The 576716-nt window shown below is 39.4% G+C and overlaps 5 protein-coding genes across 8 annotated transcripts; 3 read left to right on the top strand and 2 right to left on the bottom strand.

Annotated features, from left to right (window-relative positions):
• Positions 1-1186: 1186 nt before the first annotated feature.
• RERG (RAS like estrogen regulated growth inhibitor) lies at positions 1187-107697 on the bottom strand. The gene is made up of 5 exons (XM_032207647.1): positions 107657-107697; positions 106122-106294; positions 17759-17815; positions 2540-2613; positions 1187-1816 (listed from the first exon to the last, which is right to left on the bottom strand). Exons 2-5 carry the CDS (start codon positions 106180-106182, stop codon positions 1409-1411), a joined length of 600 nt encoding a protein of 199 aa, XP_032063538.1. The 5' UTR covers positions 106183-106294; positions 107657-107697; the 3' UTR covers positions 1187-1408.
• Positions 107698-223580: 115883 nt separating this feature from the next.
• On the top strand, positions 223581-312143 carry PTPRO (protein tyrosine phosphatase receptor type O; the record flags this gene model as incomplete). The annotated part of the gene is made up of 27 exons (XM_032184864.1): positions 223581-223590; positions 242762-243037; positions 251940-252098; positions 254083-254235; positions 255814-256260; positions 257228-257389; positions 260027-260226; positions 264247-264367; positions 266799-266992; positions 269310-269421; positions 274658-274809; positions 277406-277526; positions 282335-282474; positions 285203-285335; positions 286659-286779; positions 288312-288380; positions 292052-292135; positions 295388-295423; positions 296785-296866; positions 297877-297967; positions 298482-298558; positions 300862-300996; positions 301994-302116; positions 303651-303805; positions 306249-306384; positions 309530-309650; positions 310794-312143. Coding segments are annotated over 26 exons (3594 nt in total), but the record flags the coding sequence as incomplete, so codon positions are not given.
• Positions 312144-317082: 4939 nt separating this feature from the next.
• EPS8 (epidermal growth factor receptor pathway substrate 8) lies at positions 317083-449166 on the bottom strand. 3 transcript variants are annotated; one of them, XM_032191330.1, is made up of 21 exons: positions 449063-449166; positions 369856-369946; positions 368696-368769; positions 359990-360057; positions 357871-358032; positions 357555-357704; positions 355239-355321; positions 354207-354343; positions 352769-352842; positions 351569-351695; positions 351116-351204; positions 347319-347393; positions 346573-346721; positions 344074-344257; positions 339810-339943; positions 335882-335993; positions 334857-335000; positions 327451-327688; positions 323820-324000; positions 323258-323387; positions 317083-318141 (listed from the first exon to the last, which is right to left on the bottom strand). In XM_032191330.1, exons 2-21 carry the CDS (start codon positions 369915-369917, stop codon positions 318028-318030), a joined length of 2487 nt encoding a protein of 828 aa, XP_032047221.1. In that variant the 5' UTR covers positions 369918-369946; positions 449063-449166; the 3' UTR covers positions 317083-318027. The 3 variants fall into 3 exon arrangements, with proteins under 3 accessions (XP_032047221.1, XP_032047229.1, XP_032047212.1); XM_032191338.1 differs by lacking the exon at positions 449063-449166 and adding an exon at positions 448509-448692 and having other exon boundaries at positions 339909-339943; XM_032191321.1 differs by lacking the exon at positions 449063-449166 and adding an exon at positions 448509-448692.
• A 37457-nt stretch (positions 449167-486623) lies between these two features.
• STRAP (serine/threonine kinase receptor associated protein) lies at positions 486624-495787 on the top strand. Of its 2 annotated transcripts, none has more exons than XM_032205634.1 (10): positions 486624-486768; positions 487746-487881; positions 488654-488735; positions 488998-489070; positions 489638-489734; positions 491618-491755; positions 492341-492477; positions 493817-493966; positions 494491-494556; positions 494898-495787. In XM_032205634.1, the coding sequence occupies exons 1-10, from the start codon at positions 486657-486659 to the stop codon at positions 494957-494959; spliced, it is 1053 nt and encodes a 350-aa protein (XP_032061525.1). In that variant the 5' UTR covers positions 486624-486656; the 3' UTR covers positions 494960-495787. The 2 variants fall into 2 exon arrangements, with proteins under 2 accessions (XP_032061525.1, XP_032061517.1); XM_032205626.1 differs by having other exon boundaries at positions 486626-486768; positions 494895-495787.
• Positions 495788-497227: 1440 nt separating this feature from the next.
• Positions 497228-552600, top strand: DERA (deoxyribose-phosphate aldolase). The gene is made up of 9 exons (XM_032207472.1): positions 497228-497304; positions 506800-506897; positions 510982-511129; positions 512593-512688; positions 514184-514318; positions 521624-521752; positions 544694-544806; positions 548397-548546; positions 550274-552600. The coding sequence occupies exons 1-9, from the start codon at positions 497274-497276 to the stop codon at positions 550328-550330; spliced, it is 957 nt and encodes a 318-aa protein (XP_032063363.1). The 5' UTR covers positions 497228-497273; the 3' UTR covers positions 550331-552600.
• The last annotated feature ends 24116 nt before the right edge of the window (positions 552601-576716 follow it).

The following is a 576716-nucleotide window of genomic DNA, read 5'->3' on the forward strand; positions in this document are numbered from 1 at the left end:
AAAGGAGAATACTGCTAACATTCTCATTTGTCATAGTATCCTTTGGCTGTGGTTCTGCATGATGACAGTCTGAGTTGCACATAAAGCTGACTAAAGGGATGCAACACAACTGGTGAGACAAGCACAGTCCGAAAGTCTTCCAGTCTTAGTTCTTGTACCTCTCGCTTCTTCTAGAAGACCTCACTACTACAGTTAGCAAGACAAGTAGGCATGAGGCAAAACTTAACAGCTGGCTTAAATGAGAAGCATGAGAGAGGAGGGGGAGAAAAAAAAAAGAAAAAAAAAAAAGTATGCTTTTTATCCCAGACACCAAAAATATGATAAAATGTACTTTCACTTGAAAGTGCCAGAGTCACAAAAAACTGTGATGGTTTAAACATCTGGAAGTTTAAACATCTGGAAATGATGGCCTTTTGATATGGTAAAAGCCCTTCACATCTGATTACATTTGGGCTTGGACTTGCCTTTCCATGTCTTAAGTTCTTCAGTATAAAATGTAATAAGGGAAACTACTTGAATTGAAATAAGACCAAAACAAAAATGTAAACAAAAGATAAAAACTACCCTTAACTAAATCAATAGTATTATGGTTATTTTTTTAGTTTGATTTCCCAAGATGTACACTCCCATTTCCCCAAGTACAGTATTGTACTTCAAGAGGGAAATGCTGAAATGACACTGGACTAGCTGATTATTTCTTGATGAATTCTGTCGTTGTAGAGGATGTCAAAAAGCAGCTGAATTTCAGCTCTGTTGATATGTGTGTCTTGCTGGCTAAACACTCTATGAAAAAGACTTTTCCAGTATTTTTTGCATATCTCGCTAAGAATATCGGCACTCATAGATTTGACAAAATAACAACAAGAAAGGACAGTTTGGAATATAAGCACACAATGCACCAATTTGGAGCTGGTGAAAGGTGTCAGATGAACTTTCTGGAAAAACACAGCAGCCTCAGTCCTTGAGAATAGCAAGTTTGATGGTTGTTGCTGGACTGAAGACTAAGTCTTACTCTCCAAGTAAGTGGCTACTGAGCAGTTGGCTGGTTGGGAATGGTGTTCAGGCACTACTGACTTGCAAGGGATTGGAGGCAGCCTTGTAGAAGCAGAAGATACTCTGTCAGTGCCAATCCCTACAATCATCTAGTCCTTTGGAGTTATTTTTTTTTCTTTTTTTTTCTTTTTTTTTTTTTTTTTTTCATTGTTAGCCAGAAGCAGTGTGGCTAAATACATTTTGCAACAGGAAAAAGTCTGATCCCATGTTACTCAAAAAGTAGTGTGGTTTGATTTTTCTATTTTTTTTTAACAGCAAAGCTTTGACCATTTTTTATTAAATGTGCTCTGCCTGCCTTGTCCCTATCCCAAGCTAATATGTTCTACAATGCTTCTCTGGCTTAGTACAGCTCTTTTTAACTGCTGATTTTGGTAAGCATCTTATTAATAGCCTGCTTGACATGGGTGGTGGAGCTTCGTCTCCGAGTCTTGCCCTGGACCATCTTTCGACGCCGTACCTCACGACAGAGCTCATAGAAGGCTTCCATAATGTTGCCCTCTCCTGTGCAAGCAGAGCACTCATAAAAAGCACATGCTAGTTCTGTGGCCAGCTTTTCACCTTCCTCTGTGCTGACCTGCCTGGAGTGATCCAAGTCTGCTTTGTTCCCCACCAGAATCAGAGTGACATTTTTGGGTTTTTTAACTTCATCCAACAAGTTCTTAAGTGGCAGCACTTCCTCAAAGCTGCCTCTGTCCGTGATGTCATAGACCAGCACGAAGCCTTCACCCCATCGCACATGTCCTTCTTTCTGAATAGCATCCTCCTGTTTTGAAAAGACAGACAGCAGCCTTAGGAATACAATTTATGAAAAAGACACCAGGCCAATAGATGTTGGTCAGCCAAGGCCTGGAAAGCCATGTACACCCACTTGACTGTACTCTACACACATTACCTTTTTATTGTGTGGCATAGGAGACCTACTCTGCCAAGGTGTCATGGGCTGCCTGCTATGGGCAGGCTGGTAGCATGCAATCATAACAGGGTTTCTGTTGAGCAATGTCAAGCACACAAACTTCATAGGAATGTGCAGCATGAGCACCTGCTGTGTTTTGAAAGGAAAGGGGTCTTTGCTATGACAAAACTCTTCTACAGTTTGGTAGAAATCACTAACTGAAGTTGTTGAGCCACATCACTTGATTGCAGAAATAGGCTATGACTTTGTGGATAGTAATAACATTGTTGGGTTGGCCCTGAGTCAAGGAATGAAAACAAAATAATTTTAATCCCAGTGTAAACCTTAACTTTGTTTGTTCTTCCAGTGTTTGAAAAGTGTAAGCAGGGTCCCTTGCAGAATGGCCTGGATCTAGCACACTGGGTCTGACAGCAAGCTGGTGGTGGGGGAGGAAGGAGAGCTCTGCTCAGAAGCAAATCTCAGTCCCCAGAAATGGAGCACATCTGCCACCCACCACGTTGCCACCATCGCACTCCCCTTCCCTATTGCCTGTCTGAGCCAAGGTGTTGGATGTTAGTACATGCACCCACGCACCTGACCAGCTGTATCTAGTATCTCCATGGAAACCACTTCATCATCAATGGTAGCTTGGTGACGATATGTAGACTCTAAAATAAGAACACATTTTGTGAAAAGTATTAAAAGAGCATGATTTTTTTTTCTATCTTCCTTACAGCTACTCGAGCACAAGACCTGATATGTGACACACAGCTTCACTGAATTTTATCTGTTGGAGTGCTTCCTGCCAGTGGAGCAGACTCAAGTCCTCCTTCTACAGCCATGACTCTTCCCTCTCCCCATACCTTGCTTTCCCATGAAGCCTGCACCTGTGTACACTGCACTCTGCCCCCAACAAAAGGACAGTCTCCTGCAGCAAAGAGCTCTGCAAGACTGAAGCCCATTTTTCATGTTTGCTCATAATGAAGGCTGCCACCTGTAAAGCACAAATTCTGCCTCTCTCAGTGTATCCAGCTTGAAAGCCTGTTGCTGCTTAGCCTGAAGTCTGACAAGATCAAAAACAGTGTGGTTGTAGATCAGGGACATAACCACTATGCACAGGCCATATACAGTGACAAAGTTACAGAATGGTTAGTTATTTTAGGAATGTCTCTTTGAAACATGCTGAAATCATCACATTCCCTTCTTCTACCAAGAATTCAAGCAGTGATTTCTCTGTATATGATTTATAAGGATAGCCAGTGAGCATTAAGAATTCACACAACACTATAGAAAAAAGGAACCTATTTACTGTGTCCCAGATTCTGGAACCAGGCAACTAATGACAAAAGGGGTTGTTTTATCTTAATGAGCTGATAAGTTAAATTCGATAGCATTTGACCTAAAACTTGGAAAATGATCTGTGCTAACATTTAGATTTATTACTGTTGCTAGCTCACAGATGTCCTATATCAAAAGGCAAATACATATGCTGTAAAACTGTGGTCAGTGACTATGAATGCTTTGCATTGTCAGAGACACAGTTCTTTTATTTGGTGTAAATCTCCCTAAAAGGAATGAAGGATATGTTAAAGGAAAGACATTTCTTGAATTAAAACCTCTGAAAGGGCTCGTGTTTGGTGCATATCTTTTTTGTTTTGTTGCATACTTGAATGTATCACCTCTTCATAGTTAGGAATTTTTCAGTGATGTCAGCACTGCAAACACTCTCTTCCCCCCACCCCCACAAAAAAAAAAAAAAAAAAAAAAAAAAAAAAAGTTACTTCCCTCCTGTGCCACCTTAATTGCTTTAAGTAGCACAGCTGTCTCTAATAGGGACAAATGGTCAATTTAATTAGGCAGATGGCAACCAATCTTGTATAGGGCTTCAGGCAATGAAGACTGATTTTTTAAAGGCAGGAAAGCCCCCTTCTATTTGTTATTGCAAGGCTGTTGAAGGAGTTGATATGATCCTGAGGTTATTCCTCCAAAATAGAGTAAGATACATCTAAGTCTCTCAGCATGTCTTATTTTTCCCTTCTGTATGATGTCTTACCTGCAGCACTTTCCTCAGGGGAATGCAGCAAAGCAGAAACTCTGGTTTGGTGCAGAAGCTGCAGTAAAGCTCCTTGAGCAAGTTATTTCAGTGGATAAAATGTTCAGTGCTAGGTTGGGGCTCCCTGAGTAGCACTCCCTATCCAAGGTCATTTAGGATCTTATGCTTCCTTTCTTTAGGGGAAAGTGGTGTGAAGAGGAGACAGTTCTCTGAAGGAGTAATGCAGTGTTACCTATTTACTCATTTAGGTCTTAAAATACTTAAATGCATGTGACTAGCTGGCCCTGTTTGACAAGTAGCTGTTGAGAATTGGTCTACCCAACTTCAGAAAATACCTGTATCTGTCCATTTTTGCAGTGCATTTGTGAAATTCTTTTCTTAGGAGGCAGAATGTAGTAGGTCATAGGGCTCTTCTCTGAGAAACTGGAGAATAAATTTCAAGAAGTAGACTTACTGCAGAAAAGCAGTGTGATTCTTAAGAGATAGCTGAGTTTTTTTAATAGGTGATTCTAAATTGCTGGTGTTTTATGCTGCAAGTTTAACTCACTTTGGCTGTCCACTTTAGGGTGGAATTTGGTCCTGGATGAGTAACACTGATTGGGGCCAGCATAGCGTTGATATATATTAGTAAAAGTGAATCTGTTCCTGTGCGCTGGAATGTGCAGTAGCTGGGTGAATTTAAATGAGGAGAGTAAAACAGCTGGATGTTTAAAACTTTTTGGCAGCCATGGCTTCTTGTTCAAGGGAACAGAAACATAAGAAGAATCTGGTCAGATGCTATGAGCCCTGAAGTCCTGATTTCCAGGCTGTTCACATCAGGCACACTAAAACCTTAATTTCCCATGTTAGTTTATAAATGCACTATCTTGATTTAGGTTTTATTAATTTTATTCTCCCTATGCTGCTCTTTATTTTAAGTTGTGCAGACAAAGGGAAAGAAGACTTGAGATACCTTCTGGATCCCTAACTGAAACTATTGACAATGCAGGTGTCTGTGTCTCAGCTAAGTACCCTTAACTCCAATTAGAGTCAATGAGGTAAAATATGTGCTGGATATACTTTATCTGATATCTTTCCTGGGATGAATTCAACACTTGTTTGCTTTGAACGGGCAATAAATAGCAGGGGCATGCGACACTTCTGGAAGGAAATATTTACATTGTAAGGGCTTATTGATTTTGGAAGAAAACTTATAGCAGTAGCTTTAGTTAAGATGGAACAATGATGTATGTTATTTTATGTGTACATTTAAAATCAGGTTGGGCTCTTCTGTTTGCTTCTAAGTATGGAGGGACACAAGTTTTATATCCATACAGAATTCTAGTTAACTTTTGTCAAGAAAGGTTAATAATACCAGAATATACAAAAATACTGTAAGAAACTTTGTTTTCATGGTGGCTTTCAGCCAGTTGGACCTGAGAGCTGCAAGAGACCTAGAAAAAGAGCTTTTGTGTAATAATTATAGCAGAGTTTCCAGACAGAAAAGCTACAGTTAATAGGCATGATCTTCTCAGTTAGGGTAAAAATCTTGTTAGATGGTGATGCAGAAATATGTTCAAAAGATTAAAATTTCCCATAACTATTTCTGATTACGTGATACAGGTTCCTGTTCTCTTTTTCAAATAAACTCTCTCCTCGTTTTGACTTCTGTAGTCTTTGATGTCCATCATGATGACATTTGTCTCTATCACATTTGAGAAAAGTGACAGCCGATTGGGAACACAATTTACCCCATTACTTCATTACTAATCTTGGTACTATTTGAGACTGTTCTCCAGGGCTTTGCTTCAGTCTGCCTTTGTGAAATCTGTCCCCTCTGCATTTCCTTGCTGCTTCAGGATCTTATCACCTTTTATAAAGCTCTTGTAACTTGAATGTAACTTCCCAACTGGGCAAGTCTCTCTTGTCTTTTTCCTCAATCCCAGCCCTTCTTAAAAATCAGCTAAATGTATTTTTCTTGCTTGCATCTGGCTGTTACTCACTCCATCCATTATTTCCCTGCAGGAGGGCTTTCATTTTGCAACCATCAGTGATTTTACAGGAACCACAGCTCTGCCCTTGTGTATTTAGAACAGTTCTAAAGAACAGTTCTAATGCTGTATGTCCCCATATGTCTTCTTAGTAACATACTACAAATCACCAAATAAGCATAGTTGTGTTATTTACTTTAACAATAAAATCATGAAATGCATTGTTTTCTGTTATTATCACATGAAAAAGTAGTAGTTAAAGGCAATGAAAATTAAAAATAATAATAATAAAAAAAAAAATGCAGGCATATAACTGAGAGCTCTGACAGTCAGGCTTGCGCTCTTCCATGCCTTAAGTGTTTCTGCATATGTAACCCCAAGACTCAGAATATACAGAAGGAAAAGTTCCAGAAGGGTGTACAGAACCAGTCTTGTGTTTTGGATGTATGGTTATCATACTACATGACCATTTACATCAAGCCACGGATACAAACCAAACTGTGTTCAGGAAGGTATTTGTGGTGACATTCAGTTCTAGGGATTCCAGTCTGCTTCATGTGTGATCTGCTATTGTGAATGCTGCTTTTGGAATCTGTTTGGTGATGTGTGAAGGAGTGTTTTTCTAACATCACTTTTGGCTTTGTTGGCTCCCTTTGATGAGGCTACATGTTTGCTATAATCAGAGTTGCGACTTCAGTACAGCAGACGTTTCCAAACTAGCCTGATTAGAGCGAGCACAAAAAAGTCACGTCACAGTCACTACAGCTACCAAATATGTCCTAGCTTGTCAACCTGTTTTTAGTCTGCTCTGAGTCCAAGTCTAAGCTCTCAATTATTTCTATTATCTTAGGTTTCCTTAAAATGAGGGTTGGGTGGAGGGTAGAGACTCTATCAATGCCCCTGAAGAGATACAGGAAGAGACAGCATCTCCTCTGGGCACTCAGCAGGAGCATGCCTCTGTACAAGCCAGGCTGTGGGCTGCCCCTGATGCATGCAGATGTTTAAAGACATTAGGGGACATTAGATGGACGTAGAGTACACAGGAGGGCATATGCAAAGAGAGAAGCTACTGCAGTATGAAATTTGGAGAACAAATTCAGAAGTGAGTCTCTGTGAGGTCTGCTGCTCAGTGAGCAGTTTGGTTTTATCATTTTTACTTTTTTTTTTCTTTTTTTCTTTTTTAATAAGGAGAGAAGCAAAATAAATGGCTAATGTGTGCATAGCTACACTAGATTATATAGTTCTTATCTTTGCATGAAAGGATCTATTGCATTCCCAAATTTTCCTCTTTGGATAGTATAGGTGGGATATATAAAACTAGCCTACAAAAACACAGCTTGTTTCTTGATTTATTAATATTTCCATATTTAACATACACTAATATATTTAATATTTAATATTTTGCTCTCCAAATAGAAAAGCTAGAGTAGTTTTATTGAACAAAACTTTAAAATGAACAAAACCCTAAAAATAAAGGGAAATGTCTGTTTGCTGGCTTCTGCTGCATGTGACAGTCTCCTGGGTGCTAGCACTGGGTTTCTTTTGAGAGGAGAGGATGGTGTTAATTTCCTTTCTGTCCTTACCCAGCTTTTGCTGAGAGTGGAAGAGAAAATGCGCACAGATATTTGGGAACTGGATTAATTAAGGCAAGTTAAAACAAAACTGACAAAGCTGGAGCAGTGCTAACTAGTATGGAGTAAACTTCAAGGCTTCAACTGTTTTTCTAATTTTCTGATTCAAGTTTCCTACCAAACACGAAGCAGATACATTTGTTCCTCGTGGGAATTATGCACATGACAAGTTTAAGTCTAAATAAACTATTTCTATTTCTGTTATGTTTTTGTTTTTTTTTTTGGACTATGGCAAGAGGTCTTTGTTAGAGAAGCCGTGTGTATTTCACCTTATTTCTGCCAACATAAATGAAAACTAACCAGTGAGACTGTTCTCACACCTAAAACAAGCAAAACAAAAGCCTGTGCTCCTGACAGTACAGAAGCAAGCACTGGAAACTTCTGCTCATCTGGAGAACATGTTGGAATATGATGAGTAAGAAAAGTGGGGGCAAAATATTTTGCAGCTGTAGCTCCAGCAAGAAGAGCTGCTGCCATTCCTGATTTTGCTGTGTGTACAACTACAGTAAAAAGGCATATTTTTATTACTGGCATCAGAAATATCTTGAGACCCATATGAAAGAAAACAAACCATGTTTCCAGAAAACTGCTTCCCATGTTGTTTAAAATGTCTTACTCTGCTGCTCTCGATTATAGTTTCTTCATTTCAAGTTTTTGAGCATTTGAAGCCAAGGTCGGGGGTTTAAGGTGCTCTATGCCATACCAGTCTATTTCCTTACAGGCACCTCAGAGAAATTGAGAGTACGTTCACAACTCATTTCTGTAATACATACAGTACAAATTCCTGCTGCTGAGAAGGCTAGTAAAAGTGATATAACGTGGATTGAATCTATATCAAGTTAAGCAATGTTTCTACTGTTTTGAAGTGGGGAGAAAACAGAACTCCATGAAGATAAGTAGCAAGGCACAATCTGGACTATTAAAGGAACTCAGTCTGTTAAGCACTGAAGCAGAAGGAATAAGTAATTTTGTTAATAACATTTGAGGGCATTAATGGCTGGAGTCTGGTGTGAAAATAAGGCTGTTTTCCAGCAAACTATTAAGCATATGCACACATTTATCATGGCATTCCCCGAAACACAAGTTGGCAGCCATTCCTCCTAGCCCCAAATGGTTAGTTAACATTACAGCCCATTTTGGCTGTAAGCCAGTAATGGACCACATACGTTCTTTCTAGCTATGCACTTGGATAAGCTGTAGTTGTCAACATGGCTGTTCAGATGAAATATGCTGGAGGCAAAGTTTTGCAAGATGATGATCTCCCTCTTTCTTTCTCTTCCCTCTTTTTCTTGCTATAGAAAATGGGTATTTTCAATCACAAGCATATAAATGGTCTGCTCTACAGCACTGTATAGACTGTGGTATTCTGTTGGGCAGCAGGAGGAAGAAGGGGCTGAGAGGGAAGGACCTCCCCGGTCTGCTTTCATCCTGGGACTGCTGTTCTGTTAACCTTCACACTCCAGGGCTGAAGGAACTATCAGCTAATGATTTATTAACAGTTACTTTAGTATGGACCCATTTGTTAAAAGCTCTGTCTGCTGTCTGGGCAGTTTCTCTCTCAGCTGTGCTGCCGGGAATCAATATTTTTATAGTGAAGGCAGGTAGTAAGCCTTCAGGAGCATTAAGACAAACTTGTTGAGTGAGCCACAAGTCAAGAAAACTAGAAATCTACAGTATACAAAGATGTGTTTCTTCAACTTGCAATCTGCAGCAGTGAAAACAATCCCAGGGACAAAGAGTTTGTATTCAGTCTGTATTCCAGATGTCCAGGGAAAGACTAAACCCAAGAGCAAAGACAGTCCTTGAGAACTGTCCTTGGACCTGCAGACCTCAGCTCTTTTTCATGGCTGTATTGGCACAAAGTCCAGGAAGATAGTTCTTGCATCTTTTTCTTGATAAACTATTCTTAGAGAGGTCTTGGCTGCCATAGCTAAGCTGCTTCTGTTTCTCAACAATTTTGATGGAAGATAGTTTGGATATATTCACAGTCTGCTCTGCTTATTGTTTGTACAGATCTGTCCTTAAGGTGTAGAAAAGAAACTCAGAAGCCTGGTCTAGGCTATAAATATTTGGCAGGGTTGTAATATTAATTATGTTATGTACCATATCTGCGAACTGCCCTTGTGGTCCCTGAATATTATGATTTTGCTGCCAGAACCCCCAGCTACAGATGTTATATATGTAAAATTACCCTCCTAATAGGTTTATTATTTATTTATTTATTTTAAGGGAAAAAAAAATCATTGCAACAAGATTTCCAGCTGGAAAAGCCTTCTTGCCAAGATAAACTTTACCTTCACAAAATGTTTTCTGCTATTATTGCCACAGTGGTGAAATTTATATGTCCTGATCTGGTCTATAGAACGTGAAATTCTCTTGTAGCAGATAAATCAGGGCAGTAACAGGGGCATCTCTGACCCTTCATCAGGAACTTGTAACTTTGTACAGTCCTTTGAACATTTAATGTTCAGATGGAGAACAACGCTGTTATCTTGGGCCATTCATAATCAAGCTAATAGGAGATAAGTTGGTACAAATTGCTGTCACATCTTTACTGATTCCTACTTATTTTAGGCATGTGTAATGGTGTCTTCTGAGCTGAACGTATGTTGAGTGAATGGGACTTTGTAGAAACACCAACTTGCTTTTTCCCCTGTCCCGGTTGAAAAAGATTGAACAAAAACCTGAGCAACTTTAAGAAATTCTGAGAGTTGAAAGGAAGCACATACTCTTAAAAATATTACCTTTAATCTAGCAAGCCTAGCAAAATTATGATTTTTCTTAAGGCACGTGCTTCTTTACTATGAAGAAGAGAAACCATAAAAAATTGTCTTTTACCTATCCTATTTATGTTAAATAAACTCCATGTTGTCTGTCTCAGCTTCATAGATGGGCCAGTCTGTCATGCACTGTTCTGCTGATCATCTGCTCGGACACAATTTTCCTTTCAGAGGATTAGCAAAACTGTATGAAATATGTGATCAGCTAGAGAAAGACATTTAGTGACAGTGTGAGAAAGCCAAGTGAATTTTAGAAAGGTAAACAAGAATATTAACTCCTTGGTTGCTGTTTTTTATAAGCAGATTCTTATTTAAAATTGTGTCTTTGAAGAAATGGTGTTTATGTGTGCCTTTGATGTAAGAGTCTTAGAGTAACCGGTACTCATAGAGTTAAAAGATTTACAATGCTTCCATGAGATGAAGGATTTTATAGATGAGAAGCAGAGGCAGAGAGACTACAAGCAACAACTCAATGACAGAATCAAGGAAAGAACTGGGGAACCTGTCTCCTGTACTTCCTTGGGGTTTTATTTGTGTGGTTTTCTTCCCTGTATGGCAACAATGGATGTTGTAAGTCTCTGCGTCGCGAAACACCTCATTCCCCCCATCTGTACATCAAAGTGCTAATTTAGAACAAATGACACAACCCAGTTCATAATTCACTCTTTTCAACTTTTTTTTTTTCATTTTCTTTAAACTTGGTTATCCCAGCTCAGCAGCTTCTAGAGGAGTGAATTGTCCTGATATGTTAAAACAGCAAATGTGTTTTCAGTGAAATACTGCAAAACTTATTTTAAAAAGCACCCTCTTAGCCATAGCTATGATTAATTTTCTTTTTTCATCTTTCGAGCCAGGAGATTCTCCTTGCCTGTCATGGCTGATGGAAGCAGGTAATTTGCTGTTGCTCATGAGGTAATTTGCAAGCATCAGTGCTGTCTGTCTGCTGATGAGCTGATGCTTTGAGCTTCTTCTTTCTTTTCTACCCTCTCTGGAAAAATGAATAGACTGGTTCCCTTGATGACTTACTCTGTTTATAAAATCAGGGATGCTGAATCCATTAAATATCTCTTGTCTGATGGCAAACCACAGTGCCTATCCACCCTTGAGAAGAGTGAAGAAGTCACACTAAATTCTGGGCACTGCCAATAGCTCAGGGGGGCAACTGCTGAGGTCCAGACTATTACTTCTAATTACTGGCACCAAGAAGAGCAGCTATCCACAACACACTTTACAACTGTGACATGAAGTCCTGTATCACTGAGATCCGTGTGAGGCCTGCATTCAAGCCAGGACTTTCCCCACATAAAGTAGGTGGCCAAATGAAGGCCTTCACACCTCTGCCTTGAAACACCTCCCCACAGAGCACGTCCGTTCCTGACAAGGTGGTGGCTGGCAGGTGTTAGGTGTTTATGCACGTCTGTCCTTGTGGCAACCAGCCACAAAAGGTGGCCAAACCCCAAGAGGGCTGTGAGGGCAGCTGCTTGCTGCTCACAGGCTGCAAGCTTTTCCCCCAGCCAAGCCACCGCAGTGGAAGGCAAACTGTCAGCCTGCTGCCACCCGGTTCCTGGCAGGCCCTGCTGAAATCATACATAGGAATGCTTGTTTTCATAATTTTTTTTTTTTTTTTTTTTTTTTTTTTTACACGAGTCTGTCTGCAGAGCCAATATGAAATATAGCACAAATAATTTCCAGTTCTGTATTAAATCTGCCACAGAGACATTGCATATGTTTGTGAAGTGCTTTTAGGCTGTGGGTTAAATGGTGCCCCAACTAGGCGAAGGTGGTTTTTAGGCTTTCTAACATCACAGTGAATCTGCTTATTAATTGGCAAGTTGGATTCTATTTTTACAACATTTAATGAATTTTTTGTGAAATTCATGTGGTAGCCTAATCCCCTTTCTCTGTACATAGCCTCTTACTGAGGCGATTGGCTCCAGGGCAGACGCATTCTGCAGTGGAGCCAGAGTTCAGGACAGCCAGGGCTTCTTTTCCGGCATCGAGGCTACTCGAGGCAGCTGCCAAAACCCGGCAGCCCTCACAAGGGAGGCTGACAAGGTGTAGGTAGAGCCAGCAGTGCCCCTATACCCTGAGGTTCAAAACCTGCCCGTAGGGAGCACAGCGAACAGGACATGCAAAAAGGGCGGGACGCAGCAGTTTGTGCAGGCAGGGCAGAGTGTTCCCCCCCCGCCCATAAGAACAACTCATCTAATGGCTGTCTACTACTAGCTAAGCCACAGTGGTCTACACTAGGCAGAGAGCTGTCTCTAGAAATTCTGTAACCACCCAGACTGACTGCCCACTCAACAATGAGGCAGTTCAGGTCTCTGCATGCAGGAAGTGTCTGAGCCTGTTGCTGCCATCTGAGGGAGGCAGAGGCACTGTGTGTGAGGTGAGAGCAGGTGAATGGCCTGGTCTGCCTGGTGGCAGGGCTCAAGGAGGAGGTGGAGAGGTTGAGGGATATCAGGGAATGTGAGCGGGAGGTAGACTGGTGGAGCAACTCCCTGCAGGGCCTGAAGGAGAGGTACTGGGGTGAGACACCCCAAATGGAGGTGGACCCCCAGCCCTGTTGCTGTCGGGCAGAGGGAGGGGACCTAGGAGTTGAGGAGGAATGGAAACAGGTCCCTGCTCGACCTTGAAGGCAACACCCATCCCCTACCAGCCCCACCTTCCCAGGTGCTCTTACACAACAGAGCTGAGGCCCTGGAGCTTGAGAGACCAGTGGGTGAGAATGAGGTAGAAAGTTTACCCAGGAGGATGCCTAGGGTGAGGAAGTCAACTCCATGCCTCAAGACTGCCTCCACCAAGAGAGAAAGAAGGGTGATTGTTGTAGGCAATTCTCTTCTCAGGGGAACAGAGGGCCCTATTTGTCGGCCTGACCCTACCCATAGGGAAGTCTGCTGCCTCTCTGGGGCCAGGGTCAGGGGTGTAGCCAGAAAGCTCCCCAACCTGGTTTGCCCTTCTGATTACTATCCTCTTTTGATAGTCCAGTGATAATATTGAAGAGAGAAGCCTGAAGGTTTTGGGACTTTAGGGGACTGGGATGGTTAGTAGATGGAGCAGGAGTACAGGTGGTGTTTTCATCCATCCCTACAGTGGCAGGGAGGGGTACAGAGGGGACATGGATAGCCCACCTGATAAACACGCGGCTCAGAGGCTGGTGCCAACACAGAAATTTTGTGGTTTTTGACCATGGGGCGCTTTACTCGGCACCTGGCCTGATGGCCACAGACGGGTCCCACCTATCTCAAAGGGGAAAACAGATCCTAGCCCAGGAGCTGGCAGGGCTCAATGAGAAGGCTTTAAACTAGGTGAGAAGGGGGATGGGGCTGAAACAGGGCTTGTTAGAGTCATGTCGGGGGAACAATGGAAAGGCCGGGGGAGAAGGCAATGGCCCAACTGAAGTGCATCTACACTAATGCACACAGCATGGGCAACAAACAAGAGGAGCTGGAAGCCATTGTGAAGCAGGCAGGCTATGACTATGAGGCCAACTGTACATGTATGAAGTTCAACAAGGCCAAGTGCCGGGTCCTGCACCTGGGGCACAACAACCCCAAGAAGCTCTACTGTCTGGGAGATGAGTGGTTAGAAAGCTGCCTGGCAGAGAAGGACCTGGGAGTGACGGTTGATAGTCAGCTGAATATGAGCCAGCAGTGTGCTCAGGTGGCCAAGAAGGCCAACAGCATCCTGGCTTATATAAGAAACAGTGTGGCCAGCAGGGCTAGGGAAGTGATTGTCCCCCTGTACTCGGCTCTGGTGAGGCCGCACCTCAAGTGCTGTGTTCAGTTTTGGGCCCCTCACTACAAGGACATGGAGGTGCTCGAGAGAGTCCAGAGGACAACGATGCTGGTGAGGGGTCTGGAGAACAAGTCTTACGAGGAGCGGCTGAGGGAGCTGGGTTTTTCAGCCTGGAGAAAAGGAGGTTCAGGGGCAACCCTATCATACTCTACAGGTACCTTAAAGGAGGCTGTAGTGAGGTGGGGATTGGTCTATTTTCCTATGTGCTTGGTGACAGGATGAGGGGGAATAGGCTAAAGTTGCACCACGGGAGGTTTAGGTTATTAGGATATTAGGAAGAACTTCTTTACTGAAAGGCATTGGAATGGGCTGCCCAGGGAAGTGGTTGAGTCACCATCCCTGGAGGTCTTTAAAAGATGTTTAGATGCAGAGGTTGGTGCTATGGCTTAGTGGAGGCCTTGTTAGTGTTAGGTCAGAGGTTGGATTAGGTGATCTTGGAGGTCTCTTCCAACCTAGACAATTCTGTGATTCTGTGATATTTAACTAACTAATATAACTAAGTTTAATGCTGAATTCATATACTTAACATTTTAGAAAACTGTATTTTTAAAATACATGTAAATATATTTTTAAAAACGTGCAGTTCCAGCCTATTTCTCTGTAGAGCTGTTTCTTTGGACCTTCTAATTTTGTTGCACACATAGGATACTTGTGTGATTTATTATAAATAAAGATAGAAACTGGAAGCTCATTCACCTTGATAATGCCAGGTTATCACTTAGTCCGAGTGATCTGGCACCTTTTCCAAAAAAATAAGCAAATAAAAAATAAAAACACGCCAAGACGGTGACAATGACTTGCCAGTTAAGCAGGAATTATGGAGAAGTCAAGGCTGACAGTGTGCACTCCCCACAAAATGACCTTTGCTGCAGCTCTTATCCCTTGGCTGTGAATGGTAAAATAAAAGCACAGTGGTATGTACTTTTGTGAAGATGCAGCTGTCTTACCAGTGCTTGCACAGAGCTAACATCATGCACAGAAGTGGCAGAGGTGCAAAACCCTGACTTCCTTGGCGGCTCCATGTGCCAAGATTTGCAAGATTCAGTGGTGCTGCTCCCGCCAGAAAATGTTATTTTGTGGTTTGTAATTTGGTTCCTGGAGATACAGCAGCATGTCCAGATGCTGCTAAAAATGTTGTCCTTCGTTTTCTTCTGGCAGGTTAGAGTAGTAAAGAATATTTATAATGTGTGTTTTTCCTTTCCAGTTAAAATGTGCCACCCTTGAATTAAGAGCATAAGTTGTATTTTTATTTTTATTTTTTTTAAATTTACCCTGATATTTAACTTAGGATAATGTTGAATTTCCATCCAGCCTTGTAGAGCTTGGAGAAAGCTTTTCTAAAAATAGAATTATCCAGGGATCCTTTGCATCAGAGGTCTAATGGATAGTAGAGAATTTGACATAAGAAATAAACTGTGAACATGACACTTGTCACAGCCCCAGTGATTTCTGGCAAAACCTCCTGTTGCGCAGCAGCTAGATTGTTTGCATCTGTTTTACTCCTATCCTTTCAACATTACTTGACAAAAAACGATTAATCTCCATTTAGGGCAAATGTCTCGGTGACACAGCTTAAACTGTTTTAAATTGCTGGAATATATAGATACCCCTCTTTCCACCCAATCGTCAGTCCATTACTGCTAAGAAGAAACAAATCTGGTAAAATTTCTCAGTAATCAGTTCAGTGACGTTTACAGGTAACTGGATGCTGAGGCACCAGAGAATGACCTTGATAAAGAGAGAAATAGATTCTCCAAAGCAGTTTCTCAAAGCTTTTGAAAGTATAGTCCCTTTATGATTGACCTCTGAAGGCCTGAACAACGGTTAGAATATCATGAGATTGTTTTGTAACACTTCAGAGCCTCCTCTGAATCCTGTTGTGATATATGGTTTGAAAAATAGTACTTTAAAAAAGTATCTAGTGTGCTTCTTCCATGAGAGATTTCTGTAATTATTGGTTTATGCATTTCTCAAACCTTTTCCTCTGAGCAGCTTAAAGCACTTAGGTTCATAATAGCTGTAATACATAGCTTAAGCTGTTTTCCTCTAAACTGGGTGAGACTGTAGAATTCAGGAAGTCAGAAGAGACTTAATTGTATTGAGATAAGAGTATTGTATGCATGAAAGCTTTTCACTTTGCTAACAGAAGACAATCCTGAGGGGCATAGTTGATTTGCAGTTGTATTAATTTGTAAAAACAGAAACAAACGTCAAGGCTTATACAGCAAAAAGGATGTAGAGCCTTCAAAATGGGGCAAAAAATACTAAATCTTGCATCATATACTTTAGTTTGTGTGCTTCAACAGCACAACTATGATGTTTTTGCATGCAGGGTCCCGAAAAGACGGTAATAAACTTAATAAAATAAAATCTTTTGTATAATTATGGTCTTCTATTGTCAGGTTCTGAAAATGGCATATAAATGATGGAAGTGTAAAGTTTAATAAAACATTATACTGAACATCCTACTGTGCAGGACAGGTGACATCATTATATTCATCAGTGAATTATATTAGCAGATAAAAGAATGTATTTAAGTTCAGATTGTTCTGAGAATTACTTTCCCATGATGAGAGTTCTGATATCTGTCATTTCTTCATCTTACCAGACAAAAATACATAATATGATACTAGAAACTTTCCTTTGTTGAAAGGGCTGCTTGGGTTTTGTAAAAAAGTGTATTAAAATTTAATCCTGTTTGTTTCTGCTATGCAAAATTATATTGTTCTCTATTTCTTTAGCATGACTTCTTAGAGAAGGAACTCTGAGAAAGAAATAGGTGTTTAACTGGACGGTGTTTATTCAACAGACTGTAGGAGAAAAGGGAACTTCCCAGCTCCTTACTTCACACCTCATCTCAGACTTCTTGGCCTGGATTTTCTATGGTGCCGAGCATTCAAATAGACTAACTTCGGAACTAGTAAGAAGTTGGCCCAAATTTTCAAAGGCTTCTAACTCAAAGAAACCATCTGAAATCTTTTTGAGTTATCTGTGCCAGCTTGCCAACAGTGCCAGACCCAACTCAGCTGAGTGGGAGCTGTGGAGAGGACACATTGATGCACTTCTGATGCCTCGTGTCCCTATTTGCTTACTCTAGAAGTGAGATGCAATGTGTGTTTGAAAGGTGAGGACTATGAACTTAGCTAAGTGCAGGCAGAGTGTAAATACCTACACATTTTTTTCCCCTTGAATTTTTGAGTTACATATCCCAGAAAGTCTATTCTCCAGCAATTGCTGGCTGGGTTATCCAAAAGCAGAAAACTGATCACAAGCTAAATACTTTAATTTTCAGAGTGGAAATAATAATGCAATTACTTTCAGAGGCAAAGTTCCCACTGACCTCTGTGTGGGCAGGATTGTGCCTCGTATATTAATTCCACTTTTGTTTGAGTGCATTACTGCTTCTCTGTTCTGCCATCTTAGGTAATAATTTGTTTCAGCTTTAAATGACCATAGAGAAGCTTTCTACAGCAAATTTAAAGGTTGTTTGAGGCTCAAAATTTTAACGCTACGATTTTCCATTACTTCAGACATGCTATTTAATGCAACGTACCACATATATACAATGAAATATAACATACCTAGTGTTGGGTCATACTCCCAGATGAACCGTTTGGTCAGGAAGCGTACAACAAGAGCTGGAGGAACAAAAAGTTTACAGGTGAGATGCAGAAACCATCAGCTTGCCCAGTTTATAAAATTTTACCAGCTTTTTTTTTTTTTTTTTTTTCTGTATGAATGCTCATATAGCAGCTCCCCTGAACTGTGTGTGGAGTTCAGCATTGCTTATGGGGGCAATCAAGACCTTTTCACTCTTTGTGGCACACAACCACTTGGTGGTGGAAGACATTACAGCATTAATCATTTACCCATGTAACAATGTTGGAAAAAGAATACCGAGAGGTTTTCAATAGTAACCCCCAACTATTTTTTTCTTTTCTTTTGGTCACAAGAGCTTATACTGTTAAAAAGACAAAACAGAACTCCATTTGTTATGCTAGGGGTTGGATGAACAGATCCCCTTTTTTTTTATTTTTTTTTTGAGGGGGGTGGAGAGGGAATGACACATGGGTTTCTTTAGATTTCCCATAACCCAATCAGGGCTGGCAGGTTTTGAACCAGGATGCTTTACAGCTTCAAAACCAGAAGTGTTCATAATCATTTAATTTCTGAAGAAAAAAAAAAAAAAGGACAACAAAATGTTCTCATCAGATTTTAAACCTTGTAAGGTAAATGCATAATTGGTTAAATAGCTTCCTTCTGCATCTTGTCATGCTTTCCTTGCAACCACTTATTTTCAGTGTTTTGTGTACTTGTCCCTGTTAAGTAACCAGATATAACTTTTTAAAGTAATGGTCAGCAAATGGAATTAACGAACTTGCAGAAATTTAAATAATACTTTGGATTTTGTTGCACTGGATAACTAGTTCTCAGTTTCAGTTTATGGGCTAAGGTCTTGCTATTTATATTTATATATATATAAATACATAATTTTATTTTTTTCTCTCTCTACCCCCCTTTAAAGACATCCTACAAAATCTTTGTCAAGATTTTGATTATGTTCTAACCATCGAACTTAAAGCTAAGCACAACGTTGAATTTCTTGTGAGGTAAACAAAGTGCTCACCCATGCCACTGGTTCAAAATCCTCTCCGTTTACAAACTGGAGCTAGTGGTATCTCCACACTAGCTGTGATTACATTGATTTCAGCTATAGAAAAAGTTTTCCTTGTCAGCCCTACAGGATTGTTCTGTTCTTCCAGCTGCAGACAGACAGCAAAAGGTGACACTTAACCCACTTCTGACCCTTTTCAAAATTAAAGCAATAGGAATCCCCTCCCCACTTCCTACTTCTGTGCCCAAGAGTAGGAGAAGGCTTAACACACTGCAGAACAAAACTAATTAATTCAGTTTTGCTCATTTGGAACCTATTTTCTTAAATACAGTCAGAACATTAGTTTTTAGGAAGATTTAACTCTGCCTCATGCTTGGAGGGTAATAAGAATGTGATCCTAAGGAAATGAGATCACTAGACAAGACGCAATTTTAAATCGGTGTTATTCTTTTTTTCCTTAGGAAATCCTATTTTTTTTAGCCTTTGCAGAAAAGCTCTCCTTGGCTTTCAGAGTCAATGTGGCAGTTCTTAGCTAAAGTTACTTTTCAAGCCATAGTCATAATGTGGATGTCATTATAGTACAAGAAAATCTCTGTGTAGCTTATTTTCCATCCATAATGATGTCTGCACCAGTACTTTTTTCCCCCCATGGTTTGCCTCAGCTGTAGTAGTTTAAACATCTTGATATTTCAAAAGTTTGGTCATGACTCTTCGCTAATTAGTAGTAATTTGTTCCCTAATTGCTAGCAAAATACACAGCATGTTCTATTTTGACTGGGACGTGGTGCAGGGTAAAAGTTCTGACATGCTTTCAGAAGACTTCTTATCATGTTACTTTTTGAAAGCAGATTTTAAAAATGCTTCCAGGGGCACTGCAGCCCACAAGGGTGATAAGCCTGCTTGCTCAAGTGTTCAAAAGAAACAGCATTTGCTCTATTCCATCTCATGCCTGCTGCACACACTGTTTTTCACATGTTGAGATTACAAGGTATTCCTCCACCCTCCCAGAAAAAAAAATAAAAATGGTTGGCACAGAGAAACACATAGTTTCATGGAAGCAGAGTGGGCTCTCAAATGGACTCTAAAGATGGAAAAACATAATTTATTTTAATGTCAGAATAAGAATTCATGTGGGTATAATCATGGTCTGTCTTGCTTGTCAGCTTATCACTGTGTTGTTGTTCGTAATGAGCACCACCCACACATACACAGCAATGCTGAAAGAGCGAAGAAAACCCCTTGGGATGGCTTTTATTGCACCTTTCTGTCTTATGACTGTGAGATGCTGGCTCACAGATGTCCAGGAACAGTGCTCTGCTTGCTGCCTTGGGACTGCTGCTGGGGTTTTTGTGCATGCTGCATGCAATGGCAAAGAGACAGGTGACACGCTGCCACCCCTCTGGGCATGCAGCTGAGTGGGGCAGTGCTTCTGAGGCAAGCCACTGCTGGTGTTTGCACATGGCACTTCCATCTGCTCTAATATCTAGCCAGGCAGATGTTTTCCTTAGCTGTCTTCTCATAGTATTAGACTGAAAACCAAAAGGTATCTAGAATAAAGGTATCAGGTTGAAAGCTAAAGGTGCCTGACTTTTCACAGCTGTACTCTGAAGGAAAAGCAGCAGGCTTCTGTCTGTTGTGGTGCCTTTCACTGGAGCCTGTGCCTGGGCTTGCAGTAGCTAACAGAGAGAAAGAAAAGACAGGAAAGTGGGGGAAGCCTGCCCAACTATTTCCATAGTTAAATGTGGTCCACTTCCAGTCATGATAACCTTGTATGTGTAGATGGAAATTGTTGGAGATGAGAGTCAGTGGTAATGGGGGCTAGAAGAAAATATGTTAAGCATTCATATCTGAGAAAGGTGGTAGAGTGCAGCAGCTCTGAGGGAGAAGAGCTGATATTGGACATAGCCAAAATAAAGGAGGCGAGGCCAGATGGAAAAACAAAGAGTGGTAGAGCTCGACCACAACAGCTAAGGTGAGCCTGGGAGAACACAGATACAGGTGTGTACAGTACACTGGATGAGTTGATACAGGCTTTGCATGTTACTGAGAACTAGTGATCACAGATGTGAGCTCAGGTGAGGAGAGAAAAAGTAGGTTAGATTTTCCTCTAGCAGGAGAGGCCTGTATGCAGAATACAAACACTTGCATACTCAGGAGGAAGCTGAAGAAAAGAAAGAAAGGGTGGGAGGAGGCTGCCATGCACAGGGCCAGATGGCAGCTACTCTCTCACTGGCTGGTCTCAGCAGGGAGAACAGCAAGCCCAGCAGGGAGCACTCTTGAAGCAGTCCCAGCTTCTCTCCTTCATGGCAGTGGTCACCATCCATCCTACGGACTTTTCCACTTCTACACATTTTGACAAGGCTGAGAGTTAGCAGATACATTTTACAAATGAGGAAAATGAGATGCTCTTCATCCAGTGTCTGTCCTGTGTATAAATAATCACAAGATGTTTTGGATAGGAAGCATCTTCACCTCCATCTCATTAAAGATGCTTAGCAAATGGGCTTCTGACATCCAGTTGGATATTACAGCAATGTATGCAGCTTGATCTGATTTGACTGAAGAGAGTCAATGAGAGGAGAGCTGGGAAGGGAATGCAAGTGCTTAGTCTAGTCCAGCTTGCTGGCTCATGCTGCCTCCCCTAGAAGTGATCCCTCTAGAGCAGGGATATTACTGTGGAGCCATTTTGTTTATGTTGAGCTCATTTACTGCCAGATTGCGTCACTTTTGTTTTCGTGAAATAACTTCTGCCAGCAGAAGAATCAGAAATGAAGACATTAGGAATTCACTACACTTAGGGCTGTGGCATTCAGCTTTCTGCTGCTGGCATAAGTGACACTTCATGCAAAGCAATAAAACTTCCTCACACTCAGGAATGCTGCAAATAAAAAGTTGAGGTCTTGTTTCCTTCTCATCTTAGCAAGGGTGTATGCATTCTGCTTAGCCTTATGTAGCTCTAACGCTAAATAATATTGAGTCAAAACCAACCCAACACTTTAAAGTAATTGTATTCGCATACTGGGTTTTGATTCAAAAATAACAGAGATTGAAAAATGTATGAAACGTTATTTTCCGATTAAACTAGGTAACTAATTCCAGTGTTCATATTAAAATCACCATTTCTAGCACTCATCCTAGAAAAAGATGAAATGCATTTTGAAGCAGAAAAGACTTGGATTGATGCAATACCTAACAGAAGTGAATTTCATTGTCCTCTGCAGAGAGTAGCCCACACCCTTCCCCTAACACATATTGCTTGTGAAATGCATGAACTTGCAAACTTCGAAGGAAAGAATCTCAAGCAAACTGCAGTTTGGATTCCCAGTGTGTTTTTCGGAGACATGACCATTACCTAAGGGAATTGATGTAATGTCCCAGCAAAGGAAGAATAGACTCATGTCTCTTCTTGCCTTTCCTCACACCCTCTCTTCCAAGTCAGCTGTTTTGTACAGGGTTTAAAATAGGGTAGATCTTGGCCCAGGACTTTCATTCACTCATGTTTAAACCTTCTGCCTTAGAAGTTTTTCTTGGAGAAGAAACATGACTGTCTGTCGAATGCATTTCCACTGTAACTCCACTGAAGACAATGAAGTTATACCAGGAAATAACTTGGCTTATAAACTGAGATTGTCAACCACATAATTAATCAGTTTCTTTGGGACTTGTGTGGCTGAAGCCCTTACTCAGCTTTGAAGCTCAAAGTCTCAGTCTGTATGTTCTGGAACACTTTTATATATATATATATATATATATATATATATATATATATATATATATATCTTGAGTTTTGTTTTAGATCTTTGTTTGGATTTAGAAACATATAAATGCTCTGATAAAATGTGCAGACTGTCTGAATACATATCTTTGTGATTTTGTTACTGTTTCAGCTAATGCAGGCTGTGCTTTCGGGGTCAGGAAGAATGGAAACTGGGATTTATTTGAAAAATACCCCCCTTCCCCAAAAGCTACAGAGTTCAAAGTTATTCTAGGAAAAATAACAGTTCTCTGCAGTGAAATAACTATGATGACTCTTTTATGCCATGAGAATTTTCAGCTATAAAAATGATCTGAAAAAAGTCCCGTTATTTAACATATCAACAAGTCTGTTACTGGTGCCATGATGACGTGTCATTAGTAAACCATACTTGGCAGGAGATACCAGAGTGGTTGAAACCAGTTGTTATAATGATCAGAAAGCACTTCCACAGGCCAAGTATTTCATTTTTTAAAAATGGGTATTTTTGTCAGAGTTCATCTCCCGTTTGCCCTCCTTGAGGCCCCTCGTGTATCTGAGTTTCAAGGGACTTGGAGCATGTGGTGAGCCCAGGTCTGGCTCTGCAGCATGCTGGCATGGGGTTTGCTGCCTCTTCGGAAAGCTCTGTGCCCAGCTTGGGAAGGTGATAGTTTGTTTTAAAACCACTACCATGAAACTTCTAATTTGCTTCTGAAAGTGCAGGTATTTCAGGGAGAGAGAGGAAATAGTCATGACTTTTGATGGTGTTTGTGGGCCTGGGTTCAACTTAGCTTTGACCATCTCTTCAGTTAATTCAGCAACATGGGGTCGTAAGTGGTGAGTTAGACATCAACAGGAGGATTTCTCTGTGTTCTCTATTCTCCTAGCTTCTGATGTGGAGACCTAACATGCTTGTAGTAAACTAGAAGGAAACTTTAATGGAATGTAAAAATGGCCTGTTCTAGACTGCCTTGCTTTCCCGTACTCTGCATATTTTATGCATATTTTAATCACTTTCTTAAGCTGTGAACTCCTTAGAAAGATTGCTAAGTGTGCTCATATGTTTTTTTCCGTAGCAGCATAGTGAGGTCCTCCACTGACTATGATGATGCAAATACCAAACCATATATTACTTGTAACAGTAAATACAGAGTAGGATTGAACAGCTGTGTGACAAAATGTGTTACTCTTGACTTTCTTAATGTTATGTTTCTTAGTGTAATGCAAGACATTTTCTTCAGCTGTAATGCAGCAATTTGTTTGACTAGAAGTCAATAACTGACTTTCTTTTGGCAAGTTGTTTGGAAGGACAGTGCCGTTGTGGAAGAGAGACCACAGTCATATTCATCTGTCTTTTAACAAACTTCCAAAGGATGTTCATCTTTTGGTTCTGACCATATATCAAATTTACATCTTGTTTTAAAACCCCTGTCACTTTTCAATTTCTAATGTGCAGTCTTGGATAGTGTTTCTTCTGTCAGTGGCAATTCCAATCTCAGATGTTAACTGCATTTCACTGCTGTGCAAAGTACCTGCTTTTAGGAATTTCTGAATGGAAAGCAGCTAGAGAAAAGTAATTTGTTTCAAGGAGCTCACCTGAAACTCTTGCAGTCCATAGTACTGTTGTACTGTTTATTTAATTATCTCCTCTCAAGTGTCTTAATAGGAGACTTGAAGGAAACTCTAATTAGATTATTTTGCAAGTACTTTTTAATTGAAAAAAAAAAAAAAAAAAAAGGACAGAGAAAAAATAAGTTGGGCTTTTAGCAGAGCACACACACTTGTCTCCACTGAAAACAAATGTAAAAGTCATTGCCATCTGTGCAATGAAGCCAACGCTTGCAGGTGCTCACAAACCAGGAAGGTGAGGGATCCTTTTCCCAGCTTGCACAAGGGTAATTGCTGTATTGACACCCATGTTCATCTCCAGTATGGCTGTTTGTGCAGCACTCTGCTCCCCACGTGTTTCTGCTGTCTTGGCCACTGACCAGGCCATGTGTGGGCTGCACAGGCCTTGGGGTGCTGCTGTCTGTGTGTGTCCTTGCATGGGCTCTTGTGGGTGCTCAGCTTTTGTGCCACTTCCAGTTGTGCCTGCTCCTGTAGGCTGGCAGCTTGCACACCACTTAAATTTGATGTTGGGGAGCTGTTGGTATCTCCCTTCACAGGTAGAGATATAGTCTAGGGATAGGGTACTCAGGTGAGAGGGAAAAATTGCCACTCCTGAGAGACTGGGAAGAAAGCAGTCTTGGCCTGGGCCTGCTAGCAGGACAAAGGCCACCTTCCTTATTCAGTACTAAATATGGAAAATGTAAGAGTCCTTATTAACCATATCCTAATGTTGATAGCAAGGAATGCTTTTTGCCTTGTTTCTGGCATGGTAATTTCATGATAAAAAGAACTTCTCCACATATTCATCTGAAAAAGCCTACTGCAAATGCTGTGAAATATACAGTCCGATAGTCATTCATCCCATGTCCACTGAGCAGGAGGATTTTTGTAGTAATGTTCTGCCCATTGCCTTTTATGCTGGAGGCATTTTCTTTACAACAGTTACTGCATGTGACATATAAGCAGGAAGCTTAATTTATATTATCCCATTCCACAATATACTGTTGCAATATAAGGTTGTTTATTTTACAGGATTCCTCTCATATAAAAGACAAATGATCAGACTGGTGCGTCTAATGGTTTTGATCATTTTAGAAATGCAGTGTGATATCCATACTTCTACCATTTCTCCTCTCTTGGCTTTATTGTATAATTTGTTATGTCGCCCCTTTGTGAAGGATAAACTTTCTAGTGTGGTATTACTAACACATATGGTTTTTCAAAACATAGTTAATGATAACACCTCCAGATGTTTGTGTGCGCAAGACAGAGTGTACTTGTGACTAGGCTGTAAAGCAAGTCCTACATATGAAATCACACAAATAACTGTGAATTCCCTGCATAACTGACACAGACAAGGTAAGCTGTGAATTTGGATGCTCTTTTTGAAAGATACTGGACAGAGAAAGGTTTAGTTTTCCACTCAGTATAAAACTTTAAAATTAAAAAAAAAAAAAAAAAAAAAAAGCAACAACTAATTCCATTACAGGGAGATGGCAAAGATGCATGTTCTTGACTGTAGCATCCAGAAACTACTCCAAAGGCTGTTTGTTACCAGTGTGGTACAATGAGAAGGGACTGTAGGCTGCTCCATTTGGATGTGCCCTGAGCTGCTCCTAGGACAGTGTACAGCTTCTGCCTCATGCCCTGATAGGTTGAAGGGTGGAATGTGCACCAGCACAGAAGGAAGCAGCTGCCAGTGCAGAAGCCAGGGGCTGTTGCCGTTCTGGTTTAGTTTGGGGTGTTTATTTGTTTTTACTTGATTTTGAGTCTCTCCTTCAGTAAAGAAGGCAAGAGAAAGTGATTAAGAGGAGCTGGAAGAAAGCAGAGAAATTGTCTTACTAGAAAAGGTCCAGATGCCCCAGGAAAGTGGTGGACCCCTCTCACAGCGGTCAGGGTAGGGAGCACAGACTCATGACCAAAGAAGATGAAGAAATTTTGCCAGTGCAGTGAAAAGCTAGCTCTGTGCTAACCCTTGGTCAGGGCAGGGACCACTCTCTGTCCCAGCTGCTCTGTGAGAGTGACCTGGCTGCCAGCAGCCTCCTGGCCATCAGTGTAAGGGGGAGGCAGCTGGTGAGGAGCTCAGCTGACCCATTCAACCTCACGCTGCAGTTAGTGATCTCTGGTTTCTGGTGATGTTTCACCACTGCTGGGGCAAAGACATTTTGTTTCACAGGGTATGCTGTGGTCTCATCAATCCATGCTGGAATGGAACAGCACGCTTTTGCAGCTAGGCTAAAGACTTAGTGTAACTCTAAATGCCTAAAAATAGTGACTTTTTGTCAGTCCCTGATGAGTCAGGCTGGGAGAGGGGGCAGTCAGTGTACTGTGAGCAAGGCCCAAGGCCACCATTGTTAATGCCAGATTACTGAATGAATTTGTAGCCTTCAGGATGGCAAAAAGCATCTTCATGAAAGTGCCTTGCTGTACTACTGTTGCACTTAGTCTGTACTTATATGGACAAATGGTAACTAGAAATGGCATGAAGTGTACTTTCTACCATTTTCCTCAGGAACCCAGTGATGTGAAGGGATGCAGTGCTCCCTATTTCATTTTGGTAGATGGCACTGGCTGTTTCTGTGTGGTCACAGTCTGGACAGAATATTTATCACTCTCTCCTCCTGAGCCTGACTATAATAATTTTCTTCTCTCACGTTAACTCCATGCGTACTTTATCAGATGTGACTGCAACTCATATCTTGAAAGATCATCTGTCCTGTATAATTTCCAGTTTCCTCTGATAAAGGAGCTTAGGTGAACGCTGGAACATTATTAGTTTGTCAGCTGTATTGACTGATCAATATGTTCATCCATAAATAGATACATGCCTGTAAGGTGCCTATGTCACAGGGGAATGAGCACTTAGGGCAATAAAATACACTGAAAATTGACTTGTGTTTTCCATAGACCGCTTTTTTTTTTTTTTAATATAACAATAATGATTGATAAGATCATTGATAAATGTTACATCTTTTTAATATGGTGCACAGCACTACATTGATGGGAACCCATTGTTTTCAAATTGTATAATTAGTTGAATTTGCATTGCAGCTCTTATCCTACCTGGTACTTTAAAGGCAGAAGATAAGGAACAAGGAATTTTTTTCTTTCTGATGGGCTCATTGCCAAGTACCTGAACCAGACACCTGGGGAAGTTCCCAGCAGAAAGAATAGGGAGAGGCATGTGAGAACAGAGACATCAGAGAGTGACAATAAACTACAATGGCTTTCAGGCTTCCGTGACAAGGTGCTATCAACATTGTGTATAATCTTCAGAATGCCTCTAGCATCTCACTGAAAGTGGTTTCAAATGTCCTGATGGCTGTTCTCATATTGTATCTCTCTTTTTGTTTTTTGGTGTTTTTTGTTTCCCCCCCTTTGTTTCTCTAAGACATCTGCTCCTGTTACTTGCTTGCCACCTGGAGTCTTGAACTTTATTTTTACCAGCTTTTTTTTTGTTGTTGTTGTTGTTTGGTTTTTTTTTTTTTTTTTTGTTACAGTAAACAGTTTTTCCATTACATGTGGAAGAGGCACAGCAGCAGGAGCAGAGAAGCTCTTTAGGAGAAATGCTGTCATTTCCACAGTAGGGTTCACAATGCTAAAGAACAAGAAAAATGAATGATAGACTCTGTTCAACAGTTAAAACACAGATGCTATGGACAATATGCTTTGTCATGGTTCAAAGAACTGTTACAAAGTGGAGAAATGATTAGCTGAGGAAGAAAACTTAGGCTAAAGCTTTTCTAACCTATTGTAGATAGAGATGCTCGTTGCTAGAGGCAAATAAAAAAAAAAAAGAAAAAAAGACCTCCAAGGGAGATGGGACCAATAGGCATTTAGTGGTAATCAATAGTATCAGTGGTAGGATCACCTTTTTTCTTTTGTGTAGCAGGATTGAAGAGCAGGTGTGGGTGGACAGAAACTTTTCATAAATCAATGGTAACTAAAGACTGTTTCAATCTGAAACCTAACAGTGATCTGCATGATCTCACATACTGCTCATACCATACAACCACTGCCAGCAGGAAGATTGACATACAACTCGGAAGTAATGATTTCCCATCTAAGCTACAACATGTTAGGTTGGGTGATGATAAACAGTATCAAGTGGTCCAGCCAGCATGCTACAAAGTGGTGTGCTTGGTTCCCAATACTAGTAACGGCATTAAATTAACTTAAACTAATCCATTGTTTTGATAAATAACTCTAATCTCCTATCTCTGTCTGCAACTGCAATTTTGTAAGCACTCATTTGGTGCCTCTAATAATGTGGGGGCTTTTATTAGCCTTCTGCTTGGAATCTGGACATGTAGTCCTGGGAACTGTTCAGAGTAAACTAAAATTTTGTGTGTTGCAGGGGGGGAAGCATGATCTAAATTTAAATGGTAAAGTTCTGCTTTCATTTTCAATACTTAAGGGCATTCAGTTAATAAACATCATACATCTTCAAATAAAATAAAAACCAAGTAGTAGATAATGGACTTTGTGAAAGCTCTGACTTATCTCAAGCCTGCATCTTGGAGGATTAACATAACTTAGTTTATGGTGGTCATCACAGCTGCCAGGAGACCCGGCCCTGCCTCTCCGGAGTGCAATAGATACAAGGAGTGTTCTGGTCTCAGCTAGTTAATTAGCTATACTCATATAAAAGTATATATCAAGAGGAAGCTCTAATACATTTTACTCTTGAAAAATAGTGAGTTATTCCCCCCAAAGCTGAGGTGCTATTTGTATGAGATTCTTTTGCACATTTTTGATCCATAGAAATTACACAGATGGCAAAGATAACCAGTCATATATTCAAAACTCTCACAGTCATTATCTCATTCAGTGGTTTACCCAGTTTAAAGTGACCTTAGCAATGGGATTTTCTTCATTCCTTTTACATGATGCTGCAAACACCAAGTTCCTGTTTGTTCTGAGGGGACGTTCAAGATCCCACGGCAGTTTTGCAAGAGCATTACGTCAGCTTTTCCTGCTAGGATCTTATCATTAGTCCTGAGGATTGGTAGGTATGTGCCACCCCCATGGATTGCAGTGTCAGGTGTTCAGAGACCCTTAAGGTCTAAGGAAGTTTGCAATTATGATGATGTGAACTTCTGTTATTTTCCCAGGCCAATCTGATAAACTGCTCATTGCTGAGTTATCCTTCTAATGCTTTTCTTAAGAACACTTCCTCGGTTTCACCCCACAATCTTTTTAGAGTAAGCAGAGAGAATAGAAACAATTCCACTTTCTCTGCCAGCAGCTGAATAAAGAAATATAAGCTTATTTTTCCTGTTACTGCCCTGTAGAGTGCTGTAACCTAGCTGCAGCAATCTGCATTTGCTTAGCTGTTGATGATGACATCATAAGAATTGTGAGGAAACACAGCCCTGGGAATCTATAATCTTGACAAGTAAGAAAACCTCCAATTGCTTGTAATGCAAGGCTGATGCAGTGGCTAGGGAGCCAGTCTGAGATGTGGTTTACATTCCTTGCTCTGCCACGCTTTTGTTTGGTTTTGCCCAAAATAATAAGTGATTACATTTTAAGTGTGCCTAGCAGAGCAGAGAGGTAGCCAGCATCACATTAATAACCTTTAGACAGTGTTGTTCTCTAAGGATGCCATTGCACACTCTTGTCCTCTCCATCTGTCCCCACCAAGTCTCTTGTTGTCATGCCCCAGTCTAAGTGCACCCATCTGGTGCTGATTCACATGGTTGTGGGGAAGAGCACCACATGAAATCAGTTCAGTTGCAATCATCAAAAAAGGTGCTCTTTCCCTGAGATTTATTTTTTTTTTCTGTAAGCCCTGATCATTCCACTGATCCTGGGAAAGGCACAATGCCTCCAGAAGCCAATGTGGCCAAACTGAGAACAGAAGGTGGTCTTGTGAGAAAGGTGGGAAATGCTTGAACTGGCTTAGCTTCTGCAGAAAATGTGCCCTACACCTGATGATTTCACTTATGCTAGGGCATTTCTAGAAATTCTTTTTAAGATGTATCTTCTGCTTTCAGCACCTGAGCAGCTTTTGAAAAACTTAGTCTTTAGCTTCTCTGCACGCTCCTCAATTTCATCTGGAACCTGGATATAATTGTATAGCTGTGGAAATAAATGGATTATCACCGCAGATAGGCTGATACTCACAAAGCATAAGTGTTTAGGAAATATAAATATTGCTTTTTACTTGGATACTAAAACAATGCTTGCATAAATGGACCTTTAAAGAAAGCATTAATTGTTCTTTGTTGTTTGTTAGAAGCTGCATTTTCCGTGAGCTGTTCACAGACAGCAAGAATATTCTGTGACCCTGAGTTCCCTACTGCTTCTTATAAAGGAGACAAATTTAGGTGACATTTTTTATTTTCCTCATGCTCCCTGACATATCTTCCTCAGCAGGTAAAGATGAGTCGTGTCGTCTGACAAATAAGTCTGCTGCAGGATGGGACGAACTCTTTAGCTCCAGCTGACTTCAGCCAAAGCTGAGCTCCTTACTCACTTTTCTTATCGGAGCAAAGACTATTTTTCAAGTAGTCTGATCCCCTCTTTATCGCATTGTTTTCATATAGAAGGAAAGATATGGTCTTTAAGCTTCACTTACAGACAGTGGCCTGCCCTCTGGGCTCACTGTGCTTAGACTGCAGAGCACCTGGGAGTGTCATAGCACCTCCTGCCCCTCCAGATCCACCTGGGGCAGATGTGACCGAGCCCCAGTGACATGGAGCCCTGAAGGGGGCAATAAAACCCACAGCAATCCTGTTCCTGCCCCTCCATGGCTTCTGCTCCAGATGGGTTTAGCTACTTTATCTCTTCTGCATGTTGTCACAGAGAAGGAACAGTCAAGGCAGTGATTGCTGCTCTCTCCATTGATTCTGAGGTCATAGCCGGAGGAAGAATTTTATTATTCCTCCCTATTCTGAGTTCATTCTCCCATTTTTCAGAGTCTAACCCAAAGAAAGCATCATAAGTGGCAAGAAGAGATGAATAATTCACTGCTCTAAAGGAGTGAGCATGGTCTGGATAGAAAAGAGACATTTCATGCACTCATTTTAATTAGATGAAGAACAAGATTTAAAGGTATATCACTCATTGATATAGTAGATAAGAAGGCCGTGACTGTGTTTAGGAAAGCAGAGAAGCAGCAGACAATCATTGTAACCTGTTGTCAGATAAGCCACTGTGACAGAAGGTATTGGCTGGAAAAGAGAAAGCCATTCCTGGAAAAAAAAACAACAACAACAAAACAAACAAGAAAAAAAAAAAAAAAAAGACAATGAAAGGACAGAAACACCACAGAATTTTTTCTTAGATGATCAAGCATAAGGAGGCTGTTTGTGATTCGGCTGTTGAATTGTTCAACAGCTAGAAGTACCCTGCCATTGCTCAATATAGCTATATATTTCTGCAATGACTTTTTTACTGAATTCTTCCTTCTCTGAATGGAGCCTGAGGCACAGCCCACTGAAGTCATCAGCAGCTTTGCCTTTCTCTTTGTAGGTTGGATCTTATGCCCCTGGGGGGTTGTTTAGGTACAATGAGATAAGTAATGCTCTCAAATTGATACCAGCAGCAGCCCCACCCCTACTAGAATGAGAAGCAAGACTGAAACCACAGTGCCTGCCATAGCTGGAAACGAGAAGGCTTACGCTAAATTCATGCATTGTAGAGCAGTCTCCTGAAGAGAGGGCTTCTGATCTCTCCAGTGTTTTCTGTGAGGGTTCTTGCAAACATTTCACTAGATAACAATCTTATACTGGAGTGTTTGCTTTGCTATTCGGGGCTCTGAAAAGCTTGTCTTTACAGGAAAATCATCTCACGTGAAATGAAGTACAATTACGATTCCTCAACAGCTCTTACATGGATAGGCCTACTCCTGGTCTTTCTCTGGTTGGCTAAACTGAACTGATTTCAAAACTCAATGTGAAAAGGGTTTTGAGGACAAATTCTGACTGTTGGGGCAGGGAACTTCTCCAAAACTATCTGGCTACCTTATCTCCCTACTATTTATTTGCCTACCTTCTTGCCTAGGCTTGCACTGCTGTCTAGATGGTCCCAGTGAGGATCACTGCAGCCACTCACCTGCTGTTGCCAGGGGGCTTTATACACTTGCTGTGGAATACGTTGGCAAAGTTAGTCCCTTGGAAGTGTGTCCTTTGTGGGTGTCCAGTTTTGGTCAAAAGTATCACTTCAGGTGCTTACCTGCATCTTTCTGTCACTGTCACTAAGTCAAAAGTCCTCCCACACCCTGCAGCTCCCTGAGGGGTGGGGGAAGGTGCAGAGGGAGGCGCCGGTCTCTGCTCCCTGCGACCAAGCACAGGGCGTGCAGGAACAATATAATGGTTCTATTCTATCCAAAGAAAGCATGTGGCCTAATAGAGGAAAAGAACATCTTATGGATGTCTGTAAACACACAGCTAATGAAACATGGACAATAACTGCAAGCTAGGATTAGACTCAGCTGTTGTTTCGTTATGTTTTTGCTCCACCAGACTTGAGCTAGCTTTCAGTTAGCTGTCAGAAGAGTGCCTAATACAGGGCAGATGGATGTGCTATAAACCACAACAGGCGACTAATGAATCTAAAGGGGTATTACAGGATGGCATGCCAAATGGGTCATGGTAAAAACATTGCTTTGGTACAATGCCTGAGGGAGAGCCTAGGTAGTTCAATTTATATATTGGAAGTACAGGAAGTACATAAAGAAAAATGAGTATCGTTACAGCTGTTGTAAATCACCCTTATTGGTAAAGATTTTACTAGAAACTTTTTGATGAAAATGTTGTCATTTTAGGCTAGTGCCCATCTGACTCCCACTTCCCATATTCTGAAAGGAAACCTGAAATGCTTCAAATTTTGGTCAAATTTCATGGCAGGTTTACCCATATTCCTGCTTGAACACTCTCTTTTTCTTTTCCTACCCTTTTCAGAAGTAAAAATATTTTTTTTCAATAAAAGAATTGTAAGAGGAAAAAAATGTGATAACTTCCTAGCTAACTATGTTTTGAACTAGTTCTGATAAATAATTCCAAAGATATAAATAGTCATAATGCTAAAATAATTTCTGGGATTACCATTGTCAATATAATACATTTTCATGGATCCTCCTGTCTTCTCTTTGTTTTGCAAAATAAAAACTAGATGACATACCAGTTTGAATCTGAAAAGATCTTAAATCCATCAACTGATGTATTATCAGCTGGTTTGATGTTCTTGCTTGCCATTGCTGGCAATTTTACGTAAATCATGTGTTTGCATTCTTTTTACCAACACTTGCCAATCAAACCATTAAAACAGATCACTTTCCCTTCTTCAAACATTTATTTTCAGGACTTTCACAAAAAAAGATCTCATGTCCCTTTCTTTGTACAATAAGCAAACTCAGCCTGGTTTTATGCAGGTGATGCAAACATCGGAAAATCAAGTACCAAAAAGAGGATTAATGAGTAACTAGTTCCTTCAGAAGTTTGGTGCATGGCTGCACAGCTGATGGCCCATGGGTCTTTTCCATCAGGTTTTGGCAAAATGATTTTTCCACTGTTAGATGGGATCATAAGATATATTTGTATCCAAAAGCCCTATGAATATGAACAAATCCCTATAATGTCATCTTGTCACTGGTTGTCAAAATTTTGGATAACACCAACTTAAAAGATTGGGAAATCTTTCACATGCCTTTTAAACATTTCCCAATCACTTCAGTGAGGTTAGATTTTTTTTGTTTTTTTTTCAAAGAACCAGATCCAACACCAGCCTCTGTAGGTGTTCTAATTTACCGTAAGTATATTTAAGCTCTTAAGATGCAAATAGTGGCCTCATTAGATCTTCCAGAAGCAACAAGTTTCCTGGCACTTATCTGCAGCTCTGGGGACATACTTATGTTAAAAATTTTAGCCCTCAGTCTCTGTTTATAACTTGCGATTTCTGACATTTTCTTTTTTCTTTTTTCTTTTTTTCTTCCCTAAGAAGTACAGTCCCTGTACCTCTGTCAGTTTAGAATTTGCTTTATAGGTTTTTTCATACATATACATATATATATATATATATATATATATATAATATTCCCATAGCTTCTTTAAAATAATTGGAAGTTTTGTGCATTAATACAGAATTGGGTGACCAACACTACATTATATGGGACAGCAGAGTAGAGGTGAAAAAACATGGACGTAAATCAGGAGAAAGTACAAAATTGTTAAGGTGTCTTTTGTACTTAGAGGTAGTCACTAATAACGTTTTTCTGTAAGTCAAAGTAGTGTGGTTTTTTTAGGTTGTTAATTCTACCAACAGTACTCAAATAGAGAAAGAGAAGTAAGGAGGGTTAATTTAAAGGTTTAGGTTGAAAATCATTAGGAAACTTGAAATGATTTTTGATTAGGTTCTTAAGTCTAAGAAAAGTAATGACAAAACTCTTTTAACTAGCCTACTTAGCTAGGTGCAAAAAAATGTTTAGTTGATCACTTGCATGATCAGCTAAATGGAAGAAATTTTGGAGGCTTAGGCTAAAATCCAAGCTGTTAGGGATGTATTCACAACAGCTGGCTTTAGCCTTCCAAGACTAATTATTCCAAGATCTCTAACTGATAGAGATGGAGAGGGTTGGTCCTTCGTAATGCAAATCAAAAATGTAAAATTACACTTCTGCATTTAATTACAGTCTGGAGAACCTTGTCTCTGTCCATTGGATAAAGAATTGCAGGGAGTTAACACCTCCCTGCTTTTTTTTTTTTTTTTTTTTTTTTTTTTTGTCCCATCACGTACACTCAGGTTCCAGTAATGTTATGGATATTTGGGTTTCTTAAGTATGCAGGGTCATTTTGACATACTGGAGGGCAGGTTAGGGACATTCCAAGGATCTCTGTGAGTGCGCTGAGAGCTTGTGTTTTTTCACAGTGAACTGTTAGGAAATCTTGTCTGCTTCTCTTAGTATGAAATAAGAGAAAATAAATGGTCAAAGCGATGGACTACAAGTACGTATGACTTATGTTTGCGCTACAGAGTGGGTAGGTTATCAGCCTAAATAATAGCCAAATTTAGGCTTGACCAATCTGATGCAAGTAAAAGTAGTTGACTGTAAGTCAGAGGTTTGTATGTGTTAACAGAAAAGGACCATGTGGAACCAGAGGAAATTCACTGTGAGCAAGATAAAGGTTGAGAAAGAAGCAAAAAACATCAGTAGATCCCCAGTGGAAAGGACAGCAAACCCTGATACAGACAAATGCAGTCTGCAATTCAAGCCAACTGACATACGAGTAATAATAATAATAATAAAGCCAAATAGAGCCCCAAGATTCATCTTTCTGATGAATTTCTGTTTTCAGTTCAAGTCCATATCTAAAGTAGATGGGACATGGAAAGAGAGGAGTGACCATTTAGCAATGGCCAAAAGCTCTGAAGCCTATGTCTTCACCTACACCACAAAAAGAGAGTCCAACAGAGTGGAGAAAATACCTTTTATATGCAAGGTTATTTCTGGTATAGAAGTGAGAGCAGAGCAGTCACCCACACACATAATGAAGGTGATCTCCTGGTAACACTGTTTTTCCTTTAATTCTAGCTGTGCATTTAATACGCTAGTGAATCAATGTAGAGGCCTCCAAACCAGAGTGCTGGCAGAAGAGGATGTCTCTGGATACCTTTCCTTCCTTTTGCCAGCTGGATAACTGGCACTGCCAGAAAATCAGCACAAAAATGGCTATGCAACATAATTAGATGAGGCCCTGTGTTTCTAGCATACTTTGCAAGGTATCTTTGCTTTGTACTCAATCATAACAGCCTGCTGAGCAGACCTGCTGCAGTTTAATTAAAGCGTCTGGGTCCACCTCCTGTTCCTCTTTAATAACATTAGTCAGAAGTGAATTGTCTGGTGCCTGCCTCTTCCAGGCTAGCGTGAGCTGCTGATGCAGAGCTGGCCAGATTGGTTAATTGCACCCCTGACTTTTAAAGGTCAGGTCTTACAGAATCTAATAACACTCAGAAGATTTCCAAAACAAGGTAAATTGGAAAGAAGAGTCTGGATTCCTCTGATGTGACACTGCCTACTGAGGCCTGGGACAGATCAACATCTCCTGCAGCTCCCCAGCTGAGTAGTTGGCTGGTCCTGGCAGCAAGGGCAACAGCCAGGCTGGAAAGGGCATTTGCAAGGACAGCTTCATCTCTGATTTTGAGCAGCTGGTAGAGTTGCACTGACTTCTGGAAGTATGCACTAAAGGAAAGAGGGCAGAGCAAGGGAAAAGTTTATCAGAGAAAGCTGTGAAAACACATCACTACTCAGCTGATTTGTCTTTGTGTAAAGGATTGCATCATATCCCCAAAATTCTTCATCCTTAGCTTATCCTAATAGGAAAACTGAATAGTTGCTCAAGCAGTATCAGTTGGGATAGAAAAATGCAGAAATTAAAAAAACATCTTGAGAAGACTAAAGGATGCACATCCTCAGCTTCTGTCATGATCTAACTGTCCCAGTCAGGAAGAGAGTGGATGTGGTAAGGAGGACATGTAACTAGCATTTACAGTTTGTATGGTTTATTCAAAGCTAATAGCCATCATATTTGAAACGCAAATTATTGTCTGTTTTAACCTCCTTTATAGGAGAGCGTACAGCAATTTGTGTTGTAAGCACCTGTCTTCTGGCAGAGGACAAGGGACAGCTGAGGGCAGTTGTTGCTCTTTTCCTCTCCCCAGGATGCCTGGAGGCAGCAGGCTGGAAACTTCCCTTGTGGGAGGGAAGGGTGGTCCTCGGCTGGGGTGCTCCTTCTTTCCTCCCATACTGTTCATTTTCCTCTTCATGCAAACACCTGAAAAGAGTTTAGGCTTTAAATCCTAAAAATATCCAGTCCTCCCTCTGTTCCTAATTCATCTTGCAGTGAGCCAGGTGGTCTTCACTGTAATAGCCACAGATAAGGGGAAGTCTTAAGAGGTATCAAAGAGCTCTTGCTCTGCTTGCGAAGGAAGAGGAGTCAGTCTATTTAGTTACAGCTGGGACTTCCTCTTCTTTTGGCAGATAGCCCTGTTTAAAATCTTCCATTTGCCATGCTACAACTGAGTTTATACAAAATGAGTGGGGTAGATATGTATTTTTGGTCTTTCTGTAGTTGATGATTTTCTAACATTGTTTATCAATTAAAACATCACAAAATGTTTGAACAGCTACTTATATTTGTTCCTTACTTTTCTTTTTTCACTCAGTAAATTTTAGCTTTTTTTTTTTTTTTTTTTTTTTTTTTTTTTGAACGTGCTTCTTTTCAACTGGCTTCCATGTAGATGATGTAGTTTGGGTAAGGAGATGTTTACAAACTGATATTAAAACACTCTTCTTGTTTGTCCAAAACATAAATTGAATAAATAGTAGTTACTAGTTTACTGGCATATTTCTTTTCTTTACTTGGTTTTTGCAAACAATGTAGGGGTGTTTGTTCTATAATTAAGAACATTTAGAATATTCTAAAAAAACTTACTGGTTTGTTTTCTCTAGAAAGATATGTTTCTGCAAGAATAAGATTTAGAAGGTAGTTCTAGGTTTGCACAGTATATTGCTGCTTTCCTGATTATTCATCTCCTTTATTTTTTATTGTTTTATTAGGTATTCACCCACTGAGTCACTATCCTTTTTTGTTGCTTATGCTCCAGCTCCCTCTGCTATACCTATTTTGTCTAACAGTATGCCCTAAAATTAATAAAAAGAAGCCTAATGTAGATATATTCATGTTTCAAGTACTGAAGCACCTTTTATACTTTGGATGGTTTTTGCTACCATCTTCCTACACTGATATGAACTTCTCTGCACCAAACCTACGTTCTTTACAATCATACTGCATTACAACTTCTGTATCCTTTGTAATTCAATGCAGCTTCCCAATCACTTCTGGTATTGTTTTCCAGATTTCTCAGCTAGTCCCTGTGTTATCTTCCTTCAGCTATCACCTCGATTTTGTATGAGTTAATTTTGAGTTCCCAATTCCTATGTATGTATCTAATATCCTTCAAGTTAATTTTGACAGTCCTGATAATTTATCACTGATAAGTAACCAGTAATGTTTCCTGTTTTCTAGTCAGTGTTTCACAATTTCACACTTGGATGTAGCTTCTATCCACATTATGTTTTCAGCTATATAAACAAGCTAACAGAAATATCTGATATTTGCTCTTAGATAATTCTGTTTTCACCTACAGTTCTACAAGATGACACCTTCACTAGAATAAAACATTTAATGATAAATAGAAGGTACACAGATGCAACATAACTCTCTGGAAGCCAACCTTCAATGTTGACATAGGAAAAAAAAATCTCCAGTTCTGGATTCCATCAGGTAATGCTACCATGTGACATTTTCCTGCATAGGCTGAAATTATTCTTTAAAGTTAAGACTTTATTGCCTATATTTTTTTCATAATATCTAAAGTATATTACATTCATAAAGTAAAATGTGCTGAGAAAAAAACAGCACTCAGATTCACTTTGAATACTATCTTGATTTCATCCAAATTAATGTTTATTTGTTTCGGTTACTTGAAGCTTCCTTGTAAACTGAAATTGCTCAGCACTTCTTTTGAAGTTTGAAATAGTTCAGTTAACATACTTTTTCCATTAGTTCTTCATCTGCTTCTGTTCTTGTTTGTTTTGAATGAGACCAGAAGAAAATACTATGTTTTCCTCACAGATGGTTCTCTTAAGATTCTGATTTTTTGTGCTACTGGAGATGTCTTGATGCTTTGTTACAACCTATTTCTGCACATGCGACCCCTGTGCTGGTACCTACATGCAGCACTAAATAAGGCTCAGTGTACAAGATCATGAATCTCAGCTTCACTATGTAAGAACAGTAATTTGGCAAGCTTTCCTAGCATTGCTGAATTTCAAAGCAGGAATTGATCAGATTAAGTATTCTTTCGATTTGACATCAGATATTCTCTTGTAGCATTACCCCTCACTTAGAGCAACAAACATTGCTAGGTATATGAGAAGAAAGATATGCCAAAAATTCAGAGGACTTTTGCCAGCAGGTGTTCCATTTGATTTCTAGTTAAGTGTGTTCAAAGACCTCTCCATATTTGTCTACACAGTGTCCTATCTATTTTGGAGTTGGGTTAGGAGTAAATGTATACTTAAAATCATTGAATGGTTTGGGTTGGAAGGAAACTTAAAGACCAAAAATTTCCATGCCCTGCCGTGGGCAGGGACGCCTCCTGCCAGCCCAGGCTGCCCAAAGCCCCATCCAGCCTGGCCTTGAGCACCTCCAGGGATGGGACAGCCACAGCTTCTTTGGGCAGCCTGTTCTGGGGCCTCATCACCCTCTGAGTGAAGCATTTCTTCCTTATATATATAATATAAATCTACCTTCTTTTAGTTTAATGCAATTACTTGATCTTGTAAATTCTGGATTGCTTGATTTTACTCAACATCTGGTGCTTAACATTCCCAACTACCCACCAGTGCTGTCAGTCCTATGTACATTTTTAAGCTGTGCACTCAGGTGCTTCTTATAAGACGTGGATTAGACATTACTGGCAGCGTGAGCCCAGCATGTATATCCATGAGAAAACAGACCTCAGTCTTGACAGTGCTTCTCTACAAGTATAAATCAGTATTCTTTCATAAAGCCCTCCAATATCCTAGTACCTATAATTACAGATCTTTATTGAAGACTATAAACCATTTCATGCTTTTGAGAAAGAAAATTGTGATTATATTCTATGGATGTGCAGTATGCAGGTTAACCAGCTGCTGTTCTGAGTATTATTTCCCTTTATTTTGTTCTAAATTATCTGTACCAGCTGTTCATCTTTCCAGAGTGATGTTGTAACATTGAAACATGAGAGAAACAGGAAGCACTGACTAGATGTTACTTTTTTTTCTTCATAATTATATGCTCTCTCTTGCTCCTCATCTGTGCTTATTGTTTTTATCCCACACTGAGTAGACTCAGGTGTGAACTTTGCTTTTCTGTAGTGTGTTAAAAATACTGTACTGAAGAAATATTATTTTGATTTAAAAGAAAAAATAATAATACTAAAGCTTAATTATTAGTTCAGGCATGACTGAAGCAGTCAAGTGATTAGTATTTAGGAATGATGGTAAGGATGCGTTATTGTGCAAAATAACTTTATTATCGTGGTAGCTATGTTAGATCCTAGACCTGTCTAATGCACTCATTTATCAACATTTTCTCACAAACCTAAGGCACACGTGTATAGTTCTCTTCCAATATACGAAGGTTTGAAGAGGATAAAATCTATGTCCATCTTTAAAGACTTGGTTCCCCTGCTGTGGGCTTCAGCTGCCATTAAAGCACAGATTCTAGTTGAAATTGAAGCTCAAAAAGCTGTTACACTGCTGAGAATTCATCACCAGGAGAAGCTGCATTGCTGGTACTAGTGGGAGTAGAGGACTGACAGCTCCTACAGTATAGAACTGTATTTTTAAGCAGCAGAACTTGAGGATTTGCTGGAAAGTTACTCCTATTTCACCCTTATGACATAACCAGGAATCAAGTCTTTCAGTCTGGGAGTTTCTGCTTCTGTAGACTGGTCCTGAGAGCTGGATTATGCAAGCAAGGAGCAGACTCTGTAGGGAGACATCCCAATCTGAGCTGCAGCCAAGTGTGAGGCAGCTCTGGAAAATCAATGCAATTGATGAAGCTTGACATTTTAATTGTCTTTTGTTTGCAGAACTAAATTAGGTTATGAAGAACAATGATCAGTGGCTGTGATTAAAAGTTTGAAATGTGCCAAGTATCCTGAGATTTGAACTAGACTGTGAGTGTACGTTGTATGTAAGTGCTAGGTTTTAAGTGGCTGTAAGCAAATAGGGGCCAAGAAAACAAGTGAGATTGTCAAAGCCAAATGAAAATGCTTTTCCTCCTCCGCATTGTCCCTGAAGAGCTATTGTGTTAGAATTTGGTTTCCAAAGTTATCACTAATTTGTGAACTAGCAGGATTTTAATTCCGCTTTAAGTGGAATCGTCAATGCACCTGTAATGCTAGAGTCCCTAGTGGCACTTCTGTAATGATATCTCTATACTATATTTGACTTGCACCATAGCAGCAAATAATTTAAATGGAAATTAAATGAATGTAAAAGAACATGTATGTGTCCTTGAATTCTGAGCTCTGCTAAGACCACTTTGTTTGTTTTGTTTAAAACAAACAAACAAACAAAAAAACCTCTAGCATGATGAAGTCTCCTAGCTGAAAGGTGCTTGGTGTTTTCCTCCTTAAATTCACTTTCTTCTACCAGGAAAGAATATGTAATGCCAAAGTAACCTTGAGTCCAGATAAACAGCTTAGTGTTCCTATAGTGCAAACCTCCCTATGGTTTTATTGCTCCCTTGAAATACAATTGCTATAGAAGTGTCCGGGAAACTGTACTAAAACTGTCCCTTTGAATGTATTAATTAGAATCTGTCAAGCATATTTTGACTGGAAACAGTTCATGACACAATGAATACATTTTTGGCCTTAAAAGGATACTAAGACAGGAACAACAACAAAAATTAGTTAATACTTGTTGTATATTTTTGTTTCTAAAGTTAGATAGCATAAGTCTCAGCAGGGACTACTCTTGATCTACTGACTACAAGGTCTACCTTGTCCCATGAAATTCTCAAAAACAACAAAGCTCTTTATTCTGGGTTTCAGGCTTGGGTTGTTTGGGGCCTGAGTGTTTACTCTCCAGAGACTTGCATTCATCAACCACACATGAACATGGCCTGCTGTTAAGCGATTAAAGTTCTGATATTTATGGTCCCACACTGTTGTAGGATGAATGAATCATGTATTTACTTGGGAGATTAGACACAAGGGACCTGTTGCACAGCAAACAACCATGCCTGTAGGTTTTGAAGCACTTGTGGGCTATAAAGCACTAGCTTAATGATGCTGTTCCTCCTGAGTAATGTCAAAATGTCTTTGCTACTTAAATGCAGCCTGTGATGATATCAAAAGGAATACCTGAGAAAGTCAAAGATAACGAGGGATGGGAATTGAGTGAGGAAAATAAGTTGGCTAGTTGTCACAATTCAATATCCCAAGTTATCAAATTGTATTCTAGACCTTAAGCTGGACTTGAGCACAGACATGTCTGTGAGAAATGGTCTAAAAGGGTAGGAAAACAGGAAAAGCATGGGGCACAGAGGTACACAGTTTCTGCTTTACTTTTGGGGGCAGTTACAGGGAGGCAATCTGTAAGCAAAATTGTTGTCTTGGAAAAACTGTTTAAAAAAAAAAAAAAAAAAAAGCAGTACTGTTTGCTCCAATCTTTGGTGACTGGTACCACTTATTTTCTGAGCTGTGCTCACTGCTTTGCTGCCTGCATAAGGAGCAGTGGAAAGCCTTAGGGCTCAAATCAGTTGGCTGAATGTAAGCATGAAGTGGCATTAAAAATTCCCTATTGTACATTATGTGGCTGTGACCACACCTTAGAAAAGCATGGGTGTTTGATGGGTCCGGTCTCACCTAACAGTCTCCTGTGCCTGTCTCAGGCATGGCATCTCAGATGGCACTAGATTACTGTTTAAGCAGTTTCGTAGAGCCCTGGCTGGTCATGAAGAGCACAGACATCTCATGTAAACCTGAGCTAGTAGGCACGTTAAATTTTGCTTTCTGCTAGAGTCCTACCTTTAGTCTCTCTCAACATCTCTCCCACAGGGGGCTTCATAATGGGATCTCACAACTAAATTCACACCCATAAGAAGCTGAATAACTTGGGAATAACTATGGCCCAATAATAATGCTCAAATGATCCTTTGAGGCAGGTGTTGTAATAGGAGGCCATTTTTACTCTTTATTTGCTTGCTTTCTTCTTGCAGATGAATATGAGTCTCTTCCCACTAATACCTTTGATTTACATCCCTAAGGGTTTTCCTCCTTACAGAAATGCAAATGACAAGTGAGTTAGAGCCCACTTAGGAGAATACCCACCAGTGACAGTGGTCACAAAACTAAACTGTTTCTGTGGGTATTGCTTTGGGATAGCTTGCATATCACCAGATGTATTGACCGAACAAGGTTAGAACATCAGCTTGGGACAATCTCTGAGAGTCTTAACATCCACAGTTTATCTGCCACAGCTTAAACTGCTCAGAGACAAAACACTTCTCATTAATTTTGCTCTTTGAGCGACTAGTGGGATAGCAACAGTAGTGTGAAAAATGAAGATGTAGTAGTGTGTTGAGGACGTTAATTATCTGTGGGATAGATAGGTATTTACTCTCAGAACAAGGTTACCCTATTACAGAATTATTGGAAAACTAAAGAGGGAGGAGGTAAAAGATAAGCTCACCTATTAAAGACTTTACAAACTGGATGGGAAAACTGGATGTGTGGGGGAAAACTTGATTGCTTTGTTTGGAAGGAAATGTGTTTTTTAAGTAAAAAGAAAATATTACAAGCCAACCTCCAGCTAGCCTCTGTCTTACAGGAAATAAAGGAATTGCTAAATCTTACTCTGCCTGTACAATTTCCCTTCCTCACAGCCCAGTTACAATCCTGCTTTGTAGAAAACTGATGAATCAAGTGACTGGAAAGACCCTGATGAAAATAACATACCCACTCTTGTACTGGTGAGATCAAACAGAAACCTTTGCTGCAAGAGATCACTATCAACATTTGTGACACTACATAAACCACAGTACAAAAAGACAGTTCCTACTCCCTTAAAATAGACATTGACATAAAGCAGAGCAGGTCAGCTGGGGAACAGGAATAACTGTAAAAAATATGTGGGGTTATCCCTACTAATATTTGATTCTAGTGCTGTCCATTCATATTTGCTCACTAATAGTTTGGAGAAAGAGGGAGAAAATACATAGTACAAAAGTTCCATTTTTTTGTAATTGATTTAGAAGTGTTACATTGTGGATTGTGTTGTGCAAGTAGAGAATTTCACCTCTCTTCCAGCACAAATCAGGGCATTAGATAGTTTTTTTGACCACTAAGTAAAACTGCTCTTGCTTATGTTACAGTTCTTTATCTTGGGAAAGCAGGCTTAAAAGTTTCCGCTCTAATTCAATAAGTAGACCTTGTTCATGTCTGACAAAAAAGACTAATCTGAATTCTGAGAAATTCCTGCACATAGCAGACAAATAAAACATCATGATCAATTTCCATAATTCTCATAAATTTTCCTTCTGACCCTGAAGTATAAACTTGTTTTCATTGCCTAAGGTAGGAATGATTAGGAAGTCAAGAATTCAGTTATTTCACGCTTGATGCTATAAGATTACATCTCTTTCACTTAATTTTCTTTGGAGCTTCTTTCCAAGGATGCCACTGTGTTCTGGATTAGGTCAGACTTCACATGTCTAGTCTGTACATGCTCACACAGTAGGTGTGTGTGGCATCAAAACTTCATCAGTAATTACTGAGATAGTTTGCTACTTCTTGTATCTCTAATGCTACTACCTGTACTTACACATGGGTATTACATCATCTTCTGTTTGGGTCAGTATCTTTGGTCTGAGGTATCTGTCAAGCCTTCAGTTCCCTCTTACAACAGTGGTCTGTCTTTCAAGTGTGTACCCATGCTTAGAGACTGAGAAGGGCTCTGTTTTCCTGAGGTTCCCAAAAAAAGACTTTTTTTTTTTTTTTTCCCCATACTGCTTAAAGTCTGTGTTCTGAGAGAAAGACCTTTGGAAAGGTTAGGCAAATGTGGCTGATGAATACAATTAAATCGATTGCAGAATGAAGCTTCAAACGGGTGAAATATTTAATTTGCATCCCGTTCAGTCACTTATGACCTTTTTATTTACGAATGATGTTTTGTCACTAGTCTACCAGTGACACTGGCCTTTGTTTCAGAAATATGCTGAAATCTTTGTCATGTTGCTGATGTTCATGACAGCAAAATGGCCTGGAGCAAATATTCGCCTCATATAATTTGACATAACTCCATGGAAATCACTGAAGCTATTGAATACTTCTCCAGGGAAAGGATCAAACTCAAAGTATATGTATATATGTTTTCATAAGAACATATTTTCAGTTTTACATGTTTCAAAAACACAGTTGTGACTCAAAAAAAATAAAAATTGCTTCCCCATCTCCCCAGATACTGTAATAGCACTTGCCTTTTAGTTAGAGAAACTCCTGAGCAATTCCAGTCTCATATATATATATATATATATATATATATATATATACACATATATATGTTATTTATAAACTATGAAGAACTAGAAATAGAAGTGTAGATAGAACAGAATGGCTCTTTCATCCAGGCTCTGCATTTGATATTTGTGTTTTCATGAGCTGTGGCCAAAACCAGGAAATGGGCTGATCAAATGTCTTGTGCTGTTAGGGCAGTTGATATTACCTCAGGGAAGTAATTATTACCTTCGTGTTTGCTATAATACAGTGAACACAAACAATTTAAAGCCACTGTCTACTACATCCCTTTGAATCTCACAAGCCAGCAAGGAACTTTTCTGGGCTTGAGGGTGCTGTTTGACCTGTTGTCCCACAGACCTGACATACCAGGAACTGCAGAGCCACACACCACCCAACGAGCAGCATACTGCTGCTGCACGGTGGAGCCAAGAACTATGGTCTTATCTTCACAACACGCTCGAGCACAATCACAGCGATGGCCTGATTGCCATTCACAGAGCTATTCCAAGAGTTAAGTGAGGCTTCAAGCTGGAGGAAGGCAATGGCTTGCGACTGATCTGAATCTTTGTCCTGCAGCTGGTGGAACTAGGGATGAAGCTGGGGCAGAGAGAGTTCTACTGGGTATGGTCTTACCCTGGTCCCTCTGCTTTGTGGCTGTTCTCCCCTGAGGTGCATTTACTCAAATGAACTGATTGTACCAGGCAACCTGGAGAAGACATATCAATCTCTATACTCAAATCCACGTCACAAATTCCAGTTGGATCAAGTTAGGATGTAATATAGGCAGCAGACCCATCTCTACAAGCTGTAATGAGTCTCAAGTATCCTGGCTTATCTCCAGATGCATTTGGATGGGAAAAAACTTTTGACCAACAGCCATGTGGAATAAATCTCAACCAAGGATGAAAATGAATATAATCTTGTTACTGCTTTCCCACATACCAGTTGTTAGCTCCTAGCACAAACTTTACAGTTCACTTTTAGTTGAAAGGCAGACAAGGTAGAAAATAGAGTTAGCGTTGCCTGCTGCCACTAGAAATGCTTCCTCCAGGGAATGAGAAATGCATTTAGTAGCTCCTCTAAGATACTGTTTATGAACATTTTGTTGATTTCCCAGCTAGTAGCAAAATATTCCAAAGATGAAATCCATTCCCTTCTATGCAGATTATATACATAAGCAACTCCCAGGGGCATAATGAAATATACAGTGGAGATGTATTTCTGTGAAGAAGTACTTTCTGTATTTTCAAATTTCATAGAGCTTTTTTATCATTAGGTTCCTCCAATTTTATACTAGTGAATCCCCACTTGGCTAATGTTCCTTCATTTGGTTTTCCTTTTAAAGTACTGTTTTTATTCAGCGGATCTCCTCCTTTCTTACACCCCTGCAAGCATGAAGATATGTTACACTTTTATTTGCTTCCATTACCAATCATTTATCATATAGAATAAGGACAGAATCTGGCCTACAGTGTTTGCTTGTGCTCAGTAAACATCCATCACAATTTTTTAGCTCATCTCAGCCAAGTCAATTCATTTTTCAGCTCTATTTTGTGTCAGATTACATCATTTGTATCTGAAGGAAAGAATGTGCTTTGAAGGCTGCAGTTACCATCCTTCCTATTCAGATTTTTAAAAAAATCAAAAAAAAAAAAAAAATGGCATCAGAAAAAGCAGTGTTTTTGAAGTGTTAATGGGAAGCATCTATGCTGGCTGTGTTGAAGAAGGATTTTTTTTTTTAAAGCATTTACAGTAGAGTTGGGATCTCTTTTATAATTTTTTGTTTTGTCATTGAAAGTAAAGAAGCTCAAAAAGAAATCAAACAACTAAATCTCTGGTTTAACACAAAAGGTTTAAACATGCAACAGAAAGGATGGATGGTCTGTTTGCCATAGAGGGGAGCATAACCCTAGTCTACATGGAAGGGCTGAGGTACTGCTGTTGGACCATGCCAAGCAATGTAAGAATATGCTTTATGGTGACATGAGGAAGGCACCTAGTTCTGAAAGACCAAGGTAAACTACGCAGAAAGCCAAACACTGCTTTCCTTAGACCACAACAGAGAAATCAGAGCAGGACTGAAGAGATTTCATGGCAAAAAAAATGCTTACTGCAGGAGAATAAAAACTATAGATTAAATTATTAAATTTGCAATGTGACCTGTGTGTTCCATGGGAGGAATGTTTTCTACAGTATAGAAGTGAGCGCTTGAAACATGCTTTGCCTCATGCAGATGTAAAGGTGATCACCCTTACATGGTTTCTCCATGTTAGGGTGATCGTTACTCTTGAAGACACTTCCGCAGTGCAAAAGTCTGCTTAGTCCCAAATATTGTTAACTTGTCTGGACTCCATACCAGGCAGCAGAGGTAATCCATCAAACCGATGACAGAGCATTTCCCTGTTTTGCCTAGTGTGCAATAAAATGCAAAGGAAAAAATATATATATATATTAATGCTACTACTGCCTTCGCTATCACACATTTTTAATATGAAATTAATGAACATTTATGAACACCAGCAGCACAATCTGAAGGTGGAACAGTGGCCTCTGACCTAAGGCACACTCTTTCTTTGCTTCTGCCACACTGTGGGAGAAGACCATAATGTCTGCGTGTCTTCATTTCCCTATTTGTAAAGTGCAAAATGATGTGATCTTTTTATTACTTAGTGGTAATGCACTTGCAGAACACTACGCCTTATAAGATGCATGCAGGGATCCATATGGTCTTTCACCAGCTGCTGGAAATGCATCAAGGAGCAGAATTTGGCTTAATGAGGTTTCCCAGATAACTGAGTGGGAGTGGATTCTTCTGCCCCAGTTAAATGTCAAGGCAGGGGTGATATATCTTTAAATGTCTGAAATGTTCAGTAAAAAGGTGATTCTCTGTCTTCTACAATATTTATTATTATACAATAACTCTTCAGCCAGTGACTCATCTATCTTCCCTGGCTTCACTTCTTAAGGAAAATCATCCAAATTCAGTGAAGATGGACTTTGTGCTTTTTCAAGCAATGGCAAGTTCTGACCTACAGAATTTGTTTCCCCCCTATCTTTTAATAACATATATTATTACAAGCCTTTCTTCTATGAATAATAAGGGACTTTTAAGTTGTGTAGAACCTTTACAAGAGTGAGCGCTAATTCAGAAAGAAATGAGACATGCTGCTTTTACTACTAATATAGTGGAATAAGGATGAGTTTCTCAGCTAGTCCAAAGCTCTATTTAAACTAACAGCTGATTTATGCTTGCTCTGGATTTGGCCCTGCTTTCTTATGATGTCCTGTGTGGGCTATAAATCAGGCATGCTGTACAACTATGCATAATCTTTAGAATAACTTTTCCATTTAAAAAAATGCTTTAAAAAAATCCACAGAATTGTTATGCTTTTTTGATTATTTTTATTTTTTTTTCCCCTCATATATTGGGGAACATTCTTTCTTCACCAGATGAAAAACACAGGTCTGTTGGTCCTCAGTTACTTTTGTTTCAATGACACTTTTAATCACCTTGCAGAATAGTCCAAACTTTTACCTAATAGACGCATATTAATTTTCCATTATGAAGTAGAATATTTTCGTTATCTAATTCTGACAGCCATTAAATAAAAACAAACCAGCAGAAGAATTACAAATATGAACAGTCATGTTATTTCCTGAGATTTCCCCCAAGCCCCACTTATTTTTTTCTTAAACACACTCCATTAATAATACCTTCTAAGATGCTTTGGAAGCTTCTCATTTTCAAAGGGATAAACTACTGCTTTCGGCAGTGTTTCTCTCAATTCTTGCTATACTAGCACTCATGTAAAGCATATCAGTCTGTTCTAAAGTCTCGTTGATTTATTCTAATCGTTTCAGCCAAATTAGGATAAAATTGCAGTTAAGAGTCTTTTCTTCCCCTGTTGTGAGATCACTGCTCATTTTACTGTTGATAATAAACATTGTCATTACAGATTAATTGTCTTATCTTTGAGACCACTGTGTGGTTTTTCTTCCATGAACAGACACAACGTGCAGCTTGCTTCTCTAACGTCTTTACCAACAACTGAGACAGAAGTCTTTTGAAATGACACCTAGTGAGCTGTAACCACTAAATCAATTGTTTATCATTGGATGTGAATAGTTTCACACCTGGTTTCCCACAGGGTTTCTTTTATTATATTTGGCACAGTGTTGTGAAGAGAGAGAAATGAATACGCAATAAAATATTGTTAAGTTTGTTTAAAGAAAAACTGCAGAGATTCATACTACAGCTACTTTAATTACTGATCAGCATAAATTTATGCATGATGAGAAATAGCTTATTAAAATAACTAAACATAATTCTCTAATCTCTAATCTAGACGGGTACAGCTTCATGGCCAAATGCCACAATGTCACCTCTTCTTTTGTATCTATAATCGTAATCTGTTTCTTCCAATCTGCTCAACAATTTTTACTGTGTAGAATACTGTGTGTCCGCATACTTCCTGCAGTTTATCAGTAGAAATAATTGATTCAATGAAATTCTGTTGTAAACTATTTGATTAATTTCAGACTGTTACTTTCTGGACTTTTCAACTTCCACAGTACAAGAGCACAGGTGGATATTGCATGAGTTACAGGAGAATGCTTAAGGGTCTTTGAGACTGCAGAGCTGATGGGGAGGTGTTCAAGAATGATGCTTTATTCTTCATCTATAGGAACAGTATACAGAGCAAACTGTTCCCAGAATCATGCTTGGAGGGGAGCAGAGGAAGCCAGTGTTTTTTCTCCATCCTATGTGATGGAGAAAAGAAAACAAAGAACCAAATCTGGGAGCGGACCATTAACCAATAACCAAAGTTATTTGACAGTGCTGAACTGTTCTGAACATCTGTACTCCCTTAGCTGAAAGGTGACTCAGATATTACAGTGAGAGTTGTTGTACATTCCTTTCAGAGATATTTAGAAAGATGCTTCAGCTATAAAGATTGTAACCAGATCTCAGTCTGTCTGAAAGGCTGATTATATTTGGATCTAATTGTTCTGGTTTATATCTATCTCTAGAAATGTTTAGTTATCCTTTAACTGTAAATGATGTTATTCACATGCATATTTGCTGTAATTTCTTCTCTTATAAGTGACTTTTAAAGTTTCACATTTCACTCTCAAGGAATTAGGGTAACAATTTCTGAAGCACTTAAATCACTTGAGCATACTGAAACATTTCAGCTATTAAAAGCTGCAAATTTTAGCCTCTGCCATCACGCTAACAAAGTTACTTAGAAAAGCCTGCTGGAAAATATCCAAACCCACCATAATGTTTAAGAATCAAAACAAAACAGCAAAATCCAAACCAAGACAAAACTGCAAAGCCAAACAAAAAACACAAAATCCTCAAACCTTAGCAGGCTACAAACTTAGATCACAGGGTGGGAAATGCACATCCACTAAATGTGATTTCCTTAAAAAATTTACTTTAATATTTTAGCCTCCTTTCACACATATTTCTGATCTGGGTTCTGTTCTTCTTGCCAAGTGATGGCAGGCTTACTGCGGAGAACTTGGCATTCCTAGTACCCCACCGAGTTTAACACAGTGGGAAACCTGATGCAGGCACCCTATTTGTACTATCCTGTCCTGGCCTACTCATCCTTCCCATCCTTCCCTCTTTCACTCTGGCCACTGCTCTAAGCTGGGTTTGTGGAACGATACAGCTGTAGCCCTGTTACAGTACCAGGATTCTGGCGTTCTCCAGCTCTGTTCTTCACAGAAGTGAGTGCCTTCAAATGGCATCAGACAGCACAACGGATTCAACAAAACTGTAATATGGAGAACGCAACATGGAAATGTGTTGTCACTTTCTGTCCAGTTACTACTGGCTAATTTGAATTTATTGTAAATATTTTATCATGATGCTGCTTCCATTGAAAGGGGGCCAAGAGTGTTTCCACCAAAGGGACTGGTTCCAATGAGAGGCTCCAGTGTGACTTAGGTAGGATCTATTAAGCAGGGCAGAGTAATTAACAAAGCAAGGAGAAAATGGTTAACCACAACCACTCTCTAAATTTACATTTTTAACTTATCAGCTTTAGATGGAATTATTACTTATTTTTGCTGATACAGCATAATCAAAAGAAGCTTTTGACAAAAGCATCAGGTATATTGTAAGTAATATCTATTTTAAACCACAACAAAAAAAATGTCAGCAGCAGTCTCCAAAACTTTGATGCCAAAAAACAAACAAACAAATAAACAAAAAACAAGCTTTTTTTTTTTAAAAAAAAAAACTTTACAACTGCCTCTTCAGTGAAGGACAGTGAATTAACCTAATGATTTTTGCAAGGTTTAAACCAACAGTTTTATTATTCAGAAGAATGAACATGTTCAACCATTTTACGTATTTGAGAAGAAATTAAATGTAGATGAAAGCTCCTACTTACTTCAACATTTATTGATGTGTAATGAGACAATTTACAGAGCTGCTGTACATACTCTTATCAGAGCCTCCTAAATCTCCTGAATTGCTAATGGATTCCGTGAAGCAATTCAGCCCAGCATCTGGTGTTTTGTGAAAACCGGTGCAGTGATGTGTGCCTATGCATGAACAAAAACTGATTGCTAGGTCTGAATGCAACAGAGATATCCCATTGAAATGGCTGCAGAGCTTTTGTTTCACTCCTTTTTTAAATTTTTTTTTTTTTCCTTTTCTCACCTGCAGGAACAAACTCAGAAAATCAGGTTTTCTAGTATATTGCTATTACCCTTTCATGGTGCTCAAGTTTTGCCTTGCAGACAGACCTGGGGCAAGGCAGCTGATGAAGGAATGTCCTGGGATGTGGCCGCTGCCTTGAGAAGCAGGGCTGTTTGCCTTTATCACTCCCTCTGCCTGCCTCTTCTCTTTCCAAGAGGTAAGCAAGCAGCCAGGCCCTGCACAGATGAGATGATGATGGATGCATCCTCAGGACAGCCAGAAGTATCTGGAGATCCACCCTAACATTCCTCTCTGATAATCTGGCTACCTGGCTCAGAGCAACATGAGAAGACAGCATGCAGTTTCACCCTGCGTGCAGTCCTACAATTGAAAATCCTCACATTAGTGTAGTTTCCTTCAGCTGGGAGACAGCATTTGACTGTGAGTGTATCTCCAGACCATGGTAAATGTGGACATCAAAGACAGGCTGTTTAGGTGCTGCATTTGATGTTATAAGCCAGCCACATTCACAACGTACTGGGAGCATAATGCACAGAGCCTTTTGCAGCTTCTAGCAGAGAGGCAGTTATGACAGCTGCTATCACTATGTTATCTGACTGTGTGTGAACCCGGGAACTCAGCAAGTAATGGCAAAGCTTCCTTAATCAAAGGGAAAATAAATAAATAAAATTTCCAGTTAGGACTTACATGCATACATGTTGGAGGGGGAAGAATAGGGAAGCCGTTTTTTCAGCAGAATATGGGGAGTAAATGGAACTGAGCAACTTCCCACAGCCAGGTGGGGATGGAAGAGGTATGCTGCAGTGTCTTTCTGGGGACAGGAGGAGAGGAAGAAAAGTGAGCAGATTTGTAAGCAAAATAGCTGGAAGAGGCAGCTTGAGGAAGACTCAAGCCATTTGTCAAGTCAGCAAGCAGCCTGGTCCAAAAGAAAGGAGAAAATTGTTTCTGAAAACACAGTATGAATGGAAACAGCTTTTCCATTGCTGATTTGATATCATTCTGTAAAAGGTATAAACAAATTTCAGGCTTTACTAACCTGAAAAAAAATGAAATGCTTAATTTTTGAATTGAACTAAATATGTCAGCTGCACTCTTTCTTTCCACTTGATGACCTATCCCCTACTTTTGGTGGCAGGAGGGTACTGTGATCCACATCTGGGATTCTAGGTCCCTAAAGGCATTCCGGCTTTCCTCCATGCTGTTCCCACTCCACTGGAAAGCCCTTGTGTCACTCCTAACTAAAGGCATTTGCAACATGACATGAAGTGGCATCTCCTGAAATAAGTATGTTACAAATAAAAGGAGACAGCAGTGAAACGCCAGACAGTGGCAATCACTGTGGCAAAGCACTGTGTTTTCATAAACATCTTACTGAACCACATATTTATGTTTATATCATTACGTGCATAAAATGAACCAGATATATCCCATTATGTAGTATTAGCTCAGTAAAGGAATGGGAACATTGTTATCAAATTACCTAAAACACTTGTGTTCACTGCAGTTTGTCATTAACTACCAGCTCATTTTTACATATGCTTTACTTTTTAAATCCATGCTTTCTACAAAAAATGTAGCATCCTGAACTGGAAACTGAGAAACAGAAACAAAATCAGAGCAGCCCTAAGCTTCGAGAAGTTTGATATATCAAGGTCAGAGATGGCAACTTAGTCTGAAACAAAACCAGAACAAAACAAAAACAGCTACATGCAATTGTGAATCCCCCCTCCCACACTCCAATAAAATTAGTGCATTTTGGCTTGAGAGTGCTTTGCAACTCTAACTGAATTGGCCTACCTGAATCTGAGTTATGGGTTCTGTGGGTAAATATATATGTGCAGAGTGCATGAAGACCTAGGTACATCAAGGATTGTGTACATAATGTGATGTCTGAAAAATTATTGTGGTGGACAGTTAATCTCCAAAAGCATGCTTGAGAGTTATTTACTGTGAAGCTGCAAAAGCTTCATGACTAAGTGGCAGTCTATGAACAGAACTGTCTGCTTCCTCTGACAGCATTAATTGCAGTTCACATCATCCAGCATCACCATGAAATAGCAGGTTCATGACTTTGCTGCAGAGGTCATCAGAACAATAGCTTAGACAATCTGAAAATCAGGTACATGGGTATCACTCTCCTGGTTTTCAGATATCATTCCTGAAAGCAGAGCCATTTTCTTGAATTATAGATAGAAGAACCAATCAATTAGAGTAATTTGAGGTTAGAATGAGCATTTTAGTCATTCAGTTATGGATGCATGTCACAGCACATTTAGATGATTTGCTTGTCAAACTCGTGAAGATGAATGTGTTATGTTAACATCAGTCTGTGAATATCTGACATATGCATGATGGCCAAATCCTCAAATGTTTCCTCATTTCTTTTGAAAGCAAAGCAACCCTTAAAATCCATAAGCACATTGCTATATATTCAATATGCAATTTCAGACTGAGTCAAAGAGTATTTACCAAGAAATACAAAGGCAGCTTGATTCAGTGTTAATCAGACAACACACAGGTATTCAAGGGATAATAATACTCCTAGAAAGACTTATGCTTGATTTAATTAACAGTATTGTACCTTAAAAGCACTATGACAAATGCACAGGAAGAGTTGAGGCAATCTTGTACATCCTTTTTAACTTAAACCAGGGAATAATCTTTGACTGAAGAAGTGGCTTTGGCATTTCCTGAGATTTCTCATAACCTTAATCTCTTTTATCATCACACTATCAAAGCAATCTACTGTTGATTTCTACTGTATAATGTCTTCCACAAACACTGTGCTTATTTGTTCTCTAAAATTTGGAAACAATATGTAAGTCAGGCAATTTTTAAGGCACTATTTATATAGAAAACAAATAACTTATAGGGGATTCGTGACATGAAGGATTAGACTCTGTGACCATGCTTTCTTTCTGTTCTATATGCCTGTATCTCCATTTCATAATATACACATAACAGCTTTATTTGCGTAGAAGATAATCTAATTCTGTATTTCATGATCATAAAATTAATGGAACATCCATTTTTTTTCTTAATACAGGCAATTATAGACACTTACAAAAGTATTATAAAATATATAATATATAGAATATATAATATATATTGTATACATATTTATAATAATAAATAGAATATTGTGTATAGAATATTATAAAATATTCTTGTTGAGTTTCTAAAACCAGGCTTCAAGTACTTAGCATTTAGATTGCCCACAGTATCATGTTTTAATTACTTTGTCTGCTATCCAACCTCTAGTTACATAATTGTGTATTATTTTTTTAAGACCTTTGCCATATTTGATGTACTGGAAAGAGGGAGGAAGGCAGAATTCTGGTAATGAGGTTTCTGTGTATTGGAGATCTGACTCATTGATTGGAGAAGGTGAAAACTCTGCAATTAAGTTTGGAGCTGATTCTGTAAAGCTGTACCTGAGAAAAAATGGTCTTAACACATTTGATGCTACAGTAGTGAATATGTTTAGTAAAAGAAAGGTCTTTACTTCTCAAAGAAAGGTCCTCATAAAGGATTCCATATGGTTAATTACAGATGGTCATAAATTTGCTGTCAAAACCATTCTTCAACCATAAATTGACTTTTGATTAAAAATAATTTTATGAAACATTCCTTCATATAACCAAGTTCATTTAATGAAAGAAAATTATAAAGTAAAACTTCTCTGTACACTGTGTTTATCGAAGAGAATTAGCTCTCAACTCCCACTGTAGTCAGGACTTAGACTAACATATGTTTTATTTTTGACTCTATTCCACTTAATCCAATGTGCTTCCAAATGAAACACTTCAATATACAGATCCCTTTTATTTTATTTTATTTTATTTTTAAGAAAAACAAAATACAAAAACAAAATTAAAAAATTACAAAAAACAAAATACACTAAAGAAGCAAATACAATTATAAAACTCATCCAAGGATCCCTTTATTTGCATCTTCTTTGTTTAGTACAACTACTATTACAAAGGCCTTTGGTGACTGTTAATAATGCAGCAGCTTTGTTGAGCTGATTAACATTGTGATCTGTGCTTTCAAGCTGTACTGACTAAATTGTGCTAATAGATGCTTTACTCTGAAGGCTTTTTTAGGCTCATAAGCGAAGAATTATAATTCCCAGCATTGCTGGAATAGCAAGATGTCTTTTGGTTTATCCCTGTGCAAAAATGACATATTCAGAAATCCTAGTAAATTAGATAAATCCCCCATCTAAGGTTCTATTTTGTACCTTTTTTTTGTCCCCTTTCTTTTTTTTTTTCCATAACTTTGTGAATTAACTTTAACAAATATTAAAGGTTAAATTTAGTTTCCTGAAACAGGATGAACCCAAACATATTAGCATTTTCCTCATAAAGTTTTAGGGATAGGGCTGTGGCTTCTTTCATATTTTTATATTGCAAAGAACCAATTCTGAGTCTTCTATAACATAAATAAAATAATGATAACAGTGCATAACGGAGTGCATAAATAAGGGAGATTTAATAGAAATGATCATTCTAGATTTTATAGAATGAGGCACACAAAATGCCTGAAGCAAACATAAAAAGGAATTTGCATTAAGAACCTACAAACTTTATTACTGATGAACAAAAGAAAACACCCAGTAAAGTCAGTATAAATGGTGAAAGAGAGTCTATACTCTTCACTGACTGAACAATTCCTCTCATGCCTATTTTTTCATTGTGTTAGGATGCTTTAAGAGGTACAATTGGATTTGAACTGATGATACATGTGTCTAGAATCTGTTACTTTCTATTTTAAGAGTGTTCATTTAACAATTATTTGATCAAATTTTGCTTTAAATTGTGGAATTAGCTGAAGTTGAATTTTATCAATTTCTTTGAAATTACTTTGACCTTTACTCAAACAGATGTTTGCTTATTGTTATTCTAAATATGTAGAAGAGTGAACAGGTGATAAGAATGCATGATTTTCTTTTAATTGGGTTGGTCCATGAGGTGTTTCAATTTTGGTATTTGAGTAGCAGGGATGAAATTGATTCATAAATTAAATACTAAATCTACTTTTTTTTAAAAAAAATAGGTTGAAAAATATTAATATTATTAAGGCAAATATAAATTTTGGCTTTGGCTTTTTGTTTTCATGATGACATAGGGTCATATTTGTATGTGAACCTTTGAAAAACAGTTGTTCACCTGCAAGTCATAGAACCACTTTGAGCTTGGTTTCCTTCTTATGTAGTATTCCAAGACAAGGGAAAAGCACCATTCCATTCTACAATAAATTGCACAACTAAAGCCTAGAATGCAAGCATAAACCTCCCTAACAGATGAGTGATTATTATCATAGGGCTTTACAGCTCAGAAATGGAGGTCTAAGGTCTTTTTTATGCTTAGACCAACACTCCTGAGTTCATTTTTCAAGGGAGGATTTGAACAACCCTATTTTTACATAAAGTGTCTAGATTCTTAGAAAAAGGAATTCAGATCAGGCAATCATATTTTATTTAGAGCAATTAGTCATTACCTTGTCACTGTCAGCGGGGTTCAGTGGGAGTTTCATGTGTACAAAATTGGTCTTTGTCTTATTTAAGCACTAAGGATTGCTAACAGTAGCATGAACTAGAGCTCTACTGTAACACTTCAATTTCAAACTTGCCCAGCATTTTTCTAAACCCATACTTAATTCTCTGCTCTGCTACCTCAGATTTATGTTGAGATAAGCTAGTAAAATCTTAGTGGTATCAAACCGTTGTGGCAGAGAAGGGAATCTTGTTCAGAGACTACCTCTTTTCAGCTCTGCAACTGCTACTTTTCATCTTCAGTAAGATGAAAAGCCTTCTTCTGTACTCTGAAAGTAGTGAAATTATACATATGAATTCTGTACGATGGCTCTGTCCACTTTCAAAGTCTTCCAGTCAGATATGTAACCAGGACTCATCAGGAACGCAGTGGTACTTCAAACCCAGCTATTTTTCAAGCTGTTCCACACCAATCCAGATTTTTAAAGTCCATGGTGCAGTCAAGATACAAATCTCTCTGTGTTTTCTAGAATTCAATTTCCATGGAAATCATTGAGATTGGAAAATAGGGGGGATAAGACTTTTTCACAGAATTTCACATGCTCCTTGGTTCCTGTCAACTCTACATTGCCATGGGAGCAACCTTCCCTCTGGAATTCCACTGTCTGTTTCTGGTTGACATCAAGAAGTGTTGAGGCATGTGTAAAAACTTTTTTTTTTTTCTCCCCTGAATCTCAAATAGCTTGCAAAGTTCAAATGTAGTCACAATTATATGTTGGTTGTAAGTTCTCAATGTCCTCACTACAGATATTTCATTTCTAAAAGCAGCCTGTTAATGTCAAACATTTCCATTCTAGCATTCAGAGATTATGAGTTTATTGCAGCAGCTGTAATCTTCATGTATTTCAAGGGAAATATATTAGGAGACATTTTAAATGCATTTTCCTCTATTAACATAAATCTTGGCATCTTGTGTAATAAAGTCAAATAACAGGGCATAAATTATCCTAGAAATCCTGAAACAATAAAAAGCACTAACAGAAAAATAAAATTAAATTAAGATTTCAGGCTTAAAGTTTTGTGCGAGTTGGGAATGCAGTTCCTAGACACCAGGTAGTCTTCTATCATCAGGGTACAAAAGCTGAGACACAGCTAACAGGACACAAAGCTTTTCCATTAGGTTAAATCTGTCACTCCACAATGTGTGGAAAACATGAGTCACTGCTGTCTGGTTGCTTTGTGGTGGCTTGTGCGTAGCCAGTGCAGGAGCCTCAGGAAAAGTCCTGGGAGACAACAGAAATAGGCTGGAATCTCCTTATATCCACATTTAAAGTTTTTCCCCTTTTATGCTTGCTATAGACTAGGCTGCTCAGGCCTGAGCTCAATCTAAATAGCTCCAGAAGTTTCCCCAGCTAATGGTCCATGGTGCTCAAGGAATGGTGCGTGGACAACGCATCTTTGCAGGCGGTGGGTTTGTAGCTGCTGAAACAGCCCCTTGGGACCCTTAGCAGCTTGTACACTCAGCCAGCGTGAGCTGGCAGCAAAACCAACAGCAATCAACCTGCAAGCTGAAATCCCACCCAGACCATTCCCTCAGAGAGGAGTTTCACTGCTGCCCTCTGTAGTAATCCTTGCAGCCCTCACTTAGCTTGCTACCCTTCCTTCCAGCCATGCCACTGCCAAAACCCCTGCCTGCGGTCAGCTTGAAACACCAGACCCAGGAGGGAGGCCAGGGTTTCCAAGGCAGGGAAATAAGCTGTGAAGAGGGGCCACAATTCACTGACACGTGTTAGCAGTGGCTGCACGTGGCAGCTGGCTGCAAAAGCTCTCTTGCTGGACAGACACTCTGGGTTGCGCATCACAGGCTCAGCAGCTGTCACCAGTGCTAAATGCATCTTGGAGAGAAAAATCTAGTGATGTTTTCTTTTCTGACGCACACATGGAAGCTCATGTTGTTGATGGCAATTCTGAGCATGCTGGGTGCTTACTCAGGACTGCGGCTCTGAGTCAGCAACATCTTTCAGCCCAGACACAACACTAAGCTGGAAGTGGTGGATCTACTGAGAGGCTGGAAGGTAAGCATGCATTCCAGTACCCTTACTGGCCTATTGTTTAAACTCTGCACGGATGACAGTGCAGCTGTTAGCAGAAAACAGAGATGGTAACTGATGATGATTCAACTAAACATTTTGGTTAATCTTTTCAATTAAGTCCTCAAATTTACACTTAATTTATATTTAGTTAGATTGCCATGCCTTAATAAAATAATGCAGACTTATTAGGGACTTATTTATGGAAAATTTATTTAATTGCAGTGAGATTACAAATAATCTGTTGTGCACTCAATTATTTCAGATGCACTAGTTTGCATGACAGGCTTTTTTTTCCTGGAGTAGTTGCTTAGCTAAACTGAATGGAGGCTGGCCTGGGGGAGCTGTGATGGAGGGGATATGTGATTGAAATGTGAGTGTTGTACATGGTGACAAGCTTGAGCACCCATAGTCTGGGTGGGAGTTGATCCTGGTACCAGCTTTAGGTGAGTGAAAAACTGGCTCAGACCTGTCTTCACAAGTGAGTTTCACCTCCCCATCCAACCATGCTGCCCCTCACTGAACAACGATTCCCAGACTTGACACTTGGCTCTCCAGAGAGCTGCCTGTTTGTTTAGATTAAGGTGACTTTAGAGAGACTGCTCACATAAGATCCTCCGTCTCTCCCTCATGCAAATGCCTCATACTTCTTTTGCCCTTTTGCTTGCTAGACCTGTGTCTCTGCTAGCTGAACAAACAGAGCTTATCCCAGGAAAGTAGGACCATAGGATGGTAATAAACGCAGAAAAAGCGGTAGAGGTGTCTAACCAATTTGTCTGTCCTAGGATTATTAGCTTGATGATGACAAAATGCTATGGATGTTACTTCAACTATATGAAGTTTCTATGCACCCTTAATCCCAATCTTCCATTATTTGTCACCACTTTATTTGCCTATTCCTCTTCTTTGATTCGGTCCTCATTTATCAGCCTATTTACTGTTATATTTATTGACTACATAGTTTCAAAATGTAAATGCAAGCTGAGGAAATTTCAGAAGAAAGACATTTCTTCAGGAAACATTGCGTATGTGTTGAAGTCAGTGTAGTAAAGCTGTTGATATAGTAGCAAATGCAGTAATATTTTTTTTCTGCCAATGAACAAGTCTTTATGTGCATGTCAAAGCACTCACTCTCCTAGAACTTTCTTGTACTCTTAGACAGAAAGCTGAAAACTTAAAGTGAAAACAGAGTTTCAGGGATTGTACTTTCACAGTGTTTAAAACTGATCTATTTTTTACTCTTATTATCTCTTTCTCTTGACTTGCTCAGGTGTATTTTTAAAGTGTTTTCTTCCACGCATAACTTTTTATAAGCAGCCAAGTTAGAATCAGGTCTGCAGGCTGACACTCTAGGTAGCCATTTCAGTGTCTACAACAGGCTCCAGGGAGAACTGGAGCAGGTAAAGCACAACATTTCTCTCACTGATGTCAAACAAGAATCTTGCTAGAAGCCCAAACATGGACAAGGTACTTTCCAGTAGTGACCCTTTATGCCATTCAGGGATAAATAAAGAGAAGGTGAGGCTTCCATAAATTTTCTGGGCCAGTGTTCTGCATCCTCACATGCTGTAAAGCCTGAAGCAGTTGAATTCTGAATGCTTGTTTGTGTGGCCTTACATGGCCAAAGCTACACTGTTGCCTACATTGGAAATGATTCAGTGGTGGTCAGTGATGGTACCATATCCCTTTTCTGAGCATCCTGTGACAGCAAGTGGCTCAAAAGCTGCAATATATCACACAGCCTAGGTCAGCAGCCTCTCTCACTGCTCCACTCACCCTTGTATTGCTTCTGCTGCAAACTGCTCTACTCACTGAGCAGCTGCTATTGCCTTTCTGTCAGAATCAGTAAGTACCAAAAGGGAGGTACTGTCTATGCTCATTTTTGCCCAGAGTGTTAAAGAAAAGGAGAATGCACTCTTCCTGTTTTATACAACTTTTATCAATGAATCACTGAAAATAAGGACCCTGAAGTCACCAAATCTATCTCCTTGAAAGATGAACTTTTTTTTTTTTTTTTTTTTACAGATGTTTGTCTTCTGGGTAAAAGCTTTCTGTGATCCCTCAACCTTTCCAAAGCAATCTGTTCCATGGGGTCCATCATCTTTGTGGTTAGATGTTTGTCCTTAAAGCACAACTGAACCCTCCTTACTGCAAATTTAAAGCCATTGTTTTTGTTGTACCCACAGTTACATTATAAATATTGGAGAATTCTACTTGCTGCTCTCTTGGGCTAAAGCAGCTCTAAGTAGAGCATAGGGATTATTTCACCATTCTTACAGACAATATTCTAGTTTAAACATACTGTTTAATATTTTCTTTATTTGCTTGAGGCTGATTGACTCATGTTCATAGCTTCTGATTCATTATAACCCTCAAATCCTTGCTGGATGAAGAGATATCTCACCAGACAACCCACAGGCTGTGTTCATGCCATTAATTTCTTCAGTCTATGTAACACACCACTTTTCTGTACCACAACATCTTTCTAAAAAGAGATGTTTATTTCCCTAAATTTCCATAATATCTCCAACTCACCAGGATAATTTTGAAGTCTTATTCTGTTCTCTAGCACACTTATTGTCCATCCCAGCTGGGTATCATGAGCATATTCTCCATCCCAACATCAAAATTATAAATTAGTAAACTGCAAAGTGCCTGCAAGACATCAGAGGACAGCAGAAAATCTTTGCATCTCCTGTACGACACTTGTTCATATGAATTACTCGAAAATGATCAAGAATGTCACTATAAATTATCACAACCTCCACTTTCATGAATTCCTGATACAGCCCAGCTTATACTTCACGTATCTTTTCCTGTGAAAGAACTGCAAATCTGTCAATTGTCTTTCTGCTACTGCCTCTCTCCTCTTAGTTCTTTTCCTAAATCATTTTCTGGGCAGGTCCTCATTAAGTCTTCCCTGGATGTTCAGTTCTCTTGTAACTAATTCCTAGCTGAACTGGGAATAGCTGCTGCATTGTGACGTGACTCAAGTCTAACTGTCTCAACTATTATAAACAGTCCTTGATCTCACAGCAAAGCACAGAAGTACTGACGTTCACTTGTTTCAGAATAAAACAGCAAGCTGTTAAAATTTTCTTTGTTGTTTCAGAATAAATACTAACTGTGATTTGAGATTGAAAGTTCAAATAACTTCTGCCTTTTTGTTCTTGTGAGCACCTTGGTGAGTGATGCACTCAGTCTTGTCCAGCACCCAGCTTAGTCGTATCATATTTTTTTTCCTGACTGCTTCTTTGGACCATAAACATAAGCCTGGCCATTACCACTAGCAGAGATTTGGTCAAGAAGAATTACAGTAAGCAAGATTAATGAAGTTAATGCAAGTAAGACTTGGGGAGACTGTTACACTTGAGTACCTAGTGATACAGGCTGAGATGACAAAATAAAACTTTCTTGGAATTTGCACTAGGATGAACCAGAAAGGGCCATCCTTGGAAACATCTTGTGCCTGAAAAGTTAATTTCTAACTTCTGCTATTTTGTCATTTCTAGTAAAATTCAATGTTTTGCCTCTTAGAACCATACTTTGGTCTTTGTGTTTACTACTAAGGAAGAAACGTATGATTCTTGGTTATAAAGGTGAGATAAAAATGTAGTCAAACACATTACAATGACTCAAAAATATAAATAAAACACAATAAAACATTTTTTTTTTTTTAATTTAAAACCCCAGTTCTGCCAGCTTCTGAAGAAATTACATTATTTGGGGTGAAATCTAGTTCTTAATTTTTGAGTCCTTGGACGTGGCAATATCATTTTGATCTCTAGTGCAAAACATAGCCAGCAATCTGCGCTTTGAGAATCCATTACTTTTGTCAGAATAAGTCAGTGTAATATAGCAACTGCCCAAAGCAAAACAAAACTAACCCAAAGTACTTGTAGATACTATAGTCATTATATCCATCTGTCTAGCTATTTATAAACTGGTTAGCTGAGGTGCTCCACACATTCTGGAGGTAATAACTTGCCATTGCTGTTTATTTTTGCAGGTGCCCTTGAACCAAGTAAAAAAACAAAGTGACACAGGGTTGAGAAGGGGAGAATTTGTTTGCTACACACAGTGAAACAGTAGGTCCTTTTCTCAAAGCCTGAGAAATGATACATGAACTGCAGTGAAGAATTTCTGGAGTTGGTTCAATTCATTTTGACACTTTGGGGAATACTAATTGAGCATTCAATAGCTTCAACACTGTGGGAGTGGGGTAAGCCAATCCAGGGAAAACCATCAGCTGTGGGGAAACCAATTTCCTCTCTCAAACTTATTGTTCCTCTATGTCAAAGGCAATCCCTCGAGAATCTACTTGTTGCTGACACATTCCAGAAATCATTTCCTAGTACTTTTTTTTTTTTTTTAAATCAGCAGAAGCAGGCATGAGAGAAAGAATCACAAGGCCAAAAGAGAAAAGTAGGCTTATAAAAGAAATGTTTGAGAAGAGAAGCAAGTTAGATAAGAAAAGGCATAAATGCCAAGCCTGCTGGCTTCCACTGCCTTCTGAGTACTATGTTGTGTACTATACATATTATGTACTTGACCAGTCCCTCTGCTGATATGAAATAGAGCAGCTCTGCTGAAATTGTTAGAATTACTTATTTGTTAGATTGTGGTCACTACAAAATGGAGAGATGAACGATCCTTTGAATCTGAAGCTATGAGGTAAATATTGCTAGCCTGCAGCTACAGCACTCTCAGCTTCTGCTGAAGATGTGACTACACCACATGGAGGATATGCCCTGTCTAGCCTCATTTTTCAGCTGTGTTTGAGAAACTATCAGGAAATGAAAGAACTACATGAGAAATAAGACTCTTCCTACCTCTCACCAGAAAAACGTGTCTGTGTCCCCCACCCAAAAAAAAAATAATAAAAAATACAGGTCTATATGTTTGTCTCTGAAATGATAGTGAAGATCTTGGACAGCCACAGGCACCAAGCAGCACTACAGTAATGAACATGCAGAAGGAGCAACAGGCACCTCCTAGATGCGCCTCTCTCCCTTTTATGCAGAGTAACTATTCAAAAGAAAAACACAAGATTATTTGCATAATGATTCTTTTATAAAACTAGTCTCTCAGAAGTTTCTAAGACGTTGCTTCATCTCAAAATCTCCCTCTCCTTTCCTGTAGGGATATTAGTGTCATCTGGAAAATCTAAGTCCACCTGACAACAAATATTCTGGTGAAACTAATAGCAACAGCTCTCAAATATTCTTAGCAATTCTTGGTTAAGAAGTCAGTATTAAAGATTTACTATGTTTTTCTCCACTTCATTAAAAGCTGTACTTTAATATTTTAAAACTTCCAAAGTTGTGTGCCAATAGTATCACATCTTTCATTGGCAACATTCTGCCAGTGGTAAAATTCAGCTACGGGAGAACCAAATGTGGTTCTTGTGCTGTAGCAGAACAGCAGTAGGCTGTTATTTCTTGTCTACTAGGTATTTTCCCTGAAATATCAACACATGAAGCTGTTCCTGACTTCTTTACAAAGTTTACTAGTACTGTCATCACTGTTACGCCAGGATCTCACACATTAATTAATTGATCCTCGCAGCACTCCTTCATTAGATGCCAGATTTTCCAAAGAGCTCAGACTCAAATTTTTGAGCGTTCAACACCTGAATCAGAGCCAGATTTTCAGAGGAGCTGGGTTCTCATTTTGGTTCTGAAATAAGGAGCAAGTTTTCCAAATTTCCCAACAACCCTCACAGCAGTGCCTGCTGCCCAGATTGTGTTAGAAGCTGGGGATCCAGTGTGCTAAACTTTTTTTCTACACATGAATATTACATTTTGGTGCCTAAATGGGAGGTGATTTCCTTGTAAAGTCTGGCTGTCAGAGTGGGAGGCTGATATCTTTTGAAAATCTGGATTGCTATTGTAAAATTATCACTACTTTGCAGAAGACAAACTGACAGATAGAGTGGGACCCCAGTAAAACAGCACATTTGTATAAGAGGTAAAAATGAAATCAGGATTCAAGCTTTTGAGCCATCCGTTTCTGTCCATGTATGTTCTCACAAATTGGCATGCAGTATCTTTCACTCCCAAGAGTGTATGTGTTCAGCTCCAGTGAGAACTGCATGTCAGCAGTGTGTGAGGTGGGCACTGGTTAAAATGCAAGTGGTGTAGCTTTTTGCATGATGACAGAGCTGCTGCGTGCGACATAGGAAATGAGGCAGAATCAAGCAAGTTCCTGGAAAGCTCCAATATAACACCTTTTCCGCCCTCTTCCTTCTGAAGGGGGCTGAGGAAAACAAAGACCTACTGACTATCTGTGGCTCTATCTCAGTATCAAAGCAATCCTAAGATATTTTTTTTTCCTGCACTAATTGCAAACTTTTATTGGCTCTGGTTCACAGCTTAAATACTATGCACCATGACGCAGATTCATCACCCGCTGAAGCTCCACAAGCCAGCTGCCAAGGAATCCTACTCAGGACAGCCCCAGCACAGAAGCAACCCATGGGACTGAACAAGCTGGTAAGTCCACACAGCACAAGTAGGCAGACCCTGCCTTGGGTGAAAAGCCATGCAGCACACATTTATAATGCTAAATGACATAGGACTAGAAAGCAAGATCTGGCAGTAGCCCTTGGTCATCCACAGAGTTCACTCATTAGGTTGTCCTCACTGTGTTTTGGACCTCACTGACTAGATCCCTCCAAGACAAATCAGCTGCAAATGGAGTTGGCCTTGACCTCTTTACTCCTGTCAAGTCTCAGGGCTAAGAACTGGCCTTTAGGTCTATTTTATATAGCAGTATGGGCATAGCCATAAACTCCCCAGAACAACTAGCCCTGTTAACAGGCAAGTTTAGTTACTCTGAGCATGCATATATGTATATCCCAGATGGCTGTTTTGCTTCAGTTTCCTGAGCAATCATTCAGAGCTCACTTGGTGAAATCTGAACTTTCTGGTTTGCATGGAGTAGCCATGCCCAGGGCTGAAATTACAGAATAGCCCATTCCAAAGCAATGGCAAAACTCATATGTCACTGGGGCTCAAATGAAAGACTTTATAATTGGTTGAGTGTTATGAATACTTGCTAAGACACAGGAGACAAAGGTTGTTCTTAAGATATCTTATAATTCTTGTCCTCCTTGAAAGCATAGGCAGAGATAATTTCCCAGGATTCCTATTTAAGCTCTAAGGCATTGGAATTTTTTGCTTCTAGTAAAGGTTGATAAATTTATAAGAGAACACAGCAGGATGGAAAAGGCCAAACTTGCAGTTGTGCCATGGACCTCTAGGTACAGGCAAGGAATGTTGGTTGCCCGTCATCTATAAAGACTGCTGTTTCAACGTGGGTCCAGAATCTCAAACCCAAAGTGGCAACGCTTCACAGCCTCACATTAACTCTGCTTCTCCTGGTCATATAAGCAGTTCCTTATTCATTCCCTTCATACGATATCTTACATTTTTAAAAATACTTCCAATCTGGCCATGTTAATGTGACAGATGGGAATGCTCTGGCAGTTCCCTTCTGATGAAACATTTATAAGGTGTTGTATGGCTTCAGAAAGCAACATATTAGGAAATGGGGGAAGGGAAGAGCTTTCCTATTTTAATTTCAAGCAGCAGGAGCCTGAGTACAGTGAGTCATCGCTCTTCAAACATAAATCCCAAAGAAAAAAAAAAAAAAAAAGGAAAGCAGCAAAGTATAGATTACACAGCTATAGCAAACAATGCTTTTAATCACTGTGGACCTAGATGGTGAGTTGTTTGCAAAATGCCCAGGGAATGGGATGGGATGCCACACACAGGTGTTTTAGCCACAGAGGGAGGTAAATCACAGCTTAACATCGGTATTGGGGCCTAATTCAGCAAGTGATTTAGGGTGTGCTGAGTACTAAGGATGTGAGCAACTGTACGGATGGACTCATGAATGGCAGGCAAACCGCAGCTTGAGTTCATGATCCTGCAGTGAGGGACCTCTGCAGCCACAGCAGGAGAGCTGCCTTCTTCACAGCCAGCTGGGATGTTTACAAAGTTTAGAAAGTGGGAACAGTAATTACCATTGCACTGAATAAGAAAGGTGGGTGGGGAAGATATTTCTGGTTTTCCTCACACCCCCTCCTAGCAATATCACTTACATGAGTACTCCCATAATGCGCAATATAATGGTATCCCAGCAACTGTGTTGAAATAATACTATTTTGTACTTCATGTATAGAGTGCTACCTGCGCAAAAGTCAAAGCCCTTTACAAAGACAACAGCCATAATTATCCTAAGGGCTAATTTTGTATAGAGGGAGGCACTGGAATACCAGTGATGTTTGTGCCAATCAAACAGAAGGCACATGTGTATTTTTCCTGAAGTCATTGTTTATTTATTTTGGTCAAAAGTATGTTCCAGTATGCTCTACTGGATTGCTTCATCACAAAATTAACATTTATTACCTGAGTGTCAAAATAAGGTAGAAAAGGCAAAATCAAGAGTACCTCACAAAGAGGCACCATCTTTCATCACTTGATGTTATTTAGTGATGCAGAACTCTCTTGTTTTATGTGGTCCATCATACCTTTAATCTAGTCTTCATTTTGCCACTTCCAGGTTGCACAGTTAGACAGCTGGGTATGCTTTCCTGTTTCCTTAGCTGCAGTCATTGCACTTTAGTGTTTACTAGCAAGGCTGAAAAAAAGAATCCAGCAGGTTTCTTTTTGTTGTTGTTTTTCCAATAGCATTTGATATTTATTAAATTGAAACATTCTGAAGAGCTGGTTTGCTTTTGAGTTTTCCTTCACAACCCAGGAAACTTTGGGATCAGTCAGCAAAAGGTCTGAGTTTCTTAAGGCTCTTGGCACACACTGCCTCTGGGGAAGAGAGCCAAGGTGTCTGCCCCAGAGTCCTAGTCCCATGGCTCTTTCTTTTTATAGAGAATTTTAAAATACAGCTCTTGTCAGAATAACACCAGATTTTGAACCATTTAAATTCTCTATTAAGCAGAATCACCTTCCCATGCAGAATTGCAATATTTATGCACACAACACCATTGCCAGAGGCACCAAAATACAAAGGAGTCCTGTTTGGAGTGTTATCCAACCCATACTAGTGTTACAAATGATGAAGCAGTGTCTTTCTAGAGCACATGTGAAATAGGTCTCCTCTCACTGACACATTGCCACCCAGATGACCAAGTCTAACTGGAAATGAGTGCCTCGTTAGATCTTGGATATAACCCAGAAGCTTCTCATTGGCTTTTCTGATCCAAAATACACTCCAAGGTTTAACAGCCATGATATTTTTAGACCATCTTCCATCTTAGAGCTTTGTAACAGTCCTCGGAGGTGGAGGAAATATTACAAGCCCCCATTTTGCAACAGAGGAGGCTGAAAGCAGGAGGTTGCCAAAGATCACAGTGCGGTTCCAAGGCAGCGTGGGGAGAACAGGACAGATGGCCACCCGCGCAGGAGAGAGGAGCCGTGTTATTTCTGGCATGCTCAGGCACCTCCATTCTGCCAACCTCCACTCCGGAAGCTGAAATGGCTGTAGGAGCCCTTCATTTTCTGTCCAGAAACGTCATGTAACACTGCTTTGTGCTTTTAAACAGAATCCACACTTTCGCCCCAAGAAGGCTGTGTTTCAGGAGTAAGCGAAATGACTCGCTTCGCCCACATTATACTGGGCAGGCACAACACAGCTTGCAATGCTCTGAGTGGCAAACATGCCAAAAGGGAAATATTATCTTGGCAAAATATTAACTTCCCTAGCTGTGCAAACTACGAGCAAACATTCTCTTGCCCCCTCCACATCCAGCTTCAACATCCTTAACAGAGTGGGCACATGAAAAAATAGTGGCTATTCTGGCTAGTGCAAGCCACACAAAGTAGCTTCTGACTGATCACTTGCCCCTTGGGGATGTGAGCAGCACCAATGCTAGAAGCCAAAACAGAATCATGCTGAGAATAGAGCTCCACACCCCTGCTGGGTTCCAGCTGTGCCCCACAGGGATTTAGAGACTAAATATTTCATTTACCCTGCAGAAGGCACTATAGTGTTTTCTCAGGAGCTTGATATTGCTCAATGGCATTCATCTTGCAGGGCACAGAGAACTTCAGCATCCTAGGCTGTTACCATTTATAGAGTTTTGGGAATGAGTGAAACACACTGTCTGCACTGTATATCATCTGTTACCATGGCCTGGAAGCATTCATCTCCAGATAGATGAACAGCTGTAGTAAAATAAAAGTTGTAGTAAGTACATGGCGTATAGCTGTACACTACACTAGAGCTGCTGTGAAAAGCAAATCAACCACATCCTTTTCTTCCGAAACCTTCTGCCATCTGCACTCTAAACAATGATCTAATTTTGCTAGATCTGGTCTGGCAGAACTTCTTTCTGTCAAATTAGCTGCTGTGGACCTGCTTACCCAGTGCCAGTAAACTTGACCTACAAAGCATAAACTCACTTTTGCATCCCTAGGTCTGTCTGTATTGCAGTACATGGGCTATGAATAATTAACTACAGTCATCTGTAACAAAGACATCCATTTTGGCACATGAATTCAGTTTTTTGAGCTGCAGCTAAATTCAGCACTTGAAGATATTTTCAAATGAAGTTTTCTAATTCTTACATTGATTTACTTTCAGGACTATAAGAAGTGGCAAAGACCCACACTTATATTCCTCCCTAACAGCAAGACTGTAAGTGTAGTTCTTTGTCATTTCTTGTATTCCCAAAATGAATCAATGAGGGAATGACAAACATCTTGCCCTATTAATTATTGTGAATGATAAGTCTCTTTAGTTTGGAAACATTTTTATAAATGTTTCCTTTTGTTTTCCCATTTATGGGTTTCTAGTTCACTTAGACATGGACTTTAATGCCCACTGATTAGGAAAACTTGTCTGGTTTTAAGTTGTTCACATGCATGCCATTGAAAAGTGAAACTCTCTGCCCGGCCATCTGCAACTATGTTGTACGAGGCCAACAGTTTAGCTGCACCATGTGAATCAACAGTAACAAGACCTCAAAACACTAGGGTATACCTGATCCTCGTGTATCCTGAATGAAAATGGAGAGCAAGTGCAGAGCAAGGCTGGAACACGAGGAAGGCCTATGCAGGAATGGTGGGGGATCTGGAGGAGGTGGCAGTCAGAGATGGGACAGAACTAGTCCATGAGGCCACGGGCAAAAAAGACCTTCAATATGTCCTTTTTCCTACAGTTCACAGACTGAGCTGAGAAGAAGGGACAAGGAACAAAATAATGTGGACTGACAAAAGATTAACCACACATAGACAAAATGAATGTCATGGGATTCAAGTATAAAAGGATCATGGGTGCCCAGTTTGGGAATGTGTTGGAGCTATCTTTTTCCAAACCAGTGCTTTGTATTTTGCATGTTTATATGTCTAGATGTACGTATTTTACTGTGGAACTATTTCCAGGCAGTCTTTTGCTCTGGGTGTCCTCATCATGAAGATCTTTGTTCTTGAGTCCTTATTCTGTGTCTCTGTAGCACCTAACACAATCCAGCCTCATGTGCTGAGAACAGAAAAGCTACAACTACAGGAATGACTAACCAGAAGCAGGAACACCAGTGCAGTCCTTTTATTTATTTATTTATTTATTTATTTATTTCCAGATGTGGGACCAGGCTGAGATGTCTAAAGAGGTGAGTTTACAGTGCAAACTTTTCTTCAGCTGAGGCTTTATGTGTATTATTGGAACATAATATGCTTCAGATGACTATCTGTTTGTCAAATTTGGCTGGAGTTTGGTCAACTCATGATTAAAAAGAAGAGATGGAGAGATAGAACAATATAGAATTCTTGAAAGTAGTGGTTTCCTTAGGAAAACAGGACCACAAAGACAACAGTAAAATGGGACATTTGAATTCACATGACATTTTCTCATTCTGCATCTTTTCTGCTGACAGCTTACACAGAGTTTTCCAGAAGCACCTCCTCTTATTGTTTTTTCCATCCCAATTAGACTTGTGTTTCTTGAGCACTTAAAGTCATACCTCCCAAATTCTTAGAGATGGCATTATAGTGTGTGAAATAAGGGACCACAAGCAAATTAATTTGAGATTAGAAGAGTAAACACAAAGCACATTTAAGATACTGTCACATCAATATATCCCAATGTCCTTGCACATCCAGAAACATCTTCTACACTGTGATTCTACTAGACAAGTTCTGTGCTTTTTTAAACACGTACCATTCACTTTCACTTTTTTATTGAGCAATAGCAAATCCAAATTCCAAATAGTTCTATAGGAATTACCATTCCAAGCACACCTCTGCTTAGAAAAGATTCATTCAACAACCTGTGAAAGTTAAATCATTATCTAAAACTACAAATTTCTCTTGTTCCTTCCTACTCCCCACATGCAACTAGGTGGGCTGGGATCAGTGACTTCTACTCTCTTTCTCCCTCCAAAGAAACACAGTCTTTGCTCAGGACTATTCAATGCACAGATTCTCTGAGACTTGTTAGTTACTCCCAAATATCTTTCCTTAACACTCTTCTGCTGCTATTAAAAGAATTTGAGCACGTAACAGGCTTCATTCCTTCACAAAGAATTTTTCAAGTCCAGAGTCCTCTCATTTCTTTAGTACAAATTTTCTGAGACAAATCCATCAACTTTTCAAAAACACTTCTTTTTAAGCTGGGAAATGATAAAAGTTACTTGTTTTTCACAGGAATAGAGATGTTACGATGTTGTTCTGATCAAATTTAGCTTTGCTATTATTTTCCATCCTTTCTGCAGCTTCAGCTGGGCTTGTACCTCCATTACAGGTTTCAAACTGGTGAAATGGGTTTTATATGTTCTGTTTCAATTTATATGAATCAAAGCTTCTATACTAGTGTCAGACATTGTTATCTACTTTCCATCTTCAGAAGATAACTATCAAGAGATATTTGAAGTCTTCTCAAACAAAATATGTTTTGCTTTGACATTTCCAGAGCTTTAAATCAGATTTACACTTAAAAACTTTCTTTGTGGTTTCAGTCCCCTGAACTGTTGAAACAAGCTTTAAAGGATAACAGCGTTTGTTTAAACAGATATTCAACAAATCATGTGGAAGCAATGACCTCTTCATATTAAGATATGACATTTATGTAAAAAACATCTCTAGCTAAGTTATTCTGAGTGGGTAAAGACGACAAGTTTCTAGGCTCTTTTCCTAACTCACCTCTAAACACCGGTAGCAGGAAATGTATTATGGTACATTGTGATTTATTCTTAAATAAATATACACCTGGCTGCACCATCTGCTTTGCTAAACATTGTTCATTTCTTCCTCGGCAACAAAGAAATCATGTAAAGCTATGTCAAATGTGCTAACATTTACAAAATACTGTCCAATAAAATACAGCAACAAAATATGCTGTGAAATGTACCCATTATACACCTTGTTGGTATGCTGAGCGATGGAGATTTAGCAGAGAGATATGTTGCTCTTAAAATATGGAAGTCTACATGATGATACAGTTGAAACAAAGCTAAATTCCCATCTCAAGCCAAGCTTCTCTCAGGCTCGGTAAACTCTGCTCAACTTTGATGTGTTTTTTCTTTTCTTGAGAATTTCTGTATTTTTATGCTCTAGTTTAAGCAGAAGCAAGGAGCCCCACAAATCTCATTAAAAAGTATATTCTTGCAAGACTTTCAAACTATCTTAGGATGTTCCAATGCTTTCAATAATAGAATAGGAAGAGGGTTTTTTTTTGTTGTTGTTGTTCTATTCTGATCAAGTTATATGAAACAGTTTAAGATACTTTTTAGCAGTAAAATCTCTTACACAAGAGAGTATTTTCATGATAACATTTGATATAAACCAGCTCCCCATTTTCTTTATTTTTTTTTTCTCGAGTTTTTGACGAATTGTTATAAACCATCTTCTTCCTAGACCTGCAAAAGGCGAGATGTGCTCATGTGCAATGGAGCATTTTAAGGCCTTAGTTCTTCATCACAATTCCTAGTGTAATGATACAGGATATAAGCACTGTAGAGGCCATTTGATGGCCCTTAGTACAAGGCTGTATGCCTAAAGAACAAATCTAATAAAACAAGTAATGATAGGAGGACTACTTTGCCTCCATCTTGGTAATGCTCCACCCATTTAAACTTCCTCTCTCCCCTTCTGTCTTCCTCTTTTCCTCTCTCCCCCCCTGGCCCATATGGTATATGTTATCTTTGCATAGACTCTCTTAAGCAGATCTGTTTCCCCACATGCTGGAGTAGGATCTAAACATACATACTGCAAGCCAGTTAAGTCTGTCTGGAAAAAAAAGAAGAACAGGACAGATAAAATCATGAAGATCTATGAAAAACTGAAGCAAAACAATATAAAAGTCTTTGATACATAATCTGCTTACCAAATCTGGAGGCCATTGGAAATTGTGCTCATTAAGAACACGCACTCATATTGCCTGTGTCCTCTGTTCTAGTGGAACCAACTTTATCTAGTTTATCTGTTTGATAAACTCTCCCTTTATCAGCATATGAATATAATTATTTTAGCAGTTGAAAGATTATGTTTTTGCTGGATAACTCATAGGTTACACAGACAAAAATATCACATCATTAGCATGGCCAGTATCAAATGTAGCTATAAATCATCAGCATTCAGCTTTTACTCCCAGATTATTGCTTTTAATTTTGAAAATACATGGTTAAATAAATCATTCTCTTCATCAAGAGTGAGAAATTAAATCCCAGTTTTAAAACTGTGTTCCAGCATCACACTAACTACTTGTTATGCTCTTTCTCGCAGGATGTAGGGATGTACTTCAAGCTCTGGTTGACCAGTCATGAATATTATTCTCAGTTTCAGTAGCTGGAACTGCACAGTCCACTGTTGCACATGTCAAAGCTATCTGTACAGCTAACAGCCCCTCCAAAATTATTCCATACTCTAATACGCTGGTATTTATTTCCTATGTTTCAAAGGGCTTAGATAACAAAGTGTGATGCATGCTTATATCACGGTATCTTACCTCCGATCAGCTTCACTCCGTATTAACCAGCCAAGCAAATAGCTCAAAATTACCAGGAGCAATGAGACCACCAAGATGAAAGATCTGCCACTGTAGTTGCCCTAGTGCTTGCGCTTGCTGGACCCTGGGCAGCTGTTTCTCCATCACCTTTCCCACCAGGGAGGTTGGGAGCAACCCAGGACAAAGCCCTGATGGGAAACACAGTCTGTGACTGAGGAGAAACAGGGGGATCAGGTGGTACAGATGTGCTGATTGCAGTACTTCTTTTAAATTGCAAGTCCTGGGCTGCTTAGATCAGACTAACTTTAGAGGGTGTGGGTTTAGTTCTTTTCTGGTGAGCAGAAAATGGTTCAGAAATTAATATGCCACCATTAATATGGTTCTGGTCAGAAACTCAAAATAATTCATGGTCTGGAAATGAAGTAAAAAACATGATGAAAGAATCTCATGTGCTACAAGGTTGCTGAGGAGTTCTGGCTTATGCCTCACACTTCTATATCTCCACCTTCTCATGGGACATCTGAATAAATCCCACTGCCTCTTTGATTCATGGATAAGTGACAAAGTTTTTTGTTTGTAAGGACAAGTGCCTGGTTGTGCACCTGAAGAGGAAGCACTTACCTGCCTGAGGCAGGGTAAGAATTGTGGAGCTCTGATAATGCTGCAGACCTGTCTTGTAGTCTTTGGAGCCTGATTTGCACCCAAAGGAATGGATTTCTCTTTTGTCTGGAAATTAATGTACACCACAGCTACCATCTTGGGATTGCAAGGTCAGAAAGTTGTGAGGGATTGATGCTACAAAGGTAAGGTCCCCACACAGAAATCAGTAATTTTCTGGGGATGTAATATTATGGAAAATGCCAAACCAATGAGATTGTTTTTTACAATAGAAAGACATCGCTAGTAAACACAATAATCTTTTAGTAGGAATTCAAAATCCTTGTTGTCTGGGTATTCATCTATCATACTCTCAAATGCTGTGCTTGCTGTAGCCATCTGATATAACTGACTTTTCCTTTTTAAATGCTTTAATACGACATATTTATAATGTATGTATATATGCATGTAAAAATATAAAGCTTGCTATGTGTGGTTCCTGTAGCAACAAAAAATATTGCACAGTGTTTCAAAGCAAATAATGATTTGGTGCCTGGATATGCAAGAGGCATTTTCATGTCCTCCCCTTATTTGCATCAGCTCCATTAAGGTGATGAATACATACAGTCCTGACAGTGTAAAGCAAGCAAAGAAGCAAGAAGAAGTATTTTCTGTTATTCAGTCCTGCAGAAGGGGATACAGGGAAGGCTCTATCTTCTGGACAGAGTTATAAAAGCAAAGGAGAAGCCTTTAGAGATTGTATCTGGAGTAGCCTGGGCAATTTTTCTGCTCCGCATTTCTTGGGCAGAGAGCCGCTTGAAACATTTCCAGCTAGTATTGTTGTGGTTTTTTGTGTTTGAGGTTTATTTTATTTTATTTTTTTTACTGGGGAATGTCAATTCACGGAAATCAACAAGTTCCATGGGAATATGCTTAGATATGTTTTTATTGCACAAAAAAAGAAAAAAACAAATGGTGCTGACAAGGTCAAGGAATGTTCTGATGCTTCATTTCAAACTTATTGGTTTTAATATCTCATATTGTATAAAGCTTTAAACAGAGGCAAAAATGAACTTTTTTTTTTTTTTTTTTTTTTAATTTTAAATAAGAGAATCACTTTAGGGGCAACTTTTGTAATTGTGTGGAGCTGGAAACAGAGTGTACTGAAAATACCAGTTCTTGTGTGGAGTTACAATCCCTACCGTTGTTAGTGTCTATTAAAAAGTCATAGTCTGTGTGGAAGAGCTTGAAATGAGCATGGACAGGGCTATGAGGCTATTTGAGGAACCAATGTGATGCAGCTATTAATGTGTTTAAAAGAGGGCTTTGCATTACTTGTGTATTTCTAAGCCTGGAACTGCAGTTTCTTGCTAATGGTTTTTGTAAAGGTGTGGTATACAAGCTTTGGGAAAAGATGCTGCATGTGTAGAAAGTCTACTTTAAAGCTTTCATTCACTGTTGAATATTAATACTGGATTACTTGCATTGCACTTGTTATCTTGTAGGAGTGTGGCTTTAATAAATCCTGAACTGTGGTCTGTGAGGCTTCAAACCCGCTTCTGTGAACAGTTGTATATGCTGAAAAATGCATTTAACCTTCTGATGTGATAAAATATGAATGTACCATATCCATTTTGTTTTTAATTAGCAGTCTCTGCTTGAGAACATTGACAGAGCACATTCAAGTGCTTTAGCTTCTCAGCTTTTCCTTTTTTCCCTCCAGGTTTCTGCATGTTTTTGTGTGTTGTTTTTTTTTGTTTTGTTTTGTTTTTTTCTTCTGTTGCTGTTTTGTTTTTTTTTGGAGGGGGGGTGTAGTGAGGGTGGAGGAGTGTCTGTTGTGGTTTTTAGCCTTGCAATAAACGTTAAGAGATTTACTTGTCCTTGAGAACAAAATATATGTGCACATGAAACTCTTCTAGAGAATAAGTGCTCTTTCATAATTTAGATGCTTGTGATCATCTCCTTCTGGGCTAAAAGTGTTTTTTCTTCTAGAGTTAGTCTATTTGAAGAAATGGAATCCATTTCAACTAAATCTAACAAAACCTTTTACAAAGGAAAATGTCATTTTTGCAATAAGATTATACACGGACTGCTTCACTTCCTCGCATGCAAAAGGTACCTATATTCAGGCCAGAAAGGTTAGACCCAGTGGGTGCCTTTTGTCTGATGGTGGAAGAAGAGCTCAGTGGTATGAGCACCCAGTGGGGCCTCGTGCTGAAGACAGCAGCCAGACCCCACTGTCTGACCCCTGAGGGGAAACACTTCTACCCGTCCAACGCTGAGGTAGACAAGCCTGATATGAATTGAATAGTATGGGGGTCAGACCTTTTGCAACCCCACTTCAAAGGCCTCCTCCCACTATGCAAGCAAGACACTTTCTCTTATTTATCTAGCTTTACTCTGAACTTATTTTATCCATATACAAAGTTTCATGTATCTTCCTTTAGCAGTTGTTTCCCAATGCCTTTCCTGCAAGCTTTGGAGTGCAAGCTGAGCACCCAATTTACATCAAGGTGCATCCTCAACACCTAATGAAAAAAGGCTGAAGATGCAATCTAATTTATGAGTTATATTAAGTTCCACACATATAACTCATGATAATGCAAATGAGAGCTAATCTCTCTGTATAGTGTAGTCACATATTCCTCAGAATGATCTAGAAGATGTTTCTAAATGATCCTAGCTCATTGTAGTGTATTTAGGAACATGTGTGCTTTCAGCAGCTACTTTTTTTGCATGGCCTTGGATTTTTACCTTTTTTTTTTTTTTTTTTCTGCTTGTCCATAGTTTGGATCAACTGATGGGGGCAAAAATGCCTGCAGGCTGGTGTCCGTGAGGCCTGGGTAAAGGGCCACCCCTGCATGCAGGGAAAGCGCAGCACACAGCAATGGTGGGAGCTACTGGGGTAGTAAGATCAGGGATGGGTTGCCTTTTGATCTACAGCATCCTCCTCCCTCTCCTCAGTCCTACCCTTGTCAGTGGTACCCAGCCATGTCTAAAGCTGCTGCCATGAGCAGCACTGAATGAGTGGAGGAATAAAATGAATGCCGCCAACACCCCAGCCTGAAAATATTCTTGCAACTTTCATCCAGTGTCCAGCCCTGAAAACATTGGTGTTAAGATGAGCTCTAGCCCAGTGATTTGGGACTGTTGTCTGTGACCTCAGGTACTCTGCTCCTCCATCCCATGCTGAGTCTGCATTGTTGGCTGAGCATTGGACTGGACTCAGGGTAATTTTGCAGCCTGTCTATGCTGTTTGGATGCCACTGTGCTCCTGGGTGCAAACTCTGGACATCTCCAAAGCACAGGAGATAAAGTGGGTTCATTTCTTATTCTGGGGATCAGGTGTGCCTCCACATGCTTTGGTGTTCTCCACTGTCCAAAGTGCTTTGTGGCAGTGTTTCCCTTGTGGTGTTCATTCCTTTGAGGAAGCAGCTGTCCGGAAATTGTCACGTGCTCAAAGCTGCATGGCAAACACACTTAAGCAAGTGGCTTCACCCTAAGACACATGACACATAGAACTGGGGTTTGGGCCTATGGTTCACCAGACATTAGAGCTGCAACACTGTAGGATCAAGGCAATTCTTTTGTCCTCCCTCTCTGGGGCTGACCAGGCTGTACCATCTGTTCTCTGTGTGCTAGACACAGCGTAGGGAAGCGGCAAGCTGAGCAATGCAGTGCTAGAAAATCAGAGGTGAGGGAGGAAGAATGGGATTCCCAACCAATGCAGAGAAAAGGGAGAACAGAAAATGATGAGTGGAAAGTGAAATACAAAGGAGTGGGTAACTAGTCATCCTACCTGTCTTTGCTTTGCTTGTGCCTAGGATGATGCAACTCTTGTTAGTGTCAGAATAATCTTAGTAAAGGGGACCCGGGGAAAGGACTGCAAGTAGGAACTGAAGTGGAAGCTGAAGACCTCAATGACAGTATGGGGAAAGTGTGTGAGTGGACTTCCAGGTAAAGAGATGCAGCCCTTCCTGCCACAGGCTTTGCTTGTCTGACCCAAGCAGTCTGTAAATGTACCAACAGCTTTCTTAAAAGGATGTAAATGATCTGATGCCATGAAAACAGACACAGAGCCTGGATGCAGTCAATGGAAAGTGCTGCAAAACCATCCTAGGTAGAAAATGTTCTGTACTGAAAGTTTAGTATTTGGGCCTGAACTAGTCAGTAGGCTCTTTTGGTGCTTTTCTAGGCTTTTGGCTTGATTCATTTGGGAGTGGCCCTTCTCCAAGAAAAATGTTATGCAGTTTCTATGGGATACATAACAAATCAGTGGGTTTTTTGTTTTGTTTTGTTTTTTCCATGATCTGGTAATCCTATTTCCCTTGCATGCCGGGAGATCCTACTATGTGATCTAGTAACTAGCTGTTAACTCAAGGTACTATATTTTTGATCCATCAGCCACCAAAAACCTATGCATGTAAACACCAAGTGTCTAGAAAATATGAACAACCTGTTGAATTTAGTAGCACAAGAATTCCCTAAAGGCATAAAGCCTGTCTCAAAGACACTTGGTGTCCTAAATATAGTTTCAGTCAGGCCTATGCTAGAGAAAAGACCAGGATAGAACAAGGTGAGAGTTGGTGCCAGAAGATCTGAAAGATCAATGTCATTTTTGTCTTGCTTCTGATACAGTACTCTCTCTCTTATCAGCTTCAGCTAAGAAACTGGACTCTTACTGAGTTCAGTTTCCACATATTTCAGTACTGATCCTAACAGTCTTGGTGACATTAGACCAGAAGATTCTGAACATTAGACCAGAAGATTCTGGGCGATCACCAACCGCATGAAGTTCAATAAGAGCAAGTGCCGGGTCCTGCACCTGGGACGGGGAAACCCTGGCTGCATGTACAGACTGGGCGATGAGACGCTGGAGAGCTGCCTAGAAGAGAGGGATCTGGGGGTCGTGGTAGACAGCAAGTTGAATATGAGCCAGCAGTGTGCCCTGGCAGCCAGGAGGGCCAATCGTATCCTGGGGTGCATCAAGCACGGCATCGCTAGTAGGTCAAGGGAGGTGATTGTCCCGCTCTACTCTGCGCTGGTGCGGCCTCACCTCGAGTACTGTGTGCAGTTCTGGGCACCACAGTATAAAAAGGACATGAAACTGTTGGAAAGTGTCCAGAGGAGGGCTACGAAGATGGTGAAAGGCCTGGAGGGGAAGACGTACGAGGAACGGCTGAGGTCACTGGGCCTGTTCAGCCTGGAGAAGAGGAGGCTGAGGGGGGACCTCATCACAGTCTACAACTTCCTCGTAAGGGGGTGTCGAGAGGCAGGAGACCTTTTCTCCATTAACACTAGTGACAGGACCCGCGGGAACGGGGTTAAGCTGAGGCAGGGGAAATTTAGGCTGGACGTCAGGAGGGGGTTCTTCACAGAGAGGGTGGTTGCACACTGGAACAGGCTCCCCAGGGAAGTGGTCACTGCACCGAGCCTGTCTGAATTTAAGAAGAGATTGGACTGTGAACTTAGGCACATGGTCTGAACTTTTGGGTAGACCTGTGCGATGTCAAGAGTTGGACTTGATGATCCTTAAGGGTCCCTTCCAACTCAGGATATTCTATGATTCTATGATTCTATGATTATCTGGAGCATTGATGCAGAACCTGCAAGAAAAACTGCGGAACTCATTGAAGCCCTTCCAAACAGGAAATGGGATAATGGCAGCGTACAACCAAGCTGCAAAACTTCACTTTTACTCTTCCATATGTAGACAAGTCATTTGATACCACACAGGCAATATCATAAGCTTGTGTTTTATTTCTGGACCCTGATGTGGGAAGTGGAAGACATAAAATTTGAGGTCTCAGAGCTGTACTTTGAGTAAAGACAAACACCTAGAAGAGAATTCAGCTAAATCATAAAAGATTCAGTCTGAAATCAGAGTAGTTATATGGAGAAATGTTCTAGAACAGTCCTTATGCTCCAGGTTAACACTGTCTCTTCTTATACCAGGTCTGGTCTTCTGGAAACAGCACAGCTCTGTAGTATGTGGACTTCTCAGATCTGGCTGTCATTGCGAGAATGAATGCAAGAGCAGAAGAATTAGGTTTAATACACTTAAATTCTGCACATCTTCCCTGACATATCTATAGCTGCAAACCTAGTGTGCATGCAAGCAGTAATACTTGGGGAAAGTCCTTTGGCTTGCACAGTGTACTTTATTATGTCAGCTGGCTTAAGCTGTCCTGACAAAATAACCATGTGGAGCTGAGCGTGTATGTAGCATTTGTACTAGTAGTTCACATTTAAAGTAAAAGTAGAGAACCTTTCCACTCAGTCCTCACTTTGTAGTGGCTTCTGACTAGTTTTCTGTCTATGATCTTGGTTCTTGAAAGCAAGCATTCCTAATTCGCAGTGCAGCTTGATGCTCACAGGCAGGTTTAATCTCACAGCCCACTTAGTTACCAAAGGAAAGGAGCATCTGGTATGTATCTAAGGGCTAATAATTATCACTGAGATATTGCATGAAGATACATGTATTCTCTCAATCATAGCATTCTCTGGGACAGAAGCTACAGGGGAGAGCTATTTCAGCTGAGTGCTTCTGTGCCAATGGGAAAAACATAGGGAGAGAGTTTAAAATGGACCAAGGGGAAAAACAATTTATTTAAACTAACTTGCTGAGTCTCCTGCATTCCGTTACAAAACATTTTCTAACCTCCAATATTTTTAAGGCACACATATGAGCCCGCCCCTTGCTCCACAAAGAGCAGAATGTTCTTCTGCTTCTGTTAGAAGCCAACATGCTCAGCACTTCTCAGAAGGCTCCTGCCATATTCCTGGGCGAGCTACCAAACGTCATCTCTGAACACCGTTAATTCAACCATCTGCTTCAAGGCAGTACCAACTGGTGTTACTGTCACTACTACCGTTACTGGTGTTTTGTTTTGTTAGATCCCAATGCATGTTGCCGATTTTGTGGCAACAAAAGTTTGTAGTATAGTGGGCTGTATAATATCTGGACTGTTTGCTAGGGATCCGTGGATGCTGATCTGCTCTTTGGCACAAACTTGCTTAAACTGGGAATGCAGGCATGCTATATCTGAGGCTACCGAAATCCTCTGCATAGGGAGTATTCAGAATGCTTTCTCCTAGAAAAGTAACGTCTTGACAGAACCGAGGTCTGTCCTCTGAATGGCAGAATTCCTAGCAGTGTAAGTTCCAGTTATTTTCTCTGCTTGTGTTGTTTGAATAGATTGGAGCACATTCAAAGAACAGTGAAGGTACTTCAGGTCAGCTTGTACCAGCCAGAATTTCTTCAGCAACACAAATATGGTATATTCTATGTGGTATATGCTAATGCATCTTTTATCTCCTCCAAACCATTTTTATACAATTGTAACCCGAGCTGAAATGCTCACATGCAGAGCTTCCCACTGCTGTGATATCCAACTACTTTACAAATAGGAAAGCATTTATCCTCCCCAAGCTTTGTTGAAATAATGATATATATTAATAATTATGGTAGACATGTGAAGTGATTGACCTAAGGTTGCTCAAGAAATCTGTACCACATGGGAGACTAACTAAAGTCACTAGTTTTCAGAGTAAGACATTATTCATTAATGGAAACTGTGTTATAAGATATGCCAAACACAAACAAATTAGAGCTGGGCAACTTAGGATAGGCACCACTTCATTCCATTTTCCTTGCACTAGCTGCTGTGTATATAGTCTTTCCCAACCAAAAGAGCAACTGCATCACTTACATAAAGTAAAGCATCGTTTACCTTGGAAACTGCATTGATACACTCAATAAATACCCAGATAAACTCCTGGCTACTTATGCTCCCTATGACATTGAGGGTCATAGGCAAATAATCTATTTTACATCTAAACTCCTCTCATTATGGCTACCTTGCATGTTCCATGGGCTAACATACAAACATGGCCGTTGCCACAGACCAGCTAAGAAAACAATATGAAGTAAGTGCTTTTCTTACAGCTAGTTAATGTCCAGACTTCATTGAATGTTGTCCTTGCAAATGCAAAGTGGGAGAATGAAAACCCTTCAGCTGAACTGATATTGAAGCCTTGATTTGGTCTTGTAGTCAACTGAGATGGCAAACCTATTTCCAAAATCAGTGTCCTATGCCATAAGCATAAACAAATGGTTTCATGCAAATATGTAAAATGTAATCTATACAAAAGCTACTAACTATAAAAATGCTTTGTAAGAAAAGTGACAAAGAAAACTCCTCACAGGAAGTGCACTCAGAGAAAGCTCTTTACAATTGAAGACAAATATTCCTCTGAGTCATAAATACATTTAATTTCCATATGTTAGAAAAGGAGGAGAAAGAGAGGAGGAGGTAATGGCATAAATGAAATGGGAGGTTCCTCTAGTAAATTCAGATGAGCATTTGCTCCTTTAGGCATCTGCTTGTAGGAATATGCCAGACGAAAACTTTGCATCCATATGGTGCACTGCAAACAAGGCACTCGTCAGTATACAAACATCAGCTGACTTTCTGCACATCTTTTTTGTTTGCCTTATAGTGAACATTAAATACAGTCCTCTAATCTCTGCTGGATCTTGTTGGTTCTAAACAATGAAAAAGGAAGTAGAAAATAAACAGGTATTCTTTAGGGGCTGGAGGATGTTGAGGTAGCAAATAATTAAGTGACTTGCCAAGACCACACAAGAAGTGAACTATTATCGATAGCCTTCAGGCTCCTTTTTTTTTCTTTTTTTTTTTTTTTTTTTCTCCTGCAGTTCTCTTTAGTAGATACAGGGCTTCTCACACAGAAACTAGGCTTGCTTTAAGTAAAGCATCATTTAACTCGGGAACTGCATCGATGCACTCACTGAACATCCAGATAACCTCCTGGCTGCCTGTGCTCCTCATGGCACTCAGGGACTTAGGAAAATAATCTATTTTGCAGCTAAACTCCTTAAAAGGACAAGCCACCCGGTGCTTGGGTGCAAGTTGGCTGCATACCTTCTTGCTTTAGTGATTTAATATCTGTCTTTAATTGGGATGAGTGTAGCCCTTTTAATTGAGGGATTTAGGATAACAAGGCTGTGTGCTCAGGTTGGTAGAGCTCTGCTGAAGAACACTGGTCCTACGCTGGTTTTGAAAAGGGTGTTCTAAAGCAGCAGGACAGTTATGAAAGTATTTCTTTACAGTGAGACAGATCTAACTTTTCCTCTGTCTGGTTATAATCAAATTAGATTTTTTTTTTAGGCTTTAGAAATTGCTCCAGAGAGTGACTGACCATGTTTAAAAACAAAACAAAACAAAACTTTGAATAGCTCTAGCCTGACACTTTGTTAGCCTTCTGAATTAAGCATGTGTGTGTTTATCACCATGCTTATGAAGACTGGCTACCCCTGCCTCCAAAGCAGCCAAGTGAAAAGAAAGCCCCGTGGATGGCTATCATACGGCCCAGCAGGCGCACATCTGTGCCTTCTAGATAGCCCTCTTGCAAAAGAAAAGATCCAAGCAGAAATAGAATATGACATAAGCCAACAACTTAATAACTACATTAAAATGAAATGCAACTGACCATATTTTTGCTCTGTTTCACTGACATCAGTTTGTGTGGTCAACCACACTTGCAGTTTCTACCTGATAGACTTTAAGACATAATTCATCTGTGCAGCCTCAAGAACCTCAGTGCAAACCACCCCTGCTGTGGCTGTGGTAAAAAGGGGTCCTCTGCCAGGAAAACAGACATTTCGTTCCATTATTCATTTTTAATACCTGTGCTGGGACTTCAAGTGCCACTTGTAATGGTTGTTTTTACCTCGATGCAGACATTTTAAATAAATTAATTCCAGAAGTTGTTTTCATGTGAGGAACCTGAATGGATATAAAATTATCTAGATGGCTGACAGCCAGCTGCAGTCTTGTTTAGTCACAAAAGTATCGCTGTCTCTCATGACTTTACCATGATTTTTCTGACATTTGCTACCTTTACTGCAGCCCTGATAGATGGCAGCATTCACTTTGAGAATTTCAGCTTTGTTTGAAAGCCCTTGTAGATGTACATTTACCCAGCCTGATTATGAAGAAGTTTGAAAAAGTTAAGCAGGTGTTCTCTGAAACTTCACACCAGAAAGCGAACAAAATAATTTTAATAGCAGTTACTTGAAAATGTGAATTTTAAAAAATGAAACATCCCTATTTTTTGGGGCAGTATTAGTATATGTTCAGGACCTGATGATAGTCAGAAGTCTGGAGCTAATAAGTAAAGGGAATACCTTATAAGAAAAAATATCAGGACACAAAGTTACTCCACTGTCTGTGTGAATTGCTCTCTGTAGCACAGGAGCATAGTAAATGCCCTTTTAGGTCATACCAACAGTCCATCTTAGCCAAGAGCTGAATTTCTGACAGTGGCAACAGGAGATACTGCTTAGGGAGAGCATGCAAGCCTGGCTGCTTTTTGTGGTCTGCTCCCCTCATTGAGAACTATTGCATTAAGGATGTTACAGGGCACATCCCTGTCCAGTGCTTTCAAAATCCATTTGTGGATCTCTTATCCATGAACTTGAGTAAATCCTTTTTGAACTTGCTGATGTTGCCTGTGTTTTAAAACTGTAGTAGCTAGTTTCAGGTTTTTACTATCCGTTCTGTCAAGAAGTACTTGCTTGTGTCTGTTTGAAGCCAGTCTTTCACTAGTTTCATCAAGTGGCCTCTAGCTCCTGTTCTTTAGGATTTGATGAAATCTGTTCTTTGTCTGTGTTCATTTTACCCACTATTTTCATGATTTGTAAACCTTTGATCATATTTTCCCTCTACCTTTTCCTCCCTAATTATGGAGTTCCAGTTTTACCTAAAGTTCTACAGACTGCAAAGCCAAATTCAGTCACAAATAAACATCTCTTTTTGACTCTGGACTTCTGAGAGTTACCTCTCCTGCAGGAGAAGCACTTGCACTATGCCTAACAAGGGTGCAAGAATTCCCCTCCACCTTCCCCTTCTCTTGCTCTTCTCTTCTTGAAAACATTTTAATGCGATATCACTTCACAGCTTTATACCAATATAACTTCAAGATTAGATATTGAAATGTATGTATTAGTTCTGTCTCCTAGTTAACTACTAGTGTAGATACACTTAGCAAATAAGCTACAGTTGTAAAGTCTACGTGCATGTAAGCACAATTCTTATACTTGTGTTCATATTAAAAACTGATCTCTTCAGCAATAAAAATTTACTGTGAGTACCCTTAAATTATGCGTGCTTGTGTAAATGACACCAAAAATCAGACTATGATTTTGCAGGAACTGCAAAGAAGCGAGGAGATGCTCTTTTCCCATATCATAGCAAGAAAATGATTAAATACTCCGTATCAAATCAATGAAGTCATTAACTTTTGTTTCTAAATCGACTTTAAGCACACTGCTCAAGAAATTCAGGCACTTCTCAAAACCACCTATAGAAAATTCTTAGCTTTTCTTATACTGAATACAGAAATGAATTAAGAAGGAAGACTTCAATTTCTTAGATTATTTTATTTTATTTTATTTTATTTTGTAATGTCATATTGCAAAATGCTTTAAAAGCCTAGGAGTTAGAAAATTTGACCTGGATATGATGGAATCTTGACTGTCTTGCCTAATACCTGACAATTCAGGATTCAAACTTTCATATTCTTAGTTCCTGTGTCTGTGTAACTGATCTTCCAAATGTTAATAAAGCATAAAAATAATGACATTCTGGATCTGCAGACAGCTCCTGTATCTTTGCTACAGATCAGAATTTTATCACTCGTTATAGGTGCAAAATTAATATGCCTCAGGTTAATATAAACATTGGTTTCATGCCCCTGCAAGCCGCAGTGGAAACACTGAATCAATACGGCTTTCAGAAAGCTTTGCGCAAAGCAAAGCTTTGAGCAGGAAAAGGCTGACACAAAAGGGGTCCTGTGTGGACAGATGTGTCCCCAAGAAAGGCAGCAGAGCTCCAAGACCCTCTTTCCATTGTCCTTTGGCAAGGGATATCTTGGAGGAGAGTGAAAGAGAAGAGGTGGTGAGAGGGAAGCAGAGTAAATATAGCAGAAATTCTTTGTAACAACATGTAGAAAGCCTAAGCAAGAGACAGGGTATTTCAGACCCTCAAACTCTAATGTATGGGGACACGCTGGAGGGGGAGTTCTGCTTCACATACCAGATACACTAGGCAACAGTCAGAATGATTAACTTAACACTTACATAGACCACTGACGCTACCCTATAAATAGGCCTTAGCTAAGTTTTCAGTTCCACATACTTAAGGGCTTAAGTAAACAAAGGTACAGTTTAATTAAGATATCATGGCATATGGGATCAAGAACTACATACCAACCCATGCTTTTTTCTAATTTTCTATGAGTATTGCACAAACAAAAGCCCCAATCTGGATAAACTCCCAGAAGTTTAGGGTTTTGTCCAAAAATTACTTGATTCTCAAGAGTCTGCAAAATTGGCCTTATTCTCATCGGGACAATGGATTTTCCTCATGGCAATTTCAGATAAGGTGAAAAACATCATTCAAACTGCTTCTTCAAGTATTGCAGCACTGAAGTGGAAATTAGAGGGGGAAGGGGTAAGGGAGGAACTGAGGGAAGGGTGGAGGACATGGCTTTTAAAAGAAATTGGGCTAAATTCACTCTGAGTGACCATGACTTTGAAGATACTTTTAAATGAATTAATTTCCCCACAGCTCATTTCAGCTGCAGATCAACTGCAGGACATTCATTTCATTCACTTGTTGTATTTGGGCTAAAACACACATACAGCAGCGAGACACCCTGTCTGGTTGTTGTGCAGTAGGGATCTGACTTAAGCTAGTTAATACCAAATATAAGCTCTTTTCAGCTGAGTTGTTCACCCATCTGTGCTCTGTCCTTACACAGTATGTGTATTTTTTCATATAAATTTCCTAGTTAAAACTATGCTAATGGTGTTAAATTGTGCCTGTGTCAGTGGTAAATGTCTTGAGTTTTCGGAGTGGGACAGTTTTCACCCCTAGTCTAAACAAGGCCTCTGCAAATCCATCAGATGAGATTTATTTGTAAGATTGATCACACTGCTGCTCTTGCTGCAGTGAAGCTGTCTATAAAATTGTCCTGAAGCTAAATAAGTGTGTTCCCGAGCTGTTGTAAACGCCAGCGCATGGAGCGCCCTGCCCTCCTCAATTGAGGTAGCGCAAAATGGAGTCTGGGGCTCAAAAAAAGCTTCCTCACTGCTGTGCAAGTGCGAAATCTCAGGGAGGCATTTGGGTTATCTGTCAGCTTTAAGAGCCTCCATGGCACCTAGCTTGGGTGAACTCCTAGAATTCATTTAATGCCCTGATAATGGCAGCTGGGCATGCTGCTGCGTGGTATGTATTCAGTGTCTTAAACTGCATCCCAAGCTGCTCACTGGCCTCTCCTGAATGGTGCATTCTAGCTCTGCACTAAAGAAGCCTCTTTCAAACTTAAAAAATATAATAAAATCACCCTGAGGCCCCAATAAATTGATCTCTCAATTGAAATGGGTGGAAAAAATAACTGTTTTGGAATGGCTTCTACCTAGGACATTAGACAAAGTGGAAAAATAAATGATACCCTGATATCCCCTTACTGGCCTATGTCTGAGAAGAGGTTTTATTATGGTACATTTTTCTCTTTTAGCTGTGTGTTTTGTTTCTTAATTATACAGAGCCCACACAACCCTTGTAGTGCAGGGCCACACATTCTGCCTAGGCTCTTCAACAGACAGCAAACATAAGGCCGCAAGCCCCAACTGCCAGAAGATACTTGGACATAAATATATGTGTGTATATATATATCCATCTCCCTACATGTTCATGTTGACTTTGTTCAACTAAAGCTTTCCGCTGAAGCACTGAGGTAAACTTCACTCCTGTGCTTTGGCTTATTCTTTGTGCTGGTGAGAGGTGCTGGCTGGCTGGCCTGGCAGCCCTGGTGGCAGGAGGCCTCTGCTTAGCCGTGGCCTGACTGCCTAGCAGGCAGTGGCAGCAGGGAGCTCTCCTCTTGCTGACACCTTGCAATCCTGCCCAGCTAGGGAAGCATCTTTAAGTGGCTTAGACTGACTTATTTGTTTCTAGTTGCACTGGATGTATAAAAGATAAGAGTATAGAGGTGAAGGCTCTCACTGACGTACAAGGAGACTTAGATGAAAAGATGAGATAAGGTGGCTGAAATTTTGACACTGTCCTCTGAGGCTAGGATGATAGTTTTCAGCAGTTTCCAGAACTATTTCCTGAGACAAATCTGTTTTAAATCAACTAATTGAGAGGTAATTTTAATTCTAAATTGCTGTTTGCTTTTTATTTGTTCGGACTTCTGTCCCCGATACTCTTCACAATGCCTCTTTGCCAGCCAAAAGAAAAGGGCAACAATGACAGCATGACATTTTTTTTTTTTATGGACCTTTGAGAAGAAAGATGGTCAGGTATCCTGAGCTAGAATGTCTTCCATAAGGATAAACTCAAGAGGAAAACTTAGCTCCCAGCTCCAGTTCATGAAACACAACTCGGGACTTCAAGGCATTGGCTTGCTACCAATCATAAATATACTTTCATGAGCGTAGCAAAAGCATGCTCTTGTTGACATGCTAACCCCCCTCTGTCATATTTTGAGCTTCTGCTTTGAGGAATGATGATAATAAAATACCTGAGTAAAGTGGCTGCATGGATATTTTTCAGTACAAATATTTTTTCCTAGTATTGCTCTTGGAAATGATGGAATTACTTCTTTAGACATCTTCTGGGATGGGGGGCTGTGAAGGGTAGGACAGCAGCGTGCAGCAGACAGCCAATGTGGAAATAGCCAGCCTGAATAGTTAAATCTGAGAAATGTCCTAAGAAATGTAGAGAGGAGCTGGTACTACCCTACTACTATTTAAGGCTACCCTAAATAGCATTGCTTCCCGCTCCACCTGTCAGACTGAAACCTGAGGCTCAGCCTGAGAGGACACTCATCCTTGTCAGAGAAAAAAGTGCAGCAGCTGCCCTGCCTTCGCTTACAGAACTCAGGTTTTGAGGCAGCAGAGCGGAATACTTCCACTTACTGAAAACGTGACCCTGACGCTTTGTGTGCTAATAACTAGAATTGCCTCCTCCTTACATAAATTGCCAAATCTCTCAACAAACCACCTTTTTTTTTTCCCCACTGTTATCTGAGACAGACTCATTTAGAAGTACCACATTGCTGTTGCTCACAGTTAGTGTTTTTCTGAACATGTACTTGCTGTCCCATGATAAGAAGCACTCTATCATAAGAAGCACTCTACCAGATGCTTCTATCTAGTAGATATAGGAGATGAAGGCCAGTATGTTATGGAAAGGCTGCATTTGTGCAACTGAAAAATCTCCTAATGTGATGATAATATCTGTTTAAACCACAAAGACAACAGGAAGAGTCCTTGGTTGAAGGAGTCAGGCTGTAGATTGAGCTGGAGAGTCTGGGTTGGGCTCCTGTCACAGCTATCAGCTTGGTATCAGTTTCTCCATGTCTTTGTGTGCCCGTCTCCAGTATGTGAAATACATGCTACTGTGCAGGACTACTGCAAGGACACATTACTGCTGTGCTATTTGTGTGTCTTAACTGTTGCAAGGCAGGGCTGGAAAAGAGGTCAGAACTATAACTTCTTCAGATGATGAGCTTTCAGAGAATTTACAGGAAGTGCCCCAATTCTGAACGCAGAACATCCAGCATCTGTGACTGAAGAGGAAATGGTACACTACTCTTCTCCTGGGGTCTATAGTTTTGCCCTTAAAATATTTGCTTTTAAATGACATTTTGTCTTTGAATTCATTATGTTACTTTCTGAGAGAGAGTCTGCTAGCACTGGGTGGACACCCCCAGGAAGTGCCATGGTGGGGCAGTGGGACATGGTCCGTGGAAAAACTGACCTTGCTCTCCAAGGACCTGCTGCAAAGAAATAAACATGCACTTTTCCATTGACTTCCACAGACTTTGGATTGATCCCCAGATGTCTGTCAATGCTTCTTAACTGTGGCAATACAGCTATGGAAACTAAGTAAGGAGGGATGGCAATTCAGAGGAGACCAAAAATGGCATTCTTCTATTTTTCTAGCCAGGGGGAAAAGTCTTGTTGTAAATCACTGCTGATTCTCTTGGATAAGAAGTCCTGTTCAAGTGCCTGGAGTGCCTAAGGCTGACAAAACCTGCTCTTAAAAAAGAGATTAAAAAAAAAAAAAAATATATATATATACCACACAACACCTACTTTCTCACTCTTTCCCCTGTGAGTTTTTTGAAACCTCAATTTTTCAAATCTCCCAGAGCTGCCTTTAACTCAGGAGAACCTCCTTTACCCTGGGACCTCTCTAGCAGATTATCAGCTCTAAAGACAACAGCGCAGGAACAGTGGCTCCAACAAGTAGCCATTCAGATTTATGTGTGGGGAATACTTGATTTCAAACAATCTCCTGTCTGAGGGACACAGCATTTGCTCAAGGCACTGTACAAGGTTATTTAGTCTACCATTTTGTGGAGTCTTTAATAATATTTAACTTCCCATAATAGCAGTTTTCAGCTTTGCAAATAATCCAGTGAAATTTCCATCTAGTTTGGGAGAGTTGCAACTTAAAGCTCACCTTTCTGTGTTGTCTTTTTCATCTTCCAAGAATGTTAACTTTTATTTTCTTTCCAAAACCGTCTGGTTCTATATTCCCACCCCCCTTCCTGCATGCCGGATTTCCTCTGTGCAAGCCCTTAGTTTTTTCTCCAGTGTGTTTTCAAGTCTTACACCCTAGCCAGAGGTAAAAATATCCATGTTCGTGTGAGTCAGCAGAAAGCTCAGTATCTTTATTCTCTGATCTTAATGTGAATTTACTGAAGAGATTGCATCTGTATTCTGCTACTCCACCTACTCCTGTTAATCCCTGTTCTTGCAAATAAGCTACTGCTGCACAAATTGTACCATTCATAATAATTAATTCAAATGCATGAAATTTGCAAGTTAGTTCTCATTAACACCCCTGTAGCACAATCCAAACATTGACCCAGCTAGTGTTTTCAACTTAGCGTCATAAAGCTACACATATTTATTTTATTTATTGCATGTAATTTGAATTTGTTTTTCATAGAATTGTAGCATGACTCAGGTTGGAACTGACCTTAAAGATCATCTAACTCCAAGCCCCCTGCCATAGGCAGGGATGCCACCCACTAGATGAGGCTGACCAAGGCCCCATCCAGCCTAGCCTTGAACGCCTCTGGGATGGGGCATCCACAGCTTCTCTGGGCAACTTGTTCATGCTTACAGCAAAGAATTTCCTCCTAATGTTTAGTCTAAATCTATCCTCTTTTAGTTTAAGTCCATTCCCCCTTGTCCTATCATTATCTACCTGAGTAAAGTCCTTCTCCATCTTTTTTATAAGTCCCTTTTAAGTACTGAAAGGCTGCAATGAGGTCTCCACAGAGCCTTCTCTTCTCCAGGCTGAACATCCCCAGCTCTCTCAGCCTTTCTTCACAGGAGAGGTGCTCCGTTCCTATGATCATCTTTGTAGGCCTCCTCTGGACTCGCTCTAACAGGTCCACATCTTTCTTTTTCTTGTGCTGGGGGCCCCAGACCTGGATGCAGTAGTCAAGGTGGGGCTTCACAAGGGTAGAGCAGAGGGGGACAATCACCTCCCTCAACCTGCTGGTCTCGCCTCTTTTGATGCAGCTTAGGATGCACTTGGCCTTCTGGGTTGCAAGTACACACTGCTGGCTCATGTTGAGACTTTCATTCACCGTGAAAAAAAAATAATTTTTCCTAAATGCCATAAAAGGATTCAATAACTGTATTATAGAAATCAAGGCGACTAAGCACCAGGGGAAAAATTCTTAAATTAATATAATCATGTTCAACAAAAACATTTTTAAAGTCAGGAGTTGTCACTGCACTCATCTACTATGACACCTTTGTGATGAAGCACACAAAATTCTTGTTACTGGGGAAACTCTTCACAGGGGACTAGAATCCCAGAGAGTTCATGAGTTGCTAAAATTGAATGAACTCTGCTGCAAGGGTGCTCCATATATCCCATGTTACTGCCATTCAAAGTTTCTCTGGGTCATTTTGGTAGCAAGTGCACTACCTGTGTGATGATATTTATGCAACAATGTTCTTTCAAATACACAAGTTGAGGGAGCTACTCTGACTTTTGTTGATCATGAGGAGATCAACAAAAGCTTCAGGATGGTATGAATTTATTATTATTTTTTATGTGTTTATTTTTAGAAATAATGGTTATGATGTGCTGAGGTATAGAACAGTTTGGGTTAGAAGGGACCTTAAAAGATCATCAAGTTCCAACTCCCTTGCCCCAGGCAGAGATGCCACCCACTTGATCAGGTTGCCCAGGGCCTCATCCAGCCTGGTCTTGAACACCTCCAGGGATGGGGCATCCACAACTTCTCTGGGCAAATGAAAGGTAATGAAAGTTTTTGATCATGTCCCAGTATTTCACCAAGTTCATTGGCGATATGACGAGTTAACACATTAACATCACTGCCTTAATCACAAACTCCTACCCTGTGTTATAAGAGGTCATCTTTCATGTGAAAGGTACAGGAATAACCTGAAAGTAACACACTCATTAATCATTATGAGAGGCAGTCCTCACTCACATAGTGATCCAGCAGCTCCATGCATTCATGCACTTCTCTTCGTCCAGCTTCTTTAAACAGAATAGCTGTAAGCCAGTAGCCCAAGCAGTTTGCTTACAGAATCGAACCTGGATCTCTTGGGTCAAATACCACCACTTTAATCAGGACTCTGGCTTTTTCTTCAGAGAGCTCACAGTTCAGTGGGGAACTGGAGGATGTCAACCTGTGCTCTAAGCTTTAGGCAGATACTTTTTCTAGAGGCTGGTATTTAGCCAGGGGTTTGGATTTGTCTGAAGCAGGGGAAAGCTATGTATTAGCCTAAAAAAAAACAAACGAACAAAAAATCACTTCATTTTGTTCTCCAAATACATGGGAGACCTCTCCAAGACCATCTTTAAGGCTGTTCAGAAGCTGTGCAGGTCTCTTATATAAGAAACATATGTGTAAAACTACTCTCATTGGGTTAGTACTCTGGTAGACACAGTGAGCATCCTGTGTTCATGAATGCCCTGGAAACTTCTTTTTTTCTGAGTGGAAAAATTTGGAATCCAAGAGCACTTTTGCAATCAGCAGGTTCAAAGTATTCTGAAATGCCACATGGAATGTCATTAGAATGTCATAGAAATGTGGAGACCCAGCTCCTTAAAGTCACCTATTAAAGCAAACAGAGCAGTCCTAGAATTGCACAATGATTTAGTACTTTTAGCACATGGTGATGTCAGTCTGCCCACGCTGGAAGCTATAAAGACTTTCTTCAGTCTGCTGTGTCTTGCTATCCACAAAACGTAAAAGCATTTTAACCTTCACCAACAGCAATGGCATTAGTGGGAATGAACAGAAAATGACAGTGCACAATCAAGCTGCCAGGTGTTTCAATAATGAACATGTTTCCTTAAACTCTGTTCCAGCTCCTGCTGTTGGTCATTGTATTCTCCCTGCCTTTTTGAACAACTACCTCCTGTGCAGAAACTGGAAGTAGGATCTAAGGTGGCAATGTACTATTTTAGTGTGGCTGTGAAGGTCACTCTTTGTAGCCAGTCCCCAACTGTACTGTAGCACTGGGATAAAAAAGTAATATTTTCAGTATATTCTACAATGTGCAACTAAATTTCTCATATTTGATGGTACCAAAATTTTCACAGGCAAAACTATCTTAGGTGATTAAAAATTTCTTGGATACTTGACACAGCACCTGAAATTAGTTCCAATAATACTGAAGCTTTGTTCACCCATGTCTAGGTGACACTACCTTTGTGCAGGCAAATCTTCACCCTTCATACCTGCAAGGTGCTAAAACTTAAGTAATCCCTCTAGGTTTGTTCTGCATTTTCCATTGACTGACCCTTGCCTCACCTTCAAGGGGATGCCAAGCTACTCTGCTCCAGAGATGATGCACTTTGTACCATGCAGGTTGGTAACTGCCCATGATTTTACCAGCTGCATATGTCATAGGTGACAAAACTGCTTAGGAAACATGTGACTTTACTGAGGTTTTGGCGTGAATATAAAACAGGAGAATGATACCGCTATATAATTTGGTGGTTTGTACCATTGAGGGGCAAATCGTAATTGGCAAAGCTCTTTTAGCTTAGAATCCAATGCACCTATCTTTTCAACCAGGAAAAGAGTGAAAATAGTGTGTGATATTTTATTTAGAACCCTAAAAGTCTGCAGACCTATACACAAGACCTTATTCCTAACCACTAAGTATTTTTTACACTGCAGGCTTCCAGTCTCCTACCAACATTTACTGAGCACTATGTAAACTTCTGTTGTTTTTCACTATGGTGATGCTGAGTCAAAGCTCAGGTGTCTCTTTCATAGAAAGGTCATGAAGAAAACAGTCATGCTAAGTATATTTAAAATTGTTCACTTGTTTTCATGAGGAAGGTTAGGTAGTTTCAAATGCCAGGTCAGAAACTGAAGAGAGGAAAAAAAATCCCAGAGAAACTATCAAAGTGATATCAAGGATGTGTGGTGGCGGATGGTGAGAAACAGATTGGTTTAATTACATTGAACACTAATGAAAGAGGATTCTTGCATGAGATGCACTTATTTAAGATTACCATGGGGCACTGAACATTTTTTACAGGGAAGATCTTGATTTTCTGCCTCTGCCAGTACTTGTTTTTATTTCAGTAAGATAATATCATTGCTAGGAGGAAAAAGGTGGTCAGCTGGTGCTCTCAGGATTGGTCTGCTTCTCCCTTCTAGTGGGTCTGAACCCTCCAGTCAGGTTAGTCGCTTCCTGTCAAGCTTGGATCACTTTTTGCATCAGTAATTGTCATGTCTTACCAGTACAGTCATTAATCTTTCCTCCATCGATGTTTAGTACGGAAAATTTTGATTTACATTTTTTTTGCATATCATATCTGAAAAGCATTGGTTTACTTCTAGTCACTTTCATTTGTCATCTGCATTCACTACCCTCTAACTGGACTATTCACAGACCTATGAGTGAGTATATTTCTTTAGTTACAAAGTCATCAATAGGACATGATATATGAATATCTGGCAATTGAAATGCCACATGGAATTTGTAAGTAAGAAGTGTCCTGGATAGTCATCTCTTGTTGCTTTCAAACCTTTTGCCTGTGCTCTTCAAAACAAGTTTTCCTGCTCTCAGGACTATGTATCTCTATGGGAAAACTGTGTCATTTGATCAGCAAGTAAATAAATAAGTAAATAGCAGGAGTGGGTATAAGGGCCACACCTACAGTTATGCTTGCTATGATACAAGTTACAAGAGTTTTCAATCCTTCTGCTTTAGTGAATTTGTTGACTGCAATCAGGAAACAAGACAATTTCCTCAGCACCCTGTTGTGGTAAGGGAAAAGGTGGTTGTGTGGGAACAGCACAGCAAAGAGGTTGGTAGCCCACTTCATGCTCCATGCTTTGTAAACAAGCTTGTTTGGCCAGAGCTGTGCTTGGGTAAGGAGGCATCCACTGCCAGAATGAGTGTAAGACCACGTGGTGCTGAAGGACATCTTTCTAAATAAATACATATATACATAAGGATGCTGATATTCTTCTCTACTCCAATAATCTCTTGTGACCTAATGTGCTCCCTGTAGATAAAGGCCAAGTTTTCTTAATTAGAGATGAATTTCCTGAAACTTTGCCTGGCAATATATCTAGCAGATATGGACTCATGGGACAAGCTCATGCTGTGGATCACTATTAAATTATTTCATGTTGGAATTTAGCTTGGAGCAGAACCAGTTCCAGTGTATGTAACCACAAGCATCCAATTGGGTTAAGCAGTAGTGCTTGGCGTCACTGATTCTGCCACTGAGTTTGGTTAATACAAAGTGTTTGTTTTGGCACTGATACTCTATGCCCCCTTTTTGCAGAGTGTGGGGTTGTTGTGTTTTTTTTCTTTTTCTTCTTCTGCTCCCCATGGGTCTAATACTGCATTCTTCTGTGGTGACTCTTCAATACATTTTTATTTATTCTGCAGCCCTATTTCAGTGAAGAAATAAATAGCTCACTCTGATTTTTTGGCTTCTGTGTTCTTTCTTGCACTTTCCTGTTCTGAATGCAGGACTCAAAGCTCTCACTTGTAAAGCTCCTCAAGGGCACAGGTCAATGGCTGTGTAGGTCAGGAAAAGATTATAGTCGACAGCTCTGTACAGCTGCCTTCCGCCATTGTGGGGAATGGGATTTTTGTTTCCCATGGCAGGCACAGAGATAAGCTGCTGACAAAGGTCGTGGGCCTTGCTATTCCAGCAGAGGAGAAGCAGCCCTCCAGAGAAGTGTTCTCCAACTTTGACAGATTATATTAGTTACATACTCAGAGTTGGATGGCAAATAAAGCTGTGTGGAGGGGAGAGAGAAGGTCCTTTTATGCTGTGGGTCAAAATGAAAGCAAGCCTTACTGGATAAGTAATGAAAGACAGGATTGCCAATTTTGCTTAAATATGTCTTTGATGACAATAAATGTTCTTAATGCTTTATTTAATGCTGCCCATAGTTAATGGCAGAAGATGAGCCACAAAGGGTCTCAAGGATGCAGCAGGGCCTGTGGCAGCTGGGGCTCACACTGTGTAATGGCGTCCGCCTGGGAGTTGTTGCAGGCTGGGTCTCTGCAGGCCTGGCCCTGAGGATGAAGCACGGAAAGAAGGTCTGGCAGTGTGTATGGACTGAGTCTCAATTCCCTTGGTGACTGGAGACTATCAGGCTCCTCTTCCTTCGTCTCAGTTTCCATATTGGCCACTTGAGGATAGCCATAGTGGCGTGTCTTGCAAGGAGGGTCATGGTGATGGCCCTTGTTCCCACAGCCCGCTGGAAAGCTGAAGTGCTGTTCAAGTGCTAAAGAAATTCCCTCCCTGGGAAAACATATCCTGTGCACTCTCTGGCTGCATCCTTCCAGCTTGAAAACTTTTCAAGACATATATCTAAACAGTTCCCACATGGTAACACATCACTGCCCCAGGCTGCTGCTTTTGCTTGTCTGCAGCTTCCCTTCTGCTGACCCCTGAGTGGCAGCAGCAAAACAACCTGTGAACATCCAGAGCTCCATGTGCTTTCAAAAGCAGGCTTGATGTTTTCAACATACTCTCTCATTTTCCTGTGTGCAGACTACTGTCTAACATTTCTGGAAAGGCAGCCTGTGACTCTGGCCAACTTCTATGGCATTTTAAAGCCGCACATATGTTTAATATATCTACTACTTCCTTCCCCAGGGTTTCATGCTTCTCTTGCCATTCATCTTTTCATACTGTATGCATAGAAGGAGTTATCTCTAGCGTCACTACTGTAATGTATGGCACTTCCCAAAATCTACATGGCAAATCCATTAGAAACTCTAACAGCTGCAGACTAACTCCAGCAGCATGCATGCATGGTCTACCTGGTTGGAAACAATCACAAAAAGAACTTTTTCCATTCAGAATGATGAAAAGGCAGTAGAAACAGATGCATCTCCCTTCTCAGTTATTTTTCCAACTCTGGGAAGAGAAATGAGTCACTGAAATCAGGGGAGATGGTTTAATCTGAGGTGAATGGAAGGAAATGCTAGCTGAGACAGCCAGCTATTCAGAAGTGGTGAATGGCTGTGTAACTTTGTAATGGGCATGAGACTGACCCTCCCACCGAGAGCCATCTGCAAAGAGCACACAAGTCAGTAACGGACTTCCTTCCAAATTGATGGGACTTCAGACAAAGCCACAGCTCACTTGCCTGCTGCTGTCTTGCATCAGTTCCCCTACTCTCCTGTTCACCACAGTGCTGTAGTGCCTGCCAGGGGCATGGTATAGGGTGCAAACCTTTGTTCAACTACAAGCAATGAGTGGCAGCCCTGGAACCACAGCTCAGCTAAACCCTAAAGAACTTTGTTGATCCTCCCACTTTTAGGCAAAGTTAGTTTCTATACTAGTTTTCTATATTTGAGTGCTGTAAATGTATAAGGAGCAATGGTGGCACAAAGATATATGCAGAAAAAGAAAGCCTGCTTGGGAAATACAGACTTACATTGCTTCTCTTTCTCTGCTATGAAGCCAAAATAGGTGAATTTACCCACTTTTATGACTGACTCTAGCTACGTAAAGCTACCCAGTATTTCCTCTTTTAATCTGCATGAAGCAGGCCTCACACAGTGAGTGTCTAGAGCAGTCTAAGCTGGAAGCATCCTCCAAATCCAGGCCAGAGAATGGTTTCTAGAATGGCAGGAACCACTTCAGAGTGTCTGTCCTTTGCTGCATCACTGCTGCCAAGTCAGCTCATCTGGATCTCATGCCCTGAACTTTTAATGGTGTACTGATAGTGTCAGTAAAGGGTAATGGAATAGCTGAAGATGAGGAGTAGAGATGGGAGGAACTAGTACATGAAGAGGCTGAAAGCACAGCTGTAAATACAAGGTTTTAATGTGAAATACAAAGCAGAAGAGTTTGTACACAGAATTCAGGAAATGGGTATTAAGACAGGCCAGAGGAGAGGAAAGGGTGACAGCTGAGGAGAAATGAAGGAAAAGTATGTGCAAGGCAAGAGGTCGGCAGGGATTCCAGATGGCAGGGAAGTACGGAATCAATTGCCAGAAGTATAAAAAAAAATTAACATTAGAATTTCTGAAAAGAACCATTAGGGTCAGGAGTCTGGGAGATAACAGTGCATTCAGTGATCCTGTGGGGAATTGCAGACTGACCAAAGCATTGCCAGGCTTCATGGTAAGCAGGCACAGGATGTCTGGGACTCCACCAGGAAGCTCTTCTGTTGTCTATCCCAGTGACTGCTGGAGACAGAAATGGGCAGGACAGCTATCTTATCAAGGCGAGCACTGCAGGGGGTGGCTGAGCACAGCCCAGAGAGAAAGCTGTGCTACATACATAAATCTTGAATCCTGGCATTCCTTCCACAGCAATCAAACAGCAGGCTATATTTAACCCAACCTAAACAGAAACAAAGAACAGCAGGAGTAGACTTAGCTCAAACAGCTGCCACCAGCTGCTCAGAGGGGACGCAGGTAGAGCCAATGTCAGATGCAGTTAAATGAGATGGAACAGGGAACATAGCTATGCCTGAATGAACAACGCTGGCTTTTGGTTAGAGAATTTCTGCATTTTATTATTTCATGGTTAGCCAGAAGGGAGATCGAATATCAAATAAAGCAGAACATGAATGCTTTTTACACTGGGGGCAAGGCTACAGTGAACTGTGGGCAAATAAGTAGAGGAAAAGGAGGAGGATGAAGCAACAGATGCAAGCAGACCATCTTGCTACTCATGGTAAATGCTTCTTTCTGTGTCTAGTCCAGGTTCTTGGTGTCCAGTCTCCTCAGTTCTAGCATAACAAGAATCAATGAGTCCTGATTTAAGAAAATCCAAGGAAGGCTGGCTGACTGCTGATTAAAAGTTCATATCCATGTGGTACGATCAGTGGGGCTTCTCTGGGCAGCACGCTGAAGGTGTCCATATGTACTGCTGATCCCCTCAGCTTGGTTAATATACCCTTTGCCCATCTCCAAATACAGATGTGTAGTGTTGAAGCCACTACACCAGCCCCTGTCCTTGTCAGCATGGCTAGGACTTTGAGGACCACACGTTCATGGGTATCAGTGACCTTATTGACTGATTCATGAACCAAGGGCTCATGCTCTGTATACACATCAGTGTCATCCACTGGATGGAAGTACAGATAGATCACGTTACTGCAACTAGTTGTTTGCAGAACTACCTGCTCCTGAGGGATGTGTTTGCACACTTAGTGGCAATAAACTGTCACAAAACCTCACACAGAGTGAGATAGTTACTGTTATGTTTCTACCACTATATATATGCACACATGAACCACGCTACCTTCAATGAACCTGTTCTTGGATGAACCGTTTACATTTCAGAGGTGGCAAAAAGTGGGATTGTTTAATGAGTACTTTACTAATGAAATACTAATGGATATTTAATACAGTGAGTGTTGAACTTGATCACTGAACAATTACACGTCTGGTTATCATTACCACTCTTAAACACAAACAAAAGAAGCAACTCATCTACTTCATTGATGAGGGGAAAAAAAACAACAACACAGTCCCCTTCCACCCACTTTTCTGTATTTCAGATGCACCTTATTACAGTAATGCTCCCTAGATACATCAGTTGGTTTAGTGCAAACTTCACAAGGCAGAGAAAACTGCCACAAAAGCTTTGACTAGAGCTGTGAGCTTGCTGACTAATCACTCACTCCTTAATAGCTCATGTTTCCTTCTCAAAAGTCCCTGAAATGAACCTAGTGGGGGAAAACATCTGAGCAGGAATTTATGAAGTATCAAATCATTTCGAAATAGGCCTCTTTCGCAATAACTGGTACAGTTTTCTGAAAAAGGTGGGGCTGAATTCAGTTCCATGACCAGACCTTGCCATTAGAAAGTGAAGTTTCAGTTAAGTCCCCAGATAATGGAGACAAAGACAGGTTTGTTGTAGGTGTCTCTTGGTTGGTTGCTGGTTGCATTTTTTCTATAGGAACTTCCAAATCCAGGTATCTTTTTCCAGGTGTGTTCCCCATCCTGGGTTAGGCAGGGGATATAGCATAAGCAAACATTCAAATCTGTTTGCTCAGGACATTTCCAACTGATATTAGAAAGACTGAGGTTGGTGAGATCCCCATTTCTCTGATGGGGCTGACTCTTTGCAGGGAGTTATTTACTGATGCCACTTTATCAATCATCCCCCTGTACAAATGCAAGGAATTGGGCCATTATAGGATCAAAAGATTGACAGCAGCCTCATGTCTCGGGCACCTTATTCCATAAGAAAATGATTTGTGTAGCTGCCTAGATGCAGGCATGTATTCACCAGGGAGCTTGTGGGGGCTTTCGTATCTTCCATCCCACTTGAGCACCAGTTAAAACTATATGTACTTTGGTGTCACACAGCACAGTTGCAGCTGCATAGTCCATCCAGACAGATGAGAACTGCATCTGCCCATGGCTGAATGCACCATACATGCAAGCACACAGACTTGGAGTATTCAGCCTGGCATATACCGAGAAAAAATGCAAGTTGGATAGCACATGCTGCAGCTGGATGTTCTCTCTTTTTTGGCCAAAATATAAAGGCTCCTAAGCACAGGTATTTTGAGCATTCATAGTCAACTGAGTTATGAGTTGGAAAATCATCAGCCATGCAGCTATCCAGTACATGCCCTTCTTTTCTCCTGCTGGTTAATACATTTTCACTCCTCTGCAGCTTTCTGGGCACGTACTGTACCTTGTGATGACATGGGAGAACAAGGCCTTTAAGTCTTTATTAATTGTTACTACTGTATTTTTAAAAAGAGCTATTTAGGAAATTCTAACTTTTGTTACCATAGGAATGAAGCTATAAGATTCAACAGAAGAACAATTTAAACAGCAATGTTTAAGTAATTCAGTTTTAATTCTCCTCTCCCTCCAAGCTTCTCTTGGACATAAAGAAAAGGACTTTAAAAGCTCTCTCCCCCCCCCCAATGCCATTTGACTGTAGCCCAAATTAAGAGATGATGCCCTGCTATCTATAAGCAGGGCTTAGCTTATGTCCCTTCCCACCCATGGAGCGCCTCTTCTTCTTCCTGAGCAAAGCAGCAGCAAAGTGCTCTGTGGCTTAGGCAGAGCTCCTCATTGTTCTTTTCAGCTAGCTTAAAGCAATGTTTATGCAACAGTTATACAGTAAAAAACTGGGAGAATGAAGCATCCAGTCCACTGGATAAGAGTGGGTCTGGATGTTTGTACCCAGTGAGCTTGCCCAGGAGAAACCTGAGCTGATCAGTGATTTACAGCTCAGTGCAATTCTGATCTAACTGCCTTAATAGACCTCTTCTAATTGCCCCTTTCTGAGTTGATTCACTCCTATGTTTTTATTGGAAAGATTTAGGTCAACATTAAGTGATAAAAAAAAAAAAAGAAAAAAAAGAAGAAAAAAAAAAGGCTGAGTTGATTAGCTAATTCTGCTGTAATTCTGCTAGTGTTCTCCAGCAGGCAGAGGGGAGGCGAGGAAAAGGAGGAGGAGAAGAGTAAAAGCTGACACTCGGACTTGCAATTCCCCTGTTTGTTTTCTAAACCTTTGAACCATGGAAACTTGATAAGCAGTAAGAAAGTAGAGAAAAGGTTTATTTTCTTTGGCTTTAACTCTTCTTTGAGATGCTATCACTACTCTGACTTGTGAATGGTGTTCTAGTTTCCCACCTTCTGGTTGGGAAAGTTGGATTAATCGGCAGGGACTACTTTGTAGAACAAGGAGTCTTGCACCCTATTAAACAGATGTCTAGTATTAATGACAAGATTAGGATGTTCACCACCTCTCAGTAATAGTCATATCTGTATTGACTTTCATGGCGCATGAGGGACAGCTATAATTCTTATGTCCCATCCCAGCACAACACTTGTTTCTTCAGAGATGCTTTGATTTGCTAATCCAAAGCCCCTCTCAGGAACTGGGAAAGGATCTTTTCCAGGATATTACAGTATGTGTCTGTAACTTCACAGATGTTGTGAGGTGTTGAAGCCACTTGCAGAGTAAGAACCTAATGCCTGGCTCTTCTTCAGAAAATGAAGACAGAGCTAAGAAAGCAAGCCAGTGACCATATTTTGGCATGACTTTCTGGCAATTACAGTAGCCTTATTTTTCACCCAATGTCTCATTTTCATCACATGTATCTAGTCTGCTTTAGTGTCCTGCCTTGCATTCTTGCTTCTAGAGTCTGGCTTACCTTTCATCTGTCTGGCCAAGTCTATGCCAGTGACATATTGCCACAGGATCCTGTCTCTACACTGTATTACAAACTGGCCACAGGGATAAGAAATGACACAGGAACCCTAAAAAAGCCATTAATCTAGTAGGGTACTTATCTGCCAAATCCAGTTATCTGGAGACTACTTTGTGTCCAGCTCTGCTTTCAGCAAAGGTCTAACAGCGCTTCCACGTTGCTACTGTTGGTTACAGGCAAACAGGCACTTTCAGACACCACCACCACCCCTCTTAGTTCTCTGGAATTGGCTGAGTTGTCAGAACTGAATCCTTTTATGGGAACGTACAAGAGGGTTTTTCATAAGCCAGACAGAAATTCTGGGAGGCAGTTGCTGTTCTGTAGAGGTGGTTGGTAGCACTCCGTAGCCTCTCCACCCTCTTAAATTCACCTTTGCTGTGCTGCCCACGTATTTGTGCCTTCATTTTGACACAGATTCACATGCGTGGTAATAATCGAAAAGATGGGATCTTAGTCATATTTTATGTAATATCTCCCTGCATCTCAAAGGAGAGAGAAAAAAAAAAAAAAAGAGGAGGGGAATTCTGAAGGACTGGAATGTTTTTATGGTATTACACTGAAAACAATCTCCCACCTATCTCCAGGACTACAGGAAAACATTTTTACCATAAAATCCTAGTTTTCTGAAATCTATTAAGAAAAAAAAGTGTACTGTGGACAAAAATGAAAGACTGTTGCTGATCCAATGCTGGTAGGGCATTTTAACAGAGCATTTAACTTGTAGTTTTGCATTTTTAAAGATGAAGTCTCAAAAGGCTAGAAATATCAGAGTAAGGGGAGATTCACACTAGTTCGATTTTCATGAAAACTTTTTTTTCCCTGAAAATTTCCTGAAAAAACAACCACATAAGCCATCAACTAAATGTAAGATGAACCAAAAGGAGGGCCACTTAACTTACTTGCAAAACTTGGAAGGAATGGTAAAATACCAAAATAGATTTATTAAAGCTTTTCCATTTCATAAGGTATGTGGGAACAAGGTGTGGCAGGGGTGAGGGCAACAGGAGAGAAGGCACAGTTTAAACTTATCCCAGTATATTAACAGCATTCCCTCAGGTATTTTATTCAAACAGGTAGAATTTAATCTGCATTGGCTTTGTTTAAGTGGTGTAATCTCTAATGACCTCTGCCTCATATACGCCTTTTTTCCTGAAGGCTGACAGAACTACTTCACTGATAGTGTTCTGCTAAAATACCTTTGGGGTAAACATACTTTCATAAACTGGTTCCAAAGTTAACGAAACGATAATAGCAGTTTGTGGGCCACAGTCTTGACAATTCTAACATAAAAGTGACTTTGGGGAAGCAGAGTTGGTTGACAGCAGCTGAGAGTCCAGCCTAATGCTCTTATAAGTGTGTCCTGTCCCTGGCTTCTCTTGTGCAGATTTCTCTCAAATAAACAGCGCCTTAAAATTCCAGACTGGTACAGGAGCATGATTAGACTGAATCTTCTTATTTCCTCATCCTTACTGTGCATAGACATGTGAGAGTGGTCCTCAAGCTGTCAAGTTAATGCAACACCGCTGAAGTACCTGAGAAAGCTTGCAACCCTAGGGTTACACTCATTTGTCTCATCAAGGGAAAAGCTGTCTAAAGAAATGGATTTTTAACATTTATGCCTCCCCCTTGTGTTTCTCCTGTATGAACTTACCAGACTATGTTTATTTCTGAAAAGATCTCTCTGAATGCAAACTTTACACATCACATTTCGTTGGTTTCCTGCTAGGTACATAAATCCAAGAGAACACAGAGAAAAAGAATCCATTGAGGTGCTAAGCCTAAACTTTCCCACTGAAATCAACAAGAATAACAGCAAGCAACACCTATCAGAAGTCATCCAATATTTAACAGAGGGTCTGATCTTAAATGGATCATAATATAAATAACAAATAAGAAAAATAATACAAATACCTCAAACATGCACAAGCTGTGAAGGAACAAACTGAATAACACTAATTGCCTCTGTTCCAGTGGAAAAGAGGAATCTTGCCTCTGGCTTCATGAGAAGTGGCACTGAGTTGGTGTGTGAAGTTCTTGTTTTTTTTTTTTTTTTTTTTTTTTTTTTTTTTTTTTTTTTTTTTAAGCAATAGAAGTACTTTTATTTGGAGAACCTGGAGAAAGTAGTATAAAAAGCAAGGAAGAGAGAAGCCCTGGCCTTATCCTGACCTCTCTGACAAGAACAAGTTCACAGCTGTCCTTTTGCACGAAGAGTTTGTACGGTGCTGCACAGAGGGAGTAAAAAGTTACCTGATGACAAGCAGAAGGAAAACCAGACAGCAAACATACCTGACTTGCCCACACCAGCTCGACCAAAGATCGCCAGCTTCACTTCTGCGCTCTTAGCCATGCTGGAGGAACGGAGTGTCGACAAATTCACTTGATTATCAAAACTGAGCAGAAGAACTGTTCCCAGCTCCTGTCTTCAGCTTCACCATGTCATCATGACGTCAATGCAGAGCCTGGGGATGAACACCACGAGGATGGAGCTGCAAGGAGCCAGGCGCTCCCTCACTCCCCCTTATTTTTTTTTTGAAGTCATGATAATTGATGCTATGCTCCAGCTATAAATGTTGCATTAACACCACTGACACATTTGGCACTGTTTGTACAAAACCTACCGTAAGCTTTCTAGCTCTAGCTGTTTGTTTCAGGCTGGCACTGTAATACTGAAAGAGGTCCTTACTCAGCCCAAAGTACCCACCTCACAGCTCCACATAAGGTGCCTTGTTCTTTTTTTGTCCTTAGGATGCAATTGCTTACATTTGCTATATTTGCCTTAACTCTGATGAATTAGTTTTTGTATTTAAAAGCCATGACCACTCAGCAGTGCTGCCTGCAGATAGCTGATCTTTCTTCAAGCCCTCCAATTCCAGAAAGGTTTCAATTACTCAGCTGCAGTTGCTTAAAAACCTCTAAGCACTTGTACCTTGCTCATTCTGCTAAACAAAACCATACCCTGAAGTTCTCTAGCGCTCCTGGTTTAAGCTGCATCAAGCCTCATACATAACATTCACAAAACGTGGGGTTAGAAAAAGGATGCCAGAATTTCTGGTGATATGCTTTTAACTGGACACATAGGAATTAGCTCTATGCATGGCTGTGCTGCATGACCTTGAGCAAGTCACCTGACATTTCCTCGTCTCCTTGACTTCTCTGTCCTGCACAGCAGATACCATACCACTACCCGTCTTTGTAAAGTGCTTTAGGATCTTGGGCAAACACTGTTAACTATGATGATGATGATGACCTTCAACACTGAGTAAAACCTCAAAAATTTGTCTCCCTTCAAAACAGAGTAGAACTTTATGAACGCAACCTGTTATGAAGGTTTGCCATTGCGCTAAAATGACCTCTCGAGCCGTACATCTAACGGTGACACGGGAAGCTCTGGGTTATTATTACCTGCTCTAAAGCAAGCCACGTTTCAACCGCGTTCCTTGAACCGAATGCCTGAGGATTCTGTCTCTCGGAAACAGCTCAGAGAAAAAGCGAAGCGTCCTCACCCGGAGAAGGGTACCAACCTCCCTGCGCTTGATTTGGCGTACCAGCGAGCCTCAGCCCACCGGGCACGACCCGTTAACACTCCCCGGGCGCTCATCCCGTGCCGGGCAGCCCTGGGGAGCTCTCCGTGTCCCTGCCCTCCCGGGGCAGCTCCCCGCGGCCCCTCACCCATCCCCTCCGCCCGGCACCGCTCACGTTTTCTAGCAGGCAGCGACCCATCGCCGCCCCCCTGCAACTTCGGCTGGGCTCCGCTCCCCGGCAGGTGCCGCCCACCGCTGCAGGGCGACCCCGGGCCCCACCGCCCCCGGCTCGGTGCTCACCTCCTCGCCTCTCCGGCCCCGGGGCGCTCCCGCCGGAGGCAGCGGCGCGGCCGCGCACTGCGGGCACCCCGCCCGCCCCCCGCACGGCTCCGGCTCCGGCTCCGGCTCCTCCGGCGGTTCTCGGTGCCCGCAGCCCCGCGGCGGCCCCTGGCGGCCGCCGGCCGCAGGTCGCCCGAGCCCCGCAGCTCCCGCGGAGGGTGGGTGGGTGGGTGGGCGAGCAGCACCGCCCCGCGATGCTCCCCCTCTGCCAGCCTCTCCCGGAGCACCGCGCGGCTTTCCTGCAACTCGGCGTGCTGGACTGCAGCGCGGCTTTTCGTGACGTGGGATAGTGCCTCTTGTTCGCCTTGGTAAATCGTGACTAAAGTCGCTGCAGGCTCGGCTGCGTCTCAAGTGCTCGCTGTCCTTCGCTCTTATTTGCTTGATGCTGCTCTGCGGTAGCACCCTGCACAACTCTGTGTAGCGTCGGGTGGGCTCTTGCTGTCCCTCAAAGTGGTGGACAGGTTGTTTCATCAGACTGTTTTCTACTAGCACCTCACTTCTTATGTGGCGCTCCTCCTCCGTGCAGCCCCCCATGAGTTATGGCAAAGGAAAGCGTTGTTATTTCAATTTGCAAACGGGGAAAATGAAGCATGTAATTGCATCAGTGCATCCAAGAGGTCAGAGCCAGGGATAGAGCTCTGACATGGTAGGACCAAATTCATCGGACAACTCTTACTTCCTTGTTTATTAAACCACCTGGTAATGTAAAGATACATTAATAACAGATGTGAAGCAGAGCTCAAAAGCACTTAAAGTTCGGTGGATGTTCCTCCCATGTTCCTGTTCCAGCCCAGATCTGAATGAGATACAAGACGAGTAAAAGAAACAGCTCTCCCCTCCCTGTCCTTCTTGATGCAAAATTAAACAAAAGTTGGATTGGAAAAGATCTTCCATGAACCAAGGCTCTGCACAAGAGCACGATGAGCATTTAGGAGGCAGGGCATCAGCCCGGAGGAGAAATGAGCACCTACTATTCTCTACATGCTGTGCCAGCTGCAGGCACTCGGGAGCAGATCTTAAAATAGTTGTACTGCATATCATTCAAAAGCAAAAAAATTAGAAGGCAGATGTGAAAGCAGTAGTGTGGTTTATGCTTTACTTGTTAAAAATAAATGCTGAGGCTTTAAGCCTTCATTCTTTGTTTGGTTTACATAATTTAGAGGGATTAGCTTTTTCCATCCTCCTAAGAGAGCAACTGGTGAGTGTCTATTTTGCATCTGGGGAAATGTGTGTTAGTCTCGAGGCCTGACATTTGTTTTGTGTCTATGGAATGCACCCTGCATGGGGCTGTCAAATTAAATATGATAACAGGCTTTTCCAAAGCAGTAGATAATTTATTGGTCATTAAAAATCTTAGTTGCTGTGCAGTCTACTTGCGATGAAGTCTCTTGTTGCCAGAGCATAAGAATTCAGTAAACACTAATCCTGGACACAGGCGAATGTTTCAGACTGTTGACACCCACAGGCCCAGTCCAGGACCACTTCAGTTGCTGTTCATTTCCTCTGGCCTCACTGCGCTTATCCTACATAATGTTGGTGGGTTTGGGTGCGGGTTTTTTTTCTTCCTGAAATGGGTTTTTATATCCATACATCAAGGACTACCTTGCTTTGTCCAAAGTGATGGTTTGCCTGCAATTGTGGCTGGCAGTGTGTTTTCTCACTGGCTTTTCCACTTGTGCCGATTGGAAAACATGCTTATGGGTATTATCCTTTCCTTCACTGGTGCTTTGGGAAACACACCCCTTTATATAGGCTCTTTTTCTACAGTGTCAAAGCAGATTAGTGTGCCTGCCCGCTGTCATCAGTGACACAAACCTGTGGCTTTGTGACTCTTAGGGGCAGCACTGCATGTCATAAAAGGGCAGAGCAGGTAACCTCCTCCCATTTAGTGAGCTCAGGCATTGCCGACACATCGCTGCTAAATGGCTGGGCCCAGCCATGCTGTGAATTTGGGGACTGAAAGTCCTCAGCTCTGTGGTTTCACCAAGGTCTGTAATATGGGCCTCCACCTCCTGATGGAAGGGTTATACCTACCCTAGTGCCCCTGTTGTCTGCACCTGGCTGCATCCCTTTTGATGGGGTCCCACAGCTTGTCCAGAGCAAGGATTTTGGCTCATTTGTGGTCTGGTAAGTACTTGTAGTCAGCCAGTATCTACAACCAGAGGATTAGACTACAAAAGTAAGTTTGTCAGTAACATTAACGACTGAAGAGCAGATAATGAAAGAGGAAAGAGAACAACTTGAAATGCAGGTCAAGTCCCAGAGTCTAAGTCTAAATAAAATGCTGCTTCAGGATCAATTAGGAGAGGTACATCCAAGCAGTGGTAGTTGACAGAAGTATCTTAGAAAGACTCACAGTTTTAGGTACTAGTAAATAATACTGCCCTGGCTTAACAAGATACTTAAGCACTGCCAAAGTCCGGAGTGTTCTTTCTGGCTGGCCTGGGGGTGCCACCTGTTCACCATCAAGCATCACTACTGGCATATGATTTTAATTCCTGTTGTTTAAGGTGTGTTTTCTGGAGATGTTCCTGTTGTGAAAAACAATGGTGTATGCTTCCTGAAAGGTGGTGCTATTTTTCCTACCAAAGCTGGAGTTTCTATGGTAGATGACATTGTTGCAGGTTTCAACTTCTGAAGCTAGATTTGAGCATGGAGTTTGGTGGGACTCATAAGAAAGGAAAAGATGACAGAGACCTGATTTCACAAAATCATTTGGAAGTCTCTGAGTCATATAGAAATTGGTGGCACTTTGTCTTCTGAGCACCTTTGTGCAACTGTGTCCAAGTGTCTGCAAACTGTAGAGCACATCATGCCATTGGTGGCACAGACAAGGAGACAGACCCTCCTGGTAATGTTCCTGCAGTAAGGAAGGGTTATTGAGCTCAGGATCCTGCAGTAAGGAAGGACTATTGCCTTTGCTGATGCTTTGGAAGAGCAGCCTCAACCTGCAGGAAGGATTGCTCCATAGCAGAGCACACCTGGTCAGAGCTGGATGCTCATCTCAAACAGCAACCCATCAGTGAGTTGCCTTCATAAGGGTTGCCTTTCTACCAGCGCTATCCTGAGAGTGAGATGATGTTAAATTAGTGGTAGAAAAAACACTGGATAAATAGCACGTTAACACAAATATTTGTAGCTATTACTAAAGGTTCACAGGGAAACATTCGGATTGTTTTCTTCATTTTCACAGAATATCTTCCAAATGTTTCTGTGTTGGCTTCCAGCAATGTACATAAATCTGTTCAGTTATGCAAATCTAGTGCCATGAAAAAAAATTGCAACTTTGTTGTTAAATTATGGACAAACTTTGTTGTTAGTTTGGTTTGTAGTCATTATGAAGCACTGCTGTTTTAAATTAATACTGCCTTTTCTCATATTTTCCCTCATGGCTCATGAAACACTGAGTTTATAACGATGTGTTTTCTGAGTGTATGTTAGGTCCTTAAAACTTTTCTTTCTCTCAACTTTTTTCACACTATATATAAGAAAAAAAACAAACACATATTTTTAAGATACAGGATTTATTGCTTAATAGGTGTTTATTTCTAGTGCAGCGAACAAGACCACAATTCTGGAAATGTTTGTTTGCGTTTAATTTACACAGGCAGGCTTAATGGAGTAGCTAAGGAAGCTACAGCTCCCCGATTAGTATAACCTGATGCCATGCTAACTGTGGGTCACCTCACACGGAAATATATATGCAAGTACAAAGTCCCTACACATACATTATCACTGTGATTTTGCTGTATGTACAATTAGTACAAGCCTTAACGGAGATTTAAAATCCAAGCAGATACTGAAGGATATGAATTTTAGGTTACAGCCAGCCCTGACTCAAAGCTCTGCAGCAGCCTCTACTTGCATTGCAGCCATGGGGAGGAAAGCAGGCTGCAGAGTCACTTGTAGAGTCTGTGCTTCAAAATTTTGCACCATTTGTCTTCTCAAGGTGCCAAAACAGAGCACTGGAGATGGAACTAGGATGTTCTTCACAGCATCGTGTGGATCTCACACATGCAAATGCCTCTATGCTGTGTCCTAATGCAGGCCTTTTGTCACAGGAGGCATTTGGCATGTTTGCACAGACACATAAATACATAGCCTGGCTTTCTGGCAGTAGCAAGAATTTCATCAGGTTTATTTAACAGTGATACATGTGCAAAGTTGAGAGGCACAGCTCAGTAGGAGCTATGCTAAGTAGATTAGCAATGCATAAGGTCATGTTTTATAACACATAACAAATGGGTACACTTCCAGAGAGGCTACAGGAAAGATGGGGAGGGACCCATCATCAGGGAGTGTAGTGATAGGACAAGGGGTAATGGCTTTAAACTAAAAGAGGGGAGATTTAGATTAGAAATAAGGAAGATGTTCCTTACTCAGAGGCTCGTGAGGCACTGGAACAGAGTGCCCAGAGAAGCTGTGGATGTTCCATCCCCCAGAAGTGTCTAAGACCAGGCTGGATGGGGCATCCTGGTTTACTTGGTGGGAGGTGTCCCAGCCTATGTCAGGGGGGCTGGAACTCAGTGGTCTTTAAGGTTCCTTCCAACCCAAAACATTCTATGATTCTATTGCCCACATTAAAATGAATAAATTCTGCTACTCTTTGTTTCTTGTCACCTGTGCCATTGACTAGGTTGTATCCTGGCATTCTTCCATTAAAAATGGGCATGCTGTGACTGCACACTCACTGGAATACAGTAGAGACTGTGCTGAATCCATCACAGTTTAGTCCCCCATGAAAGGCTTTGTTCTTTGTTCAAGTTTTGCTTTTCTGATATTGTCACTTCCTCACTCACATAGAGATCCTTTAATAGGTTTTTATTAATGGACAATTGATTGATGTATAACTCTAGGGTAAGCAGGGTGACTGTAATCTCTTGTGCATATACAGAATGATTAAATACTTACATGCCTGAAAAAGTAAAGAATTCCAGTTTCCACACCGAAGTAAGTTTGGACAAATAATTAAATCACTGACATAATATTCTGCAAGGTAGCTAGTGCTCTTTTAATAGAGAGATTTGTGTTATGGTTTTAATAAACTACAGGTATAGAATTAAAACCCACTGGTAACAGTTGCAACGAATTTTGCAACAAATGTGTAATACCAGACTTTATTAATGAATGAGTTACACAGATGTGTCATCTTAATTTCTTACAGATGTATTCATGTTCTTTGAAAAGACCAGTGGAAGTTATCATAAATTCATTTGCTATTCATGTTAATGAATGCTAGCTCTTATTCTTCCTCAACGGTGTTATGATTGCAATCTGGATTGCCATAGGGACCCCACTGTAATTCATCATTGCTTCAGTATTCAAATTCTCCAGTGGAACCAGATATTGGTGTTGACAACATCTGGAGTTTTCCATCTCTCATCTTTTTTCTGCCTCCTTCCTTCTGTTTAATGAAGACAATGGGAAGGGGAAATTGCTGCCATCATTAATAATATGTTCAGGGAACTGAATGACTGCAAGGACTTTGGACCTAAGATGTAGGAGATACAGATTCATTTTTGTCCATTGTTTGCCTCTGAATCTAACCATCACCCAACAGAATACACTGAATGAGAGTTGGGTGGTGCAGAGAACCAGGCCCAGGCAAGTGCTCTGCTTTCAGCCCCAGGGACTTGCTTGCCCTGTGGCTCAGCTGCTATACAAGAGGTACACTTATGCACATAAGGGAGATTCAGGAGTATTTGCTTTGACAACTCTGTAACAATCCCAGAGAGGCAGAAGACCATGCTTCCATCTTCTATTCTGCAGTCAAACAGTAGGTTTGATGGGGGATGCCGTTTCACAGTAAAATGTCCAAGCAACCATAGTCAATACGTGTGTGTGAATATTTGCCCCATTTATTTTGCTGGAGCTGTTTCATGTTGTGTAAACTTGTTCTGTATTTGTATCAAGGAGAGAGGTAGGCTGTCCTTGATGTTAAGTAGGAGTCTTTATCTGTTCCTGATCAAATCCAGACTTTCTTCCTATCCAAGCTGCCCAGGGGCTAGCCCATTCTCAGGGGTGGGACTAACTGAGCTCTGGGATATGCTGTAAGGGAAATCTTGAGTGTGGGCTGTTCTTCAGCATAGACCATGTCTGTTTGTCCTTGCACTGTATGACAATATGTGCCCCATGCTTCTTTGTGAATGTGACCATGGCCAACATGAGATAGGCATTTCAGGCTGGACACTTCCTAAAATGACCTGATAGCATGTACAGCATAGTGCTGTGGGGATAGAGGACACAGCCAGGTGGCAGGTTGCTGATACATGGTGCTCTCAGGGAGACAGGGCTGAAAGGGCCAACCATGCAGCCCTGCAGTTAAGATGAAGACAATTGTAGCTGTCCATTCCACAAAGAATATTTGGTTACGTTCAGGAAAATATAACTGTAATGTAATGATAGCATCCTGCCTCGAAGCAATATGTCCTTCATACACAGAGCACAATCTTGTGAGTTCGGAGAGAGGTGGATTGAGAGCCTTTCAGGAAAATGGGGAATTTGCCTTGGTGTCCTGTACCTAGCACTGGCTAAAGAGAAGGTGAAGATAAAAGGGTGGAAAGGGTAGAAACTGTCACCATGATAATAATTTTCTTAGCTTCTCTGTCTAAGCTATACAAAACTGAAATGCTTCATTTCAGGTTAGACAGACCACTGCATTAACAGAAAATGAGATTTTTTTTTAAGAGAACCAGACCTTTATTTTGCCTTGGTTTCTCACTGATTTCCATTCCTGTGTGTCAGAGGCTGCAATTTTGTTTATAAAATCCATTAACATAAAATCTCCAGAAATATGCTGTTTGCTGTCCTCTATCTTCTCTGCAGTGCTTGGGAAGAGCTCATATAAAGATAAATCATTATCCTCCTTCACATCTAGCTGTTAAAATTCCTCCTTGCCGTCATCCCTAAAACCAACTTGACAAGTGTTTGTCTACAAATATGTTATGACCACTGCCTATCATGCTAAGTGATATTTTGACAATCTTTGTTCTCCATCTATCTACATCAATCAGTTGTCTTCTGGGACTAGGAGCACACTGCGGTAGGGAACAACTTTCCACATCCAAGTGATCAGCAACTGGAATGGCCTCTGCACAATTCACATCAATGTGCTGGTGACACATCACATAAGCATCTTGAAGGAAAAATGGCAAGAACATTTCTCAGTCAGGAACTGGGTGATCTACTGTCTGTGAGGCTTGAAGACTCAAGTTTGATTCACTTACTCGGGGTTTATTGGTGGATGAGTGATTTCTTCTGTCTTCCAGTGTATTCTTGAACTAATTGTTTTTGCCTTGAAGAGCATAGGTATATTACTTCTATTCGATGTTGTTTTGGTGAATGTTACTCTAGGATTTATATTGCCACTTTTCTTCACAATATTTGGGAACAAGACCTGGAGGGGAAAAAAATACCACCAATTATTTAGATACTTAACTCCTGTGCTGTTAGTGTCATCTAAATACTTTTTTGGAACTACCCCTGAATTCCTTATATATAAGGCCATGAAGGAATCCAAGCAACTCAGGATTTTGTTCTGCTCAGTGTACAGCTGGTGAGGGAAATGAGCTAGTTAAGTAAGTATTACAATATCTAGTCTGAGCGGGTGACCAACTCTGAGGCCCTCTGTTCTGCTCTATTGCTGTGAGACACGAGGTAATGGTGAGGTGGGTAATCCATCCTCATCTGGAAGTCATTATCGCTAATCAGTCTAGCTTTTGTGTACATATTACTGTTATCATATTACTTATCAAAGTTTCTGTGAACTAGTTTCTGAGATTGTGTGTGTGCACTAGAAGTTTCAGTAGGCAACAAAGACCATTAGGAACCATTTGTGAATGAGCAATAAATAAAGCAATACAAAAGTTTAGCCAAGATAAAAATAAGGCAAGACAAAAAATAATATAAATAAATAAATAAATGTTTTATTTTGAAATACTTAGAGCTAACACATAAAAGTAGTTTAATTTCTCTTTCGTTTTGGTTTTATCTAGGAAAAAAATGCAGAAAACTCATAATTTAGAGCAATGAACATAGCTGTTATATCCTTGTATAATTAAAGAACATCCTGTACAATGGTACATTGTTTATTCTTTAGTTACTCGAGTCTTCTGCCTCAAGAATGAAATAGCACATTTTCTGTAACATCACACAACATTGTAGTTCAGCCATTTATACATAAAAGTGCACAGCAAATAGTCACAGAAAAAGATACTGAGTGAAATAGCTTAGTTATAAGCCTTTAACAGTATTTTGGCTGATTGGCTAAATTTATTCTAAACTGTGGATTCTTAAACACTGAGAACAGTATTTTTTTCATAGTTAAATGATTTGTTTACCTTTTTTTTTTTTTCTTTTTTTCTTTTTTTTTAAGGACAGAGATAATGTGAAATCTTTGTAGCAAAGAAGGACTTTTCTGTAGTGTTCCATGTCCAGACTGAAACGCCAAAACAATGTCTCACAGCTGTCCTTGCAACAAAACAGGGAGACGTCAATATATGCTGAAATGCCAGGCACGAAACAGAGAATGGTCTTTCTCCTTTCAGTAAAGTAACTCTGGTGAATATAAAGTATATTGTAACTATTAGCACTAACGTAAGAGTTTATCATCTGCTTACCTAAAAGTTTTGGTAAAAAACTTCTAGATTACAGTTCTGTTTCAAACTTTTTGACATCTGTTTGGAAAGTCTTTAACATTGTCATGATATTCATGAAGAAATGATAAGCACATTTTCTGGAAATCAGGCACACAGATTTGTCAGTTGCTTTTGAAAACACCAGCCATTGTCTAAAATCCCCATTAACCGAATCAGTATTCATCTTTTGAGTGATTTAAGGATTGGATGCCTAATGTGACATATCTCAGACCACTCTGACTTTCAGAGAACAGTGATCTGGTATTTTGTAAATACTAGTTCCATATTCAGTGTTTCCAAGCGAGCAGCCAAATTGAAGTAGCCCATACCACCCATCTTGCATATGATATGGATGTGTGTATGTGATGCTTTGCATTTACTGTTAGTCATTTAAGTCATATGTTAGTCATACTGGAAAAACTTTTCTGCTTTATTTAAAATTACGGAGCACTTTATATTGTTCCCTCTCACAATTCAGGCAGACACAGGCTGAGTCAGGCCTGCATGCAACATAGAATCATAGAATCATTAAGCATATGCACCAAATCAATTACCTGAACAAGGGAAAAAGTGTCCCCAGCTGTGGACAGTGTCTTCATTCTGACCATTGCTACTAATGGTATCCTCTTAAAACCAGCTAGGGACTGGCAGGTTATTTCATCTAACTTTAACCATCTAATAAGCATCGAGGCTAAACTACGAATGTACAGTTCTAGTTCATTTTACCTGTCTCTGAAGGCACCTTGAAGGCACCGCTGTCTCAGTACAAATCAACACCTTAACTGCCAATATAATCCACTTCCAGCAAGACTTCTCAGCTAGCTGGAGACCAGTTGTAGGAATGCTGCCTCCTCTTACAGTCTAAATGACCTATTTTTATATAAGATGCATTGACCCTAGTGGTACTTTTATTTTTTTTTATATTAGCTGTGAAATTATTTTTGTTGAGTAGCCATTTTGATGGAGCCATTAAGTTTTGGTCTAATGAGTCCTTTTTTCAACTGAAGCCTTGAAGGTTTAGTTCTCATTGTTCATGCTTATGAGGTGTATTTCCCAAGAAGTGACTACCCCACAGCTGAAGTTGCAGGCGTTTTCTCAGAAAGTCCAAAATGTGGCATTCATGTTCTTTATCTGTGACTAACCAGGCAGGTCTATGGTTTTCATTCTTGTTCTTACAGATGAGAAACCTATAAAAATATATTTGTGTTACAATCTTGCACATAGTTTTGGTCTACGGAAAATGTTTTGGTTTTGTGACCAGAACAAAAGTGTTCGGAAAGCTTCACATGTTTGTATGTGTCATTACATGTTTGTATGTGTCATTCCTGTAAGATTTTCACCCAAGAAACTTTGTTTCTTTGTCTCTCTTGGTTTTGCATTTTACAATATATATAAAAAAAAAAAAATAAAGAGAGAGAGAGAGAAAAAGAAAGAGAGAGAGGTTTTAACCACTGTATTTGCGAACTACTATCCACATGACTTTATTATGAGATCTGAGGCAGTCACCATCATCATCTGCAGCTACACAGGGGCCTTGATTGCTCCTTTTCTTGAGCCTGAATGGGAGAGACAGTTTGGCTTTAAGGAGGTCCACTTTTGTCCTCAGTGCTAAACCCCATCATTACTGCCATGGCAACCACAAGCCTTTCTGTATAACAACCATCTTCGGACGTACACAGCTATTTAACGTGGGTTTTGGGGTGGCATATCTTAAAAGGCACAAACTAGATGCCTGTATTCAAAAATTTTAATTCCTAGGCTGCATTCCAAATGAAACAAAGATATTTTCCCTTTTAGGTTTTCTGGGGATGCCATGGTGAGAGGAATGCATTTTCATTTCATTTTATAAGGCAGGCAATGCGTGCATTCCAGGGCTTTGTGCCATCTGCATCATTAAGCCACCTTCTTCCCTGTCATGTATTAATTTTGTAAGCACTGAAACTCTGTTGACTGTACAGCTAAACTAAAAATACCTTCTGAAAATAATGCAATTTAAAAATGATTGTCTTCTAAGACAGAAAGTTGTCTCATCTTTACAGCCCTTCTACTCTGTTAAAACACTGGCTACGTTGCTGGTTACTGATGATACCAAGAAATTTAAAGCAGTTAATTGGTTGTGAGCAGCTTCTGAATGTTAATTAAAGAAACTTGGTGTAGGTGCAGCTTTGAAATATCAAAAAGCTCTTAGACTAACTTTATGGGAAAAATACACTGAGCTCATAACAGAACAGTGTTTGTGCATGGAAATTTCCCTGATGGGGTACAGATGTATCCTTCATTTCTTTGATTTATGCTAAGGGTTGAGTCCTCATCCTATATTTTTAAGAGTGTTCCTTATTTCAGTCATTTATAACATGACTAATTGGAAGTCTGTACTAAGTGATCAAAACTTCACAGAGCAAAACTAAGAGTAGCAGTGTGGCTGCTCATTAAATCTTCCTTTACATGTATAATTGAGCTTGGGAGAATGAAAAAAAAAAAAAAACAACAACAACAAAAAAAAAACTAATACTTTAACAAGAATTAACTTTAAAATAAAAAGAAGGGGAAAAAACTTTGCAATAGTTCTACCCTGAGAAAGATCTCAGAGTTGTGGTTTCCTGATTTTGGAGAGCATTCATTTTAGGAAGGGTGGCTCATCTTTTTGGGTACCCCTCTGTTGTCAGTGGAGAAAATGAAGGCATCTTCCAGGTAATTTAGAGCACCTGCAGAGCTTGCCTTCAGGTTCATTCATATAACTCTTAACAACACTTTCTCCTGATCACTGATTGCAAAGGGAGCCAAGATGCTTTGCCTCCCTACCTAAAATTATTTTCTTGGCATGCATCACTTTGCCTGTTAAGACATATAACCTCCCAGGTGTCTGCAATTTTATGCAAGGTAAGGAGATGGCATGTAGGGATGCAAGCTTCTGGAAAACTTTATTCATGGCTACATCAACCACAAATGGTTGTTACATATGAGTTCCAAACTGATTGAAAGACATCATTGCATACTGTGTGCAATTTAAGGCTTTGAAATGTGATAGCCAGACAGCTCCTAACATGGGAAAGAAATTTCTAGGTAGGGGCCTTACCAAAGATCTCTGAATACTTACACTTAATAGGTAGGTAAACAAACGAACAAAAAATGATTTTTTTGTAATCTTGTTGGTGGTTTGTTGCAGGCAGCTGAGGTGATAGCAGAAGAGTATCAGAACCTTGTAGAAAAATTGTAACTAGAAATATCTTCCTCCAAGTTTAGGATAATAGCAATGGCTGAATGAATGTATCCAAAAAGAATTGAGGTAGAAAGCTCTACGGTTCTGTGTCTGTCTAGTCTAATATTTCAAATATGAAAATCTTTGCCAAAACAATGTAAGAAGTTGGAAGTATTGGAAAGAAATGCTTGTTCAGAACAGGATTTCAGTGACTGAGCAGTGACTGAGTTTGAATTGTGTTTACTAAAAGCTGTTTTGCATCTGCCAGAGACTCTGTTTGATGCACTTAGATAACGTTTAAAGACCACCTTTATAACCAAAAATAGAAACTACATTTCTCTCTCTCTCTTTTTTTTTTTTTTTTCCTCCCCCAAGATGATTGTATCACTGAAATGCAGAAATGCTTTTATTTGAGATTACTTAGTCTGTTGTGTGGCAGAATTAACATACGCACTCAATATTTTTGTATGTAATTAGGATTTTATTCCATGTGTTTGTCACAGACTGAATCAGACACAATATCTGGGGTATATTAGCCCATGGTACGGAGAGTACCAAGGAAATAAGGTGACTGCTTTGGCTTTAGCTCATTTTAGCAACGCGTATATACTTAAAAGAGTACAGAGATTAGCATGTCCCTGCTCAAGGATGACAACCAAATTTGTGCATTGTTCTGTCATGGCCTATGGCTAATATGCCTCCAAACTCTGGAGCTTTTCTGGCCCCAGGCTCAGCAAAGCTAGGTCCCAGAAATCAGCATTTGGGTGGAGACATCTGGGTGCTGTAGGCTTCCAGCTGGACATACGAGGGGTTAAAAAAAAAAAAATCACTCATGGAACAGCCAGACCTTGGAAAAAGCTGTCCAGACATGTTGTAGAGTTTGTCCTTGTGAAATCCAGCTGAATAAACCCTGGGTAACAAGGCCTGTGTTCAGTGAGGAGGCTGAGATGTGTGATCTGAGATGTAACATCCAGACCAAGTTATTCTAGGATTCAGTAGGCTGAGTTTTATGTATTTCAGTGCATTTCTGTATTTCCTGTTGATAAAGTTGTGTATTTACATTAGTTATGGCTACAGTGGTAGTATTCAATAACTGTAATAATCTTACCATTTAAAAAAGAGGTCACATTTTATGGTATAAATAGAAAAAAAAATACTTTTCAAAGATTTCTAAAGATAACACTAATTGCCATAAGGCTTGCTGTATTCATGAAAAAAGAACTCCACCTTTTACTTATGGTAGATTGTAAGATATGCAGTAGCCTATAAAAGAAGATGATAATAAAAATGTAGCATAGATCCTTAAGATGAATATATATCCATATATTAAATATAAATTACCAAAACAAGGAGCAAAAGTGGGCTGCAGTATTCTCCGTTTACAGAAATCCCATGATTGAGGTTCCAAATACAAGCTTTGTTTTGCTCTCCAGGTGTTGCCCACAAATAAAAACTTTGGTCCAATCACGTTGGTCTTAAAGCTCCTTGGTTTTCTCACAATATACTAGTTCTTTCAGTTGAAAAAAACAATTACTATGTATTTTGAAAGGACCTGTTTTTCTTTTTTGGACACACTGATCCTTCATAATAGGTAAATATCCAAACGCAACCAGAGTTATTCATTTCTCCACTATCAAAAAATGACTAATTAATTGTTTTGGTTATTCTGAAGAGCTGGATGACAGTGCTGTACTGTTTGAAAATGTGAAAAGTCGGAAGTTTTCCTAGTATTAGAATATGATACTTTTATACATTACATAAAAGATCATCTGTTGGAATTTTGAAATTCTTCAAGAAAAAAGTGGTAATGGGGGACATTCTTTCAGTGACTTTCAAAGTATTTTAATGCCATTGTAAAAACAGATTTTATACATGCTGAAGTTTGAAATAATGCATTTATTGAGAGCTAAATTAAAGAAAAAGAATTGCTAATAAATTCATGACTGTAATTTTTCTCTGAAGTATGTTATTGCCAAAGTGAAAGAATATGGGAAGCCATTTTATTCAGCAATATAAATCAGCTCTCCAATATTTTTGTTTTAACTTTTACTAAAATCACCTTCAGCCACCAAAATAATAATAAAATAATAATAACTAAAAAAAAAAAAACAACTTTTTTTTTCATCTCTGAAAAAAAATCTAGACTTTTAAGGGAATTTTAAAATTTATGAAAGGTGAAGTGGTGAAGTCCTATTCAAGGACAGTGTATGGGTTATCTGAGGAGTTCTATGTGCCAAAGGGCCAACCGTGTGGGTATGTGTGTACTCTAGGAGTAGGGCATGGATAATACCCCTTACTGACTCTTTTATAATGTATTTTATGCTCAGTTCTCCCTTAAATGAAAAGACATAAACCTCTTTTCATTGTACAATGAGGTTCAGAAAAACTGCAGAAATACGCTGAAAATTGGTTCTTTGAAGTCAAATGTCCTTGTAGTTATTTGGCTTTGTATCTCCTGCACTATCTTCTGTGCAGCTACTAAGAGGGGCACAAATAAGGAGAGGGAATAAGGAACTTTTCCACGTAGAAAAGGAAAGATGTGAGTCTGTAGGCAGGCTGACTTTGAAGACAGAGGGGGCTGAATTTGACCTTGATTTTCCAAGTATGTTGCAACTGAACTGTTCTTTAGTGGTTGCTGGAGTTACTTTTTGCTAGATTTTTAACAGAATCTAGTCCCAAAACAGTGGTCTTTGTCAGTAGGCATATTTTGATGGTTTCTTACAGCATTAATTAGTCTTAATGGGTTTGGGATCACTTTGTTGGGAGGAATGTGTTAGTTAGGTGGATTATCTGCAACAATGGCAAAGTTCTTCAGGGCAAGGCTTGGTGGAAAGGCTGGGTTCCAATGGGGAAAATAATGATTTGCATCATATAATTAAGAAATGTATCACTGAGTATACGCCCAATGAATGTGAATTAGAAGGCTTTTGGGTAGATTAATTCTAGTATTTCATATTGTTTGAGACCTTACCTTTGGCATTTTTAGGGAATATGACGTATTTAAACAACACAAAATACATGTTTGATCTGAATCTGCACAGGAAAAGACGGTGCAATTATACTGTTTAAAAAAAAAAAAAAAAAAACAACAAAAAAAAACCACTCTAAATAGAGAGACAATTTAAATCAGTTTGGAAGCTGCAGCTGATATGAAAGGCAGCAGCTTTCTTTGTAGGAGATGCACCTGGTAAAATGTGCCACAGTGACATTCAGCAACATATACCTCTAGGAAGGAACATGAACACAATTTGACATTTAATTACAGCTCTTAAAAGAACATGAATGGAGATTCAGACCTCTAAATACCTTTGTGTATCCATTCTTTACTCTCCGATTAGATTAAGCTACACCCAGACTCCAGAACCTGGAAAGAGTTTTGAAGCTTCCAGCCTGAGTGCACATTCAGATGTTTTTGATGCAAGTGTGGACGATACCCCAGCACGCACCAGCAATTGAAAACTGCCTTGCTTCCACCAAGAGGCAGCTCGTGTGATATTCAGATGGGAGCCAGCTGGCAGCAGCATGTGGTGTCTTGTAATATCCAGGCAAATGGATATAGAGGAAGCTACAAGTCAGCTTCTCTGTGTTCAGAATATAGCCTCCTTGTTCCAAAATGCCGTGCTAATTGGAGTGATCCTTAAGGCACTGTTTGGCATGCTTCTGCTTTAGTTTGCGTGAAGAAAAAGTATAGGCTGATAGGGATTTTTTGACACAATGCCATAAGGCTCAGAACAGGTAAACGGAGCCTTTCCAGTCTTTTCTCTTGCTATAAAATGAAATGAAAATATCAAACCAAGCCAGATGGTAACCTCTGGGCAAGCTTGATCACAGGCAGAAAAGGTGTTTCTTTGAGGGAAAACTGGTTAATAATAGCTACTTTGACACCAGGTGCAGAGTACCATGAGGGATAAACTCCAGGGTTTTATAAAGGGTATAAATGAAAAATAAGTGCATTTGTTCTCCTAAAATAACTAGTTGCTTTAACAAAACTCTGTTGCTATTCTGCAAGATGGAAGCATTGCAGTTAGCAGTAGTTACTTCCACTGATTTTCTTGTGTCTCAAGAGCAATCCACAGGGCTCTGTCATTAGATGTTCTTTCTAATATACAAGTCACTCATTTGTTTCTGTGAGGAGGGAAGCACCTTGGTCCTTGTGATCAAGTAGGCAAAGACAGGGACTTGTGCTGACAGCAAAACTAATCAAATTATTCAGGATGCTGCTGATTTGCATCCTGTGATGGCTGTGATAAGATGCTCTATGTCTTAAGATACACCTGTTCTGAAGCCAACTAAGTTTTCTCTTCTTGGTGAAACTTGTGCCACTGCATGGGTGTTTTTGTGTGTTTTTAAATAAAACCGCCACCATGAAAAAACAATACACACAAGACAATATTAACGTTGACAAAGAAGAATTAATGTACACCCCATCATTAACTTTTACCAAAGCAAGTTTTGTCTGAGGGATCACCTTTAGCCATATTCATTCTATCTTCATGGAATTGTGTGTCTATATGCACTTGCACAATGGCCATTTATTTTTCATAGGATAGTTAAATAATAATCCTTTGAAAAAAGAACAAGTCAGTGCCCAGCATATTAAAGCAAAGCAGGATTAATGAAATTATTTGTTCTAGTAGAAGCAATTTTTAACTGTAGTAAAAATACAAATATTTTAAATTCTAGCACTGTTATAGAGATAAAAGTGGAAGCAATCTGCTTAGGATAGCTTTGCTTTAAAGTTAATTTGAGCTGGTTTCTTTATTTACTATATGAGGCAAGATGTATTTCAGCTGATAAACAAAGAATGGAGGTTTTGCCAGACGATGCATTTTCCCTAAATCATGATTGACTCTGAAAGGATTTGCTTTGCTTCTGATGTATTTTTTCTATTACACAGCTTATCTGACACAAGCTTTGGCCAGCTTTGCAATGAGATGTGATTGCTCTCTACTGCCCTATTTAACTGCAAAAATTGCTGTAAGCTGCAAATCTACTCACATGATGCAGTTCTGACTGAGCTACTGTCAGAGCTATGGAGAGACTCCATGGAAGTCAGTAGTTTGCTTCTTTTCCTCTGCTTCCCTCTGAGGAGGGATGGAAAGAGCAGACTTTGCCCATCCATGTGAAAAAATATGTTAAGTGTTGTAGCTTATTGAAATTGCAAGCTATTACCCAGAAAATATTGTCAAAGAACTCTAAACTGAAATTACAAGGGAGTCAAAATCTAGAGCAATGTGAAGGGCTGTCTTTAATAAGCTTGGATTTCTACCAGAGTAAAGGAAAATACAGATTTTTTCCAACACTTTGTATTTGAATGAGACTCTGTTCCATAGGGTACCACAGATTTCTACCTCAGATTTTTTTTGATTTTTTTTTTGCTAGAAATATAGTGAATTTGTTTTTAAAAGACTTGTTATATGTAGAAGTTTATTACCTTACATAATCATGCAGACCTATGAAGCTTATTGGAACATATTAATGGATTTTAATCTGTTTTTTTTGTTTGTTTGTTTGTTTTTAAGCTCAATTGGTTTATGAGTGAATCAGGCCTTGGACATAGAATTTCATCCAAAAGATAAAAGCAAATAAGGAAACTCGGAGTGAAACAATGGGTAAAGAACTGGAGCTGAATCTTTTTTTTTTTTTTTTTTTTTTTTTTTTTTTTTTTTTGAAGAAAGATTTAGGACTTACTTTACTTACTCCTGCAAAGAAAAGCCTGCTCTGGCTCTGATCCAAAACAGTATTTAAGTCTTAACTCTGAATCAATAGTTTCACTAAACCCAAATGTCTGCCCAACTGCTTTGTAGATTGGGTCCAGTTTATCAGCAATTTGGAGGGATGAATCCTCCAAAAAAAATCTTGGTCAGATGTAACAAGAGGAACTTGCAAGATATGGAAGGACCTGGAGATGAACATTTCAATGAGCTGCTGAAGTCGAGAGAGGATCAACAGGGAAGTTGTAACAAAACCTACTGAAAGAAAGTAGCTTTATAATTATTGAAACACTTTCAACTTTGGGGTTCTTTTCTCCAATTAGAATAATATCTAAATGGGTTTTGAAACAAAATAATATTTTTTTGAGAACTGAAAAATTTCATTGTGGCTTTATTTTTTTTTCCCATCAAATTTTCCATCCCAAATTGTCAGCTTAGAAATTAGCTCCAGAATTGAAGTGTATGAGAATGTCTCCACATCTGCCTCTCTGGATAAGAGGTTGTTGCTTGGCTTTCTTCTTTAATAAATAGCTCTGCTGTTTGTCTAGTTATGAGTGGTATAACCAACTCTTCTGGTTGCATGATTTTGAAGATGCACAATCAGTTTAATGTTATGGGCATGTGGTATATTCTTAATATTTTCCATCAGTGTACTGATGCAACTTACATCCTACCTGATTCCTTGCAGCTTGTTGCTCCTAAAGCTGAAATCTTAATTGAACTATTTGAAATGATGGTTAGTTAACATCATTCACGGTTAGTTACTCTTTAAGGTAGACAACAGAGAGGTATTTTGGCGGGGGGGGGGGAGGATGGGGGAGGGGGAGTAGAGGAGGGAAGGCAGTGTTCTGAATGGTGAATTGCTATTCATAAGACAAATATGCCTGTGGCAATATCAGTAGAAATGGAAACAGATTGTGGGTAGCTGTTTAGCAATAAATAGACATTAGGTAAGACCACTCAATACTAAGAAAGGTTGGAGAGCAGCCTAGAGCACTCTGAGTCAGTCTGAAGCTGGACGGTCTGTCTTAGGGAGTGACACCAGCGACACTGATATGGGGGAGGCTGGATTTGCAGGGGGTGGACAGGTCTGCCTGAGATCTCCCCCCTCCAGCTGGGTTTCAACAAATGGAGTGGGCCTGCAGTCTCCTGGGGTGGAAACTTGACCATGCTGCCTACTCCTGTGGTTGGTCTTGCAGTGGTTTTGTGTCCCATAGGGACAGTTACGCCTCGAGCTCATTCTGGGTCTGCTGCATTTTGGGTTCTGCATATTCCTTTCCCAACCAAATGTGATAAATCACTCCTTATACAGCACATTTTTATGAGAAAGAAGAAATGAGGGGAAAAAATAAAGAAAAAAAAAAAAGTCAAAATAGAAAAACAAAACAAAAAGACAAAAAAAAAAAAAAAGGGAAACCAGAGCTCATATGCAGGTCAGAGTTCAGCTTCAAGTTTGAGCTCACACTTGCTGGCTCATGGTGAGCTAGTTTTGAACTTCTAAAGCTTCCCAGCATCTGCATTAGGATCCAATTTTTTTATTTTTATGTTTTTCCTGGATATTTGGATCTGGAATTGTGGTTTTCACTGTTTGAGAAAAGATATTCTGATCCAGACATGGAGTCTAAATCTAGATTTAATCAGAGCTGTCTCTAGTTATGAGCACATGGAGAGGGAGAGAAACATGATAAAGAAGGTGACTGAATTCCTCAACTCTCTCAAAGTGTTCATGTTCAGTTTCATTTGTGTTTGGACAGAGATTTGAAGTAATTTTCAAATTATTTATACAGACTGCCTCATTATGTCTTAATCTAAACTGGACATCTTTCTAAAAAGATGTTTTTAAAAGCTCTTCTTATAAACTAAGCATAAATTACTGATGTGAGGCAGGAATTCCTAATTCAAAATCTATGGTTTATGGTATTTTACCATATCCACTAGATGATATACTAGCTAATCATTACAATGATTAAGAGGAAGACATGAATGAAAGTAACTGCAGATGGTCCTCAAGCTGCTGGAGTGCTACATCCAGATTTCAGAGAGACCTCCAGCTGTTTAAGATCTCATTTTGCAAAGCAAAAGTTGCCCCAGAATTAACTTTTGCTGCAAGCCCCCCATGAGACTTTGACCACCCAAATACATACTAAGAACACTTTTGCAGTGTACCATTTCATTTTCATTTATGCCACACCTCATTATATGTGGTAAATAAGCGTAGAAAGCAAACAACCAACAAGAGTCCTTTTGTCTAGTACCCCACATGGGAATCATCTAACCTTAATAGGGAAGATGTGCTTTTGGAGCCCAACCAAGCTGGTAGTAGTCCTTCTACATTTGCTTTTCTTTAAGAAAATGCAGTTCATGCCCTTTCCCACTGAATAAATGTTTCTAATTATCTGAAACATTTCACATTTTTTCCAGTGTTTAATCACTGGCTTCCAAAAAGCCTGGACTTGGAACAGAGTCTTGAAGCTTTGCATGACCGCAGCCATTACTCTTATCTGATTTAATCTTGCCCACCTCGGGGATAATTTACAGCTATTTGATCTGTTATGTAAAATACATCCAAGGTTATTGACCTATAGCCTCCTGCAGTCCCAGTTGCCCACACAGGATATTCCAGGGCTGCTTTAGCTCAACTGAGTGATAATATTTTCTAAAAGTAACCCCAGTGAAACTTGTAGAGCTTGCTACTTGTTTAGGAAAGTCGTGTTTACTCTGTAAAAGTAACAGAGCCCAACTTGGGATAATGCTGCTTTCTTCATGAAAACACCTGTTAAGGAAATTCTGCAGTTGTTAAAAATAAACAGCTAGATAAATAAAAATCAGAGCCTGTACCATTAGCAGAATTTCTGAAGAAGGGAATCTGCACTTATCTGAAAGTCTGTGTGTGTTTTAGTAGTGTCCAAGAAGACTGAAGGATTTATATAGATCATCCTGCAACTTTTACCCACTACTTTCTGAGGATGAGAGAGGATGTCCAAACAAAAATGTGGGGACTAACGCTCCAGAATTAGCTACCTTCCAGTATTATGGTGGCCTCAGGCAAACTGGGGTTAATTATATGCTCTGGAGTAAGTGGAAAACTGAATGCCTCCTGGGTGTTTAGTTTTGAAATTACTATCTGTTCTGCACAAGACACTTCATTTAAAAAAAAAAAAAAAAAAAAATCCAGGGAACAATCTTGTTTTCTTTCTTTCTGCTGTTAACTGAGTAAATCAATATTTTTCAGAAGGTTAAACCACATGGTCTTATGAAGATGAAAGTGCAATTAGGGACATGAAACATCTTCACCTCTGAGAAAATGTGTAAAACCAGTAAGGAGCAGTGTGGTGAGAATCACATGCGTTCCTTAAGCCTGATGCTAGTAATGACTCCTTGGATGGTACTGTGTGACCTTTTAAAGGCTTCTAATGGAAAGAGGAAGAAACATCTTCTGATTCTAAAAATCTAGTTTACCATTTCAGCCTATGATAAATTAACTACTTTGTTACAGTGACCATTTGGCCTCTTTGAATCCCAAGAAAGGCAAAAAATGTAACCATGTCTGCCTGGCATAAAGTGTGGAAGTAAGCAGCATGCCTTCAGTCACCTCTGGCTTACTGTGTTGATGCTAAATTCAAGAAACACAGAATTTGAGATATACATAAGAATGTATTGGATGGAGCATCAAAGCATTGTCCTGATCACCATCATCCATTCACAGTCTTGCAGAGTGTAGTAATGCATATTTTCTTGCTTATTCTTAGATTTGTAGTTTGACCCATGAGAATTATTTTTATCTCTTGCTGAGATCTGGGGAATAGGCAAGCTACACCAGAGCTTTGATATATTAGCTGATTAGAGCTTCTGGCAGCCTTCAGTACAGAGTTTCTCAGCACCAAGTTCTCCAGAGGATTTCTGAGGGTGGGATTATAGTTGAGTGTTTTTTTTTTTTGATCACAGTCCTGCTGCTAATAGTGTGTGTGAAACAAAAGTTCAAATGTTGGCACAATCTCCTATGGGACAGCAATATTCACTGTGTATAATTTCCATATCTCTAGTATGCTACATGATTATTTTTTTTCTGATCTGTGATTTATCCAGAAGAAGCATAGTCTGTGGCTATTAGTCTAGTTATTAGTGTTTCTGAACTGTTTTCCCAAGCTCATGCAAATTAATGTAGGGGAAAAAAATAAATCACAGAAATTATGTGATTGCTTTTCTATGGAAACAGGATATCAAGAACTGAGGAAGGGTGAATTCCTTCCTCTTACTTCAGAGGCTGACTTAGCATAGTCACTGTTCAGCTCTGATATAGTCATTGTAAAAAATTCAGCAGCTGAATATCCTCCAAAAATGCTAGTTCTCTCCACTGACAACCAAAGGATCCTACTGTAACTTATTTCTTAAATCTGATGTTTAATTTTGGAAGTGATTAATTATTCCCCTCCCAACTGCTCTTACCGTCTGGAGCTTACTTCGGTTCCTTAAAAGCTTTGAAATTTTTGATGGAAATATGATTTTCTCAGTATTTTTCAGACAGTTTGGGCTTGGAATAAATTCAAAGTGACTAAAAGGCAAAAGATGCCACTGTATCCTCTTCCAGTCATGACATATGCATGTTGACTGAGCAATATTTATATCCAGTGCTCTTTACAGCAAATGAAATACTAGATTTAATGGATTTTTTTAAAGGGTTAAGAGATTGGAATAGTATTTTTTGTTCCCTGTGATAGTTAAAGTTGTGAGTTCCAGTTTCTCTGCAGTGCTTTTATTGAAGAAACTGGCAATTTCCTTCTCTCATCTAGCCAAGTAAGAGAGCTGGGATCCAGAAATGTGTACAAACTTTGCAGCTTCTGGTGGAGGTGTTAGAACTGAGCAGTAGGTCCTTACCGCCTCCCAGCTACGTACGCCTCATTGCAATACACTGCCACAATTTCTGCAGGATTTCAGAATGTTTTCATCGTCCCTCACTGCTGCTATTCTCAGAGTTCCCCCTAGAGACTTTCAGAGGAGCTGCCTTTCCACCTCCTTGCGTGCTCCTTCAGTGAGCAGGTCGCATCCATGGGCCCATGCCCATGCCTGCCTTCCTGGCCCTTCATGCCACATATGCACACCATCCTGTCATCCATCCCTGCCACAGCAGAGCTTCGAGCTGTAGGAAGGCGGCTGACCTATACTTTCCAATTACTCTCTTAACCATATTTTTCACTTGGTTTGGAGGGAGAAACAGGAGTTACCCCAATGGTCTAACCTTGGTGTTTCTTCTGCTTCAGCCCATGAATCTGGGAGGCTCTGAGCTCCCAAGGTGGGGAGCAGGAGGTCTGGTGTGAAAAAGTGTGCACACAGAGCACAGCTATGCTGGGATTTAATTTACATACTTTTGATTGGCATGATTACATAGAAGGCTAAACCCATATGCAGTTAAACTGGGATCAGCGCTACATTATGAGTTGATAATGAGGTCTGGAGGGACTTAGTATCTAACAGTTGCACATCTGGGGAGGAAAAAGTAGAAAGGGAAATTAAGACTAATCTCTCTTCCTTGTAGCAGTACTTTAGGTATTCTAGAGTAAATCCTGAAGGAGTCTTAAACATAGTGGACCTGCAGTTGTAATTTACATCTCCTTTGAGCCAGCCAAGGTCTGTCAAGTGCAGGCTACAGAAAGCATCAAGCGCAGAATATCTTGAAATCCAATTCTTCAAATTTCCAAAAACTTTATTATTCCAGAAAACATGTTCAGCAACGCCCCGTGATGAGGGAAAATGAATTTTTTAAAAGTGCACATTAGCAAATCAGAAGTGAATTCGGTACTGAACTACATCTTGCACTGGACGCCCAATGTGAGATAAAAATAAACAAAAAGTGCTCAAAGAAATGGAAAATACAAACAATGAGAAGACGATTGTGTTGCATCTTCAGGTCGCGATGTATAACAAAGCCCTTAAAAACTGATCCGAGATTGCCACCTGCGGGTCGCTTTGCTTCTGGAGCGCAGAAGCTAGGAACTGCAGGGACGTCACAGTGCTCCAAAGGGTGCGGGGCACCTTGCCATGACCAGCCTGGCATGGCAAGCCTTTAGGCAGAGCATTGCTCATCACAAGTGTGTAATTCTGTTCACGAAAAGAAGAAAAATGAAAGCTCTTTTGAGACACTGTTCTTGCTGTAAAATGCCAGTCTTGGTGATTTATTAGAAGGGAATGATTAGCATTCAGTTCCTTTCTTAGGTCAAATAACAGTATTGGTGATCCAGCTAAATTGCTCTCTATGGTTTTAAAAGAATATTTGGAGTTATACACTGCTTTCTTTTGCACTGTCAGAATCTCAGTAGCTCTATTGACTTCCCTGGGTTATACCAGCAGGGAATTTTGGCTTCAGCTGAGTTACAGCAGCAGAGACTTTGCCAGTTATTGACAGGTCTCTGGCTGAGTGCAGTTACTTACCCTAATTAAAAATTATATTCAAGGGGATCCAACGTTTCAGTGAAAGGGTGAATTCAGCTAGTATATCTGTTTTGCTATCTGGTATTGTATTTAAATGCAGAATTTTCTTAATGTTTCTATTTTTCATGACTTAATTCATTAACCTTATCATACATTCTGATTGTAGTGCATACCTTTTTTTCAACACATCCATTCTTATTAATGAAATGCAAGAATAAACAGTGAAACAACTATTGAACAAACCAGAGGAAAAAAAACAACAACAACAACAACAACAAACAACACACTTCACTGTTACGCAGGCTGTGTGTGTATATATATAACATATATTTAAAGAAGTGTATGTATGTTAGACCTGCATGCACGTCATGTCTAGATGAAAGCCAAAGTAGTAGGAGGAGGATGCATTTAAACACTCTGAATTCAAGAAATGGGCAGCATTTAATCAGCCTGTGCTCTGTTTGTCTGTGAACTTGGCTGAGGTGTTTGTGAGTGCCACTGTAGAAGATGCCATGTACAGTGTCCTGCTACTTTTCCAGAGGCTGACTTCCTTCCATGGGGTGTACAGAGTGGGAGGAGACAACTGCTTTTAAGGAATTATTAAATACAACTAATGTGTTGCTTTCATGGATCTGTGCTGACTTCATTCATCTGAAGCTCTGGAACCTGGCATACAAATCTGCATTGCTTGGCAAGTGTTTAATTGACCAGGTTTTTCTTCTGGAAGAAACAAAGGAAGCAGATGGAAGGCTTGCATAGTTTGTTGCCTGGCTGCAGAATGACGTGTGGTCAGCTGCAGCAGGAGAGCTGCTGGCTTGAGAAAAAAGAGAAATGGAAAGGTGGTTGATGCTTTCTCTGTCAGAAAGCACTATGGGAACAACCTGTTCACATCCTTTTTTCTTTTTTCTTTTAAAAAAATAAATAAATAAATAAAAAATTCCTCCTGTCCATCCCTAGCTGACTTCTCCAAAGAGAGTGCTAAGAAAGAGGTTTTTTTTGAACACACAATTTTTCATGGAGCATAGAGGTTGTAGCTGAAATTAGTGCTGCTTAATCTATCCATTGCTACCTGTGGTAAAAAACAGGCACTTTTCATATTCCTTCTGGAATGTAAGCACATGGGGTAAAACAAGAATGAACCCCTCCTGAAATATTAGAGGTTCTCTGGATTATTTGATCTTCCTTTTAGTATGCTCTCTGTTTAGTTTCACAGTCACAAAATTTTTGTGCTTGAGATTCTTAGTAGGACTTGAAATGTTTTCTGCCTAATTTCAGAACAAAGGCATCAGACTGACGTAGGCTGGATTATCTGTAGGCGGACATTGGTATGTTTCTCTTTCTACAGTCTAATAGATGTAGTCTTTGCCCCCTTCATTTTTATTATTTTAAATTATGCTCCTGTACATTCTGAACTTTTTCATTTCTCTCTTTTGCCTTGGAGGCCATGGTTGCACTTGCACTCACTTAAAAGATGACAAGCCTTCTTACAACACCACAGGCCAAGGAGAAGCAAATGGAGCAATGCTGTTGCTTCAGCCTCTATAGTGGAGTTTTACTTTGCTGCATCCCATGAATTGAGATATGTAAACCTCTGTTGGCCATAAATCCCCAGTCTTGTCAGAATGAATGCAGATCATAAAAGGGAAAGGGAGAGTAGGATGCATTTTAATGTTTTTAAGCTTTGCTGAGGACATCTGGCCTGCGGTGATTTGCTTAAAAGAGGATTAATTGTAATGCAAACTCAGGAAGAATGGGGATTCTTCAGTGACAAGTGTCAAGTATACAGGAAACGCATTATTTATGTGAGCCAGTGGAATCAAAACAAAATTACAAAACCTTTCCAGGATCTCCCTAATGTTTTAAAATGCTTCAGAGAAATCCGTTATATTCAGAGAACTTCCCCATCAGGAATTCCTTCTGTAATAGAGTTTTGTCCTCAATGTCCTCCATTTGAATAAAGCACTTCTTTGAAATCCAAAGTTACATCAAAAGAAGTGAGGCTGAATTACATTTGCCTTACATACGTCAGTACTTCACACAAGCATAGTTTCACCAGCAAATAGGCTGCTCTTTGTTAATTTAGAGTGTTTGTCCCATGTAATCAAAGCTCCGTGTTGTTACAGACATACATCAGTGTGGAGCTATAACTTTCTTCCTGTGGAGGAACATCTGCAGCCCCACAGTGTCCTTCTACCTGCGAGAGGACACATTAACCCCAGACACTGAGCTGGAGGCTGGTGGAGAGATGTCCAAGTGAGCAGAGAAACCAGCCACTAAGTTCAGCTACAACCAAAAAGCATCTGAAAAGATTTCCTGTGTGGATATGAAAGCAGTCCGGCTTTTTTTTTTTTTTTTTTTTTTTTTTTTTTTTTTTTTTTTTTTGTGAAGCACCATGCTCAAGGTAGTAAACACACTATAGAAGCTTTTGGCTGTGGTCTTGCAGATACAAGTCAGTATAGATTCAGAAAGTGAATAAGACTGGTGGTATGTTTTCTGAATTCTCCAATACCCACAACACTCACTAGTTTTGAAAATGAAACATTGAGGACAGTCAAGTGCTGGTTTCAGAATAATGCCAGCGCAACCTTTGTATGAATTCAGTAGTGAAGTCTAACAATAATTGGTGTCACACCTCAAAATGTTAGAAGACTTTGACTTTTTGTTGTGAGAATGTGATTTTGGAGAGCATCAGATGGTAAGGTCGTGGTATATGTTTAAAAAGAAGACTTTATTTTCCCCATCCCCTTTAGAAATTTTGCAGAAAGAGGGGGTGGGGTGTCAAGGCTGTCAGGAAAGTTTCTGTGTGTCCAAAATCACCAGGGAGAATCCTGTCCAGGAGCAGGAGCTGACTGAGCTTACCTCTCAGGATCTTTTCCAGCTGTATTTTCTATAAGTTTATGTATGAAGGAGAGTCACGACAGCTGATTTCCACCCTCTGGCCCCCCATTTCTATAACTAACTGCTTGTGTGGCTTAGAGCTGCGAACAAACAGGATTGTCAGTTCTGTAAGACAAAATCCTCTACAAAGCAGGAGAAAGATTTTTACTTTTTTTTTTTTTCCCCTTCTCCTGCTTTACCCAAAATGGAAAATGTCCTCATGACCACCACTGATGGAATAATAATGATAATAATATTTAAAAAATCATCAGATAATCCCCCCCAAATGTAAGTTATTTGGCTAAATGAAAAAAATGCTTCATTCATCCAGAGTCAAAATATTTGACCTTATTAGCAATCTTTGTTGGATTGCTTTTTGCTTTAGATTTAGGCTTGCTTCCAAACAAAGCATCAATTTATGAAGAAAAAATGAAAAGGAAATTGAAATTGTAAAAACAAAAAATCAATTATTAGAGGGTTGTTTTCTCTCTTATTTTTTCCCCACTCTCAGGAAAATAACTACATGAATTTAATACAAATTTATGAATCACATCAGCTGATTTATAAAAAAATAACAAAAACAAACAAACAAAAAAAACTGTACTTCTGATAAAATATTTAAGCTGAATCTACTGTGAACATTGAAGTCACTTCTCTTTTCTGTCTCTTTTTGTGAGTCCATAGAAGCAGCACAAGCATTTGTGCCAGTGAAAAGGAGGGACACACAAGAGTCCATGCGTGGTAAATCTATGTTGTGTTTTGCCTGCTATTCTGACAGTCTTAGCCTCACCCTGTGCTTTGGAGCCAGGTGTTTTTATAGAGAAGCATCCTGTTGTCACCAGGGGAGAAATGCCAGCCTCGCTGGGAATGGAGCCAGGCCGTGCCCAAGGGGCAGCTCTGTACCATGGTGGGATGTGAGTGTCCAGTCCCATGTTCCTGGAGCATCTCCCAGAGAGGGTGATTAGGCTCCAAAACACAGAATTTAGGTCACACATGAGCTGATATATTAACAACGCGGAATATAATATCTATATGTATATTAATGAATTGATTGTTTATTACATACAGAAAATTACATTACAGCAGCAACCACTTGGCTTGGACAGTAGAGGTCAGATGCTCTATCATTATTCGGCATCATTTTTGCCAGCCGTCATACATTTCTGTGGGATCAGCAGCTCCCCGGAGCAGGATCTGCCTGCTCCCAGTGTAAGCCCCTCTTTCAGCTCTCCATTCTTTAGAGATTTTGTCTGAGGTTTGTGTTACCAAATAACAGGAATCTCTGGTTTACTCTCCTCATACCTGTCTCTCATCAGCCTATTTGTTTCAAGTGGGGAAAGCCATATTATTCTCAAGAAAAAGTGCTGGCTGGTGAACAGAAAAGGTGATCACTTCCCTCAAAGCACATGTGTCTTCCTCACCTCTCATTTTGAAAATGCTTAAGACCAGTTTCCGTGAAAAGATCCAGATCACTCCTTTGGTAGCACATTTTTTATCATGTCTCTTTAAACGCCTTCTGTCTCCTTTCCACTTCTGCAATCAGCCAATTACAGTTAAAAGTAACAGAGAGAATTGGTCACTCACAGCAATGACAGCTAATCTGTTACGGGAGGGGACTTAAGGAAATGTCTCATTCAACTGATGCAGGAAAGAGCTATCAGAGTCAGATCATAATAATAAAGACTAGAATTTGGCTATGATGGTATATTTAGCACCCCTGATTTTATATGGGAAGCCAAAGGATCATCCATAACCATGTGAGTGATTAGGAACCTGGTTTTATGTCTCATCCAAAAGAAGTTTGTTTGTTTGTTTGTTTGTTTAAAAAAAAAAAAAAAAAAGGAAAAGGAAGTAAAGTGTGGATAGCTGCCAGTGCATGACTGAATTGATTGCATTCATGGTGTTTTTTCACTTTTTCTAGAGCACCTACTTCAGGAGACTTTTTATCATCATATTTTTTATGCTGGCCAAGCTATAGAAATATCAGCACACTTGCAAGTTACTCACTTGAAGGTGGCCAGTAAATCCAGAGCGGGGATTTAATGGAATACTTGGATAACCCAGCCCTTCTGCAAATCTTTTGTATTTATTATCTCGATTGTAACTGCACTGGGACACCAGATCACAACAAAACCCTTTTTTTGCTCAGTGTCATGGGGCTTTCTGGATGCTGCTCTTCCATGGACGAAGGTCTGAGCGGTTGTGCTTTGTGGTGTTTGGTAGTGAAGAGCTGCTTGAACTGTGCCTCTGTCCTCAAAGGCCATTCTTGGGACAGCTGCCTGGGTGATGCGTGTGGTCCTCGCTGCACTGAGGATCCTGCATGCCCCAAGGAAGTCCCATCCCCATGACACCAAGTGCTGAGCAAACACGTTGCACAAAGACAGTCAATGCCAAGTGGTTGGAGTCACACTGAAGTGGAATGGGCTACAGATGCTCCAAAAAAGAGGTGGCAGGGGACAAAGAAAAAAGCATAAATGCTGCTGGCCTGGGTGGTGGCAGTGGCAGCGGCAGCCCCTATCACAGCAGTGATCCACTGGAGTATTTGCAAAAGCAACTTACCTCAGGCTTCCTACATTTATTACTGATTACGGGCACCAAATTGTTTCACTTTCTTTGGGTTTCCTCTAAGCTGCTTAATGTTCAGCTGCCAATACTTTCTGAAGCACAGAAAAGCATTATTTTTTTCTGGAAAAGGTGTGGAGAGGATCTCATCACCCTCACTGCTTAAAATCCCATGAGGTCCCTTTTCATAACCACAGTTTATTTCCTCTACCCATCGAAAATATTACATTAAGATAATATTCAGACTGAGTGATGATGAAGACTGAAATCAGGAATTGCTGAAGCTAAGACTGTGTATACCAACTTAATGCTGTTCCTCTATAGGTAGTCTTTAGCTACATAGCCTGACAGGACAGCATTTCTACTTTGCCTCTACCCCCCAGGTAACCATTCAGCTCCCTACCACCTTTAATAATTGCAGCTAATTTGTCAGCCCCTCAGAAGTTTTGGGGGAAAGATTTACCTCTGCTCTATGAGGGTGCAGCTGAGCAGCTCTGTGCCAGCAGAAGCTGGTGCTTCATCTGCTCCCACTCGTGAGTAGCTCAGTGCCATTTTAGCTACAACACTGCTCAGAGAGCTGGCTTCTCTTTTCCTATGTTTTTCTGGGAGTAGGCTAGCAGCAGAAAGCAATGCCCCTTTGAGGGGCCTGGTTATACTGAAGTGTTTATTGCAGAGCATTGAGTGGAATGACACCTGCTGTGGGGGGAGGAAAACAATAAGGTGAGGTCCCATCCAATAGGACTGCTGCCTTTCTGGGGTCCCAGAGACCTTGGCTAGGCTGCAAGAAGAGATGGCCTTGCTCCACCCCACAGACTCATCCTAGTGAGTCTGACTCAGGTTAGTGATGCTGTGCTTCGTATATTTTTTCTAGATAAATGCATACTATCTACTGGCTTAACTGTTATTAAGAAGGAAGTCCAGGACTTATGGGCTATGTAGATTTATAAATGTTTTATAACTTCCATGTCATCAAGTGACTCAAACTGGGAAGTGTTGTGGATATAGCTTTTTTTTTTTTTTTTTTTTTAATAGTACTTACACTAAGCAATATATCTCGTGAGGAAAGGACCTGACCTGATATTTGCGATATCACAGGGATCTCAAACTGGTACTGAGCTCATTGCCTTTTGCAGGTTTGTTTGTTTGTTTTAATAATGAGAATCTGTTAGGGAGCAGGGTTGATAATCCAGTCTTACTGTGTGCTCCAACATGCAGCCATCTCAGTGAGGCCTGAGTTTCTCATCTGCTTAGATTTAAGAAGGTCAAATATTAGGCTTGTTTAAAAATTTCAACTGTTTTCCAGAGAAATGTGTTGTGCCCAGAAAGGAAAATGCAGCTCTTAGATTTCCTATGTAACAGAAAGATAATATCTTGATGACTAATTTGTGGTTAGACTAATGCCCCCCCACCTGCTTTTTTGTTTAAAGCATGTGACTGGTTTTATGTACTTTGCCAAAATGAATAACATGAAAACAACAAAGAAATCTGCAAGTTTTATTGTCTTTACTTGTCTTTAGAATAGCAAGCTGTTTTCAAGGCTCTGTAGTAGGTTTATTTCCAACTATTTCTACCTTCTTAATGTTAACTGAATTATTGTCACTCTGCTACAGCTTTTCCTGTTCATTTTGGTATCAGTCATGTCAAAGAGTGTGAAATGCATTGTTTGCATGCTGTAGGTGGAGTTGGGATTTACATCTCTGTAGAGAGAAACATTTTTTTCGAGTACCTTGGAAGATAACATACCTTTTCTTACTCTTGTGAAATCAGCAAAACAGATCTCTGAATAAATGACACATTTGCAACCTTAAATACATGAATATTATGGAATCTTCCCCAACATGGAGTATACTTATATTTTTTCACACGTGCTAGGACTTACCATGTTTGCTATGGGAAATTACATTTTTATCCTTGGTCAGATTTATGAAGATAAGTGGTTCTGTTCAGTTTTGCAAGTAGTCTGAGAAGAAAAAGCATCCATTTATGTACCACAAAAGTGCTGCAATTATCAGACCTTGGGGTGGAAGGGGGGAGTATTTTAAAATGGGATTTACTTGCTCCTTATAAAAGCTAAATAGTGATTTACCTGTGTGTACTTATAAGAATTCTATTGCAATGAAAAATACTTAATGAGTGGTCAGCTTCTCTAACTGAGAGTAACCATGATCTCAGGTTTAAATCAGGAGCAACTTGATTTGAATCATGACTATTATCTAAGATTTTAAAAGAAAAGGGAGTGGGTGGGGGGTTGAACATGACAAACCTACCTTTTTCCAGTTTTAAGATGTTACTGGCTTCTAATGTGATTTCAATTACAAAACCCGTGGGTTCCTTGGAAATTGGTATCACAGCCTACTAACTGTTTATTTATTTTTTCTCCTTATACTAATGGCACTCATAGGTGGAGCTGGTAAAATGTTACTATGCAATATAAGTTTTCTTACTGAAATCTTCATCAGTATTTCCGTGAGGGAAAGGTGTAGAGAAAATTTTCAGGGTGCTTTCTCTGTTTGCGTCTCCTGGTGAGACAAGACATAGCAGTAACCTTTCCTCAGTGTGAGACTTGTCCTTGGAGGTTAGCAGAAGATGGATCACAGCCTCTGGGTTGAAGGTGCTGGGCTGGGCTCTGGTGTGGGACAGGAACTCCACAAACAGCACGGAGACATTCCAGTTAGGCCCCTTTATGGCAACTTACTGAAAACCATGAGCCTCTGGTAAATTAAAAAGGAAAAGGTATGAGTGTGTCTGATGTTCTGCAGGGAGATGGATGGTGACCCTCTGCTGCCAACTGAGGTGCTCATAAACTTATTTACTTGGCTTAATTTTGCTTATACTATAGGAGTAGTCGTGTGAACAATAATATTTTAGCAATCAACAGCACAAAATGACCTTCTCATCTTTGAGACTTATACTTGCTGAGCTGTCTACATATGATAATTAATAGCTTCTGATAATGTCGTATTTGATGCACACATTTGTGTAATGTTTCAATTTAAAACTTCATATAAACTGGTCTTTTTTGTTGAAGCATATGAAGATTATTGTGATTCTGTTGGTGGTGTTTCTTTCTTTATTTATTATTACTATCTTTGTTAGACCTATTTCTTTACCAGAAATCTTTCTCTTGGTAATGTCATGTGTCATAAAAGTTAAAAGCAGATTTTACAGCTATAGAAAGGTATGCATGTTATACTTCCAAATGCCACAGAGTGGCAATGTTTCAGAAAACTTTATTCAAGTCCGCTCAAGATACTATTGAACCCCATCAGTGGATTAATGATGAAGGGTTACCTTCCGCAGTACTGCTCTGTCTGTACTCTGCATAATTCTGTGTGGCAGAGACAAGAGGTATAGGAGGAACTTGCTGAGATGTTGGAGCAGAGAATTGTAGTGCTTGGAGATGGGGATGGGGTGGAGGGATTAAACTACAATAAAAAAGAAAAAGAATCTCTTTAATTGGGGTGGAAGGAAATCAGCACTGCTGCTCTCTGATGTCTTCATGTTCTTTTTTCTGAAGTTTATAGTTTAGGGGATCTCATTTTTTGTGTCCTGTTCAATGTATTTTATGTAATTAGAGGATCAGAACAGTGGGTTTGAAGCTGAACAACGGGCAGAATTGCATACTTGCCTACTACTATTATGCTAATGCAACTGCTCTGTAATACAAAAATGATAATAAATTGCAGTGAAGCTGTTATGAATTAACAAGAATGCAGGAAGATGTTTAACAAGTAAAGTAATAATCTAAGTAATTTCCACACAGACATTGTCTTAAACTCTCATTGCTCTGGTACTTGCACCTGCTTGAAGTTTTGTTTATACAAATACCTGTGAAGGAACATATGCCAACCTCATTTCTCCAGCTATCAATGTTTGATGAAGACCAGAGACAGACACAGCTAAATCCCTGGACCCAAATAGTTTCAAACTTGGTGAGAGTCTTGTAGCTCAGGCAGCTATCTCAAGATTTCCTCAGCTTCCAGTTCCCTTATAGAATTATTCCATATTTAAATGTCAAAGTACAAAATAATTTTAATGAGTTGGATTTTGTCTCATCCCCGGGATTATGGTTTAATGATATGCCCTGTAAAATGTCAGTTGTACACCAATTCCTTGATCATGAGTGTAAAGGAACTGGAACTCCAGGTTTATGAAAAAAATTATATTTAGGAAATGTCATTATAATGTAACTTACAGTGGTGGACATGTAGTGACATACAGTTGTGGAAATGCAAAATCAAAGATAGCCTTTCCTTTTGCTTGTATATGGTCTCTCTTCCTGTTCTTTTCTCTTTTGTTTAATCTTGAGGTGGAGCCATCAAACTATGTACATGTGCCAGCCCTTCCCCAACCTTTTCTGTCAAGTAAATGTACTTGGTACATACTGGTTAGGACTGTGGGAGAAACAAGTGGTTTGTTAGGTATAAAATGGAATCCTATGGGAGACTAATGAAGAGTGAAGATGCTGAGCATGTCTACCCTTACTATAGTGGCTGCTTCTGCATTTTGTCCACTACAGTATAGATGTGGAGTAATATGGGTAAAGAGGAGAGGACAGGATGTAGCATTAACAAATGCTGCTGTGAAGCTGCTGCAGTGCTTCTGTCTATAAAGGAAGTAAAAATAAATTACAGCTTGGTAATTTTCTTTGTAGCAGTCCAACCAGGCTTCAGTTCAGGACTGTGGTGCTGTTTTTTTTTTTTATTATTATTTTGTTTTGTTTGTTTGTCTTAATTCATTTCAACCATATTCCTCCACTCCTTTATTCTAATAAACAAGGTAAAAAATTATTAGATTACTTCAGACCTCTTTTCAGTGATGTGGAAGCACTTCTTTACTGTATGCATGATGGAGCACTGGCACAGGTTGCCCAGAAAGACTGTGGGGTCTCCTTCCTTGGAGATCTACAAAAGTTGCCTGGACATGTTCCTGGGCAACCTGCTCTGTGTGTCCCTGCTTGAGCAAGGGTTGGACCAGATAGACCCAGAGGTCCCTTCCAACCTCAGCCATACTGTTACTCTATATGGAGGACTATTCTCAATGTTCAGTGTCATTTTTGCTCATAATGAAGGTCCTGGGGGACACTACAGATACAGCTGTGTGAAAGTTTGTGCAACTGTTGTCAGTTTTCATAGTTCTTGGTGAATGGGTAGTGCATCCATACACTTGTGTATATTATTTTTCCATTTGTTTCAAATAATCTAGCATATGTCCTTGTCCCATTCCTCTTATTTCAGAGGCACATCTCTGAATGTCCCTCCCAAACTGCAGACTAACCTGAGCAACAGGAATTAATAGATGTCCCACCAACTCAGTGATAATCTTAAATCTTACTGAGTTTGCACAGATGTACTTTAGCTGCTGCTAGTTTCCAGTGATATTCATATTCCTGAGGGGATCTTAAATTCATTGAAGGGTTTTCCTTACTCACTGCAGAATATTAAGCAATAGAGTTATCTCTGATACCAATTTAATTAATTCTGCTGTGAGACACTGATTTATTAAGAAGGCTATCACTGATGTCCTGAGTATTACATACGTACTATATAGCTTATAGCTAGTTTAATTTAATGTGCTGCACTTGTATTGATTTTTACTTTAGCAAAATACAGTCAAACAATAATGCATGGATTTAGAAAAGCTTTATAGTTCATAAACATTGGCACATTCATATTTGACTTTGTCAGCAAAGGAGAATTAGATCAAACAAGGTGCAATGATGCATTTGTTGCTTTGGGAGCTTCTATTTCAGAACTTGACATTGATAAACTGTTATAATTAATTCTTTCCATTTAATGAGATGGTATACACTATCAGTAAATGTGAGCTTTGATGTCAACATATTTTATTGACCGTCTTCCTGTATTAATTGGAACATGCCTTGATGGAGCTTTTCCTCATATATGACCAAAAGGGAAATGCAGAGAATTTTGCTTATGTTCCTAACCAAAACCACACACTGAGATGGCTCATGCATGCTTAACCAGAGCAATGCTTCCCTGAAGTCAGAGACTGTTTTTCAGTGATAAAGCAGAAGGAACTGGGAAAGTGAACTTCTTGGCTCTCTTCCTGGATTTGTCATTGAGTCAGGCAAGTCATTAAACACAGTTTGACTTTGGCTTACCTATCTGTTTAATGGAGATAGTAATATTTTCCTGTTATGGAGAGAGATCGTAACTCTTAATTAATATTGTGGAGCTCTTTGCAATACTCAAATGAAAGTCAAAATATTTCTTGGCAAAGTGTATGAAAACAAAGTGTAATCTGATATTGCTTTAATTTTATGCATTTTTTTCTGACAATTAAAATAATTTGATTGCACTGATGTTAACATTCAAATACTTCAGGTTTATTGGAGAGCTCATACTAAATATGAATGTTATAATAGTTTACAGACTTGCATGTAAAGCACTACGAATAGCTGGTTACTAATGTTGTAAACAGCTGATGATTTTATTTAGCTTCACAAGTGCAGGAAAAATGCCTGAAAAAAAAAAAAAAAAATAGTTGCAGGATGTTTTGACATTAACAGGAACTAATAAGTGGTACTCAGTGGAGCTGCAGAATGAAGTGATTAAGTAGGTCAGCTTACTTAAAGCAGGGGGAAAGAAGGCCAAAATAGAAGTGCAAATGTGTTGAAAGTACCAAATCCACAGAAGACAACAATATTTGTGCAGCCATGCCCAGTTAACCAGGTATTGTACTGGTAACCACAAAAGAGAAAGATGGTTACTCTCTTTTGCAAGACTCTGTTTTTCATTTTCTAAGAGGTGTATTTTGGATTCCTATATTGTTGTATATGGGGAGGGGAGATAAAAGAAAGTACTTCATCAGCTCATTATGGCTGATATCAAGAATTCAAACTGCTATGCTTCTGTACTGTCTGGTACCATATCAGGTTATTGCAATGCCACTGTATCATCTGAAATTTGGAGGACTGAATGTATTGCTGCTGGTCTGGGGTTCTGCTTTCTCTTCAGGCTTTCCAGCAGACTCTTAACTGTGTTTTTTGTTTTGTTTTGTTTTGTTTTTGAGGGGTGCCAAGGACTCTGATATTAAGCATCAACATAAATGTACACCTACATGTATTCTGCATGGTTAATGACCTTAGCAGTCATTTTTTCTATTCATTTCCTTGTACACTGCTGTCCAATCTCCTTTTTCAAAAAAAAAAAAAAATAATAAAATTAAATTAAAAAAAAAAATTCTACCTTTAAATCCTATCTAGTGATAAGAATACAACTATCTTGAGTTTCTTCAATGTCCACTCTGCTTGGGACACTTTGAGAAGCAAACAGGAATTTTCAAGCTGCAAGTTGACTCTTTGCAGCTACAAAGTACAGCATTTTTTCACATTGTTGCAACGAGGATTTTTTTGCCAGTGCAGTAACAAACTTGTCCTTTCCAATTTCTGTCCTGCTGACTACTTGAATCAATATTGCACCTTAAAGTGATGAGATCCGTTGATTCAGGTTGGATAGATAAATCTCATGAGGATGGTAGTCAGAAATCTCACTGATAAGTCTCTGAGTCTTAGAATACCTTGCAAATTATCCTGAAAATCTGTGTTCTTGTTTTCATGTGAGCATTGTCTATCGTCTTAGTTTTATTTTCTTTTCCACAGGAGTTCCATTTGACTTCATTATATTTGTTGTTTTTTTTTTCTGGCACACAGAGATTTTTGTCATAAAGTGTGTTGCCATATATAACAGGATCCCATTTCTTATCTCTGTCAAATCTGGCAATGCATTCAAATCCACCTTGGTATTAGAACATCACTTGTTTCACTCAGTGATGGGACAGAGACTGAGGGTTTCTTAATGTGCATCCTTTCAAAAGGACTTTCATGGTCAAATATTTGCAACAAGGCTTACTTAAACTTTTGTCTCGTTGTTCTGAACACCAACATGTTTCTCTACCTTTCTACTAGCCACTTTCTGATTCCAATGAAATCACGGAGTCCTCTTAACTCCAGGATGTCCAAGGTCAACAAGCTACCCAAGTTAGAAGCAGGCCTGAATGAAATTCCTGGAGCAACAGCTAATGAGACTTTGAGGTGGCCTGCCCAAGACAAGATGGGTTAGAAATAGATGTGAACCTGATCTGACGTATTCTTAGCACATGCACAAATTATTTTCGTGAATTTCATGGACTTGTTTTTTTAGTCACTGAATAAATGGTATTTTCTTCTATAAATGATTTCAATGACTAGGGGATACATTTGTTAGAGAAATGTGATGCTCTAACAGAGTAGACTGTTGTCAGAAAGCCCTTCTCACATCACTTTATATAGGGAATTCCATGTTTTCACTTCATTTGCTGAATAGAAGATGCGAGGTTTATCAGAACTCATCAGTCTCACCCTTTATAAGCTACTTTTATTAGTTGCTTCTGGTTACACTTAGGTTCTGAGAATCAATATATGAAAATGCCTTTATCAGTGTTTTCTAGCCCCATGTATGTATTTGGGTCATGTCTGCTGGCAACCTACTTCAGAGAGGCTGTTTCCATGCACATTCTGCATAAAGCTCCACATTTAATTACTGCAGCTTAAACTATTATGCTTGTAAACACATTACTTCTGTCAAAGTCCCCATAATGTCATTTTGATATTTTCTACGCTATTGATCTACCTCCTGCTTTGTGTAGATTTCCTAAGCTGACAGAAAATGTCAGAGCTGTCTTGTCCAAAAGCATTGGACCACTCCAGCCACTTTGTAGCTGCCTCTGGTTTTACAAGGCATTCAGCATGTACTTGAGCAGCTCTGTAGATGCCTGTTTGATGTGTCATGTGCAGCCTCCCAGGGCCCCAGATTTTCACCCGGAGCTGACGCCAAGGTTCTACTCTATGATATGGAAATGCCAAGGTAATTTCATGCTTTGTACAGCTCTATGAATATTTTTAATTATGACAAAAATGCCATGGAAATGAAGATTGTTCTGGGTTTTATTGTTGTATGTAGTTTTATATGACTCTAATTTCATAGCAATTTAGCTCATTTGGCACCTTGAGATTTGTGGGTCGCCTGGAAGCATAAGAAAGTGAACCCCATATTTGTCATGGATTTGATAACCTTGGCTAAGCTAATGCAGGAACTCTTCTGCAGAGCACTGGGGGAGTGCTGGATATTTTTTTTTTCTGCCAACTCCACTGGAGACTGACAACCTCTGAAGCACAAACTTTCTCCCCATTTTGGTATGGTTAACACTACCTTGTAAAGACCACATAGGTGGTGGCAGGGGACATTTTGTTAGGCTCTGTTGGCTCTGCCCTTGGTTTCTCTTCACCCAGGTCAGTGTCACTGCCGTGAGCTCTCAGCCTCTGCCCTCCTCTACCATTAGTCAAAAAGGTTGTTTGCAAATGTTTTTCCAAACCATATGGTTTTGGCCATATTGAAACAACTAATGGTCTAGGCACAGCTGTCACCTGCGGTGTCATCCCCTTGGTGTTGTGTAAGCAAAGCTGACCGGCGTCTGTCTGGCAGGGCTGAGTGGAGACGGAACGCCCATACAGGCGGGCACTGCTGGCCCAAGTGGTGACGATGTCACAAATATGCTCAGGGGACTCATGCCCGCCCCCTTTGTGATTTCAGCTGCACTGTCAGGGAGAGTTGGTACTGTTTTCAGCTGAAGGCAGCAACCAAAGGCTCTGCTGCTCCTAATTTACTCTGCAGAGTGACCTGACTGACTCTCTCAGGTCTGCTAGCTCCCTTCTGATTTAAGGGACTGTCGAACATGTCAAGGTAGGGACAGCAGGCCATAGGCTGCAGTCTGAGGCAAAAGAGCTGGGCATGGGAATGTGATGTATGAGCTGTGTAGGAGGATTCCTAGAAGTGAAAGTCAAGCTAGGAGAAAAAAGTTTGCTGACTCATCATATCCATCTCCATTAAATTACCTTCCAAAAAAGAAAGTAAACGAGGCATCCTATGTCTGCTGAAGTCAATAATGCAACTCCCATTAGTTTGAGTGTGTGTTAAGTTCAAAATTGATGTATCTGGCATATTAATGTGCTAATTTATGTAAACTGGATAGACTGCATATGTTTCCTGAGAGATGATCAAGAGAAAGGAAAGCAGACTTCTTAAGATCTTCTAAGTAGGTATGTAGTGGGCATGAAAATGGAGAGGAAATTCTGTGGAGATTGTTTTAATGTTTACATAATCAAAACCGATTTTGTTTCTTTCCCAAGGTTGGACATTTTTCCAAATACTCTGGAATAAGCCACACATAATGTACAGAAAATGCAAAAATGGAAAAAAGAATCCTCTGTTATATCATTTGTGTTTTATATTTTCTGACCCCCTGAGGTCTTAAAATTTTAAAGAGTGAATTTAAATAGAAAGCATTTTGTATTACCTGGTAAATCTACAGATTTTCCTCCTATTCCCATATAATATTTAAAACTCTCCTGCATCCTGCTATAACCTGCTTTCCTCAGTGATTTCTGCAGCTGAAGTTAAAATACCTGACTGTACGAATAACATATTTGCCAAAACTCTTTTTTCTCTTCTTTGAATGAAATTCACCCCCTAGGAAGTGAATTATTTGTGAATGGAATGGGATTTTTATGAATAAATATATGATTTAAAGCAACTTGACCCATCCCTACATAGCTGCAGGCCCATTTTCCACAGTGGGCTGCATTTGAAATTGTTTACTCTGAGTACCCAGTAATTGGCATGATTAATCAAAGTGTGTGACCGATTGCTTTAGTCACGTGTTGTTGCCTGATTGATTGGCTGGGATTTTCATGCAGCGGAGGGAAGGTGCTGAGAGACCTTTTTTTCTGCAGGGTGTCTCACTGCAAAGTGGTGATGAAGAGCATGCTGGCAATGTGGTCAGTGCTGGTATCCTGCTGGGCCAGCGATGCTTACCCCATGTACAAGGACCCCAGGAGTAAGGCAGCAGTGCAGGTGATGCTGCAGGACCACAGACTGGTAGCGGGTCAAATAGGGCACTGCAGCACAGTAAATGAAACAGTTCTTGTGTCTTAATTTGGACTTAATGTGCAGGTGAATCCTGCTGAATAGACATAACAAATATGACTGCAGACCTCACAAGATCTTTCTTTTTTCTTTGGTGTTGAGGTAGATCTTTGAGATGCTTCTGATCATAGCCTTCTGATTCTAAGCTGTATGAGCTATATGCTTCCCTCATCTGCAAGGTGAGGGGAATAGCTATTCTTATTTCACTGCAAAATGCTTTGATACCTGTGGTTGGAAGATAGTACGCAGAAGCTAATGTTGTTATCTTTGTGTAGGAAAGAAATATCGCTAATGAGACAAGGCTGCTTGTTGAGGTTGCTTGGGAAATGGGAGAGAAAAGGCACTGATTTAAGGCGTACACATTTATATCAAGATATGGTAACCCCGTGAAGACAAGGAAAATATTTTAGCATAGATGCCAGGAAGAAAAAGTAGGATGTTATCTGTGCAAAATTGCAGCTCCTATTGTAAATTTCTGGGGAGAAAAATGTTTCCTGTAAGTATGACTCAGATTTCTGTGAATCAATAGAGCCTCTGAGTGTCAGAGGCAGTCAGTATATTTTAGAGGAGAAAGGTACTAAAGTCTGTGGCTGACTGGAACGAGTCAGGATCCAGTCTTTCTTTTGGACATTTTTCCTTCCAGTTTTTCTGGGGGGAGATAAAGAACCTGGATGGTTCTGCAATATTAAAGCAGAGGTGGATTTCTTGGGGTAATCCTCAGTAAGATTAATTCATCTTAAGCAGAAAAGATCACTTGACTATTGTTTTTGTTTTTCAGTTTTCTCATAAGGGTGGGGCAGGTGTTAATGACAGCCAGAAATTCTCAAGGTCCCTCTTTCTCTAGTGTGAATGTGCCCTTGACCTGCTCAGATCATGGAGAATTCAGCTATATCTGGAAGGAAATATACAGGCTGTAATACAAAATAAGCACAATTGGAAACAGTAGAATTGTTTTTTTAATTAACTATATCTATTGAGACTTGAAGAACTATAAGAAAAAGCCATTTACTGATAACAGGCAGGGTTGATCAAATATTAAATAGATCACAAAAAACATAAATACATATGAATGTTTTTTTTCTTAATCTAAAACTCAGCTCACAGAAATTTCTCAGGCATTCTGTAGCATCAATTTAAATGTTCAAACAATCTTACTTACTTTTGCGTCTACTAACCTTCTGCAAAAGCAGTTAATTCCATACATTGTTTCTGTGAATATTGCACAGTGTTAAATGAAGGAAGTATCAGAGAAAACATTTTATAAGCTTATTTATGAAGGAAGAGATTCAGTGCCAAAGAGACTTTTGATTTTTTTAATGACCTTTTGTGGTACAGTTCACTGCTCTGTGTTGAAAGACTAATAAGCATTTGGAAGCTCTTCAGGTTGTAGGTTTGAAGTGTGTCAATCATTCTTGTTATGAAAAGACAAATATTAAAAAGCTGTCAACTTGTTTGTTAGGGGGACTGTGGGACATACTTTCAAAAGTCATAGGGCCTGTACTTTTCAAAAAGAAAGCTAAGATAAATTTGCACTTCAATGTCTAAGTGGCAACATATGAACACTATTCCAGCCACCTTTGCACTTGTTTATCATTTTATCCATTGTTGTCACTGAAATGCAAGGACTTTGGGTGAAAATCTATTTTTAAGAAGGATCCACGCTTTTTTGTCTCATAAAAACACTTGCCACTGAAAAAGAGCTTTGCTTCAATACTTCTAGGATAACTTCTAGTCTTTTTTTTTTTTTTTTTTGATAAACCTCATTTCATGCCATGTTTATCTAGACTTGCTGAGGCCTGTAAAGCTTCACATAAATCATGGCTTATACTGCAGCTAAGAAAAAATCACAATTCACAGCTTTTCCCCCTCAGCCAACCAAACTTGGTAGATCTGAGTTTTACTTTGGGGTTTTCAGAGGCAAGGGGAGAATTTACTGTAAATTTGACAGTAAGTCCATGTAAGTTACAAGTAGGAACACTTCTTATAAATGCATAAACAAAGGAAATATCTTAATTTTATGTTTCTCTAATAAGCTAGGGTGATTTATAATGCTGATTCAGTTAGGCTGTTACATTCATTAAGTCGGTGAGTATGAGCAACTACAGACGTTTTAATTCACTGGGTCTGTAATTTGAAGGTAGGGCTCTACCATTGTCACTAGCACAACCTTCGAGTGGTCATGAAAGCTCCCTGAGAAGCTCTTTACAAAGTATCTGTGATGTGGAGTCCTGCTTGTAGGTGGTGCTCTTAAAATGCAGGAGGATTTTATTTTAACGATTTTTGTCTTCTAGCGATCTGCATCCTGTAATACCTTGAAATATCTTTATCATGTTCCTGCATACTGCACATCACAAAATAATTCATCCTCAGATTTTACAGTAAATCTAATGAGCACAGACAGGACTCTGGGAATTTCAGCTGCCTCATAACACTTTGTTATGCACCTTACTGCTAGGTCCCTGTGCTCCAAAATCTGTTTCACCATAATTCTGCCAGGTGGATTTAGAGCGAAACAAAGTCCCTTAAACCTGCTCTAATGCCACCGCAGCATACATCATAGTCCCTGAAAAATTAGGAAGACTTCCAAGTATATGCTTATAACATCCACAGAGGGAAAATAGAAGAAGAAATGCTCATAATGCAGCGTACTCTGGCCTGCTTTTTGCCATATTCTTGTTATAATGCTACATGTGACCTATGACAAGTTCTGGGGGAAAAAATCATTTTAGGCCAAATAACCCAAAACACCATATTTTGCTTAAAAACAAACCATGTTTGCCTCCAAAATGGGTTTCCCATTCGAGTGCTTCTCTGCTATCTTTTGACTGTTTGCAAGTTTTTCATTCAAATAAAGAAAATCCAGATTAATTTGCAAAGTATTCAGTTGCTGCTGAATCCTTCCTTCTTTTCCCTCTGGGGCAATGCAATGGTTTGTAGAGCTTTAGGGAGCCTTTTGGCTTGTTGGTGTGTGTTTGACTGGTGGATAAGGCCTTGGAGGTCTTCTGGAGCTTCTGGAATGACCTTGTATCAGTGTCTTTCATTTACTGACTGCTTACAAACACTCACGTGTTGCCCTATTTCTTATTCCTTGAGTAAATGGAAGATATCTCAGCCTCATTTTTATAGCTTTGTTGTTTTATTAATAAGGCTTGCTGTTCTTCTTTAGATGCTAGAAAAAAAATAAGCTTGTCCTCCTTTTTGCTGTTCCTTTTTTTTTTTTTTTTTTTTTCCCCTCCCATGTGTTTATTTTTCACACCTCATATTCAGAAAAGAACAACTTCTTTTGCTTCTCCTTCAGATCCTACCTTCCTGCATTCACAAGACTTGCTTGGTGTAACTTCCCAGGTTTCATCTGTTGAAAAAGCCTGGAACCAGCTTCGCCAGCAAGCTAAGGTCTGCTTGTTAGCTTCACTCACATATATCTCCTTTGCCTACTTAGCTGTAGGCTTCCCTTGGCAGGAACAGTCCTACTGCCTTACTTAGCAGAAAACACCTTAACTATTTTTTGAAGGATGCTGTTCCAATACCCAAATTTTCCAAAGCACCTTTTTTTTTTTTTTTTTTTTTAAGATTGGGTACTCCAGGCCCCCATAATTTAAAAAAGGATATGATTCTTGCATTGTCTTGGCTGTATTTCTCTTTACTGCCACAGCAAGACCTGTCTTAGTATCTCAGCCTTTTATCAAAGTTTTCCTTCCAGAAACACTATTTCTTTCAGTTATCATTCACTTTTTAACTCTGATTCAAATAGTGTTTTCTGAGAGTCAATGCTATACTGTATTCAAACAAGACTGAAGACTAAGATACTTAAAAAGAAAAAAAAAATCCATTATAATTTTAGCACTTGAATATCATAATTGGATGGAATATTGGAGAAGGAAGATTGCATAAAGTACGATCTTAATGTCAAAACTTATTTTACTTAGTAAACAAAAAGTCCCTAGCCTAAAATTCAATCTACAGCTTTTGAGTGCTGATGGCAATCTTAATTTCCTAAAGAAATTCACTCCTCTGTCTTTCAGATAACCTCACTCTTCATCCTAAACCTGTGTGCACTGAAGGAAAATTTATCAATGGTTAACCTTTTGCGTACCAATTTCAGATAATACTCCAAACACAAAATGAGTGACAGCTACCCATGAGAGGCCCATGTCCTTCACTGGTAGTATGGAGAAGGTCTTTTTCTGTCCCCAGCTTGTAAATGAAGATATGAATAGCGTTTTCCTTCTGGAGCTGTGGTTTTGGGCTTTGTGCCAGTAGCTACCCAGGACCTAAATTTCTCTTTAATTTTCTGGATTAATCCTCATCAAGTGTGGCAAATCACTGCTTAAGGGCACATTTCAGTGGAAAATAAGCACATCCCTCTCTGCCTTTGGCTACTTTGAAATCCAGCTTCTGTTGACTGAAGATCTAAATTACATGAAAATCAAAAATATGCCACATGTAAGCCAGACAGGTCTCCTGAAACATTAATTCATTATCATCTGATTTAGTAACAATGTTAGAAAACAACTTTGTTGTTGCTCAGTTTAAAGGACATTCCTGCACTAACACAATAACATACATCTTGCCTCAATGGTTTAGAAATTTTGAAAGCAAACTTGAAATTGTTTCAGCAATTTTTTATTTTTTTGTGTGTGTGTATGTGTTAAGGATAAGTGGTGGCCCAATATTACAGGTAGTGGATCTACACCTGGATCTGAAGTTGCTTTGAAATACAGTGCCCCAGATGCAGCTTTATAGAATGTATGGTCCTATTGTGCTCAGATCAGTATTGGTTATAGCTCAGACAGCTGCACCGAAGATGTATGCTGGTGGGAGTGAGAGAGCAGTCAGTAACAAAAAGCTGCTGATGTAAGGTTTTGATTCTAGAAAGACCATCCTGATATTAGTGGTGGAGTATGTTTTTTTTTTTTTCTGTTGTTGTTGTTGTTCTGGGGATGTCTTACTAAGCAAGATTCTTGCAAAGAGGAATAGATTGGCCATCCTCATGGTTATAGATAGCCCCGAACGAGCAACTGAGGGTGGAGGGACGTGGTCTCAGTTTTCTCTGTGTGCCCGTGTAACCGCTGGTCCTGAGCACCTGATGGGATAGGACGAGGCATTACCCCCCACACCCCTTGCAGGCTCAGATTTGAACCTCGTTGTTTCCAACCCCTGTGTGTGCCGCTGGTAACCGGGTGCTGACCGCAGCTCCGGGACCCCCGTGCGGGGCTGGGGGTGCCCAGGGAGAGCGGCTGGCTCCGTAGCCCGGCATTTCTGTCCCCCGCTGGCGGGGGGGGACGGAAAGAAGAGGCTGGGCAGGGAGTGCGGGTACGGCTTTGCCCGCTTTCTCTGGGGGCGGGGAAGGCAAGGGAGGCGCGAGAGGAGCGAGGGCGGCGGCTGGGGGCTCGCAGCCCCAGGGGGTCGCCTTTCACCGGGTGGGGACCGCGGTGCCGGGCCGGGCGGGCGGCTCTCCCCACCCCTTCCCGTGCAGCGGCGAGATCGCCAAAACTCCTGGGGGGGAGGGGAGACACCCCCCACTGCCGGCACCGCCGCCTCCTCTTCCTCCTCCTCCCTCTCCTCCTCCTCCTCCCCCCGCCGCAAATCCCAAATAAAAGGGCGGGGGGCGGCAGGATGCGCCGCTCGGCGGGGAGGTCGGCGCCGCCGCCGGCCGCCTGATGCTGCCGCAATTCGCCATTGCCGGGCACGGCTCGGAGCCGGGCAGAGGCAGCCGAGGGACAGAGGCAGGGGGCCGGGGGGCAGAGGAGCAGCAGCCCCCCCCGGCCGGCCGCCCCCCGATGCCCGGCCGCCGCCGGAGGGGAGCCCAGGGGGGGCCGGGGGCCCGCTCCTGCCTCCTCTGGCTCTTTGTGCTGCTGAAGGTAAGTGCCGGGAAGGGGAGGGGGCGCCCCCCACACGCCCCCCCCTACCCCCCCGGGCCGCCTTTGTGTGCTCGGCGGCTCCGCGGAGGCAGGGGCTCGGCCCCGATCGTCCCCGCTTTGTGCTCCCGAGGGGGGCTGGGGGAGCAGGGGCAGCGCAGGCGGTGCCGCCCCTCGCTGCGCGCCCCGACGGACGAACAACCCTCCCAGCCGTGCCCCCGAGGGCGAGCCCCCCAACCCCTCGGGCTGCCTGAAGCCGAGCCCCCCCACCCCCGAAAGCCGCCGCCCCCCGAGTTTCCCGGTGCGCCCCGAGCTGTCCTTCAGCACCGCGGGGCCGCCACGGAGCCAGCCCGGCGCGGCGGGCGCCCCCCTCGGGCTCCTAGGGGCGGCGGCGGCGTCCCCCCCGGGAGAAGCACCGTGAGGAAGGCGCTGACAAAGGCGGGGGGGCCGCTTGCTCGGCTGTTGCAGGATTTAACGCCGCTTTCGGGGGTGCTGCGGTCGGGCTCTGCCTATCTGCTGGGCGCGTCAATTTTTCGAAGTTCTGCTTAATACGGCGAGCTTCGTTTCTCGTGATTTTTTTTTATTTATTATTAATATCTTTACGTGGTCGATCTTTTAATGGTTCCTTAATCATATTTAATATGCTTCGTGTAACTTCTGAAAGAAAACGCCCAGGCCAGTACTGATTGTCAGCAGCATTGCCCCAAGCCACGGTATTCTGCTCTGCTAAAAACTTTGTTGTATATTTGTCAGTCACTGCTAAGGAAAGCTCTGCAGCTAAGGACCTGACTTTTTGGTCTCTTACAAGTGTGCGTGTTCTATGGAAATCAGCAGGGCTCCCTGTGCGAATGAGAGTATGCAGGATCATGTCCTAGAACAGCAGTGGTGTCACTCCTAAAATTGACGTTGCATTGACAGAACTATTTAAAGGGAAGCTTTCACAGCATCTGTTCACATATAGTAGTCAACTGTCAGCTGTCTCATTTTCATAACTGCTGAAACATAAATTTATGCAAGATGAAATGTTAATATACCAACAAAATTTTGTTCCCTGGAATTTCATAGTGTTTTTTATGTATTTATTTATTTATTTATTTATTGTGAGAAAGTAAGTCTGGGGACAGCGTGGCCCAGCATAAAGCTGAAGGAGCTGCTGTTAATTTCTGTTCTAGTTTGATTCCTAATACAGAAATGGACACACAGTTTTAAGTAGCTGTTTTAATTATTGTGGTAAAACAAGACAGGAAATAAGTAGTATAAATTTGTAAAATGCTATCTTTGTAAAATAAATCTCAAGAAAAGTGGTAAAGGTTTGAAGGCAGCCAAAGCCTTAGGTTTTCATTTGGTTGGAAAGTAACCATAACTTCTGAACCAGATAAAACAGATCCCATGAGCCAGATGTATCCTCCAGTCTGTAGCTCAAGAAAACCTGGGACTAGAAGGGCAACAAAAGCTGAAGAAAAATGATTATGAGTATTGGCAGAATTTTGTAGCGTTAGAGAAGGTGAAGCTATACCTCAGGATGGAGGTGCATAGTAATGCCATGTGTGACTAGTTTATGATTTTGGTTAGATTGTAAACCTGCATATATTATTTTTTGCAGTGACAAATAATTGAAAATAATTTCAGTACAAGTTATTTCTCTAGTTCTCTGCTGTATTTCTTTATCAAGTTAACATAACTATACTAAATTTATCCAGCCTTGAGTTACTAACTTCCAGGTGAACTATCAATTTAATTTCATTGAGAAAGCAGCTGTATTGAGCTGATGAATCTGAAGTGGGGCAACACTGAGTGTTGTGTGCTTGCTGTTTTAGCATTAGCAGCCCAAATGTCACTTGCTAAGCTGTATCTGCTCGATGTGGCCTTGATGCCCATCTGGCAATTTTTAAAACCACCAGCAAGCTTTGCATAGTGATAAAACTGCTCAAAGCACATTTTGCTATTTCCTCCACATGCTGTGGTTCATGGTGTAAAGCAATAGCACCGGCTTGTTTCAAATCCTGACACTGTCTGCAGTTGCTGGTATAGACAAAGTGAGATCAAACAGTGATGATGCCCACTACGTTCACATGCCTGATTGTTGCCTATGGGCTAGTAATACTTAGTTCTTCTTTTCATGGCACAAATGTTATTCTGTGCTACAGGACAGTACCATAATCTTTTCTGTAAATAACAGCAATATGATCTTGAACCCTTACCATTCTTTTTTTTTTTTTTTTCAGTGGCTTTCTTATGCAAAGTCTAGTTCAGAAATGAGCAGGAGAAAGGCATTGTTTGTGAGGTCAGCTGTTCATATGGATTTACAGTACATGGGAGAGGAACAGCATTACATCTTGCTTCAGCAAAAAACTTCCAAGCATTCTGCTGTAGGAGTCTTACTGACTTCATTTAATGCTCTTTTTAAATGGTTCTGTATTCTCCAGTGTTTCAGTCTCTGGATGGCTGGAAGGAATAGTCCTTAGCAGCTTGCTTTGTAATTGCCTCATTTTGGTGTGGCAGAGGCATGGCTGATCACATCTGAAAGGAAAAGCTGTACTTCAGCTAAACAAATAACAGTAAAAAGGACAAGGGGGCTGGTTTTAAACTAGAAGAAGAGAGATTTAGATTAGACTTCAGGAAGAAATTCTTTGCTGTAAGGGTAGTGAGGCACTGGCACAGGTTGCCCAGAGAAGCTGTGGATGCCCCATCCTTGGAGGTATTCAAAGCCAGGTTCGATGGGGCCTTGGCCAACCTGATCTAGCAGGAGGCATCCCTGCCCATGACAGGGGGGTTAGAACCAGATGATCTTTAAGGTCTCTTCCAACCCAAGCCATTCTATGATTCCATTTCCTGGGCCCGCTGATGATCATTTTTTTTTTTTTTTTTTTTTTTGTTTTCTTTCTCCTTTTTTTTTTTTTGTTTTCGTTTTTATCTTTTCTTACTGCAATCCAGAAAGCTTCCTGTAGTCACATCTACACAGAGCTTCAACCAGATGGAGTTCTGCCCTGGATTATGTGACCAATATGTAAGATATCTCATGCTGTTAGGAGCTTGCACCTCTGTGATTTTGTTTTCTTGCTGTGTTATGTCTGGGGGACAAGGTAGAGTTAAGGGAGAAGCCAAAATCTTAAAAATGCCAAACCTGATGCTGGGACATCGTTTACAATGTGTTATATTTCTAAGAGGATCTGACCAATGTTCTCACTAGGAAATCTTTAAAAAACAGATTGTCCGTGAATGCGCTAACTAGGATGAGTGATACTCATCAGGAAGATTATCTACAAATATGGCGGGGGAGAAGCCATGTTTTATTTCTAGGAGACTGAGGTCTTTGGATAACGGTTCTATATATGCTCTTTAGGCTCTGTATATAATGCAGCAGAACCTTCTTTTTTCTCCTAACAAGGAAAATTTTTCTGTCTAACAGGGTAGATTTTTGTCCACTACTACATCTGTTCATGGAACTTGGTATTGTGAAGTCTAAATTCAGGTTCACATGGATGAAGATGTTCATAGGGATCTAGGTGCTCTGAAACTTCATTCAACACAACCTTACTGATGAAGTAAATGTGGTTTTATTCATGTAATATTCAAGAATGTTTGCATCTAGTGTTAGTAGTCTGAACCAAAGGTCAAACATCAGGATACTGCTTCTTTCTCTGGGAGAGACTGCTTTTTAAGAGAGAGGCTGATTTCACATTTGAGAACCCCCACAATTCACCGCTGTTTTCTCCTGAACAGAAAAGAAATGGACATTTAGAGAATTCTGTTATGGAGTCCCTCTGGAATTTCTTACCTCTCTTAGCAATGCTGACCAAAGCTCTTGTTGAGAAAACGAGTCTGTTTCTTCCTCATGACTGCGTCCTAGCAGTGTCAAAGTAAGCAACTATCTCAATAGTTCATTTGAAAAGCATGCTCTCTTCATAAACATACTTTATTTTTTTCTTTCCTTATTTTTTTTCTTTTTTTTTTTTTTTCTTTTTTTTTAATGAATGGTCTTCCTTAGCTCAGAACTTCTACAAGTCAATCTCTACCTTCTTTCATTATTTTCATGAATTATTTTTAGACCAGGGTGGTTCTAAGGGGCAAAGTTAATGAAGAGGATGCTTGGTTGCCAACTCATATTCACAGAGCTGCAGTAAGCACTTGCAAAACCCTCTCTGATGGTGCAATAATCTGCTATTACACTCCAGCAACTTTCTGGTTTCATTGTAGTGAGAGCGTACCATCAAGAAAAGATCTTTCAGGCCTACAAGGAGGTAAAAGCCCCACACTCAAACTGTAAGAGGTCAAAAAGGCAATTTCTAAATAACATCGCTTCACTTGGGAGCTGCATGTAAGGGTGATTCCTCATTTGGGTTGAGGCAGGGACCATACTGAATAAAGACTTGCCTGTTGCCATCCTATGGCTGTTCATTAAGGGGCTCACAGACAACATGCTGACTGAACTTCAGAAGCCAAATTAGTCTCTGCTTTCTGCTGTCACGTTATAGTGTAATCCAGGTGGATCATGAAAAGACCGTTAAATGAGTGTCAAACAAAGTTTTGTCTAAATCTATCTTACTATTCATTTTACTAGATGTTTTCAGTTCTGGAGAAGGGAGCTTTTATTACTTGGCCATATGGGACAGGATGATAAATGTCAAAAAAAAAAAAAAAAAAAAAAAAAAAAGCTTTGGAAATAAGTACTTTTGCTGAACAATTTAAAAGGATCATAGTTAACTTTGCATATTCTTTAAAAATTATTTGCCTTTTCCCCTGGAGAAGTATATATCTTTATCATCATAAGCACTCATCCTATAGTAAATTAGTGGCTGTACTTCCATGACTCCAGATTTTAAATATTCCATTCTTGCAGTAAAATGTAACTGGCTGCAAAGTAAAGAAAAAAAATCACTTTAATTTTAAGACATTTTTACATTTATCAAAGTCTTTACACAGAATTTACTACATGGGTTTATGTAGTTCTAGGATGACAAACTGTTCAATAAATATTCAAAGACTGAGAAAAGAAATGGACGTTCATTAAGGTAAGCTGGTCCATTTCATTACTTGTATAGTGGTAAAAAGGAGCTGTCGTGCCAGTCTATTTTTGTCCATTCTTCTATTTCCAGGCCTGAGTTAGTTATCTGATAGGGAAAAAATTCAGGGGAAAATATCCAGTATGGAGGGATTCTGTCTGAAAGAATATTGGAGGAGATTTAGGTTGCAGTCTCATCTGTGACTCATCCAAAGTTAGTGAGTTGCTGCCATTCGAGATAAACCATTATCATCCTTCTTTTACTGGATCACAGCCATTGTGCTCCTGAAGACCTTAGGCATTGCACAACAAAAAATTAGGAGCACAAGTGAAGCTAAGTATTAATCTTGAGCAAGTAGGTGCAATACTGGATGCTGCATACCTACCTTTGAAATGTCACTGTTGGAGTCAGCACTTGGCTGGACATTTTGCCTTTTCCATTGGAGGCACTTAAATTCCAGAAAACAACACTTAGGGCAGAAAAGTTTTTCTGACTTAGGGCAGAAAAAGTGAAGAGAATGGTTTATTGATGCTCTGCACACAAAAGCCATTATGACTTTTCTATTAAGCTTCCATCAATGTATAGCTGAAAAGCGAGGAATCTTTATGAAAGAAATGTGGCAACATGTACTAGCTGCCACGTGCGCAATGCATAACAGATGAATAGAGAATGGGAGATAACTGAAACAGAAAGGTTACCTTGCTTTTCAAAGCACTGTGTGATCTTGAATGAATACAACCAGTGAAGGGAACAACTCATAAGGAAGAAGACTGCTATCTTTACAGTAAGCCAAATGTGATGCACAGTGTTTCGTTTCTGGAACCCCTTCATTTTTATGCAAGGAAATTACTGTTGCTTTTTAAATGAAGGAGTTCCAGAAATAAAATGATATGCATCATGTCTGGCTCACAGTAAAGATAGCACATTGTACCACAGCAAAAGTAGTATGTGCTGTGCTCAAATTGCTGTGGTTATCTTTGCATTCCGTTTAGTCAGATGCATGTGTTTGGAGAAGAAATACTTTACAGTAAACATCAGTGATAGGCAAGTTGGTGACACAGTTGATAGTAACATGGAGGAGAGCTAGCAGGTAATAAGCTCAGCTTTCAGTATGCTGATCTTGAGATGACGGCATGGACAAAAGGAGAGAATGTGGGTTAGGAGCTGTAACTGAGAAGAAAACATAATATTGGGGTGGAAAAGTGTGAGTGGGATGTCTAAGCATGGGGATTGAGCAATTCAGAGCAGCTGAATGGAGGTAACAAAAGTCAACAACTCTGCTAGTAGTTTAGGCAAAAGTCAACAACTCTATGCTGTTTTAAGTCAGTTAGAGATTTAACATGTGATGTAGCTGCTTGGCAGATAGGAAGCTCTTGGAGGAAAACAAACAACAAAATAAATCAACCAACCAACCAAGAAAAATCAAAACAAAACAAACAAAAAACAACCACCAAACATCTAAATTCCTTTTGAAGTACTTTGGGATAAACAGATAATTTTGCCTGTCAATCTAACAGTTATGATTTTGATGTGATTGGGCCTCAGTGCTCTTTAGGAGGTAGAGGCATGGGTCTTGTAGTTGTGTCAGCAGCGCTTGAACAAACCATGGCTGCTTTGTGTGTTATAAACCTGCATGTCCCATGTGTAGTTATGGTGACTTCCAACTATCTATTGCATAGGAAAAGGGTCTTTGGGAAAAGAAAGCTAGGTTCTGTTCACTAAGTCATCAACTAGATTAGAAACTCTTTCAATGTTAAGAGCTTTTTAATCATTTCCTTTTAAGCTAGACTCATCTTAAAATCAACCAAAGAGCTCCTCTTTGAGGCTGAGAGGAGTCCCCAGAGCAGACAACAAACCATCCCAGTTGTCGTGTTACCTTTGTGTAATTTGCTGTTTGGCACGTGTGTTATCCACACTCAAGCTATTCAGGGTCATTTATTCTTTCTTCACATAGAAGCCATTTTAATATGTAAAGTCTTTTCATTAACCTGTCAGACAAGAAGAAAGGGTCTAGTTCCCATTCCATTTGCAAACAGCAAAGAAACTTTAAATTCAAGTAAGAAAAAACAATGTAACAAAAAAAAAAAATATATATATATAATAAAATGTGGTGAGGAACAGTAGAGAGCTTTGGTAGAGGGGGGAAAAAAGACCAGAAAGAATGCTAATTAGTGTTTTCCCAAAGTACTGAAAGGCAGATTTAATAAAAATGAACATTTTCCAACAGCAATGAAATTAATTTATTTATTATTTGCTTAGCACTCCTGTGCCTAGCTTTGTTCTATATGCAAAATATCTGCAGGCTCTGCCTGAAGTCTGAAAGATAGACACATCAAAATAAGGATGCTCTAGATTAAGCAAGAAGTGATTATCACATATGCCAGTTGCTGGTATTCTCCAAGGGGCAGTATACCTTCCAAATAGAAGTAAGTCACAATTGCTTACCCCAGGAGCTGAGTAGAGGTGTTTTTTTTTTTTGTTTGTTTGTTTTGTTTTGTTTTGTTTTGTTTTGTTTTGTTTCTGCTTTTGTTTCTATTGATTTCTACAGGATGTTGCTCATCAGAGCTTCTGGACATTTACATCAGTTTAAAACATGAAAAAATAATTAATAATCAATATGACTTTAATCCCTTCTAAAGGAATCCATTAACCTACACAAAAATGCTCTAGCTTGCAATAGTATCATGAAAGTAACTGTAAGCAAGGCAAGAGATGAAAGACAGGAACATCACTTGGAAACCTTTTTCTTTTTTTTCTTTTTTTTTTTTTGAGAACTTCTATTTAAAACAGAGAACATAGCTAATATTTTATGGCTGTCTGCTTATTGTACGTTAGGAGGTTTGTCTTTTAATAATTTTATTTCTCTAATTTAGCTGCCCCTTCCTAATCTTGGACTGGTATTATCTTGAGTCATCAGTGTCCACTTCTGAGGAAAAGATTATGATGTCACAAAATCAATACTGGAGGATTCTATATTGTAATCCCTTTTCAGGGAAGTCCATTAAATCAATGCATCTCCTTCTGTGAGTAGTGGCTGCAGAATCAAGCCCTCTAATTTTGCTGTGTGAAGGAGTAAGAGCAGATGGGATGGGATTTTTACATAATTAACTAGCAGTTATTAAATACAATGAGAAAAATTATGATGTTTTCTGAAGAATAAAAGGATACATAGTGAATACTTAAGTGTATGTAAAAATTACCATTGGTATAAAATTCTGGTGGATTACAACATAATGTGTTAAATCAAAAATACTTTTTTATTTTTAAATCTCTTTTTTTGAAAACCAGCTCAAGACTCCATAGGCTACAAAGTCCTGCCAGGTTTCCTCACCAGCATTGTAGGAAAATATGAAAGCTACAGAATGATAACGCACCATATAGTGTCACCAGCATTTAAGAGAAATGGAGACACTCCATGAATATGGATAATAATGTTGTGATTTCATCTAATGTTCATGTGCAACACTGACCTCTGTTAGCTGGAACCAGAACTGCTGGGCTGCCTCTAATTCTCATGATGCTGGGAGCTATGAGAGAGTCTACTGTGCTTCTGGGAATGTATCCAAAGTCCAAACAAAGTCAATAAATGTCTTTCTGTTGCCTAAAATGGGCTTTGGATCAAGCTGTAGGAGGAAGATCTGCAATCTCTGCCAGGTGATACCATGAAGCTTGACATACATCACAGAGCTAGCCATAATGCACCAGTGACCTTGGGCTTGCTGCAGTGTCAGTAGCGCAAACTGCAGACCACAAGATTGTTTTGATTTTTGGAATTTAAAAGTTTAATAGCTGAAACTCCAATTTGGATAAATCTTAAACAGGCTTTTCTCTTAGGGAGTAGCTGTATTGACAAGAATCGGTGTGTTGTAATCCAGCCGCTGGAGCCAGTGTAAGAGGAGCACACTTGAATGCTTCTGTTCTTAAAAGAGGAGCTTCTTTGCAGGAAACTTAAGTTATACAACTAGCACTAGACCAAAAAAAATAGGGTGTTTTTTTTTTTAGGCAGAGCCATCAGTATCTTCTTCCTCTTCCTCAGCCTATTTCAGGGACAGCTCAAATAAGAGTTCTGGTTTAAGTTAATTTAAACACAGCCACTTGCTGGCATTGCAGCAAGATACATGGATGAATGAAAAACAAGTTCTTGATAAAATACCAGGTACATACTCAAAAACGGATCTGATAGCGCAGCTGTTTCCTTTCTCTTTAATAGGCTAGTGCAGTCAAAAAAGTGACCCCCAAAACAAACGATAAGATGGGGGTGTTTGAACTTCATAACATGAACTTCTATCCTGCTGTGCTCAGGATACACCTTGTAGGTAAAGCCAACCATTATTTCCCAGACTCTTTCACATACTTGGTTTTCCTTCCTTATATTTTATCTTTAATGACCTGAACTTTGCAGGAGGCATCTTGCAAAGCAATGTGCCAGAGACCACTTGACAGTGGCAGGCATGCTTGATTCTGAGACCAAAGGGTTTTTATGTGGTTGCAGGCTATTGGATACCAGCTCTTCTCAGTAAGTGTTACTACACCAGGTGATGGACACCAGCCAGTAAGGAAAGCAGTAAGTGTCCAGGTTGAGGAAATAAACTCTGAAGTGTCCCTTACATGGTGCATAAGCATTCAGCTTGGAGCAGAGGTAGAATGCATTCCTTGTGGTCTCACCAGCATGACTAGAATAGTTGTAGCTGATCTTATTTCATTCCTACTATAAGGTTTTTTGAGGACATTATGAGGTTAAGAGTTAAAATGGAAAATAAATAAAGCATTTTGAAAAATGCCAGAGCATATCTTGGAGGCTTTGTCTGTCCCAATTACACATGGTTAATTCTGCATCTCTTTTCTTTTTGTAGCTAACCTTTAGTAAAGAAATGGCCTGTTTGGGGGTTGACTTTTCTAATAGTATTTTGTAAAGACTGTACAGGGTCAACTGTTCATTGTCAATGTGTACTGTGGGAGAAACTGACCTCCTGATTAGGGTGTTACAGTTTCCAAATTATTGGTTTTCTTTATTTTTTTTTTTTCCTCCTGAAGATATAGACTTGTTGCCCTTATAAGTTCCTTATGAGTACTAGTTGTACGATTAAAATATATGAGAGCTGTAACTGTTGGGATCAATCTTGCCATTGAAATGTCTAGAATAATGTAATATGGTTTTCTAAGCTGGGGGTTCATCATCTATGCATTTGTGCCTGCTGTTCTTTATGGTTTATGGTCTCATCTGGTGCTTAGCAGAAAAGAGCCTAATTTCCTCATGTTTATCCCCAGTGCAACTGCCTACTGTGCTGAGAGTCAACAACGTAGCACAAGCAGGCTTGCAGCAAGCAGTCCTGGCTTTCCTTGCTATAGATAAGGACTGTATGTAGGACTGCCTGTAAATGAAGGGATGAGGGCACAAGTCAAAAACATGAAATGAATCTTTAAAATAAATATATATATTTATTAAAAATAGTGAGACACATATCACTGCCATGTTATAAGCTGGTTGTGGTTTGGTTGGATATCGTTGGACAGCTTTGCTTTGCTGCTTATGTTTTGGGCTGTCTCATGGAAGTCTTCTGGCTGGCTTTAAGCTGGTAGTAACGCTGATGTTCCTACTCCCACTGCATAGCTGGGAGGGCACATTCACCATCTATGGCCTGCAAGGAAAAGGGGAGCAAGAGGCTGCAATGAGCTGGTTGAAAAAAACAGGCAATTCAGAATTGTCCCTTGGTTGACAGCAAAATAGCAAATGGCATGGTACGGAGCAGGGTTGCTGGTGCTGTGAGAGGATGTAGGGACATGTGAAACTGTTTAGAGCCATGGAGTAATTTAGGCTCAAAGGGATGCCTGGAGACCATCTGGGCCAATACCAGTCCCAAAGCAGGGCCAGTGTGTCAGGGACTCAGGGCTGTGACAGATGAGTTTTAAGTATTGGCAAGGACAGAGACTGCAACACGTCTCTTGATAACCTTCAGGGGCTCCAAATGAAATGAATGATAGTCAATTAAACTTCTTTAAAAATCATGGATTGGGACTTGAAAGAACATGAAACTGTCTTATTAACCTGAATATTTTTTTTTTTTAATCATTTAAAAAATTCATTTTAGGTTATCTTTCTTTGTAGAATTTGAAGCTCTGGTTTACAGTCACATTCACTTCTGCTGAAGTCTGCTGATTTTGTTACGTTCTCTTGCTCCTTGGAGCTTGAGCTTTAAATATAACATCAAGGATAAAGTTCTTAGTGCTGTCGTTGTTAGAATGTGCCTTAATTATCACTTAAACTTTCTGCAGAGTCAGGCAGGTATCTGCCATCACTGCACATTCATTTCACGGGTTCACATTTCTTAAGAAGGATTTTTTTTCTTCCTCTGACTTACATTTCTGGGAGGAGAATCACTGTTTTATATGTTTTACAAGTTTGATTCTTTAGCATGCAGGAAAACATTAAAGCTTCACTGCAGGGATACTGCTGAGTGACGTGAGTTAACAGGTTTTGGAGCAGGGCTGTCCTCTCTGTCCTGGCTGGTTTAGTGCTGAAGTAAAGAAATCAGTCATCACTATGTGCAGTTAAAGAAACATGCAAAAAAAAAAAAATCAAGATGGAAAAATATATATCTAAAGTGAATATGTGGAATCAGTTCTGGAAATTTCCCTAACACTTTTTGTATTGATAACTGAACCACTGCTCCTAAATTCAATACAAGATTAAAGGTACTCAATACAGTTAATGAGCTCCAAAGGAACTGTTACTTTGGACTGTAATTACAGTTTCTGCTGCCTGACTCTGCATCTCACTAGCATTTTATTACTAATGATTTGTTATGTCAGAGGGCAGGATGAGTTTGGTGATTCATTAGCATTTTCACAGATTTTGCCAAGAAATTATGGGAGCTCATACTTTCAGATGTTTATTTGTCCATGCTAGAATACAGATTCCTTTATTCTGCATCCTGTTTTTTTTTTTTGTTTTTCTTAAAAAAAAATAATAATAATAATAAAAAAAACTAAACCATACTCCCACCCCAGGAGTAACAAGCCACTAAGGTGGCTGCTGCTCTGTTGTCCTCACTTTCTTCAGTTCTGTTCCGGGACTCCTGTTTTTTAAACAGTGTCACTGCAAAAAAGCTTTTTGCTTATAGTTTTAAAAAGTCAGATCTTCCAGTGAAGAACACAAAATCTTATTTTACTGTTCTCAAAAAAATAAACAAAACAAACAAACAAAACCCCTCACATATAATGTATTGGATAGGCAAAATGATGCATTTTCCCTGAAGACTGTACAATGCCAGATTTAATTTATTTTGGGAAGAAAAAAAAATTATTCTGTGGAATGTGCTTGCCACTTGTGAAGTAGAAGTGTCAGCAGGAAGTGTGAAGATATCCTGCAGAACAGAGCTTACACAGAATGAGATGAGTTTATAGAAAGAGGCAAAACCACTGTACCTCTTTATATTTAGCATAAAATAAATGGATAGAAGGGATTTCAAGATGTCACACACGGCCAAGAGCGGATCAGCTGTGCTCAGACTATGGGTTCAGAAAGTTCGGTTCTCTAATCCCAGCTCTCTTCAAAGCTAGATTTAGCTGTGCTAGTCTCTCTGCCCTATTAAGAAAGGAAGGTGGTGAGAAAGAAGAGACCCCAAGGCTGCAGTGCATGATGCTGTGCCCAGCAGAGCTACAGGGCATGTGGGAAAGGGGCTTCCGGTTGGCGTGGCACAGAGCCCCTCACTTGCAATGCAATTTAAATGCACAATTTCAGCTGATATTAGTAATTCAGAAAACTTATAAATAATTTAAATGGTGATGGTTGGACAATTTCATTCCATGTGGATACAGGACTTTCACATTACTCATTTTCCACAGTGCATTGTTTCTTTGTGTCTTTTGCAACTTCAGAGAACGAAGTCTAGTAATGTCAGATCATGCCTAGTATTGACCCTTCACAGCTTTGTCTGGAAACACTGCTCCCTATTCCTACAGATGCCCAGTGTGGATATTGTGGTGATGCTGAAAAGTCCCCTGCATTAGGTGATGAGCACCAGTCAGAAGGAGGGGAAGCAGATGTACTGCAGAGATGTCTGCATCCCACAACCAGGAATGCATGCGCTATGTTAAGAAGACTAATAGAGGGTGTCCCCTTCTGCCACGTGATAAATCCATCTCTTTGCTGTCAAAAGTGGTTGAAGAATGGGAGCTTTGGGATTTTTCTCCACTGAAATGGTCTGGTCTCATTTATCTCCTTTCCCCTTTGTGTATTGGCATATTCCTTCTCTGCAAGTATTTATCCAAAGTCTTTACTTGGTGTGTTGGGCTAAAGGTCATATCAATTTTTTTCTCCTCTCCTTTTTTTTTCCCCTCTAGTCTCTGTTTTGAAAGATGTCAAACTAGATGACTGATGATTTCTTCTGATGCTAGAAGGCCTTCACAAAATGCATATTAGGGTTTAGCTTTTTTTTTTTTTTTTTTTTTTTTTTCCCCTCTGTATCTCAGTATTTTCAATTTGTATGTAGAGCCATCCTCTTGCCATGAACTCCTATGCCCAGAGCTGAGGATTATGTTCTTATCCAACATATGTACTTAGCCTGAAATGCTAAATCTGTGCTACTAGAGGAATAGAAAGACATTATGGCTAAAAGAGCTATGTCAAAGTAACCAGTGAGATCAAACTATAAATTGTTTTTGGTGAGAGGCAGGATAAAGATATTCACTGAATGTTTGAATCTCCCTACTGGCACTAACTCATACATTTAAATATTGTTATTCTGATTGTGAGGTATGAAACAAATATATTCTTTTGCTTAAAAAAGAAATAAAAATCAGTTTTGTGACAGTGATGGAGGAGTCCCTGTGGATGTCATTTTCCAAGGCTTGGAGAGGTTAGCAGTCACCAAATTTTGGGAGCTTGTAGCACAGGGACTGTAGAAACAGAGGGCAGCATTGGCATAGTGAATGTGGACCATTCCTCACACCTTCATTCATCCCTGGTAGCCCAGGAGAAGTACTTGCAGGGCTCAACCTACTGGTGTCCCTGTCCTGAGCTGTCCCTGTTACAACAGCCACATTTGAATAAGAGGAGGAGAGGGCACAGAATACCGCACCTGGCTTTGTAACTCTCCCCATAGTATGCCAGGAATTGCCTGCTGGTGTTGGCTGTTAACATATACAGGTGCACTGCAAGGATGGCTTCAGCACGGTGGTGGGAACCTGCCTGGGAGGACTCCTCTGCCTGTATGTCCCAGTCTTGCCTGTTCATGTGCCACACCAAGGCAGGCTTGCTAACATCACCTTGCTAGCAGAGCTCCTCCATGCCTGTAGTTCTGTTGAGGAGAAGGGTGCTCTATCTTCATGTTAGCAGAGAAAGATTACAGAATCACAGAACTGTAGGGGTTGGAAGGGACCTCAAAAGATCATCGGGTCCAACTCCCCTGCCAAAGCAGGTTCCTCAGAGCAGGCTGCCCAGGTAGGCGTCCAGACAGGCCTTGAATATCTCCAGAGAAGGAGACTCCACAACGTCCCTAGGCAGCCTGTTCCAATGCTCCATCACCCTCACTGTGAAGAAGTTCTTTCATGTTAGTGCGGAACTTCCTGTGCTTTAACTTGCAGCCATTGCCCCTTGTTCTATCCCCACAAACCATTGAGAAGAGGTTGGCTACATCCTTCTGTCCCCCACCCCTCAGGTATTTATACACACTGGTGAGATCCCCTCTCAGTCTTCTCCAGGCTGACCGAGGTCTCTCAGCTTTTCTTCATAGGGAAGATGCTCCAGGCCCCATATCATCTTTGTGGCCCTCTGCTGGACTCTTTCCAGGAGATACCTATCTTTCTTGTACCGGGGAGCCCAGAAATGGACACAGTACTCCAGGTGAAGCCTGACCAGGGCAGAGTAGAGGGGGAGGATCACCTCCCTTGACCTGCTGGCCACGCTCCTTTTAATACACGCCAGGATCCCATTAGCCCTCTTGGCCACAAGAGCACAGTGCTGGCTCATGGTCAACCTGTCGTCCACCTGGACCCCCAGGTCCTTCTCCTCAGAGCTCCTCTCCAGCAGGTCGTCCCCCAGCCTGTACTGATACTAGATGCAGCTTTTCTAGCTGGAGACAAGGTGGCAACACCATGCTTTCAGTTGGTTCTTTCTCTTTGAGGTTATTTGAGGGAATGGTCTCAAGTTGCACAAGAGGAGGTTCAGGTTGGAAATGAGGAGACATTTCTTCTCAGAAAGAGCAGTCAGGCATTGGAACGGGTTGCCCAGGGAGGTGGTGGAGTCACTGTCCCTGGGGGTGTTTAAGGAAAGGTTGGACATGGTGCTTAGGCACATGGGTTAGTGGGTAATAAAGGTGGTAGGGGGTAGGACCAGATGATCTTGCAGGTCTTTTCCAACCTTAATGAATATATGATTTTTCAGGAGGAAGTAGATGCTGTGTCGTCCTCGGCAGTGTGAGTGATCTGTGCTGATGCATCCATCTCTGATATGCAGCCAGTGCCAGCCATAGAGGAACTGCTATGGTACCTCAGCACAGATGTTTTCTGAGGGCTTGTGTTACAGTTCACGCTGTCACATCATCATACCAGAGTGTTGACTGGTACCTACAATGCTGGTGGGGAGCTTAACAAAGGATAAGCTACAGGCTAATCTTGTGAAAGCAGGGCTCTGTGCTGGAGGGGAAGAGGAAGAGCAGCATTTTGTTTGAGGGTTAAAAATAAGTCCTAAAAAAATGCAAAAACAATGAATCTTTTCCCTTCTGTTTCTCTCATGAATTAAATACTATTTTTTTACAGTAATGGCAGAGTGTGTGGATGTTTTATTTATTAATTCTGTGCAAAAAAAAAAAAATAGTTTGAAGGATGGGTCTTCTGAATGCTTGAGAAGTAAAACAACAACTTGAATTGACCAACAAAATATACTTTGTAGTTCTTGTTAAGACAGAAAAGCTCAGGCAGCTTCTCAGCAAATAATTCATTTGTCCAGAAAGAACACTTCAATCCCAAGCTTTCAGTCCTCTTTAAGTATAAGAAAAATAGAGGGAGGAATGCTCAGATGTGTATCTTTTTCAAATAATAAAATGCTAGCCAATTTCTCACACTTATCCTTTCTAGTGTTTGTCCCCTGGCTATTGTTTCCTCATCCTCTTTCTTCTCCAGCCTGCTTTTTACCCTTCTACTTCACCTCTGCTCTCCTCTCATGCTGCTCAGCAATGGTTCCCTTCCACTGGCACTTCACTCTGCTGGAGTCTGCAGGGCTCCAGCATCAAACACACCCTCCTCAGCTCACTGGCAGCACCACCTTTCTGAAGTATTTTGCTTTCCTCTCGAAGTATGTGAAGTTATATTTCTTCAAGAAACATTTTGGCTTGCGTTTTTCTAACATTTGTAGGAAAGACTTTTCTGTACGCCATTTGCAGGCATTTAGCAGAGCTCAGTAGTTAACTTCCAGTGGAATGCTAAATAGTCACAAAAAGACTATGATTACATGAAAAGACTGTTTCAGTGAAAATAGCTACTATTCAAATAGACATCAGATTTCATAGGAAAAAAGTGGGCCAATTACTCCACTTAGTCACCTACACTGTGAATTCAAATCAACCTCATCGAAAGCTGTGGTTTTACACTGATTTTACCAAATACAAATAAAATCAACACTAGTCCTTGTGACTTTCAGCTCAGCTGGCCATAGCTATGCCATGGTTATTTCTCTGTTATTTCTCTTAAAAATATTTTAATATTAAAAATATGGTGCTCCAAATCCTTTCTAAATAATATATATATATATATTTCTTTCAACTTTTCTTGGAAAACATTTAACAGAAGTTTGTTGGGGTCTTTTTTTTTTTTTTTTTTGTCTGAATTACACACATTCCTTCCATTAATCATACTCCAGGCTTTCTGGTAGATAAATGGGTCTTCCTCTAACCCAGGACAGCTTGATGGCCCATAAAATAAATTTTCTAGGACTATTGCTGTGGCTTTACAATTTACATCAGGACTCCCACTAAATTCTATACCCATAATTACTAACAGTGTTGCTTCCACACAACATATTGGGATTTAATCCGTTACATTATTAGGAAACAGCAGTGCTTTCTCTGGAAGGTTTTTGTTTTTCTTGTTTTTGAATATCACTATTATAAGTTCATATACTTTTGGTAGAAAACCAGTCAATTCACCATTTTGTGAAAGCAAATAGCTAATGAACTAGAACCACAGAAACCTGTTTTGTGCAGCGTCTTCAAAAGATCTCACTGGAGATTCCTTGTCTGTAGATGGAGAGCTGGTGGGTTGGCACAGGCTGTTGTATAAAAGAAATTGAATGACATCTGTAAGCTGCATCTGCAGGGTAGTGGAGGGTCCTTTCCAAGGGAGATGTCCCTCTTTGGCACATCATCTCTGTGCCATCAGTGGCGCACACCATGCAGGTGGTGCAGCTGGGCTGGTGGTTTTGGTAGAGTGTTAGGTGACATGGGTCATGTAGTAGCAGAAAGGGTCTGAGATGAAGCAAGGCACAACAATAAGATAAATGAGCAAGCCATAGGTGGAGATGCCATAAGTCACGTGGCTTTGCAGATATTTCTTTGTTTTCCTTTCTGAAATTTTGTCCTGGCACATTTACACTGTTATGAATCTTCCTGAGTTTCTGGATGTCTGCTAGTCAGGTTGGTTGCTGCTCCTAGAAGCTACTAGGGCTCTGGAGATTTCTATAAGCAGTGGGTCTGGCTTCCTCAGTGTGGAGGTTGCTGCTTATGTGCAGGATGACTTACAGAGTTGAGAAGAAAATGTTGCCTTTATGCTTCTGAATACATCAGGAAGCATTGCAAATACCTTCAAAAGGATCTGTGCATGTGTTTCTGCACAAGTCCAGCACTGCAGTTTCTTTAGTTCTGAGCACTAACATGACTGCAGGTGGACCAGCAAAGTAGTAGCTTGCTTCCATGGAAGTTTGTTACTCTTTCCACTATATTTGCTTGTATAAATGTGGTGGGACTGTGAACAGACAAGGGCCTTTTCCTCCCACAACCTGTTTGCAAGTGTAGACCTCAGCTGAGCACAGCACATATGGCTGGAATGTATGACTTAAACAAAGTGACCCATATCACAAGTCCTGGACGTTTTTAGCTTCCTGGCTAAAGAGGGGTGGGAGCACTTGCTCTCTTGAATGATTTTTACTTCAGACTGTCTTGCAGGCCTCAGAGCCAACTTGGGTATTGACTGCAAGAATGCCTTTGTGATGAAGATAGTGGTTTCCAAAACACAGCCGCCATGATAACATCACCTTGTGCTTAGTAGCAGCGCTTCTTACAGTGATGTTAACTCTTAGGTTCACCTGGCTCTTGTTGCTTCATCCTAACATCCTGGGGTTGATCTGTCCCAGAGACTGCTGCAAGTCCTCTGTGCATCATTATCAGCGATGTCTCTTTTTTCAATTATTATTATTTTCTTTTTCTAAAAAATACAAATAGAGATAACTTTGCTCCCCCAAATGAGCAGGAGGCAGGTGTACTGTAATTTGAAGTTTCAGATATATTTCATCTTGTGAGTATTTCAACACGTCTTACATAGCTGGTTTGTGGGAAGTCTTAGGAAGGCTATTGGGAAAAATGGGTTCTGCATCAGTGAAGGGCTTTTTAGTCCTATCCTGAAATTAGTGATGTAATTGTGTGCTGGGACTACCTACTGCCTTTCACATACTGTAACAGATTTTCTTGGTTATCTTTGTGAATGGGGAATAAGAATAGCTAGTGGTGGAAATTTTGTTGAAGAACAGACCAGTTTTACCCATGGGAGTTCTTTCACATTCTTGTCATTTCAAGAACTAATTCATCACTGAGTAAGAGTGTTCTAGGTGCATGGCATTTGTCAGTTGAAGAAGAGTCTGGAGATGAAACATGTTTGAAAAAGCTGCTATTATTTAGTAAATAAAGCAACATAAACTACAAGCATTCATTTGGTCTGCAAACTGATTCCTATTATATTCCTGCAGTGACACAGCCTGAGCACTCAGAATATCACTGCTATAGAAGATCTGTATGGCTCTTAAACAGTTTGACAGTGACACTACTGTAAAACCTTGCTTGACTTCACTTTGGTGGAGTACAGTTTTGCACTGGAAGTAGTTATTTTTAGATTCATACTTCAACAAAGACAGGAGGTTCTGCTGAAGTGGGAACATCTATGCAGATTACCATGGGACAAAGGATAATTAAATCCTGGCACCTAAAGGTACTGAGATAGGTAGAGAGAATTAGCACTAGTGTTCATATACTTGTTAATGTCTATCTCATCTCTATAGGAAAATGAAAACTAACAATGCAGTATTTTATATTGTAATGATTCTATACATGCATTTAATTGCAGATTGTAAACTATAAGTCTTATATTCCTGTTATCAATACAGAAACAATGATAATGAGTTATATTTTCTAGGTTTTTTTTATAACAGATTTACACATTTTTTCAAAACAGCTTATCCATAATTGATTAAAAAAATATATATTTTTTTTCATATTAATTTATTACTTTGTATATTTTTTAGATGTGTAAGGTGGGCCCCAGAAAGAATGTGTTCACAGAGAGTTTGGGATCTAGCTACAATTCATATCTACACAGCTCACCCGGCATATATTTTTGAAACGTGCCGATGTCACGCACAATGCACTTGCAGAGAGGGAAATAGGATCCAGGAGAGAGAACTGCTGCCTTTGCTGACCACAGAAATGAGTCAATCACTGAGTACAGACCAAATTTCAGTCACAAGTAATGCATTAACATTGGTATTATTCCATCAGCATTGCCCTTCTGCGGTAAAACTAAAGGAAGTTCACCTTTTTAATTGTATTCAGATTTATAATTGAGCATTTTGAGTGATGGCTTCATCTACTGCAAGCAAGGGGAAGCGATTTACAATGTACATGTATGTCAGAACATTGTTATATGAGGACAGATTAGCAATCATAATTTCAGATTCAACAATATTTGTAATTCTGAATTGTCTGTTTTGATGCAAATATTCTGTCTTAAATACTGTGCTCTGTCTTGATTAGGTAAAATAATCCTTCCTTGTTTGGGTAGCTCAGTAAATTAGTGACTCGCCCAACATCTATCTGCAGGATCATGCTCCTGCATTGCTTAATCCATATTGATTGTAAAAACTAAGAGAAAAAAAAGAGGAGAAACTGGTATTTTATATATGCAGCACAAGCAGTTCAATTTTGAATTTTGCTGTCTGGCTTTGTTTCCACTTATTCATTTCATGAGTTTTCAGAAGGCTTGGATGAGATTTTCCCTGAGTGCAGGTCCAGCCAGCCTCTTAGACTGCCATAAGCAGAGTATAGCTTCTGAACTGCACTTTCTTGGAATTTAGAAATGCCCTTTAGAAAGAGTGCACATGGAGAGCTAGCCTCTGAAGCTTCAGCCTGACCCAACGCACCAGAGACCAAATGAACTGAGCAGGTTCACACAAGCCGGGGCAAGGTCTAGGACTGCATGTCCCCGCACTGGTAACAATTACTGTCCCTTTGGCTGGACAGGTCTGCAGTGCAATCTGGAGATCTGATTACATCTGAGGTACTTCTTCCTAAATCTGTTTTAGTCTGATCGGGTCAGCTACTGTTAGCAGCAGAGCTGCCGTAATGCAGGCTGCACTTGCTGCGTGTGCAGCCATGGAGCAGTCTGCGCAGAAAAACAGTGTTTCCATGGCTTCGGAGCTGGCAGGCACGGAGCCAAGCTGCCTCTCGCGTGTGTAATCCTGTTAAACTCAGTGGGACTACTTCCACAAGCTGAAAGCATCAGAATTGGTCTGCGTGCAGCATAACCATATTAAAATTGTTTGCCAATGAAGCGCAGCTGCATTTGCAATGGGAAAGCCTGGGAGCAATGGATAACCAGCCTGTGTTGGCATCAGGTCTTCTCGTCACAGATGGAGGAACTGCTTTCTGGTACTTCTCCATGGCAGCTGAGGCCTGTGTTGGGGGGTGAGATATGTTTTGCCACTTAGTAGCAATTTAGGACATGTACTTTGCTGTCCAGTCAGCAAATGCTGAATATCGTCGCTAAGGTGCGATAACTTACCCTCCAGACCCGGCAATCCCAATCTAGATAGCATGAATACAACTTGCTTAGACCAGATTCCCAAAATTCCCAAAATATAATTTATTATAGATGGAGATGAGATGAATCCAGCAACAAAACTGGAGGTGTTCTGGTTCTGGTAAGCCCCTGGCATCTGGGATCACTTCTGTGGCCATTTTCTGTGTTGACTCTTCTGGCCCCTGTGACAGCATGGGGAGAGGATATCTGGGGCCACAGAGACCACATTAAAACATTGTTGAAAGTTTCCTTTCATCCTTGAATACAGAGTTTCAAATGAAATTTCATTTAAAAGCTTTCTGTTACCTGGAAAAGTGAGGACTATAGTGTTTCTAGCAGTATATGACAAGACCTTTGGGGGTTTTTTTGCTTCAAAAAATCATGACATTTTGAGAATTGACAACAACTTCAAACTTCATTAATGCAAAATTGCTTCTTGGATTTTGATATGTGGTGCTGAAAGGGTGGATGTCTGGAAACATTCTACCTTCATTTTTCCCCGTTGTTCAAGAAAAAGCTTCCAGCTGTTGGAGAAAAGGGTTATTAGTATTTTCTGAATGCCAGTTTTCTTCCCCTGTCATTTTTGTTTCTGCCCCCTTTAATACAAGGAGAAATAAATGATTGCATTCTGTGTCAGTCTACAGCGTTGCCAAAACCTGAGGTTGGATTTGCACAGAGTACAGAGCTGATATTAGAACCTTTTCTTTAATATTTATTAAGCACCACAATGAAACTTGCCTGGCCTCTGGTTTTGCTGTAATTTTGAAACTCATATTAGACTTGTTGGATGTTGTAACTGAAGTTCATATCTCTTAAATGCACCTTTCAGGCTGTGTATGAATTTATACTGCAGAAAGCAGATGAATTTCAGTATCTCTTGTTCATGAAAGCTTCTGGATAATTTCAGCAATTTTGAATGAAGTCATTTGGACTAAGGTTTTCAAAGCCCTTTGTGAGATTTAGAAGAACATTAATGGGAGGTGAATATTAAAGTTTCAGCCCAATTTTTTTTAATCCAGAACTAACTTCTGCTGCCTTTTATAGTCAGGATTTCACTCTGAAGTCTTAGTGATGATGACTGAAACCTAATCACTGTTATTTCCCTTCTGTATGTTACGAGTTAAACCAAGAAAACCCGGATGAAACAAAGAAATTTGTGTTAGTGACTTTCCACTTCACTTTTTGGATGCACAAAAGAGTTTGGCCAACACTTTTTGGTAATGTTTCCATTTCAATGAGCACTTATTCTCTTATTAGTTGTAAAAATACTGAAAAAGCATGAGAAACAATTCTCTTGCTAGTAGGAGAAACTACCTTGAATTGCATAAATTTGTGCGTCCAAGCTATTAGTCCAGAGAGTCTGAAAAGGCATACAAACTCTGAGTTGCTTATCTAACCTGTTAAAAGGATTGTCCTTCTTATATCATTACCCTTTAATCTTTTGCATTCAAGAGCAAGGCTTTCTGATGAAGAAGAAAAAAGTCTGACAGCCTGTGTCTGGGATATGTTATAATGTACCTATTCAAGCTGTGTTTACATTACTTGTCTAGAAGTAAACAGAGGGGGCTGTCACACTCCTGATGTCCCTATTCTCTCCAAAATATTTAAAACCTTAACATGTGATTTATTTTTTTTATATATATTTATTTATTTTTAAATCTGACTTGATTTTTTTTTTTGTCATATAAAGCCAAGTGATTACTCAGCTCTGACTATGTAAAGTATAGCCTGCATTGGATTCTCAGTATTGCAAGACAAAAGCATAAGACTTGGCATGCAATTACAAGGTAATTTCATATATTAAGATTCCGGTGTTTGGATCTCCACAAAGCATACAGGTTTCACAGATAATTGGTATTGTTCATTGTATTGCTGTCTATAGAATCTTCTTGTACTTAACTGCACAGAACTAGTTAAGAAAATGTCAATTGTTTTGGTAACTGGTTGATTAGATTTCTCTACAATTTTTTACTTGGTGTTGTCCACAAAACACTTCAGAATTGGCACAGAGACATCATGTTAAGCTGTAGTAGAAACAGTAATAGCATCAGTTCCTTCCGTGCTTTATCTGCTCATTAAAAATTAATGTCATATGAAAATGTATTGATAAAGCATCCTCCTTATAGCTAGTAAATTTAACTATGAACTCCAGAAGAAAAATCAGCCTTAAAGTGCTTTCTTTTTCATTTGTGTATTTACTTAGGTGCTTCATGCAGCTCACAGTGAAACTGCATTGTTTCACTTCATATTCCCTGCTGCTTTCCATTTAGTAACTTTAATTGAGTTCATTTACTTTTTTGATTCTCATGGTTTAACATGCTGTTGTGGCAGTTCCTTTATATGGAAGAAATTGGGTTTTTCTTGTTCACGTGCTTTTGTTATGTTCTTTAAATGTAATTGATGTTCCTAAAATATTTGTGTTCATGTCAAGTTGCATAATGTTTTTCTTATTCTCTGACTTTGTTACTGTTGCTATTGTTTTATAAACCACAGATTTCAAACTCAAAGAAATCGATACACACCCTTTGAAAGGCTGAAATTAGTCTGTGAAATGCCATGTGATATGGACTTGACAGCTCTTTGAAAGAAACAAGGCTGGAGATGTAGCTTTCACAAATCCTCCTGGATGCAATCCGCTTCTTGTGCCTTGGTTGCAGGGAAATGGGTCAGCAGACTGTGCCAATGAATAAGATATGTGGATAAGATTCTTTGACTGCTTCGTTTTGGGGAATGGGACAGATCTGGTTTTCTTCTCTTTTGTCACAGGCAATTTTATTTTCTAGATTAATGGTTTAGGCTTCTTAATCCTTTTTCAAATCAAAATAACACATTGCTTTTATTACAAGCTGTACTTATGGTATGTATTAATATACATGCAGTAAGAAATACAAATAAAATAGTGTGGGTACAAAAAAAGCCTCTCAAGTATTGCTTGATAATTAAACATATGTCAAGACCCATAAGCTGTTAAATTTCATAAATTAATGCCTGAATCCTATGGTAATATGAATAAAAAACAAACAAAAACAAACAAACAAACAAACAAAAAACGGAGTGGCTAGGAATGTTTTTTCTTTCTTCAGAACTGAATAGTAGCAACAGTAAATGAATAATAGCTAATACCCATGTGAATATTTCAATTTCAGCTGCCAATCTTGCACTCCTTTACAGAAAGGAATAAGTAGCATTTATCACTAGGTTTATTGGAGGGAGCTTGCATACATACCTTGCGTTGGTTATCATTTTTAGGGCCATCTCTCAGTTTGGCTTGATAGTAATTTAGTGTGTGGGAATCCTTCTCACTTATGTTGCTCTTCCCTTTCCTAACATCAAAAATAAAGAACTGTGTGACTCCAGAACATCATTTGTATGGAAAAGGCCATGTTTCCTTCCTGCCCCATGCTACTACCCTCCACCATTGTTGCACCTCTGGGCAGACAGAGCTGTAGCTGCTTACCAGGGTGGTGAAAACTGGACTTGTCCCAGGGATGGGTAAGTGAAGCGCTTCTTCTGCGGGTCCAACCTCCACCTCTGCTGAGGCTGCTGTTCATGCTGCAGTCCCCTGTTTTTTCAGGACCAACCTTTTGCCCACATGTCCCAGGCAGGCTTATCTACTGCCACCAGAAGGCAATGACATCTGCTCTCTGGTGACCTTGGGGCCGGATTAAGTACTGACCTATAAAAGTGTCTGTACATCCACTTTCTCATCTCTTAAAGCCATTTATTCCGATTAGTGTAACTTTTTTGGCATTGATTTATTTGCACTTGGTGAGTTAAGATTGTTATCCAGATGCAGTGAAATTAATTCAGAAAAGAATATGCAAAGGCAATAACATATGCTAATCCCAGGGAATTACTTCTTCATGGTTCAAATGAAAGCTGCCTCCTCTTCTTTTTTTTTCTTACCTTCTGCCTTTTAGCTTACATTTATGACTGCAATTTGAAATTTTAGGCCTTCTTTTTTACTTAAAGAACAGTTTACATGTTTCACTGGTGAGCACAGTGCATATCTGCACCTATTCAGAGAGGTGTTAACAGATCTGTGGTAGGTGTCCTTGTGCTACCATAATGAAATATTAAACAGGATGCAAGTGCATACAGCATGAATATTGTAACTGCTTTATGTCTTATTTATTTATTTATTTATTTGGTTCTGGTTCCCCTTTCTTGATTTCTTTGCAGAAATCTGTGGTTTTGTAATTAGCAAGACAAGTTAGTGTCCAAATCTCTTGATTTACTCTTGATGTAGCTGCTGAGGCTTGTAAACACAAGAGGAGCCAGGGAATGGTAAAAATAGCTGACTTAAGAAAATACAGGAGAATCAAAGATGTACCTTAGATCAAAAGCTGAGTAATGTATGGGGTCCTACAGGACCTCAGAGCAGATAATCAAGTTTCATGGCTTTTAAGATTATTGCTCCATTTAGAACATTTTGTTGCTTCGTGGAGCACCAGAAAAATTTTATTTCAGCTTCAGGACAGAGGCATCTGTGATTCTGGTTTTACAAAAACCCAGCCCCATCACTGTGAGGTGCCACACTATAAAACAGTGCCAAATCCTTTTTGTCTCACTTGTGCTTATATGTTGAGGGGGTGAGAGTAAACATTTCAGCACCTTGGAATCCTTCTTGTTACTTGCTGTTTAATGTTCTTATCAGCCAAACTGTAAATAAGAGTGTAATTAATTATTCTCTACTTACATGACAAGTTGTGTATAAGTTCCACCCCCCAGAGAGCCTGTTGTTTACCTGATTGTGAGGGGGAATTACTGCAGGGTTATCTGGAGAACACCTGGAAGGTAAACATGCATTTTGCATTCAGTTATTTGTACATCATTTCATACCTAATAACTACATTTTGCTAAAGAGTCAGTGCAAAGAAGGAAGGACATCAACTCTTATAATTACAGCTGTCTCATTTTCACTTGCCTGGAAGAATTAACATATGGCGTTTTCTTTATTCGTAGCTAAATTTTCTGCATAAAAAAGCTGTCAAAATCATACTTCTGGGTATGAAAAATCTTTGTGTTTATGCACGCTGAAGATGCTGCAAAAAGTAACGCCAATCCCATACGCTGGAGGTCTGCCCTGGTGGGCACTTTCCTGGGGTGAATCAAGTACTCTGTGTCTATTGCAAGATACTCTACTTACTCCTGCTATTCTGTTGGGAAATAAATGCTCTCATTTTGGCCCTTCTGCTTTCTAGTGTCCTCAAAAAAAACAACTATTTCAGGCATAAGAGTGTAAGTGACAAAATTGTAGCTAGTGAGAAAATTCCTCCAAAAAGTGAGATGAGGAAGACATTAAGGCATTTGCAAAAGGGGTACTAATTAACCTTTTGTTCTGTCCTTTTTATCTCTTTCCCTCAAAATTTTGTGCATCTTCCAAATTTCAAAACAAATTTCTAATGCATGAATAGATACAAAATATCTGTCCCTTCCTCTGCACTGGGACTTCAATGTTTGGAAAAAACAACAATCGTGACTGACTTCATTTCTCTTATAGTGCAGTAAATTAGATGCGATTATGTAGAAACCATAGAAATCTTAATTAGATTCCTCATTAAGAACTGCTGTAACCTTTATAAATGTTGTAGGATGACCCAAGTGTTCACTAAGTAAACCTTTTGTATAAAACTTTTCCCAAGTGAAGTTGGTGAGAGCTTTCCCATTGATTTCACAAGAGGTAATGCTGTAGCTTCTTAATATGCAATCAGTCTAATTCAAGGTCTTGTGACATAATGATTTTTCTTATCTTCCTCCAGCTATTCTGTCTGTTTTGTAATTACCTACTGCTTCTCTGGGCACTGGAAATAAGATCACACTTCTAAAAATGTTGCGAGATTTGGGGCTTTTCTTAATAGACTGTAGTAAGACACTTAATATGTTAATAGTACCTGGTAATCTGAAAATGCTCTTTTTTAGAAATGGAGTTTAAAAGCTTCTAAACAGTCTCCATTTCAATTAGTTGGGCTTCATCTAAAAAAAATCTTGTTAGATAAGACTGTCTCTTAACTGGAATTGACATTTTGGTTTTCATTTGTGAAGCAAGGAGGCTCTCTGGCCATCCCACTTGATATCAAAATTACCTTTCTTGTTATCCAAACACAACGGTCTTCAGATTTTGGATGAGAGAAGCATTATCTTCTCATTTTCTCACTCTTCTAACACCTCATTACAGAGAATGCAAAAGATGCATGGATTCTGTTTTGTTTTTTTTTTTTTTTTTTTTTTTTTACCTGAATCACTCAGTTCAGTTGTGGGATTTCTCTTCCACTTTCCATTTAATTTCTGGAGGTCACTAATTTATTGCAGGGAAGCTGGTTAGTTCTGGTGTGCTGTTCAGCTTAGCAAAGAGTCTGGCAGCTCCTTTACCAGACAATGGGACTCTTCTGAATTAAATGTAAGGGTGATGTAGAGCCAAAAATCCTTTAGAAGACTGAACCAGAAACTGGAAAGCTGCACAAGGCAGAAGGATGGAAAAGGAGTGGAGTTTGATCTGTACTCTTGAATTGATTATATGGTAGATAATATATAATAGCCTAAGGCTATACATATGGGAACTGCATGCTGCATCTTGTCTTTGTCAATAGCTTTCTCATTTCCATTCGTAGCTAGGATGTGATGTTTCCCTGATACTTCAGCTGTATGTTGGAGGATTAAACCCTTTTCATTTCTAAGTCAGAGGGATGTGCAATGTCCATCTTTTAAAGTAGTCTGGTACTATTCTGTTCTACTTGATCATCCATCTTCCACAGCTCAAGTAAGTGCTTTTCAGAGAAGGCTCTGTCAGGACCAAAAAGTATGGTAAAGGTACTTTCTCCACTCCACCTTTACCAATTTTCCAGTTCATTCTATTCAGAGTGAATCGGTATTCACCTAACTGTACAAAATCTATGGAGTTTTCACTGATTGTCTCAGTATTGCAAATATTACACAAAAAAAAAAAAAAAAAAAAAGACAAATCTGAATGCTGCTTGAAAGGAAGAGTTAGATGAAGTAGAAAGAAATGCCTTCCAGAACAGAAATTGGCTAAAAAAAAAAAAAGTGGCTTAATTCAGTAACCAATTGCTCAAAGCTAGTTTTAACCATGAAGAGGTTTGTCAGTTCAGCTTAGAATAAAACCATTTTTTTTTTTCAAAAAGACAGAATAGTAGTCTTCTAGAGTGAGGAGAGAGCTGTAAGACTGCAGCAAACCCAACACATTGACATTGCACTGTGTAGCAGGAAGCAGGCAGAATAGCATTCCTCATTTATCTGCACGCCAGGCAATGATACTCACTACAGTTTTCAAAGTTTATGGGAAATAAGTCCTCAGATCTCACTGCAATTCAATCGGAGCTGGCTGTCTAATTTTCTCCCTGAGTATCTCATTTTATACGATGCATGTTGCCACAAATAGCCAAAAGCAACATCCTTCAGGTAACAGTACTGTCTGAGGTGCACTGTACTCAGAAGTGCACCCAAAGAGCAATTGTGGCTTAAACTGACAGTACCAACAGGGATGTGACAACAAGGCTGTATTATTATTTAAGGTTGTCATTTTAATAGTAATTTCCACAAAAAAAATTCTGTGAGGGAGAGAGCAATGTTTTGCACAGGAAAGAGAAAACCATTGAATGAAAATGCTAAATTCCTATCAACCTTTCAGCTGTGAAAAGACATATTAGAAGCTTCAAAGTTCTCTGTTATTGTGTATGAATTTGCATAAATCTCTCATCCCAGAAATGAAAATACCAAATGCTGTAAGCCAGAAAATACTTTCAGTGTATTTCTGACTTTACTGTAACAAAAAAGCACTGGAAATCTCAAGGAGATGAGAGCGGTCTTCTGGGACTCTGCTCTGATTTCCCTTAGAAGTTGTAGTGCACAGGTGTAAAATGGCTCCATATGATATGTTCCATGCAGTAATACAAAAACTGGTGACAGAGATATCTCCAACCCGTAGTCCTATGATGTAGATTAGAATTACTCAACATTCAGAAGCAAATTTTATGACTTGCCTTTTTCCATGCTTTAGTTCACACACTCTATGACCTAAACTTTCATAGTTCAGTGACCAGAGACACATACTCTCTTTACACCATAGTTGGGTATTCTGTCGACTTACACAAATTTCCTCTATTTCAGTCCACTAAATGGCAAACTTCTTGTGAAAGTCATGAATATGAACATAATTGCAATAAAATATAATTTTTCAAAATTCTTATTTTTATTTGCATTAAATCTTGTAACAACTGCTAAGAAGAAGAGATCATAAATATTACTGGGCACTTTTAATTACAGTAAAGTGCAATTCCAAGTAATATTATGCTTTCCTTATCTATATTCAGCATAAGTCTTTCTGACATATAGTATTGAACCCTGTCAATATAATATCTGAAATCGTATACATGTTGAAGCCAAATCATGTTAGCTTTCAAATCCTGGTAGTCCTATCAACATCAATATCAGGTAAGTGAAAGGAATGTGACATTTGCTTTTTTGGGTATGAAGTGAACAATGCAAATTGCTATAATTCACAGTTTATAAATATTCATGAGGAAAAGCTTAGGTTCTGTGACACAAGTGAAAACTGTGTTGTTTGTTGATTTTATTTATTTATTTATTTATTTGGTATCAAACTCTTAGAAAATTCAGTTAAAATAAGATTCAAAAATCAGAGCTGCACAATTGGTTTTATCAGTGATTTTTCTCCAAGGCAGTATGGCATCTACTCATATTCTCTGGGTCAGAGCCTGGTGTTTATGTATTAACTTGACTTGTGTTTAAACCACTAAAGTGACAAGCTTGGACTCCTGTTCTACTGACCTAGTTCTCTCATTAGAAAATCTTCCCCTGCAGAGTGAGCAATGAGTCTGTGGCAGTGTAAGCCCCATGCTCAGCTCCTTAGGTTTGTGATTAGAATTAGGATTTTTTTTTTTTTTGCATACCTTCATTTTCAAGCCACTTATGATGTGATTCTTTTTTTCTGCTTCTCTGCTATGTGCGTTTATCCATAGACTGACTTATTTCTTGGCATTACCAGTAGTTATCTGCTGTTTCACAGACAGATTTCTCTTGCACAAAAACAGAGTAAACCTTGGCAGAGTTTCAAGTGAAAGGTAATCAGTTATCTAGAAATTAGCAGTTATGTGCCTACCCTGGGCTATGAGAAAGGCAAGGAGAAAGTAATTGATAAGAAAGACCGTTGCTCTGCTCCTTGCAACCCCACTCATTCAATCAAAGTTGTTGGGGTGTTTCATTAAAATGACTTGTTCTTCATTAGATCCCGGCTTTCAGCAGTGATGTGTATAAAGCCCTGGATGTAGTTACAACTTTAGGAATTGGTGACATAGCTGACTATGAGTCATAACAAGATGATGTGCACATGAGAAATATTTCTCATTTATTGGCAATCATTACATCTCAGTGAAATCAGGAGACTAGCAAGAGGTTTGACTTACAAGAGGGAAGGGCTGTAAGACAACTACTCTTAGATATGCTGGAAAATAGGCCAGCTTTGGCACTATCTTTTGTTTTCATACTCTATTTACATTACATGGGACTGGCGATATCTACCATAATTGTCAAGTACAGGTCCAAACTGTTTTTGAGTTCAGTTTTGTTTAACACGTTTATGCAGAAGCACAAGGATAGGAGGGGTCTGGGCTGAGCTCCAGTGCTCACCAAAAGCAGACAGCTAAAGCCATCCCATGCCAGAGACTGAGCCACAGTTGCCTCCCTTGTGGTATGGTCAAAGTGGCCCATAAATAGGGGTGCAAGGGAGGACAAGCACTGCCTTATGAAGGAGTTTTTTGTCTGGAATATGAGGTTTGACTCCCTTCATCTGTGTGAAAGGGAACCTTACATTTCCTCTTCTTCCTCGCAGTCACTCCCGATCTTCCCCTACCAGACAGGGGCAAGTCAGGGAGACTGTATTCAGAGCCACCGCCATGTCTAGCAGGCATTTATCCAGTTCCAAATAGCAAGATGTTTAATATGTTAAATGTAAATGTTGTCTGCTCTCCTTTGTGCACTCAAAGATCGGTGTTATGGGCTTAAAGATAATATTTTAGCTCACATCCCCACTGGCAAAAAAATAACTGGAGAATTTCTTGGGGGAAAGGGTACAAAGAAGGTACTTCAGAAAGGAAACTGAATCTTCATGCTAGTCCTAATCCAAAACCCAGTGAAGTAAATAGGAACTCTTTACTGACTTCACTGTATTCAGCCAGGATGTGTAAGAGCATTTGTGTACATGCAGAAACACAAAAGGAGGTGAGTAACCTGTGTCAGCTTTGCTGCTACTGAAGATACATATGTAGCTTTTTTTTTTTTTTTTTAAACAAGGGAATACACCCTGGGGGTGGCAAATGAGAGAGGAAAAAAATATTATCTGGAAATCTTTGTTATTGGTTCATTCTCTTGCTCATTAAAAAGCCCACTGAAATGTGAAGATTTTCAGCCATCTCATTTCATTTATCTGTGCGCATCCGGACTCCACGCTGAGGTCATTAGTATCTCAGGTGTATTACCTCACCACACTGTGTGTTGCTATGGAAATAGCTCCAAGCATCTTCAGAACCTTGGCTGTGTACTGAACATGCATCTTGGAAAGAAAGGCTGTGTACAAAGGAGCAAGCTTTAATTTTGAAATGTAGTGATACAGATTTAAATATTTACAGGGTTTCAAATTCTTTACCTGCATGTAAATTCATCAACATTTGGTGGGAATTTTACATGAACATGTTTCCATCTGGCTTGCTGATTTTTGTCCCTTCCTTTGGCCTGAAAGTGCCAATAAAGAAAATGTGGCCTATAAAGAAAATACTAATTGTATAAAGAATGTTTTTTCTTCTGTCTTTCAGATTCCTGTACTTTCTAAAGGGTTTATCACAGTGATATATCTATATAAACACTTCATCTAATATACTACTGTATTTAATAATAGATCAAGCTGCAGGTAGTGTCACATTCTCTCTGAATTTACTGTTTTGACTTATTGTCTTCATACTGTATTGGTAATTATCAGCTGGATTCAACATAGCTATTCATCCAGACTGTTTTGCACCTTTAGTCTAAGGCGCTTCAAGACCTTTATACAAGTTAAGACTGAATTAATCTGCTTTTGCCTCTCTGGGGTAATGCAGAAGAACTGTCACCATATTCAATTTGTTCCAGTTGTAGGCTGTTTCTGACTCTGTGGTCTAACACAAGCACCCCTGGCTTAAAGAAGAGTGGAGCCTTTTATGTGTATACCTGAGTATGTGTTGTGCCCTCAGAATGGCTAGGAAGGGTGGCAGACCAGGGTGGTTGGTGGTGTCGGCTGCCACATGTCCCTTGGAGTTTTATTTGCAATTGGATTCAAAAGAAAGGCAGTTGTGAGGGCCAAACTCTGCTTTCTTGAAAGTGGAAATGCTCTCCTTCCTTTCACAAGCTTCAAGGCTGCTGACATAAAACTTTTTTTTTTCTTTTTTTCTCCACTCCTCACTATGAAATCACATTCTTTCAGTTTGAAGCTTTAACTCAACAGTGAAAGTTTCAGATGTCTTTACTAGAGCAGAACAGCCACCTCTTATCCATAGGAAGGAAGCTAAGACATAAGCAGAAGCATCTCCTTCGTAGGAGAGGTGTGGAGCTTGTCCTTGACCTGTGTACTGTCTTTGGCTTTTTCTTCTCACTAAAATTTTGAAGCCCTTTATTTTTGCTCTAGAATGGGTTTCAGAAAATCCCAGACAATGCCATGAGCAAGATGTATGCAGCTTCTGGTTGGTACAGTCTTCTAGAGACCTGCCAGCAGCTATCTAATAAATTCTATAATCCTGTCTCCCAGACTCAAGAGTGTGGGCTGGATTGTGCTCCACCTGCTCCTCAAAATCTAATCATTTCCAATCGGTTGGATTGGATAGGTGTAACAGATAAATTTCATCCATGCAATGTGATGGACTTTGCAAGGCTCTGGTGTGGAACCTGCATATTATGGGTGAGTTGAATTAGTATGACAAATGTTTTCCTAGTACACCTGCATGGGACTTCATATAGGTAATTGGCCCATCTAGGTCAGCAGGCTGGCTCAAGCATCATCTGTGCAGCCTGATATGGTATAAAAGCCCACAGAGCACAGGATTGTTTGATAACATAGCAGTCAGAGTGGGAGAGCTCATTGAATTTCTGTCTAGCTCTTGCCTGTGACAGACTTAGGCTTTGTAGCCATGGGATTTTTTTTATTACCTAATACTAATACTCTTTTCCTCCTCTTCATGCACCGAATGCACATATGCTTTTACACAATTCTCTTAGGCATAATTGGCTAGGAGAGGGGCGTTAAGGATGAAGGAGCAGCAGTAACACAGAATATCTCTGCTCTGCAACATCCAAGATCTTGCTGTTATCCAAGCATATATTTTATGTTTGTACTTAAAAGAGAAGTCTTTTTCAATCTTTAAGATTCCCCAGAGAAGGGAATGCAGTTTTTTTATTATTTTATTTTATTATTGCCTTCTTTCATTTATCATTTTTAAGATGTGCAGGAATGGAACTCTTGGTGAGATTGCCTGATGGTGGCTGGCTGTGCTCCACTGACTTTGAAGAGTCTCTGCCAAGTATCACCTAATATAATCAGGCCAATTTTGGAAGGAATTCTGCAAACAAATTGCCATGGAGTGAGATGTCAGAGTTTGTGAATATATATAATGTTGCACCTAATATTTAGCAATGAAATTTGGCTTGGTATTTGGTGTTGTTGCTGGGCAGGGCATCTGGTATGATGGAAATTTATACCAACTTTAGGAAGTTTAAGAACTGTACTTTTGAATTAATTCTGGTGGCTGATACCTTCATTTCCTGATCTCGTCAGTGGGAGGCAGAGTTTTTACAGGGAACATAAATAAAAGGCATTGGTATCATGCTTATTGTGGTTGATGATACACAGCACCAAAGGATTGTCAACCCATCACCCTCCAAAAAAAATGAAAAACTAAATGAGAAAGGACAGTCTTTGCTCCCCAAAACACTGATTGTAAAGCCCTTACCTGCAATAATTTGTTATAGACCAGAACTATGCATTAATAGGAATTCTTTCTATGAGGAATCATACCCTCCCTGGGCCATGTCACACTGCTGGATTCTTGTAGTGAATGAAAGAGACAGGCAACAATGGAGGGAAAGCTTGCCAGGATGGAAAAACTGCATTCATTTGTTGATAAAACCCTGTTTAGGAGTAAATCAACATGAGTTTGGCTCTAACGTTTGTGAGTGCCAGGGCATCATGACTTCTTCCACAAATGTTTGTGTTGATGTCAAAACCTGCAACTCTGGCAAATAAAACTTTTTTTTTTTTTTTTTTTTTTTTTTTTAGGGTATGACTATTGCAAGTAGCACTAATATTAATAGCAATGATGGAGACATGGAGCACAGGCAAAAAAGACCATCTCCTAGCACCTTTACCTTTGTAGTTATTTCATTGTGCTTTAAAGGATTATAGTGAGTACCTACAGGACACTGTTGTGCCAAGGTCCTGCTAGTAGTATTGTCCATGAAACTGCACCATTGTAGTAAATGGTGGGCGATCCTTTTCAGCAAAAATCTCTTGCACAGACAGGCTCTATTTACAGTGATTGTAGAAAAAAAATACATTTAGAACAGACTAGAATGAGAAAGGCTTCACAAATTCTTGGTGTCAAACCTATGTATTAGTGGTTCTGTTGACAAAGACATTAAGAAGTGACAACTGACTTTGGGCAAATTAATTTTAGATCTTCAAACAGAGATGATTTTAAAGCTAGTGACACACAAAGATTAAGCAATGAACACATTATAATGATGTGGACATATATTATTCTTCTGTTCATGTCTGCAGTTTACTGTGTGCTTACCACTTTCCAGTCATACTGGTGTATCCCACACACATCCGTACCTGAGAAAAGCTGTGTGTGAGAGAGGGAAAATAACAGAATGAACGGGCTGTCTCCAATGTCAAATGCCTCAGAAACTGATCCATCTGATTCTATTTTTATTCTATGTCTAAAATGTGTTATATTTACTTACAGAGCTATACTGTATTTCTCTTCTTTTTGACGCAGAAGGAAAGCCAAGGTCTAAAAAAAAGAGTTTAATGAATGTCGGGAAAAATCTCCCTTCCCCAGCACTGTAAATTCCAATTACAGCACTGTAGGCAGTTCAAGTGCTTGGACCTTTTTTCTTTTCCTTTTTTTTTTTCCTTCAGCTGCCAGTTTTGCAGTTTTTTGTTTATGCTCACTAGAGATGAAAAATGCATACATTTTTAAGAACTTGGTATAAAATTCTCATGTATCAGTTCCAATCCCATTTTTTTTACATCAAAATTTGCACTGAAGGCATGAGGACAAAGAAGAACTCAGAATCAGGCCCATAGCCAGAAATATGTGAGAACTTAAAAGCCAAGCAGAATAATTGGATCTCTGCTAACAAACTGACAGTTACTGTCATAGATAATCAGATTAACATGGCAGAAAGCCCTGACAACAGGGACAAAGTAATGTTCATTTCTCACCCACAGGAAACTTTGAATTTAACAAGCCAAAGAACAGGCTAGCTGTGCATAATGTCATTATCAAAGCCAAAGAGATGTTCGTTGTCACACCTATACCTATGTCTTCAATGTTTTGAAGAAATTGAACAACTAAAAGTGCTTTCAGAAGGCCCTCATTATTGGTGCTTTGTGCCCGTCCTGATTCCACCCTGTATGCTTTCTGCCTGCTTCCTTCCAGTTTTGCAAAGGAGCCCGTGCACCCCAATTGCAACCAGAGCAGGATGGCAGTGAAAGATGACAGCTACATTAACCTGTTCTTGGAACAGCATATGCTGAATTAACTGTAAAAATGAGCAAGTGTTTAATCAGTATTTTTAGCAGGGCTGAGTGTGTTGGAGAAGCACTCTCACAGAGCTGTTGTGTGCTGATAAGATACGTATGCAAAAGATTTGCATGACCTATTTGATTGTGACTTTCATAGTCAAAATTGAGATATGCTAGGAGAGAAAAAAAGGGTAAAAGAAAACTGGTAGAAAGACAAGCATAAGCCTATTTCTAAATCTTCCTCCTTTAAATATCCTATATAGTGATAGCAAAATCCTAATTCTCAAAATGTGCATTTGGAGGCTTTTAATGTGTGAAGAGACTTCTTCTTTTTAAGCCTGGGCTTTGTGAAAACCTGTGTTCAATTTCATCAAATTGCATCTGTTGTCTTAGGCAAATCACTTTAATCTTCAACTGCTTCAAATCTTTATAGTGTAGCACAGATAGATTAAGTTTACTGCAGCTATCCAAATTATCAATGGCGTAAACCCTCCAGGAAAAGCCTCCTTTGATCTTGCGGTAAGAAGAGTCCTACTGAAGCTAATGAGACTGAACTTGCAGGATAAGTGCTGGTGTAGGTATAATAAAGCTACCACAGAGGCTGGAGGGAGAGTAATTCCCTCTGCATCTAGGTTGCATTTGTTGCTGGAGGAAAGCCGCAAATCCAAGTGGATCTAGGTTTGTGTCTCTGAAATTTCAGTGCATTTTTGCCAGGCTATTTATGAAGACATCGCTCTTGCCTTGCATTCCTTGTGAGCATGTAGGCCATCCTCCTTGGTGACCCAGCTATGAGTAATTACCTTTCCTCCACATGGTTTAATCATGCTGGTATTTTACATGGCACAGCTGTGCTGAGCTTGCTCTTGCTGAAATTAAATGTGCCTTGTGGTTTCCTCCTCCAAAAGGGCCGATCCTGCACAGTGTAACCTGTCCTCCCCCCTGAGAAGGGCCAGCTGCTGCTCCAAGTGATACCTCCCAGCTTATGTGCCTGTTGTTGGGCTGGATCCAAAAATGCATTGCGTGAAGCCTGTGGCCTGTACTGGGCAGGAGGTCAGATGAGAGGATCAGAGTGCTTCTGACCCCATCCATGTGGCCCTCATGCCGAGGCATTTGGGATCGTCCAGACTGATGCTGGAATTCCACATAACAAAGATGATTCCTGCAAAATGGCGGTTGGGATGGAGAGCATTCGCTGTATTTATGAAGTTGCATGCTGTTATTGGCTGTATTCATTTTACTAGCTCTGTTGTCAGTCTGTCTACATGATTTTGATTTATGAAGATTTGTAAAGAGCTACTTTTCTTCCATTTGTTGTGCTTTATTTATATTTCACCAGAGCGCCGTAAGACTGCAGTAGTAGCCCTGTTAGTAGGTAGTAGTGTTGCTTAGTGTTGCTACACTAAGCATATGGCCATATCCTTTCATTATAGTTAGGCATGCTGTTCAAAAACAATCCCCGAGACCAAAAATATTGTGATATAATTTTATTTTCTAGTTTCTCTATGCTGCTACTCTTACAGCACCTTAAAATAATTTGAACTTGAAGGGATCTTCGGATGTCATTGGGTCCAACCCTCCACTCATGACAGGGCATAACAACTTGTTGTGGAAATAATGAACATTTGGTTAAATATCACAAACACAACTTTGAAGATGCTTTTTAACTATTCTTCCCTAGGTTTCTCTCAACAATCTCATCCATATTGTTTATAGTAAAATACCTAAAGATATTTTATTATCATTGTGGTTTAACGTGGCAGAGAGCTAAGTACCACACACCCATTTGTTCACTCCCCCACCCTTGGGATAGGGGAGGGAGTAAAAATAAATAAAAAGAGGTAAAATGATAAAACTTGTGGATTGAGATAAAGACAGTTTAATAGGACAGAAAAAAAGAAAGGAAAATAATAATATACACACAAAACAAATGATGCACAATACGATTGCTCACCATCCACCAAATGATTCAGTCCCCAGGCAGAGGCCATGGTTGCCCCCTCCTGCCTTGGCCAAATCTCCCAGTTTTTATTTGATTGCATGATGCCACACAGTATGGGACATCCCTTTGGCCAGCTGGGTCAGCTGTCCTGGCTGTGTCCCCTCCCAGTTTCTGGTGCATCCCCAGCCTCCTCACTGTCAGGGCAGCACAAGAAGCAGAAAAATCCTTGGCTCTGTATAAGCACTGATCTGTAACAACTAAAATATCAGCGTGTTATCAGCATTATTTTTCTTCTAAATCCAAAACATGACATGTACCAGCCACTAAGAAAAGTAGCTTTATCCCAGCTGAAACCAGAACAATTCTCTAAGTCCTTTTATATTGTTTACTTCTTTTCTCAGCTAACTCTTACTTTTTCCACCTTTTGTTCATTTTTTTAAATAATAAAACTCCTTCATGGAAAGGACTACTCTGTAAACATAGAGTGCATTGGAATCTTGGTTGTGGTTGCATTATAATAGCAATAATCATCAAACGAGATGATACCACCACATCTAGAGAGGTGTTCACAAAGATGCTAGACACTAATTTTCTATGGCAGGGCTGTAGTACAGGATGTCCAGTGTCAATCAGAAAATGTTCTTTCTTGAAGCAATGAACTTTGATAATATATTAGTCACAACTGTCTTCTGTATATGAAAGAAAATTAATGTTAATCATTGTTGTGAATAATGAACCCTGGAAGGATCTTATGGAAGCAAATGTATGCTATTTTGTCATCTTCAATAATGGTCATATTTGCCTCAATAACAAAATAACACAAAATAAGTCTGCTCTTAGGTGCTTGTTTACTAGCCATCAGTAGTTCGTTACTTTGTTGTGGTTGTCTTACGTGCAAAAGTATTTATATACCATATTGGATCTGTATGCTGAACACTTACATGAGAAAATGTGTGCCATGACAACTACAAGGAGTTTATTAGGGTGAGGTAAAGCCCCCTTCAAACATGTATGGGTTCCAACAAACTATTTTTAATAAGCAAGCTTTTGTAATTACAATTTTTGCTGGCTAGTGATCTGTTCCTTTGCAAATAGGGTTGCCTCTAGGAATTGCTCTGTGAACAACACGTCTGTTGCGCTAGGCTTGTCTTGTGTGAAGGTCACTAAGCTCAAACAAGGAGTCATAGCATCGATGCTGCTGCCTCTGTTTGACCCAATATGTTCCAGAATTGACAGAAATTCAGTTATCAGAGACTTTGGGGTGACCCTCATATCCAGAAGTTCAGCTAGCATGGTTGCTATGTTGATATGTCCTATACATTAGCATAAGGGTTTGCAGAATAAATTGACAATGCCAAAGGTTTGAAAATACCCTTTTAAGCAATCCTACCCAATACCACAGGCTGAAGGTTTACAGGGCTATGAGCTATTTTGATTTTTTTAAATAGTATGGATTGTTAATGCAGTATGTCAAAACTTGTGCAGGCTTTTGTTTTGATAAAGTTTTATTTCTGTTCTCTGAAATTACTTCTGCTTTGGACTTGTGTGTAGCACAGGTCAGAACTAGCAAGGGTTGGACCTTATAAGGCCATGCCTGCAGCAGAAAAAAATGTTTTAAATAAGTAATTTAAAAAAATCATATGTAATCCTTCTGTGGTTTCAGATTTTGGATGATTCTTACATGCATGCAGTTTAGGTACTTAAATGGGTGAACATGTGCTGACTGTTGTTCAAACACAAATACAGAGGTTTGTTCTGCCTCAGAGACCTACCTAGGCAAACAAAGTCAGGCTGCTTGATCAGCAGTATTACAGCTGCAGGTGCTTGAAGACAGAGTGATGCAGTGATAGGTGCTGACAGCGTTAAGCAGATGTGCACCATAGTTTATCTATTGGATGCAGTGGGAGAACAGTGTATGTCATGAACATGAATATCTATGACCATAAGATCTGAGAATGAGAGAGGATAACAAAACAAAACCAAAAGAAAAGAATACAGAGAACCAGTACGTGAATATCATTTTTTTTTTCCTTTATTTTCCTTTATTTTTTATTTTATTTTTATTATTTTATTTTTTTAATAGTCAAAGACTTGATAGACTGCTTCATCTTCCTTCCTACACAGACAGCTGTGTGTGGACATGCCTCAAATTTAGCTTCATTTTAAAAATCTTTTCTTCAGCTAGCTTTTTGTACCTTCATCGTTACTCTACAGAGGCATGTATCAATTTCAAGGAGACTTTCACTAGAAAACTCGACTGGGTGCCAAAAGAAATGTGTAGTTTTAAAGACAGACTGATTCAGGAAGAGGGCAGCATTTTAAACGTCCAAGCATTCAGCTGGGATGTGCAACCCTCAGGTCCTCTGCCTGTTTCAGCAGGCTGCCACTTTACAGAGAAACACCCTATAACTAATAATTTCAGGATGGCTTTCTCTAGCCTTTCAGATCAGAGCTGCCACAATCTGTTTACACAATATTAATTGCTCCAAAGTTAGAATGGATGATTTTGTAGCCTGGGGATCGAACTACTTGCGGGGGATGCTGTGAGTAGAGGGACAGGAGCGCTGATTTCCCACCACTCAGAAAGTGCACAGAAAGTAATGTCTCCAGCAGATGAAACATATGAAAACTACTCCAAAATACCAAGTTCAACTGCAGTTAAATTGGAGCAGAACAGGAACTTGTCAGGTATTAATGTCTTACCTTCCTATCTCTTTTCCTTTCTGTTAATCTGACTTTTCCTCCTTTCCTCTTTTCCCTCCCATCCTGTGTTTCTTGTCTTCCATGGAAAACTACAAGTTCTGCTTCATCACAGTGAAGAACAGGAAAAAAGTAATCCCAATTCCTTTCTGCAAGATGAAAAAACAGTGCCCCATAACTTCTATTCATGTTTGAGATCTCCTTATGAAGGGCCACGAAGATGATCAAGGGGCTGGAGTGCCTCCTCTATGAAGAAAGACCGAGGGAGCTGGGGATGTTCAGCCTGGAGAAGAGAAGGCTCCAGGGAGATCTCATTGCAACCTTTCAGAACATAAAAGGGGCTTGCAGGAGAGATGGAGAGTGACATTTCAGATGGGCAGATAGGACAAAGGGGAATGGTTTTAAAATGAAAGAGAGGAGATTTAGATTCATTATTAGGAGAAAATGCTTCACTCAGAGGGTGGTGAGGCACTGGCACAGGTTGCCCAGAGAAGCTGTGGCTGCCCCATCCCTGGAGATGTTCAAGGCCAGGTTGGATGGGGCACTGGGCAACCTGATCTAGTGGGTGGCACCACTGCCTATGAGAGGGGAGTTGGAACTTGATGGTCTTTAAGGTCCCTTCCAACCCAGACCCTTCTGTGATTCTATGGTATGTTTGAGTCTGACTGGCAAAAAATAAATAACATATTTAGAAATCAAAACAGATTGTAATTGGTACTCCCACAAGGTGCAATAATCTTTAAATGCTGCCAAGCAGTGCTTAGAAAGGTGAGAAATTCTTTCCTAACACTTGTGGATGAAAAACTAAGGAAATAAAATAATTCTTTGTGTGATGCTTGTGAAAATGTCCACTAGGTTCAGTAAGAGTGGAGGGAGCACAAGGGAAGAAAAAGGGCACAGAAGAAAAATAACCTGGTAGAAAGGAAGATATGATTATGCCTCTTAGCAGTGTCAGTGCTGGTATAATAACCAGGTGTAGGACCTGGCTTGTGAGTGGTTAGTACAGACACATCATTTGGTTTGTAGCAAGTCTGATTTCTTACCGATGACTTATTAACGCTCCCACTCTCTTTGCAGAGGTGGAAGCAGCTGCACAATCTTCCACCAGCAGAGATGGGTGAAAAGTAGGAAATGGGCTTCAGGGAAAAGAACTGCAGAAACAGTGAATTATTAAATCAGCAAACTTTTGTATAAGGTGGCTATTTCAGTTTCTTCTTTGGTGCTTGCTAGAGCTGTGCCAGGAAAGCGGCCTCCTTTCGCCCTCCCACAATATTCCCCACTTGTTTTCCACCTACCTACACCCCCATGCCATTCTATGCCCATATTTTCATTTTTTGTGGGACTTGTGAGATCGAGGAAGTGTCCAGTTGGAAATAACCACTCTGAGCATGATGTGCTAATGCTGTGTCTGCTGTCCACAGCATGGTCTCATTGTTTCTCACCATCACTGGTATAATTGTAACTTATGCCACAAAAGAAATGCTTCCTCATATCCAACCTCTGCCTTTCTCCAAGTGCCTGAATATGTCCCTGGAGCAACCACCCAGCTCGACTTCAGAAATCCTACTATAAGCTTGTGGAGTCCGCTAACTAAATTTCCTCAGAGAAGAATATTAGGGGTATGTCCAGATCTGTCTGGCTTTATTTCAAGTCTATCTTACCCTTAAACCTCAGGTACACCCAGTAACCAACTCTTCAGAGAGGCAGCTCATTATCTTTCCCACTAAATGTGGCTTAAAGTTCCTTTTCACAGCAGGACAGTGCAGTTACAGAGGAGATGCCATGTGGTGGGTAGGAAGACTAAGAGGGCTTCTTTGGGTCTGAGGACTGTGAAAGGCTTGGATCATGGTTCCTGGGGAATGTCTGCCTGGGGTAGATCAAAGTAAATGAATAACAAATGGGGTCCCTGAAATGTCAGGAGACCATCTCTTCTCTCTCCAAGCAGCCACTGAAAACCTAAAGCCCTCAGTTCTTTCTTAACTCAGCATATGCTTTTGGAACCCCCTTTTCTCCCCGCTGCCTCACAGTACTGTGGCACAAAGGGTGTGAGCATGACCAACGTGTTCTCTGCTTTACTGAGGCATTAAATGCAGCACCCTAAGAAGGCAAGGCAACCAGGGTTTCTACAGAAGCACTGAAATTAGTTTGCAAGTGTGTCAGTTCATGCATTTTTTAACAGGTGTCAGAAAGGGTGGCTGACGTTTCCAAAGGCATTTAATTGGAGTTCCAGTTTGTCTTTTTTTAATTGCACAAAAATGCAGTGAGAAGGAAAACTGTGAGTGGGAGATTAAATAAGACAGACTGTCTGTAATAAAATGGAGTTTCCTTAATTAAATCTGCTCAGAAGTTGCTAAAATTTTGTCATTCCTTTTGTCTCATCATTTAGTTTCTGGAAAGAGAAAAAGCATGTATGTTCATATAAAAATAATTTATTAGTATCTCCTTTTGTACACGTATAACAGGCTGATGTTATGTTAGAAATCCTAGCAAAGGATTGAATCACAAAGGCTTTGAGTTTGCCGACAACTTTTGCAAATTAAATTCAGGACTTCTTTGAATGGTCATCATATGCATCTGCATCCCAGTAGGGACCTGTGAAATGTGCCTGCTATTTAACAGCACAAAGCAAGACTGTAAAAACTGGTGAATATGAACCTAGTCCCTGGCTGATATAATGATTTATTCCCTACTGTCTGAAACCCATAGACCTATGACTCACCATTTCACATAGTGCATGTGGTTTTTCAGAGAGACAAATTTGTGATGGTACCCAAATAAATATAGCTAACTGCACAGTGTAGGGTTGATGCTGCTAGTCCGTGGCAATTCATGTTTTAATGCTTAATTTTTAATCAGTGAAGACCTTTTACTTACCTGTTAGTAGTTCCCACCCATGTAGCTACTCTATACAGCTTTTAATCATTTTTCTGGTTCAGATATTTCTGGTTCAGCGTTTGCTTTCTGAAAAATATTTTCTCACATTAACTAAAATATGGTTTTTCCAAACTCCTTTTTCAGAAACTTCAGATCTTTGCTTAAATACGAAATAGCTACAGTAACATTTAAAACACATGCTTATTTAAAAAAAAAAAAAAAAAAAAAAAAAGTATACACCCTTAGGAAATACTGTCGGATATGTTCCTCTGTAATTCACCCCTTACTTCAGTGAGATATCAACTCAATTTCTTTTAATAAAAAGTTTGGCATTAGCTACAGCAAAGTAATTGCTAATGCCACATTATTTGTACCCATCTCTCAACCCTGTGGAAATACATACTGAAAACTGTCCTTTTCTTAGGAATGTAAATAGAGAAGATGAGCACAGGGAAACACAAAGAAGCATAGCTTTTGGCAGAAAGAAGAGAGCTAGTTTTAAGCCTTTGCTTTTAGTGGAGTTGCTTTAGCACTTAGCTTATATTGCCTGTATTTTCTTTCCTCAGCAATTTGCAGAGGATGTTTGTTAGACAGAATATGAATACATCCGTTGAAATCTGCCTGGGATTTTGCTCTGGGCACCTGGCTGGTTATGAAGAGTTGCAGCTTTCCAGCCACCAGCAGCCTGTCTGCTCCACAGAGCCAACCCCTGCTCCAGGCATGCTGGCTGCTCATTGGAGTTGTTCTTGAACTGCCTCACCTCGTGTTGCAATTCAGGCCAAGGCCCAAATTAAGCCCCAGATGGGACCAGGCCTTTGGGTTCCCCATCTGATAGGTGCAGTATTCCAAACTCTGAGCCTTTCTGATAAATAAAAGGGCACTTCTCATTGTCTAGGGCCAAAACCTGAACTCCAGCAGCAAGTCTTTCACTTGCAGCATGACGTTGGAGAGATTGGTGCCCTAGTCATGTTATTTGCTTTTGCCTCTGGGGAGTGGATTTCTTCCAGTTCATTCTTTTACCTGGACTGTGGTGTTTACTCTTCTGTTGAAAGAAATCTGTGAATGCAGGTGAAATTTCCATAGCCTTCACCCAACAAACGGCACATAATGAGTTGGGTTAATGATACTGCTTTCTGGGGAGCAAATTGGAGACTTTAGCTGCTGCAGTTGGTAATTAGGGATTTCAGCTGTTCTTTGTGGAACAAAGTTGAGCTGACAAAAAGGTAATTACACTGCAGCAAGTTAAAAAGCAGGTACTGTGCATATAATTACTGGAGACTTTGTGTGTGTGTGTGTGTGTTTTCTTAACTTCGTCATCATCCCCTAACAACAGAACAGGGACGGCTGGTGCAAGGTGCTTGCCAAGGAAAGCAAATTAGGAGGGTTATTACAAACCAATGTTTCTGTGTTCAAAGCCAAACTTAACATAATGCTCACTTACTCCTGAAAGGAAGAGGAGGAGTGAGGAACAGAAAAATAACTGGAGAGTTGAATTTCTGAAAGAGATTAAAGTCGCGTGTCCATGTCTGTGCAGTTTTGTTCTACTACTGCTTAAACTGCTGCTAATGCCACAGCAAAATGGCAGTATGTGAATGAGTCTTATAAAACCATTAATGATTATCTGCATCTGGGGTTGTCTGCTGTGCAGTGACCATTTCTGCAGAGCCAGGCTGGAGCACCAGTAGCAATTGCATTAGTACCTCGAGCTGCAGAAGCAAAATTTGGTATCCCTTGCGTGGTGGCTGTGCCACCTTTTCATAGTGTCCCTCTGCTGTAGGAATCAGCCCACCAGTAGTACAGAGACCGATTCTGTTAGATACCAGCAGAACTCCTCTCTTGTGGCCTTTTGTTTTTGGCATGCAATCTATTCAGGCTGAAGTTTGTACAGAACCTTCCCTTTATCATTTGGTACATGCTGTCCGATTTCTTTCTCTGTGTAACATCCCCAGCTCCTGCAGAACAGCAACCCCTCACTTCGTCTGTAAATGGCCAGCCCTGCTCCCACTGCCCACAGGGACAATTCCTTTTTCCCTTCTCCTCCTTTCTATTCCCATCTCTTCTGAGAGTCAGGAACATGACAGGAGCTCTTTCCACCTCTGAGATTATTTACATGTGGAGTGCTCTTGTCCATGTGGAGTTTCTGGCACAACTGAGGGGAGAGGCCATCTGTGTCAACACCAACGGTCATTTACTGTGAAGATTAATTTGGAAGTTCCCATTGACAGGATCCCTTTGCTGGCCCTGGGTGGCTGCCAGCAGTGGGGTAGTGTGGCAGCGGTCCAATGACTTCACCTCCTGGTGCAGCCAGAGCTGCTGCCTCTCGCCATCAGCCTGTGTTCCCCCTGCTCAGCCTGTGCATAGCCCATCTCCCAGGTTGTTAAATTGCTCAGACAGTCAAGCTAGAGATTGGTTTGATGGAGAAATTCATGTCATGTATAAGCAGAACTGTATACATGTTTTCTTGCAGAGCAGAGTAGTGTGCTTTATCAGGACATGTGGAAAGGCCAGCAGCTCTGTATTTGGTTTCCTTACCACTGTGATCACTGACCTGAAGCCCCCTCTTGAAGTTTTAATTTAGAGATTTATAAATTCAGCAGGTTAAACGCTGTTAGAGGAGCCCAGCTGGTGGCAAAGGGGTGCTCCAGGCAGTTGTTCCACTGTCACCAGCAGGATGCCAGGCACTTGGGCCTCCCCAGCCAAGACAGCATGTGCTTCATCTCTCAGCCAGAAGGGGAGGAAGGAGAAATGTCCTCTGCACTTCCTCAGGCTTTCCATGTGCATACAGAGATGATCACTGAGTGTCTGCATCTAAATTAGAGGCAAAAGTGATAAGTTGAAGGTATTAGACCTTGGAGATTGCAGCTTGTATTATTCATTATCTTTTATCATACAGATGTGTTTTTAGGTGTAAAGGTGAAACAGAGGGTTAGTCTTCAAAGACACCATGCATGGCTGAATGGGAAGAAATTATATTTCTCAAGCATGTGTGTAGGATATAGTTTTTATTTCCAATATAAGGGAAAAAAATGGTGATGCTTCTATATTGGAAAAGCTGTTAAAGACTTTTTTTTTTTTTTTTCCTCCATGAATACAAAGAGAAAAGTAAATACTAGTACAGTGCCTTAGAAATAAATTTCTTTCCATAAGCAATACACACTCAGGTACTGAGAAAATAATGGACTAGTGGGATGCTTGCTTGGCAGTATCCATCAAACTGCTCCAGAAAGTTAAAAGACAACAATGTTGTTTATAGACTCAAAGAAAATAATGATGAACAGTGTGCTACAACATAAAAATACGTGAAAAGTTTTCACGATATAAATACAAGTGTAAAATAAAATTATCTTCTATGTAGTCAAATACATCATGAAGAGATGGATATAATAACCTGCTATGGATACGTGAACCTCTCTTAGGGAGAGTAATTTCTACCTAATGACAGAGCAGCACTTTTTCTTAGCAAAACAAGAGTAATGGTGACTGCAAATGAACTCCACTTTTTACTGAAGGTCCAAATTTTGAGTATGCTGCTGCAGTCATGGCTGAGAGAAAGGGCAGTGAACATTCCCCCAGAGCAAGGATCCCTGAACTGCCTGCTGAGATGGGGGCACAAGGAATAGGGGAAGTCTGCTTATGCTTCACATCCTACATTGTTAATCTGGCTTCTTCTGCCAGGGTAAAATGATTTGTAAAATTATTTCTGAGGTCTTGGGGCAAGCAGGTTTGCTCTGTCACTGGAAAAACCTCAGTTTCTTTCATGTTCTTCTTTCCATTCCCCTCCTAAAAGCCCTCAAAACCTTAGAGATTTTTGTAACTGGCACTAATAACCTGTTGTGAGTTGTGCTTCCTTGGTTAAAAAGCAGTTACGTAGTAATTCCATGGTTCTTCTGACTTAAGTCCTTTGTATACCAGTCAGCATTGTCTCTAATTTTGAATCCAGTTTGCACATGCTCAGATATAACATTGCCCAAAAGCAAGACAACTGGAAATTGGATCCTTAATATAGCAAAATGCTTACAGCAGAATAACTAAGATTGTATCTGCAGTTATCACTGTAGACCTTGCATCTTATAAATGGAGGAATCATTGCTGATACAACTGAAGTTGTCAGGTTTGTGGAGATGCTGTTTACAGTATCAAGCATAATTATCTGAAAACTATCCAAAAACTTCAGTGCAGCATAACATAATGCTTCCTATTGCACCTTGACAGTCCTGTTGTCATTAGACAGGAGGGAACAATGCGATGCTAATGAAATTCCTCCAAATCAATAGGTCCTAGGATAAATATTGCCATGAGATCTGTCATTTCAGGGTCTCTGCACACACAGGTAGCAGAGATTGCATTGATTCTTCTCTAGTCATGTTCTCAAATGTTTCGTGATCCTGAGAGTTTTGAAAATCTTTCTCTCAAAGCTTAGCTTTTAGTGCATTTCTATAACTGTAGCTGACATTGTGGTGTGTCTAGAGCCAAAACACCTTGCCATTGTCCATCAGCAGATTTAGTTCAAAGGATTTAGGGAGTGAAGAAGTATAGAATTTCAAACACTTATCATAATGAACTGTTACCAGCTCCTCTTGGGTTTTACTTTGCTTTCTTGTTGCTACCACAGTGTAACCAGAGCATTAGTTACCATAACTCTGACGCCACAGTGTTTAAATCCTTTTTGAAGTCTCCTTGCAAATGTACATCTGATTGCATGGTATTCTGCAATCTGAATAAAGCTGCCCAGAGCTTGCCCTAAAAGCCGCTTTGAGGGCCTGAGCCCCCGTGTGCCACTGTCCCCTGCTGCTGGTGGTGGTTCAGTGCCAGAAATACAATGGCATTGACAGCAAGGGCTGCAGCTGCTGTGTGGTGCGGTGGTTAATGCCCTCTGCCTAGGATGGGAGGGTCACTGGGATCTGGCATCATGTTAAATGCATGGAGCCTGGAGAAAGGCTAAAAATGAGACATCTGCTTGCCTGTCTGGGTTGAGACCACTGATGAAGCAGTGCTTGCGGCAATGTGACTGCAGACCTGTACCTGGAGGGAGAGAGTGGCAAGAGACATTGGGCTGCCCCAGGCTTGTGCCACATGCATTATTTTTGTATGTATTTATTTATTTTTTTATTTTTAACATTATGATGACCCCATTGCTACTCGTGCCTGGATGCAAAACTTCTACTTTCCTCTGAATGGCTGCTGATTTTCCCCACCGAAGTTCATGCCAGGAGCTTTCATAGGCATGTTTTATGTGGACATTAGTGCTGTCTGAGACAGAGCAGAAGGAGATCTAATTGGCTTTTCCTGTTCCTTATTATAGAAATACTTCCAATCAAACAGCCTTGAATCTGTCCTACGAGTAAGAAACATTTATGTTTTACATTTGTATAAAAGAATAAGGATTCACCACCAAAGGCAGTATAGAAAGAGGCAACTTTCACTCAGTGAGAGCTGGTTTAAACAAACTGGGCTTTACTAATTGTGAATTTCTACAGGGATGTATTTTTACCCTTCAGAAAATGTGTTAAAAAGATAATATTATACAAAACAAACTTTCTTAATAGCTCTAGTTCTTTCTATATCTCTTTCTGCTGTCTCTGGGTGATTTTATGTTCATTTCTATTGGAGATCTCCATTAAAGGTTATAGGGTTCCTTTGCTACAGACAAATGCTATTTTACCAATAATTTTAGCTCTGGGCTAACAAAACCCAGCTTCTGCTGGATCCTATAATGACATCCAGCTGCCTGGTCTTATGACTCTGCAGGCTGTTTCCAAGCTGTGTTTTTTATATCTCTTCAAAAAAGCTGCCACAGATTTGGAAAAGGCTACATAAATGGTATGAAAGCAATGTGAGATTTGGGGAACATACCACAAAGTTGGAGATTAAAGAAGCTCAGTCTAGATAGTTTATCCATAGGATGGGAAGGAGTCATTTTGCTTATAGTGTAGAAGAACCAACGTGGGTCCATTGATCTCCATATTTTTTATTCTGTTAGATCAGAAGATTTGATGCTGAGTTTAATATGGAAAAAAAAAAAAATATATATATATATATATATTATGGGTAATTAATCTCTGTAGCAAGTTAAGGAAGCAATGGCTTCTTCCTGACTTGTAAGATTTTACTTCAGTAATACTTATATCAGTTTTTTTTTTTTTTAATACATTTTTTTTCTTTTATTATAAGGCGAAGATAGGTTGATGGTGATACTGAGACTGGGAATCTATATAAATGTTTATTATGGCTGAAACAGATTTTTAAAGCTCGACTTAAGAGAAATTGGCTTGACGTTCTTTGGCCTGGGTTATATGAAAGGTCAAAATAAACATATTGATGCTTTCTTGCCTTAAAAAAAAAAAAATTAAAAAATCCAGAAATATATCTGATGATCAGCTACTAAAATAGGCTGTTATGAATAAAGGGGTGCTACTAAGTAAAGAAATACATAGTCAGCATGAACAGTAGAAGAGAAGTGACCAAATCAGAGATTTTCTCTCAGAATATACCTGTCTCATTTTCTTTCATCTTTAGCAAATTTTCTCAATTTGAATGATGGCTGGTATTGAACTGATAATGGTCAAACATGCTTTATTGGCTCGATTAGTATGTGATAGTTGTGCAGAGGTAAGGTTCAGAGGCTGGTGTTAGATATCCCGTCAGTGCACAGCCAGTCAGCCCAACGAATCTACAGAGAATGATTAAGCAATGAGTCTTGACAAGGTTTGCAAGGTTGTTGCAAAATAATCAGACCTCTGGGAACTTTTAAGATTACCATCATAAGCCTTTGGTTCCCTTGGGTGTATTTATCACACGGGATCCTCACCACAGAGTGGATATTAATGCCCAGTTGTTTTCCTTAGAAATATTTTGCTGGTACTGATCAGGTCCCTTGGAAGATTCATCTGGTCTGTTTGACTCACTATCAATAAACCAGTAAAGCCACACTGTGGACTTTAAACTTTCACTTATACTTAATACTGCTCCTTGTCTGCTTCCAGGTACAAATAAAAGTCCCTTTGCTCCTCAAATTTATACTGGGAAGGGTGGGACAGAAGCCTTGGCTCCAGCAGTAAGGCTCTTATGATTTGGTGGCCTAGCACTTACAAACCATCTCTGTTTATGAACTAGTCAGCAGGTGAGGAGTTCTGCTATAAGCAGCCTGTGTACACTGATGTATCCTGTCAGTGACAGCTTGTTTCCCTTGCTTTGCCAGAGACAAGAGGTTTGAAGTGCAAGTCTTTTTTTTTTTTTTTTTTTTTTTAATTATTATTTTCATTTTTTAAAATTCGGCCTATTTCTTGCATGACGGAGGAAAAAATAGTCTTCTCTACCACTCTGCTTCTGCTTATGTAGGTCTGTCATCTATGCAGCAATGTTGCTGCTCTCTTTACTCTCCATGCTCAGCCTGTGCTTGGTTTTCCAGCCTATTCTGTGCTGTTGTCTGAAAGATGATCAAGCTCAACTTTGTTACCAACAAGTTCATGTGATGCCAGAGTCCAGCTTCTCTGCTCACTTTTAAACCTTTCTAGAGCAGAAGAAGATAGCAGATTGGAAGCCATCATCCTTCATACAGGTTGATGACATGCTGCACAAGGAGTGTTCTTGGCAAAGCCGTATTAGCACAGGATCATGTTAACCACAGCTCTGTGGCTCTTGAATTGAAGCTAGGCTATGTGCAGGCAGCCCAAAGCAGGGGCAAACCAATTTCCCATCCATCTGCAAAAAGCCCTGTGGATATACCCTGAGTGACTCAAGCTCTTTCCCTTAAAAAATATAATCGCATATAGTAATTAGCTCTTTATTTCAAAAGGCTTCAGTTGAGGTTGAAGGCATGTCCACATGCAGTACCTGGGAGATACCTGAAATAGGAATGAGCTGCTCTCAGCAGCCCTAGTGAGGCTCGGTAAAGCACTGCTCTGACATGGCTGCACTGCTTTGTTCCCCACATGGGCTTGGTCAGAGCTCATGAAGGCACTCATTGCATGGACCTGTTTTGTTCTGGATTGTGTAGGTGTTTCCTGGACTGCAGTGCAGGAAATAAAAACCCCTACATAAGTAGTCCTCAGTCATGCAAATAATGCCAGTCATCACTGAAATAATTTGCATGATGTAAAACTAGAGCTTTGATCATTCTTTTCTCATAATTTAGGACTTTTTTTTTTTTTTTAATCTCTTACAGGAATTTCCAGATTATACATCAAGAGGAATGGAACAGGAACAATGATAGTTTAATAGCTTAAATTTTATAGTACCCCCTATATGCAAGTGGTCTTTCCAAAGCCAGCGAAAGTGTTATCCACTGACTAATGATGCAGTGAGCAACTATTGCTTTCATGCCGTAGTATCCATTAGATTAAATAACTTCTGCATCAGTCATTCTGCATAGCTCAAAATATCATTTAAATAAAGCAGTGACATGGGATTAATAATGCCTGCTTTGAAAATTAACTATATTTGCCTTGTACTGCTTGCTGGATCTTGAGATGAGAAAGCAGGCAGAGAATGTTCAGAGGGATATAAAAAGTGAATCAAAATGTGTTTCAGTAGTAGTATCAAAGCATCCAACATTAAAGAGCTTGCTGTCCTAAGATAATGTTCCAATTTTCTGAGACTGTCATCAGTTTATCTAAAAGAATCATTTACATGTTTGCTAGACCCATATACACACTCATGCATGTATACACATACATACATGTTTCCATGAAGACATACTATGATGTGAAACTGTTTCAAGTAACTGTCTAAAAACTATCTAAAAACTAAGCACATAAAACTATCAGCGTGTATATAAAACTATCAGCATTCATCATGGTGGATGCAAGTTGTACTCAGTATTTGAAAGCACATGGTGGAGTTCTTTTCTAAGGAGAAGATGTTGAATGAGGCAGTATCTAATAGAAACAGTAAGATGTGGGACCTTGACTGTTGTCGACGGAAGGAAGACACAGACGCTCAATATGAGTGAACAGTGAACTTCAACTTTAATGGATAGCTCAGTCGCCTTTTATCTAGTTCGAACATAATCAACTCATACCTATTGCAAAAACTAAGCTCAGGATTGGCTAACATTTCCCGCTCTTTTCAGGTAGTTCCTCCTTCTTTTAGCCACCATCCCGCCTTAGGGACTTTCCCAATCGCTCAAGGGCATCGTGTCCTTGAGCCTGATTGGCTCTCAGCCAGCTGCGTACGTGCCAGACTCATGTGAGTTGAGTATGGTACTTCACTAGCCCATTGCCTCCTAACTGCCCAACATCCACATGTCCTATTTCACTTAACCATTCCTCCACACTTGACCAAATGTGCTCAGGCTTTCAGAGAATAAGATCTCCCTTATAAATTCAAACTTAGATAGTGATATGAATTCCAAACTATATTCCCTCTAGTTTTCATGGGTCAGTTCAACCCATATCAACATTTTGCACTTTGATCTATCCTAGGTTTTAAGAAATGTGATTCTACCATTTGTTCAAAATATATAGAAAACGCTGAAAAAAATGAAACTGATCAGCAGAACAGGCATTATTCTGGCAGAGTATCACATTCTGAATTTAAACATGGTGATAATACACTATGAAATGGTATGTATGCATCTCACTGAGATAGGTCCAATGAGTTTAAAAGTCAAGTGGTTGTATCACAAGAAGTAAAAAAGGCTTTTTGACATGCACTGTGTTGCCACCATCAAGTGGCTACAAGTGACTTCTTATGATCTCCCTTTTTATAACTGGACTCCACAAGTCAGTATCTCACATTGCTGAAGCTGAAACTACCAATAAGATTAATTTCTGGGTTAGATAACTTAATGAGAAAAACATGGGGGAGGATAACCTAGAAACTGGATACAGAAATATGGTACTTAAAAGAACATACACTTTCCCTAAATTGCTGTAAATTTATAGCTCTGCAGGATAATGGGAAATGAATGCAGACATGAAGCTTGGTGAAAGAGAGAAACAGAGGAATAACACGGTCATGGATAAAAAGAAAACTGCAGGAGAAAGGAGTGAATTATTATTATTAAATCAACATATATCCTATTTTTTTTTCTTTTTCTTCTGTTTTTCACAGTGTCTGAGTGATATTTTCTTTCTTGATCTGACAATATATCCTTAAATACTTGATGAATTCTTAAATTTCATCAGTCTTTAAGTCTTTTTTTATTTTTTATTTTTTATTTTTTCCTGGTAACTAACATTGCTCAGTTTTGGATAGGCCAGTGTGTATTTTGAGCTATGACGATTTCTCTGAATGCTGCTTCATGTCACCTCTTTCTCTTCAAAGCCCCTAACCTTCATCATCAAGTAGGTTCATGTATTTGAAAATTTCATTAGTGGTTTGTGTCTTCACATGACTGTGAAATCTGCAGTTATGTTAATCAATTTTAAAATAAATTCAGGCAGAAAATTTAAGGAAGGTAAATCATGAGCAGGGATGTACATTCAAGCATCTGAGAAGTGGTACTAATAACTGAAAAGTTAAAGCGTAATTAGTGCTCAAATTTAGTCAGTCTAAAACACCTTACCAATCTGATGTTGTACTTCGTATGTGTACGTATGTGTGTATGTATATATACAGTAATATATCATTCACATCAGGAAGTGTACCTGTGTCACTGAAGTCCTTATAAACTTAGCAAATGTAGGACCTCTATTATAATTATAAAGAAGTAAAACAAATGGTAGAAACAGGAATTGAATCTGGATTTTTGGTTCCCCATCCCCACATGTGCACACCAAAATAGTCTACATCTGCTAATAAATTCCACATTTGAAGAAAAGAGGTAACCTACAGCAGTGAAGTGGAGTCCTTGCTAAGGCACTGTGTTACTTCAGTGTTACTTTTTTTCCACTTTGGCTTGGGTAAGGAGTGGAAAATATGGATGTTCCTCTGTAATCAGTGCAGAGATAGAGATCCTTAGTTCACTATTTCTGTGTGACAACACTTTTGGATATAGCTTTCTTTCTTTAAAAAGGTATAGCTTTCTGGCATTGACTTTATTTAGGCATTGCATTCAGAACAGAAGTGAGCTGAAATAGAGCAGAGCTTCTTTCAAGTTAGTATTTGTTGTGAGAATCTTAATGGGAGGCTTGTTTTGGTTGTTGGCATTCTCATCTCTGCAGAGGACCAAAAGTAGAATTAATGTTTAAAGCTACCTGAGGAAGTTGAGCACATGGTATGCACTTTCCCTCTTCAGAAACTCAGTTCTAATTCCAGAAAAGGAAGCCTGAAAAGCTTGTGTTATTTCTGTGATCGTCATTGCTCTCAACATGTCAGTGGGATAAAAGCTTCTATAGAAATGTAAGATTGTTATTATCATTCTTGTTTTCCTCAGTATGGAGTGGAAAAGGGGGCATGGGGGATGACGATAATGAAAATGAGGAGAGAAGGGTGAGTAAATCATAGATAGATGACTTCTAATGAACATTTCAATGGATTAGATTGGAAACAAGATATCAAATATTTCCTTGGTCTAACTGAAATCACTTCTGCTTGCAGCACCACAATTAGGAACGGAGAAATGGAAGTACTGGGCAGGCTAGTGGCCCATGCAGCACTCTTAACCATGACCTTGTTTGGCAGTGTAGCAATAAAACATATTTTACAACAACAAAAAAAAATGGAGTAGGGCAGATGCTGTTTTTATTTGTTTATTTATTTATTTATTTATTTTTCTTTCCCATTTTCATTGCTTTTATGTGGCTGTGACTTCAGTGAGGTCCCTGGGGTCACATCTGCTTCTTGCTGCTGTCAGCTCAGAGTGCAGTGGGGGGGGCGACAGAAGGGTCTGCCAACACAGGCGCTCCCCTTGTGCCAGCCGCTGACTTGAGCTGTGACCTTGCACTAGCTCATCGGTCTCCCTGTGCTGGCTTTCCCTGTTGTTAAAAAAAAAAAAAAAAAAAAAAAAAAAGGAATGATTGTGAATTACCCTACAAAGCTATTGGAAGTGTAGTCTTAATGAATATGCACAGAACACTTCGAAACCCTTGAATGAAAGAAGCTATAAAAATGCACAATGTTATTATTTATTTATTAAGGTCCTCTGGGTTTTGGCCAACAGCATGAATTGTTGACATTTAATTATTGAAACAGTATGCCTATCAGACCCCTTATGGTAGGAAGAGATAAATAATGCAGAAGACTTCAGAAAACCTGGTCAATACCCTCTTGAGATGTGAAGCAAATATACCAGACACGTAGCTCAAGCCTAAAAAGAACTGAATAATTAAACCAAGGAATGAGATCAGTTGTTCTGAATGCTCTTTATAGTCCGTGCACAGTGTTCTACAAGTTACTTCTTATTAGTCCATTACTTACAAGCATCTTTTTTCTAAATAAATACCATATAGCTCTCATAATGCTCTCTTTATTGCGTGAATATATGAAGGACTAGTGAAAATGTATGAGCATTTTAAGTTATTTGAGCAATTACAATGTTTCTTCCTGATATCTCAAGATTTTACATTTTTTTTAACCTGATCATAGAACTGATTAATACTTTTAAATATGCAATCAGTCATCTTGATATGAAAAGAAAAAAGGATTTAGTTGCTCCAAATGCTTTTAAAGAAGCTGCTTAAACAGAAGGGAAAGTGTGTGCAGTCACATTAATTACACAGTGTACTTTGAATGATATTTTTCATCCAAGAATTGCAAAGTTTTTACAACTGTTGAGGCTTAATGTCAGTGCAAGGCAAAGTACATAATTTACAGTACTGATGGATAAAATGAGATACTGATGTGGTATAAGAGCCTGTGACAGGATTTTTGGGTGCACAAGAAAGTGCTGTTCCTCCTCTGCAGGGCATACTTCATCCTCTCCAAACTTCAGCTTGATATAAATTGTATTATCATTTACAAAGGACTGCTAGAAGGGAGACACACTTTCAGGAATCTAGCAAATACACCACCTTTTTCCCCATGTTCTCAATTGTTTACTCATTTTAGCATCTGGATTTGGTGGTACAAAAATTAATAAATATGTGCAGTCGGCTAACTCTAGAAAGTCACTGTTTATTTGATTCCAAGCTGTAGGCTGAGTAAATTCAGGATTTGAACTCCTCCGTCTCCATGACAATTCAGTGATGTGTGGACACAATGCTAAATGAAACTGCTGACTGAGCAATGGGATTTTAGCATTGATTTGAACAGAGATGTTTTTTTGCCAGCTCTGTCAAGACATTATGTCAGGAATTTGGCTATTGTGAAAGATCATAGCAATTTTGCCTATCTTAGAGCTCCTCATTAAATTATTGTAGTCTGACTGTTATTTCAAGTAGAAGCAATATTTCTTCATTTCCAGGTCCATGGCAATTATATCACATCTCACCATACTGAAGGAACGATGCTCTGTGCAGAATTGTGCAAAGTATAATTTGCTGTCCATTGATTAACTGGCATCGTCTCCATGGCATCTCACCTTTTCCTGGCTGTCTCTTGTTAAAGTACTGACCATGTCTGACCCTGTCTCAGTTATCAGATATGACAAGCTTACAGCCTTAGGTGGTGTGACTCAGAAATAGTTGGGGAAAGAGAGAACAGGATTTCAGGCCAATTTCTGTGATGGCTGTAGAAGAGGATTAGTAACTTCCACAGATGTGAATGATTCCTTCAAGCATTGCAGTTATTGCTGTGGACCTACTAAGTACTGAAAGAAAGTAATAATTCCAACTCCTCTGGCTGGAGCACACAGTGCTGTTCGATGCTGCTACTCATCTGAGTTGGGGCTGAAAGGATGAAAAACAATGTTCTTCTTCACTTTTCTTAATTTCTTTCTTTATTCCCCACTCTTTAAAATACCCAGTTTCTTACCTGGTGTATTTCAATGTAGCTGCTGTATATGTATAACTGAGGATATTTCCAATATATTTGCAATATTTTGGAAACAGAAGTGAGAGGTAATTTTTCATCTGACAACAATGGAAAAAAAAAAAAAAGGATGATTGTCCTCAAACTGTTACTTTGGATTTACTCCAGGAAAAATTAAAGGGGTTTCCTTTACTTCATATCTATTATAAAAAAGCCACAGATAAATTAACAGATTTTTGAGTTCTTATAGTTATGTTTGGCTCAACTCTTGTAATCAAACTTTCAAAATATTTGTTTTGATATTTAAGTCATAGGCATTTCACACACTGAAAGTATATGGTATTTTGGAAGAGTCCAGCTATAGCATTGTTAAGTATGCCTTCCATTTGACTGTGCTGCAGATAAGCACAACAGTTAGCGTGAAGTCCAGGAATTAAATTGCTTGTGCCATAAGCCAGTGTAGTAGAATGATGAAAATGGAGGTCATACCCAAAATACATCCCGTACTTAAAAAGTCCAGTGTCTTTCAGGACCCCTGACAGAGTGGAGAAATGTTCATGTGTGACCAACACCTTTTTCTAGAGATTTTTGTTAATTGCCTTAAAGCTTAAAGGGAATTTGGGGGGGGGGGGGGGGGGGGGGAAAAAAAAAGGTTGTTTGGGTGCTGAAAAAAAATATCCTGGAAGATCTGGAGTCAATCTGTGGCTGAGGCATTGACTTAGCTTAGTGATGCTGAATAAATCAGTCTCTCTTCCTTTGCCTTGATTTATTCTTTGAGAAGGAGGAATGAGGATTTCTGTACTTGTCTAATTAGGTGATGTGCAGTCTGGGACAGGGAATGTGTGACTGCACAGTGCTCAGTACAGTGGTTCCTGCAGCTTGAATAACGATGTGCATTCAACACAAGCTTTAGGAGTCCTGTGGCATGGGGCATGGCAAAGTAGAGAGAAAAGGATTTGGATACTAAAACTATTGTAGGTTTTGAGAACAAGAGTCTTGTATTAATTTTTCTGTCATTAACTTTCCTTGTCTTACCAATATTTTCTGTAGGATATGAAGTCATATCTAATATTGATTGCTGCATAGTCTGAAGTACAGATAAGTGTCAGCTTGCATTAAGCTGTAGCTAGACCTCTCCTTCCCCCCAGCCCTCCTCCTCCTGCTCAGTGCTTTAATGCTGTAAGTAGGTCATCGCAGAACTGGAAGCTGTATTTTTTCCTTCTCCCCATGTGGTTGCTGGAATACATTTAATTGCAAAGCAGAGCATCAAAGCTGGAGTAGCCAAGTGCACCTCCGATAGATAATTAGTGAATCTCTGTTTCTGTGCTGTGCGCTGGAGGGGGAGCTACAATTAGGGATGGATAAATACTCCAGCATTTGGAGTCCTTGCATTTTTTAAAACAATTCCTGTCTGATATTTCAAGAGATTTGCATTTTATTGGACTAAATCTGTACTGAGGTTCCCTGTGGAAAATCAGTGATGGGTATATAGTAGCTTAACAGTGATGTGGGTAGCTTCAGTGTTGCATTTTGGAGACCCGGGAAAAAAATAAAGCAGAAGTAGCAGACAGACTGAGAAGGAGAGAAATGAGGTTTTACTTGAAACTGTGTCCAGTGAAACGCAAAGGGCCACTTTCTAGGAACCCTGTGGTGAAGCTGTAATCCAGTCAGTGATACTCGGTGTGCTTTTGGGTGCTTTTGGTGTCAACTCTATTGCTGTGATACACAATGATAGCTTTTTGAAAGTCCTGATTTCTGAATGGATTTAATATAAAGACTATTTAAGCTTCTAGGAGATGGAGCTGGGGAGTTGCTTGCATTAGGATTTCTTTTAAAGTTTTAGACAAGCTACCAGATTAAAGGATAGGATAAGAAATGAGGATATCTAGGGTGTCTCCTCAACTCTGTTGTGAACTTCCTAAATGAACTCCCTGTATGACCTTGTGCAGTACTGTAGCCCCCAAAATAAGGATTACGGTATTATTTTGAAGGCCTTTGTAAAATGTTGTATTCTAGTGATCATGAGATAAACTGATGAGCAGCATCAAAAATATCTTTATTAACAAATTGAGCATAGATTCTCATATTGCCATTTTAAGCAGTATACCAATGCATTTTTTTTCTTTTTTTCTTTCTTTTTTTTTCCCCTTTTGTTTAAAGCAGGATAAGCTTCCTCATTTTGGTCATGTAAGTTGTCTTAATAACTGGACAGTTCAATGATGGAAGTTTTATCCAGAATTCTCTGGTGGCCATAAATACACTTGTTGTCATTCATCACTGGAAAGGACTAAATCTGAAGGGACTACCTGTCACACTTTAATAAGACTAATTACATCTCATTGGCAGCTATAGCCAGAAGATAATAATCCAGATGGCTTCCTTTCAGTTGTGTGGGGGGGAAGCATAGCCCTAAAATTCAAAACCCTAACTCTTATCTATGCATAGTACATTGAGACCTCATGTGACCACCAAATGAGACAGTAGTGAGGGTTTGTTTTGTTTTGTTTTTTGGAGGTAGCTGGGAAATTATGAATGGGCCTTGACTTGTCTCAGGATGAGATTTTCAGAGGAGAAAATGATCCTGAACTGAGCAGACCCAGTGGAGCTGCAGCCATGTGAGACATTTGTAGTCCTCACTGGCATTGAGCATCTTGGCCCGTGGACAAGAGGAGTGCGCTTTACACCAGATTCGGAGTGGTGGGTCAAGTTCAGAACTGTGAGGTGAGTCTCCTCTGAAGTTGTGCCAAGCTGGAAGTGGCCTTATGTGTTGTAGCTCTGTAGCAGTTACATTAAGGGTCTTTTTATGAGTCTTTACCCAGCCTTGGAGTGAAGGTGCGTGCTGGCACTGTGCTGCTGGCTCTTGTCTGCTAGACTTTGCTCCTTTTCTGAAACAGTGTAATAGAACTGATTTTGTATGTTCTTTTTGTCCTGGACTGCCTTGCCAAAAGTAAGACTACTTCATTCCTTTTCAGTTGAAACTAGATTGACAAATGTAGGGAATATGTCATCTCACAGTACAAGACAACTCTGCTCCAGTGGCAAATGTTTAGGTATATGTAAACTCTTCCCTTCTTTTGCCGTCAGATTGTTCTGGTCATTCTGCTTTTATTTGGTCATAAAATTTTAAGTTACTGAGTTTTGTGAATCATATTTTCTAAAATTTTCTAATCTGTGCTAAGTCCTTGTGGATATGCTTTTTCTTGCCCTTTATATGAGATTTGTCTTTGGATCTGCTGCTTGCTCTGCTGGATAAATTTTCCTTTTTGTGCTTTAATTTGTGGAACAGGATAATGCTACTTCCTTCCTTTGTAAAACCATTGAAGAGTTACAGCTGAAAAGAAAGCATGGTGTCGTTATTGTTATTGTTATTATTATTATTATTATTATTATTATTATTATTATTATTATTATTATTATTATTATGGGAAGCTCCTTTCCCATTTCAGAAATAATGACATTCACTCTTCATTAATTTAAATTACAAATCAAGAGTTGGTATTTTCTCTGCAAAGACACTGACAACGTCATAGCTCTAAAGTGCAGCATGCCAAGCCAGACCCTCAGCTGATATAGCTCAGCATAATCCACTGGCAGTAATGAAGCTGTGATTTACAACAGATAAGCATCTACAATATCTTTAAAAGCCCTCTCCACAATCTGTCACCTTCTATTGTAGGCTCAGCAGCAGGATGAGATAATAGGGAAGATAAGGAATTATTTAAAGGCTCATTTTCTTCTAACACAAGAAAAGGAACTTGATGAGGAAAGCAAGCCATGAGTGGGTCCTCCAAGGAGCATTCCTTCCAGACCCTGTCCAACACCCATCTTGGTCCTCTCATGTTTTGCCAAAATTACAGGGCCAAATTTCCATGTGAACATCTCAGATACTAGTTAATGTGAAGATTCATATGAAAAAGTGCACTAAAATGAGTTCGAGTCTGCGGCAATCAGAGTGCAGCCTCCATTAACTGTGGCATTAGCATAGCTCCATCCCATCTCTTCTGCCTGTAGCATTTAGACCATCACCATGGGGAGCAGCTTGTCTTTGCCCCTTGCCCCCCCTCCATAGGAGCATGCCAGCAGCTGCAGGATGGGCAGAGGAAGCTGCCCTCACAGGCTCTGCGCTAGCTGGGAAAAACCCTCCTCTGCCTTTGCTCTGAGCACAGTTGGAGCGATGCAAAAAGAGCAGACAGCATTAAATAATTTGGCCCATGCTATCTTCATTGTACTATATCTACATTGCACTGTAGAGTTTTTGCCTAAAATCTGCAGTTTGGCACTTCTATAGCTCTCTAAATGAATAATGCAATACTTGCAAAAAGAAAATATTGAAGAGACAGCTTTTTTGTATTCTTTATGTTCTTGGAGTTGAGATGTACCAGCTAGTTTTCAATGGAATTTTCAAACTATACTTGTGTTTATTTTTATGAGATACTAAGTTTAACAAGTGATATCTTTTCAGTATTCATCAACAAGCTTTATTTAGAAGCCTCCAACCTCTGTATTTTTAGGTGTTGGCTTTTTTTTAAGAAATGATAAGTGTATGTTTTTTCCCTTTACAAACACTTTTTTTCCCAAAAAGGTCAGAAAAACTGTTTTTTATTTATGATAAAAGACAGAAAATGTTGAATGAAAATAATCAGCAAGAAAATGGCATGACAAGATATTGCCTTCTGAAGCTGTCTTTCTTTGTTTATAATTATTTTTGAGTGGCCATGGAAATTGTTTGGTCATACTGGCTGAGATGTCTAAGATAACACTGACAAAAAAGTGATATTCCCTTTTCAGTTGGCTTCAAACAGACACTTCATGAGTCCAATCTAACACCTCAACTAATTTCCTGCCAGATATTTTATTTCTTTAATTCAGACTATAAAAATAACACAATTTTTCCATGTGCTTGTTCTTTCAGACATCTTCTACTCAGCTGACAGGTCTCTATTTCATAAAATTAGAGATGATATAAAAAGCTGTGGATTTCAGATCTTTTTCTTCAGCAAACTGTCTCCTGGGCCATGAAGATAAAATTGAAAATGATGTATTTCCTGTAAAGGATAATTAGGATGCTTTGAGGAAATTCCATAATGAAATATGATCTTGAGTTAGTGTACAAAAACACATTAGGTGTTTCCCTTCAGCTTGCTTTGTTTTGTCTCTGAAGCACAGAAAAATAATATTATGAGGCAGCTGATAATATTGTACTTTTCTGTCATTATCTTCTTTCTGAGGTCTCATGGCTAGGGTTGAGCTAAGCAGTCTGAAAAAAATAAGGAATTGCCTCTTTACTCCTGCAAATAAATCTTGCCCAATTTTAAATATGAACTTTTTCTGGACATAGAATTTTTTTGGATGATTTTTTTTCTATGCCTTATATTGATTCAGGACAGGAAGGGAATTACCAGAAATATAATAGCAAATTTGGATGAGGATTTCTAATAGTAGAATAAGTATCTCAAGGCGCTAGCTGAAGATTCATTATTCCCCACCTTAAGTTCAAAATGACACAAATTTGAAAATGGATTTTGATCTTCAGCCTACTTAGATGTGTGGAAATGTGTTTAAATAGACAGAATCTTTAAGTGATTGTCATACATATATATAACATCATTTAAATAAGATTCATGAATTTCCTGAACTAGGAGTGAGATTGGCTCTAGGCTTTTTTTTTTTTTTTTTTTCCTAATCTTGACATAAAATATTAGATTTTTTTTACTATTACATTTCACATTCCTGAATAATCTTGAGCTATGCATCTAAAAAGACTTTCTTTTATTGATATTAAAAATGTGAACAGATTCTCATAGTTTTTCCCATCAGTAGTTTCTAAGGAACATAAGCCCTTCTGAGGTCATCTTAAACACCAAAGTCCTACCTTTAGTATGTGTAGAACAAAAATAGTAGATGTACTAACATATCTCTGACAAATTTAAGTGTCTCCCTTGACACTTACAGGGGCACTGAGGCCCGTTCTGAGACACAAAGAGCCACGTGTACCAAAATTCAACAGAAAATTCTGTCTGATTTTCATACAAGTTAAGACATTCCCACCAAAATAAACCTAATTTATTGAAGCAGTGTATATAATATAGATATAAGGATCAAGGTTTGAGCAGTGGGTTTTATGATCATTTAGAGAAAGTTTACTCCAGGTTTCCTACATTTGGGACATAAAACTCTGTAATACTGCACTGATACTTAAATTTCACTTTGTTGTCTGTGGATTTCATGTCTTGATAGGGAGGTGGGATGGATGGGAGGAAATGTTCCCCACTTATATAAAATACAAAACATATAAAATAGAAACCCACTTCCCTCTTTCTTCCTGCTGGAGGACTAGGAAGGTACTGAGGGGACCGGCAGTCTGTTGTTCAATATTTGGAGATGTGACTTCTCCTTATTAACTTTTCACCTCTGAAGCCTTCCATTGTAATTTATGGGCTCCCTGTGAGTACGCAGCTGGGGTTTGAGGAGTTGGTTAGTGCTGGTCTCTAACTGACCAGTTGGGGCATTACTGACCTTTTGACTTTGGTGCTAAGTACTGACCTTTGGTGCTAAGTACTGACTCCTTTTTTGGGACATTACTGACTTTTTGACTTTGGTGCTAAGTATTGAGCTTTCCCATCAAACAGTTTCAATGTTGTTTACCTTCTTTTCTCATCAAATAAATAAACAAAAACTGAACTACATCTGATGGATCCTGGTGGTATCTATTTTCCATAACAGTTAAAGAAATGTGTTGTTTACAAAATGAAGTAAAATCGGTGCTCCTTTTGGTCCTCTGAGGAGTAAGACAAGAATGCATCAGTCCCTAAAAGCAGTGATTTACTCTAACCTCAACTGTCAATTTGTTTTGATCTTCCTACTTACTCCATGCACACAGTATAAAGTACTATAGGCTCTGCAGTCAGGTTCATTATAGTTAGTGCCTTTAATCTGTATAGCACATCCTTGCTCAAATTACTTCATACTCTATTTTTTATGGATGCCCCCATGGTCATAACAAGCTTGGCTGGGTTAGGTCTGTACTCCAGGTATTTATGTTCCATTCTGAATACAGACTCCACTGCAGATTATTTTCCTCTCTATATATCTATTAAAAATATAGCACTATTACACCTTGGCTGGCAAAGCCCCTTACTTAGTTGTCCAAGAGGTATAGGATCTACAGTCACACTGCATTTTTTTAAAGCTTTAACATGAAGAAGTGTAACCATTAGAAAAACAAAGGCTTAAAAAGGCTGAGTGCAGTCACCAGTGGATAGCAAACCCTGACCTAGATTGTCAGTTTACGCTTTTTCAGTCACAGAACTTACAGTTTTAGCTGGTAAGGCCTTTTTCTGTCAAATTTTTGGGGACTTGAGGATTCATGATTATTTTGAACTAGTCATTTAGATGCACTTTGTGGTTTTGTGGGGATACTAGGTTATAGCATATACGCAGTTTTATGCTTTTCTGTGTCTTCTGTGGTACATCTTGTTTTGTTCTGTGTCACACAGGATAAATTAGAGATGACAGTAAACAACACACCTGACGTAGTATCTTGTACCTGATCTGAGGGCGATGTCGATTCCACCCTTCAAGGATTTACCTCAAGATCTGTACCTCCACCTCAGATGTGGCAGGAATTGGAGATGCTTCTGTCAGGGTTCAATACCTTTGCAGAATTAAACTCTACAGTACACTTACACACTTGCAGCAAACTGTGTTAGAAATGAAAGTCTGCAGTGAAATTTTACAGCAAAATACCAAACACACTTCCAGTTACAGAAATGCATCCTCCCAACCAAGGGAATCTCCCATTGTAGGAATAAATGTTACTACTGTCATCTTTTACTCTGTTATTATCTTACATGTGCAAAATGATAGAGCTGTATCTTATCCTGTTGTATCAGTGTACACCCTTTTCCTGCTCTTTTTGGCTCATACAAATGCCTGAATGAGATGGAAAATGAATAAATGGGCACAAGGAACAACTGGGGACTCAGTCTTTTTGTGATCTTATGAGGCCTCACTGCATGTCTTAATAATTATTGATGGCCCATGTGTTATTGCAGAACTGTGGGAAGACCATTTAACTTTTAATACATGGGAAAATAGGGAACCACAGGGCTCACTCAAATAGCATATTTTGATTGCCATGATGTCTCAAAGCATCATTTACAGTGACATGCATACAGGTGAAAGACTAATCTATGCTGCAAGTCACCTATAAACAGTTGGCAAGCTGTGGAGACATTGTGAGAGCTAGTGTTTCCCAAGGCAGGCATCAAAAGCCAGCTGCTGTGAGAGAGGGGAGTGGAGCAAGGCTGAGAGCATTGTAGTAGGCCTTGCTCAGACACCATGGAGCTCCTGTTCACCTGTGGTTGGCATCATGCTCTGCAGCATCCCTTGCTTCCTCTTCTGTGGAGGAAAGGGACTAATTGAGCTTTGACGGGTCCAGAAATGGGAGACAAATCTTGGTGCTGCCCAGCTCCTGGAGAAAATGCGTCTTTTTGTAGGGAGCTGCAACACATTGGGACACACTGCTCAGGTCATGTTTTTCCTCCCAGTTGTCTACTGAGTCTCCTGTCATGTGCTGTGGTAGCACTTCATTCATTGAATCAGGAGTGTCACTTTTGGTCTATAATAAAACTTTTTTTTTTTTTTGTGGTAGTTTTAATATAAGGTGCTGACCTTACTATGATTTGAGCTCAGTTTCAATACAGTCCCATTCATGCAGTAGCATAAAGGAATGAATTTTAACTGAGACTGATGCATAATAATTATGCGAGGCTGACAGATAATTTCGATCGAGGAGCAGGACTGTGTGCAATTAACTTGCTGAAGGAATTACACGGACAATTATCATATATTTTGGGTAATGAAGAAATGCCAACTCACTAAATGGATGTCTTCTGAGTAAACAGTTATGTTCAGTTCAAACCTCATTTGTATAATGAATGATATTCAAACTGCATTTGGACTATAATAGATATAGTTCAGGTCACCAGTTAATTTAAAATACATATAAATAACAATACTTGCACATGTCATTTGTGGAACAGACCAAATTTGGAGCCTCTGGTCTTCAAAGTGGGAGCCTTAAGTTCAGAAACACTAGTAGACTCATCTGGCAAACCACTGCAAACATTCACCCAACCTTTTGCAGGTCAAAGGAGTAGGCTATTGTTCCCACCACACAAGAGTTCTCCACCCCCTTTCCCTACCTCCTCAACCCAGAAGTGTTTCTCTCTTTCCTTCTATGAAATACAGTAGGGTCCTAAGGTAATTTTTTTCCCTCTGAAAGTTATTAACTCTTGAGAATAGGGGCCATTCCAATTTTAACTCCATCAGGCATTTCATGAGAACACTGCATTTTCCAAATTGTACCCTGCTACAAATAGAGATAAATCCTTTCAGTCTGTACAAAGGGACCATCTCCCAGACAGTCCATGACTGACTGATTCCAGTGCACAGCAGTTAGTCTCAGGTTGTCTCTCAGCGATTGTATGAGCTTTGCCATCATTTTTTTTCTTAGCTTGTCATTGATTAACCATCCTTAGGGAGTGAATGGCTGTGGTGGTTTTACTCGGGTGGGCAGCTGAGCTCCACCACAACCGCTCTCTCACTCCCTCTCTCCTCAAAGAGGAAGGGGGAGAAAATACAACACAGAGAACTCAAGGTTTGAGATGAGAAAGGTTTAATTAAAGGGAAAGGTAGTGGGGAGGAAAAAAAGAAACAAAAGAAACAATAAGTCCACACGGAAGCACAGAGAGAGGGAAAAAAAATTATTCTCTACTTCCCATCAACGAGCGATGTTCGGCCACGTCCTGGGAAGCAGGGCCTCAAAATGCGTAGTGGTTGTTCATGAGGAACAGCCCCCTCCTCCACGAGAGCCCCCCTTTTTATTGCTGAGTGTGACATCAGGTGTTATGGAATATCCCTTTGGTTGGTTTAGGTCAGCTGCCCTGGCGATGTCCCCTCCCCATCACTTGCCCACCCCCAGCCTGCTGGCTCTTGGGGGCTTGGAAGGAGTCCTGATGCTGTGCCAGCACTACACAGCAATAGACACAACACTGGAGTGATATCAGTGCTGTTCCAGCTACGAGTGCAGAGCACAGCACTGTGTGGGCTGCTGCAGGGAAAAGGTGACTCCAGCTCAGACAGACCCAACACAATGGCTAATAAGAGAGGACAATGCTCTTCTGTTAAAACATGGAAGCAGAAGCATTTACAGATGTTTTTCCCACCATTTTGACTGTAATTTTGGAGGATGTCATAACATTTTTATAAGAAAAAAGAAACAGAATGCATGCATGCAGAGCATTTTCAGCACAGCAGACCAGACTAAGATAGAAACATTTTAAATGGCAAAGATTTTAATTCAGCCTTTTAATTACTACAGGCAAAACTTAAATGCATTGCTTAATTTCTTGAAGCTTCAGTGTGCTTTTTGAATTGTCAATGGCAGAGAATAGATATTTTTTGATTTAAATCAAACTGCAGACTTGAACTCTTAGCAGTCCAGGCAACATGCCGAGACTTATAATGATTAGGATGGCTTGAGACATAGATTCTAGCCACAAAATCTGCTCTAGGTCTTGCATATTGAGCAATTTTGAGTTATTAACATTCAGGTTTAAAGAGGAGCCATTCAAAAAAGATGGTAGGCAAGTATGAGATTCAGTATGGGTTTGGGAAAAGTGGTATTTTCATGAATGTATGTTATCCCCTAACTTCATAGATTAAAAGCTTTTAATTAGTGTTTATGGCACTGAACCACAATCAAAATATATATATATATTTGTTTACTATTTTGTATTCTTTTATTACTCATATTTAGTTAGTAGTTGTAACTTCTGGGGCTCAACTGAAGCCTAGGAAGCTGCTCTCTTCTTTCCTCTCATTTTGATAATACAAAGTATCTTTATCTCCTCTTTCACCTCCTTTCTTTGCTTTGGGAGAGCAGTGCAGTTACTGGGTATCTCTCCTTCACTTAGACCCTGTTTCAGTGCTCTCACCTCTGAATTGCAGCAAAAATTGCCTTCCCGGTGTTGGCTGAGTTCCACCACATCAACCATTGTGAATGGAGGAAAGAGAGAAACTGCTGTGAAGTGGGTGGCTTGATCCAACTTTCTTGATTCCACTGAGACTAGGCTAAAGAAACCTAGTTACTCTGGTTCTAGCTTTATTACTTACCTTCTGTGGGGCCTTTAAGTATTTATTTGGGTTATGTTAGCTTACAGACAGGCATTAGCTCACCTACTCATTCTCTAAGATAGCAGAAAGCTACACAAACCAGGGCTAACCCCATGCTAATATACTTGGCCGCTCATCATTGTGTGTGCCCACTGCATCTTATTTATCTCAATTACACAGCATCTGGCTGGCTCACAATTCCTGTAAAGTACCGTGTAAACAAATCTTTTGTGTGTCTTGGTTATTACTCTGTCTGCAGAACCTCTTAAACGGGTAATTGCCACAGAAGTAGAGTGAACACTGAAATAACTGAGGGCTTTTCAGGAACTCCGTATTAATAGTTGATTAAGCTAAGTAAAGATGCCTTTTAGTTAAGGGTATAGGTAAGTTTAAGAGATTATATATTGGTTTTTCTCTTGCTTCATAATTAAAGTCAATTCCCACAGAGAATCCTTACCTATTGGATCCATATCCAGCCCCAGCAAAGTTTCTTCTCTTCTATAGACTGCTGACGTGGTATGGAAGCTGCTTATACATTGTTTTAAAGTTTGTTTTTGTGTTAGATGAACACTACGTTTTTTCACAAGAACCGTGGTGCTCCTGCTTTGCAAGGCAGCTTGCAATGGAAAGGTTGTGGTAAGCAATAAATGTCTGTCTGCCTGAATCTCGCAAGCCAGGTGTAGCCTTGAGGCAGATTGATTCCTGAACACGTAGAGATTGCTATTTTGGCTAAGTTCTTTACAGAGGAATTTGTCTGAATTCTGCTCTGCCACTCTTGTTCAAACCACAGTGTAGGTGATGTAAAATTAATAAGCTGCATGAGTCATATACACATGATATTGTATTTATAGCATTCTTGTGAGGTCTCATTAACATGTATTAGAACAGTGCTTTGAAATTCTCCAGTGAAAGGTATCATATCACAGAAATACAGATCATTTTCCAACCTAGATGTGGGTTTTAATCTGCTCTTCAATTTAAATTTTCTAAATCTGAACTCCAGTTTGGGGTACAGGGTTGCAGGAAGGTTAAAAAACTAAAAACTCCCAGATTTCTGGAAGAATTGTCTGAAGATCCAATAAGTCTATAGCTTGGGATCTTCCCACATTACCTTTGTACTATAAACCATGCAGATTTTCTTTAGTCTTCTCCATTCAGCTGCAACATCAACAGTAGAACCACATAATTAACCAAGAAATATTCTTTCATCACTACTTTGTTAACATAATAGCTGATGATTTATGCTCAGATAGATAACCAAAACATACTCTTTTGCTGCTGAATTTGAAGTGGGCGGAAGCACGGGGCTGGAGAGAGGACATGAGTACAAATTGCTTTTTTTTCTCCATGCTCATTTGTTCTCAGTACAGGGCGGGCTTGCTGCCTTCTGAAGGGGAGGGAGGCAGAAGCAGGGAGTGAAGGGAACAAATTAGGATTAGTCACTGCAGCAATCATGCATAGAAGGATATATGATTATTTCAGGCTGACTTTTCTTGGTCTCTTGTCGAAAAGCACAGTTTCTGTGCACAGAAGGATTGAAAGCTGAGCAGGATTCTCTGTGCTGCCATAGCTGCCATTAGAACACAGTTTCATAATTGAAAGCTTGTCAAACAACATTATTTGTAGGGCTGTCATGTTAGTTCAGGGCAGAGTCTTGTGTGTTGAGGGTGATATCCTGCACAGAACAGAGATACAAAACCTCTTGGGAGCAAAGCAACAATGATTAAAATAGATTCATTATTCCAAGCACCTAATTGTGTTCAGCTTGCTGCTACCAGACTTGAGGGGGAGCCAGGCTTTGCTGAGAAGGTCCATCTATATGATGCGCATGACTAATGAGGAACTCACATCTCCTTGAGGCCTCTCTTGCTCGGTACCTGCACCAGCATTTTGTCTGGCTTACACTATAAGTGGAGGGACATGCAAGCTGGTGTTGGGAAGCACTGGCTCTATGTTTTCCCAGCTATGCTGCTGCAGTTGCAGGTGTAGGTCCTGGCCTGCTGAGGTGACTATGTATAGCATCACCCTGAACTGAAGGGGGTTGCTTTCTTGGGAACCTCTGCAGTGGGGTACCTTAAAGTAGCACTCTTGGAGTGGGGTGCCTGGCTGAATGCCTGCCATGCAGAGTGACAGAGCAGGAGAAGCTCCAGGTAAGACTAGAAACCCACTGGGCTACACTGGATTATGTACCTGTGTTGGTCTCTGAAGGAGACTCATCAATCCACAGCAGTCAGGAGCAAGAAAAAAAAAAAAAAATACAGCAAAAAGAGAGATTGCAGGATGTAATTCACAGACAAATCAGATATGCAGAACACTCATGTTTCTAATCTACTTTTTTGTTGTGAATTTTCTTATTTTCATTTATGTATTTATTTTAAAGGTGAAGAATGTGGGAGCAAACTACATGCAAGTTGTATATAAAATGTATTTCCTGCGTGTATAATATCTAAATACATACATAAAGCAAATTGGCAGAAGCTGTTGAAATGTCTAACAAACCTCTATAAAAATGAGATATTCTGGCATATTTATGCCAAGACAATGTCATGTACAGGGAGCAATAAGGAAAGAAGCAGAAGTAGGTACTTAACATCTCCTATTAGTGGCAGAACAGCAGGCGTGTAACAATACAAAAGCACTAGAATCACATAACATTTTCAAAAGTCATTGTTGGGAAAGGACAAAAAATTAGTCCGTGTGGGATAATCAGTGAAAAGATTCAATAAGTAAGCTGACTTCATCAAAACACACAGAAAACATTTTAAATTTTGTGTTCAATACAACTCAGTTATTAAGGATAACAGGATCTGGGATAAACCAAAGGCAATGCTAATAAAATGTTTATGAACAAGGCTCTAAGAATATGTGCAACACATTCACCTTGAAAACTTGTAAAGTTTTCTGTGAATTTCTAGTGAATAGGTATAATCTTGAACTGGAGCCAGTGGAGTGGGGAAGAGCATGAATGAGCTGTGCTGTGCATCTGTCCTTACGTGGCAGTCAGCCAGTCTGGGGAAAAGCACAGCCGAGATAATGAGAGCTTCAACATCTGCCCATACCCAGAGCTGTGTGGATGGAGCCCCTGAATTTGATCACCCAATGTCTAATAACGATTCTGACTCGCATCGGCTCTAGGAGTTTATTATTCAGAGCAAATCATGCTGTGTCAAGCCCCTTATGTTTCTCCACTTTCTAACATGACACGCAGCCACTAAAATATTCCTTGCTCTTATGAAACATGTGCTGCTCCCACAGTGGAACAGCCCCTCATTCTGTTAATTGAGACACAGAAAGAGAAATGTCTGTAGCTTCTCAAATTACTGAATCTTATTTTTTCCCTCCTCCCTCCCAACTTCCTTGCTTCCTCCTGCTTCTGGAGATCACTGTTGCAGGAAAGAAGTCAAACAGCACACTTACTGCACATAATTACTTCCTGGATGGTATCATTTTTCTTTTGGATATGCGGCCTGACACTTAAAATCTTAAGAAAAAAAAAAAAAAAAAAAAAGAGAGAGAGAAAGAAAAAAGATCTGAGAGGTATTTAATTAAATCCCTCTTTTTAAAAAAATCTGTCTTACCAGGACAAAATCCTTCTTATCATTTTTTTTTCTGTATGTAGAATCAATTAGTTATCACAATTGTAACTTCTCCTGCCCTTTGAGGAGTTTTGTTTGAATTAGAATCATTGTTCTATCTCTGCTCTTGGTCTTTCTCCCTAGACCCTTGATCAGAGCTGCTTTTGCAAAAGCATGCTGTAATTTCTTGGAAAAGCTAATACAAAAAGCCTTACACTGAAAAAAACAAACCACCATATAAGATGTGAATATCAAATGTTCTTAATGACTTTTTAAAACATAAGTTTCAATAAAATAATATAAAAGTTTTCCAGCATTAGATCAATATCTGAGTTCTCTTAGCAGAGACCAATGAACAGCACATAACAATGAGCTAACCTTGTTCTATAGGAAGAATGACAAAGACCATGGTATTGAAATCATACAGGCCAGATTTTTAGGTCTGTAAAGATACAGTTGGTGCCAGTGGGATTTTCAAAAGCAAAATTTTATATCCTGAATCATTAAAAATCTCTTAAGAGAATGCTTTTTCACCTGGTGCAAAAAACTCTGCTAATATTTTGCCAAGCGATGAGGCCACACAGAGTAAAGTTGGCGTTAGCCATGGCAAGGTATGGCATTTTTCTGAGACCATGTGTTGAGATCACAGCTTTCTTGGAGTGAAATAAGTAAGGATGATCTTGCCTTTAATGCAACAGGGTAGGACACAAGATGAACAGCTTGGATTCAAATTTGAATGGAAAAGGTGGTTTTGTTTCCATCTTTACAACTTAAATTAACAAACTGGGCTGTGGCAGGTGAGGATGAGAACTACACGTAGCTTTGATTGCAAGCTACAGTCATGCCAGATTGGATAACTATTTTTTCTGACCTGCAACAGAATGATAGCTACTGGCTTTTCTAGGACAGCTTAATAAAACAGCATGGTCTTTGCTCTCCAGCTTCTGTCTTACCATGTGTAGAAGCAGACTGCTTTTTGCTGGCACAGACATGGTTTTATGTTATTTGGAGTTATTTATAATATGATTTTAGAAGGAGCTTTCACTCCAAAACAGGACCTGCTTGTTGTAGGAAGTACATTTTTTTTTCTTTTGTCGTTATTCAGTTTTGTAAGGATGAAGGAATTGCTTTGTTAGCAGTTAAAACATACAGATAAACAGTGAGTTATAAGCTGAGCACTCCACTGCACTGTTCTGTACCAGGCTCAACACTGGTCCTGGTTTTATTTCTCTGAGATGCAAAAGGAGAAATCTTTGGTTATAGTGTGAAACAGGGATAACCTTTATCCCATTTTGGATCTCAAAATCTCTGTTTTTCCACAGACTTCTTGTTGGATTAGGCGACTGGCAACGGGGATAACACCATCTTGGTATGGTGTGAAGATGAAAATTTTGAGGAGCTCAGTTGTACCAGTATGAAGCACAAAGCCTCATCTTAGAGAATGAAATTGTTATTTGATCGTTAAGATCATTCTGAATTACAAAGCTCTCCAGGACTATAAAGATGTAGATTCATTTTAGTTTTGCTTCTGTGTGTCTTGGTAGCTACTGATGTGGGGTGAGTTTTGATTTCGCACTTGCTAATTGCTGTATGTTTCAGGAGGACTTGTCAGTTTTGTTTCACAGCAAGAACCCTAATCGTGAATGACTCCTTGTCACTGTTGTGCACTTTCAACTCTGTTCTAGGTTAGTCGAACAAGCCACACATTTTGACAGCATGAAGCACTCGTAAAGAAGTCTGTCTTTATGACAGGGGTAAAGAAGAATTACACCAAGGCAGGGTGGATTGAGAGAATAATAGATCTCCCAAATCTGTATTCATCTGCACATGTTACTTTGTACATAATTGTACTTTGATCTGGCTGAAGGAATACAGGGAAAATTATTTTACAAGGATGATATGTCCTTGTACTATTTCTCCAGTGAATTGGACACAAATAGGTCTTCCATTAACCTCACTCATGCATGTCTTTTTCCCCCTTTCAAGTACAGACAAGTAGGGAAAAAAATCCAACATTTTTCCACCTTCTGTTTTTACTGAGACCAATACTAAGACATTCCTGCTCTTTGGAGCATGGTCTCTAGTGTTTGGGTCTAATCTTTCCTATTTATGCAGATTTTCTGCACTTCTGTGCAAACTGATGTTTTCTTCTTGCTGTCTTTTTGGTATGCAAAGTATGAGAAATAAATGAAGATCTTACAGGGCTAATGAGTAAGAATCCTTTCAAATGGATTATAGTTTATTCATAAACATGCAAATACTTACTGGAAGTATGAATGTTCACTCTTAAATACGCATACTAGGAGATGTATTCGCCACAGCAGGGATAAGCAGAGCACAGCCAATTCCGTTGCCATAGATGAATACTTCCATCTATGCTGGGCTGTAGTAATTGATTGTGTTTATGGTCCAAATCTTTGGGGTTATTTAAGCCAATCATTTTTAGCTCGTACTTGAAGCAAACTCAGAGCATGCACTCAGTCTGTTAGCGCTGGTGTTTCATTAAGCTGTGGAGAAGATGCTGCTTGCAAATGACTTTTGGTGCTGGGAGATGCAGGGAGGTAGGGAGTTCAGAGTGATTGTGGGTCATGAGTTTCTCCTTTGAAGTCTGGGTGTATGACAGAAAACACAATGAAAAGACTAAGTCATAGCTTTCTTCCATGTGCTCTCAGTACAACTGAAGAAATCATCACAAGAACGTGCCTGGTGTTGCAACACAATAAGCCAACCCACACACTCCTCCCACCCCATACCACACCCTAGAAAAAAAAAAAAAAAAAAAAAAAAAAAAAGCAACAAAACCAAACCAAGCAAAACAAAACAAAACAAAAAGAAAATGGCAAACTCTCTACCTTCTGACTTTTCTGTACTTTAAATTCATGCTGGGAAACACCTTGGGCAGGAGCAAACTTCTGTCTGTTGACTCTCCTGGCACCTCAGTAAGTTGGCTAAAGTCATGTCGGGAGTAAACCTGAGCTGAGAAGCAAACATGTAGTCTGAAAGTAAAGGGAGCTCATTGCTTCATGGATGTGCTCCTGTGGGAGTGGAGGGAAAAAATAAATAAATAAATAAATAATATCTTAGTAAGGACCTGGTGGAAAATAACAGTGTATTTAAATTTTTAAAATGCTATAAATAACTAACAGAAACCACTCTTTTGGCTCGGTTGCCAAGCCACTCCCATTGCCATTGGGGCTGAACACTGCCAGTGTGCATGTTCTTGCATCTTTCTGGTGGGTAGGTTATGTATTTACATGTGCAGAGAGGACCATGCTCTGGATATTGAGAGATCTAAAGGTGCACACTTCCCTTTTTTTAAAGAACATCTTGGTGCCAAGCTTTAATCAAAAGACCTTGTAGGTACACAGTGACACCTACATATATTTACAAAGCAGATTGTGGTGACTTCATGGTCATGCTTGTGAAAGAACAACCTCAGTTCTGGTACTCTCAGGTACAGGCAGGTGTGCTCACAGGAGGATCATGAAATAATGTTTTGGTTCAGTCAAAGCATTGAGAAGAGCCTAGGCAATATATTTATTGCTTGCATTTTGAGTACAAGAATTGTGGAATTAAGAGAGATTTGTATATTTGCATTGCTGTTACTGACAATTGAACAGACTGAGAATGACAAATGGCAGCCAGCCAACTAGACTAGTATATTTTTTGCTTGGATTAGTGCAATACAAAATGACCAATGGTTATGTATAAAAGCACCACTTGCTGTGGATTAAAGAAATGTCAATAAACTCCATGTTATCACCTTCATTCTTCTCTTTCACTGTTGACAAAAATACTTCATAAAATATAAGAAGCAAACAGTGACATAAACCAGTACATGCTGAACTCATACCTAGAAGCTAACTAGGAAAGAAAATCATTATCACCTTTAAACTGTGCATATTTTTATATGTCATGATGATAATATTATATATTACATTGTCTAGTGACCTAAAAGCTTTTCATATCAACAATGAGTTAATGCCTATGAAATAAAGCTCAGTAAATATTTACCAGTGTGTATGTCTGGAAGAGGTCATGTGACTCACTTAAGGTCATGCTCTTTATAAAATCATCCTTTCCAGAAGAGATAATAAAGCATTAGCATCCTGAATTGAAATGAAGCAATAATGTTTGAAGATCACCTGTTTTTGTTTTACAATCCATTCTAGTTTAGGGAACAGACTTCCCATGGAAGATTTCCACACAGACTTTTCTCAGCTGACTTTCATCTCTAAGTGTATTAAGCCTTATCTTGACAGGCTAGCCATTGTCATGCTCTGCCAGATATTAAAAGGGAGATATACAAAAGAAAGTTAATGACTGAAGTTTATTTCTCTAAATTCTTCATTCAAAGGGCTTGTATCTGCCAAACCAGCTAGAAGTTTAATCTGTATGCTCTCTGTACTATTGCTGCTGAGTTACCTCAGCCTAAGAACCAGGCTGATGAATGTATTTATAAAGGTTTGCTGCATCCCTGATCACTGAATGACTGCCAAGTGAAGGAAAAAAATAATAAAGCCAGCAAAGAATAACTGTATGAAGAGAATACCAGAATACCAAACTGGCAGAAGAGGGATCTCAACATCACCCAATGAGCCAATGCTTTTATTATGTTTTGAATGACTTTTTAGTACCCTCACTTCACAGAAGACACAAAACAAACTGGAAGGAAGTTGCAGAGGTTTATTGCTCTTTGATAGCTCAGGAAGAGGGACCTTGATCTCCTGATTGATTCTTGCACATAGGGCTGGCCTCTGTCACCTAGGCAAAGAATTGATGAACATGCTTATGTCTTTTGCTGAGTAGGACCTTTTGTGTGCTTTAAGTTATGTGCCTTGCAAAGTCATGATCATTGTGTACTTTTATACTGCTAGAAATGAGAATAGAAAAAGAAAATCAAAACCTTGCAGTATCAATTTAATCCAAAAAGTTTAGCAGCCACAATACATAACTGTAATACAAGTTGCAGCTGCCATCATACCATAGATAGCTGCTGATTCTGGTTTCACCTGACTCTCTGTGTTTAAAAGGAAGGTGCAAAGAAAGCGAAAAGCATTGGCAGAAGGAAGTTTGTTTAATCTTAAAGGGGGTAAATTAAATTCTTCTGCTCCATCTCTCCCTACAGAGTACAGAGGGGGCCTTGATGATGGGATTAAACTGGGTGCCCATCTTTTTAGATTGATAAATTTAAGACAGAGGAATCCCAAACCACACACAGAAGTCTCAGCTTAAAAGTTCTGATCAAGACATCATTAAGTCTCCTCACTTTGAAGGTAACAGGAAACTTTAGGTATACATGCAGAAGTGCATGGAATATTTCAGCAAGTTCTGTTGGTAGTGCACAAGTGGATCCCAATGAAGGACAAATTTGCTGGTTGTATATTAGAGTAGAAATAGAAGAAAATTTTATTTCCCTGGTCTGATAAACACATTTAATTTGCAAGTTAGAATCATAGAATCACAGAATCATAGAATATCCTGAGTTGGAACAGACCCATAAGGATCATCAAGTCCAACTCCTGGCACCAAACAGGTCTACCCAAAAGTTCAGACCATGTGACTAAGTGCACAGTCCAAATGCTTCTTAAACTCTGACAGGCTTGGTGCCATGACTACATCCCTGGGGAGCCTGTTCCAGTGTGCAACCACCCTCTCAGTGAAAAACCTCTTCCTGATGTCCAGCCCGAACCTCCCATCGCAGCTTTCCTCCATTCCCACAAGTCCTATCACTGATCACTAAAGAGAACAGATCAATGCCTGCCCCTCCACTCCCCCTCGTGAGGAAGCTGTAGGCTGCGATGAGGTCTCCCCTCAGCCTTCTCTTTTCCAGATTGAACAGGTCAAGTGACCTCAGCTGCTCCTCATATGTCTTCCCCTCTAGGCCCTTCACCATCTTGGTTGCCCTCCTCTGGACACTCTCCAACAGTTTCACATCCTTTCTGTACTGAGGTGCCCAGAACCGCACACAGTACTCGAGGTGAGGCTGCAGTGCGCAGAGTAGAGCAGGACAATCACCTCCCTCAACCGACTAGCAGTGCCATGCTTGATGCAACCCCAGGGTATGGTTGGCCCTCCTGGCTGCCAGGGCACACTGCTGGCTCATATTCAGCTTGCTGTTAAACCACCAGCCCCAGATGCCTCTCTGTGAGACTGCTCTCCAGTGTCTCGTTGCCCAGTCTGTACAAATTGCCAAAGCTGTCCCATCCCAGGTGCAGGACCCAGCACTTGCTCTTATTAAATGTCATGCGGTTGGTGATTGCCCAGCTCTCCAGTCTGTCCAGATCTCTCTGCAAGGCCTTTCCACCCTCAACAGAGTCAACAACTCCTCCAAGTTTAGTGTCATCAGCAAATTTGCTCCAAATACCTTCTAGTCCTACATCCAAATTGTTTATAAAAACATTGAAGAGGACTGGCCCTAAAATGGAGCCTTGGGGAAACTGAAGCCCTTTGTCAGAAATGCATTTGCAATTACCCTGATAGAAGAGAACATTGTAGCAGAATTACATCTTTCGTGAAAGCCATATGACACTCAATAAGGTGGACTGCGATCCCTCTGGTAGGTAACACCTGTCATTCTCCCCTGATCGGTCTGTTCCTCTGGGCAGGTGGAGCAGCGTGTCTCACATCTGAAAGTACCTTACCCTTCAGCTGAGAATCCTGACTCCATTTCCAAAACTCTCTGTATTAGCTTCCCTCTTTTACTTCCTTCTAGTCCACCCATGGCAACTGTACTAAATACTAATCACTTGATGCACTACAGCCAAATAAATCATGCTGGAATTATCCCTGATGGGGAAGGTGACAGTGACAAGCCATGAGTTTTTGCAGCGTTAGAGGTTTTGGCAGCGTTCATGACCACCAAGCAGCCTGTTGCTAGTTGTAATGTGATGGAGAAATCTTATGTGGGTAGGAATTTATCAAATGAGTATAAATATCTGAGCTGAGCCTAAAGCCATCCTAGAAATGAATTCAAGATCAGGCACTAGTAACAATTGAAATGTTCTGTGTGGATTTGCAATTGACCCTGTGCTGCATGGAGAATTACAGAGTTCATCTCTTGCAAGTAATCATGGAAATAGCACTGGGTGCTTGCCTCTGAGCACAGGTTGGGAAAAGCAAAATAAAACTGCACATCAAATACTTTGGCAAGAAAGAAAACATTCAGCTGTAGGAACTATGAATAAATAACATGAAAAATCTCAGCAGGTGATCTCAAATCAGCCCTTCCCATTTAGAGAACACATCAGCACAACAGGGTAATCAAAGGGCCTAATATAAAGTTCCACTTGGATCAGAAAACAAAATAAACCTGTGCTTGAACCTAAATAAGCAGTCTTCCAAGGGAGGGAGTGCACGCTGTAGTTATGGCTTTGGGCAGAAAGGTAGTAAGTATTTTAGAGCGCAGAATAAGAAGACTGGTGATCTGGATTTAGATTCTCTTTTTTCTTTTTTAACCTTAGTGTGCCAGCTCTTCTGTGAGACTACTGATGAAAAGGTGGTGGTGTCTGGGGATTTTTTCCTTGGGGATGCAGAAAGTAAGATTAAAATGAGTGGCAATAAAGCAGACAACTCATTCTGCTTGTCTGAACTCAGCTCCAGGTCAAACTAAAGTCAGCAGCTTAGATGGAGACAAAATTTACCTACACCTGCTTCTGAATTCCTCATGTTCTTTTGATAACATGGGAAGAGAATGAAGGTATGCTCTACAGTTTCAGTCAGGAAGAGCAGAATTCAGCTGCATCACTGCAGCTGAATAATTGACTTTGCTTAATATATTTAATTGAAATCTGGAGCAGTTTTTCACAGCCTATACTGCAGTATAAATAATTTTATAGATGTTCAATTGTATCTCAAGTCATACTAGGGGAGGTTTAGATTGTAGATTAGGAAGAATTTCTTCACAGTGAGTGTGGTCAAGCAATGGATCAGCCTGCCCAGGGAAGTGGTGCAGTCCTTACCACTGGAGGTATTTAAGGGATGTGTGGATGTGCCACTGAGGAACATGGTAGAATTTGATAGGTCAGGTTGACGGTTGGGTTTGATGATCTTGAAGCCTTTTCCAACTTAGATGCTTTTATGATTTTATGATCCTGTGTCAGTGCTTCAAGGTTAGTAAGAGCCTATAGTGTCAATCAGATTGACTAATGTACATTTTAATAAACTGCAGTGCCAGGAACCAGAAAACTCGAAACAGAAAATGATTTTTTTTTCTATCAATTCCTTCTCATTTCAAATTTCCAAACCTCTCTAGTAGTCTCTGAATATATTTGAAGAGATGGAGTATTTGAAAATACTTAATAGAACTTTAGTCCCTTATTCCCATTAAAATGACTTGGAGTTAAGGAAGAAGGTGATAGGGGTTATTCCAGGAGCGTATCTAGAAGTTTATTCATAAGAGCCTTGTCTGTTCTTGTATTATAGATTAACACCACAGGGAACAAGAAGTCTTCTCCCTTCCTCCATTTCCTGCTAATTTGCTTTTTGATTTCAAATAAATTGGAAAACCATTTTGGTCTCCAGTTTCTCAAATAAAAGAAGACTATAACATCTTCCCAACTGTGTGCTCTTTGTAGTTACTGCAAACAGCAATGCGTTGCATTGTGTTTTAAGAACTAGTTCACTTGTGCACATAATGGGCATATATACACCCCATCAATATAAAATGAAGGCATTTTCAGTTTTATAGCACCCATAAGACTCTGTCTTTACCCCTTTGTCATACGCTTTGCCAGAGCATATAAAATGAAGTTTGGCTGACACCAGTCCAGTTTTTCTCAGCTGCACAGCATCTCCATGCTCCATCATGGAGCATGTCATGGTCACAGCTTTCTCATGGTCTTCACATTCTTTTGAGCTTCAGGAATTTTCTGTGTGACTTTCTAATCTCATATTTCAGCATCAGTATCTGTTTGGAAGTTTATATTACAGACTACACTATTTTAGGAGTAGAAAGACTAAGTAACATAGATAAATTTGTCCGATTTCATCTAGAAAATGTCTCCTCCAGTATTCCAGGAGAAGCTTTGGGCTTCCCATCTCCCATTGGGCACTTTGAAATGAAAAATACCCTCAAGCTTGTTTGATTTGTTTCCATGGAAAGAGATGTGTTTTTGTAATCCAAGCTTTTCAAAATCCAATATAGACTAATTTCTCGCTCTGCCTTCTTGGTCATCATTTTCCTGAGCTGACCCATTCTGTATTATTTCCTCTCTGTTGGAGAGGGAACTGAAGCGTAGTTGGCTGTGGTTTGACTTCTAGACACTGTGCTGAATCTCCACTGATGGGCAGTCTGTGCATGCTTGGGATGATGTATATGTGGAGCACACTGCTCAGTGAATTCCCATTCCTATAAAGTAATCTTTCTTTTCCTTTCTACCTAACCTATACTCATTTCAGAATTTAAAAAGAGCTACCTAATGACCTCATCTTCCCATCTGGCCTACGTACAACTTTGATTATTTTACCCTTGTGCAGGTACAAATTTGCTTGAACTGTTTACCCAAAGACAGAGAACAAATGTTGACTGGAGAAGATGACTTCAAAGGCCAGTCTGACAGAACTAAGGGAATTGTTGAGGCAATCGAATATGTTTCCTGTGTCCATTTTTGTTTTCTATTGTTCACATAGAGATTCAAGAAGGAAGACTCATTTTAGTTAAAGCACCTGGTTCATCTGGCATCAGTATGTGTTTGGGTACATCCACAAGGAATGACTAAACTTTAAATGTGGATGCTCTGTAAAAGTCTGAGGGATAGATGACAGTGTTAGTAGCTGGGAAAGGGGAACAAATTCATATTTTATTTCAGGACAATTATCCTTTTTGACATAATTTTAGTACTAGAGAGAAGCTTAAAATCTAGAGTGGAAAGAAACCAAACTATAATATCTGCCTAAGTGTGAATTCCTGTCATAGTTGTAGCATATACAGGCAGTCAGGATTGGGCAGTAGGGAGAAATGCCATCCATGAAGCTGTGACCTAATTTTAAACTGTCAAGATCAGGGCCTCTGGATTGTTATGCTTGGGTTTTGCCTTCTCCAGTCTGCACTGGAAAGATAGGATAGAAGCATATATTTAGAAATATTTTTTTGAATATTGGATGCATTTACAAGATGCATTAACATAAAAGGTATTACCATTACTGAATGCAAAGATTTGTTTTCATGCATTTAGCATTCTGACATTTACTTAATGCTATTGTAATAGTAGTTGATAGTGTCAAGAAAGATTTCATTCCAATGGCTCTAAAGTATATCATTAACCTTAGAATAGTAGCAAAATATGGTAGACTGTACATAGCATATTGACATTTGCTGGTTAAAAATAAATAAATAAATAAATAAAGCCCTCATATTCCCAAATTCATATTCCCCCAAAAAGGGGGGAAAAAACACCAACTGTTCCTTTAAAACTGTCTTTCAGAACAAAGAAATGTTAGAGCTCATTTATAAAATATGACTAGCAGATTGTTATTGCTGGCTTTTTAAGACTGAGAATAGCAACAGTGCTGAGGACACTATTCATAGAGCAGAATGCCAAAAATGGTTTGTTAACCTAAATCAAATATAAATTATTGAGAACTGCTTCTTTTGCTATCTTTTCACTTTTTAATTTTTTTTTTCCTTTCTGCATGGAAAATCTTGAAGATAAGGTTTTCCATTTCTTTCATGAACTATTTATTCTAAAGAGTGTTTATTAAGGGAACTTCCCTGTACAACCTGTAGAAGTGTTGTGCAAAATCTGTAGCAATTAATATCACTTCTTTTACAAAGTCTTATGTGAACATTTTTGTTCATATTCTTGAAGTCTATTTCAAACAATCCTTTCCTCTTGCGGTCAGTACTTGTGAAATCTGTGCCTGCTCCAGAATTCACTGTATCATGAAAAAAACCTTAGGATGTAATTCTTTCCCCATATGCTATAAGAATGACTTTACTTTTTTATTAAATTTATAGGACCTCATAATGATAGCTAATGGTTCCAAAGAAGCCTCAATATTGTGCAATTTCCACTCAGTCCTTATCTGTGCTCAGAGAGGATCTTTCTTGGGTAATGGCTATAGGAACAGCTTTTTCTGAGACTGCTTGCATCTCTCTGTGAAACTGAATCAGTTTCAGTCGCATGAAATGTTTTATTGAGGACCTTTGAGACAGGAGTAAAGAGACTGGGTATGGAACATAGTCTAAGCTTTGATGTTGTGATACTTAGCATAAAATACAAGTGTTTTCCTACTTTACACTGTGAAGAGTATAGGAAGAGAGCTGTGAAACTGAGAAAGATGTGTTATTGGGCCGAGCCAGGTAGATATTGCAGTAATGACTGAGGCAAAGTGGGAACCTGAAAGATCAGCTAAAGATTTAAGTATTAATTTTTACTTGGAAATGCATCTAAATTGCTTGAAACTGTTATTGCAGTTATATATGACTCTGTTATTGCAACAGCAGGGTGTTTCAGGGACTCCTTTCTTCTAGCCATAAAAGATCAGAAGGTGCCTGGGATCCTCCTGTGGAGACTTGTGGAGTCTCCAGCCTGCAGAGACAGGGTGGGATAACTTTTACAAAATAGAAAAAATGACCGGAATGGTTTAAATAGGCCAGATTTTGATTCTTTTCTCTGTACAATAACTCAAGTAAAACAATACATTTCCAACAAGTGTGTAGCAGATTTATTGGATATGAGTTTCCGATTTCTTAATAAAATTAATGCTTACCATTTTTATTGTAATTGTTGTTCCATATCATTTGTCACCATCGGATGATAATGACATTAATGCAACATACATTAGGAAGTTGGTGCAGAAATACTGTGACGTGACATTTATATGTGATTTGCAATGCTATTTATTTTATGAAATTTATGTACCTTCCATGGAGGTACCGTTGCAAGTGTGTAACAAGGACCAGGATATGGAAGTCTGAATTCCAGCCCTCTTTTTTGTTATGAGGCTGTGACTAACTGTGCCCATCAACAGAGGACTGGAGGAATCTTGCTGAGCCAGGAGCACAGACCCTTTGGCTGGTCAGTGCACTTTCAAAAGTAATTCAGATCTCAGGTGAATCCAGAAGTACTCTGTCTGAAAAGGTTATCTTGGTTCTCAGTAATTTCACTTAAGTACCTAAAATTAAATAAGAGGAATCGTGGCTAGAACAAATCATCACGTGACTTAGAATAAAATTAGCCTTATTGGCTACAGGAACAAAATATATATGAGTATAGTAGAATCACTCACAAAAAATAGTATTTCAGCCAGGAGGTCTGGATAATAGTGCAAGTACTATCTTCTAATACTTGCGGTGATGTTATTTTTGACCAGCTTTATAAAGTAGATGTTCATAATGGTACCTTTGGCCAGAGAAGTAGACCCCCATAGCTTAAAAATGTACTCCTGCTTTGGGTTTTCATATACCTGCCTTGAAAACTGTGGCACTCAAAAAAGGCTGTAAGAATTGACTGAAGTCAGATTTGTTCACAGCCCTAGTTCCGCTTTTCTAGTGTTAGAGAACATGATGCAGTTCCCAGTATCTTAAGCTCACTTATTTTTGGAGTTGATGGGCATCCATACCTCCTGAAGTCAACAGGACATTTAACTATTTGCACTTTTAATAATCAGGTCTAGGCCCAATGTGTTTCAGAGTGAGACATTCAAGAGCTAAAATACATAAAATTAATAACTATTTTGCTACTTTGATCTCTTCCTCATGTGTAAAGCTCAGACTGTTATGGGGGAATAAACTGAAGATATAGACTTCTAGAAAGAGAACTCTGAGGTCTGCTGCACACAATTTATTTTCCTATTACTCTTTGAATATTGTTGATTTGACATGTCATATATCTTCTTGTCTCTCCCTCCTTTTTATTTTAATTTGGACCTGGTTATTGGCTGGAAATTCCACTAACATGACTCATCCCCACTCTGAAAATGACTGTGAACAGGCACCGCATTGTGGGATTTACATCCCCCTGCTTTTTTTTTTTTTTGCTTTTTTTTTTTCCTAAGTGCTTTAGCGTGGCACGAGCTTGTAATAATAAACTAGGAAGGAAGTTGGAGCTAATCACTTGGTTCTGAATGCACAAGCCCTGCCAAATTTCCCCACAGGCATGAAGCAGCCGCTCAAGCTGTGACACCAGCAAATTAAATCCTGGAAGTAGCTGACCAGAAGTAATGAAATGTGTATTTACCATACTGATGCTGTCAGTCCTAAGACACACTGGATTTACGATCTAGTTAAGTGGGGCATGTTTGTCACTTCCAGTGGTGCTTGGAAAAAATACCCAGGTTTGTTCCTAGCCTTCTTTCCAAAATCACAAGCACACCTCATATAACATGAAGAAGAAGATGCCCGGAATGGTCTGTTCTTTTAAAATGTTGCCAAAGTGAAATCGATATCCCAAAGGAGATAAGTTGTGCAGTCCTATGACATGTTAATTGCCAAGCCTTCTTATTCATCCCTTATCTGCTGTTTCATTCTCTAAATCAAACCTTAGAGCTGAAATGAAAGAACAAAAAATACTTCAGGAGCCCATGGATAAAATACAACAGATGCCTCCCAGAAACAATGTGTCCCATGCATGCAGCAGCTTCAGATCCTAGGCACATACAGGTGTGGGAAAGAGGGCCATGTAATCACTGAGTAATCACAGAGTAGGTACCACTCAAGGAAGGTATGCGTTACACAGGTGGGAGCAGGCACACAAAGGAGAGAGACTATCATTTCACAATCCCCACATATTTAGGTGGTAAAGGACCCAAAAAAAGTTATTTTCCCTGGTCAGGTCTTGTCATAAGTAACAAAAGCATGTGTCTGTGAGTTTTTGTGTATTTAGCTAGCACAGGCACATTATGCTAATTGTGCAAGAGCTATTTAAGGTGAGCTTAGCAGATCATCTGCTGAGTGGTACTTTCTGTGAATTCAAGAAAACATTATGAGGGGAAAAATAAAAGTGTGCAGTCTTCAACATGTTTAATACAATACCCGTGGAAGAACCAAAGAATAAAATCACACCCCATACAAGCAGTCTGAAAGCATCTAATTATATGCTAGGAATGTCTATAACTCTGCAATTATATGCTTAATTTCCAGCTGTACTTGATTAACATCACAAATGATTTATAATACCACCAAATACAAGGAACTTGCTTTGATCTGTTTGTTGGAATGTATAAAATTTTGTGTTTCTTTTGTCTTTTTTTTTTTTTTTTTTTTTTTCATAGCAGGGTAGGTACACTGAGTTAGTACCACACAATCCAGCAGCAAAGTCAAAGGAACACTAGACTCATTTAAGAGATAACATTCATCTCTTTCCACTAGTGAAGCATTCAGGTTCAAGTCTATATAAGGTCAAAACCCACAAACTTCTGTGGGATTATACAGGCTGGGTATATGTGGATATTCGTGGATGAAAAACTGAATATGAACTGTCAATGTGCACTTGCAGCCTAGAAATTGTAATTGTATCTTGGGCTACATCATAAGAAGTGTAGTGAGAGGGAGGTGATTCTCACCCCTATTCCACCTTTGTGAGACACCACTTGGTGCACTGCATTCAGCTATGGGACCTGCAATATAAGAAAGATACAGCCCTGCTAAAGTGGGTCCAGAGGAGGCCACAAGGCTGATCAGAGGGCTGGAGCACCTCTCCTATGAAGACAGGATGAGGAAGTTGAGGTTGTTCAACCTGGAGAAGAGAAGGTTCCAGAGAGTAGCCTTTCAGTACCTAAAGGGGACTACAGGAAAGATGGCAAGGGACTCTTTATCAGGGTCTGTAGTGATTGGACAAGGGGTAATGGTTTTGTACTGAAATAGAGTAGATTTAGATTAGACATCAGGAAGAAATTCTTTACTCAGAGACTGGTGAGGTACTGGAACAGGTTGCCCAGAGAATCTGTGGATGCCCCATCCCTGGAAGTATTCAAGGCCAGGTTGCACCGGGCTTTGGGTGACATAGTCTAGTGGGAACTGTCCCCCCTTACTATGGCAGTGGGGTTGCAACTAGATGCTCTTTAAGGTCACCTCAAACCCAAACTGTTCTGTGGTTATATGAGTGTACTTCAACCTTAATACATGGTAGTAACCTTGCTGAATCCATTCATTTTTCTTGTGTTGGTCTTGGAGAAAATCATACTTTCTGTGATATGGTAGTGCACACACCTCTCATAGCAGGTCTGTGGGTGCATCCCTCTCCCATCTCCCCAAATCAAGAAGCTGAAGTAGAAGTCCTTTGACATTTTCTTAGTGAGGAGAGAATGGGGAGGAAGAAGGATAAAAGGACTCTCTTATTTAAAAAAATATAAATAAATTACCTGGATCTATATATAATCCTCAGTTAAAGATTTGAGTCTGTGGTGATCCTAAGTGCTGTATCAGGATTTAAGGTAAAATACAAACACTTGAAATGTGGTGTTTTGATCTACTCAAGGCTAAGCCTGTTGAATTCAGCCAATGTAAGGCAAACAAACACATGTAAACTTTTGCATAATTGTGGTCTTATATTGTAAGCTGTTTGGAGCAATTACTTTGCCATCTGTGAGAAATTACCCAGACTACCAAGGTATTCATCCACTGGTAACATTGACTTATATCATTCCCATTTTGGCTTATATCAGACTTTAAGTCTTTTTTTTTTTTTTTTAATAGAGTAAAATAAAAAAAAATGCAAATCAAAAGCTGAAATTGTGTTACCTCTATTTGTATTCTGAAGCTCAAAGCTATTTAGACTGGTTTTCTTGTTCAGGATGAATTTACAATATGCTTGTTACCTTGTTCTCATGTTGGGTGACGTAAGTGAGTTTGCTTAGGTCCTTTCTTCTGAAGCCTGAAGCTCTAGCTCTAGTACATGAACAACTAGACTGGCTGAATAATCTGAAAACTAGGCATGGTTGCCCACCCTGTCCTCTAAACAGAGCTCTCAACCTGTGAAATACAAGGGAGTATTAGATACCATGGAGTTGGGAATTTAAAATATCATATATTACAGTTTTCATTGGGGGTAAAATAAAATAAAATAAAATAAAATCTAAATACCAGTGCGGCTTAATAAATAAAAAGGCAACTCTAATGTGAGCTTGAACTTTTCCTTCTCATTAATTACTATGAATCTGTTTTGAAATTCCTGTAGAGAACAAGTGCTACTTGCTGACAGCTGGTTTGCAATTAATAAAAAGGAAAGTGTTTTCAGCTGGCAACAGCTTAAAATGCTCATGATATATGAAAAGGTTAAATTGCTCCTTTCTATCTACTATGTATAAAAGAAATATTGAAAATGAACTGATGCAGCTTAGGGAATGAAAAGTACTACCCAAAGCTATGGACATAGTGCTGAGAACTGCTGATCAGCTGGTACTTGCTGGAATGGGCATATTTGTAAATGCTTAGCAAGTGCCAAAAATTATTCTTCAGTTGCAGACTTCTAGAATGTATTGCGTTCAAGATGATCCTGTTTCTGTAAGATTAAAGAGTCTTGATTTAATTACCTTTTTTTTAAAATATATGTTTAAGTTACTATTACATTTTATAGTTTTATTGGAAATCCTCTTGCCATTGATACTGTTTTTCATCTTATCAGTCTTCTGCTCTATGCCACTCTCCATCAGGAAAGGATGGCAGAGGCTTGTTCCTCAGGTTCCAGGGCATTGGCAACATAAAAGCACATGGCAGGAACCAGCGCAGAGGGAATGGCCTGATAATCAGATGCCCGTGGACTTCATCTATTAATTGCATTATGAAAAACATTCTAGAATTTAACGTTAATGATCTTGCAGAATATGAAATGTTACCTTTTTACAAAGATAACATGACCATCCTATAAGTACCAAAGGAAATGGGTACAAGTGAATTAATATGTTTACTTCAATTAAATCTTTTTATTCTTGTCTTGCAGAATGCAGAACCATTCCAAGTTACTGTCCGAGAAGACAATTGTATCATTGTCTCCCTGGAAGCATCTGATGTGGTGAGCTCATCCTCTGTATATGTTGTGAAGATAGCTGGAGAATCGAAGAACTACTTTTTCCAGTTCGAAGAATTCAATAGCACTTTACCTGCCCCTGTGGTTTTTAATGCCAAATACCATGGCCTATATTACATAGTAACTCTGTTGGTAGTGAACTCAAACATGGTTTCCAAGTCAGCAAGATCAATCACTGTGTTAACCAGTAAGTAACACCTTCTTCTTCTTTTTTCTTCTGTTTCTTCTCTTTGTGTGTTTTCTGTTGGTGGTATTGTTCTTGTTTGTTTGTTTCCAGAATTTTTTCTTGTGGAGAAGTTTTTATTTTCATTCTTTTTTAATAGATTCTCCTTGTGTGTAGGATGAACCCTTGTGTGAGAACAGTAAAGCAAATGTGTTGAGAAGGCTTGTGAGAGAAAATTCACAAGGTCTGGGCAGGAAGAAGGGGACAGCTGTGGGTTTCCCCTGGCTGACCCTTCCTAATCAGTGACTGGAGAGGTTTGATATACTGGGCCCCACATAAGTGGGGTGGATGAACCTCCTCCCTAGGTGTTCATCCTAAACACTGTGAACCAAGAGTTCTGAAGTTCCAGTGGAAGGCATGAAAAGTGTTGACTGACATTTCAGTGTAAACGCTCCTGTTTCATGGTGAAGTATATTCTGTTTTAGATGCCATGACAATGTTCTTTGGTTGCTAGCACATTTAAGCAGTACTAAACCTGGAAAGCAGACATTAGTCACCAAGACAATGTGTTTCTGCCAGTAGAGCTGAAGATTTCTATGGTGGAGATCATACCTCTCTGTCTCTTACTCTGTCTCTTACTACCTCCATATGCATTGATCTTGAGGGAAAGATGTGGTTTGGTTTGTTGTCTCATGATGTGAAGTGCAGCAGGCTTCTGTGTAATTTCTATTATGTTTCTGGCTCTCTGCTGTCATTCCGATGCTGCTTCCCCATGCCCACCAGAAATAAATGTATAGAATATAAAATGAGTTCTTCATCTTCAAAAGTGATTCAATGAATGACAAACAAAAAATTACTTGGATGAGACAAACCCAGTTTCTAGTTCTTGTTCTGTTATACACTAAGGATTAACCTTATTCACAATCAGATTTCTGTGGTGAATTATTGTCATATGCACACCAATACAGACACGGATGCTCTTTTCCATTGTTTGATGGGAGGTTAGTTAATGTCTACTCTAACCAGGTGTGGAGGTCTTGAGGGGAACTTCTTGATAATGAGTGAATTTATCAGTTAAATGGCTCCTTGGAGTCTATAGCTAAATTTATTTGGTTTGTAAATGAGGAATGGTATGATTTTGCATACTTATATTATTTTGTCAATGAGGAAATGCCATCCACTGTAATAACATTCCCAAAGAATATCATCATAGCCTTTTATGTCGCAGAGCGAGGTGCTTGAAACTTAGAAGTTACCAGATTTTATATCATCCATATGGTCTTCATCCTCCCCATGTGTGCTCAAGTTGTGCACTAATGAGGACAACCATGAAGGGTCCCATAGGAAAAATATCATGTGGAGGAATAATGCAGGTCTTTCATAAGGCACACATTTGTGTAGTGAACAACATAAGGCTTCATAGGTAGATTGGATTTTTTTTTTTTTTGACTGTTTTAATGTTGCAGATAAAATAATAATTCCTATTTAAATGCTTTTGTAATTTTTTTTTTTAATAATAATGAAATAAAAAAAAGAAGGAATCATATACAACTGAACGAATGCCTCACCAAGTATTTTCAGTGGGTTTTGAGTGCTGTACTTGTAGTAATGCAGTAGGACTAATTGCTGCCTGATTTCCAGAGCCCATGAGGTCACTGTTACCAGGGAAAGGTGTGATCCAGAATGGCAGATGGAGCATGCAATGCACTCCTGTGCAAGGAATCTCTGAAGGAAGAAGAGAATCAGTGGCACCTATCAAAGCCAGCCCCAGATCACCATTTCTGACTCAAGGGGTTTCCATGAGGTGTTCCCAAACAAGTGTGAGGCCGCAGGCTCCAAGGAGCCTAGCCCACGTCACTCTCACTTCTCCACGGCTCAACAGTGTCCTTTCTGATGGAAAGGACACCCCTTTTCACCACCTGTCTTAAGGGGGTGCTCTGGCAGCTTCCCAGAGTTCCCACTGTGGCTTCTGCTGCTCACCCAGACCTTAGAAGACCAGCAACTTTGGCAGTTGTCCAGTGCTGCTTGGGGAACTGATGTGACAAAAAAGGAACAGTTTGTCTCAGCAGAAAGACAATCAGGTTCATGGGGGGGAGGAGGGAAGAAGGCATTTCTGTATATGCAGCATTGAAGGATGCTGTACTAAGCATAGGTACGATGTAATTTGTGAGCTTCCCAGCATATTCCCAATATCCTTCCTAATATTTTCTGTTAGGCTGACTAACGAGTGCTAGCTCTCCTGTTGCATCTTTGGCTACTAATGTAGCTTATTTTTTCAAATATAAGGGTAAAGGAATGAAAATAAATTTGGAATTAGAAGTTCATGGCATTTCAATACGGTGTGTTTGAGAAAACATCTTTAAACTCTTTTTATGACCCCTGGCTTCTCTACAAAACTTCATTAGACCATAGTTGTTCCCCCCCACACACACCTTTTTTTTCTTTTTATTTGTATTGTAAAGTGACTGTTTCACTTCTTTTCTTTTTTTTTTTTTCTTTTTTTTTTTTTTCTTTTTTTCCTGACAATAAATTAACTTGAAATTTTGGCAGATAATACTGATAATAGATTCATATTTTTCTTTATGCTATATACTATTTCTGCCTGCTTAACATCCTTAGTTTATTTTAAAAATGTAAAGACATAACTATCCAATTTATCTATATCTTACACATAAAAGAATGTCACATTGTGACTAGCATCCAGGACAAAATTAATTCCTGTTCTAATTTCATTGGTATCAGGAGAGCTTTTCTAGTTGTAGGTTGGCCCCATTCATTAGCCTGTCAGAAGTTAAATCAAATAGGATAGCCGGTGATGCCAATGTGGTAATTCCCGAAGCTATACTTAAATATTTCACAATAGTTTTCTGGGATCTCCAGACATCTGCAAAGGATTCAGTGCAGGGAGATGGAGTCTTTCAGTTTGGCCATATGCTGGAATCCTGAGCATCACACACAGCAGTGTATAACCAAATTGTGCATGTTATAAATTCTGAGTCAATTTAGCTGAGGGTAAGGTCCTTCAAGCAGATTGTTTATCTATAAATTCAGTAAGAGTCACGAAAGAACTCTGTTCACTAATAGTATATTGTGATGACCTTTCTTTTTTCCTATTCACATCCTTTAGTGATGTGCTGCTTCTTTTTCATGTTGGCAAGAAAAAGGTATGTCTCTTTGCAAGCTGAAACTTCATCTCTCTTCTGTCAAGAAAAATTTTTGTTTTAAAAAGTTATTCCTCAAAAGAAAGATGATGTCAAAGCTAACAAAATATATATTTTACATATGGGTGTATATGTAATTATATATGTGAATTTGTAAATATTATATACACATGTACTTATAATTACATACAAAATAAAAACATCTACAAATTATATAAATATATATATGTATGTGTGTATGCTAACATCTGAGCTATCTGTTGTTATCTTCAGCCTTCTCTACAAGACTGAAGAATTTATTTTCTGCATGTCTCTGACTGCAATAATTTCAGGGTTTTCTCAAGTTAATCAAAACCACACAACCTGTAGAGTTTTCTGTATTCTGGATTGTTGTAACACTGAGTGTGACCTACTTGTTGCAATATTTTTTTCTCAAAGCCTAAGGGTGTTGTCAGCTTGAGTACAGCCCACATCCTCACATTGCTCCTGAGCTGGAACTTCTAGAAGCGTGAGATGATCAGGGCACATTCAAGTCCTAGGCAGGAAACATGTAAAATAAAGTTTGAGTACAAAATAGCACTTCTTCTTCTGATTCTGTAACAAAGTGGTGTTCAGAGATTTGGGCTCGGTACTTCACTTGAAGGAGGAAACATTAAACTGATGCCTTGACCACTTTACTATTAAAGATCCCTGAGATAGATTTCAAAATAATAGGTGTATTAATCTTGCCATCTAGGCCAGATTCCTGTGTGTGCAATTGTGTTGTGCATATCTATATGACCTTCCTTCCAGTTTTCAGTCTAGACAAGATTAGAAGTAGCTCTGGTATCTAACAGAGTTATTTTCAGTCTGCCTTCTTATGCTCTTAGAGTTTGGGCTTGTCAACAGGATTGAAGTAACTCCAGAATTTATAGCATTAATTTAGTGTTTTGAAACACTTGAAAGAAAGTTAAAAGACATAAAATTTATTGCTAATATGCTTTAAAGTAGTTTATGAGAAAAATAAGGAGTATGGATCCAAAATCAGTGCTTAAAATTTTCACTCATCCTACATTTTCCCAGCTTGAAGTCTTGTTTTATTCTTTCCAGGGTGACTCACACCAATATATTTGTTTGTTTATTTGTTTTAGAAAAAAAAAAAAAAAAAAAAGTTCACTGTAAATTTTTCTTTTTGTTTGGGAAAAAATCTTTGCACATTTAAAGGACTGGAGACATTCTCATGGTACATTGTAAAGTTATTGTGTGCTGTAGAAAAAAAAAAAAAATCTCTGCTGGGAATTGGAAAAATTGGGATCTGGGACAGTAAGTAAGAAGAGTTCTGTCTGACTTTTATTTTAGCTTGTGATTACGAGTTTTCAGTGGTAAATATCTCATTCTCTCAAAAGCCTACAATTCCTTACATAGATCACTGTAAAATATATTCCCTTTAGGGAAAATTCTGCCTCACTCTTCTACCAAAAAATATTCTCCTCAAGAGACCAACAAGGCCTGCTGCTGGGGGCTATGATCTCTTCCGCTCTTATAAAGTAATTGGTATTAGACCTAGTTAATGTTCAGTTGTCATTATGCCAGATGCTGCAGGAAGTGATTCAGCAGGTCAAATCAATGCCTTCAGCTCGTTAATGGATCAGGGCTGCTGAAGTAAGAGCTTCAGAGTGTTTTTTTTTCCTGATAAAATTTAGTACTGAAGCCCTTCATGTTTATCTTTCTTAAAGGATGATGTGGAACTTCTTTAAAAAGGCTGTTTTTTCATGGGAGCCTTAATTTTGAATTATAACTTCAAAGAATATCTATATCTCTTAGTGCTCTGGTCTCCCCAGCAAACAAATCATGCTATCCATTTTCTAAGGCTTTCTAAGGCTAAGATTCTGATCAGAATCAAAGGAAGGAAAAAGAAAAAAAAAAAAAAAAAAAAAAGCAACCAGATGAATATTTTTTCCTGCAATAATTTCTCTTAGAAGGCTGATTTAAAGTATTGTCCTAAATCTGTTCAAGATTAACTGATATACTTTTGTTCTTGTGCCAACATTTTTGTTTGTTTGTGCAGTCTTTTTATTTGTCAATTTATGTGGGCATCTAGAAACTGCAGTATACATCAGCATTGCTCAGATACTGCCTGCACTCACGTTCCCCTTTCATAAGCAGTTGCACACAGTATTCTCTATTACGTATCATAAACTTGAACATTATGTTCCTAAGGTATTAAACAGAAGCTATTAAATCTCAAAAATAGTTGCTTTTTAGCAAGAGATAAAACGATCCCTAAGGTTTATAGCATAATGAAAACATGGCTATGACTTATTCCCAGTAGCAATGCAGATAAGAAAATAGTGTCATACTGGGGAGGAAGTTACATAGTTCACAACTTCTTCATGTGAATATAAAGGGGATTAGCCATAGGAGTTACATCACTCCATTAATGGGGCTTTTTATTTAGGTAAATTGTGATATGAAGGTAAATCATGATTAATCTGTTTCTGAGTGTGAGATGCAAGAATGTTGATCTGAGTCCCATTTCAACCATCCATTTGTAATACTACATCTAACCTACCAAGGTAATCAATCATTAATTCAATCTGTGGAGTGGCCAGATCTATGAATATTAAAAATAAATTGATTTGGACTGGAATACGGCACTTATTTTCAATGTTCTTTTTTTTTTTCCCCATGAATTGCAAAAGCCGCCTAAAACATTAATGTGTCTGGTGCACATTTAATGCGTTTATGGAGGATTTAGCCTCCAGAATTTTCAGGGCATTTGAGGAAGCGGTTAGCCGCATTTATTATGCTATCTTGATGTTTGCATAATGCAAGGTATGTGCTAAATGCAAAATGCTGTAAAGTCCAGTAGAAATGCAGAAGTTAAATTTTCCACAACATAATTGGAAAGCAGTTGCTACAGGACCAGCAGAGTCTGAGACATTAAGGAGGAAAAAAAAAAAAAAAAAAAGTGAAATTTTGGTCTTGATCCTGAAAACTTGTCTATGTGATTTTAATATAACCCAGAAGTCTGAAAATAAAGTCATTGTACATAAAAAGTGCCTTAAGCACGCTAGTAGAGGAATACTGAAGTCCTCTAATTCCCTTCTGTAGTACGTCTTGAAACATCAATCTCATGCCACATGTTTAGGAAGTTCTGTTTTCTTATGTATTACATTACACCTTATTATTCTTATTTCTTAAGAATCATTGAAATCTGTGAAAAGCTGGGTCCTAAATGCTACAAATTGAATAATGAAAAAGACCAAACTGTTTATGCTCTGAATTATAAATATAAATGTTGAAGAGTGACATTTTGCATATTCTTTAAGCTTTTATAACCCTAGGAGCAGTCAGTAAGTGAAAAACAGAATATGATTTTTATCTGCTGAGTGTCCTTTTAATTTCACAGTGTGCAAATAGCTTTTGATGTGAATATTTGGTGCCGAAGGAAGTAAGATAATGGAAGAACCTTTAAATTGCATTATATCACTCAAACTACTCTGCTAACATCAGCCATGAGCAAGGAGAGGCTAGTAAGCAGAACATAACAAGAAAGAGACTCTGTGGTGATTACCACTTAATTCAATTATTGGTTAATTAAATCAAAACATAAGGAGGAGAAATCATTTGGATTAAAAATGAATATAGCTTCCATCCTTTATTTGATTTGTTGTAGGAAGGAATAAATGGGCTAATTTGATCACTGACATATGAAAGTTTCAATAATTCTTTAAGAAATAAGGAGACCCAGATCTGAATGAGACAGCAGAAGCAAGCCTAGGGCACACCCGCTAACATGAAAGATTACTATGTAAGAGTTGTGCTATTTAGAGATTGTTATTGACATTTTAACTACTGTCATGTGCTGTGTGAGCTGTGATATGAAGCGTCTGGTCATGTGGATTGTCAGATCAACTGTTTATTTCAGAATAAGTAATGGGAAAAGACTCAGCAGAAATAAAAGGGTAGGCTTTGTTTCCTGTGATCTGCTTTACTCCCATTTATTTATAGGCTATCACAAACTGTCAGCAAAATTTTCACAGATTCTGTCATTGCAGTGCCTGTTGGTATCCATGAGCTTTGGAGTTTCTATTTGTCAGTGGTTAACATACAAATATGCTGATATTTGTCTGAAACTAACAAAAATTATTTGCCTTGAGAAATAAACCAAAAGCTTCACAACATCATATTCCCATGCTCTGACAAAGTTGAAAATGACAACATAACTTCTTGTTAAGACCTGGGAAGAGATTTTTTTTTGTATCTATTGCTTTTGTTTTTAATTGCTTTTTTCTTCCCTTCTCATTAAAAATGGAAATGTAATGGCTTGGTGAAAATACTGTGCTAGTAAATGAGATTTAATTTTTGCTTGCACTACAGGCTTGCTTTTCCACCTATGATTAACCTATTCGACCTTCTGTGGGATAATTCCACTTTTGAAGCTGATACTTCTGTCCTTTTCATCTACCTTTTCTCTTGTCTGTCATGACCATGTGCTCTTTGGGGAAATTTGTTTTATTAGTTTTTCTCCAGGGTCTACTGCAATAGAACTTTGTACTCAAATGTGTCCCAAAAGTGTGTAGTAAGACCATGCTAATGAACAGTTTGAATTTTTTCAATCTGCTCTCTACAGTGTGCAAGAAATACATCAACATGATAATACTGAAAAAGATCTGAGCATAATTACTGACAGTTGTGCATAAATTACCTCTATTGAAATATGTTAATATGACAAATTCTGACTAAAACTATAACCCTGTTTTGAATTTCTGCTTGGTCCTCTTAACCAATATATAGTTGCTATCATTTCTTCCTTGTTGATGAGAGCGTCAAGCAGAAGGTTATTTATTCATTAATTTATTGTGGATAAAGGAGGCTGAATAAAACTGTGACTCTACTGTTGTTGGTAACAATAAATATTTTTAGTGACTCTCACCTGCAATGAATTGACACAGCCTTCTTTTAGCTGATGAAGCTACACTGATCTATATGCTATATCAAAGGACACAGGCTACATTCCATAGCCCACATAGGTCAGATTTTAAAGCACTAGATTGGCAGTTCTGTACTTATCCCCTTCTGTGTGCAGGCTTTCCCCATACCTGTGAGTAAACCACTTTAATCCTCTGTACTTCAGCTAAAGAATCCTCTGTACTTCAGCTAAAGAACAGTAATGGCACCACTATATTTTTGTAGAAGTTTGGTGTGCATAAGTACATTGGAGATAGTGAGCCTCTCAGATATGGTAGAAATGCATAATTACCCATGAAATAAATAAATTAATATGTATAAAAATAGAAAATCTTCATTCAAATGTTTTCCTCTGGTCAGTGTACTGATGAACTTCTCAGCTAATTTTAAAAGTTCAGATTTATGCCAACATTATGAGCAATGTTTCAAGTGTTCTGTTGTTTTTGTCAGGGCACTTTTACTTGATTGGCAAGCATTAAAGATGAAAGTCTTGCTGGGGTGATGACTGTGAGTGCTTAAGTAATAACTGTGATTTCAACCTTGTTTCTTGTGCCTACTCCTCTGCAAATTTTTCTGGTAAAGTATAAGTATCAAGTGAACATTTTGTGGGAGAACATACAAACCTAGGCTTTGACGGTGTCTCAAGTGGCTTTGCCCCAGACCTCTCTGAAGCCCCAGATATCATCTGCAAAATTTAAGAGCCCCTGTGCTGTACCTAGAAAAACTCTTTCTTGGACGTATATGTGTGAAGAACTCATATTTGCCTATTAATCTTCTTTTTTTTTTTTTTCTTTTATTTGTATATCCTTTAGAACCCCTTCCTGTGAGCAGTGTTTCTATCTATGATTACAAACCATCTCCAGAAACAGGAGTGTTGTTTGAAATTCAGTACCCAGAGAAGTACAATGTTTTTACCAGAGTAAATATAAGCTATTGGGAAGGAAAAGACTACCGAACAATGCTGTACAAAGGTAGGAAGAAACTATTCCACTAAAACTTAATATTAACTCTACTGGAAACATTGAAACAGTAGTTTTGGCATGTACTGGTTGCGATTTATATTTCTTGTAAGGTGTATATAATAACTTTTATATAATAAACTAAGAAATCAGTATTCAAATGGAGTTATGGAGTTGGTGGCTCAGTTTGGATTTAAAACTCTTTCCCATCTCAGTCTTAGTGATGTTTCTTTTCTTTCGGATTTTCAAAGAAGATGAAGATTGGGTCATTTTTTTTTCTTCTTCTTCTTTTTTTTTAATTTTTTTGTTTTCTTTTAAATAAGCACATACTAAAACTTTCCACTTTTTTGTGCCCCCCTCAGAAAAAAAAAAAAATGGGGGGGGGGGGCAGGAAGGAGGTGTAAAAAACTCAGTAGAAAGGGCAGAGATATGCTTTGGCTTCCTAGATGTAGTTGTTGAAATCCCTGGATTGCATTCTGTCTCAGTTGAAAGCATCAATAACATTCCCATTTTCTTCCTTCCGGCCAAGATTTCTCTTTGGTGAATAGCTGACAGTGCTCAAGGATGCATCAGATCTGGGGAAGCCATTCAGTATGTCTGATTCCTGGCAAAGTGTTTGAACTTGGTACCTCTGTATCACTGTAAAGTCATGCAGTGCTAGTAACACTATGCTGTATATTACTGTATAGTACTGTATCGTTTTGTGTTGTCCCTGAGCTAATAATTCCCTGCTGGATTTTATCAATTTTATCCTTCTTAAAACAATCTAACCCTATGGCAGCCAATCTAACAATCTAGACAGTCAATCTAAACAATTTAAATAATCAATCTAACCATCTAAACAGTCTAACAATGGCAAATTCTGCTTCCTTTTTTATTTGTTTAAATCTGAACTCCCTTTTGTCCTCCAGTATAGCTAAAGCATAGCATTTATCTGAAAGATGTAAATGGGATTGTCCTATGGAAAGTATCCTAAGAGGTGAGAAAGGCATTACATATCCTGCAGGACCTCAAACCCAGCTGGTTAAGTATTGCATGGTGGCAGTAAAATTTGTTTGAGCAATCTAGTAGGTGCTGAATTGAACTTTAGGTATGTAAGAATCCTGATGTAGAAGCCTGGTCACTGTAAGCCCTATGTGGAGTCAGCAGAGGGAGATACACATCTCCAGAAGGAGGCTGGAAAACTTTGGCATCTCTTTGTTATTGCTTCAGTACGGAGGTGGGGGACTAGAATCACATTTGCCTGACTGTGAAATGCCAAGATTTAAGAATGGTGATTCTGGATCATAGCACTAAATACAGGTGACCTTCTTCCAGAGAGCGAAGGTGATACTAGCAGTAATTTTTGTCTTTCCCAGCTAGTACACAGTTTCTGGGGCTGTAATGCTACCGCTGCAGCTGCTGAGAGATTAAAAAAAGTCAACCTGAGTTAAGTGATTCACTAATCAACTAGCATACTTCTTCCCCTTGCTAAATAGGCATAAGCAACTTCTCTTCAGCTCATGCATGTGCTGATGTTGGACGTGAGTTCAGCGCTCAGGACTGAGGCTTGTGCCCAGCTGCATTGTGGGCTGCCCTTTGAGCATCACCCCTGAACATTGTAACTCAGTCAGCAAAAGACCAAAGAGGTTTTTGCGTGCAACAGTTAAAGGTCTGCAGAAACCATCAGATGCTCTTTGAGATGTTCAGTGTCACATGGAGCAGGTTGCCAGATTCTGTTCGCTTTCCTGTGAAATATATAGTTCATGCTTCTCTTGCTGGGCTTTTTTTGTAGCAAAGTGGCTTTGGCAGCCAAGGAAAATGTTGGCAAACTGAATTATTAGAATTTCATGTCTTTGACCAGGTTGAGCAACATTTAAACATCTGAAACACTGCCAGTTCAGCATGTGTAGCTGCATTATTAGAAAGTGAACATTTGATGCTTTTTTCTCTTTTTTCTTTCTTTCTTTTTTTTTTTTTTTTTTTTAAATAACTTTTATTTTTAAACCTTCTGCAGATTTCTTTAAAGGTAAAACAGTTTTCAATCACTGGCTGCCAGGAATATGCTACAGTAACATCACATTTCAGTTGGTATCTGAAGCGACCTTCAACAAAAGCACACTAGTGGAATACAGTGGAGTCAGGCATGAGCCTAAGCAGCACAGAACAGGTGAAGAAAATTGTTGTGTACCATTTGCTCCAAGTCTGTGTGTCTGCTTATCTTTCTGCCATGGGAGGAGATGGATTGCAGTGAGGGGGGGCTAGTTGGGAACAATCATGGGATCTAATATTGGACAGGAGCATGGGAGGAGGATGCTGTGGCTGGTATTGGGGAGGCAGGGTTATGTGTGCAATACAGTACAAAGGGAAATATGTTCAGAATTAATTTTTAAACCACAAGAATGCCACGCTGAGCATACTATTGATCTAGCTATTTTGGTCTGTCTCCTCTTGCAGTGAATCATAGCTGTACTGCTGGAGAAGGGCTTCCTCATTGTGCAGTCTTCTGTCATGGAGAAGAATGTCACAGTCATCCCACTTGGCAGCCACTTTATGCCCTGAAGCATGAACTTTTAATTTCTAAGACAGCAATGTTGCAAAAGCTGAAAATTGCATTTGTTCAGTATCCAGAACTAATTTAATTTGGTCCTGGGACCTTGTCCCAAACTTTCCAGCTAATCTGTTGGAGCATAGACATTTTCCAGGGTTCAAAGTGAAATGAACCAGTGGTAAAATTAAAAGGCCAAATCTTCAGGTGAATACACTGATGTTGGTCCATAGCTTTGTACAGAGCAAAGCCAACTGATTCCAGTTGAGTTATGTCTCAAGAATCCTAAAGGTAGTTATTGAGATACTGAACCTTAAGAATGCAACCAATAGGATTATATTTTCTTCTTTCCTGCTGCCTTCCTATCCCTCATTCTGTACATGAAATGCAATCAGACTGTTGTGTCAGTTTTTGCATCAGTGGCTGTGGCTGGGACAGGAGGAGATGAACAAATCAGTATGTTTTAAGGTGCCAGCTTAAAAAGTATCATACAAAATCTTTGCATGGGTTTCTCACGTTTATCACAAATTAAGGGAATATAGGCAAGCAATTACAGTGAGTAAGACACAGTACTCTGTGTGATCATTTCTACAGTGCCTGCTGGCATAAGTAGAAATAACTTTGCATGCTATAACCTTGTTTTCTGGAGACCAAAATTTGAGATCAAGCTTTCACAAATATTAAAATTTAAACTGATCTTTAATACTTGTGAAAAGGTGGCTGCTAAATGCATATGAAAAGCCCTATGGCAACATGAAGGTCATACTTTTGAAATACAAGCTATGCCATATGCTAGTTGTGCAGGTGCTTTTCAATTCATTTCTGCAGAGGTATTTTCCCATGATCAGAAGACTGCAGAAGACATAATACATGAAAATCCGCACTTTCAAATTCACACTTAAGTAGTATTGCTGCAGTAGTAGCACTGAAGTCTGATTTACTGTGACTTCATGTGTATTCTACATCCTGTTATAAAAAGTACTGATTTTTTCTATGAATTTACACTAAGCATGATTCCACCAGAGTCCTTTCTGGTATAAATTTTTGTAAGAGAAGGAAGAGTCTTAATAAGAACAGGTAATTTCAAAATATTCCTAGATACAATGGTTTTCTGCAAACAATATTTCCCTAGGGAATTAACATATCATTAAGATACACAGAACATACCTATTAAAAGATTAACCCTTGCTTCTCTTTTAGTTCCTTACCCACCTCGAAACATTTCTGTTCAGATTGTGCCAATCAACAGAAACAACTGGGAAGAGCACAGTGGGAATTTTCCTGAAGAACCATTCATGGGACCACAAAAAATCATAGGCAAAGAAAAGCTTAGCCGTTTTTCTGGTGAGCCACCTGTAATTCCAGCAGTGAACACATCTGCAGCCTGGCCAGATTACCGCTCTAACAGCACTGAGTATGAAGCCACATCGCAGCCATATTGGTGGCCTAACGAAGCTGAATCATCAGAGGGTGAAGAAGAGTTTGTCAATGCAGTTCCCAGTGATTATGAAGCCAATGAAGTCAACACATCTGGAAAACTCACATCAGAGCCTGCCCCTTTCCTTCCTGTACAAATGGTGCTGACTTGGTTACCACCAAAGCCGCCAACTGCCTTTGATGGTTTCCATATCAATATTGAAAGGGAAGGTAAATCATAGCCTTATACCCTTCTCATAACCCATTTCTATAATTCCATTGGAGGGTTTGTCTCTTCTACAAATTATTAATTACCTGGTACTGTGCCTCAGAGAACTTTATTAGATCTCTTTTTTTTCTCAAGAAGTTTCTTGTATTGAATAGTGTGTATTTCTGACTGGGATTCAAAAAGTAAGGGAGGAGGAGTAAATCATGGTTTGCAATTCTTCTTTGTGAAACAAGATTTACACTGGTGTGCATGTTGTTGCATTGTTTACACTGCAATTATCGTAAATCCATTCTGTTATTAGGGAAAAGAGAAACAAGCTGATAGAAATTTGAGATGAAGAAGGTACATTATATCATGTATCTTTGTCAACTACTGAGAAAGGTTCTCAGGGGGATTTTGAATGGAGAAGAATAGAGAAAATTCATTCTACAGTCAGATTAACAGTTGTCTCAGAGGACAGCAACTGAACATATTCCTTAGACCACAAAAAAGCTGTGGTGGAGAATGGAGAGACTTTTCAAGTGGTGGAGCTACAATAGAATAGCTGTGTAACTTAAAGATTTCCTGTTTTTATAATCTGTTTTCTCCAAATGAATTTTATTTCCTGACAAGCAGTTTTCTTAAGATTCCCCACACTTAGGGCTAATACTTTTTTTTCTGGCAGAATAAGAAGGCAATAGACAGAAATCTGTAAGCTCCTTTTCACTTGCACAGTCATGGCAACCCTATTTTATCATCCCTACTATTGAATGAAATTTTGGTCTGGTCTTATCATTCCTGTACACTTAAACTGCAACCTTGGTCATTAATTACTATTGTGCTGATGGCAAGAAATAAAAATACCTAAATAAATCCAGTCCTTTTAGATACCTTTTGATCCCACAGCAGAAACTGATATAAATCATTTTCTCAGTAGCTGGAACCTCTCAAATTTCAGTTAATCCATGCTATTTTCCCCCCTTGATTTAGAGAACTCCACAGAATTTCTGACAGTAAGTGAGGACACTCACAAATTTGTTGCTGAACTGAAAGAACCCGGAAAATATAAGTTGTCTGTAACAACGTTTAGCTCCTCTGGCTCTTGTGAAGTTCGGGGAAGTCAATCACCAAAAACACTCAGCTTTTACATCAGTAAGTATCTCAATTAATCTTTATCTCCCAGACCAACATAATATTAATGCACAGGGAGTTTGACCACTAACACACTGTAGCAGCTGTGGCATCTGCCTCAGTATCAGAAAAATCCAGTCTCTTCCAAAACAGAGTCTCCTTTTACATCTTCTAAAGAGAGGATTTATTTCGCAGAATTAAATCAGTGGTTGTAGAGATTCTTGAAAATATTTAACTACCTTACTCCTGGAGGCTGTGAGTACTGTGTTACAGACGAAGGGCTTCTCAGGTCGAGAGTGTGGGAATTGCACAATTAAACACTGAACTCTGAAATTAAATGGTCTCTGAGAGCACACAGGGCAAATTAAGGTAGATGAAATAGTTCAGCCTGCTAAATTCAGAGGAAAAGTAGTAATTTATTATTTCCCTATAGGATTCTAGGTTTTCTCAACTGAAGATTTAGTAAAAGACACAATCACAATACAGTACTGAGTAAACTAAGATCAATATTGATGATTAGATCAACATGTGAGACAGGTGTAGGTGAATTCAGACTATTGTCCTTCTGAAGGCTGTGGTCATCTTTGCAGAAACAAGGGAATGAGTAGCCTGAACAAGTATACCAGTCAACACATATATACAGTGTCTTGCAGTACAAGGGGGAGTAAATATAGCCTACAGAGTGCCCATAAAATGAAAACAGCTTGCAGCACTACACAGTTTTGCATGCAAGAGGGTAGTGTCTCCCCTACATCATGAATGCTGCAGCAGGACATGGTAGCTGAGGCTTGCAGAAATACTCATATCAAAAGGAAATATACTTAACACATTTTTTTTAAATTAATACTTAAGTAGCTCATAATATTTACAAATACTATTTAAGCTTAAATTCATCATAATGGTTAACTGCGTGCAACTGAATTCCTCTATTGCTTCTATATTTTTAACAGCTTTACAGTTGAAAGAAACTGTGCTTGGAAGACAAAGAATGTAAGCAGCTCATGAGAGAAAGGGTCTCTGGTGCTGTAATTTCACTGTCTTCTGATTTTCTGTAGGAGTAGTTAGTAGGCATCTTCATTATATGAAAACATTAAAGTACATGTATATATAAATGTATACAAATAAATCCAAGTATACATAAATAATGTAGCATTTCTATTAACACCAAATATTATTCCATCTTAAAAAGTGTGTTTTATTTCTATTAAGCAACATTCAATGTGTCCTCCATGAAGTTTATCAACTAGGGACGGCAACCTCTCAGAAAATGAGAAAAAGTTAATCAAAAAGTATAGCTATATGAATTGCTAGATTAAGGACGAACTTGAATTTCATTGGTTATAAAGTATTAAGTTGTTAACAGGAATGTACTGGCTATTTTTGTGTTACATGTAATACACAAGGATGTTCGTTTTTCACACTATATATTTATTTATTTTGATGAAGTACGTCTGTTAGGTTTGTGGGCTTTTAGACACACATGAAGATTCTTGACAGTTAACCTATTTATTCTGACTAACTCAAGAACCTTAGTATCTTAGGTAGATTTCATATGGATTACTGACAGTATGTCGAATCTGAGATGTGCACAAGTACTCTTAAGGTGAAACTGTTTTCCGTTCCTCTTTATTAGCCTTGTATGGTGACTACATCTTTGGGCCCTGGTGAGGATGGAGCCCTGACATAAGGGAGCTTAGTTCCCTTATTGGCAATGTTGAAACAATTTCTGAATAGAAACAGCTACACACATATCCACAGAGACTAATCTAATGATCAAATTCTTCTTTTTGCCAGAGTTGGTGTGCGTCTGCTCTCATGAATAAATTTTGCTCACAGCTTCAGCCTTATCTTATCCTTGTAGCTTTCAGTCAGTGAATCATCCTGTTGAATTACTGGCTCGTGTTACTCAACATTTTTGTTGGACCCAAATGGCAGTCTGGATTGTCAAATATTGTAGGCTGATCTTGCACAAAATTCTTGCTCTGGCATTTGTTTTATTTTCTCAATAAACTTAAAGTACTATTAGAATTGTGTGGAGGAAAAGAAGAATGTCAAGGAGAGAGCTGTCAAAAGTGCCACTTAAAACTGAAAAGAAAAGCTCAAAATTGTCATGAAATTTGACCAAGTCTAGCTAAAGTTATTTTCCAAATTGCTATTTTATATATATATATATATATATATATTTAAACAAGTGCTTCAAATAGCCTGATGGAGAATGAGGTTTTTCATTATGGTAACCTCTGTGAACTCAATTTTCACACTTCAGGGACATGGTGCACTTGGGTATTTTAGTGCGTGTAGAAGGGGGGAAAAAAAAAAGTGTGCTTATCCTTATTTGTCATGGATCTTGGATATCACTGGTTTTAAAATATTTAATTGGAGCACAACTGATATTGCTGGGTGGTTTCTAGTAAGCAACAGAGAATACTGTAATCAAATTTTCAAAATGCTTATGTTTCTCTTGTCATCTCCTGCTCTGCTACAAGCGAAATGGCAGTGACTGCAGGCTGTTTCCCATCTTTGTTTTGTGGAGATGGACAGCCACCAGTCCAGCCTCATCCCTAGTAGTAAGTAATCTTGTGAAAGAAAGATATTTTAACATGAGTGCCTTAAATGTGTAGAGTGGCTTGCTCACACATGGTTTTTGGCATGTCCCAGGCCCCACAGGTGAATGGATAGAAGAGCTCACAGAAAAGCCCCAGCACGTGACAGTGACGGTGCTCAGCTCCACTACTGCCCTGACATCCTGGACAGCCTCACAAGAGAGTGGTGGCAACAGCACAATTGTGTCTGTGGTCTCCCTGACATGTCAGAAGCAAAAGGAAAGCCAAAGGCTTGAAAAACATTACTGCACAGAGGTAAGAGGCAGAGGGTGGAGCCTGTTCAAGTACAGGAAAAAATTGCTTATCATCCTGCTGTTTGTTATCACAATGCCAAGGGCCCCATCAAGCTAAGGGCTGCAGAGCACAGTGGGAGATGCTCAGTCTTGCAGTGTGAAGAGAGTTACAGAGTGGAGGGCAGAGCACAGCATACAAGAATGACAGCATGCACTAAAGCATGTTAGTGTTAAAACTGTATTTCTGCTGCACTGGCTGTGTCCAATTCTTTGTTCAAGCTTTTGAGTTATATTATACCCTTAGAAACATGGTGGTGGCAGTGAGAAATGGTGCAATATCATAGTAACACTTAGGCATATGCTACAATCCATGTTTGCTAAGAAAAGTTATCACATTCATGATTATCATTTGACTTGCATAAATTATTTCTTAGATTTCCTACATATGAATACAGAACCTGAGCCTAAACTTTCTGGAAGTTAGGGTTCATCAGAAGTCATCTTTTCACTCACAAAAGAGATTTAAAACCTGGGGAGTAAATAATAATCCAGACCACTTGTGATTTAGATGGGCAATTCCCATATGGGACATGTTTATGATGATCAGGAGTCCTGAAACCCAAAATAAGGCAGTTTTATATTACCTGGAACCCATGGTGAGTGCAACCCCAGGTCAGATCCTATCATTCTGATAGATCAGTGCCACATGGCTTCAATTAGAAAGAGGTTTCAGTCCACATCTCTTTCCTTCCCATGATGCTGACAAGTTGCTTTTCTGAGCAGTGCGACAACTTCTGTCTAACTCCCTAAGCATGTGTGACTGATGAGCCCGAAAATGGCTGCAGCGTTGCCATGTACTGCACCCTCAGCACACCCATGGGAATGGAAGAGCAGAGCCAGTGCTCCCTGTGAATATCCACCTTTGTGATTAGCCCGATAAATTACTTAGTACAGTTTACCGGATGTTCTCTGGATACTCAGTACCCTGAGCTGGTGGAAGGGGATGGGGAACAGGATGTGGCCCTCATTATCCATGAAGAACTGGTTGGTGACCTGCTACGGCACTTAGATGTGCACAAGTCGATGGGGCCGGATGGGATCCACCCAAGGGTACTGAGGGAACTGGCAGAGGAGCTGGCCAAGCCACTATCCATCATTTATCAACAGTCCTGGCTATCAGGGGAGGTCCCAATCGACTGGCGGCTAGCAAACGTGACGCCCATCTACAAGAAGGGCCGGAGGGCAGACCCGGGAAACTACAGGCCTGTCAGTTTGACCTCAGTGCCAGGGAAGCTCATGGAGCAGATCCTCCTGAGAGTCATCACGCAACACTTGCAGGGGAAGCAGGCGATCAGGCCCAGTCAGCATGGGTTTATGAAAGGCAGGTCATGCCTGACGAACCTGATCTCCTTCTATGACAGAGTGACGCGCTGGGTGGATGAGGGAAAGGCTGTGGATGTGGTCTACCTTGACTTCAGCAAGGCTTTTGACACCGTCTCCCACAGCATTCTCCTCAAGAAACTGGCTGCTCTTGGCTTGGACTGGCGCACGCTTCGTTGGGTTAGAAACTGGCTGGATAGCCGGGCCCAAAGAGTCGTGGTGAATGGAGCCAAGTCCAGTTGGAGGCCAGTCACTAGTGGCGTCCCCCAGGGCTCGGTGCTGGGGCCGGTCCTCTTTAATATCTTCATCGATGATCTGGACGAGGGCATCGAGTGCACCCTCAGTAAGTTCGCAGATGACACCAAGTTAGGTGCGTGTGTCGATCTGCTTGAGGGTAGGAAAGCTCTGCAGGAGGATCTGGATATAGGCTGCACCGATGGGCTGAGGTCAACTGCATGAAGTTCAACAAGGCCAAGTGCCGGGTCCTGCACCTGGGGCGCAATAACCCCAAGCAGAGCTACAGGCTGGGAGAGGAATGGTTGGAAAGCTGCCAGGCAGAGAAGGACCTGGGAGTGATGGTGGATAGTTGGCTGAATATGAGCTAGCAGTGTGCTCAGGTGGCCAAGAAGGCCAACGGCATCCTGGCTTGTATCAGGAACAGTGTGACCAGCAGGGCTAGGGAGGTGATCGTCCCCCTGTACTCAGCTCTGGTGAGGCCGCACCTCGAGTACTGTGTTCAGTTTTGGGCCCCTCGCTACAAGAAGGACATCGAGGTGCTTGAGCGGGTGCAGAGAAGGGCGACGAAGCTGGTGAGGGGCCTGGAGAACAAGTCCTACGAGGAGCGGCTGAGGGAGCTGGGCTTGTTCAGCCTGGAGAAGAGGAGGCTCAGGGGTGACCATATCGCTCTCTATAGGTACCTCAAGGGAGGCTGTAGCGAGGTGGGGGTTGGCCTGTTCTCCCACGTGCCTGGTGACAGGACGAGGGGGAATGGGCTTAAGTTGAGCCAGGGGAGTTTTAGGTTAGATGTTAGGAAGAACTTCTTCACTGAAAGGGTTGTGAGGCACTGGAACAGGCTGCCCAGGGAAGTGGTGGAGTCACCATCCCTGGAAGTCTTCAAAAGACGCTTAGATGTAGAGCTTAGGGATATGGTTTAGTGGAGGGCTGTTAGTGTTAGGTTGGAGGTTGGACTCGATGACCTTGAGGTCTCTTCCAACCTAGAAAAATTCTGTGAAAGTTCTGCATCCTTTAAAAATCTATTTTTATATGGATCTTTGTCAAAATATGTTGTTTTATTTTAAGAATAGCCATGCACTTGCACATTGGGAAGTGTCTTTTGAAGACAATTTGAGAATTGTTTCTCAGAACCAGTTTGTAATCTCCTTGAGTTATATTCCTTCCATTTATTAAAAATGCATTCATCTAATCAGGAAGCAAAACAATACAATAGATGATTATAAGTCATGGATAGCAAGTATGTACATATATGATTAAAGTAAATACTACAGAATTCATCTACAAACTCAAATGCAAACACCTAGAGCCAATCTGTGGATAAACAAGATATCTGTAAAAGTAAATGTGTTCACTGAAAGTAGGTGAAAGGTCTATGTACAGTTATTTGTTTCTTTTTATCACTACAGATATTCATACTTCCTCTAATCAAATTTTATCAATTTTATCAGATTATTATGCTTGGGATTATTAACAGCTGTTGGTTTGAATTCTCCTTGACAAGCTGAAAAGGGGCAAAATTCAGTGCAGAGTTCTATTTGTTTCTACAATTATGCATAAATTAAGTGATTAGCTCTTGAAAGCAGCTGTTAAAAACAAATTCCAGTCCTCACTAAACCTGTGTTTACACTGATGTATTTATGTGCATCACTGTAAATCAAATGTGACTGTGATTGTGGAAATGTTGCAGAGAAAATATTAGTAGGAAGTATCAGCCTGCAGTTCTAGAAGAAGTGCATGACGTCTCTTCCTCAAAGCTCCTATCTGTCTCTTCAGAAGAGTTGTCATACTGTATCAGACCAGGGATCACCTGGTTAGGTACTCTTACTCTAGGTCTGGCCAATACCTGGGGTGCCACAGCAGCAGTTTGAATGCCAGTGTTTCAAACAGAAAAGAAAAATCAGAAGGTCTCTTCATCAGTTTTTGTAGTGCTGTGCAAAAGAGGCAAAAGAGAGTAATTTCTCTCTGATTTCAGCATTCAGTCATTTAACACTTGCATTCAGAAGACAGATTTCCCATAATACTGACTGTTCACATAGCTGCAGATGAATCAGATGTCTGATGAAAAACCTCAGGCTTTTACTGAAAATACACTGTCTAAATACTCTAGCCTGGGTAGTATCACCTGTATATGGATAATACAGCCTGAATATTTCAATAAGACTTGGCACTAGGAGAGAGTGGCTCAAGTGGCTCTGCAGTGTCACAGCTGACCTTATACAGCAATGTAAGTGTGATTCTCTGAGCCAGATTGTTTGTAAATCCAGTCCTGACCACTGTCAGAGTTTTGCCATTTTGGGCTTAACTGAATAGGGTTTTAGCCGCTGGCACATCATGCCTTCAGTTAACTGAAGCAGTTCAACTACAGCCTCAATATTCTTTTAACTGACCGAGTAAATACTTCACATCTGATATGTTCCCACACTATTAGGTGAATTCAAGTAACAGCCTCATTGAGAATCTTGTTCCTGGTGCCCAGTACCAAGTTGTGGTTTACTTACGGAAAGGACCATTGGTTGGACCACCTTCTGATCCTGTTACATTTTCTATTGGTAAGTCCTGTATTTACTGTTTGATTTTTTTTCTTCCTTTTCCTTTTCCTTTTCCTTTTCCTTTTCCTTTTCCTTTTCCTTTTCCTTTTCCTTTTCCTTTTCCTTTTCCTTTTCCTTTTCCTTTTCCTTTTCCTTTTCCTTTTCCTTTTCCTTTTCCAGACAAAATTGTCACATTGGTTATTTCAAATGTACTGAACTCTTATTGAGAATATTTGTTTTTCTTGTGTTGTCTAGCTCATTAACAAGGTGGGGAAAAGCTCCTTTGGTGAGAGACGGGTATTTCATATTTCGACAATAGATTATTACAAAACCTAACTAGAGAACAATTATGGATTCACATACACAGGGCCCTATGTAAGGAACTCTCTTCACTTTTGGCCACATATATGCTCGTGCTCTGTCATTTAGGCTGGGAATCATCTCACTTAGGTGTGGCCAGCTTAAGCTGCAGGTAGTCTGTGACCAGTTGAGAAGTGTCCGCTTCTTGGGGGGAATCACTCCTACTGTCTCATGAAATGTATGAGATTGCTGTTAAGACATTTGTAGCAAATGTACTTTATGGAGAATGTAATGGGATCCAGTCTGAAGGCCATGGTGCTAAAAGTCAAGAGAACTGGATTATCTTCTCCAGTACTATGACCATCACCAAACCTGATTTTTTTGAGTTAAGCCGTGGATCTCAGGGTTCTCTGCTTTGAGATTTGAAGATAAAAAGAACCCTCTAAGAATGAGAGTGACATTTTCAAGAATGTGGTTTCATGACCTACATGCAGAACTTCTCCCCCTGTGCTTGTAATTCAAGATTCCATCAAGATCCTAACTAAAGAGTGACTTAGAATAGGGTTTAGTATCTTTTAGCTGCAGTGTCATTTATTTTGTTAAGGTTATCACTTTAACAAAATGTAACGAGAAAGGGCAAAGAGAAAGAGACCCGGAGTATAGAATTACATTTACAGAGAAATATTTAACCTTAGTCTCCCAGCTTCTCCTTTTGACAAATGGTTTGCCTTGAGGGAGAGCAGGTGGCTGAAAATTAGAGATCTTCAGTATTTGTCACTCTGCTTCTCTGTGATGAGGGGAAGAAAGCAAAACAGGAAAAAAAAGAAACAAACAAACAAACAAACAAAAAAAACTAACCTGTTAAGAGGTGAATTCAGTAAATAAAAGTAGATATGTGGACTAGTAAACATGGTGAGAGAGTTTTCGTTGTAGGCAATCTGTTCAAGTATTTACATAAGCTAGGTCCAAATAAAATTTGAAAAGATAATATGATATAGTTCAGTAAATAAAACAAACAAACAAAAAAGGTAAGTTAGTAAATATATAACCTTATTATTAAAAACTGTACCATTGAACAATTTTTAGAAAAACTTTGGATTTTATTTCTCCCTGTATTTTCTTCAGAAATCTGTAAATTTCTGTTTTCATTTGGGAAAGTGAAATCATATATTCCCAAAATAAATAAGTTTCCTCATTTTCTCCACTTCTCTGTCTCATCACAATCATGAACAGTTCTTATTCAACTAGAAATGGCAATCATTTTCTAAATAAAGTGTGTCATAGGTTTCTAATTATAAAGAGGACATTTTCTGAAGTAAAACAACAGTTGTATGAGTTTTCATTTCATTACAGGATATTGAATTCGATATTAAAATAGAAACGCAAAGCAAACTGTTGTGTGAAATTATCAGTGATGGTTAATGATCAATGAAGTGGAAATACTGTAAAGTGCACTTTAAAAAGTATTCAGTTCTGTATGTATTTATCATAACCTTCACTTTCATTCAGTGGGTATTAGCACATTATAGAAAGGAAAAAAAAGGTCAAGTAAATGGCAACTGATTTTTGAAAGGAAATGCAATCACGTGACAACGTGGGCTGAAGTAATTTGGGTGTTCTTGACTTTGACCCTACATGCAGTAGCTGGGGTTCTGCAACCCCTGCAAAAGCTAGCAAAGTACTTAAGTAGCCTCACTGAAGTCATGAAAAATGATTGCTTTCTAGACAAGTAAGGGTTGCAGAACTTGACCCTTACGTGACATATTTCAAATCGTTTGACTTCTCTTTCCCAGTTTCATCATCTGTGAAGCAAGAATAGCAATTCATGACAGCACCTCTAGGTTCCCCAGGGAAGGAAATATAGACATAAAAACTGTTTTCTTCTTGTGGCCTTTATCTTCCAAAGTATTGTGGCTTTTGATGTTTTTGTTTTTGAGAATTCAACATGAAATATCTCCTAAACAGCCTGATTTTCAAAGTCAGTGGAAGCCTCTAGTCATTTTGGAAAAAGTAGACATAAGAAACAAGGAAGCTGTTAGGAATTCAAATCAGGAACAAATCAGAAACAGACAGAACTCGGTTAATGAAAGATTTTTTTAAAAGTGTAGTTAATAACAAAAAAACATTACTAACCACAATTTCTGGTTTATAGTGCCCACTGGAATAAAGGATCTGACACTTTACCCTTTGGGACCTACTGCTGTAGTTTTGAGCTGGAACAGACCTTTTCTTGGCGTGTTCAGGAAATATGTTGTAGAAATGTTTTACTTCAACCCATCAACGATGACCTCTGAGTGGACAACCTACTATGAAATTGCAGCAACCATCTCCCTTACTGCCTCCGTGGTAAAGTGACCATTACTGACTATTGCTTTCCCATATATATGTGATGCTGGCACACTGGGGCTTTTCCTTGTCCAGCCTTTCCCCCATGAATACATATGCATACCTTTAAAACTGGAACGTTTTTTTTCCAGGCAAAGTAGAGAAAATGTCCAAGATGCTAGAGGCATTTACTTTTACTAGAAGGGGAATGCAGCTGAATGATGCTAAAAGTTAAGCAGAATAAGGAGGTAGAAGATGAGCTTCTCTTCTGTTGACAAATGGGCATGTTCAGCAATTCCAGAGGCAGCTTCAGTTTGTGGGTCAGTTTGTCACTCAAGGCTTTAACCAATTCCAGCATCTCCTCAGAGGGAGTAGTCCAAAGCCTTATCTGTATAATGAATATTGATAATATGGATTTGGAGCTTGCAAGCTGGACTTGCAGTGAGCCATCTGGAGTGCATAGCTGCAGAGATGCTCTTGTGAAAAAAGCCTTCATATTTTTGAAGATGCAAAGACATACACCAGCTTTTCACCTAGGCACAGATCATTTCCTAGAACAAAATCTTTGCAAGATTTGCAAGATTGAGTATTCAACAGAAATTCCATAAAAAATATTCATCTTACTTTCCATATTTTTCTAGAGAAGGTGAATGGGTTTTATTCAGACTTTGCCATTGCACAGGATAGTGAGCAGTTTTAGCTGAAATTAGTTGTTATGAGTATGCAAAAAGGATAGCAATAACTTTTGCTGCTTGTAAGAGCCATAGTGATTTACCGTAATTCATTTGCATAATACTATTTGTGTAGTAATTTCAGCTACAGCAGCTTAACAGTAATTGGGTACGTGAGTATAAATCTAGCACATAAATCTCCAAGGAAATTAAAAACAAAAATAACTTACCAAAGGAGTAATTAATATCTTGTAATCATGACGCAGCACAATTAGATTGATACCTGAGTGATCCAAGTCATCTTTGAAATAATACCATCTTCCAGAGTAAATGTGGTTCATTAGAAAATGACACGATGTTGCCCATTACCATTGCAAATCCTGTTCATGGAAGCTAAGGGAAGTTGGCTGCCTTTTCAACTCCTTTGAATTTTTTAAAAGAGTTACCCTGAATTAGAGAAGGAGGATCTTTCCCTTGTGTTATGGCATTTAACATATAAGTAGGTATCGCTGAACTTTTACTTGGGTTCACTAGCAGTGCTTGAGAATCCCACCAATACCACATTTTTCCATACAGTCAGTAAGTCACTTGATATCTCTGATAGTGGAATCTGAAGCAACAGTGCCAAGCCCAGCAAGGAGACAGGGGGATCAAAAATCAAGCTGACAGCTTAGATAAAAAACAATTTCCTGAAGGGGTTATCACTTGGTCAGAAGTGTTGGAACTGAAACAGCCTTTCAGTCCATTTATTTGCTTCATTCATTTTTTACTCTGAAGATTATTTTAATGTTATCAAAACAATGTTGGTATTGTCCATATTACATCAGGAGCATTTCAAAAGAATACCAAGCAGCTTCAAGGTCCTGGTGTTAATTGGATATAATTGTTTCTAAAAATCATAATGAGAATAAGCATCAAACCCTGTATGTGGATTGCCTTATAACATCTGAAAAATACCACTGCAAACAGCAGAGATTTGTGAAAAAAGCAGTTCCTAAGTTGATGAAATTTTTTTTGTTCTTATTTCCTATTTGCTTTTATTCTGAATTACAAAATATCATTAGGATTTTCATTTAAATATTTTTTTTCCTATGCTGGCATTGGAAGTATTTGAATTTTAACTTAAATAACACAAATGATATTGCAATATAAAATACACTGTATTTTATACTTCATTTATATCTCATTTTTATTTATATATATAATTTATGTCTCATTTATAACTCATTTATATTTCATATTTCATTTATAATAAATGATAATACAATATTAAATACATCTCAAAAAATTGAAAAGAAAAAAAAAAGTCCTATGAAGTGATGACATCTGAGTCAAAAAACATTGTTTCTGGTTTGCCTTGAAAGTGCATTTAATTAAAAAAGCAGAACCCATGTTTCAGTGGGAGTTTCCCTTCGTGAGTAGACCTGTGACCACGTGCCCATGGATAAGCAGCAGTGCTATAACAACCATGTTCAGTCTCACTGCACAGATTTTTGAATAAATCCAAATGCCACAATACAGAGGTTACCACTGGAGCAAGAAAAAGCCTTAGTAAAATGGTGCCATGCGTGGGCACTAGGTTTATAAACATTGTCTCATTTTATAAGTCACGTCTCGTGCTGGTGAATTTTCTGCTGAGCTGCTCTTTGTCTTTTCTTGCTCTGCAGAGAATAGCTAACCTGTTGCCTGCTTGGTATTATAACTTCCGGGTCACCATGGTGACCTGGGGGGACCCAGAGCTGAGCTGCTGTGACAGCTCCACCATCAGCTTCATTACAGGTAAGCATCCCTCTGAAAACACTGTGAAAATAATGCCTGGAGCAAGACTGCTGAGAAGATCTAACCTGGATGCTATGTTTCACCAGCAGATACTTGCAAGTTAGGGTATTAAATAGCTAAGGGGAGGTTGTTCTTGTGTGTGTTTTAAGGAAAGCTCTGATGACTGCTTCAGTATATATAATTTTCCTGTGCAAAGCACAGTGTTTAATTGCTCTGTTCCGGTCTTCTATCAGCTGAAGGCATGGCTACAGAGAGAGCCAGTGATCCTGATTGTCTTCTATGACACTGTATGTTTTACCCACTGAGAAGTTTATAGATAAATAACGTGAATTCGGAGGTTTGCTACTATTGTGAAAAAGGTCCTTATATTTACACTGTTTCCAAGTGTTTTTCTCTCCTTTTCCCCTCCCAGTAATCCACAGATCAGACCATGACTGTGGCACCTTAGCTAACAAGGAATAGAGTTCTGTGCCCTTAACGCAGATCGAGGCAGGTAGTATGTTTGGCAGCATGTTTTTCTTGTGCTCCAATCTTGTCCTTCCTGCTGGGTGCATTTTGTTTGTACACCATGAGGAGAGAAGGGTGCTTCTGTGACCAAGGCATCACACCTGTGCTTGGTATGTTGGCATTGTGAAGCTGTGGTGCTGGCCATCTTTGTTGTCCACAATATAGATTCTCAGCTGCAGCAAACTGATACAACCCTACTGATAGCCCTCTCCCGGCTGGGATCAGTTTTGCATTTAGCACGCTCCCTGTCTTCTGTCAGACAGTTTGGGCTCAGGTCTTCTTCATATGTAAAATGAATGCTGTTTCCTCTCTGGCTAATCCAAGACCTCCTGTGAGCTCATTGCCAAGTGTTTCTAGCATCCAGGCTGCTTAAGTCAAGGCTCCCTATTGAACCGTTTTGCGTTTACCACCATGTAGCTCACCTTGCAGAAGTACAGCTGATTGAAAGCAGTAAATAATTCAGATGTGCTATGAGAGGAAATAAATATGACTCATTTTTCTTTTCCAACTCTGGAAACCACATTATGAGGGAAATCAGGCTATGATTTCCAGCCACTCCCTCCTAAACAGATACTAGCCTAGACACAGATTTTCTGTTTGGTGAAAGTCTCAGAGGATGTAACTGAGGAAGGGAATGAATACAACCCCTTTGTATTGATGATTAATATAGTTCCTGTGCCTGACAGAACCATGAATGAAAAATGATCACTGTGTTGGTTGACTCCTAGCTCCCATGAAGTCAGCTGAAACCTCCCATCCTGAGATATCTGATCCCAAGCTATACTGGGGCAAATCCTGGTGCTTGCTCTGTCTATCAGAAACTCACAACACCCACTAGGGCCCTGTGACAAGTCTTCAGTGACATGCAGTGTCCTTTGGCATCAGTCATCTTTTCTGTTTCACTCTAAGGAAGTAATTTTCCAGATGGCTGGCTGCTGTATGCAGGGAGAAAAGTCTTTTCCAACTGATTTGGGTACCAGGTTCAGCATTTTACAGTGGAAATGTTCCAGTGGGGCCCTCACACTTTGTCGTATCTTTAGAAACCTACAGCAAAACTTAGGAAGATGAAGGTTATTCTAAAATATAAGGATTCATCAGGATCATTTTGTATCTCTGTATGGGGAAAGGACTTCAACTGCTATCAGATGAAAAATGTATCAGTTTCTTACCTTGCAGACATAGACAAAATCAGAAATGGATGAAGATACTAGATAATATAATCAATTTGTGATTAGCAAAACCCCATTTTAAGAAAAATCATCTGGTCTTACAGTGAAAACATCCAGAGGGGGAGAGGCCACCAATCCCCTGGAAAGTTGTATTTAATTTCTCTTATTATCAAAGGTTCATCTTTTGCTGCTTATCTGAATTTTCCTATTTTTAATATCTAGTCTATGATTCTTTTTACACTTTTCACTTATTGACTGAAGAGCCACAAATCTTTTTTTTTTTTTTTTTAACCTTTGCACTGAATTTAGCTTCACTCTTTTCTGTTGATAAATTGCATCCATTGAGCTCTTCAGGTGCTCTCTCAGTAAGATATTTTGTCATGCTGCTTTTTTTCCCCCAACTATGCCTTGCTAATTTTTACTGTCTTTACCAAAGTACATGAAAACCTGCACCTAAAATTGTAGTACCAGCCTGCTGAATACTCCCAGAAAGGCAAAATCAGCTCTCTATTCAATGCTCTCCTGTTTGTGCATCTCAGTGATTGCATTTTCTATGGCTTCACACTGGAGGTCTATGTGATTTGCTTCTATTTTGTCCCTTCTAAGTCCTTCCTAGGGTAGCTACTTTCCAGAACATACCATTCAAGAAGTGCTGCCTGCGTTCCTTTTTCCTAAATATTTGACTTTGCATCTGGCAGTCTCAAATATGTTTTGTTTGAACAGGCCCAGTGTAGGGGACAACAATTCAAACCACACCTGTCCAGATTGTCTACTCTGCCAGTTGCTGTGCTACTTGCGTGGTTTATCAGCTGTGCTTTTACTTATAGAGTATTGATGAAAATGTTGAATACCAGTGAGCCAAATGTTAAGGGAAGAATCCTGATAAATAAATCCAGAATGACCAAATTAGAAGGGCTTATCTATATGCAATCACCATTGAATGTGAGCATTAAATACCCTCCTGCCCTCTGATTACCTTATTAGTTGAATACTCTTCATTTTTGTCCTGGGACTACTCTTTCATGTCTGCAAATTTGAAATGTTTATCCCCAGTAGATGCACTTTTACACTGTTTCAAGTTGTGAGGAGACTGCAAAGTTCTTTATCTCCCTCAGCCTGTTTCTTTCCAGAGTGGGAGCAAGCAGATGTTTTTATGCAGCACTTGGTCCCTTTCTGCATTGTTCCGAATAACGCTACCTCTCCTGCACAGCCTGAGAAGGTTGCCAAGAATTTAAAAAAGAAAAACAAAAAAAGGCCAAAACTAAACTTTAAAATACTAAATAGCAGGTTTTGCGATCTTCTTGACAGTATACCATCTGTCAGTTCTTCTGTGTATTGCTGGGAAGCTAACCTCTGTACCTGGAACATAAGCCTGATTTTTAAAACACAGCAGAAGGATCACCTGGGAGTTTGGGACCACACCTTGCAGCAAGCTCAGGGCAGACAAACCATTTCCCTAGTGCAGAATCCCACTGCTCACATGGAGCCTATAGCTAGGCAGGGGCCCTACTCTGGAATAAAGAGTATTAGAAGAGACTGGGTGATGTATAGCCCTCTCCCACACCAACTGTTTTGATGTCTCCAGAAGAGTGGGGAGGGAGGGAGGCCTGGGGGCCCCAGACTGCTCGTAAGTAAACACTTGCCAGAAACAGCATTTGCTCTCTCAGGCTCCTGCAGGAACAGTTGCTTGATGTTGTATTGACACAAGGAGAAATTGTGGCACTGCTGGTGTTGCTGTGGTGACTAATGAGTTTTTAATGCCACCTGCTGTAAACAGCTGGATTTAAAGCAATCATAAGTAAGGGCACTTTAGACCACCAACATTTTCGTTTACTATGAGAATGCTTTTAGCTTTTGAGATTCAAAAAAAAAATGGAAAGAAAGGCAGGCAGACTGTCAGTGTTGGTGAGTATGCCCACATCTGTCCTTACTGTGAAGTTGTCTTTTGGTCCAGTGGATGCTTTCAGCTGTCTCTTCCACCAGACAGTCAATGAGCTGTAATTTCCTACAGTCTTTCTGTGCCACTCAGCTCCCAGTGGACAATGGTGCCAAGGGAGTTGGACACATCAGTCCTGGCCCGTAGTCTCATTTCACGTACCCTGCAGGTTCTGTTTCTAAATATTTAAGACTTAGATCTATGTGAGCTTTAGGAGGGCAAGCATGTCATCAATATCTAGGTATGTTAGGAAATTAATAATAGTATATAAGATTCATGCTGGTAGTGACCTTAGATTGTAAAGAATATGCAATCCATGATAGGGATGGTCTGGAAACCATAGAAATTAAAAGAAACATTGCTTTAAAGATTTTACAATAAATAAGTCTGCTTCCTCTCAACACCATAAAAGGGCGTCTTCAAGATGAATTTGAGAGGAGAGTCTTACTAAGCGTTTCTAAATGGCTCTAAATTGTTCATGTATTGCATTTTCTGCCTTTCTCAGTAACTACTTAAGTAAATCTCTGTTCTCTGGCAACTGTCTCAGTGTACAAGTCAGAAGTCTTCTTGAAAGCAGCAGTGACACCTTGTGGCCCCGTCGGGCAGTCCCCTGCTCCCAGCCCATCTTGCCTTCCTGTGGCTGCTGGCACCCAGGGCTCTGCCAGGGAGCAGGGCAACGGCTGTCTCTGCCATTAATAGATAGAAGCATCTAATTAATAGAGAGAAGCATCTCCAGGGGGAAATTCTTTTCCTTGCATTATACACTTACTTTATCAGGAAATCTTTGGAGGTTGTATGGTTATCTTTCTCCTTTGGCTTCACAGGGAACCAAAATTTTTCTGGCCTGATTGCAGTTTTAGGGAGTGATCCACCATAAGCCAAACCATAGAACAGGCTCATAGGGTTGTGGTGGGGCATACAGAGGAAGAGGAGGCACAACAGCTACTTTGCCTAATACCTAATGACATAGTCAAAAAGTTGCCAAATGCCTGTAGACTAGACACTTAATGCTTAGGTGCCTGTCAGCTGACTGCTGCCTTCTCTGATGGTAGGACTTTCACACTGGGAGCAAAGGGAACCAAAACTTTTCATTCAAAAAGATGTTCTTTGGCAAAGTACAGGTTTGGGACATTTCCTCCTAGGAAGATGCAAACTCAGTGAAGAGGTATTCATTTTTTTTCCCCATGAGAAAACTATCCAAATTCAGTGTGACAGTTCTTATTTATTTCTCATTGAATATCACTGCTTTTCAGTGCTGTAACTCAGTGAAGTAATATCTGAGGCTTTTAATTTGACTTTGAATTCCATTTATAGATGTTAAATCAAAAAGTGGTTTATATCAGTCACTAGCTTCATGTTTTGTTTTGTTTTGTTTTTCTTAACAGAAAGATTGCAAACAAAAATATACTCTTGTTCCAAACATTCCTAAAGGAAAATGCTCTTTTACTGTTCTTTCAGTTACTACTCAGGTGTCTGTATAAAATGCAGATGACTTTACTAATATGTTTTTGCTGTTTTTGTGATGCTCTCTTCCCAACAGTATCCTTTGGCAGAAGTTTATTATTGGACTTGGTAATCAGTTGTGCCAGAGCCTGACGGTAATGTATTTGTCCTCTTCCTTCAGCACCAGTGGCACCTGAGATTACTTCGATAGAATATTACAACCACCTTTTGTACGTCACTTGGACCTATGGAGAAGACGGTACTGACCTCTCTCATTCCAGGATGCTGCATTGGATGGTCATTGCAGAAGGGAAGAAAAAAATCAAGAAGAGCGTAAGTGTGACTGGGAAAACTGTCATTCTCTTACTGTTTTGTTTTGTTTTTCCTCAGTTGATAATTTCATATTGCACAGTTTGAGCAAGATTCATAGAATCCTGGTCAGTTGAAGTTATTTCAGAGCGTGAACATACACTTCTAAAGACTCAAGTTCTCAAAATAGCCAGTGGGCAGAATGCTTCTATTGTGATCCTACACAAATTTTGATGGTTTAGGTGAGAATTTAGAAATAGCTTATTAAACTTCTGAACTGCAGACAATAGAATGTAAAGAGTGTATTTTTAGAAAACAGATAGAGTCCTTTCAATTTCTAGTTAATAATAACCTAGACTACACTACTGGCTGAGGGTTTTTTTAGTTCATTCAAACCAGTTGCTATAACTTCCCTTTTTCTATTTGAATACAAGTTCCACTAACTGATGAGATGAGAATTTCACCCAGAATTTATGCACTTGTTAGAAAACTTGCCAGATGTTATGAAGTTCTTCTGAACTCTTTCAGCCAATTTAAAAATCACTTAGGAAAATAAATCTGGGTTTTCCAATTATGGATTGAAGTCATGCTTTAGCAGGGTGCTGAGGTGCATGTTTGAACTGAAGGAAAAGAGCAGTCCCTGGACATAGAGTGAGATATGTTTGAAATATTGGTGGAGCACTGCAGTGCAGGAGCATAGTGACAGCAGCACAGCTTCATGCAGTCTGTGACCATCTTCAACACCATTATTGAACTTTTAATCATAGACAGGTGGAAAAAGTGTTTGGTCTTTTTCATATGAAAGGTTTCCCTTCTACAGCTGAAAGACTCACCAGATGCTGAATTGGAAGTGGGTTTTCAGCATAAGTGCAAGTTCATCACAAATTTTTATTTGAGTTTAGATGGAACACTGTAGAATTCATTGGATTCCTAGTGGCTGCAAGAGTGCACCCATCTGGAGCTTGTTGCACCATGATTCTAATTACATGATTAGCGGAACTGTTCAAAAACATGACATTTCAGAACGGCAGGAACTTCCAATATTTGGATCTTGGTTTCAAATGAGGAAGAAAACGCCACATTTTATTCCCCCCCCCCCCCCCCCAAATAAGTACTCTAACAATTGAATTCTAAACAATTTTGCTGTGATTTCCCTCCCCTCCCTTCCAAAAGTCACATTCTCAGTAAGATAATTATTCTTTAAAGAAAAAAAATCTGACTCCTGTGCCACAATTTCTGATAAAATATATTTGAATAGAAAATTCTTCAATTAAATAAATATAAAATAAACATTGAATATGAAATTAAATGAAAATGAATATTGAACTTGAAATTCTTTGTTTAAACTAAGGTTTAAATATAGAGAGTGTCTACAATAAAATTTCAAAACTGTCTTGAGGAATATTTGTCTTTCTGTTATCTTCAGGAGAAAAGAACCCAGCAAGTACACTTTAGGAAATTCCTACAACAACATAACTCTTATGGTACCTTGCTAACTTTTATGGTACTGCTTATATTTGTAAATATGGGTGCATCATGCTTGCAGGCTTAAGGGTGTACCTGTTCTCCTAAGCTCTGTTAATCACTTTCAGAAATAGCTTCCTTTATTTATTTAGGCTACTTATTTATTACAGTTAAGGTTGCTATTATGATTGTTTTTTCTTCTAGAATTATTAAAATTAATAGATAAAAACCAGGTGATTATGATTTCTTCCTGTGGTTTGTATATTTCTGAAGACTCTGGAGAAGTTGGTTAGTTTTTATATAACTTACTAAAATAATGTGGATAGGTCTGTTAGTATTCATTTAGAACTGTCCATCCCTCCTGGATCTGAAAACTTCAGACTGAAAATTAAGTGACCAGCATGAGATTGTGAATGTACCCTTTGTAGTTAGACTACACATCCTCTGAAAACAGTCTGTTGCAGTGTCTGAGTTCTGCATCTTTCTCCATGGCCTTGGAGAAATTGGTAGCTTACTCACACCTACAATAAGAAGAAGGTATTCACATTATTCACATATTTGAACCTTAGCTCAGTCTTGGATCATATATGGTTTCAAATCTGTAGGTGACTCAAGTCAGTGCTCAGTATGGCCTATCTTATGCCATCTGTCATCAGGCCCTGGGTTCTATTGTCATGTCAGTGGGTCTCCAGATAGGTGTTAGACTTGCCCAGACAAATTTAATTTGCAGGTCCTTAGGATATATACAGGCTTGCCTATAAGTATCTTGTGTACTCTTAGGAGTTTAAATTCCTTTAACATTGCAACAGACTCAACTCAATGGTTTGGTATGATTCTGCAGAACTCGAAAAATCTAGATGCAAATGTATTCTCAGATATGTGAGAGAGATTTTATTTATTCATTTAATTTTCACTGGTCATGTAGAAAATACAGCCTAAGATTGTTTTCTGCATCATGGTATTCTTCTAAGCATTATGGCTTTCTACTCTTGGTGTCAGTGGGAACTGGCTCATGTAACAAATCTAAAGTATGCAGAAGAAATCTGATGATTTGCGCAGAACTTTCTTTATCTTACATTAAGTGACCAGATTAACTTTAGAAGAAGGATGTCTGGTTTGGGTTGTATTTAACAATTGGTGTCTATAATTATTGTAGGTAACACGCAGTGTGATGACTGCAGTGTTGAGCTTGCCTCCAGGGGATATTTACAACCTTTCAGTAACTGCTTGTACTGAAAGAGGCAGCAATACTTCCCTGCCCCAGCTTGTGAAATTGGGTAAGAAATGTATGCTTGTTTGCAAGTTGTAAATTGGTTCCTTCTCACATTAAACTCCAGAAGTAACTGTGTCAGCAAATTCAGCATCTTCCTCGTTTCAGAGTCAAGTACCCGTGACTGCATTTCTTTTGGAAAACTGCAATTTTTGCCTCACCTTGCTGTGAAGATTGTCTCATTCCCGTGTGTGACCCTACTTCCTAAATTACTATTACTGACAAAGAGCAAGAGTAGCAGAATCTAACTGTAAGTGGAAGTAGGAGTCAGTGCCTTTCTGGGAGAACAAATCTGCTCTGTCTTTATTTTCCTAATGTTTGAGCACATGCAGATTTTGGGAACAGAGACTTGAGATTCACAGCTGAACTTTTCAATACAAATAAGAACATTTCTTGGTTTTGGTAAACCTATTTCTCAGTTTGTTTTCTGCCTCCTGATCAGGGTTCCCTTTTCCTTTCCTCTCTCCCTGGACTTCCCCAACACCAATGTGCATCTTTAAATACAAATCAATTAGATTATTATTATTTTTGTTTTAAACTAAATAGATTAATTAAAATTCATGGCTGTGGACCCAGCGTCTTTCTAAGAGAAAATTGTGTAACCTACTCTAAGAAATTAACAGAAAAGACATTCCATTCCCTCTGAGGAAGACTGGACAGTACACCATTGTACCTGAGAGATTTTACTTCACTTTTGCACATACATAGACTTGTTGAGCCCTAGGTGCCTAAAGCTGTGAAATGTTGAAGCATGCTTTACTGCTTTTACAGGCATTAACTCCATTTTCAAACTGGATTATCTTCTCTACACACATAGTAAACCTTTCTTGAGTGACAATGAAAGGAATGATTTTAAAGGTCTCCATAATTTCTAATTGAATTTGTGGTCTTTGAGTAATCATTGTCTATTTATTTTTTTCCATGGCTCTCTTTTACTCAAATCCCTAAAACAGTGCTGGGGCAAATAGTACAACCACAAGAATCTGAATTCCTTCCACATCTTTTCATCAAAGGGAATATTTGAAAGATGTAAACAAATTCCATGGATTTTCCCTCCCCTGTGCAAGTCCTGTCCACTGTTTTCCCCCATGGCTGTGACTGTGCACAGTTATGTGAGTGTGTCATTCCCAACAGTATATCCTCCCCACTACCATTACCCAGATATTTTTAGGAGGAGTATTTCAAAATATCAGCTAGCTTTACCTTTCAGACAGGTCCATAAGTGTCATTTATTACTAATGTTGCACACCATGAATCCTAGCTGTGTGTTCCTTTATTATTTATTTGTTTATTTATGAACAGGGAAAACAGCAACTAGCAAGTGCAGGCAGGCCCTTATTGAACTGTTATGGTTATTTTGCTCTTGCTATTTCATTAACAACAAGAAGGTGGAAAGAATTTTGATAAATCACTTCCAGCCTTCTGTGTGTGTGATTTTTGCTTTTTTCCCCCTTTATCCTTTTTGCACTTTGAATAGACAATGGCAAGGATATTTTAACAGAGGTTTTCCTTCTCTCTGTTTCTGAGGGAGAGCAATGAGAGTTGTAATTAGCAGTAGTGGGAACTGATTCTAAGTGATAGACGACTCAGCATTTGGCAGTCTCTTAAGCACTCCTGCCAAATGTTCTTCCCTCCACGATGTTTGCTTCATTCTGGCAACTTTCCACCTGCAGAAAAATCAAGCAATTTGCTGGAGGCAGAAGGAGGATTTGCTTGGGATGGTGTCCAAATGTAAAGCTCATGTTTTAATTGAGACCATTTTTACCTGGAGTGGGGGATGGAATGTGTTTCTGAATCCAGAAACAGATATATGGATGTAATTATAGGAGAGGGATACTTTCTTATGTCCTTCTGGAACAACATCTACACTGCAGTCCTCACGATACAGAAGCAGCCACGTGAGTGCCTCAGTCCTCACCCTGCTCTTCTCAACTCTTTTGCTATTGCCAATATAATCTTGGCAGCTTCCAACCCTAGAACACTGATCTGATTGTCTGAGGAGCAGATACTCTCCAAAATATCTATAACCATTTCAGCAAGTCCTGTGACATTTATATTTATTTATTTATTTATTTTTTAAAGAAAATCTCACACATCACACACATCACATCCAGGCTTCTGTGACAGCATCACATGGAATAAGAATAACAAATTATTAGTGAAGGGAAGAGAGAAGAGCAAAATGTTGTTGTACATAGTTTGTCAGGATCCTGGAATTGGGTCATTGTTGGAGACTGACAACTTTCACAGAATCACAGAATCACAGAATTGTCTAGGTTGGAAGAGACCTCAAGATCATCGAGTTCAGCCTCTGACCTAACACTAACAAGTCCTCCACTAAACCATATCCCTAAGCTCTACATCTAAACGTCTTTTAAAGACCTCCAAGGATGGTGACTCCACCACTTCCCTGGGCAGCCCATTCCAATGCCTCACAACCCTTTTGGTAAAGAAGTTCTTCCTAATATCCAACCTAAAATACCCCGGCGCTACTTTAGCCCATTCCCCTTCATCCTGTCACCAGGCACATGGGAGAACAGACCAACCCCCACCTCGCTACAGCCTCCTTTCATGTACTTATAAAGAGCGATAAGGTTGCCCCTGAGCCTCCTTTTCTCCAGTCTGAACAAGCCCAGCTCCCTCAGCCGCTCCTCGTAGGACTTGTTCTCCAGGCCCTTCACCAGCTTCGTTGCCCTTCTCTGCACCCGCTCAAGCACCTCGATGTCCTTCCTGTAGCGAGGGGCCCAAAACTGAACACAGTACTCGAGTTGCGGCCTCACCAGAGCCGAGTACAGGGGGACGATCACCTCCCTAGCCCTGCTAGTCACACTGCTTCTCATGCAAGCCAGGATGCCGTTGGCCTTCTTGGCCACCTGAGCACACTGCTAGCTCATATTCAGCCAACTATCCACCAATACTCCCAGGTCCTTCTCTGCCTGGCAGCTTTCCAACCAACAAAATCTAATCAGTAATCTGCTGATGTTTTTCATCAAACATCAGTAGATTACTAAATCTCATAGCCCTGGAGAAGAGCTTGGAAATGTGAATCCTAAACTTTGTACTCTCTGATGGCAAACCACAGACAGGAACCTGGGATGCCTGCATCTTGAAGATTGACAGTAGTCATTGTGTGAAGGCATTGGGATGAAAATCGGTATCAAAATTTGGTCTTTAAATAATTTTGGAAAATGTATATAGCATCTCAACAGCAAAACCAAACCCGAACAATCAAACACACAAACAATCAAACAAACAGAAAAATGCCTGAGCTGCGGGCTTCTCCGTTCCTCAAGCTTTCCCCTCCCTCTTTCCCGTGCTCTCAGTACCCGGCCACCGTCCCGGCAGGCGGTGCAGTGAGGGGCGACCTCCACTGGAGGTCAGTGTGGCCTCCGCTGCCAGAGCCTCCGCGGTGCTGGGGGGCAGTAGGGGGGCCCTCGGCGAGGGTTTCTATCCCCAGAGCCTTTCCAGGACTTCATGTCTTAAGTAGTTTTTCCTTTATGACATTTTATCTTTTTCCTCCCCGTGCTTTGTTCTTTTTCCTCACATTTCCACCCATTCCTCCCTGCTGCCCATGCTGCAGGATGAGTGTAGTGAAGCCTAAAGCATGACAAAATGAGGCGTTGGATACACAGCAGATGGCTGAGGAAATAATAGCTTCAGTGGGCAGTGTTTGCAGTGCACTCCTGTGCTCTTGTACATTTCATCAGGGAATGTAGTGATAGGAACAAGGGGTAATGCTTTTAAACTAACAGAGGGTAGATTTAGATTAAATATTAGGAAGAAATGCTTCACTTGGAGGGTGGTGAGGCACTGGAACAAGTTGCCCAGAGAAGCTGTGGATGCCCCATCCCCGGAAATATTCAAGGCCAGGCTGGATGGGGCCTTGGCAAACCTGATCAAGTGGGAGGTGTCCCTGTCAGTGGCTGGGGTGGGGTGGAACTTGATGGTCTTTAAGGTGGTCTTTCCAACCCAAACCATTCAATGATTCTATGATTCCCATGCCACCCAGCAGTTTACAATCTTCAGTCTGTTGCCCTGGGGATGGCAATAGCCTTCTTTTCACACAGTTCATCTCCTTGCCACATAGGAAGCCCAATCCCTTGTATATGTTTGTCTATTCCCAGGTCGCACCCCACGACAACAGTCAACAGCAATAAATACCAAAGCAATAAATTAAAGACCTCTGAGATCTGAGCCTGTGCATTCAGTGAGCAGAGAAAACTTATTCTGCAGCTAACTGAAATAAGTGCAGATCCAATGGCCCTTAAGTATTAACTTGGAAATAGGATTAAAAAAAAAAAAAAAAAAAAAAGACTACAAGATGTTTTTAAACTGTCAAATGACTATTTCCTCTCCTACAACTAAGTGAACCTAGACAGAGTTCACCTGTGGGAGGCTGTTTCCTTATCATCTCCTGGTTCAGGCCTTGCAGTATAAAACTTTGTTAGGCCAAGTGTGTTGCTAACAGGTGGACAGCTGTCTTCTCAAAAAGTTTCTGTTAACATTTTCCTATTAATAGAAAATGCTGATTGTTCTCAAGGAAAGACTCGGCTCAAAAGGGAAGTGATTATCCAACTGTCCAAATAGAGAACAGTTTAAATAGAGAAGAAAAACCAAGACATTTCATCATCTTCCCATTTTACATTGGTCACTTATCATCGTGAGAGGCAATGCTTTATGCTGGCAGACTATCTGAAAGAAACGAAAGATAGAAGGGCAGCAGGGATTGCATTTATTTTTGTCTGATGCTGCTTCTTCTTGGTGGTATAGAGACTTAGAGATAAGCTTAATAAAAGGAATTTTTCCCTTAACTAGAACCAGCCCCTCCAAAATCACTTTTTGCTGTCAACAAGACTCAGACCTCCGTGACTCTGCTGTGGGTGGAAGAAGGAGTGGCTGATTTCTTTGAAGTCTACTGCCAGCAGGCTGGATCTGTTCAGGAAACAAAACTCCAGGTATGTGAGCACCTCTTTGCTTTTTGCTCTTCATTTCTGAAAGTGTGACTGGACCTTGACTGGACCAATAAACCTTCAGGTTTATTGTCTGCTGCTTAGCATCTGTCTTGTAAAGCCCAATGAAATTTTATGGTTAGTACACAAGTTTGGTCTTTCAACCAGATGTGGTAAGGTGATTAACAATTAAACTCTTCAGAGCTGAGCTACTAAAGCATTTCAAATGCTAAATTTGTGGGTTCTTTTGCAATATTAAGATTGGCTTCTGTCTTGCTGATGAGATTACTGCTGGTTCAACAAAAGCTATGTGCATACAAGACATTCAGCAGAGTCTCAATCTTTGGTTAGTCATGAGATGAACTCTAATATACTCTGCAAAACATAAGAGGACACAAAATTAAGGGAACATCAATGGGCAGGAAGGGGAAAATGGTCAGATAACTTAATTAGCAATGGGTAAAATACACGTATTTAAATACCATGGGTCTGAGATCTTTTATGCAGTATCTAATTATTTCTGGTTTACTTTTTTCTTGGTATTGAGGCCAGTTAAGTGAAGTTCAGTAGGACCTTAACTGTTATTCAGATTTCCTTTATGTTGCAAGCATTGCAAATGTTGAAAATATTACTGCTTCTTGGGTGTTTTGTCTTCTAGGGTATTTCCTTCTAGGCTCACATTCTCAGCTTTACAAATGAACCTCTTTTTCCTCTGACCATTAAGGTACCTGTGCTCTGAGGTCACATAAACATTGATAAAGTTGTTCTGTGAAAAGGAGGAGCAGTAGTAGTTTTGATTTGTTGCATGCCAATGTTGTGCAACATCTGAGGATTACTTTGTGATTTAGCTGATGGTCTGGTGAATCACTGTGATTACATGCCATGAAACATCATTCTCTCATTTGGGTTCACACGAAATTGGGAAAAAGTGAAAAATACCCACTCAGGCCAGTGATCATTCTGAAAGATCCACACTTTTTAACCCAATAGAAGACCGGTCTGTGAATTATTTAATATTTTATTTATATCAAGAACGGTACTGACTAAAAGAGAAAATATTTAAATGCACTTTAATCTTTTGGATAGTTTGGATTCCACATCTAGATTCCTGCTTTTTAACTGTGAATAAAGAAAGATCAGGAAGTTATTACATACTTAGCAGAGATTCAAAATAATGATGTGATTGGGCAAGGGAGGTACCACAGGACTTGCAGCTTTAGTGCTGAGCAGTTATGTTTTAAGAGCATGAGGAAAAGACTGCTCCATTTGGCAGGAACTTCAGTGGGTTTCTTATTTGTTGACGTGAACATCTGGTAGTGAAGGGGAAATGCACAGAGATTACCAGCTCACTTCTCATTAGATTCATCACTCTTTTTTCTGCCTCAATGTAAAAGGGGGAAGGGCTCCTTTTAGAACCTTAAAAAAATTATGTTTTCTCATTAGACTGGTGAAAAATCTTTAGTTACGATTTTCCATGCTAATTACATGAATATTTTTGTACCTTTCTTCTATATTTAAATCAGCAAAATGAAAAGCATCAGCTTTTCACATTTGAACATCTTTTGGTTGATTAATTTAAATTTTTCTAGAGGGGAAAATAGAAAGAAAAAGTCATATCAAGTCCAATTGCCAAACTATGTTCACTCCCTTCAGCTCAGGGAATAAAGCTCTCCTCTCTTACACTCATGTACATATCATCTGTGTAATATAACTCAGAATTGCACTGCAACAGGAACCCTTGCTAGTCTAGAAGGAGCCCATGGCTGACAACAAGACACTGAAAAAATCCAGTGCTCAGGGCTTGCTGCAGGATCTTGCACTCTGCATCTGGAGTGAGTTCATTTGTGAAAATTCTCCTTGTTGCCTTTCTAAACCACTGGCTCAGCATCCCTGTTGTTGCATCTGCAACCCCCCTCCGGCCCTTCTGGAGAGTAAAGAAAAGCTTTTGAGGACCATAAGGACATGTATCTTTAAACTGATGCATGTGTGGTATTTGTTTTGTTTTGCCAGATCAGTATTTATAAAACCAGGGATGTGTTAATTAAAACATTATATAAAGATATTATGTAAAGAATTTCTTCTGGCTCAAAAAACAAGCGTGGAATATCTGATCATGGTTATTACCCAAAGACTTTTCTCTAATTTTTTTTTTCTTTTTTTGCTTCGGCCATTCAGAAGGCTCACAGCTCTTCACACCCAGAGGAATAGCCTCTGACACGGATGCGGTCTGTTTATTCAAGGGTGTAGAGATTGTGACTACCTTAGCTGCATTTTGAATAAAAATAACTATGTTCCTCCTAATGTATTTTGGTAACCAGAGCTCATGAGCTTCCTGCTGACCCTAGGACAACTTCTGCTGACCTCTGGGGATGTCCTGGGGGATGCAGCACCTGACCCCACCACATGTGTAACTGACAGCCGCCTACGAGGCACCCTTCTGCCCGCCCCAAGGGGCTCTGGGACTCCCTGGGGTGCTCTGGGGTGTTTTCACCCATGTTTTCACCCCTGCTATTTGTGTGCTGTTTTTACCCCTGTTTCTCTCCCCTCTTCTGTCAGATTACCTGCCTATTTTCAAGGTCAGGCCCCAATTACCTTGTCTAGGTTTTGAATCTCTGCCTTTTTCACCAAACCTAACTTTACCAGGTCAAATAAGTGGGTGGAGAGGGGAGCAGTGATTGTGCTCTTGCATTCACGAGAGAGACAAACTACAGTGTATTTTTCCCCATGTCTGTAGGAACCTGTCACTGTCTCTTCACACGTAGTGACTATTTCCAGCCTTACCCCTGCCACCTCTTACAACTGCAGTGTGACCACCTTCAGCCACAATAGCCCCAGTGTCCCCACTTTCATTGCGGTTTCTACCATGGGTAAGCAGCACTTTTTTGCTTTCTTCTTCTTCCTTCAGTGGCAACATCTGTTTCTCCTTGCTTCTCTGTAAAGCTGCTCTCAGTAATGCTGGCAACACTGATTGTGTCATGGAAGGGCTGCCAGATGTGGATGGGGAAGCAACTTCAAAAAGTTTTTATTAAAAAAAAACGATTGGGGTTTGACTTGCAAAGTTACAAACTAGTGGCTCAGTTCTCTACTGGATTTTAGAAGTTAAGGACCTGGTTTGTGGTTTCGAGGCTGAACATCAAGATACTGCCTGATGACATTTATGGAGAAAAATGTCTCCTCAGCCAAGCCCAAATGAAACAAGGAAAATCATATTGATGAGCTGCTAGGGAGAAAAATCACTTTTTGCTTTCATTGAGGAATTGGAGACAGGGTGAGAGAGAAGGAGAAGGGAGAATAGGTTATCCTGAGCAGTCAAACCCTGAAGAGATAGCTCCTGATGCAGGCTGCCTGGGCATGTAATGAGGTCTAGCTCTGCAGAGAAAGAAAATCAGTGTTAAACTGCCCTGAGCACTGGACTTTTCTTTAGTCTCCCATTCAGAATGATCAGTGTCATCTCTGCTTAGTTAGGGAGTCACATAGCTTTAGTCACTGGGTTCTATACATCATACACTACTCCATCTCCATGATTTGTAGTCTAAAAAATGCTTCTTTAGGCAACTGTTGATGTAAAGTTATTCTGAGCAAGTAAAGCAGGCAGGTTTTTTTCTTATTCTGCTCACTACGAGCAGAATAGGGTATCTGGTCTCATGCTAGTAAAACTGTATTGAACAAAAATAAATCAAGGTTTTGTTATTGAGAGCTGATTCAAGATCATAATTAAAACAGAATATAGTGTTAAAAATTATTTGCCAATGTCATTCAATTAATTTCAACACAGTATATTAATGAAGCCTTGGCCTTTGGATCTGAGAAGATATTATTACCGAAGAACATCTTCAGAACTGAAACGTGCTTTGGAGACATAGATGATGAAGAATATATGTATTTTATATTTCCTTCTGCCTTTTATCTTGTGTTAAAATGACAGATAAAAGTTATATATAGATATATAGATATGTATCAGGACATGTCAAAGTTTAACAAAATGCCACAGTGAAGTCATTTCCTCACAGAAATTTAGTAAGATCAATAACTATTCAAAACTTCCTTTTATCTATACTGGTAGATTTTTCTCTTTGGAAAACTCCAGGCTGAACAGTACATAAAAATAACTATCAACATACAGGGGTGGAGGTGGGGAACTGTTAGCTCTTCTGACCTGAATAACCAAGAGCTCTTGTTTGTATGTACAGTCACCGAGATGAATCCCAACATAGTGGTAATCTCTGTATTAGCCATCCTAAGTATCCTTCTGATTGGACTGCTGCTGGTGACTCTTGTTGTACTCAGGAGAAAACATCTACAAATGGCCAGGTAAGACCAGACTGATGTTAATTCCAAAACATTCAGACAATAACGAACACATCATGATACTAGTTGCAGCTTGTGTGCATGGGTGATGTTCGAGATGCTTGTGAGTAGGATACCTTCAAAAAAGCAGTCTCTCTACTCTTTAAGAGCATAGAGTATCAAGTCTTTTCTTTCAATTTTCATTTTGGACCTTAGCTATGAGCATCAACCTTTGTCTCATTATGAGCTTTGCTGGACTGGGTAAATGAGAAGTGCAGTCACCTGTTACAAAAGGTTTGTGTCAAAAACCTGAAGGGTGATTAGGGTCTGAGGCAACTAGGCATGGGCAGGACATGAAGATGCTTTGCAAATCTTTCATATGGCTTGGAACAGATTTTCTGTGTCAACAGATGAGATGGTTAGTTAATCAGGCCCAGGATGCTTACATGGCACCAGTATTTCAGGTGCCATGTAAGGCCTAAGCCCTGTCAACCAGGGAGAACTGTGGAGGATTCTCCAAACTCTCTGTATGTGTTTCACCTCCCGGGTCTGGGAGGGTCCTGGAGTCTTCATTCTTTTTTTTTTTTATCTGTGTAGTAGAGTTTATATTAATTTACTCTTCTGTGTAGAGAAAGAAAATGATTTCATGTAAAAAGCTTTTGTAAATAATCTTGGACTTGGCTACCTTGCAGACTACCTTTTGTGTGTTGTATCTTGGCTATATATTCCATGCTAGAGATGACCACATAACAAAGATTTTTCAGGCCATATCTTTCAGTGGACAGTATGTGTTTTGTTTCTTTTACATGTGACTTGCTCTGGGAAAATCCTGGCTAAATTAATTTTCTTTCCTATTGAATTACTGCACAGGCAGCCCAAAAAGTTTTTCCCTTCTTTGTCACTGCTTCTAGTCAAAGAAGATAAAAAACCCAGGAGGAAATTAAAAGTAAATCCAATGAGAGTCTGCAAGCAACTGTTGGTTTAAATCAAGGAAACAAAAATAGTCAAGTCATTTTATCATTTGTAGCAGAAAATAATTAATTTGTGATAAATTTACTGGGATATTACTCAGGAAATTCAGTACTTTTCACATTTATTATGTGAATTCAAAGTTACCATGTCTCTGTCAAATGTAGACAATTATGCATCTTCTCTTTATAGAAGGTGGGACTATAAATATTTAGTGTAGAAAAGTAAATCCTTAGTCTGTGTCCTGAAGCCAGCAAGTAGTGGTAGTGCCAGGCTATAGAAAGCCCAAATCTGAACAGAAGATGTGGTTTATTTCAGTTCTTTATTACCAATCTTTTCCTTTTTTTCAGCCTTTTTGAAGATTATTAAAGACCCTGGTCTTGGGTGGTATTGAACATTTACTGGTTTTGGAGGACTATATTGAGGGATTTCAGTTGTGTTTATAATACATAATCTCAGACCTAGTCACAAATGTGAGTGCTCAGCACTTCCCAGAAACTTCTGGAATTCTCTGTTAAATCAAAATCATTGCAAGCATTGAAAATCCAAAAATGGTAACTTTATACCCAACTGTCTTCCTGAAACAGGGAGTGTGGGGCTGGAACCTTTGTCAACTTTGCATCTTTAGAGAGAGATGGAAAGCTTCCATATAATTGGTGAGTGTTTTAAAGCAAAGCTTTTAATTATATTTTTCCCTACCTCTGCTTTTTGGCAAATATGATATTTAAATCTTAAAATCTTATTTGTATGTGATCACTGTCCCTGTTTAAGATAAAACCACTATTACTGTTACTTTATTACTTTATTTCTTGAATGATGACTAAAGACTGTATACTGTCACCTGGTATTTTTAGTAGGGAATGATGTACATGTATACATGTCAACCGAGTTGCATACGTGATTTTGGAGCATATATATATTTTTATTTTTTACTTTTACTGACACATTTTTATTGACACATAATTCCTAAAATAACAGAAGTGTAGAAACTTGATCTATAAGTCCATCAGCACTTCCATAGGAATATATTTACACCAAGAAATAAGCTTTCCTGTAGATGATCAATTAGCAGGTGTCTTCATGCAATACCACTAGTTAATTTTTCCTTGGATTGCAAGACAAAGGCAAACCAACTCAAATATTTACTGTAAATTTTTGTTCAGTACAGTTGAAATGACTGGGAGAAAAACTTACTCTTCCTAGTCTAGAAAATCACCTTAAAGAGCTGCAGGCACTGACTATGGACTCCAAACCATCACTGACACTATCAGCTGAAGAGAAGTATTTGAATGTAGTCTTAGAATTAGCTTTTACAGAAGCAAAAAGTATCTAAAATCTACCTCACTGCTACCAGCATGGTTATTCACAACCCTATTTTGATTATCAAATGAGTTTTTACTGTTTTGTTATTAGCAATCTCTTCAAAAAGATCCATGACTTCCAAGGCAAGTCCAAACACAGATATTTAAAAATATGCTGTCAGCCTCCTGAAGCCTCATTCCAGTATGTAGGAAGAAGAAAATATGAGCCTTGTGTTTACACACATGGTCAGCTTTGTTGATAGCTAAGTTGGAAAGAGGAGTTAGTGTGCTGGAAATTGGTTCCATGATCTCATGGGACACAGCCTGCCAGCAAGGACAGGATTAAATGGATTGACACAACACCACAAGTCTTTTGCTAATAAACGTGTAAACTGAACTAACAAGCCCAACAAATCCTGTCAATACCTCTCTGTGCTGCTAATTAACTGGTTATTAAACAAGCTTTTCACTTGCTTGGTTTAGCTTTAATAGCAGCCAGCTGTATGCAGCAGAAACTAATCTCTCTTTCAGCTTCTCATTCTTGGACTATATTAATGGCAACAAAGGCAGAAGATCAAACACTCATGTTAATTAAATATCCAAGCCTGAATCAAATGATTAAAGTAGCAACAAATATTATTAAAACCATAAAAAGCTTTTTTATGGGAAGAGGAATTAATAGGTATGGATGTGTAAGTGAAGTTTCTCGTTGCTTGATTTAGTATATGTGCATGTGTGTGTGTATATATGTATATATGCATAAATTATGTTATAAAAATATAAATTTTGGAAATTATTCTGCTTAATACCTCCACAAATGTTTGGTATTTGAAGTCAGTATGCCCTAAACTTACATTCCTGACTTCTCTGAGAGTTAGTGAAGATACCTTGTTCCGTGTGCCTCTGTTGTCTAATCTCAACTCCAGATTCACTGTCCATCCAGGCAGCCAAATGGGAACCATGGCCCCAAAGACAGGTACAAGGATTAAGAAACCAATTTTGCTTGGTGTCATTCTGGGGTCCTAATAAGGGTGCTATGGGTATATCACTGATTCCTAAGGAAATTTCAGCTCAGCAGAGTTTTCAGGACTTTGCTAATCTCTGCATCTCTCTCTTTTAATTAAATAAAATTCAAAATTCAGTACATCTGAGCAGTGGGTGAAAGACTGCATAATTCCAGAAAAACAAAGTTTTATTTATTGGGCAATTATGTGTTTTTCATACATTGAACAAAATCAATTATTTTTTGATGCTGGCAGTTCCTAAATCTACATTGTGAATGATATAAGCAGGTCTGCAAGCATACTAGCTTGTGATTTGGTAAAGTGTAGAAACTGCTCGTGATGATTTGACAATGAAAGAAGATACAAACTTAATTAATTCCCTCTGCCTCTGCAGACAAAAGGAAGTAAACACTCTGGAAAACTTCATTTGGGGTATCCCAAAGAAAAGATGACTATTTTGGCAACATCATCCCTTCTTTCTCCTAAGACTAATGAAAACCTCTCTGTGGTGCTAAAGATCTGCTTACAAAAGGCCAAAATTTATCCTCAGTCTAGTCCCCTGGAAATCCTGATGGCAGATAGGCCCTAAAGCCCTGATCCTATAACTGCTTTGGTAGATAATTATCTAGAAAGCTGAATTGCTCTGCTGTCTTCACTGGTGTTGTTCTCAAAGCACAGAGAAGTAATCCACATCCTTGGTAACATGACTGGTTTTGTTGGTCATTTTTATGGGGAGAGTGGCTCTCCTGCAGAGGAGCTGGCAGAGGAGGAGCTCCCTTTCCAAGTTTTATGTAGGGCTCTTGCTTCTGGCCAACTGCAGTCCCTACCTATGTCTGGGGAAGTTACCTAGCATAAACTGCACTGCCCATTTTCTCCTTAGAAATAAAACCTAATGAAATGTATCTTGGAGTTTTCACTGTGGCAGTTTTCTATCCCTGGCTGGAAGATTGATATTAGAGGTTACTACAGTTGATATGACTTGCTTTTCAGGGAAAACAGAGTATATACCTACATCATAATAGCCAGGAGTATTGTAAAAAAAAAAAAAAAAAAAAAAAAGGAAAGAAAAGAAAAAAAAAAAAAGGAAATTTCACTTTGTGGTTCTCTAGAACAGTTGTGGAAGGATGGTATTACCTTTGGGACAGCAGACTTTCTGATGAGAAAAAAAAAGGGGGGGAGTGTATTTGGCCAGAAGTCTTATTACTGTGGCAATTTTTATTGAAGTTTAATACATTTTTCACATCTGCAAGATGCTTAAATCCCCCTCAACCACTAGGAAGAACGGGCCTTATTGTGTTCCCTGAGTTAATTTGGTAAAGAGGTTGCAAATACAGAAGTTTGGTACTACTTTGTACTCAAATTTCCTTTAGCCATAATGAAACCTGCTGAGGGTAGTTATTCATAGGAACCATGGCTAGAGGAAGTTCAGGTGGTATTTTGGTGGAAACCTAGAAGAGAATGTAAAGTACAGATAGGACTCTGCAAAATGTTGTGTGGATGTTTTCAGAAATCTGACTCAATGGAGAGTATTAGGAGATACTGGAATGATCTGTATTTAACTCTGATACAGGCATTCCTACTGGTATCCAAGAAATCAATTGCAGGAACAAATGTAGTAGATCATCATAGTCATATGTGGTAAAAACAAACTACATCTGTCCTGCAATAGCTCAAAACATCAAAAAAATAGATTTAGCACCACTTAAGTGTGGTGCTAAACCTGTGGATAAAACTCACAATCACTTTACTCTCTGAAAATCTGCCAGTTTATCATATTAATGCTGAATTAGAATAACAGACCTGAATCAAAACCACAAAACACATTTATTCTGATCATATAGAATTTTATTGAGGAGTAAAAATTCTGTGGATGCCAATAATATTTTTATGAAGTAAGTAAGAAGAAGCCTTTATGGATTTAGCAGATTTTTAAAATAGAATTTGCTGATCTCCTGACTTCTGTTTGTCTTACTAACTCCTCACTTTTTCATCTTTATGTATGTTATTTATTAATGCTCACAGGCGTAGAAGTGTATTTGCTTTCCTAACTCTGCTACCCTCATGCCTTTGGACTGATTATCTTTTGGCATTTTATATTAATCCTTGGTAAGTGATTTACTTGTTTTTCCATATGCAATATGTAACCGATGTTAATTTCTATTACATGAAAGATGTGTGATTCTTTTATTTTCAAACGGTCAAAGCTCTTGAAGTAATGATTTTCTTGTACTATAACATGGATTGGAGAGGATGTGGGTATCAAAGTATTTGCTACCCTGCTTTATATATTTCATATCAGTTTATGCTCCAACCCATTTTGATATTAAAAAGCTAATTTCATGGTGATAATCATACTCATTTCATTGCTGTCTCTTTGCAGTTTTTGCCATTTCATTATAAATCCTGGCATCTTCTGGGCAAGTTATTCATCTGTTCATTGCCTGGCATTGCCTTCTGCTGCTGCTGCTTTTCACATAATAAAATTTCTTGATATTCGCCCATTTCTCTGTTGTGTGATGTCAAATGCCTTTGTTTTTAAAGGTGTAGTTTTGCTCTACTGACTTCAGTAAAAGTTTTGCTTTTGGAGACAACAATTCACTGAGGGTCCATAAAAACTAGCATTCCCCAAGTATAAAAATCTTGTCATTGTGTGCATGTCTGTGTGTGTGTATTTAATAGTTTTGTCTATAAATAGTTTATAAAACCTTAGTAAAGTATTGATATATATATATTTAATATTTATCCACCAAAATCTGAGGGTCTATTTAAAAACAGAACTGTTTTATGAACTATTTACTTTATATATATATACATACATATATGTATATATAAATGGGCTATGATCCAAAAATACTATTTTCTTTACATAATATAAACTTATGTTCCTGATGGTCTGGAGTCCAAGGGATAGTGATGTACAAAAATGTGTTTGGTATCAAAATTAAGATTTACTTTTGACCAAATATTTTCACTTATGTTACCACAGAGCAACAGTGCCCTGGTTAGGTAGTCATAGAAATTTTCAGCATAGAGATTTCTGAGACTGGTGTTCTTTGGGTCATGTTGACTCTGTAGAAGATACAAAGAGCTATCTTTTTCTTTCATCCCTTTGCCTCTTTTTGTTTAGTATGCATTATTAATATTAATATCATTAATATCAATATGCATTAACTCACCTCTCCAGATGTGTGTCGTTCTTCAGAGGTTTCCACTACAATGAAAAGCTACCTAGTTTAGTTTAGATGACCAACTTTCAAGGAGTTGAAGTTGAAAAGAGATAAGATGAAATGCTCTCTTTGTATTTTAATCTGTAGCGTAAATGAAAGAAAAGATGAAACACTAGCTAACATTTCAAAAGTGTTTGTTTTGCACACACATTGGTTTAAAACATTTATGAACATTCATTAAACAAATACAGCACTAAAAAGGCCTTTTGAGGAGTCTCAAAGAACAAGAAATTGTTGATGAGAAATGGATGTCAATCATTTATTTTAGTTTTGAAGTGTTCCTTGGAGAAGAATTCTTAAAACAGTCCTGTCATAAACAGCACTCTGATTTTTTTTTCATTCTGAAATGAATTCCAATCTACCCAACATTAAAGATTTATCATGGTCATAGGGGATAGGAAAGAAATGCATTGAGTAATTTAAGTAAATTAATTTTAAGATTTCTTTGGGAAACAAATCTTCGAAGATGTAGAATAAATACTAATAATGTATTTATATAGTACATATAAAGAGGTGACAAATAGATGACAGTATCTGTATAGTTAACATTATGGGCTGAAGAGGTATATAACAATGCTTTGCAACGTAAAGTAATACTTTACACTCCACATTAGTGTAAAATTGGTATTACCATAGCTCTTGTTAACTCTGTAGGTGAAGCTTCACATCTAAATGCAAGTGTACATTGAAAAGATAAAAAAAAATAAATAAATACTATAGCTGTGGCTGCTCCAGAAGCTGAGCATTCTGTAAAATTTAATTTTGGAAAATAATTTTTTATTTTAATTATAAATTTGGTAGGGAAAAAAAAAAAAAAAAAAAAAAGAAAAGAAAAGAAAAGAAAAGAAAAGAAAAAAAAATAAAATAAAAGAAAAGAAAATAAAACAAAAGAAAAGAAAAGAAAACAAAATAAAAGAAAAAAAAAAATGCTCCACTTCTTAATATTTCTTTTTGTATCTTCATTTTTTTGTAATGAAAAGTCTTCAGTTTTAATTTATCAATTGAAGCTATGACACATGTATCTATGACACGTGTATCTAGAAATAATTTTACTATTATCATGAAATTAAAAATTGTATCATTATAATGTGATTAATGAACATTATTTGACACTCAGGGAAAAAAAAAATGACACCACTAGAATTCATTATGAGTAAGTGAAAATCTACTCAAGCTCTGTGTTTGGTTTAACAGAGAGGATCAGTGTTTTCAAAACTTAATCCAAATTATTTGAGGTTTCTCACTTAGTGCATTTACTCTGATTAATTGGGTAATGAATTGTGGAACCAACAAAATGAACACACATACACACACCCTCCAAAAATCCACATGGTGGTGGTTAGTGTAGTGTAGTTCTTAAGTCAATTTCTTATGGGTTGTAATGCTTTAACTCACTCATAAGCTTGCTTTCACCTGTCCCTAGTGAATTATATCTCTTATAAATCATGTGAAGACAAGTGTTTTACATGACTAGCATAATTATCTCTAGCTGTTAAAGTCAATTAAAATTATCTAAAGTTTAAGCTTTAGTCCCGCTGAAGTAATTAGGATATTTGCCATTGTCTTCATTGATCATCCTAAGCAGGTTATGCAATGAGTGACAAATAGCATCAAAGCCCTTTCCTTTCTCCTTCACTGTTAACTGAATTTGCAAGTGGTCTTCTCTTCCCTTTGACACTTCTTGTCACTGGTTTCTCTCTAGCATTGGCACCCATTTTCCCAGACCAATAGAACCAGAGTGGAGCAGTATGGGTTCTCCGTTCTACATTGGTTCTCCATTCCCTGCAACAGCAGAGACCCTGCAAGGCTCGGCTGGGCTCAGAACTCAGCCCTGGCCCACATGAAGCCAGCATTGCAGTTGGGTCAGGATTGGCAGAGGACCCGTTGCTTGTTGGAACAGATTTTCACAAGGTGGTAGTTCACAGAGCCACTGAATGGAAAACAAATCCCACTGGAATCAATGCAAATTTTGCAATCAGCTTTAAAATGGCCAAGATATTATCAGCAAGCTTATCCTGACTATTATGGTGGCCAGTAAACATGCATTCTTGAATCAGTACTAATTATAAAGAACATATAGTAGTTTAATGAATGAAAAACACATTTATTTATTTATTTATTTATTTTACAGGAGTAAAAATGGATTAAAGAAGAGGAAGCTGACCAAGTATGTAACATCTTTGATATTTAATGAATTTTAAAATAAAATTTAAAAAATCTCCTTAAACTAAACATCTATTATGTGGTATATGGTATAATGATATTGCAATTACATATATAGAAAGCTTCTTGGTAAACATGCCATGAAAGATGTCTGAAAGCAGAAAACAAATAGTAATTGGACAAAAGCAATTCTGCTCAACAGATAAATTGTGGTAAAATAGCTCCTCACTGATAGAAAATTAGTCATCAGGGAAATGATCAATTATCCAACTTAGTGATTCCAATGGAGCTTATCCTTAGTTAAAAATGACAAATGATGAAAAACTGGAATCCTTTTTTTTTTTTTTGTGGAGTTATTTCCCTCTTGACATGAGGCTCTCATTACGTTTGTTGCTAGAACACAGAAATCATTAATGCTAACTGGTAAACAGGAGTAATTAAGTGGTGATAAGACAGGTTCCTCTGGGCATATTGCCTCAAAGTAAATGAAAAGATTACTGTGTACATGCTTCAGTAGCTTGTAAATTAAAGCATGATAATTAGGTGAAGGAAGCTGTTTACCTGTGTTTCCTTATTCAGAGTGTTACGCTAATTGTTTCTCCTTTATGTTCAGAGACTCTGCCTGTTCTAAGGAAAAACCCTCACCTGGTGCAAAAATGTGTAGAATGATGAGTGTCACTAAATCAAAACTAATTTATACTCTGCATAGTTTTATATGCCACTTGTTTCAGCCACACTTGTTTCAGTCTGGGAGGATAATTTGTATTATATACAAGTATGTAAATTTGTATGTAAATTTGTATAGTTCTCAAAGCCAGCAGAGAATGTTGTCACTGCAGTGACATCCAAAATGATGTTTTAACATTTTTTTCCAGGACCTTGTCAAAAAACAAAACCTCTATGTGAAATCCATTTTTCTGTGTGAGCAAAGTTCAGATGAGTTTTAAAATTGTCATTTTGCCAGATGTTTTCCTTGTGTGAAAACAACCTTCTGCATGTCACAAAGGCAACTTAAGTGAAGAGGTGGCTGCCCTGGTGCCAGAAGCATGCTCTTAGGATGGCATGCAGAGTGCTTTGCACCGGGGTGCTGGATCTCCCCACTTACCTTGGTGTCACCTGCACCCTGGGGACATATCTACATTAAATGTAGTTCAAGGAGCAGGGATTTGTAGAAAAGGTGCATGGGCCATTCCCCCCACCTCAGGCCTGTGGTTTACCTCATTTAGGACAACTCCAACCCCCAACCCTTGTCAAACCCATCAGTGCCAGCAGCACTTATATAGTATTCTGAGGGAAAATAAAAATGAAACCTAGTACTTTTTTTTTTTTCTTTTTCTTAATTTGTATGTTTTTTCTTTTTTAAAGCCCTGTCCAATTGGATGATTTTGATGGCTACATCAAGGATATGGCCAAAGATTCTGATTATAAATTTTCTCTGCAATTTGAGGTAAATCTATGGGGACTCTGTCATCTCCTAGCTGCCATGACCAGATCAGCTTTTTCCAGATGTTAGGTTTGTGTGGTGTCTTCCTGTGCAACGACTGTGCAGTGTGCACTGTTTCTAGGTGGGTCAGTTTCACTTCAAGTTCTGCAGAATTTGAAAGCAGGCCTTGGTACCATTAAAGAACATATTTAGTAAGCAGATTGGAGTGTGTCATCATGTGTAATTCGAGACAATTGTCAGATCAACACACTTCCTTTAAGTATAGGACATGCCAATGGCCTAAATTGAATTAAAGGTTTTTACAGTGTCTTTAATTTGAGGGGCAGCAGTGGAACGAGGAAGTAACATCAAAACTCTCTTGAAGATCAAGGAAGGCTCTTAAACAGCAATTGAGATACATTATCTTCATTACCCTGCATTTAAAGTCAGTTTAGTAATATAAAACTATAAAGTTCCAGTCCTAGAGCTAGCTCCCAAAGGCTTGAAGGGGGAACAAGAGGACTGTCAGGGCATTACCACTGCTCTGGGTGGCTATCATTCCCTTACTGCCAGTGAAAATCCTCTGGTGCATCACATGTTAGATGTAACTATTGAAGGTAGTGACTGGAAAGATTTTTCAAGCATTCCCTAGTAGAAAGATCAAAAGCCACTTGAGGACTCAGTGAAAACACTTTAAGTGGGGTGGATGGCCACCACAGAATTTGTCAGCCCCCTTGATTTTACACTATTTTGGCTAACTACATGTGGGTGGGGAAGAGCAGGCTTTGTCAGAGCCTTGAATGGTAGCAGTGCATTGGCACCATCAGCAGATGAGACCACATTGTTGCTCTGTGGCTGTTTGGAGCCAAATGTAGGGGCATCAGATAAATAAACTTAGGGTAGTAATGCTGTTGGTTTCTACTGTTTTATAAACATTTTCAGTCTGGTACATAGCACAGGCATTCACTTCACAAAGAATCATTTTATGAACCTTGGAGAGTTTTACCTTGGCATTTTTCTTTCTCTTACTCCAGGAGCTAAAACTGATTGGGCTTGACATACCACACTTTGCTGCTGATCTTCCCATGAATCGCTGTAAAAATCGCTACACAAATATCCTGCCATGTAAGTACAGTACATGCAGGTGACTGATAAAGTCCCTCGAATGGGAAAGACGATTTTCAATAAGAGAATGAGGGAATCAAGACAGATTTTCTGACTGATAAAAGCCTGTTCTAAAGCTTGCCCTTAGAGAGAAGCAGGAAATAGGTATTATATTGTTAGCTTTGAAGAGACATAGCTTTTGGGGGATGTTTGTCAAGACTGGAGTTTGGAGGTGGGAAACACAAGGTTGTTTCTACTACTGAGTAGTGGTACTATTTTTTTTTCCTGTGATTTTAATGAAACATAGGGGAGCCCAAAGCGATAGTAATTGGAGGATATATTTTGCAGAACCGCAGTGATGGTGCATCCATGTAGTATTTAGTGAAGCAAACATTGTTCTTTGTTGGTGAATAAGAGCATTCTTTATTTTTTTAGTAGTTTTTATTTTCAGTTTTTATAAGATACTTTTAATTTTTGGTAGTTGGAGTTGAGTGCTGTGCTTGATGGCCAAATTATTTCTCATTTCCTTTTACAGATGATTTTAGTCGTGTCCGGTTAGTCTCAATGAATGAAGAGGAGGGATCTGACTACATTAATGCCAACTATATTCCTGTGAGTAAGGACACTCTGGTCAATGTAAAGAACAGTGTCTCACACAGCAGTTAGAGCACATGAGCTGCAAACAGCACAATATCTTCTGGTAGCTCAGTTACATTATCAGCATCTCCTTCAGCTTCCAGTACTTTGCCTACAGGGAGCTGTGCTTTCCACCACCCACCAAAACAAAAGTGGGGTGTGGAGGGAGTTTTAACCGGTAGCACTCATAGTAACACTGGGTGCACTGTGAATCTTTGTGAAAATAATATTGAAGCAGTAGAAAAATGAGGAGGAAAGGTTAAGTGGTCCAGTGCTTTTTTAAGACGGCAAGGATAGCAATTAGAAACTTTTAAACCAGAAACATTTCTGAGTTTCTACTGCACCTGGAAAAAGGATGATGCCAGATACTACAACACGCAAAAAGCGTATAGCCCAGATGGTGTGTAGGAAGCACTTCTGCTTTTCATTGCTTCTAGTCTTCCCAATGTACCTCCTTCTGCCTGGCAGTGTGCAGCTGTTTACACCCAGAACACCCAGAGTTTTAGGATAACTGAAGTGAACCCAGAGCTGTAGCCAAATATTTTGACAATGGAGGTGGACTAAAACCTCATCATCTCTTTCCACTGTCCCTGCCCAAAGGTTTGCCCTTGTTTTATCACCCCCTTCTCCACTGCCCCTTTGCTGGGGCTCAGTGTGTGCAGTGTTCAGGGAGAGCAATGTGCACTGCCTTACTCTGCATGGAGAGGCAGCAGGGCACTTCAGCATCCATTTAGAAGATGACATTTCGCTTGGGGACCATATACAGATGAGCATTTCTGCACCCTTGTTGACAGAGTTGGCCCTGGCTGTGCTGGGGAGAGCTGAGTCAGGATTACGGAAAAGGGAGGAGCCCTCAAATGAGTCAGTGAAACCACTTCTCTGTCACTGTGGCATCACCCATGCATGTGCTGCTGAGTATGTTGCCTGTACTTAGCTTCTGTGTGGCAAGGGCCTGAACATAAACACTACAGTTGCATGTGTCTGAGCTTGTAGTGAATCAAGAAAGAAAAATGTTCCAGTCTTCAAAAGCATCGTTCTCAGATCAGGAAACTTCTATGACATTGGATTATGGATAATAGGATTTTATGTAGGCAGTCCTTTCTGGATTACCAAATTCTGTTTTTTGTAGTTTACAGCTGTTTGGTTTTACTTACAGCATAGTGCTGACCAAAAAATTGTCTTCACAACAAGAACAGACATATCATCTTAATGCTTGTTTGTTCCTGAAGATTGCTTCTTTACCCCCGTCCAAACACTGATACCAGTGGTGATCTGTGTCTCCATGATAATAAGGATTCGCCACTTAGGCTGGACAAATAAACAAGGTTCTGTGTAACAGAAAAACTTAGACTACACTGACTTTTAGAGATGTCTGGAGGAAACTGTTTATGGAAAGTACTCCCAAAATGTCAGTATTTTTATAATCCACATACTGTGGTGGCACAGAAAACGCTTAACTTACATAGGATCATGCTGTGTGTTGAACGCATCTTTTGCTCTTTGGAGGAATATTAAATAACTTTCTAAATACGGTTTTGCTGATGATGTCTCTTCAAATATGGTGATATCACGTGCTAAAACGTCCTTTCTGTGTATCTTTTGCATGGTCTTTATAATGGTCTTTTCTTTTTGGATATGGGAAGGAGTCTTTTACAGATAAAAGCACATTGATAATGTTAGGAGAAGAAATACATGGATATGAAGTGTCTCAGCTCAGTAAAACATAACAATTATAATCTGTTAAGGGTCTTGACTGAGCACATTTTCTATTATTTTAAACAGAGTTCTAATTAATATTTGGTTAATTTAATTACTTATGCTGTAAATACATTCATATACTTCTATTCATGGCTATCTTCCCTTTACATCAGTTCTTGAAAATCACTACAGCCACTACTTTTATAATTGTTTTTACGTCTATAACTAAACAAACACATAAATTACAAAATCTGGAAGAAGCTGAACTTTGTTTAAGGATTCTCCTTATTTTATTTTTTTAATCTTGCTTTTTCAGTTCTCAGGGCAAAGGGTTTGTAGAGTAATGGCTTCACCTCCTGTCTTTCCTTCTAATTTGTTTACAGTTTGGGAGCACCAAAAAATAGCAAAAGTTGTAATTTCAAGATACATTTTAAAAAAATCATAAAGTAGTTTATATTAGAGATCACTTTAAAAATACAAATTGAACTTGAACAAGCTAAAAAATACAAATGCCAGAGAAAAAATGGTGATCTGAAACATTAAGCATGTCAGTAAAAAGCACTTGTCTCTTTGTTTCTTAGGGTTATAATTCACCCCAAGAATACATTGCAACCCAAGGACCACTGCCAGAAACAAGAAATGATTTTTGGAAAATGGTTCTTCAACAAAAATCTCAAATTATTGTCATGCTCACTCAGTGTAATGAGAAAAGAAGGGTATGTAATGAAATCTTTTACATCTTTCTTACATCTTTCTTGAAAGAAACTACTCAAAAACATTTATTTTCTTCCGGGTGGATTTATTTGCATTGTTTTTCATGAGGAAGCATCATAACCGTGACTTGGCTATGCACTTCATTAAGTTATGGGAAGCATTTCAGGATGATTAAGGGACTGGGGCATCTTTCATTTGAGAAGAAGCTGAGGGAGCTGGGACTCTTCTCCTCGGGGAAGAAAAGGTTCAGATGGTTCTTGTTGCTGTGTGTAAATACTTGATGGGAAGGAATGGAGATGGGGGAGCCAGGCTCTTCTCAGTGGTGCCTGCTGACAGGACAAGAGGCAATGGGCACAAACTAAAGCACATGAAATTCAATTTGAACACAAGAAAATGGGTTTTTACTGCAAGGGGTGGGGTCAAACACTGTCACAGGTTGCCCAGAGAGGTTGCGGAGCCTCCCTCCTTGGAGATCTTCAAAAGCCACTTGCATGTGGTCCAGGGCAACCTGCTCTGGGTGCCCTTGCTTGAACAGGGGTTGGACCAGATGGCCTCTGGAGGTCCTTTCCAACCTCAGCCACTCTGTGTTTCCATCCTTTTAAGTTTACATAAAAATAAAATACAAGTATTAGGCTTTATTTTTTCCCTGATATCATAATAGAATAATTTGAAAGATAAGTTCTTTTTTAGCATATTCTTGTTCCCCATGTTTTGTTCCTCTTAGACGTCTTCTATGTAGAAAACAATCTATAAAGAAACTATACATTTTCATTCTTTGTTATGCTAATGCTCCCCTTCAGAAACCAGTGTATAACCATATCTGTAGTTACACAGGCGGGAAAAAAAAACAAGTTGAAAGCCATTGCAGGAAGCACCTCTTGTTGAAGCCTCAACAAAATAATTCTGTAGGCATTTCACTGCAGTTTTATTTTTGATTGTTTTGTCCTTCTTTTTTTAAACATATGGATATATATGTATTTACATATATTTCTGTTTCAGGTTAAATGTGATCATTACTGGCCTTTTACAGAAGATCCTATTGCATATGGGGATATTACTGTGGAGATGCTGTCTGAGGAGGAGCACACAGATTGGGTTTATAGGAATTTCCGAATTTGCTATGTAAGCAAAACATGTTGCATGGCCTTGCTATTGGAATGGGAGCTATGTTGGTCCAGACTTTTCATTAGCTTTTGTCCATTTCCAGCATTCAGTGGAAAGCACCTTAAAAAAATGATTGTGGCTTTACTGTCACTTCACACAAGCAAATGTCTCAACCACAAGATTTTCCCCTAGGTTTGTCGTCTCTGTGAACTTGTCAGAGACTGAAACAACAGTAGTACCATGGTTCTGGACATTTCTGTGGTGCAGATGGTTACTGACAATGGGCACATGTAGTTTTTTGTTTGTTTGTTTGTTTCTTTGTTTCTTTAATGTCAGGCATAACCTTATTGCTATAAGCCATTCAAAACTTGAAAAAAATGTAGAAATTGAGAATATTATTCAAAGGGGCAATTGTGCAATATTTATAGCAAAGGTTTCGTGCATGTCTCAGACAGGATCTTGAGTAAAAGGTGTCCACACAGATGGTTCTCCACTCCCTCCTGCTGCTGAAATAGAGCATTTTGCTGCTTTCATTTATTAAAGTAGAGGAAATGGAAGAGCCTTGCAGCCTATCACAATCAGACAAGTATCCTGTGCAGCTGCTACAATAAAGCATGTGAGAATACAGCAAGGAATTGGCATAAAACACGATGGGATCAACTCAGAGGTTGGGCTGTTGGTATCTACTGAAAATAATGATCAGAGTGCAGTTTGCTGTTCAGGTAAACTGTCCTTTACCAAAACCAGGGCAGCTACTTCAGAGGCTTTTGTACTCATCTCATTTTTAATAACCTTTCCCTAATCACCTGCTGTTGTCTGTGACTGGAGAGGGATTACTAGAATAGGGGTATTTAGTCTGACCCAGAATGGTAAAACTAAAGGCATTGCTTGCTTGCCATGGGCTTTTGTCATGAGACCCTCCCCTCCACACACTTTCAGTCTCCAAGACAACATGTGTTGGATTGAGGATCTTATTTCACCTAATCTACTAGAGGTTTTAGCATTATAAATGCTTTTGTTAATAATGGGTATTTTTTTAAGGAATTTCCTTTGCCATCTGGAAATGGTGATGTTGGGAGGTGATTTTTTCTTCCGTTTCAGTGACGTTTTTCTTTGAAACTTCAGAAGAAAAATTCTCATGAATCCAGTATTAACTGTTTGCCAACAGTGTTATTCTTTGTCCATGGCAGAAGAAGAAAGAGAGAGGAAATGGAGTAGAAAGAGGAAGAAAGCCTAAACTTGAAAAGTGCAACAGTGCTTGATTTAAAAGGAAAACAAAACAAAACAACCATTAGGAAAGAGAAGGAAAAAATAGTAATCCCACACAGAAACACGAGTTCATGCCTGATCTCCACTTTCCCCACTTTTTAAATCAAATATCATGTAAATACACATGTAAATGATAAGGTGGCAACCTTTTTGGTGGACTTTACTTTCTTAGGCTGTATTTGGATTTAAAAAAGCAACACAACAATAAAACCTCAGTCTGACTGAGCGTGACTGCACTGTTAAAACTCCTGTGAACATGCTGCCGTTGTGCTTTTCCCATTAGGCTGATGAGGTGCAAGACGTGATGCATTTTAACTACACTGCCTGGCCAGACCACGGTGTCCCCACAACCAATGCCGCTGAAAGCATCCTGCAGTTCGTGCAGATGGTCAGGCAGAAATCAGCAAAGAGCAAAGGCCCCATGATCATACACTGCAGGTAACACTTCAAGGCAAAGGAGAGCTGAAGGAGATACCTGGTCAGATGGGCTGGGGAACCACTGGGAGGTTCTGGGGTTCTGTTCATCTCTTAGGTAAACCAAGGATGGTTTCCCGTGTTTTTAAGGGTAAAGGATTAGTCCCCTGCTTTGATTGTGGCAGGTCTGGGATTTCAGCCTGCACCCAGAGGTGCAGCTCTTCTGTCCAGAGGTGGGTCAGCTCTGGGGCTGTTACAAACAAATTGCTTTGCACAGCACAGCAGGCAATCCTGGTGTACAGCAGCTTGGAGTTGGCCCCTGCTTTCTCATTTCCATGCCTTTGCAGTATGGATGGTGTAGTGTGTCTGAGAACATCATCCTCCTTCTCCTCCTCCTCTTCCTCTGATTGCTCAGCTTTCGGAGAATTCAGAATGTGACATGAAGAGTATTATCCTGTGCTAGTAATAATCCCAGTATCCCATGATACCAGTTACATGTGCTTTTTTCCTTTTTTTTTGGAGGGATATTGTTTATACGCTGACAGACTTATCTCTTGGGCATCATCTGGCCTTCTATTAATGCACTCGCTCCCTGGGCCCCGCCAGGGTAGCTGCCGTGCTAGTAGTGATATCATACCAGATTGCTTCCTGACACAGCTCTCCCCACTGATTTCAAACCTCTTTGTGGCTTCTGGTGCAAGAGCCACTCACGATAGATTTTCAGAGAGACGTAAATAACCAGGTTGCAACGGATGAGTATGTATATGTTATGGTGACATGCTCCAGAAGGAAGTCGAGGCTTGATGAGGTCCGTGTCTGCCAGCCTTGCATCATCCACCTCATAGGCAGCGTTTGCATTGCTGCACAATGTGTCAGCACCCTCCAGCGTGATCTTTCCTGTTACTGGTCAGCACTCTGTTCCTTGCGACACACTTTCAAGTGCTCCTTTCCAGAAAACAGTCTTGTAGAGTAATGTCTTCTCAAGTTCCCAGAAATGGCACCTGGTCTTCGACCAGAATGCAGAACAACATGGGCATCTGTAAAAGCATCAAGTCATGCAGCCCTCCCCGACAACCTAATAGAGAAATTCATAGGGGATATTGTTTTGGGAGTCCTAGTATCAAGAAGGGTGCTAGGAAGTCAGGGAAGAGATTTGAATGTAGGGCTGTGAAATTAAACTCTTTGTAATACTTAATTGTTCTGGGAAGGAATAGGAGAAAGCATTAGAGAGCTGGAAAACAACCAGCTCCTTTTTTATCTTCTTTTTAATATTCTTTTTAATCAGGATGCTCATACCAGCAGAGAGAGAGAGTTTTTTAGACAATATTTTAGCATATACTGTACTTAGACTACACAGATTAAAAGTAGCAATGTTCTGAAATAAGTGGAAGGGGTGGAGAAAGAACGTGTTGATAAACTCCTACAGCAATTGTTCTGAAGCATTAAAGAATGCACAAAACTGACATTTTTAGAACTTTTCCTCTTGTTATTTATGAATATATCAATTAATGAATCTGTCAAATAAGTAGATCAAAAAATCTGTTGTATTCCATTTGATATATTGATATTTTTTAAACAAGCACAGGAAGAAAAAAAAAAAAGACAACAAAAAAAACAAACCTGTTGCAACTTTATTGCAAATACTTCCAAGTCTTTTCTGAAAAATACAGCAAAACAGAAGAAACAACTTCTCTTAAGACACATGCTTCTCTCCTTAGTAGTAGAAACTCTGTTGGGACTCTATAAAATTGTACAAAACCTCTGAAACCACACCCATCATGAAATCAGACTTCAGTGTTACACATGAATTCACAATGCAAAGAAATATTTACACATTAGAAGCTATAAATCAACTCATTATGTGTTTGTTTTTCCAGTTGCTAAGCATCCCTGTACGAAAATGAAGATTTTTCAGCCAAGTGGTTGCCATCTATTTCTGTCATGCTCCCAAGGCAGAATTCCTGGAGCAAAGCCTCCTCTGGATGGTTTGTCCTTTGAGGATGAACACCAGTAGTGCAGTGCCTTTGCAAAGTCTCTAGTTCCCTGTACAGAGAGCTGTGGCATGGAATCATGCATTTCCTACCACAAATGCCTCCACAGCAGAACAGGGCTCTCTGCACTTATGGCTGCAGCTTCTGTAGTGTGGGATTTCTCATAACTTTGAAGGGAGCAGTGAAAAGTGGGATGAGCAGCCAGTTAAGGGCAGATGAGTGTGTGCATGTGCTTGTGAAAGAGATGAAGAGGAGTATATGAAGGTGAAATAATTGCAGAGCCATCCATCCCATACATTCTGCTTAAACAATGCATGAAGGCTTGCATGGCATTATATCCCCCAAATTAACCAACTTGTCTGACCTCAGATTAGCTACATCTGAGGTGCAGGACACCTGCTTTTCACACTACCACTGATTTTCCTGTGTCCACACCTGAAAAACCTAAATGTTGTTCTTGTCTGTGTGTTTTGCAGTGCTGGAGTGGGACGAACAGGAACTTTCATAGCCCTGGACCGACTCTTACAGCACATCCGTGACCATGAGTTTGTAGATATATTGGGCCTGGTGTCTGACATGAGGTCCTACAGGATGTCCATGGTGCAGACAGAGGTAGGATGCCCACTCAGTTCACTTCAATGTGGATGTATCATGAGACCTGTCTCATGCTCCTCTGCAGCATGCTTGTGTCCAGTGACTGGTGTTCCCCCTGAACACCTGGCAAAACAGCTATGAGTAGAGACATTTAAGTTTTCATCTTCGTTGTAATATTGTCATGTTATTAATCTGCTGCATAGGTGATAGTCTGATAATAGATCTTCAATGTCACTGATGTCTTCCAGAGGGGATGGGCTGTTCTCACCTGAGAAATGGACGCGTAAAAATCCATTAGAGGAGATTAGCATTTGAAATTTTCAAACCATTTTGAAAAGTGTTGGACTTGCTGAAGGGATTAATTACTTATGAAGTGATACCAGTATTGGACAGCCATTCACAACTTTGAAAAGGGTATCATATGGTCAAGCATATGAAATAAGTTACATGATGGCAATACAAATACCCAAAGTGGAAGAGACAAAAGAACTCTAAGAGAGTCTGCCAGACACCCCCTCTCCCTGCCCCTGTATCTACTGGGTATTTCTTTTTCTCTTCTTGAGGAAAATGTCTGAATAGTCTTATTAGAATATTTGTATGGAAAAATATACAGAAACTCTTTTTCCAAAGCAGAAATTTTTATGCATCTGAAATGTTCCTGTTTCCTCTACTAATGATGGAAAGATTTCATGCACATTGTACTCTTCACTGGTTAGACACAGTGCAAACTGGCAAACCCCACATAGCTGGAAGCACCACCAATACTATTAGCAGCCTGAGTCTGGCAGATAATCTGTTGCCAAGGATTGCTTATCCCAGAGCAAAGCAGAGAAGATTTAGCAGGGATGGGAGAGGAAAAGGAAAACCTGCAGGACACCAGCTACTGCCTAGAAATGAATAAGGTCATTCTCAGGCCATTCTGGATCATTCCCATCAACCTGCCACTTTTTGTCACAATCCCCTAAATTAATCCAAAGGCACATCCTTATGTAAACACCAGAAAGCAAATCTTGGTGCTTTATTTCAGCTGCAGCTTCATTACCGCTCCAGAGGTGATGTGACTTTTTTCTTTTTAATGTACAAACTCATTGTCTGCCTGGGGCTGATGTCAGGGACTCAGTTTTGGTGGTTGCTGAGCTTCTGCTGCTACAGGCAGTGGCTTGTGCATCTTCTTACTGCCTGCTGCTGCCCGTCTTCTCACTGCCAAATGTGCAAACCCACATGTACAAATCATACCTCTTTTATGCACACACACACGCGCGGTGAGAAGGCTTTTCTAACGCTCTTGCAAATTAGATCAGGATGAAAATGTTCCATGAACAGGTGCTAATATTCAGGATTAGATACCCGGGGCAGGATCAGACCTACATAGTCTGTCCATATTGGAGAGAGCAAGACCTACATCCTAAACTTGGTCAGCAAAGCTTGCTGTAATATATACAGGTGGCGGGGGGGGGGGGGAGGGGGGGAGGGAATATCCCTTCTCATGGGCATGTAGTGCCTGTCTGCAGTGGCCAGCTGTGGCCTGGGGTTTAGTTTTTGGGTTAGTGCAGCAGGGGGGGCCACAGCCCCGCCAAGCCTTGTGCAGAGGTCAGTAGGCGGCAATGACACTCAGGCACTGGAAGGATCGCCTTACAAAACCTGAAGGCACACACAGCTCACCTGGGTTCATGTTTCCTCACATGCTGGAAACTTGGCTGTGTCTGACAGAGAAGTTTTTAAAAAATGGCAGAAGCCCAAAAAGGGAGTTAGAGTAGAAAACACCCTGAATTGAAACCAGTCACTCCGAGTTAATGGGAGTGAGGAAATCCAGGCATTTCTGTGGTCCAGGACATGTTTCAAGCTCATCCTGATACCTGCTGCGATCAGCAGACCACTGGGGACAGGGACTGAAATCTAGACTCAGGTTTTGGAGCTTGAAACTGCCTCTGTCTCGGTAAAACTGTTTTTGCTTGAGAGCTACTCGCTCTCCGTGCTTGGTCAACATCCAGGATTACTGGAGGATTCATCAGGGTTTGCTTTCTCTGCTTGGAATAAACTCAAATGATGACTGAGATTTAAATTTGAAATGCAGTGTTTGTCTGTATGATGATGTAATTCAGAAAAAGCAAACCATAACCAAAATTGAAGATATTCTTTTTGCATGGAAAACCTGTCCACAAATATAATGGTACCTGTGATTTACTCAACTTGCTTTCAGAGTCATTTGCACAGTGGGTGATAACTCCCAAAATAATTAAGTGCTCTGTGTGCAAAATCAGATTTTAGCATTTTACTGGTAAAGAAGTCAAGCATTAGGGAACATGGAGATCTTCAAAATATTTCAGGTGTATGTGTGGCATGGATGTAATTTGTTGTACATAAAGCATTTGGTTACTTTTCTGGGAATTAATTCATTTTCAGGCAATGTAATTATGCACTTCCTAAAGGCCATATAGAGCCTGCAAGCTGAAGACCTGAGACCATGTAGTGTCAGTTACATCTCTACCATGAAAAGACATCAAGTGCTGGGTTACTGCATGCCACAGGTCCCTGTAGTCGATTGCCCCTCTCTAACTGGTCAGCACCACAGCACCAACATTCCTTGTCCTGCAAAACTGCCACCACGGACTGTGTCAGAGACTGTGACAGTGAAGAGCTTAATTTCAGATTTAAATGGGAAAGATAAGTCGCACACACAGCAGTGCCATTGCTCAGGAGGAAGCATGTGACTTGCACTGTGGCTGTCGTCTGTACAGCTGGCATGTGCTTGCACAGCCCCCTCGTAGCACTGATTAATTCACACTCTGCAGTCAAAAGGGGAACTGTGAATGATAGCAACTATTGTTTCTACACGCAAGTAAGATTTCCAGTAAACCACGTTATAAATAAGGCATTATCAATATCGGCCATCATTACACACATTGTTAGTAAGTAATTACAATGCTAGGGCAAATTTTGATGCTCAGGTAGATTTTGGTACTTCCACTACTCCTATGTGCAACAGCAAAGGGCTATTATTTGGGGAGCAGACTAGTCACTGTACATTGTGACGGGATGAGGAGGGAGCAACAGAGAAGATGTGCAAACTGTTACTATGACCTATTGAGCTGTTTCACTGTTCAGGCTTTTGTCAGGCTTTCTCAGTTGTGAAAATGCCCATTCATATGTTTCTTTCTTCCAGGAACAATACATTTTTATTCACCAGTGTGTGCAATTGATGTGGCAAAAGAAGAAGCAGCAGTTCTGCATCAGCGATGTCATATATGAGAACGTCAGCAAATCCTAGTTTGGAGTTACAGGTGGTAAGTCAGGCAAGCCTAGCCTTGTGCTATGCTCACGGCTTAGCATCACAGCTGCCTGGTAGCAACCAGTGTCATGGGGGCTTGCTCCTCACACTGCAGGAGCTTTGCTTGGGGTTTGGAGCTTTCTGAGCTTCATCCTCCTCAGAGGTGATATTGTGAGACAGTGCAAGCAAAAGTCCTTCAGCCTCTTGCATTAAATAAGCCTCCATGCTTCCCATGGCAGTGTAAAGGTTTGTTGGCTTACTTGTTCAAAGAGTAAGAGTGTCATGACATCCTGAGTTACTGTCTAATCTATGCATTCCCACTAGTTGTCCTACCACATGTTGCAAAGTGTAAAGGATTCAGGCAGAGGGAAGTTATTTTTTTGCATCGGTCATTCTCATGTCACTCCCCAGCTGCCAGGCTACCAAGGCCAGCAGAGGGTTTGGGCTGGGCTGTTAATACAGCTGGCCTGTCAACAGCTTCTCGAAGAACGAGATAGTAGCCCAAAAGCTTTGACAAGAACCTCTGGGGAATCAAGGAACAGGAGGCCTCTCAAACTGGTACCACCATTAGCCAACATCATGCTGATCCAAACAGCCCCAGTTACTCACTAAGTGCGTGAAGCTAGCCCAGTCCCCAGGTCAGCATAAAGCACATCACCGTGAACTACCAGGCCATGGTTTGTTGCCTTCTGTCTACAAAGCTCATGCAAGCAAACACATTTCCTTGCACAGTGGGGACAAGCTGTGAGGAGGTGAGTCACTGATGCTTGAGCAGCTGAGCTTTAGTTCATTAGGTGGCAGTAATAAACCAGCCATAACCCTAACATTTGCTTTGAGGTGGAGCAGGAAACTGCACGCTTTTAACATAAACTGGCTTCTCAAGTAGCTGGTGGAAAGCCATGTTACAGGCTCCAACACTAGCCATCTCCACTGGGTTTCTGAGGTGTTGCACACTTCATTCCCGTGCCCATAAAATGAACCATGACTTTGCACATGCCTCACTTTTCCCTATGTCTATATAATATACTGTCTAAACTGAGCCCCAGAACCTAATTGCTCATATGGGTGAGCTGTTGCAAGGATGTCTGGCAGAAATGAATGCTAAGATCCTTATTTATTTCCTTATCTAACGCATTCTGTCTGTGCTGTGCTGTTCCAGGTGAGACCATGAAGCACACCCATCTTCCCTTGCTTCCAATTTTTTTCTTTTGATGGCTCAAACTGCCAGCCATTCTTCCACGAGAGACCACTGCCTTGCAGTATGCGGACAATGAAAGAAAGAAACTTTAACTTTCAGAAGCACTGGGGAGACAAAGCCTTAACGAGCCTGCGGTGTCTTTTGAACTGTTTAATTTCTGGACATTTTTTTTAAATACTGGACCAAATTCAACCGAACAACATGAAGGAAAAGACACTATAATATGTGCATAAAATATGCATAGATTGTTCCAGAGCATTTGTTATGTTTGGTACTATCAGTTATTTTTTTTTCTGTGCAGGTTGGGCTTAAGGTTAAAGTAAGTGCAATATTTTTTTAGTGGTTTAATGAAGAGCTTTCTTCATGTGTCACTGGTCTGTGCTAATGTCTATAGGAGAGCAGGCATTGTTAGTATCTAATAATACCTCATTAGTGAATAGCGAGGCATGAACATACATGAAGAAATCTGGAGATTGTGAAGAGAAAAGGGGGGACGGGGGTGCTGGGTACCTAGATTGGGCTGTTTCCTACAGCCCTGACGTTCTATGCTTAGGGCCTGGGGAGACACAAGACCTAAGGAATGGATGGACCATCAGAAATCCAAACCACAGAGCCAAAAGCTGAAGCAGGCAGCCAACACTGAGGAACTGTGTCATTTTGGTTTGTGACAGCGCAACTACTAATTAAGCAGAGGGATTGCTCTTTTCACCAAACTTTTCAGTAATGCCATTAATCAGGATGTTTTTTAATCAAGGTGCAGCTGAATTTTAAGCTGGGATATCTTAGACTCCATTACTATAGCATTTAACTGTCTGAGCAGTCTATGGTGCCTATGCCCCTCATTTGTTTATTATTTTTAATAAGTATTAAACCTGTGTAAAAATGTGAAGCTGATTCAGGTTGGGAAAAAAAAAAAAGTGCTTTAATGGATGTAACTATTTCTCCGGGCTCAGAATTCACGGTGTTACACAAACAGTTGTTTTGGCATGTGAAGGGATGGTTATCGTTTTATTGCTACGAGGCTGCCAAAGTGTCAGCATGAATTCCTGCAGGGACGTCGGGTCAGGGTGAGGGGCTCTTTTCTTTTTTGCTGTCAGTTTCAGTTCTAGTCAGAATAATTAGCTATATATTTTTTTGTCTTTGTATAATTCCGGTACATCATTGTGTATTGTGACATGGATGCTGTCAGAATGGATGTTTGATAGCATTTTGTAGCCTGTTGCTTTGTGTCACCTCATTGGAAGTTAGCAGCAATGGTAAATCAATGTAAACAAAACGAACTGAAAGTAAACACACTGGATTGCTTACCTGTGAAGAAGTCACTGTCAGCAAAGCAGCAAGTGCACCCCCATGTACTTCTTTCCTTTTTTTTTTTTTTTTTTTTTTTACTCCACAGCTTGCTATCACCTGTCAGTGTACCAGGGTGTAGTTAGTTTTAGTTTAGTAGCTCAGCCACTTCCAGGAGCCTGATAACATCCTTCGAATGACATCCAATTTATTCTGATTATTTCAAAGAATTATTCCTCCAGCTGGTAAACAGGTATATATTCTTTTAACATCTACTCCATCACAGTAATGGTTATAATGGAAAACCATTTAAACTGTCCCACATATGCTATGCAAAACTGCGTAGACAACATAACCCTCAAATAAACCAGGTCCTTTTGAAGGGTATTGAAAGAAACAGGACTCTACCATTAATTATTAAATGGGTATGAGATGAATTTCCCTCTTACTTCTCTTTCTATGCATCTAATACCACTTTCAGAGTTTCCATTGAGCCCTGTCCTAAAGCAGAGCTGCCATATCTCTAAATAGGAAGCACAGAGATGGATGTGAATGGGCAGAGAGCCCTGTCTTCGGGGGGGGGCAGACTGCTAACAAGAAAGGCTTCATTAATGAAGCCTTTAAATGCACTTTAAAGTGCATTAAATTTCACAAATGCACTTCAGCTGAAGGGCCTGCCATGTTATTAAGAATGGCAAAGATTTGCCCAGCCTAATTTGAAGAGAAGCCAGCATTATAAAAGAGCACAGGACAATTCAGACCTTGCCTTCATTTTTTTGTTTGTTTATATTTCACAGTGCCACTGCATGTTTACTTAGAAAATGTGTTCACCCCCTCTAGATAACTTCTAGCAAGGGAAAAAAAAAAATCTTACTTTCTCATCTACTGCCTCTCTCCTGCTGTCCCTTGTCCACTGGTTCTACATTTATTATGGATTACAGCCCAGAGAAGCCATGTTGTTTTTAAAACACTGATGCACACACAAAATACCACAGCGTGAGCTGTCTGTAAGAGATCCTTGGCTGACCATATCAGGGTACAAGGTTGCTGCAAAGATGCCAAAAATCACAATGCTGCAAGCTATGCAGCCTGAATAGCCTGGTTTTATGTTTTTGAATGCATGTAAAAAAAATGCTCCAATTACATGGTAACAGGTGTATATTTTTCCTCTAATAGCTACTTCATCACAGAATCAGTTCTTATCAAAAACAACCAAACAAACCAAACTTCCTTCAGAAAAAAAAAAATCCTTTCCTTCCCTGTGTATTACTCAACTCTGCACACATGGATGTGTTGGGATAGCAGTGGAAACCACCTCTCCTGGCATTCCTCAAAACACAAGCAATAGGAGTGTCTGGGAGACAGTGTGGCTCAGAAGCAGCATGCAGAGCCTGTTAGCATGACTCGATACACAGCCACTTGTCCTGGTCAATGAAAGCCAGACCAAAAGAAGTTTGGAGTCATCCTGCATGTTGATGTGGTTTTGAATATCTGTCAAAACAAACCTTTTTTATTTTTTTATAATGAATTTCTTGAATTACGGGAACAGAACAACTCTGCTGATACTATATATGATCTATATCAATAGCTGTTGCATTTATAGCAGCTACAGACTCAAAGATAGGTTGGGAGGGCTGGGAGCTTTCACTGTTGTGGCAGGCAACAGTGGTGACTAAGCAGTTTCCCTGTTTTCTTTCATCTCCTGTTATTTTAATCTACAAATGTTAGCAAGAAATAGAAGCGCAAACTAATATCCTGATACTGGTTTTTGGTCTGGATGTCGGGGAATAAGTGAAAGTTCAAAGTTGCAACCTAAGCATGTAATCACAGGGAGACTAAAGAAAGATACTGAAGAGACAAAAAGAGTTTAAAAGGCACTTATTAGCTAGAAGTTAACATAGCAGCAGTAAAAAAATCAACATGTTTCAAAATAGTTAAACATGGAACACAAAGCATTCTTGCAAAATTCCTCAGGTTTGCACTTCATGTACGTAACTCCACTGCTTGTGGCAAAGCTGGGAGGCTGAGCACAGACACATTCTTTCAATTATGCTTGATGTGCCTGACTCACTCCTCACACTGGGCTGCTTGTTTTGTGTTTTAAACATTGCACAGACTTCACGGGTGAGAAAATGATCATAGACAGACTGGGTTCCTACAAAATGGTGGCTTGGCCAGGAGCATATCCATTCATAATCATGTGTCCTTTATTCATGAGATGCAGCTCAGGAAAACAAGTGCAATATACCTGCTGGAACAAGGTATTCAGGCTGTATCTTGGTCATCTGTATGTCCTAAAAAAAAACAACCTGAAAACTCAAAATGCATTCACATACTATTTAAAATAATAATAATAACAACAACAACAATAATTCTGCTTGTTACAAGTTTCTTAATCTACATCATACCAGTTATCATGAGTATCTGTTCCCCAACACTGCCAGGGATGCTTTTTATTTCCCAAACACTGGTGAATACACTTAAAGTCACAGGAAGTTCAGCACATTTCAGAGTACCATATCATTTTGGATGCCTACTTTCACATAAAACATTGATTTCTGCACAAACAACATTGTGGAAGTCTACACATTTTTTCTGGGCTCCAAGTAACACCAATCTTTCCATAACACAATGCTTTGGGGTAATAAAAGGGTGTAGAAAAATGTCACTCATAAATCAAAGTTTGAGGAAAGCACTGTTTAGCATTTGAATTAATAGATGGTAAGCAACTTTGTCTGTCCACATGTCAACATTGGTTAGACATGTTCTTTATTAATCAAATGTGAGGTTTCACAGTCTTTTTCTTTCCTCATGCTGTCTCAGGGGAGGAAGCAGACTAAAGGACTGGGAAGAAGTAACTTGCTGATGTTACACAGTATGCGCTTAGAAAGCATAGAACTGCTGAGTGAGCATAGGCTGCTGAAACTCTCCCTCCACCCAGTTAAAAAAGCAGCCTTGAAGACAGCAAAATATGCAGCAATTCTTATGTTAGCAAATGGGATTCCTCTTTTTTCACATGTTGTCAGGCACTTAAAAAAATATATATGTTTTGTTTCCTTCTCAAAGGTATTTTTTCACACATTGCATCTTTCTAAAATATTAGTGTTAAAAACAACAAACAAACAAACAACTCACTGCTCAAATCCTACGGAAAACATTTGGAATGAAACACTGCATTTGACCATTGTTGATCATTCTCATTTAAGACATAGAATTTTGAAGAAAATGTTTTATTTTCATTTGGTTAACCCTAAATCAAATCTCCTTTTGCTTTCTCGTAACTGCCAACAGCTGCAAATCGAAAAGCTGCATAGTGGAGGTACGAAGCTCCCTACAGTGCTTTAAACCATCAAAGAAAACCCAACAGAAAGGGGAATATCTGCCTTAATGGCACAGTTTTCATAGTCTGTTACACAGAAATCATGCAGTCTAATTTAGTGTAAAATACAACCATGAGCTGTAGTGGTATTACTATAATAGTAATAATAATAAAGCAACAACAAAAACTGCAAAAAGTCAAACAAAAAACAGGGGAAAAATATTGTCCTCATCCCTAAAGTATGTGGAACGGATTTCTTGTTAACCTGCTGAGTATCTCCAAAGATGTCTCTGAGCATACTGCCCGCATTCAGATTCCAAAAAAAAAAAAAAAGAAAAGAAAAGAAAAACACACACACACACACACACACACACAAAACAACAACAACAAAAAACAGCTGCAAAATTACCTCTTTCCTCTCAGAGATGATAATATGGGTGCTTCTTCCAAGACCTCTGTGTACCAAACTCCAGAATGTCTAGAGTCTCAGATCTGGTGCCCCCTTTGGGCAAAAGCAACCATATGTTGAATGCAAGAATAAACTTGCAGACAATATGAATATTGGCTTTATATTTTGGTAACTAACAAGGACTGAGAGGTACGAATAACCACCACTATGGCTTTTATAGTATCAGATGTACTTTGCATGTGAAAACAGAGTGACCCTAATTTTTAAGTGCAACTTTCAAAGATCTTTTTAAAAGTTTCTTACTCCTGTACTTGCAAGTAATGGAAGAACTTTTGTAAGAATAGTTTCAGATTTTCCTTTATATGGTTAGTCAGAGGGCTGTACTATACAGCGAACATGCTTCAAGCTAGGTATGGACACTGGTATATATGGACACTAGGTATATACATAAGGTGCAGAAAAGACAATTTTAAACTTGGCTGAGAGAACGGTTCCTATCTTTCGAGGACTGGCCTTAAGTTTTAATAATAGGACAGGCATCGAGACAGACAATTTTCTCCCCTAAAGCTATGTGTATAGGTTGAATGGTTGTAGTTATGCATGTTGTCCAGTTCAAATGTCTCCTGCAGGAAGAATGCAATTGGGAATTGCCATTTCTTTAACTGGGTAAAAAAGTCAAATTCTTGGCAATTGCTATGGGGTTTGGAATCTTCAGTTAGGCAATCTTCACTTCCTGACCCATTTCTGGGTAAAGACCACATTTCAATGAGAGGCGTAGCATCGATGTACTTTCAACAGGTGTAAAGAATATATGTAGAATGTAATACTATAGACAGACACATAACCAACACACAACAATATTTGTAAGGACATTTACAATAAATGGCACTAAACACCTTTATTAAGATTTTAATTTCTTTTATGAAAAAATGAATAGGATTCTTTTTTTCCTTCTATGAAAACGAGCAAACTAATGGCAAAAATCAAGAACGCTTTCTTATTTCAATACCATCTTTGTAGCCATAAAGATACAACTATTTGACAAACAAGAAATACTGTTTATTGCAGACTAAGCTGATTCATGTGAAAAAGGCACTATGTAACTTAATCAAACCAGATAATCAAATTTGTCTAAATTAAGTGATATTATATATTATATATAATACATATATTATATATAAAATCACAAAACCATGTGAAGTAACAGAATATTTTTGTGAAAAAAAAATCATTGCATCTTCAAAAATAATATTTGCTGAAAAGGATGTTTTCTTTTCTCCCACTTTTGCCTCCAGGAATCCAATTTTCCAAAACATTAAATTTATAATGGAACAATAGCTTTTTACATATGGAAAACTGACATCTGGGATCAACACACAAAGTCTAGATTAAACACTGTTCTTTTAACAGGTTAAGTTACAAACAAAAAATGCAAGTATATTAAAAAAAAAAAAAGTAATTCAAATTGTTTCATGGCTACCAACAGCAGATCTGTCCCCCTCTTTGAGCTGAATTGTATTACTATTTTCTGTTCATTCCTTCTTGTGCAATATTATGGTTCATTATGAGTGAAGTATAGATAAAATCAAAGTACAGAGTATTATTTTGCTATAAACACCCTCATTAGTAATAAAACATCTTGGGAGTGATGCAAGAAAGATTCAGTCTATGCTGGGCTGCTGTTCATTCCCTAAATGTTTCCTCTTCGATTGCTGGCAACAACGACTTAACTAAACATCCTGCAGCTGAATGCATGACAAGAAAGACTGAGCCAAAAAGACAGAGTTGCAAAGCTGGCAATGGAATTCAGAATTGTATTATTACTGAAGGGTTGATATGCTTTTTATTGCTATCTCAGCTTTCCTAGGATGGATCAAAAACAAAGCCACATTCCAGTGTATCTGTCAAGGAATGGTTAAAGCCAAGGCCCATCTTTGGGTGTAAGTGACTCAAATCCTAATAGTTTCACCTGTCAGGAACTTCCGTTGGATTTCTCAGCTGTTAATTTTTAATGATGGGAAGCCAGCAGCAGGTTCTTCTGGGGAGACTACTGTAAGTTTTCTCTATGGTGGCTAGTTAGGATTACACTGTATTAAGACATTCCCCTTCACTGCTTCCTAAAGCAAAGCTGGATGGTATAATGCTATGGACAATGGAATTAAAGAAAAGAGGAAAGACTTTTAGTGACTGCTTCCTTCATCAAAGGACTCCACACCTGAATCTGAGGCAGCTGCACTGATTTTTTCTTGTCTTCTTCTCATAATTTCTTGCAGTTCTGAACTACCACTGTTAGCCTGTAAACAAATGAAAAAACAGTTAATTTGAGTTTTTACACAGGATGAGGTTCTACTTACAGGATTTTATTAATGTTTGAACAAGTTAAACACACCTTGCAGCTCTAAAACAAAAACACACTATGAATCTGGTTAAATAACATTGGGAATATGAAAGGATTTACACTATTCTTTAATGTGGACCACAAAAGAGCCTGCAGACTGTTAAAAGTGCCAGCTTGACTTTTAACACTGCTGAGCATTTTTACTTCTCATGCTAGCCCCCATATGTCGGATATTTAAGCGGTGAAATATAGCATCAGTAAATACAAAGTTAAAGTCCAACAGGTTTGCTAGGATTCCACCCTTGAGTACTTAAAAATCAGGACAATCATATTTAGAAATTAAAGCACATAAACTCATGGGGTTTTAGATTTATGTCAACAAAAAATTCATGCATGCACATGGGTTTGCACAGCCACGGCCTAAGTAAGGATTCGAATACTTAATCTAAGTAACCCAAATTACACAATGCTCCATCATGGATTTGCTGTGAAGAGATGCACAGTCTTCAAACTCAGAACAGAGCAATAAGAACTGAATCATATTAGTGCATTAGCAACAGTATTACCTGAGAACAATACTGTGGCTTTAATTCACATTTAGAGTGAAATAAAAAAGAAAAAGGTTCTTCTGAGCTACTGGCAAACAGATTTCTTTGTCAATGTAAATGAAGTTATTAACAAGGCTAGGACACATCCACTAGAGCAGAACTTTCCAAAGCACGCATGACTTTGAATAAGGCAAGAAGATTATAAAGCAAGATAACAGCTAGTGTTATTTGCCTGTAACATGACCTTCCAAGCTTCAAAGCTAGGTTCCAAAATATCCTCTCAATAAGGAAGCAGAAACTGTTTTTGAAATATGTAAAACAAGTTTCAAGACAGTTATGGGGAAAAAATCCTTCCATTGATTCTTCAGCTTCTTCAAAATCCTTCATTTCTTAAAATTTATCTCATGACATTAAGTTTAATTTAGATTTATCCTGTTAGATCCATTACAATGCATTATCTGATACTATTACCTGGCAGACAGGTTGAGCATCTACAGGGAGAGGGGCTTGTCCTAGCTAAATTACTATTGCTCTCTCCCCTTCTCCCTGGGTGGAAGGACAAAGCAAAGGGCGTATAACTGACTCCTTGAAGGTGAGAGGGCACTGTATTTGTCTTAATTCATCTTGTTCTTGCCCATTTGGTTTCAGATACAGAGCAGTAGTCACCCATTACTGAAATCATGCATAAAAAATGTTAGCAAATACCTGGCAACGTGCTTTATCAAAGGTCATAAAGAAACATATTTTCTGCGAAGGACTGAGCAGCCAAGGCTGAAACAGTTTACCTTCCTGATACCATCAGTAACAGCATGACTGATGGGCTTGAAATGCTGCTCAACTAAACAAATTGCAGTATGTCATGTGGCCCAACACAACAGGCACATCCTGCTGAGACAAGGTATAACATAGCTAAGTAGCCTAGGGCTGCTTTGGAGAATACAGTTTTTGGAACAGACTGCTAGACCTTGGCTTCTGATCTACCCAACTTAGTCCCTAACCAGATCATGAGGTATCAGTAAGCCCCATCATTCAATCCCACTTCTACCTCTGTGTTTTTCCTTTTACCTAGGTGCCCAAGAGAATAAGCTCTATTTCCAGGCAATTTGATACACATACTAGATAAACTATTTTGAAGTGTGGCCATGCTTTCCACTGATGGAATAGGAAAATAACAGTAATGTAGACCTGAACTTTTTGTCATGTCTAGAGATGACAAAGGTGGTGTTCAGGATATTCTATCTCTATGCTTATCTTCTGATTAATGTTTTTCAACACCAGAACTTGAAATGCTTAACAAAGGTTGAGGAAATGCACACAAAAAAAATCATAATAACTTTACAATGAAAAAGTAAATCCCTACAGCTGACTAGCCAACTTGCTAAAATGCCTTATATGTTGCATAAAAAGTGAACTGAAACTCTCTGGAGCAACCTCAGTTCCTCAGAGGGGTAATCTGATCAGTACAACGTGTGGTGCATCCTATCTTTCATCTTCCTGAGATGCTGCTGCTACCACCACCATATCTTCTGACAGGAAAGAAGTGTTTGTCCCTGGCTATGGCCAGCTCTCTGCCATCTGACATGCTGTTCTTGCATAGAGTTTTCTTTCTGCTTTTGCTTGGCCAGGCCTAGAAAGCTATTAAACGCCAAATACCTTCCCCATATTCACAGTCTGTTCCTTGGTCATGTTTATACAGGTACAACACAAAGCTTCGTATGATGTTTTATACTCTGTTTTGATTCAGGATTGAATGGAGTTACCATGAAAATAAAGTTTTTTTAAAAAAAAAAAAAAAAAGAAGTAGTAATGGTACCTATTCATTTTTTTTCCTCAAAAAGGTAAAATTACTAAATTCCAGTAATGATTAGAACTGGAACTCCAATTTTAAAATATTAAATTCTTCTGCCTGAGGCAGAAGAATATAAAAAATAATATGAATAACAAATAAAAAAAAAATGCAGCTGCATAAAGGTGAAGATCTGTTTATCAGTATTGGGGAATGCAGACCCAAATCCGAGAGGCAGGGATTGTATGAATTGAGATGGTATGAATCGAGAAGCATTTGTGGAAGATCCTAGGTAGAAATAACAAGCAAAGACAAGGCAGGGAGTTCTGTAACACTAGACAATGCATGGGTTTGTTCTGACTCCAGCTGTTACTGTTATTTATACTTAGCACCCAGGTCATTTACAGAAATATGATTACAGTAGCACAAGTGATTACAGTAGAAAGGATGTCAGAGCTACAAAACTTCATGTAAAGTTGTCACTTCTAGGACAAGTTGTCACTTGTAGGACAATTGCTTTGGTCAAGCCCATAACCTAGTAACTACTTATAAAAAGCATTCAGTTATGCTTGATTGTACAACAGGTACAACAGGTATGCGTGCACTTAAATACTTCTGTAATTAGAAACATTTCTAGTTTGAGCAGTAAAACACAACCTTATTTGGAAGACACAAGCTCACGTATGCTGTGTAGCATAGACATTTTGGCAATGACTGATGGTACTCATTCCTATAGATTCTCTTAAACATGGATAGCCTTCGTGAAACCTGTGACATGAAATACTGCATAGACAAAAAGGAAGATGTGTGTTCACGTTCTGTGCAATGCAGCACACAAGCTAAAGCAATCAGGAATTGCTTCAGTTCTGAATTCATCAGTTAAACCTCAAACAGTTGAAGCAGAAGTAAGGATTTGCGCTACATTTTCACTAACAAAACCCAACAACCTTGCTTAACTCTCAGGACCTGTTTATTAACACGTGTAGAGCATTTATTAGACATGTTTCAACTCCTCAGTTTCCTGCAAAGTAAGCCTATCTGGGGCAAGCAGAGAAACAGCACAGAGGAAAAAAGGATAGACCTCTACAATCCTGTGGATCTCTGGTTTTCAACTTGACTTCCACCAGAAAGGTGAGGAGTGCTTTCTTAGATATGGAAACTGAAACCCAAATACACGCCTAGCATAATCATGAAGTTAGCTTTACACCCTACTAGGACATCAGTCAGGTCCTCTGGCAGGGCACATTGTTCTTAAAAGGAAATGCTCTTTCAGGTGCCATGTTAAAGCTCGTATTTCTTTTATCTCCTCCAACAAGTCAGCATCTCTGAAGTATATAGATTACATTTCTCTTTTAATGACATTCTGAAACACGTTTGTAAGAATCATTCTATTTAAGAAAAACGAAAATAATCCCTACTTTAAAGTTTTAAACCATAACATATTTACTTATGATGATATGGGTATAAAATTGTTTTAAAGCTATTTTAATAAGCAATTTCTTGTTTCCATCTCAGTAAACAAGGCCTTCTTTATGAAACTGAAGATTGCTGACATTCCAGAAAAGTTTAAGAATACACATATATCTTCACTAGGAAGTGATGGATTGCATTGGACTGTAGTGACATACTCTTAAGAGTAAAAGTGAAAAATTTCTCCACTCCTCTCACAGGAAAAAAGGGTTTGAAGAAAAGGAATAACGCAAGTTTAACAGTGTTAGAAAGCAATTCTCTCTATTCTACACTAATCAGTAAATCATAAGATATGCATAATTTTAAATGTATTTTTAAAAATAGGCCTGGCAGTTAAATCTTCAAATCAACCAAGTTAGTCCTAGTTTTGTGAGGGAATAAAGGGATATTTTAATCTTTTTTTCATGATTTTCTTTTAAACAGAATGTGAAGATTATAGCTTCTTTGTGGGCTAGTCTCAACTCTAGATATTATCTAGTCCATTTCTCCATTTACCACAGCAAGATTAAAATAAAAAATTCTCGTATTTTCCTGATTTTCAATTGATAAGCTTTCTCCCTAGCACAAATATCAAAGATTTTAAGGAGTGTAAGGAACAATACCACTGCAATTAAAGAAAATTGTTGCAGAGCAATGAATACAGAAGCACCGTGTATTTGTCTATGGCTCAGTAATTCTGCTATCACAGTATCAAATGCATTTTGCTACTCTTAGGATCCACCAATAAAGATTCCCCGGCTTTTGACCTGAAAGACCATGAGATTCAACAGCGTACTCTCACTCTGTCACTTTCACACAACTAATAAATCAAATCTCCTCTATGCAGATAGTGCAAAACTGACACATCACCACCAAAAGTACCTGGAGAACCTGTTTGTCCATGTACTGGGCTGAGCAAGAAGCAGAAAGAAAGGCATTTCATGCTCTCCTCTTGTTTTCCCTAAAGTCCCTTTTGGCTCACCTGTCTTTTTGCAGCTGTAGGGAGCCTGACTATAACACTCAACCTCTTTTGCTGGAATACCACTGTACACTTTTTCTAACACTTTGTGGAATCTTTAAGAAGAGGGCAGAGGTTCCACCTGGTCTTTTTGAGGAATGCTGTTTCAATGCGTTTATACCAAATAACCCAGGTAAAAAAATGTGTATCAATGTGATGGGAACAGCATGAAGAGCTATTTACTTCTTTACATACAAAAAAAGGTTACTCAAATCCTATTTCTCAGACATCAGCAAGCCAGTGTTAGGCTAGTAAGAAGCGTTATACATACCTCCAAAGCAGACTTTTGTACCGTAATTTGGCTGTAGACTCTAGACCCTTCTGGGCAAACAGTCTTCAGTTCGTCTTTATTGAGGGAGAAAAGCTGTGCACCCGTCAGCACACCAAGGCTGTTAACAGTCCTGAGGTCACAAGAAGGAGCAAGCAAGAAATAAGCAGAAATACAATGGGCTAAAGGGAAGAAGGTGGTTCTCTTCATCCCTCACTAGAACAGAGCTACCGAATCAAGTCTAAACTGCAAGCAAAAGAACACTTCAAGTCAATTCAGTACCTGTCATAGCCAGTACATTTTGGTGAAGGCTGATATGCACTTTTTTTTTTTTCAAAATACATATAGATATCAATAGCCATGTAGAAATATATACAAATATATATATGCATTCATATGTATATAAATATATATTTGCTAAAACAAATAATATTTTCCAAGAGTGCAGCTGACACGCCTTGATTTTCAGACAGCTGCTTGATTTCAAAAGCAGGCAGACCATACACAACTTACTGACAGGAAAATCATTTTTTGGAAGCTTTCTTACATTTGTCCTCAAACTTACACAGGGTTGAATCCTTTGGACTGCAACCACGCTTTCACATCGTCAGGCGAGGAATCGTAAGTGATGTTCACCACCGGGATGTTTGGCCGTGGCACGTGGAACTTCCTCTGGGCAGCGCTGCGGCCTATGGTGAGCCGGTGAACAAGTTCGTCCTGCACCTCCTCCATCTGGGATTTCCTGCCTAGAGAGAGAAGTGCCCCACAGAAATTATTCTCAAGGGTGCTTTACCAAAGCCAGGTGATTTCTTACACTCCACTTTAAATCTTAAACATTTTTTTTTCTTTAAAGATTTACTCATTGGCTCTAATTGAGTTATTATTTCCCTTGATCCCCTGGGAAGATTTCGATATTCCTAATCCATTTGCAAAACAAAACAAGCTAAATAAATATATCCAAGTGAGACCCTAGAAAGAAGAGATAAACTTGACGTTGCAGAAGTATGCAGAGCAGTCTAGCCCTCAAGCTGTACGGGAAAATGGGTACAGAAGGTTGTTCAATTGCCATAGTTTGAGTTTCTTCCAACAGAAATATGATATCGTGAAAATGAAAAAAAAAAAAAAAAAAAAAAGGAAGAAAATAAGATTCTTTTCACTGTGGAAAGTTGATTACTTCATTGCTCAAGTTTTTGGTGCAAATCAACGTAGGCAAAAAAAAAAAAAAAAAATCACTGCTACTGAAACATACCACCTCACAGCTAACACATTAGTATACTAATAAATTTTTTCAAGGGATTTTAAGAAAAGACCACAAAAGATAATTTGAATCCACTTCAAGCCTCAGCAGTGCAGCAATGGTTGGCTGACACAATGTCATACTTCAATATAAAAATAACAACAAAAAAAAGTAGCTGACTGTCATATCAGAGACATTGGAACTGGGGCAAGAACTTTTTTTTTTAATTTATTTTTAATTAAAACCAAATTATGCAAATTTGCATTCCCACAGAACCCCTTTGTCTGAAACATTCAGTTTTAAGGCTGGCCACTAGCAGACAACAAACTGAAATGCTTTTCATTCGTTTCACACAATCAATTATGATGATACTGACTTCTTTTAATACATAAAAGATGTTCTGTGGATGATTTCACAAAAAAATAGGTAGAACCTGAAAGGGTGCAAATATCTTCTCAGGCACAGAGAACATAATGATTTAACACCCTTAATCTCTCCATGCAGTAACTCTGGTCTTATTACAAAAATACTTCGACATGCAACTGTAAGTGAACTTGAAAATTCTCAGGATTTCCTTGTTTTTAGTTTCCTTTATTCAACAGTCACATTTTCATACACAAAGAGTAACTACATCAACTTCTCTGATGCATTCAGGTGGCAAAAGTCATTCTTTTCCTCCTGTTACACTGACAGCAACAGAGAAAAAAGACACAGTATCATACGGAAAAACTGTAAGATATTAAAATTTTTCATTCTCTTTTTTCCTTTTATATTCTCCCAACACTTTTCCAAGGATCTACCTCTCTAGCCAGTTGGATCAATAAAAACAGGGCTTTTTTTTTTTGCTTTTTTTTTTTAATAAAACCATCAGAAGAAGAAAAATCCTCATCTTAACTATTTTCTTTTTCTTTTCGTAAAATAGCCCCAGGCTGGAAGTGGACAAATATCTCTAGCAAAGCATTTGAGGCATTCAGACCCCATCAGTATTTTTTTTTCCAGAGTGTGAATTGGAAGCTAAAATGACGTGCTCAGTGGTACGTGAAGGTCTGAGAGGGGATATATGAATAAAACCTTTAGGCAATGTTAATGAAGCATGCACCAGTTATTTTCCCCAAACAGGAAGACAGAAACAAAATTGCTATCGTCCTTCTATTTACACAGACTTTGAAAGACCTAGGTTTTATCCACACCAAGACTATATCAGAAGATAAATATTTAGCTGGTAGGTAACAGATCCTTACTATTGTTTGATACGTTACCATAAACAAACAAAATACACTCAGTACCAAGTGCTCGGTACCCTGATCTTTGCAGGGTGAGGTGGGTGCTCAGGCAGCAGCTGCACAGCAAGGGCTGCCCATTACTGTCACAGAGGCAGATATTTTCCAAGGACACTGAGGCACCTGAAGTCCATTGAGTGGGTTTGAGTTAAAGCCCCCGGTGAGGGCACGAATCTCAGGCATGGCCTCTGGTCTCACTGGAACCTAAGGGGGCCACAGAACATGTCTTGTAACCACTACAGCAACCCTTTGCACCTCATACCTACAGCCAGAACAGTTCCCCATGAACAGGGGAAGTTCATTCTCACTTTACACCTCTTTTAAAACTGTTCTGGTTTCTGTTTTTTGGTGTTGTTGTTGTTATTGTTGTTGTTTGTTTGTTTTATTTTAAGTGTCAAATCACCCAACAGAGGACAAGGGCAGAAGCAGGCCCTACTCTTTCTTTGGGAAGCTGCAGCAAAGCACATTCCTCCTGCAAGGCTCAACTCCAGTTATAATTACAATCTTTAAAGTCTGTTCCATGAAAAAACTAAAAACGTCACAGAGCCTTCCTGAGTTTAGAGCTTTGGAGGGAGCTGGTCTACCTCCAGGCAATGCCAGAGCAGGCATATCCAAGGAGGCGTGCTTCCCATCCACTGGTGATGATGGGGAAAGAAGCCCTCTTCAGAAAGGATTACACTCAGTTCCAGTTTTTAGCTCAAGTGGAAGTCGGATTTTCTGATAAGGCAGGGGACTGGAAAAGCTGTCAATTCCTGAACTGCAAAAGCTCATTATTTTAACAGCTACTGTGTTAGTAGATATAGCAAATGCCTGCATGAAAGTTTCAGTTATTTTTAATCTAGGCAATTTCAGTGTTTAAAGTACATTTAGGAGAGAAATTATTGGCTGATTAAATAAGTTATTTTAACCAAACTGCTTTTTAGTTGATACACAGTAGCAGCTTCAGCAGCAGCTATGTTTTAAAATTACAGGGATGTCTAAAGCAGATTATTTCATGACTGCCACACACTGCTGGATGCAGGTTACCATGTTTTTCCAGCTAAAGGGCTATGGATTACATTCTCTCATCCTCCTGAGACAAGGACACACTAATTTGCTCAGTGGCCCACCAGTTGCTGTTGCTTTGACCAAGCTGAGAGGTCCTGATTATAAAAGATAAGACTCCTACAACACCATTACAGCATGGTTTCTATGCATCAGCCAGACCTGTAAGTCCTGTTGCAGGCCTTGGATACATGTTTCAGAAAGGTACAAATTCCTTAGAAACATGGATGACCACTGATGGAAGTGTAACAGTCTAACTGGTTTCAAAAGCGATTTGGATTGTAATGCAGTAACGATAATGCATTGCAAGCAAGCAATGTACATTAGCTAGAGTATCAGCATGAGCATTTACAGTGTTGAAAACCACTGACTGAAGATCCTAAGTAGTCATAAAGCGAGAGGATGTACTGCTGTTTTAGGCCTAGCGTAAGTGCAGAAGTGTTTTGCTCCTACTCACCATCATATTTGTATAGAGAACACTGTAGTTAGAAAATCAGTATTTTAAATAGGGGGTTAAAGCGAAATATTTCATAAAAATTTATCTGAAACACGAGGTTTTCAGGAATTCAAGGATTAAGCAAAAGATGTAGGGATGGTAGAAATATTTTTTTTTCTTGCTTCTTAAACAAACTTACGATCCACAGGAACTTGTTTGTTCCTCTGGCTGTCTCGTGCGACACTACCACCGCTGTCGCTAGAGGTGCTGCTTTGGCGGCTGATGGTTGCAGGCGCCTTGGGCACAGGAACCGGTATAGGTGCTGGTGTGCTTGGAGGGAGGGGGACAGCTGCGGGCACAGGAGCAGGTGTTGGAGGTGGTGAAGGAGTAGCAGGAACTGGACTGGGTTGTTTTGCGGCATAGTCTGTCCTTTGTTTCTGAAAAGATGCAGAGAGACTTGGTTCAACAATAAAGCTTGGACAAGATGTTCGACAAACTCAGGCTTCTGAAGAAAAAGCTGGGGTGCTTTGCACCAACTGATTTCATTTACTGAACAAAAACATCCTTCTTGCCAGAAACAGTTTCAAAATTTGCCAAAGCTTGATTTGGTATCATTGTCAGGCATAGAACTCAGAACAATCACATCATATGAAATGCATTTATTTCTTTCAAACATATTATTTCTATAAATAAAATTGTTTTAAAATTCTGAACTTTATTATCTGGCACTTTTGAACAACTTCCAAAATTTTTTAATTGTTGGAGTTTATCAGTATAAAAACATATGTTTTATAGAAGTTATGTTAAAAATAGTGAAAAATGGACATGTCCAGCCACACCTAAGCCTGACTAATGATTTAACTTATGAACGTCACCAAATTGGAATAACACATTGTTTCTTAAGCTGCAGACAATTTTTAAGAGGTTCCTGCTCCTCCTACCTATTCAGGAGTGCCATTTCAGCTATTTGTATGAGCACTAACAAGCCACCTCAATGCAACAATGCAATTAAACAAACTCCACAATTCTTGGAATAAATTCATCCCAAAACTTTTCTAACAGCATGCAAATTATCTTGCTGTTAATAGCTAGCTGGCAGATGCCTCAAAATAATTTGGGGGAATAATTTCTTCTCTCCTTTGCCTTTAGAATGGTGCCAGTTACGGGAAGAGACATGCATATTCTCAAAGTAGTCCCAATGACAGGCAAGCCCAGAAACTTGTAACTAGCTTATGTTACTTTTTTCTTTCCACCAATTCCAATTTCAAAGCTCACTGTTTTAACACTGCTCCCTCTCTGCAGTTTTAGAATAACACAGCTTGAAAGTTTAATATTAAAGTTTACTTGCTCAGTACTGATGTCTCATTTCTTAGTTATGAGAAGTCTGCTTATTTTGGTATGAAAATAGAAGAGTACTTTCCCCAGACTCATTGCTCCATCCTGAAATAACATTTACTATTTCCTTGGAGGCTGAGGGTTTATGGCAGATCAAGTAGAGAAATATTTGTAGGAGCCATATGTTAGAAACTGAATAGCACATCACTGCCCTGTCAACAAGCAAACCTTTATAAAATGTCAACAACTGCCCTTATACAGGAATCCTCCACTTGGTGCATCTAACCGATGGGCGAGGCATTTTGTAGCGCATGTGAACTGGGATTGTAAACACTAACCACTACAGGGTTACACCAACCAAAAATTTATCCCATCAGTTTCTATAAAGCCTAGGAAAAAAAAAAGTATTTTGCTTCTCTTAGATCATTTTTCACTTAAATTGTAGTAGTCAGCTACTGAAGCAAACATATAGTCCTACAATACATTCTCCATTAAACCTTTTCAGTTTCTGTTCTTAGCATGTAAAAAACATTTGTATGGATCATTTTGTGTTCATCTGGTGCAGTGCACCGTGGAGAGGGTTTTTTAAAAAAAGTCATATAGCTGACTTTTCAGTATTCTACTATTGTGATGTGAAGACAATAAAACACTTTTTAAAATAAAATCTCAAATGCCAAAAAAGTGAAATGTAGATATAAGAGAACAAGCAGAATGTTGTATATTTAAGAAATTTACATAGAGATTTACTCTGATATATCCAAAATTATGTTAATTTAAGAATTTCACAGATTTTAAAATTTTCTAACAATATAAATAAAATCTGCCTTTTGTTCACAGATTCATATTTCTAGACTACTACCACCATGCATGTCCTTGGCCTTCTTAACCAACATGCAAAGAAAAAGCACCCCTCTTTATGGTAGAGAGGATTCATTACAAACCAATGCATCAACTGCATGTCACCACAGTCACAATCCAGAAGTGACAGCAAAACATTACATATAGCTCTCAACAGATGATACTAATGTTGTTTCTGAAACATGTAATCCCATACTGCAATCACAAGCCTCATCAAAACGACTTACTGCATGCTGGAGTGAAAATAAAAACTGATCTGGAAACATCACTCAAATTCTAAATTTAAAGATGAAACAACATTGAAATACACTTCAATTTTTGTTGAACACTGCACAAAAAACAATTATACACTTGAATCAATTTAACATTACTTTTTTTTTTTTTTAACATTTCTTTCTTTAATTCCAGATATTCTGAGGACATCCACATATTCATCCCATCACTTCTATCCATTGCTACAAAGAAAACAAGCATGCACTATGGAATTTGGTAACTACACAGTCTAAAAGAGTAATTTTTGAGGTTCAAGTCAGAATAGTAATTTTGTTACCTCTGAAAGCTCTCCCAGCAATTGCTGTGAGGAAAATAGAGTAAATCATACCAAAAAGTATTGTTAGTAAGGTAAAAAGTAACCGCCTCACACATCTTTCCTGAAATTTCACACACACTAGCAATTTAAAAACAAAAGAACATCAGTGCTAATAATTCTTACTCACTAAGCAACTCATATAATGAGCTATTCTCATTTTTTTCTTTTGGACCATGAATGGAGTATTGGCTACTTCAACACTCATATGTGAAGCCATATCAGCAATGAGATCTTTTCAAAGCACCTATCCAGACAGACAGAAACTCAGAAATAGATTTAAAAAAAAAAAAAAAAAAAAAAAAAAAAGATGAATGTGTGTTTGTGATGATGCAAATGATGTCACAACTGTAGAATATTGAGAATTAAATCAGAACAGGTATGGGAAAAAAAGCCTATTTATTGGAGTTTAAAAATACTGAGTAGCTTACAAAACAAGGTAAAGATTGCTGCTGACAGACATAGAATCATACAGTCATATTGTATCTTGAATTGGGAAGGACCCACAAGAATCATCGAGTCCCATTCCTGGGTCCACTCAGAACCACGCAAAAAACAGACCCTATGTCTGAGATCATTACCCAAATGCTTCTTCAACGCTGCCATGACCACTTCCCAGGGTAGGCTGACCACCCTTTTGGTGCAGAACCTTTTCTTGACAGCCAACCTGAACCTCCCCTTTTGCTTGCAGCTCCATACTGTTCCCTTGGGTCCTATTGCTGGTCACCAGAGAGAATAGGCTTGTACCCCCTTATTTGCTAATGAAGTACCTAGGACTGGGAAAGGAAATTTCAAGTGAGGTCTTTTACTTGAGTTGCCTTTGGTGGTCTCAGCTGTTACACAGAATCAGACAGCTGCCTATTAATACTACTAATACTATTATGAGGCACCTACTTTACACTTTGTGGGGTGTAAGGAATTTACGGTTTTACAGGATTTACAAATCCATCTTGCTAGAATCTTGCAAGAAGGAAAGAAATATATTAGAAGGAACAAATTAAAAAATTAGAAAGAATTTACTTACACAGATTGTTATTAGCCAAGCATAGTCCCCATTTCTTACAAATATATGTATATATTTGGGGAGCACGCTGTGGACTTTTAATTTTTAGCAATCATGCTCTTTTTTACAACTATTCATTACATTTCTGTTTAATAAATGCCATCCCATAATTTGGGATTAGATCAATGTTGAATTGGACACAAAAATAACCTGTCTTCTAAAGCCATAAAAAAGCCTTGGTCTGATGGCATCTTTAAAGAGCATTCAATATGAAACAAAGTAAAAAAGATACTGGCTCGTGATCAAAAATTGTGACATCTCTTTGGCCATGACAAATGAACACCTGGCAACTACATCTCTGCATTATCAAGCAATTCATGATCTGCAGAAAAGATACCAGTTGGCAAAAGATGAGTATGGCACTATGACACTAACTTGGAGCACAAATGCTGTGCCTGAGAGAAAACAACTTCCCACAGAGAGATATTTTCAAAGAGCTGCTAAACAGAGACTTGAAAGAAAGGTTTTGATGGTAGATCGCCAAGAAACCCAAAGGATGCTTGTCCCAAATGAAGTGGAGACTTTTATCTCAGTGTTTACGTACCAAAAGCATGACTCATAAATATACCGTATCATTTCTGTGGACAGTCAAGGTTTATTAAAATAATACTAGAGGACTGCATTTGGCTTAACATTTACTGTCCGTGCCTCAGGATTTCATTTACATCACCGAGAAAATAGCTGCCTCACCGCACAAAAGGTGTCATGAGATTAATTAACATACCCAGCAAGATACAAACCTCTATCCTAATTATGGTTTTCATATTTCTTTTTGAAAAGCATTAAGAAATATTACAAAAGGCACAGAAAATAGGAAATACCATGATTAATTATTTTGTCTGTTCTCTGGGAATACTTGTACGTAAGGAGTTCAAGCACTTGGGAAACTGTTTATATTATCTGTAGAGGATGGTGAAGTATGACTGCTGTTCCACCATAGAGGCAGACTAAATGACCAACACCAAGGGAAACTGATAGCGTATAATTAACATTAGTGGAAGATATAAACAACCATCAAAAAGCTTTACCTAATCTACAGAAGTATTAAAAGCAAGGGTTTTACTGGAAATAATTCCAGATTTTTTTTTTTTTTTTTCCCTGACCAGAACAATGTTACAGACTCTGACTCACAAAGACAGTGAAATTGCTAGGACATTGATTAAAATGGTCCTGCAAGTATCATCTATAGGATCAGTTCATTGCTTTCAGCTAACTATCTGGGATCTGGATCCTGAAAGGGGCTGAGAGAAGAATTAGGTTCTAATCTATCATGTGGACTCACAGAGGGAACAGAGTGAGAGTAAAACAAACTTTGCAGCTCTGAGAAGAATTGTGATAATCAGCATCCATCTCTCAGAGGAAGGGTGTCAGCCTGTAAAATGACTGAATGGAAAAATAATCCATTTTATTATGAAGAAGAATCCTTAATCCTTCATAATAAACTGGAAGCCTATTTTGGTCAGTTACGCTTTGAAGTCCATTATCCTGAAATGAAACATGCTTCCCTTGTACGTCACACTTATCTGTGACAAAGAGTGGACCAGGGTGTTCGACACAGCTAGCACACCACTTTGAAAATAGTCCTTTGGAAACCAAAGACAACTCAGCAGACTGGCAGAAATCTGGACAGCACCAGACACTCAGAGCCTGCTTGTGTTCAGGGTCTCTCAAAGGCACTGATAGGAACAGCTTCATTTCCCTTCTCTGCCCAGAAGCTCTCCTGTTTGACCTTGGGTCAGTCAGTAATCCCTTCAATGCCTCATTTCTCTCTGAAACAGCAGCAATGTCTCTTGGCATTGTTATGAAAATAGTGTTATGCAAAAAGATCCCAAACGAACCATGTAGCTATCACAAAGAAAGAGATGAATGAGTACATGCAGCAGTCCTAAAATTATCATAATCAACATAATGTTGAGAACAACATTACTGACATGTCTTGGTAAAGACTTCCTTTATCCTGTGTAATTCATTATATCCTTAAATACTTTTGCAGCTTTTAAAGCTCACATTTGAATACGATAAAGCTACAGCTGAAATAAATAATGGGCTGTAGGGAACAACCTGCCAGAGGGGAAAGAAAAAAATATCTTAGAAGTTGTTCTCTGTCCCTAATTTTCATGGCTTCATGGAGAATGCTTTGTGAAAATGATTATTTTACTACTTCCTATGCCATGTAATTATTTCAAATAGAAAACATCAAAACCTGCAGTGCATTAAAATAAAAAATAGTATAAGAACTTCTACTCAGTTCTATACTTATTTAGTCTGCTCGATATTTCTTGGCAAATTCCAAACACACAGAATTACATGCACTTAAAGAAAATAAGTCAGATCTTTAAAACGGGATTTGAAAAGCACTCTAGATGCATGCTTCACTTCACACAGAGCTAAAAAGCATAATCAATTTATAAAGAGCTCATACCTTATTGGCAAACAATTGCACATAGGAAAAACTCAGAAATGATCTGATTAAAGCCCAGCAAGCTCAGGATACATCCTCCACATGATTGTGGGAGAAATAACATAGAACCTGTTTATCAAGAGACTTTCCATATCCATGGAAAGACTGGAAACACTGCAAAAGCTGCAGCTTTCATGATAACTCTGTATATGTAATTTGGCACAGTGGCACCTTCAGCTGGAACTTTTAGATGAGTCTGCAATAGACTATTAACAATAACAGTATGGCATTTCTTGTTTTTCAGTCAACAGCTGGTACATGTAGGCACAAGGAACAAATATTAGATTAAATAACATTTAATTCAACTGTAAGTTTCAACAAAAGTTTGGCTTCCATTTGGACTTAAAGTCTCATTTAGAGTCAGGCTTGGAATTTCTGCTTAATCTGAAATTGTTTGCCTAATTTTTCAAAATCATTAGATATAAGAGGGAAAAAACAGATCTTATAAAATATGATCTTTTATTTTATGAGCCTCCAGACAACTTAAAGTTGGTGTAAAATTATACATTACAACTTTATCCTTTAAGTCTTTAAATCCTTACTCAGGCAGACAACTGTACTGATGTAAGACTCGGGGGGGAGATACAGGTGTTGTTTGTTTATTTGTTTTTTAATATTTTACCCTCTAATTCTGTTCGGCATATATACATATATATATACATATATATACATATAAACTTAATTCTGTACTATAATGTGAAAGAAATAAAACCAAAATTAGTTTAGTAGACTAAATTGCTGATGATGCACAGGAATAATAATTGAAAATACCTGCTTTGTGAATTCAAAAGCAAAGACACCTGTTTTTTTACAACTCCAAAATTACTGTATTTAAATAGATTTGAAACTAAGATTGAAACACACACAAAGAGAGAAAATAAAAAGAAATAAAAAGAAAAACTAGTGTTCACTCTCCTAGAAGTAACAAAGAATACCCTACCTTAAATAATTCAAACTCCTTCTTTGGCATCAACAGCTATCAATGCACAAAGGATATTTGCAATTAAAATAAATGCATAAACATCCATTAGGGTGGAAATTACCACCTCTAAGTAAATAACCAGAAAAAAGCTCTAAAGGAAAAGACTTTGCTATATCTCTATCAACTTTATTCTCTTGTTAGACTCCATGCAATACAGAAATAAACTTCAGCCTGTAAAAGAAATATGCATCTTTTGACATATCAGTAGACTATGAAAATATTTTAGCTTTGCTGTGAATCTCTTCCTCCTTTGTAAACGCACAAACAAGTACACACACACTTTTCAAAGGAAATTTTGTCTCCCAAGGAGTTGATGGTACCTGGATGGTGCGGGTATACACAGGTTCTGGCAATCCTAGATCACCTTCATAATTCCTCAGAGGGTCCAAAATGTTGTTTGGCACAAAGCCTGCATTGCCGCTTTTATTCCGAACCTTCCACCACTGCTTTCTGTCATCCAGAATCTGAAATAATTTGGTAACATAATTACATATTTTTTCTGACTTTCCTCCTGCCAGCACTTACATGATTTCCAAACAAAATCATAACTTTGCCAGGTTCTGTGATTGTCAACAGATCTTACACAGATGTTACACAGCCTTGTAGGCTTCCTTGATTATCACCATAAGTAATTCTACATCATAGTAGTTCACTTTTCAAAATGTGGCTCTCAAGAAAGGATATTGTAGAATAGCAGGCAAATGAACCTGTGTGAACTCAGACATGTGCAGGACAACACAGTGGAATAAAAATCAAGTACTTGTACAGAGAGGCTGGCATCTCTACAGCCTGTGAGATAACAAAAGGAAAAAACTGCTAACGACCCAAGGGAAAATGCATGACTCTGCAATGGCACAAATTTGGGGAGAGTGCATTTCTGAGTAAAGAAGGAATTGGAGCAGAATGGCCAGCAGGAATTTGTTTTCTGACTATGAGCAGAGCAGCCTTATACACACCATTTTCTCTGTTACTTCTTCCCCTCTACATTTCTGTCTGTCTCTCAGGGTACCATTGCTTCCAGGAAAGGACAGTCTTTCATTGTGTGTACACAGGTAGTGTTTAACAGAGCCACTTATTTACATACTACCAAATGATGATTTTAAATGAGAAGACAGAAGAAACACACAATTATATTACAGCATGAATCTCCAGAGCAATGAGCCATAAGTCAGCACAGGATTTCTGTTTATCTTGTCTACGATGCAAAACAAATTAATTGAACGTTCCATACTAATGGAGATCAATTAGATAAAAACACTGAAGTCCTTACTGCTGCCCACAGGAAAGGTACCCTCAGCTTTGACTAGTACCAGAAATTTATGTCATCTCTTTGCAAAAAAGTTACCTCTACTATCTCTTCTTTCATGACAGAAAGCTCACTGTTGTTTCTTGCCATAAACTCATACTTGCATTTGGCATATTTCTTGGACTGCGTTTTATTGTGTGCTTCATAGTTTCTGCAATGTAGAGATCAGACTATTGTTCAGTGAGACATTCAAGCAAATAAAAATACAGATAAAATGCCCTCCTTCAACAACCCGCAAAACATTTAAACAACAAAAAAGAACATAACTTGCTGTTGCTGTAGAACTGTCTATTCACAACATACTAACTAAACACATACACATCACATTACATCACACACATACACAAGAAAAGAAAAAAAGAAAAATGTGGTTGAGCTGCATGAACCTTAAGAACCGATAATCTTTATTGGCCCACTGCTTGCAATGTGTATGATAATTACTTGGATTTGCAGGTGCCATTTTATTAAGATAAATATGCACATTATATTTAGTCTTATTTCTTATAGAGAACTACAGTAGGTTAAACAATCATTTCCCATACTAATAAATGAATATGCTTGGCATACACTTAGTATATAGTGCTTTGCACGAAACTGTATTTCTAGCATTCATTATAAATTAAGCTTCAAGTCATGTTGACATTGATACCAATGGAATTGAACTCCAAGAAATGCTTGCCTGCTGCAGATCAGTTTTCTTCATTATTTATAATATATCATAACCTCTAAGAATCTCAAATTATTGCATCAATTAAGAGCAGGGTTCATTGTAAAATAAAGCATACCACAGTATACATCAGCAGCATTCTTTTCCTTGAGGAAAGATCTGTTCACATTGCCTTTGGGTAACAAGTTACTAGTTTCTTTAATGTGCTACCTCTTCAAAGTGAGAAGTCCCCCACCCCCCTCAAAATACATCCAAAAGAAACAGTAACATTATTCACCTGTTGTAAATAACACTTAAAAACCCAAATCCTTACCAAACAGTAAAGCTTAAAACAAAACAAAGATAAATAAATAAAACAAAAACAAATGAGAAAAAAAAAACAGCAAAACAAACAAACAAACAAACAAACAAACAGTGGCTTGGCATACAACATCACAGCACAGGGATACAAATGCAGATGCTGCTGTGCAGCAATGGATCCCAGGTGTGTGCCTCAGCAATCCAGGAGTTACCTAGCTATTGCATGGCTGTGGAGAACTGTCTCACTTGACTTGAACAGCAGAACAAAGAAGCAGTCATACTGAGATTGAAAATGTATTATTTTGAAAGAAAGACAGAACACTTAGAGCATTTAAAGGAGAGAGCGAAAAACGTGGGATAAACCACAGCCTTCATAACTCCTATTATGAGGTTTAGAGACATGTGAGTAATCCCAATTTTTTCAGCCACCCACTCAAAATTTATATAGTTTTGAGGTGCTTTCTTATTAGTTTGGTGATATGACTAACCCACCTCTGAAGGCAGTATTACTGGTAGACTGCCTTTCCAATCTCATTTTATTAACTGTGTCTTCCTGCCCAGTCAACTGCTAGATATCCCAATCCCTCCAAAAGACATAACTCAGGAAGGATTATTATTATTATTAATACTATTATCATTAATAATAATAAGTATTAGCAATAAATATGAATAAATGTATTTATTAATGTTTATAATATTAATAATAATAATAACAACAACAACAACTTATACACTTATGCTTCAGTCTTACCCCACTCTGTTGCAATCAACCTCAATATCCCCAGAACACGGGCTGGACAGTGGCTATATACTGCTGAAGAGATGATAACACTTCAAGCCCACCTTAATGAGCCAAACTGTTTACTTTGGGTACCCAGAGCTTCCGTCCACCAATCTGCTGCTGCCTTCTCCTATTGCCTGCCAGATATGCTGTAACTGCAGCTCTGCTGTGCACGCTGCAGGAGAACATGGTAGATCGCACTGAACCCCAGGGTGCTGTTCCAGAAATGACAGTACAAAAACAGCTACATGGCATGCTGTTTTGAAACACCATACAACTTTTTGAAAAACTGTTCAGTGCTCTTTCAGCATCAGACAGAGCCCCTGATATAGCTAGTAACACACTGGAAGTTTAAGATCATGATGCTTAGTTTAAGTCACCTGAGGAAAGCATGCCTTACTGGAGGTCCTGGCACATAAGGCTCACTCAAGTTCTCTGATTTTGTGCTCTTTGGACAACGTGTCACCTGCACGTCTCAGCACAGGTAGTGGGTGGCTCAGTCACTGCCTTCAGACTGCTTGTGAAAGCCAGCTTTCAACAAGGACCAGCAAACAGTGGCTGAAACATCCATCTTGTATTTCTTGTTCCTTTCCCCCAAACCTCCTTCCCTCTGCACCTGCTTCTTCATAGGTGCTTTACAATTTATCTTTAAGTGGAAGTTACTAAGGGTAATACATATTAATAGCTTTCACCCAATAAGGAACTCCTCCCAGGCACTTATTACGAGAGCCAGTTAACAAATGGAAGTTTACATCGCATTGGATCAGGAGATAGTGGCACACCATAAATGTCTGCATCAGTACCAGCCATCTAGACTCCCTCCTGCCATCAGTGGTGAGAAACAGGCACCACCACTGCATGTCTCATTTCACATCTTTCAAAAGACTGACTTCACCTGACGTGACCTGATTCTTAGAAATGCTCCTTTCTCTTTGCCCACTACAAAGCAAGCTTGGATGACTCATTCTGTTACAGCCAGTTACGCTGATATCATCAATGGGTCAATGCAATAAGCCCCATTCTTTAAACCTGAAACAGAGGCAACAGCCTTTGCATTGCTTTCAGTCTTGCTCTGAAAGGACAAAACAGGTCTTATTGCATTACAGATAAAAGAGAAAAGAATTTCTACCGCAGATCATTTAGATTGCAAGCTGAGTGGTCCTCAGACAAGAACCCTCAAAGTAACCAAGTTAGAGAAAATGTTTAGAGATGACCATTATGGTTGCTGTTGTTACAAAGAATAAATCCAAAATTCAGAAAAACAATGGAGTCTTCACCTTGCACACCACTTGGGAATTTGTTTGCGTGCAGATTAACAGCAGCATCTTTTAGTTTGTAGCTCAAAAATTAGGGGTTATGCAAATTATGACTCATATCAACACTGTTTTTACCAGCAATCTGATCACAAAAGTTTAGCTTAAGCATCTTCCATGGCACATGAGCTAAAATACTCTTCAAATGGTGCATAAGGAATACAGTTTGGTGTGGAGGCACAATTCTAGCACTACTTTACTGATTTACTTCCACAGCTTTTACCAGCAGAAATTCTCCATGCCGACAGGGCTGAGACTCCAAGGATCACTGCGTTTCAGCATTAAGCTATTCAGATTTAGGCTAAAATGAAGGGGATGAAAGAGGATGTGCAAGAAGACCATGGTTGCTATGCAAACATTTTGTAGCTTTGTTCATAGTGAAAACGGAAGAAACAATCGGTTACTATTCTGGAAGTGGGCATTCATACACCAGCCCAGAACATCAAAAGCAGGATACTACGGAGCAGCAAATGAGCAGCTAAACAAATCAAACAATCATTCAAAACAAGGACAGATGAATCTGAGTGTACTTGTAATTCTTTGTATTTTCAAAGAGAGCAAAGAATAACTTTAAAAAAATTTGAAACAAAACAGAAAAAAAATAAACCCAAATAGCAGGATCCCGTGTTCTCTATCAGATTGGAATTTTCCTATATCATTTTTGACAAAGGCAAGAATTTAACAGCATACATAAACATGTTTCATAGAAATGATACTGAAAGAGTCCTATGGATGTGCCTGGGAGAAGCAAAGGCAGAACAGCCACTGCTAGCCAGAGTGGCTGCCTTACAGAAATAAGGATCTGCGCCAGGCACAAACAGAGGTGAACAGAGACACCACCACCCCAGCAGCAATAAGTCGGGACAGTTATCCACAGCACCACGTACGACGTTGATTCAGTGTTACCTATCTACATGTCGGCTAACAGTTTGCTTAAAGGCAGCAACAGCTGCCCCTTGGTCCAGCAGAGGCCCTCTTTTGTACACTGTGTTACTGAATGCATACCCATCAGATGGAGGGTAGTCGGGAACACCGGGAGGCTGAAAGACAAAGAAGAGACAAAACCCGAAGAGGGGATTAGTGTCACACACAGCAACACACTGCCTGTTTTGCCTAATCCAGAGCCCCCGTGCTCCCTGCCAGCACTCCCATGTCCTTGTTCTCAGGTGCTCACATTCTGCTATGAAAAGTTAATAGCTTCTGCATTTAAAATACGTACGCAGAGAGATCAAAAGAATAAAAGAATTTCAGTCCTAAGTCATCCGCCTGCATTAATATTACAGTGGATATTCTTTAGAAAAAAAAACAGTTCTCTGGGGCAAGGTCCACGTCATCTCTTAGGTATCGCTACAGCAACAAAAGTTATAAGCAATGCCTGAATGACTTTAAAACAAACGGCACTGAGAAACTGCTCTGAGCTTTTGTTCTATATGTACACTTCAAGCCAGAAAACTCTAGCTAGCTAACCGTAAGTGTATGTCAGAAATAAACCTCCCAAGTAAAATTATCACCCTACTTCAGGATCATAATATCAAGTGGTTCATTTATGTCACCCTCTCACAGAACATGATTGAAGTCAAAGAAGAAATGCAAAAAGGAAGGTAATACTTCATGTAATTAAGGATTATAATTAAAGGAAACAATCACAACTTATTACAAGCACACACAGAAAAGTCTTTTAAAGCAGCAATCCTTTAAAAAAAACTACCTTAAATCCAGCAGTGATACTCTGCTTCTAGTAAGAATTATTTTAATGTCCATTCCCCAAAAGAAAGACAAGTTGAGCAGTTCATTTCTGGAGATTATGAAATTGAAGATGCTCATTCTTGATCATTTTCTTATATCACCATCCAATTGCACAACAAGCTAGAACAGCTGAGATTCACCACAAGTTGCCAAATCTGGCCTTTTTTTCTTGCTGTGTGGCTACAGAAAAGCCAGCGTCCTCAAGCCTGCCTCCAAGTACCTGACCTGGCACCTAGAAACACTTGCCTATGGGGCTGAGTGTTTGTAAAAAGAAATTAAAAACACGTAGAGAAAATAAAAATCAAAACAAAACAAAACAAACAAAAAAACTATATAGACAGAATTTTCTTTAAAAATACATGACTATAACCTCTTTGAAAAATAGACTCTCAAGTGTCACTGACTATAACTCACATCAAAAGACACTCAGGAAGCAGGCACTCATTTTTACTTCACACAGAAATTATTTGCATCTCCTGAGCCTCACTCGACTCTCATCACCAGCTCCCCACTGTTTCACTGCCATTTGAAGTCCCCATTGCTCAGCTGACTCTACCTTCAAACCCCTTGGTGGGAGCTGCATGTGCAACTACATATTAGGATACAGGATTGGAAAGAAAAAAAACAAAAACACCTCATGAACAAGACTTCCCAGTGCACATGCTCAATATGCCCTCCCAGCAGGACCAGCCTCCACCTCCACCTGCACCACCCCACTGAGGCACAGGGCTCATGAGCAGCAAGGCATGGACACAAATTCTCATATAATTTTTCCAGTATTCTTTGTCATCTAAGCTGTTCTGATGGACTTAGAAAGAATAATTTTTCTAGTATCACCCACTTCAGGATGCTCCTTTTGCTGTAGATATTTTGCACTGGTGCAGCTTTTCCAGCTGAGCACCTCATGTATTTCACGGCTATTAAGCAGCTCAGCACTTCTCCCACAGGGGATGTGCTCAGGAGGCACTGGTGCAGGGAGCCAAGGTACCAAGGTTAAATGACTTGCCCAAAACCACACAGGAATCATGAAACTAAGGCTTGACATCCCAGGTACCAGTCACACAAATGCCTCCATTGAACTGTTATTATTACTATTATTATTATTACTATTATTATTACTGCTACTACTATTATTTTGTCTTTTGAAGACTAGGACAAAGATGCTAAAAGTCAGCACAAACACCTACCAACCCAACCAACATTACCAACATCAAGAAGAATGCAATCCCCAAAACACAAACAAACACAGTATCTCAGTGTATTCCCCCCCCCCCCCAAATGTTTCAACATATTATATACTAATATAACATAAGAAAAATACGTATTCATTAATAATCATAACAGAAAAAAGTGCCCCTTTTTTTCAATACTATTTTGCACTTTTCACATATCAATATAAGTTGAGAAAGGGTGGGGTGTTGTTTTGGTTTGTCTTTTCTGTTTGTTTGTTTATTAATTAAAAAGGAGTACAACATAAACTATAAAACCTGAAGCAATGTTTGATGGAGCTTTTTTGGGGAGATGACAGGAACAGCTACATTTCATTTACTGTGCCCATTAACTTTTACTAAACACTTTTTTTTTCTCAGAAAAATCTCACAGGCAATAACATACTTTTTGTTGCATTTATTCTTGTATACCCTATTAGGCATAAAGACAATGTTTTAAGTAATGAAATATGAACCATGCTAGCCTCCTTTGCTTGGCAGACTTTTTACATGGTATACATGTACACTTTTTTATTTTTTAAATGCAGTTTCATCAAAACAAAGTTTCATTGTGACATGTTTTCCATGGACACATTTAATGTTTTTGTGTTTTGTTTTTTTTTGTTTTGCTGGAGAAACTTTGTTGTCTCCAATAAGACAACATGAGAGTTGTTCTGCAAGAGAAAGCCATCCCACAACAGCTGATAAACAGTAAATGGTGAACTCAACTTTACAAGGCTAAGACTGAATGTTTCCCATACCTCAGACAAAATACCCTAACTATAAAAGTATTCTGAAATTCGGTTGTTTTCATAATAAAAACTTCATGAAATAGAAACTGATTTACTTCTCAGATTCACCCCTGTGCAGGCATGTAGGGCCTCACAGCACAGAGATGACATGGCAGGCTCCTCTCCCAGGATATGGTAAATGCTCATGGCACTAGAAAGCAGAGCTCAGCTCAAAACCAGAAATGGCAACTGTGACAAATATTTTTCAAAAACACAGCGACCATGTGATCCATCTAAAATCATGCCCTTGCATTTTCTTCCATATGCACATTTTTGCCACTAGCATATTTATCAAGCTCACAATTTTAAAATTAAGATAAAATCCAATATAATAGTATTAAGATGTGTTCTGAATATGGTACGGTGTAACTTGTCCAAGGAAGATGCATAACTCTATGGGTTGAACCTCAAAAATTCTTAGCTGTGCTTCCATATCACAGACGTTAACAGGGGAACTTGGACTAGCTAACTTTTGATTTAAACTACAGCTAGTTTAATACATTACAATCTTAAATTTAATCTTGTCTCTTCTCAAAACCAAAAAGCTTCCAAAATTAAAGCTTTCATATGTTTAAAATAGCAATAGCTTTTTTTTTTTTTGTGAATTAAAAAAATAAATCATTTGTATTCTTAAAGTTTTCACATAAGTCAAAGTACATTTTCTGACCAACTCTACTGAAAAAGTTGAAGGTAAAATCTTGATAGTCAGTCCCTTTATTTTCCCCTCACAGAATTAGTAAGAATATCTCGGATTACTCTGAAGGCTTTAGATGCAGGTCCATGTTTCCATTCTCCAAACAGAATATCTTTTTTTTTTCCTTCTAAATTGATCTTATTTTGTGGGAGAAAAGCAAATTGTTTCTGTGCAACAATTCTTCTAACTGGCAAGACTTTTCAGAAGTAAATTACCTGACATGGCATTACTCTGATAGCACTGGTGAATATTTTTTTGCAAAACAGTGGAAGTATCAAAAAATCAATAAAAGAAATATTAAATCCTACGTTTATTAACAAGCAATTAAAATTCAAAACTCCCTATTTTTTGTTTTGTTTTCTTTATGTTCCTGTGCATGGATGCACATTTGAAAACACTGTCGTTCAAATTTGCCTAAAGCATATACAATCAAAGTCAATGGGATCTGAAAGCACAGGACAAGGGCCAGAACAAAACTTAGGGGCTTGGATTGTCCTTTCAACTGATGTGGGAAAACACACCAAGTTCAAAGAGGGTAGTAGGCAAAATCCTCATATTTTTCCTACTTACATTTTGGTGGTTAAACAGATATTTGGTTTTCTATAGCTTTTGTGCAAATATACTGAGATTGCACTGATGTTGTCTCTCCAATGTCTCAGAATGTTTTTTTCTGTGAAAGTAGTTTATGTTGCTTTCCACGAATTTACAAACCAGTGTCATAGTTAACCTACCTCAGTTGACAATCTTTTGATTTCTTGCTTCCGCTGCTGCTCTGCAAAGTTTGCCACAGACTCAGCCAAATGATTGAGTTCTTGTTCATTTGGAGCTCCCATGAAGTTCAGCAAAGGAGGTTCCCAACCATTTCGGAAACGGGGGACATAAGGTGGAATAAACTGGTCTTTGGGCCAGTCCACTCTGTATGAAAAGTAAATTAGAGAGCTTTGTCAAGGGCCATAAAAATATTATTTTGATAGGTTTTCTAAAAATTGAAATGCTTTTTATTTTGTTAGTGAAGAGGACAGGCTGGCATTACAGTATAGATACAACTGTGCTAGAACACAAAATTTGCAGAAAATATGTATTGACCATAACTACTTTTCTGCAAGGCACAGCAATAAGCTAACTACTTTTGCCATAATGACTTGTCAGTGCTAAAACACAACAAATTCCTGTCTCCTAGCAAAGGATGAGTAATAGAAGAATCAATCACAAACACATCTAGGATTTTTTTTTTAGCTGTTAGATGGGAAAAAGTGTTGCAATGCTCTGTTTGTGTTAAAGGAATACACAAAAGACTTCAAAGAAACCGCCTACTGTATAAGAAAGTCTGAAACTAGGTATGAAGTACAGAAGCTTAGGCCAAGCAACACTTTAAAGAAATTAGGCAATGAATAGCTTATACTGAAAAAAAAAACAAAAACAAAAACAAACAAACAAACAAAAAAACAAGAATTATCAGCATATTTAATGTTTTATACTTTAGATTAATATTCTTAGAATACAATATTACTTTTTAGTGCTCCACTAGCATTTCCTACTGTAATATGAAGTACCTAAATTAATGCTTTCATGCTCTGCCTTTGTGCCATGCATGACGAACCATCTTGCAATATAATTACTGTATCTTTACAGTGGAAGCAGAAATTGAAACTGACATTACAGTGACTTAACAGTCTCATTGTTTACATTGCTCAAAATTAAGGGAAAAATGCTGTCAGCCACACAACTTGCAGGAACAGTCAGCAATTATTATCCCATTAGTATGTCTGATGTAGGTCAGTAACCCTTGAGTTTCATCATTCATCTCTCTTGCTAAACTGCACCACAGTGTATCTCTGTATACTGAGATCACTCAGACTGAAATATCTAATCTTCACAGGTCAACTAGCAGTATTCTAAGTGCTTCACTCTTCCCTATCCAACATAAGCTGTTTCTCTTTCAATCACACTTTTTTCAGTATGGCTTAAGATAATAATGAAGGTAGTTCCAAAGACAAGGAGGCAACGATTTTACACAGAAATCCATTTTCCCTTCATGGGGCTCCAATGCTATGGAAATTTCCACAGTCAGCCCCACCACAAGCTGCAGTGAAGCCAGCAGAGCTCAGAGCAGGTAAAGGCAAGCAGATACTGCTTTTCTGGTATAAAGTCTCTGGCAGTCACAAGGGGATCTAATTACTGTTTCCAGCCCATTTTGTAGTAGCAGGCTGGACAACAGGCCCAGGGATGTATTTGGACATTGTTCCAGCATCAGAGTGAGATCAAAAAGGGATCACACACTCCCTACTATGAGGATGCTCCTCGCTCCATATTCTAGGGCTTTCTATGCAGCCTTCCTTACAAGGAAACCACTCAATTCACTTTTATCACTTAGTCACTTTTAAAAAATACTTTTTATTGATGTAATTTAAAATGTAAGAAATCTACTTGGTAGACGTTTATTTCTGAATTTGGAATCTAAGCGCAAGACAAGTAAACTCAAAATACATGGTGTGTTTCCAGTCCAAGTAATTGCATGCTTAATCATTGTTACATGTATTTATCTACCACAGATTACAGATTGACATTTTGTCAATTTAAGATTTTTTTCTGCATATTTTACTAAGTAATTTCAAACCATATACTCACCTCAAAAACAACAAATACATAAAATAATTTCAGTGAAGCTTAACCATAATAGTAACATGTAGGGTATGCACACATAACATGACTCAGCCAATAAACACTCTTTAAAAGTTTGAAGCATTTTCTTTATAGCATTATGATGCTTTTAAAGAAGTAAAGGCATTTAAATTTTTAGCTTTTGATCATTATTGGAAATTGAAAATAGAAATCTGTATCCTCTTTTTCCATGTTTTTCACTTTTTATATCAACTTCTTCAAACTGATTTTTAATCAATTCCAAATGATTGGGTTGGAAAAATAAGGGTGTAAAGCAAGCATGCAAAGGACAGTTCAGAAAAAAATGATGATGTAAGACTACATGTATGTAATTTGGTCTCTTCTCCTAGATTCTATGGAGGAAACAAAAATTTCTGTCTACGTTTTCTCCCTCCCTGTGACCCCTAAAATCAAACCATTCCCAAATCCCATTGAGGCTAAAGGGTTCCTTTCCAAAAAACTTCAAAAAACAGCTGTGAGGAGTCCAAAGACCACCAAATTAGTAACACATTTGTTGGGGGTGGATCATATGATTAAGATTGTGTTAATAAACTTGAGCTTTTTCTCACCTGGCTTTGGTCCACGTGTCACCCAATGACATCCATAATTGTCCTTCCTCACTGGTGACAGTATATTGCAGGAAGTCTATAGTATCTTTTGTAAGAAGGGGACTTAGTACTGTACTAGCAAGCTCTGGACCTCCTGTTGTCTGCACCACCTAAATACAAGTATTAAAATAACACAAAGAACATACATATGGTAAGTAAGGAAGTTACATTGAATATATATCTGCTGTGCTGCTAGGATACATTTATTACTCAAACAAACAAATAATTTTTGAGGAACTAACATGTGTCCTAATGTCTTATGGATAAAGTAAAAACACTTATAGCAAAATAACTGCTGTTCTGATCACCTACTAATTTATATTTAGACCCACTATTTCAATGTTACTTTAATCTACTGATCGAAATCACACATACTTCCATTCAGGCATATAGTTATGCATTCAACTCTCCTCCTGCATTATATAAATTATCACATTTTTTTAATTGTTAATTAAAAATGATAATTTCAAACTGTAACATTAGAAGCTAAAAACATTTTAAATAAATACATTTAACAAATGGATGTGTGTGCAGAAAATGATATAACATGTTTTCTGAAGAGACCCTCATCCTCAAATACACACATTTCTCCTTAGTTACTGTCCAGGGACACAACATTTTAATCTTTTTATCTTTGAAAAGATTATAGAGTATACAGATACAAGAGTTCTGAAGGAAAACACTGAAAAAAAATTATAAAGGCTTACCATATGTAGTGGGGTAAAAAGAAAATGAACCAGTTCCGCTGCACTAGGATTCTGGATATGGAACTTCAATTTGGCCTGAGGGAAAATGATAAATTGTAAGAAACAGTTAACTTTAATGACAATAAATACTTCACATAAGAATGACCATCTCAAGTGAGACCACAGGTCCATCCAAGCTCAATTCTTTGTCTCCAACATCAGCTAATAACAAGTGTTAAGGGAAGAATGTGAGAAAAAGGCAAACTCATAAGAAATTTTCCCCAAGATATTTTGAATCCATCAGTAATTACCTCAGAAACCAGAAGTACAAAATTCTAGTGTTTTACATTAATAGCCATTGATGGATTCTTCTTGTGAATAAATTCACTCAATTGCTTTTGAATCCATGTAAATCTTAGCATGTACTATGCAAATAAGAAGTTTGGCACCTGGATTCTATGCTTTGTAAAAAAACAATCTCCTTTGGAAATGTGCCAGTTCTAGTTTTCATCAATACCCTGTAGTTCTTTTCCAAAAGAAAACTGATCAATCCTTCTCTCCTCCCTTTTTCCAGTGATGTTTGTTACCATTTATAGATTTATTACATTCTCATTCTTTTTGTTTTTTACTCCAAACTAAAGAAAAGCCTAAGTAATCATCCTTTACAGCATTCTTGTCCTCCCTGTACATTCTTCAATTTCACTGTATTGGGACCAAAATAAAGCCAGTGAACATAGTGGCATATTGATGATCTGTATTTGTTCATTTTTGTCTTTTCTGATGTCTCTTAGCATTCACTTGGTCGTTCAATACATGTATTGAACATGGATGATACTTTCACAGAAACAAGTAGTACATCCACATTTTTTTTTCTCACTTATTCTATATATGATGTTTTCCAATTTGTATCTTATCTGTCAATACTGAATTTCATCTGTAAATTCACCATTTGCTACCATGAGGTGTTTCTCTATTTCTGTACTGAGGATTAGTCTCATTTTACTATCCAGAATAGCTTAGTAGCCTCACCAAATCTTGTCACTTCACTCCCCATTTGCCCGAAAACCTGTGAATATGTTGGACAGCAAAGGCTGTCATGGTATAGGTGTACATGGGACTTCACTGCTGAATTTGCTGCACTTTGAGAATGGGCATTTCATGCTTATAAATCGTTTTCTGTTTTGCCAAGCAAGAGTCTAGGAAGCTCTGTTTGAACTCAAAGCATCTCATTTTCATTACAAACTTCAGGGTATGTGACCTTGTTAGACATAAAATAAAAATCTGAGAAATTTGTAGGCATCATTTCGCTTTGCAAGATGTATGTTTTCTTCTTCAATTTTAATATACCTGTCTACAGGTTTATTATTTAATAATATATGTGTATAATGTTAAATGTATCTGCCTACCATATCCCATGAGGGGTACCTCATGGATACATGGTTGTCTTAGTCCCTCAGAGCCCTGAAATTACTTTAAAATTATAAACATTACCTTAATCATTTCTCTTTCTCAGGAAGAAAGGCAGTCTGAGAGGTTGCACAACACTGTGCGTGGCTTGTTGATTTATCCGTAAGTTTTTGGAGGAGATGGATGAATGGTACCCATTCAACAGAGTTTCTATCCATCTATCTGTTACTTGCCATTTTGATTTTCGGTTCTTTTTTAACCCATTACCAGTTCTTCAACATGCTACAGATACTCTCTTGTGCTTCCCATAAACAATGGTTTTCATGAACATATTGTCCATTATCAAGCTTTTCCAAATAAATATATGCATTAAGAAAATACATATTTTTCTCTGCTACAACTTCTTGGAGTATTCCTTTTATTTAGTGATGACCTATCAGCTCTGCAGACTCTAGAAGTAGCAAGCATGCCAGAATGTGTTTTAAAAAACTTCTAGAGTGTGCTTCCAAGTTAAGAAACAAAGAGGATGTGTTTTTAGTGCTAATAACTTCCTATACATTGTTCTTCAGATGTGACAACTTTCTTTTGGTCTTTGTAAACATTTTTTTTTCCAAATGGTAGGCACTTTTTAGCAGTTTCCAGCATAGTATTTTAAAACAGTTTCCATTCTACTGACAAAGATTTTATTCTTCTAGCTAATAATTTTACTTTTAAACTAGATTCTTCACTTTATACAGTTCTCCATGTCTGACATAAATGCCTAGGAAAGGAAATTTCAAGTTTTTGTGGCTTCTGCAATGACATTGAAACAACACACCGGTATGGCACAGATCTTCATGAAAGAGCATTAGAAACCAGGTCCTAGATGCTCTCAGCACCAAAACAAGAACTGCTTCCACTCCTGAACAGAAAATAAAGATTTGGATACATGGGTGTTCCTCGGTGAAAAACTAATTTAAATGCAGTATTAAATTATAATGAAAAAAATTAACATTACAGGCACTATTACTGAGAAAGATCAGCATGTTCTAAGACATCTCCTGCCTTTCCCTTTCTCCCCCTTCCCTTGCACCCCAGCAGTCCTCTATGGTCAGAATCACAACATTTGATAATGAGGTTTTAAAGTAATATATTCTTTACTTTTCTAAATAACACCCACAGCCCTGCAATCAGAATTCATTCCCCAAGAGGAAGAAGAACGAAGATTTGACTTAATGAATGTGAGAACAAACTTTCTTTTTGGCATAGCTTCCCCAGCAATTGGAAGGGACAGTCAGTATGTGGAAGTAAATGCACTGAAGGTGTCCTACTTGCTGCCTTCCAGTAATAGCACTTGAAGAAGAGGACATGCCAGGGAGAAGGCTCTTGAGTTAGCACCTCCGCTTGTTGAGAACTTCCAACAAGACATCAGTTTGTCAGCTGGAGTGTTCTGAGGCCAGAAAGGTCCTATGTAATGACGGCAACAACTACAGAGAGTTTGATGGGCATAACTGAATAAAACGAAATTAAGGCAACAGCTGGTGATGCTGGCAAGCATGCAAGAAAGCTGTGATCCCAACTGATGTTCTTAGAAATCCTTTTATGATTTAAACTTGAATTTCACAAGTAAAAGGTTTTAAAGAGCCATGAAAAGAATAAATGCAACAATGCTAAAAGAGTAAGAAATATTTTTATCTTGTCACTGCACAGAGCCTTTGAGGAGCAGCATCCCAAAGCCATTTTGAAGGCCACTGTTGGCCAGAGGTGGCAGGCACTGCTCTTGCCTCAGTTTAGCCTCAGATAACACGGAAAAGTTAGAGGGCCAAGGTCAGTCAAGTAACAACTGAGCTATCTTCCTGTGTGCTAAACAAAGACTAAACAAGATTATGTTTCCAGGTCTACTGACATTCTTGAAAAGGACATTTGTGGGTCTGCTCCTTTTTAAGGAGTAGTGAAGACCAAGACAACAAAGATCCAGACTCACAATTACGCATATGGTGTGACCACTTTTGCACGGCTTATATCAGCAGGGCATTTAAGCTCCACCAGGTTTCTCTATGTAGACAAGGCACCAGGAAAGTTAGAAGACAACACCTGACTACTGCATTCCCAAAGAAGAGATGAACTTCTGCAGCCCCCTCAGGGGAGTCAATAAAGCAATCACACCTCCTGGAAAAGCAGGAACATCCACGGAAACCCAACTTACAAATAACTAAAAGCAAATCCATTGTGTTACTTATTCTTTCTTTTCTCTATCTTTCACAAGAATTTTCTTTCTTCACTTCATATTAGTTGAATAAAACAATGGAAAAGCAATATATTAAAATGGGCACTTGAATTGGTAGCAACAGGGCATGACATATTATATTTAACATTAACTATACCAGCAAAAAACTGTTATAGCATGCCTCTCTACACTAGTAGTCACTTACCAGAAGATTGAAGCCATGCTTAAACTTTTGGAAGCAGTCAACAAACTCATCTGGAGGTGGTGGTTTTGAACGGAGAGTCAGAACTCCCTCTGTTGAACAAATAAATTGAGATTTTTGTACATCCATTCATATTTTACATAATTTCTATAAATATTAAAGATATAATAAACATATAAAGACATAATTAATGAATTTATCAACGTACAAAATGCTGCAAATACAGAACCACTACAGTGAGCATATTCTGCAGTCGCATCTCTAATCAGCCACTCTCCACTGATTTCAAGCAAATATTTTTAACAGATTTTTCTCTAAGAATATACTGCGTGGACTTTTTTTGTGCTTAAAGTGAAAGAAAATTACTAACTTCCAGGAAAAAACAACAAAAGCCATATTTGCTATCTACTTTGGTATCCTTAGAGAAACAGAACTGTGTTCAGTAAGAACTCCTACCTCCAGGTCCTTTCTTTTTACTTTTCTTAGTCTTCTTCCTCTTTGCAAGTTCAGCAAATGCTTCAGCAGCTTTTTGAAGTTTGGTAACAAAATATTCAATGTCATCCAAAATATGGTTCAGAATTTGCTACAAGAGAAAAATTACAGTTACTCTATTGAAACTGTAGCAGTAATATTCAAGAAATCAAAAGAACTATACTCTTAGAGACCAGCAGCTTCCTCTGTACAAAGTTGATGCTAGAAAACTGCATATTTTGATTCATTGTGTTCTTAACTTCACATACCTGTAAAATATTTTAGAGGGTTTTTTTTTGTTTGTTTGTTTGTTTGTTTTGTTTTTCAAAACTCAAGGCAAGTAGAAGTTTTTAAAATATAAACATCAATATTATTAAATTCAGATTGGAATTACACAATTAACTCATACACTACATTTTCTCTCACAGCACGTGAAAAAAAATCTAATTATTTGTGTAGGACAGCATTTTCCTAAACCGTATAACTTCATAATCTCCTTTAGCACAAAGTATTAAACTATTTATTGAATGTGGTTTTACAGACGTAGTGCTCTTAGAAGAATTGTTTCCATAGAGCAAGCGGAGGAAAAAGAGGGAACCCCTGGGAAGCACGAATACAGCAATTCAGCAGGCCCCAACATGCTTCCCTCAAGACCCCCTGATGTTGCTGAGGGCAGCATCAGAGTAGAAGAGTAGAATATTACAACAAACAAGCAGGTATTTGATATTGCATACTTCAGAGAACCTGTCCTATATTGTTGCTATGTGGCCATAAAGATTAGTTTATGCACGTGCATGGTACGTCTGTCTTCAGAAATTTGCTAATGTTCTAGATACTGCACATGCCTAAGTTCCACAAAATTGATGGAATTAAAGTTTACCCTTACATAGTCTCTGAATTTAGTCTTCACAAAATTACTATTAATATTTCTAGTTTTTCACAGCAGAAAACTTAATATCTACCTATCCATCCATCCATCCAACCATCCATCCATTTTAAGGAAAAAATACTAATAAAAAAGAACAATTGTCTATTCATTTAGAAGTCTACTGCACAAGCATAGGGTGTCCAGAATGCTTTCCTCTAGAACTGCATGTCCCGTGTGGAAAAAGTCTTCCCAAGACATAGGGCTGCAAAATTTCACAGACATTAAGCAACATCTCTTGTAGTAGCACTATCACTTACAACATCTCTGTCAATTCTGGCTGCTATCATCTCTGCCGTTTCTTCATGGTCATGGTATTGTCTATGTTTTTCAACTGTGGAAAAGGGAAGAGGATAATAACACATCCATATATGCAGAATTAAAAAACAATACTTCCTAAATAGCTTATGCTTGAAACCATTCATTCTACAGTAAAAAATAAAAAATAAAAAAAAATGTACCATTCACTTTACAAGGACTCTATACAACCTGATGAACTTGTACTGTAATACCTGACCTTGACAAATCTAAATATTATAAATAAATATTATACTGTACATTGTATATTGAGTAAATAAATATTATATTGCTTTTGTTAACAAGAAGGATTTTAGTAAACACATTTTAGAAAAGATCCACATGAATGGAATAGAGGGATCTACAGGAACTCATATCACTGACAGAGCACTTGATAAACTACTGAAACTAACTTTTTTTTTCAAATGAGAAGTCAAACAAATGAACAAACTAGCCATTACTCAAGGTAGGTGTTATGCTGCAGATTAGAAGGTGAAAACATTCTTGACATTACATGTTTTTCTGAACATTTTGGTTTTCTTTACATAGTTGGTTTGCTTTGTTGAGTGATATAGCTTCATAAGCCAAACATAATAAAGATGTCATGGTTAATGACTTCAGTTATAAAATTTTAGTATCTATTATTAAAAAACAAACGACACAAAACAAAAAACAGCCCTCACCTTAACCAAGATTACTTCATTATTAGTCTGTTTTACAGAAGGAGCTTTATTGTTTCTAAAGATTATTTTTTTCAAAGGAATCTGATCAAAATAAAAATGTTGCCATTAGAGATTAAAGAAAAAAATATATCAGAAATTCTACAGCATTCCTTGGTTAAGGTTTTAAAAACATGAACTACTTTAGTCATTAACATATAAATAAATAATGTTTATCTCCAGTCAGATTATAATCCAAGTGATTATATTTTTTAATTATCTGAAATGTCTGGCCTATGATTTCCCTATTACTAAATAGGGCATCATTAATTTACTAGAATTATGACAGTACTGATTAATGTGTGCGTTACTATGTTCACATAAAAGCCCAAGTTAAAATTCATAGCCTATACAACCATGTAACTATACACAAGTAAATAGGTTGCTGAACAGAAATTCAGAGAAATGATAAGTAAATGACAAGTCAGATTATGACAGACAGCTCTTCCATAGATCAAGCAACAGTGGCTTGGGGTGTTTCAAACTGGACTGGGAGAATAATCCTGTCCGCTCTCAGCAAGGACAGAGGGGTGACCTAGTACAACCATTTCTCTATGTGCATTCAATTCCTGTAATCTTCATGAAAGTGTTCTTTGTGAATTATTTTTTGTTATTACCGAGGATCATAAACACCTACTGCTCAGAACAAGTGTTTATCACTGTGCTGTGCAGAAATACTCACACTCCCCCTGCTCAGTAGCCCATGCAGACCATGCTGCCACACGGCTTCTCACATCCACCTGGGTGATGGTCCCCGGTGGCACAGGGGCAGGTGCTCGCGGGGGTGGAGGGATGGTGCTGTCAGCATTGGATATCATCCTACAGGAAGAAAAGGATGCCCACAAGTGACACTTAAAGCAAAAACATTCTATTTTTTAGTGCTTCATCAGAGAAGGCTAGGAGGCTATATAAAGACCTATTCTGCTGTTGAACACACTATGGACTTACCAAATTAGCAGTACTCAAGACCATGGTGTGTAAATATATTAAACGTAATAGGAAACACACTTCATGATGGGGTTAGCAAAATATTCACCAATAAAACAAAACCTCTATCACCCTCCTGGCTCCCACACAAGACCACCCAAAAACCAGATCCTATGTCTGACAGCATTGTTCAAATGCTTCTTGAGCTCTGGCAGGCTCAGTGCCGTGACCACTGCCCTGGGGAGCCTGTTCCAGTGCCTGACCACCCTCTCAGTGCAGAACCTTTTCCTAACACCCAGCCTGACCCTCTCCAGTCCCAGCTCCATGCCGTTCCCTTGGGTCCTGTCACTGTCCCCAGAGAGCAGAGCTCAGCGCCTGCCCCTCTGCTCCCCTCATGAGGAAGCTGCAGGCCACCATGAGGCCTCCCTTCAGCCTGCTCTGCTCTGGGCTGAGCAAACCAAGGGACCTCAGCCACTCCTCATATATCTTGTCCTCTAGACCCTTCACCATCTTCATAACCCGTATATTTGACCCAACTGTGGAACTGAGACATGGAATGTTATTCTCTGGCAAACTGCATTTATGTCAGATGTTCCAGTCACTAAGGTGGAATTGTGAAAGTTAATAGTCATGCTATAAATTGAAATAGCATGAGATAAGTATTAAATCAAGGCCTCTACATGTGATTTTGGAAGTATATTATCAACTAGCAAAAAAAGAACATGAAACAGCAGATAGACTTGGGGAGTTGGTGATTCTATATATTGCCAAGAAGTTAGATTTTTACCTCAGTGTTTCAAGTCTCTTCTTTTGTTTCCCACTTTTGCTGTCACTGATTGCACTTTCTATATCTTCATGAATAAAGCTAGCCTGAAGAGACAGAAGCAGAAATCATCAATATTCATATAGACTAACGAGACATATGAAATAATTATTTCATCATACACTTTTTTTAAGGTATCCTTAGATTAGAGAATCCCTTATCATATCCCACTTAAAAATAAATAAATAAATCTGGGATAAATTATTTCATGCTAACGGAACAAAGAAACACACAATGCAATTGTCTGGGAATTGGTATTTTTGTAACTGTTCCAATCTCAAACATTATCATCAGATGAGTGTTTCATCTAGCTACCAAATTTGTCTGAATAGCTGTAATCATCCCAAGCCAACAATTACTGCATAAGTTATTTTATCCTCCACGTACATCATTTTTGTTTTTGTCAAGCACGTTAGTGAAGGACATAACCAAAACTACTATAGATAGCAGCAGCATAAGGATTAGGAAAATAACTGGTAGCATTACAGTCTCCTTTAAGAAGTAACAATAGCCTCCAATTTCTCTTTGGTTTACTAAAAGATGAATTTTTCAGAACATTTCCTAATCTGTAGGTACCTACCTCCACCAGCAGCTCACAAGTGAAATTCTGATACATGTCTAAGGCATCATTTTAATAGATCTTGCATTAAATAGGTCATGGATTCTCATAGGATTTAGGGTGCTCCATTACATGTCTTCAGCTGACAAACTAATTTCCTATCCAGGCTGTCAAAGCCCCAGTGTGTCCATGTATGGCTCACTCTACAAGGCCCACCTCTATCTTGGTCCCCTTATGAAGGATAAAAAATTTCTTGAGAGGAACATGTAACTTCTGCCAGGACCAGAAAACTTCCTTGAATTTAGTGACTAAAGGGATTAACAGACTTCTCAGACTACAATGAACTGTACCCAAGATCTATCAATGTTAAAGAATGAATAGGAGAAAAACTTGAGGGAATAACAGAAGAATTTCACTAATCACACTATTGATATTTGTTATTTAACATTTTTTTATGAGAATATACAATGCCCAAAATATAATTTTATATTTTTGAATAAATTATTGTTGCAGAGGTTCCTGAGGTTCATGGTAACAGCTGATCAAAAGCAGTAAAAAGGCAGCATCTCAAGAAGAGCCAAGTCTTATGGGAAAGGAATAGAACCTCGGGTAAAGTCACAGACTCAAATAATGTTCCAGAAGTAAACGGGGATCCCAGACTTCAAGTCATGCTTATACGCTCTGTATTTTTATTTGTACACACTGGAAAAACTTCAAAAAATGAAAATCTGAAGGAAAGCAACCACCTCTACACCCTGGGAGGCCAAACAGACTTTAAAGAGGAGCCCTGCAGTATTTAGCAAACTACAAACTGAACTTCTCACTGAAACAACAAATTCTGTGAAACTAGAATTAACACAATTGGTCATCTTCAAACCTCTAGCACAGTAGCAATTTCCAAAAGGTTGTACAATGTGATTACCAATCTGCTGTTCAAAGACAATTATATATATTACTAAGAAGGAATTTAAAAAAAAAAAAAAAAGAAGGAAAAAATGAAACCATGAAATTATTGACTAGAATTAAAAGAAATGCCAATTATCTAGAGTAACTAACACATCAAAATTTATAGTCCTGGAAATAAACAAGTATTGCTGAATGCATTAAAATATTTACTCTAAAAGCTTGGAAAAAAAATATTATAATCTTGCTATACTACTTGCCCCTCTTGCAAGTAGTATTTTCCATTTTACTATCTCTCATGCAGGACAGAGATGCAGAGATGTGGAAACAGAGAGGAGGTTAATTGTTCAATGGCAAAAAGAGCAGAAAAATGGGAAAGATTAGGTAAGACTCCGAATGAGTTCTTTCCAGATTATAAAATATATTTGAGATAACTCAAACTATTTTATACCACTTTCTTCAGAAGCGTGAACACAAAACATAAACACATTCCAAAGCTTTACTCATTTGCAAACCTAAATGTACAGCTACAGAGCCCAAGAATCAATATTTACAGTAACAACATATTTGCACATGCTCTAAAGATTCAGCTTACATATATAACTCACTCCTCTCTTACAAGACAAACCCTGCTGCATTTACTAACATAAAATAGTGCTCAAATCATAAATGCATTAACCTTGAAACATACTTGTAAGAATAAAAGAACACAATTATTTACTATGAATCCATTTATTTGATTTCATCCATTCTAATTGCTAATTCATGAAATTTCCCCCATTCAAATTAGTCACAGTAAATCTCCATTACCACCTTACCTTAATCTCATCACATTGGAAAAGATGCAAATCTGGCTTGTTCTGAGTTGGTTCTTTACATACTAATGCAAGAATTGAATTGTAATTGCATGCATTCATCACAGCTTGGCAATGCTGAATTGTGCTTAAAGGAAAATTCTCCAGTTCATTCTGCCAAAAGAAAGGGAAAAATATATATAAAAAAAAGCATTAAAAAAAAGCTACATGAGTTAAAAAGGGAAAGTGATAATAAGCTAATTAAAATACCAAACCTTACATACATCATTTTTCCCTTCTCTCTCCCTCTGAAAATGAGACTGCCACTCACAGATCTTACCTTTGATTCTAAGTCCACCAAACTGACAGCTTTGTCATCCACTTGAAGAATCATATCTTGAGTCCACACTTTGCCTTTGGCATCCAGCAATTTCAACTTCCTTATTCCATCATCTACTGTAATCATCGCCTCTTTTCGGTCCAGAACAAAGGTCGTTAAGTGCTAGTGAATGGTACAAACAATGAAGAAAAAATCTGTAACTCTCCCTATCAATAGGCAATGTCAGTGTTCAAATTGTCATGAAAGAGCAATACAAATAATTCCTGAATAGAATTGGCTTTGTTTATGACAGATCCCACCAATACGCTATAGGCAAGGTTGTTCAGTCTGTAATGTCATTTTAAGTTAAATGACTTTTGTAACTCACTATTTGTCATCCCCTGTCATTTCCTCACTACAGTACTGGTTACATTTTAAGGCAAATTCCAACATCTTCCACATATCATGGCTAGAATTGAATCTTGAGTATTTAATTAGCTTTATTGAGCATTGAAAACCTGTGTCTCATAGCAAGCTGAATTCAGAAGCACCAGCAGTAGCATCCCAGAAACAGCCTGCCAACACTCTTTCACCACCACCCTAACCTGGAGCATCCTCATCTTCTCCAGAACTGCCAGTTAGCACACTCATGGCAAACACAAAGGGCTTGCATCTGAATGAGATACCCTACAGACAGGCTAGTTGCTTGTTTTATGCAGATCACAGTAAAGATGTAGTATATGAACTATTTTTGCTCACCATCAATTTGGAACATTCTTCAGATTCCATTAAAGGTCTAGAAATTAAACAATACTTCACAGACATCACTTCAACTAGTTCCTCTATCATTAAATTTTTGACAACTTCCCTTCAACATGTCAGACATGCAAGACAACCCATAAAGTTATTTAATTTAATCCAGGCATAACCCTAACTTCACTTTTTATTTTAAAGATCTGGATACACTCACTCAAGTTGAATCAATTTTAATATATGCCTGCATACCCACTTTATAAATAACTTAAAAGAATCAAGTGAGTTTTCTTCTGTTACAGGAAAAGAGCACACTTAGTAATGACAGACAGAAGAGTAGATACGAGCTGTATATAATCAAAGTGTTTTAAAAAGTGAAACAAACTCTACTGACTGCTCGTGCAGGAAGGCTTAGACTTCAAATACCAGTACTAATCTTTATGCCAGTAGAGTATGAGAATGGTTATGTAGAAACTGAAAACAGACAGATAATTAAAAGCAACATTAATGTTTCTTTGGAAGCTGATCATGGGATAGAAGCACTTCTGCATACAATTTCACAACTTACAGCTAAATTTAAAACCCAGCTAAAATGGACTTGAGAATATAAGGTTTTTGCAAGACTCATCTTAACCTATGACAGTGTTCTGATGGCAGTAGGAGAAAGTTTATGCCAAAGAAACTATGGAATGGGGCACTGCAACCAAAAGTGCCTAACAGATGATGTATAGGCACCCAGGCTTACTTTGCTGAACATTTTAAACATAGCTATTTCTGGAGAAGATATGACAGCAGCATACAGTATTTCTGAAAAGCAGTTTAAGACAAGAAGCAATGTATTTTGCATTTTTCACTGGGGATGAAACTGTGCAGGCAAAATGTACTTGTTAAACTGCTACACAACAGACTTAGTAAGGCTTTTAGGGCTTAGTACCCAGCTCTTTCTAAATATCCCAGCCCCTCTGTTGATTATAAGTGATCAAGATATTCATTTAAGATATCAGTCAGTGTGCCTCTCCAACAGCACAGTGTTTTTCAGCTCTGCCTCATCCTTGCAACGAGACAGGTTCAGAGACAGGACGGCATAACACACTGAGCTGTGATCCCATTGAGAAGCTCTGTCCCTTTGCCAAACTACACACAACTTTGCTTACATTCTTCTACATAAAAATTCCAGCTTGTTATGGCAAAGCTAGAGAATTTGATACATTTCAGTGTAATCTGTTCTGAAGTGACCTCAGGCTGGCAGGATATTTTGGAAGATTCATATGTCTTCAAGCATATTATCCTCAAAAATCACATAAGCAAAAATCACATAAGCAAAAATCACTGTGTGTAACCAAAAGCTGTAATTGGTACATTGCCTTGTCATACATCCTTGTCTCACCTCTACATGATACTGCGAAGTTTCGGATATGCTGCTGGCACTGTCCCGTGCATAATTCTTTCTTTGTTCTAAAGAGACGGAGAAAAGAAAGAATAATTATTCCTTCAAATTCTTATCATGCTGTGTTTTGGATACTTCTCAAAGATGCTTAAGACTAGCCATATATGTGAAAGTAGAAGGTGAGCTGCTCTTTATTTCTGTATTCAAAAGAAAAACCTTCATGCTCACATAGTTCAGCACAAGCATCGTACTTACATCCATGTTAAAAGCCAGTTTTCTTGTCTCATTGTCTCCGGATGGGAGGAGAGCTCTGATGGAAAACACTTGACTGGGAAGCCTGACTATTAAAATCACTGGCTTACCACTTTGGTAGCAACATGGTAACTAGGTTTGTTATAATTGTATGAATGCACCTGAAAGCAAAAGTGTTTTCTGATATAAACACATTTCTCATACTAAATCTGGAAAACAACAAAGTCACACACAAACAAGACCTGAGTCATTCCTTATCTCTTCCTAGAGTATTCTGTTTGTTGAATTACTAATGTAGAAAAATACATGGAAAGCAGGGAAGGAAAAAAAGCCAAAAGCTGCAGCAAAAAAAATACAAATTAAATATCTCAGAACACAAATATTTTTCATCTGACAAACAAAATGCTGCAAAATCAGAAACATTGTTTGTCTTTAACTACATACAATAGATTAATATCAAACCAGGGGAAAAGGGAAGGGAAAATGCAAGATGAGGACACAACACACACCCACACCACAAAATAATGAATTAAGATGAATGCTGAAAAACAAACAAACAAACAAACAAAAACTTTTCAACTTTATTAGAAAAAAAGATGAATGAAACATTTGTAGGGTTTGTCCATTTTTTACCTCCATAACCACTAAAGTGCCCAATCCAAAACACTGCGACTTTTGTCTAAAAAGTCACTAGGAGACTTCTTCAAAAGAAGTACAAGGAAATTCTGCATTTAAAAACAAAACAAAACAAAACAAAACAAAACACATTTCTGATCTTCAAGTAAAATAGGCAGTTTGATTGTGTTTGGAATAAAATATATGTAACTGAAGTTACATTCATTTCATCACACCCATTTAGAGTAGCTGGGGCAAAAATAAGAGCGTGTGATTCTGTCACCACGAGAGATAAGTTCCTTTTTGCAAAATTAAAAATGCTACCTACTACCAAACACATGATCTGTGACGTACAGAGACCTGTAGTGAGGATGCCATAAAAGCAACACTGCAAAAAGCTTGTCTGTGACCTGGATTCCTTCACACAGGAATTTCAGGTATTGACAAGGAAAGAAGTGCAGATGTAATGTCTGGAAGGATTTTGTCACGTTTTAGAATCACACCCATTACCTCTCCAATCCTCAATGAATTTCATGAAAGATAACACAGCTTTTGAAACCCCTCCCTGGCTTGATGGGCCCCTTCCTCAATGACAAACACTGCTCATACAGAAGAGCTATCCTGCTCCCTTATCACAGCTACTCAGCTTGGTTTAGCAAGAGGAGTCCACAATGCAAACACCAAATTGAAGAATGCCATGGATTATCAGAATTTTTAATTAGGTGTGTGAATTGTTAAAAAACAGATGTCTTAATTTCATCACCCCATATCTGAAATCCCAGCACAGAGGACCTGCACTGATTCCAATTGTAACTAATATTTCTGCTTTTGCAGCATGTTATTTAAGGCATCTTGTTTGGTTGTTATGCTTTTAAGGATAACAGACACACACATGCTCATCCCAAAAAAAAGCAGTCAGTGAAGCAGTACTGTCTGACTTGCTACCTTTCTTTTTTTGTTTGGATGATGATCTGAAGAAGTAAAGTCCATCTGTTCCTAACAAAACAAGGGAATTAAAAAAAATAGTATCTAGTTTAACTCAATAGAATGTTTTGCATCTCCAAGGGGATCAGTTAACAACCCTCTTTAATGGACTGTAAATGATAGTCAAACACTGTCTAGTAAGAAAGAAAATACCCTTTAAAAAAGTTTCAATTAACAACACATCAAATATTCAACTTTGATTATTATTACTATTATTAGGTGAAAAAAGAGCATTATTTCTAATGATATCAAATTACACAAGGATACAAAATCTTACAACCACTGTAAGGATTAAAAATATTGCAAACAATAACAGTTGGAGTGTTTTTAAATAAAGACATCCTGGTGTAAGTAAAGGCTCCAAATAAATTAAAAAACAGAGAATGACTTTTGCAAGAGATTCCTTGCTCTGATTCATAGAAATTTTGTTTTGCATTAGGATATCCAAGAACACTTGGAGCACCGATTAACACATCCTCTTCCACAGAACAGTACAGCACTCACAATGGACAAGATGACAAGGTTTTTAACACACTATGTCACGGTGAGAATAATAGTGTTTGTATTAAGAAAGAGAGCTTTCTGATAATGAGGGGAGACCTCATCACAGTCTACAACTTCCTCGTAAGGGGGTGTCAAGAGGCAGGAGACCTTTTCTCCATTAACACTAGTGACAGGACCCGCAGGAACGGGGTTAAGCTGAGGCAGGGGAAATTTAGGCTGGACGTCAGGAGGGGGTTCTTCACAGAGAGGGTGGTTGCACACTGGAACAGGCTCCCCAGGGAAGTGGTCACTGCACCGAGCCTGTCTGAATTTAAGAAGAGATTGGACTGTGCACTTAGTCACATGGTCTGAACTTTTGGGTAGACCTGTGCGGTGTCAAGAGTTGGACTTGATGATCCTTAAGGGTCCCTTCCAACTCAGGATATTCTATGATTCTATGATTCTATAATAAAAGCTATGACCACCTGTGTCTGAGAGCAAAGGAGACCCCCCGAAGTTCTGCGTTCTTAATTACAACAGGACAGTAACAAGAACTTCAACAGAACTTGAATTAGCAAAAGTCAGTCAGTGTCTGTGTTAACAAATAAAAAGTATACTAACCACAACTGACAGTCTACTTTGAGTTCAGCAACAGCTCCTATTTACCCGTTTCTATTTTAAACACACTTATGCTGGCAGAATGTTTATTAGAACCTGTTAGAGATGTGAGTTACCCTTTGATGTCCGTCCAACAAGCCCTTCTTCTAAAAACACAGCCACATGTCACTTACAGACTTTCAGACTCCAGAGCCCAGGAAAGCAGTGCAACCTAAACTCTAAGTAAAGCATGCAAACTAAACCTGAGGAGGCTTCCAAGTCTTGTTGCAGATACAAACCAACATGTACACACACACATACACAAGTGTGTGTGTGGGGAAACACCTCACAGGCACTTAATTGCTGTTCAGTGCTGCAACATTTTTCTAGCTTTGAATGAGGTAAAAACTAGCCTGTAGTAGCTGTGAATGTTGTCAACTTTGACACAAAGGAGGTGGAGGTAGATGTTATGGGTAACTCATCCATCCTGAATCATACACCCTTCAAAATACAACTTCTAATAAGTAACCTAGCATCAGTAAAATTCTTCAGTTGCTTCTAAAGAAGTTTTTCTTTAACCTTTGTTTAGAGGTTAAAAAACCTCTGCAAGTTCTCACCTTGCCCTCAGAAAGGAACTTATAACATGATATTCAAATGCTAATAACTCATCCCCTACTATTTAAAATAAGCATGACTAATTTTCATGAATTTGCTGACTTACTGAATGTACTGGGTCTGGCTGGAATGGAGTTAATTTTTCACAGCAGCTTGTGTGGTGCTGTGTTTTGGATTTGTGACTAAAATTGTGTTGATAACACACCTAGGTTTTACCTATTGCTGAGCAGCATTTGCACAGCATCAAGGATTTCTCCATTTTTCTCTCTGCCCCCAGCAAGTTGACTGATGGTCCAAAAGAGGCTGGGAGGGGGCACAAGTGACCCAAACTGACCAGAAGCCCATAGCATATAAAGTAATGCTCAGCAATAAACCCATGCTCAACAATAAAACTGAGGGGTAGTCTTTCCAAAGTATCTAATGCTCAGAGACTGGCTGGACATTGATCTGCCTGTTGGAGGCTGGTATGTAGTATGTTATACAAAATGCCTTTGCATTGCTCTTTTTTATTTCATTTGTTTGTTTTTAGTTCTTTTTCCTCTCATTTATCAAACTATCTTTATATTAATCCATGAGCTTTTTCCTTGCTTTTGCTCTTTCTATTCCCTCCTCAATCTCACTGTGCAGTGAGAGAGGGGTAGTGACGAAGCAACTCACTCAGGGTAAGTCCTTAGGTGCTGGCTGGGTTCAAGTCTTTACAGTGAAAAAAAAATAAATGTTTTATATGTTCCATTTCACTCTCCTAATCCTCCCAATCAATCTCAGCCTCTCATGGGTCCCTTCAAGCATGAAGAGAATTATTGCAGTTAAAGTGATATTCTACAACAGAGGCTTTGAGATATGATGAATAAAACAATCACAACTTTTTTTCTTTTTTTCTTTCTTTTTTTCTTTTTTTTTCCTGTTTATTCTATTTATTACAGCTCTTACATCCAATATGTAAAACAGTGCAGCCTTCATAGTACAGTAAGTTCAAACTTAGCTGATGCACTGCACACAATTTATCTAAAATATTTTCCTCTGATAAAAGAAAGCATGAAAACAGAGATAAAAAGAATCACAACAGAAGACACCAAATTCTTAATCACAATTATATACAGCAAAAGCAACCTGGAGGAATCTGAGCAAAATAAAATCTCTCACAAGGCAAGCACAATAAGCTTAAAAGCAGAACAGCTTTTCACTTATAGGCCCTGACTATAAGATCTACTAGTTACTAAGCTTTTCAAAGGAACACAAATATTGATCCACAGAAAGCAATATTCCTGTCTCTTTCTGATGTGGAGTGATGCTATGGCTCTTCTAGTCTTTGTGAACTTACTGCATTTACCAATCACCAGGGATGGACCACATTTATGGTTTTAAAAAGATGTGAAAGGGTGCTGACTTCATACTAAACTTGGAAGCAGCCACAGAAACACAAGATAACAAAAACAAATGAAAAAACTCTCAGCGAAAGGCTTTTGGACAAGCCAAAAATACAATAGGCAGTACCCTACACAGACTCATTATTGCCCTCATTACAACAAAACTTTGTGCTCTCCCTAGTTATTTCTGGCCATTTCATACTTTGGAAAGGTAACTACTCCATGGTTTCAGACAAAAATACCAGCTTTGCCCAAGGTCATTTGAGGCAGAGCTATGTACAGAACCTGACATACATAGAATCCTCTCACCCATTTTTCCACTGGAAGAGACTGCAGCTAAATGGCAAATCAGAAAGTTGCTTAATAAATCCTACCGCAGTCTGACTGTCATTGTCCAGTAGAAAGAGCACAGAAAAATCACAGCAAGGTATCAGAAGGCTCTTCATTGAGAGGGTGGTGGACACTGGGACAGGCTCCCCACGGCAGTGGTCACAGCACTGAGTCTGCTGTATTTCAAGAAGCATTTGGACAACACTCTCAGACATAGGGTCTGGTTTTTGGGTGGTCCTGTGCAAAGCCAGGATTTGGATGTGATCCTTGTGGGTCCCTTCCACCTTGAGATATTCTGTGATTCTAAAACAAATCCGATTCTTTATCTAGGTAGATTATCTAGGTAGATTCTTTATCTAAGTAATTCTTTCCAAATATAAAAGTCCAGTGGCTGGGTCTTCATGGATAACTCAAAGCACAAGTGGTGCTGGTTAGGGCTATGCTATGTTTAGGTACAAACAAATTTTCAGTGCCTAGAGCCTAGAACAGAAATGAAGAGTTCCTGTGCCAAGACTTCCCCCGATAATTGCATCAAAGATGTAATAAAAGTTATCAGCACTCCAGTTATGATAGTGCAAAGGAGGATAACAGTGAATCCTATCTTACCCTTCCATAGGGAAACTGGAAAATGTCTATATAGTATAAAAAGAGACAAAGCTCTGAAATTAGATAGCAATCCACATGGAGATGGATTAAGTGTCTCACAAACTACCCTACAAATCCTGATACAACTGTAAATTATTACCACACATTGACAAGCAGAAAACCACAATACTTAGTACTACTGTATATTTATGGTTGCATTGGACTGATTGCTGATACCCCTTTAAGAATATATTGCAGCAGCTGGAGAAAACTGAGACTCAGAGCAAAGTGCAGGAGTTGTGATCTACACCTCCAAGGAGAAAGGTCAAAACTTGATTTAAAAACAAATGTCAGTATCAGAGGAGTAAACACTATCACTTTCAGAAACTCTTGCTATCATTCTCCCTGATGGCTACATGCAGCTAGCTATCAGAGAAGGTGTATTGTTTAGAAGTCAATTGTTAGTTTAATTCATTTGAGTATCAAATAACACAAGAATGTTACACAGCTGGCTTATTTTAACAGACCCCTATTACACTACATTTCTTACTCTGAATGAGGTATTTGAGCAATACAAAGATAAACATGCAATTTCATTGCTAGCACCTAATCACGGCCATGGGAATATAAACACAATATATAAAACACCTGGTCTTTTCTGATAGAGTTACTTTCATAAAATCTTCCAATTCTGTACTGAATAACAGTCCAACGATTTGGAGTGAAACACTAGCTTATGACTGCTGGGAAAGGGGGCTGCTCCGCAATTTGTCACTCACTGGCAAACTCCCAGTGCAGCACTGGCTATTGGATCCAACCGATGCTGCACGTCTCCCTGTGTGCTGAACAGCAGAAGACAGATGGAGAAGCTAATGCTAGAACAACAGATGACAGTACGAGCCAAAACCCATTTCAGATGGAGAGATGAGGAATTGAATAATGAAATAAAAACCCTAAGAATGTGTAGAGGGCATCCTTTCTCTTAGGTCAGGGAGACATTTATCATGCAAATAGAAAACATTTCATTTCAGGCAGGAAATGCGTCAAAACAGAGATTATTTGACACAGGAAAAGGCAGTTGCAAACAAGTTTTTGCTATCAGGTAACCACATCAGAGATAGCAATGGCTGCAGTCTGTTTTTTAACCAAACTGTCTGTAACACAAATAAAACTCCAGCCTCTTTTCCCAATCAGCAGTGCAGTCAGCCTTCTTCCTGAAGACTGAAGGACTGAATAATCATGAATGACCTTACCAAAATAAGCACTGGGACTCAACAGTTAAGCTTCATGCCATGATGTATATATATACATATGTAGATAAGTAAATAGATAGATAGATAGATAGATAGATAAATAGATAGATAGATAGATGTTTTAAGATCTTCACTGTGACTGGAAAAAATTGCATTCAAGATTTAGTGGTGACTTAGGAACTCAGGTACCATTTCTACCTGTTGATATCCATGGATAGGTGCACTTTAGTCCAAATAACATTCAGAAAATGACTTCCAGAAAAGGAAGTTTGTCATGAACAAAATTTGCTGCTAGCATTACATTGCCAGCTTTCATAAAACAAAACAAAACAAAACAAAAAACCACAATGTGGTCCATGTTAGTTCCACTAAAACTATTTAGATATCTATAAGTGAATCTATTAAATACATAGGCTTGAAGTATTTACATAACTGGTATAGTTGCATGAAGTATACATATACATAAAAAAAAATGAGAGCCTTCAATCTGCTCATAGTCTTTCAGTCTCACGGGTCAAACAAAACACATACATTAGCTATTAATTATAAATTAATAATAAAATATTTTATATTTAACTGCTTCCCACAGAATGCACAATGGGACAGAATGCACAAAATTCCTAAGCATGACAAAGGAAAAAACATTGAAGACACATGACAGATGCAGCAGAATGGTAACATGATTCCTAAAAGTAATATATAAGTGCCTAGAATTTGAGGAAGGTTTTAGGTATTTTTCTTGTTTACTCCAGCTCATACAGTTGGTGATACTGACAGCCTAGTTTATGTATATAAAACTGAGCAGCAACAGTAAAATGTACAAACCCCTCTCTAAAGGTTGTGGAAATGTATCTTTACTTGAATCTCCAGGATAACTGAATCTTCTACTTCATTCAGTTCTTGTCAATTACTACTGCAATTTTTTGATCTATCTACTAGCAATGACAGTAAAACAAAATCAACAACTCATTTTATAGTAGCCACCTGTAACACAGTAGTTAAACAGTAAGTATTTTCAATTAATACTTGAATTAAATTATTTCAGAAGTAAAAGGCCGTTTACTGTTATATGTTTCAAATTTACTCACTTGTCCCCATATTCTACTTACATACAAATATTCCATGATGTTTGACATGAAAAACCTCATACAGGTATCATTTTAAAAGATTAAAGGACATGGCTAAAATACTTGCTACTACTGACACATCATGCAAAACATGCACTTTTGAAAAATGATTAGGATGATATAAAATGAAAATAGTGAAATGCATGCCAAAAAAATAATCTGCAGATGAAATAATCATCAGAATGTCTCTTGCTGGTTTGTTACCACCTACTCTTTCTGTCAGCACGCATAATTAGTATGTCGAGTGAACATACACAGGATGCAGAAATCATTGTTGAAAACTATCACTTTAGTAAGAATAAAATCACTTAATTCTTTTATTTTGTTAATACATATTGACAGATACATAATATACATACCTATAAACATATACATACACATTTCAGTTTTGTATACATACTATACAAAAGACATAAATAAAATATATACCAAGACATCACAATCAATGTTTAAATAACAATTCTAACATAGAAGTTCAGTGACTTTATGCCATCTTACCATAAAGAGCCTTTGCACTTGTTCTTGAATTCTGCTCCCTCTCTGCCTGACCAAATGTTGGTGAGCCATAGCCACTGGAAGGAAAAAAACATTTCTGGTTAACTTCTGAATAGATATATTTGCTACAAAGACACAGGCATTGAATAAAACCCTTCCATTATGTAGGGCTATACACACCTACAACATTGCTAACAGAGGTAATGCTACTGGATACTGGTTCTGCATCATGAATATAATGAAGTGTATTTCTCTTAGGTTGGAAGCCTTTATGTGCTATTTTTTGTTGCATTAATACAACATCATGCACGGGGGGGTATGGTATACATATAAACACTACCATAAGGTAAGAGTAATTACTATGAAGGAATAATAATGAAGACTACGCCAAAGACTTAGTAGGATTTTGTCTTTTGCCTATGTACACGAGTGTTAATTGTTTTTAACAGTTTTATGTGGTTTTCATAAAAAATAAAAGGCATATCGCTGCCTACAACAAATTAAAAGACAATCCAACTTCCTTCTAGTGTAACAGCAATAATGATTCATATACAAACTCCTTGTAAAGGGACAACAATATAAGAAGCAGATGATAGCACAGATGCCCTGCTCCATACAGAAATACATGTTCTTTTGCATCAGATTAGGCCAGTTCTCATTAGTGGTGTGAATGAAGTCTAGTGCCATGCTTCTGACACAAGGAACATCCTCCTATCTCAGAAAAGGTAACACTTTCAAGGAAAGCAACAGTTTCTCAGTTCTGTTTACCAGGAAATGGTATTTTCTCACAGATGGGAAGAGCAGCCTCATCTTTGATGCACAAAAATGCATTCACTCAGAGCTAGCCTTAAACAGCTCAGGCATACAAAGACCTCTCTGAGTCATGTATGAATTATATTGTGGCTACAGCAATTTATTTTTCTATGCCAGATGACTACATTCCTTAATACAACTTTACCCTTACACTGATAGAAAAATCAGTCAGATAATACCTATCAGTTTGGTAACATAGTTGGGAAGCTGTAACACTCTTTCACAGAAATTGCCTTTGTATTATTCCAATGAACTCTAATAATCATGGCTCCATCTGAAATGAAAGAGTAAGGAAAAAGCACAAAACTATTTTTTTGTCCATAGAAGGAAAATCAAAGGCATAACCTTACTTGATTTGAGGAGAATAACTTCCATATCCACCAGGAGGGGTATTTGATATATGTCCATTCATTCTTACTGTCACTTACTGAGGGAAGTGATCTGCGAAAAGAAACAGCAGCAAATGAATTGAAGTCTCTAAAAAAGATGAAGGTTTAATACAGATGCAATACAAACCTAATGAAAAAGTTACGGCTGAAATGGGAAAGGAATTGCATCCACAAGCTCAATTGTTATTACTTGTATTGTGGCAATACCTTAAAGACCTATTACAGAACTTCCCCCAGTTGAAATTTGATAGGTTTTGCTTCAAATAATTTATAATTTGGTGAACTAAACCATTAGACTAGTCTTTAGGAAAAACTTGTAAAATAAAAGGCTAACTAAGCAAAGAACATCTGCTGCAGAAGTGGACAAGATGTTTCAAATGGCAACTTTAATAATCAAGCATGCTTGAGTTTAAACCACAATTCAATTATTTGAAAGCAACTTTAGAAATGAATTTTTGATACATATTTCTTCTATAAAATGTATCAGCTGAATTTTTAGAAAAATGCATTATCAAAACAAAACACAATTGTTTACACAGGAGGAAACTTGCAAGGTTAGTTATTTTGGGACTGAAAAAAATATATATATATATTTTTAGCAGCATGTAATTTCCTGAAAGTTTAGTGTGCCAAATGAAGCTCTCATATAATAGCAATCCTGAGAAAGCTATGATGAAAGAGTTAAAAGAATTTGCCCCTTTATTATCATGCTATTGAAATTAAAATTGACTCTGGTAAACGATTTTCATATTACAATTAATAAATCACTATTTGAATTTACCATAAGCAAATATTCTTCCATATGTGTATATAAAGTACATATTTGATTAATTATCTAGAATCCAGAGTCATTAAATAGAAAAAACTATTTCAACTTAGAATAAACTATTTTAATTCCACAAAATATTCAAAAGTATGTCAGATAAAATTTGTATCCAACAGATGTTCCATTTCCAAAAGTAAGCACAACCTGCTTTGTTGTACTAAAGCCATTTTACAAGCAGCTTATTTTCTGAATCACTGTCAGCCTACTGCTTAATTTAACTGTTTTACAATGAAGCAGCAGCCAATTGATCTATAGTGCATACTGCACTTTGTATGTGTTATGCTCCCTTCCTTTTTCATGCAGAAACACAAATCTAAAATGAATTCTGTCCTCAGCTCCAAAGCCTTCTGCTATTTCAAGACCTAAAAGCTGGGTTGAGTCTTCTGCACTCAGCAGAGTCATTTTTATATCTTTCTTACCCAAAATCTCTTACCTGAGATGCAGTTAGCAAAGCTAACTAGAACAGAGCTATATTGATTAGATGCCGACTGTCACCATGTGGAAGTGTGCTATTTCCCCTACTGCAAGCACATACTTTATAATCTTTTTCTTTTTCTTTTTTTTTTTTTTTTTTCCTTTTAAATCTTTGATTGCTCCTTGCAAAGGATCTTTACTGACAGACATGTATTTTACCTCCAGCTCTCCTGTGTATCACCAATAACATATCACATACCTAATTTGGTAGCATCTTTGGCTGCTCTTAGGCCACTTTTCACACAATGCAATACTTGACAGCTGTCTAAAACAAATCGCTCCCCATGCTGAGCACTGTTCAATTCATGAGCAATTACAATCTTTTGGAAGCATCCTAGAATTGACCCATGACTTGAAAGAACAGAAATATTCATTTATACAGCAGGATGTGCCAGGTCGTTGTGCGCTCCTTGTGCCATTCTAATACACACATGGACCAGAGCCACTCACAACTGCTGTTCTCTAGATCACACTGTTATTAAGCTCTTTGACACTTCATATTCACTATTAATTCTTATCATCTGCAAACACTGCTCAATTTTGATACACTGCTTAACAATTTACAGTAGGATTAGCTTCCTAAGAGTGAGTGGATCATAAAACTTCCACAAATTATGTCCATTATCTTTCAGTATCCCTCTTTTCATATACTTTCCACGCATACTTTTATTAAGATGACTCTTACTTTATTCTCTATACCCATTTACCACCTGTGATTTTTCAGATCACAAATTCCTCAACAATTCATTTTAAAGTTATCTGGAAACAAACAAACACATTTTTTAAAATCAAAATTATTTTGCTTCTCTGACATAATTTTTCTTCTTAATCAGCAACATTAGTTGCAACATAACAATTTGTTACTTTTACTCCACTTAAGTTTATGATAGTGGTGAAACATTTTAAGTAGAAGCAAAGTAATATCTTAAAAGTCAAAGCTTCAGTCTTTGAAATTAGCATAATGCACTGCAAGTTTTATAGCAACAATGACCTTGAACAGAAAATTTTCACATCAGAAGAAAATACCTTGATTAAATACTTGCTCGCTGTGAAGTGTAACACCACTTAGCATTAATACAAAAAGCTTTAAAACTGCATTTGGGATCAAGTGATGGTGCAAAACCGAAGTTAGAAGTTTTGTCTGCCTCAGGGAAAAAGCAAAGAGGGAGATGGGAAGGGAGAGGGAGATGTAGTCTTGTTATGCCAAGTAAGCACAAAATTTTTAGTGAGTTTTAGCTGATTTGCAAACAAAACACCATATTCTATTTGATTTGGGTAAAGCCAACAGTATTTCCAATCTCTTATGCCATTAGAGGAAATCAAATGCTTTTGAAACATCAAGATTACTACTTTGATGGCACAATTCCAGAGCCTACACAGTACTTCTCATAACTTTGTTCAAGAAAGCTCCTGAATGTGAATAAAATCTAACCCTTCACAGTCATTATTCATAATTAGTCCTCAGTAGTGATGATTCCACCAAAATTATCATGCTATTTCATCTCTCTCAGTCTAAATATTTCTGGAAAAAAAAAAAAAAAAACATTTTAAGAAAACACTAAAATTTTCTTAGGTGCATAATGGAGACAAGGCAGACATAAAAGAATAACAAAGTGTAGTGCTTCACTTACTATGCACTTATACATCTTTCTTTGCTGTATTTTTCATCTCAAATACTCTTTCATCTCTTACAAACAGTCCCACAGAAAAAGTCAACCAGCACACATTGCTAAACTTTTGTCGTCCAGGAGTCTATTAATAAACTCCACTTCCTCCTTAATCTTCCCTTTCACCTCAGCTCACCAGTTCACAGTAAAATATACTGGTGCCATAGATTTTAAGATAAACATCATTCAAAATTAACTGTACAATCCCTCTTCAAGTAGACCTGAAGTATCAACAGTTTACTTGTGAATATATCCAAGTACGATCATGCCTTTTTAAGAATCCTGAGAAGAAATAAAGCCTACTCTGAACAGTAAATATTTTATAACAGGAAAACTAAGCAAGAATTTAGGAAGAAAAAACTCATAAGAAAATAGGTAAAAATAATAATAAATAGCGAGATAAATGTTAAAATACTTATGTAGAAGTATATTAAAAAATACATAAAATCAATATCATGAGAAAAATAGCTTTAAGTAGGAAATTCCTTAATGCAAAACAAAACAAAAAACAATCAATTTCTGGCAGGATCTGAGACTGAAGAAAAAGAATCCACCCAGGACTTCACCAGTGCCATCAGCTTTATTTTTGGCAGGACTCTAAGATACCAACATTAAGCAGCAACATAAATGACAAAGGTTTGTAAATGACAAACCATTTCTGAGCAAAATATAACTTGGTTCTTCAGTTGACAGCTACTAGTGGGCTAACCTCAAATATGGCAGTACAGCAGTGGTATACAAGATGATTTCATTTGTCATAAATATTCATTAAAAATATGCCCAAATCCTAAAATACTCCTTACCTTCCCCACCTTACAGCACAGCATCCTAATGAAGGCAATATAATTTGTGTGCAAGAACAAGCTGATACATATACAACTCACACATCCTGCCATTTAATTTCCTAGTAGGAATTTGAAGGAAACAAAATCCCTCAATTTATTTTAAAAATCCCTTTTCTAGAAGGGCAGAACTATCTCATTATAGAAAATGAGATATATAAGACCATGGTGCTCTTTCCACTCATCCTGAATCAATCAGTCTCACCAGTGATAGATCACAATATCAAATGGAAAATAAATAAAATAAAATAAAATAAAATAAAATAAAATAAAATAAAATAAAATAAAATAAAATAATAAAGAAACAGCTGAGTGGTGTGGGGTTTTTAGACATTATGCAAGGAGCCGGGAGGGTTAAAGAGAGGAGGATGCGGGGGAAGGAAGAGGAAAGCCAAGAATGGCTGGAACAGTAATTATCTACCGATTAAGAAAATGTTATTAGTCACACGCCATTGTTACCACATGCCCCAAAAAACACACAGATTCTTCCTCAGCTAGATAACAGGCGCAGACTGTAACTCCAGCAAACAAAAGCAAGTGGACCATTACAAGGTAACCCTTATCTGTAGCAGATCTGACATTGTATCAAAGTCAGAAAAGGACCCTGTCTCTCCAACCTTTCCCCTTAAAAAAAGAGGGGGGGAGGGAGCAATAAAAACAACAAAATATCAGATGAGTCCATACTATGCTGTAACTCACTATAGCTTCAATAAGAATGCCTAGCATTGCTATTCCGCAGCATTCAGTGCTGCTGTTCTTGCAAACTTGCTTGCTGTTTCATTTCTTATATTTCACATGCTGCTTCTTGATTCACCCTCTTCACCCACATGTGCCTTCCTTCAAACCCATGTTACTCCTACATGATAACTGGTACTTTTTAATCCCCTTGTACCTCTACACTAAGGTTACTTCTTCACTTATTCTTTGTGTACTTTTGTATCGGTGTCTTGGCCTCTTGTGTGTAACTTCTTCTCTATCTTCACCACAACCACAGATTTTATGAATGGGAAAGTCCTGCTGGAAGTCACAGATGGTCTCAAATGAAATGTTGCCACTGCCCTCTACTTCAAGACTCGTTTCAGACAACAACCAAGAGCAAATATGCCTTCTGCACTCTGTTCAGCATCCTGCCTTTAGACAAACATCAAGATGCACACACATGCATTCAAGTAGGTATTGCTTCATAAATGATCATTGGGGATTTTCCATCCTCTTCACATTGATATCAGAATTTCTCTGGCAGCAGGTTCAAAGTATAATGTTTTCCATTTCCTGTTAAGGGGACTAGAGCATTGAAAGAACAGTAAAAAGATGATGGTAAACATAACACACAAATTTGAAAGCTAGACCTGACAAGTGATGCAATTTCAAGACAAAAGACTTGGCCTTCTTTCACCATTGCTCTGGCTGTTGTCCCTTTTGCCTCTTTCAAGCCACTCTTTACTAATGATGGATGGGGAGGGAGGTTGAAGCTTTTTTCAGAAAGAACAGGTGCTCTGGTATACACCCATGTCTGAGCATCAGAACTTCAAGTAAACATGTTAAGTACAATAACCACAATAAATTCATTTTGAAAAAGTTGTTACTTTCAGGTCTTCTCCGAATCTAGACCAGTTGTCCAGCATGGCCATTGGCATTATGCTACATTATGTCTTACAAATCTACATTGAGTTGCATCCTGAGCTTAGATTTCAGCGCATTCCCAATCAGCCCTTCTGCTGGATGTAATGTAGCTAAATGGGTTTCCTGCTAAAGAAATGAGTGGACATTCCCCCCACCCTGAATTTTGGTCCTTACAGAAAGCTGAACAGATAGAATATTATCTGCCCACTGAGACCAGGGAACAGAGGGGTATGAGCATTTCAAGAATCTAGTGACGGTGACCTATGAATGACTATGGCTCTGGCCAGGAGGGAGATGACACTGTGTGACAGGAGACATAGCACCATGCAGGAGGGATTTATAAATGTATTCACCTCCACACAACAGGGCAGCAAGTGAGTTCAATCAACACTGATTTTTCAATTTGAAAAAAGTGCTTCGGTTATTATTCACACTTTCTGATATTTAATATTTTTCCCTCAGTCCTTCAGTAGGAGCATATTAAATTCATCAGGAGTATTCTTGTCAGCAGAATAGACAGGATAAATTTATTAAGAAAATTCTGAGACTTAATTATCAGTCAACATAGGAGACAGGATATGTTAATACAAGACAAGGCTACAGAGCAAGAATTGCTAGCTGAAAGAGAAGTTTTCTGCTGGGAAAACTAACAATATAGAAAGTGTCCCATAAATTTTCTTTTTGTTTTTATGGTATTTTACAGTGATTCATTGTTAAGAAAATATTCTGACAATATACTTAAGATAGGGATCTTCTATTTGGAGGAAGGAGAGACATGAAGCTAAAAAGCAAAAACTGAATGAATAAACTTCAGATAGATCCTGTTCACAGATTTAGCTCTTTGTATGGACACACTAATAGAGAACCTGCTTGAAAACAGGTTCTTATTCAGACATGGTAACCTATTTCCATTCGTTTCACTCAGGTCTGGGCCATGATTTATAATTACCCCTACTGAAAGAAAATAAAACAGTTTTACAGATACAAAAGCTTCATAGACTTAAAATCTCTGTTGTTACAAAGGAATGTTAATAAATATGCAAGCATTAAACCCATGACTAACTGATATTTTTAATTAGAGAATTAACCACCCCATCTAAAGCATGATAAGTATTAATTACTAAGGTCAGGATAATTATGCAGACCTTACAGAAAGCATCAGAGTGTTGGAAGACCAGTATCTTGTATAAAATAAAAGCCACACAACAAAACCCACCACATATACACACACACACACCAAAATAAACAAAACAAAAAAGCAAAAACAACCAGAGATATAGAAGAACAGTCTAAAGGAAAGTGGCTATGGCATGTGAAGAAATTCATAGAAGGAGGTAGAAAAATGTAATTAAAATTTACCATAAAAACAAACAAAAAAAATCAATGCCAATGCTACGTCTAGCTCAAGTATATAAAGAGGACCAAAGAATAAGCTGTTTCAAGAGGCCACAGCTTTGAAGTGCCATTGGCACACTGCTCCAGAGTTTAATTCAATGCCTCATCCACTGCATCCAGGAGCCAGCATCCAACTGTGTGGGCTCACAGAAAGGAGGCTGGGAACACATTTGCTGTGCCCAGCACCATCACTAAATTCCCCCTTCCAGTGTTCAAGAAACAGCTATAGAGCAGTTTCAAGACAGAAACCTGAAAACTAAAATTCTATCCGAGTTTAATATCCACCAAAATTCAGAGCACACAGACAGACACACAAACTAGCAGAGGGTACAAATCCTATTTCAACATGGCTGCAACAGTGCTCTCAATATCTCCACCTGCAGAGAGATGTAAAATAATTTCCTCGGGTTTTATTATATTTAAAAAAATAAATAAATAAATAAAAATGTTTGGAACCACTAACTAGTGAATACAACTGAGATAGCAAAGACACCATAGCTTTATATCTCTTCCTCACACCCTCTGTGTTGTTTTTTTTTTCATTATTTCCTTCTATTTGTTGATACAGCACACTACAAACTAGATCATTAGATTTCAAAAGAGGGCACTCCAGACATTGATTTGAAAGTCAGCTTGCCATCAATCTGACTTTCAAAAGGAGAACTTATAAATGATATTAATACTTTTGTGCACTTTTAGATAGATCAGCAGAAAACTCAGCAAGAAAGTTTGCAAAGAGTGCTTATTTCCAGATGCCATGAGAGTAAGGTTCCCACTACCCAGAAGACACTACCTTTCAAAAGGTTCATGAAATTTGAACATACATTTTTTCCTTTCAGGTGAAAAACAAGCTATCACTTTAACTGACGAATTACTTCTGAATATTTTCTTGCAGTGAAGTGCTTGTAGAAACATCAATAAATAAGAAGAATTTAAAAATAAAAAATGAAGACTTACAGTAAAGATGGCAGAGACATCTAAAAATGAACAAGAATATGTCTGTAACTGTTGTTTTTGTTTCAGATAAAAATTTCCTCTTAATCTGGCCAAAAGATGAGTGAACTCATGGTTAAATTACTACTTGTTGCTGCAAGTTAACCAAATGAAACTGGCTTAACCAACTATCCACATCTTACTTGCAAGCTTAACAGTTTTTCTTTTAAAACAAAAAATTAACATAAGGTATTCCAATGATGCTGATTAACTTTTCAAACTTCCCAATTAAGAAAGGTCTTTAGTTTCATCTAGATCAAGTAATGTGCACGAATGGCAGCAAATGAAGCTTCACAAGGCTGATATGTAACAGCTCATGAGTTTAGATTAAGATGTTTTAAAACTAATGTCACCATCACAAGTTTTTGGGCTTAAACAAGACATGCTAACACTTCACGAGGCAGTAGACTCTTCATATTCTCAGAAGCAATTTAAAAATATTCCCCTAATACTCTTCAATGAACTTGCAACATCATTTATACACTGAAGTACTAAATTAACACATGCTACCTGGAAAGTATTTGAACTCATTCCAGGCATATCTCCCAGGAGAGACCAGGTTTTCACTTTTCATGCACACACAGAACACAGAACACTTGTCCATAAAGCCACACAGTTACATAGATGTACGGTATGACAGCAACCTCTGTGCCCTTCCTCACAGCAGGGCATGCTCAACATTTAACTGAAGCTGGTTGAAAGACATTAACAACTGAAAAGTATGTTATCTTTAAAATTTACCCTGTTTTACAGGAACCCTATTTCTTTCAAACTCAAGAGCCTAAAAAAAATTACTGTGTTTTAATCTATGTGAGAAAAATGCTGCTCCCGAAAATTTGTATTTAAATCACCATCCACTCACTCAATTGATCATTATCTCTTCTATTTTTCATTAACAGTAGGAGACACCATAAGCAGGGGGCTGGATTCAGTATCCATATAGGAAACTAACAACAAAAACAAAACCACACGGACTTTGAAAATAGGCAGAAGACAGACAAGGCAGATGAAAACAAAATTAATTTTTAAAGAGAATTGGAGAACAAGTTACATCAGAAGCTATTTTAAGACCTAACACCAGCCTCACTGGCTTTTAAAAAAACTGTTCAATTTTCCCACCTGGAAAGAAGGAAGGAATCCATACTGCCATCACCCAGGGGTGATGAGCAAGCTAATTGTCATGTTCAGTTTAATACTGCAAAAAAATACAATAAGATTTTGTTGTCACTGGAAAGTATGCACTAGAAAAAATATGTTTTCTCCTCTAATTGAAATACCCCTTGACACCAATCAGGTAATCCAAAATCATTTCTCGTCCCATAGCAGAGTGGAGTAACGTAGAGATATGACAAGAGCTGTGCAACTTGCTTGCTTTTACAGAACTGCAAAGCCAAATGGACAGTCTTTCTACATCTCATAGTATTTCTCCAAGGCTTTGAATTCTGAATGGGGAATGTGCAACAGCAGACTTCAAGGACTGCCTCATGTCACCTAGGGTTAAAAACAGGTGTGACTATGATCAGTAGGATCCTTGACTTTGAATGCAGCCTATGCAGCTCTCAGCACTTTCAGGCACGCACTACCTCACCTGCACCCAAACGTCAGCTGGTGATCATTATTTGGGTCACCAAAAATTTTGAACATCCATTTTTGTTTGCATTAATGTACACTTAATCCAAAGAGACTCTATTGTAATGCAGTGAGTAAACAAAAGGCAGTATTTTAAAATCTATAGATAACTGACTAGTTCTCATTGGACAGCAACTATTAAGCACAAAGTGAAGTATACAAGAACATGCTGAACTAAGCTGTATAAGTCAGAATCCACTACTGAATTAACAGTGTATGTCTGTAACTAAGCCTTGGTAGCATGGAACAAAGTAAGACTGAACAGAAACAGATTCCACAACTTGTGGGAAGGAAAGCAATTTAAAATTCTGGCATTTAATGCCTCTGATTTTTCCTATTTTCAGTTATTTATTTCTCCCTATACATATACTAATTTTGTCTTCCAGCAATCTGGGCAAAGTTCTTCCTCTATATGCATTTCAGATATGAAAACATATATTCAGCTTATGTCAAGTTTTTGAGTATTTTTTAACTACTTGATTAAGTACAGAAACGTGATTTTTCCCCAATTAACAAATTCACATTTCTAAAGCAGCCTCTGATTTGAATGGCCAGAGCTACAGACTTGACTTTTAGAAGCAAAAGTATAAAGTTTTGTTTGTTTTATAAATTTCAATGCCCTTAGAATCATTCGCTAGGCTTCCAGCAAACATTCAGTGATTAAAGATGACAACATTATAAACCTTTTAAAAAGTCAAATTATAATCAGCACAAAACGGTTTTGGCTCCAATTTCCTCTAATTGTGGAGTTTGAGTTTTCACATATCACAAGAAAATTTTGTCCAGGAATTTGTCATTGCTGGTTACCACATCAAATTTAATAAGGCATCACTAGAAAGGGATTCTGAAAGGCTGCAACCAGTTATTTTACTGCAATTTGATGATTCATTGAATTTAAAACATTTTGCTGAGGCATTTCCAAGGTCAAATTATTACTTTTTTTTAATTATGTCAGCTGGGCTCCCAATGGAAACCTCATTCTTGGACTGGGGCCCGTTACATCCTGCTCCCAGGAAACCTCAGAGGAACTCTGTTTTTCAGAAAGTTTCCAAAGGTTTTGAAGGAAGCTAACACTCAAAAATCTTCTAGAAGATGGAATTACTGTTCTCCACTTAGTTCTTTTATTAGAAACACACGTGTGTGCAGTAAGAGTGTGTGGTAAAGTGGAGAGCAAAAAGGGAAGGAGCTAAAAAAGCCATTTGTGCTAATGTTTTTTGATTTTTTCCTGCTTGGAGAGGTGAGGTGATAGACCGGGGAAAACTGGAGTGCACTATTCATTTCCACGCGCTTCTGGAATTTTTCTAGAACTAACTCCAGTGCTACGGCATAAACACACTTCTAAAATCTTTTTTCAAAGATATGGTTACCTTCCTACAGTGCTAAGAAAGAATAAAGTTGTCTCTTTAGCTTTCAGGATGAGTCACTAATTTATAGGGCTCTTGCAAGACTGACAGTCAAAGACACTATAGGTTGGTTGGTTTTATTTATTTTCCCTCTTTCAATTCCCTGCTCCCAGAAAAACACATTTCAACTACTCTGCATCTCCTTGGTACTTCTAATATATGATACCAAGCAGAACTGACAGACTTCATGGGCTGTTTGACTTTCATAGCAATGACATCACTGCAAAGTGAATTACAATTTCAACTGGAGTAAGAAGGATTACCCATTGAGATAGTCCTTAAAACAACGAATGCTACCTTGAGATCTTCATCTATAAGGCCTTTTTCCTCCTGGTTACACTCATGTGGGCATAAAACACAAATATCCTTGAAAAAGATGCTAGAGCGAGGGCATCCACAGAAACTTGTTTGAAAGAGGAAGGCCCATATAAATAGATTTCTCCCCAACACTGTAAGCAACTAAGAAATCCTGTTCATTATAAAACTTCACCAGCTCCTCACCAATGATTTAATTTTGTTTACAGAGCTCTGAGTTGCTTATACTGTAATATATATTCTATTTCATGAGATTGGAAAGGAAAAAATATCCTTTTCCAGAAGGCACATTAGATAAACTTTAAACTCTTACCCGGTTTCAAAGGAAAAATATTTGTCCTACACAAAGCCTCCATTCAGAGTCCCTGTTTTTACTACAGTAAGAAAAATAGCTGTGTCCTGGATAATTTGTTCATGCATGCCAATAAAAGCACATTGGATTAGTGCCAGCACTTCTAGCAAACACCCGAAGAATTCTGAAACCCTATGAAAAGCTGAACTTTTTTCTCTATTTTTTATCTTTTTTTTTTTTTTTCTGTATGCCATTCCTAGTGCTTATTACTTGTTTTCAATACATGTATCTTTATATTACTGTGAGGAGAAACTAAAACAGAAAAATAAGACTAAAGAATAAAACAAAAAGCTTTTAAAGAAGCTCTTTTATGAAAATAGCTTTTATCCTTATAGGTTTCAAATGTTAAGCATATACCCTCTTGAACTCCACTTTAATTAAAAATGATAAAAGATACTAAAGGGTATTCATATTTTAGTGGCATAAATAATTAACAAATATATTGACAAAGACTCTTAGATATCCACACTTCCATGCAGGACTCTGACGCTTGTTGTCTAACCTAGGGCAGGTCTGGGTCAGACCTGGATTACAAAGGAACCAGAAGAAAGTTATTGGAAAATTACTCAGATCACATCGGATTTTACCATGCATATGTCCTTCCACCAAATGCAATATTTTTTCTAAACAGTTTCACAATCACAGAAAGTGGGGCTGAGAAAGAAAGAAGTCATCTCACATCCTCAGGGAAGGAGCAACTGTGCCAAGGTACTTCCCCAAAAGTATTTGCTCAACCTCTCCTCCTGCCACCAGCTAGAGAGGCTAAAAGCCAAGTCTGGGGTACCCCAGGGTCTCATTAGCCTTACTCTGAAAAAGTTCTCAATAAATACTCTAAATCCTTGTTGCAGTTTAAACTCACTTGATACTGCTTCTATGCACAGTATGCCCAAGCAATTCATTAGCTTAATAATTTTTTTAAAAGAATAAAAGGTAATAACATGCACACAATCAGTGCTAAAATGGGCTTATAAAAATATCCTGTCCTTCAGTCTTGTTTGATAAAGAGTTGGCTCACCGCAACCTCCTCTCTCTTTTATAACTTATCACTCATATCAGCACTGCAATAGGCCTACAAGGGTGATGTCTCATGCATACTATCTCATTTGTTTTTCCAACTCAACTATCCAAAGTAAGCAGACGTCAACTTCCATTTCCCATAGGATCTCACAAGGCAAATTTCAGGGGGAAGAAAAAATATTACAGTTACTTCATCTATATATTATCTTTCATTATCTCAGTGTTTTTCTAAACCATATCCCCTTGCTTCTTCAACTTTACATAACCCCTTCTCTTTCCTCATATTGTTTAATTCAGCCTTATGTGTTTCTCCTCCTTTTCCTTTTGTCATGCACATCTGCAGCAGACTTTGTAAAACAAGGTTTTTCTAGAAAAAAATAAGCCTGCCACAGCCCCCACAACAGTTCCCCATGTTGTTCAAGGCCCTTAAATAAGTGACTCAGCTTGCCATTAGCATCATGACTGTCCTCATCTCCTGTCTGATTGGGTTGGATGACCACTGAGATCATTAACACTGACAGCTACAAATAGCATATTTCCCTACGGTAGGTAGGGGACTTCATGAATAGATGTGGCAATTTATGCTTCCCAGCTATTGCTTTATTCTTTCCGAAAACTCACAGATCTGACAGGCAGGCAGATCTTCACAGACTTTGGTGAAATGGCAGAAGCTACAACTACTCCAGTCATCTGTGCCCTCTTTCTGACTTTACAGGGAAGTAAAAATAAGACACAAAAATCTCAAACTCCCTTGGGACACCTGAGTTTGAAGTCCAGCACACACGAGAGAGCTGACACTATGGCACAATTAAAATTTAGCACAGGGACAAGATGGTTTACAATGGGAAGGACAGCCCCATATTTGTTTATCTGCAAACAAATAGCTTAGTCCCCAAGTTACCCATGCTTGGGTCACATTTTGAACATTTTCTCCATGAACCAACCAGGAAGAGACTCCCTAGTCCAATAGCCTCAGATTTTACAAAAGATCCACAGAAAGGAGACTTTTCTCCTGTTCCTTGGATACTACATTACACTTTATGAAATAGACCTAAACAACTTTTTAAATTATTTTGTTCTCTCCAGATTTGCCTTTACTGAAAAACAAGCTATATATGCATTACTTCACTGATGCTCTCACTCAGTTTTATTGCAAAGAGAGGCCACAAGATGATGGAAAGTCTCCACAATATGCAGTCAGCAGCACAGACCAACGAGGTCTGTAAAGAGTTCTCCCAAAGCAGAGCTGAGCCACGGCTCTCCTAAGAGACTGCCTTGTGCCCCCATACAGCCACCATTCATCACCATAGACCTAACCAACCCCAGGGGACTATGTGGCTATTCCTCTTATCAGCTCTGCAGGGATATTACACTGCACAGGATGAACAGAGAGGTTACTGAGACATTTTCTGCTCATGCAGAGCAAGGTCGATGCTCATAGCCAAAGGCATCAGCACAATTAATATCTAGTCAAGATGGCCAAGCTAACTACCTTTGTGCCCTTTATGGAAGGGAAAACAGCATGGCTGGAGTCCAGAGCACTGAAGGTGACATTTCGGCAAAGTACACATCCAAAAAATTTGCTTCCTTTGCTATTATTCAGATTTGTGACTCAGTTCTTCCAAGCGGATTTAAATCGCCGGCAATGCCACAGGCAGTGCCAACCTCTCAGGTGACGTTAGTGGGAGATGTATGTTCCCATTTTAAAACATAAAAACAGGGTCAGCTGGGTGCTCTAATCAGCTTGAGGAGGTGGAGGATTACAGAAGGTAGAGATGGAGAAGGAAGGCGAATTCAGCCCTTTTCCTGTGACCAGACCCGTCCCCTGGGCACAAGCCTTGACTGCTCTCCAGTTCGACTGCTGGAGCAGCTCCTCTTGAAAATCTAGTACCCAAAGGAAAGAAAGTGTATCTGATGCACAGGAGGGTCCTCTGAGGGCACAACCACCACCTGCTCTTGCTCACACAACCCTGCAGCACCTGCACCCATCAGGTCCTCTTCTACCCTGTCAAAATTGTGATAGAGAAACATTAATTGAATCACACCTGATAGTGCAAGGCATTTGCAGGGGCCCTTGGTTTGGATTCTCATACCTGGCTAAAGAAAAGGTGCACAGGGATTGCAGTGACAGCCTTGAGTCATGCTAATATCAACACTCATTTGGGGAAATAACAAGTGCTTCTGCTCTAGGAATGGGGAAAAAGTGCATGCATTTTTAGGCTCAAATCGGGGCATCTGCAGCCAAATTTCAAATCAAGCCCTGCTGTCCCCATCTTCCTCATTCTGCCTTTTCCCAGTCAAGAACACAAACAGCTCAGTTTGGAAGAATTCCTCAGAATATTCGCATGCCTCCATGAAGAACATATGAGAAAATTATCGACTGTGGGGAGGGAGGGTGTCCATTAACATACAGACAGACAAAAACAACAGTGTCCTAACGTCTTCTCCAGCTGCCCAGATCAACTGGTGAGCTCCAGGGGCTCCTTGGCCAGGCTTTGGACTGCTTAGCAGATGGCTGCTCCTCAGCATGCACAGAGCATCACCTCTCCTGCATGAACACTTTCACGGCAGCTTGAAGCAGAGGCACCAGTTTGCCAGGCACTACTCTCTTCCTCCAGCTTGGTGCAATCTAGAAGCTCAAGCAACACTAAACATACGTTTTGCTTTTAATCATTAGCAGATGCAGCCATGCAGCTGCAATGCACATGACCAGAGGGCTCTGGTCTGTGACAGGAAAGGACAAAGTGATCTGGCAGCACTCAGCCAGCGGCATCAATGGCCCTCCTTTCAAACTTCTGGTATACATCACACAGCCTCTTCGTTCTCTGCAATTAAATCAAACGCACTAAACTCCAGAAGATTTCACTTTCTTTGAGTGGTTACCAAGCAAGTCTTTAAGTTGCCCTCTATATATAATAATAAGGATGCTCTAATGAGGGCTTTTTCAGGAGGAGATGAGATGCTTCTGGATGTGCTCATGAAATGGAAGAGCGTACAGTGTAGTGTCATGTACTTTGCACTTCCCTTATGTTAGGCTGTTATTATCCAGCTCTCCTTGTCATGCTCTAGTGCACTCCAAAGCAGGATGATACACATGATGCAGAAAACTAGGCACAAGTGATATACAAGCTACTGCCAAACTGACTGCAAATGCTTTTCCAGAGATGATTTTCCAAACTTTCCAAGCTGAGGCAAGGAACGGAATAAATCTCTTGTTCCTAACTCACACTATTGGCCTGAGCACAGGGTGCTTCATTAACCAGAAATGGCTTTTGGATACCCCCTGCTCAGGAGCAAAGGGCTACGATGGGTGGAGGAAGAAGCCACAGCTCCAAATTCGTGCATTTTCATTCCTCTATAAAAGAGAAAAGATTGCACAAAACTTGAGGAATTTGGGATATATTTCAAGCCACAAGGCAACTGTAAGCAGTAAAATGTAATTTTGAGTATTTGTGTATTATCTAGAGAGAAATGCATTTCTACACTATATTTTTTAATAATATATTTTGCCTTCTGTCCATATCCCACAAAAATAAACTTAGTTGTGTTGCTCTCCCCAAGCCTACAAAGATGGGTAGAGGAAAAAATCTCACTTCTTTTCTTTTCTTTTTTTTTTTTTTTAATCCCTGGCTTGTTGTACACAGAAGATAAACACCTGAAAGTTGATTGCTAATATAAAAAATACTTGAAGCCACAGCTCAATATTTCAAATTACAATAAAAGTAGAAAAAGGAGGTTCATAATGTTACCAAAATTACTGAAAACCCTGTTAGAAGACAGGTTGACATTTCAGAACTATTTAGAAGTGGGATGCAACAGGTAGTCACAACACATTTCTAAGATGGACACTGCCTGGAAACTGAAATCATTTTTCAGTCAGCTACAAGATATGCTAAGATATGAATTAGAAGTGTAAAAAAAGTGTAAAAGAGCATCATGCGATGCAAAACAGTCTCTCTCCCAATGAAGCTACGGGTTCACTTCTCACCCTCTACCCAATTTCCAGAGAGGGGAAAGGGGATGAAGGACCCATAGATCAATCAATCAGCTTCCATCAGCCTTTTCTTAATACCGATTTTGAAAAAGATTCCGATTTCATAACAATCAAGGGACTCACACCAGGATGATTCTCAAAGAAAAACATGGCATGAGTAATATTTCTGTGCACAGTAGTGCAGTCAGCTGGATGTTTTTGTCATCTTTACGACTCACTTCCAAATACCTCAGAAAATAATTTATTTCACCACAATATGCTCATTCCCAGGATTAAATCCCACACTGGGTAATTTGAGCATTAATGTTCACGGATAGTTCTGCTCAGAACTCCCAAAATATTAGTCCTGCTTGATTTAAAAACCTAAATCAGGAGAAATGATTGGACTCTTTCAATACTCCGAACTAGCAGAGAAGTTTTAGAAGGGAAATTTACTCTTCTCAGAGACTTTCAATCTTCCACTTCATTCCCTACTCTCGAAAAATTGCACCCTTGTCACCTTTCCACCCCTTTTCTTTGGATATGAATGACAAGTATTTCAACTGACAATATCAGGTTGGAATGGAACTCAAGATGCCCAAACTTCATAGTTTTGACAGATATTCAGAATAAAATAATAGGGAGACAGTGAGCTTGAGAGCCTGTTCCTATTCTGAAGTTTAACAATTCTGTATTTATATCAGCTTTTATATATATATATATTTTAGCTGTGTATGGTGGGTATTGTGTTATGTACATTAAAAAAGGTATGCATAGCATTTAATTTTTATTTGTTTTGACTACCGCACAAAAGCACAGTCTCTAGGAAGTGATTTAGACTTTAACTGTTATGAGATTACAACTAGAAATCTCCTGGGTTCAGCGAGGGTTTCACAAGGTAAAGCTTAATTATTTACAGTTTATTTCATGACAGACTTGATTCCAAGGTCATTTATCACCACAAATGAATATAAGTCACCGGTTGCTATTTTTGTAGTGCAACCACCAGCACCTAGTAAGAGCTGCAAGGTGAGTAGCAGGAGATATCCACCCTTAAACAGCAACAAGGGGTGGACCTTATGAGCTAGAAAAATAATGAGGACAAACATATCTGCTTAGAAAGGGAAGGTACCTTCCAAATCAGAAGGGCTAACATAAGCTGATAGTCTCTTCACTGAATCTTCAAATAGGAGAGGTTATCAGGCACACACCAGCAGTTCTCTGAGCCAGTGCTGACAGTGAAAGCCCTCCCAGGCAGCAGAAGCTGCTGCTCAAGCCCTGGCTTGGGCAGCCAAGCCACCCCATGAGACCCCTACCCACTGCACACACTGTGCGCTGGTGTCAGAAAGCCTGCCAACAGCCCACGGACCACACCAACCCTTGTTTGATGCTGGCTGTGGCCAGCTCCACCTGCATGTCTCTCCTCCACTGCATAGATCCTCTCCCAAAGCACCAGCTCAGCAGATGACTTGTGTTGGGGCAAAGGCTGGGGAGATGGGGAGATGTGGGTAGGCTACAGAGGTGTTCAAGCAGCGAGCACGGGCTCCTGCACCCACACAGGTGTGTGCCAGGGCAAGAACAGGAAAATAACACTCCCCTTGAGCCAAACACACCCAAAGGTTTCCGAAAACAATAAACCTGGGAGCCAGGGCAGCAATATTAGCTGGCACCTCTGGGTTGTTAGCAACAAAGCAACCCAGAGACCTGGCAGGGATGTTGGCAATCGATTCTAGCAAAGCAGACCACAGCTGGAGGGTGCACCTGGCAGTGCAGAACGACCTGCTTCCCACCATCCCCCAGTGACCAGGGAACCTGAAACTGGTGGCCATGCTCCACGGCTTGGAATAGATGTCATCCCACATGCCTCTGGATTTCTATCTTTATTGCAGCACCCATTACAGCCCTAAAGGTATCTCCCACTCAATGCAGGAACAGACTATTTCTTCCCACTATTATGGTTGGCAAAAAAAGAAGAGGGGAAAAAAAAAAGAATGAAAAGAGGATAAACAGAACACTGAGAAACGCAACTGCATCACACAAATTAAGGCACAAATCAGGGCAATATTTGGACTCTTCATGGCATGGCTTGTGTGGACAGCCTGCACCACTGGAGTCAGCACACTCACAAGAGGATCTAAAAGAAGTCGAAGTGTCTCATGAGTTACAAGAAGGTCACAATTTGGGGGCGTGTAACTGAGTAATACAGGCATTAATAATAGAAATTAAAAGAGCAAATCTTCAGCATCCATCTTCAGAAAATAAAGGTATTTTCAGACCAGATATTAAGTAGCTATAATGATATCAGAAAGTATAAAACAGTCATTAGCCCCTATGTTGATTTGACTTTCAATTTGGTAGTTTTACCGTTTTAGGTTTGTATTTATTGGTCAAGTTCCAAAAGCAAGTTATTCTTGTTCTACTTCAAGGAAAAAAATACCATGTTATGTACTAGTAGCTAATGTACATTGACCACAAAAAAATGAAAAATGTTTGTAGCACCAACATTTTAGGAGAACACATATCATTATAGACAAGCAATGGTGTGCTTATGCCACATGATGATAGTAGCAAAACAAATACCTGGTTGCATGAAAAATCATAGATCAGTGATTCACCAGCACGAATCAAGTGCAAAATGAATAAATAGAGATGTATCACTACAACAATGTATTACTGTTGAAAGTTTTATTCTGGTGAATAAGTGGGATTGCCGTGTTCCTACTGAACTGTTTTTAAATGGGTGTAGAGGAATATAAATGAGTTATAAGAGATGATAAAAAGCTGCAAATTGGTCCTTTTTCTTTTAACCTTGATTTTTCCCCTCACACAATACTTACATATCCTTAGCAGTAAACATTGTACAGCTTGCTCTCTTTTTAGGAGAGTTAAGAACAAGAATGTTAAACAAAATTAATTCCAAATTGTGGTGGTTTTACCGTGCTGGGCAGCTAAACCCCACAACTGCTCTCTCACTCCCCCTCCTTTAGATGAGGAGGGGGAGAAGTAAAGCAAAGAACAACTCACGGGTTGAGATAAGGATAATTTAATTAAAGGGAAATAATTATAATAATTAAATAAAGACTACCATGAACTAAACAATTTAACTAAGGGGAAATAAAAGGGAAAGGGGAAAAAAGGGAGGAAAACAAACAAACAAAATAAATGAAAGCTATATGGAAGTGCAGAGGAAAGAAATTACTCTCTACTTCCCACAAATGAGTGATGATTGACCACGTCCTTGAAGCAAGGCCTCAACGCATGCAGCCAGTGTTCGAGAGGAGGACCGACGTCTTCTCAACGAGAGCCCACCCCTCCCCTCTTCTTCCTGTTTCCACTTTTTATTGCTGAGTGTGACACCACATGGTATGGAATATCCCTTTGATTGGTTTAGGTCAGCTGCCCTAGTGATGTTTCTCTCCTCACTTTTTTGCCCACCCCCTAGGAGGGTTAGAGAAAGGCTCAATGCTGTGCCACTGCTGCTCAGCAGTAGACACAACACTGGTGTGATAACACTGCTGTTCCAGCTACAAGTACAGAGTACGGCACTGTATGGGCTGCTGCCGGGAAAGTTAACATTCCAGCCAGACCCAGTACACAAATATACACACAGACCTTTACTTCTAGGATCTATCAGTTACATAGTGGTACATCAGTAGCATTTGACTATCAGCCCACAAGTGTCTTAAGCTGCAAAAGAGGCACAGATCTTTAACTTCTATCTTTTAGCTTGTAAGTCACCTGTTGTTTCCTCCTGACTCTGCATTACATTCACCAGTTCTTTGACTTGAAGCATCTGCTCCTTAACGGTATTATGCTTTCTGGACTTGTATAAATCACAGAACAATTAGTATTGGGAGTGACCTCTGGAGGTCATCCAGTCCAACTTGCTATTCAAAACAAGGCCTTAACTTTGAAGTTAAACTAAGATATGATCTATGAGTTGTATAACACAATCAAAATGACTCCTCAAGCCACAAGATATTCTGCAAGTGATCAACAATTAGTTCCTGACTGCTGACAAAATAAGCTATCCCATCTTGGTCCCGCGCTTACATCCTATTACTGATTGGATTAATAGGATCAAGAGCAGAAGTGAAGATCTTTAAAGAGCACAGTTGCCAACCTGTGAATCACACACAGTTCAAGAGCATTTTAGGAAACCTGTTAGGAATAATGGGCTGAGAAGAAAGCGGCAGAGCAAGGACAGAAAGCTGCAGGAGCAGAGGAGGAAGGTGAACAGTGTAGTGGGGGAAGGATCGGGGCCAGAAGTCAAAGCAGCATTTCTCTGGTGGATAGCAGTGTAGCTCAGTTGGCTGACACATGAAGAGGTTCTTGTAAACCCATTTAGTACAGCTTGCATGGTCCCTGGTGACCCAGAGAACCCAGTTCAGGAAGACATCTGTATTTACAAGAGCCTTGCTGCAGCTGTTTATACAACTCCCCTTAGCCAAGGCCTCACTATGGGGCTGAGAGGAGGAGAGCGATTGAGTTACCACAAACGCTGTCCTCTGGCGTAAAACAGGGAATGAACATTTACTATCTATCACAGATGATTTTTCAGGCTGTAATTTTCATTATGGATTCAAAATCATTTTAGATCAGTGCAATCCATGTATGTATTTATACGTACATAATCCATATATAATATCTTTATATATATATACACACACATTTTTAAGCGAGCATTGCAGCCCCTCAATATGTCCGGATACATTTGGTTTTGTCTACATACTGAGGCTACAATAAGAAGCTATGCCAAGTGGAACAGGCTGTACATTATTTAATGGTTTGACCATCCTACACCACAGTTTGTCATAGTTCCCTATCCTGTCACTCAGGATAGCATTGAAAGCAAACTGCATTGGAAGGTGTGTCCAACAGACAGGAACAAATCTTGCTGTTCACATTGTGACCACACTGGCAAATCAAATAACTGTTGTTCCACCAGCAACAGCAACAACGTTCTGAGCAAATCACAGATACTATAGCAAATCACACTGCTTAAAATCCCTAGTGATAATAGTGGTTCACAGCAAACTGAAAACATTCTTCCTTTGACCCTTCCACTCCGCAGCACAGCTGAATGACCTTAGTGGTGGGTCATTTCACCAAGGAATTTAAAACACTATTTCACTATTTGATTTTAATAAATCTACATTTTGGAAACAAAACCAACTGTATTAAAAATGTTTAAGTCTTGCAATTTACAAGAAGATGCAGGAGTTTCAAGAACCCTCACTGCAAGTCAAGGAAGCAATAACATAAGCATCTTAAAACTATCAAACTCAAAACCAAATAAAGAAAATGCAAAACAAAGCAATACACAAAGGGTAAGAGGAAGAGGGTGGGGAGAGTTCAAATCTCACATGTACTCTCACATGTGCTTCACTTTGCAAACTACCATAAATCCTTTCATTCTCTTGCAGATCGCATTTATTGTTTAGTTTGTTTGTATTTTTGCCCTTTCCCAGCCTCTTAGAGTTTCCCCTGTCTTCTGTGAGTAAGCAAAAACTCAACAATTAAGAAGTTGGTTCTAACAGCTTCTTCTTAGTATCCAAGAGTGGTGATTTCCAAACTTCTGGACACTCAGGTCTCAGCTTCTTTCACAGACAAGCCTTTGTATTGATTGTTCTATACTTAAGTAATCTCAAATTCATTTTAAGCAAATAAAGTACTGTATGCCACATGCTCTCCAGACTCAGAGTACGTCTCAAAGCCATGGTAAGAAGCTAGGCCAAGAGCCACAGATCATACACTAAATAGCATCAATAAGAAGCTTCCTGTAAGCCCAGCCGCTGGCATAGCTGCAGAAGCATCCCAGGAAGCTCTGCTGAGGGTAAGCAGCATCAGCCCAGCCTGGCTTGGCTCACCAGCTACTCCTGAACCTGCCTCTGCCCCCACACCTGTCCCCTTGGTTAAAACATTATCTATTCAGTAATTGGTAGCAATTATTCTCTTCACCAATTAATGCTGAATCTCAAAGTTTCTTGCAGCACCCAGACAAGGCATTGCTCTAATATAATTTCCTGTAGCTCCTCTTTTCCTCATAACCCATTGTTTATTTACAACAATGGTTTTCTCTTCTCGTGCATTTACTAAAACTATTAACATTCTTGCAATTCTGTCCACAGACAAAATAATAAAAATAAAGTTACTACACTTTGCATATACAAAAATAAATAGAAATAAAATGAAGCATCTGAAAACCCTGTGCTGGTCATGTGCTACACTCTACCTTGATTCACTTCTATACATAGTGACAAGTATTTTATCACAGGCATTTTATCAACAGCTCCAGGGCAGCATACAAATGACTTCACCAAATAGCATGTTTCTTTGAACCTGTTTGTTAGATATTGAAATAACAGGGAAAAAAATATGAAGGAAATAACTTCATAAAATAAAAGCATGTTTGAAGTACTTTTTCTGAATGCTGTTTCTCTGCAAATTGGTTTACACTTCACTTCTTCTGCAAAAATAGCATCTCCAAAATAAATAAATAAATTGCTTTGAGAGTAAAGGCAGCAGTTCTGGTCTGATAAATAACAACATAAAAAAGGCATCTCCGCATTCAGCAGATCTGGCTCCTGTGTGTAGTCAAGAGTGATTGCTGCTGACTAGTGAGATAAATAAGGTCTACTACTTCCATGCCTGTTTGCAATAGGATATTAATGCTATTGTGGCAAAGCAAACTGAACACTGCTGTGTCATATATAAAGCAAAGTTCTTCATTAATTTTCAATTACATATCCAGATGGTCCTTACTGCACCACTCACTAACAGGTAACATGATAAAGCAACGATGTCAGAGTACGCTTTGGTCTGCACAAACTTTATGATGTGAAAACGCTCAGGAAGGGAGATCAGCCTATGAGATTGGCAAATGTTTAATCTAGAGCCAAACAGAAACTCCAGCCTCATAAAGCTACTTTTAAACAATCACTATCCGATTCAAGCACTGCAGCTTTTCCTCATAAAATGCTGCAGATACAAGCAATCTTAAATGGGAAAAACTACAGAAACAAAACAAGCACATACGCTAGTACAAAAACTTTTAACAAATGTTTTTTCTTGCCAAAGTTTATTATATGTGTAGGTTACACATGTAGTATGTAGAATAAAAAAACACACATCTTACGTATAAATACCAGCTCATCATCTCAGTCAAGGCTATAGACTAGAAAATCTATTGTACCTTGTGATCCTAAAAGAATGAGACTAAATAATATTTTACAAGACTGGTTAGTAAATGATTGAAAAGAAACAGGCCACACAAGTTCTCAGCAACTGGCAAGCTACCACTTTTTTAGAAACTATTATGAACATTAGGAGAGGAAACGTATGCTTGAAAGAGAGGTTTTAAAATATTTTGAAGTTTATTTTGACAATACTTAGTATAAATAGCTAGTGGCAGTGCCTGCTCTTTGGAACCTAGACGCTGGAGAGATAAGGGGGCCTCTTAAAGAAGAAACAGATAGCAAAACAGGAAGCCTAGCTTCCACAGCCTCCCAGGACACAGACAAAATACATCACCGTTATTTTCTTACCATTATCTGACCTGAAGTTCCCGAAAGCCAACTATTTCTCTTTAATTAAACATAGCATGTACCATACGTACATCTAGATGTGCATGTATCTTAGTATCTCAGTAAAAGTCAGTGCTTTTATCTAGTGCCACTCTGCTATTTCCTCAGAAAGTTCACCCAAAAGTAATGACATGAAGCCTGAAATGTCTTATAAAGAAGTCAAGGAGTATTGTACTCTTTAAGCTAAGAAGCCTCACTGAAATAGGAGCAAACTCTTCAGTAAACACAGTTGTTCATCTTACTGAACAGACAGAGTCCGAGTTAGCAGGCAGTATATCTTAATATATACACATACGTATGTATATATTACTAAGAACTCTCCATTTGTACTCACAATACATCAAATCCATTTCATTTCATGACACAAAAAAGCGAATCAAAAAACAGGGCAGAGAACAGAAATAGAACCACTAAAAGTTTCATATTATTATTGGTGTCAGAGCTTTCCATTCCTTCAGTATTTCAAATTTAAGAGGATGGTTGACATACATCAACAAAATATTTACCTTACATTGAAAGTATCTTAAAATGTTGCCAAAGCAGATTAGAGCTTGATGTCCTTTCTGCTGGATCCTCCGAACAGGTTTTGGCATACAACAAAATAAGCTAAATTAACTTCTCTCAAATTTGTGGCTTTTTATGTCTCAAGCTGCTAAGTATTTTAGCTACATGAAGCTCCTACAAGAATGAGATGCTGTCCACGTTTACCTGGCATGGAAGGCTGTGTCTTAATGGGATGAACACCAGCACAGCCATCACGAGCCCAAGGCAGCCCTGCAGCTTCCATGCCTCAAGGCTCAGAGGAGCTGTCTCTTGTCCAGGACTGAATCCTGCCAGCACCTACCTGCAAGCCAAGGCAGCTCTGGTCAGATCTCCACTCCAGGGGTGAGGAGCAAATACTTCTCCCACAGGCTTAACTTCCTGCATTTATATATTACTGTCACTACCTCTTCTTCACCCTGATAATAAAGGCAGCTGTCTGAGCTGCTCTGAGATACGCAACATGAACGTGTGTCCCAGGAAAAGTATTAAAGTATTAACGGCAGGTGATAGGACTGCAAGTCTGCAATACATCTTGATACTACTGCAGGCCTGGGATGTGTCATCTTAGTATGGGAGAAAGTTTGTTTTTGAATGCCTCTCTGTTAATGCGTAGGGATACCACCTGTTCAACATCCACACACATACGTGTAACTCTGAACATATGCACTTCAGAAAGTTACAGTAACTCAAATGTCATCATATGAATATCATGAAAAATGTTAAAAATAAATGGTTATTTTGGTGAGAAATTACTGTGAAAGCAAGACATATTGCTATTCCAAAGCATAAGAGAACTACTATATCTCTCTCAGGGCAGGTAAGGGGTTATCCCTGCCTGCCACATTCCACCTTTCTGAAACTTTTTGCAACTTTTTCCTTTCAAACCTCCTAAATCATGAAGTGTAGCTTCACCCCAGGAGGTAGGCAGTTTCTCTCTGTGCTTTACTTTCTCTCACATGAGACTTTGCAAAGCATGTGTTCTCAGTCAGGAAGCAAGTGTCAGACTGGTTGTGGGAATATGTCCTTGCATATCCCTGACAGCCTAGTGGCAGCATGTGGTTCCCTTTTGTTTCACAAGGAATCACTGTTTTTTTGCCAGTTCTTATGACTCATATGGAAGACAGAGAAGTAAACCTTCAGAGTGTATCAGTGGATGTTCCCTTAAATTCACAATTAGTTTCCTTGTTTGGGTTTGATGAGCATAACATAAGCAAGGACATTTTCCTACCTGCTAAATGAACCTTATGTATAATTAGCTTTTGTGTTTGTGCATTGCTTGAGTCCCGATCACATATCCATACGGTACAATGAAGAAATACATTGAAGATGTCTCACAAACTGTTCTATTTCCACAGCAGTACATTTTGATATTTGGTCCAGTCCTAAAAGGCACAATGCCTGGCCATCACTATACTAACACAGCTGTGTTGTTGCTTGTTGTACTGGCTAGGTATCTTAATCTGCATCTTATAAATTTACCACACAGTTGACCCAGCATCTTAACAAGCATTAAGGACATCATTTCTGCTTCCATAACTCAACTCTACCTACTGGCCTATATCTTCAGCGCCACCCCACCACCACTATTTTCTGTGGCAAAGGAGAGGATGAACAAGGGAAGAAAATAGGTGAAAATAAGGTGATGAAGGAATGTGTTATATATGTAGCAAGAATCCCTTCAATTCCACCTCTCCGAATTTAAAAGTTGTTCTGCCACCTGCATTTCGTATTTCCAATCAACAGTCATTGATCCAATCAACTGCTTTCTGAAATGATTGTGACTAAAGCTTTACAGGGCTCTGTGTTTGTTTAAACAGAACTTTGGAACATCCTTGCCCTTCACTGCTCAATCCACTTATTCAGAAAGAATTTGGGTGCTTTCCTACCCTTTCCTAGGGAAGTAGAGAAAAAAGAAGTTGCTGAAAAACATGCTTTTTTTGGCCTGAAGTTCTACTAATCCATCCTCATCCAGGAATCACTGCCATGAGCAGTCCCTCAAATGCCTCTTCCAAAGCAGATGCAGCATCCCCACAAGGGAACACCACAAGGGAACAGAGAGGATGCACGCCCGGTCTGCACAGCTTGCATGCAAACTGAGCAAGAGCCGCTGCTAATGGGCTCAAAAGCTTAAGAGTCTTCGGTCCCCCTGGAAAAACATGCCCTTGGTTGTTTCACATAAGCATTTTCAATATTGAAACAGGAAAACTGTTCAGCAAAAGCTTTTGAAATTTAACTCATTCTGGCCATATGAGAGGTTTGCAGGAGCGTCTGCTGAGCCTGTAAGGACACCCCTGCCCCTGCAGACAGACTGAAAGAGCACTGGTCCTGCACGGGCAGGTTCTTGGTTCAACACATCCACTGGTCTGTTATCATTCTGTATTTCTGTTTAAGAAGTTAAAAAAATTGTGTGTCCTAACTCATAATCAGTATGATAGTGCTGGATTTTTCAACCATTTGCTAGTACAAACAGAATTAAAACGTATTTAAGCTCAGCTGCAAACACTGATTTTAGCATACACTAAATTCAGGTAGCAAAATAAATAACAATATTTTTTCTAGACTAATTCTGGTGTTTGGACAGGTGTCTGGGATTTATATGACATGATGGTTACTGAAGTATTCACATGTGGGCATTAAAGCTGTCACCAACATATAATATTTTTCCCTCTCTCTTTATTTGGATAAAACCAAAACCAAAATACCTACTTTCATGTCTCAGATTTATTTCTGTGACTGAGCACAGAAGTGAATAACCTGACTGATTTTTTCTTCCTGCTCAAAACACATAAGTGATTAACAGCACACTGTACTTCAATACAGTGCTGAAAGAAGATCTCTCCTTGTGAAGCGAAGACAGACCTTCTGTTTCTTTTTACAAGAAAAAAAAAAAAAGAGAGAGAGAGAGATGGAAGAAAAAATGAAGTTCTCCAAGAATAAAGAATTCTTTTACTTGTGTTTCTCCATGCCTCTTTCATCACAACTTAAATTTGCCTACCCTGTTTTTTCCTGAGAAGAGAACTGGTGACTGGAAAACCAGTACTGATAAATGGAATGGGAAAAGAAAAAAAGGCATTTAAAACAGAAAAACCATTAAGGTTGAAACCTTATTCATCAGGATTTCTACTCAATCCTACTCCTGGAAAGGCTGCTACAAGCCAGTTTCCTCCTCATTTTGTCTTTAGCTCCACACTTTCAATTACAAGGTTTTCACTAGCCTGGCTCTTAAATATGAGTAAAGTTGGCAGACTGAAGGACAGGAAAGATAAGACTGAAGAGCACTGAAGGCAAGCATCCAGCCCCGCTGGAAGTACTGGCTCAAGGGAAAGAGGCAAAGCACCGGACAGTGTGCAAATGCTGAGGGGAACACCAGGTCACTATTGCCCATGGTGGTAATCAAAGAGTTAAAGGACAGCTAATTACCTAAGGGTAACAGTTCCCATGCTTGCAATTCAAGGGCTGCAAAAATACCATATTTTTTCTTGTATACAGTTTCACATCCCATAGTTTTCCTCCTCTGTTCCAATATAAATCAGCTCTGCTAAGTCAGAACATGACCACAGCCTGTCAAAAAGGACTTGTCTCCAAGCTCAATTAGTTACCCATTGTAACTGCCAAATATCTCCCTTACCATTGGTTTTCTTTTTTTATATCAAAATGCAGCTTAAAACTCCAGCCAGTTCTACGCATTTTTAGTATTTTGTATGTTGAGAGTTACTAACTACATGGACTTAGATGCATGCAAGCCACCTAAAAACCTCAGGCAGGAAGAAGTTGCTGACGGCAGAGGAGAAACTGTTGACCCCTTTGACAGAGCTGAATTTTTAAAAACCTAAGCAGGAGCAGATGGATGGCAGCACCAGCTTAAGTACACTTAAATGCACTGTAACCACTCAGTTTTAGGTGGCTGCTAAACCAATGATTTTCTGCAAAATCCAAGAAGGATACTGTAAAATAACCTGTGTATTTATTTTGTATTGTGAAGTTATAATATTATCCCCCCCCCCCTTTTTAAAAACAAAACAAAACAAAAAAACCTCAGCATAGCACAGGGGGATTACTTACTTTGGAATTTAAGTAAACTAATTCTTAATACAGACCTTTTAATAAAACAAGTAGTAACAGAAGCTAGATAACTGCAAAGACATTAAGATGCTAAAACATTTATTCTGGTGAATCCTGGTACTTTGTTCCGTTTCTAAGAGTGCTTTTGTAATCCTTATAAACAGAACTGCTTTGAAACAAAAATGCCCATAAATGAAGAAATAAAATACAGACTGGCATCCCTACTGTACATCCACTTCAAAGCATCTCTAAGAGCAGACTGTTCACTTCAAGACTTATAGCTGCTATTACACAAAGCTTTTCTTTCTCAGTGTTTTGCAATTAAAAAAATAAAAGATCAATTATTAAACCTAGCTTTTGCTACTTCATCCTTTTTAATCATTCACTGAAAGTAATTCAAGCTTCATTAGTTTGAAGCAAGTATTCTTCAATGCCACACACCAATATAAATCTCAGAACAGCCATCACAGTAATGAGAAGAAAAAAATCAGGATTCAGAAAGAGAAACTTGAAAAAAAAAGTTGTATTTTTTCCACAAGTTCAGGTGCACAGTTACAATAAAGTGTCCACAACTTAGTTTTCAAAGTACAAACCAAGCTTTATTAGTGCACAGAAAATTACACACTGTAAAATTAACCAAAGGTAGCTTTTTTTTTTTTTTTTTTGGCTATATAAAGCAAAATAATTAAAAACAGCACTGGAAAAAGTAACTTTGTTTCAGTTGAATCTGCTGAACTCAGTAATACTCTACCTTTGCACTAAAGGAAATTATATAATATTTTAAAAACATAGACAAATTGATGTTTCCTTTTTCAGGAAAGGAGAAGGGGAATGCTGGGTGAAGGGGACATATAGGAAATTGAGAGACAGAATAAATCCAAGGGCAGGAAAGCAATTAGTGGTGCATCTGAAGTAGTCATCACCACTCATGAGGTTGCAGCCAACTGCACACAAGTAGTTCTCTGAATTCAAGGTACTCAGAGGCAGGGGAGCTGCAACTGGGAATCCTTTAACATGGCTCAGTATGCACAGGACATTGCTTCATAGATTCAGGGCATTTTAAAAATACATTGAAAAAAATAAAATCCTCTCAAACACATCAACTAGGGTTGTTTGCAAATTAATACATTTATTGATTTTTAAATATTCATAGTTATTTAAGCTATTTAATACAGATATTGTAAAATAAATTATTGAAGCATCAAAACTAAAAATACTGAATTGTGTAAAACAGAACTAGAAGTACTAATATCAGGGGAAAGGGATCAAGCATAGTACTTCCCTAGTTTATTTATTTATTTATTTTTTTACAATTCAAACTTATAAAATGTTCTTTAAATGGCTATGTAAAATCTCCAGAAGACATGTCATTCTAGAGCGATATTTATTATTTATTTTTTTTTAATATCATATGAACTATTGAAAAACAACATATCACAAAGAGCAGACAGTAAAACAAATGGGGATTTTTCAACTTTCTCTTCTGTCATTTGAATCAGGATTTGAGTACACATAATTCATGCACAAAGCCACTTCTGCTGCATCACAACGTTCATTATTGGGGCTGGCTTAACACTGGAGGCAAAAATGTTGCAGCTGCTTCAGCAAGCACTTGGACTGCAGACCATGCAGTCTGCATTTAGTATCATTAGTATTCACAAAGTTATTTCTTAGCAATTTAGTCAAACATAGAATATGTGGTCAAACCACTCCTTAATTAGATGACTAATTCCAATGGTCAAACAATAATATCCAGCAGCGCACTTACATCTGAAGACCAGAAAGCCTGCTCTCACAAATGAACTGAGAAGCCAAAATGATCAAAATGTACTTGGAAAAAATAATAAATCTAGCATAATTACTTTAAAAGGGCTAAAGTCATAACAGTACAAGAGTGACACAGCTCAGCTGGCTCCATTAATTTCTTGCAGGTTGATTCCAGATGGCGAAGGGTTTCTATCCTGCTCACCACCTCTGCCTCCTAGAAAAAAGGGAGCACATACCTGGGAGCATCTTTCTGTCCACCTGCCACCCACGCACCCCTGCCTTCTGAGGGACCAGTCTGGCTCTTGGACCAGACTGCTGCCGTTTTCACTGACAGCAGGACCTGAGCTGGCGACAGCACAGGTGTGGCCCCACGCTCACATTGGTGAGTCACTGCTGTGTGACGGCTGCCACTGAGCACCACGGCAGCCTCAGAACCCAAACCTCTTCCTACAGTTAACAAGAAGGAGCTGCCCAGTCACCAAGCGTAACCAAATGCTTTTCCTAAGTTGAGCACAATTTTCTCTGATCCTGTAGCAATGTTCTTGCTGTCTTCTTTGGCAATTCAGTGGCATGAGAAGAAGTCAATGGTTGGCAGCTTTATCAAATTAACTCCAGTGTTTCCTCCACTGCAAACAGTGAGGGTACAGTACACAAAACAGCACTCAAAGTTCAGTTCCAAAGGAAAACTTAAAAAACAAACAAACAAAAACCACTATAATATTCAGCTTTCTCAGGGTGAAAATGACCTAGCCAGACATGGCATGACTACAGCTAGGTGGACGCAGACATAATCCTGTCTCTACAGTGCACAAAATGAGTACAAAGTGTTTCTATAAATACTGGAAAGAGTTTCTATTATTGTAGTACAGCAAAATACAGACTGAACAAGGTGTCATAAGTTAGCTTGGACTTAGACCTTTTGTATTGCTCAAGAATGCATTGATAAGCACTTCAACCATTTCCAGTTAGAGAAATAAAAAAAAAAAAAAAGCTTACCAGAGAAACAAAAGTGACAACAGTACCTTAAGAGCAAACATACCTGGATCCACTGAACTCTATTTCCTGTTCTGGGACAAGGAGCCCCTTCCTTGTCACTATGGGATGGGCAGCTGTTTTCTTCCTACTTTTAAGTCCCTGATCTTCCTAAATGAGGTAGCTGGGAGCCAGCACGGGCAAGCTGCCAGCCTGCAACAATCAGCTGAGCCCTGACTCACTGCCAGCCCCTGCCCTGCTGCCAGAAGCATCCGGTCCTCAGTACCAGATTTAGGAAGCCCGGATAGGTACAAAGCTCTTTGCCTTGCAGGCATTGCAAGGTTTCAGATGACAGCATGAGAGAAATAAGTGTTTTGTTTGTTTGTTTCACTCAGCTCTAATTAAAAATGCAGATAGCAGGTGACAAAGGGTGTTGGCTGAGTACTGCCGTAGGGATGGGTGAAAAGCAGCAGGGGAAAGTCAACAAGACCTGTAATTAAACCACAAAGAAATTCTTGGTCTCAACGTCATCTTAGTCACTGCCATGGACACAGCAAAATGAAAATGAGCACACAGCTCACTAAGCTACTGTCCAGATTGGTCATAAATATTTATCAAGATCCACTGGAAAGGAAGGGAAGAGAGAAAAATACCTGAGGTCTTGTGTTGAGAGACCAGATGCTGCGTCAAGCACAGAACACCTATACCCCTCACACTCTACCTGCACTCTTTGTTCTGGGGAGAGGAAAGGTGTTTTAAGGTACCTTTTCCCCCTTACTTTCTCTATGGGAGACATGAAGCTGGCCATGACCTTGCGGTGTATATCCCAATTCCTTAATGGAGGATTTGTGTGCTGCAGTGAGCACAGTAACACCCACATAAAAGAATGAATGAGGGACAGCAACTGTGCAGAGTCACTGTAGGGACAGGGCCTGGACAGTGTCTCACGCTCATCCAAACCCACGCTATGATTCTTCCCAAAGGGTCCATCTTCTTTCCTCCCTCCTTCCCCAGTTCCAGGAAGCCTGTGGCCTACGGCCCCATACACCCTCTTAAAAAGAGCTCCTCTCCCCTTGTAAATTCATGGCTATCTTCAGTGCCCATTGACGGACTTAAATCCTAAATAAAGATTACAGCTGAATCCAGTGACTTCACTAAGCCAACACAAAAATATTTGAATGATCTGTTAGGCTAGATAAAAATTCCTCAGAGAAAAGACTACACCTTCCTACTTCCCTGTCAGTACCACAGATGCTTAACTTTATCCCAGCTGAAAGGTCAAGTGTCAGATGGGCCACGGACACAGCTGAACAAGAGTGCAGGCATCACTTCAAGTCTTCCAGACCAAAGGCAACACCACTCAGTTCCACCTTAGAGATGTCCCAGTTCCACTTGTACACATCACCCCTATGAAAGGGTATCCTCACTGCTATTAAAAATAAAAAAAAAAAAAGCTTTATCTTAAAAAAGATGTCTTATTCCTCCCTCCTCAGCACTAGATTCGCTATGGTCCCTCTCTAATTCATATCTCAGTGTCTCATTTTCCCAGCCTGTAAAAAAGCAGGAACATTCCTGCTTGTTCTCACCACAGGCTGGCATTAGAGCTCCTCTGTCAATGGTTAAAACGATTTGGGGTAAAATTCAGTATGGAAACATCCTTTTAGTTTAGTGCAGCATTCAAAACAAGTAGGTCTTCATCATTCAAAAACAAATTCAGCTTGATTACAAACGATATAAGCACTACTAAAATCACTATATACAGGTCAGAAGTTCTCTCCTTCAATACAAAACTCAAAAAAATTGTCTACTGTAAGATCTCCTTGGAAGTCTACACACTGCCACCACATACTACACCACACACACTACACACTGACTTTTACTGTACACTGAAAGATGTTAGAAGCAATGTTCTTCATTACTTTTTCACAAATAAAAGTAAAAATCCGAATACCTATAAAGGAAATCTTTAGGATTGAGGTTGTACACTCACAGCTCACATTTTCATTATCTGAGAGGAAACAGATTCTGAAGTTCTACAAAATAAAACCAATGTTAATGTTTTAAGTTCCCCCAAAGTCATCTTTTACAAGACACTTCATTTCCAATAGGTTATAAATGGTCAAAGGGCTAACAGTCTGATATTTATCAATAATGTATGACACATAGTCATTTTTTGTAACATACTTTGACTAACGATAATTGATACCAAAATAGCAAATAATACATTCTTTCATAGCTAATGATACATTGTTTCAGAGCTCCACCTCAAATAAAAATATTTTAAACACACAGTCAGGTATTACTGACACTCAAGATGCTGCTTGACTTCTTCCCTAAATGACAAATAACTTTGCATAGCAGCAAAGAGGTGTCGTCTTCTTATGAGTTAGGTATTGCGTGAAGTTCCTCACTGAGTTTTCCAAGGGCGTTAACCAAGAATTCCTTCACTTAATAAGTAAACGTTTACCTGGTTTCTATTCATTGCATTATAATCTTACAAGGATGAATGTCACTGTAAAAGGGGAGAAGAAAATCAAAGTTCGGCTGCTCACAGTAGCAGTGTTAGTTTAACTCAAGGAATCATGAATTTAGTATTAACAAAACATGAAATCACTGCATATTTCAATGTAAAGAACTTATTTTACAAAGCAAATATCTAGACAATTAAAGAGGTCTTTTCAAAACCTCTAAGGCCGAGGTCAATTTTATTATGTTGTGATATCACAAATTAGAAGGACTTTTAAAAGGCAAACCCAATGCCTTTTGGCATTTTAGGAGTGCAACTCCTAAAAATAAGAAACCCCTCCCTCCACAAAAAATTGGTAATTTAAATTTTCAAAGCAGAACAGAATGCCGAATTCCTTGTGAAATGAATACAATGTACAGGACTACTTTGTCTAGACTGCTTTGAAAAATCCCAGTGCACACATGTAGGAAACCTCTCGATAATGTAAACCAAGCACATGAAATCACTAACATGTACTGTGCTGGCATCCCTTAGCATTTCAACAGCATCTATTAAACACCTACCAAACTCGTCAAAGGGATTTTCTAAAGAGATTTTTTTAAGCACCAGGGGCATAAGCTTCCTATGTACACCACAAAGTTAATCTCACAATTTCTATCAACAGCACACAGTCACGCTGTTATGTCAACAGCGAACATGGCATGTAACACCCATGTATGGAGCAATTTGGAGCACCAAGTGACAGGTTGTGCATGTCCTGGAAGTAACAGGAAGACAGGACATGTGCACTCAAAACTGAGTTATGCCCGGCCACCCGGGTTCTAGGTACAAAGGCAGTATGCTAAAGGGCTGGTTAAAAGAGGCTTGTGAACTACTGACCTCACCTGAGAAATTTTGAGGAAAATCCCAGAGCAGACAGCAGATGTTCAAACCAAAGGTGAAGTGTCAGAACAGCAACAGATTTCAAGAACTCCTCCCACTTGCAATAACCCCAATCAAACCCCATCTTCAAAATAAATTATAAACAGTGCCTGCAAGGTTTGGCTGATTTTCCTGGTTCAATAATGAAGAGTTTCTTTGCCAACAAAGAGTGGAAATGAGCCCAGGGAAGAGAGAACAGAGAAAGTGATACCCCTCGCCACACACACCCACAGATGGAGTACACAGAAGTGCAGAAAGAAGAAAGAAATCAGAGGGAGGGAACATGGGAAGCTGACTGTGGCTTACAGCTGCTTGAGTAATTTTATTTTCCATACCATAACAAGTTAAACATTTTCAGATAAACATGCTTTTTAAAGTAATGAAGAAAAATCTTTACGACTGATATTTTTTTTTCCAGTTTTTCAAATAATAGAATCCATTAAGCAATGAACTATTTTAAAATAAGACGTTATGTTTCTAACTGGTCACACAATAGAAAGGTGTTCTGTTTTTAAGACGATGTAAGAATAATAACTAAGTAGAAAGAGTTCTGATACGAATTTCTTTGGGCCTCTTCTCAAAACATGAATAAGATGAAGCAATTTAACACCTGTAGGAGAATGTTGGTTTTTAAGCATACAGAAAATATCAGTAAGAACTATATGAAAAATTCTTACACACAAGAAGGAAAGTCAATGGCATTATTTAAGTGAGAAAAACTACGGGACAAGAAATGACAGAATGAGATCACTTTTGCAACACACAACCATAACAACTTGAGTGTTTGATTTACTTGCTTTAATATTTTGCATCTGCTAGCAGTCAATACCTCATGATTGACCACATAACAAAGCAGGTGATCCTTGTGACCTTTGCTAAGAACATCAGAGAGTCCCTTCCTAACACTGCTGAGGGATCAGCATGAAAACCAAAGAATGACACCCTCCCTGTTTAAAAACTGAAATCTTTGACTGGTGCTTACAGAGGAGCATTATAAAACTGCAGGTGTACGAACACCTTGCCAGTATCCTGAACTTTACTCTTCCTTTTCTTGGAAGGAATTTGTGTTTCCTTATTTGCCATAGTTTTCTGCATTTTGTCTCCATTAATTATTAGCTTTAACCAGCTGCACATCCATCCAAACAGGCAGGTGCCAAAGCTCATGGATTCCTGAGGCACTCTCAGGAACATGTAATCCTACTCAACACAATTCGAGCCTATCAGTGAGATGTCAGCTGTATCAGATCCCTATTTATCAACATATAAGCCTACAGAGAAAGTAGCCATCAGCCCTCCCTTGCCTGAAATGCATTGTGGCTACAGAAGACAAAGCACAGACAGCACTGTGTTACACACTGTATGTCGCACAGCTGCTGTATGGTAGCAAGGGCTCTCAATTGAGCTATGGAAAGGACGCCGACAGGGATGAAATTGGATGAGTATTAGGAGCTTGGTAATGAACATGATGCCTTGCCACACTCCCAGTTTCAAACAGGGCAGCATTTGCCACAGAAGCCAGAATTGCAGGTTTGCTTTGACCTAACCATAGTGCAACAGAGGAGTTAAATTTAAATTATGTCAGCAGGAAAGTGGCTATTCTGAAATAATCCGTGAAATCACAGAGTGTGATTCAGTCCTCCATGCCTGTCTTTCTGACTAGTACATGTCTCTGAATAAGAGACTGCAAGGAGGGGAGCAGCAGCAAGTGGCACAATGCCAGCCTAGACAAGCGTTTCCCACTCTAAGGGTTCCTCTCCTTACAAGAGAACAGCAGGTAATACCTCAGGCAGCTGCCTGGTTACTTAACACATACTGCCCACACAATACAAGAAAACAGGTTAGCTACAGAGGAAACAGACATTGGTTTTGTGTCTCAAAAAAAAAAAAACAACAACAAAAAAAACAACAACCTACACACACCATCACATATGGCTGCACACAGCATATATGGCTGTGGCTCAATACCGAGTTAATTCGGTGAAGTGGCAATCTGTGACAACTGCCCTGCAAACCCAAAATTGTCATCCCACACTAAAAAAAAACAAAACTGAAAGATGATGTTCATATTCTCCTTTCATATTGCCCAGTGAAATCTCACATTGTGCAACTTCATCACAGCAGTGTTTGAAAAGATGAATATAAATTGGTTTGATGTATGTTTGGTAATGAAGTATTCAAAATTAAATACAAACAACTGTAACCTCTAGCTCGTTGCTCTTTGTAATCCTGTATTTAACACTAGATGACTAAATGCTATTTGGTTACACAGGGCACTGTATGGAGCTTTCAGGGAAAAAACTGTTTGTGAATAAAAATTAGAAAGCAGCTTTTAAAAACTTTTCCCTCTAAAGAAATCTTCCCAAACTCAGTAGAAAACACTAAGAAACTCTGCATGGCTTACAGAAAGTCATTTCAACTCACTTACCAAAAGGATTGTCAAAGGAAAAAATAAAGTTAACTGTCCTAGGAAATTCATTTATAGCCTAGGCTGCATTAAACAGAAATCCTGTAGGTAAAGAAACTGGCAACAGTCAATTATAGCAAATACTCTGAGTTTTACATCTTCTATATGTCAACTGATCTTTCATCTAGAGTTTCAAAATAAATAAAATTGAAAAAAAATCCACCTCCAGAAGGCACCAAGAAGTATTTCAGGTTCTGCTGCAGTACCTACAATATAAATTGAGGCACCATAATAAAGCCTTCATCGTTTTATCTACTAAGACTGTAGTACTTGACAACTGGGTTTCTAGCAATTTCAACATTTTGCTATCTATCACATCTTTATTGGATCAGCCATTAAAGTTTTGAACCTTCATCAAGTATTGCAGCAATTAACAGAGGTTACAGAACTCTTAAGTTCACACTGAACCTTACCCTGTTCACAGCTCCACATTTCCAGGAATAAAGCAGCCCTGTACACCTGATAAAAAATAAACCAGGTACTAGGACATTACTTGCAACTCCTTGTGGACAATACCAAGCAGAAGAAACTGAATATTTTATTCAGCACTAATGATGCTGGCTCATGCTACTAATTCATCAGAAAAATTCAGTCAGTCACAGGTATTAACAGAAACACATTATTCATCTAGTTCTGAGTGAGAAACTACAGATAACACAAGACTACACAAAGATAGCACAGACCAATCAGCATTTCTGTTTAAAATTTATCATGGTGCTGAAGTACTGTTAGGATTTTTTGTTTCTTTTGTTTGTTTGTTTTTTGTTGTTTGTTTGTTTAGGAAATATTTGTAAAAGTAAGAGGAAAAGAACCTGTTTAAAACAAACACAAAAGAAAGCCACTTCATCCTGTTTGTCAGTACAGTCTAGAAAAGATATTGAGCATTTAATTCCTTAGACAGCTCTGCTACCTCTCCAACTCTGTGGGCCTGGCATACCCTGCCAATGCCTTTCAATGCTCCTCATGTTCGCTCCCACATTTGCAAGCAGGAAGGGGAAGTTTTCCCCTCTGCTCTCCTGCCAATTCCCTCTGTTCAGGCCCAACTTGTGAAGTTCGAAAAACTTAAATCAGAAGCCAGCACACTCCACGACAGCACTGCTGCACTCCTTAGCCAGCCCCAGCCATTTGGTTACGAAGGCTTTTCTGAGCTACTTCCGCTCAACAGCTATGTGGAAGGACACCTATTTGTCCAAGGGCTTGCAGATAAAGGTTTTTTACTTGCTGAGTGGTGCACAACTTTTAGTCTTTATGAGATTAAATGACGAAGAACTGAATGATTGCTCTTTGCCTGCAGCTAATTTACAGATACTGTGTGTTTATAATCCAACGTCGAAGCAGGCATTCAAATGAGTACCAGATCTTAATAACCATATTTTAACACTACTAAGGATTTTAAAGGAAGATAACAAGGTATTGTCAGCTCTAAAGCAATTACATTCCCCAGCTAAGTTCTCTGATTAAACACATGCAGGAAAAACAATACGTTTCAAGGGGAAAAAAAAGAGCATGTATTGACTCCTTCTGCCAGCCATATTTTCTTAACATAAGCCAACATCAATCAATCTCTTCACTCAATGTGCAATTCGCACCATCTCCATGTGGAACACATTAATGAGTTGCTATTTAAAAAAAAAAAAAATCATCTGTATTTATCAGGTGCACAGCAGTAACGGGTTCTGGTATATACAGTACTATTTTCTATATATTGAAGAAAAACTACAACATTCTTCTCTGTTCACACAAGAATGGGCACTTCATTTCAAAGATACTGTGCTAGCATCAAGTGACAATTGCAAGCTTACAAAGCCAATCTGGGTGTTTTTTTGTTTCGATGTTTTGTTTTACCCTTCTCTGTACTTCTGCCAGAATTGAATTTAGTGTTAATTAAAATGCTGATTTGGCACTTATGCTAAGAATGCAGTGGTGAGGCAGCTGTGCTGTTGTCCAGTGATGCTCAGAGACCACAATGGTAAAACAGAGAACAAGAAGCTTGTACCAGAGCCTCCTGAGCTGCTGAAGAAACACGTGTGGACTTAAACCACTGCATGAAGCCTCCCATAAGTGTGAGACTGTCCGCAGACAACATTTACCTGACTGATAAAAGGTACCCTTTGCAGCTAGAGACCAGCCAGAGCCCTGAGACTAGAAATAACATATGATCCTTCTATTATGAAATAGGAGATTTTTCAGTAGCAGAAGAGGCTGTGCTGTTTTGACCCTGCAAAGAAGGCTGTCCCTTCTAAAATGAAACGATATAATAAAAATTACATGCTTTGCTAAAAATTTGGTATTTTGTGGTGAGTAAAATTTGGTTGGTAACAAATGCTTTTCCATAGATCTATGCGCATACCACAGCACAATCCAGTCCTCCCACTATAGTCTTGATGAGGAAGAAACTGGAGAGAAGGAAAACATCAGAAGTTACCTGCGGGTAAGACCAGAAGGCTGCAGTCCAAGAATCAGCTGGGTTTCATACCCACTATGCAACTTACTAAGACCATTATTAAGCACCGAAGCCTTTACATTAAGTTAGGAGAACAATGAATGCAGTCAGTGAGTGGCCATTTGTCGTTTTCTAACATTGCCATAAATGCATTTTGCAACGCAGCCTTAGCAGATATGCTCCCCCCTCCTCTAGGTACAAACAAAACTAAGAAATGATGTACATGTGCTGGGGCAAAAAAGGAAGCATTGACTCCTTTTGCTGATTTGAATAAGCCACATCTCTTTAGCTCATCCGAAAGGGTTTTTAGACATTGGAACTGACTGCCCAGGGAAGTGGTGGAGTCACCATCCCTGGAGGTCTTTAAAAGACATTTAGATGTACAGCTTAGGAATATGGTTTAGTGGAGGACTGTTAGTGTTAGGTCAGAGGTTGGACTCGATGATCTTGAGGTCTCTTCCAACCTAGAAATTCTGTGATTCTGTGATCCCTCTGAAGAACACTGATCTACCCCAATGCTACAAACAAATAAGGAAGAGCTGGTGATAGAAGTTCATCAGAGTGTCGGGACAAAAAAAAAAAAAAAAAAAAAAAGCAGCCAGCAGCACTGCATATGGTTTCTAGAAAGCTAACCATGGTTCATCTCCCTATTAGTTTATACAACCTACTTCTGAACACCTATCCATACATCAGCACAAAAATACTACTTGCAGCCATTTAGCTCTCCTCTCCCCAGGCTTCAGCATAGCACAACAGAGGAAACTGAAAGGGTATCCCAGAGCCCATCCCAGGACACTTCACTTTCTCTCCCCCCCCCGCCCATCCTTTTTGGCAAACAACACCTAGATACTGCCCTGTTGTTACCAGGTCTCCTGATAATGTGAAATTCACACTTTAAAGAGCCCACTGACAGATGGATTCAATTTAAACCATGACTATGAACAGCTGCTGCTGATCACAGGCTTGTAAAGTGAACCCATTCATCACAAAGTATTTCAAAAGAATGAACTGAAATGGAACAAATGAATTCAAAGAAGTAGGGGAGGTACAGCATTAGCCTTGGAGAATACATCAGTTGGTAAGAAAACATGAACATGGTACTGCTGTTAATGTATTCCTGTTAATGCTGGCTCCACTCTATTAGTGGCATTCTCCAGATTCTCAGAATGCCAGGTGAGAATCTCAAATAATGTATTAGAAGACATAATTAAATATATTCTCACTGAAGGAAGTTTTTAACTAAGTGAGCCACTGAAAGGAGCTGACAGTGTGTTTAAATTGTGCTGGTGGAAGCCTGAAGATGACAAGCTTCAAAACACTGCAGGAGGGAGAGGAGGTCACCTCCCCAGGTGCTCTCAACCAGCATGAAGTCCTGTCGGGTCTGCATGGGGCCATATGCTCTGCCTTCCTCGGCTTTGCTTTGAGTACTAGGAGAGGCCTTACTGCTTTTGCAATGTCTTCTTCTTCCTCTGTGATCCTCTGCTACTGCTTCAGTCAAGATACAAGACAACCTTCAAAGCGTTTAGCCTCACAGGTGTAACCACCAAGCATGATTCTTCCTATTAAAGAGATGGGGAGCTGACACAGAACTGAATAATTCACACTTTTTTTTTTTTTAATTCAGGAAATATGCAGCACACTTAGACACTTTAACTTCACTGTGTTTGTCATGGCCTCCAGATCATCCCCAGTGACTCAGTTTTTCTTAGGCACTTCCTAGAAATTATGTACAGCGCAACTTTGCCAACTTTGGAAACACAGGCAATGCACAGGGAAGGAAATTCTCCGAGAGCTGCCTCAGGTGGGAATTCATTCCTATCAGCTCCACTGGGTTTTCTAGTGGGGGAAAATGTATAGGTCAGAGAAGCAGGAATGTATTTTGGTGAAAAAAAAATGCTTGTTATTCTCAGCCTAGCAGCAATGCTTGAAATCAATCAAAATTTCCAGGACCTTCTTGAAGGCATTTCTTTACCTACAAGTAATATTCATAACACTTTCAAATAACTGTACCCTCAAACTATACTTGTAACAGTGAGACTTCACTGAAATTGAAGTACACACACAATTGAAAGTACACACACCTCACGTAAAATACTCCTACATGTATTCTTATTTGCACTTTTGTATTAGAATGCAGTTACCTTAGATTTATATACTAATGAAAAATAATTATATATTTTGAACTGCAATGAATTTCATATTTGGTTTTAGTATTTATTGATAAAAGGAGGTTAAGAAGAAACAATACTTACATGCAGGCAATTCCTAGTTCTTTTTCTCTCTCAGTACAGAAAATGTAATCTTTGCAACACTAGGGGAAAAAAAATAAAACCACCTTTCAGATAAATAGCATTTCCCTCTTTCCTTCTGCAGAGCACCCTTGTTAGCATACTCCCATCCCTGCTAGCCTTCCTCATGCTTGGTATCACCAGCTTGCGCAAGCAGGGTGTCTCAGCTGGCCTGCAACTCCCTGTCCATGTCCATGCACACCTCCCTGCCATCACACCCAGCCCCTGCTAGTAATGGAAGTAACGCAATGCACTGGGTATGAGCACTGGGTGAAGATCATGTCAACGACTAGCTCTACGACAACAGCTTTGTTTCTTGACTCATCCTGGGGAGCAGGAGGACCGCTGCCTGAACACATGCTCTGGTGCTGCGTGACGGGCAGCTTGTTTCACACAGGAGAAGTAAGTCAGGTGCACGCTCACCCTCAGGCCCTCCATGAAGGCTGCTCATTGCCACAGGAACCTCCCAAAACATGGGCAGGCACCAGCCCTGAGAGGTGCCTTCCTCAGGGAGCGAGGAGGAAGGGTGCTTCCCTGCCTGCGCCCCACGGGGGGCTTGCTTGCTTGCTTTTGTTTTGATGTAATTGGATCTCATTGCTAATTTAATTTTCATCAGCTCAGCATGCACGCCCAAAGCAGAGAACAGACAGGGTTACACATTAAACAAAAACATCTTTTTTACAGCCCCTGTTACAAGGGATGGGAAGAACCAACTCATGTGCAACCTCACCTTGCCACATGGCTGGGCAAATGTCACACGCTTACACATACCTACCAACACCTCACCTTCCCTATGTACTAGAAATAGCTGCTGGAAGGTAAACACCACACCTGTGAGCAAAACCCAAACCTGTTTAACTACCATTTCTTCCTTCTCCTCAACCCCCCTCCTGCTGCTCCTTTTCTTCACGTCCACTCTCCCTCCCCAGGAGCTTAATGGCTCTGGGTAGGTTAAGAAAGTCTGACCTAGAAGGTAAAAATAACTGTTAACTCAGCAGAAACGAAAAGTGGAGTCTCTCTTCTCTCCCTGAGCCTATAAGGAACAAACCAAAACCTTTCCCCAAGTCACCACAGGAAAGAGATTATGATTGTTTCTAAACCTTTTCAGCCACAAAGCAGGAGATGAAACACTGTAATGACAAGTTGTCGACACCCTGCAAGCAGCGGGTCTCTCACTTGTGATACCAATCCTTCGCCTGCAGCAGGGCACACGGGAGGCAGCACCTGCACCACAGGCGAGGATAGCACTTGCAATGCCCACATTTCCGTACTTCTCCAAAGGCAAATCCCCCCCATGAACAGCCAGGTCTTGAATGTCTTCATGGGAGAAAGCCTTCCCTAACTTTAGGATGTAAAACAGAGAGTAAACGTGTTTTGAAATACAGGATCATAAGAAGAAGAAAAAAAAAAAAAAAGAACAAAAATAACCACACACATAATAGTTCTTAGGAATATTTTTTAAAATGCAAAATAAAGGTAATTGGAGCAGTTAAGAGGAGGTGAAATCTCACTCCCATCAGGAATTACGTTCTATTTTGCTGTGATGAAGCATTCAGAACTACTGAACTAGCTTCAGCAATTCCATGGAGCCAAGCAAAACATAGGCTAACAAAAGTGTTTTGATTTGTTCAAATCAACTGCTTAAGCTAATATTTTTGTAACATTTCAAAGTACTCATTGATAGCTGATCATTACTGACTTGCAGGCTTGAGGGGTTTGGTGTTTCAGCACCTCAATAACAACCAGCACCTGTGCTGAGCTGAGGCAGGAGGTTCATCTACCTGATTCTTCAATACTTGTATTAGCCAATCACCTCGATTTAATACAGCTGACACAAAAGGATGCATAAAGAAAAAGCTTTATGAATACAAAAACATGATCAATAAAAAAAAAAAAAGTTTTTGAGAAAGTTTTGAGAAAATTCTAGTTACAGATAAAGATTACAACGGGGGGGGGGGGTTAAAGCAGAAAGCAAAACAGCCTAACCCAAACTGCAGGACACTCACCACGTACGCTGCAGCTGAAGCTCTAGGCCCACAGCATTACTACTGCTCTCAGGGAAGAAAGAAACTACATTTGAACTCACACACATTTCTAAAGTGCAGTCACAGGCAACCCTATTTATAGCACCCAGTGATTTACGTCACGGTGTAATCACTACTTGACGTGATAAGCAGGCGTTGGCTGACTCGATCTTTATTTGTGCAATGAGTTTTCAACGTACCTTCCTGATGATCTTGGTCTTCAAAAGACATAACTTCACACAGAGATGCTTTCCCACCCCTGCCATAGGGAAGCAAAGATTTTTGCTTCTCCCCCATTCAAGCCAGCATTCGGGCTTGGGAAACAGACTGGGATCACAGATGTGACAGCCAGCAGCTACTCATGATCATGGGACCTTCCTTACCAAAACACAGACATGCTTCCACTGAGCTGCACAAGAATAATTTTATCTACTTGAAAGGATTAGACTTCTGTTAAATTCATGGTCTCGTATTTCTAATGGTTGAAAATAGTTACTGGTGAAAAGAAAGTGCATCTACCCAAGTGACAGCAGTTTTAAATAAAAGCACCACTTCAATTGCTATCTTGCTTCCTGTATTTCTATGCACCCAGAAAATCAATTGCAACAATTTTAAGAACTTTTCCCTTAAAGGTTGCCAGAGTTACAGCTGAGGTTGTTGTATTATTTAAGCTCTGGCATTCAGAGTTCTGGAGCAGTATCAAGCAAGTGTATACACCTTAAGTGGTTCCCAAGACAGCAGCTGTTATGCTTGCATTGAAGCAGGAGGAACAGCAGTAATGAGTGAGGTGAACCTAAGGGCACATATCTTGTAACTTGCAAAAATACAATGGCTACTTTACAATAGCACAAAATCTGTTTTCCCAAACTTTCCGTTAATTAAAACATACTGGTTTTAGCCTGGTTTAATAAACGAGTGGACCTTGAAATAACATAATTGAGTTCCTTGTTCTGTCTCTGCCTCCTCCAGCATAAAGCCAGAATTACACTGATGACTTTTCAGGCCAAAGTCATTTTCAAGTTAATCAAGTTAGCACATACATCTCAGTCCAGCACCAACCTCCAAGATTTTTGTCCAAATATTCCAAGGAGCACTCATAACAACATAGTAAAAATCTGAAGGACCTGGATAAGAGCCCATGGTATATTTCCCTCTCTGTGCCCATCCTTACCAGGAACTCCTGTCTTCTGAAAAAGATGACTTTAAACTTCTACCTAAAGCAACAATCCTCAAATCTGATACTCATATGGAGATTTAGTATCTGATGCTGTGCTGTATCGTACTGATACTTTAAAAGGACTCTATCCACGTACAGAGCATCTACTTCACCTCAGGTTTCTCAGAGATGTTTGAGTCATTAGCAATAGCTAAGGGCACAAACGTTGTTTTTAATAGTGAACGTGTGTTTTGCAGACCAGGCTGCATCTGATTAATAATTCCTTGGTGCAACACTACTGGGAAGACAGCAGTCAACACAGCATGACAGTGTCTTAAATAAAGCAGGGTGTTACAAGGTGCAAGGCAGCACTCCACACATTTGCTGTCAAAGAATCACAGCATTTCAGCTGCTGGAAGAAGCAGATTGCCATTGTTTTATGAAGAAAAAGAAAATCACAGATGGGAGAAACCGACTGGAAACCACCTTCCCCTCAAAAAGAAATTGCCAGCTATTATCTTTTGCAGAGAGGGTACATGTAGTATTGAACTGAAGACAGGATCACGCTTCAAAGGTCAAAACAAGTATAGTCTTTCTTTACAAAACAGCTTCAAAAGGAAGCTGGGGATGAAGTTTGTCTGTGCACAGCCACACAGAGATTTACATAGGAAAAAAAACAACCCACACACTTACATAAAAGGCTTTGGAGAGTTTCATTTTCTATTCAGCTGGATAGGGAGTGAACAAGCTCACTCACACACTCATTTTTAATCATCCTCATGCTGACAGTAGCCAGTCACTACTTCTGTTATCAGAGCCCCACAGCTTGTATTTTCAGGCTATGAAGTGCTAAGGCACAGGGTATGAAATCTCCTCTGATTAAAAAGGTACTGTGATACTGCCTAGCATGACACACCAACCGCTACAGATTCAAAGTTTGGCCTCAATCAGGATGTTACTCATTTCATGGAGGGAGAGGAAAAAGTAATAATCCATAAACATACAAACAAAGCGTAAGGATTTCCTAAGATTAGCTAGTAGTCTGGCTCAGTCTCATTTTCTCTCAGCTCATCAGTTCCCTCCCGGGAACAAACAAGGAAGAAAGGCAAGTCTTTGCATCCAGAAACTCACAATTTGCTAAAAGGCGACAGTTATTAAAGAGACAGAAAGAGAGAGAAGCTGCACTTAGGTGCAACTCGCCAGTGACCACTTGTGCAAACGCCGCATGCCTGGGACTCACACTGCAGCCTCGGAGGTGCTGCCCCTGCCACTGCCCACTCAGTATGAGTGGCCGAGGTCTCTCCAGAGGCACTAAGAAGACAGCTGCCCAAAAGGACAAATCACTGGAAAAATAGAGGGGAAACAGGTTCAGCTTAGCAATTCCGCTGTGCATTATGCAATCTATTGGACTTGCTAAACACTGACCTCTTAAAAGCCTGGTTTCCCATTGCTGCGTGAGTGAGAGAAGTACATCTCCACTGGAGTTCATCCACTGCTTTCAAACACAGGAACTTTCTAAACACAAGTAATATCAAAAAGAAATCTTCCATACAGCAAACAGAAACTTCACAGTCAAGATGCCCAGACAACCTCCACGCTAAATTCTACTGTCAAACACAGTTTGAGGATGGATCTCACCAGGCACCAGCAGCCACCTTGGACCCTATGGGAGGCAGATGGCACAAAATGTGTTGGGACTGAGGAGAAAAAAAAAGTCGAAAAACTCCCCACAAACCAGTAGGGCAGGAGCCCCTGGGGTGCTTAGGAACAGAGAATTCAGGAAAGGAAGAATAATGCGAAAGCCAAGGCTAGAGGCAGAGGAAGGAGAAGAGAGCAAACACTAGGTTTTTACTTAATCATTTATTTTTAGAGGTGACAGTTACGATACTCCCATTTTCTCCACAAATTTATGCTACCCCTCAATACTGAATCTGGCATTCAACATTTCAGATGCATTTAGTTCTTTTCTACTTCATTTCTTTAGTCACATCCAACACTTTCTTCCAACAAGTTGTACGTACAAGTTGCTTCTTGCTTCATAGGTGAACCATCCCAAAGGCTGAGCAGTCTTTCACATTTTACCAAACCTGTGGTTATTTGCAGTTGTATTTTCTTATGAGTTACTCTCTTTGGAAGATCATTATGATATTATTCCAATTCTGTGAGAGATCCCATACCCTCCTCTCTTACAGGGCCAATTCTGCACTGGTGTTTTCCATTTTAAGGTAAATCCAATTGAAAGTAATTAAAATGTAGAAATCGATTTGATATAGCAACAGAGAGTGCAGAATTAGGAAGAAGCTGCAGCAGGTCAATCCAGTGACAGGGCAGGCGGCAACAGGACAATTCAGTCAATCTGAATTGATCCAACAGTTCCATATTAACATATAAAATAGCATATTCAATCAGCTCATATACTGAACTTTATCAAGTTGCTTACTAACATACAGCAAGAGTTTACCTGGTAATCACCTAATTCTGTTAAAAATTTAAAATTTTAGTGTTTCAAGGAAAGCTAGGCAATTCATAACTTAGTGAACCTGCTCAACATACTTCAAATCAAGTTGAAGTTTGACATCAGCCTAATTTGAAGAAATGACGACACACTGGCACAACACAGTGAGGCAGCACAGACTGCCCTTCATCAATACATCATTTCCCAGTACTAGCCTGGGCCTTTCCCAGCTCACTGGCCTCGTGCAAGACCCTCAACCTCTCTATGAGCATTTTCTCCCTAGCAAAACACAGATAACGGTGACAGCCCTCTAAATAAAATATGAGGGCAGGTGATGAGGAGAAGTCTAAGAGCCAGGTACTGTTACTAGCACATTCAGTGCCTACCAATACCCTTGGTCGGTGTGAGAGGGCTGACGGTAGTTTCCAAAGAATCAAGATCAAGGTTTGAAAAACACCATACGTACCAAAAGAGCCTCAACAGCAATCACTGTGAGACCTTTATGTGGGGGCCTCTGTATTTCATACGGGCAAGGGGACAGACTCAGCTTCTTGAGGATACAGCCAAGAGGAAAAGGTTACCTCTAAGCCAAACAGGCTCATCTACAAATCTCTGAGACATAGGAATAGACTTGACAGTATGCATATATATACACACACACACACACAAGTACACCTCTTTTTTTTTTTTTCAAATAGTTATTTTTGATCTCAGTAACTTCCTACTCAGAATTCAATTCTTCTGAGCAGTTTGGAAGAACTAGAGAACTCTGCTAAGAAAAGGAAGTACCATAAAAATACTATATGCATTGTTTCAAAGCTCCTTATCTCAAAAATTTGTGACAGGTTTTGAGATTCTCATTTGAAAGTCAATAAAAGACAGTAAAGGAAAAAATGGATTTCAGTGGGGATTCTCCAAGTTCCACCTTGCTAATGTTATTTTGCTCTTCGCAGCCCTGGACATGAGCACAGTTAATGAATAATGACTGTGCAAACAAAATATCAGATAATGATGGGGGGATGGAAGGATGAAATAATTGTGTGGGTGGTTCAGATTGGACTTGCCATCAATTGGAAAAATTGATGCTCCCTTAATTATAAGAAAAAGGCTTTGCTAAAAGATATAAGACTGACATGACAATCAAAACATTATACTTTTTGGATTTAAATGTAGGGAAATGCAAAGTTTAGGAGTTTTGTTTGTTTGTTTTTAAATATAGCTCTTTGTCAAAAATTACATCCAGATGTGTGTGTAAAACTTCACCTCACTTCAAAGCTGTTACAGCAGAGATTTGTTCAGATAGCATATGCGCTTGCTTTTTTCACTCTCTGGGAATATTGCTTACTACAAGTAGTACTGCTTCCTACAAATTATATGACATCTTTCATTTCCCTTCTAGTATGAGCTCAAGTCAGTAGGAGTTACGGCCACTTGAAGAATCAGTTCAATAACCTATCAACATCACTCAAGACCCACACTAATTGGCTCCACTGAATATATTATCAAAAGAGGGCACTAGGGATTTCTCACTGTTTAATTAAGGCTGCACTGCACACTTCTTTCCCCACTCTCACTCAATTCCAGCAGTGCATGCCAAATTCTCACATGTGAGAAACAGTTAATATAAGCACATGAAATGCATTGTCCTCCATACTCCTTTAGATAGCAAGCCGAAGTAGCTTAGTAATACTCTTGTTAAAAAAAAAAAAAAAAAAAAATCACATTATACAAAAGTTAAAAGGACATCTTACCACAAAACTTGCATGCAATTCCTTAACTACCTGATAAAGAAAAATCCCTCGCAATAGATGTTTTACTGCTACTCTATACTTCCACAGCTTTTTTCCAGTAATGAGTCATAAGACATTTACATGATCACTTCTACAATGAGATATAAACACTTCTTCAATAGTGCTATTTTATAAACAGTGTTTACTCTCCTACAATTTATAGTCACCATTTCTAAGCATTTCTCATCAGCAGGTCTCAAATAGTGTTTAGAGGATTTGTGTTGTTCATCTGAATCCGTAAATGTGACTTACAAAGTGAAAGCACAATTATATCAGGCAGAATTCATCCAGGAAACAGGAACTGTGACACTTAATCTTGCAAAATAACCAAGAGATAATTTAAAGTAAGGTATCTACAAAGAATAGTGTCTGTGCCAAGACACTGTTTGTATTGGTTTTGCAAAGAGGGGACAGAATGTTCTCCTCTAAAGAACCACAAAATAAACTTCCTGAACCAACGCGAGCTTTATTTTTGCTTGTATTTAATCCAAGTAAGCATGGCCTAGCCAGATCTGCTTCATGAATTCATGAAAGAAAACAATTCAATTAATTTGGCATTGCTTCATCCTAAGAGAGCACAGACGTACTCCTAAAAGTGAGGAGAACTGGCTACCTAAACAGATCTGGACCACAGCTGCTTTGTGAAAACAGCAATAGCCTGGAAGGTTTTTGTTGTTCTTGTTGTTGTTTTTTCCAACTCTTACTATTATTTTTTTTAAACCATTTCTCCATTGCATTCTGAATGGCTGTAATCCATTCATTCCTTTTTTTCATTCCATTCTCTTGATGAATCCTAGAACAGTTTGAGAAAGTGGAGATAAGATGTGCAGCATGCTGACATTCCACAGGTAAAAGAACTTGAAGCAATCAAATATTTGTTAATTATTATTGCTATAGTGGTTTGTACTTAAGTCCTCCTTAAGACTTGGGTATTTAAAGATGTCAGACACTTGTTAAAAGATTATACTTAACAACAGCATTTCAAAACTGCTCTACAATCCCACAGAGAAGAGTCATCCTAAAGAGACCAATAAATTCCCCCCCAAACCATGAAGGAGATATCAGGGAGAGGTGGTGATTTTACAAGAAAGATGGAAGCCCTGATAGAAGGGCAACAGAGCTACAAGTAATATCTCATGTTACTTATATTAATACAGTTTCCTAAATCTGAGTCAGATTTCTAAAAATCGTCCATCTGCAGAGGTTCAGAAGTGTTTCAGTTTTGCTTTTTTTTTTTTTTTTTTTTTTTTAATTATCATTTTTACTGCTCTTTGAATTCTTTTATCTTCCCTGGTTTTGGCTGTACAATAATGACAGGCTTGGATTATTAGCTCAGTGATAAACAGTTTTAGTGACTGTTTACTTGTCTACTCTTGCCTTTTTCCCAGCTTCAACTTCTTGCAGGGTGAACAATGAAATCTATTTTATTTTTAGGTTCCTCCTGCCACAATGTTTAGGTTTCGAGCCATGCAAGTATCAGGTGTAATCATTTCAAAAGCAATCATTGCCACTTTTATTCTATTTTCAAATGGTTAAAAAAAACAAAACAAAACAAAACACATATATTAGTCTCAGGTTTTAAAAAAGTTATTTTCATACATCCAACTTGTGTCTACTTATAAATTCAAGTGTGTAAAAGTTAACTAGCACATATATTCATATACAGAACCCCAGTTTTCCTAACTGAAAGGCACATCTCAGTAGCGTTTCTAAAATTATCCTCTTTTAAATTTAAGTAAAGAAAGATTAATATTAGAAGATTCACACTGCTAAGTCAATATCCAGTTAGTCTTAAATTTCAACGGACCCAGGATTTCTTGCTAATACTACAATAGACATATTTGTCTTTAAATACATGCATACAGTAAACAAACAATACTGAGAGAAGCATATTTTTCAGGAAGATTAATAGTATTTGAATAAAATAATCTACAGACTTTAAAAGGATGTGCATATAGGATATCACAGTGGGAAACATACACAAGGATGACAGTAGCTTGAGCACAAATTCTCTTCCTGCTCCTGCAAAGAGATTATACGATTGTGAACGCTCTTAAAAACTGCATCAACTCTCAGATCTTTGGCAAGGACTGATGCAGCTTAAAAGATGTGTGGGAGGTATTACATGTGATTTTGGAAGAAGTACTAAGAAATATAATTTTCTTTCTTTTTTTCAAGAGGGGAGGGAAGGGGGAGGAGAAAGGTTGCTCTGAGGGGTGTTCAGAGCACAGCACTCAGTGCTCCATTCCCAGACTTAACACATTCAAATGTGACTTAGAGAGCATTTCACCTACTTGTTTCTAGGCATTTCCTTGTGGCAAGAATACCCATTATATCCCCATTCACCATGAAGAGAGTTTACATTCTCCTGCACTACCTAAAAACATTATTTTCCTTTCATCCTACCTCTGGCTTCTGAGGGGACAATGTTTCCTACAGGTGCTTAGAACAGCAGAAACTCGAGTGGGAAGAGTAATTTTGCTGGTTTTTCTTGATGGCCTTTTTTTGTTCAATTTTATCACATTTCATGGAAACAGGGAAACAAAAAGGATACGCATGACTGCAGAAAAACAGAATATCCATCCTTTGCATACCTCAGTACTAGAGCCTACCAGAACACCTGCTGTCCTCTAAAGCAAAGACAGTGTAGCCCTCTTGTACAATGAGAGCTGAAACAACTGAGGCTATTGTCCCACTGTATCCTAAAAAGTCAGGTTCCCTCAGTTCTTTTTAGAAAGGCAAAGAATGCCTTACACAAACAAAGAAACTTATTCAGAAAACTTGCTAATCTTGCCTTGTGTAAATTTGTTATTATAGTTCACTTGTCTTTTGAGACCTCTAGAGATACAAAGAAAGGATCTATGATATAATTTTATGAAAAACTAAACAGAATCTCTTCACAAGAAGGATGGGGAAGCAGCATGAAGGAGCAGTCAGTAACAAGACAGTTAAGCAGAAAACTAATAGAAGAACAGTGAATTGCTACAGACTTGTTCTAGACTGTATAAATTTATAACTAGGCACTTAGCAGACCTTCCTGACCTTACGACTCTGTGAAATTACATCATCAGAAAGATCTTGATTTTTTCTGGTATATCAAGGAAAGCACAAAAGTCATACAGCCTTCTGAAATCACTTCTACAAGTAAAATGCCTCACCAATACACCCATGGACTTTTACCACACTATGGCCACTACAGTAATAAAAGTTATTTTAAGTACAGACTGTTGTAATAAATCAGTTTCAGTGCCAATAATTTTATCTTTGTAGCTGAGGAGCAGAGTGAGGGTTCCCCATCATGATGTAATCTGAGGCTGGCTCCAAGCTATATCAAAACTTGGATTTGTGAAATTTTTATCTCAAGAGAAGATAGAGCACACTACAAACTTGACCTCTGAAACACCTAAAACTTTTATCAAACTTTTTTCCACTCTCAAGCATGTCAATTCATATTGTTTATACTCCATAAAACCAGACACTCCTCATCAGTACACACTATCCTTCCTCTAGGAATCACGTACAGACACATTATCAGAACAGCTGGATGCCAAGATTTTTGGTTCATCTCTCCATTTTTTTTTTCAAATACTATTTCTTAGCTATGCCTTTAAACTTCTCCCTGATTAGCATCACTGTTCTAAGAGTTCATCTAGTCTTCTGGGATCAAAGCACTGTACCATAAGTGACATTTTCCAGTCCCTTCTGATATTACCCATCAAGGTAATAAAACCTCCACTCTAATTCAAAGCAACCTGTTATGCAACTCAACACCAAATGATCATTTTTCTTCTCTTTCATCACTGGTACTGACCACAGGCTTTGAACTCATTATTATCTTTTGTATGACCTATACTTTATGAATTACTGGCTTATCAGAATTTAATGATGTTTGCTATACCCTGTTACAAGTTAAATCATCCTAGAACAAAAAATAAATCAATGCAACTATGAAAAGCAATGTTTGTAATAGCTTTTATTAGTCCAGTAGTGCAGTTGAAATAATGTATAAGCCAGCTTTTAGGAAAACTATCACATCTAATAAAAATGCAACACATGCTTTTGTCAAAAGAAGACTCAGGAATCTGAAGTCTGACTAGTCTGCAACAAGGACAAGGTAGCAATTTTCTTAGAGGCACTCTATTCATTTAGAAGAAAACACTTTGATTCCAATAGAGCATAACTACTAATTCCTTCCTATAAGAAACATATTCATGCATCAAAACACATTTTTGTAATACTTCTTGCTATCACTTACTAGTGTTCTTAGTTCTTATTGCACTATGAATCACCAGGAGCAACCCAGTCTGGAGCAGCACTCTGGACGTGCTAGAGATCTGAGTATTTTGGGAGGCATGTATTTCTGGAGACCTTGGGCTAAATAGTCTTCTCAGATCATACAAAAGAATAAGAAATACAATGGTTCCTTTTTTATAAGACAAGGTCCCCTAGCTCCATTTCATGTAGGGCATGTAGATATCACCAATGGTCAAGAACTCAGAAGGAGCCCTGCAACAGACTATGGTAAACTAACATTCCTTTAATCAATTTTTACCAAACTACTCCCAAGCCTGAGCTAGCAAACAGCTTTCTAAAAGGTCCCACATCTTAAAAAAAAGGGAGAGAAGTGCAAAGCCCCCCACTTACCTGTTACAAATGTTTCTTTGCTTATGTTTCTTTTATTGAAGCGTACTAAAGGTAATGGTTTCAGTAATGTCTTGCAATACTGTTCTTCTGCAAGGGTATACAAAAAGGATATCCTTATGTTTAAACATTTAAAGTGTCACCTTCCAACTTTTCTAAGCATCTCTCTTCCTCTATTTTATAATTCAGGAACAAGAGGGTTTATCCTTGATATGGTCATTGCTTCTTTCTGACCTTCATATATTATCTTGTCTGTGTTTTTATTTGTCTCACTACTAAGACTCTGATCCTGCAGTGGTGGTATATTTAAGTACAAAAGTCTAATTAGCATTCATATTAGGCCAAGAGCAGGATTTACACCACAAACAAAATAAACAAAATAAACAAAAACAAACATCCCAGACTAACTGATCATGCATAAAAACAAACACACACAAAGCACAACTTCCATGCAAGCTGGAAAAAAAAAAAAAAATCTACCACACTTACGTGGAGGCTTTTCTACAGCTCTAATAAACCCTCTGCCTACCCCTTCTATCTCCAAACTATTTTTCCTGGTTAGAATAACCAACCACACAGCTAGACCAATTCAGAGCCGCACAGCCAGTATAAAGACAGTAAAGATCTACATGATCAAAAGGAGTCTTTTTTGCATCCCATGCTGAAGCAAAACTAAAAAATTAGACAAAAGCTAGCCCATCAAATTGAGGATGCCTAAAATTTTGTCTTGCCAATATCAGCAAGCTGTTTTAATTCTGTTTATTTCTCTTGACTGCAAAAAGTCATATACTAGCACTACCAACGCTTAACACACTCCAGCACAAGAACCCCTCTGAATAAACAGTTCATAATCCTTTGTTTCCCCACTTTAATCTTACTATCAGAATTCCAAGGGGAGAACAGGAAAATAAAAGCAGAAATTCACTCTAACCATTTGAAATAACACACATCAACTCATTATTTTATGCATTCAAACGTACTGTCAGACTTGCAATTTTAGCCATAAAATATAATGTTCACAGTTCTGAATCAAAAAAAAAAACCCAACATGGGCACCACAAAATGCATCTCATATGTATATATTACTCAGCTTGGAGCAAAAGCAGAACATTTTTTTCTGTGCACAGAGCAGGTTTAGTGCAAACCCAAGAAGCTCCCAGGCACAACCATTGTTAGTTTTTTCTCTTCTTCACCATCTCTCCTCCCTTTCACAGAACAGAAACCTGGCAATATATCACATGGAATAGAGCAACCCTACAGCCTCAGGACCTGCAGAGGACAACAAAAATGATTTAAACTGAAGCTGTCTGTTTGGCTGCAAGGAATCCCAATGTTTCTGTTAGGAGAAGAAGGAACACAGATCATCTGAAGAAAGTGAAGGCTGTGACCAAGCCAGCAAGGGTCCAATTTTAAATTCTCACTAAATACACAGGTTTGCCTGTCAATAAAGAATGTCTGCATATGTTGGAATTGTAATTGGAAGTTAACAACATCATTCTAATTTCTTAAATAGCCTAATAAAACCTGTTCAGTACCCAACAAAAGCAAAGAGTGACAGGGTGCTCAGCAAACTTCTGAACCTCTGTTATGGCAAGACATATTAAAACAAAGACAGATAGAAATGTTACTAATTAACCTCAGAAGTCTCATTTCTTTGGAACATTACAAAAAAAAAAAAAAAAAAAAAAAAAAAAAAAGAGAGAGAGTCCTGATTAACCCTAATAATCAAAGCAACATTGAGCAGCCTAACTGGAGGCCAACATTTGGCAGCTGTCTGCAGGAGATGGGATGAAGTGTGAACATTTAGAAGTCCCTCCAGTAAGTCAGGTAACACACTGTTATTTGCATAGCTGAAGCAGTGTTGTTTATCTGTACCTCCAAAACAATTTGTACACAGAATTTAAGAATAGATCCTGGGTGTGACCACAGCCTCTCTCCCTCTGCTTGCCAGGAATAAAGACTGATTAAAAAAAAAATAAAATAAAAAGAGGGATGCAGAGGGGAGACACACATGGAAAAGGAGGAGGAAAAACTTTTTGATGCCTCAGGGTCTTACTCTAAAGGAAAATGTATCATTTCACAGGAAGCTGAAAACGCTGTCACCAATGTAGTGTCATACCACAAGAAAACCAAACATGAACCAGCTACTTCAGGTCACCCAGCAGGGATACAGGCCTGTGAAAAACATAAGTTAAGTCAGTGGAGTACACCAAGCAAAAGCTATGCAAAAACTTCCTGTAAGCTTCTATAAAGTGTTTTAAAACCAGGTGTATGAAGAAATGGGCCAAAGGCAGAAATAAACGAGGGCCTGAAAGTTGGGTATTTAGGAAAAAAGACTGAAGTTAATACTGTTTTTCATAGCTTTGGAATGCTGAAATCTAATTTAAGACATTGCTGATTATATTTGTTTGCATATTTGTGCATAAATTTTGTTATGAGACATAAGAAGAAGAGATATGAAAGAACACCAAATAAGACCTTCAGAAACTGGAGAGATGCCTTGTCACTATGAAAAAGGGCAGTATTGGCCTAATAAAGACAAACATTTAGAGAAAGTTTCCATTGGATTTAAATCAAAAGAGCAATTTTCCTCAGAAATAATCAATAGACCTAAAGATGTTAAACTGACTTTTTTTTTTTTAATGCAGACACCTGCAGTGGATTAAGTAATTCTGCATGGTACTACTTCTAAGGATTCTTACTGCAGGAATTTAGCAGAAGATTTAAGTCAATTTAAGAAAACACACACACAAAACAAAAAATCATGTAGGTGGCCATCTTTACCACTTTTAGCTTTATCTGTTTCTGGCATACAGAAATTTTTAGCATATGGAAACATCCACTATAGTAATTTTGTTTTTAATATTAACATTAGTACTAAAGTTGCTAATTCAATCTAAACAATTTACATTAGTATGACAAGATAAGCTTATTAAATGAGCTTTCAGACTACTGATCTGAAAAATACTTTTCCCATGAAGACAAAAGCACAGTACTCAGTACATTACTGAAAGTCTAACACTGATCTAAAAATGATTCTGTTAAAATGTATTTACAGAAATGTGAATTTAAAATTTGTCTACATTTTCACTGGAAAAAGTAATGGTCTGCTTGTGTAGTGATTCTTTCAAACTTTAACCTTTACAATATTATATTCCATCACAAGCTTAAATTTAATTAAGATTAATTTGATTTACTGGCCCTCTAGGACTCAGACAAACATAACTAATATATTCTGCTGAAAATTCAATCTTTGATTAAAGGGCTTAGGCAAGTCTATGGGGATCCTCAAGTCCTTAAAAAGATAATCCTCATGTAAGCTTTCTGGGTTCAAATTCTGGGCTTTTCAGAGAGAACATGCAAAGCTCTTTCCCCACCCAAAAGAAAACAAAGATGTGGCAGTCTCCAATTCGCTACAAAGAATTAACAGAATAATAGCCAAACATACAGTGAAAAGATTTGTTGTATTGAAAGGCATAAATGCATCTTTCTGCGTAAGAGATGATTGTGTTAACTGGAGCACCACTTATTCTATTACACTAAATATTGCCTCAGGACCTCAACCAACCATGAGATGACAAGGCTACATGCCAATTCATTAAGTTATTTCAGAAAAATGACACTCAGGCCAGTATTTCTTAATTCTAAACCTTTCATAATAGGAAATTAATGTAGATGCAGGATGACTTCAACTACAGCAGCAGAATAAAGATAAAATGCTCTGTCTGCACATATAACTTCTTCTATTTGAGACAAATGTAGCTATTCTGCTGAGGGATGACACATTCCACCTACAGATTAAAAACACATAAGTACTTGTCTATGATAGCTTTAAGTTTTATTGTATATTATTCAATTATTAACCAGTCATATATTTCCTTAGCTGTGATAGTGGACCAGTGGCTTCATGGGTTCCACCAATTTACCATCGTGAAAGTAGTAACTAATATACTCTACAGGCAAACAATATCAGAACAAATCCTCACAGGAAAGGTGGGCAGGAAGATGCTGTATTTACAGGAATAGGAGTTTAAGTCACTTGGCTCACTCTTTAACCATTCATTATTTATACAGATACCAGAAATGCTGGGATATCAAGAAAGATACCTGAAGATACCAAGAAAGAGTTCTGATCACAGCATTGTCTACATGCTGCTAGGAATTTAAACATGTACATTCTCCCTTCTACAGTGAGTAGCAGTACCATGGGAAATTTTCATCCCCAAAATTCAACTGGTTTATGTGAAACTACCAGAAATAAAGACTGCTTTCAGAACCACATAATGTAGGCATGTGTGAGTTTATATATATATATATATATAAAAAATGATTACCTTGCTGCAAAAATACTGCAAGAACAGGAAAATGAGAATATTATGTTTAATCACCTGTTTTCCTGAGGGAAGTAAAAATGTTTTCCATACAAGACTTACTCAGAGACATAACAATTCCCAGCATTAAAAGTGTGGCACATTTTTCAGTCTACTTTTCTAGGTACTTACAATTTGTTTGCACTACAGCCAAACAATGCTGATACAATGAAGAGCCCATAAAACCTAAAAGTCCTATTTGAAAGTTCCAGTACGACATGATTGTGTGTTACTCAGGCTACACGTGGATTCTTCTTTACATTGTGAAAAATGACAGTTCTCCAGCCAGGCAAGAAAATAAAAGTTTCTGCATGTATTAATGTTTATACAGTTCCTAAAATTTAACTTTTAACTTGGCATATCATTTTTCAGAAACCTGCAAATCTTTTGTGACTGCATAGTTTTCAGTATTATTTTCACTATGAATTTCCTTGCAAAACCAGGAATGAAAACCCCATTCTTCTGCCACAACCTGCATAGCCCAGAGAACTTCTCTGAGCCTGAGCCACGTGACATGGGTGAGTACTTCCCAGTGCAATCACTGGGATACAGCGGCAGATGATGGAGCTCTCCGTTTATTTTGTGCCTAAAAGCAGGAGGGGAAAAAAAAAAAAAAAAAAAAGTCTGCAAATCATACTTTTCCCCTTTGAAAGCTCTTACAATACCCATTATGTTCCACATTATGCAAGACTAGAAAAGAAGGAGCAGGCTATGGGCAAATATTTTCAGCTAAATTTGCATGAAGGAAGGGAAATATCTTCAGCTTTACATAGTTACTCTCAATCAGTGTCCCTGGGATATATATACCTGTTCTACCTAACTGAATGGTTATTTGCATTCAAGTCAGGACTGAGATGCAAAGCATCAGTAGCAGATTTCCAGTTATAACCATGCAAAATATTACTCCACATTCAACCATGAAAGATCATAAAAGTAAGGAAAAAAGAACTGTGGACATGCACAATAACCCCTTCATCCTAGCTATTTGCCCTACCTGGAGGTAAGTACTAGCACTGTATTTTGAAATTGTATTCACAGAGGCTTACAGAGAACAAGTTATCTATAGCTTCTATGTTGGCAGTAGAGTTGGTTTGGAAACATGTCTCAGCACAAGTCCTCAGGTCACCACCCTGAACTTCTTTGTATCTCTAGCCTTGAGCAACTTCAACTTGTTTACTAAAACTGGCTCAAACAAAAAACCACAACAAAACAAAAATAACCCCCCAAATCTGTAGGAGAATATTCTCCAAGGGCAAAGAAGAACTGGCAGCGTTAGCTGAGAAACAGATCTCCCTCTGTGCTTCTGTGATTATCTGTGACCAAAAAAAAAATAAAAAGGAAAAAAAAAAAAAAAAAAAGATGATGATGAATCACCTCAAGATATCCTGGCATATGGAAGATACAGTTTTCTTCTCCCTGACTTGGGAAAGTAACTTCTTACTTATCAAAAAGTTACGGAAATCCCACCAGAAGCGGGACCAAAAGGAAGTCTGTGCTCAAGAAAGCTCCATCTGCTCTTTATTTTTTACCCCAAAGGCACCACAGCCATCACTCAATGCTGCAAACAAACTGATGATGAGAAGTAGGTAATAGGAAGCTATCAGTTGGAACTGGATTAATATTTACAGATATCCCAACAAACAAAAATAATTATATATCCTGAAGAAGTTGAACTTAACAAGTTAACAGGATCTGACTATGTTAAGAAAGAGTCTTACAAGTAATTTTTGGCCTTACTAGTTAGGCTGGCATGTTTGCACACAAAGTACACCTACAATCAACAACTGAGATTGCTGTCCCTCCCAAACCTTCTTCTCTTACCCAAACTCTCTACTATGTGAGAGCCCCTCTACAAACAGCTCACATATGGTGGTAAACCCCTTAGCCAGAATCTCTTTTTTTTTTTTTTTTAAAAAAAAAAGGCTCCAGAGTAATTCAATACAGCTGCAAGCTGCTCAGAGAGGCACCCAGCCCATCATCTGCGATCTGGCCTCTGCTCTGCTCTGTTGAGTGCTTGGGGCACAGACGTGGTTGGCCCACAGCCCTACCGCAGAGTGAATGTGAAAACACCACCCGAAGTAAGACAGAACATCTTACACAGGAGAAGAAAGAGAGCAGCCATCACATTCCTGCGTGTGGGAGGTGCCTGCATCTTAAAAGAGAAGCCTCTTTTGATTAAAACTTTGCAAAAGAGCATAACAATGAAAGAGGAGGGAACTATTCTTACTAGCTAACAACAAAGCATTTACACAACAGTTTCTAACACTCCAACCCCCCCAAGGTTCCTCCTTTCCTTTAAGTACACAGACATTCCCTTTCAACAGCTCTCAGCACAGGAAAGGGGCAATGAAGAACACTTCAGAGGCACCCTGGACAAGGTCCAGCCTCCAAGGCACCAACTCCAGCAGGAGCCCCCAACCCTGAGGTGCTGCAGAAGGAAGTGTTGGCCCAGCTGGGCACAGGACACCAGCTGATGTCCGTCTGCTGCACCTGGAAAGTGCCAGAGCAGCGGCCCTGGTCACGGCATGGAGAGAGGACGAAGACACATGAGGCGGGCAGACAGAGTGAGGAGATACTTAACATACCCAACATGACTTTTTATTGGAGTTGGGAGACTTAACGCATTTCATGAGGAGGAGAAAATTAAATGAAATAGGCATACCTAACTCAAGTCCCAAATGGGATGTATAGTGCCCAGTTACCATAGCAACTTTCTTTTCAGGTTCCAGGACAAATCAGGGTTTCTGATGCTCTGTACTACTGCAATTGTGAGCACAAAATGGACAAGATAACTACTGTTACCTATCTAATAACTGCATCATTATTTCAAATGCCTGAAAAACAAAGCAAAACAAAAAATTTACTATGCTTAAGATCAAAAACACACTCTTGTTTCCCTGAAGGTCAAAAGCAAGCACTATGTGCAACAGATATTCAAAAACTGAAAATCCCAAAAGTTGTCCAAAAAGTCATCAGGGAGAACAAGATGGTCCTTGTGAACTAAAAGTTTTACGCGTAGCACATGTCTAATAGATAAAAGCACACTCTTAGAGTTTTAAACTCAGAAGAGTTTAAAAAATATGTAATGCGCAATGCCACACAACCTCAAGGGCAGATCAGGCAAGATCCTTCTTTAAGATCAAGTCACTAATTCACACAGGAAACGTGACTTTACTTGGAAGAGATCCCACATTCTCTAGTTAGCATTACTGCTTTAATAAGGGAATATTGCAGTTTTTATCTAAGCCAAAGCCTCGCTACTGTGTTACAGAAACAAATTTTGTTTTGACTCTTATCCCAACCAGTGAGTTGCAGACTGCTTGCTACATAAAAATGTCTTTCTTTATACTTTATAAGCATTTCTGTGAATGTCTACCTCCGTTATTTATACTGTGTCTTTTGGAAATTCCTCATATATTTTTCAACTGACTCAACATTTCCGTTTATTTAATGTTCAAACCTTTAGTGTTGATTTTAGTAATTGTTCCAAAGCATCCTCATGTTACCAATGGATGAAAATTCATACTATTCTTTTAAATACAGTTGTGATACTGAAGTGTAGCAGCTGTAAAAAAAAATAAAATAAATAAAATTAAGAAAGAAAAAAAGCGCTGACAAAGTTTGCCTTCCTTTGGAATAAACGGGGAAAAAAAATCTATCTAGTTATCATCACAGAGAAAAAAAAGCTGATGTTCCTGTAAGCTGTGAGTCACTGAGTTTTTTGGTCTTGTTTTTAATTTATTTTAAAGGAATCTTAACAGCTTTTTCTTTTTTCTTTTCTTCAGGAAATTTAAGGGTTGCAAAACTTCCTTTTCCTCCCAATAGTATTATCTGTCAAGAGAGGAAAGTCTCCAACTCGATGCATCAGAGGTTAGCAGAACTGTAAGCTTACTTTAGAAAGCCTGATAGTTTAACAGACAGCCACAAGCCATCTATTACAGAGAAATAAATGTGTTGTTGAGAGGCAGTCTTAAATAAATCCATTAGGAGCATTTAGTTTGTCCTGTCACCATCAACTTGACAGTCACCTTTGCATTCTCTATTAGCCATCAGTTTCAGACAAGATTGGTGTATTTCTGCTGCAGTTTGAACTCTACTTATGGGAAAAGGAAAAGGTTAAACCAGGATTTGGTTATTCTTATAATTTAAGTTCTATTTTACTGACTGGTAAACATTTCAGAGTGTATGTTCTTTGCAGGTTGCAGAGATGTTAAACAGTGTTGTAACCACGTGGCATTGTCAGTATTAAGACTCATCTACAGCTAAATGAGAGGAAAGAAGAGAAAAAGAAAGAAAGGAAATATCTATATAAAATCACATTTTGCCAGGTCACTTCTACAGTTTCAGGAACATAAGTTGTTCATTTTAGCACATCACTAGTCTCAAATGGTGAAAGTACTGTCAGCCAAAATGCTCCTCATACAAGCAAGCTCTGGGCTTGTATTTAGCCACAGGAGTGCCTAAATAGACCAAAACAATCTCTGCTCAGGGAATGTATTTAGACATAAAAAACTGGAAGAATAATGAATAAATTAAAACATGGTTTTGCATGGTACAGCCTTGTGAGAAGAGCAGTGGCAGTGCTATGCCACTAGTTACAGCCCCAGACATCCAGGTTCTCCTTTTGTCTCTTTCTGCTCTTTTGGCTCTCAGCCTGTTTAGATAAGAAAAGCAATTGTGTGCCAGCAATGTTTGTACATCCCAAGCACTTCAGATCGTCTAAAGATAGATGGAGGGTTGTGGCAATCATTCTCCAGGTTTGTATTTAAAGAAGAAAAACATTTTGCATGCCTTCATTGCATGCATGGACTATCAAGAATCATAGCAGAGGTTCAACTTTTAGTCAGAAAGTTACTTATCTCATTTCTCAAATGCTCATTTTCCCCCCTCAGAATGAGTGTTCACAACTTAAGACTCCTCCTTAGAGCACGATTTAATATCTTCCATGGTGTAATCTTCAGCTGAAGCACTGAATTACTGTATTAAACTTTTATAATCAAACACAGAATTTTCTTGAATTGCCCAAAATGCTACAACCTTCTTCTAGTGACCTGTAGGCAAAGTATCCAACACCCCCTTGAGCTGCAGTGCAGCTTTCACCCCCAGTTGTCCAAGCTCTCATGAATACAGTCCCATCTTCATTTACACGTGGGAGCAACATTTGAATTTGAATGCTAGTGCCTAGAGTTTCATCTGTGTTAGATGAACCACCATATCCATTTCCAACACTAATAAGTTTAAATGAGTAGTGACAGTTTCCAGTCATGCAGAAACACAGGCAGACTCAGATGTCATTCTCAAAATGGTAGCTGACTTCGGAGACAGGATCACAATCAAATTGCCAAAATAGATATCTGTTTTTAAGTGACTCATTAAAATCCATGGCAGATCAAAGAGCCTGATAGCAGTAAGATTATTGGGGGTGGGAAGGAGGTATATTTCACATGTTAGCAAACATGTTAGAATCCCCAAGAAGAGAAAGCAATTTTAGTTTTAAACATAAGTACTTGCCTTTGTGAAGAAAGCCAAGTTATTGTTAATTCAAGATAAAAATCATGCTACTGGAGGTCTGCCAGTTCATTGTTTTCACAAAACTTAGCATACTGAACTAAATATGACAGAAGAATCCCGGTGCTTTGCAGAAGAGGGACAGAAACCACCAGCTCTAGTTTCCTGAGTGGCAGTACTGACACTCCTCACACCAGACCTCTGTTTGCTACTGCCATCACAGCCCCACCTGATATCATGGCTGGGAAATGTGATTTGCTAGGCCAGTGGGACAGTCATTGCCTTTTTCATTGTCTGGTAGCTAACAATAGGGGCTTCAGCCAGTCCAAAACCTCTGCATACTGTAATAGATAGATAGATAGATAGATAGATAGATAGATAGATAGATAGATAGAGAAAGATAGATATATAAATCTTCTGCTCCAACCATAAAGTAGATGCCATAAAAAAAAAAAAAAAAAAAAACACGAAAATTCCTCAGTGATGTACTTCCCATTTAGCTGCTAGCCTTTAAACAGGTAAGTCTAGGAAAGAATTGATTGAAAGCAAATTCAAGGGCTTCTTGATACAAGACCTTGAGGGTTCTCCTAAGTCTCAGTCATGTACACTGCTCATTCCCCAGTCAACAGCTCTGTTTTCTTACTCCTTACTTCACTCACCACACACCTACATCTACGGTGCCAATACTGAAATCATGACAGATGATTATTTGGTTTCTCAAGCAACTGGAAATTGTGACAGACTGCAATGGAAAAGAAGTTAGAGAAGTTTACAGAGAATAGAATAGAATAGAATAGAATAGAATAGAATAGAATAGAATAGAATAGAATAGAATAGAATAGAATAGAATAGAATAGAATAGAATAGAATAGAATAGAATAGAATAGAATAGAATAGGTTTGTGGCAATACTGCATAGTAACATTGAGAATAACCTGCCACACCTCATTTATTAGCTTCATAAATTTCACTTTGCCAATCTTACACACAAACAATCTCAGTTTTTTATAAAATGAGCAGCCTCAAAACAGAGAGGTTAATTTTCGCATTATTTCACCAGGGTATAGGAAGTACATGGAATATGCTATTTTTCAATTAACACCTACATCAATCTCTGAAATCTACATCTGAACAGAATAAAGTCAGAATCAACCTATATGAAACATTACAGAACTTTCAGCCTCCCTTCACTATATGGTTTGAAGATGGAAAGCGCTTTAAGACTTCGTTGTAGTTTATACCTCAGTGACTTACCAACAAAATAAAATAGTACCCGAGGACTGCAGAAAAACATGAAGAAATATTAAGGAGAAACAAGGGAGACCATTATGTAGTTTTAGATCTTCTCTCAAACTCTAATCTGATAAACAGAGTTTTTCTTGGTTTATTTCCTTTTGCATCTGGAGTTAAGATGTTGCCCAGCACAACTCTTGTGAAAAATAGTGCTCATTTAAAATAGCACACACTTCAAACAAAAGTCACTACTCACACTAGAATGAAAAGACAGACAAAAAAAAAAAAAAAGACAAATTCTTTTACATTGTTCACATATTATTTACATATTACATATTTACATATTACACAAGATTCTATTTATAAAATAATTTAGATTTTTCTTGGGTTTTGTTCTTGGTTTTGTATTGCTTTTGGTGTTTTTTTTTCCTATTTGAGATTTTAGACCTTAATCTCACAAGCATTTAATAGCAGGCATAAAGACTAGTTACACCATTACTATCACTGGAACAAATACTTACAGATCAGAATTTTCATTCTGAATTACCCCTCTTCCCCCTCATTTGAGGGCAACTCCTTTGTGAACACCACCACCAAGCTTTAACTTTTCCAACAGGACTGAAGAATGCATTGAAATTGGTCAAGGTAGGTCTTAGGAAACTCTTGGTAAGTTTTGAAACAAAAGATTTCTGCTCAATACATCCAAAGAATGAGGGGGAGAAGACTTTTTGCCAAGCTACAAACATTTCAATACTACTGTACACCAGACCCTACACTTTATCAGATTCGCAGTACATGAATTGTATTGTTTTCTGGAAATTATTAACTGCTGAAGACATATCTACACAACCAGATGTGTTTTCCTAGAAAACACACTAGCTCTAGATGAAAAAAAATATATACATGCAGCTGTTGTAAAATGGGAAAGAAACTGAAAAACTATCTGTGAAGCATTTATATACAAACAGTCTTAAAGGCATAAATGAGAAAAAGCAAGAGAGGGTAAACGCCCTGCATTTTTTTTGTCCTTCCTAAGCAAAGATTCACTGCATTTCTCTAAGCTCTAGAGGGGTAATGTGTCCAGAGTGAAGACTGCAAATTTAGACCAAGAATGTTAATCACACATGGTTTATAATCAGTACAGCACCACCATCCCAACACCAATGAAAAACCATTTCTCTACCACAAAAACAACCCCAAGCTTGAGATCTGCATCATTTTAAGGTCATTTCATTCCTGAAGACATACAGCTACCACAGGGAAAAAACAGGGGAATATCTGGAAGTCGACATTATTTCTGTAAGTCATCATGGCAACAGCACCGCCTCAGAACATTTCCTCATTACTGGAAGCCGGAGTCCCATGCAGGGCAGACAAGCTGTGAGCGTGTAAAGAGCAAGGTCATATCTAAAATTACTATTCACTTTTTACATCTTAGAGAAATCATTGCAGTAAAACTCTGTGAAGGAGGTTTTAAGACCAAGCTGGACTTGCATCAGTTGTGACACATTCCCACAGTCATCGTGCATTCAATTTACTAAACTGCCCGAAGTAACATCTGCGATTTTTTTTCAATATCAGTCATAAAGAAAATATGACTATGGAGAAAAAATGTTATTGCTGCCATTATTGAGAATATGAGGACAGCACCCATCTGGACATCTGAGTCACGGTACGACACCATCTCTATGGTCTAGGAGGTAGAAAGGTCCAGATTGTCAAATCTGCTAAGGTGGTGAGGTTCCTGTTTATTTCCAGCACTTCCACAGATATTTCCCACAGGGCAATATAGCCTGTAACCCTTAGAAAATGTTTTCCAGCCAAATGTCTTAGCCAGTTATGTGAGCCAAAAATGATTATGCACATAAGTATATGATTATGCACATAAGTATATAGCGGTTCAGAAAGTGATCTGAGCTTATACAACTTATACAGTCAAGCATGGATAGAAAGAAGGACAGGCTCCAAGATCATCTGCTTTTAGCCTATGAGGTTTTGACTGAAAGGTCTATATGCAGAAGTGGAAATCTGTACTGCACCTCCTATGTGCCAAAAATATAAAAATACAAACAACAGTATCTAGGGAGTAGCACCGCATTCTGGCATTCACACAATTCAAACACAGAACTGCTAGAAATTCACTAATGTACTTAGAGAAAAATACCAATATTTGCCAGAGGCAGGCAGCTTACATTATTGTGTCTATCATGGACAAAAAGGAAGGACAGGAAATCTTGTTTTATATTTTCCTACCAGAAATAGAAGGGCAGAAACTTTCCTCCTTCATATACTCTGGAGGTCAAACTAAATGATGTAATGATCCCTTGTGGCCTTAAACAGGTTTTATAGATTATATGACTTAAAAATAGACATTATGTTTAAATAATAAAATTCTCTTGAAATCGAGTGCCTAGTACAACAAGCCTCCAGTCACTTGCTACGATCTGAAAAAGCTAACACAACAGAACTAGGTAGATATTCTGAAATTGTAATTTTATCCCACTGACTCCATCTGCCTGAAATATAAGCAGTGTGTACTATCTTCTACACAGTCTGCATTACCAGGTGCAGGATTGCAGAAAAGCACACAGCGGGCATGTCTATGGTGCAGACACCACACCCAGGTTCAGGTACCAGACAGGGTTTAGCTGTGGCACCAAGAATCTCTGTCCTCAGCCAAGAGGCATGGAGACAAAAGTATCCCATGCAACTGTAGCCCCTTTCCTGCACTGGAGAAGTACAATTAAAATCCCCTTGGGTACGCCTACACTGTCATGATATCTCTGCTGTAGGCATTCCTGTGAACAACTTCATTCAAAGCCTGTTACCATACAATAATTGTGAGAGGTCATGCTGTCCTGGTTCAAGAAGGGATCTGAATTCATTACATGCGCCAATGTGTGTGTTACCTTTTTGCTTCATTTCCAAGTACAAGGCCAACAGAGGAATTACAGAAGAGAGGTGCTGTCATCTCAGCAGTACAGTGACTGCATGTCAGCTACACCATTGTTTGACTGGTCACAAGCACAATATAACACAGAAAAGCTCCCCATTTTGTATGGACGGCCTGCAAGTCCACTGGAAATCATTTAATTTTGTGAGTGAGTGAGTACACAAACCATCAGAGTTGGATTGCTTTGCTCATATGCTTTGACAATGACAATTTCATTTTATTTATTAAGATAATTCATAAAGCACCATCAAATGCAGTGTAGAATCTCTTACAACCACATTCTAGCAATGCAAGATCTCACTGAAGCACACCATTAATTCCTTGACAGTTAGGGAATGAGCCAAATACTTTGTGCAAATGAAGAATTAGTGAGGTTTCAACATACACATTTCCTTGCATTTAAAATGTGCAAGGACTGAACCTTATTAAAACAGAATTTCATATTAGACTTTAAAATGATGGCCCCTTAGGCAGATTTTCTATACTTCAAAAGATAGCTATTATACTACTACATGTTACAGTCTAGGATAACAGAAAAAGAAATTCCTATCAAATTGCTATACTACTGTATGCAGGGGGCATAAAATAGTTGCTCTTCCCTGCAGCCCTCAGAAAAACACAGACTTCTCTTCAAAGTGGAATATCACCAGTCTCACACGATAAAGAGAGAAAAACTTTAATACAATACTTTGAATTTAATTCCACTTCACCATCGAAAATATTTTGAGCAATTAAAGCAGTATGCTCCAAAATTCTGTGAACCTGCCAGCCAACATCTGGCACTCCTTTGGGGCCTCAGGGTTACATGGCCTACCCCTATGCTCCTGTTTCTCTGTAAAAGGAGTTATCAGTTGTTACCAGAAGTAATCAGTTTATGGATGTTTCTGAAATAAGATTTCCCTAAATGTACAGAATATAGAAGAAGGCTGGTGCCTTTTCTTCTTGCTTTTTAATGGTGTTCAGAGCTGTCTGAAAATTTGCATACACAGGATCATAAAGGACTAAGTCATTTTCCTACTTTGCATCATTTCTGTCAGCCACTAGGAAGTGATGCTGCCCATGATCCAGATTCACGTGACCTCTTTAATATGTTAACTCATCCAGGTCTTCATAATTACAACTGATCCAGAAACTACTGGGAAACATCCCTAGCACTTTAAATAAGCACCGTATTAGACACTAACGTATGACTAATAAATGATCATTTGTTACAGACATTTTGGTGACCCAACTTAGTGAAGCGGAGTTCACTAAAAATCACCCAAAATAAGTAACAACAATATTAAATGGAAATCTCAAAATCAGCAATTAAGAACGCTGAAAGAACTCACAGAATGTGTTGTGTTCTTCCAAACTTTTCCATCTTATCTCAAATGTTTATAGTAAAAAGAACAGAGACATTTTCTCCAAAGCACAATCACTACCAATCCTACCCAACATTCCAGCAGCACAAGATGCTTCTTATAACTCGACCAAGTAATCCCCTCAGATCTTCAGGATATGATAGCAAAATAATTATCCCCCCTCAGTGTTCCTTTGTTATTATTCTATTTTTTTCTTATCCTTGTTACTTCAGACAGAAAGGACTAGGAGAGTCTACCATCAATTCACCAAACAGAATTCCCCTGAATTTGTTTTCTTTTAGGTTTAAGTTTTACAATTTAATTGTATGTTAGAGAAATATCTAATAATTTTCCACCCAGCTAAAACCGTGCCCCACTATGGCTTCAGTTTAATTATTCCCCTTTCCATTTTACTAGCTAGAAGAAAAATTAATCTACCTTCAAGCCTGTTGGAATCAATCTTCTTTTCTCTTTCTCACAATTTATAAGTCAGAGGCTTAAAAAGTGTTCATATCCTCTTTTAACAAGCTGGTTATGTGAGATAAGCACAAGAACATTAATAAAAATAGCTCAGCATTAAGTCATGGATGTTTTACAAAAGTAAACCTAAAAAAAAAAAAAAAAAACAGAAGAAACCCACTAAAGGCTAATTGTGATTTATACCGCATCTCTTTCCCTATACTACCAGTTATCAATCATGTCTAAAAGATCTCTTCTTTTACACACAAACATCATGGACACAACTGCTTCTGGCTCATTTCTAATCAGCTCAGACGCTGCACAGCATAGACCACCCCCGAGTCAGCCCTGAGACGTGCAAACACTCATGCTGCAGAAGACGTTTCATTCTTTCCCAGTTATGGACTTTAACTTTTCTTTTCCTTTTAAATAAGTCCTTCACAAAGATTTCATAGCTGGAAGCCCAGCTTCTCCCACCTCAGCTCTCCCACATGTTGTACCTCAGTAGAGTCTGCACCATCACTTTCACGAACCACCCTCAATGTCCACATTGTTCAGCCTGCTCCCCTGTGAGCGGAACACTAGACACAGTGTGAACAGATGATGTCAGAGCATGTGGAAAGCTTGCAAGATTTCATGAAAAATATGTTCCAGAATGCAAACTTGATTGAAAAAGGAAATATGTGAAGTGGCACCCTATGCACTAACTTCAGGGTGGGCTACCTTGTCAAATATTTTGAACGTTTCGTTTCCTGCATTGTACAATGGAAGCGGAAGGACTCTCAGGATCCCAATAATAATGCAAACCAATCCACTGCTAGAGCAAGGATAATACAACCACTAGCATTGACACTTTTATTACTGCAATTACTATGAAGCAGCTGGTGGTAATAATAATAATACTTAGCATTTATACGATGCTTTACATCTTCAAAAGGCTGTGTAAACATTTGCTAATTAAGCCTCCCAGAGAGACAGTTTTTTTTTTTCAGTTTTATAAATAGGAAAACTGAGGCAGAGAGACAAAACAGCTGTCTCCAACATTAAGATCTTGAGATGATGTTAAAAAGGGGAGTAGACATCTCTATGGATGAAAAGAACAAAGAACTTTTGGAGTTATAGAAGTACTGCTTAAAATACCCAAAGAATGTGATGGGACATAAACCTTCATGCTCTGTCACTACACCTTCTCCAATAAAAATAAGAAAACATTTTCCCAGGGAAGACGTGCTTCACTGCTGCCAGCTGCTCAAAGCTGCTTGCCACTGCGGAGCATGAAATGCTGGACTAAACAGGCCAGTAGGACCATCACATCTGCCAAACCCCCAGCCTAGAAGATCAACTCCCTCTGAAAAATAGAACCATTGATAAACTGCCCAAAACTGCTACTTCAATCAATCATCATCAAGACTGCCTCAAAAGCAACTCGCCCTCTGTGGCTGTGTTCTGCACAGTCACAGTTTAAAAAACATACAAACGTATTTTCTTTCTTTCACAGCAATATTTAACTTCTTAGATTAAAGTCAGAAACGCTGTAAATACTAAGTAGAAATGGACAAATGCCACTGCTTAGTGAAGGCATTTCTGATTAGGTCTTCCATTCATATTCAGTAAGACATCAATTGAACAGATTTTTCATGTGTATATTAGACACCTCGCTCACATACAGAAACAAAATGCCTACACACACTAACACCTCCTATTCAGGTATTGAGCTCTAGAGCAGCTTGAAATGAGCTTAAAATTATTGCCTAGACAAAATACAGCATTAAACCATTAGAGAATACGTTACTTTTAAAGCCATATCCTACAAAGACTTGATAATCCATGCAATTTCAAATATGAACCATCCCACTGATATCAATGAATCTGAAATGTACTTCAGAAGACACTGAAATACAGATTAATGGCACAAATGGACACAATTGGGAAAAAAAGAAATGGTTTGTGAGAAAGGAACAGCTTTGTTGCAAGCAGTGGTGGGAAGTGCATTATGCAAAGCAGACAAGAAGCACTACACACAACTGAAGGTGAAAGTAAAACAAAAAGGGTAGGGAAACCTTATGGGATAAATAAAGAATCATGAAGAAATAAAACAGGAGATTAAAGTTATATCAGACTCAAGAGCAGGATGGACCACACTATGGAAGATGGCGGAGAAACATGGTTTGAGCAAGCACGGAAGTATGGAAAACCTTAAGAGCTAACTCAAGGGCTGAGTTGAGCTGGGAGAACATGGACCAAAGCAGAAGGCAAAGTTCAAAATGCGTCACTGCTTTAGCACCGGAGCAGGAACAGAAGGAAAACAGTGACTACAACAGAGAAGCTGTGTTTGTTTCTCGTCAGTGGTAGGACATTCATCATATAGGTGATTTACTTAATGGACGGTAAGGTACAAAGTCCAGATTCCTCACTCTGTCCTGTCCTCTGTGAGTGGAACAGCACTAAGAGGCTAATCATCAGTTAGCCCAGAGTTAATTAGCTATAAAGAAGTTTGCAGCTGAAGTAGGAACAGACAGGATCCTCCTACCTCCCGGTCCTCTGCCTTAACGCCTGGACAGTTCTCTATCCCTTATACAGGAAGAGAAGGAAATAAAAGAGATGAAACATTACACTAAGGTTATCACAGCATGGGAAAGAATGTAAAGCAATAAATAACAATAGAAGTGGAGAAGAGAATAAGCAATGGGAAAAACAAGCCTGAGATGACACTGAAATTAAAGTAGAAAAATATGTATTTAAATACACAGCCTGCCACCAAATTCTAAATGAGAACCACACGTGTATATTTATATCTCCAACTGCAGGCAATATAATGCAGTCACATGCTTCTCAAGACACGTTGTGCAAAGCTGTACATTACTTTAGAGGCCTATCTATATGTGGTTGACTTCTCCATTTTTAAAATGGCATGGAAGATCATCAGGCTGTATTTTATTACAACTTGGTATCACAAACTTCTCACAACGTAATTCAATTCCATGGCACAGCTATTGCCATATTATTGTAATATGCACTGACACTGAAGAACTGAAAAAGGGACATGAATGTCTCATGCTCTGAACAAAGGTCTTAAATTCCCATGATAGGTATAATAAAAATATTTGTAATGTACAGGTTTATGACATACAATGGGAATTTCAAAGGCACTGAACTCTTACTAATGCCTGTATCAATCAAATATCTACCCCCCTGAAACACTGTTACATTATTTATGTATTGGAAAAAACATGCTTTCTCAACACTAATTACTGCAAATTATATTTTACACTGGAAACAAAGAGGTTATTGACTAAGGAAATCGAGAAGATGACACATAAAACATACTGTGTAAGCAAGCAAAAAGAAAAAAAAAAAAAGCAGTGGCACTGCAAAAAGAGAAAGTACATCAGAACTATGAGAAGAGTTCTTCATCTTCACAAGAAAAGCATTCAGATTTATTCAGAGAATTAATGTTAAACCCTCTCAACCACTCCATAATGAAAGAAAGTGCTCATTTACCAAGGTTCATATTTCACATGCAAGACAAACCACTAGGACCATTAAGTGAACAAAACACAGTAATGCCAAATTCCACCTAAAGTGATAACTTTGATAAGATCGGGATAATCTTGTATCTCACCTTGCATCTGCAAGTATGAAAGAACAAACCCACTTCTCTGATCTCATGTATATCTCCTGTTTTTTCGATCAAGTTTTAAGCAGCTAATTTGGGAGGTATGTTACATATCGTTTCCCTTTCCTAATGGCTCTGGACCTGTTTTAATGAAGAGTGAAAAAGTACTGCTAACATCTGACTTTCAGCTTCTTTTTGCACATGAGCCAATTTCTAGAAGAAGAGGGGGAGGAGAAGGGAGTACTGATGGGAGAAGCAGCAAGTCTAGTGCCTGCTTTTCTACTTGGTCAAATCTTAAAAATGCTTTTACATGCCGGAGCAGAAATCAAAGTAATACACAAATCCCCATGAGTCATCCTTTTATTTTCCAGATATAAAAAAAATAATAATAATAAATCCTAAGCTACAGAAATAAGACTTACAATGATTGTCCTGCAGTAAGTGAAGTCTGAAACACTCAGGAGATATGGTAAATTCTACCTCCCTGCTCCAAAATCAGCCATGGCAGCTTCACAATTAAGCCAGCTGAACTCAGCTCCTCTGTGCTCACGGGACACTTAAAAGTCAGATATGCCCTTACCTGCAATGGTAATCTATAACATCCATAAAATCTCTAAATGGATTTTGGATTATTAAAAGATAAATCTATCTTGCATCAAATCAACACATTCTTGAAAAGATGAAGAAAAAAAAAAAAAAAAAGAAAAAAAAAAGGACAAGTTACCTGTATGAAGCCAGCTTGGAGTTATAATATCCACAACACCTATACTCACTCAACAAATACCATTCTTAAAATACATTTCCTAAATGTTCTGTGGAAACATTAAAGGTTTCACAGTATTCCAGAACAACAGGTTCATCATTTCACAACCCACAGTTTTATTAGAGAACATTGCAATTTCTTTTGCTGGTCAAATAGCTTCACTCAGTTTGGCATTAAAAACAAATGCAACTGGAATCCCCTGTCACACCATTAGTAACAAAGATGCCCATTATGCATCAGAACATTACACAACAGAAAACGCTACAGAAATGCATAACTTTATGCAAGATGTACAAATTCCACGCAAATTACTACTGATAAACCTTTGAAGTTAGAGACATCTGCTCACTATGTCCATCCAAAATGCATAAGGTTGCTAGAGTCTATTCAGAAAATGACAGAGGTAATAAATGCAAACAGAGTAATTTGTAATTTGCTATTTCCACTTCAGATCTCATTCCTGCAGAGAGTCACAGCATGAGTAACTTTAATTGCATAGATAGTGGCATAGAAAGGGAAGGGAAGAAAGAGTTGAATGTGTTCAACTAGTAGCATTCAAGGCCCTGAGCTGGCTTATACGGAGAAATTTTACTGGAAGTTAAATTAGTGAATAAAATTAAGCAATGTGTTAGTAAATGTGGGCTCGTAGATACACCTCAAAATGAAAAATGGTCTTCAAAAGCTAATTCTAACAATGTTTGTATTTTTAACTGAGTAATTTTTTACCCCCTCAACGTCTATTACGTGCTATTGAGAGGGAAAAAAAATAAATCACAAAATAGTGAAGGTTTCTTCTTCCCACATCCCCATGATCCTTCCAAGAAACCTGTGAATAAGCTCACATAGGAACAAGCAAAATGATACAGAATCACTAAAGTACCAAATGCTACAAAAGACACCATGTCTCATCTTCCTCTTTCAGTGAATTGAGAGTTCTGTTTAGTAAACACCTGTGCAAATCCAAGTAGTCTCACTGACTGAGATTAAACTTTACTGGATACGTAGGTTTGTGTACATGCATAACAGCGGGAAATCCAGCAGCCCCCCATGACCATAGTAACAGCTGAAATTCCCACCAAAAATAAAATTCAAATGACAACTATCATATAACTTGATACCCAAGATGGGAAACTGAAATTTCTAGGTGTCAGGGTTAAATCAAGGTATGTACGAAACTACGAGAAAATCATGTGTTGGATGCATAAATAAACAGATGAAGCAGAGTCTAATTCTGGAGTTGAGATAAAATGGCAGCTGTGACAACCCTTACTGGAAGCAGGAACTCTAGTTTCTGCAAATGCAGAGCATTTAATACTGGAAAAACTAGAGAACTAGCTCTGAAATCAACGTATTTGCCTCTTATTCATTTTTTTTTCTCCCACTCTGAATATTCAGAGAGTATTTCTGAATATTCAGATATACAGATATCTGTATCTGTACTGATAGTTTAGTTACCAGCAGTATTTTTAGTGACTTACAGTTTTAGCAGGTGCTCAGTAAGTATTGCCCTAGCTTCAGCAAAAGCCATATTTCAGACATCAGACTGCTCTCTGTACCACAAAATAAATACAGAGGCTTCTTCAAAATCAGTTCAAAGCCACCCAGTCACAGTGTGTTGATTAGCCTTTTTGGGACCCCAGCTCAGGACTAGAATAATGAAAATCCTGAATGCCTATAGACAAAGGAGACACAGAACCAGATGCTGTTAAACGAAAAAGCAAGAAGAAATCTTGATTTAAAAGGATATATGAGAATCAATCCTATCCATATGTGGAAAACGCACACACAAGCAAAGCACCTTTCCAATTCTCTTTGAATGGAGGTAACAGGATTGGGCTGTGCACACTGTACCATAAGGTACACAGCTCTGAGATGTTAAATGTCTTTTCTTTCTGGCTACCAGCCATGCAGCAAAGAAAGAAGAGGTTCTACTGTGCTCCAGATTTTGGAGGGTTCAAAGACCAAAAGCTTCCATTTTTCCATCTGGCATGGTTGAAAGCTGCTTCTTTAAGGAAATCTCCCACCTTCGACCAGTCATTCGCTGTTCTAGAAGACAGGCTGACACAGCAATTAGGAGTATGAGAGAGGTGCTAGACACTGAAATCAAAGTTAACTAGCACTTTCTTAGTGCAGCCTTTATTGTGTGGACTTCGAGTCTTCTGTTATGCCACTACCATAGTTGAAGAGAAAAGTTCATACATACTCAATCTATTTTGACCCTCAGGGCACCAATTATTTAACTTCAGATGTTTAGGTTTTAATAAGCTTTCATGCACAGGGGGAATAAATACAGCAGTTAACGTGAGTGATTTGCCATTTACAACTAGAATATGACCAGAAAGAAAATCAATCATATTTCATGAATTTAGTTGTCACCAGGTGGAAAGCTTTTGCATTTTTTTAAGTCTGTGCACTTCACAAGAGAAGTATCTTTAGATCAATCTTGGACTGTGTGTTACTGCTGCGTATAGCCAGGCACCTACTCGCTTCCTTATGGGGTTGTCACCTCCCTCCAATTACACCTAATGAGATGCTCTGGGTGCTTTCAAAATTACATGCAACCAAAAACATTTATTCTGAGCTTAAAGAACGTGTAACTGAATACCACAGCCACTGTGAGTATGTGACAATACAAGTATTGTCCAAAGCCGGTTATATTTCCACAGCCTCCCCCAGCCAGAGCAAACAGCAGCCCCGGTCTGCTCCCATAGACCTTTGAGCACAGTATCTTGTTACCTGAAGACACCTGTATGCTAATAACACTACACTTGCCGTGAACTGCGAATTGAGCCACGATACGCTGCGTCTCCCTTGCATCTTGGAAACCCTGTAAGCTCTTCACAGTCCCTGCCACCGGGAGAAAACGAGGAACTAATTTTAGGGCTGGTCTAGGAGAGGCCTCTTGTCAAAGGACTCTGGTTGCAGCATTTCCACTGGTATTCCATGGGAAGAAGACTGCTCACACAGTGCTGATTCTGTATTTCCAGTTGCTAATGACAAAAATGGTCATATTTATGTTCTTCCATGTAAGCAATTTTTGTAGCTGACATACAGACATTTCACAATCACAAAAGAGAAGAAAGATGGTCAATAGGAAGGGTGGAGGACCATATTATTTTATGACAAAAGGAAGGAGAAGCTGTATTAAAACACGGTCTGCACTGCAAAGAAATCCGAGATCCATCATTTGGTTAATATTTCAGCAGACACAACCTAGAGCAATAATATTTTTATCTTCAGTACTTCACTTGAAGTAAACAAACAGATGCCACCAAAGGTCATACTGCTGCATGTCTATAACCCGCGGGGTGCAAGAGCCATGAGCTAAGACAAAACACAGCTCTGGGGTGGGAGAGTTGGTTTGCAAAAAAATATCCTTAAGAAAAACTCTTCCACTCGTTCTCCTGTTGTCTACTCCTAGCTGGCTTCAGGCTAGGGTTTCATGGAGGATGCAGTCCCTTGCTGTTGTTGATGGACATAATCCAGCCCTACAGAGGTTGCAGGGGGTATGGAGCACCATATATCACCTTTTGAAATGCCACAAACCTGTTTTCCACCATGCACCCGGGTCACCCTTAGTGTACTAGTGCAATGTGGACAGAAGCGCACACCATGGCGATGAGAGGAGTGGAAGGAGGAAGAATGCCAGGGAAAGTTAGCAGAGAGAGCAAGAATGGACTGAACAGCCGAGAAGGCAGCCGGCAGGGCAGAGCACCAAAGCAACACGGGCACACACCGCTGGATTATCCCACCCGACAGCTGCTCCTCGCCACCCACCACCAACACACGCCACCTCGGGAAAAAACACCTTAGACTCCGGAAAAATGGGCGAGCGGCGGGGAGAGCCGGGCTGGCCACCTGGGAGGAGGTGAGGAGGGAGGTGGCGGAGCTCGGGGGCACGGCCGGAGACCCTCCCCGGGGGACAAGGTGCGCGCAGGTGGCACACCGCCGGGGGAAAGCGCCCGTGCGCATCTCCGCGGGGACCCCCGCAGGTGTACGCGGGGAAGCGCTGCGGCCGAGGCTCCATCCCCTGCTCCCAAAGCGTTGTCCTGAGCTCGCCCGGGGGACTCGGGGGCAGTTTCCCACTGAGGAGGACGGGCGGCAGCAGCAGCCCCAGCGGCACCTGGAGGAGGCTGGGGCAAGCGCCCAGCACCTCGCTCGCCATGTTACGAGCCCAGAATAAAGAGGGTTGAGGCAGAATAAAAGAGAGGGGGCAGAATAAAGAGGGGTGGGGGGCGCCGACACCGGGGCCAAGGCAATCCCCTCCCCGCCAGACCCTTACCTTCCGCGGGCGCCTTCCTCCCGCTCGAGGCGACGCGGCGGCCGGTGGGGGGATCCGGGAGGGATTCGGGGGAGATCCAGGAGGGATCTGGGGGAGATCCGGGGTGCTCCCCGCCGCCGCCGGCCGGGGGCAGGGGCGGCAGGCGCGGACAAAGTGCCCGAGCGGCGCGGGGAGGGCGCCGGGCAGCGGGAGCAGCCGCGCAGCGGAGCGGAGCGGAGCGATGCCGAGCTCCCTCTGCCGGCCCGCCGCCCCGCCCCGGCCCCGGCCACGGCCCCAGCCCCGGTCCCGGCCCCGGTCCTGGCCCCGGTCCCAGCCCCCGGCCGGGGCGGGCCCGCGGAGGGCAGCGCGGAGCCCGGCGGTGGCGGTGCGCGGCCGCCCGCCGAGCCCCTGCTGCTTCGTCGCCCTGTCGAGGTTTGCTGGTCAGTTGCAAAACGCCGGTGTACTTTACTTAGAGCACCTCCCCGGACCCGGGATGAGATGGGTGAGTTGCTTAAAACGATCTAAAGCATTTACCGAAAAAAAAAAAAAAAAAAAAAGCCACGCACAAAACCTACCCAGACTCCAAAGCAAAATCCCCGAAGATGTAGGTGTCTCTAAACCGACTGTAGAACGAGTCGGCTACACGAACAAAAGTCTCCCGTCCTCAATGGAAATCCCGGATGAAATCTCCCAGCTGTTTATGTTGTTTCCATCTGGCACCGCATCGCTCCCGGCCCTGACAATTTGCACGTGTCTTTCGCTCTGCAGGGGGGAATAGTCCCGTGCACAGATACTCCTGGTGTGCTGACAGGTAGCCAAAGCCCTGACACTACGTTGGTGCCACGTTCATGACTTTTATAATGAGCCATTTGCACCACTATGATCAGGCTAGTCCTTAAGAATGTCAATTTTCACTGATTTCACTTTCAAGTAACTTTCTGTCTTTTGTGACTCCATAGAGAAGCTGGAAAACAAATTTTTCGACTGCATCAAACACACAAACAAAAGAATGACCCCCCCTTCAGGTAGCATATAAGATAGCTAACCTAGTTTTTTGAGGTTCAGTTCCTGGTTTTTGATACCGTGGAACTGGCTTGCAAGGCTTAAAAACCTGTTTAGTTATGTTCCCAGGTCTGCTTCCAGGTTTCTCCAAGATCCCTTACAAAGAGCAAAATTAAGAAGTCCGGTCTCTGAAGGTCTGAACCATCCATACAGCCATTTGCAGGATTGAGGCACGGTTATTGAAACATAGCAACAGGTCCTTTATGCTGCAATGTTTCTCTGATTGCCAGCCCTCCTCAAAAAAAAAACACATGGAAGAAGTATAAACTAGTGAAAGAGCATCTGCTTTCTACAATTTCCACTTAGTTCCAAGAAATGAGACTTGGCAGGTCCTTGCATTTTATAACACTCCATGACTCATTTGCAGAGGCAGGTGAAGTCAGAGCCATCGCTGCCAGAGTCATGCCCCTGACGGCTTCTCCAGCAAAGACACCGGTTTTCCCAAACACTTTCTCAAAAAGGCGAAAGGAAAATATTTCTCGGCTACTGTTTGCAGTGGTTTGGTTGCTGATACTCTTCTAAAGCAATGCTAGCTCATGCTTGACCTGGGGCTGTTTGGCAAATCTTCCTGAGAATAAGACCTGAGTGCTGCATACTGTGTTATTTCACCAGGCTCCTGGGCTGGTTCAGAGACAAAGGCAGTGGGCAGCACGCAGGCGTGAGGCTTACTGCGGGCTGCAATGAACCAGGTAAGAGACAGTAACCAGAGCCTGCGGATCAGGCAGGAGAGGTGGGGCCTCAGCCCGCAGTCGTTTGGGAGTTCACCTCAACCCAGCTTCAAAAAACCCAGGAGAAAAAGCAAAGCAGTTCAGCCAGCTTCTCCTTCCTAGCTCTGAACTCGAAAAGCCCCTTGTAGCACTGGGTCTTCTCCTGATGGCTCTGTCCCTGCTACTTTTTCTGGTCCAGAGGGCTCTCCAGGAAGCAGGAAAGAGAAAAAAGAACTTTAGTGAAGTTATGGGGGTGGGGAGGGAGGATTGAAGCAGCTTTCGTGCACCTAAACAGGGAATGAGTGCATAGATACCCTCCACTTATCTTGGTAACAGGAAGTCTGTTTCCAACAGACCTTCAAACCTTCAGAAATCAGGTTATGGAGAGGTCACCTCGGTCATTCGTGTGAATGAGCACTCACAGGAGCACTGACATCTGAACTGACATTTCCAAACTATTGATACCAATCACCACACACAGCCTCCCTAGGTAAATAATAGCAATTTACACAGAGAAGTGCTCACCCCATTGACAAAGGACAGAAAAAAAATGCAGGAGATCACTGTGGGTTGCTTATTTTTATTTGGGAAGAAAATATTTAAAGGGAACAGAAAAAAAATCAACAGGAAACTGGGAAGGAAGTGGGGCTTGAGGGCGAGAAAAGGGAAACCAGAAGAATAAATGGAAGACAGAAAGATTTGTGGAAGGATGAATTCAGCTTCTGTACCTACCTAGAACACGCAGTTTACATGTTCACCAGGGTGTGTGCAAGAGGCGTGGGCATTTATTAAAAAGTTTCGATATAATTATGAAGCTCGTAACACTGAAGGTAGGAAACCAGAGCATGGTAACGCAGGGGCTGAAGAAGACATTTCACAAGTGTTTTTCTGGTTGGGGAAAAGACAAAATATGCCAAGAAATTTCCTCCTGTTATAGAGCAGCCTAAAGATACTTTCCAGCTGGGGACCTGCAGAACGGTTTACCCAGAGCGAGTGGCTTCCACGGGGGGCTGGGAGCCTCCTTCCCACCCGAAATTCAGCCCCACAGCCACTCGCCCCACCACAGCTGGTGGCCATCTCCTTCATGTGCGTCTATACAACTGAAGGCGTGTAGACAATAGACCTGTGCATGCAGGGGGAGAGCCATTATTCAGGCTGTACAGAAAATAGATGGGCAGGTATTCAAATGCTACATGCCGGCTGCAGCAAGCCTGGGGATTTTAGATTAACCTCTGGATATCGGGATTTCCACTGTTGTTGAAAACGGACCCTGCTGTAACCATAGAGTTTTCAGGAGAGAAATACACAAAGCAAGCCTGATTCTTCTCTTGATTTTAAGGCACAAGCCTACGGTGAGAAACGAGCAAAGTGTTCCTGGTTTAGGATCATACAAATGTGAGCTTAATGCAGAATAACCCACAGCAAGAGAGAGAAACAAAAGAGACTGGCTAGCAGTCTGTGTTCCTCCATTCTTTGTGCTGCTGAAAAAACATGGAAAAGAAAAAAGAAATCCCAAATGGGAAGACTATTTATTTACTGCTTAGGTACTTAGGTAAAACTATAGAAGACTGTTTGTATTAAGGCTGACCACGGTACCATCTAGAACACAATGCAGGCCGGGACAGATAAGAATAAGTACAGAGATTCTTCTAGTCCCCAAATTGTCTACAATCTGATCGGGAGTTTCCTTGGGGTGTGTCTGTTTCTAAAATATTATGTTTAAATGTGTCATCCTTTGTGCCATAAAAATATTTTTAGAGCTGTAGTAAGTCTATAAATAGGAGTAGTAAATCTATCTGTAACATAACAGCCTCAAAACTGGTGAGGCTGATTTGGTCTAAACATGCTGGGAAGATTCTGTAAACTTCTAAATAAATTAGGAACAGAAGTTTTGCTATCCAAAAACTAGCTTTGGGCAAACACTCTGATTTGTAGTGGTGTTTTGTTTTATTTTATTTATTGCCAGGAAAATTGAATATAAAATAAAATTATAAAAAGCCCTCCTCTCTCCCCATGGACATTAAGAACTTGTTAATTCATTCCTTTATTGTAAGACTTGTGCTTTGTTGATTAAAATTAAATTACAGAGTTACTTGTAGAGAAGGTTGGTTCAGCAAAATGAAGCAAAGCAGAGAACTCTCCAAGACCTAAACCTGCAAAGGAAGAAGGAGCCCAGCGTGTCTGTAACCCTCTCCTCAAAGAAACAGAGCTGCAAACATATTTTTGAACCACAGGGAAAGCCTCTGGACTGTTCCTGGCTGACTCAGAGCCTTTTTCCCAGGTACAGAGCCAAAGCAGTGCAAAGGATTCCCAAAAGTCTCATTTCCGCACCAGAAATGATTCTTCTGAAGAGCTCAAGGATAGGGGAGAGAATATATCAGAAGAGAACAAGGTGTCTGTCAGACTGGAGTCACAGCGCTGGGCTCCGTGGAGACTCCAAGCAGCTGTGATGGATATGAGTGTCTCAAAGAGTTGTCATGAATCACTCAGTCCATGTTATACGACAGACTACTCTGAACTGCAGACAGGTCAGACGTCTTGAAAAAAGGAAAGGCACAATCATTTGCTTGTGGTCCTTGTGGCACCTGCATCCCCAAGTCAGAGGCTGTGCCATTATGCCTCCTGGGTGTTCTGTTTTCTGTTACTCTTAATTTGGAGCTTGCTTCTCTAAATATACTCTTTCCTGATTTGCTTTTTAGTCTAGCTGCCAAGGGTCATCAGATTTTTATTCCTTGCTCCTAATTATCGTTACATCCGTGGAGGAGATTATTTGAGTAAACTGACTGGGATTAACAAACCAGCTGTTTATCATCACATCTGAGCCCCCAAACTCCTCAGCCTGAAGCTGCCGTAACCTATGACTTACAAACTTGCCATCCAGCCATTCCAGTTACTAATGCATCAATTACAACCCATGTAAATTTATGGCTGGGATTAAAGCTGAATGTGTGATGATAAAAAGCCTTCCAGAAAGACAAGGGTCCTGGGATACTATGAATTATCTGGCAGTCATTACTACACAGTCCTTTGTGGATCGTAATCAACTAGTGAAGTAATGTAGAGGACCTTTCTCCCACTGAAGGCATGGGGAGCTTTTGCTTCAGAAGGAGTAGAGTCAGGTCCAAGTCCTTAATTTGTGCATTTCTCAGTCACTAGCTGCTAGCTGGCACTTGGGTTTGGAAGTCAAGGATTCTGTCATGAGAGAAACGTGAAGCACAAGAAAAGACATCCAAGAGTCGCTGACATCATGTGTGTAAAGTTCAGCATATTTGGAAATGATTGCTAGATTTTGTTCTGTCCTCTCTCAAGAGCTAAACTGTGTTTGATGCATGAGACTCTAATTGAATTTAAGCAAATAAACTGCAGGTTACAACATGAACTCAAGCCTTGTTATGCATTCTGATGCCTCCGTTTGCCTATCTTAGTGAGACAAAAATGAAATATGATGCAGACAATCAATCTTTTTATATCTATGCTGTGCTCTTTATAGGGAAGCATGACAGATGTTTTTTATTACAATCGTATGTTTACTGAGAGAGAGGTAGAGCATTAAACTTCAGATATAACATTTTCCTCACATCTCATATTCATGAGAAAAGAAAGGGGACAGGGAGAAAGGAGAATATATAATTGAAAATGTTTATTTGATCTGTTTCACCAGAATTTCTTTTTTGCCTGAAACTTCTATAAGTTTCTGGGCTTTGTTTTTCCTTCTGAGGTTTTGGACATATGTTTCTCTGGTGAATGAGAGGGAACAATGTTAACTACACTGCTCATCCCAGGCCTCCAGAGTTCTTGAATCACACACCTAAAATTAAAACACTTCTTTAAGAATCATGAGGTGATGACAAAAAAGGTGCTGACATTTTTATTTGGCTGTGGGGCCCACAGGTTTCATATTCCCTAGCAGAAATGTCAGAGGAAGAGACTTTTTTATAACAAACAGCATTTTTGGTACATTCACAGGGCTAGAGACAATTAAACTTTTAAGAAATATATAAAGTATCATTACCACAATACTAAAATCAATAGATTGGCCAGAATTACTTTGAAACTATATTGTTATTCTTCATTAAATTTTCCCATTCTTGCACTGAATTTTACCTTTTCAAATAGTAGTCACAGTTCCTGCTTTTAAGGACAGAAAGGCCTGGTTTAGCTGCCTGACCCTTTTACAGAATGCGTAGGGTATCTGAAGTTCTCTATTTGCATATGCATGAAAAAAAAATAAATCTCCATCATTTCAGCAAACACTTGATTAGTTCTGATCAAATAATTGTTTCACTAGCTGAGGGAAGTAATTAATAATACCATGACAATTTTTGCTTATGTAGTTCTTCCACAGACCTCAAAATCGTCTATCTGCTAGCATTAATGAATTTGGAGTCACAAGCTTCATTGTACGGAATGAGCCCCCAAGGTTTAGCTAATACTGCAAATCTTCACAGTTACATCCTGAAACCTGGATATGTTTTTACTAAAACCTAAAAGCACAGAATTTAAAAGACAGTATCAACTTCAATCCCAGAAATGAAAATAATAAAAAAAATAAATGCACGTGAAATAACCCTGTGTATGTATGTGTACATGTATAGTTTTGAATACATGCACCTCATGAGTTTTGGGTGTTTGACCTGCTATTTCTGCTCACACTGCACTGGCAAAGCTGGAGAGGTTAGGTAGCAATGGCAAACTGCATCCAGTGTACATGGATGTAGGGTTATGGTGGGACCCACAGACCAAATCTGCCAGCGTGGTGCTCCATCCATTGAAGTTCCTTAAACAAAAATGAGACAAGGTCTCTGAATTCAGTTTCACAGGCACAGTCCTAGGATTTTAAGAACGGAGAAGGCTATGATGTGATGGAAAGGCAACCAGACTCAACAAGCTTTTTCTTTCTGGAGGAAGGTGCCCATGAGACGGTTTCGTTTCTACACAGTTTTCAGATAAACACATGTAATGTTCAATTTCACAATTGCTTAAGTCTGTAAGAGATGTGGCAAATCTGCAGCTGCATTACTTCAAGCTGTAATTTTGCCTTAAGGTACCCCAAACCCTGTGATAATACCTGCATTTGAAGCACACATCCTACCGAATCAAAGCAGACCTTTTGTGAGCTTATAACGTGTCAAGTCAGGGAAGGCTAATAATTAAAAAGGAGTCTAAATCTTGTCTTTATTATGATAATTAGTCAGCCATTAGTGAATTTCATACTGAGGTGGTCACAACTGTTTGCTCAGGTATGCTGGGAAAGGGAGGAAGCTGTCTACCTTAGGAGGCTTTGTGCAACCCTGTGGAGCATAAGGAGAAGTATGCTTGCAGGGCCTTTGTGCAGTCTGACACTGAGCAAGCAGTTTGACAGCTACTGTTGGATACAGAATAAAAATCTGCCTAGAAAAAGCAATCAACCTGCAAAGCTCACGAGATGAACTGCAGTGGACTGCAGTGGCATCTTAACGGTTTACTAGCACACTACATGATACTATGAGACAAAGTGACAACATAAACACAACCAAACAGAAACATGCTTTAGAAAGGTAGGGTTCAATTACTTGTGTTAAATCACCCAAGCTCTATGCACGCTACAGAAATCACTGCAAAGCAACAGATGGAACTTCAAGAGAAGAGAATATAAATAACATGTCAGTCAACACACATTTTTAATCAATTTTTGAATCCATATTATGGAAGCCAACAATAATTTTCTATTTTAGTTGCCTCATACATTTATCCTAAGGCCCACTACTGATTTCACTGGCATTTTTGTTTAGGATCTTGCCTCAAAGACCTTTGAACCCCTTGTGAGATGTTTCTTCTTATCAGACACCTTTAAGTAAATTGGAGGAGTTGAAGACAGTGACTCCACAGTCACTAAAATATCCCAAACATTAGTTTATAATTATTAGTTTATAGGACATAGTGTGCATATTTCTTATAAGTGGGAAGCATCACATACAATTTATACTAATATCACTGTATGCTGTTCTCCTCCATGTCAAGAATTTTTAGGATTTAATTAATGCTAATTGCTTTTTGTTATTATTAATGTTATTTATTTATTTATTTATCACCACTATCTTCTTAAAATCTCTTAGGGTTCCTTACCTTGGAAGTAGACTGCAGATGTATGTATTCAGAAGCAAATATTTCCCGTTTTTACTAAACAAATAAGCAAAGGTATAGTATGTATCTTTTTATGTCCTTCCAGAGATCTAAAGGACCTTCTGCACTCCAAAATTGTCCTGCCTAGTAAAGAGGGGATGAGAGATTTCAGAGGGCATACATCACATGCATACTTTTCCAAGCAGAAACAATGCAAAGATGTGTTTATATCCCATGGGTTTAAGAAAGCTCGTATTGTTTGGCACTGTCTCTCTCCTACAGATGCAGCAGTGGGGATTGGGTCCCACTGGCTGTTGCACACATCTGAGGAAACATTGAGCAGAAAAGGCTAGGGCATGGAAAAAGTACTCAGGAAGTCTCCTGGCTGGAGGTCACTGCCTCTGTCCAGAGATGGTTTCTGGAGGGGTCTTTGAGGGCACCATCCTTCTAACTGCCATCCTGCCAACAACATACTCATTTTTTTCAGCTGTAACTGCAGAAGTGGTGTCACAACAGAGAAGATAGCACTGCAAGATCCACCCCTGTGTCCCTTTGGGCATCAGGGTGCCTTTGGGCAGTGGATACTTTGCTTTGGCAGGGTGGCTGTTTGCCAAATCTCAGTTCTCTCTCCACCCCCAAGAAGTGCCTGTCCCTTCTGCCCAGCCCTGTGTTCCAGCTGTAGTCTCCTAGCCCAGAAACCCAGCACTATTACTGGGACAGTCCTCTGGCTTTGCTCTAATGTGTCAAGGCCTCAGGTCAGGTTGGACTTCAGATGTGTTTTGGCCTGCCCGGAACTTTGTTTCAGTTTATGTAGTTGTAAGAAAAATTTTCTAATTACCAAGTGGCTATTGCCTCATTTGCTTAATTTTTGCTTAGCTCTAGAGCTGAGGAAAATCATATGGTATAATCATATGGTAACTCTACTTGGCCTGATCATCATTTCTATACAAACAATAGCAATGACCTGATAGCCTGTGTATTATGACATATTTATAGCCCTGTTACAATGTATAACCCTGGTACAAGAGAACAGCAGAAGCCTCAAAAACACGAACACAGGATGTAGCCCAGAGACACACAGACACAGGATGATGCTGGAGATGGGAAGGGGATAAACCATTCACATGTGGTGAATGAACCAGGGTCAGACACTGCCCCAGGATGGCTGAATACCTCTCTGGGGACAAGAACAGGCTAAGGTCATTCCAGGACATGGGAAGAGCTGTGGAAAGCTGGATCTGGCCCTGCTGCAGCATCCTTGGGTCAGGGGCTGAAAGCCCCTGGGTCTGATGTGGGGTCTTGGCCTATGGGCAAAGTGGGGAGCCCTGGAGAAGTGGGGCAGGTACAGCAAGGTCTGGTGATGTTCCTAGGGCCGTGGGGACTCTGATGTCTTGCTACAAGTCTGCTATACGCTTTGTCCAAAAGGAAGACTGGTGTTATCATCCATTGGTCTCAGAGAGGCAGTGGAAAGGAGTATAACTCGGGAAAATGAGAGGTAGGTTTGTGAGACTGTTATTTTGTATACAATTTTAAACTGCATTCTCAACAGGACAAATTTTATATTGATTAGATAACTTGGATCATGAATATTTTTGTATTGTAATGGTACAACTACTACTAACTCTGTATTGTATATTAGTGTTAAGAATTTCATTAGAATAAAAATTCTTGACTTGATTTCCTCTTTACCAATAACAAGGTCTTGCACGTAACATGAAGTTAAAGCCATCTCTGTCAGTCTTGCCCTCTTTTGCTATTTTTCCTTTCATTTTTTATCAAGACTTCCTAGCACTTTGCTCACCCCTTTATAAGTAAGTGCACCATCAACATCCAGCTGCACAGTGGCATACGGGCCAGAAGCATTTTTATCCTTTACAGTGGCAGTAAGGTGCTCGTCATTTGGCCCCTCTAGTGCTAGATATCCAAAAAATGAAGTTTGTCTCTTCAAAAATGAAAGATCTCGTCCTCAATAAACCCATCAATGGCATGTCATGAGCGTGAGGCCTGCAGAGCTGACCCTGTCCCCATGATGGAGCTGGTGTCCCAATCCTCTGCCAGGCAGCAGTGGAGGCTCTCCCTCTTGCCATGACCACATACATAAGGTGCAAGGGGGTGCCGAGGGGAAAGGGTATGGGGGGAATAGCCATAGTGCCAGGCTGCAGCTGGTGGACATGCCAGCAGAAGGGGTCCCATGTGGAAGCTTAGCATCGCAGTGCATCCCCTCCTCCTCACCCCACCGACATCTGAAGTGGGAGAAACCTGAGACGCCTTCCCTTGTGACCCTTCACAGGGGTGCTTTTCAATGAGCTGAAGGAAAAAATGAAGCTTACCCACAATGATAATCAGCCTGCTTGTTTACAGAACCTTTTTTTTCCCCACATCTTTTGTGGTTTCAGTTTTGAAAAGGGTGAGATTTTCAAGGCAGGGACTTGTCCTCACTTATGTATATATACAGTGCCTAGCACAACCAGGCCACCGTGCTGAGAAGAGACTCTGTATCCTCCCAAAATAGACAAAATAATAATAAAAATAATGTCAGCTCTTCCTTTCTACATTATCTTGTGTTAAAAGAATAAGCAATCATTTGGCCATGAGAAGAATTTCTTCTTCCTCCGAGCCAGCAGAATGCACTGCTCCAAAAGGGCAGAGACACCCAGACTGTTGTTGAATTTAAAGAAGGGGGGTTGAATGGTCTTGATCAGGCTGTGCTTGTGCCTGGTGCAGCTGTATGGGAACAAAGGGGAAAACTGAGATCGACTGAAACTGTTAGAACACAACACAGATTTCTTAACCTCTAAAGCAAACATACTGAGTAGTGGGAACACACTCTTCTTAAAAATATTTCTGGACTACAAGAAAAATATGAAGAGAGGGAACTGAGTTAATCCAACAAACAAACAGTTGCTGAAAATAACTGAATAGATAATTTTGAAGACTCCCTGCGGGAAGCAAAAGAGCTTTTGGATTCACAACCACAGGACAGCAATACATGACAGAGATTTATCCAATGTACTGCTAGCTTACCTGGTCTACCAGAAACATATTTCAAGGATATGTAACCCACGAAGTATTTTTGGATTTGTGAGATCTGAGGAAAAAAAATATATATATATTGCAGCTTTATGACATTTTTCTCTTACACTTGAAACTTGGGGGGTGGTATGTTTCGGGCTTTTTTTGTGCATGTGTGTTTTTTTGTTTTTCCAATAGAGGTGTAGAAAGTGAACCTTGGATGTCTGGAACATCCCTCCTTTTCAGTCTGAAAACAAAAATGAAGCCAACACAAATGAGATACTCAGTGGGACTTCCACTGTAATACCCCAAAACTCTTTTGAAAGTAGAAATGCTAAAATATTTGTATCTCTAAACTTCTGTCCAAACAACCTCTTTATCTTTATCACAGAGTGAAAGTTATTCCTAAATTGTTTTGATAACAGTTGTAAAAATTCTTTCACTGCCTCCTTTTTTGGTATGCTCCCATGTTTTGTAAGCTGTAGAAAATGGCAACAATTTCATTTTAACAGTTCTCCTAAAGTTCCCTCAAAATAGAGGCTCCATGACAATTTAAAATGGTGTGGTATCTGCATTTAAAAAATAAACTGTCTTTTAAAGATGTATTATATGCATACCACAGTCAAATGGAATAAGGGTAAAAATAAGAATATCATTTCTTTTCTTTTTACATTCTTTATAATCCTAAAGGAAAGTGCAGGTCCATCATGAGGGAGTGTGAGGGTTTTGTACCTGAAACCACAGGAGAGGCTGGTTTCACACATAGAGGATGAATGGCTAGTATTGCATTTATTTGTTATTCTCTGCCTCCAAACTCTACCCTGCCCTCTGGATAAAGTGAATCGTTACAGGGAGGAGAGTGACACCACAAAGACTTATTCAGCAGTAATTACAAGACACTCTGAAATCCCAAGATGAGAATTGTGATAAAACTGAATTTAAAGTCCACTGAAGCCAAAAGGATATTTTCAATTGATGGGACATTGGAGCAGGCAAAATACACTGCAAAATTACTATTGAACTTTACAGAGTAAGTGACTGTTGAAACAGATAAATCAGGACACAGAAAGTAATATGAAACTAGAATTAATTATGCTTCCATGTGCCTTTGCTCTGCATTATTCCAAAGACACATTCTCATTATCCTCATCTAAGTTATAGGCTGTTAAATTATCAGCATGAAGACTGAAACAATTCAAAACAAATCAGGAACAATGGATTGAGCTTCCCTGTCTGTGAGAACAGGGCAAATAGCAAAGGCTGTTTTTCAGTACTGAGTCGAACATAAAGTATATAACATCTGACAGCAGCCCCAATCAAATCACTATAGCACAGAGAGACAATACTCCCCAGTGTCAGGCTCTGTATGCTGAGAGCAATTTTCAATTAACTTTCCTCATTTATGAGGTGGATGCTGCCTCAGTTTTGAAGGAATCCAAAAGCATAGCAATAAATGAAAAATGCTTGTGTGTGTTTCATCCTGCTCAGGAAGTGCAGGTAGAGACAGTTTGACAGGATTATTTTTTTTTTCCTTTGGTAGAGAGGCAGGCAGACATTATATTACCTAATCTAGTAGACACTCTCCACTCACTTGCAATTGAACACACGTAATTGATAGGCTTGTCATAGGGAACATGCAGGGGATTTTATGAAATTCCCTGCTCAGTTCTCTGGAGAAGCTACTGGCCAAGAAAGCGGAAAGCTTTAAAGATAACGTTATGTTTGAGTGAATCTTCTCCATATGGGGGGAACTCCAGTTGGATATTGGAGTGACCAGCACTGGCATATACTCAGATGTGAGCCGAGTGAATTTTCCTCTTTTCAAATAGATGCAAACTTTTGCAGAACAGACTGTGGCTTGTTTCCTCCACACAGCAGTTTGCCCAGTGCAGTGACCCTACATGATGGACTCTCATGGATGAATCTGGGATTCGGTGGTCCTGATTCTTGTTTGCCCTGCTTCAGCAACATAGATTAACCATTTAATTTACTTATATGCATATTTTATTTATTTATTTATATATACTTACTTGAAAGCCCCACAAAACTTCAAGACTTGGTGTAAAACAGGCCTTAATATAAATGAAAATCAGCAAATTACAGATTCAGAGAATAATTCAGTTTGGAAAGGACCTCTAAAGGTCATCTGGTCCAATCTTCTGCTCAAAGCAAAGTGAACATCAAAGTTAGATCAGGTTGTTCAGGGACTTGTACAGCTGAATTAGTGTCTCCAAGAAATACAGATTCCACACTGTCCATGTCCCATTGTTATCCAACTTTACAGTGATTTTTTTCCCCTTTTATCTACTTTAAATTTTCCAAATTCCAATCTGTGCTCATTGCTTCACATCCTTCCCTTGTGCATCTCTGAGCAGAGCCTGACCTTGTCTCCTCCACGTGCTTTTGCTGGGTAGTTATAGACAGCAGTAAGATCTCCTGTAAGCTTTTTGTTCTTAGGGCTGAAGTTTTCTCAGATCCTGTTTATACATCGTATCACTCAAATAAGTTATCTTCACGACCTTTCACTGGACTCATTTCAGTTTGTCCATATTACTTTTACTCAAGGGCCAGACCAGAATCACTGCTCTAGATAATGGTTTCACAAGCACTATTGGAGAAGCACAATCACTTTCCTTGATCTGTAGCTATCTTCTTGTTACTACAGCCTAGTATGTGCTTAGTCTTCATTCCCCCAGTGCACACTGGTGATGCATGCTCAAACCTGGCTGTCTACCAGGATACCCAAGTCCTTTATTGCAGAGCTGTTCCATGGCCTAGTCAGTCCCTAACTTTGTCTCTAGCTCTAATGCCCTAGAGCTATCTCATGTTTTCACATTTTTTAAGCATTTGTACATTAAATTCAGTTGTTTTTCATTCTGCATTTGATTTTAAGCTCCCCAGAGTAGGGTCAATCCATGTTCATTGATTTATTCTAGCCATTGCATAATCCTGCTTCTAGTGCTTTGAAGCGTTTCTGTTCTACAGAATAACAACAATAATATGGTCATGCCTGCAAAATCTGGGAGCAAGGAAAAGAAAATGAGAAAGACGGTGTTTGAAACATCCTTTCCAATAGTATATTATGATTATTATTTAAAAGGCCTATTATTATTATTATAGTTATCCTATAATCTTAATAAAGAACCCAGCAGTGTAAGGAACAAGTTCTCAAATAGAATGTATCCTAGTCTTTGGGAGCTAAAAGGATTCCTACCAGTGTAAGTTGTTTTGGATTTGGGTTTCACAGACTATTGTGTCCATTTTATTGTAACTCTTCCAGTTCTTCTATTGCTTTTATTTTATTTCACATACTCATCCAAGGCCTAGTTAACATATTGATGTAAAACGCAAATATGATGAATTCCCTTATCCATATCCATATCCATATCCATTTCCATATCCAGCCTTTTTCTTCCTTATCCCCAAGTTGCTCCTTAAGACTAGCAACATTAACTTGAGAGGTCTTCTCCCTGGCTATTCCCTCATCTCTCATCATGTCCCAACAGCTTTATGATCCAAATGTTTATGATCCAAGACTTCTTTTGCAGTCTGTAAATAAATGAAAACCCTTTTCTTTTCAAATCACCTTATTTTAGAACTCTGCTTTGTATGAAATATGGCTTACCATACACCCCTGTTGAAATGCACACAAGCTTATGTTAACAAGTTAGGGTTCATTGCAGGACTGCATAATTTTAATACAGTAGTGTTTGTGTCTTTTTATAGAATAACAAAGAATTAGTTTCATTTTATATAAAAAATGTTATTCTCTGAATATGAATTATTATTATTATTATTATTATTATTATTATTATTATTATTATTATTGATGCCAGATATGGAAACAGAGTATTGCTCAAAGCATATTTATCCTAGTGAAAAAATATTATTTTTTCTAATAATAAAATATTATTTTTTCTAATAATAAAATATTATTTTTTCTAATAATAAAATATTATTTTTTCTAAGTAACTTCAAACACAATCAAGGTCTCTTCAGTAGTAGACCGATTAGTAAATAGGATTTTTTTTTTCTCCTATCGACATGTTTTTCATAATATTTTGTTTTTATATTAGGAAGATTTCATTTTTGCTATTAAATAATACCTTATGAGCTAGGAATTGAAGTAAATTAAGACAGAACTTGAACAACTGATAGCAAAATTGACGGTTTTGACTGTGGAGCGCACAGTACATTGGAAATAAATAGCTCACAGTTGCCTATCACCCTCTGTCAGCAAGTGATTTTTTTCATATTTCATGCTCATTGATATATTTCATTGAGTTTATTATGTTATATTGACCTTATCCTTGTTCCAGTCATCAATTTCTATCCTTAAGATATTTAAGGATATTAAATCTTGAGAGATATAACAGCAGAGCTTTCTCTTCAGAGGATTTATTATTTTATACTAGAGGAATATGATTTTTAATGACCTGCATTTTAAATTTTGTCTCACTTGTATGTAGTTTTTACCACATTGGACAAAAATGAGGTTTTGGTCTCCTCCTGGGCCCCAGGAGGAGAGCAATAAACTCTTTATAGGAATCACAGCTAACTAATTATAACATAGTATTACAGTTTGTGTTAAATTGTGGAAATATGCCAAATAAATTGCACTTGATTTCTCATTAAGTTGACTGAATTTGAATATGCTTTATTTCACTTTCTTGAGACTCATTCTTGTTTTATTTTTGTAGTGTTTTTTTGTTTTGTTTTGTTTTGTTTTGTTTTTTCTTGTTTTGGTAGTTCTCATTTTGTTTTCCTTTGTTTTGTTTTCCTTTGTTTTGTTATGTTTGGAGTCCTGTATTGATACTTGGAAATAGAAAAAGTTGGCTTCCAGGTATATTTTTATAAGTCACAACAAGGGGTAACTTAAAATTGCCTTTTCTACCACTGAGTCATCTCTTGGACTCATATGAAGATCCTCTTTCTGCCAACAACCAGCACTTCATTTGCCCAAGTGTTGCTCTAGCATCTTGCAGATTCCAAGCCCACATTGCCACAGCTGCACTTATTACAATAGGAAGTTTATAATTAAGTTAGAGATATAAAACAGAGAAGAATTTATTTATCTTACAGAATTATAAAGCCAGAAAGTATCAAGCTTTTCCAGCTGGCTCTTCATGAAACTTTATATGCATAGAAACAACATTCATACTATCCATCAGTATATATGTCACATTTGTACTATCTCAGTATATAGGTGTTGATCACTACATCTATTTCTCAAAGAACACTTAAACCAAAGCTCACTCTGGACCACAGCCCAGACCACAACACTCGTAACACTGAGGATGAAGTAGCTAAAGCTGTGAAGATTTAACAGAGTTAAGAACCTTCAAATTTTGCAATTGCATGGTACATTTGGCTCCCACTTCATTTTGAAAAACATATTCAATATTTGGGTCCTACACCTAAGACGGGAAAAAAAAAGAAGAAAATATATCATAGTTACAATAGAACAGATAGTCCATTTTAGGCCCTGAACAAAACAAAACACAGCACTCTCCTATAACAACTGCAATCATCATCTTCGACCAATTCTGTAAGCACATGGCTTTTCTGAGGAACAAATTCAAGTGCATCCTTGACCTTACTCATTGCTGCTCTTGGATCCATAATGGTTTCTGCTTATCCATAGTTTCCTCTTATTACAGCCTAAATCCTGCCTTCTCAGACAGACCTTCAGCTCTTACTCAGTTCAGCAGTCAAGCAGCTGGAGAGCAGGCAGACTAAGGATGGAGTGGGATGAGGGGATGGGGGCATCTTCCTGGGGCTTTAAGAGTTGTATGGGTTAAAGTGGAAGCAGGGAAATAATGAGAAGGCATGATCATTTGACATTGGAGAAGAGCCTGTTTGTTCTTAATACACCAGAGAAATCACTGAAGCACAAAACAGCCATGTGAAAAGTACAAAGTTAGCTTGCAGAGCTGACCTTGGCAGAAAAGCAACAGCTGCCTCAGAGAAAATACCATTTTTGCATCCAATGTTTGTGAGAGTGAAAACAAAAACAAAACAATGTTAGAAGAAATCTGACTTATTCCTTGTTATTTGCAATGACTTGAAGTAGACACCTCTTGAAATAAATGTGTAAAGCTATATCTTTATCAATTTTAGATTTTTTTTCACATTTTTGCAAGAGAATTTATTATCCTCTGTCCTCGACTATGTAGAGACCAGAACAGTCTCTAAAATAAAATAATGAATCCAAACTAGAGATACCTTACACCATATTATTTAAATTGAATTGTTCAGCCTGAAATGTTTCTGGAAAATATAAGAACCCCATCATAAGTATTAGAACTTCATTTAGATACATTCTAAAAACAAGAAAAAATACAGAAAAGATTTTCAAAATAACAAAAACAGCCTATATAGCTAAGACAGAGGTGTGTTCCTTTGGCTAGGCAAAAAATCAAAATGTTATCCAATAAATGTAGATTAAAAATAAAATAAAAAAAAAATCTATTTTGTTCTTACATAATACCTAACAGTATATAACTTAAATAATTTAATCACAGTTAAAGCTTAATGAAAGAGACAATTCTGTCTCATTCTACAGTAGGAAATAGACAGTTATCATATGTATTAAATATTTATTATTAAATATTTATTCCTACTATTAAAATTAATTAAAAGACCACATGCAAAATTAATATCTGGGCTGGTGACTTTATTTCAGGTACATACTATGACAAATTTTAGGGTTATATTCTACTACTAATTCATAACATCCTTTGCGACAACATAGTAAGACTATCAATCAGCATATATCACCACATTTCCTAGTTACTCCTCTTTCAACATAGGACAGCCATTCATCTTTATTTCCATCTTTATCACTGGAGATTCAGTAAGAACTTAACCCAATGCAGCAAAAGCCTGTGCCTCCCAAGTACAGTGTGTGATCTGCCTGTCAGGGGCACTTGACACTGAATTCCAGCGAGATAACGTTGAAACAGAAGCTTGTGCACAACAGCGGTATTTTTAGTTTCCAAATAGAAAGCTGGAGGTTCACAGTGACCTTGAGGGACTTTGTGGGGCTGGGGCACACTCGGCATGCCTCACCAGAGCAGCTTCTTACAGCTGCTGGACGGGGCACACTGAGACTAGTGCTTAAGTCAGCAGTGCAAAATACTGGGAACACTCGTATTGCCTTCATGGTTCCTTCCAGATGTATTTATTTTGCCATCATAATGTAGTATGGGGTGTTCCAAGAAACCCACATTCTTAATTTAACTACAAAACAGAAACAAAGTGGACTCAGACTCCACCTGCAGTAAGGAAAACATGACAAAGGGACAGTGATTTCTCCTTCTATATGTATGGAATTACTGAGAGACTAACAGCAAGCATGCTACATAAAACTGTCCAACAGTTGCCTAGAGTGTGCACACCTGGTAAGAAAAAGGTGTAAATGTGCTGCAGTTCCTCTGACATCTAGTTCAGTCCATGCAGCCTTTCACAGCTGATGACATCTGGGTTTGTACTGGCAGCAGGTAGTATAAGATGCTACCTTACAGAAAGATGCCCACTTACAAATTATCAGAGGTAGTGAGTTTCTTTCTTATCATAAATTCTAAATGGATAAATCATTTGTTATTGTTAATGTTATTTGTGTCATCATAGCTCCAAGAGAATAAAAATCCCATGACACTGAGATCATGGGAAAGACTGAAAATAACTTGCTTCACAAGTGAATCACAGAACTGGAATCTTTGAAATGTTTTTGAGGGTAGACTATTTTATATATGAATTACAGAAAGTTGTCCCAGAAATAATTAATATCTAGAACAGAATTTTCAGCAAAGTTGCTAGTTGTAAACATAACAAATAATGCAGACCACCTGTGAAACATTATATGAAAATATTTTTAGTTTTCCTTTAACTTCAAGCCCATAAGGTGCACTTGGGTTTATATTTATTTATTTTTCTCTCTGTGAGACCTAGTAACTTTATGAAAGTGGAGTATGAGAACTGAAGTATCAAGTTAAAACATGGACTACTGAAAGTTTGAAAATTAATCTGCAACAATCAGTTACTTCACTGTTGCTAGCCAAAAAGGAGGGTGAGTATGAAAGCAAGTACCATTGGAAGAAAAAGACAGTCTTTGCTTTCTGTTCTAAACTATCATACAAATACCAACAGAAAGAATTCTCTTATTAGTCTACTAGAAGACAGACCACTAAAAGCAAAATAAATACATCATGATTTGTGGGGTTGGTTGTTGTTTTCTTGCATCTGTGTGTATGTATTTTTCTTAATACTTCCTTGTTTCTCTTCCTTCTTAGTATTAAAATAGAGCTACCTGTAGGCTGTTGGATAGTCAGGTGATCTTCACTGTTACCTGATTCCTCACAATGCATCACTACTTAGAACACAGATGATTGCTTATAAATGAAACAGAAATGTAGCTTTTTGCAAGAGTCCCTTCACACAACTAAAGGCACTCTATTGCAAATGTAAATCTTACATAAAATTTTTGTTTGAGCAACCTCACCATGAATCAGCAGCTGCAGGGGATTATCCCCATCTGGATATGTGGAGGGCAGAAGGGGCTATTTCTGAAGGGAGTTGAATACGTGACATAAATCTTTCTTCATTGGTAAAGATTGACTTTATAAGTTGAATCTACACAGTTCTAGTGGAAAAATCTTTGTCAAGATAGGTCTGGAAGTGTATCTGAAATCACTCATATCTGAGGACTGGCCAAACTGCTTTTCAATTAGCAGGTTGTGAAGTGGAAGCCCAGGATGTCATTAGGATCCTAAAATGAGCACCATAATATTTTTTGTGCAAGTCACTTTTCAGTGATTGTGGATTTGTTCATTCTCAACTGAAAATAAATCTCAGTAATCACATTTTCACAGTTCCACATATCTGATACAAAATATATGATTTTGTGCCATAAAGATTCTGCAGAATGCAGGGAAGACAGGTAAAGTTGGAAAGGATATTAGAAGTGGTTTTATGGTTCAGGAGTGCTGAGTGCATGATCTCCTTGAAGAGATTACTCTGTAGTGAAGACCCTCTGTAAAAAATATCTTTCTTTAATCTTACTGTACTCTCTACTAGACTGTCTGTTGCAGTGTAGATTGCAATGTCCTGCCAATATTACAGATTAAAACTTGGTGATGGCTTTAAAGATTAGGATCTGACCCTCAACTTGGCAGACCAGAAGCTAAAAAAGATCAGTTCAGAACAATATAGAATAGCTGCAGCTCTCAATCCCCCTGAAAACCAGACAGCTGCATTCTTTGGCAGCAGAAGCCCTGGTGTTGTCTTTACCTCTGGACAACCTCTGTAGCTAATGGGCTACTGTAGTCAGCATCTCTTCTGACAGGATGCAGAGAATTGGATCAAGTTTAAGAATGAGTTTTTGCCACGCTGCCTATGACCTAATATATAGGCTGATGCTTGTGATCACATTAACATCTGGATGGAAGGAAGAAAATATATACTAGCTACTTGGGCCAGATCTGGGAAGCAGCTACTCTTATTTTGGCATGGCACACCGATGATCTGAAAAACTGGTTCGTCATTGAAATATTAATTCTTCTTGATACACTGTGGAATTTTTGATGATGAATTCTCCTGTGGAAAACTACATATCCAAGCAATTATGCTTGATATATGACTGACACCACTCCATTTTTTCCAAGTAGTGCCATATTTATTGAAGCAAGTTTTTGTTCAACTCATCAGAACAGAACTTGTTGCTACTTACTTATCTCATGACACTGTTGATAGGGAATGACTGACTCCGTATAGCAGTGAATGGCTAAATCGTACATTGTTCCTGTTTCACTTTGTAATGAACACAGGTTTTCTGCATCTGATGGTCAGACATGCCATCAAAATACTGTCAAAAGATGAAATATTCATGTACTGTTTCTATCTAGTACCACAAGAAAGTCTTGACCTTTCATTGTCAGCTTCTCTGTATTGTACTGATACCCAGTTAATCTAGGAATAGGGATGTTTCTAGGCGTTACTACTTCTTGACAATTATTTTTGTCTAAAAATATGAGGATTAAAAGTGCATGATAAATGTGGAGGCTTCCAATACCCATTGTTATCCTGAGTATCCTACTACTTGTACAAAATCTGTGGTGATATTATTTCTCTAAGGAAAACTCATATTTTCCATTGATAAGCCAATACTTCATCAGCCATCAGAAGATGTGTCTGGCTAGTTTTGCAAGTAGCCAGGTTTTTCAGACCAAATTCATGAGAGGCTAATGTGTGTTTAAAATCAATTCACAGAAGTGGGAATCCCCTGTCACCCAGGAGTGACACTCCTACTTGGCTGCTGTTGTCTGTTAAAACTGGACAGATTGCCATCCCAGACATCACTGCTGTGGTTGGATTACACAGTTAGCACAACAGGATAAAACACAAGGAGATTTACTTAAAGATGTGGCACTAAGTAACCTAGATTTGAAAATGAAAATAATAATAATAAATGCAATAGAAACACGGTGTGTCTTCCATCTCTTCTAACAATCGAAGGAGAAAACCTAGATAGAAATTGAAAATGCATGCCTTGGTTGTATAAACCTATTATGATATCTTCAGTTGCCTTATGGTTCTTGCATCAACTATGGATTCAACGACCATGTCTCCTCTCCCTGGTGTGTTGCTTTGTAATTATTTCCACACGTATATGTACTGGGTCTGGCTGGAATGTTAGCTTTCCCGGCAGCAGCCCATACAGTGCCGTACTCTGTACTTGTAGCTGGAAGAGCAGTGTTATCACACCAGTGTTGTGACCAATCAAAGGGATATTCCATACCATGTGGTGTCACACTCAGCAATAAAAGGTGGAAACAGGAAGAAGAGGGGAGGGGTGGGCTCTCGTTGGGAAGACGTCGGTCCTCCTCTCGAACACCGGCTGCGTGCGTTGAGGCCTTGCTTCAAGGACGTGGTCAATCATCGCTCATTTGTGGGAAGTAGAGAGTAATTTCTTTCCTCTGCACTTCCATATAGCTTTCATTTATTTTGTTTGTTTGTTTTCCTCCCTTTTTCCCCTTTTCCCTTTTACTTCCCCTTAGTTAAATTGTTTAGTTCATGGTAGTCTTTATTTAATTATTATAATTATTTCCCTTTAATTAAATTATTCTTATCTCAACCCGTGAGTTGTTCTTTGCTTTACTTCTCCCCCTCCTCATCTAAAGGAGGGGGAGTGAGAGAGCGGTTGTGGGGTTTAGCTGCCCAGCACGGTAAAACCACCACAGTCCTTTTTGGCGCCCAACGTGGGGCTCGAAGGGTTGAGATAACAATAGAATTGATTAAACGCATACAACTAACACACTTGCTTGCTAGTAACCATGTACATTGTCCTGTTAATAATAGCTTTGTTCATATGCCATGCAATCCGTGTCATATTCTCCTTTCTCCTATATATCCGATCCGACAAAGTGCTACAATCTGTGTTCACTTTTTTTAATTCGCTGTGCTGCCAAGCACTGACCTTGGGTTTACTCTGGAATTCAGGCTCTGCACTGTTATCATTTGGGTTTCATGGAAACTATCTTCCAGAGAATATTCAGAACTACACTGCCTTCCTTTTCTCATCTGGACACCAGTTTATTAATAATATCAGGAATGGTACCTTTCCCTTCTTTCACAGTGGGCTAATTACAACAGTTTGGGAGTATTTTGAAGATCCATCTGTAACCCATGTATTGCTATTGCTAATTCTGAATAACAGGTTTCATTTTCTCTCTAAGATTAGCCGATTGTTTAGAAAACTTATTTGGGAATCTGTCCCAAAACAGTCTTGTGGTGAGTGGCACGGTGTGTGGGATGATGTTAGCAGATACCTGTCACGAGTGTCTCCTCCAATAGTTTTGAACTTCACCCCTGAGCAAGTGCTAAATCCTAAAAACTTGGTAGAATGTTTGAGAGTTGTATGTCCTGACCCTGATAATGCCGGAGAACAACAGCTTGCAGCATTGTGCTGGGTCCTGGTTTATTCCTATCAAACACTGTTTAACATCATCCAGCAATTTGAAGAGCGGGAAGAAGTCTCTGAATCTGATGACCAAGTAACACACGCTGTGGCTGACCCAGAGGACCAACCAACTATGGTATCAGTCGCCCCCATAGTCAAGTCAAAACAATGGAAACGGAGGTCAGCTCGTTTAGTAAGGGAAGAAGGCTCTCCTAAGAAGGAGGGAGAAGGGGAATTGGCAGGCACCTCTAAAGCAGAGCCGTCACAAAAACAGCAGGAAGACGAGACGGAAATCATAAAGGAATCAGAAATCACTCGATCCTTATCCCTGAGTGAGATGCGAGAAATACGAAAGGATTATGGTCGACGCCCAGGTGAACACATCCTCACTTGGCTGCTCCGATGCTGGGATGCTGGGGCCAGTAGCCTACAATTAGAAGGCAATGAAGCCAAGCAGCTGGGATCCCTCTCTAGAGAAAGGGTAATCGACAAAGTAATCGGGAGAGGAGCACAGGCCCTCAGCCTCTGGAGACGACTCCTGGCAGCTATCAAAGAAAGATATCCCCATAAGGAAGATATTGTATATCACATAGGCAAGTGGACCACTGTGGATAAAGGTCTCCAACATCTGCGGGAATTAGCTGTGTGGGAGATGATTTATAGTGATTTGGACAATGCCCAGACACCTCAAGACCCCGATGAAGTCCAGTGCACAACATCCATGTGGCGTAAATTTGTGCGGAGTGCACCATCAGCACATGCCAGTACCCTGGCAGCAATTCACTGGGATGAGGGGATGGGACCAACAATGTATGATGTCTCCTGCCAGCTTCAAAAATATGAAGACAATCTCTCTGCTCCGCTACAGTCCTGTGTCTCAGCTGTGGAGAAATTGTCTAAAGGACTTGACAAGCTTGTGGAGAAAGTATATTCCCCCTCATCTAGACAGAGTGATACTTCAGCCACTAAGAATCAGCATTCGCCTGCTCAAGAGAGAGAGTACCCAAGACGTACACCACGTGGCACCTTGTGGTTTTATCTGCGTGACCATGGGGAAGATAGGAGGAAATGGGATGGTGTACCTACTTCAACCCTAGCTGCTCGGGTACGTGAACTGAAAGGAAATACAGCAGCAAGAAGAGGGGCTCCTAAGAGAAATGCTGCTCCGGTTTCTATTGGGCAGTACCCCAGAGGCAGTAGAAGAGCTGATGTTATTCTTGACCATGATGAAGGGACCTCTACCTCTCATTTGCAAGAATTAAATGGCAGATGCTCCAGCCAGGACTAGAGGGGCCCTGCCTCTGGCCAGGTAGAGGAGAGGGATAACCGGATTTATTGGACTGTGTGGATCCGATGGCCTGGAACATCAGAACCACAAGAATACAAAGCTTTAGTGGACACTGGCACACAATGTACCTTAATGCCATCAGGCTACCAAGGGACAGAACTCACCTGTATCTCTGGAGTGACAGGGGGATCCCAACAACTATCTGTACTGGAAGCTGAAGTGAGTCTAACTGGGAATGAGTGGCAAAAGCATCCCATTGTGACTGGCCCAGAGGCTCCGTGCATCCTTGGCATAGACTATCTCAAGAGAGGGTACTTCAAGGATCCAAAAGGATACCGGTGGGCTTTTGGCATAGCTGCTTTGAGCACAGAGAAGATTAGGCAGCTGTCTACCCTGCCTGGCCTTTCAGAAGACCCTTCTGTCGTAGGATTGCTGAAGGTTGAAGAACAACAGGTACCAATTGCTACCACAACGGTGCACCGACGGCAATATCGCACCAACCGAGACTCCCTGATTCCCATCCATGAGTTGGTTCACCGACTGGAGAGTCAGGGAGTAATCAGCAAGACTCGCTCACCCTTTAATAGTCCTATATGGCCAGTACGAAAGTCTAATGGCGAGTGGAGGCTAACAGTGGACTATCGAGGCCTGAATGAAGTCACGCCACCACTGAGTGCTGCAGTGCCGGACATGCTAGAACTTCAGTACGAACTAGAGTCAAAGGCAGCCAAGTGGTATGCCACAATTGATATTGCTAATGCATTTTTCTCCATCCCTTTAGCAGCAGCGTGCAGGCCGCAGTTTGCTTTCACTTGGAGGGGCATCCAATACACCTGGAATCGGCTGCCCCAGGGGTGGAAACACAGCCCTACCATTTGCCATGGACTGATCCAGTCTGCACTGGAGCAAGGGGGAGCTCCTGAGCACCTTCAGTACATTGACGACATCCTCGTGTGGGGCAACACAGCAGAAGAAGTTTTTGAGAAAGGGAAGAAAATAATGCAAATTCTCCTGAAAGCTGGTTTTGCCATTAAAAAGAGCAAGGTCAAGGGGCCTACACAGGAAATCCAGTTCTTGGGGGTAAAATGGCAGGATGGACGTCGCCATATTCCAATGGATGTGATCAATAAAATAACAGCAATGTCTCCGCCAACTAGCAAAAAGGAAACACAAGCTTTCCTAGGCCTCGTGGGATTCTGGAGAATGCATGTGCCAGGCTATAGTCAGCTTGTGAGTCCTCTATATCGAGTGACTCGAAAGAGAAACTATTTTGAGTGGGGCCCTGAGCAACAACAGGCATTTGAACAAATCAAACAAGAAATAGCTCGTGCAGTAGCCCTTGGGCCTGTCCGTACTGGACCAGCTGTGCAAAATATACTGTACACTGCAGCTGGGGAGCATGGGCTCACCTGGAGCCTTTGGCAGAAAACCCCAGAAGAAACTCGAGGTCGACCTCTGGGCTTTTGGAGTCGGGGCTATCGAGGATCAGAAGCCAATTACACCCCAACTGAAAAAGAAATACTCACAGCATATGAGGGTGTTCGAGCTGCTTCAGAAGTTGTGGGTACAGAGGCACAGCTCCTCTTGGCACCACGGCTACCTGTGTTACATTGGATGTTCAAAGAGAAAATTCCCACTACACACCATGCAACTGATGCTACATGGAGTAAGTGGATAGCGTTAATTACACAGCGGGCTCGAATGGGAAAACCCAATCGCCCAGGAATCCTGGAAGAGATTATGGACTGGCCGGAAGGCAGAGATTTCGGAGTGCCAACAGAAGAGGTAACCCGTGCTGAAGAGGCACCACTATGGATTCAACGACCATGTCTCCTCTCCCTGGTGTGTTGCTTTGTAATTATTTCCACACGTATACATTCACAAGATGACTTTCTCAGACTTCTGGAATAAAAGATCTCTAATTTCTGCACTAAAAGTTCTGTAGATGAGATGGTATATACTCTGATGGTGTCTTACTGCAACAGAAAAAAAAAATGTCTCAGGCATCTTCTTATGTTTTTAAAGCAGAATGATAAACCACTAGGTTTGTTTTCTGCTTTTTAATGCACCATCTTTTCTTCAATTTACTAAGTCTTCCGCGGTGTTTAAGTCCACTTAGTAAAGGTTGTGGAAAAAGAATGAAGTGCTCAATTTACTTTCTCTAAAATCATTGTACAAACCCTCACTGGCATGACTGGAAACAAGTCTGGTCTCATGCTAGCTATCACTCCAAATTAAAAGGCTTGATTTTTTTTGATCACTGGGTTTAAGTTACATAACCATTCCCATACTTATTGGAAAACACTTGTATTTCTTTTGTAAATTGTTTAAAAATCTGGAATATCATATGTTTTCCAAATTATGTTGGATTATTTTAACTCAGTGGCTAGGAAACACTTAACTGCCAGGACTTGCAGTGTGCTTTTTGGGAAGCAGTTAATGCACATGGAGTTTCTGTAGAGGGGCTAATAGTGGAGAAATCTTCTTTAATTATGAACTGAATATATCATATCATATCATATCATATGTCATATAAAATCTCCTCTTCCTTTTGGTAGATGAATGTGTTTGTGATGAGACAACAAGCATCACTGCCTTCTCTCCACATGGAGTGGGTAGAAGAGTGGCAGAAGCAACACATGCAAAACACAACATCCACTGCAGTCCCCTAGCAATGTCCTTGGTTCTGTTCCTCTGCTTTTATGTTTTGAATTGTCAACTGAGACTGCCCACAGAGCACCTAGCTAGAATTATTTTTTCTTACTTAACAGACATATTGGAGAAATGAACAAAAAATCACTAAATAAATGCCACCCAATCAAGTTCCACAGTAACAGCTTGAAGTCATAAGTCATGTTGTGTAATCACTACTAATTGCAAGTTCTATTCAGTTCTCCTAGGCTGTGGTTGACAGCAAAGAATAAGCTTAATAGGTGCAGTTGTTTATTTCTTGAAGCTGATGGAAGACGTTTCTGATGGGTTTTTGGAGGATGCTTTTGAACCCCTAGCTTACATATGCCTTTGTTTGTTTCCAATAGTCTAAGATATTTGGCAACATGTGAAATACAAAACAAATAGGGGAAAGTAAAGGACTTGACGTTAGACAAAATTTGCAGCATAACTTCTTATGTTTAACTCCCTTTGGGAGTGTGCATATATTGATGTCTCAGGCAAAACTGTTTTACAAGCAATGGAAAAAATGGCTAAGAAACACACTACTGGGAAAGACATTGAATTAACTCACTGAATTAATATTTCTGAATGATAATGCAGAAATGATGAAGTAGGTAAATAGGATATTTGTTTTAAACAGTGCTTTGAGACTATTTTGTGTAGGAAAGTACTAACGAAACATCACAAATGGGAATAACAACATACCATTAGATTGCATTATAAGCTAATTTGCAATATAGAAGCTGACCTTACCCTTTAAAGGATGATACACATCCACACCTCTGGTCTTATATATGGAGTTGTTCTTGCAGGATATTAAATAAGAGGTCTGCAAATTTTTCTTCAGCAGTCTTACTGGTGGCTGTCAATGCTAGCCTTATCTCACATTTCATTTTGCTTTTATGTACCACAAAAGCATGCCCTACACCTAGGGAACTTCCACATTGATTTTCAGAAAAATATGGATTGAAAATCACTTTCCCTGTCTTGCCTCATAATACTGTTAGAAAAATCTGCTGTTTGACCATAGAAAAAATCCCATTGCTGATTGATTCCTGAGTCTGTTTGGCTGATTATAATTCTCCAACCTACCCTTATGTGATTCACACCCATACATCTGCTCTAGCTTCAACATGTAATTGTTATTCCATACAGACAGGCTAGTATTTATTCGAACAAGGGTGCTCTTGTGTATTTCTCCTTTTTTTAGCTTCTCTAAAAAAAAAAAAGTAGATTGGTCATAATAGATAGCATTGTACATGTGTGGGAATAAAAACTAATTTTATTATCCTCTGAAAGGCTGCAGCTGATTACTAAGACAAAATAAATAAAAGAAGTATGTTAAATGAAGTACTGTACATTTACATTAGAGAGAGTGCATTACGGGGTTCTCTAGAATACTGTGGCTAAAGAAAAAAATATGGGGATTTCTGTTATTTTCCAACAGCCTGTTCCATACTATAAAGCAAACATTTGGTCTCCTGCAGATCTGTTGCTACAGAGAAGAATTATAGGCCATAATACTGTGATGCTGTAAGTCTTTGACTCCTATGTTATCATTTTGTCCTGGGAGAAGCAGAAAAGATGCTTGTGGAAGGAGCTAGTTGGTACTGCTCGGATTATCTCCATAAAAGAAACTGAAATGAATTTAAAAATATTTGTTCTCCACCAGAGTCAGTGGATCTGGTTCTCAGGAGTTTGTGTGAACTGTTGTTCCATGTTTTTTTGGCTCGGGCATATGTTAAGACTTTGTGAGAGTTCAATGAACCCAGATCTCTAAGCAAAAATATTTTATCTAAAGTTTCTACTGAAGATGGTTTTAAAAAGCTAAAATTAGTTTCCTGGAAAATATTTTAAAAGTAATTTTAGACTCATATTAGCTTCTTTTATGAAAACAATCCTTATATAGACTTGAAAGTCTAGGGATGGCAGTTTGGGTTTTGGTTTAGGGAATTATACAAGTAGGGAAATAGTTGTAAAAACTTTTGTAACTATGAACTTAAAGCCAAGTGATGTGGTAACTGAATGTGGAATTCAAGCTATTTTCAGTAATATCTGTTGAGATAAAAGTACAGCATTGTTTTTTGTTCCAGAAGTATAAAGATTCTCACCAAAAAGAATTAATACATTAGTTAATTTTATTCTTGATACTTACATGCTTTCTCTCACTGTTTTCCATACTTCTTGCAGTCAGATCAAGAGTGTATGAAAGTAGTATGTTTGTTTTTATTTCCTTATTCACATTACAGATCTGAATAAACATCCAGTAACTATGTTTTCCCTCACACTCATATCCCTTCAACTACTTCAATTCTGATTTTCTCAAATAGATTTGAACAAGCAGCTGGCACTCCTAAGACTAAGCAACTCATGATCACTTGCCTATGAAGCCACAAAAGCAGCTTCTATCTGGACTCTTCTTCATTGTCCTCAAGTTCAGTGGTCAAAACCAGGTGAAGGGAATAAATAAATTTAGTTAGCAAAATATTTGTAAAACAATAAGGAAAACAGTGTTCATCAAATCAGCTGTGGCTTCAGTGGATGAACTTATATGAGGCAGAAGAGACAGGTAACAGAGAAAGCAGAGACAGGTGTCAAAACCTGGGTATAAGACACAAGGCAGAAGCTTGAAGGTCTTCAGAAGGTTAAGGATTATATCAGTTATCAAAATAAAGAAAATATTCTGCTTCCAGACAGCCAATTCACACTCATCTACAGTCAGCAGTGCCTATAAGTGCTGGCGATCTTACAGATAAGATGGTGAACTGACAGTTGTTTAATGGAATATGTGGAAGAAATCTGTTTTTCAGTAGAATGAAATGAATGTATTAATGCATAATTTACTACTTTTCCATGTCTTACTACTCAACCACCAATGGACTTTAATTCTCACAAGGAGAATAAAAGTTGTTCAGATAGGATTAATTGGTCCCTGGCCTCCTGGCCTCTTGAGTGATGCTGTCACACCAGAGAGTTTTCTGACACTTTTTTTTTTTTTTTTTTTTTTTTTTTTTAGATGACAAACTAACTGATAGCAGCTTTTTGTCTTTCAAGTTGTCACAGACTTGATTAATGATCCACAGATGGAAATCTCTGTAGTTCTTGCCAACTGTAGTAACAGCACATTCCCAGGTGCAGGGCAGATTTTTAATGGAAAAATAGCTTTGATTGGCTGATACACTTAGATGTTAGGGTAAGATAAGTTAAATTACTCATATTATTACTGTGGGTTACCAGTTGTTAATTTCTAAATTCTGTTCCCATGTCTTAATTCACATGTGGTTATTTGTTCCACACCTTGAATAGGTAAGGTACTAGATGCATGTTACAGGTTATATTACTATATTCATATGAACTACTTTTAGTGTTCTTTTATTATTCATGTAAAGATACTAGCTGAAGTCTTCAGATCTGCTAGTGTGATCAGGGGTTTTATCTGTAATATGTTTGTAGCTATCACCCCTTGAGTGGTCAGAACATTCAAGGGGGTTGCAGGAACTGTAGAGTATTGTTACTGGTTCCATTTCATCTACATAAAATGACAAGCTCCTTGTAAGATATTTCTTCTTGGCAATTGACAAAAGTTTCTTAGAAGGAAAATGAGAAGCCTCGCTGCTGCTCTATACTCTAGTAAACCCCCTTCATCTATTGCCTCATCTATCCCAGGGAATGGCTCTGTAAGATGCCTGAATATACTTCTCTCTGATTTTACTCTCCCTTCAAAGATGGAGCAACCTAAATCTGTAAACTCAAGCACAGCCTTACCAAAAATAATAATAACAAAAAATTAAAATTTGAAATGAAGGATTTAGACATAAAAGCAGGGGCAAAAATGGCAAGTAGAACTAGAGAATATTACTGTAAGAGCTGATACATAACTGGATACTTCTATTTGCTTAGATACTCCTACAATGAATTTCTATGACATGCCTTGTTGTTCAGAACCAAGCACTCAGTTTCCACAGAGTCCGTGATCCTATATTTATTGCCTTGGAGTTAGACTATAAGGTTTCTTCAAAGGCCATTGATGGCTCTGAAGGTAACTTCAGAAATGTCTTGGTAACATGATTTCCTATGAGTTCACACTCAGTGAGCTGGTGGGACTCTGTATAAGCAAAGATGATGATTTTACCTGGAATAAGTATGCATGGGTTTCTAAAGATTTATTTTTCTCTCCATTTTTATCCAGTGTGACAGCCAGCCACTTCTAGCCTAAATCTAAACTTCTCTTCCATATAAAACTATTTCATCCAGATTAAATGTTATATGAAAACTGTGTCACATAGGCATCCACATATAATTAAGATTCATGTTTTTAGCATCCTGGAGTGATTGCAGATGATCCATGCCTAGTACAGACTAGCTTGGACACGTCTGTGAAATAACTAACACCTCCCTTCAACTCATCAAGCTGTTCCTGTGTCACCATCAAGAAGCAAAAAGAAAGAAATAATTAGATTCTTTGGAGTCCTAGTCTGTATTTTGTATTGCATGGTTGTATAACATGCAACACCAAACCTGAAATTCACACAGAAACACAACTGGCAAATATCTTCACTGCACTAATGAATTTCCAATTACTTGCATAAGCCCCAGAAGTAAAGTTCTATTTCAAGAACTGTCATGGTACCTCCTTTCCTTTTGACTCACTCCACTGTTACATATTTTCAGCTCCTTGGAGTTATATGTTATGCACCTCAAGACAATAATATTCATTCCCCCAAATCTCAGTAAAACTGAAACCTTTGCAAATCTCCCTGGCATGCCTCATAGTTGTAAAACCACTGCCATTTTCTTCCACCATCAATGCTATTGGTTTCTTTCAAAGTTTGATCCTGGCAAGAAAACAAAACTCCACAACTGTAGTTACTCCAAGCATAATACCATGAGCCAAATGAATCCATGATCTAATACTGATGACATTGGTGGATTCAGTCCAGAGACAAATGTAGCTTTAAACTGTTTTGAAATGGGACATGTTTTTAAATCTCAGAACAGCAAAAATAATTGTTTAAAAGTTGTTTTTCTTTTATGCCCTTAGGGCAGAGATGAATGTATGAATTTGTTGTGCAAAGAAATTTTATCTAGTAAGTATTCTAAGTAACATGAGTATATGTGATATATGAGTACTCTCTCTTATCCTTTTCTTACTATCATCCATCTTCAATTTCACCCACTTTTCTGGTGTATTCTAAAAGGAAAGAGAGACCAATACTTTAAAATAAGCAAACAAACAAAACTGTTCTTTTTTTTTTTTTTTTTTTTTTTTTAAATTAATTTATTGTACAAGGAGTAGCAAAAAAAATATTGCTGTGTTCTAGTTCTCTGCTCTGCACAACTTGTTCTGATAAATGAGAAAATGTCATATTGCCTGGCGAAGAGGCTTACAAATGTTACAAACAAAGTTACAAACGAAGCTTTATTTATCAGAGGTTACAGCATTTTGCTTCTTTGTCCTGTACCACTAATATTAATGGTATAACAACTGGAGTGTGAGTGCTCAGAAATGGAATCTAAAGAAAATCTGATTGTTCAAAAAGTGATGAGCAAAGGGTTATCAATAAAGCCTGACTGATGTTTAGCTTCTTTCTTTTCTAACTGTTGGATTCAGCAAAGCTTGTATCTCTAAAAAAAAAAAAAATAAATACATACACTACAAGCGAACATAAATTTAATTCTGTACCTCCTGCCCTGTCAAGGTCTTGACAGCTACCAGGAATTATCAAAATAAATTTCACTGTATTCTTTTTGTTTGCTCTAGCTCTTGACATTGCTGGAAGCATTCATTGCACCAGCTTGGCATTATTGTAATGTAAGGAGGTCACTTAAAGAGTGTCACTGATCTACTCCCTGCTATATCTGGTTGTGTGACTAAAGGAAGCAGGTGTATGAGTCTGCTGAATGATCCAATTTGATAGTGAGTAATAGCCATCCTGCATCAGTCAGCATTGTGCGTCTGATATATAGATTCACTAATGCACAGAAAGCGTAAGTTAGATGATGTCTTGTGCATGGAGGTGAAGGACTTGTAAAATTTAGCAGTGGAGTAGGATGTGCTTCTGAGGAATCAGGTGAATGCTTGAATATAAAGTATGTATAGGTGACACCTGCCAGCCCTTTCAGACACAGTGTTTTGCCTTAAACATGAAGACAGTTTTGAAAGCTGCTCTAACTCATCTTCAAAGGCTAAGAGCAAATACATGTAGCGAAGGAATAAAAATCATCATTCAAAGGAAATAGTAAATGAAATAAAATCACATAGGCTGAAGAGAAACTCCAGAGGTAACCTTGTCCAACCTTCTACTCAAAGCGGGGACAGCGTAGATCAAGTTGCTCAGGGACTTGTTCAGTCAAGTTTTGAGTTTCTCAAAAAATCTCTAGTTTCTCCAAAACTGGAGATTCCACCACTTCTCTGGACACTCCTACCCCCAGGAGTGTAGGACTAAGGCTGTCTGCTATTATTGATTTTTACAGGTTGATGTTTAAATTGCTTTATTTTCTTAGAACAATAATTGTAAATATCTTCTACTGTGAAGAATACCTTCCAGGTGAAAACATCAAAGCAGCTTACAATAACAAATTAACTAAAGCTCATTCCTGGAAAAAAAAAAAAAAAAAAGTACTACTGCTTCTTTTAGTATGGTAAGCTCAGAGAGAGGTATTACAGATGTGATGATACTTAAAAAACATGAATTTTGCTAAATTGTTTCCTGAAAAGTAAGTGAACTGCCAGACAATTTGAATTCTCTGTTAGAATAGCCTTTATAATCCAATACACTTTCATTGTGAATTGAAATACATGAGTTTTTTGTTGTTGCTAGTTTTTTCTGTTTTGTTTTGTTTGTTTGCTTGTTTGTTTCAGAAGTAAATATTTATTTAGGTAGCCTGAATTATCAAGCAGTTCCAATATGAGACTTGAAAGAGGTAGGAAAAGAATATTATATTATTCCTAACTATTTTTCCGCCTTTAAAATTCAGTCATGTTTTGAACTGTCCAGAAAGCAAAGCTGGTGGCTGAGAAAGGAAACAGAAATGGCTTACCTCAGCCATAACCTATAACCCTGACACCCCTACCTTAGCTGTTTCACTTTATCTTGGTTACACTAACTCTGAGCATGGGAACAGATGTGTATGTCTCTCTTCCTCTCCATTTCTCCTTCCCATCTACCTTATTAACACTGCAAGATAATCTGTCCCCTTTCATTGCACCCAGCCTTGTGTGAGCTGCTATAAGACTGCTTGTTGATCCTTGTTTCTTCTATAAATGCACATCATATGCACTGGTTTACTGTAAAATTAGCTGTACAAATTAGTAGGGTATATTTCTCCAAAGGAATACTTAACAGAGGTACAGAGCATCAACATGCATGCACATTACACTGAATGTTTCAAATCTGCAAGTCATTAGTTTAACTCGGATTCAAAGTTTCCTCAAAAAGGGGCTGCGCTCCTGCCATCTCTTGTGGCATCAGTAGATTTTCATTAATCTGTTGAGCCAATTCATTTCAGAGAAGCATCTAATAACTTCTGCAGCGCTATGTCTACAAAGCTGACGTGCAAGCAAGTTGAAGTAACCATCAAAAAGTCACCTCAAAGTAGAAGCTATCAGCTATAGAGTTAACGTGCTAATAGATATGCAAGGAGCTCCACTTAGTGGCGTGAGGAGGTATTTCCAACAATGTAATCTAACATAAGAAGAAAGGAATCTTTGGAAATGTAAATATGTACACTAAACACCCTCTACTTAATTCAATCTCTGCTTGATTTGCTTTAATCACAGCACTAGAATCATGACCTTTCACTAGGATAGCTTTATTCATGTTCAGCAACAATTTCTGAGAAAATTCAATCACCAGCTGTGGAAAGATGTTGTTTAATCAAGCAGATACTCTGAATTAGAAATGGTAAGTAAAAGAGTCTTGCCCAGGTGCTTTGTAACGTGTGATTGGCATATTTGTTATTCTGTGCAGTGATGGGGCAAATTTCTCTGTATGATTACAAGGCCCTGATTACTTCCTGACAAGTTGGGGTTGACGAATATTTAACACTATAAGACAGTTATTTGGATATGAAATGGATAAATGACAAACTTTGAATAAAAAGTTTTTAATGAAATTTCTTGCTTACTTTACTGGAGTCTGACATATAATCACCTTGGCCAAAACAAAACAAAACAAGCAAGCGAACAAAAAAGTTGCTTTTATTTCCAACTTGCTAGGCTAAACTTGTAAATAGCTGCTTTTTCCACCTTTCCTGCTGTTTCCCACACTTTCTCTTGAAAACCTGACAGCCTGTTTTACAGTTTCCAGCTTCTCTAACAATCTCTGTGTTAAAAGAAGCCTAGCCTGAGTGCACAGCATTAGTGTGTTTCTAAATCAGATTCTCAAAGTGTGAGGAATAAACATATTTAAATGAGGATATTACAAAGGAGCAGGGGTAATGCCAGAGGTGCAGCTAGAGCCAAAGGCTGTCAGGCTCCAGTGAAGGAAGGAAGACTACAGCTCTGAACACAAGCAGAGGAAGCACTTCTGACAGAAGATACTGCGTTATGACCCTCTCTGCTCCTCAGCAAGAGCCCCTAACAGTGCCAGATCAATTCAGCAGGCTCCTGCTCTGTGGATATTTGGCCCTTCCCCTTTCCATCATTGCTTGTTTCTATTTGAAATGCTTCCTCCTGAACACACTTCTCAGTCAATGTGCAATGGCTCCATGGCAAAGGGTTTCTCCTTCCTCAACCCCAAACACACTCCATGATATTATTTCCCCTCCTGATGCTCAGTTTAAGAAATTCTGTGTTAGAAATTTCTCATTGGAGTTGGGCTAGAGATGCAGAATATGGAATATAGGAGGCAAAAAGTCTGAGACTGCTGCTAAATGAATTAGCTTGCTGAATTATGCAAGCTATACCCTGAGTTAGGCCTCAAACAAACTTCAGAGATTTTCAATGACTATCTTCCATCTTGGTATTAAAGATTTGACTTAAGAAAATATGTAGATGATTTTATTTTCAGCTTTACTTCCTTACGTCCTTAATCATGTTTCCCCAAAGTGCCCATGCTTTGCAGAATTACAACTTAAGAAGTGATACGCTTCTATATTACTCTGAAATCTTACCTCTAAAGGACAAGAGAGAATGAAATTTCTACACTTGATGTATTTAGAGCTCTTGTCCAGCCATGTGGCTGTACATTTACTGTACCAAGGAATCAAAATATACTCAGAGCATAAGGTAAACATCAGTTTTAGGCTGCTGTGTTACGGTTCAGCCCAGGGGAGCTGGTGGGTGGGAAATGAGGCCAGAGGCATGGTGGCTGGGGCCAAGGGGGAAGCGTCCAGCTCTCACTAGGAATCATCAGGCACGTACCTAATGCTGGAACGAAACACAGGACCACTACGTCCATATATTAAGCCCATTTCCGAGCAGATTTATAACTTTTATAAAACTGGGCACTAGCTGATACCACTCGATCAATACACAGGCTTCCACCCAGTAAAATAATTTCCTTGGGATGAAACACAGCAGCAAAAAGTCTGCTGTGGCCCCATGTTAGATGTCAAAGTTCCCTTTTAGGGGTCTGGCTTAGGGACCCCCATCATATTTCTTACTAAAATTTTTATTTTCCTGCAGCATATGAAGAACTTCCTTCAAAAATAAATATTAACCTATTTAATGTTTTTAGGAATGCATGCACAGTTTTGCTAGGCCTAGTAGATTTTACAGGTTTCATATCTCCATGTTTTTCTCCTTTTTTGACTTACATCTACTTTTCAGCAAATTGGAAATATTTTTGCCTTTGTCTGCTTGTTATAATTTTTTACAGCTCCCTAAGATGTCATATTGTAGCTTTGTGAAGGTGGAAAATTGCACTCCAATTTTGTGGAAGATGAAATCAATCAAAGCTATGAAATCACTAAAACTAAACTTTCCTAACCACAGCTCAGCATCCTCAGTACTGAATTTTAAGTAGGTAACTTAAATTTAATGTTAAGCTTTTCTTTTTACCGACCCTTAGCTTTTTATTTTTCCACTCAAAAACTTTATATCATCAACTACCAGAACAGTGTTTTAAAACACAAACCCAAGCAGCTTTGCTAACTAGGTGGTGGAATTTTGCATTTACATTAGCCTTTGAAAAATGTTAGAGTAACAAAATCTTTTGTTTAGTTCTGTTTAAAATATAAGCTTAGATAAAGGATCTCCACCTACCGTCTTTTCCCCTAGTCTCTGACCCATTCCCATAAATGTACCTTTTGGTGAAAAAAGACCCTACTGAGGACCAGAGCAGACCAGTTACAAAGCAAAAAGACATGGCAAGGAATAGGACAGACAGAGAACATACATGTGAAGTTTAGCATGCTAATATACCTTGGCATTTTGGAAATGTTGTTGTATAATAAAATTGTATGGAAGTTTTGAAGTTTTAGTGACTTTAATAAAAAATATTTATACATTAATCTCCGAAGGTATTCCTAAGGATGGGATAAAATACAGAAAGTTCTTTGGTCACAACGAGTCTTATCAAGAGAAACAAATTTTGGGGATTCCAATTAAATATTACTTTAAATGCTACTTTTAAATCTTTCAGAGATGCATTGAAATGCCCCACAACTATAGACTGTAGCTGCATATTGGCTAGATTCAGCTACAGGCCTGCATCAAAGCACAGTGAGATGGTGGTATCACTAAGAAAAAAAAAAAAAAAAAAAAAATCTGAAATCTGGAAAAGGTTGATGTGGGTAGCCTGTGGCTGTAAGCAGTCTGGGGTGACAAATGGGAACACCAGGCGGTCAGACACGGGAAAACAGTGCCTGTGCTTCACAGAGCAACAGTGGGTGAGTGCAGTCGCCCCAAACTTTGATGGTTTGCGCCTGCTTTCGGCAGGACTGGTTCGCTGTTGGTGGTGGAGCCTGCAAGGAGCAGAGGAGCACCGGTGGGGGCACCGAGAACCGCCTGGAAACGGGCTGCGGGGACGTGCGGCCCGGTTTCAGTAGCCCCCAACCACCCCACAACAACCCTAGGGACGCCCGCGGGCCCCCTCCTCCCACACCGAGCAGGAGCCGGGGCCACCCCCTCGGCGGACACGGCGCCGGCCTCCACGTCAACCGCTCCCCCTAGCGGCCCCCGCCGACATTTCCGGCCCCACGGAGCTTCCGCGGCGTCATTTCCCTCGCCGCCGCCGCCAGCAGCAGCAGCAGCAGCAGCAGCAGCAGCACCGCGGCCGGCCCGAGGGGACCCGCGCCCCGCCGCCGCCTCCCCCCCGCGGCCTCCCCGCCGCCTGCACCCTCCCCGCTGTTGCTGCTGTCGCCTCCTCCTCCTCCTCCTCCTCCTCCTCCTCCTCCTCAGCCGCCCGCCCGCCGCCGCCGCCATGGCCATGAGGCAGACCCCGCTGACGTGCTCCGGGCACACGCGGCCCGTGGTGGACCTGGCCTTCAGCGGCGTCACCCCCTACGGGTACTTCCTCATCAGCGCCTGCAAGGGTGAGCGAGGGCGGCGGGGACGGAGCCCCCCGGGGAGGGACGGAGTCCCCCGGGCCCCCCTGTGCTCGCAGGCCGCGCCCGGCCCCGCCGCCTCCCTGCGAGGGGGAGAAGGGGAGGAGGAGGGCGAGGCGGGCGGCCAGCCGGGGGCTCGGCTGTAAGCGTAGCCTGCGGGGTGCCCGAGCCCCCGTTCGTTTGGTTGGGGAGGGAGGGGAAGGGATGACTCAAAAATACTGGTCTGAAGCTGCCTCTTTCTACTGCATGTGCGCCTGTCCTGCAGCCTTTAAAGTCTGCTCCCTTTCAGCCAAGGCGGCTGCCTTCCTACAAACAGAGCGGTGATGTCCACCTCCTTCCCCGTGAGACATCTCTTCTGCTCGTTTGTGAGGGGCATTTTCACTTCATACGTGTAGATTTAGATCTTCTGGATGTATACATGTGTTTAAAAGGATATTCCTCTCCGCCTTGGAGTGCTTCATCGTCATCTGTATTGATTTGCGTGCGAATAATATTTTGATAGCCTCCTGGAAAACATAATCACAAGAAAGGTTTTCCAAGCCTCTTTTATTTTTGCAACATCTCTGGATACGTTTTAAATGCCTCTGGTTATAAACAAAATGCTCCTTTTTGCATACTGTCTGAAAATCCCACCAAAATCAAAGGAACTGCTCTGCCTGATGAGAATTTGGGCAGTCTTACCCATCACCCTTCTACTGTAGAAACAAAACCAAAAGAAAACTTGTATCTCATCTGGAATAGTATTCCAATATCCATAGTTTTAGGTACATGCAGGAGGTGCAGCTGTATACTTAATTTCTTCAGCTAAACCATTTTACAAAGAATGGGTCCATAACTTAAGTGTGCTGCCAGTAAGGGAGGCCAGTCCATTGCCAATTTCATTCTGTTTCATGCAAGGGAATCTTTTCTTAAAACAGTTCCATTTTTTATCCTGTTACCTGAATAATGGTTTTGTTTTTGTGAAGATGGTAAGCCTATGCTACGTCAGGGCGACACAGGAGACTGGATTGGCACATTTCTAGGCCATAAAGGTGCTGTTTGGGGTGCTACTTTGAACAAGGATGCCACAAAAGCAGCTACAGCAGCAGCAGATTTTACAGCGTAAGTGCTTAACTGCTTTTAAAGTCTGTATATTGATTTTAGGCAATAGCACATTTTTGTGACATACAGCTGTAGTAAGTTACTGGTTCATTTGTTGTTTTTTAGTAAACTATTAGCTTGCTTATGAGTAGCTAAATTAAAACCAAGAATTTTAGCTGCTTGCAAGCAGCTATAGCTAATTCTGTCATGCTGAACAACTACTATTGCTTCTTGACAAATATGCTTAATTACTGTACTGCTTTGCAAGAGTAACATTTCTGTTCAATTATAAACTCTAGTACTGTAGTTATGCCAGAAAGAGTTGAAAAAATGATTTTTGTGTCTACCAGTTAAACACTTTTTCTTTCAAGAACACTTGCAAAAACACCAATGAATTCGTTGTTGTTTTTTTTCTTTGTTTGAACTGTTTGCAGTCTATATTAATATATTTGACAGGTTGAATCTGGATAATACAGGCCAATCTGTAAAAGTTGCAGAGAACTGCATTTGTTTGTCTTAAAATAAAATGCTACTTAGTCTGCATTCACTTGAAGAAGCTGGTGGAGGAAAATGGTGGTATAGTACAAAAAAAAAAAAGCTTTAGTAATAACATGAGGTATACTTACTGACTGTATTGTAATTCATTGTAATGTAGTGTTCATTATTTTTTAAAAAAAAAGTAACAATAGCATCAGGAAAGATTAAGTAGGATAGGAAAAACGGGGTAATTTGACTGTCTAAGCTGTTTTATCCTGGTGCTACTAAAATGTAAATGTTTTTTCTTGTCATTCAGCAAAGTATGGGATGCTGTGTCAGGAGACGAACTAATCACATTGGCTCACAAACACATAGTCAAAAGCGTGGATTTTACACAGGTATGAAAAACTTTCATAGTTTACTCAACAGAGAGGTAAGCTCTTGGGTATGTTTTGGTATTAGTTACTTTTCTTCTTTTTACATGTGTATTTTAATAGGCAAATAATCTAGCATACAGCTTCTAGTTTGTAAGATCAAAGCTTAAATTTAATAGATGTTTTAAACACTGTGTGAGAGAAAGAATGGTTATTTTAAGACTCATGGATGAAGTCTGGTATTTCAATTCAAAATAGAGTTGACACTTTATAACTTCTATTTCAGGATAGCAATTATCTGTTAACAGGTGGACAAGATAAATTGTTGCGCATCTATGATTTGAGCAAGCCAGAAGCAGGTAAGTCTTCATTTAGAACTTTTTTTAAATTAAACACAACTTCTGAAATTCACAGAAGCACAAAAGACAGAGTCGAGCGTTGTTTTACAAACATTTAACACTTTGATGTACTAAGATACAGATTATCTTTAAATTTATCCTTTTACAAGTGAAGTAGAGGTTATCTATAGTGGGCTTCAAGGATAGCATGTTTCAGTTCAACACAGACGTATTGGGAGTAGGTAATTAAATTCAGTCATCTGAAAGAAAAGAAGTTTCCATGTCTTTAAAACAGTGTTTAAATTCATATCAACACTGACCTACTGAAGATTGACAAAAAGCTAGATAGCACCGGTTTTAAACATGGGGAAGCTTTTCAAGTTGAGACAATCGGATAGTCTAAACTTAACCAACTTGTGTGTTTTTCTGTTTCTGGAATAAGACCTGTAAATAAAGTCAGAGGTGTTTGAAGTAATTTTACAGTTTCTGATAAATAGAAGCCTGTGTAGATTACTGGAGCTCCTAAAGTGCTGCATGGTGTCATTTTTGGTGTTTACATGTACTGAAATACTTTTATTTTATTTTAAGAACCTGATGTTGTCAGTGGGCATACTTCTGGCATTAAAAAGGCTTTATGGAGCAGTGATGACAAACAGATTCTTTCAGCTGACGATAAAACTGTTCGGTAAGAAAAAATAACTTTGAGTTTTTGAAGAAGCTCGTTTATTATCATAAGGTCCATCAGAGGATCGTTTTGCCTTCTGGTAAAGGATATCAGTAACACAGGTGATTTGATCCTAGGTTGCATGCCTAACGAAATGCTTTTATGTTGTTAGAGACATAATTATCCAAATAATTCTGATTTACCCCATGAACATGTCCTCACTGACAGTAAGAGGTGGTCTTTGACAACTGAACAGCAGATTGAATTTGTCTTTCATAATCCTAGAAAATACTCATTATGAGTATTGTGGATACATGTGAATCTTTCAAGGCTTGGTTATGGAAGAAAAGGCAGCAATACCTCAGCATGAGGTGTGAGCTAGCCAGGGTCTGGCATAAAAGACTGGGAAGCCTATTTGGAATCAGTGCTCTGGTGATAGACAGATAGTAGCTTTCATTCTGTGCTGTGCCAGTAAGTTGTGAAGGCTTTCATGTCTTTAAGATGGCTTCCTGGTCATGGTTAAATGTTTTGTTTCCTTAATGCTGGATTGGTAAATGTATGGAAACGTAGACAAACCTGGCTGCGGTGGTGAGGAAAGCTGGGTAAGCAATTTCAGACCTTTTGTCAGACCCTTCCTCAAACATTGCTGTCTAGATGGGAGATACACCTTGCTGCTTTTTCAGCTTTCTATTTAATGTGACCAGCATCATCTCATTCCTAGTTGTTTTATCATTCTAATATCTGTAACACAGAGAAATAATCTGAGTTTGTGGAAAGAAGGAGGGGAGGGTTGAAGTCACGGGTACAGTCTAAATGTAGTCTCCTTATTGGCTCCATTGCTTTTCAGTTTTCATACCATAGAATGGTTTGGATTGGAAGGGACCTCAAAGATCATAAAAACCCCCCTAGACCACCCACTAGATCAGGTTGCTCAGGGCCTCATCCAACCTGGCCTTGAACACCTCTAGGGATGGGGCATCCACAGCTTCTCCGTGCCAGTGCTTCACCACCCTCTGAGTGAAGAATTTTCTCCAAACCTCTAAGCTAAATCTCCCTTCTTTTGGTTTAAAATCATCCCCTCTTGTCCTGTCATTTTCTGTCTGAGCAAAAAAGCTGTTCTCCATCTTTTTTTATAAGCCCCCTGCCTTCCTCATGTTCAAGATAGACCAGACCAGATGCTTGCCTTTTTTTCTTTTTCTACTTTAGAAATTCTACTTTAGATTTTAGATATAGAAATCTAAATTCTATAAAAAAAAAAAAAATCTAAATCTAAAAAAAAAATCTAAAAAAAAAAATCTAAATCTAAAATCTAAATTCTACTTTAGATTTTAGAAATAGAAATGTGGAGGTCACTCAATTTATGAATTTTCTTATGTCACAATTTAATTTGTTTTCTGTTTAGATATCTCTGGCATGCCTAGGTAAAATTTTATATTAAGTGAGTCTGTTATTTGGGTAAGCTGCTATTAGTACCTCTCTGTGTTCTGAGTTAAAAAAGCAGAATGGAATATTCAGTCATTGCTTCTAGAAAACTATTTTTCAGGAGATGTATAATAAGGTTTTTAGTCTCGTAAGAGAACCCTTGAATGGTTGAATGATATGTGGACCATTTACTGTTGCATGAAGTTTCAAAAGTAGTATTTTAATGCAACCATGCCTTAATTCTCACCTATGTAAAGCTAGGCAAAGCAAAGAATGCCACTGAAAATCAAAGGTCCCTGTGGAATCAAACCACAGGCTTTCTTTATTAGGTGTGTTTTGTGTTGTTGTTTTTTTTTTTTTTTTTTTTTTTTTTTTTTTTTTTGTTTGGTTTTAAACCACAGCTTCCCACAGATGGGGATAAAAGCTGTATGATTTGCTGAAGTAATCTGAGAGTCTGCCTTGTGTTTCTGTTTCCTGTTAAGCCTCTGGGACCGGAGTACTATGACTGAAGTGAAGGCACTAAATGTTGCAATGTCAGTGAGCAGCATGGAGTATGTTCCAGAAGGACAGATACTTGTGATAACCTATGGGAAGACTATTGCTTTTCATAGTGCAGAAACGTGAGTACAAAACACAGGATTTTCACAGGTTGAGTAATGGGTTTGATTGTGGGTAAAAAAAACTAGTACAGGGCCGAAATATGAAAGCGGCAGAACTGATGTGCATTGATATCTTCGCTTGCAATCTTGTCAGAAGAAGTGTAAAACCACTATCCTTCTCTAAAATAGAGGTTCCTAACTACCTGTGGGATGGATGCTAGGCTGTAAAGGTTCGGTGCCATTTTCATAGTTCAAACCAACTGTAATTGTCATTAAATAAGAGCTTCATCCAGGCTTCCGTTTAGTGAGCTTTTCAGGGAACTAGGTTGTTATTTATACAACCTTTGTGATGTCTTTAAGAAAGCATGTTACACTCTTAAGCATATTTCAGTAAGTAGTTCTGAATCTGTGAGCCTTTTGTCTTACTTATTCTAGTTGTTTCTATGAACTAGTTGTTTCTTAACTTGATGGACTTGACTTGCAGGTACTAAAACTTGTTTTGGAAACTGTGTGGGTGTCTTCTGTTTTTCTTAAAAGCAGTTGTGATTTGTAGAATCAGTTTCTTTGCTTTCAGGACCTTTATTTAACACAAAAATTCTCCCTCAGTCTAGAGCAGATTAAATCATTTGAAGCACCTGCTACAATCAATTCTGCATCACTTCACCCGGAGAAAGAATGTTTGGTTGCAGGTGGTGAAGATTTTAAACTCTATAAATACGACTATAACACAGGAGAAGAATTAGGTATGTTTGCCTTTTATAATAGAAAAATGAGTTGTGACGTAAGTATTAGATTAATGACGGAGGCTAATAGATGAGACTATTATACGAGGTCTTAGCATAGCTTGCTGTGCAAGACAATGAAAAAGTATGTAGTCATTTAAGAGTTATTTTTCTCAGTACATCTAACATATATCTAATGTTATTGTTCTAGATCTAATTAAAACCCTCATTAAACAGCTCTTTGTACCTATTGGGAAAAAAAAAGTTAAGTCATTCCATACTGCTGTATGTTAACTTAAGTGTCTTCTATGGCATTCATTATGTCAAATGAGTCACAGCTACTTGGTTGTGTGAAAAATGTAATACGTTTGTGTTCTTCTTAGTGTTGGCCAAATACGGGTTTTTAAGTGTATTTTTAACTTTGTCTGTTAATCCTATCCTCATAAAAACAGATGTATGCACAGTGAGTGGTTGAAGGAACAAAATTGTATACTCTATGCTACTGGCTTGTTTTGTACTTCTGCCTTGAATTTGATTTAAGCACCTGTTTTATTGTTTAGCATAGCATTAATATCCTATATTAATATTAAATCACTGGGATACCAGTTATTCTAAACTTTCACAGAATCACAGAATTTCTAGGTTGGAAGAGACCTCAAGATCATCGAGTCCAACCTCTGACCTAACGCTAACAGTCCCCACTAAACCATATCTCTAAGCTCTACATCTAAACGTCTTTTAGATGAAAGTCTTTTAGAAAGACTTCCAGGGATGGTGACTCCACCACTTCCCTGGGCAGCCTGTTCCAATGCCTCACAACCCTTTCAGTAAAGAAGTTCTTCCTAACATCTAACCTAAAACTCCCCTGGCGCAACTTAAGCCCATTCCCCCTCGTCCTGTCACCAGGCATGTGGAAGAATAGACCAACCCCCACCTCGCTACAGCCTCCTTTAAGGTATCTGTAAAGAGCAATAAGGTCACCCCTGAACCTCCTTTTCTCCAGGCTGAACAAGCCCAGCTCCCTCAGCTGCTCCTCGTAGGACTTGTTCTCCAGGCCCCTCACCAGCTTCGTTGCCCTTCTCTGGACCCGCTCAAGCACCTCCATGTCCTTCCTGTAGCGAGGGGCCCAAAACTGAACACAGTACTCGAGGTGTGGCCTCACCAGAGCCGAGTACAGGGGGACGATCACCTCCCTAGCCCTGCTGGTCACACTGTTTCTTATGCAAGCAAGATGCTTTGTTTTGCATCAGAATAAAATACTGGGAAAGTGCCCCCATCAATACTTCTGTTTTCTTCTTCTTATCAGTCTTTACCAGTTAACTTCTGCTGTTGACTGATACTTGAAATTATGTTTTTCCAGAATCTTACAAAGGACACTTTGGTCCAATTCACTGTGTGAGATTTAGCCCTGATGGAGAATTATATGCCAGTGGTTCAGAGGATGGTACGCTAAGGCTGTGGCAGACAACAGTAGGGAAAACCTATGGTCTTTGGAAGTGTGTAGTTCCTGGTAAGTGCGTTTGTTTTTGTGGTAAAACTAGCTGTTTCATATTCAATTCTTAGGTAATACCTAGCAGTAACATCTCAAGTGGTATATAACATCTGAATTTTGTACAGTATCTGTACTATCACTTGAGGGTCTTCTTAGCCCCTCACGTTGGTTGGATTTAAGGTTTTGCTTTTGTAGCTGTCATTTAATCAATTAATTTCAAATCTTTAAGCTCGATGAATATAGACCCTTTGTGTCTAACTAAGCAAATGGTCTCATATTTTGATGTTAAAGAACAAGAGGTATGAAGTACTTTTCTGAATACTTGAGGACAAAAGAATCTCTAGAAGGAAGTGTCTATAATAGGCTTATTTCATATTGCACTTCGGTTCTCTAGAAAACTGGAAGGAAGTAACAATTCATGGAATTGCTTACCCAGCTTGTTCTCCTCAACACTACAGTGTTGTGTTTTTGTTTTTTTTTTTTATATGATTTATGTTGGTCGGGTAAGTGAAGGTATTAACTATTTTTTCTCCTCTCTGCAGAAGAGGAGAATGCAGAAGCAGCAAAAGCAAGGACCAGTCTTCCAGGAACTGCAGAGGAGGAAATAGGTAATGCACTGAACTGCCAAGTTCCACTCAGCTAGGTGTTAAAAGATGAGTCGAGATGGTAGAGTTCTTTAGGATGGGAGAGTTAGTTTTCTCCAAGTACCTTCTGTCACTTTTCACTCCTCTCAGAAGATATCGAAGTGCATTTTTCTGAAAATGACTATAAGTGTCGGGCTGGTGACTAGAGCTTTGTCAGCCTGCAGACTGAACAGATGTGGTAGAATAACTGAATCAGGTTAAATGGGAAAACAAACCAAACTGGTCTTTAAAACAGGTGCTGCAGCATTTCTTTGGTTTATATAGGTAAGGTGAAATTAAATAATACCCTCTTTGTTTCATAGCAGAAGAAGTTGCCTCTGAAAACTCAGATACAGTGTACAGCTCAACTCCTGAAGTTAAGGCGTGATTATCTCAACTGTTTTGCAACATATGGACATACAAGACTAAATCAAGTGAGCAGTGAACAGCAGCCTTCCAGAGTGCGCTCTCTACGTAAGGCAAAGATGGGCAGTAATTGATGAGAATGCGGTGGAAGTGGCTAGGTGTTGTCTGTAAGAGAACTGAGTATCCAAAAAAAGAAGACAAGTAGTAGAGTTTTGCTGTCTTTTTAGCATAACTGCCTACTGTCTTTCGAAAGAAGCGTGCAAACCAAGATCCAGTCTCTCCAATTTCAATTAGACTCATTGTAGTGTGTTTTCTTTATTATGGAGAAGAAATATAATGGCTTTTACCTTTTTTTTTCTTCTTGAAAACTGAAAGATTTGGCTTTAGTTGAAAAGAAGGGGGATTAATGTACTAAAAGTATTTGGTTGGGTTTTTGTTTCATTGTACACTGCTTCTGAATGTTTAACTGTTTTCAGTTGTCTAAATAAAATGCCTCTCAAAACTCCTATCTTACTCTTTAGCCTTGGGTTCATGGAATAGAAAAGCAGCCAAGTTAATTGTGTAATCCTTTCTAACATCTGTTTTTTTGTACTATACAGAGGGAAAGCAATAAGAACGTTTTAGTGTTCAGTACAGAGAGTGGCAAGTTCTTGATGTGTAAGCCTTGTGTTATTTTATTCTTTGAAGTTTGAATGTAAAAGTGAGTCTAAAATCAAACGCATTGAAAACTACTAAACTAAATGTGCTGCCTGAAATACTTGGTTGTACACAGAAATTTCAGAGGTTGGCTATGAATCTGTGTAAAGCTTGGGTTTAGTCCTCTAAACTGGATTAAAAAAAAGTTACTCTCTCCAGGTCAAAATCATATTTTCTTCATTAAAGAAAATATTGCCATTCTTCCACTTGTCACTTCCTTTGGTGTTATACTAAAAGGTTTACAAAACATGCTCTGTGTGAAAAGGAGAAATGTTACGTAGGTACATTTAGGTGGGTTCTTGTTCTTACTTTCTTTAGGATTTGTGTCCAAAGGATTACCAGTAAAGCTAAAAAAAAAGAAAAAATGTTAAAAGAAAATTGAAGCTTAACATGTGAAAACTTGGATATAAATTGTACAATGGTAATTCTATATAGAGAAAATACTCTCACAGTGAGGGCAGTCAAACGCTGGGAAGGATGTAGAGGCTCCCTTCTTGAAGACACTGAAAACCCGACTGGATTTGGCCCTGATGAAGCTTTGCGTGCTCATGCGGGGGCCTACGATTCAGTAGGTCTCCAAAAGTCCCTTCCAGCTCCAAGTCTACTGTGGCGGAGGTGGAAACAGTAACATGGGGAATAATAAAGAATGATAAAATGAGTCTTGGTTTCTTAGTAAATTATGGTGTAATCAAAGGTGTGTTAGTTCAGTGACAACTCCAAAGATAACTTTGAAATATTTACTGAAATTTTATCTGAATGAGTACTCATCTGCTTTACAGCTAATAGTTTGATTTAGTCATCTCTTAATTCTGTTAAGGCTTATGATGATTCCAAATCTTGTGCTTCAACCCAGAAGCTTACTTTACCAGTTGAAAAGTGCATTTAAAACAAGGAGCTCTATCCCTGCTGTAGTGAAACTTCTTACAGAGAGTGGTCTTTGTGCTGTTTCAAGTAGGCTGCTCAGCACTTCAGAGGGAACTCTGGAACAGCATTCTCAAATCTAAGAGCTGTGACCCTTCACAGCTTTACAAGATGCTGTTGTAGTTGATGGTTTCTTTTCTAGCAGTGAATGAGTAGGGCTAAAGTTGCAAGATGTCTTGATACTGATAATGCTTGATACTTCTTTTTCCTGCATTTGCACTGTTGCAACTGTAGGGGAAAAACGTAAAACTCGTGGTGTTGTCAGGGGCTTTGTTTCTAGATTTTCATTTTGCCAGGTGTTAACAGAAAGCTTTACGAAGTTGGTAAGTTTATATAGAGCATGTTCTGTAAGTGTTGGAGGAGCATGAACTGTACTTTGAACTCGGAGCTGGCCGGACTCCTTGTGGGGGCCGCTGTGCGGGTAACACAAAGCAAAGGGGCGGTGGTCTCGGTGCCCCGGCTGGGGGCTTGCCTAGGCACGGGTGGGCTTCGTGCCGGTGGCCCGGCTACCGGGGGCAGCGTGGCGGCATCTGCCTGCGCCTCTTAAAAAATGGGGGGCAGTCAGGCTTCCCCCCTCTGCTCCCCGGGCTCACCGCCTCGCCGGGGCAGGGCACGGCGCGGCCCGGAGCCGCCCGCCCGCTGTCCCCGCCGCTTCCTGCCGGTGCGGGGCGGGACCGGGGAGGCCTCAGGCGGGCTGGAGAGCCGCCGGTAGCGCGGGGATGGCGGCCAGAAACCCGGGCACCGAGCTGGGTAAGGGTCTGGGCCCGCGGGGAAGGCCGGGCCGGGGAGAGACAACGCGGGGCGGCGGCGGCCCGGCCTCGGGCCTCCGCAGCGGGAGTCTCCCCCCCCCAGGCTGTGGGCTCCGTGGGGCTGCTTCCCGTCCCGGCTGCCTCCCGTCGCGTCTCGGGGGCTTCGAGGCTCCCCCTGATCCCCCCCAGCGGGAAGCGGGGCCCCGTGGCGGAGGGGCGCGGAGCAGCCGGGCTGTGCGCCCGGTGCCGGTCAGGCTTTCCGAGCACGCTTGTTTCAAGTGTACGAAAAGGTGGTGGTGGTTGCCCTCACGCAGCGCCCTGCTTGCCTGCCTGGAGGGGCTCGGGGCACAGCAGAGCCCGTGGGACGTGTGGACATGGCATGCAGTCGGGCTGGGTCCCCTCCTGTGCCCCTTCCAGGCTCTGACTGAGCGAAACCTTTTGTTGCTGTTGTTCTCTTCTCTCTTTCTCTCCCCCAAGAGTTTCAAAATACTTTTGATTTGAAACCCGGGACTTTGCCTTTCCATATTTGTCACTTGCTCTCTGGAGGCTGACCAGGCTTTTCCTGATGTTTGCAGGTGATCTTCGGTCCAGAAAGGTGGCAGTACCCCAGATAAGACAGAGATCCTCCAATAAAGGTTTCCTTGCCACTCCCCAGTTGGAACTTGTATTCTGCTGGCTGCTGAATACATCTTCTTGGGAAAGGGAAGTGGCCCTGGCTCTCTGACTTCTCCGTGTAGCTAAACCCAACTGCAGTGGTGGAGTGAGTTGAGGTGACTGGCCCCTTTACAGCCACCTGGAAGGGTGTGATAACTTGGTCAGTGGCAGGAGATGTAAATTAAGTGGAGGAGATACAGGGGCGGTGTTGTGGAAGCAGAGGAAGAGGAGATCTCAATCAGCGCAAGCAGAGTGCAGGAGGCCGTGCAGCACAGGGTCATGGGGTTGTACTCCTCTCTCTAGCACAAGGGCAGGCGTTTTTACAGAGTTAGTGTGCAGTTTGAATGATTAACCTGTGGACAAGTTGAAGCTAACTCTGTTTTCATTGTCTGCAGTGACTGATGTGCAGCTCCTACAAGTGAGCTCACATGTTGCTCTCTGATGTCCTTATCCTTAGGCTGCTTAAGTTTCTTTCAAGCATAACCATCTGAACATTATATTTTTTGCTGACACAAATGTGTTAATAATGCAGTGGCAAAACTTCTGTCTCTGTTACAAAAAAAAAGCATGCAATTTTGCACATGCGCTCCAGCTATTGTAAACTAGGCATGTGTTGTATTTCTTACAGTAAATTTAGTCCTACAGTTAATTACCTTCATGTGCAGGAACTCCATAAACTTGAATCTAAAGTCAGTTCAGTTTTATTAAACAGTTGTCATCCAAGCGAGAGGAGTAGTCGTAAGGAAGACAATGCTGCCAAGTATGAAATCACTGGTAGAGACAGGTGACCTCGATATCTTTTGGCTGGATCTTGCTGTACAACCATAGGGAAAAGAAAAGAAAAAGTACTCAGTGTACAACTAACCAGCAAAGCATAGTCTTTAGTTTATGCACCCACTAAAATAATCTTTGATTTTTGTAATCTTTCCATGTATTTTTTGTAATTTTCTCTTCCTGTAATGCCACTGCCCAAGAGATAGGGTTAACTTGTGTGCAAGATTAAGGGAGAACACGGTGGGATGAATGTCTTCAGGGCTGCACTACACGGCCTATTCCAGTTGCAATTTATTCACCTGGGAAGGCCACTGCCCCCAGTTTATCCACAGGTACTTGTTGCCATCCCCTCCCAGTGATTTCTTTAAATCAGCTGTGGTCAAAATAACCCAGGTTGGAGGTGCAGGGTGTTGCCTTGCAGGGGGTGTTTCTAACTGCTTGCTGACTTATGCTGGCACTTCAAGGGAGAAAATCTCCCTGCCATTTAGTCTCCAAGTAAATACACATCTGAAATACTTTAGTACTATTATCTTAAGTAAGTTGCTGTATTGTATTTTAAGTGTAGTACCTTCACTGGTAACAGGAGTCAAAAGCGGTGTGTTAAGCCCTTGCCTTTATCTTTCATGGTTGCTAGCTATACACGCTGCTTCTGTGACTTTACATGTTAGCTTTTGAAGGTTTTGCCTGCTTGCAGCAGCAGCTCTAACAGTAATTCAAATGATTTGCTCCATATCTTGCAGAGCTTTCTGTAACATTATAGGTGTTTGCTAATAGGGACACCTAGTGGTAAAATATCTTTTACTTAAAAAATACTTTATTTCATTTGAATTATTTTCTGTGCTTCTGTTATTTCTTTGTTCAATACCTGATGTCATTATTTATGAAGTGTGTTTTGGATGCCACTGTTAGAGAGCATCTTATTTATTCACGAATGGCAAACTAAACTGTTCTTAAATCATTGCATATAATGCTTCCCCATGTGAATTTTTTCCAGTAAAATAAATACATTTTTGTAAAAAGCCTTAATTAATCCTTTCTTTCTTCGTATCACTGTTCCTCAGTAGAAGTAGGAGTTTACTTGTTAAAAAGAATAGGTACATCTGAAGCAGATAAAGGCACAGATTTGAATGAACTAGTCAGAGGATCACTAGTCTAATGTACTGGCATTTCTGATATATTTTCAGTGAGGCAATCATATAAAGAAGGTGGATAAGAACTTTTGCAAGTTTGTCATTCCACAGGGACTGTCTGCGGAAGCATTCTTTTATACTCAGGTATGTCGTGATGACTATGAGGGCTGAAAGGAATCTGCCTCTCCTGTTCTGCTCTTAAGGGCACTTGAGTATAATGGACCAGGTGCTTTGTACTTTATCACTTTTCAGAAAAGCATCAGATGCAACTTTTTAATGCCACTTCAGAACAAAATAGTGAGAAACGTAAATGAGCATTTGCTTTGTAGTGTAAGCTAAGTAGTGTACTCCTTGGGTTTAACTGCAGGGATGTAGGCATCTGCCACATGTTTTTTCTGTTCCCTTCAGATGTAATTTTGATGCAGCAGCTTCAGAAGTCATGGAGAAAGATGTCCCATAACCTTGGGTAGAGGCAGAAAATGACAATTAGGACGTTTAAAGCTCAGCAGATAATGCATCTTGTGCATCCTGAACTTGTGCCTAGGTACAAATTTTCCTTCGGGCAGCTCAGCAGGGAATGGCCTGAACAATGACCCAAGGTCATGTGGCAGATCAACAGTGGAATTGATTGCCAGTTGAAAAAAATACAGTTTTGCAATTTATTTTATTATAAGGGGTGAGTCAAGCTTGACCAACCTAATTGCCTTCTATAGTAAAATGACTGGTTATGTTGACAAGGGGAGAGCAGTGGATGTCATTTATTTCAACTTTATCAAGGCTTTTGAAGCTATCTCTTGCAAAATTATTGTATCCAAGTTGGGGCATTTGGGTAGGTAGATACCTGAATGGGTAAAAACCTTTGAGGCTGGTACTAGGTAGAGTGATACAGGTGTTTCGCCAGGTGCCCATCTTGTTTAACCTTTTTTCAGTAACCTAGAGGAGGTGAGAGACTTGGTGCTTATAAAGATTGTAGACGTCACTAAATTGACAAGCTGGCACAAGTTCAGCAGAGGGCTGCCAAGACAGCTTGGGCCTGGAGCACCTGCCCTGTGAGGAGAGGCTGAGGGAGCTGGGTTGAGTTAAGCTGGTGAGGAGGTGGCTTCAGGGGTACTAACAACAGCCTGCTCATCCCTGTTGAGAGGGCATCAAGAAAGCAGAGACAGGCTCTTGGCTTGCGTGATGAGATGAAGTAAGACAACAGACTTGTCCTCAGACAGAGAAGTTCAGACTGGATATGAAGAAAAACTTCATGCAGGACAGTCAGGCAGTGGGGCAGGTTGCCCAGAGTCTGTGCAGTCTCCATCCTCGGGGGCTCTCAAAACGCCATTGGATAAAGTCCTGAGAAACATGGTCTGAGCTCAGATTTGGCCCTGCTGTGAGCAGGAGGTTGGATGAAAGACTGGATGATAGAGACCACCCAGCCCAAATCATTCTTTGATTATTTTTTGTTGTGTGTGTATATACACACACACACACATATATATTTGAATAATGAATAATTTATTACACTTGTTTTGCCAAGTATGTTCTTGGACTATTAAAAAAAAAATCTATCCATGTTGCTCAGTCCCTCTAGATGAAGGGCCCAGAAATATATTTGTTATGTTTAAATTGATATTTTTAATTATAGTTGGTATTTCTGAGCCATTTACATATGAGAGCTAGCCCGATGGTAGGTGGCATTTAGATAACGAAGCATTGCATCCCTTTTCAAGACAGCATAATTCTGTTCTAATATATTAATAGCTGGTTTTAGCCTGTACAGTGGTTCTGTTCCTTCACTGTTTCCTCTCTAACACTGAATCTGCTAGACAGCTGTAATTTGAAAGAAAGATAGATATCTCAGAAATATCTAAATCACTGGGCAGAATGACCAAAGTAGTTGCTCTGAGTGAAAGGCAGGCACAGCTCAGCAATTATGTGGCTTCTCGTTACAACTTTTTTTTTTTTTTTTCTCGGCTTTATCCAAGTAATAATGTCCCGTCTTACTGCATAGTCATAAGGACCAGAACAGGACAGCTGGGCTACTGGGGTAAGGAGAGGTCTTCATAGGCAGGGTGGAAGCAGAAGACTGAGATCTGCAGGAAAGCAAGCTCCCACTGTTCTGCAGCTCGTGGAGCTGCCAACCTTCTGAGAAAAGGCTCATCAGCAGTTTTCAAAGTGCTTTGGAGGATGCTGTGAGCCATTTCATCTGATCCATAGCCAAGATGATATGATCTTACCAATATCGCGAGCCAGTAGAGCTTATTTCTAGTTCAGAGCTCGTGCCTTGGTGTCCTCCTTTGTGTACCTGAATGCTGATGACTTGCAGACTGAACTTCTCCTATATAAGAAGGACCTGTCTGAAAATAACATCGGTCTCTGGCAAGAGTTACTATGGGAAAGTGATTTCAGCTTCTATGTCAAAGAAGCTGAAAACCCCCCAAGCCCTAAACAGCTTATTTGGTAACAAATCTGTTGTATAATATGACCTGATCCTGGATTTTTTTCTCTCTATTCAGTGTTTTTCTTAGACTTTGCATGGCCAGCTGGATTCAGCCCATGTTCAACTGAATACCTCATTTCTCCACTGAAGGTTCAGGACACAGTTTCACATTAGCTTCTCCAGAAATAATAGCTTTCATCACTTTCCTTACCCATTTTATCATGTGTTCATGGTAAGAGCAGGAGCACACATGCTGTTTCTGGCACAGAAAAGGAAATAAACAGTTGGGGGGGCAGCTTCTTTTGGGGACAGCACTGCTTTGAAATGCTTGTGAAACTACAGCCTCAGGCATTCTTTAGCTTTCTGTTTCGCCATCTGAAGGGTAACAGCTACACATTTTCCAAAGCTTCTGAAAAGCTTAGTCTTTTTTTTTTTTTTTTTTCTTTCCATGAGGAATGTGTTAGATATCTTAGATATTTATGTAATTATACTAATGAAGTGGTTTTATTTATTGTTTTCTGAGGAAATGCTTGGTATTTTTGGAGTCATGTTCTTCAAAGGGAGGAGATGAATTTCCTGTTAAGATGTTGAATATGATTTTTTCAAATGTCTTCAGAGGAAAAAGTAAACTTGAAGAGTGATTACAGAATATTGGCTAATTAGCTATAGTGTAACTGCTTTAATTACTTTTATCCCTGAAGCCACATGACTGTGCAGATGACTAGCAGATGACTTATTTAAAAAAAAAAAAAAAAAAAAGACGTGTTCACACTGCAAGGTTAATGAGCCTAATTAAATATAGTTTTTCTTAGCCAGATACTAAATCATAAAGCTTGGGGGAGTGGAGGAGGGGCAGAATCCAAAGGCGGTCAGTTCTATTTCAAATAATGGTTTTATTCTGATTTTTTTTAATTGAAAAAAAAAGCTGGCGTTGTAAGTGATTTTTCTGAATAGAGACACTTATATTTAAAAATCTAGTGAGGTCTCACACAGCAAACTTTGAAAATCTATTTAGAGACAATTACACTGAGACATACTTGTTTTCAGTTGCCCGCTGCTTTAATTAATGGAGAAGTGGGCTTGAATAAAAGATCTGTGTCAGATAGGAGTCTCCATCTGCTGCTGCATATTACTAGAACCTTTGTCCTTCTTTGCCTTGCATTCTTTTTATTACAGCGTTTTTATTTCTCTTTGTAAGTTGCCTAATATTTTGCATGGAGTTCTGATATTCTTTTTTTTAAGCTTTTTATTTTTTTTAAGCTGTGCACAGTTTAATGTCCCACATTCAAAAAAGACTCAGGCGTCCAAATTCTGTGGTCTTTCAAGGAAACGAAAATCTCAGACACAAAAATTAGATTGGGTTACCGTGTGTCAGCTACCTTCATGACTGGTCTCGAGATATTAAAAACAGAAGGTAAAATGTATTGCATGGTGAGACCGAAGGGTTTAAGCCAGTGTCTTTCATTGTACTGCACAGAACCGAGTGTGCATATTGCTGATGAGCTGGCATATGGTGACTTTCTCATGTGATTTCCCACTCTGAGGAGATCAGGTAAAACTAAATTTTACATATGGGGCTTTTTGGTTCTGAACAGAGGTTTTGTTTGTTTGTTTGTTTTGTTTTGTTTTTTTAATGGACCATAAGAATAAGCATATCATCTTTCAGGTACCCACTCCTTTAAAAGCAGCAATGGGTGAATATGAGTTAACAAATTAGTGGCTTATTTCACTTCCACTATTCTTCCACCTCTTTTTTCACATTGATTGTGAATTTCTTAAACATTACTTCTCCCACCACTGCCCGAAAAGCATTACCCTCGATTATTTCCTTTAACCTAATCTAATGTGCAGGACTTCATTTCTTGCACAGATTTCTCAGACCTTCTGAGAAGCTATGCCCAAAGGTCAGGTAGGGCCAGATATAGTAACGGTATGTCTCTAGTAGTCCAGCACAAGATATATTAGATTAAATCCTCTCCAAATAATAAGTAACAAAGTGTTAACCTCCCCATGGAGGCAACTGCTGTTCTATCACTTAAAATCAGGTTTATGCTCCAGTAGCCAAGAGGTTGAAAATTTTCCATATTTAACAAAGTGGATGCTGTCTTCGTATTCTTCCAAACTCTTGTGTATAAGGTAGCTTTTAGAGTAAGTCTGATTTCTTGGCTGTCTTCCGTAAGGTAGAAAGAATGGGTTAGAGTAGATTAACTGAAGCTTCTGGATCCTTATTAGAGAGTTAGAAGCTGAGTTTCTCATGTAAACTGGCTTCTTTGACTTTATCATATTTTCCAAAGGAGCTGAAAGATCATGTATGCTCAGGAGAGTTCAAAAGTTACCATGACAAATTGGAATATGGTTAAATGATTTCACCTGAACACTTGGCACACAGTAGGAGAATCACTACACAGAGTTTGTGTTTCCTTTATTTGTCTGTGTATTCATTTATATTTTCCAATGGGCTTTGGCAAGTATCGCCTATGGTGGCCCCATGGGAAGAGTTTTATGTTCTCTGCTGATCACCCAGGAGACTTGACCTTAAAGCAACTGCAGAAGATGTAGCTTACATTTCAGCTGTCCGTGTTTGTGGTTTACATTTATTGACATTCATAAAGAAGGAACAATCTAGCCGTAAGTATTGTAGCTATAGCTCTTCTCGGCTGCATTCTATGTGCCAGATGAGCTGCTTGCATTTGAGACAATGAATTAGCCTGTGGCTTTTCAAACGGAGAGAGTTAATGAGGGTTTGTTGTTACAGAGGTTTGTAACTTCGCTAGCTCCTCCTTTTTCACCATACAATGACTGATACTAGAAATCCTAAAATTCCTTCTTTTGTTTACTTCCTCTGGTCAACATTTTGACCCTGCCTGCAGGTACGGCTTATGTTATTACTTATAGGTGGTAATAGAAAAGCAGTCGCAAGGTGACTTATAGAACAAGGCTTAGTCCAATTTTTTCATGCCTTTGTCCTGCATTTCAACTGAGTCATCTCTACTGTAAATTGGTTTCTCCAGTGTTTTCTGTAAGTCCCATTAGGAAAACAAGCTTGTATTTACACATATTTTGGCTGGTGTATTAGTCCTGCACTTTTATATGTTACTAAAACTAAAAATTATGAAGAAAAAACTCAGGACAAGATTTCTGTATGAAATTAATGATTTTGACTAACTGCTTTTTTTTTTTTTTTTTTTAATGCAAGCTTAATACAGCAAGAAAGAATACTCCCAGAGATGAGAAGTACTTAATAAATTAATTGATTGATTAATAATTAATCAATTACCCAGAATTATTATCTCTTAATATCTGAACAGGTGTCCATATACAGTCCTTAACTGGTGATGGTAATCGATGATTGCCACTGATGGGGTTGATTTATTGACGGTTAGTGGTTGATGATCGTTAATATTGTCTTCAGAGTATATTCATAGTTTTGTTATATGAATAATATTTAGAAGAATTAATTATGTTTTGGAATACGGGAGATTTTAAAGATGTTTCATTTTCCTTTACCTGTATCCTTCTGTGAGCAGGAGGATTTGAGTGTGTTTATTAACATTCAAATTTGCACCTCTAGTTTATCATACTAAGCAGAAATTTCAAGATGCAAGGCCCTGAACTATCAATTCTCCATTATCAGTTACCCTTCATTAAGAGGTAACCATTTTTTAGTGCTTCTGGTTTTGGACAGTTTCATTATTATGTAAATGTTGAGCATCCACTTTTCTGTGACTTGGTTATTGTTTATGGATTCTGAAACTCATTGAAATTGTGAGCCAGACTGTCTGCAGTGGGCATCTGAAGAAATTCACAGATGGAAGATGGGGAAACAAGTCCCCTCGGGTGCTTGGCAAGGTGAACACTTCTGAGGCAGGCATACATCTCAGCAGCTTCCAGGCAGACAGATGTGCTGCCCAGGAATTCTCTACATTTGGAGACTTGTAGCTAGCCAGCTCCTAGTAGCAAATTCAGTGAAAGTAGCTCTAGACAAAAACAACCTAAATGCATTATTACACAGAGGTCTGTACAGAGTTTTTGGTGCCATGTGGGATAGAGATCCTATAATCAAAGGTACACACACACACAATGCCATTGGATCCTGGTTGCAGGCAGAGAAGCAAAGGATTGAATAAATGTTACCGTACTCTGGAATCAAGCAGTAAATTAGCAAGCAATGGGAGAAGGCTGTTTGGTGTGTTCTTGTCTACTATGTGTGTAATAAACTTCACAGTTCAGGACTGGAAACATAGCATCTCTCACCAGCTTTAAGTTAATTAAGTTTTAACAGCAAAGAAAACATGCTGTGTGAAACATCCAGTTCACAGATCCCCTGACTGAAGTTAGTAGTATGATGTTTTGGACGGTGAGAAGTGTGCAAACCCTTTAAAGGATATGAAAGCACAACGTGCTCTTCAGAGGACACAAACAAAGCTACAACTTTCATCCAAATTCCCACGCGGTACATTAAATAACACAGAAATAGATGAGAGACTTTTTTTTCTTTTTCCTCCCACCCCAGAACTTGGCTGGATCTCAAAAGTATATGTGAACCAACCTGCAGTTGTGAGGCATGCAGAACAAATTCAGAAATGGAGAACTGTGAAAGGTAATTGGCAAGTAAGTGCTCTTTTTATGCATTCTGTTCCTGTATTTTTAAAGCAGTCACTCTCCCTCTCTAGGCTGCAATATTGAATTTTGCTCAAGATGCATGTAAACTTAAAAGATGTGCTTGTCCGTGTCTTATTTTAATAATTTGTATTTGATGATGATGGGATGGAATAAGGTGACGCGTTTATCCAAACAAGTTAAAAACCTTATAACTCATGAGAGGCAAAACCGCAAATGAATTTCAGTCATCTTTATTCATGAGTGGATTAAATTGTATATTACTATCCCACCACATTTATTCTGTTTCCCAGACAGACTTCCTTGCACACAGCCTTCTTATTTTTTAATTTTAAAGCTGTAAGATATGGTCGTGGTCCCTGTCAAGTTTGACCTACCTGGATGATTGTTGTTTACTTAAACATGCCCAGCATGTGTGATTTCTTTGCTTACATACTGCTTGCCTAAAACTCAAAAATCCTAACTGGCTATGAGACTTGGAAGGGGGGTGGTGGTGGTGGTGAAAGGCAGGGAGAAAAAGAAGAAAAGAGGCCACGTACATTATGGGGGCTGACTTCTCAACTGCTAAGATACGGTAAACAATCAGTTATTGTCCATCTTACTATAAAATACATTCATGCACGTAAGCGACTTGTAAAGCCAGTGGTGCAAATTAACTTTTGTACAAGGCTGTCTTGTATTCATTGAACACACGTTTAGAGGGGCTTGGCAGTTACCGTCAGCCTCTGCTGCCCTGCTGGCAGAAATGACAGATACTGACCTGGTGCATGTTTTGGCTTCTTCAATTCGTAGATGGGAATCAAAATGCAAAACTGTCAGTTCAGCAAGGTAAGCAAATGCTGCCAAGCAGAGCAAGTAAGGCATGGCCACGTGCTGGCTTCTGCCGCCTTAGTGACAGCTCTGGCAGGCAGCGTTGGATGCAGGAGTGCCATAAGCACTTTGGCAGTGTTCAGCCAAAGGCAGAGGCTGAGAAATGCCATGGAGTAGACCCAGAGCTCCCAGTGAGCTCTCAGCTGTGGGGCTGTAACTAGTGTCCAAAGGACAAGCTGATTCCAGGTTCACCAAACAACTGTGCTGCAAGCAGAACAAACAAGGAGAAATATTGATAATGCCACTCATTAGAACAAAGCAAGAATCACTTAATTATACCTATTTTTTTCAAGAAAATCCTCAAAATAGTTGACATTCTGAGCTTAGTGTGTCAGGCAGCCATTCTGGGTTGGCCGAAGCTACCTTCAGGATGAGCACAAATCTTGTAGACCATGGTTCGGTGACAATTTGAGGGAACTGCGTAAGATCCTACTATAAGTTGCTAGCGAGTAACTTCCTGCCTATTAGATGAACCTGGAAGTCTGTGCTTTGAACGTTATGAGTAAATAAAAAGATAGACATAAGCTACTAAAGATTGGAGATTAGCTCAGCATTTCCTGAGTTTCCTACTTGATACTAAACTTAGCAATTCAGTGTTTCTGAGTTTGGACATTATACTGTCAGTGAGAAGATCCAGAAGGTATTCTGTAACCTTGGCTATCTTCAGATACTGCATTTTAAGATACATGTTTTAAAAATCCCTTTAAAAAAATGAAGTTCATACTAGTTCATGGAACTCCCGTGCTACACCTGTCTTAATGACTTTATGATTTATGTCATGATAGATGAGACAAAAAATCCTTTGAATGAAGGATAAAAGCATCCAAGGAAGAGATACTTTAAACCATTTAAAGTGAAAAACATTTCTAAAGTATTATAGGGGAAAAGTAGAAATCACTTAGAAACAAGCAGTCAAGCTTAGACTAACAGAGGCCAGTAACAGCTCATTACTCATTCTACTAACCCTAAAGCAGCTTTTGGTGTAATACTGTCGTGGTTCTGCTCGAGTGGGCAGCCGAGCTCCACCACAGCCGCTCTCTCACTCCCCCTCCTCAAAGAGGAATGGGGAGAAAATATGTAAAAAAGGGCTCAAGGATTGAGATAAGGACGAGAAAATCACGCAATAATTATTGTAACGGGCAAAACAGACTTGGCATAAGGAGATGGTAAGATTTATTGCCTACAACTAACAAGCAAGAGAAGTGAGAAAACAAAGGAAAAAAGCAAACCAAAAGCACCTTCCTCCCCATCTGCCCTCTTCCACCTCCTCCCCCCGAGCGGCGCAGGGAAACGGGGGGATGGGGGTTATGGTCAGTCTACAGCACTTCTTCTCTGCCGCTCCTTCTCGGTCACTCTTGTCCCCAGTGCTGTGGGGTCCCACCCACGGGATGCAGTCCTTGATGAACTGATCTGGCGTGGGCTTCCCACAGGCAGCAGCTCTTCCAGAACTGCTCCAGATATGGGTCTGTACCACGGGGTCCATCCCTGAGGAGCAAACTGCTCCAACCTGGCTCCCCTACGGGCAGCGGCTCCTGCCGGGTCACCTGCTCCTGCGTGGGCTCCTCTCCACGGGCTACAGGTCCGGCCTGGAATCTGCTCCGGCAGGGGTCTTCCACAGGCGGCAGCCTCCGTCGGTGCAGGGCCACCTGCTCCACCGTGGTCTCCTCCACGGGCTGCAGCGTGGAACCCTGCTCCACCGTGGTACTCCATGGGCTGCAGGGGGACATCCTGCTTCACCATGGTCCTCACCACAGGCCGCAGGGGACTTCTGCTCTGGCGCCTGGAGCACCTCTCCCCCTCCCTCTACACTGACCTTGGCACCTGCAGGCTGTTTCTCACTCCCTTGACTCTCCTGGCTGCTGTCTGGCGCAGCGTTTTTTTCCCTGTCTTAAATATGCTCTCACAGAGGCGCAAACAACATCGCTTATTGGCTCAGATCTGGAAAACAATGGGGCCCTTCCCAAACATGGGGCAGCTTCTAGATCTTTCTCACAGAAACCACCCCTATAGCCCCCTGCTACCAAAACCTTGCCACGTAAACCCACTACAAATACTTACTACAAGTTTAGAAAGGAGACTCCCATTAGCAAAGTGGCACAGGTCTGTAGGCTGGCCTGCCTCTTAAGATTTGCGGAGTAATACCTCCATGCAGAAGCAAGAAGTTTTGCTGCAGATATTGACAAATCATGTCATACAGCAGAATGGTCAGGGAGGCATTGCCTGTGATATTGCTGTATAGATTTTGCTACTGCAACCTCTCCCCTTGTTGAACAAGTGCCAACCAAAAGATGTCTACTTTTAGTGAAGCTATTACTGTAAATGAGAATTTACTGGAAGACCTTTAACAAATACTTCAAAACAATGTTTCAAGTTCAATTTTTGTTCAACAACAAAGCTTGAAAATTTTTTGGTTTTGCTTTTGTTCAGTGCTCTGATCAATACGTCTTTTAATATTCTGTTGCATTTTCAACTAAATGCTGCCTTAGCCCTGTAATTTAGCTCTTATGCTGTTTTTTTTTTTTTTTTTTTTTTTTTTTCCAAATAATTACAATTTATATATATTTTATCTCAGATTCACATAACAGAAAGTGGAAATATCTGGTGTATAGATCCTGTTTTAAGAAACATGGGTTCTTACCTCCCATTGCTTCCATGTTTCACTCTCACAGCAGAACAGACATAAAAATGTGCAAGTGTACAAATTGCTGACATGTACACTCATCTGGTTATTTGTGTTTGCAAACCTGTGCTGCTTCTTAAGCACATGTATAATTTACCATGCATACCAGCTTTAAAGATACAGGCGAACTGCATAGCATGGAACATACTGAAACAGTAAGGTTGTTCACATAGGTGATGGTTTTGTCTTTGTTTTAGAGAATTAGATTTGAAACTAAATGTTTTTTGTCCAGTTAAAAATGTTGTATGATTCTTAGAGTCCTGTTAGGTAGTTAGCTTTTACACCAAAAAAGCTGACTTCTGATTCCAAATCCTTTCTGTACTATTAGATATTGCTTAAGACATGAAAATTTCTGCCATCCCTGTCTGTCATAAACCATTCTTTGCACATCCTCCATATTACATGCCATACGTTTCCTGATTCTTAGAGTGAGAGCTAGGCTTTGGATTCCTGGATCCTTTAAGTCAGTTTGGCTTTGGAAGCATAAACTGAGATACTGTATTCCTTCCTTCGCTCTCTTTGCAGGCTGCTTGGCTGCTGAAAGCTGTCACATGTATAGACCTTACCACTCTCTCAGGTGACGATACTCCTTCAAATGTTCACAGAATGTGTTTCAAAGCTAAGCATCCCATCAGAGAGGATCTGCTGAAAGCCATGGATATGCATGATAAAGGTATGGTCATTTTTGTTCTGTTTGTAGAAAAACTGTCTATTTCCTTGATATTTTTTTAAATTTTCAGTAAAGCATGGAGTCAGGGAAACACTTTAAGTTATGGTACATAATGAGCAAATTTGATTTTGAAGCTGTAAGTGGTATAACTTCAGTGTATGTGTTTTAATAACAGTGCATTAAGGTGTAACTAATTGAATATTCCATTAATCTGCTGATGTCCTTTCTAAACTGGAGAAGGGAGGATGTTCATGTGACTTTGGATTTCACACTTAGATGATGTTGCTCTGTGTTACTACCAAGTTTGCAAGTCTGCTACTCTGCCTGTTGGAAAAGATGCATTCCACTCTTGTAAGCATGTTATTTCTCCTTCAGAAAGTATTATCTGTTACCTGCTTGTTTGAGTAATTATGATAGGAGACATCTTTGCAGCCCAGTCTGCTTTAAGGAATCAGTCCTTTAGTGAGTGTATGTGGTTGTGTGTGTATCATGTATACATGATATGTATGTGGTTGTGTGTGTACCATGTATACGCACACAAAATTCCCAGCTAAGTCAACAGAGTTGAAAGGAAAGAAGACAGCCCTTACAAACTAGTGGTAAAGCTTTCACTGACATTACTCAAGCAGGCTCTGTCTGAAGTTCGAATGTTACACCCAAGATTGAACCCAATACAAATTCAGAGCAAACGAAGACTCAATAGAAAACCACTTTAAATCTGAGTAGAATTTTTCCAGATACAATCACCGGTGTGTCAGCAAATGCTGTTTGACTTTTGTCCTGCTATGTTGGCCTTATGATGATCTAGCAAAAAGAATGAACTTGGTGACATGCACGGCATGCTTCTACTATTGAAATATTTCAGTTGTTTTATGTGGGCCTTTGTCCACCAATTAGAGTCATATGGTATAAAACCAAAATGGGAGATCAGATGTCTGGTTTCTAGCCATATATGTGAAATATCAAAGATAGGCTATCTAGATTTATGGACTCTTCAGATGGCTGAAATATTTAATATGAGACCAATTATCTGAGACTTTGAAAGAATAGCATTTTAACTAAAAATGCAGTAGAACTGCGTTAACATAAAGACTGCTCAGTTGCTGCTGGGTCAACAGGTAAGAATGGAGCTTGGCAACAGTTTCTCTCATAGTATCCTATTGACTGAGAATGTCTTTACTGTATGGCATTAAACAGTGAACCTGTCAATAAAAATCTTGTAGCTTGAACTCCTGCTAATGCAAACTTATTCCCAAGGTCACGTGAAGAAACATGAATGTGGTAACGATATGCAGAATCACCTGAACTGCATGAACAATAAAACAGATATCCCTAGTGTAGATGCTTAAGGTCCTCATGAAAATACAAAAGTAGGAGATGCAAACAATACACATGTGCTTGTTATATGGATTGCACTAGAGAAGGTGGAAATGCACGTATGAAGAAGTGAACTGTGTCTCTTGCAGGCATTACCGTTGCAGCAGTTTGTGTATATCCTGCAAGGGTCGCTGATGCTGTTAATTCCTTAAAGGCTGCTGGTTGCAACATACCAGTAGCTTCAGGTAAGTTTTATTTTAAAATTGAAAATTAAATCTTTCTATGCTATAAAATATGTAGAAAAATCTGGAAGTTTCTATTTGCTTTTTCTCCAGAGAGTAAGGTGGAAGTTAGGTGGAAGGAAAGGAACAGAGAGAAGGATTTGCTTCTGGTAGTTGTTATCTTTTGTTTTGCTTCAACTTCAAGCATATCAGGAATGCCAAGTCTGTTTTGCTGGAAGTTTGTCAGAAAGGCCCTTAAGATACAGAATCATAGAATCACAGAATGGTTTGGGTTGGAAGGAACCTTAAAGATCATCTGGTTCCAACCCCCCTGTCATGGGGAGGGACACCTTCCATTAGACCAGGTTGCTCAAAGCCCTATCCAACCTTGGAACTTCCAGGGATGGGGCATCCACAGCTTCTCGGGGCAGCTTGTTCCCTGACAGTGTTCCCATCGCCTGAACAAAAGAAATTGAGATAGTGTGCTGAACAAAGAATCAGTAGACAATAAGTAACTGCTAATAATAATAGAACTACAGTAATCATTTTGGGAGTTCTAATGCAAGTTTTGGGTTGTGTGATTTGTTTTGTTTCCCCCATCTTTTTTTTTTTTTTTTTTTTTTTTTGCTTTTAAGTGTAATACTACAAGCTGAATTCAGTGAAGCTGTGTGAAGAGGCAAGGGTTATTGCTTGCTGAGCAGCCTGCAGGTTCAGGACTTGTACTCATAAATCTAATAGAACCAGTTCTTCTCCAGTCACCACATGAGAGACAAGTCCTGAATCTACAATAAGCAAGAAATAGGATCACAGAATTATGCATGTAGGAAAGGAGCTCTGGGTGTCATCTAGTCCAGCCTCCTGCTCAAAGCAGGGGTTAACTTTGAAGTTAGATCAGGTGTTTTATGCTAAGATCCATGTTTTCTGTGCTTTCTTTTCGTTTTTTCATTGTGTAGGGAAAAATAAATACCATATCTATTTGTGTCAGAGAGAATCTCTGACAGCCGTTGTTTCTTGCATTTCCAAATTGACTTTAGATTTTGTACTTAAACATCATAAAGGAAATCCTAAGTAGGCCACATTAAAAAGTTTTTACCATATTGTGATTTAGCTGTTAAATGTATTACTGGGAGTTAAACTTAAAACGCTTCTTAAAAGAATTGGAGAGAATTTTAATAAGATGTGTTGCTTCATGTATGAGTTCTCTCCTTGTTTGTTCAATTCTGCTGGAGGCCATAGATATTTTGCTTGTGTAGGACATTTTGGAAAAATTTAAGGCATGTGAAAGAGACCTTTTTGCAAGAAGTGGTTGTAGTATCTTGCTGGACATCAGTTCCTTGGGGGAAGATAATGCTTATTGTGTATGGAGACAGTAACATGAGCTGCCTTTAGATTTTTGAGTTGTGATAGACATTTAATTTTTTAAAAAAAGAAAAGCTTTCAAATTCTTTGTTGCATTCTTTAGTGCAAATTTTATGTTGAATTTATGAAACAAACTTTCTTCCTCCTGCATCCTTGCTAGTGGCTGCTGGGTTTCCATCTGGACAAACTCCTCTAGAAACCAAACTGGCTGAAATAAAGCTAGCTGTGCAATATGGTGCCAGAGAGATCGACATCGTCATTAGCAGGAGCCTGGTGCTGAGTGGCCAGTGGGAAAGTAAGTCTCCTCAGGCAAGGAACCTAAACTTGTATGCGCGCGCATGTGTGTGTGAGCTCTTTCTTTGTCTCTTCCCCCAGTTTCCACATCAGTGCTTGAATAACTTGGTCCCTCCCCAAAGAGTGGCTGTGTAATCCAGGGCACTGAGCTATATAAAACCAGTGTTATGACAAATGGTCAGAATTTTTGAAAATAATGTTGTTACAAGTTTTGTCAGGTTGGACATTCAGTATGACCTCATGTTTTGAAAATTCAGGTCCATTTCTTCTATGTCTTTGAGGATTTTGCATGTAGGAGTTAAAAAAAAAAAATAGCAAGTGAAATGGAAAAAAAGTGAATGCTGTAGTCTTTGAACTGTTTTGTTACCCCCCCCCCCCCTCCCCAAAGGGCTGAGACTCTAAATATCTTGTTAAATATACATATTTAAATATTTGACCAAAAATATGTATTTTAGTGGTTTTCCCTGAAAGTTGAGGGTACATATTGACTATTCATATTATTTTGATGTTCCTGTTCTGTAGACTACAACTAATTAGTTAGAACAATAATGCAGAAGATGGTTTTTGCTCTAATTGTGTCCTTAATGTACTGTGAATGGTTTGCCTTAAGTGCTGACAATGCTTCTACAACTAATCTCAGTGTGAAGGTAAACACATCATTGTCTTGGAATGAATTTTCCATTTAGTTGTATAATGCAGTACTGTAATAGCCTGTGTGATTGGAAGACTCCATAAAGGACACGTGGTACATGGGTTTGGTTAAGGAAATGCAGTCATCATGGTAACAGATATTTTCTGATTTTTGTCTTCTTTCAGTTAGCAGTTAGAATTGAACAAAAAAGCAAGTTACTGCATCTGTGTCTTCAAGACTGATATCCTGGTTTCCACTCACTCATGTTGACCTCTTTTGTATCTATCATCTCTATCCCTTTGCCCATAAATACATGTAGCTTTACAAATGTTTGGCTTCTTGAGGACAGGCATTTTCAGTCATTTGTTTCTTTTAGAGCATTTATTTTAAGTTCAGGTACAGCCTCAGGAACTTCTGGAAGGTGGAGACTAGGTGACTGAGCAGTTTTAAGCAAGACATAACAATGGTTCAAACTCTGTGTCAGCTAGCAGGAAGGTTGTATGTACATCTTCCTGTGCTGTGCCTATATCTTGTAGTGGTCCATACTCGCAGTTCCAAGCATGTTTCCGCTCCAGGAGATGCCTTCCAGTGGGGAGACTTACAGAGTAGGTACAAAATGACCACAGTCAATGATCTTTGAGCAACACTGAAAAAAGATCAGAAAACTGGACTTGAACATCAACTTGAACTTGTGTCTGATAAAGTCTGCCAGCAATTGTTTTACATAAATTTCTGACAAAACTGTGGTCACCATGCTTCAGACTTTGAGGTACTAACTGCTGTTAAGTGCAAGTAACACAGAGCAGAGGTCATAAACTTAGTGCATACAGTCAATTGCAAATGCAGGCTCTAGGCTGGATCCGTTTAATATGTAAAATTGAAAAAGAATGTCTAGTGCTGTAGCTATGACTGGATTCAAGGTACTTTGTAAACTCTAGCTGCCTTGCAGTTATGGCAAATTGTTTGCTTATACTTAAAACACTAGTTAGTATACTGTTATGGTTATTTTCTCATGTTGTCATTCTTTGGAACATCAGATACTATTGACAAGAATATTCAACTGGTAGAGTGCTTTATCTTACTGTTCATATATTTCTAGTTGCTGTTCTAATCTGTGCCATAATTGGGGTAGCCATGATAGAATAGTGTTGCTTTGTGATTTGTTTCAAAAGCTTGTGTGGCTATTAAATATTTTAGTGTACATTCAATTATATCAACTTTTTTAAAGCAGTTCTTCTTATTATTGGGGCTCTTTATGAAATTCAGGACATACTTTTTAGGTCTGTTCTTTATGAGGTAGTTGTTAAGAGGTTTTTAATAGTGCTGAACACGACAACAGCTTTATTGGGCAGCTAGTTTAGGTTGGAAAATAACCATAAATGAGATTTAAGTTTATGAGCTTATATGTATATACCTTTTACAAGCTATTAGCTTTTAGAGCAATAATATTTTACAATAGTTTTCTCAACCATTGTCTTGTATTACTTGACAAAGTATGAATTAAGATTAAAAATCAGAATTTAGATAGTGTCTTTAACCACAGGATGTGTAGGCTGTATGTAAAGTGTGATGAAGTTGACCAGCAAATTACTGAAAGAAACTGGTATGTGTTCCATACATATGTTGGAGTTGCTGTACTTTCAAAACTGTCGGAGTTGCCCCAGTGTTACTTCTAGTTCCAGTTTTTAGCAAACAACTGGACATACCACAACTGCCAGTGGTGTCAGTGGCTTCCAAATTCTTGCTAACCATTGATAACGGTTTATATTTGCTCTGTGTCAATCAAAGTTTCGTACAAAAAAAGGAACAAAGGAAATATACACTAAGAAGTTTTAGCATGGCTGCATCCATGAAATAGATAGATATAACCCCTTTCTGAAGGTTGCCTTTCAATCCTTGCTAATAACTATTCAATCATGAGTTCAGAGGCTTTGTTCAGGAACTGGGGACACCTTCTGTGCTGTATACTCTATAAACTACACAGAAAAAATACACTGCCTGATCCAGAGGCTTGAAAAGGATTGCACATGTTGTTCTGAAATACTATAGTTGGATTTACTATTTTCTAGATTTGTAAGCTGATTTGGGACCTCAAAGTCTATTTGCACAATTTCTTTCTTACATTGTCAGCAGCAGCTCAGACTCTTGAAGCCAAATCCTGTTTTCAGTTTCACGTGAATCACTGGAGCCTGGAGTTGCACATATGTGGCTGAGAGCAGAACTGATAGAGTCGTGTTGTGCTGATAGCCTTGCACTTGTCATTTTGTTAACAAACCTGCCATTAATGTGCAAGACAGAAGGGATTCCAGCTCATTTTCCAGTTTCCTAACATGATTACCTTGGTCTTTGGTCTAACAGAAATTGAAACATCTTCCCTTCTTATCTCAGTTTCTACCCTTAACATCAGTCAATGTGACTGACTAGTTGAAAACAACAAATAAAATGAATTAAAAAGAAAAAAAAAAAGTGCCTTTATTACCAGTTTTGGAGAAGAGCTGTTTCATAAAAATTGAAGCTGTTTTTTTTTCTTCCTTTAACATTTTCATGTTCTGTGTAGAAGATACAGATTATTCCCTTTATCGTGTGACTTCAGAACAAATGTATTAGACCAAAGAGGAAAGATCACATAGATAATCTGGGGCAGATTATAGCTAACATTAATTGGTAAAGGTGCTTGCTTGAAAGAAATGAAGGGAGATGCACATTTTCTCTGGTGTACTTAATAGCTGCTAAATATCAATAGAATGCTTTTACTTAATAGTTGGAAATAAAGGAAAACTTACCAAAAAAAAAAAAAGAAAGCACCTTCCAACTGTTGTCTTCTCCAACAGCAGAATTAAAACCAGAGCTATGAAATTATTTTTTCTTTCCTATCAAATCTGTTTTGTTTTGTTTTTTAATCTAAATTCTGTAAATTCATAAAATAAAAGCAGATTTAAAGTTCATAAAAACAGTAAGATACGTTAAATAAATGGGTGCAAAGTAGAAATATTCTTGTCACGTATTTTTAACTGCTAAATCAGCAGAGGTATTACACGCTACATCAGTGATCATCTGACCCTAAATATTATACATGTAAGTTGGCTTCCTTAGTGTGTGGTTTTGTTTTGGTTTTGGTTTGCTTTCTCTGTGTGTGTGTGTATGTGTTTGGTTTGGTTTTGTGTTTTTTTTTTGGTTTTGTTTTTCCTGGTTAAGACTTAGACTTCATTTAATATGGATAGCGTTAATGCCATATTCAAGATACTACACAGTATTGACCATTTGGTTTGAGAGCTCTTGATTATTTTCCACTGTTTTTAACAGACAGAGGAAGAATAGCTTGCAACCCTTTGATGGTGGTCTTAGCTCACAGTTGAATATATATGCCTGCGTGGTTTTCTGTGATAAGGATTTATCCTAAAAGCTTTCTGACACTACAGCAGACACTACTGTGTGGTGGTTTTACCGTGCTGGGCAGCTAAACCCCACAACCACTCTCTCACTCCCCCTCCTTTAAATGAGGAGGGGGAGAAGTAAAGCAAAGAACAACTCACGGGTTGAGATAAGGATAATTTAATTAAAGGGAAATAATTATAATAATTAAATAAAAACTACCATGAACTAAACAATTTAACTAAGGGGAAATAAAAGGGAAAGGGGAAAAAGGGAGGGGAAAAAGGGAAAAATAAAAAGAAGGGAGGAAAACAAACAAACAAAATAAATGAAAGTTATATGGAAGTGCAGAGGAAAGAAATTACTCTCTACTTCCCACAAATGAGCGATGATTGACCACGTCCTTGACGCAAGGCCTCAACGCACGCAGCCGGTGTTCGAGAGATGGACCAACGTCTTCTCAATGAGAGCCCCCCCCCCCCCCCCCTCTTCTTCCTGTTTCCACCTTTTATTGCTGAGTGTGACACCACATGGTATGGAATATCCCTTTGATTGGTCACAACACTGGTGTGATAACACTGCTCTTCCAGCTACAAGTACAGAGTACGGCACTGTATGGGCTGCTGCCGGGAAAGTTAACATTCCAGCCAGACCCAGTACAACCTGACACTACAGAGCAGCTCCATCTGCTGTGCTGGCTACTACTGGTGTTCTGCACAGGTCCAAGAACCAGTGTCCAGTGCTTCTCCTGCACTGAGCTAGAAAGAACTGAGTAGTTACATGGTTTGTTTTTGGCAGCCTCGACTGTCCTACAGGCAGCCCAGGACTTCTTGAAACAGTGAGTGCATATTCAAGTGTGATTAACTCCAACCACACTTCAGACATTTGACGGGAAATTTCAGGATGATCAAGCTATCAGTCTTTTGCTTTAAATCTGACTAAGTACTGAAACTTTTTATTTTTGAAAAGAGTAGGAGTTTTTGCACTTGTTCAGTATCAAAGCAGTCACTCTTTGACCTGGGACTAGGGTTCGCAGTCTGCTTAATTTTCTGTGTCCCAGAGGTAGTTGCATTTCTATTTCTGCTTTTACAGTAAGGCTGAGAATGTCCTATGGGTGCCAGATACTGTTTGCAATAATTGGTCTGTGAATAGAGAACAGTATTTATTACCTACACACCGGCCCCATTAAAACATACCTACTGTTCTACCACCTCGTCTAACCTGATAGACACAGATGATTGAAGATCCTGAGTTGTTACGGTCTGTGGGTTGATGCATGCTATCAGACAGTAAGACTCTTCAAATGATCTTGGCACTAATTGCATATAAAAGTACTTTCCAACAATAGGGAGAGTTTAGTAGCTGCAGTACTAACTTCAGTGAAAAACAGTTAGGGGGATATAATTCCTTTTCATGGAATCCAACCTAAATGTACATTTTGTTGATTTTGTTTTGACATTTTTTTGGCAGTGTATCTTAAAGGTAGAGAAAACTTGAATCTTTTCTTGTTGTTACCATAACTAGAACATGAAAGCTGCTTTTTCTGGCTTTCCAAAGGCTTTGGGAAAGAGTCATTCCACAAAAAGAGACTGCATTTGGATCTAACATGAGCAGTGTTATCAAATGCACAAGAAAATAGCACAGGTTCTTTGTATTTCCTTTTTGAGACTTGATTTGATGTAGAAGGTTTCTGGAGTATCATCAATTGATCAATAAAACATGTTAGACTGCATGCTAGTACTGATTAATTCACACCTTTGGTACACACTGAGAAACAAGGTGAAACCTCGTGTCTATAAAGGGACTTGCTAAGTGCATTAGCCAGTTGTCTACTAATGTGTGTAGCGTGTCTCGGTGGACCACCGCAGTGATCCCAGCCCCGGCTGCCTGGTGTGCCAGCAGCATCAATAGCATTCGGCAGCATAGCAGGTGGAGGGGAGGTCCAGCCATGCAGCAGGATGGCGCATCTTCCTGTATGGCTCCAGGTCCTGCTTGAGGACTGAGGGGAAAAGAAAGCCGACATTGCTGAAAAAAATTGGTCATGGACATTTTTTAGCAAGATGGATTTGTTAAAAGCCATGTTTTTACGTCCTATAAATTAACTTTTTGATTATTTTTTTTTGTGTGTGTTTGAAGATTAAGTATAGTTTGTGTAAAGCACTCTCTTACAAAGGATCCTGTTTGCTTGTTTTATATCTTTTTTTTTTTCTTTTTTTTCTAATTCAGATTCTGGAAATGTTGACTGTACACTGTAAGAGCTGCATTTGCCCACCACTAACACTAATCATCCCCAAGTGGTCAGCTTCTAGCACTTACATTTCAATTACTTCTAGCTCCTTTAATCTTCCTGTGCTTACAGTTTTGTGGGGAGAACAGTTGAATTTTGCTTAGAAGGGTGGGAGGGTTTTCCTGTGCTCCCCACATTGCATTTCCTGACCAGGTATGCGAGTTCTAAACTTTTTTGAAAAAGTGCAGTAAGTCCATGTCCTCGGTCACCCCCGGGCAGTGCAGTGACCTGAGATGGTTCGTGAACACCGAGCTGTGCAGTCACTGATCCATGAAGGTGCTATCTCAGGCCTCAGGCTCTCCTCACCAGGCGTGTTAGCAGCCTGTGTTGATTAGGCTGCATATTTTCAGGAAACTCATATTTTCAAGAAGCTTCTGTGGGATTCGGGTACCTAAACACAGGCATCTAAGTCCCTGACCGACCCTGAGACTGCCCCATGGTTCCGGGAGGTACAACAGGACCTAATGCAGACGTGGTGCCTCCAGGAGCAGCAGCTGGAAGCCAGAGGGGGATAGGTCAGGGCACCTCGAGTGGCACTGAGGTCCGTAATTAGACAAATCGGTCACACCTTTGTTGTCTTGTAGGCTGAGCCCTTTGGTATGGATGGCTGAAGGGGGCAGGGAGCATGGTGTCATGATGTGCACAGGAAAGCATAACTTTCTCTGAGTACTGATTCAGTTTAGTACTGAATTTATTGCTGAAAAAGCTGTTTTAAAATCAGTCTTGAATATCATAGCATTTTTTTTCCTCTCCTGATGTATTCATGAGTGTTTGGCATACTGTGCACATTCTTAGTTTTGAGAGAAACGACATTAATAGCTATTAAGTTAAGTCTGAAACTGTGTGGCATTGTTAATTACCTCCAGTCATGTAATTTATTGAACTTACAAAACTTAAGTTCTTGAGTGCTATGACTAATTATAAGATTGGAAATTAATCCAGAAGTGGAAATTACAGCCATACTTGAAAATGTCTCTCAGCCAACTTTGATCATTTTCAAATGCTTTTATCCACAGGTCTCTATGAGGAGATCCGCCAGTGCCGTGAGGCCTGTGGAGAAGCTCACATGAAAACAATCCTAGCGACGGGTGAACTGGGGTCTCTTGCTAATGTCTACAAAGCCAGCATGATAGCTATGATGGCAGGTAAATATATGTGTGTTCTTCTTTTTAAGCTAAGAATGTCTTTGCTATATTATTCATGAAGCCTAAAAAATTCTAGTCGTGAAAGTTTAGTTTTGCCTATAGTCGGCAAAAACTAATATGCAGCAATTACTGAAGTTGCAGGTGTAGTAATGAAGTGTCACTTGTTTTGTATAACCTACAAAAACGGCATGAAATGTTAAATAACACTTAAAACTGCTAAACGACAAGATTTGTAGGAAAAATAATGTTGTCAAATGTCTGATCCGTGGGATGTTTAATAAGGGCACATACATTTGAGGTAGATTTTCCAGGTAGTGTTGGTGAGCATACAGATGTAGCGTGGTAGGCAGGTGGCTTGTGAACCTCTTTTAAATGCAGTGGGAATTTCTCTGTGAAGATTCCACTGAAAACTCCCCTTCTGGTTTGTGATCACTTCTAACTACCTCTCTGAGAGTGTGATTTGGGTACCCAACTATGCTGGAAATGCAGCAAGGGGAAGAACACCACGTGCTACAGCAGGTGTGGGAATGTGCTAGGTTATAACCAGACCACTCAAGATTGGGGCACTCACTATTAATTGGTGTTCAGTCTTCCCTGCCTTTGAAAACTAAATTACATCTCTTGATGTTTAGGAGCATGCCTGTATTTTATCCTGAACCTTTCAGCTAAGAAACACATTCCCGTGAGCAGGATGGAGTTTCTAGGGGCTGTATATAGGTTGTAGGTCTTACTTTTTGCATAGCTGTATCCATTGCAGACTCTGAACGGAACAAAGCACCCACCTGAGCCTAGGTTTATAGCAGTATATTCCTCTGCAACTTTGGACCAGTGCTGGTACAATTTTACTTAGTTTAAACAAGATTTCAGGGCCGTGGTTTAATACAGTTTTTTCACTGTAAAGATGCAAAGATCCAAGATGCAAAACGTTCTTTGGATGCCATTCTAGAGACCTGCTTCTTCCACCACATTTGAAATAGGGTACCTCATGAATATTGACAGAGAGAAATGTAAAGAAGTGCTAAGAACCACTGGGTTAGTCCGTCTTCTAACTAAATTTTCCCTCTTTTTTGCGTTGATTTTTTTTCCTAGTGTAAGCTCTTCAGACCTAGGATTTATTCTTATTTTAGAACAAGAAAAGTCATCTGAGTGTTTTTCCAGTATTTAAATAAGTATTCAACTTGCTGCTGACCTCACTGTCTCCTTCCACAACACTATGCTTATCTACTTCAAATGGAATGGGAGGCATTTTATACTGCTATGTCAATTAGTATCCTTAGGTACAGAGTATCAGTATTATGCTAGCAAATACTGCTTTTAATTAGAAGAGGTATAAGAAAAATATTTCCTGTCATTTAAACTGATATACTAATAATTATCATCACTTTTTGTAACATACGGTACTGATGAATTCAGTTTGTAAAGCATTAGAATGTTTTCAGATTTTTTGCTGGTGTAATTTTCTTGAAATACAGCAGATGGCCCTGTTGTTAATGATTTTTCCTTGCATAGTTACTCATTTTATAAGATACTTATCTGTATAGCATTTGCAGTAATTTTCTTATTTCAGTCTCTTGCTTTTTCTTTGTAAGTGTTAAAATAAGAATGTATTTTTGTTCTACACATATGTATTGAAGGCCAGATTTTCAGATTCTGACTTGTCAGAACTGCTGAGAAACTCAAATTCCAGATGAAGTTTGTTTGATATGCATATGTGTAATATTTTGGGGAGAAAGTAATTTGGCATGGTAGGTTTAGTTTCTAGCTTTAGTGTCCATATATTTTTGTAGCTGCTGTTATGATTTAAAAGAAAGAAAGAAAGGAAAAATGCAGCTGATCTAGTGGATATGTCAGGTCCAGGGAACTTTCATTTGAATGTAAAAAAGAACACCTCTGATAACCCTGAATCTAGTGATTAATTTTATGTGGAGAAATTAGTTATGTAGTATATTGGATTCAAATGCAAAACTTACTTTAGAAGTTCTTGCTACCTCTGGCCACTTGTTCCCGTACTTGTCTGCAAATTTGCTGCTCCTTCAGCTATGGTGTTAGAAGTGCTCATCATGCTGCACAGTAAACTGAGTTATCAAATTAATACTGATACAAATTACGTCAGAAAGGGGTAACTAGCTTTGATTTTTTTTTTTTTTTCTAATTGCCACCCCCTCAACAATTTGGTTTACTGACCTGCCTTGTATACGGTTGTATCTGTGCAGCTGAGGACATGGCTTGTAATCCTTAAACTGTTTTCACTGTGCAGCACATAATGCAAGTCTATCGTGTAGGGAGCACAAAATCCTATCTGTACTGATATTTACATTACTGTTGCTGGGCATGCACACTCTCACCTAGGTCCTGAAGCACTGATCTGTGTTGCAACATTTATTAAAATACATATTTTTTTCCCATCTGTCTCATTTGTGAAACTCAGAAGGTTGGGGACAGGAAGGTGTCACAGTGCTGATTTAGCACTAGCTCCATGGTTAAAAAGCTTCCCTGGGATGTCTGGCACCTGGGCACTCCATGGTTGTTCTCACACACAAAGGTGAATTTTACAGTGTATTTGCCATTAAGGTTTTCGGTCCCTCCTGATAAAGTTGCTCTGCTTTGCACAAAGCAATTAACTGAGCAGGGAATGCAATGCAGATGTCTCCTCTCCCGAGTAACTTTTCAAAATTTGTGTACAGGCTTCCTTATGCTGATTTGAGGAATGATGGGTGTGTGCTGGGAAGAACAGCATGATATATTTAGTCTGATTCAGGTAGCAAGTGGGGCTTCAGCCACTGGAGAAGCCAGCTGCACAGATGATTCTATAACTGACTTGAAAAAGTATGGCAAAAGGTAAAAGGTAAAAGGTGTGCCCCTCCACTGTTTTTTTTTAAGATAATGCTATGATTTTAAGATAACAGTAAGGGCCACGCTCAGGCTGGGGCAGTGTGCCTGCACACGTCTGTGCTCAAAAGTGATAGCATAGGCCACGTCTGTAGCTGTACTCTGAAGCCCAGTCCTTGCAGGACTTGGTGGAAACCCCAGTGAGCTCCTGAGCCCAGCAAGACATACAGATCCCAGCCGTGCACTGATGGAAGGGGTCAGCTGTAGAAAATGTGCTTTGTACAACATGCCTGTGTATAAGTTGCTAATCCTTGCACCTGCCAGAACTTTGGGGGGAAAAAAGAGTGGCTTCACAGCGAATACAGTAATAACCTGTATCTATTTGAAGTAAATATAATCATTGGCCTCTATTAGGCTCCTCCCGTGTCTGAAACCGTATCTCTGAAGTACCATGTCTACTTTTTCTTCCTTCTCTAGCGCAGTACATAGGGAGAAGGACATCAGAATGGGAACAGGCACCCAGTTCTCTTAAATTCTTCTAACCAACCCTTTACCAACTTGACTGACGTGCTAAAAATTCTTCTGGAATATTTAAGTATCTATTTCTGAGTGCTGCTGGAAGAGGCTGACAGCCCTCTAAGGACAGTGAGTCAGCTGGCAAGAATAATTCTTGCAGTGCTAAAGAGGAGATAGTGGAAAAGGTAAGGACTGCACATCCGTGGCTCTGTGTGACTACCAAAGGAGCACATTTTTTTCAGAAAGCTGACTGAGATCAGTTCTTAGCAATGAATCGGGGATTTTTTTGGTCATTTTGTGTAATGTGCACTGCCACTATTTGAGCTTCTTGAGGTGTTGATGGTGAGTCTGAGTGCTTGAGCTTCCCAAGGGTAACTCACTGCATCTTCGATTCTACCAGAAAGTTTCCAGACAGTGAGCAGAGCAAACTAATCAGTAGTTTTCAACGTCTTGTGTACACTTGTGTGAGTCAGGTTCATTTCTACAGAAAACACTCAAATCTGCATCTTTGGAGCCTCTTGGAAGAAACAGTTCTGAGGAACACAAATAGGAGTGCCTGGTTCCCCAGTACCAGTGGGATCTACATATACACTATGTTTCTTCACCTTGGTGCCTTAAAAAAAAAAAAAAAAAAAAAAAGAGAGAAAAGGAAATAAAAAACAGGTCTTGTACACAGTTTTATTATTGCAGAGAAGCCTTTATGTTTGTGTTGGAAAAAAAAAAAAAAGACTGCCAAAGAAGTCAGACAAGGAGGGGGAAGATGATAAATTTGAAGTGGGAAGGGAAAGGTTGAGTAAAGATGTGGATGACTGAATTGCATATTTCAGTTAAGGTTTGTATTTTGGAAAATGATGTTTTAACCAGATTACCTAATTACAAAAACTTAATTGTTCTATATAAGAATTTGTATTCATTAAGGTATACAAATGGAGGAGAGGTGGTGGAAGTAACTAAATAAATATACTTTGCATTGAAAGTGAAAACTTCCTCTGTCATTTTTAGCTGTCAAAGCTGGTCTCCACAGTACATCTCACTTTACCTCATTCTTTGGGAAGCTGATGGAAATACAACAGTGACATATGAAAGATATTTGTTTTCATTATAAATAACTAAACAAGTACCTATGTAAAGATCAGGAAGGAGTGATGTATACTCTTCTGCAGCTCTACTAAACATATGGGTTTCAAATAATTTTTTGTAGGTCATTAAGCAGTTACTCAAATAAGTGGAGATACTGAGTCTTATAAAAATTGAATTTAGAAAGTGAATGATTTATTGCTAAAGCAAACTAATGTCTAGAGTCTCTAGCACAAAGAAGCCTGTAAAAAGTATCGAAAGATGGTTGAAGCAACCTTCTTTAGAAGAAGAAAATTAAAACGTGGAATCTGCCCACAGAAATTTGTAGATCCTGTGATACTGTTAATTCCAAAGTGAGCAGAAATAATAGAGCTAAACGGTGAAGAAGCAATGTGCTTTGCAGTTCTTAGGAGAACCTGCTATCAGTCCTGCCAAGCTTCAACCTACCTTATTGCAGTGGTTCCAGTTAGTACACACTCATTTCCATAAATCATTTTCACAAATAGGCTGGCTTTGCTTAGATCCAGGGGGAGACTAGCTGAGGGCTGTCATACTCAATCTTTGTCTCTAAAAGCAGAGAATAAGTGGCACAAGGGTTCCCCCTAAGAAAACTCAAGACACAGGAGTACCGCTTGAAGAGGTTTCCTCAAAAATCCTGAAGACCAGAACATCCCACCACACACGAGGCTAGTCCTGACTTAAGAAAAGTTGTAACACTTTAATGATTAAAGGGAGAGTCCAAGAAATGTGGTGTGGAACTTCACAGAATAATGCCAAGCTACACAAAGTTTTTAGCCCATCTCTAAATAAGATACATATACTGCAGATAATATTAATGCAGACACATTTTTAGCATGGGTAATGTGAACGCAAATTCTGAGGTACCAATAACTGTTGCTATAACACTATCTTGCAAAGATTTGTTTGGAGCCAGGTTAGATGGTATGGCTTTAAACATGCTAGCAGCCTTCTAAGTGTTAGGAATGCACTTCCTGCTGCTGGACGTGGACTGTCATGGTCCAAAGCAAAGGTTCTACCAAGCAAATGTTTCATGAAAAAGAAGAGAGGAGACCAAACTAGCAAAATTTGATTGAAAATCTAGGCATGCTTCGTGCAGATGCTACTAATGTAGGAAACAAGACTACTGAATAAGTAATAATACTTAGCACTTAGATTGCACTTTGCATCTTCAAAGTACATGTACACACAGACTTTAGCAGAATAAATCTCACAATAGCTCTGTAAAGTATGAGATAAAGATCATAACAGACAAGTCAAAAGTTAAGCTGTGATCAGTTGTGAGTTCCTGGCTTTAAATCCCATGCTCGTACCAGAAGTTGAGGGCCCTATTCAGTAGCATTTGAGCTGCATTATGCTTAAAAACAAGTTTGATTTAATTATTTGTCCACAGCTTCAGCTGTAATTTGATACTAACAAGGTAGTTATTAGAGCCCAGAGCAAATGAAAGGCAAAGCAGGGCAGGAGGCTGGGCAGCAGATACGAAACAAGATTCCAATCTGTGTCTCATTTTATGCATCCGAAACACAACCAACTGTATTGAGTTTGCTGTGTATTAGTAAAAGACACACTTTGCCCTGTAAAGGGACAGTCAGAAATGAGGAGTAAAGTGTGGCTGTCACGTTCTAAAAGCAGACCAGGTTAAAACTGTCAATTCCTTTCTACAGACGTGAACTGGCTTTGAGTGCTTTCCAGGGTGACTGATGATGTTTAGATTTACTGGTGTAGAGCCGGGGGCAAACTAGTAAGTCCTTACTCTTCTGAATATATGGGAAGAGGACTGATCGTCTGACTGGTGACTAAGGCTTTCTCAGTCACAGTCTGGTGGTGATTCCTTTCTCGAAGGAATGAAGCAGGACTCTGAGTGAGTCCAAGGTGCAAGATGGATTTCTTGCTGTTCTGGCTTGACTGGAAGGAAAAGGTAGATGTTGAAATGCAGTGTGTTCTTGCATTGACTGCTTGTCTTCAGAGAACAAAGCACAGTGTGGAGAGAGTTCTTCCACCTGTGCTATCAAATGGTAGAGAATACTCCCAATATGCTTTGACTGAGATCTTCTGGTGGTACAGATTAGATCCTAGCATGGGCACGAGCACGTTTCTGAATTTCTTTCAATTTACTGAGTGCATAATACGATGTTTGCATTGGCCCTCTTCTGTGTGAACACATGCAAACAGTACCTCGTTTGTCCAAAGCCTTCCTTCAGAATTTTTAGATAATTTGAACTTGTTCAAAGTTGAACTAAGTTCAAATCTAAATTTTGAACTTAGATAAATTTGAACTTGCAGAGTTGGAACTGCTTCAGCACGTTGCATTGTGAAGATGCAGTGTTGCAGGTATGTTGAGGAGTACAGCCTTGGTTACTGCCTTGGAATGTAGAAATGGTCGCAGTATGGCTGCTGTATGAGACTCATTGGGACATTAATTAACACTAAGGTTGTTGATAACTTTACCGTCTGTTTGCTGCAGCAGATGTCTCACATTCTGTATAGTCTGCAGTCGTTCTGCATGTTCACAGCTCTGGTTAACATCACTGAAAGTTCAGTGCAAGGAACAAGCATAAAACATGCTGTGGAAAAAACAAGATACAGAGCACTGCAGAGTAACACAGTCTGCCTCAAAAGTTTGAATGTTGTTATAGAATAAAAAAGAGTTTGGATTAGCAGTTAGATCAGAAGATGTTCTTGGCAACATGGAAAGTCTTTAAATATAATCTATATAAAAGAGATCTGCACAGGAACAAGTGACTCGATTTATTCTGGTACAGAGTGGGGAGAAAAGAGAAGAAGAAAAAAGCCGGTAGTATAAAAATGCAGATAGCTGCGTGTTCAGAAAGACAGTACAAGGATGCTCCCTTAAACGATGTAATTGCCTACAAGCTTAACAGTGATAGTGCAGCTAATCACTAGAAATAATGTAGGCGTGATAGATAAGCTTGGAGTTGAAAAGTTCTAACAATACAATCACAATATTCTCAGGTCTGGATTACTGATGAGGGTCCACACAAAGAGTAGTAACACAAAAACAGTATTGGTCTTGAATAAAGCAGATCTGGAAGGAATGCAAAATGAGACTTAAAAATCTGTCTTGAACTCCATTATGTATGTATAGGGAGTCAGAAATGAAGGAATGTGAAGGAATGGTTAAGAAACACTTGGGTGGACTCTAATGGAAAATCTTCTCAGTAAAGTCAAAAGAGCAACAGAATACTGTATGGGTAAGTAGAGGTTAGAAGTAATATACAAGAGAAACAGAAATGTTGAAGTACATAGGATCTTTGAGGGGACAACAGAGTTGTAGTGCATACAGTAAAGCCTCATTTGTTTGTGGTTTAAGGTAGAAACCCAGATATGCATGCAATACCACATTTTGTTATACATTTACTTACATGCTTACTGAACCATGTGCTTGCATATACAGCCATATCTAGGGGAGATGGTTGTGTGGGGTTGTTCATATTTGCCATACCAGGATGCCTGATGACTCGGTTTGCTAATTTTGTGAAAGGCCTATTCTAGTAATGGTGTTCTGTAATCAGAAATAGCAATATAAAGCCTCTATTCAAGTCAAAGAAGACATACTGATGCAAAAACAGTTGACAACCTGCTCTTAATATACCTGTTTGTTTGATTTTGTGTTATCCACAATACTGCTTTACTTTCCTGCCACCCATTCCCCACTTATAAAGAGAAACTGTGCTATTTCCAAGCACCTCTCAACAGAATAACATGGTTGGGTCAGGAAACCAGAAGATGGCTAGGATTGTTTGAAATAGCAGAATGATTCCTAGCTTGCCATCATCTTTGACGACTCAGTTAACTTCTCTGTTTTTTTCCATGCATAAAATTGATGTTGAGCATTTCATAGGACCTCCGTGATGTCTAGTAAATTAAGATAGAAGCAGAAACATATTCCTCTCATTAGAAGGCAGAATTTTTCCTTTGTTTGTACATAAAAATGGAATACCCTTAGTCACAACTGAAATGGAGAAGTTTGAGCAAGAGAAATTTTGGAAATTTTCTGGAGAGAGCTTCTGATTATCAGAGCCAGTCCTGGAAGTGACAGTGGAGGCAGGAGCTGGCAGAGCTTGCCATGGTACTTGAGAGTGATGGTACCATGCACTGCACAACTGACTGGCACTGTCTAGCAGCGGGGAGGTCACCTTCCTTCAGCTGTTTTCACAGCACTCCACACAAAACATTCTTCTAAATGGAGGAGGGTTGCTATGCCTCCTGTATGTCTGTTTTACTATGCTTTGGTGCTCTCCCTTCACTGAGCACAGTGGAATGAGCAACATGCCCCTACAAGAAAGTGTGGAGGAGAAGGAGTCTGGTATCTCCCCAGGACTTGTCACTGGATCTCAGAGAAGACAGAGACAGCGGGATCAGTGAGGATCATACAACAAGTTATTCTTTCTTTAACACAGGTCTTCAAAGCATGGACAGGTGCTGTGGGCTTCCATTGTCCTGTGGTGTATTTTAAGGGTTTGAACCCTAGTCTGCAAGGATTTCTGCTACTTGACTTATAAGAAAGTGGCTATTCTTTGTGCTTCAACCTCTGAAACTGGTGTGAAATAGGTTACAGTGAGTAGGCATGTACTGCCAGTGTGACATACTGCTGGGAGGGGTCAGCCTTCTATTAACAAACTATCCTAAATGCCTGAATAGTGTTTTTCTTTTGCTGATAGTCGAGATCTTTGCAGAGCATGTTAATTAAGGAATATCTAAATGGTATACTTTCAATTTACAACAACTGATGCAGAGAGGTGAGAAAGCACCCCTGTTGCGTTAATTTTCCCCATGAATGAAACCTTGTTTCTATGTTAAATAATTTGTTAGAATTTGAGTTAAAACTTTTGAAGTTTCATATCGCTTCAGATTCAGAAATCGTTGCACAGTGAATAGTTCTAGTCAAACATGCCATCAAAATAACACGGCTTCATAGCAAAAAACTTTGCATCTGTGAAGCTCCGGTATTGAAGGTAATGGTTCGAGAGAATGTAATTTTAAAACATGGAAATATTATGTAAAATCAATAGATGTACAGGGTACTATTTATTTCTCTGATATTTCAGGTTGTTTTTTTATTGTGTTAGGAGCAGGTGTTAAATTCTACTAAACAAGTGAAAAATAGAAATAAATATTTAATTTACCGTATCTATCAATTATACAAAATTGTCTTATGAAATATTAAAGTATCTTTTAAGAGATTGCAAGTAGGAACACCAGTTAGAATATTCAGTCCCTTAACAGCAACTTAATATAGATGTGGAAATAAACTCAGCATGCTTTTACAGTTACAGGTCCTGGGATTTTTGTGTTGCTTTTAGGGTGGCATGGCCTTGTGATCAGGCTGATCTGATCTGAAATTATTTTGAAGCATATGCCTATCATAGCAGAATGTGAAATTAGACTTCTAAACAGAAAGATGTTGAATGGAAAAATACACCAGGAATATGTGATCTTGAACATCAAGAGGCCATTTTGAAACTCTTTAGATGCTCATTTGAACAAACCTATTTACTCATAAGGAACAGGAATGCAGTGAAAAACAAAGCAGTGTACCAAGAGGTGGACACAAAACACAAGTGAGTTCCATACTGAGACATTAAAATGGGAGAGAAATTAATCATATCAAACAAATTAGTCCTAAGGAGATTATGGGTAGTTTCCTTACCAATAAAGTGGATCTTAAAAATACTGAGATCAGTATAAAGATATGAACTAACTTTTACAAATCACATTTTAATAGTGCTGACACTGTATTTCCAGGTGTTACTTCATTAAGTTCAGAGGAACAGGCTGAATACCCAAGCTAGCTGCTGCATTGTGTGTCACTACAAGCATGTTCCTTACTGAGCTAAACAGGATTGATTATTCAATTGCAAATATTTAAGCTTATATTTAACAGTTTCCCTTCCTTATAAGTTTTTAACTGCAATTCAAAAGTTTATCTTAGTAGGGTTTCTCGATCTTTTTTTTTCAAAGGAAAATATTTCTATTGGAATATGACAATATTCTTCAGGAATGTGCTTATTTCACTGGTGTTTGGAAAGAGCACTTCATGGTTTTTCCCAGCTTGCCCCAGTGTTTGCTTGCAGTATTTTTGGTGAGTTGTGAAGGGACCTGGACTTCCTTGGTAGGTACTTTGATTATTTAGAGTCTGTCTCCTGGGTTTTCTATGCTCCTTTGATTCGTGTTACCAAAGTGCAAACCATGTACTTTCTTTGACACGATACTTTGGAATTTCAACCTCTGGGAAACATTTCTGTTTTGTTTATTTAGTTTGCATTCCTTTTTTGAAATGATGGTTTTTAATTTTATCATCTCTCATATAAGTCAGTTTCTAGTTTTTGACCATGCCTATTTTGTAACCGAACTGCAGCAGCATTCCAGAGCTTCTTGTAAAAGCCCTGCTTTTGAGGGAAGTTTTCAAAGACAAAGAAGATAGTAAAGTCCATAGTCTTCATGGCAAGTCAACAGGGATCTGACATCTGATTGTCTGTTGCACCTTTGATGTTTCTCCCCCTCTAGCACTTGTGCTATAGAGTGACTTTCCCTGCAGTGTACAACTGCAGCTGATTTCTCAAGTTGAGTTCTCAGTAAATCTGAAATGTAGAAAAACTTCCTCCTTGACTGTGCCAGGACATTTTTATAAACAAAAAGTCTTCCTTCTGTCACCTTTGCAGCTACACTGCCAATCCAATGTCCAACTTATCAGTTTATCCCAAACATTGCAGAAGTAAAATTTTGTCATTTATCAAGATTTGTTAATTCATCTCTAAAGGACCAGAATGGAAACAAATGGCAATGTTCCATATTCCATGCAGCACATTAGACTTAAATTATGCAAAACAAAATTATGAATCATGCATCTTCAAAAGCCTTCTTCCCACTGGTCCTGGAAAATGGACATGTAGATAGCTGAAAGAAAATGCAAAGCCTTACACATAAATGGAGCTTTGAAATGAACCCAAGCCCCACGATGAGAAAGCAGCTTGGTGGGGTGTGATGGAAGCGGGTGCCACATTTCTCATGACCTCTAGTCCCCAGCAAGAGGAGAGGGGCAGGATTTTTGTGCGGTGCTCTGGTAACAAGACACCATGCACAAGCTGTTGATAGCTAACTGGTTATATTCCTGTTGTAATCAGGTACTGTTTGCAGCTTCTCTGACTGTAACCAGATTTAGCTTCAGAGCAGTTTGCTCAGTTACAGTTGTAGCGCAGTTGCAGCCTCAAGGCAGGCTCCTCGGGGACCTTCAGCTGGATGGACTCAGTGCTGTTGTAGCTATGCCATTTCCAGTGATTTCCAGTGCCTGGGTTAGAATTACAGCTTACTTAGCTGTAAACTAACTGTCTCCAGAGTGTACTGCAGAAATGCTGGTTTGCAGCTTAAAAGTAAAACCAAAAAAATCCTGGTAAAATAAACATAGCTACTCCATGCTTTTGAACTACTTGATGAGTTCATCTGCAGAGAGTTGCTCCTATTAGGAAGTAAGAACTGAATGCATGAGAGAAACCTAGAGGAAGGATGCAATGAATTTTTCTGCTGAAATGTTCAAGAGAGGCTTTTTTTTTTTTTTTTTTTTTTTAAGTGTGTTGGGTACAGAGAAATCTTGAGGGATGACGGGGTTCCTGTGCCTTTTGTACACTATTTTTTTGCAATACACAGGAACATGCAGAGCACTTAGCAATGTACATATAGAAATGCTACAGATTTTCATTACAAAGAATTATTAATTACTAACATTTCCCTACTTGGCAATAATTCAGCAAACAGTTGTGCCAGTTGAGGTTATTGTAAGGTCTGTTTCATGAAAGACAGAAGTAAGAGAAGAGCTGAGACTGCACGAGGGAAGGTTTTAAATGGTGGAAGGCAAAGGGAAGGTAAGACTAGAATCTGTTCAAGTTGGAAGGAGGCAGCTAATACAGCATTTGAGGCATCAGTGATGCGTTCTGTATTATTCATAGCTGTGACTGATACGGCTTGTAGGTTTTCTACGTTTTCATTTGCTAAATTAGGTGGGACATCACATAAAGACTAAAGTAGTCAGTGAAACGTAGAAAGGTTTAGATCATCGTGATTATACAAAGCTTGCAGACTCCTTTCCACAAAATGTGAGTTGCTACAGCACTGATTTTTATGTTAATTTACTTGTGAATAATTTAAAAATACCTGTTTATTTTTTAATAAAAAGGAAAGATATAAATTGGCTGAGTGTTCCTAATGTTACTTACAGCTGCCATTGAGCAGATGTTAGGGATTCTGAGTGGTTTGCTAGACCAAAATAAGTTTTATGAATAAACAAACAATTTCTTTTTACTACCAACTCTTTCAGACTGATTCTCTCCCAAATTCACAATAAATGGCTTTTAAAAGTCTCCTCATAAATAATTACCTTTCTTGTGCAACTTCCTTGTAGGCACTTGGATTTTAATTACGATGATGAACTGTTTTAATAAGTTGTTAAATAATTTTATCTTTTTAGGGCTGAATCCATATTCCATTTTTCTTTGACTTCATTGGTTCCTGGGAATTTAATCTTTTAATTCTTGATAATTTCCTTGATATTGCACTTTCCACCTCCCTTTATAAATTCACATTGGAGAAGCAAACAGCATGCAGCAGCAGCATCTTCTTCTGATCTCTATACACACGGACCCACCTGAGCTTGCTGGTTAACAACAGCCTCCTGTTACTAGTAGCCTTTTTTTTTTTTTTTAACTCAGTCAGTTTGATGCTTGAAAAGATATGTAGCTAAATGGAGACAATCGATCTCTGATTTGGGCTAATGTCTGGGTGCCTTAAAAGCACAAGAAGATGGCTAGCAAAGAGGATATTGTGGTTAGTTGATGGACAAGATACATGCAGCAGTGCTATGCTGAGCTTCAGACTGGTGCTTTTCAATGTAAATATATAAATATACGTATATCTGATTTGATGTAAAGAAATGCTGAGCACACACAATTCCTTGTGACTTCAGTTGTGATTCAGTAACTTTGAAAAGTAGCTGCTTTATGGAACTATGTACATCTCTACACAGATGATGGGGAGAAGAGCCAAGTGATAGGTTGTTAAATGTCCTGAATTTTAGTCTCATAGCATGGTTCAAATTTACTTAATTAAAAGCACCTTCTATTAAAAAAAATACAGATCATGTTTAAACTTTCGTAGTTTTCTTTTAGAATAAGTATGGAAACAAAAAAACATGGTAGCATGTCTCATGATCCCACTCTTAACAGAATAATTTGAGTCACTGCAAAAAAACATTAATAACAGTTTAGATATCATTAGAAGTCATAATTGAAAGCGTTGATCCTTCAAGGCTTTGAGTTTACTGGCTTAGTGTCTACCAAGTCAAATATCTATTTCTCTGGGGTTCAGCCTTGGGTAGCTTTGTTTGCTGTTATCTTCTGTGTGATACAAACTGAGCGTGCTTAGGACCAAGCACATATGGAGAGGGAAGACAATACATTTTTGGTAAGCGTGGATGAAGAAGCCATTGGTATCATAGTAAGGCTCTAAAATATTTCCATGCAAAGATACAAACTTTAGCCAGATTTTTTTTTTCTTTTGTAAGAAAGACATTAAATGTCATGTCTCAATGAATAGTGACATTTAATAACTCTCCAATAATACCTGTGAGTATATGTACGTCTAGCACAAAGAGAGTTTGATACATGATTTCTTTCATTCCCAGTATTTCAGTAAGAGGGATGAAATGACAATATACAAAATGATAACATATTTTTAGTGTAGGTTTTGGGGAAAAAAAAAGTAAAACATATAGCATGTGGATTTGAAGATTAAAATATCTTCTTTTTGACAGTGGACTAGCCAAATGCACATTTCTGTATCAGTTTTTTTAACCAAAAACCAGTCAGTTATTTAACCAGATTTTTGGTACTTTTGGTTTGAGATGCTCACTGTATTTGCAGTCTCTGACCAGATCAGGACACAGGTGGTTGAAAAGGGGAGGATGAAAAACAATGCTCTGGCATGTTAGATACCTTTTTATAAGTTGCTGCCTATTTCTGGTGGTGCCTAAGGGTTCTTTGGATTTTCTTTGTTTTTTTAAAGGTAGCTCTCAGTAGATCCTTATGCTAAAAAAGTCTGACAGTTTATCACCAACATACCTTCATAAAGCATCCCTTTGAAATAAAATTGTAATTTTGCAATGTAAGCATCATTAATAATACAACTGAGGGAGGAGGTTGGGGGGAAGAGAAGACTTCTTAAAAACAAAACAAAACAAAACAACCAGAAGCTTATATTTCTTTCCCCCAACAGAGAGGTGCTTTCTGCTCAGAGTGTGGTTGCACAGCCAGTTTGTTGCTGTTGTTTGTTAGGGTGGCAAGCTTTTTGATATTCAGGCCACCCTGAATACCAAAACTGACAGCCCTCCTGACAGTGGTGAAAACATCCGTTAGCAACTGGAAACTCCCCCCACGCTGTGGCCTACACATATGGGTCTTTGCAGTTTTGCCAGATATCAAATTATCAACGTGGGAAGAGAAGAATGAAGAACTCTGAGGGGTAGCAACCTCCTTATATTAAATGTAATATTATAAAAATAATAGTAATTGAGAAAGAAATAATAGCTGGTGACACTTGCCATTTTAACAACTCTGCCTTGAAATACACTACATTGTTGGTAACTAAGGCCTTCCAGCGTGTTCCTCTTTTGGTATTTGTTGCATCAGAAGGAGAACAACACCTTCTGTGGTGGCAGAGTCTACATGCTCATAAATTTATTGTATTGAAGAATTTCAAGTGTCATAAAAACTAAGCCAAGTACATAACATTTTCCTAGTAATCACGTGATTACTGAAAGGGGTAGGTTCAGCTTGCTATTTAAGTCTGTAAGTAACCTATTCTATACCATTTCTTAAAGCCAGGAGGAAACAAAGGCATTACAGACTGGAGACTGGTGAGATCAGGCACTTCGTGTTTATCATGCAAATCCAAAGGGAGGACATTGGCCCCAAAATGCTCTTGGGAAGTTCTTTTGGTACTGGAAATCTCCCCAGTGCAGAAAAAGCTCTACAGAAGCCTCTGCCTGTGCTAGCTGCCTCCTTATATGTAGGAGACAGTATGGATGAGCAGCTGATGCTGGCTGTTTGTCCTCTGCATGGCAAAGAGAAGGCTGAACTGGAGAATTGAATGCTGGACAGATTCTGACTGTGGCATTAAGACATGACTTTTAAATCTCAAAAATCAATTGCGCCTTCCTCTGGGTTAGAGTCGGAACAGAATCTTAAACTGCTTTTATCATGAAGTGTTGAAAAACACTCAAAATGACATTGAAGTATCATGATTTTGGCTCTATTATGTATTTTATTTTAAATCCTTAAAATTCATAGTACCTTCTAATCTTGATAAAGTAGACTAATTTTCCAGTTGCTTTGTTCAGTATGGAGTATCTCCAAATGGATTTTAAGCAGCTCTTTTTCAATTTGAGTAATTTTGTTACAAGCTAATAGACAATATGTAAGTGTACTGACATATAATGTTAACATATTTGTTTCAGAGTTGCTATCAACATTAAAAAGCACAAAACTAAATCTGGTTGCTAAAATAAGGTATGCGATATGCCATGTAGTGCTGTGATTCCAAACAGTCATGCATATTTATTATTTACTTCCAAGTCATAGCACTATTACTGGTAGATATATCAGGGCTTTAGCCACAATTTTTATTGTGTCATGTACTAGACAACATTTTGTGAGACTAAGATGTATTGATCCAAAGCCAGGAATGCCAGCAGGGAAAAAGCCTGATCTAGAACATTACTGTTTTAATTATATCACAGTTTAGGATAGTTTAATGTTGTTTAGATTATTTTAAGTGTGAACAAGTAAATGATGCAATACAATTCAATGTTTGTAGAGGAAGCTTAATGGGTGAGATTTTCAAATCAAATCTAGCTTCTCCCACTTTTTTTTCAGCTCAGCTCAGTACAAGCACATGGCTGGGTGTTGAAAACCTGAGTGCCTGCATCTCATCTGAAAAGAGAGGCCAACCTTTATGTGGCTTTGTAATGGAACAGCAACTTGTTTTAGCAGCAACCAGTGTGTCACGGATAAAGTGATGAGAATGAATGCAGTGGTTCCTTCTCAAACACCCATCGTACCTGTAGCTGCTGAATGTGTGATACTAACACTCTGCCAGAGCAGGGAAAGGTCACCTTCCCCCTCATAGCCCCTGGCTACGTCAACGTCCTCATACAGAGACAATGTGTTATTTTATAACCTTTAGCTTTTTTATGCAATTTATGACTTCTGGATGTTAGGGTAAGCTGCAGAATTCAGCCATCGCTATCTTTGCAGCAAAGAGTGGGAATGAGGTGTTGAAAGATGTGACTGCCTTTTTTGTAGGTCACCTCAGTGTAACAGTGAAGATGATGGTGGCAATGAGAGGGAGCGGGTCTGCTGCTCTGTGCTTTCCTGCGCTGCAGTGCACTTCCACTAGATTTTATGCAGTGCTATGCCTACCTCATCAGTAACACCATCCTGTTTCCAGCTTTGCAGTGTAGTTTGTGAAAGATTTTATTTTGGGGATTTTTCTGGGGGGTGGGAGGTTGTTTGTGGTTCTTTGGCTCTTCAAGTATTTTGGTATTTTGTGTCTTGCTCAAAACCAGAGGCAAGTGGCAAACCACACTGTTGTCTGTAAAGGATAACAGCATTATGACTGGATAAGCTGAGAGGAAAGGTATATTTTTTTTCTCAGTGATAATTGCAAAGTTGCCATTAGGTGTTGGGATATATTGATTTATTTATTCTTTCTACCTTTAGCTTGTCATGTGTCATTAGGCAAACTGCTTAACCAATTTCAGTATTGCCATCTGCAAAACAAAATAAGGTTAATATAGGTCATTACTGTAAAGCCCTGGAGTGTAATGCACGGTACACGTTTTTGAATAAGTATAAATGAAAATCTCAGTAAAGAAGCATGAAATTTAACAAGCAGAAAACAATATAGGGATTCCTTAAGTTTCCATGTGGTCCCAGTAGTTGGTCTTGGGAAAATGTCCTGCTGCTTCTTCTTTGGAGAGGACAAGGAATGACTGTGCAGTGGTGCACAACTGCCTGCACTGCTCCTGCACCTGTGCCATATTCCAGCCTGGCAATATGGGAGGGAACTGGGAGCATCTTTTTCGTATGTTTTAGTGTAGTTTGAAGCCAAAGCCAAGAGCCACCACTGACGAGAATCCCAGCTGTGGCCTTTGAGATTGGAGCATGTCACATGTCAGTTAATTATTTTTCCCTTTCACCGTGTACAGTAGGAATTGGAATGGAAGAAATGTTCTAAAAACAACAGAAGTTGTTTTTATATATATCAGAGTGACAGAAGGTGGTGTGGATCTTTCTTTTGAACCTTCTCGAGAAACACATTTTAAATGAACACACAAGAAACTAATACTAATTAAGTAATAGTATCCTATGGAGACCTGTGGTAGACACTATAATAGTGCATTAGCAAGCTATGCATAATTCAGCAATGCTGAATTCTTTCAGAGATCATCTACAGGGAATTTTGCATAAGTATGGACTTAATAATTTGTCCCTTTGTGTGTGTGCGTAAGTGTTCCTAAGGGCATCATTTGGCCTGCAGATCGCCTATTACCAGAGATGGTGTACAAGAAAAGAAGCATCCATTTCTAGTCTTGAAAACGAAGCTGAGATGATAGGATGGGTCATTATAAAGGTTGTCTTATTTGTAAACAGACTTTAAACGTGGAGCTCCATGGTGCAATTTTTTTTTCCTCATACAGGTACTTTTCAGAAAAGAATTGGAAAAAATAAAAAGTTCACAAAATACCAAGTTATAAGCCAGGAATTTCAAAAATGGTAGCTTGACACCAGCATATGAAAACATGTATAGGTACCTAAATAAGTGGTCTGGCAGTGTAGCCATGTGTGATGGAGTTCAAGCTACTCAGTGAGCTACTGCTCAAGTGAGTTGTCACGGATGTGTATTCTCTTCTCCTCAATAGCAAAGTTAAGCTGGAAGGAAATGTCTTTCATATTGCAGCTGGAGTTGTAGGACATGTAGGGGGACTATTACAATGCCTCAGCTAACAAGAATTAGCTACTTCATTAGCCTTTTGTATCTTGCCCTGCCTCTCATTTTCAGTGAGTTGATAGCCTGGTAGCCCCTAGTCGGGGTAACCACGTGTGAATCTTAAGACCCCTATTTTAGGTACTCATACAAATAAAAAGATGGGTTGCTTATGCAACTTTATGCATATTTGATAATGTATTATTTTATCATTGCTACTTTTCCAGTACAAACAGCAGAGGCTTATGCAGGTGCCCTCAACAGCATGACTCTCTGCCAGTACTACTAGAAGTCTTGTGGGCATGTGTTCACCCCGTGCTGCTATATATTGGTTTATCTGAGTTGCAGCAACCAAGATACATTTCTGCTCATTGCAAGTATGTACAAGGTAGTATGGCATAATTGTCCCTCTGCAAGCGCCTGTCTCTGAACTATTGTTTAGAACTGCCAGACGTATCTTTGCTCTTCATTAAGAGTAAGGCAACAACACAGAGTCAGTAGTTATCAGGAGATAATCATTCCCCAAGGGCATTTGAAGCACTTCACAACCAAAAGGTTGTGATTACTCCACGATTGCTGTACTGCTTATTATTGCTTATTGCTTAATTATGGAACCATAATTCGTTTCCTGGATGCTCTAATCTAAATAACATTCTCTGGTTTTCGTGCTGTGCTTCATTTTTACGTGGACTGGGAAGCTTTGTGGTGTTCTGAGATGACAGAGGGAATAACAATGGGTTAGGCCAGTTGTGCCAGCTCTATTCTGGCCTTCAGGAGACCAGGACGTTCAATTCCTACCCTGCCAAATGCTTGCCGAGAAGCCTTGGGTAACTCGCTCCTTTTCTGTATGCCTCAGCACTACACTCAGGTACAACATTAAATAGGGCCATATAAGTATCTAGGATAGATAAATTTAATGGGCTTCATCTTAATCTCTAGGTGTGGATTCACACAACAAGCTATGAAGGCACAGCTTTTAATTTAGCATGTGCAAATTCAACTGGCTTGTTTTAAATGGCCTTTGGTTGAGTGCAGTGGCTGAAATGTGTGTGAAGGGTGAGAGAGCAAAGGAAGAGGGGTTTAGTATCTTAAAAAAATACTCCAGCTCATGTCACAACACATGTGACCACAACCCAAGTGGCCTGGCTCTCAACTGTGCAGAGAACTTGGTTTCTATGTACAGACTGGCAATGGTCACATTTCTTCTGGTTTATACAGATTTCTGTCTCCAATTACATGAAAGCAACGTTTGCTGGGCCTTGGTGCTGTAAAGCATTCCATGCAGGTGGGTTACTGGGTTTGCAGCAAGCCAAGCTGAAACAGGCATCTAATGCTGCTGTGTTTCAAAGGGCTTTGATGTCTGAACTCTTTAGTGATTCAATGAGTCGTGCCTGACTCACTGCCTTGTAAGGTAGTACGTTACTGTGGTCACACGCTGGAAAAGAGTAAAAAGTGTGGCCTTTTCCAGGCTCACTGGTCTACAAGTCTACACTGATAAACTCATTTTTTAAGTTTGACTTAATTTTTCGGTGAATGTGAGGTAACATACCCTAAGGAAGAGGAAAGTGACCCAGGATGTATTTTAATATCACCCTTGATATTTGCATGTACACATTCATAGGAAGATGAGAAGATGCATGATAAATTTTGGTTTCTAAATCATCACCTAAATTTCCAGATGATACTCCTGCTGAACTTCGTTCCTTAAACTTGTTTTTGAAAACATGAGTAAGAAATAGAATTGATGAAACACTTTTTATTATTACAAGGCTGGCATAAATTCTACTTAATGAGCTGCTTTTTATGGCTGTAGTTGATTTTTAAATCCCCCTTTTCATTACTGAAATCTACACGCTAATAATACGTACATTGTGGTGCTCTCTGTTAGCGTGCATCTTCTGAGTTCTGTGAGAGGCTGCCTGGAGTCCTGCAAGGAAGCTCTTGTATCATAAATAGAATTTGTTCGGGAAATAAAAATGTATTGTTTTCATTGTTAGAGGATGCTACTAAATTGGCTGTATGTTTGTCTAATAATCACATCGAAAGCTGATTATTCTGGTAATAGCCTTAAGATATTATTTAAAAATAAATATATAAATGCACTACTTTTGTACTAATACTAGTTTTTAATCTCTTCTTGTTTCTATGAAGTCTGAATGAGATTTTCAAAATTGAATAATAATTTGATCCGTTAATCTTTTGAAGCTAGTAATTTTATTTTCCCCTCTTTGCAGTCTCTGAGGCTTGCAAATGAATAGAGCTTCATTACTGGAGTCTGCATTTAATAACCATTATCCATTATCTTGTAATTAAGACTCCCTGTAACGAATCATGAGGACAATGCAAAAATACATAGTACATTTCTTTAATGAACTGGAAAATGTTCATCTTGTTCTATTTAGTAATGAGTTGCTGAATAGTCGTTAAATCCACTGGAGAATAGAGCTAGATGGATTTTGAAGACTATCTTGAGTTTGTGGTTAATCTATTAGAATTAAAATTTCATCTTCTATTTTTATCAACAGCTGATTAGAAGTCATTCTGTTTGACCAAATTGATTAGAAGACCATATACAAGGGCAGCTGTTGTTTAATGAAAGTTTTTAATGAAACTGTACCATAGAGACTTGTAATTATAAGACTTATAAAAGCTTTGACTTACCTTATACTAGAAAAAATGAAAAGTATCGCGCTGAAGGACTTTAAGTGCTACATTTTAAAAGGGAAATTAAAAATATAATTTGGCATTGTTAAAGTTTCACTTCCACTATTATTTGTTTTAACATGACTATCAGATGTCCACACTGTCTCTCTGAAAGGGAGTAGCTCTGAAATATATAACTCAACTATCTCTCATATGTGCTCAGTTCTTTGTAAAGCTCAATCAACTCTTAATTGTCTCTTTTTCAAACTGCAACTTTGCTGGAGTTAGAACTTGTTTCCTGAGTAGTTGCTTCTTTTTCGAATGGGAAATGTCATAGGGTGGTGCAACTTAAAACACCAATGCCTAGGTGGGAAGCCTACAGAAAGAGCCATGGTCTTAGAGGAGACAATGTTAGTGATACAGTTCAATTATATTTAAACTACAGGACACTGAAGCATGCCTGGCTTTGTCTCAACTTCCCAACAGGTTCAAACCTAGCTGTGTGCCAGCCTTCATCAGAAAGACAGGTCTCTGGAGCATGCCGCAGCACACGGTCAAAAACGTAGTCTAGGCAACTCCTTACTTTCAGCCAGTAGTGAAAGTTCCCTTTCTTACTCTAGGGGATGTCACAGAGGCATCATCATTCAAATAAGAGACAAAGTGGACCCTAAGCCAAATCTGAAGTGGAAGCAGATGCAGTTCCAATTGACTTAAGTGGATGATGCACTACTACACTGTGTTTGAATTAGCCCTCTTCTCCTCCCGATTACTTTTGATAATTAATGATCCCACAGTACACCTTTTCTAAGTAGGTTCCCAGGAGTGAAGTATGCCCTAATGCAATTAAAGAAGTTTTGTCATTGTGTTCTGTCAGTGCAGGATCATACACTGCAAGGCATTTGTTGTTGTTGTTGTTGTTTTTAGTTTCTTAGCTTTTCATAATACTGTGCTCCTGGATTCATTTTAAGTCAAACTGAAACAGCAAGAATGTACAAGAACACTTCACAACTATTCAGGAGAGACAGTGAGGAATATTGTATAAAAATGAGAAAACATAAAAATTAAGCCAAGGCTAACTCTCCTTCTTTAAATAAGAATTTTTGACCTTGTTACTGTATTATATCAGGCAATGGCTTTAAGTATAGTAATTTGCAATGTTACAATCATAAAATACAAATGAAAGGACTTTTTCCCCTATTTACAGTATTACACATCTGGTTTCATAAACACACATGGGATTTCTTTCCTTCCACTTTAAACAGCTGCAGGAGATATGATACTAGACTGTCAAATATGAGACTAAATGGATGCAAACTGAAATTACAAATCTGATGGAAATTGTTTTTATTCAGAAAGATCCTTGTGGAAGTATTAAAATGTTAGTTTATATGCAACATTTGTTTAGAGGAAATCATTTTCTTTATTGTGGTTAATCTGATATCTTTCTTTTTTGTGTGTGTAGCAGATGTAACACGTGTATATATTGAATGTGCATACGGGAACATATACTATATTGGACTGTCCTGAAGAGATTGTTAGTGCGATAGCTAGAGCAAAGGATTAAAAGCTGAGGTGTTCATTTAGACCCTGGGAAGTCTGAGTTGCTCAGAAACCGGATGGGTAACTCACCTTCCTGTTCCAGCCTCAGCTGGTGCAAGGTTAATATCAACACCACAGGGACGTGTAAAGGGATGCTTCATAATTGCTGTGAAGGATGAGGACATCCTTGGAGGGCATGAACTACATATGTGCACAGTGGCTTATTCTAAAACTATCATGCACCTTTTTACTTCCTTTAAGGTTCTGATTTTATAAAGACATCTACAGGAAAGGAAGTGGAAAATGCAACCCTTCCAGTCGGAGTAGTCATGATGCGAGCCATTAAAGAATTCTACTGGCAAACCGGCAACAAGGTACATTCTTGTGACCTTTCTAAAGATAGACCAAACAGGTTTACTCAGAAGAAAATAAGACTGGAACGCTTTCAAAATGCAGAATGTATAAATTTGCATATGTTATCTTCCATGGCTATAGAGCAGTAGGTAATGGGAAGTGGAACTTCTCTCATGTATTCCTCTTTCCATTTGCTAATAATTAAAAAACCAAAAGTCCCAAACCAAAAGACACCGTTGCCTTCCCTCCCTTGATTAAATGTCAGTTAATTCCCTAAAAGCTCACGCAGTCTTGATACATCCTGTGTTGCATTTGGTTTTGAGTTCTGTTTCACCATTTAAGATATTTAAATCGTCATCTCCATAAATCTCAAGCTGACAGTGATTGGCATGCTCCTATAAACCTCATTGGAGCTATACAAATGTATAGCCACCAAGAGTCCATTCAGTGTACACAGCTCTATTTTCTGGCTTTGTTCTGGCAACCCAAAGAGTAAATTTTGATCTTTTCTTTTCTTGGAAGCCAGAGAGGCTTTCCAAAGGAACAAGAAGGCAGATCCAGTTGGATCCTGTTGTCTGAGGTGGAGGGAGAGCAGGACAGCAGCTGAGAGAGCGTTACACCATTTATCCCTCAGGTCACTGTCAAGGGAGGTCAGTGGCAGTGAGGAGCAGGGAGAAAAGAGGAGGTTCTCCAGGAAGGCTTAAGACAGTTCTTGCCTCCCATATCCTGGGGACAAGTGATGTCGCCAGTTAGATCTGGTGCAGATGTACAGCAGTAGGCTTTGTTGTCTCCTGAGGCCTCGGGGAAGGTGACTGTATTTTTAGCTAAGACCCTCTCCCCACTTCTGGGTCACTTTCTGTCCTCTCCAGCTTACCCTTCTGCCCCTTCTGCAGATGGCATTTCGAGGTGTAATGTTAGGACATGGGACGACCAGTGGGATAGAGGGATAGCTCTGAGATAGCTTCAGGGGCTGTTGGATCTTGAGGGACCAGGTGACAGCAGGATAGATGTGTGTCCCTCTCCTCTCTGTAGATGTCTAGATGAGGCCAGCTTGGATCCTTGGGCTGTCTTCACCCCTACCTTCCCTAGTCTGCATCTCTCTCTGACATGGAACAACTCCAGCATCTTGGATAGTCTTGCTTCTTCAGGAGCATCATTGCTGCCAACCTGAGGCAGATCCCTTGGGCCAGGTGACTCGCCTCGGCACAGGTGCTGCATACAGGAGCTGTGGTTGGCTCTGCCGCATCTGCAGAGTGTTGTACATATAATAATTGGATATAAATATTGAATTCACCTTTTGCTTTAAAAGGGTGTATTCATGGTATAAAATATGTTATTAAGAATGAGTGCTTATGTCTGTGTATGTCAGAGAATTAGATGTAAACTGACTTCATGTGCTTTATTAACTGAAGACAATATTATCAGTGACAAGAGATTTCTAAATGGTATCTTTAACAAACTAATTTTGCTGCTGTAGGAATGCTTTCTAGCAAGGCGTTGGCTGGGAAAAACAGGTTAATACAGAAATTAAACTTCTTCGAGGAAAGGAACAAGTTGCAGAGTAACATTTATTGAATGATAAGCTGCGGTGGTGATATGAAAAGTGTGCAATATAATGGGAAATAATCTTTTCCTGTCATTATTGAAGGACATACATAAATTGGTTTTTCTGTTGGGAAAACCCCCAATCCAGAAAAACTTATTACTTTTAATAATATAAGGTGAAGAGAAAATTCTTGAGGAGATGAACTTATTAAGCAAAATAATGAAATACTGTGAAACAGCAGGGAAGTGGTAGCTGGACTTTATACCACTCTTGAATTAAATAACCCCCCTTCCTTTTTGCGTTTTTATGGCAGTCAGATGCCCCATTTGGAAAGATGGTAAATGGGGGGAGAAGACAGGCTTTTCTTTGTCAGCTTTTTTTTTTTTTTTTTTTTTTTTTTTTCCCCAAAGAAAAGAGCTTTCAGAATTTGCAAAAAAGGGAAAGGAATTTTGCTTGGTGCTTTAATTGCCTTATTAACTGTATTTTACTTGTTTTTCCCACAGATTACCTCAAAGAGCTGTAATATTTCTAGGAAGAAATCTAAATTTGAATTTGATTAGGATTTCTCTTCCTGAGGGAAAACACAGTCCCGCTATTTTAATTTATTGTCTAGAAGATGTTTTTCCAGTTGCTGTGGTTTAAATTCCTTTTGGAAATCTAATGTTAACAGATGTATGCATACATTTATGCATGCATCCATCCATCCACAAAAACACAGTCTTTGTGTTTTGGATTTATCAAGCCTTTCCTGTTATAGTTCTTTATAATCTTATTGGAAATATGCTGTTATCACAATGCTTCAGTGTTAGAGAAGGATTTATTCTATGTGTGTTTGTCCTGAAATTCCTATAAAAATTGCCAAACATATTTAAAATGACAGATACTTTTTGATTCTACTATCATATCTATAAGGTACAAAGAAGTCATCGATGCATTGAGGTTTTAGGAATGTATATACAGTAACCAGAACAATAATTCTTACAGAAGGAGGCTAAAGTGAAGGACTACCCAAAGTAAAGATGTGAGGGAGAGGGAAATGTAGAAAGCATCACTATGTGCTATTGTATATATGCAGATTTTCTTCTTTAATGAAGAAACACTTTTTTTCCAATTCTTATTTTTCATGAATTTAAAAGAAACTGCTGCTTGCCAACATTTGAGCTAATGCAAGCAATAAAATTTTTGACCAGGCTTTTGGTAACTGTGCATCACAACCTCTGTCTTAGAATGAGATGTGTATAGATGGCACTTAACCAAGATTGGCATTAGGGGTGCACATCTGGTCACCTCAGTGTTGGTTCATGGGTTCATGGATTTCAAGGCATGCTCTACCTTAAAGATAGGTTTTTCATACATGGCAGTTCACCTGACCAAGTATGACACTTCTCTCATGTAGTGTCTGAAAGCTTAGCCATTGTGTGGTGGGAGAGAAGTTTTGCAGTTCCTGTAAAACAATTTCAATTTCTGGTAAAGACAGACATAATTTAACATTTGAAATTTGGAAAATTTTAGTGAAAATGCTCCAAATAAGTTTGAATTTACAGCCCAATCATGTGTAACTGTGGCACACAGGCTTTTTATAAAGTACAGATCTCTCCTGCTGCTCTTCACACAAGTCAGCTGCATCACATGCCTGATTTCAGTATTGTTGGTGTTACACTACTGCATGTATATTTGGTGTGATTTATTTGAATTAGATTGCAACACAGGCAGTAGGTGATATGCAGATATCCCTGGCTCTGCCTACATTGCTTGTCCTAGTATGTGTTATGGGCAAAGTTCTCTCAAACCCAGCTCCTGAGAAAGTGTAGAGGTGTCAAAAGTATTACTCCCTGCCTTGCTTCCCTTCAGGGCAAAAGTTCTGTCTTTCACAGTGAGGACTGAGGCCTGATGACTCTCAGCACTAGTCCAGACCTAACGCTGTTTGCAGTCAGATACTTACCGAACAGAATGTGCTATATACACCACAGGCACATTTAGACTGCTGGTGTACAAATGCTGATTGCTCTTCTGGGGCTGTGATGAATGAAAATGTATATTGCATTTCTTTTTTTCTTTATAAAGGTTGGATTTAAACCTGCTGGGGGTATTCGAACAGCAAAAGAAGCTATTACTTGGCTTATGCTGGTGAAGGACGAACTGGGAGTGGAGTGGCTAAAGCCAGAGCTCTTTCGCCTGGGTGCTAGTAGTTTGTTGGAAGATATTGAGAAACAGGTTAGTTGCTAACAATTTTCAGACTGTGGAAGAGAAAGTGTTATCTTTCTAAACGTGCCAGCTTACTGTTTTTGCAGAATATACTTTTTGATGCTGTTTAGAAGGTAACAGAACATACATCTAATGCATTATTAATGACAAGTTCACTTCCAGCCCAGTATTGTTTTAAATTTGGCCTGTCATTGCCAGCTCCTGGGAATCTGGTATTCTGGGCAGCGGACAATTGTCTGGGCCGGTCTCACAATGCGGTAGGCAAAGGAGCTCAGTTTGTACATATGTAGAGTCTTTTAAGAATACATGGTAGTGCATTCCCCTGCACTTCTGTCTGTTGCCAGTTCAGCTGGCTCTCAGAATACTGTACGGACCCTTTGTGTCACTGTCACAACTGTTCACAGTGTATTTCCGTGCTGTGAAGAAAGTCACGTCTCATTCTGCATATGGTACTGCTGATAGAGAAGTTTTAACATATTGATTATTTCCTGGGGAAGAAAAAGCAATTGTTTCCTACAAAGCCTCATTTTTGTAATTGCTTTTATTTTTGTTCAGGCAGATCACTGTGTTTCCTGGCAGACAAATAGTGTAGTTCCCAGTAGTTCAGTGACAATGTGTAGTTCCCAGTAGGAAGAAAGATTCTGACCTATCTGCCCTGTGACCTGCCTCACTGTAGTAGGGGATCTACCCCAAAGAATACAACGTAATTGAAATGGCATAGCTTCATAGGACGGACTATACCATTAGGGCTGCTGAACTTCACTGTCATGCTCATTAAGCCCAGGAGATGAGGTGACAGTAGCTCTAACCAAGAAAATGGTTTGGGAGCCCTTGTGCTGTTGCTGCTGGTGGGAGAACAGAGCTGTGTAAAGAGGCTGAAGGAGAAAAAAACTTAAGTCCTCTGCCCATATTTTTTCTAGCAACTGAAATACTGACATGTCTTAAGAAAAATATAACAGCTGAAGGATGCTGGGTGAATATTTGTGAGACTTTTGAAACCCACAGGTTCCCTCTTGCTTTGAGGATAATACTGGCTTCCTTCACTGCCAGCCTGTCTCTGCCTCTCACTTGACCTAAAATCATGTCCCTGGTTAAGCAGTGTGAGCTTTTGTGTTGCCACTGCCATCACTGCTGGGTCTTACAAGACAGCCACTGTATGTGACACAGCTTGTTCTGATTTCTTAAGGGTGGCATCCTTTTGTCTGCCAGGGATTGCACGAAGACCCCAATCATGACCAAAGCTCTGCTATACTCTGCCATCTAAAAACATGTATCATAAAATGTGCCATTCATTATATTCACTAAAAGAAATATATAAAAAAGCAAAACACAGAAAATGGAGAAACCTCCTGCCCTAAGGCAGTACAGTAAAGAAAATGAAATGAACCATATAAAAGCATAAACAATTTTGAATACTTTGAATATTAGAAATAATACTAAAATCATCAAAATCAGATTACAGTGAGAGTAAAGCATTGTCTCCTACTTGTCTGTTTTTGAAAGCTTATTTAAAAACAGGAGTTTTTACTTTTTTTTCCAAGGAAGGCAACAAGAGCCCTTAGTTCAGATCCTATAAACAAGTATATGAAGGTATACTACATCATATTTTATGAACACACGCACACAAATAAATATCCGTCATCTTCATCTGACATGCCTTTAATTTATTACTTCTATGGCACTTGGAAATTTATAGTCATGTGTAATTCCATCATGAATTTTCTTTCTTCTTGCAGATTTTCCACCATGTGACTGGCTCTTATGCACTTCAGCATGACCTGGCAATGGCTTAAATGCAAAATCAACTCAGGATTATTTTTTAAAAGAGGTCTTTAAAAAAAACAGCATTCAGAAGTCTTCTGACAAGCGAGTGCGTTTGACAGAATTAAAGGCCTAATTCTCCCTTCTTCATATTTTATAGTATTTAAAAATATGCTCAAGTCTGCTGGTTGTACTTGATCCAAAAGTAGAAAAAATGGTAATTCAGAAACAGTTAAATAGTTAATACTTACAGATTTGCAAAGTTAATCTTGCAAAGTCTTCCTCAGACCAGCCTGAAAAGCTTATTAATGGCAACACTGAAATACTATGAAAAAGATTTAGGTGGCCTGGTAACACTTTGCAGTCTCAGAATATGAAATATCTAACTAATGTTTCAGATTGCTAATTAAGAGCTACAGATCTTGGAACAGCTTTCCATTCACCTCTGACTAAATCTTCTGCACAGATATGTGGCACTATTAATTGTTATGTTGATTCAATTTCAAGCATTGTAACCTGAGAAAATGAAACTTGGTTATTTCTTTCTTTTATAAAATCTTGGTAACAAAAACCTTTTTCTTTTATTTTTTATTCTTTCCCCCCAAACCTGGGCACAGACATCCATATTTAGACCCTTGAATAAAGGTGGCTTGATTTCTAGAACAGCTGAGTATCCACAGTTGCTCCTGAAGTTAATGGGAGCTCTGGGTGATCAGAACAACTGAAAATCAAGCAGCCTCTATATAGGTGCCTAACTATGCATTCAGGGGCCTATTTTTAGGCATTTCACTCTTAAAAATTTTAGTCTAACTTGCTTAGAAGCTCCCATTCCTGTCTCCTGTCATTTTTAAACACATTCATGCAAATCTTTGCATTTTAATGTAGGGGGGTTTGACTGTCAGTTTGCAGGTGTCACTGCTATGCTGTCTGAACTTCAGCTTTGCCATTCTGAAAGCATTTCTTTAATTTAAAAGAATTGTGGCCTATGCAGGGTTTACAGCTTTAATGAAAGAATACTTTTCTCAGAGCACATTAAGAGTAATGCCTAAATTATCAACACCTTTTGAATATCAGACTGGAGCTAGTAGATTCATTACTTCAGAGCTGCATTCTCCTCACTAACCAGAGTTGTACTAAAAACTTAATTATCTTATCATCATGACTAGTCTCACTGACTTAAGTAGGTCTCATCAGGGAAGTAAGAGGAGGATTTTGCTGTAAATCAAGCTACGAGGTACATTTATTACAAAGAGATCTTGACTTCATAAAGATAATAACTCAGTTATTTATCTGGTTAAACCACCTGAGTCACTACTGCTCTATAAAACACATTGGACAGATAGGAAAACTGAGCAGGAAAAAAGAACAGAGAAGCAACATATACAGAAATCATAATCCTATATGCCGTGCTTAGTACTAAAAATAGGCCTTCATTTCCCAGTAAGTAGTTCACCCAAGGCTCTCAAGCTTTTTCTGGTTTAGGTCTCAACACAGCAAATGAGGGCTCAGTAGACTGAGCTGTGGCTGTTTTCACGTTTGTTTTCAGGGGAAGTTGCCTTCCTTTGCCACGGGATTTGCCTTGTGGTCTCACCAAAAGTTTCTGGAAGGAAAAAGTCCAGTCCCTGTTTGCGTGTTTAAAGTAAAACTCTGCTGCTGAACTTCCAGTAATGTGGAGTCTGTTGTACAAAGTCACCTCCCATCAGCTGCCTGCCAGACCTGCCCTCTGTCATGCCCTCCCAGCCATGTCACAGGGATTTTGCTGCTGTTCAGTTCCAGTCATGTCAATGTTTACACTGTACTTCAATGCTTCTGTCATAGAAAGAGTCACCTCACTTGCAAAGTTCACTTTTTTTTGTGGTTGATTGTCCTTTAGACATTTAGTGTTAACATAGAAACTATTCTGTAGATATGATTTGGTTTCTAGAGGAAGGACTCTAATGTTTCTTAAAATTGAGGAAGGTCCAACCATGCCTCCTATTTAATGTGAGTACCTGTGGATACATCCTCCCATTTTTCATGGGACCTATGAGTTGATTAGCAAAATTGATAGCAGAATTTGTATTTTTGTTGATGCACCCCTTTGCCTACCTTTCCCTATCTGTTTGATGTGCACATGGACTCTTGCTGTAGGTTTGCTTCAGTGGGAAGAGGTTCATTCTGCACATGGAAAGGTCTGGCTTTCTGAAAATCTGATAGTCGCTTCCTTTTTTGTTACAAATACAACAATTTAAAATACTGCGCAGCTTTAAGCCATCCAGTGTTTTGGAAGAAACTGGATTCCTAGTAAAATTGTTCAAGCATCTTTTGTGTTGAAACCTGTGATATTTTTTCTCTTTTTTTTGGGGGGGGGAGGGGGAGGAAGGGAGAGGAGGGAAGTAGCAGAATCTGTAAGCATATTCTAATAAAGATGATTCTGATTTGGGGTGGTTTTTATTTGCTTGTTTGTTTGTTTTTTGTTCTTTTTTGTTTTGTTTTGTTTTGTTTTCCTGAGGAATAAGTAGATGACTCAGCATTACAAAGTCCAGCAGCACAAGTCCAAGGTCCACCCAGGAGGCAGAGGCAGGGCTGGAGAGTGGCACTCCTGCAACATACCTGACGGCTGTGCCTGTCCGAGTGTGGCTCCTGAGCCCATGGGTGCATGGGTGGAGAGAGTCTGGGCAGGGCCATGGGAGTGTTGGTGCTCATTCTAGCACTGGCCCCATGAGAGAGATGCTCACGTCGGAGGCTGGCAGCAGGACGTATGCCTGCACCCACAGGGATCTGGAGGTGCTCTCCGTGTGGTCTTCTGGGCTTGTGCTTGTAATGCTGCCCTTCGCCCTGACCAGCTCTGCCACTGCTGTCGCTTCCGTCTTTCCCATCGTGGCTGCCTGTTTGCTGCTATTTATTTCCCTTTGTCAAAGAAGAATTGAGACTTTATCTGGACTACTGCAGCTGGCTGTATCTGCTGCACAAAGCATGTGAAAGGTGGTGGGGACCTGAAATCAGTAACCAGGGAGGGGGCAGTGCACCATGGCTGAATAGACTTTGAGAAAAGTTCAGATTTAGCACTCTGCTTCAGGCCATTAGAAAAAGAATAGGCAATTATGCACTCCCATCTAAATATATTTCAGAGTATAACATATGTTTTGTGCGAGTCAGTCTAGTATACTAATTATTTTTATAACATTTATTCATTTAGGTTTTTAAATAGCTTCATTTTGTTAACTACTTCACTTCACAAAGAAGAGAATAAATTTGAGAAGAAAGTCAAGTAGAAACTGCAAATCTAGAATATTCTGCATCAACTTATTTACAAGAAGAGGGAATTGGGAAAAAGGGTAAGCTTTTTTCTTGTTTGTAGGAAACAAAGATATTAAATAGTAATTATATGTGAAGCATGCATATCAGCTGGGGCAAGTAATACTTTGATATCTTTATTTCATTGGTAGTATAAGTTCATTCTTTCATTTCCTTTCTGAAGCAGAGAACATACATTATATACTTCAGCACATGCTACTGAGACAGAAAGAGCTGATCTACTTTTAATTTTATTTTGCTCAGTTGGAACTTTGGCTCCCTGCCTCCTCTGGGGGAAAAAAAATAGAAACAGCAACTTTTATCCAAATCTCGGTGTGCTTTTGCTGAAATTACCAGTGCTGACATCTGGATGATATATAAAGTGTGCAGTAGGAGTAGAGGGAGGGAATTGCTTTTAATTAGATGCAACCTACCCAGGAGAAAACGATGGGGAAATGTCCATCTGGTCAGTTCTTATTTAATAGGGCAACCAAGGATAAAAGTATTTATAATATGCAAAGACATCATAACTGAAATTACTAATTGACCATTTTTATTAGAATCCTAGAGAGCCTGAACTGTAAGTTGAGGGGCGGTAAGACTTAGAAAGAAAGAAAGAAGCATCAAAAAAGGTTACAGTCCTTGCACATCCTTAAAAGGAAGAGTAAGTAAGTGATGGGTGACCATCAGGCTCCATCCAACTATATTGTGGAGACCCTTCATAATATTCTGTACAGGTTACAGCTCCATCACTTTCTGTGAGACCTACAATAACAACAGAGCAACAGAAACTGTGACACAGTTATTGTAATATCCTTTAATACAATTTAACATCGATAGAAGGAGTGCCCACAAGATGCTCTAACCATTTCTATTGTGTCTAGTAGTTTTAAGTGGCTCTGGTTTGAGCACTAGGGACATCTTGTGGATTGCTAATTCTTGGAAATTGCAGAAATATGGTCTTCTGGAAGCAGAGCTTTCTTGAAGCATAACGGTTTTAGATCTCCTGGTTCGTAGGGAACATTTGAAAACACTGAACTGAAAAGCATCAGTTTGGAACTACTTCCTTAAACAAAATGAAAACAAAGGACTTTTAATGGATGTTAACAACCCAAGGAAGTGATACTGAAATTTATTACACTTGTTTTTGTAAGTCTTGCTTTCTCTGTGGGAGGACTAGACAAAGGAGCTTTTCAGGCTCTGCTAGTAGAAGTGTCATTTCTCTACAGTACGGTGTTGTATAAAGCCAAACCCCCAAATGAATGATGCTTTGCCCAGAAAATTGGGAAAGCTTGATAAGCTCAATTTTCCATTTCACTTAATAGCATGAGATCTGTTTGAATGCAAAGACTTACGTGAGTTATCTCCTATTTACTAGTTGGAACCATCAAACAAATGAGCAAACCAACAAACCAAGTTAATTCCCATGTCTCAGCGAAGGTCAGGGCCAAGGCTGGGTTGGTTATCCCACAGTTTACGGCTTGCTGTTGCTGTCGCAGCCCAGAGAGCAGATGCGCTGCAGGAGGTGTCTGACAAGACACACTGCTGTGCCTGCCAGCTGGACAAGCCAGCCTAAGGTGTTACTGACTGAGAAGATGCCCCAAGGGTCACCAGCCTGGCTGCAGGACTGGGAGGTGCTAAATCTGTCTATAGCAATTACTGGTCCATCGAGAATACTTTTTTGCCCCTAATGCTCAGAGCTAGGCAACCAGCTTCTGAGGAGAAGCTGGAGAACTTACATTCTCCATCATTTAATTTAATCACACATAAGTTGATTAAGGAAGTTACCTTCATTTCCAAGGGAAATGAAACATTTGGTGTCACATCACAACTCTGGCTAAAGGCTGCCACATCTCAGCATTGGCTGCTTTCTGCAGCGTTCAGCAGTCTTGGGCTTTCTTCAAAGCACAGGCATCATCTGAGGCAGAGTGGGGTTTCTTGCTCTCATGTACTGAAAGGCCTGAGCAAAACTAGAACAAAGTGTGACTATCTGGGCTCTGAACAAGAAAGGCTTTGTGTTCTAGTTAGCACAAATCTGTCCAATTCCAAAAAACGTGAATGCCATCGCCCCGTCTGGTAGCGACTGTAACAAGGCCTCTGGGAGGGCAGTGACAGCAAGATGTAGACAAAGGGAAAACGGGTGAAAAGAGAAGTCACAAGTAAGAGAGATCATTGCTACCACTGTTACTGCTTCACGGAAGTATAATCTTTTGTGATCTCTTTGGAACAGGAGGTAAATAATAAAACACAAGGGAGGGAAAAAATTAAAATAAATGTAGTGTATGAGTGCATGTTAAAACAGATGTCAGATTAAAAATAACTGAAAAGGAAATTCTACTGTAGGGGAAAAACTGCTTTTTCCTTCAACATTTTATATTCCACCTTCATTAGGCGGAAAGTGAAAGAGCTGTAAAGGAAAAGGGGAACTTTTGTTGTTTCCCTCTGAACATAAAGAGAAGCCTAATGTGAGTGCAGGGGGGATGTTTGGTGGTACACAGTGCTTGAGCAATTCTCAGGGTGAAGCCCAGAAGCAGCAGGGATGTTACACAGATGCAAGGCATGTGCTGAGCTCTGGGACTTCGAGCTTTAATCTGCAGTGCTGCATATCCAGGTAGTTTCTTCCTCTTCATCCTCCTTTCAGTCCCTTCAGGGTTGGCAAGTCCTCTAATGTTTTAAAAAAACAAACCTTACAATCTGGTAGGATCACATTATCCAGTAATGCCCTTCTAACTATAGATCTAGGCACCAAGGACTTTGTTCTGGTTTCTTCAACCCTTTTAGACAAGCTGTTTCAGTGTTTGATGACAGCAGAGCAGGGAACATCTACACAAACATTTTTCCCCATGTGGCTGCCAGACCACACTGGTCCTTGCAGATGGCAAGTATCCATGAAAATACAAGTGCCACCCTGTAAAACAGTGCCATACCAAGTCTCCTCTGCTAGTCGTGCTTTATAAGGGCTCCTTGAAGTTTGTGGTCTGAAAATTGACCTGGCCTATACCTGTTTAAAGCTCAAGAAGCTTTAAATAAACACCTTGAAGATGTGCTGAAACTGGACTGGGAGCCACTGTATTTCTTGGCATGCTAGCATGGGTAGTTTGTCTTGTTCAGATTTGCTAATGAAACAAGGATAATCTTTAGATGGTTTGCTCCTTTATTCCTTAGCGTGGGATGGAGGTTTGAAAAGGGGGGGGAAAAAAAAGCCCTGCAAGCTATGACTAATGCCTCAGCTTGCAGGAAGAGTCTCTTGACTATTCAGAAATTACAGATATCTTTGGCTACCATTTCAATATGAGCCTCCAACATACTTAAACAATTCAGTGGCATCCAGAGAGGGCATATTCCTACAGTGTTTGAGAAAAATATCATTACTTTTCCCTACCATTATCTTGTACAAATTCCCACAACTCCTATTTCTTTCAGACACTTAAGCTAATGAGGAGGCAGCTGAGACAGAAGTAGAAGGCATCCTAAAAGGTATCCCCAGCAGACTGAAGGCAGAGCTGTTTTCCCAATTTCCAAAATTTTGGGGGAATTTGTCCTGAAAATGCCAGGAAAGGTCCCAAAACAGAGCCCCCCGATGAGAAATGCTGATGAGCAGGAACAGCATGTCTTTACAGAGACCTAACCTGAAACAACTCCACCCAGCCAGTCGGGGTTTAACAGGTACATCAGCAATACACGAGAGTCCTCTGCTTGCTGAATGTCTTGTATTGGACTGCAATCAGATCAGATTGTATTAGTGAGTTGTAGAAAGCATTCAGAGAGGATTGCTAGGTTTCTCAGGCTGCTCACTGGATATGGTGACTGTGTCACCTCTGCCCACAGCCTCAGTGAGACTGTCTCTCTGAGACACCTGGAGAAATGTCCCCAGTAGCAGGACTTCCCCTGAGCAGGCCATGGGTGATGGCACTGAGGCCTCCAGGAGGTTTCACCAGTGCTCTTTCTGCTGATCTCTGAAGTTCCTCACCCACCCCTGCAACTCACTGAAAACACATTACCTTCTGCTCAGAGTGATAAACAAATGAACAAAAGTCACCTCACCTACAAGAAAATATCCCTCCACTCCTAAATGAACGTGTGTTTTCGAAGTTGTCTCCTCCAGGGCAGATTTCTTTGTTAAGCATTAATTCTGTTTCATTTTCCTGAGCATCTCTGCCATTTCCTCCATTAGAGGGCTGTAGAGCAGTGTGTTACAAGTGCTTTAGAACACGAACAGATTTAAACCTGTATACGTACTTTGGGCCTAATTTCCTGCTGTACTGCTCTCCTGAACTCAATGGGGTGTAAAACTGGTGCAACACAGAGAACAAAAATGTACGGCTCCTTAGAACACCTCAGTGATCTGGGTTTTGCTGACAACACTCAGAAAGTCAGAGAAGGTAAGGCAGATTTTTAGACACGTGTGTGACAGGTGAGGCAGATGAGTAAGTTAATTGCTGCTAGGATGTTTGATGTAATTCATCAAACATGCCGCAATTGGTCAATAGGGTATGTTTTCAGAAAAGGGTGGTGAAGTGCATGAGCAAAACACAAGCAGAGCTTTGAATCCTTAGAAACTACACGTATTATAGGCAGAGGCTACGCTAAGAATCATAAACACTATTTGTATGGACTGCAGTTTTCTAGGTAGATTATCTTCCTCAGCTGAACTTTCTTCTAAAAAAAAAGAATAAAAAAAAAAGCTGAATCAAAAAATAAAGCTGAATAAAAAAGTGGAGTGGTTTGGGGGTTTGCAGCCCACACCTAGAAATTTTGATGATTTCACACTGTTAAATTCCCACGCTTCAGAACATGAACCATGGCAAAGGGGAGAAGGGCCCCTGTCCTCACCACCTGCCTTCTGCTGTGTTTGTAGAGTATGTGGTGCTAACAGGAGCAATGCGGTGTGGAAGCAGCAAAACTTATATGGCAGCCAAAAGCTAGACTAGAGGGAGAAAAAGACATTGGCACAGTAAGTCAGGTGCAGGTTAGAGATAATGGGAAATAAAGGAAACAGTGAGTGCAAGTGTAAGCAGGGAAAGCAGAACGAGAGACATGGGGGAAAGATGCCTCGGAAGATGAGAAATGAGAAGTGGCAACTGAACAAGAGCGAGGTAATCCAGGCAAGAAGATGGAGAGTGAGCCCATCACGATGCCTTGTCAGGAAAGGAGCAATACTGAGACCAAAACAAAATGGTTCACAGACCTAATCTGTCTGTGAATTTCATTTTAGGAATGGCTGGAGAAGCAACAGACAGAAAAAATAACAGCGTTGTCACTGAAAACAACATTTACAGAGGTTTGAGATACAGTGGCATGGGCAACCTTCGTGCTAGTGTTTTGTAACACTGAAATGCTTTGTCTTCGAAAACTTAATATTTCTTCTGTGTTGCTTGTTGTGCGTTATGTAAATTTAATTCATCTGAGCAATTAACTCATTGAGGCAGGGATTGATTTTTTGTTCTGTTTTTCCACATCACTTGCTGCAATTTTGTGGTTTGTGACTAGTGCCCTTACATGTCACACGATTGTAAATAGGAAATAGTATGCTGATGGAGGATAAAAGCTATATGTGAACTCTAACAGTGGAGGAGAATGGTTTGATACAAAACACTGGGATAATATCAGGTGCACCATGCAAAAATAACAACCAGAAAATGTTGAGTGAGTACCAATGAATCTTCATATAAGTAGTTAGGCAAGGCTGTTGGGCAGCCCACTAAGGAAATAGCAGAAGCCCCTTGGCTGGGTCCTGGCTAAACAGGAAACAACTACGTTCAGAAGGTGCAAGCCTGTACAGGGATGCAGGCAGAGTGGATGGTCTAATGGGTCCACTCTGTCTCTAACTTCTGAGATTCTGCGCAGCCTTCCCCAAAAGCCAGCGTGAAGAAGCATGTCAAAAGATGCAATACATATTCATGGACATTTCTCGAGCTGAGAACTATGAAAAGAAATCAAGTAGTTCTCATCCATGAGCTGAAATTGAGAGTACACTCTAATCCAAAAGGATACCAGCTCACAGAGTGGTGCATGAAAATCTTATAAAGCTCTGCATCACTCCATAAATAATTTTCAAACAAGAAGCTTTTTGTTTCAGTGATGGCAATACTAAAAAGAATGGCAAATAGCCATGAAAAAAAGGCTGAAACAGTGCACCCTATACTGATGATAGTTTTAATCACCATCAGAGTTACACATACAATTATCAGTCATTTATTAAAAACACAAATGATCATTGCAGAGGTTTAGATTAATGCAGGCTGAAGCCTGGTGTTGTGCCAATGGTGTGCCACGTGATGGGCAGACCATGGAATAAACATTCTAGCATGTCAGTGTGCTATAAATCCTACAAATGAAAGAAATTAAAAAGCCAGGAGCAATTTTGAAAATGATTTGTGATTGGAGGTGCACTTAGGAATGCTTTTATTGTCACAGGAACATCTCCTTTCACATCCTTAAGGTGACAGAACCACTCTGCTTTGCTCCAAGTTTCTTGGGACAGCCTGTGACTGCACGCAGTGTGGAGGCGAGCACCGGGGAAACACACTGAGTGCTGGTGCGTATACGTGCACTTAGTAGTGTGCGGCTGGTTGTGAGGATTAGCTTTGCACAGCCCGAGGGTGACAGAACAGCAAATTGGTTCTGACATTTTAAGTATGCGAAAAGACACCAGTTGTGTTTTTTTTTCCTTCTTTTACAGCTATACCATAACCATTCACCGAAGTGCACATATAAACATTTTATAACATAGATTTAGAATAACACTTGAAAAATAACCTGAAGACTAGTTCTTAAGCAAAAGGTATTCTTATCAAAATAGCAGTCTCTTGCAAGTCAACCCTTTACTTCATATGCAAAAGATGCAGTACTTAGTGTATTTCTAGTATAAACATTACTAAAAGTTTTATTAATATATCATTTTAGTTTTAATACAGATACATTGACTTAAACAAAAAATGAATTCACTTTAACTGAGAGGCAAAAGATTTTGGTTTGCAGGCATTCAGCTGCCTATGCAAAGAATGGCAGTGGTATTGTTAGTGAGAGAGGCAAGCTACAAAGCAGCAGCTGAAACCTCGTTGGTCCCACTGCATCCCCACCTCTATCAGGGTCTGCGCTGCCTCCTCCCTGCCAGATGCCACAAGTGGACCGAAAGTGCGGGGCACAACATGTGGGGATGTGGGGTGCCTCCTCACCCTCTGGGGACACATCACTGTGGATTTGAGGGGAAGGGTATGGTGTTAAAGCTTTGAGGGATTACTTATAGAAGGCCTTTCTTGAATTTCTTAGTGTTTAATTTTGTAAGAATCTTGCATTGTAGTTCCTCTGTTGTGTTGCTGATGTGGACCCTGGATATATAGTTCACTGACTGCCAGTTAATTACATGCCATTAATGAATCAATAAACTGCTTTGATCCTGATTTACTTTAAACTATATGAATTGAGCAGCTTTTCACTGCAGCAACACTAATCTTTCTCTGTCCATTTCTAAGAAATAAACCAATGAAGTTGTAAAGCCAGAACTAGGGTATCTCTTTGAATGCATTGTACCTCTTCCATCACACTGAATAAAAGGGGCAGAATGAGATAAAATGGAGCTAGACACTGAGAGGGAAGTTTCTTATGGTACTGGAAATGAAGCGTAGAGCTCAGTGTTTTCCAGGATAGCAGTAATCTGGATGGGGAGAAGACCAACGAGCTCTTGAAGCACAGGGAGAGAGCACTGTAAGTTGTACAAATTGTGCTAAGGGAACTAGAGCTGTTGCAAATTGAGTGAGCACAAAGAAGTCTTTAAGCCATTCAGGCTTCCTCCCTGTGAAGTCTGCTAAGCCACTGCAGGCTTGTAACTCAGTAGCATCCACAGCCCTGTGCAGACCAGGTGTTAGTTTGCTCTGTGATTACAGGCTGCTCTTGATCTCTCTTCCAGTTTTACTGACAGGGCTGCCGAGCAGTGGCTGCTCTGACAGCAGTGGGCACCTGTGGATCCCTATTTAATAAGAACTAACCTGAGCAAAATTCTCCATCTGCATAGTAGCCTTATGTTCCTCCTTTTTTTTTTTTTTTTTTTTTTTTTTTTTTAATTTGCATTGATTTAGAAATGCTAAATCATAATTTCAACAAGACAGATGCTGCTAGAAATGGAAGATGCATAAAAAGTGATCTAATCACTGTGTTATATTTAAAACAAGACTGTGTCCCTTGAAGGACATTTGATCATGCATGAGCTCCACCGTAAGTTTTCCACACTAAATGGAGGGGCATATCTGAAATGGTGGCCTTGGAGTCAGCCACGTACCTCAATGAATTTAGGGACTGCAATCCCACTGCACAGCCCTATGTGCCCGTAGTTTGGTATTGCGGTTCTGGAATTTGAGCTGCTTGTGTGCAAAGTATCTGTGTGTTTGTAGTGGGTCTGCTGGCACCCTCGTGAAGTCTGCATCAAATCTCCCAATGGACCAAACTCCGTTCTCGGAGAGAGATCTCACTTTCACAGTTTGTAAGGATATATGCCTTGTCTCCTGGGGCCTTTTCCTCTCTTTCTCTCACCCTCCCCATCAACACTCCAGCATGACAAAGGGATGCCATCAGGCACTGTTATTAATACATAATAGAAGTGCCAAGTGTGATTGTCTGTGAATGTTCCAGTGTAATGCAGATTTAGAGATTTCATTGTAAAGTCATTTTAAACTCTGAACTAATGGGTAGTTTGGCAACAGCCTCTAAGTATGAAATCATTATTAATTCCTTTAGTACCATAATAACATTGATTTAGATGAACTCTTATAACATAGAAATTGTATAGTATTTAGCTGTAATTAACGTCCCCTAATTAGGAAGTGTTGCCAAGTAGTTTTCTCTGCTGGCTCTGTTGTACTTAAGTGCAGCTGGATGAAAATTAACCACAAAGGGAACAGCTTGTGTTTTATGTGAAGTTTGCATTTGATTGATTAAAAAAATATTCCTTGGTACTTTATTTTATTATCAAAAAGAGTACACTGGATTATCAGTGTTACGGAGAGCCACAAAGTCCATGCACCATAAATTACATGTAAGTTTGTATAGTGTGTAAGCCCAACGATTTAGTTACACATTCAGAAAATTCACAGATCCATTTTGTCTCTAAACCACATGTAACTACAGTAAAAATGAATTGTTTTTAATGTAGTTGTCATTAATAAAGTCTGCAGAAATTTTAGTAGGATTAGCATAATTTAATGTCCACTCAGAGGAGTCATGCACTGCAAGCCGAGAGCATTTGTTAATGTGAAAAATGCTGACATTTTTGGAAATTCAAATTATAAATGAAATACTGCTGTCAGTTTATTGTGCAACTTCGTAGCATATGGTGCTTCTGCTGGTGGGTGTTATTTCAAAGTTTGCAAATCACACTATGAGAGTGTCCCTCTGGTAAGCTTTTGCAACGCTTAGCAACTGTGAATCAAAAGTGACAGTACAGAGGAAGAGGGACTAAAAAAAAAACCTGCCTCTAAGTTGGTAGAACAAAGTACATGGTAAGTCAATACATTTCTACAGGGGGGAAAAAGAGGCCAACACGCTAAAGCTAACAGAGACCCAGTGCCTTCATCCTTGCAGAATAATGCACAAAGTCTTCTAAATTGTTAAAATAAAAATATGGTTTCTTTCTCCTGGTCTTTTTTGACTTTGGTATGACAAAAGAATTAAAACAACTGGCAGTATAATGGTTCACTTTCAAAATTAGGAAAGTTGCTTCAAGACATAATGCAACCTCCTCCAGATGTCTCTCCCACCCATCTCACTGAAAAAAGTTTTTACCACCACAAAATAGCATTAGCTGTTTGAAAAGCATTGTCCACCCAAGCATGTTTACACAGAGGAAAAGATTTCTTGTGTTATGAGAGAATTCCAAGTAGTCTGATGTAAAACACACCCCAGTAAAGTAAACTTAAATAACTAAAATGCTACAACACCCTGCACCATTGTTTTTAAGACTCTGGCACCCAATGACCCTTTCAACATGTACACTATCAAGAAGTGATTATAAATTTGGAATTATGACTTGATCTGACCATAGTTTGTGCTTGTTGTTTTGCTTCAGGTAGTGATTTTTGGTATTGGGATGGAACTGCGGATGTGCGGTACAGACCTCATCAATTTGCCAATCAAGCTGGCTGAGAATAGAAAGTGATGGAGCTGTCAGTAGCAGTTCAACCATAAGCAATTCTAAACTAAGCAATTTGGAAATTTAAATAGTTATAATGACCAAGATTTTCTACGTTGGCCCTTAATTACTGGAATGTCAATTCAGCTCAAAATTGCCTTTCCCAGGTAATGATAATTCTTAGAAAAGTCTTTGCTTATACACCCACCCATGGCACTCATTAAGTCAAGCTTCCTCCTTTTGTCTGAGAAGCTGTCAATTTTATGTGACATCACCAATCATCTGCCATCTAAAAAATCTCTAGGCTGTCTTGCTGAAGGCAGGCTGATTCTTTTTCAGCTGCAGTGTGCTCCATGGCAGCACAGCCTGCTGTTAAAAGCAGAGTGTAATGAGTTGCCCGATCTTGGCACTGCCAAATGGTGATCCACTCAAACTCGGTTGTTGGCAACTTGGGTGAAATCTGGTGTCCATGAAATAGCAATATAAGTTTTACATGTGAAGGGAAACTCCAGCCCTTCACAGCACTCAGAATTGAAGAGAAGGTTGAAATCCCCTCTATCCCTTCTTCTGGAGAGGAAAAGGAGAGGGAAGTTGGGTTCACTATGTCAGGGGGTTCCCTCTGAGATAAGCATAAGAGATAGAGATCCGTGGAAAGAACTTCTGGTGTGTGAATGTATTGCTATGCTTTTCATGCATTGTATTTCTTAAATTTTGTTTGCAGCTGCTGTTGCCAATTCATAATGATTGCATTGCAACTCAACATGTCAACCTATGCTGGTGGACATCACTAGTTGTTTTGTTTTTTTAACAGAAAAAAATGAAAAAGAGGCAAAACCATCTCCATGAGCAGAATGTGCATATCAGCCATCCATTGCTCCTGTAACCCATGTTAATATTACTAAGTCCCACAGAAGACCAACAGCACTCTGCAGATGTAGGTACAGAACAGGTATGCTTTGGTCCCCTCTTCCAGTCCCCCTGGAGCAGGTTTTGCCTTCTGCCCGCAAGAGTAATACTGAATTAAAGGGAAATCAAAAAAGAATAAGAATACTACAGTCACATCTGCTGACAAAAGTCTGTCACAGACAGAGGGAACTCAGATGCCGTGCATTTAAGTTCAGGCTATTTCAATTTGGTTTTATATATATTAAAAAAAAAAAAAAAAAGTTTTCGATTTATTTTCCTTTATTAAAAAAGGAGAATGAGGGAAAACTTTTTCCATGCGGCCTCTTGACCATGACTCCCTCACTCATTCCCTCTCATCCCAGGCCCTACACGCTGAATGTGCCATTACCCCCATCTGGAACAGCTGGCCGCAATCATGTTCTTGCAGTCAAACTGTTTCTTACTAGTTTGGATGCAACTTGCTCACTCTCTCTCCTCTCTCCTGATTCTTGGCATGCACACAATGAAATAGTGGGGGCCTTAGGCACTTAGAAAAAAAAAAAACACCCTCAATAAATCCCCTTAAGGGCCCATTTTAATTCTGCTTATGCTCTTGATGTGCAAGTTCTTACCCTGCTATCCCTCTAGAAGCAGTTTATTTCTGTCTGTCAGTGCTGCCAAAGTGACAAAATCCCCTTTCCCACCCACCATGTAATTGCTCTGTTGTTGCCCTTCCCACACATGCCTGTAGAAAGAAAGCTCTTGCTTTATTTGTACTGCTGAAGTGAATAGCATCTCTTCCCTCCCTCCCTCCATGTGGCTTTCAAGTAGTCACACTATCATTAGTTATTTCTATTCTGGAGGAGCTCTCCATCTGAGAAGTGAGCGTATTTGATAGGAAACAGAACAAGGGCCCAATCCTACGGTCCTCATGTGCCCCCTGATCCTGTAGCTGGCCTGAGGAATGCGGGGCTTGCAAGGAGCACAGAAGCAAGCATTGCAAGTAAAGATCAAAATTAAAGGCTATTCGGAGGAGGGTCATAAAACAAGAGAATCGAAAGACCTGGCTGCATTTTTGACTGCATTTTTTTTCTTGTAAAATTTTCAGGGCAGAGTAGCTCTCTTTGTTCTGCCCCAGCACAGAGCTGTGTTGTTAATTTTAGTCGATGACAGAAAAATTAACAACTACACTACACTTATTTTTACTTTGCTGGTGGTTCTCTCTTTCTCCTTTAAACTTCCATTGTTGACAGAAGACAAAACCTGTTCTGGAATTATTGTTTTTCCAATACACCTGGGATTATTTATCCATTTATTTTAAAGGCACACAATAGATTGATTTGCACACCTTATTCTAGGTGCTGGGTGTATGATTACAAAAAGACCACATTGCTGATCCTAACTAAATTGTCAGAAATGATTTGTTCAACTTGCCTAAGGAAACTGAGCCCTATTTCTTGTTGAAACTTCAAAATTCACTGAAATTCACTGTTATATGGGAAAAAAAAAAAAAGGAAAAAAAAAAACGAACAAAAAATGCAGTTTCAGAACCACTCACCTCTAACATAAACCATAAACAATACACAATAAATTTATTTCTTAACACAATTTTATTTCTTAATACAAAATGTAGTAACATGGCCTCAACTAGAAGGCTTTTTTGTTGTTGTTGTTGTTGTTATAGACATGCTAAGTTTTTCACATAGTTTTGCTCTCCTCCATGATTTGGCAATCTAGGATTGGTAAATAGCCATAGTTGCACTGTTAAATAATAGGAGAGTATGACTGTAATATATTTTGCAGCCAGCATCCTATTGTACGCAGCTTCACATTTTTGCAATGTGACAAATCTCTTTGTGAAAAAAAAAAAAAAAAAGTCCCTAACAATGATCTAAATCACACATTTGCTCTTCCTCCGAGCACTGGTGGTTGTCAAAACCTGTTGCCCTTCAGTAGGGGAGCCTTTTAGACATATTCCAGTGCTGGCTCCATGCAGACAAAATGCATTAGAGGCCATTCAAATACCGCATCTAAACAATGGTGCAAACTTGCTTATGCCCACTTCATCCGTGAGCAGTCCTGAAAACCACACACAGAGGTCAGCTGTCCTCTTCCCATGAGCTGCGGAGCACTACCAGGCACATAAAATATCAAGGGCTGATAGAAATTAATCTATATTACTTCCCTAGTGTGTATTTAGGATATCAGAGGGGGTGTTATCAAAGACAGTGCAAAAGCCTGAGTAAGGAAAAACCAGGCAGAATACAATTGTAGCAGGAGTATAATGAGCTAACCTTTAAGCCATTCCTCTCTATGCCCAGACCTCTCTGTGCTGCTCTGTCTCCCTAGCTCTCCCCCTCACTCCTGGCTACTTTACCTTAAAGCCTAATTTTGTTTAAACTTCTGTTTATTTAGAATTAATGAATTAATTTTTGAAGCAGCCAACACATACCTTTGAAGGAGCTGTACTGCAGTACCCTTCATTTCCTGACTAACCCAAAGAAACGTGTACCATGAGAGCCGCTACCAACAATGTTTTTATGGTGTGTCCATGCTGGATACTGGCTGTGCAGGTCTATGCTTGGTCCCCACTCCTTCACTCTTATTTTTTATCCCTGGCAGGACTTTCTCTCTCCAGCTTAGGTATTATCAAGTTTTCATAGCTGTGTCTGACTGGCTTTGAATCGAACCCTTAAAGGGTGCAGTTTCACCCGCGAGCTTGGCACTGTGGGCTCAGCAGTGTTACAGCACTTAAATAAGATCCAGCACATCCAGGTGCAAGTTTTTTCTCTACCTTGGGGGGCTCAGATCGACATGGCCTACTCTAACCACCAGGCTATTGCCCAGTGCTGACACCACGTGTGTATGGGTGTGCTCATGTGCCCTAGCACAGCCCGGTGTGAGGGTGGGCAGCCTTCCACTCGAGTCCTCTTCTGAAAAGCCAAGGAGCTTTGGTACTAATTGGGATGGAGAGAGAGGAGAAGGAGTGTGCATAAGCAAAAGGACTGTGGCTCTTTGGATTATTTAGAGTGTTCCTCTGAGAGGGAAAGCCTTTGGTCCCAGTGCATGCTCCTAGAACTAGATGTATTTACATTACATGGATTTTAAAGGGGCAAAATACAGAAAGAGCTGTGACTGGAACTCAGGATACCCTTTTTCAAAATAAATCCCCTGACTACAAGACTGGCTATGGCCCAAATCATTGCTGATTCTCTTCTGCATAGTGGCACGGTTCCTGCAGGAAGGCTGGAAAATACAACTGGGCAATGAGGGCACACATATGGAAATGGCAGAAAGGGGTTCAGGTGGAGGCGCTAATCCAGCTCAGGACTCCCACTTTCTGGCCAAGCGCCATAACACTAAACCACTACACGAGAGCAGAAAAGCTCCCATTTAAGAGAGAACTTAAATGAAAGCAGAGGATTACACCACTTTTTACCCAATCTGGCTGTTACTTGCAAAATTTTCAGACTCCTCTGGGAGAGCAAATGTATGAATATGTTGTTTGAAGATCTTGATTAGGCTTAGGCAGAATCAGGCTTAGGCAACAAGCTGGTCAGCTTGTTTCAAGACTAGGATGCTTCTCTGTGTGCACAAAAATGGAGTGTGAGGTTTCTGGAAAGCCTGCAAGGAGTAAACTGCCTATAACAGGTTGAGTCAAAAGCTGGGGTCCAAATAAATGATGCTTTGTAGGACTGCAGTTTAGTTTATACTCGGCTATATTTCGTGGAAGTACCACTGAGGTACCCCAGTCCTTCCGTTTTCCCCTTTAGAAGTTGATGCACTTCCTGAACAGTCCTGAAGTCTTGCTCAGATGACAAGGTCACTAAGTTTCAAGCATTGTATCTCCACTGGCTTTGATTCCCTCCTATTTTAAGCAACCGCACATGGAATGAAAGACAAGCAGACATTTCTTAGGCAATCACAGGCTTTTAACTTTTGGCTGTGTGACACAGAAGGAGAGACATATCCAACCTACAAACTTCTTGCCTGAACTTGGAGCTCACGCTTCCTTCACAGCTGACATTTATCCTTCTGCCAAGTCAAATCAAATCCCGATCTCGCAGCTATCCTGAAAACTGCATTTACATCCAGTCCAAGGCTCCCTAGCTCGTGCCAGCTCTTCACGCACATCAAAGTGCTTGGTAGATAGGAGAACAGCCTTAATAAACACACCTGCTTTGGTTTACTGGACAAGAGCCCGTTCTCATTTACAAGTCAGGCATAACACTTGTGAAGGCAGAGGAATTATTCTTTTATGCGCCAACACTGAGCACAAAATGCATCCCACCCATTCATCCAAAATGTAAACCCTCTCTTTCGCCTTTAAGAGCCCACTGCCAGCTCCACGCTTGCACCTTCCCTTAATTTAAATCTGAACTCCATAGGGTGAAATTTGGCTCATGATATGCTGTACTAATAGAGGAGGAAAAGAGGGGCCTTGCTCATGAAATATTTCAGGTATAATCAGGAAATTGTGGCTACAGATGCAATCCAGGAGCATTTTGGGTTGGTAACCAAGGCAACACTTCTTGCTTCAAGACACACTTTTCTGTTGATAATCTATTGTAATGCCAGTAATTGCAGCTGACAAGGCTCTGTTTGTTGTGAGAGATAATTAGCACTTGAAATAAAGTAACAGATTTAAATAAATTGGGGGGAACTGAGTGGTGTGACCTGATCGCTTTAGAAACAAACAAGAGCGTTGGGGGCCTGCACAGGGTGTGATGTTAGTGGTGGCTTCCACAGCGACTGAACAATACCAACATTTATTAGGCATTGTTTAATTGGGAATTACAGTCCCCCTCATGATGAAAACATTTTTTCTGTTCCTCACCCAGGTTATTTTTACATTATAAAATATGCATTAAAAATAAAACCACAAAACCCCTTTACCTACTTTACAAAACAAAAACAAACAAACAAACAACAACAACAAAAAACCTACTGATATTTTTATCTGCTCATTCTTTTTCATAGTGTAGGATTTGTTTAGAAGATGATGTTTTAAAGTAAGTAAGTGTTTTGGACTGTTGCAGGGGTTGAAGGGACTCTGGGCCACTCTGCACAGGGGTGTGCAGGGAGCGTTGTTCACTCAGCACGTAGCAGGAATGTTCATGGGTCAGCAGGCACCAACAAACAGCACTTCAGCTCGATGCCAGATTGCTCAAGGACTGGTTTCATGGCTTAGGTTGTTAGCACTGCTCCTTGGTTGGTGCTTCTGTTTGCATTAGTTATCATTGCATCTGGAAGTGGTCATGCAAACCAGGGCTGATGCCTGATGCAGCACAGGACCATGTCCCCTGGAGGGGAAGGGCAGAGGCCAGAGCCACAGCAGTTCCCTGAGGCTCCCCTAATAAAGGCACACTCCCTCTTGCTTTTCCTGTACTTGTGAGGCACAGCTGCTTGGCTCAGTGGATAGTGAGAAGAGGAACACAGTCTTACTGAAACTTTTATGCCACAGAGAGTGAAAGCATCAACTTGTAGCTGCTGAACTGAGGATGCTTCTGGGATGGAATGACACAATGGCATGGCTGAATGCAGCCCAGGCTGATCTGTTAGAGGTGGTGTGAGCCCCTTTTCCACAGTGCCTGAGAGTGTTTTCACCATTAAAGAGAAAATGAGATTTCCCAAGGAAATGAGATGTGCTTATTTACAAGAGAGGAGTGGAGGCTCAGTCTACACAGCTTTGTCAGCACTCACAGGCAGGCGGTCAGCAGATCAGTGGGCTCAGCCCACGTGGTGTAAGGTCAGAAGCAGCAGCCCAAACAGCAGGCCACTTCTTCCCTGAGAGCCCAACTATTTGGGGATGGAGTGATTCAGCTTCTTCATAGACTCTCACCAAACCCGTGAAACCTTCTGGCCAGGAAATGATATCATATCTAGTGTGAAAACAGAGACTGTCATGTACATGCATTCATCTTAGGGCTGGCCAGAAGGCAAAAGCAGTATCCTCTCAAGATTTGCTCTGTAAGACATTAAATGACTTTCTATGGCCACAAATATTGTTTATTTCTTTCATACTTCATCAAAAAGACATCTCTGTTATTCTCAGGATAGCAGGCACACTATTTCTCCAGCAAACATTAATCACCAGTTCACATCAGAATCATGCATTCATGATACATTACTATTCACAGCCCCCTCAAGACAGGACAGCAATATTCTTCTGAGTCTAAAGCTGTCTTATTGCTTTCTTTGCACAAGTGGGGTCAGCAGTTAAAGGTACCAGAGCTGGCCAGCCATTTGCTAGCCTCAGCTGAAGTTAGAGAGGTGACTAGCATAGAGACCTGCCTGAAACCCAGGGGAAACCCATGCTTCCAAGGCCAGTGGTCAGGCTCTCCCCTGCTAGCTCCCACACACTATGTTTTCCTTTCAAGTTATCTAGAACACTCAAAAAAAAAATAAATTGTGTGTTAAAAACACACAGTGCATAGATTACCATCATCTTCTTTCCTTCATAATCAGCAATTTAGTGCCACCAGGCAATGTTTCTGCTTTTTAAATGCTTTGAAACACACAGAAATGTTGCATCTACACGTTATTTAAAAAACAACAACTAATGATCCACAGTAGTTCCCCAGGAATTAAAAATTGCTTACAATTTATAGTGTATGCAGGATCTTACTGCAAATCCCATCTCAGCCCCAGCTCTAAGTAGCTCATAAAAATGGCCTGTTTATTTTCTAAAACGATCTGCATAAAAGGATTAAACTTATTTATTGTAAAAATTAACATCTTTCTGAAACAGTAATGACTATATCATCGAGGAATGTTCTCTCCCTGAATGCCTCCCTTGGCGGTGCTGTGCAAGGAGACCTGCATTTATAGTCTCCTAGAATAGAGTTAATGCTCATAAGACTCTGCTCTTGTACGCCTACAGCTAAATCATGGTATCTAGCAGATGGTGTATATGTGTTTCCTAATGCAATGTCTTGTATGTGTGTAGTTGTCATAATTAAATAATAACTCCCTACACCATCTCATGTAACAGGGGAGTCACAGCCATATTTCCCATCAGAGTGAAGCCGTCAAACCCAACTTGTGGGTAGATGAAGTAGGCTGCAAGGAAACTAATATACAAAGCACCCGCCATCACCTTTTCCCAGGAATAAAATGAGTTCTGTGTGTAGCTAGTCCTTGTTAAAAATTAAGTAAAAGTATCTCAGTCCAAAAAATGTTGGACATGATGATCCCAACACATCACTGAGGTTAAGTGATCTGTTCTTGTGGGAAGGGAGTCCAGCCTTATCTGTTTGGGATTTTCCCCGCTTTTTCTTGGTCATCATTGTGACAGAGGAATTATGGACATCTGCAGAAGAAGTGCCTGTGAGACAAGGCAATTTGCAGCTATCATCTTCTTAAGATAAATGCAACAGCTGCTTTTTATACTCTTTTATGGATGGAAGACAGAATGATAGGTCTCTGCAGATATTCATTCTTTCCTTGGCTTAGAGAAAGAATTAAGTTGTTGATTACGCCCAGCAAGAAACACCTCTGTTCAAAGTGAGGACAAATGTAACTTATTTTAAGGAATATGAGTTTAACAATTCCAGTATTATCCTTCACTTTGCTGTAGAAAAATCCTTTTGCTAAGGATACTAAAAATGCCTTGAACAGATGAAAGGCATTTATTTCATACTAAAAATTAGAATATGAAATCAAGAAAAGTATCTTTCAACTATAAGTTCACAAGTCAAACAGGAGGCAGTGGGAGCTATTTGCCTCTCTTGTGTGGAGAAAATACAAGAATGCTTTCACTGCTGCTCTTCTTCAGCCAGTCATTCTCTTCTCCCTAGGGCAGCCCCCTCCTCCTGCCCAGCATTTTGCACCTTGCAGTCCACTGCTCTCCTCTTAGTAGCTTGGAGAAGCAGTAAGCAGCATCTCCCCACAGCTTCCTCTTCTGCAAGAGGGCAGAGCAGAAGGTTGTCATCTTCCCCCCCCCGCCTCCTTCAGCTTCAGAAAGATGAAGATTTGAATCAGGATTGGGTTCTAAACTTTGCAAAGATCCTTTAGCAAACAGATCACTCCTCTTCTATCTTCAGGATTCTAACATGCTTTTGGCCTGAAAAAAGGAAGATGTAATTGAATAGAACATATAAATGGCTATCTCAGTATTTTTATTCCATACAGTAACCATTTTGGTTCATGTCTTAGAAAAAAAGAAAAAAATGCACCTTTAAATTTTGCTTTATGCACTCTAATGAGAACTCAAGGCAAGCTATAGCCACAGAAAGCTCATAGACAACAAACTCACATTTCTATTTTTTTCCTGAAGTTTACATTATAATAAATATTCATGCCATACTTCCTTCATAGTGTAACTGCTAGAGAACACACTGTAATCTGTTTAAGAAGAACATGAATCAGACTGATAAAAATAATTGGTTGGATTTTTCTTTTAATTTTTTTTTAATGTTTTAAATAAAGCTGTCAAAGGTTCCTGTGGTAATGAAGAGCTTTGTTGTTATGACAACTGCTTATTTCTTTTCCTTTGAAGAAGTCTGCAATTTGATAGGCAAAACATCAGGAATAATTAAAACAAATGGTAAGTGAAGAAAAACATCTGCTATGAAAAATCCTCACCCGAAACATTAACAATCTCACTTGTGCAGTGACAAACCTCAGGTGGAGTGCATTTGTGTCAGCCAGCATGGTCACGCTCAGCAGCTGCTGGGGTTAGGGTATCTGCACAACAGAAATCCCATCTCTTCATAAGGGCACGTATGTATTATTCATGTGGCTACTTCTCTTCCTCTCCATGGCAGCAAAGAGGGGTACTTTCAGAAGTTAATTCTTCTTCTTCAGATTTCTCTATTCCATTTTAAAGCAGCAATCATTTCAAATGTGGCCTCCAAATATTTGGCAAGCTGGGCTTGTTTCTTGTGTGACACAATGCCCCCACTCTGCAGGACAGGGACTGGGGAAAACTGAGCTCTGGGCAAAGTGGTCAGAATGAACAGGTTTTGGCAGCCAGCAGGGCTTCCCTTGAGACATGAAGGTGAACACTGCTGGAAAGTCCTCTAGAAGGTGAAGAAACCCTCAGAGCACAGACTAGGGATGTACTGAGGGTCTTCATGGCTTTAACACAGCTCCACATGAGGGCTGTCCGCAGCTGAGAGGATAAGCAAACAGCTGTGGTTGCCATATACACACAATGGATCTTGAGATGCATGGATCAAAAGTATTCTTCTTGTCTGGGACTAATTTTAGACATGAAGGGAAAGCACAGTGTAGACAACTATTGAAAATTTGTGAACGTTTTCCCTAAAGAATATCTTTTTCTTCATTGTTATCTTATTCTCTTGGGCTGTCCATCCCAGGAGACATGTGACTGTCAGATTTTAGTAATTTTGTATAGAATTGTAGAATAAATAAGGTTGGAAAAGACCTTCAAGATCATCTGGTCCAACCATCACCCTACCAATGTCACCCACTAAACCATGTCCCTAAGCACCACGTCCAACCTTTCCTTGAACACCCCCAGGGGCAGTGACGCCACCTCCTCCCTTGGCAACCTGTCCCAGTGCCTGACCGCTCTTTCTGAGAAGTAATGTCTCCTAATTGTTTTACTTGTTGAAGAGCAGTGCTCTTTGTTCAATTCTTTAATTGTTGAAGAGTAGGGGCATGACGTTTCCATTTTTCCACTCACCATTGACATCACCCGACTACCAGGACTTTTCTGCTGTGATGGAGGGAGGCTTGGCAACTACCTCAGCCAGTTCCCTCAGGACCCTGGGATTCTTGTCATCAGGTCCCATAGCCCTGTACCTGTTTGGATTCAACAGGTGGTCTCGAACCTGCTCTTCACTTACAGTGGGTGGGACTTTGCTGCCCCAGCCTCCATCTATGGGTTCAGGGAAATGAAAGATGTGGGAAGTCCATCTACCAGTGCAGACAGAGGCAAAGAAGTTGCTGAGTACCTCAGCCTTCTCCATATCTGTCATTACCAATTACTCAGGTATAGAAACTCACTCCTAATATAAGAAATTAGCAAGCTATAATCACTCACACACTACTATTTTCACCCCTTGGTTTATTTTCACAAATGTTAAAGGCACGTGGTGGCCCTTGGGGACTCCTCTTGTCACCCCAGCACAGCAGCCCGAAGGGAGCTGGGGCCTCTCTTGTGCTCTTCCTCAAGGCTCTGCACAGAAGGGCTGCCACCTCTCGCACAAGGGCTGGCGGATGGAAAAGAAGCACTAACAAAACCCCTGAGAATTGGCAAAAGATCTTTATTGCCAGGTGGCTCCAGGCTTATGCCTGGAATGGAGCCTGAGCAATGACGAATATGGAGCTTGCCGAGCCCTTCTGCACAGCTGGCGGTGTTCCCTGATGACATGTTTCAGAGAGCTGCCAGGGGAGTCCCATGTTTGTTGTGGCCGAGGTGGATCCACTTCCATAGGTTCTTCTTCATCTTGTGGACCCACCTCCATGGGCTCCATTGTGTCAGGTTGGAGAATGAGCCAGTCCCTGGCTGGGACTGCCCACACAGGCTGCCTTCCATTGGGTGTATTTTCCAGCCATGGTGCTGCACCAGGACGTCTCCCAGTTCCGTGTCTTGGTCCCATTCCGTTCTCCACTCGATTTTCATTCATGGAATTCATGCTGCCATCTGTCCTATGTCCACGGCTGGGTCCTGCATCACGTTCTGTCTGATGGGCACGCCTCCACTTCCCGTGGCCCTCCAACTCACGCTCTCCATCTTTTCTGCCATCATTGGACCTCTGGCTAGGCCCAGGCCTGCTGCTGGTGTACATCTGAAGGGCTGGCCTGCTCCCTGCATCACTTCGGCGCCAATGATTTTTGTCATAGTTGTCTCTGGGCCAGGCACCAGACACCTCCTGGGCACTGGTGGTTCTTGTGCTGGAGGCACTGGCCCTTGACCCATGACGCATCCTCTCACAAGCTGACATCCTTCTCAGTGGTCCTAGGACCAATTTGTTGTCCTCGCACTGAGAAGGGCTGCTGCTCACCTCGCTCCTATCTCTGGTCTTCCAGCCGCTGGCTCTCAGAAGACCAAGTCGCTGAGCAAGTGGTGGGCCAGTGGCAGGAGGGCCCCTTTCATAGGGCCTGGGGCAAAGGTGGGGCCGGTGGTGGCCACTGTGACCTCGGCAAAGCTCTGTGATGGAGTGGCCCGTGCGAGGCCAAAGGAGTTGTGTTGGGAGAGGCCTGGAAGATGGCCTCATGTGGAGGAAGAAGGAGGGTTGGGGGCGCTGAGGGCCCCCTTTTCTGGGGCTGGCTCCCCCAGAGGCCATTTGGCTTGCCAGAGAGAAAGGCTGCCCCATGCAACCCTGCCTCAACCCATTTTTTGTCCAGATCTCCAAGGGTTAGAATCTCTCTTTAACAAAAAGGAAACCCCACCAATGAAACCAAACCAGACTAATTCAGAAGGCTAAAGCAGTCAAAATTGAAGTACCCATAGTGACTGTTCATACCTTGCAAAAGTTTCTACCGTACATTTGGTAAAATTCTGCAACACGCACGTGGTGTGGGGGGAATAGAAATCACATTCAGAGTCTGAATCTGGAAATTGGTGCCTGACCAGGGAAAAGCCAAGGATGTGTTTAATCAACAGGCTGCAGCATGATAATTATGTATGCATGTATGATAATTTGTCTGTATGTGTGTATGTATGTATGTCTGTATGATAATTAGTCTGCTATACAGAGTTTTACTTTAACAAACTGGAAGACTTAACCCCTTATATACAGTACAACAGAAGGGTTAAAAATGCAAATTCCTGGCTTTGTAACTTTAATAAACTTGTGTTTGGCAATGACTTCTGATGATACACACTGCCTGGAGACTGGCATTGGGAATGCCAGCATTCTTGCTGTGCTTCTGACTTCACAAGAAATAGGACACTTTGCAATAATTTCTGTAGCTTTGCATGCCAGCTCATGCTGCCAGGCACACTATGGTCTCATTTTGCAGCTCTTTGCAGCACACACAGCTCTCCGTTGCTCCATCCCCTTGGAAATGAGCCAGCGCCTGTAAACAGCAGAATTTTAAGCACCTCCATTTAAGAACCTGCATGTTTCATGAAGTCTCTTCTTGATACCTCTGTGTGCTCATTCATTTGGCCAAGAGACACTTCTGCTGAAAGTGAGGATTTCAGTGTCCCCATTGAA

This window comes from Aythya fuligula, chromosome 1 (genome assembly GCF_009819795.1).
Source record: "Aythya fuligula isolate bAytFul2 chromosome 1, bAytFul2.pri, whole genome shotgun sequence".
Lineage (NCBI taxonomy): Eukaryota > Metazoa > Chordata > Aves > Anseriformes > Anatidae > Aythya > Aythya fuligula.

Bases quoted from the DNA above. Each gene is read 5' to 3' on its own strand.
- RERG (XM_032207647.1), bottom strand. From the start codon at position 106,182: ATGGCTAAGAGCGCAGAAGTGAAGCTGGCGATCTTTGGTCGAGCTGGT. The intron at 17,816-106,121 runs GTATGTTTGCTG...TTGTTCCTCCAG, and splicing joins AGCTGGTGTGGGCAAGTCAG to CTCTTGTTGTACGCTTCCTG. The intron at 2,614-17,758 runs GTATGTTATATT...TTCTTATTTTAG, and splicing joins GGAGTATGACCCAACACTAG to AGTCTACATATCGTCACCAA.
- EPS8 (XM_032191330.1), bottom strand. From the start codon at position 369,917: ATGAATGGACATATATCAAATACCCCTCCTGGTGGATATGGAAGTTAT. The intron at 347,394-351,115 runs GTAAGTGACTAC...ATTTTCCCTCAG, and splicing joins AGCATGGCTTCAATCTTCTG to GCCAAATTGAAGTTCCATAT. The intron at 323,388-323,819 runs GTAAGTTTGAGG...TTGTGACCTCAG, and splicing joins TCCAAAGGATTCAACCCTGT to GACTGTTAACAGCCTTGGTG.
- STRAP (XM_032205626.1), top strand. From the start codon at position 486,657: ATGGCCATGAGGCAGACCCCGCTGACGTGCTCCGGGCACACGCGGCCC. The intron at 486,769-487,745 runs GTGAGCGAGGGC...GTTTTTGTGAAG, and splicing joins CCTCATCAGCGCCTGCAAGG to ATGGTAAGCCTATGCTACGT. The intron at 493,967-494,490 runs GTAAGTGCGTTT...TCCTCTCTGCAG, and splicing joins TTGGAAGTGTGTAGTTCCTG to AAGAGGAGAATGCAGAAGCA.
- DERA (XM_032207472.1), top strand. From the start codon at position 497,274: ATGGCGGCCAGAAACCCGGGCACCGAGCTGG. The intron at 506,898-510,981 runs GTAAGTGCTCTT...CTCTCTTTGCAG, and splicing joins CTGTGAAAGGTAATTGGCAA to GCTGCTTGGCTGCTGAAAGC. The intron at 511,130-512,592 runs GTATGGTCATTT...TGTCTCTTGCAG, and splicing joins CATGGATATGCATGATAAAG to GCATTACCGTTGCAGCAGTT.